Source organism: Tyto alba, unplaced genomic scaffold (genome assembly GCF_018691265.1).
Source record: "Tyto alba isolate M040663 unplaced genomic scaffold, T.alba_DEE_v4.0 Super-Scaffold_7, whole genome shotgun sequence".
NCBI lineage: Eukaryota > Metazoa > Chordata > Aves > Strigiformes > Tytonidae > Tyto > Tyto alba.
Window position 1 is genome coordinate 27,756,275 of NW_024881328.1, and position 496,622 is coordinate 28,252,896.

General features: G+C 39.0%; 8 protein-coding genes and 1 long non-coding RNA gene across 21 annotated transcripts; 5 read left to right on the forward strand and 4 right to left on the reverse strand.

The window, feature by feature from the left end:
• Positions 1-5,413: 5,413 nt before the first annotated feature.
• On the reverse strand, positions 5,414-6,227 carry LOC116965824. Its single transcript, XR_004409690.2, has 2 exons — positions 6,086-6,227; positions 5,414-5,955 (listed from the first exon to the last, which is right to left on the reverse strand). It is a non-coding gene; the product is annotated as an uncharacterized LOC116965824 (long non-coding RNA).
• A 153-nt stretch (positions 6,228-6,380) lies between these two features.
• ITPRID2 (ITPR interacting domain containing 2) lies at positions 6,381-48,744 on the forward strand. Of its 2 annotated transcripts, XM_042784058.1 has the most exons (19): positions 6,381-6,491; positions 6,827-7,114; positions 7,267-7,315; positions 12,793-12,842; positions 13,683-13,739; positions 16,502-16,538; positions 17,813-17,911; positions 18,428-18,636; positions 19,570-20,264; positions 23,920-23,992; positions 30,245-30,336; positions 33,418-34,638; positions 37,143-37,223; positions 37,611-37,738; positions 38,808-38,958; positions 40,102-40,167; positions 40,850-41,263; positions 46,987-47,111; positions 47,454-48,744. In XM_042784058.1, exons 2-18 carry the CDS (start codon positions 6,886-6,888, stop codon positions 47,095-47,097), a joined length of 3,762 nt encoding a protein of 1,253 aa, XP_042639992.1. In that variant the 5' UTR covers positions 6,381-6,491; positions 6,827-6,885; the 3' UTR covers positions 47,098-47,111; positions 47,454-48,744. The 2 variants fall into 2 exon arrangements, with proteins under 2 accessions (XP_042639992.1, XP_042639993.1); XM_042784059.1 differs by lacking the exon at positions 6,381-6,491 and having other exon boundaries at positions 6,760-7,114.
• Positions 48,745-57,034: 8,290 nt separating this feature from the next.
• Positions 57,035-110,129, forward strand: PPP1R1C (protein phosphatase 1 regulatory inhibitor subunit 1C). Its single transcript, XM_033010785.2, is given in 6 exon segments — positions 57,035-57,240; positions 57,243-57,367; positions 59,663-59,723; positions 78,700-78,737; positions 80,469-80,529; positions 109,657-110,129. Coding segments are annotated over 6 exon segments (498 nt in total). The 5' UTR covers positions 57,035-57,116; the 3' UTR covers positions 109,746-110,129.
• A 10,301-nt stretch (positions 110,130-120,430) lies between these two features.
• Positions 120,431-348,316, reverse strand: PDE1A (phosphodiesterase 1A). 6 transcript variants are annotated; one of them, XM_033010954.2, is made up of 20 exons: positions 348,265-348,316; positions 347,236-347,272; positions 301,552-301,735; positions 300,636-300,682; positions 281,976-282,089; positions 181,783-181,896; positions 167,370-167,552; positions 166,844-166,910; positions 165,769-165,885; positions 163,003-163,143; positions 158,193-158,293; positions 155,583-155,708; positions 150,561-150,662; positions 150,322-150,442; positions 146,923-147,004; positions 145,182-145,302; positions 143,316-143,500; positions 132,676-132,951; positions 123,928-124,047; positions 120,431-123,614 (listed from the first exon to the last, which is right to left on the reverse strand). In XM_033010954.2, the coding sequence occupies exons 5-19, from the start codon at positions 282,077-282,079 to the stop codon at positions 123,971-123,973; spliced, it is 1,917 nt and encodes a 638-aa protein (XP_032866845.1). In that variant the 5' UTR covers positions 282,080-282,089; positions 300,636-300,682; positions 301,552-301,735; positions 347,236-347,272; positions 348,265-348,316; the 3' UTR covers positions 120,431-123,614; positions 123,928-123,970. The 6 variants fall into 6 exon arrangements, with proteins under 6 accessions (XP_032866845.1, XP_032866847.1, XP_032866846.1 ...); XM_033010955.2 differs by lacking the exon at positions 120,431-123,614 and adding an exon at positions 124,685-124,766 and having other exon boundaries at positions 123,927-124,047; XM_033010956.2 differs by lacking the exon at positions 132,676-132,951.
• Positions 348,317-348,917: 601 nt separating this feature from the next.
• On the forward strand, positions 348,918-373,232 carry DNAJC10 (DnaJ heat shock protein family (Hsp40) member C10). Its single transcript, XM_033010777.2, has 23 exons — positions 348,918-349,069; positions 349,719-350,084; positions 351,775-351,940; positions 353,101-353,151; positions 354,439-354,521; positions 354,710-354,841; positions 355,715-355,808; positions 356,027-356,104; positions 357,388-357,431; positions 357,815-357,952; positions 359,322-359,411; positions 360,140-360,253; positions 361,014-361,128; positions 362,526-362,653; positions 362,923-363,039; positions 364,291-364,392; positions 365,451-365,606; positions 366,949-367,082; positions 368,609-368,662; positions 369,041-369,188; positions 369,658-369,777; positions 370,975-371,091; positions 371,654-373,232. The coding sequence occupies exons 2-23, from the start codon at positions 349,884-349,886 to the stop codon at positions 371,663-371,665; spliced, it is 2,394 nt and encodes a 797-aa protein (XP_032866668.1). The 5' UTR covers positions 348,918-349,069; positions 349,719-349,883; the 3' UTR covers positions 371,666-373,232.
• Positions 370,673-448,387, reverse strand: PIKFYVE (phosphoinositide kinase, FYVE-type zinc finger containing). 6 transcript variants are annotated; one of them, XR_006164580.1, is made up of 43 exons: positions 447,129-447,178; positions 444,820-445,001; positions 443,103-443,282; positions 436,578-436,696; positions 433,701-433,872; positions 432,776-432,983; positions 430,476-430,565; positions 428,073-428,211; positions 425,410-425,567; positions 424,516-424,627; positions 422,650-422,797; positions 421,995-422,162; positions 416,397-416,459; positions 414,207-414,336; positions 413,687-413,867; positions 412,322-412,396; positions 411,545-411,652; positions 409,607-409,747; positions 408,796-408,922; positions 406,463-407,649; positions 404,920-405,020; positions 403,680-403,751; positions 402,096-402,267; positions 400,554-400,732; positions 399,965-400,078; positions 398,555-398,663; positions 398,288-398,442; positions 397,658-397,748; positions 396,599-396,659; positions 395,852-395,995; positions 395,566-395,686; positions 394,366-394,461; positions 393,560-393,643; positions 393,016-393,107; positions 392,409-392,573; positions 391,760-391,819; positions 391,142-391,318; positions 390,506-390,609; positions 390,114-390,242; positions 388,506-388,767; positions 386,281-386,355; positions 378,940-385,306; positions 370,673-370,907 (listed from the first exon to the last, which is right to left on the reverse strand). XR_006164580.1 is itself a non-coding variant. In XM_042784410.1 (42 exons), the coding sequence occupies exons 2-42, from the start codon at positions 444,989-444,991 to the stop codon at positions 385,191-385,193; spliced, it is 6,357 nt and encodes a 2,118-aa protein (XP_042640344.1). In that variant the 5' UTR covers positions 444,992-445,001; positions 448,203-448,387; the 3' UTR covers positions 381,639-385,190. The 6 variants fall into 6 exon arrangements, 4 of the variants coding, with proteins under 4 accessions (XP_042640344.1, XP_042640345.1, XP_042640342.1 ...); XR_006164581.1 differs by lacking the exon at positions 370,673-370,907 and having other exon boundaries at positions 381,639-382,763; positions 384,854-385,306; XM_042784410.1 differs by lacking the exons at positions 370,673-370,907; positions 447,129-447,178 and adding an exon at positions 448,203-448,387 and having other exon boundaries at positions 381,639-385,306.
• Positions 448,388-448,446: 59 nt separating this feature from the next.
• Positions 448,447-461,671, forward strand: IDH1 (isocitrate dehydrogenase (NADP(+)) 1). The gene is made up of 9 exons (XM_042784271.1): positions 448,447-448,538; positions 450,782-450,909; positions 452,588-452,879; positions 454,621-454,726; positions 457,294-457,471; positions 457,912-458,063; positions 459,127-459,267; positions 460,050-460,212; positions 460,714-461,671. The coding sequence occupies exons 2-9, from the start codon at positions 450,788-450,790 to the stop codon at positions 460,805-460,807; spliced, it is 1,248 nt and encodes a 415-aa protein (XP_042640205.1). The 5' UTR covers positions 448,447-448,538; positions 450,782-450,787; the 3' UTR covers positions 460,808-461,671.
• A 969-nt stretch (positions 461,672-462,640) lies between these two features.
• Positions 462,641-471,901, reverse strand: SGO2 (shugoshin 2). 2 transcript variants are annotated; one of them, XM_033010937.2, is made up of 9 exons: positions 471,073-471,901; positions 470,835-470,978; positions 469,754-469,929; positions 469,441-469,503; positions 468,738-468,832; positions 467,685-467,953; positions 465,127-467,088; positions 463,819-463,945; positions 462,641-462,966 (listed from the first exon to the last, which is right to left on the reverse strand). In XM_033010937.2, the coding sequence occupies exons 2-9, from the start codon at positions 470,974-470,976 to the stop codon at positions 462,801-462,803; spliced, it is 3,000 nt and encodes a 999-aa protein (XP_032866828.2). In that variant the 5' UTR covers positions 470,977-470,978; positions 471,073-471,901; the 3' UTR covers positions 462,641-462,800. The 2 variants fall into 2 exon arrangements, with proteins under 2 accessions (XP_032866828.2, XP_032866829.2); XM_033010938.2 differs by lacking the exons at positions 469,754-469,929; positions 471,073-471,901 and having other exon boundaries at positions 470,835-470,975.
• A 15,514-nt stretch (positions 471,902-487,415) lies between these two features.
• On the forward strand, positions 487,416-492,317 carry LOC104357861 (gamma-crystallin B-like). Its single transcript, XM_042784453.1, is given in 6 exon segments — positions 487,416-487,491; positions 488,907-488,999; positions 490,657-490,749; positions 490,986-491,000; positions 491,003-491,079; positions 492,063-492,317. Coding segments are annotated over 6 exon segments (609 nt in total).
• Positions 492,318-496,622: the final 4,305 nt, after the last annotated feature.

Below are 496,622 nucleotides of genomic sequence, written 5' to 3' on the forward strand. Positions count from 1 at the left end.
AGTTCCAGATGACAAGCAAGGGACATGTCCTCTGGGCTTGCTTATGCGCAGCCTTTGTGTGGACTTTCTGCTGAGGAATGATTCTTAAGCTCATATTTCATATTGTTTTTTTAAAAACTTAATTCCCTAAGAAACGAGAGATTATATAGATTATTTTCCTCTCCTCTTCCTGTCATAATTTCTGAACTCACTGGCCAATTTCAGCCCAATTCTAGAGAGGGAAGAGGAATCAATGATGTTAAATTTTCAATACATTTCATGAAATAATTGGACAGCTGAGTGGCGAAGCCTGAACCGTGAAATTGCTCATTGTCAGAGAATAAGCAATATACGGAATAGAGACACATTACAAATGCTCCAATGATAGAAGACTTAGTGGAAGCAAAAATATCCAACCAAAAAACCTAAATCCATAGGAAGCTTGACAGCCTTAATTCTGGAGCTGATGAAACTTTATTTCACTGGTTCATTGCAGAAAATCCATACAGTGAGTTTCCTAAATGGATTTGAAAGGAAATGTATGGTACGTTGGTCAGACTGAGATGTATTGAGTTCCTTTGTTTTGTCTTCCTGCAGATCACTGTTTGACAGTTGACCATGTAACAGCTACTCTATACCTCAGTGCATGTTAAAAAGCTTAGTTATTCTAAATATGCACAGTTTTATCAGTGATCCCAATGAGAGCAGGAACAGGACTCAAAATATTAGCAGAGTGCTTTGGAAAATGAAAGATAAGATTTACCAGCACTTAGTAGATCTTTATCTTTCTTTTTTGTGGGTAGTTCCTTTATCAGCCACTTGGAACACTTATGAGGAGAAACAGTATTTATAAATGAAATTGCTGTCTTAATGTTCTTCAGCTGTGAAAGTAGAGCACAGAATCCTGTAGCATAGGATACAGATGCACAAACGGACACAGTCTGAATGCCATAGTCTTGTAAGGGTGGCGTTCGGAAAGGGCATGAACACAGTTGCTAAATTTAAAGAAAGACGGCATTGAATGAGAAAATTCACAGAATCAGCTTTAAAGTTAAAATGAACCACAACCTTAATTTCCTGCATCTGTGGATTTACTTCCTTAGCCTACTCTCTTGGCAAAGATATTAACGTCTTCAAAAATTACAATTACTCACTGACATTCAGTGACATGAAGTGTATTTACATCTTGGATGATTTAAAGCCACTTTTACTCTTCCATCTTCTCTATGGTGTTTGTTTTCATACATTTATGTATACTTGGCCTCAGTTGCCTCCATCTGATTTGGTGGTGCAGCTGTAATCCACTTCAGTACAGATATCCGGCTCTTCCTTTAGAAACTTCCTCTTGCTATGCTATAGCTCTTGTAAACGCCCTGACGGAAGTGGGTTTTTTCCTCCTTCCTACTGCTGCAAGAGGTCCCAGAAATACAAGTCACTTTATAAAACAGAGAACATTCAGTTTGAAAAATGCCTAAAGAGATGTAGTTTTGCATTAACTTTAAAGTGTTTCTTTCTTACCTTATAGAAACATCGTGCATATCACTCGTATATAAACAAAATGACTGGCAAAGACCTAGAGGCTGTCCTAACATTTTAATTTATTAGGTTAAAACTGCCAGGTTATTTTCCATCCTTTTTACTCCATATATTTGAGAGAGAACATCTGTCTGGTGGCAGTGATGGTTCCAAATCAAGTACATGATTTTCTTCTTTATGGAGAAAGATAGTTGAATGATACTCCAGATGTAACTAGCAGCTTTTCACTTTAACTATACAAGTTTAAAAATTAAAACTTAGAAAAAATATGAAATGCATAATATTATTCTTTCATGGCATAATTTTCGTTATTTATTATCTTATGGCATATATATTTCATAGGATATAAGAAGACACTTTGTTCTGTCTTAGCAATATATTATTCCAGTTACTCAAGTTGGTTTCTGCAAGCTGTGATGATATGAAACAAGTGAGGTTTTCATTTTTAAGTATGTTAAGAAAATCCTCAAAGGCCTAAAATGGCAGATGTAATTCTTGGCATGCTTGGTGTCAGCATTGTGAGAGAGATAAGGCTCTCAATAGGCATAAAAAAATAAATAATGGCTTACGAAACAAACAAAAAAAGGAAAAAAAGGTAGGCATTTCCACTGGCAGAGAGAAGCAGCCTAGAGATGCTCTGTAGGAGAAAAAAGTGCTGGTTGGTCTCCTGCCACCACTAGAATGGGAGGACCGGGGGAGTGAGATGTACAGGGAGGAGGTGGGAGGCTGCCAAAGCAGATTGAAGAAAGTCAGCAACAACTTCCCAACCACCATTGCCTTGGAGGAGCTCTGCAAAGACTGACTTCCAGCCTTTTGCTTTCATCTGTAGATGCAGGATACGTGATGGAAAAGTCAGGAGACCAAACTGCGCATCCCTGCAGTGGGCCATCTGATCTAAAATATCACAAAAGGCAGTGGCAAGCCCTTTTTCTTGACATGGAATAGATACCACCTGTGTCTGGCCACATTGTCTTTTTCATTTACAGTGTAACGGAGACGGAGGCCTCAGTAGACTTTTTTTTTTTTTTTTTTTTTAATAATCTTGGCTCAGAAAGAAATTTCTTAATTTAACAAAGTGCATTTACTAAAATGGATCTGTGGAAACTTTAAAGATGTACATGACACTGGGTTGTGTGTTTCTTCATGCATTCTCCTGCTCTTAAACACAGACCTTGCCAAAGCAAATAACTGCACAGTATTTATCATAGTTTTGTTACTATGTAGGAATATTTTTTGTTACAATGCTTCTAAGGTGAACTATTTGTTAGCTCCTCCTGTCTTCTGTCTGGAGAAAGCCAATAACATGGAAATCCAGTTGTGGTCATGAACCATTGCTGACTCGGAGCTGCCTGTCCCAGGATCAGACCTACGTGAGGCAGCAGCATGGAGTTTCTCCCCTTGTCAAGACCTGGTTCTCACTGCGATGTAGAACTCCAGCAGGAGGTTTTTGTCATGTTGCACCACTTCTCTAAATGCTACAGCCTTTAAAACTACTCCCCTCTCTTCTGTCAAAGGAAGGCACTAGCACACAGACGATTTTGCTAGTGTTTTTGTTTTATTTTTTTTTTTTTTAATTTCAGGGTGTAAACCTATTCCTAATTGCCCTGTCCAGTAGGTTCTGTATGTATTATCCACCTGTGTGGTCACAGTGTTCCCTCTGCAGCGAGATCTGTGCAATGGGGCTTCGGGGGCTGGTTGACAGCAGGTTGTCCTGCTGCAGGTGGTTGTCCTGGCCGGGTGGACAGCTCAGCTCTCTGCTGAGCTGGAAAACAGAGGAAATGGCTTCCAAATCTGGCCAGTTCAGACCTCACCAGCACCTCTTGGTCCCATTTGCTCCCATCCTCCTCCAGCACTGGATGTGTGTAGTTCCTGGGGAGGCACCAGAGGAGGAAGCACAAGCTCTGACCATGCTACCCAGCCACATCGCCTGTAAACATTTCCTTGGTTTCCAGAGGCTTATCCCTAGCCCTCCATACTATATGGAGAGATACAGATAAATTGTGTAATCCTTCCTGAACATAAAAGTGTCTTTTGATGTACAGATCCAGCAGGGAAACAATCTGCTCAAAAGCACGAGGAAGCCTAGCCCTGCTGTAGCAGGAAAGTGTTACTTAAAATGCACTCGGGGATGGGAACAAGTCCCCAAGGGTATCGGTGGAAGCATCTCATTTGAATCTTTTTCAGTTATGTAGGAATGTAATTTTTTTAGACATCCAGTATCTAAAAGAATCCTTTGGAGGCGAAAATTGAATTAAGCCCTCTTCAAAGTTTTTTGCTCGTTTAAGAACAAAAGAGAGTGACTTAGTGGCATTCTTTGGGTTAAATTGTATCTCTGTATGTATCTATATATGCATTTATATACTCAGGGCCAACACCCAGATGACAAATGTGGGAGTTCTTTTATTATTATTCTCAGAATGTGTGTGTGTGTTTTTTTACTGAGATGCCTGGTAGTACTGCTAATGATGCTGTCGTTATCTATCTTCCTTTAGGAATTTATAACTTAGTGTAAACTACAATTTCTCTCTTATCTAACTATTGCCCATGCCTTTTTTTATTTGAATAGTTTCAAAAATAATTTGGGAAGAAAAGTCGGTCTGATTTAAGTGATGACAGGATTTTTTCCCCAATCATTTATTTCCTTGAAGTACAAGTAACAAATTACATTCCGAAGCAAGAGAAGCTTTTACTGCAGAACAAAACCACTTTTTGGGTACAAGTATTAAAAAAATATCAAGCCATATATTTACCTTAGAAAAAAAGTTCAACATAATATAGGATCTAAGTGTGCAATCCTTATTCTTATAGAGTCAAAAGGGAACTTGCTGGGTTGGTTTGAAGGTGGAAGTGAGAGCCCAGTGCCATACTGGCAGGACTTCATTGCAAAAAGCTGCTGGCTGCTGTTTACATTTCAAACATTCTCTCAATAACTGTTGTCACAACAGACAAGCAATTATAGACAATAATGTCAGTAATTTGTGGATTAAGAACTCCTTAAGGATGTATTGGCAAGGCAGACAGTAGCTGCTTTTAGCTTGCAACTGTTCACCCTTAGCTGTGCCAGCAAAACTGTTACTTCCCAGAAGCTATTGTGTTCCCTCCCCGGCAGCAAAACCATGGCAGGGGTTAAACTTCTCTGGGTCCTCCCTCCTGCCCCCAGGCCACCCTAACAGCTCTCACCCAGACACCTTAGCCTCAGAGTCATTTTTAATAGATACATCACTTTATGCATAAAATAGAAGTAGTGGTCGTTATGTCAAGGCAATGCTGGGCTAGGCTTTTACTGACAAACCCAGAAAAATCAGATTTTAAGATTCCAGTACTACAAAGCGAGGAACTCCAGGAGAAGGCCAAGCCCCAGCAGCCGTGTGTGTCGGAGGGTGCAGGACCTGTGCTGACCCTTTGATTCATCCCTCAGGACACTCATAGCTCAGGACACATCTGTATTGGCTTATGCAAAACCATGTAGTGTGTGAAACATGCCCTGTTGAGAAAATGTTCATCGTTTTGAGGATCAACAAGACAGATTTGAGTGTAGTTTGCTCTTAAAAAAAAAAAAAAAAATACTGGCATTGAAAAATACAATCCTGAAGTTTGTATGGCAATGAACATTTTCAGGGACAAATTACATACAAATACATTTTCTTTGTGATACCGTTCCTCTGTTTTAATTTCAATACAATGCATTCAGAAAAATAGAGTATGTTTAGGAAAGTGGCTCATATGATGAGGAGAAATTGCTCTTAGGAAAGCTATATATATATATATATATATATATATGTAAAGTAGTGGATAGGTTGGGAGGGTTAGGAAACCCAAGAAACGTTTTGTTCTCATTAAGTCAATTTTTTTTTTTTTTTTTTGTAGTGGAAGAATGTCACAGAAATTCCCTTAAAGGTTTTCACTATAAAGCTGGAAAATGAAGCTATATTTATTAAGCACCATTAACCTGGTTCTTCTGGCAGATATGCCTTTAAACAAAAGGTATCTCATGTGCCTGCCCGACAACACCAGCTAAACCTCCAGAGGACTCGGGTCCGTTTTGCTTTTTGTGCTTAGTAATTCCCGAAGATGCTGTAAAAGACCGTTTTAAAAAGCTTATTACTCCCAGGCACTGTGGCTGCAGGTGAGCTCGCTGGGCACGGGGGGTTCATTCGGCAGTGGCAGGGAGGCGATGCCCTGGCCCGGGGGGGGCAGTGGGGTCCTGCTCCCCAGGCCACCCGCAGCGGCTGGCTCGGCAGCCGGGGCAGGGTGCCCGGCGCAGGGCTTTGGCTGCAGAGACCTTGGCCGGCAGCTCAGTGAACAAGCGGGAGACAGTGGTTGAGGAACAGCTCTCCGGCCCTGACAGTGAAAGCGGCCTTTCGTGCGGCAGTTCCTTCCTGGAGATGGGGACTCGTCTTTTGCTGGGTTTTCAGTTGATTCTTGTTGCTTGAGTACACCCTGAAGCAGATGATAAGCGCATCTAAGATTTTAACAGGCCTTCTCTGGTACTGCCGATGTCCCTGCTGTGCCCGAGCAGAGGCTTATCTGATTTCACACCCCTGAAAACGAGACAGAAAGTTGTGCACACCTAGCACAGCTATTTGTTGTCTTTCACCTTCCCTCTTCCCAGCGCTCCGGTTCCCCGAGTAAAAAAATGTCACAAATACTGTTCCTGCCTGCCCTGCATGGGTTTTGGTTTGGAAACATCCCTCGCGCTCCCGCAGCAGGCCGGCCGGGCCCAGGCCGAGGAGCGCGGCAGCGCCCGGCCGGGCCCGGCCTCCCCCGGCGCGGCTGCCGGTCCCGCTGCCCGCCTCGGGCCCCGCCGCCCCCCGGCCCCGGGCAGCCCGAAGCCCCGTCGCGGCGCGTCCCGCCGGGCCGGGCCGGCCCCGCCGCCATCACGTGGCCGCCGAGTTTTCTCCCCGCAGCGGTATGAGGAAGTCAGAGCCGCCGCCGCCGCCGCCCGCCGCCGCCGCCGCCTCTCCGCGGCGCGATATGTGAGTACCCGCGGGCAGGGCTCCGGGCCGCGCCGACCCCAGCCCCCCCCCCGGCCCTGCCGCCGCGTCCCGGGCGGGCCCCGCGGGCTGCCGGCGCTGGCACCTGCGGGGCCGGGAGCTGCAGTCCGTGGGCAGCCGGGGGTGGGTGGGTGGGAGGCGGTGAGTGGGTCTGGGGGCGGGCCGAGGGGGGGGCGGGGGTGGTGAGCGCGGGGCGGGGCGGGGCAGCTCCCGCGGGGCTGCGCGGACGGCGGCCCCACGGTCCCGGTCCCGGTCGCGGCCCCCGGCCGGCGCGGCTCTGCTCCTCTCCCCTCCCAGCCCTCCCCTTCCCCCGGCAGGCTGGCTCTCTCCGGCTCTCGCCTCCCGGTGTGAGGCCCCCGCCGGCGCCGCCGTCCCGATGGAGGAGCCCCCGGCGGCGGAGGAGTGGCAGGGGGGGGCGACCCAGAAGAGGAAGGCCTGGGCCAAGAGCCGGGACTCCTGGCAGGCGTCGGAAGCGGAGGATTTCTCGGCAGCGGCGGCGGCGCTGGCCCGCGGCGAGGAAGAGGAGGAGGAAGAAGAGGAGGAAGAAGAAGAGGACGAGGAGGAGGATCTCGGCGGCGGGGAGCTGCCGCTGGCCGCAGAAGCGGGTCAGTGCAGGGGGCGGCGGGGCCGGGGCGGCAGCCCACGGGCCCCTGGGACCCCCGGGACCCCCGCGGGGGCGGCCGCGGCCGCCGTGGGCCGTCCCTGACGGACGGGCTGTTACTGACTGTCGGCTTCTGTCTCCCGCTCTGCCCTGCAGGCCACAGCGTTCCCAACGAGAAGATCGCGATATGGCTGAAGGACTGCAGGTGGGTGCTCCCACCGCCCCGCTCCGGCTCCCGCCACCGGAGCCTCACGGTCCCCGGTGCGGGGTGGCGGGCCGAGCGGTTCCCACGCCGCGGAGGGGAGGAAATCTCGGCGGCATGCTCTCCCGTGGGTTAGCGTGGGCACCTCCGCGCTCTGGAGCGGTGTTTGTCGTCGGCGCTGTCACGAGCCCTCCTGGAGTATAAGCGCCCCACGGTCCTGCGTGGGCCCTACCTCCAGCCGTGGCAGCGAGGGGAGCAGTAGCTTATGTACGTATGGCTAGAGCAGAGCCGGCTGCTGGCACCTTGGTGTCTCATTAGTGAGGCTGACGGCTTTCAGCCGCTGAGGGCGAGGAAGGCGGCATTATTTTGGAAGCGGCTCAGTTTCTCACAGAGGGGCTCCGGTTTAAAGACTCCCCTGTTGCTCTGCCTGGTTTTTGCTGCAGATTTCAAGAAACGGTGCTTACACGGCAACAGCCTCTGTGCTTAGGGGTCTTTAGGAGCGATGGCACAATTTAGACAAACTCGATTTATCCGAGTCTCACTCAGTGCCCTGCATCCTTAACTTGAGACGTGGTATATATATTCTGTGTTTCTGCTGCTGTTACAAAACGCTTCCTTGGTGTTTGGAACAGGCTGACTGTGTTACTTTTTCCTCATCCTCAGTCACATAAAAGCATAAATGCTACATCCAGTAGCAGCTGCTTTTGTCCTGTCCTTTTCTCCATTCAATCCTAGCAGCCCTTGGAGCCAGAGTTGATGGGAAGAAGCTAATAATTAGCTTTCCAGTGGCTAACAGTGACATTTCAAGACCTCCCCTACTTGATATTTCTGATTTCCTTCTCCTTTTGAGAGCAGCTATGTTAAGATGAAAATTTACCTCTGAGATTAGCTGTGCCTTTGTGATCTTTTGATCCAGTAAGCGGCTGACTGAGCTTACTCCCGTAACTGAAGTACGGGTTGCTTTATAGCTACAGGGTCCTTGGTAGAGTTTCCTTCAGATCTTTGCGGGATGTGCCTTGGAGGGGGTGTTGGCAGCTAGAGGCTTGAAATCATACTGTATCCATAAAATACGATGTGCGAACCTGACAGGCTGCTCTTCCAGAATGCCAAAAAGTGAGGAGATTTTTCTGACTTTACCTGAAATCTGGTGTCCTGTCGGTCTAGGAGAGTTTATCCTTAAAAATAAGCGTTATGAATTAAGTGCATTATTAGAAGTATTTTTTGAGTGGGGAGGGCAAAAAATGGAGCAGTGGAGGGGGAAGAGGCCCCTGGGGGAGAAATTCTTCCTAATAATGCAGTGCCACTTCTCTCCGTATCTGCAGGATTTCTGTCTAGAACCTTCCCTGGCCCTGCGATCCTTACCGTTTCCATACAGAATTTAAGGAATAGCACAAAACTGCAGACAGACAATGTGAACATCAAATAGGTGGTTGCAGAGCTTCAGTAATAACACAAAGCTTGCAATTTTATTCCTGTGCTCTTTAACTGTTGTTAAAACTGGCACCAAATGCTTCTGTGGAATGTATTTGCATCTCTGGCGCTTGATTCCCATAATATGGGAATCTTATTTTACACTCTATTTCCCTATTTTATACATAAGAAAATAAAGCATGAGTTTACCCTTTTGCTAATATGGAGATGCAAATTTATTTAATGCATGTTTGTGAAACCCATGATGGGCATTCCGCAGGAGTCTTTGAAAGTATAGCTATTTACTGTTCTAAATCTTTTCAGAACAATCTTGTGTTCTCCTTGGAAAGAAAAAATTGGCATTTTTAAAAAGGTTTCTTAAACTAAGCTACTCAGACTGGAGTTAGCCTCTGACTGTAACGTGCAGAGTGCGTGCGTACACGGTTTGTATCTGAGAGGTACAATCGCAGCTGCCTGAAGTGGTGCACAGCCCCTTGTGTTTTTAAAACTGCAGAATGATTTCCTTTTTTTGTATCTAATATACATGGGAGCAGTCGCTTATATGTGCAGTAAAATGATTATTACACTTGCACTGTTATAAAGTGACTGTATGTGTAGAAACCTTGCACTGATTGTCTCTAGATACAGTGTATATAGGAAAAGAGAACAGCATGAGCAGATGACAGAATAGCCCTACAGATACTATAGTATGTTGTTTAAAAAAGAATACTTAATACCAACAGTTGTTGTGAAATTTACAATTGTTGTCCTCCCTGAAAATTCTTATTTGTTTAACAGCACTGGTTTTGCTGTGGAGCTTTGATTGCTATGAAGTGTGGGCAACACACACAGGCTGAGCTTCTATTTCTTGTCCATCGCACAACCTCATTCTCAGAAGTCATCTCTGTTGCAAAAATATAACCATTACTACAAGTGAACGTCCAATTACTAAAATAAAGTATTTTCTGATACATATTTTCTAAAAGCAGTCCTTCCTGTTTTGTCCAAGTTTTTATCAGCTTTTGTGAAATGTACATCAGAAGAAAATTGGCACTTTAAAAAACTCATTTTCTGGTTTGAATTGGCAGCAGCACAAAAAACCTTAATATCAACCCACTGCATAAATAGACCTGCTCATAAGATTTATTCCTTTGTTGTTTCCAAAAGCATCAACAGTGTTATAATATGGATAAAAAGAATTACTAGCTGTCCCTTGATATTCATGTTAGCGGTTTGGGGCTCTTACTACTTGGAAACTCTGTTTCACATCTGCTTTGGAGGAGAAAGGAGTGTTCCTAATACCCCACTCCATTTAACTTGGTAGACACGTGGGGGTTTTTTTGGTGTTTTGGTTTGTTTTTTTGTGTTTGTTTTTTTGTTTGTTTGTTTTCTTTAAAACAAACAAACAACAACAAAAAAGAAACACACAAAAACCCCAAACAACTAAGAGCAAAACAACTGTGACAAGAATTATGGTATCATAAGAAATGTAAGGTGTTACCCAAAGTTTCTGGTTCATTCATGTTTTGGGAATCTCATGGCTTTGAGAAAGAAATATTTTGCTCTCTCCCTGATACTTTGAAAAGGCATTTTGAAGTAATAAGAAAGCTTACAGAGGTTTTTTGTTTTAACTCTTGTAAAGCTAAGACAGAAAACAGAAATGTTTGTACAATACTAATAGAAAAGAAGAAATTTTTGTCAACTCTGGTGATATGTATTATTTTGACTGAGTATATTTAAACTCTGCCAGTAATCCAGGGGATGCAGGAGGTATTTAGGAGCCATCTCCTGTAGATATGCAGGAAGTGAGTTCTTGAAATGCCTCAGAAAGAGGAGATTTTTTGCTTCAAGTTTAAAATAAACATGGCTCCTGCCCAATTAAGGCTTTAAAAGCTGAGGTTTCACAGCGTGGTGCAAAACCCTTGTCCCGTTCCTGAAGACCACCCTACCACAACTGGTAGCTGAGCAAACAAACCTCTGGGATGAGAGGAAGCCTTGAGGGCTGCTTACGGTACTCTTACCTGCTCAGTACCGACATCCCGTGGCAATGTGGGAGTTCATTCAGTTCTTTTGTAGACAGATACTGAGAAAAGTTATTGCCATATATGTTCAAATACAATAATAAGTGAGTGAATGGAAGACCATAGGATCCCCTGATCCAGGCACATGCCTGTTTACTTGCTTTTTGCTCTGGCTGCCCTCTGGTCGCTGTTGGCCTCCCCGTGCCGCTCCTGCGACATGCTGGGGACCTGCCGAGATCTCACCTCGTCCTGAGGGCCCAGCAAGTGGAAGGGTCCCCCAGCCCTGACCTTCCCCAGTGCACAGGGCTACTCTGAGACAGAACCGGCCAAGCTGGCCTGTGGGCCTCGCTTGAGTGAAAAACAGCCTGGCACAGAAAAAGGCAGAGCTGTCCGTGCTATTGCCCAAGAGGATTTTTGTGTGGATACTTGTCCCTTGTTTAAACTCGTGTTGTGTCTAGTTCTTAAATGCAAGTTTTTCAAAGGCCGGGGGTGTAAGGCAGCTGTGCCTGTGTACAGCAGTGCAAGCAGGGCAGCAGATGAGTGGTTGACAGGGCTGCTTTTCTGGTAGCTGCTAACATGCTGTAGAGGTGACAAAGTTTCTGAAAGCAAATGTCAGCTTCAGTGGTTGCTTTTACTGTTTTCTGCCAGCCGGTGCGTGCAGCACTGACCTTGGCTGTCAAAGCCACTGCCAGCAAGTTTCTGCATTGAAAAGTTAGAGACGTGGAAGTAGCCACCAGGGAAGGAGAGGGAGAAGGATGGGAGTGCACCCATCAAAGCCAGAGAGTAAACAACCGGCATAATTATTATCTCAGAACATAAGGCTTATTGTAGCGTGACAGGTTTAGACAATAAGCCCTATGTGTTTTCAAACCCTGACAGGACAGACATGTAGAAACCCGGGAGATGTGAGCCTCAGCAGAGTCTGTCCTGTCACCCAAAACACACTCGTGCACCTGGTTGCTCTGTCTCTTTGCCTTGGTGTCTCGCTGTGGCGGGGCTTTGCTTTGCTTTGCTTCGCAAAAAACATGTCGGAGTGAGCTTGCTCCCTATCAGCAGGACACAAGTGGAAAGAGTGAACTTCTTTTCAGAAAGGAAAGAAAAATAAGGTTGTGAAGTGTAAGGTCTGTTAGAAAGCAGATGCAAACTTTGCTTTCTTAATTTGGCCATGGCACCAAAACAAATACTGTATCAGAGCACTGTTTACTTTTGGGTCTTTGAGCAGGTTTATGTGTTTGGCTAATTAAAAACCTAAATGAAATATACATAGTATAGGCACATAAATCATCTGCATTCCCCTTCCTTATGAGTATTATATTTTTGAATTTGTTTGGGGCTTTGAGAGTTAGTGCTGTGCTACTTAATAGTGACAGGACTTTAGTTAAACATGTCTCAGAGACGAGATGTGGAAACATCCAGCTAGTGTCAACAAGTGTAGCGTGAACCTGGAGGGGGATTGGACCTACCATTTGGGCAGTTTCTGCTGCCCCTTTTGGGCACCATGAGGTTCATGGAGCAGCAATAGGAGGGGTCATCCAAATAAGAACCAACATAGAGTCTATAAAGTATCAGAACTGGCAAGTGACAGCTAACATAGCTGTCAAGATTTTTATCTTGTTCCTGATCACCAAATACAGCTTTTCACCCCTCTCTCCAAGAAGTTTTAAATGTGTAGAAAAATGGCAACACTTTTTGTCATATTAATGAGATTGAATTAGTCCATTCGAAAACCCATGCTTGTTTTTTCTGGGTATTTTGCTGAGAAGCCCATGGTTTTCCTCGACAGAGGGTTGCTGACCCCAAAGCTTTGCCACTGCCTGGTATTTTAGCGTTGCAATTATTACTAACCTGCTTTGCTGTTTTCCCCTACAAGGCATATTTGTTCAGTGGGTTGGGGATTGTTTAGGAAGTTATTGCCAGTCCTCAGATGTTTGTGCTTTCTGGGGGTGGAGGGAGGGACAACTGCTGCTATCACAAGCTTGTTACACACTGTAAGGAAGGACATGAAGCAGCAAGTTTTTAAAGTAGTATTAATCTCTTCTGTGGTTTCAGAACGCCTCTGGGAGCCTCCCTGGATGAGCAAAGCAATCCTCTGTTGAAGGGTAAGGAAAGGCTTTACCTTCTGAAATATCTTTTGCTGGGAACTGTGCTATCGTGGATGTTCACCTGAGACCTTGGCTCTTTAGCAGCAGCATAAACCACAGCCTAGTCGGTGTTCCTGAGTTATTCTCACTGTAAATCAGTTGTGCCTGAGTAACTGGAGAAGAGGGAAAAGATCCTGAGTAAGTCTTTCTGGAGAGTTTAGTAAGTCCTAAAAAAAAACCCAAAAATGTACAGAATGGGGAAGCTGTAATTTCCTCTCTGAGCTGGTGAGCATTAGGCAGTCTCTGCCTCTAATAACTCCGGTTGCCACACCTGAAAATTTTACTATCTGAGCAGGTCCGAATACTAAAGTTCAAAGTACAGCGAGAATGTGCAGGTAGTGAGAGGGTGCAGAGGAATTACATGCTGTGCCTGGAGTCTTTGCTTCGACTTTTAATCCAGTACAGGGAGAGAGAGGGGAATGCCTCAACTGGACTCAGACTCTGGATCCCCCTGGTAAGATGTCTGGAGGATAGATAACGTAGCAGCGGAAGGCACAGATGTGGTGGGTGGTACCTCCAGGTTCCCACTTGAAATTAATTTGCTTGCAGGTTGACTTGGGGATGTTTCTGAGCACAAAACTAAAGCAGCGTTGTTGTCGTTCTCTTTCAAAATAATTTTTTAATGTTCTCAAATGTAACTTCTTAGTGCATTTTTACTGTATGAGTAATGCAGGGATTGTAAATATAGGCTGGTTATATCCTGCTGTATCAACTGAAGCATCTAGCTAATATCTTAAGTTGTTGGAAAGAAAACACTGCAGCATTCTAGTTGTTGAACTACTAACTGTACGTTTTCAGGCATGCTGGTGAGAAATGGAGGAAGTTTTGAAGATGACTTATCCCTGGGAGCTGAAGGTGGGTGTGGCAGCATTATGACTCTTTTTCTAACAAAAAAAAAAAAAAATGTTCAGTCATCTGATTTTTATTTTGACAGATAGCGTTTCCCTTTTGGTCAAAGGCAGTTGATAAAACTGGCTAGAAGACCAGTGTGAAGCACACAGAAAAAATGCAGGAAGATTTGCTTTTTGTATTTTATAGGCTGTTGCTGGTGTTAAACGTTCTGGTCTAACCAGAAGGCCAGAGACAGCCCTGAATTCGCTTTTGCCTTCTCATTTTAATGCCCACAGCAGCAGCACGGCCTGGAGCACTCACTGAGGCTGTGAGAAAGTGGTTTCTCCTACTTGCTCTTCTTGTCCATGGGTTACTTTCAGCAGCCGTGCATGCCCCACTTCCACTGGATCCCTTGGGAGTGGCATGTGAGGGCTTTTGAAAGGAGGAATGAAATTCTGTCAGCCAAGAAGCAAACCCATTAAGGGCTAAGTGCTTTAAAAAATGAAAAGCACCAGAGCTGAGTAAGTATTTTGGATCAGCCACAATATACACTTTGCTGTCACTAGCTGCTTGCCTTTTCTTTCTCTTCCCTTTTTTAAGGGGAAGAAGATGTGGCTCTTCATGGTGGACTTCTTTGTAGAAAAAGACTTTTAGCCTCTCTGTTGATCATGAGTGTTGATCAGAGGTGTCCATAAATAAACAAAAGCACTGTGGATCCTTTTTTAAGAGCAGCTTCTTGAAATAAAATAGCAAAAAACAGTTTCACAAATCAGGTCCTGGGGTTATCTGCAGGATAGGGGATATAAAACAATATCAGGTTTTTGTGTTTAAAAAAAAAAAAGGGGGCAAAATCACTCCCCCCCTTTAGCTTGTAATGTTTTTTTGAGCTACAACTTTTGCCAAGTGTCAGGACTTAAATAGTAGAAAGCCCTTTTTTCCACAGTGGTCTTGCCAGTGCTGTCAGAGTAGTGGGACAGGGCCTGGAGGAAGGAAATATCTTTAATTTTTAAAAATTCAAGGCTTCTAAGGAAAACAGTTGATCTGATAATGACCTTGATCTGATAATGATGGAGAGAAGCAGTAAATGAGTCCCTTACTGCAACAGATTAAATAGGATTAAATTTTCTTTCTGACAGTCTTTTCCTCTCGTTAGATTGCCTGCAGCATGAAGATTTCATAGGAAAAGTTTCTTTGTAATGGTAATCCAAGCTCTGAGCATATGACCAAGAATACAAGAGTCAGTACATTTTAAAACATCACGTCACTTTTCCTTTTCATTTTTTTTTCCCCTTATCATTCCCAGGGATTTCTGTTTTTTTACGAGCCTTTAGCATGATTTACGCAGAAGGTTGTTTCCCTCCTTTTCAGATGACAAAGGTCCCAGTACTAGAACCACGGGTTGATTTTCTTGGGTAAGGGTAGGTATGTTTCTGCAGGGCTTTGCTTCCCATCTGAGAACAAGGGGACTACAGAGCTGCTTGGAGCAACGCTGCGTGCCCTGCCAGCCAGCCAGCCCCTTGGAGGCTGGTGCAAATGGCCTGCCCTTGTGCATCCGTGACTGCCTGAATCCCAGGACAAGCCAGAGCCCCGTGTGAACGGTGCGGAGGGCATTGGGCAGGGTCCTGTAACCCCAGCCCCCAGCTGAGCTGCTAAAACCCACTGTTTAGCTGTTCAAACTAGTCACCAGCTAATCCATATAGATAGGTTTGCCTTCATATTGTAGGCAAGAATATTAAAAAAAAAAAAGATAGAGATGTGGCATCTGCATTCTGTATACATTTAAGTTTCTTCGTGACGCTTCTGAAAAGAAGAGAGAGATTGTTGTTTCGCTCTAAGTTGCTGACTGTACCCTGCTGGCACAGTGAGTCGAGATGCAGGGTTTTCTTGGCAGCGCGTTTGACATCACTTTGCTCTTTTTGTAGCTGATTCTGAGGGCTGCTGTAACATATGCGCGCCCCTTACCTGTCTCCTGGGGCACGTTTGCTAATGTTGAGTCGCCTCTTTGGGGAACCCATAATTTAAGTCTGGGCTCAACTCTCTGGCTTGACAGGGTGTTGATTTTCTGAGACGAGAATGCTGCCTGGGATGTTCCCGTGTGGAGCCGGGCCGATCCGGCTGCAGAAGGTGCCGACTTCCCTGTCAGAGGCTGGTGACCAGGTGCTTGGTGCCTGGTGGCCGGCCTCCCTCCAGAGCCCTCTCGACTCCGAGTGTGGCCACCGGTCCCATCAGCACCTCGGGCTGCACCTAGCTGTCATCCGTGGGTTGCACGGCTCGGGCAGCCCGGTTCCTGCCCCGCTTTGGGAGCGGTCTGTGCTGATGAGAAGACTAACAAATATAGTCTCAGTACCTGGCCATGGTGCCATCTGCCTTTCTTACGACCTTTACTTTCTCTACCGGAGCAATCCTCTCATGCCCACTTCTCCTCCTCTCCTTCTTGCCTGGGAACAGCCCTGCAGCTGGTAATCACATCCTCAGTTGCAAAGCAATAAATGATTTATGTAACAATTACTAGCTTACTGCACGTTAAATTTCAAGTTAATATGATTAATGACAGTATGTAAACATGTGCCCATGTGAGATTTTATTTTAAACAGAGCCTGAATAAAACAGATCATCTTTATATCAGCTGTATACTAGAGACCCTTGGCAATCAGATTTATATGGGAAGAGAAAAATCTGTCTCGTGCAGGAGTATCGATAAACGTGCTCTCTGCCTGCTTCTTCATACTGGTTGTGGGAACTGTAATTCTGAAGAGGTCTGTGTGTAACTTCTTGTTTCTCTACAGCTAATCATCTACGGAGTGATACCCAAGTGGAAACATGGTAAACATCTTTTTTTTTGTTTGTTTACTTCAGAGAAATATTTATATTGGAGGGCAGGAGGGAGAGGGGGCAGTGGAAGTCATGGAGGCTACCTCAGAGCTAAAGCATCTTCTGCTCATGTCTGTTTACATGAGAGGGAAGGAGAAGATCCAGATAACACAGAAACAGTTATTAGGAGATACAGAAAAAAATGCAGATTTTTATTATTCTAGCAGACCTTTTGTAGATTTGGGGTAGCAGGAGGAAAACAGAAAAATTACGGACCTAAGTAACTTAGTATGATTTACCTTCTTTGACTTGCTGGTCCCTCACCATTTCAGAAATTTAAAGGGAAAATTAGTTTCATCTTTCAAAGCACATGTCCTTTGGGAGTGGGGAAAATAAAGACTTTGAGAGAAGAGAGGCTCCTGGTTTACAGGGAGGGCTTCTAAGTAAAGTGTGCTGAAACTAAAACCCCACTGAGACTTCAGCAAATACCAGCACAGCCTGTGTCGGCAGCATCCTCTCTGCTCCTCCTGAGCCAGGCTCCGTAAATACACTTTTAGGTGAATCCTATGTCTTTGTTTTCTTGGTGGTTGTTCTGGGGTGTGTGTGTGTGTGTTAGGATTTGTACAGTAAAATTCACCCTGGGAAGGCATGTCTCCCGGAGAGACTGTCAGTAACAGTATGTTTCAGTCCAAGGTAGCTTCTCCAGCTTGAGGTGGCTTCTCCAGAAGCAGGGAGGAAGTAATTTGGGATTGGGAAAGAAACTGGCCAGCAGTCTGGGTTGGAGCTCATCTTGCTCCATTTCCTTCAGGCTGGAGCCTCTTCAGCTTCCCCGGCCACCTCCAGGGCAGCTCGGAGCCTTGTGCTGCTGGTGAGGAGGAGCTGGGTGCTCCAGGCTGCCATGGGGAGGTGGTCCTGCTGGAAGAGGCAGCAGCACGGGGAAGGCAGGGAAAGGCAGGGCAGGGTGGCTCACCCGAGGCTGGGCTTCCTTGCTGGAGGAGGGTGGGATCGGGGAGGGTGGGGCAGCAAGGGGAGATCAAGGATTTGTTTTCTCAGCTTGCATTTGCCTTCAAATTCCTACCGTCTGCGTACATTTTTACTGAGGCGTCCCAGGGTTCGCTTTTGTTATTGTATTTCAATAAATGACATGGCTAATACAAACCAGATAACACTGAAGGGGAAAAGAGATATTCAGCAGCGCTGGAGGCTGAGCTCTCCGCTGAGACGGAGAATTGAGTCCCCAAATGAAAGGGGTTTATCACAGGGGTCTTCTCTGCTTGTGTTGACAGCAATGGTGTGCTGGCGAAGGAGAGGAGGCTGCAGTTCCACCAGAAGGGGAGAAGTATGAACTCCACCGGCTCTGGAAAAAGCAGTGCGACTGTTTCAAGGTAAAAGAGTACTATGCTTTGAAGGTCATGGCACAGTTCAGTGGAATTTGGCTGCATTTTGCTGGCAAAACTTGCTACTTCTGTTCCTCAGTTAAATGGACTTGGCTTGATTTATGTGCATTGTTGCATTTAGTATCTGAGAAGGGAATTTTCATTTGGTTGCTTGAAAAACTGCTGTTTGTTTTCAGTTGTGGTTTGCAGTAAATATTAACAAATGGGACTAAACATTATAAACATCTGAAATTTTAATGTCATTTTAAAATTGGAGCTCCTCAGAATAAGGACTGACTTTATAAATTACAGGATTGGATCTGTGTCTGGGCCAGTGGCTCTGGTGATGGGAACCAAAACTTCAGATGCAGAGATCTCCACAGTTATTTCCTAAAGTAGGCTGAACTGTAGCAGTCAAAAGTTCAATAGACCAAGCTGGCTATTGGGATAAATTAGCAGTTGGACAAAAGGGACCGGGTCTTAAAAGGAAACAAGTAGATAATAAACATCTTTTCGTTTGTCTAGTGTTTCTGAATTATTGGAGCTTTATGAGGAAGATCCTGAAGAGGTGCTTTATAACCTGGGGTTTGGAAGAGATGAACCAGATATTGCTTCAAAAATTCCAGCGAGATTCTTTAATTCATCATCATTTGCTCGAGGGATAGATATCAAAGTGTTTTTGAATGCCCAGATACAGCGCATGGAAGTTGAAAATCCAAATTTTGCTTTAACAAGTAAGTATGTTTTTGAAACCAAGTTTATTTTTAAGTTTTTTAACTATGTGAACAACCCCAACGGAAGGTGTATATTTAATATTTTGGCAACCCCCCTTTACAGTCTGAAGGCCAAATTCTATTCAGAATCCATAATAAAACTATTGCTTGGTCTTAAATATGGCAAGAGGGTGACCATAAGTGTTGTACACCTTGGGCTGAGGGGAAGGGTTTCTAATGGGGGAGGGAAAAGAAAGATGTCCTGTAAGATACACTGCCTTGTGGTTTGTATCATTCCTGTCTTTTGCTCCTAAGCTTGTCTTCTCCTGCATCTTTAGAGCACTGAAACAAATAGCAATATCCATCTGTTTCTTGTGTTCTTAAGTATCCGGGTGGGATTTTTGAAAGCTGTCAGCAGTGACCTACTTCTGTCATTGTTGAAATCTGGGCCAGTATTTGTATTGACTTGGACAGGAGCTTTGTTAGGTCAGTAACGAGCGTTGCTGAAATGAGGACATGGCTGAAATGTTGTCTTCTAGTTGTAGATGGAGAGAGCAATGCAAGTAACCCTTTCTTCCTAGCACTTTGTAAATTTATTTGCACTTGTGTACCTCTGTCTCTTTTTTACTTTTGTGAAAGCTTTCCATGTGGTTCTTGTGCATTTAGTAAAGACTCTTGCAAAGGTTTTTCCATTTTTTCATACTGCGCGGTATCTCTTCCACATGACGGGACTATACAGTGTTCAGTTAACCTTTGGGGCCTTTGATATAAGTAGGAAGAGATTTGAGGGGGAGTGGGGTAGGCAGATGTTATGATGGAAATTCTCTCTTCAGATAGGAAGAAAGAGCTGTCTCTGAGAATCCAAACCATTGTGTAGGGATGTGGATCAACAGGTCTGGGATGTGATGACAGCAAACATCCTTATAAACTGCCTTATGTTTCATTCTTGTGCAGGTCGTTTTCGTCAGATTGAAGTGCTTACTACTGTGGCCAATGCTTTTTCTTCTTTGTATTCTCAAGTCTCTGGGACTCCTTTGCAGAAAATTGGTAGTATGAATTCAGTGTCTTCCAGCAAAGAGGCATCCAGCCCTCCCCCTTTAAATCGCAGCAATACAGCCAGTCGGTTAATGAAAACCTTGTCAAAGCTCAATCTATGTGGCACACAGCAAGCTGATGGTGGCAGCTGCTCAACTCCTTCACCTGTTGAAAAAGGGAAAAGTCCAGCTGACCCAGGGAGCGAGGAAAATGATGTTAAAAATGAATCTAAATTACCAAAATACCCTAAAAAGAAAGACGCTCCCTCTTTTTTGGCTACTGTAAAGGAGGAGATAGCCAGTAGTCAGACAAATGCTGCGGACACACGTAAACCTGCAAACCTTCCTGCTGGGGCTGATGATAAGCGAGAGGGTACTGTGCCTCCAGCGGATGTGCAAAGCAGCAGGTTGGCAAGCACCCAGGACAGACTGTGTGAAGAACCTGGTCTTTTGGACTCGCCAAGCCTCAGCAGCAGTTCCAGTACATCCAACAGCAGCACCTCCACACAAAGGCTGCCCATGGGATCGACAGGTAGAGACCCTGGCGCTCCCCTCGCAAACCCCTCCATAATGAATCTAATGCTGCATCAGAAGGACTCCTTTGAGATGGAAGAGGTGGGTGGAGATCCATGACTTTACTTTTGCATACAGTTTACATAACTTGCTGGCTGCCAGCAGAGGAATGTTCCCTCCTGTGTAGTTGACTGTTTTCTCCAGGAATACTTTAAATTCTCTGAGTGATAAGACAGTTGTTGCTCGCTCTCAGTAGGCTGCTCTAATTGATCCTCTTAATGAAATAACTTGGTGCTGCTGCTGTTGTTGTTGATCCTGAGAGTAAGCAGAAATTTTTCATTCTATTTTTCAGGGAACTCAGGTAATTGTAATCACTGGCATAACTGCTAGGATGTTTCCTGTGGAAACAGATCTAGGTTAGGCTTTGTATATAGAAAAGCCTTTGGTTTTAAATCTTTACTTTGCCTAAATTGCTAACTGGAAGTCATTATTTCTGTTGTCTAAAAGTAAATTCAGTTAATTAATCAATAGCAATTAAGGATAAATTTGTGGATGTAGCAAGAGTGTTGTTGCATGAAGGGGAAAGGGGCTATGATGCAGGGTGAGGTGCTTACCTTGTGCAACTTTTGGTTTTGATGACAATCTACTGTAATTTGATTTGCTTGTTCTCTGGAAATTAGCACACTGAAAGTTGCTGTTTCACATGCCTGTGGTGATGGCTTAGTTACGAATTCTGTGCTAGCTGCCTTTTAATATCTTCGTAAATGCAGGTATTTGTTTTTTGATTGGTAATTGTCCCAAAGGGATTTTAATTCCTAGGTTCCTGTAAGTTCTTTGGTTTTTAGGCTAGTAAGTGTGCAGCCTACAAATTCAATAATGCAATTTTTTGCATAGACTCACACCTTGAATTGTAAGATCTGCCTTAAATTAGGAGATGTTTTTATGGACACATTTCAAAATCACTTGTTAACAGTTCAGCAGTTAACTTTTTTCTCTATCTGAAATAGATATGTACAATGAAAGCTTGTGATTTCATTGTTGAAATGAGTGAAGAAAGCAAGTGGATAGAAAACCCAGAGTTTTACAACGAATGATGAAGTGGTGATTTAGGAGATACTGTAGCTAGTGTCGTATTGTCATTACAAGCTCTTTTAGAACAACTAATGTTGTAGCTGAAGGCTCTCATTAAGTAAAAAACAGGTAATACAGCCTCTTGTAATTCCTGCCACTTGTTTGTGCCTCTCTCTCCTCATCCACATGTTGTGTGGCCATCTACTGAACCAGAACAAAGGACTGGTCCAGGTGAGAGGGGAAGAAGAAACCCAGTGTATTTTGATGTATTTATTTTTTCTGGCTTAGTTTTCAGCTGGATAATTTTCTTGATCCAGTTTGTTGTGTAGCTGCACAGATGTTTGTATTGGCACAATGGGAGGGATCTGTGTAGCAATGCATTTTGCTACATATCCCAGAGGAGAAATCTGTTCTTTGGTACTCAGGCAAAGTTAAGACAACAACTATATATATTTATATATATGTGTATATATATGTGTGTGTATATATATATATGTAAAAGGAATGGAATTTTCCTTCAGAGTAAATTGGACTGTAAAGAGTTATAACATGAAGAAGACTTGCTGAATTCTGCACAAGCCAAATGTGATGTGTTCATGAAGTTTTGGTTGACACACTTTGCAATGATGCCAGGGCATAAACACAGCTGTTTTGGCAAGATGACATGAGATGTGGGATGAGATTGTGGTGAATTTTTATTTACACAATATACTGTATACATATCAACTGCCTACAGATCCCTGGGAGGGAGGGACTTGATTTTGTTGAAGAAACTTTAGAACAATACCTGGCAGCGTGATTTTATTTTGGTGTGTCTCTAAGCAGGGTATAATGAACAATAAACTGTATTAGAAACAGTGACAATAACTCCTCCCCCCGTTTTCCCAACTTGGCTTGGAGTGCATTCATACACATAAGAAAGATGACAGATCTATCAAGGAAGCTTTTTCCATGCTTACTCATGTCTTGGAGGTTTGAGTGCCTTTCAGAAGTCTGTAGCTGTGAAGATAGCTGATGCAGGAGTGAGTCAGGGCAGGATTTCCCCCAGACACCACTTCTGAGGTGGCCAATTACAGTCCTGAAGGTCATTTACCAGCATCGATATTGGCTGAAGGGACAGGGAAGGAGAAGGGAGTGTTTCTGCATGCTCGCAGAGCTGCGCCGTGCTGCGGACGCGGCCAGGATGCTGTCTCCCAGCCAAGGACAGGAGGTGGAGGGTATTTAGGTGAGAAGAGGCTCAGCTGCTAGGAGGCTGCAAATTTAGCCATCAGAAACTGGGAAGGTTGAGAGGATCAAGACACCTTTCCTGGGGGGCCAGTCTGATTAAAGGGCCTGTAAGATTACTTGCTGTTCCTTTTTTTTTTTTTTTTTTTTTTTATTTATTTTATTTTTTTTAAAAGGTTTTAAATTTTTTCCCTGAACTTAAATAGTGAGCCCCTTCTGTGCTCCCCTGCGCTGGGACAAAATAAGGATTGACCCCTTTGGTACAGCCTTCATCTCCTAAAGGAACAGAAGCCTCTTGATTTATTGTGCAGAGTAATGCTGTTCACTTAATAATGGTGAAAAGTTGAGGCCAGCTACTTCTTAAAACCCATGTAACTGAGAAAATGCACCCTTGTGGGTGCTATACACATGATATCAATGCGAATATAGATGCTTCTTCGGACAAATACTAATTTGGGCTTAAAACCATCAGTATCCTGATTTTGCATGTTTAAGTTGATCAAAAATGGAGATGAAAATTTTGTTGCTTAGTAATTTTGAAATTAGGCAGGCAGCCTGTTTGAGGGAAGAATTGGGAGGTAGTTGGCTTGGGAGTTTTGTGCATGTAGACTTGCATGTGAACCATTAGAATTTTTTTCTGGAGCACACAAAAAAGAAAACATATTTTAGGTTTTGAACTAAACAAAGGCATGCCTGTTGAGAATTTAGGCATATTCTTTAAATTGTTTGAACGGTTGTCTGACAACTACTTTCTTAATAAGGCTGTGTTTCACGAAATGATTAAGTAATAGGATTAATTTTCATGTAGTTTTAAGTTTCCCAGTTGAAATCTGTATGGCTCTGAATACATTATCTTCCTTTTTTGTACTGGAAGACACAAGAAGTATTTCCATGAGTAGTGGTGTGGTGAAATCTGGAGTAGGTTCTGGGTCCTTCTGGAGGATTGGTGGCCTGTGGGAAATAGTTGGTAGGGCAGCAGATGACAATCTTTATGTGCTGACCTCTTGACACATTTTTCTAAATGTATTTTGCTTGTTCTTTTTTATTCAAGTGAGGGGCCAAAAGTGCTGAACAGAAAAGATAGTAGTGTAAAGGTGGTTCAAGGTGTTTTCACAGTTATTTCAGTCTTTTGTCAAAGAGGAATTGAGAACTCCCAGTGTTGTCTTAGGGTGTGATTTCCAGGTCTCTCTGCACAATGAATGTAATCAGAGAGGAGCCCTGCGCTGTGTGGGAGGTGCTGTCCTAAGGATCACTGTTCACAGGAGCATTGCTGATGAAATAATAAATTGGTTCAAGGAGATACAATTTGCTGCCTCAATAGTATAGGCTGTTGGACTGGAGAAAACCAAAGCAAAACAACAAAAACCCCTCTCACATGTGCAGTGTATATAGCTTGGGCATTCTTATTACAGGAATATATTCCAGTTGGCCTGACAAAATATTCATCTCCTCTTTCTGATAGATCCAGAGTACAGAGGGGGATCTACCACACATTCCAGCTTCTCACCAGCTGGCAGTGACCAAGTCAAAGAAAGGTAAGTAGACTTCAGCTCCTGGGAGACAGCAGTCTGATGAGTGTCCTTCCCTCCCTGAAATGCTGATTCAGATAGTTAAAACATCTAAAGTTTCTTTTCTCTTTAGAAATAAAAAAGATCTGGGCTTATTTTTCAGCTAAATCACAGAACATTACTGCAAACTGGCAAGAAAATTACAGGCAAGACAACAGCCCTATAACCTCACTGGCTGTTTTCACTTTTGTACAATTGATGACAGCTCAGAGAGACTGAAATGTTAATTCAGATTGTGTGGTATTTTTTTTTCCTTGGCAGATCCTGTAATTTAAGATACCCATTTAAACTAAAATAATATTGTTTTAAACCTAAATTGCATGATACATCCAGCTTTTTCCTATGTGCTACTGCTGTATCTGCAAGCTGGCTGCACAGAAGATGAGTGTCTCTGCACCCAGGGGAAAATTGTAGCCTTTCACATAGGAAACTGTGCACTGGCTTTTGTGGCTCACTTAGTTTGTGCTTTCATCTCAAATTCTTATTTATGTATTTTACGGCTTGGGAGAGGGACAAAGCTAATCTTTAGGTTCATTTTCTGATTGTTACTTTGCCCAATGTTGGCAAGTGAAGTCCGTTCTCTAGCTGTTACATGTAATAAAAGAAATAGAGCTTGTTGCATTTATTGAGATGCTTAGCTGCAATACAGTTTCTTGGTGAAACATGACTAGCATCTCTAGATACTAAAGAGAGGCAGAAAAATATGTTTAGGAAACAGAGATCATCTTACTTGCCTTTTCACAGATGAACTGACAGTCTTGTGAACTGTCAGCTGAAGTACATTAACATGGTTGAGAATTCTCTGGACTAAGCACTGAGTGTTAATGCCTGCTTATTAGGGATGGCTTGTGCTACTAGTTCAGCAGCGTTTTGCACAACATGGCATTGCACTCACTAGTCGTCCTCTGTTGCAAACATTGAGCTGCCAAGAAGGACCTCCAGAAACTGCATCTCTAACTGTTCCCAGCATTTCTCCCTTGACTGTATTTTGAAGTTCATGATTACATGTAAAGCGATGCACTCTTTACAGGTCAGGTCTCTTGTTTGCCTGGCCTCAGCAGTTTCAGAAGAGCTTTTTGGAGAAAGGCAACTTAAGGAACCAGGAGCTGCATTCAGGGAGGAGAAAAATACATTTTTTACATCTTCTGAAATGCTAATTTTGTGTTTGCTGTTCCCAGTAGCTATCTTATGCTCTTCTTTCTCCATGCAAGGAAATTAAAAAGTCGGGTGGTCCTGTGTATACCTGTTGAAAGGTACCAGCAGTTCTAGCAATGTGTCTTCAGTATGGCAGAAGCGAGGCATGCTGGCTCATGTTTTCCACCTAGTATATCTCACCCTTTTCTGAATACACTTGGCATAGATTAGCGATGACACTTTATCATGCAAGTATTGCCTAGAGTTTTCTATGACTTATCTAACAAGGATGTCAATGCTGATGTGCTAAAAGTTAGTCTGAGACCAACATTTTATTTCACCTAGAAGATGTAGAAAGCTTAGGTCTTTGTTCTATATGGATTTCAGTAAAATTACCAAGAGGGAGAGCATTTGGTGGAGAACTTACCCAAAATGTTAAAAAACAGCAGTAAATTTTTAATTTTTTTTTGCAAGTTGTCCAACATCAGGCAATGTGGAAGCCTGTTTTCTCAAGAGAGTGGGTGCTCACCAAGTTTGAAGTCATCCAGAGTTAATGATCACTTATTAAAAATGCTGGCCATTGTGTCTGGATGTGAAATGCCACTTTCACAAGCAATCTCTTGAGGTGGGATCAGGATGAAATTCAAGCACCAGTCTTCCATTGCAATGTGATTTCAGCTGATGATCCTCATACAGACCCACCTCTTTCAGTGACGTTGGCTCTACTGTATGTAAGCACCCATAAACAAAGAATTTGATCCAGGTGAATGCTTCCCCTGAAGGAATACATTTGTGCTTTTTTTTTTTTTTTTCATGTAGGGGTACTTCTGTATCAATTATCAGGGTTGGTGCTGTTTCATACAGACTCTTAAAAACTTTGCAGTGTTATTTTACATCTACACAGAGGGCTGTGGATGCTTTCTCTGACATTTACAACAGTTTATAAGGCATTTTAAGAGAGCCTATAATAAGATGTGAAGTATTTGAATTAAAAAAAAAAAGAAAGATATTATCTTTCCAACTGAAATAGTCTGGAGACTTAAGATATGCTTGAACAACACTGAGTCTACTGGTGCTTAGACTCCCCATTACAAGCACATTTGTCATTTCAGATTAGCTTTGTTTATAAGTCATAAACTTAGATTTTCAAAGTGGCTTGCAAATGATTGCTTTGCTGTAGTACTGTCTTTATTAAACACTTTATAGAGGATGCAAAGAATTCTGTATTGTATTGACTAGCCTGATGTACTTTTTAGGTTATGTCTTCCAAATGGTACTGAACTGGTTTATCCATTATGCCCAAACCCATAATTCTGTTCTTTGTTGTTGCAAACTTCAAATGTAGATGTATTTTTGTGCATGTGTTTTTTGTTTTTAGGAACACAGTAGAGAAGTATGAAAAGCTTCAGTTACTTTGCACTGTAAACGTACATTGCTGCTAAATGTCCACTATTAAAAAAACTTACTGCAAAGTTATCTGGAGGGAAGGTTTGTTCATTGAAAAACGAAATTCTTCCTGACATATTTATACAGCAGCACCTTCAATTCCAGAAATGCTCAACAAATGAGAAAAATATAGGTAGAATGCATAGAGAACGAAGTATTCTCGAGGTATGGTAACTTGTGAGTATCTGGTTGCTGACATCAGTGGCTCTGTGAAATTTTGAATAGCCACAAACCTGTTTCTTTTAAGGCATCTGACACTGATAGTCAGAAGCAGTGATGTATTTTGAAAATTTACTTCTTGAAAGTGAAGCAAGTACATCATCAGCACTTCCTGTCCTTAATATATTATTGTATTTATAGCTCTCTGTGGGTGCAGCTCCACAGGAGATTGGAGATGCGGGAGTGAGAAGAAAACATTTGGAAGAGATTTACTATTTGTGGGAGGCTGTGCTTATCTGTCCAGAAGCTAGGAAATCCCCAGGGACTCTGAAGAGTTTCTTCAGCAAAGCTCCCTCCTGAGCTGGTTTTGGCAGTGCTGGGGTACAGGGTGTGATCAATATGAGAAAAGGGGCATCAGATATATAATCCTGTAATGGAGTACTTTATAGCTGTACTGGGAATGTCAATTTTATTAATAATCTCATGAAATACGAAGTGCATTAGAGTTTTGCCAGTACTGCAGATACAAGAAACACAGACATTACTAAAGTTTCATGGGATGTTTCCATGTGTTTCTCCTCCTCTTCTGTGTGATCAGTTGAGTGATGCAGAAAGTTTAAGAGAAGCACCTGATGGAACTGTTTGGCTTGGTGAGACTGACAGTCCATTGGTAGCTGAATATTATTTCACAGTAGGTGAATTATTCCATTACTTGACAGCGATTCTCTGGTAAATCTGTGCTCTCATGTTTTGTAATCCACAGACTTGTTTCTTCATCCTCTGTTCTTGTCTAGAACTTCATCATCTTATTTGATGTATTTCTGAATACCCACGTTTTTCTGGCATGTGTTCAGTGCCTAAATATATTTTGATATTTATTATACAGTTTAAAACAATAATCCAAGAGACATTTTCATTTGTGCTCTGTTTAACTGGGATGTGAGTTTGATTGTTCCTTCTGGTTTTGTTCATGTTGGCTGGTTCCTTTTTCCCCCACTTTCCTCATTATGCTGCCTCTGGCCTTCTCCTACTAGTTCAGAAGATTTTCTCTATGTAGTGTTGATAATAGCTTTGGGCTGCAGGGTTGGCATCGTGTGGTAACCTTTTTGTGCAAGGCACAGTTGCCTTAGTGGAGGTACGCAGAGCAAGGGATGATCCCAGGTTAGCCCCTACAACCCAGCCTTTGGTGCCAAGTTTTCTGCGGAGAGGGGAGCCATATCTCATCACAACTTCCTTCTCTTAAGACTCTCCATTGCCAGTAGGTATTTTAATCAAGATCTGAATGTAATTCTTTAGCTTTTTGAAAAAATGTTTCCATACTTCCCCTTTGTCTGCTTGAATCTGAGAGACATCCAGGTGCCATAGAGCAGGTTGTACATCTGGATCAGTAGTTGACAAGGAGTGTGGATACCATTATGTATCAGTATATCCCAGTGTGCTAGTTGGTATTTCCAGTCTTTATAGAGCCAAACCTTGTCATTTCACTAGTCTCTTGCCATGGATAAAGATGATGAGACAGGTATGACAGCCTCAGCTCTAGACTGACCACTTGACTGACTGTGTTTGTCATGTAAGGCTGTCAAAACATGCATAAATAATGAATGCTATAGAAAATGATCTAAACCACTGATTTTTACTTTAGTACTGTGTCTCCAGGGAGACCAAGAATTGATTTTTAGAGTTATATATATGTGCATGTATATAGATATATATATATTTTTTTAATAGGTGAAAAGGAGATATTGACTGAGAAGGGAATCGAAGGGCAGGTGACTATTTTCCTTGAGCAGTAATAAACTTCATGCATGTGAAACCAGATGCCAGCACATGCACTGGTGAATTGCTTTATCTGAACTAGTTGTAATCTCTCCCCTGTGGCTAAGGCTTTCACCAGTAGTGCTTCTTCCGTTTAAATTAAAATTCACCAAATGGGAAAAGACAGACAGGAGGCCAAAACAGGTGACACTTCACCTTGGAGGAGGTGACAGCTTCCCACCAGCTGCGGCAGTAGTGGCAACCTCTTCATTCAGCCATATTAATTGTATCGAGCGGTTAATAAGAGCTAGTCCAGTTCTCAGGGAAGTAATTTCCATTGTCTTTACTGGGAGCTGGGTGGGGATGTCTGTCTTGAGGTAGAAAAGTTGTTTATCTTCGCAGGATATTGTGGCTACCATGATAACAGAGCGGCACAATTCGAAAGGCACTCCCTAAAAGCTGTGTGAAATCACTGATACAGAAGTTTAACAGGCAGTTTGCCTCTCCTGGTGTTCACAAACTTGTGGGCCTGTACAAGCTTTTATTTCTGCGTTAGTGAAGTGTTCATCAAAATTAATACTAAAAAAAATCAATTCTGAATATCCAACAGTTTCAAAACAGTTTTCATAATGCATTCCAATGCATTGAGATGTGAAATGGGATTAATTATATGATGACAGTTAAGTGGTTGAAGGAATGTGGGGCAAAATTCTGCATTGAGCCTTTGAGAAAACAGCAGCGAGCTCTTGCCCCAAGGTGAGGTGCAGGAGGAGTCAGAGGTCTGGGAGCTACAGGCCACTGTGGTCTCATCCCGTCTCCAAGCTTTTACATTTCTACTGAGAACTAGAGGTGAGATATGGTTCTTGCCCATGGTGCCATCTGGCTAAGCAAAATGTTTATGGGGGGTGCCTCCTGTGTCTAGTTGGGAACAATATACATGCAATACTGTACTACAGAGCTTGCTGAGGTCTCCTTGAAAAGCAGCTTTGTGGGTATAGTGCTTGCACCAAAGGAAATTACTCCTGGGTAACACTGAGGATTTTAGAGCCTCTTTAGGCTATTTTAACACTTACCTAATATAAGTAGAAAGGAACAAGCAGGAGGATCTTATCTTGCATGTATAAAATGAGCTCTGAGAATGTGCTTTGGCAGATTGCCTGTTGATGTGTCGGAGATGTTTTGTATTGGTCTGCTAAACCAGCAGAGGACCATCTCTAGCAGTTTGCAGAGATGCACATTGTCCTGTCTGCTCCTGTGATGCTGTTCCTCTGGGTGTATGGGGTGGTGTAGGCTGGCAGGAGATGAGTGATCTCATTTATCTCCATGATCAGGAGGGGTGGTGAATCTGTACATGTCAATACAAAAGCAACTCTTCCACTGCCTGCATGTGAATTAACCAGTGATTCATTTTTGTGGAAGGAAAACTCCAGCAGTGGCAACCTCTGCAGAGTGGGTTTTTTCCATACACAGGAAAGAAAAATGTAAAAGATGGTTCCTCTTCCACCGCTGCTTGAAGTTTCACAAGTAGGGTTTTGCATGAGAAGAGGTTTTTCTTGAAACAAACGAGTTGTTTCTCTCTATTGTTTAAAGTGGAACTTGAAAAAGAATTGCGTTATCCAGTTAATGTTATTTTGATGTAGAAGGAAAGCGTATATTGAATGTGATTGGGCTTGAAAGGTTGTGATTGTAAAGTAGTTATGGTTGGGTTTTGCTTGTTTTAAACAGACCAGCTGTTACGGACTGCAAGTCAACACTCTGACAGCAGTGGCTTTGCTGAGGACTCCTCCACAGATTGTTCTCCATTTAATCAGCTTCAGGTAAGGTTCTCTTGTGTGTTGGAACATTCCTAATTATTGCAGGTCAGTCGGGACCTGGGGAGGGCAGGAGGGATGTTGATGTTTGACTGCTATCGTGCCTGTCAGTCTAGATCCTATAAAACGTCTCATTTTCAGAGCTGGAATTGCTTAGTCCCTTACAGAACTGTGTTAAAAGTTGAAAGCCTTTCTGGTAGGATGATCTGGATATACTTGGGCCTGAAATGAGCTGTAAGTTCAGTATGCTCTGTTTGCTGTTTCTGGTCTATCTTTCTCACCAACTGAGGCTCCAGAATTGTAGTCCATTCCTCTCATGAGTGGGTAGAGATTAAGATTATGAAAGATTATATCTTTTCTGATGATAATTTAATTTCTTGTATCATTTCTGCCTTCCCACTCTATTTTTTTTTTTTCATATTTTTCTATATTTTTTTTAGTTAGCAGCAGGCAAAAGGTGAAAACAATTTCATACTAACTTTACTGTAAATGTATACTAATGTTTAGTTGATCTTGAGCTCCCACATTTTCTTGTTCCAGTTCCTTTGATCTTGGTCCCAGAACCTGCCTTGATACCAACCAGAGACCACATGTCTTGGGAGAGGCTTTTGTTCCAGCATGGTGTTTAGGTGTCTGCCCAATATACATGTTTGTGCAGTGTTGTACCTGATATTTAGGAGAGGTGTTCTCTTGCCAATCCTAAAACATTTGCACAGTAATAACCATGATTTGGTTAGCCTGTCAATCAGCCAGAGAAAAGTCTTTAGTTGAATCCCAGCCTCAAGGACATCCGTTAGCTGTCTGGGACCTAAACCACAATCTAGAGGAATACAAAGATGGGATTCTGGATGCCACCAGTAATTTAATTTCTATGGCTTGCAGCTGCTAAATTTTTTTTTTTTATGCGGCTGTATGTATTTTTCTTTGTGGCATACCAAACATTTTAAAAGCTGTTTGGCACTTACTAGGAAGAGATTCCCACTCTCCCCATCCATCAATGTTGCTTTTCTGCTTTGTTACTGGTATTCTGTGCTTTCCGGTTTAGTAGTTTTTTAACTGAGTACCAAAATGAAAGCTAAGCCAGTGCTAATCTTTGTGTCTGCCTTAAACATCAGCTTACATGTTCCAAGAGCAAGAGAGTGAATAAAGGAAATCATGAGCCTGATTCTCTGTCATGAGCATAATAGTCTGAGATATTGGTTCTGCTCTTTACTAAACTGGGACTGCACTGAAGTGTTAGAAGGTTATTCAGGTTAGACTTGCTCACTCCTGATCTTTATATTGGTTGCACCCTGATTAAGAGACCATTAAAAGCATGTTGCAAGTAAGTGCCCCTTCACTGGAAGACTGATGGAGTTTGTGTTGTCTGTAAAGGGATGTGTTTTTTCTGCTTTATATTATGCTGTTTTGAAAAGATGTATTGAGACTGAATGAGGCTTGTGCCATGGAGTTTCTGGGCTCTTTTCTGCCACCTTCACTGCTTTATTCAGCCCAAGTGCTGAGCTGAATTCGGAAAATACAGGTGAATGATGAGACTAGGGGAAATGAGAACTTGGCAGCTAGTGAAGAGATCCTGTGAAAAGATGAAGGGGATACAGAGGGGTGTATATAGTTTCTTAAAAGTATGGTAAGTTAGTGCCATCTACTGTTAAATAATTGGCTCTAGCAGCCATAGCATTCCTCTGAAACTTGGGAGAAAACTCAAAAACTGGAATCATATTGCCTTTCATCCCTGACATCCAAAATAAAGATTTCTAAAGGAGATTTTGGTTTTGAGGTGGGATATTCTGCAGGGAAGTTTCATGTTACCAAAGAAGCTAGAAGAGTTGTAAGTAAATTATATGATGAAGGATTTGAGACACAGATATGCACACATGTAGCACACTTAATTTCACCTAGACATTACAATCTTTTGTTTTTTTAATACCTTTGGCTTGAACAGTATATGAACCCGCATAGTCTTCAATACTTATTTGTAGCTGTGCTCGTGAGTGCAATGTTCAGTATGTACTTATGAAGACGACCTTCATAACTGAAATCTTATTCTAGATGGTTGGAGAAGGAGAAGGAACTATTGCCTGTCAGACACCATAAGTAATCTGTCTAGAAGGAACTAATAGCTAATATACTAACAGCAGTGAGAGCTGCAGAAATTCAGGATGGGAAAAGCTTCTCTAAATTGCTAGTTCACGCGTCAACTATGATAAACTTCCAAGACTGTACTTTATACCACATATTCTTATGAAAATGTCTTGTCCACTTGTAAATATATCAGTCAGTCAGGCCAACGTAAGGAATATGCTTTGCAATCCATAAATTTTTTTTTTTTTCTTTCTCATAGATGCTTTTCCTGCCATTTGTTACCTATTAAATTAGCAGCTCCATCATACATGTGCTCTGTTTTAAACTGTGATGTAGAATGAAAAGGGGAAGAAGTATTAGGAGACAGGAAGGAAGGAAGGAAGGAAGGATGGATGTAATAGTACTGGATGCAATCTTTAATAGAGATTACTAGCCTAATGTGAGATTCTCAGTCTCAAACAATTCTGTGACTTAAAACAGGCAAAGTATATAGGCAGTCTGGTTTTCCAATTCTTAGTGTTATCCCATGACACTAGTTTCACTACAGTTCTCCTCACTTCTCTGTATGCACTCCCTAATATCACCCTTTGTTTCAGCACTGACTGTGAACCTTTATATATGGGAGATGCCATGCACTGCCACCCTGCTATCCCTTTGTCTTCACTACCTAAAATACTAGCATTTTACTCTTTTACTCTCCTGGCACTTCTATTCTTCTGGCAATAAAGAATTTATTGTCAAATCAAGGAAATGTGTGAATAGTTTGCTCTTTTTTTTTAAAAAAAAATCTCCTTTTGGTGCCATGCTTCAATATGCTTCTGACCTATCTGATACTATGGCTTCTTTATTCTCCACTGTTTTTCTTGTACACTAATTGCATTACTCTTTCTGCTCCTCACCACAGTGCCCAGTAAATACGGTCTTGCACTCTTAGCCCGACTCCTGAGAAGGCAGTAATTGAGTCTCCAGTATGTTCACCCCTTTGCTGGCTTGTATCTTTTCTAGGTTCAGGAGTCTTTGCAGGGCATGGGAAGCAGTGCTGACAGCTGTGACAGTGAGACAACCGTGACATCTCATAGTGAGGAACAGAAGACACTGATAGCCAAGGACCTGCCCTGTTTCAATAAGTTTGAGGAGGAGGAAGAAGATGATGATGAGGATGAAGACGATGATGAAGAGGATATTATCTCTCAAGTAGAGAGACAAAAGGTAGGGGCACCTTCTGAGAACAGAAGGAGTGAAGATAGAAAAGTTATTGACTGTGAAACTGAACAAAATCAAGGAGGAGAAAGTAAGTCATCTCATATATCAGAGACAGTCCAAGGAGAGATCAGCTCTAACGAGAAAGACATTTCCAGTGAACGAAAAGAATTGGATCTGCTGGAGGCAGGCAGTGTGTTTGAGTTTCCTCAGTACCACACACACCATATCCTCAAGTCAATGGAGTCTCTGGAAGGTGGCGGTGCCTCCCCATCGTCTGCGGACAGGGTTCATGTCGCCTTGCAAAGAGCCGAGATGAGGATTGTCAGCACGTCTGATTCCAGGGCCAGACGCACTCTGCTTAAGTCAAAAGATCTACTGAGGAAGCAGAGACTCTGGTGTGCTGAATCAGGCTATCCTCTAAGACGGTCTCAGTCTCTCCCAACTGCATTGCTGAATCCAGTGAAAGTGGTGTCCTCTGTGAATGTCCAGTTAACACCAGGAAAAGAAACCCTGTGCAGTCCTCCTTCTTTCACCTACAAGTACACACACGTGGAGGAAGATGAGAACACGATGCCTGAGCATGACAAAAGTGAGGGTGAGGCAGCTGCCAGCCAGCCAGTGTGCAAATCCACTCTGTTCATTGCACCTTCGTCCTCCAAAAAAGAAGGCCCGCGAACTGGGCCCAGCAGGCTATCCGAGGAGCCCAGTCCCACCAGGGTACAGAGCTGCCCCCTGCACACACCGGCACACATGTCCCAGTCGACATGCTCCCTCCACTCCCTCCCCGCAGAGTGGCAGGACAGACCGCTTTGCGAGCACGTGAGGACGCTGAGCACCCACAGTGTCCCAAGCATCTCCGGCTCCTCCTTCAGCGCCTTGCTTTCCCCCTTCAGCTGTCCCTTTTCTCCAAGGCATGCTGGATTTCCTCATCGACCTCATGCCATTAACCCGCCCTCCACCGTGGAGATGCAGCTGCGCAGGGTCCTACATGACATCAGAAACTCTCTGCAGAACCTCTCACAGGTAAGAGGAAGCCAAATTGTGCCTCTGGGCGAAGGGGCTTCTTATTTTATACTTACAAAACCAAGATGATAACCTGAATATTCCTTTGCGTAGTACAACAGATCAGGAAAAAAATAACATTTTGTGCAAGTTTGATTTGCTTCTGTTTTAGGAGCTTCTGTTTGAAGTGGCAAATGATCATCTCTCCAATTCTTCACTATTTTTGCATTAATTTCTTGTTGTTGAAATTGACCCAGCCTTTTTTTGTGTTTGGGTTTTTTTTTTTGCTTGTTTTGGTTTGTGGGGTTTTTTTGTTTGTTTTGTTTTTTACTTCTATGGATATTCTTGGATGGGAGGGAAGAACAGTGTGTTCTTTATCAGTTATTAATTTAAGATGATGGTCATTAACTTTAGATTTGAAAATACATATTGACAGTCCTTTGACCTCTCTCTTCTTCTCTTTTGACATACTTCCCATCCAACTGATAAAAATATTCATTGCAAGTCGCATGGCTTCACTAATGGTGTCAGTGATGATTGATCCCTATATGTTCCTCTGCTGTTTCATGCCAGTCATTTGCACTTTCAACTCTGGAGCTAGTCAACATGTTCCTGACGTCATCAGTTGCTTATTAAGAATCAGTTTTGTCAGAGCATGTGAAATTTTTTTCCTCTCATCACTCAGAGACGAAATACTTTAAAATGCAAGCACGATTTTTTCACCAGTTTCTGCCACACCTTCTGCTGTTTCCTGCCCGATTGCCAGTTCTCCCTCCTCTGCCATCCCTGTGCTGCTGTTCTCTTAGGTGGTGATCCAACTTAGGAGCCTGCAAGCTTCTGCAGGTGGCTATATGGGCAGCACAATTGCAGACTGCTTGTTTATATATGAGTACTTGAAGACTATTCAGTTGTAGAACTTCATTGATTTCTGTGGGTTTTACCCAAGAGCAAACGTGCACCTGCCTGCACCATAGTGCAGGTGGTTGGCTGTAGTGGGCTTTTTTAGACTCCTGTTATTTTTGTTTATTTTGCCATTTGTCACAAGTTAGAGGCCAGTCCAGCCTGACTTTGGTTGTATCAGCTGGCCCTGCTTCTCAGAGTGAGCTTTGATACTGTGACCAGCTCTGCAGAGGAAATCTGCGGTCAACCATGTTTCAAGTCAGCCATTGTTCAAGGTAGTGCATGATATGCTTGGGAGTAAACGTTTGCAGAATTTAACCTTTGTAAAATTCCCTTCTGTGTACCAATTGCAGCCTTGATTTGTGTAAGGTTACAGTGTGCGACAGTGCTTCTACTGCATATACCATGCTAACTAAACCTACTGAAGGAGAAACTTCTGTATTACATCCAGAACTTACACCAAAGCTGGTTCAGGTTTTTTTTTTTTGTTTTGTTTTTTTTTTTTTAAAAAAAAAGTAGTGTCAGATGGGATAATAGCATCTTCTAGCCCACTTGTTCTGCTTCCTGCATATTTTGTCTAGACTAGTTCCATTTTGGGGGTTTGGTCCTTCTCATTACAGAAGTTTGTATGAAAATGTATTCCCTGGTGCTGTTTTTCCCTACAGCCAAGATCAAGTTTGGCACACAGCACACTCCATGTCTAAAGGAAAAGTTGAGATGTTTCAAATATATGATTCTGATTTTAAGCGGGAATAAAGAGGAGTAGATAAATTCCTGATAGAATAGGGAACAGAAAAAAAAGGGGAGAGGAAAAACAAAACATCCCCTTGATGTGATCATGTTTGAGCAAAACTCCTCTGGATGAATGGGCATGCTTCAAATTTTCCATCTCATGTCAATAATCCTCTTAATTCTTTCAAAATTATATTGGGCAAGCTGTCTTTTTCATGTTTGAAAATGTAATTGTTTTTGCTGTTTCCACTGTTCTTTGTTGTGCCATGTCTCTACATGTAACAGCCCCTGAAATTTATCTGGTTGTTCCATATGTTGATGCAACATACAAATTCTTCAACAATCTTGTTTTCATGAGAGATCTTTAGCATGCAGGGGTCTTTGGATGTAGGCAATGTAGTGAAATTAAAAACTAAAATAAAAAACCAAACAAACAACTAACAACTGAGCAAAACCCCACAACAAATGTGACTGTAATCATGATTTGAAAATAGGACACAGTTTAATTTGCTCAGTTCTGGTTTTGGGGTTTTTCTTTTTAACATTAGCTAAGACAGTTGAAACTACTGAGTTTTCAGGCATAAAATGCCTGGTGCAGAAAAACTTAGTTTTTATTCCTACTTACTGTGTCAGACAGGATTAGTTTGGTTTTTCACTTGCAGCACAGTTGAATTACAGACACTTGGTGCTTCAGTTAAGAGCTGGTGCTGCCATTTTGTAAGATTTCCTTTTCCTGATACAATATTTACATCCGTAGCAGAAATCACAGCAGAAATACTAGAGTATTTGTGTTTTAACATTGTTTGGTTTTGGAGTATCTGTGCATTTGAAAAGTTGAGTTTATAAAGGAGATTACTGATTTTCCCATTTCAAATCATTTGTTTCTTCCCTAGTACCCGGTGATGCGGGGTCAGGATCTTTTAGCTGCCACCAGTTACACTACTCAGAGATCATCTGTTCTACCTCTCTACGAAGTAAGCGACCCTGTTCACATAGTGGTACTTAGTCAAAACAAAATACAAGGAAACATCCTAGATGTGCTACAGGTTGTGCTAACATTGGGCAGTTCCCTATCTTTACTCTCAAGATGGATGACTTCGTCCTGCAAATAACATTTAAAAGGAATTAATCTAAATACATGGAAATTCTTTCATGTGTTTGCTTGTATGGTACATCTAAAAATGTTGTTTCTTGAATTACTTTGAGTTCACAAAATGCAGCCTCTGTAGTATACTGAAATTGCTGAGGTTCTGCTTGACTCAAAGGGCACATCTGGGCAAGTGTGGTTATGGGATCCAGACACAATTTAATTCAGTTTTTTCATGTAATGCATTATTATCTTTCTCCCCACCCCCCTCCAGAATACTTTCCAGGAGCTACAAGTAGTAAGGCGAAATCTAAACTTATTCAGAACCCAAATGATGGATTTGGAATTGACTATGTTACGTCAACAGACAACAGTTTATCAGCACATGACAGAAGAGGAAAGGTAAAATGATCTTTAAAAAAAAGAAAAGAGAAAATATTCTGTCATTTCAGGAAATGTCTTGCTTCCCCTGAAATCAGAGCAAGAAATGTATTAGTTTCAATTTGAACAGAGTTGGAGCTGAGTTTTTGCCAAAAACTTTTTTACTCTCTTCTTTATGCTTCTTCATTCTGGAGTTTTTTCCAGTTTATTTCCTCTAATCCCTATTTCTCCTTAATTGACATTTTTTTTTTCCTTCATCTTTTCTCCAGTGATTTTACAGCTGTAGATTTTAAGGACTTTTATCATAGGTTACTTGAACATAGGATATTGGGGGAGGGGGGGGAAGCAGGGAGAGCCTTAAAGATTTTCAGCTTAGATTTCCTGCCCCCCCCCAATCTATTTAGATGTAAATAAAGAATGACCATTGTAGCATTTAAATGCTTTTCCAACTTACAGTAGCTACTCCTCAAGCTACAGACAGCATTCATATTCAGTCTCTGTGTGCTTGTGCTCACCATGAATTGTAGCAGCAGCTGATCTGGAACAACTTTCAAAACTGTTTATATATTTAGTTGAATCAGCTCCTGACTAATCACTTTAAAAGTAAACATGTTTGAAATCAGTTGACTTTTCCTGGACAGTGGTGCCCTGGCCAAAATGTAGCTGCGACTGCTTGAGAATCTAGAACCACATAGGAGAAGTAATATGCAATTAATGTGTTGTTCTGTGATTTTTGTTGTTACTGGTTTTAAATTGGATTTGTTTAGATATATGTATAAATGCTGATTTCTTCTGCTTACATATATTTAAGCATTTAAAGCTCAAATTTTTGGAGAATGTTCTGTGATACACCATGGTGTTTAGATTTCTCCATGAAGTAATATATATTTTCTATAAATGGAGAAGGACTTTCGTTCCATCTAGATGTTCAGCTAATTTTTTCATGAAAGAGGAATTTTCTGTGTTCCACTTTCAATTCCCTTGTATAAAGTCCTTTACTCATGGGACTGTCCTGCTCAGTTTCCCCCTTCGTGATGTGTAGCTGAGTGCAGTGAATGCCCTTGTTCTTTTTGTGATGGACTTGGTATAGATACGAAGCTGATCAGCTACAGAGCTTGAGAAAGTCTGTCCGCATGGAGCTACAGGAGTTAGAGATGCAGTTAGAAGAACGTCTACTTGCTTTGGAAGACCAGCTGAGAAGTCTGCACATGTCTTCACCTTACAGACCTCAGACACATGTAGTAAGTATTACTTTTGAAACAAGATTATGGGTTTTCTCAGTGTAATGTTAATAACTCATAACTGTTAAAACTCTTATAGTGGGATGATACCCGAGGGATCTAATGATGCCATGTGTATTATCAGGGGCCATATTTTATTATTTTCAGTCAGTATTTTGTCTTGGAGAAAAGGTATGTGGATAAAGGGACTTTCTTGGTGTTAATACCTATCAATACATATCTTCTGGGGTTTTAGGTCTGAGATTTCAGACCTCTTCTGTTGGTGCTTTCTTCTTTTTCCTCATTATGACCCTGAATTCTCAGTTTTGGTAGGTAGTACTTATGTCTGAAATCCTTGGGGGGTGGTGATGGTCTGTCTGGAGTTTCCCTACTCTGATTTTGTTACTTGTGGAATGAGGGTAGAGACATGAGAAATGTGCCGTGTTTCTCCCCCAAGAATTGGGGTGTGCTTCCCCTCTAGCTCTGACAATCCATGGAACAAAATAAATTGGGGAAATCCAGTTGTCGTCTTCAGCTTTTCCCTCCACTGCCTTTTGTAGCTCCTTCAGATGAGTGTGTGGCTCCATGCCAAACAGTGGGAGAAGCTCTGCTCCCACAAACACTCCACAAAAGCACAAGAGGGGTGATAAGAGACACTTGCATATGTTATTGGTAGCATGGCGATATGCTTTCTCTTCTTTTTCACTCAGTGGAAGACTGTTCCTCTTTTTTCTGCTGCAGTTCTGCCTTCAGACAAACAAAAGAAGCACAGATGAAAAGTATCATATGTTCTTCCTGGGTTTCATTCCTCTTTCTTAGCCAATCTTCTTCTTTAGAAGCAGCACAGACACAGGCCACATCTTCCTCTTCAGTCATGGGAAAAAAATTGAAACCCAAGAACAGGAAAATATGGTATTATTGTGATCCCAAGCCAAATTTGCATTCTTTGAACCATATAAATATTTTTTTTATTTGTAAATCCTTTTATAGAAGAGGGCCAGCTTTAAAAATGACTGAAATAAATTTTCTCCAACCGGCTTTGCTTCCTGTTTCCAAGTTTCTGCTTTTATAGAAAGTTATCTGAGACATGGTATGTTTATATATTAGCTTCTGACAGCTCAAAAAAAAAAATCCTCTATACATTAACTTGACTTAATTTTTCAGGGTATGTATGGGAGCAGAAGTGCTGATAATCTGTCATGCCCTTCTCCACTGAATGTCATTGAACCAGTAAGTAATTGTTGTGTGCTGTATGATTTACTAAGAAGAAGAATCAGGAAGGGATGTCTTACAAGAGGTTACAGGAGATTAATTTGACACATAATCTTGGGAATACTTCACTCACTTGAGTAGTTCTGTTGAGAACAGCTGTGTTTTCCCTTAAGCAAAGTTAGCCATAGGTATAAGTAGCTGTAAAGTCTTTTTTGTTTTTAAGAGGAATATGTAGAAGTGAGGTGTTGTTTGCATTTAGTTGATACAATGACTACATGGTGAGTTTTCTAGGGAAAATTATTTCTTATTTTTCTGTGCATTTTATGCTACTGAAAACAAGTACTTCAAAGACTGCAGAAAGGAAAGAACAAACCTGAATTGTTTTAGCAAAGAAAAACAAAATCAAGCCTTTACGTGTGTCTCTGTCAATTGCTCTGCCAGGATGCAACTGTATTGCAAAAGTCACTGGCTTGGGGAACTGCCACAGTTCGTATTTATGTTGGCTTTCAAAAAAGCCCATTCCTTTTTATGATCCTCTTTGTTGCTGTCATAAAGGCAAAGCATGTATTTATTTTATAGCTGTATTTGTTGCACAGAGGGAATGAGTAAGTCATTGAATAAATATCAAGAAAGCATAGATGTGTCTGTATGCGGCTTTTGAATATGCTTATTTAGAACTGTTTCTTTTCTGAATCCTTAGGTCTCCGAACTTATTCGAGAGCAGTCATTTCTGAAGTCTGAACTGGGTTTAGGACTGGGAGATCTTGGACTGGAAACTCTCCCCGCAGAGGGTACAGAGTCCGTATTCTCCCATGGAAACTCTGATTCCTCTTCAGTGTGCTCTGGTCACACAAGTAGAAAAGCTGGTGTTGGATCCTCTGAGCTAACAGGAAAGTCTAAGAGTCAAAGCAAGAAGTTATACCGAGCCTCCGTCGCCTTAACACCAACTCCTCCAGTGAGAGCAGGTGCTGGACAGCAGGTGGAAAGCTCCGAGGAGCTTGCAGACTCCAAGCCAGAGGTGGAGCACAAACTTGAAAAAGTTCCTCTCATGCCTTCGGCTGATGAAATCCACAAAACTGTGGAGCAGGAGGAGCTGCAGCAAGTCATACGGGAGGTGAGGCAGGATGGGATGAGATCTAGGATGTCTGAACAGTGTTTAGGGAAACCTAAAGACATCTATAACTCTTGGCTACTGGGGTTTTCTCTTCCTCCTCAAGCCAAGGCTTCATACTGTTACTGTACTATTTCTGAAGGCTCAGAGCTATTCACTAGATGTTGAAGCCACAGCTGTATTCCTGTGCAAAGCAGCAAATGTTTTTACAGTGATAGTGGTAGGCATGTAAATTAATAGACTAAAAGTCTGAGTGAGAAAGACTTTGCCATCTCTACTACTTGATTAAGCAGCAGTATTTCGGATTCCCAAGTGAAAATTATTCTGTCATGTTTGTTTGCTAAAATGCCAGGTTGGAGTTAATTTGATTGATGAAATACTGTTTCTGAAACAACTCTGTAGTAAATGTTAAAATTACTTTCCCAATCACTCTACCCCAAACTGCTAAGGATTGTAGGTGTGTGCAAAGCAAGCTGAAGTCAGATGAGAAGTTATTTCAGACGTTAAGACCAATGTTGGACCAATGCTTTTGGACTAGTTTTATTGGCAGTCAATGAAAGTGAAGGGTGGTTGGTTATTTTTCCTGTGGGCCAAGTTAAAAAACAGGACTAGAACTGCATGTTTTGTTTGTCAGTGGCACGACAGAAAGCCTTATAGCAAGTAGTATAAATGGGAAAAGGAAGCAAAAGAAATTTCTTGTTTCTCAAAAGCAGTGCCTGTGACAAAGTGGAGCAGGATCTCTGCTGTGAATACAGAAATGGGGATTGAAAACCTGTGGGGTTTATTCCTTCCCCTTCACTTGAGGGGGACCACTTAGTCTTTAGCTGAGGGTCATTGGACCCTTATCCTTTAACTTGTCCCTTGAAGCTTTTGTGTGGCTCTGTCATAAACCACTCGAAAGGCCAGCAGAGCTGTCACGCTCAGGAATGTATAAGAGGCCAGACTGTAATGCTGTGGTACCATCCAGGTCTGCTTGTGTTGAGGCTGTGAATAACTGGAACCAGTTTTGCCTTAGCTTTGTCTTTAAAACAGATGAGAGTCAGGCCGCTCATCTCATGATAAAACAGGAGCTGTGATCCCAGAGGAATCTTTTGCCACACCTTCACCCCTCTTCTCTCAGTGCAGAAAGAGGCAGAGTGTACTGGACCATAAGGTATACTTTTACTCATCGTCTGACCACAAGACTCTGCTGTGTCTGTCTCTGCAAAGTGGAGATGTTTTCTTGGCTGACTCACTGTGGGCTTTGCTATGCACTTGCACAGTCAGATTGTGAAGCAGTAAAGCATTACTAAGGAGTGTTCTCATAGAACATGGTGACTGGAAGAATGCGAAGTTATTTTCTTTATTTACCTTTGGGTAACTCCATGAATAACCAGAGCTGAGAGTGCAAAGAATATTGCATAGCCACAAGCATACTCCTAGACATCCCAAATTCTGTCTCATTCTGGTCCATTTTTTTTCCCTTCATGACTTTTTAAAGGGATTAATTGCCTAATGCTCAGAGAAGACTTGCACATGAGATATTTATCATACCTTGCATTTTGCTGCTGATTCTGAAGTGAAGGCAAGATACTGCATTTGTATCACACCCTTCTGTAAAAACATGCGTGTCAAAGGAGTGGTGTCGTGGTGGAGGGTTGCTAAAGGAGAAATTGAGAGAGGAAGGGGAGAGCTGTAATTCAAAGGTACTGTAAAAGCAGCAGAGACAATAAGGAGAGCTGGAGTCAAAGTACAGAGTTATTTCAGTCAATATTTTCTCTGAGGTTATCCTGTGTGAAAGTTCCTCTTCAATTTCATTAACTGATAGCAAAGAAAGTTGTGTACTCTTTGCACAGGGATTGTTCTTTGGGTTGTGTGGCACTGAGGACATTGTAATGCAGAAAGAATCTGCACTAAACTGAGAGGCTACTGTTCAAAGATGAGCAGTCAGCAAATAACTGAACTTGCCTAACTTCGTAAATGTTTGAGCACACAGAGAGATTGTCCCTCAGTTTAACTTAATTGGCAGCCTTTTTCGGATTGGCTCAGATTCTCAGCATGAGAAGTTTTGCAGGTCAGAGGGAAGATGCATTGGCTCAAAGCACCTGGTAGTTTTTACAGAGTCAGAATATGCTATTAAATACTGGTCAGGAAAATCTTTGGTTTTTCATAAGAGCTAAAGAAGAGCATAAATGAAATGTGTCTTCCTTAAGTAGCCCAGTTGTTAGCAAAGGAATTCCAGTTTCATTGTCAAAAGAAAGAAATCTGGTAGGATGCATTCTTGATGTATGCACTCACAAATGTTAAACCCTTGCTTATTCTTCCCATTCTCTGTAGCTGCATGACCTCGTGTTGGGGAAAGAAAAGTCAGGCAGTGTTTCAGAATATGCCTGGGTGGGTTGTAATGCATGTGAGCTTTGACCTGTAACTCTTTGCTGGCATTAAAAAAATCCATGGTGTTTAACTTTTAGCATTAATGGACTAACTCCCACAGAAAAGCATTCAACAACATGAAATGTTAAAACACAAAACAGTGGCCCTGTTGTTTTGCTGAAAATACAGCCTGACCTCCACTGGAGTATCACGTGAAGCACTTACTGCTTGACTCGTAGGTCACAGTGTTGCTAGGAGTGCCACCAGGCTCTCTCATTCTGCTCTTCTGCAGTTTAAAAGATGTGATAATTCAAAAAGGTTTCTGCTTAAGAGAAATACAGATTTTGTTTCTGCTAACAATTCTCCATTGTAAATGACATTTAATGAAGTTATACTTTAAAGAAATGTATGATTTTCCTGTCAACATCTGTTTTAAGAGGCTGTAACATGTCTAGGGAATAGAGAAATGATGCAATAGAGAATCTTCTCTTTTCCGTTTTCCATTCAAATCAATGTTAGCTTAGTATTGAACAAAAATGTCTCTTGGTTGGTCATACTTCCCTTGTGCAGGTGTTAGGTTCCTCATCTTACTATCTTGAGCATAAAAACTCACCAACTGCTGCCATGAAGAAGTAGCACAAAAAGAAAATAGAGTAGGAAATAATTCTTTTAATTATAGAAAATGTACCTCAGGTCAGGAGTATGAGGACTGTGAAAAGCCTCATGCCCATTTTCCATCAGCAGACCAAGAACACCCATCTCCAGAATTTCTACTGTGGCACTTCACTCTCCAATCAGTTAATTATTTAGCAGCAACATAATATTACAGTAATGGTAATTCTTTTATAGGGAGAAAGATCACTGATTTTCTGTAGTAAAACTATCTTTGAATGTGGTACTGTTTTATTAATGCAATATTGAATATTAGTGTTGTATCAATGTAGTATATATACCATAAATGAGTTGGTTCTCTCTTCTTTCAAATGATCAATTTTTCATTCAGCTGCTAAAAATACTAGTGGAGCATTCATTGACTGCTTTCTGTCTTTTGTATGGAGGAAGCCTTGGCAGCGGGCTGTGCCCTCTGCAGAGCAAATGGAAGGCGCACCTTGCCCTAAATCTTTTGTAATGAAAAAGGCAAACATTGGCCATTGTCATGACACGTGCATGGGACTGAGTCATTGCAGGAATCGATGCCGCACTTGCCACGCAGGGATGACCTTGATGAGTCTGGAAAGGAGGGGGGAGGCAGTGGCTGTGAAAAGAAGCAGCAAAAGGTGGCCTTGTTTTCATCTGGGTGGGAGGGTGAGAAGCAGAGGGCTCAAGTGATCCACCAAGGTCAAGCCAGAAATTATTGGAAGATCTGAGAATAGAACAGGAGCCACTTCCCTTCCAGTCTCTGCCTTGCCACAAGACTGTCTGTCATGCTAGACTATTTACTTGCTAATTTGGGAAGCTTTTATCAGTTTTCTTTGGAAATTGAGGTTTATTTTTGTCTGTCTGTCAAGAGAAGGGCACAGAATGACTGTTCTGTAGTATACTTGCAGATCCACCCTATGAGATACTGGAGAAAAAAAATGAAGAGAGCAGTGCCAGGATCTCTTATGACAGTGGCCTGCTGGACAGCCGGGGTGCTGTGTGGCACATTTCTCTGTGCTTGCATTTCTAAATCCCAAAGCCCTTACTGCATTGACAGTGGTCCTAAGGCTTTGTACATCTGTGTGTGCATCAGCATAATCATCCTCAGCACTTGCAGCCATCAGTAAGCCAGGCCCTGTTACACACTGGCTTTTATTTTGTCAGTTACTCAGCAAACAATCCAAGTGGAAACCTGTTTCCCAATCACATTATAGTCTCTGAAGTTCTGCTTGATGCAGAGCAGTAACGAAATGAGGAACTTTTCCACTAATGGTTTAGGGATTGAATTGCTTGCCAATGAGAACAAGGGATAAATAACCTGTTGCTAATGCTGCTGCCACCCTTCTGACGTTGTTGCTTAATCCTTTTGACGCACCAGGAAAAGGGGAGACTTATAAGAATAATGGCAAGATCTTCATTGACATGATGAGAGGGTTACACAGACATGGCAAGGCCGTTGGGAAGGCTGGGTTTGAGTAAATATTATTCCCGTTGTATTGGTGGGGCATCAGAACATGAAGGGATTTCTGCCGGCAAAACTGGGATTAGAAACTTGGGCTTTTTGTCTGGCATCAATTTTCACATTCATTACAGCTACTCAGGCACTTGAAAGCTACTTTGAAATGACACTATGAATAGTATTTTCTTTAGTCTAAAATCAGTCATTTGTGCCAGAAAATTATTTGCCCTTTTCATAAGAAAAGGAAAACTCTATTGCTTAACTGAGCCGATGAGTGCTGCTGTGAGTGACCCCAGTGGCTGGGCTCTGTCTCTTTAGCCCCCTGCATTCTCTCACCATCATCATCCTCCCTTGTCCATAGAACCACATCTGACTTGTTAGTCCTTCCTGAAGACCATCCAAAAAATGACTTGGTGCCAAGGATTTCTTGTACTTCTGAGCAGCCTATATGATTTTTCTTTGTTATGCCCTGCTCTTTTCTGGCCATAATATGCTCTTGTTGAACTGTGTTTTGTCTCCTTTCCTCCTTTGTTTCCTTTACTGTAGCCATCAGTGCTCCGCTCTTCCTTTGTTCTAGCCTCAGCCACATTCAGGGGCCTGCTAGTAATAACCCCTGGGTTTGGTTTATGTAAAACTTAATGGGTAAATACTTTGTCACAATCCTGTGAAAAATAGTCTTTGCTGGCACGCGTCATATGCCAGTGGCCAACTGATGATGTGAGCAACTGTTGAAGTTCTCTGTCTTTGCTGCTGAAAGTATGTAATTAGGATTCCTCTCCTTTTGATTTATATGAAAACAGCAGCATATGTTCATGGACTTGGACCTTTTCTACTGTGTAATCCATTTGTAAGGCAGATCAGTCGTGTATTCCTTTTCAAGAGATAACAACAAATGTCAAAAAGCGGTGCATTTGGCATGCTTTTGATGTATATATCCTGAAATGCTATTTTCAGAACTTTGCATAGTTCAAATGCACTTTTTCGTAACATAAATCCAGTTATCCTAAGTGTAAAACACAGATATATTTACCATCTGGAAAAATAAAACTGGTTTGGTCTGCATTTATACGATTTGCAAGAACTTTAAAATTACTTACATATTTTTCTGAGATAAATCCTCATAAGTTTTTCCATTTGCATTTTTTGAAAGTTGACTTTTTTGGTGGTATACATTTTCATATGTCAATAATGTCAAACATGTCTGCAATATCATTTAGTTTTATCCATTGGTTATATAACTCTTACTGACCTTAAAAATTTGGCTAATCCCTTTCAGATCAAGGAATCTATCGTTGGTGAAATAAGACGAGAAATAGTAAGTGGATTGTTAGCAGCTGTATCACCCCAAAGCAGATCTGCAACTGCAAAACAGGATACACAGCCATGAAACTGATACTACAGGTAATCTTTGGGAATCTGTGATAACCAGATTTTTTTTTTTTTTATCATATAAAATATTGTTGTTAACTTAAACCTTGCTTTTTTTGCATTTTCTCTGTGAAACGTAAGTGATGAAAATTGAAGTTTATTAAGTACAAAGGATACTGATAATCCTAGGATAGGTTTAGAAAATTAGCTGGTTTTTAGTTTGGCCCATTCTGCTGTCAGCTTTCCTCCAGTGGTCCTTGATTTTTGGTTTCAATGTGCTCCGTGAGGACTTTACTTAACTAGGTATTTATGCATAACAAGTAGACTTCTGAAAATCTAATTTAGATATTCGTCTTGCTTTTTCTTTTCTGTAAGGTTGGATATAGTCCGAAAAGCTGTGGGATTCTGCTCTGGGCGGCATACACTGGCGAAAGTATCAAGTTATTTTTGCTTCAGGAGATGTTAAAGCTGCTGAGATAGGCTACTGTATTCAATGCTTGGTTCTATGATGTGTACCTTTCCCTGAGTTCATCTGCAAAGACTTAGACACTTTAACTAGTTCATTACTTTCCTTAAAGCATCAACAAAACTGTGGCTCGCTGGAAGGTTTTGTATTTATTTGTATGTCCCTGATGTAAATTTTTACGTAGCTAATTTCTTTGTCTAATGATACATCATGAAACTTGAAGATTTCCAGATGTAACCAACTTATAAATAACACACATGCATTCAGCCTAGCTTTTTTATTTAAAAAAACCAACAACAACAACAACAAAAAAAAACGAAAAAAAAAAAACCACAACAACACCCCCCCCCCCCCCCAAAAAAAACACTGACCTCTATGAGGTATTTATTGTGCAATAACTGATCCACTTTAAGAGCTTGAAACAACCAATAATGGTTTCCACTGCTGTTACTTAGTGCCACTTCAAAAGAAAGAAACAATCCTGTTGTAAAAATTGCTGTTAATTCTTGGGGCGGTTACTATTAGCAGAGTGGTAGAATGACATGAGGTTACTTAAAACTACTTAAAGTTCTGACACTGAAAGCCTTATCTTTGTGTAGAAGACAACTTCTTTTAACTAATTTTATTTGCTTCCTTATTGTTTGCCCATCCCTCTATATAAAAGTGCCTTATTTTAAACACTGTTTTTTGTCTTTGTGTTGACTGCTCTCAGTCATACCAAGTTCTCTTCTGCTTCATATTAACCAAAATGCAATAAAAGTACTGATCTTCTGAAAGCAATTAGGATGTGCAACTTGAAATGGATGAGTGACCTTGCTTGTATTATGGGGAAAATGGAAAAAATCTCTTTTCCTTGCCCATCCCTCACTGAGTGTATTTTCAGTTAGCCTGATGAACATGCATTTGTTCCAATGGAGCAAATTGGAAGTCATTGGAAGTTTTATGTGGTCAAACAGACATTTAGTGGGTATGTAATATCCCATTTTGCTGTGCTTGGAATTTCTTTACTCCTTCGCCATTTCCATCTACTAAAACTCTTTACACTATGTCAAGGTTTTTAATCAAAAATAGTTTCAAATATAACAATATTATATGAAAAAGTTTATAAGATTTTAAATTGTGTTAGGAAGACACACCAAGGGCTGATTTCTTAAGAAAGAAGTGTATATTAAACCAATAAAATATTTATTTTGCCTATAATCTGTGTCTCTTTTTCATTGTGCATGGTTTACTCTAAAGCAAAATAAGTAACATAGATTTGACCAAATAGTACACAGCATGGAGAACAGTAGGAAAGGTCAGGACTTGGGTTTCCAAAAGCTTTCAGATGTTCAGGGTACCCTATATTCTTAGGAAATGTGAGATTTAAATTTCAGAGAAACATTGGCATGTAAAACCAAACTCTTAAAGTTGTTGGCTTCTCTTGTGGCTCCAAGAATTTGGTTGGTGTTGACATCTTAGAGTTTGTCCCTGTGAGTAGAGCCAGAGCTTTGCTGAAAACCTCATCCTGCATGTTTAAAAGTTGAAATATAAACTGCAACAGTACTTATGCATATGAATATGCATGAGGTGGTAAGCTGCAGTAGATTTCTGCTTCCCTTTGCAGCTTGTATGAGTGTGCAGTTCCATGCCAGAATGCCACTGAAGAGCAACCAACCAGACCCAAGTGCCTGCAACCTTCCTTCACAAATGTGCAAGCCCAAAAACTGATCAAATAATTGCAGCAGCAGATGCTTTGTTGTCCCCCATCCAGATTAATTAGCACAATCGAGCATTAATGTAGGTCCTGTGCCTGTGTGCTACTTGAGAAGTGGCATTCCAAGAAAAGTGGCAACTATGGCTCTTGGGGAGCGGTGGAGGAAAGCACTTCAGGAGCCAGTGGCCATCAAGCAGTGGCTGCGAGCAGCATCCTCCGCGGGTGCAGCAGCCGGGCTCCTCGCCACTGACAAGAAAAGTCACTTGTAGGTAGCATCCCTGAGTATCTGGGGCACTTCAGCTCATAGCTTGTAAGAACATTTCATCTCAGCAACACAGTCTACTGTTTAATATATCCTGAGTAAATGAAAAATATTCCCAATTTTTCATCCAGCTGATGGAAGGCAGATTTGTGAGGTTCTGGCATAATGTAAAATAAAGACATTTCAAAATGACTTTTCTAAAAACTGTACTGAAACTAATGAATATACAAGCACCTATTTCTCCATAATCCTGTTAGCAGTTTTTTCCATTCTTAAAGACACCTCCAGCTAATATTCTCTCAGTAACATTTATGTAGATATAAGAATGTCTATAAACTCTTGTTTAAAAAAATATGAATTGTAGTGTGCTGCTGTCATATAAGATAAATTGAACTGGTATCAACCTCTGTTGACATTCCTGCTCGTGCCTTAGGAATAGCCGTCATCTTTGGACATGCACCACCTGGGTGGCTTGCCCTTCAGTGATGTCAGTTCAGCTGTAATAATTTCCTGAGCATGGATGGTTTTTCTTTTGTTTAATGATTGAAACTGTTACTTTCCTTACAAATTAGTGTTGTCTTTTTTTCTGCCAGCCTGCAATTTGATATGAATTTACGCAGATTAAAACAGCTTAATTAGTGGCTGATAAATATTGATTAATCAAATTTGCTGTGAATAAAGCCAGCAGCAATGCCAGAGATATTTTGGATGCTTTTCTGAACTTCACTATTATAGTAGGCTTTATGACTGCCAGTTGGCTGCAGGAATATAAAACTAAGGGTTGTATTTTGGAAACCTGAAGAGCTAGCTGTTTTCTGTGGGTATAGGACAGTTACATCCCTGCTGATAGGAAAATAGACTTGTCTTTAGCCTGCTGTAGAGCAGTGCATGCCTATGCCACAGCTCAAATCAGGCAGAGGTTTGGGGACCTAGGTTTCTTGGTGTTTTGTTCTGGTTTTAAGGTGAGTAAAAACATGTTTCTAGCCCCCATTGTTGCAGCAAAAAGCTACAAAAATGACCTCTGCTGAAATGGAGACATTTCAGCGTTCAACAGCTGGAGGTAATGGCTGGGAAGGTGGGTGCAGTCCCCCCCACTGCTTGGGTTAGAACTGTGATGCCCGCGAGGTGCTGCTGCCGCTTGCCCACAGCACTGTGTGTGTGAGACCTGAAAAGGAAAGGGCTGGGGATGGCCAAGGACCCAGCTCTGTGGCCGGGGGTGAGTATGCAGGAGGAGAGGCTCCTGCTGCTGGTAGTTTCTGCAAAGCTGTTTGAAGAGAGGACTCAGAGTGACCCTGCCCGTGCTGAATACTGATGGGCTCTTGAAGCTCTTTCAGGCATTTTTGCTGACCATGACCTTCATAGTGGGAAGGCTGCCCTGTATCTTCTGCTTTCTCTAGAACTGCGTGGTGTGCAAGCCCTTGGCAGCCTGCCTTTAGAAGGCAAGTGATGCCCATCATGCTCTGAGCTGTGGACTTCCTAAGGAACAGTTTGCTCTGCTTGCTGCCTCTTTTAAGGTGAGAATGTAAAGCCTTGCTGATACAGTCCGGCCACTGATGCTCACCAGTGCTACTCTACCGAGTCTTGAGGGGCAGTGTTTGTGCTGCCTTTGGAGTTTGTGTACTGCTGAGCAAATGGCTTACACTTGAAATACAGCGCAGGTCAGAACATTTTAATTCACAGAATCTGTTTCAATGAAACTGGCCACAAGAAGATACTGATTAGGGAGAGGAAACAAGAGCCCAATTTGAAAACTGGAGTAATTCAAGCCATGACTAGCAGTGTAAAACAAAATCATACCTAAACTACTGAAAAATTTCTCCTTTGGAGGTTTTTTTTTCAGTAGGAAACAAACCCAAAACTCTGAAACTTGCATGATGTTATAAAATAGAATAACTGCTGGTTAGATGGCTTCAGTCCATTGCAACACTTTCTTATGAATTAACATGATGATGCCAAAATAATACATGATTTGATTTTCAGGAAAAACGAGACACTTGTATTATGAACTTATCACTATGCAAATTTACCTTCACATGTGATTTTAGATGTGATGGTAATTTTCATATTCATGCCATAGAATTAAAATGTACAATATTGTTATAATAAAAGTTGTAACAATAAAAGACAATTGAAAAAACAAACAAACAAAAAATCACTTGACAATTCCACTTAGCCTGTAAATCAGGCAATTCTGCATCGGTGCTTGCTGAGTGATGGTGAATATTATATATAGAAACGTCTTTCTCTTTTTTTAACAGGGTAAAAGGAGAAAGCCTGGACAGTGGTTAAATAATTAAATGGTAGCAATGAGAAGGGAGAACAATGAAAAGCAAGAATTGCTCCACTGAGTGCATAGACTTCACAAGTATTTCTAAATCTGTGAGTCTGTATAATAATGTAGAGTTTCTAATTTTTTTGTTTTCTAAAGTAGTCCTGTTTTCCATCGGTTATTTGCTACAACGTATTAGGGAGTTTTAGACTCAATTTTAAAAGCAAACATCTACAAAAAAATTTCTAAAACTGGTTTCTGCACTATTGAATGATAGTACATACTGTACATAGATCTTTTGACCACCCAATCAGGTTGTGTCCCATTATTCCAGCTCATTATTTATGTTTCGCACATGTGTATGCTATGGACAGTAGTGGATAGCACCTACCAGTAAATGTCTGTACATTACTTGATAGTCTGGAGAGCTGTGAGTCCCAGAGAAAGTCTTGAATAGATAGTATCAGTTCTTATGTTCTCAGATAAAAGTAACTTTAAACTGGTTATGATTAAAATTATACTGTTGAGGAATGATTATCTCAGCTAAAGAGATTGTCTAAATAGAAATAGCTGTATTTTTTATTTATCTAGGCTTTATGAATCCATGTATACAGTTAATACGTAAGCATGTCCAAGCCTGGTGTTTGATGGATGAGTACTGACAATGGAAATGTGAGTTAGGCTGTTAAGAGGCCAGCAACTCTGACTGAATGCCCCAGCAATCCTTTTGCTTCTCAACAAGACTCTCTGTTCTTCTCCTTGACCTGCCTGCAGCAGCACTTACTACTTATGAGACAGACAGATTCTGCTCTACGTTCTCCCACCCTTGCAGATTTTAAATTCTTTGCATTTTCTGAATATAAATAGCAGACACTGTTTCCAGCGGTTGAGTGGGAGCCACCCTGATTGCAATGCCTGTATTTAGCTATTTTGAAAGGAAACGTTGTTTATTCTTGGAAGTCTTGCATCCGATTTTAGCACCCATGAGCAATGTTCTGTGTAGAGCCCCAAGAGGAAAACCTGTCTGTGAGCAGGTATGGTGTACACGGCAAAGATCGTGTCCAGCAGCCATGCTTTCTACCTCCCTTCTGCCCATGGCCAACACCAAGAGCTGTGAGCCTGATGCCTCTGTATGGACAAAGACAGTGAAAAAACTGTTTGTCAGGTCTTTAGAAAAGGGCAGAAGGAAGGGGCACACTAAAATCCCCTTTGGCTGTAGCAGGAAGCCGGTGAGCAGCAGCTGGGAAGCAATGTGCTCTGCAGAAGTTCTTCCCCCAATGCCGCTGGGGCTGCCCAGCAGTGTGCCGAGGAGAGGCCTTGTCCGGAGAGCCCGAGGAAAGCATGGATCAACATCTCTTTGCAAAGGTTCTCACATATGAGCAGCTACAATGGGGGTTAAATTTATGTCCTTAGGGACATGCTGGAAGAATTGCCCCTTCCAAGCCAAGTCCTTGCTCTGCAGGGGCAGCCTGGCAAATCAGAGAACTGTAACTGAGTGCTTCCCTGCATCTGCACTGGTGAAATTAGGAGCCAAAGCCTTAAGTAGGCTGGCTTTAAAATGAGCTCCAACTCTCTCCTCTCCTCTCCAGGCTGATGCTGCAGTAGTCCCTGACCACAGCAGAGAAGCTGAGGCAGATTACAGCCACAACAGAAATTGTAAGGAGAGTGCAGGACAGAGACCCTCGAATTCCATTCCCAGCAGCCTTGTCTTTGACTGAGAAAAAAAATATAAACTTCTCCTAACACAACAGGAAAAATATCTCAAGCAGGAAATGTGCCATGAGTACTCTGATAGCTCATCACTACAGTAGGATATATTAAAAGGCCATGCTTCATACCAGAAACTAGTGAATGACATAGGAAGGAAAGACCTTAGACAGTTATTATTATTTTTTGTTCCATCATAGATTTAGCTGAATCATGAAGGAATTTGAAACATTGTGGGGAGTGCACTAAAAACAGAAGATGAGCTAAAAGGATTTGGTGGTACTTAAATGCATTTCAGCTCTTCCCCAGACTATGATGCAGTCTATAGGAAATGCAAGCACACTTTGCCCGGAGACATCTAGTGCTGCAAATGAGGTGTAAGAGTGAGCTGATGTAGTAATCTTGAAATTCTATATCCGAGTGCTCTTTGAAATATGCCTCTTATACTATTTTAAAAATACTTTTATTGTTATAGTGCATGTGAAGATTGCTGGGCAACCAGCTCCAAATAGGCACAGAGAGGAGAGCTGCAGACGCAAATATCTCCACATTGCATTGTTGGTGGGCCTGTCTCCAAGGCATAGCATCCCCCCTTAAGGATTTGTCCTTGTGTCTTGTCCTGTTGTGTTGTCTGGCTCCCTTTCCTGAACCTGCCAAAGCGTCCTTTGTTGGTTTGCTTCTTCATATGATTGTTGAGCTTTTTTCTTAGATACCCTTGCTAGCAATGACTTTGAGACATGATTCCTTTAGACTGGAATGTCCAGCAATCTAGAGCTGAAACACACCTCCACAATCCTTTGAACATTTATTTTTAAAATATTTTTTTACTATCTGAATGTGGGTTTTCAAGAGACTTTATAATTAACATAAGAAATTTTAAGCCTTTGTAATGAGAGTTATAGCTCCTGTAATACAGTAACATATACTGTATTTGTAGCATCATTTAATACATGAAAGTTTCATAGATGGCTATAACAGATATTTTATGTCAAACAGTTTTTTTCATAGAGAAACCTGATATTTAAAATATAATATTTATTAATATATATAATAGCAAAGCAGCTGGAAAACATTTTTCTCACGTTATCTGGTACTGAGAGAACAAAAATTATCTTCTTTCAAGTATTAAATTTATCAGAGAAAAACCACAACCTCAGGTCCCTGTGTATGTCCTCTCCCCGGGTGTATCCCTGTGCATATCTACTATCTCTGAAGCTGTCACTGGAGTTAATGGCATCTCTGTTCATGAAGGACTTGTGAAATTTGATAATTAGACTGTCCTGGAAACAACTATTTGTCTTTATTGAAAGTGGCATGTGCCTCTTACTTTAGCGTCTTAGGCTCATAGTTACACCAGCAGAACTGCTGTGATTGCACTCTGGCTCTGTCTGTGGAAGTCTATAAAGCAAATTATGATTCATCTTTGTAGGAATAGTGAAGACTTAAAAATGATCGTATGAAACACTGAACATCACTATTCTGTCAGTTTCTTTCATTTGCTGTGGCAAATGAAACAGCATTTCACCTTAGCTCTAACAATATTCAAGACTCAGCCTGAGAGGGATAACCTGATCTCAGGCCCTGCATCGAGCAGCAGGTGGGACCAGATGTCTCCAGAAGTCCTCTCCAAGAGGGACTCTTTGGTGATTCTACAGTTCTAAGTTTATCCCACCTTAACTATCACAATACATCTAACATGTAAATTGTCACCTACTAGCCGTCAGCTGGAAACCACTATGATATGCTGTAGTTTTGATTTGGACAAGGAGGGATTTTTCAGCCCTCACTGAGAGTTATTTTTGATCATTGAGTCAACTGGGTCTCTAACTTGTAGTGTATTCTCACCTCCTGAGCTTTATCAGGTTCTTCATAAACCAACTAGCTAGTGTGCTTGCCTCTGTTCAGAAATACCCTGATATTTTGATAATGAGTTAAAGGTTTTCATTTGTATAAATGAAAGCCAAACGAATATTCCATCCCTGACTTGCTGGTTTATTATGCTGTGCATGGCCTGTGCCTTGTCCTTAACCTTGATTCCCACTCCTTCCTCACTTTCTCCACTGGCACAGCTGGGAGAATACTCAGTGACACTGAATAAACCTGTGATGAGTTGTGAAAATCCAGAGTGCTTTCAATGGTCTGAACAAGAACCACGTTTTCAAATTCCTCGGAGTTTTTGGTGACATCCAGCCTCAGCTCTCAATTCAGCTGCTTCTCTGTTTCCTTACTGCAGTCTGTCAGCAGCAGACTCAAGTTGTTACTCGTTTCCATGAATATCATCTGTTTATTATTTGTTCTGGCTGGATGTGTTTCCCTTCCCTGTTGAGAGAGTTCACAGGCCCTCCAAAAACATGACCAAAATTCACTTTCTCTCTGCAAGTAGCTTCATTCCAGGTAAGGCTGATTCTGTGATGGGCTGGGCCAGTCTGGGTTTTCCTGCTGTACCTCATTTTCTCTTTCTTCCCAATTGGTAGTAGTGTGTAATAAGATATTAGCCTGGTGCTCTTCAACTTAGACCTAAGATTTCAGCAGAGCCCTTTTCACAGGCTCTATGGCATTTTCCATCCGGGTTTGCAGTTTTGACATCAAGCACACTTTTGTCACAGGAGCTCTGCTGTGCTGCTTGGCAGTGGTCAGGTGCTCTATGCAAAGAGGTAGGTTGAGTCAGTGGTTGTGTATTGTTTCATACACTTCTTTTGAATTTGAATTAAGGTGAAATGAAGAGTGAAAATCAATTATATTCACCAAAGGGTACTATTGGCATGATTGACCAAATCCTTTTCGTGGTCTTGGAAGAAAGGACAGATTTTGTACACCAAAGTAGGATTTGTCCCTCTGAATTTTAGCCATCTAAAAGTGAGGTAACTAGTTTCAGTCATCTTTAATTTTTCTAGGGTTGATGGAAAGAAATTGTCATCACCAGTAAATACTATATTCCGATTAACTAGGACAGGGTGAAAAGCCCTGTGTCTAGCATGTGTCTAGCATGAGGAAGCCCAGATAGCTGGCTTAAGTGTGGATGGTCTCGTTATCTGAAGTCATGTGAGATGGACCCCATCAGAAGAAATTGCAGCCTAAATCTACAAACCCAGCCTAAGGTGCAAACCCACCTAGCACACCAGATAAGCTTCATGAAAGTGTAGGCATCTGTGTAGTATCATCATCAAAAATCTTCCTGGAAAAGGTTTAGAAAAGGATTTAAAAGAGCAAAGGCAACTGTTTGATATTTGAGAAGAGGAGAGTGGTTCTGGCACATTGTAACAGAGATGGAATTATTGCATCCACCCCTTCTGCTACCTCCACCCCCAAAATCTGAAAACTTCCTGATTTGTGTTCATCAATAATTAAGAGCCCATCAGCAATACTCAGAGGGAGCTTGCATTGCACTTCTGAGCAGCCAGTTAGTAATGTACGGTGGAGAGATCCTCTTTTTCAAATCCCAGGGCTCCAGGCCATGCAATGCTAGTATTGCATTTTCAATTAGCTTCTGAGTGAATGCTTGGCATATGTAGAAGTGAACTGGTACACAATTAGCTTATTGTTCCTTTCAGCTTTGTGCTGAGAGGATCTGAAGGACTGCAGAAGAGAGGGGAGAAGGGGTAAAAAAAACAATAGCCAGGCCAGTGGCATCTCCGTGGATGTGGAATAAGGGAGTTGCTTGGCTCACACAGATTCCCGTGCTAAGTCGGGAGTTACAGCTGTTACTGAGGAGCACCCAGCCTGGCTGTGGGGAGGGCGCCCGGGGAGAGGCACAGACCAAGTCTCAAGCTCCACGCTCTTCTCTCGTCTGACTCACCTCAGCATCACAATGGAGCCTAACAGCCCTAAAAAAATACAGTTTGCTGTGCCACTGTTTCAGAGTCAAATAGATCCTGAGGCAGCTGAGCAGGTAAGGAAGATGAGTTTTTTTCACTCTTTTGAGAGAATGGGGTAGGAATGGGGGTGAGATGTGGGGTGAGAACAGGTAACACTGGTGGCCTAAATGCTTTTCTAATTTATATTAGTGTAACTACAGATTAAATAGTCTGGAGGTTATAGCAATGTCTGGATATACCCAAAGAGAGAGGAGGGTATGTCCTGCAGCCAGAGTAAGGCTTCTTTACCTTGGGTAGATTTATTCAGTATATATTTGTCATGCCTTTTCTGTGACTGGACTTGTACCCTAATTACATACACTTCACATGAATACACATTCTCAACAAAACAAATAAAGTATATTATTTGTACATAAAGCAAAACATCATGCAGATAATGGATACCTAATGGAAATATTGCACAGAAGGCAGCTTATTTACCATTCATTTCAACCTAAGAAAATACAACTTATGTTTTGCACAATAGTTATTATTCAGTTACCTCCTCTGTTTCTTACGATTTTCATAGTCTCCTTTATGACATGGTTACAATGTTTTACATATTTGAAAAATACATGGGTGTAGAAATATGCCTGACTTATGTCCATATTGGAGTTATGTCTGTGCTATTCTAGGTTTTGACTCACTCCCAAAACACACACATACATATAATATATATAACAATACAGACATCTAAGGAGGAAAAGGTATCTATTATTGTGTACAGATACATGTAGACGCACATAAAGAAGGACACAGGGAATCTTATGGAAAAAGCTAGATAAATCATAATTAGGTGACCCAGTATATTTCTCTCAGTGCAAGTGCTTCTCAACACTTGCTTCTATTTTGGTGAGTCTAGTTTTAGATGATACCAGGGGAATATTATAACCTTGAGAGTTCCATGCCATTAGCTACAAAATTATTTGCACCTTTAGGACAGGTATCTGGTTTCCTGAATATTCAGATGTCGTGTCTCTTAAAAGGTAGCCACCTTTGCCAGAAAATTATAGTTCTGAATGACGACTGAAGAAAGAAATACTAGAAGTATGCAGGAGAGAATTGCTGTGGGTCTGCATTTTGTCCATAGGTAGTTCTGAGCCACAATATCTCCGTACCTTAAGGAGAACAGTCCTGCAATGAATTCAAGCATCATGTGTTCTGATATTTTTCTGAAATCTGTGAGAACCATAGGATTAGGATTTCCCAGAATTCCCATGGCTTTTGAAATGTTGTGGCCCAAATTCTGCCCAGTATTTATGGGAAGTCCTTTTTTTATGTTGTGAGTTTAATTCCAAGTACTATACAGTTTCACTGTGGGTGTGTGATGAAATTAAAGCAGTAAATTCTGCTGTCAGCTACAGTCACGCTAATCTGGAATAAACCCATTAACCCTGGTGATGTAATTTTTCATTTACACCTCTGAAAGCAAAATTTGAACCCAGCTAAATACAGATGTTGGCTCAGCAACTTAAAAAGAGCAAACACACTGACATTGAGGTTTTGTGTCAGAATGGTTTCTATTTTAAATACTCTTGCTCCCTCTCTTAAATTCAATAGAATATCAATAGTCTGGAGGCTTTAGTAAATCAACACGAAGCTTTCAATGCAAATGTGTGCATTATAGGAGGGTAGTCCAATATCATATAGTTCAACCAGAGTTAATGGAAGAAAAGTACTTAACCAAACAAACTTGCAATAAGAAGAATTGCATACAATTCAGGAATACATATTGATATGTAAAGATCTATTGTGTAGTGCTCTTTGAAAATATTATTTTGAAAGTCTTAAATGTTGTTTTTCTTTAATTAAAGAAATATAGCAACACCTTTGGCCACAGTTTAGAAATATCCTAAATTCATTGGAAGACACACATGTAATATCAACTCTTAATTGCACTTACAAAATATAATTAATAATTACTTGTGAGAGCTATGACAGTACTAGTTATTTGCACATCTAAGCTCACAAACTACTGCAATCATTTTCCTGACACAAAGCTAAATGTCAATATTTTAAGATATGACTGATATATGTCAGCAATACACGTCCAAAAACTTACTCAAGATGATTGAAAATCCTAAATGTATTTTGGAAAGCTCCTCCCTGTGCCTTTACTTTCCATCTACAAGCAGCATCATCACTGTGATCACTGTCAGACCGGATGAGCAGTCAGTAAGATAGTGACACACTGCTATTCTTTAAATATTTTATTTTTTAACTTTACCTGGCCTATACTCAGGAGGACACCAGAAGGATATTTTACTTTGCTTTGTGTGTGGGGAAGTTGATGGACCCTAATAAATCTCCTTGGTTTATGCCTGCTACAGATCAGGAAAAGAAGGCCTACACCAGCATCACTCGTCATCATGAATGAACACATGCCCCCAGGTAAGTGCCAACATACCCTCTAAACCACTGAGCTTGTATAAACAGGATTGTCTGAGAATTGGTTTTATTAGCTACATGATTTTTAAAATCCAGGATTAATTTCATAACACTAAATATCATATAAAGGATCTTAGAACTGTTTGGAGTAAACCCTATGAATATGTGTAACTCCTGCGCTCCAGATAATGTCAATAATTTCAGGTTTTTATCCTCCATGTAAATCTTCTGTTCTATGTACAGCAGAATTAATATGACCCAGATCCAGCACTTCCATTCACAAAAGTTTTCTTTCCCTTGGTAGATACTTTGGAGATATATGAAGTCCTAGTCTTGGTTCCCCAATCTTTAGACATATCAGGGTGGCTCCAACTAATTCAACTAAGGGAATTGCTTCTGCAAAACAGGTTATTTTCTAATTTTCCAATGAAACTTGATGCCTGTTTTCATCATTCCTTTTCAACTATGAATACGTTATCTTCATGAAAGACTCCTTCCGGAAGATTTTCTGTAGGATGGGACAATTTGAGGTTGCAACATACTTTGTCACATGATTGTGACTTCAGAAAGGCTCTTTAATAAGCTGTTTAGGGAGTATTATAAGCAAAAAAAAACCTCAGAAAAAAATGGATTAGAGAAAAAAGTCCTTAAAACATAATCCTTTTGAAACACACTACTTACTTTATATAAAACTTTTATTTTGTAGTGCTCTGCAACTTTTTTTTCCTGCCTTATCTCTTCATCACCTGAACCTTTTTTTAAAAACAGTTCAGGATTTTTCTCACTGATACGTCTCTAAGGTCATTACTGTATGCACTGGCACCTCAATAAAATAAAACCATCTTAACCCTATTAGAATCTCCACTTTCTGCACTGTGCTGATGGTCTCCAGTTCTGATTAACATCATCAGTAGCTGAAGTTCCTCAGAAATGTGCAGAAAGAAGCATTTAGAGAGCCCTGCTCTTGGGGTTGAGATCATTGCAGCACAGCACACAGATTAGGGAGATTCAAGCATGGCATATGGCTAGGGTTATATTCTTCTGACACTGAGAGTGACCACTGCATTTGCTGTGGGGCTAACACCAATCACTGTTTGGCGAGTAGCTTTCTTGCCTGAATTTCAGGTAGTTCAGCTCTCAGTAATGGCACGTGAAAGATCTGCCTCAGACCAACTTCCCTTACCTTAATGGGATCTACTGTGTCTGTGTTGCTAGGACTTAATTTAAAGCAAATTCACCTTAACTGTTAATCTCTTTTGCAATTCACTTTGTACACTTTGTACCTTCGTATTTCCTTTTATAAACAGATACTTGGTACAGCACCAAATCAAAACCAAATAGAGAATAAGAGCTCTTTTTAATTTACAGGAAATTTTACTGTAAACAAAGTGGTGCATGTCTGTTATCTCCTTTCCTGCAATGTTCATAATAAATATTTAAATAAATCATTTTTATTATGAGTCAGGATTGCTGCAAGTATTCAAGTTCCATATAAGCCCAAGAGTTAGTATTCAACTTCTTCACTTACTTATTTTTATTAATTTAGATATTATCCCCTCTTACTAGATACTGGAAACTAATATCAATGAAGGCATTCTTTCATTAAATTATAATCTTGGTTTTTAATTTATATAAAGTCAGATAAAAATAAAAACTCAAAAAGCACCTTCATTTTCCTGCACTTTACCATGTGGTTTATGCATGAGCATGGGCATGTATCTTTCCATATGGTATGATTGATATAGACAAGTGTTTTGAACAGGGTGTGCACATGTAGCTGTGTAAACCTGATGAATACAAAGACTCCAAAGCCAAATTGGAAAGGAAGACAATAACTTTACAATGGAAGTAAAAATAGTAAAAAAATTCCATATGGTCTTCATATTGCAAGGTGCTGTACAGCCTCTGAAATTATTGTATACCTTCAACTTTCACAGTCAGCTAATCCTAGGGACTCTTGACATCTTGCTGATTAATCCCCAAAATGCTGGTTGGTTATTGGATTTTTAGAATTTAGGGGGGATGATGAATAACAATTTGTCTCCAAACATGTTAAATTCATCACTGCACATGGTCGCATAATAATAATAATAGTAAGGGTGCTAACATGACACTAACAAATTCCTTTAGAAGCATGATTCCCTAGATCAACAGGGAAACAGCAACACAGAATTTAAGTGATATTGTCAAAGCCGCTTATTAAATTAGAGCTGGGCTAGACCAGAATCCTGTCTCTTGAATTTTACCCACTGAAGTACTCCAATTCCCTCAATAGGAACAAACAGCTAGTGAAGCATATACTTCCAAGGGTTTGAAATGTGTGTCATAATGCGATTTCAATTGTTTGGATGACCCTGCAAAATTTACTCCAATTCTCTAAACTTCTTTTATTTTGAAAAACAGACACAGGCATTTTCTAAGAATCAGACTTTTCTATAGCCTTCTGTTGCAGCTGCTTCTGATTGCAGCAGAAAAAAAGGCAACATTTTTGTGGTGTTCTGGTGTTCTGGATGCAGACCCATCTGGAAACCAGAAGGCAGTAAAATGTTTTTGGACATGTCAGAACTTCATAATAAATGCAGTTTGAGTTGTGCTGTACAAAGATCTGAAATAGTTGTTTTCTTCTAAGTCTTCTCCTCCATCCCTGATATCTACTATAGCTTTGACAGGAATCTGTCTTCACTGATTTAGGTCAGGTCCACTGTGCTATAAAGTGAAGATGGAATATCTACTAAGGCTTTTTTTAAGCTGGTGACAGCTACTCAAAAACTGTCAGAAGAGTCTGTTTGGCTTCCTTGCTTCCAAGGTTACAGTGCTAGATCACACTAAATGATTTAAAGACAGGTGGTAGATGTGACTGCAGGAGCTAATATCCAGCCTGTAGCATCATTGACTGGCACGTTTTCTCATGTTCACTCTAGTTGGCATCATAAATAATTGCAATTAAAGTCAACAAAAGAGAAAGTTGAATTGCAGCAGCAACAGTGATTGCAGTGGACAATATGAGCTTGTGAAGTAACTCTTTCTGTAAATGCTCTGTGAAGTGCTCCTTGATGGGTTACCTCACATCTGAGCAGAGAAGCTAGTGCTAGCAAATTGAGACTGGAGTTATGAAAGTTAATTCTATTGTGCTTCCATGGTCGCCAATGGAGTTACGTTTTCTGAGCATCTGATGTTTAATTTCATAGTATCTGATTAGTTTTACTTTTATTTGAAATTATAAGACCCTTTTACTATCTATGAAAGCAAAGACAAATATTAGTGGACAGAACTACAAAAATGTGCAAGTTCTCATCCTGTGCAGGATGCCTGCATGGGTTAATGGGGTGACCCTCTCATATCCTGCTACAGCCACAGTTTTTGCATGTCTGTCCTTTATAAAAGGTGCATAAACATATGCTTAGTTTTAAAGACACATTTAACTATGCTGCTGCACAAGGGCTTAATCCAAAAATTGCTAAAGATCTCCTGCTTCCTCTTTCTCTTGCAATATCATTGGAGCCAAGAGAAACTTACTATCACCATATCCTGAAAGCAAGCTTTTGTGCACCGTCATAATACACTCACAACCTCCTGTCTCCTTACCAAGCATAGCAGAATATATGTGAAAATCAGATCTTATCATCTGAAATAAAAGTCCGACCATGCTTTAAACTAGCAGAATATCGGACTGCAACAGCTCAAGAAAGAGCTGGTGGCAATGTAGAGAAATGACAGTTGAGGGTGGAAAACACGTCAGACCACAACTCAGGTTTAATGCCATTAGGGCTCACTTTGATCAGAAAACAATGCCAGCGTTCCTGTACCGACTGGCTTTGTCACAGAGCCAATGCAACATCAAACAGTCTGGCTGGCAAAGGCTGTTCAACTTGTGTCAAAGTGTTCAGTCTTTTTGAAGCATTAGAATATGGGTAAACATTAGGATAAACTTTTACCTTTTTGAATTTTCTATGTATTTGTTGTTTCCAACTCTCCTTTCTGCTTAGTTGCCTGTTTTGACTTCCTTATTTGTAATGTAAATGTTACTTGGTGTCTGGAAATAAGAAAAGCATAGCAATATGTTTTGATAACTCTTCTCCAGAGCTGCCTTTTTGTATTTTACAAATCTCATTTCAAGGCAGAAAGGGTATATTATCACTGCAAAAGCAACATAAAACATATATTCCAATTACAATTCAGTACATCTGAGTTTTCTACAGGTTGGAATTCATAACTTGAAGATAAGAAATCTGTACCTCTTTCCAGACAAGGAACTTGCTTGCAGCTTGTCTTTGGACATTAGCAGTTTTTCTGTCTTGTTTCCAGCCGATTTTCTGTTGTCCAGAGAGGGATTAGTGCCTTTCAGTTTATTGCCACTTCCCCAGAGGTCTGTTGAGATGCCTCAGAAGAAGCCTCAATATTTAGTGCAGTAGCAAACAACACAGCCAGATGAATAGTGGGAGGAAAAACTGTCCTTACACCTGTGGCAATCTCATGACAACCCAAAGTAGGTAAATTCTTTCATGCCAAACTGGTTCTAGATACTCCCAGACTTTCCCCACACAACAAATCCCATTACTACGTATAGATGAGCTTTTTTGGTGATGCAAACTATACAGCACAGCATTCTTGAGGGGATAAATGCAATATGCTCGATCCAGAATTAATGTTTGTGATTAATATGTGTTAGACTATGCTTCTACGTGAATGAATATGTTTGTTTTAGATCTAATAATCACTTTTTTTTTTCCTGCCAAGACAAAATAAACTGGAATCAAAAAAGACCTACTAAGTAGGAGGCAGCTGTTTCTGGGCATTGTCAAACAGTTCTGCTATGCTTTCTCAGGCAAATGTCTCACTGAAACTTGAATCATCAGAGAATTCCTGGTCTCACAGTCCATGAAAACTGATATGTTTTTCAAAAGCTTGAGGCTCTGGTAGGACATACTGCTTACTTTGGTTCAGGAAATAGAAAGTAAGCCAAACAGCAGCTGTTTTCAATTGCAAATGTAGGCTTCTAATGTGGTAATAAAGCATTCAGAAAAAGCAGTACATTAATAAAAACTGTCATTAATTTTTTTTTTTTTTTCCAAAATAGTTGGCCTTTCTATATCCTAAATGTGGATACCATTTAAGTGTGCTGTCTGTTTTTATTTCAGTCTAAAAGTTTGTGGAGGTATGGCAATAAACAATGAAAAAGATTTGTGTCCCCTCACACCACAGGACTGGAACAGCTCAGTGTACATTACCAGTGGCACCAGGGTGCTCAGAGATCAGGCACTGCTGGTCAGGTCAGTGAGGACCTTCGTGTTCTTTCGGCCTGTGCTGGAAACAATGAAATATGTAAAGCAAACATTGCAAAAGACCTGACAGGTGATAGGGATTCCCGAACAGAGATGAAAATGTCTGTGCTTGAAAATATCCTGCTGTTTGCAGGCTGATGTGTGACTGCAGCTGTTCAGTGGCAAACCACATCCCTTTTTCTTACCTATATACACTACATTCAGATGCTCTGTCAGTTGGTTTACTTTGAATTTACTCTGCAGTTCAGGCTCACAGAAGTCCCTGGGACAAGCCACAGCATAAGTTCCTCACACATATGCAGTGTGAGTAAAGAATCCATGATCTGATTCATGAAAATAAAAAGTTCGAGGACTTAAAAAAAAAGGAAAACAAGAAAAAACTTAGGAAACTGTGCTTGAGCTGCTTTTAATGTAACCCAGAAGCGACAGCTCATAGGTTCCAAACAGAAGCAATAAATTAAAAAAAAAAAAAAAAAAAGAAAAGAAAAAAGAAAAGAAAAAAAAAAGTTTAAGGCTTTCCTTAGCTTCTTTCATGAAAATGCTCCATTTTCATGAGAATGTGAGGATTATGTCATTGTTATCACATGCCATAAGAGCTGTCATGCTCCCTGCAGTACAGTAAAGACAGCAAGCCAGAGGACTAGGCTTGTGTTGGTTGGGATGCACTAGGCTCTGCTGTGCCTAAACTGAAGGTTATCATCAAAGCAGGCAGATGCATTTTCACTGTTCTTTGAGGTCATGAACACATCAGTTCACAAATTGAAACTTTCCTTGGGAACATTTTAGTCATTGTGAAAAACACATAGTGTGAAACAGTAGGAAACATTATTTCATATAGTGTCCAAGTAGAGTGTAGATTGTCTCTTTAGTTATTTAGTAACGCTTTAACAAGAAGGGTCTGAGAACTGCTCAGACAAAGTCAAAACAAGAAGATGTTGTGCATGTTCTGGTCAAAATTCACTTATTTTACTTCATTTTTTGTGTTTATTTTTATCTATGCTTCCTTCATTTTCAGTGTTTAATGATGACTGCGTAGGTACATTTTACATGACATATCTCCTGTATGTTTAGTTGCTTCTACTGACTACGGTCTAGTTGGCTGAAGTGAGTACATTTAGTCAAAACAAGAATAAGTTTCTCTTGTTCATCAGAGCCCTGCCTTCCCTCTGTGAGACAGGGGGGTGCAGGATGCAAACACCATGTGGGAAAGCTCTAGTCTGCGGAAAGGTCTGAGCAAGCCTGGCAGACTGGAAATAGATGTTGGATATTCACAACTAGGTCTCAGGCCTAGGTCAGAGAAGGGGTATGGATGAGAGGACGCAAAGCCAAAAAAAAGTTTTATTCTCTCCCAGTGTGGGTGGAATTGTATTAATCATTTTCTCTTGTTCCAGCCTTAAATCCCCAACAGGTGAATCAACCTACTATTTTTTTTATCAGTGCAGCCAAGCTCCTAATGTGTACCATGACATTACTTGTTCTCCTGCTCCCTGTCTCCTGTTGGGTTTGTGTTGGAAGGGTCAACGTCCATGGAACTATCTGAAAGTGAAGGAGGTATTTTTAGAGTTGAACCTTGTACTTTTAATCTGTTTTCCTTGTTCCTTATACAAAAGCACCATAGCAACAGCCTTCTGTCACCACAGGAGATTATTTGCAAATAATTTTAAATATATATGGCTTCATGTTACAGATCTCCAGCTGCTTGATTATTCAGCATCAAGACTGATAAGCTTTTTGACTGTTTACCTCTGTTATCACCTCTGTGTGTATTAACATGACAAAAAGTTGTGCCTTGGGTAGAGAATAGCAGTGTGCAAAACTACCTAACCTGGTGTGGAAGTCGGTTGGACAGATTCTCACTTCATTGCATTGTAAGCCTTATTATTTTGCTAGAGGAACTCTAACAGATTTACATTGTGTCAAATACATATACACCTCATACAGTTTGTTTTGGTGAGAATTCTGAATAGATGGTGAGTTTTATATTTAAAAAATGAAGTATCTAGGTGTCATTAACTACTCCTTATAGTGAAAATACTTAAACTATATTTAGTATAGCTACATGAGTATTGAGTGAGGGGTTTGTGACACTTAAAAAACAAACAAAAAACCAAATGTTTTGAATAAAAATAGGTCCAGTTTAGACTGTGGCAAATATTCTGTTTGTATTTTGAGTGGTTTTTTTTAAAGTCGTAACAAATTTTAGAGACTATTTGAAATTAAGTCCATTTAAACATTGCAAGACAGAAGGTTTTGAATAAGAATGTCATATTAGTTTGTTCTGAGATTATGCTTAAATTATATATCAATAATGCAATATATATATATATTTTTTACATCAGGTAATAAACTAAAATCCATTAATAAGTGTTTCAGCCTTGCTGAGGGAGAAAAAAAAAGTAACATAGGGTTTGTCTGACCTCTACTATTTAGTACTTAATGCAGCACTCATTTACCATGGTGACGTGTGCGGAATAAATAGATAATGCAGACAGATGAGAGAGAATCCAGCTTTTAGCACTAACCTCATTATGTTCAGAATATTGGGAAGGGGTTGCACTTAAAGCATCAATCAAGATAGCCCCATTTATTGAGCTTTCAGATTAAAAATTTAACTCTTTATATGGAGTAACTGAAGTTAAAGCTTCATTTCAAAACACACCAAAAGCAGGAATATAATGAATCTGGACTGAAAGCTAGCAGAAGCTCTAAACAAACTGAAGCTATTAATCATGACAGTTTTTGCCAACTCACAGGGCTGCAGAAATTCAGAGACATTGCAGGGAGGTATAGAGCTTAGCTTTGCCTTCCTGTGAGTCTGAACTGTCTGTGTCACTAGCTGGTGGAAAGAAGATCAGCTGGACTAGCCAAGTCTCTTTTTATAGTAACTAAAGTAGTTGTAGGGTAGAATTAAACTATATGTCTATTGGAAGGAGCTCTGTTTTCCCCTTCTTCCCCTCAAAATGCTGTTTATGTGTCTGTATCTAAAATCGTCACTTCTAATATTTTTCTCAAATGGCTTTACTGAAGAATCGAGAAAATATCATAGTAGCAGAATGACGCACAGTTACATGCTCACTCTTTGTCCATGTTTTCCCTGGGATTTCTGGGATGCAGTCATACCACAGGAATTAATGACTGTGACGTCTTTCAATCCCACCTAGTCGTGATGATGGTGAGAATGAGTTTATGGAACCTCGTTTTGCTGACTCTCTGAAAGCTTAGAAAACCAGTGAATTTACAAAACTGGTATTTGCATCTTCTTTTTGTAAAAAGGGTCACAAACCCCAAGAAGTACTATTATTAGTAGCTCACTTGATTCCTGCATGATACATGTATGTGAGGAGCTTTATGCATGTGCATTCTAACCACAAGCAAGCCATGAACATTGGCCAGGACTATCTTTACAATACATTCTTACTGAAATCCTTGAGGTATTATTCCAAAAGGAAGGAAACTGCAAAGGCAGCAATAATAATCACTGGCTAAGGAAGAGTTTTATTGTTTCACATTTGTTTTCTTCTCCCTTGGCAAATGTCACTTTCCAGAATGTACAATACAAAACTGTTAAGCTACAATATTTTTTTTATTGGCTTCATGAGATATAGTATGCTAAGAAATGTTTGACTTTTTTCACTTTGGTGGCTGCTGCTGCTGCTGCTTTTTATTTTAGAGCTTAGAATACTCCTACAGCTGACAACCAAGAAAGGAACTGCTCTCAGTGATAGCTATTGCAGCTGTAACTCCAATACAAAGATTGAAATTGCTGGGTGAATTCTGAGCCATTTTCCATCAAAACTGATTCCTGCATATGAAGCTATTAGAAAATGGTTTAAATGTATATCAGGGGATGAGCTAGTATTATATTTTTGGTAATCATGGATTTTTATTCATGATCTTTGGTTCAGTTGTGTTTTGATATTCAATCTCTTCAATATGTCATTTGAACATAGACTGAACATCTGGAAAGTAACACATTACTAATATTATTCAGTATTACTGTTGAATTCACAACTCTGGGTAACTGTCTTCTCAAGATACTTAGCTTCCTTCTGTATTTGAAAATACTTAATGAATGTGTTAAGTCTTTCCACAAACTAATACATTGTTATGACTTAGTCAATGGACAAAGTAATTGAAAGCTATTTGGGAAGTTTTTGTGTGCCTGCTTTGGTAAAACTTGGTAAAACAGCAGCCATCATTTGCAAACATTTAGTATTCTGGCAGTCTGTTTTGCTTAGGCACATTAATTTCAGAGGCATGTTTCTGCTCTTTGAACATGTTTCTGAGTATTTGCTGACAGTCACTCAACAGCTCTGGCCCTCCTCTAACCTCTCAGAAGCTGTCTTTATCTCCACTGCCTTCCTATTTCCTTTGTGAGAGTCTTTTCTTTCACTGTCAGGTTTCAGGCCAGGTAAGGTTATGCTGTGAGTATGGAAACTGCCTTTACTCTGCAGCAAAGATATAATCTTTATTGACATCTGTTTTTGTGTCAGAATAGACTGTGTCAATGTCACTTTATAATGAGGTGAGTTCTCCTTCTACATAGTTGGACAAACTTTGAGACACCACATTGTGCTTTAGGTCTCTTTTCCAGTCCTTGGCCTTTGACTTGTTCCATATCTCTGTGAAAGTCTATTTCTCCAAGGTTTTCTTGTAGTTCAGTTTGTCCCTCCAGCATCACCTGTGGTACCCAGAAATGCTGCCTGTCAAGATCCCATTCTGGCTCATGCCAGAAAATCAGTGTCACCCTGGTTTACATTTATTTTCTTCAAGAATAAGGGAATATTTGTTATGTATATTTCATTTGAAAAGATAAATTTGAATCATCCTAAATAGATGTGCGTAAAAGAGGGTTATATGTAGATCATCATGTATCTTTTAAGTCTTTGTACATTTTGAGACTTGAGTTTATCATCAACCTTCCCAATAGGCCAAGGATTTTAAAATCCACATCACCTATCACAGCGGTTTTCTTCAGTTTGTCTCGCTTATTTTTGCCTAGTTGAATGAATTAACCTGGATTTTCAAAGATGCAGTGAATATTATTGTGAGTGTCATTACTTAGTTTAGATAATGAGTAAGAGTTCTCACCAAGAAGCCAGTTTACATATGGCTGAAGTTCTTTCCCAGTTGCATTAACTCTAGTACTAGTTTATTAAATGAAAAGTAGTTTGCATTTTTTGGGGGGGTTTTTTGTTTGTTTGGGTTTTTTCTTTTGTTTTGTTTTGTTTTGTTTTGTTTTGTTTTGTTTTGTTTTGTTTTGTTTTGTTGGGTGGGTGGGTGGGTTTTTTGCTTGTTTGTTTGTTTTTTTTTTCCAAACTCATCTAGGATAAAAGCTTGACTTTTAAGTCAATGGCAAAACTTCCTGTTGCTTGTGGCCTAGTAAGGTCAGCGATAAAATGATTTCCTGTCTTCCCTCAAAAATGCTATTTTGCCTGATTTGTTTAGCTGATGCAGACCATAGATTTGCCACAGTATTTGCACTGAGCAGCCCTCCACATGTGGTGAACTCCTGTGCTGGACTCCTTTTGCCTGGAGCACTGCTCAGCTCCCCTTGATGCCCAGCTGATGGAACTCCTCTTTGCAGAGGGTCGGAGTGTAACAGACAGTGGAGACTTGTGATTAAGCTTAATTCTGTTGTGCTGGAAATGGAAAGAAGTTCTTTGCTTTTAACAAAAAGATATTCTTTTGGAATAAGTTAATTTAAGGAAGCTCTGAAGCAACATAGAGGCAGACCCTGACCTGGAGCTTCTGCACACAGTGACACCCTCTGGTCTTGCCAGAGGTTCCTCCTGGCTCCGATGTCATGAGTCAACACCAGTCATCTGCAAATTATATGAAATGTTTAGCTCGGTGTCAATCTCCAAAAGAGATTTATATTGGGTCCAGAAAATGTCTCAGCTGAGATATCAAGTGCAAAGGAAGATTTTTACTTACCTCTTCCTGGTTCCTCTTATTTATTCAGTTGTTCTTTGAAAGCTATCTCTGTTTCCCTCACCAAAGGGGAGTTTGTGTTGCTTAGAAAGCAACTAGAAGAAAGCAACTTCAAGCCAAGAACTGTTTATACTGTGATTTAAAGTCAATCTTTACATTAGTTATCCAAACAATATGTTTATTTCAAGCATATTTCTCCTTGGGTTGATTACTTTCTCTGGGAAGACCTGCCAAGTCTGTAATTGTCCACATATGATGAATGAGGGACTTCATGTCATGAAGGTTTGCTCCACGCTCCTTGTTCACCTCACTCTCTCACTGAGCAGGGCTACAGAACCAGACCTCTTGGGCTATGAGGAAAAGAAACTTCTGCATGGAAAGATTTTTTCATGACAGGTTTTTCCATGAAGCCTGTTTTGTGTTCTGTCATTCAAAGCCAAGACAGTATCAGAAAAAGTTGGACATAGCTGGCAGCAGCTGGAAGACCACAGGCAGGCAGATGTGTAACTCCAAGAAGGCAGACAGAACAACTCAGTCCTTATTAATAGAAGAGAGAAAATAAATTATTAAATTTGAATTGTCTTCCAATATATATTTTAAGAAGTTTTATTTACGTGACTTATTTAGAGTTTGGTTTCTATTTATATTTAACAGGTATCGTAGGGACGGAGAATGAAAAGTTGAAAACAAAATGCTTGAGAGAGATGATTTTTTTGTGCTTCTTGTAATAATTCATGACTGCTCTGTGGTAAGGCTGCAGACCTGATTCATCACTGTTATATTCTGTTTATGTCTATTATATGTTTAATGCCAGTGAAACTAGAATGATTTCCATGAGTCTGGCATGAAACTGGAATAACAAAGTGGTGAATCAGGCACTATAATTCCCTTCTGAGATTTGTGTGATGTAAACAAATACATTTAGATTCACATTTGAGGTTTGTAATGTCTCCAGTTTCTTCCAAACCAGATTATGATATCAAAATGTAATGTATGTTTTAAAGAGATTTTGATCTGTGTAATTTATGAAAGGTGGTTTTCTTTCATATTCTTGTGACTGTGCAGTTGAAAGTGGGACCTTGGATACTGTCTGTGTGTTGTTCAGAGCTACAGATGCTGTTTGGATCAGATGTTGTTGTGTGTGTTGGGAGGAAAAGGATGATCATTCTTTTCATTTAGAGGTTGAGTTTGAGGACCACTGGTCTAACAAAGGATATTGCTGCCCCCATTCTCAGTACTAGTAATGACTACTTGAATATTGAAGGTGGGAAATACAGAGCTATGTAAATATAAATGGGCTAATTTACCTGGAAAGAACATTTTAAATGTCCAAACAGCTGATTTGTCTGTCCTGTGGCATTTTAGTGAACTACAAAGGGCTGGTCACAGTCAGGAGCTAGTTTGGAAAGCTACCCTATGATGTCTATGCCAGAGTGATGAGGGGTCTTGGTGATGGTACTGTCAGGGTAATGTGGGACCTTTCCCATGCTACATACCTTAACTGCAACACTTGATACGATAAGCATGCTAATGCTTGTGTATATAGCAAATTCCTCTCTCCCCTATGTTTTTATTAATATTTCCTACACAAATCTTGTTATAAGTCTTCCCTAAAGGGCCAGGCAGTAATTTAGATGCTGATTAGTGTGTGAGATGCAGCAGAACCGCAATGTACGCACTCTGTTGTCAGCACTTGGCTGAGGAGGGGACCAGACCCTCCAGCTACATTTACCACAGCAGCTGGGATACTAGAGTTTAATGAGGTGCTTTTGCAATGTGAAGATTTTCAGAAACGTGCTCATGCCAGGAGGTCTTACCGGGATATTTTTTTGTAATGAAATGTAATTACATCTATACCCATATTCAAGTTTTCATTGATAAATACAGGCAAATAAAAACCAGCAAGCAAAAGTCAAACAATTAACTACATAAGCATTTGTTATGTTTGTCTTTTTGGACTTTTTTCCTTTACTTACCTCAGTGGTTTATTAAAAAGCAATGAGAAGCTAGCTGATTTGGCAATGTATAGTTAGAACTCTGGCAAAAGCAAAGCATTAAATATTTTTTTTTGATCTTACTTTGTCTTCTGGAAGAAAGGAAAAGTAGTTTTGATAGCAGAAAAACCAAATAAAATTATTCCAATTTCTAAATCAGATTTCAATGAGCTTGTTTTACAAATATCAATGTCAAGAACAAACAGTGGTGGTCCAACACCAGAGAGGCAAGCTGGTAGATTTAAAAATATTCTTATTTTACTTATGAATAAATTGAAAAGTGAAATGACTGAAACCAAATTTTCAGAAAATTTCAGGTATTTGGCAGGAGAATGAAGAATTATTTGGAAAAGTATCAATTTATTTTCTTAGTTCCTAAAATTGCATGTTTCTGTGCCATTTAAACGCAAGGTTTTGAAACAGGTGATCTGACTTGTTGCACAATTAGCACACAGCAAGGCTGGGAGCAGAACTCTGCAGCCTGCTGCCCAAGCACAGGAGCATCCCCCAACCCTGCAGCGGGAGGAGAGAGCCACCCTCCTCTTCATCACAGTAGATGGCTAAGTGGAGCCAGAGCCAGGAAAATTATTTTCCTTTTCCAACTGCATGTCATCATTGAGCATATTGATCGGAAGTCACAGCAATTGGTTCATTTCCTTCACATTTTTGAGAGAGAAAGCTTTGCTCATGGACATAGTACTGTTTGGCCATGGAGACGTTTTATCAAAACTGATGAAATGAAATTAAACTGGCTCAACTATTTCATAGCAGCAGCATTGTCTGATTTGTCTCTAGCTTGGAGTGTTCTATGTTAAAGTTTGCATGTGAAAGGCTAGATCCTTGTTTCTGTTCATCTACTTTGCTCTCTCCAGTGGCACTGTTTACACAGGAGTGGAGGCAGGATTGTAAGGATGCTCCAGAATGACAGTGATATTGGGTTCTTAAAGTCTCTCTTCAGGCTAATTTCTTTCAGATTCCAACTGTTCTTGTTTAAATCATCCTTTAACTAAAACCTGCTATAGACATGTAGCTCATGGGCTATTTCCACTATCTGAGCGGTTGAAGAGTATTGTGTTTATTATTTTTAAGGGGAAATTTAGACAGTGTGAGAAAAACTAACTGAATCAAAAGCCCTACTCAGCCCCCCGTGATTTTTACCTGAAACTCCTCAGCTTTGTTTTCCCAAGGAAAATTCCAAGCTCTCTACAAGAAGCTTTCTTCAACAATTATACTATCCTCTTGCTGAGTTTATTTTGTGTAAAAGCTGGACCGTCTGACTTGTTCTGTTCCTCCAGTGTATGACTGAAACCCTACAGAAAAGGCTTTTATTTGCTCTTGCCAAGGGAAAGAAAGCAGAGTAATTAGCTGGATGAGATAAGCCTTTGCTGGATGACTCCACTGCAGAGCCCATGGGTGATATCAGAGGCCAGGTCTTTTAAAATAGGTCACCTCTTGCCCTGCATAGCTGCTCCAAGTGCATTAACATTATCCAGTGGGAGAAGAGAGTCAGATGAATTTTGATCTTACTCTAAAACGACCACAAGTCTTCCCCCAGCATGGTCATGCCATTTGTACAACAGTGGAGATTCATGGAAAAAGTGATCAGCAACGTGAAACGGTTGTCACCCTGGCTACAACCAGCTTACTTCCGTTCAGCTCCTTTCTGATCTCATATAATGACACCTTTGGGGTAGCTCGGCTTATTATATTATCTTGGCTGAGTGGATGTGCTAATAAACATTCAAAGGAACTCTGCTAACAAGAGCATTTGGGCGAAAAATCCCCTGGTGTTTCTTTCTTCATATTTCAGCAATATAGCCAGGACAAATCTTACAAGTTTTCCTGCAAGTGGGTGAAATTTTACCCTGGGTAAATACTAAAGCTTAGAGGTCTAATATTGAAAAGGGCTCTGTGCAAGTAGATGAACTTTCAGAAAAGTCTCTTCTTAAAGAAGTAAGGCTTCATTTCAGAAAGTCTGTGTACATATCTGGACTGATGGAAATATCCTTTAGACTGAACCTTTCATTAATGAACATGAAGTATTTCTTTTCCTGAGGACACTGACTAAAACTTGAAACTTATTTGCCAGGTGCTAGTCCAGTCTCCATGAGGTAAGGGTCACACTAGCTTCACATATTATTCACCCAGCACAGGGGAAAGTCCTCAACTGCTTTTTCCTCAACACAGGTGTAAAAACTCTCTAAACGAAGCTCCAATTTTGTTTTTATGTACCTCAACTTTCCAGAAACTTGGGTATGTACAAATCTCTTCTCGGCTCTTCACATGATTTATATTATGCTACTTTAAAACAAAAATACAAGAACTGTCAAGAAATTACTTCAGTAATCAGATTTTTGTTAGCTAATTAGAGCATCCAAGAATAAGTTAAACTGGAAAAATGCCATATGTTCAGATTTGGAATATAATACAGCTGTATTGTGTTCTGTAAGAAATGTTATGGTTTGTGAGGGAAGAAAATGGAGAATCAGTAATAAGTCTTCTTCCCTACTGCCCCCAAAAAGAGAGCAAATCTGTAGGGAGAAGTTATCTACTGATAGCTTGTGTTTTGTTTCATATAAGAAAGATATAGTTTATCACTTAAATTCACATTCTCTGTGATATATTTACCTAGTTATAAACATGATAAGGAAATTTCTCATTCTGTCCAACTATGATTTTTTGTGAGCAGAATCCTGAGTGCACAGTAGTCAATGGGAACTGAAGGATGTAGAGAAACCAGGGATTTCATATCACAGTCTGTTATTTCTGGTTATTTCCCGACCCCTCTCAAGAAGAATTTATGGTTAAAGCTCTAAGAAGTTCAGCTTATAATTGCCAATGGATTTGAGAGGAATTTAAGGGTGGGAAATGTATGGCTTGTTTGACTTCCATAGGTGAATATGCCTGATTTTCAGTAGATAACTGATAATGTTGTTTCTTACCTTGTAACTTCCATTCTCATCATAAGTTCTGTTGTCACAGAGATTTGCTGCCTAGAATCTCTTGATGCCAGAACTGACCTGTTGTAGTGAGAGCATACATTGACTCTCACAAGGGCACTTTCTCAGTAAGAATGTTATAAGAGCATGCTTTCATTAATTTAGAGTGATTTCAAAGCATTATAAGTTATACTGAAAAAACCCTATTTTTCCAAGGAAGAATGTTCACACCAGTATTAATGTAATCCTTCACTTAGACCAATATGGCTTTAAATATTTCCCCAGTCAGAGCTCTTGACTGAACTCCAGCCCACACCGCACTCCAGCTCTGATTTCTGTTACCACTAAATTCCCCCTTTTACTTCTGCTACAACCCCACCGTCCCTGTATCTCATTACTACCTCAGCTACACACAAGCGCTTCTATATTCCTTCCATGTCCCCCTTGCCTTTCATCTTTTCCTCCTCCTCTGCAGAGATTTTGTTTATTCTCTACTTTCTGCCTCACTCTATGGCACTCAGGGATCAAACTGATACTCTCCATTGAGTCTTACCCATCAAAATGCCTGTCAAAAATAAACATGCAATTGTCTTTCTGTCCTCAAAAATGTGTGCCAAAATGTACTACTGACCAAACTACATCTCCATCCAGCTCTACCTTCCTCTTCATCTCACAACTCACTTGAAAGACTTCATGTCATCAAGTTTGTCTCTTTTGTTCCTTTAGGTTCATTTCTGATCTTTGTTTACTGGATTTAAAAATTTGTTTGTGTGATTTTGTAAGTCATTTTTAAATTTCCATATTGTCTGATGTTATTCATTGGCCCTATTTGCCCTGTGAACAAGAATGATTTCTCTAACTCCATATAGGACCAGTTTTTGTCCTCAAAGTTGCCTGTCATATAAGTTCTGCCAGGTGGAAGGAAATGCTGGAAACTTTCCAGTTCTGGTAGGTTTAATGTCACCCCAGTAAGAGCACTAAGTGTGCAAGCCCAAAGGGTTAGTTGTGTACATCCTTCGGAACAAGACTTGAAACATGATGAAGCTGCTGATTGAAGTTTTTGTTCCTTATGCAAGCTTCATCTTGGCTTTACCAAACATATTTCTTAATCTGAGCAAGTTTAGAGTTTCAGGAAGGAATGGAACATAACTTACTTCTCATTGTTCTCTGCTGGAAGTTCCTGATTTATTCAAATTTCAGCCTCCAAACTAAATCCAGGATCCTGAGCTAAAAAAAAAAATTATCCAGTGTTGAATCATTGAAGTCCGTGTCTGTTTGGTATACAACTAAGAAGAAAGATTACAAGCAGATAAATAATCACCTATTTAGCCAGCCTAATTTCATATCCCAAAGTGCTTTACAAAAGCAAATAGACACTGCTATACTTAAATAGGCACTGCTATACTTATTTACAGGTAGGGAAGTCAAGGAAGAGATTAGTCACCTTACCAAAGTTCATACAAATGTCAATGGCAGGAACCGGCCTCCTGATTGTCCTGTCTAATTCTGTATCTGTGGGACTATGGAAAACAGTAATCAGCACTGTTTTCAACTATACTTTTTAACCTCTAGTATGTCATTTGAATGTCTTTCATATAAAAGGAATGGGAAGTATATACGTTGAAAAAATCCAGTAAGTCAATTAATGCTTGCAAGATACACGTATACAATGGTAAAGAATACAGTAGAAAATGCAATCCATCTGCCCAGACTGGCTCATCCCCTCACACACAGCACATGACAAGCACCCAATATCTAGAAAATAAGTTAGATAAAGTGTTATTTCCAAAACCTAATTCTTCCCTCAGACCTACATTTACAGATCTGCCACACCTCAGTGGAAGTTGCACAGTGCTATCTGCAAGTGGAAAATTTTAGAAAGGGTGTTGATACAGTAGAGGTTGATGAGTCTGTTTTCAATGGCATCTTATTTTAAAACTCCAAACTACTATGCATCAAAGGTCCTACATGATCTTCATCAAATGTTTGGGAAATCATTATCAGAAGACAGACACTTTCTGGTCATTAACCACATCAAGACAACAGTAGAAAAATAATTTAATCTCATGTAAAAACTGGTTAAGTGCAAGGGTTAGGAAGACCCTTGACCCTATGCCTTATACAGTTTTACTTAGTTATTCAGACAGATTCTCAGAGATTATTATTTTAATTAGAAACCTCTGGTATTGACCATTTCTGCCATGCCTATAGTGCAAAGCAAATTAAGGCAACAAAAGTAAACAGTTCCAGAAAAAAATTTCAGTCCAATAATGTCATGAAACTTTTGAGATTAAATATTAGTGTTTGTTAAGCTTTGTTTTTTTAATTTTACATATTACTTTTAGGTGCTCTTCAGTACTAGTATTGGTGTATTAATAATTTATCTGAGGTGAGATGGTTATTATTATTTGAGTCCAGTAGAAACTTTCATGAGTTAGCTGCACACCATTTGGCAACCAAGACTTTCCCGACTATAGAAGAAAGCGCAGTCCCCAGGCAAAGCAGCCACGTATCCTGACAGCCACTGGTGAGCACAGAGCCCTGCTGCAAGCCTGGCCAAAGGACCTGCTCCTAAAGGCACTCCATCACTTGCTGTTAATTCACAGAGAAAAAATGAGAGTTAAGTGCTTTCCCTGTAATGCTTATGTCTAAATGCTAACCAGGGCCTCTGGTTTTCTGAGATACACAAAAGAGAAAGAAAAGCTGCAAATGGGAAGAGTGACTTTTTATTTGCAATAGTGCTGTAGGGTTCAGGGCAGAGTCGCAAGGGTTAGCACTCAAAAACACTTTTGTACTAACTTTTCTCTTTCCATATCTTTTCCTCCTCTAGAAAAAGATGAGAAGAGAACAAACATCTCACAGGCAGAGGTAAGTGAATTTTTTTTTTTTTTTCAAATATATTTATTGTTAAAACATGTCTATTGTTAAAACCCCTTTGAAACTCACTGATTCATCCTGGTTAATATTTGTTCTTTACATTGTCAGGCCATCTTGAGTAACACAGACTTTTAAGAACCACTGCTTTCAAACCAGGGCTGTGTAAAGCTGTGTTGCATCTCAGCTCTGCCGGCTCTCCCTTCTCTCTGCAGCAGGGAACTGAGAAAGGCAAGTTTCCCCCCTGCCTTGCTGTCATGCCCTGGCAAAACATAGCAAACCTGGCCCGAGGTGACACTGCCAGGTCACCTCATCCAGCATTGCTTTGGGTCTGCAGATCACTGCTGGTCTACAAACACACTGCAAACTCCTCTCTCCTCTCCCCACCATTTGCGAAGCCTACAGCAGGCAATGTATTGCTGTAGTTTGCAGAAGAGTTAAAAGTTGGCTGCTCCGATCTCCTTTTCCAACTTCCCCTTGCATAGCTCCTGCAATTCCCTGATCTCTTTCTCCTTCACCCATTGCTCAGAGAAGCAGGCAGAGCTTTAAATAGCAGTAGGAGGTATTGATTGTTTCAAATTTGGACTCAAATATAGACTTATAAAGATTTACCGGAGGGAGGATCAACAACCTATTCCACAGTGCTTATAAATAGCTTTCTCTTTCAAAAGAAGACAATATTTTATTTATAAATGTTATCATTCCATCCATTGTGATAAGGTAGGGCCATACTTGTGTGAAAGTGGTTTTCTTAAGAGCTGTCTCAAATGTTCCTTGAAGAAATAGATCTGATTAAAATTCACAGACTAGCATTCAAAGTACTCAGGGAAAAAGGCATTTTTAGCAAATATTTGCGTAAAGGCAACATCGTTATGACCAAATACAACTAGAAATTGCTTAGATGAGAAAAAATAAAGCTTGCCTGTACACAGCTGTTTTTAACATTTTTCTTGGGAGTGTGATATGGTGCTTCAAAAGCTACCTATGCGGGTGACCTTATGCAGTTTTTTTATCCTTTGTATAGCTTTTGCATGTTGCACAAACATACAAACATATTTCACGTTCATATAATATAGACACCCGTGTAACTGATTTCATTTTGAAAAGTTGCTCTGCTTTATATATCACTTAAATCAGGCCCAGTTAAAGGCTGAATGATTGGTTGCTGAAATTATTATTTTAAGAGTGATAGAATACATTGAAAAAGTACAGGGGGAGGTATCTTCCATTTATGTAAAAATGTATATACTAATAATTTCAGTACTACCTTAGCTATACATATAATCATTCATTACACTGTATTTAATTGGAATATTGTTTAATGTAAATCTTGCAACTATTTTCATATATGTAAACATTTATTTGCCTTATAAGAATCAGCTATGTAGACTGGTAAAAGCACAGACCATCTTAATTTTATGCTTAACAATATTTTTTTTAGGCTAAAGGGTAATATTCAGTAGTATTGTATCTGTTTTACCTGGGAGCCATAAAGGTTGTCCATTAAACATGTATTTTGTCTATCTAATCTTAGTTTCCCCTTTATTCATGAAAGCCCAGGAGTTGGCATCAGATTTATACAATATCATTTTTTTAGAAACTTCTCAGATTGGTGTGTGCACCCTCTGAAAGCAGCTGTGGGGCAAGACCCGGAGCTGCCATGACCAGATAACTCTCCCCATGCCCGTCTCTTACTGCCTCTCTCTGTGTTTTGTCCCTCCCCAGTCCCAGAGCGCGTCTCCCAAGCAAAGGAAGCAGAGCGTCTTCACCCCACCTGCCCTCAAAGGTACTGTGTGGGTGCTGTCCCGGCCTGGCAGGGTGCGTGGCCCGTGCCCGCCGGGGCTCCGGGCCCCCTCTGGTGGGGGGAACAGGGGGCCTGAGCCAAGGCTCTGCCCCTGAGCACCACAGCCCCGAAAGCGTCGTGCTTAGCCATCGCTCTTTTCACACTCGGAAGCGACTATCTGGCCTTGACTGTCTGCTGATACCAATCATATACTTATCCTCACCACAGAATTTATTTATTTATTTGAAAAAACCCCTTAAGTTTTTGCAAAGTCTCAAAACTTTTATTAGTTTGATATAACAGATAATTCAATGCCAAGCTTTGAAACAAACTCCTTGAATACAGAAGTTTTATCGGTGCTGACCCCAGACAGTTCTCTTTCTTATTTAAACCACTCCAGTATATTCTGCCTCAGAATATATTTCTGATATATCGTATATTCCAAGCAGTTGTGAAAAGGTGAATAACCAAAACTGTGGTCTGGGTATCTGGTTATAAGAAGTGTAAAGCCTTTCATGTCATGATAAGGAGAAATGAGAAATCTCGGTAAATGTTTAAAGGATTTATGTGCTTTTCGGGAATGAATGTAAAAGCAGCAAGGGTATTAGCTGGGATCAGAGCAGCTACATTTAGGCCTTGTTTCTCAAATGATTCTCAGCAGAGTTTGACTTGCTGGTGCTTGCAGTGAAGCAAGATCTACAGATATTCACCAGCACTTCTGACTGACACTTGTCAGTGCAGGATGATTTTTCAGACTGCAGACCAAATGTTATCCTGCCAGGTGAGTCGTGAGAGATAACAAATATCCTCAATTTCTATTTGTTCTGCTTAACACAATTTACTATCTGGAAAAAAAAGGTAGGATCTCTGATTTGTTGTGTGAAGTACTGCCACTCTTGTTAAGTAACTTCCCATATCAGCCAGTTCTGTGTATCTCATTCTGTAGATTCAGTTCCCTAGTACTTGTCTTAGCAACAGTTAAAACATCACTCAGGTGCCACACAAGACTTACTATCTGTTTGTCAAAATGGGCTAAAGTTTGTGTACTGGATATTAGAAATAATCTTCTTACAGTCAATTATAATAATTTGTGGAAGAAAGAAGCTTTGCATGGGTAACAATAATACCTATTGATCTCACTGCTGTATTATTTTGCTGTACAAGCGTAAACTAAATACTGTGCAAATGAAGTGCTCTGTAAAACAGATCCTTATACCTCCTCTCAAGGACTGTAGCCTACCCAGTGTTACCTTTAATACCCTGCTGAGACCTAAGCTGGTGCCTGGCATAGTTTGCTTCTACATCAACTTAATTCTCAGGGAACAGTAGGAAAGTATGTGATTCAAGATAGGTCACAACTAACCCGAAATATCTTGTAAACAGAACAAAGCAAAGCACAAAAGGCCTCTCCTCAATACCTTAGCACCCTCAGCTACACAGTATTCCCAGACACACAGGTGGACACCTGGAAGCTGATAATCCTTCCTGTAAACAGGCTGGATTGCTCCAGATTTACCATAGTGTAACTGTCATAAATATTATCCTTTTTATTTAAAAATTACTTGATGTAGGAAATTCATTATTCCTTCTTCTTCATTGTTATGAAAACATGAATGTTATTTTGTTTAGACTAAGAGATTAGGAGACAAACATAGCAATGTGAAGTACACAATGTTATGAAAGCATTACTGAGACATACAGAGTAATGATTTAAATTATTCTAGTTTTATAGCAGTAGAAGATAGCAATATTTAGTAGTATTTTCAGAATAACAGGCTTCATAACTGCACGCTATTCTTACAACTTTATTATGGAGATAATAAATCTCCATAAAACAGAACTTGTAGTGAAAAAGAGGGACCAACTTTTTCATTTGCTAATTTTTCTGGCATTTTAGTAGTTTTTTAGCTGCTCTTAGCTCAAAGTTCCCAGTAATAAGGCAAGCTCACAGGTGGGCGCAGAGCCTGTAGGCCGAGACAGCAGCAGTGTGTGAAGAGCTGTGGGAGAGACAAGGGGCTACAGCACAAACTTTTCTGTGCCTGCAGCAGAGATGTGGTCAAGAGAAATCCTGCAGAGAGTCATGTTTCAGCCTGACTCCAAATCTCCAGGTAGCTCTTGATATTATTACTTCTTCTTTGAACTGAAAACATTTTTGTGGTACTTATTGCAAGTTCCTTGAAATAATTATAAAACTGTGTAAGAGAAAGGTTTCTGGTTTCCATGAGTTCATGGATAAGCAAGAGAGAAAAAGCAAGAGTAAATGAGCCTGCATGTTGTGATAACAAACAGAATAGGAAATTGTTAACATGGTTAAAAGGAGCAGAAACAGTGTCAGACAATAGTGATGACTGGTTACAGTACCAAGACTACAGTACATGTTACATGGACTATACAGACACATGAAAATATATTAAATAAATGAAAATGCAGTACTGCCAAGGATCTACATATCATGGTAAATATATGGAGATCAGCTTCTTAGTCAAATGTGGGCATATTTTTCCCCTCTGCTATAGCAGTCACCTAAACTGAAAATATTATCTGTCTAAGATCATCCCCAAATATTTTGGTTCCAGCCTTACAACAGCTTACGCTAGCTCAAGGTGGGTCTGTAGTTGCTGCAGCAAGCTATTGCAAACCCTTGTGTCTGCAGAGCCAGTGTCATGTTATGGTGCAACAGGCAGGTTCTTATTACTATATATTTGTGTGTACTTTGGCTCTTGCTTTTATTTTCCTAAATGAAAATGCACCAGAGTCCCTACAGACGGAGCAAATAGCTGACTCATCTCAGAGCATTGTTCTTTTTACTGGAATACAGTGTGCTGGAAAAATCAATGTGAGAGCTATTGATTTAAGTGGTAATCTGGAGAGAGAATCAGACAGCAAACCAGATAACAGCTCAGTGCAGTGTTCTTGTTAGTTTTATATTACCAGATCTAATGGATATCAAGGATGTTTTCCATTTTGCTTTTAGAAATATTTCTTTTTCTAATGCTGCTACACTAGTTTTTGTTAATTCCACAGTCTTATGTAGCATGTAATATTTGCAAAAGTCAGTATATGAAGATTGTACCAAATTAATCCATCATATTTTTAGTATGTTGTGATTTACTGCCTGTCACATATTTTTCTAGGTACAGTAGCACCCAACTGAGGATTCATCACCTCTATTTCCCTTGTTTGTGTCACTTTTTTCTTATGTTACTCTTGGGCTTTTATGTCTGAACTTCAAATTTTCTCATCCTTCTGTAACTTCCAAAGTGCTAATCTAATCTCCATCACTCTCTTTCATTTTAAGGTCTTCTTCTTTATCTGCAGAGGTTGGCTTGAAGCTCCCTATGAAAAACACCATAAAAACAACCAGAGTAAAGTTTCTCAATTTGAAGATTCACCAGTTTCACCTAGGACAGTCTTTTCCAGTCAATTGTCATTGCGTAAGGCCTGATCCTCCTATTTACTAATCTGCTTCTTGTTCTGTATGATGAAACCAAGAAGAATTCTTTGGTCCTTTTCCTCTGTATGAAAGTAGATGTCCAACTCTTTTAGCACAAATAGCCATCCACCCATCCCTCCCTCCCTCCCTCCCTCCCTCCCTCCCTCCATCCATCCATCCATCCATCCATCCATAGCATCATTAGAGATATCTTCATTATTCTGGTTGGTAGGTTAGAGTCGTCCCTGGAAGTCTTGCTGGATTATCCCCCTTTTCCCCTCACACTCACCAGAGAAGTCTAAAATGGGATGATAACCCTCCCAGGTAGAGAGGAACCAAGTGGGAGACAGCTTAGACTGCCAAGGTAGAAGCAGATTGCACTTATCCCAGGTAATGGTGGCTCCTTGGCATCTCATTGCCACTTGAAAATCAAAAGGACACATTGGAGTCTCAGAGCTACAACTACAACTTTCGATCCAAGGCATACTTTATACCAGGACAGGTTTCCTTCTATCTAGATAGTCACATTTTTTTGGTATCTCAGCTCATCCTTGAAAGGAAATGGAGACTGAAGTGACAGGAAGCAAGGTTTACAAAGACAACAAGAAGACAGCCTGAGCTGTTCCCAAACCTGCATTGCTCCCCAGAGCTCCCAAGTCTCCTCATTAACTACCAGCTATTGCTATTAATACTACCAGCTATTTAAATACCATCAAGGTCTCCCCTGTGAAGGAAGTGCACATTCCCGAGTGGTTTGAGGATTTCATTAACAGTGAGTCTACTTGTGTGGGTGTGCTAGAGGTCAGGGAAACAGGAAACCTTCACTCATCCTAGTTCATTCCTGCAGGAGGCTATTTAGATCAGCATCAAGATCCTACTAATTTCAGCAGTCTTTAAAGACAGTTCTCACAGCTTTCGGTGTGTGATGGATCACCTTTACAATTAGCTGCCATCAAATCATAATTAATGTCTTTCCCTACAGAGGTGAAAGGTACCTTTGACTGTTTTCCTTCTCAGTCTTTTGGGAAATACATCCTTTAGATTCCCCTCTTAATGTATTTTTCTTTTTGTGGAAACAAAGACTTTTTCTTGAGCTAGGCCCCAGCTACAACATTTGAAATGGGACTAAATCTGAGTTCTTATAAACCTAAGGAACATTCAAAGACATCATTTTGGTTTGACTCATTAAAACAATCAGGACCCACTGGCTGTTCCCAATGTGTTCAGACCCAGGGATTTGATACTTGCATAATTGTAGTATTTACAATGATGGTTGATATTAAATGAGCTCTTTCTAGCTTGTGCCATGAATTTCAGATGCTTGACTTGTTTAGTGCCTGCTTGTTCTTCTCTCCAAAGGAAACAACATGCAGAATAAATGATTAAAATCATGATGTCCCTCCTGAAATATGTAATTTATTAGAAGCAATTAGTACAGTATGTGGCCCTCATCCAAATTTGTAACCCCTTAGGCCAGCTTGATGATGTCTGATGCATCTCATTACTTTGTGACTGAAGGTTAACAAGGAACATGGATAGAGTCTGGAGACATAAAGGATTATTGTTAGTGTGGTAAGCACTGAGTTCAGAGCCCATGAGAATTGTCACGGAACAAAAATCTTACTCTAAATCTACTTCAAGTGGCAGAGGAATGAAGTTTGTAAGTCTTAAGCACTGACTACAGAAACTTGTATCATTTTACAGGCTGCCCTTTTATATAGCAAACTGTGAAGAGCGTCTAGTACTAAGTAAACACATCAGCGTAAGAACAAGAAATATCATATTATATTAGAAAGAAAAATACTGTGTCTTTGTGTGATTTCTGCTTTGTACACTGGCTTAATTTTAATTTTTAGGAAATTAGTATTAGCCACAATGTAGCACATCTTATGCAGTTTTCTGAACATCAAGCCCAGGTTTGTGAAAATTCAGAGTTGGTGGTCAGTCAGACTTTTCTTATGAGGGTAAGTCACTTTGGTTCAGAGTATTACATTTTCCCAGTCCCTCCAATGATGATCATATTTATTTATTTATTTATTTATTTATTTATTTATTTAGTTAGTTAGTTAGTTAGTTAGTTAGTTAGTTAGTTAATGTGATTGTGCTGCACATAAGCCATGAGGCCAGAAGAAGAGAAGGAGATGGTTTTCAACTATCCTCTCAGTCCTGAATGTGTATTTCAGACCTCCATGCTTCTCCAGTGGGCTAAAAGGCTGAGGTAAATACTGGGTGGGTGGCTAGGACTGCTCCACAAAAGCAGACACCATGCAACAGCTGATGCAATCCCCAAGGTCAGGGCCAAGCCCTCCTCTAATCCCTTAGCAGAGCTCTGGTGTTCCTGGAGCAGCATCTTTTCGTTAGCCTGCTAACAATCATTCTTCAAACCATTCCTTTTAGGTAGAAGATCTAACTCAGTATATTGTTTCTTGGGTAACAGAAAGCAAAGCTCTGCTTCATTTTTCATCTGTTTTGCTCTTGTTTGTTCACGTGTTGTGATGTGACAAAGCACCATCAGTGCATTTAGTTTCATGGGTGGAAGTCCCACGACAGTCCAGACCTCCTGAAGCACTGGGAAAATAAAATACATTCTGCAGTCTTGTATCATTATGTTTTTTCCTTTTGCCTAACCAGGTCACAAAAGAAAGGTGCAGCTTTGGTTTCAAAACTAGATCTACTCTTTGTTTATATACCATTCTTACCCACATCTTAGACAAACTGCACTTTGATATACTTAATGTAGTACGGCCTTGAATAAATTTCCTGGATCTCTTTTCCAAGATATTACCTTCCAGTGCTTGGTCTCTTTTTCTCACTCTCTCTACCCTCCACTCTCCTTCCTCAGACTTGTACAGTAGTATGATGACAGTAGATACATTTTCTTTTTTTAATTAGTTAAATCAATTAGTGAATCACTGAGTTGGTGAATGGGATACATTAGATTGCTGCCATCTCAAGTTCAGTTGGCTGCCACCTTTCTGCTACTGCCCCAAAAGTTGGCAGATGCTGCTGTAGTCTGTATTTAATTTCTTACTGTTGGCAGCTTTGAATACATTTCATTTCACACAGCTGGCGGCTTCTGCTTCAAAATGGCTCTGGCCTTGGCTGCAATAAATACCACAGTACCTTTAGAGAGACTGAGGTGTTCAGTGGAGACTAAGTTTGACATCTGTTCTACAGCAAAACTGGGAAGTTTGTATTATAACTTGTCATCTGCCACTATTACCTGGTGTGTAAAAAAGAAAAGATCACGCCGAACACTAATATTGGTCCCTAAATTACCACATGTGGTTTAAGGGCCTGATCCAACACAGTCCAAAGTCTAGGGTAGTCTTTCCACTGACTTCATTTGATTCAGTGTAAAGTCTACATATCTGATAACTCTTTCTAATCTTCATGCAATAAATGCTGAACTGGCCTCTTTTTAAGGATATGAATTTATTTTTATGATAGAAGGGTAATCTTACAAATGTCTGTGAAACAGCATTTATGACTTGAAAATAGTATTATTAAGCATTGTTGTACTAAATATAGAGCAGTGTAAACATCATAGTATTAATTGCTTCTAAACAGTAACAGAATACATTAAAAAGTCAACCTTTTAAGAGATAACAACATCAGATATTATAGAAAGAGAATGTGGGAGACTTAGTACTTATTTTAAAATGTAAAGTAGAAAGCCCAGCATGTGTTGTTCTGGTTACTTTATATCACAAGACATATTTATAGCGAAATTCCAAAGCTTTTGGCAGTGTTGTTCTCTGAATTGAAACAGCTTTTGAAGAAAAGATAATATTTTTGTAGGAGAAGATGTAAGGTTCTTATGAAACCAGTCATTTGGCAGGGCATTAAATTTTATTTCCTGGCTTTAGCTGTATGTTCTACGCTAGAGGTTAACAACCAAGCTACACAGCAGACACTGACTCCAGAGAGTCCTATTGTAATAAATAATAATTACCCTTTTGTTTCATCTCAAGGATTTAAAATCCCAAATTTGATCCCAAGCAAGATGATGGAATGAAGACTTAGATTACATGTTGTTGCTCCTCTTCAGTGTTTGACATCTCCTGGGCTCCTGGTCAGGAGCTGCAGGATTGTGCGTACAGTGGGGGCAAGTGTATTTGTCAGGTCCTCAACCCTCCTCAGCTGTGTGCCACAGGTCAGCCCTGACGGGGAGAGCACGATCCTCCTCCGGCACTGATGGGGGGTCTGGCATGCGGGGAGGCAGTGCGGGAGCCTGCTCAACTTATATTGGGGTCTCCTGAAGGTAGAGATATGTCCGATGTATAAATTCAGAGGAACCTCTCTAAGTAGTATGTTCCAAAAAAGCCTCCATACTATGTGGGCTCATGTCTTATTTAATTTGCCCTTAAAAGAAAAGCCTTCTCTGCATTTGAATCTAACTGCGTATTTCTACAATTCCTCTATGTCTGTTAATGTCTCCTCTCCTTGAAGCCAGGATTCATTTACAAAATTCTCCACCCCCCAAAAGGCAAAGCTGTCAAAAGAGAGAATGGCAAGCTACAGGCAAGCCAAAGGTTAATAGTGAATTTGAATAACATGAATGGCACCACCATGCACTGAGCAGTGTCTGATACAGCAAAATCATCCCACAACCTTACAACTAAGACTCCATCAACTGTCCTGGTCTTTATGAGCATGTATAAGTAGGAGCAGGCTCGCAGCTCATCAGCAGGACTCCCCCCACCCGCACTCACTTGCCCCCGGGATCAGGGCTGGGATGTGTGAAAAATGCAACAATTTCCTTGGGAGAGGCTCCTGCCCACAGGCTGCTGCTCCAGGGAAGTAGCTTACCATTAGTTATTTTACTTGCTACCATCAGGTATCACTCTGACCCAAAGAAATGTCCAAGCAGTATGTTAGCTTTGTGATAGCTCTGTCTCTGAACAATGTCGTCCTTATTTCTGCGGTTAGGCTAAGAGAAACCTTGCTTCTGATTCTTAGGGACCATCTGTGTTGGGTTTCTCGTGGTAGGGATGTTGTCTGTTTTTTTTTTATGATTTTATTTTTTTTTTCCTTTTGAAGTGTATGCCTATTAGTCTGAATTTATTGAAAAGCAAAAATTTTCTAAAGAAGGCCATGTGGTTCTCCTCCTCTTCATAATTTCTCCCTTCCTTCACCCCTTGGGATGTGACATTGCCCAGTTTAGCAGGAACACAGAGTTCCCAAAACCATCCACCAGAGCTTTGGCATGGAGACAAGAACATGAGCAGCCTGAAGATTTCAACCACATCCTTTCAGGCCCACAGCTAGGACTGAACGCTCGCATGAATTATGTGTGTGAATGTGACCAGAAAAACACAGGAAATACTGCAGCAAGTATATGGATCTGAAAAGGGATTAATTTTCCTGTGAGCTTCATGGGCCAGAAGGATGTTGTTTAAAAAGCTCTCAGTTGGTGTAGCTGCTAATTTTTCCTGAAACAGTGGGAGGACTTTTCAGGTTTTTCAGCACTCACCCAACCTGTGAACCAATGTTACACTACAGGTCTTTTGTAGCCAGAGGAGATGGCCAGCAGGCTCTGAGCAATCAACAGAGTAACTGTTTTTAAGAATACATTTAAAGGAATTTTGTGGTCTAATGACTGCTCAGAAGCAAAAAACAAACCTAAAATGTTTGCTGTGATTCTCCCAGTTTAGGGTGCACATTTACTGCATATGTTGCTCACACAGCAAGAACTATATGTAAATATGTGTCTGGTAAACCCTGGAAATGGTGCGGGTTTGTGGGATACTTACTCCCTGCAATGGCATCTTTCCAGGTGACAGGGACACAGGACACATCAGGTTGCACCTGTACCTGGAAAGCAACTGGTAAGCCATAGGAAACCCGTGCACATCTACCCAGCTTAGCTGGGAATGCATCCAGTTTGAGACATTAGACTCAAGTAAGATGAGGCCAGTTAAGTGGAGAGCAGTGAAAACTGGAGGCAGTGAAACACTGCTGAAGAGAGGGGCTGAATGATGGTGGGCGGCAGGGCAAGTGGTTGTCCATATCCCAGAATACCAGAGTAGCCACAGGCTAGCCATCCCCTCCAAAGGCAGAAAGAGGCAGCAAGTTTTTCATTTTCTTTCATGAATGAGGAGAAATTATGTAAATTCAGTTTTCACTCTTCTTACAATCCCGAAGACAACTGAGTTATTTAAAAAAAAAAAAAAAAAAAAAAAATTCAGTGGGATTTTTGGCATGCAAGCTCCCCCTGGTGACACGAAGGTGTAGTTTCTTACCACTGGTTCTAAATTACTAAAAGGCAAGAACGGTTATAAGAGGAGTGGAATTACAGTGAAGTCTGACTGCAATTTATAATTTCCAGCTAAAATCTGTAAGGCTATTACTACATAGCACCTGCATGCCAAATGGCTGGAGTGGTTAGAGCCTGACTTTACTTCAAACTCACTCTTAGCAAGATCAAAAGTAAGAATAGTGTTAAAACTAATTTTTACAGAATCTATGACTCTACGAATATGTCTAAGACTTTAAAGAAGAGATTACCTTTTCTGTACTTTGTCTATATTTTCCACAATGAAATCGTGTTGAGCTGATATTTTTGTTTGTGCTTTCCAGAAAAACTGAGAGTAATACTTCTTTTCAGGCTCTGGCTCTTAATATGAGTGCCAGATAGTGTGCTTCCATGGTGTAATTACATTCTGGTTATACTGGATGCTGGCTCTGGGGTATTTTGATGCCTTAGGCAAAACAGAAGAGGTAGGTTTCTCGAAAGCTCACTCACACAATAAAGAGCCACTAAAGATTTTGCCCCTGATGTTTTGCTGCCCATGGCAACTGTAAAGTGAGACCAGTTCTATGTACTGTAATGCAAATAATTTGCGGTGACTGCATTTTATGTTGAATAACTGATTTCTTAACACTAGTTTTTAATTTGCCAGCAAACAATAAAAAAAACCCACCTTAAATATAATAATTTGGTGGGTTTTCCATTGTCAGGAAGCTGAATGAGTAAAAATTAAAACATTTCAAATTTAAAATGTTACTAAAGACATCAAAATAAAGCTTGCACTGTTTTCATCTTCTCTCCTCTCTCAAAACATCAGGGCAGAGGCACTGTCCCAGACCCTTTCTGATATCTAAGCTAGCACTTTAGTTTTGCTGACTTTGTGTAACAGAGGACCACCCTGGTTGTGCATATGCATTATGTACTAAACTGTTTTACGTTTCTTTTAGGGGTGGAGAAACCCACCTATATCATTGTGCAAAACACCATAAATTGCTATGTTTTGCTTTGTCTCCCTTGTTTCAAGGGATTTGTAGCCCTACTTTCTGAAAACCGTTTCTCTCAGCAGAACATTGCTGTTCTCTATCTCCCATTGAAGTCACTGTGGTTGGGCAGTTTTGGAGAACCATTCTCCAGCAGATGTTTCTGATTTGATATTGTGTGGGAAAGGATCACTGTTTTCTTGGATTTCAGGGGGGGAAGAGTCCCCCTTCCCACTTGTCCCCCTGACCAGCATGTGTCAGTGAGCACAGTTCAGCCCCTGGTTAGGACTAACAGATGTACCTGCTTCCTCCCCATCCTGCTGGCTGTGGCAGTGGGACTTAACAGATCACCAACTATCTCTTAAGGGTTAAAGGCAACAACCTCCATCTGGGTGGACTTTCCAGTAGATGCCCTGGCTGGCTAGTTGGTAAGCAGCAGCTGCTGGCTCACTGCTGGTTTGCTGATGAGGCGGCCAAGCTTCATAGGGCTAAGCTCTTCATGTCCCCTGTGCCCCCAGCACCCTGCCAGCCTGCCTGCCTGCCTGGTGGATAAGGCTACCTCATCGTCCAGGCTGGTCTCCCACCTCGGTTTCAGGTTGGTGAGGACCCCCCATAAGCCTTTGTTTGGAGGTTTCTGTGTGTTGCAGGACCTTGTGGTTTTTATTCTCCAGCTTTGATATCAAATCTCAGCCCCCACAAGCTGCTGCACCAACCTATGGGGAGCTGTTCTATCCCTACTGTTTCAGAGCAGCCGGGTGTGTCTGAGAAGATTTTAGCACACGAAAATATTTGCATAGTCTCAGATTTGATCAGGAAGTTAAGTAGGTAGAACTGATGAGAGATCACACAGGGTGTATCAGTTAGTGAGAAGAGCTGTAGCTGGGCACAAGGTCAAAACCAAACTGAGAATATTTAAAACCTACAAACCTGTTATATGAGAGAAAGGAATTAGACATACTTTTCTTGTCCTGAGCGTATTTAAGAAAACAAGGTAGGCAGTTGAGTTGCAAAATACTTCACCACTGTAAGGTCCTACAGGTACATTTGCAGAAGAGCTTGCTTCTGTCCTGAGTCCAGCTGGCTCCAAGCAGCTCATATCCATGCTACAGACCCATTTATGCTCCCCAATCATGGGAGTCATCCAAAATACCCAGTGGAAATGATCTCTGGCCTGTGCCTAAATCAGGCTGGGAATTTTCTGGGTGAGAGCTAGCTGACACAGACAAAACTGGGGACCTGGCTAATGGCTGATCAGTGCAGCCAGAGCAGGTCAGTGCCCAGAGCTGCCTCCTGGCACTCTTTAGTGTGTTTTTAGCTGCAGGCTACAAGACCTGGGTTCTCAGGTGCCAAAATGCATTTAGGAGTTAGGAGAATGGATTATTTGGAATAGCCTATCTTGAACACTGGGAACAGTATTGAAAATTGGGAAAATCTATCTGACATCCACACTGCCTCTCTACACAGTTGCTTTCTAGACTAGAGATGCAATTTTGTGTATAAATACAGTTATGTCTTGTGAAACAGTAATGTTAGGTACAATTTCCTTGTCTATGCTTCTCTGTGCTAGAAAATTAAGGGCTTGTATGTAATGAGAGGACAAGAGTCAATTAGCACAAATTGGAACACAGGAAGTTCAACTTAAACATAAGAAAAAAAATTGTTTGTTGTGTTTGCTTGGGTTTTTTTGTTTGCTTGTTTGTTTGGGTTTTTTTCTATCCTGTGACAGTGGTCAAACAGTGGAACAAGTTGCCTAGAAAGCTTGTGGAGTCTCAATCCTTGGAGATACTCAAAACCTGACTGCATACAGTCCTGGACAACCTGCTCCAGCTGACCCTGTGTTGAACAGTGGTTTGGACAAGAAAATTCCTGGAGGTACCTTCCAGCCTCAGCAATTCTGTGATTCAATAGCAGTTTTACTTACCATTTATGAAATTTAAAGCTTTCATAACATGGTAATGACAAATACAGAGAAAGCTTCGTCCCACAGCTGCCTATATCAGAATTTCACCTTTCAGTCCAATGGATGACATCTTATTTTCTGGCAGTACATTCCCTACTTCTGTAAGAGCGCTTTCTAAATGTCAGTTTGTCTAGGCGATACTGCGTCTTAGGAAAATGTCTCCGAATCAAAAATAAGGATTAGGGTAGGCTGGAAGCCCCAGATAAATTAGCTTTTAACATAATAAGAATCTCTCCAGCACCAGTAGGTGCTAATGAAACTGGAAGAGGGACTGGCTCTGGTCTTCCAGAACTATTTCGGTTCTCCTAGGCAGTTAGGTTGATTTGACTCATAACTCATATTGTAGACTTTGCTTTGGTTAGTATGAAATGACTGCTGCAGAGGGAGAGGGGAAGGATTTGAGCTATCTTCAGCTTCAGTCTTCTGAAATGGATCCCAGCTGCTTGAGATGATCTCAGCATCTCACAGGCACTGAGGTAGTGAAAACTGAAGCAGCTCATTCTTTCTGATGGATTCCTGTAAGAGCTACAGCTACAGCACCTGTAATATGAAGAAAATGGTAATTGCCTGCCACCCATGAAGCAACTGTGATGGGATAATTTAATGTAAACACTGACCTATCAATCACTTGTTTAATCACCACAAGGTTTTTGTAATTTTTGAAGGTGTTTCTAAAATACTTAAAAGAAAAGAAGAGCTCATTCCAACATTTACAATATTACCGATGTCAGGTTATGCTGATGCCAAAATCCTATCTCCTTTGTCATCGTAAGAAGGATCACAATGAAGATTATAATTATAACTCAGTAGGGGATTCATCAGCAAATTAACGGAGAAGCTTATAGACTTCTAACAGAAACCAAACAGACTGGATTAATTAAAAATGAAAGCCACACAGCGCATGGAAGTATGGCAGAGAAACATTGCCTTAGATTTTTGGCTGACCAGCAAAGATTTTTCTCCTGTCTTCATTTTAAAAAATACAGTGTACTTGAAAGATTTTCATCCACACCCTAAAAATCTCAGGTTTCACAGAGTATTCAGCAAGAGATTTAAATCTGCCATTAACAAATTTTGAGCTGTATCTGCCTCAGACCACAGAGAGAAATAATAGCCACAAAAAGAATAACAAAAATAGAAAACATAGATCCAGAATATAAGCTGAACAGAATGCTAAGGATACCATGCCAGGCCTGGGGTGAAACAGAAGCAGCTGTGAAACAGCAAAGGCTTTTCAGTCATTACACACAGGATTTCATTCACACCGTCATGTACTCGAGCCTCTACTTCTCAGTAGTACAGCCTCCCCTGCTCTGTCATGGATTCTCTTCCCTCAGGATGCAGCAGTAAATTTTTTCTCATCTATTTAGGTTTCATGACCTCAAGAAATATCCCCATGTCAGCCAAAATATAAAAAAATAGAACCACCAGTGTGGTTGTCCAGGAAAAATCGAGCAGCTGGATAATGCTGTCCATTAATATTGAAATCAGATAAGAATGCCTAAAGAAAACTGAAATACAGCTGCTTGGAAATGTGTCATGAAATTGTGGAGATGAAAATGTTTGGTAAGGCATTTTCAGTAAGATTTTGAATGCAAAAAAGAATTAATTCTTTTTGTGTTTTGAACTTGTATAAAAATTAGATTAATTTTCCTATAACAAGTCTAGATTTTTATGTTTAACAAACTAGGCAAAACTAAATGTTTTGATACTGCTAATATTAAATGTTTTGGTGAAATGTTTTTTTCCCTTTTTTCTCATAAAAGAAATTGTGAAATTTCAAGGTTTTTTCTAATCACGAGCAATCAAAAATTGTAAGGCTCTAAGGAAGTGCAAATATTGAGCTACTGAAGTCTGCTACTGTCATTTTTATAAATGCTCTGGCCTGAATCTATTCTGCTTAAACCAAGTCAGGCATGAAGTTACCCTGGACTTGCTATAGGCTGACAAGTGAAGAATCAAGCACTGGAAGTATCTCTCTCTGCTGACTGTGTAAGGAATCACAGGCAAGTGCATTCAATATTAAAATACTAAAGGTAGGAGGGCATCTGTGCTTAGCTCCAAACCCAGGCTGCCCTTGGACATCCCACATGGACAGTTCTTTTGTGGCCACAGCCATGAGCAGGAAACAAAAAGAAATGAAGACCTTGGAAACAGAGGTAAAGCAAGGATGGCTTTTTAAGCATGTTACTTTTTTACAGAGCTTATCATTATTACAACAAAGGGGAGAATCATGTATTTTTGTACTTAAAACCAAAATGACACACACACCCCCGATGTTTAAGAAATAATTCTGCATTGAGTAAAAAGTTTTGCCAGGCAGCATGGTCAAAACTAGTAAGACTGTGACATCAGTAGCCCCATGTAACTAAGGCTGAGCATTTCCAATTATATATTCAAGCAGAAGGGGCCATAATTAAAATCTTGGTGAAGTCTGATCCCATATACTGCCTACATCTGACCTATGACTGCACCTAAATTTAACTGCTGGTTCTTGTATGATAATCCAATCACAGCCGTCAAATACCTGGTACATCCAATCTGGATGGGGTCTTACATGTCTCATATATCCAAGTCTGCCATGGTATTCAATATTGCAGAAGTACCTGTGCCCTTTTATTCCTTATACACTACTTTTTAAGGCTACCTTTTATAGTTAACCAACTTGTATACATATTCAGACACAAAAACTTTACTTCCTACACAGGTTAGTTACATTTTGCAGAGAAACTTTCTGAGTAAACTTTATGTTCCTGAAGGGATATGAACTGCAGCTGTATTGCAGTGCAAGGCCTTGCCTGAGCTGATCAGGATGAGAGTCCTATTCACATGATGAAAATCTGAATCTATAAATGTCTGTGATTAAAAAACCCCTTTCCTTGCCATCCAGAGACCCAAACAAAATGGTGAGATGAATATTTTTTTTCACAAAGGGAATGGATCTATTCTCTCTTATTTAGGTACACTTATTTTTGACTTTGTTGGGTTTTTTTTGTTTTTATTTTTGTTAAAGGGAACCAATAAAATTATCTTTTCCTAAAAAAGGTTTGTGGAGGTACAGGGCTGGGGAGTGAAAAGACAGTTGTTATTGCTATCAGTGGTTCTGTCACACACTGACATTATTTTGTTGGATAAGATTTCATTCCCCTGTTTTACTAATTGGAGTTTATATCACATGTTTATTTTGTTTTGGGAGCAAACCATTGTAAGCAAAGCATAGGTAAAAATTCTACACTTTGTTCTTACTGCTCAGAAGTTTGCAGTTAAGCAGCAGTTTCCTTTTTCACTGGGCGTCCATCGCGTGCGCCGCCAGAACAGCAGTGCGCGGTGGGTTTGCCTTGTGCCAGCTGTCGCAGCCCTCCCCAACATCTGAGGCACCCCCAGTGCCACAAGCTACCTTCATTGAAGATTTATAAGTAGAGGCATACTGCTTCATCTGTCCCCACCATAAACTAGATCTCTGATGGCCGATAAATTTTTTAAACCCTACTGGAAATTGCCATTTGAATGGAAGCAATTTAATTTGAAGTTAAAACATAGGGCATGAAGGAAAGGCCATGCAACTATTCTGTCACTGTGTACTTTTCCATATCATGGCAACCATAGCTACCTCTCATACCAACCAGGTGCATGTCCCAGCCCATCTAACATCCAAACAGCTCAGAATCCTTTGGATCAAGTTGTCTAATACAGCATTTTCCCCCAAGGATTAATTGCCAAAGTAAAATCTCTTAGAAAAGCTCACGCATTTGCTTTGAAGACTGGTTTGTACAGCTTCATCAGCAGTTTTGGACAAGATTGCGTTTCTAATTTTTATTAGAAAACTTAAGGTCTTGAATAACTGTGCTGTATGTAGTAAGAGAAGCGGCCAGAAAAGCATGTTAAGAACTGGGGAGGGAAAAATAAATAAAAAAAAAAAAAGAATGTTCTTGGTTGCCACTTTTGGCAGGAACAGATTAGAGGAAATTAAATTGGTGTGAGACTCAATTCCCTTTCTCACATATAAACCACCATTTAATATATAAACATATTGGGAGCAGAACTCTTTTTTTTTTTTTTTATCCTCAGCAAAAGGAATAGTATCTGTGAACAAAACATTTGTTCCTATAGACAAGAGGAGGAACACTTTTGTAAATGCCCATTAATCTTAAGGCTAGGAAAGGACCATTATTTTTATATAATTGAATCTCTGGCGTAAAGCACACCGTCCAATCTAATTCTACACTTGATCCATAATTTATGTTGAACAATGGCATATATTTTAGAATGTAAAAGTTAAGACTTCTTATGGAAGTTAAGATTTATCTAATTATCCTTAACTCTTCCCTTCATTTACTTATGGCAGGCAGGATGATAACATTGTTTTATTTTGTACATAGCAGTCTATATAACTAATATTTGTCTTGTCCCTACTTCTAACTAGACTTACATGCTGCAGTTGAAATACTGAGCATCATTTCATATTGTCTTGAGCATTGGCTTTCCCAGGTTTTGACTGATGTGGTTTTCTAGCTGTAAAACCTATTTCCTGCTTTTTTTCCCCCATGGCTTATTTAAAGGTAGTCAGCCTACAGAGCTGGAAAATATAAACTAGCCTGGAGCAGCATGTGGTGAATTATAAAAATGACAGAAGTTGCCTGGGAAAATGTAAGATGTTTTCATTTAAAGAACCTATGGTTAGAAAATGCTACCTGGAAGGTAAGGCCAGGAAGTTCTAATGCATATCTTGTGACAGTAGCAGAGCTATTGGCATCTGTTATTATGGAGCAGCTGATTCAGGTTTGAAAATGTGGCCCTTTATTTAATAGAATTACTGTAATCCTTTGACGTAAGGGATCGATTCTGCCAGTCCTGTGATTTTGATCTACTCTTGGACAGACAGCTGCCTGGCTGCAAGTGGTACTGGTGTTAAAAAGTGAGGGTTTAGCAATTCTAGCAAATAAACACATTGCCCAGTAAATCTTGGCTTCCAGACAGTTGCTTCCTGAGGGATGATTGTGACCATCTAACGAGCTTCCCAGGTCCCATCAGAGCACAGCACCTTTGAAGATCTGCCTGCGTTGGTTGAATTTAAGCACATTTAACAGCTGTAAGTCTGTGTCTGAACTATGAAAAAATGGGATAAAAAAATGTCAGCTGAAAACGTTTAATCCTCTCCTGGTTGCAGCCTTGAGTTGCCCAGCCAGACCAGCACAGGGAGCTGTGCAGGAGGAGAGCCCTGCAGCACTGTCCAGCTTCATCACCAATGGGGAAGTGACCTCTGCGAGTTTTTCTGCTCAGTTTGTTGAGGTGTTTGATCAAGAGCTGTCCTCCACAGAATCAGCTAAGAAATGTTTTCTGGCTTTTCAAAGGGTAATTAGAGTTGAGCTGAGGTTGTTACAGGCTGAAACATCCACTTGGCTGACTGCTGGGGCTTCTGCTCTTCATTCGAACTCTGAAGACTGGCTGACTTCTGCAGTCTGAGGGCTATAGAGGGAACCAGCAAAAACGGTATTCACATATTAGGAGAGTTGCCTGGGGTGACAAAAGACTCTCTGTTTACTCTTTTGGCTACTGTAAGTGGGAGATGCAGTCCCTTCAGCCACTGTCTCCAGTGCATGCCCTGGCCAGCCTGTGGAGGACCAACAAAAGCCTTTCTGTGCTGAAGCAGCTCCCTCACGCTAGTCTTACAGAGCCAGTGCTGCTTCAGGCAACTTGAGAGAGGGGAAAATGGAGTGGAAAGCACTGTGTGAGAAAACAAAATGGAAACCAGCCAGACATTTACAACATGAATTTTGCTGCTCTCATACAGTCTTCATTGTTATAGTTTAACACTGAGTCTTTTGACTGGGAGAAAGTAGCATGAGCCCCAAAGTTTGTCATTTAAAAGGCTCACCGTGAGGACTGGGTATTGTATGGCTGGAGCTAAGAGAAGACTTACTGACAACCAGCAGACATTTAGATAATCAGTCAGTCCTTGTTGCTTGGTTTCTGAATGATCATTCACAAACATCTATGAGGTCACGGTGACCTGCTGGATATGCTGATGATCTGATCGGCTTCAGATCAGATATGTGACCTACATAAACCCATCATATTTGCCAGTGCTTCAGATCATTTGTTTTCATTTAGTCATCAGCACTTGTGAAAGAAATGCACATTAGAGAAAAAAAAAAAAAAGTAAGTAGATTTAATTGCATAATTGAATAATATCTTGATCTCATAATCATAACAGACACATGACAATTTTTTTCTCCTCCTCAGCCTGAGCTCAGGTATAAAATAATGTAACACACAAGTTTTTTTACTGATTTAAAGTCTGCTGAAATGTCAACATAGTTTAAACTGCCACACTGTTTCTTCAGATTCTTTTTATTCTAAACGTTGAAGGCCCACCACGTCTGCTGGCCTTTGAAGACCATCAGCTGTGAAGGACAGAGTGACAGTCTAACTTTGTTTTTCCTTCGGTAATCTAAACAGGAGTTTGAGAATATGTACTGTGCCCATTTTCTGTGTCACTTTGTTTATCTCATACCTCAAACTTTAAAGCCACATACAACATTAATTTATAATATTTTACATAGATTCTTTGTAAATAAATGGTAGCTGTTTGAAGTTATTCCTTCTTTATAAGTGGAAATTAAGATAAATTACAAAAGCTGACTCTTCTTTCTTTGAAAATAGTAAGAGAAAGTCTCATTAATTTGTGGAGGAGTGAAACCAAGCCCTGTGTAATAACAAATGACCTGGTTGTGTTCAAACTTATTGACCACAGGAGTGAGGGCAGATCTTTACCTGTCAGTCATCAAGCTTCAAGTGATTAGTTTTACTTTTCCATGAAACCTTGGTTAACAAAAGCTTACAGGCACTAGCACCATTCGGAGTTCTTTGAGAGACTTCCACAGAGCAGCATTTTTCAGTCTTTCTCAACAAAGAACAACCTAACTTTTGGAAAACTTCCAAAGGCTGTATCAAGCAGACCGTTCACAGTTGCCCATATTTATAAAGCAAAATTTTCCACATCCATTTACTTTTATTTTGTCTTCTCTCCCTCATGTTTCTTCTGTTTGCTCACTCACACACATGGGAATTGTCAAGGTCTGGGTCTGTGTGTTTTATTGTTGTCATGTCACAGATGACTTTTTGACATTCTTTGGACCACTGATGGCTCAGGGACCACCCAAGAGAGTGGCTGGCTTGGGACACAACAGGGCTGCCGACCTCAGCGAGGCTGGGCTGCTGCTCTTATGCTGGGCCTGCTTGGAAGCTGGGCTAGCCTCCAGCCTCAGGTGATCCGGTGTGATTTATGAACATGAGCATCAGCAGATGAAATAATTGCTTCCAGGTTGGCAGAATGAAGCCATTCTTGTAGGTGGGAATGAAGAAACACAAGGAAAGGTATGTAAAGCATATCTTCCGTTTGCATACAAATATCAGTCATGGTCTAGCTCTTAGTTCGTACTCGACAATAGCCCCCTGATCACCGTGTGCCACAATTCTTGTCACATTGTATTGATGTTAACATAGCACCCAGGAACCCACACCAGGGATTAGGACTATGCCACATTAAACCTTGTCCAAACATTTTACAGAAGTTGATTGTTGCACCAGGGAACTCCCAGCTGGGGTGTAGCATTCAAACCCAGGAACAGACACAGTTTTAGGGAGGAATGCGACAGTATTTGTCTCAGCATTCTGGCAAATGAAATGCTCTCAGCTTGTTTCTCAAATTCCATAACTGAGAATTCTGAGCAGGACTTGGAAGTATTCATGGAAGCTGATAGCTGTATCTCTCCAGCGTTCAGTACAATGTGGGAGAAGAGATGAAAATGCTCATTTAAAAGCCTAGCAAATAGAGCACCGAAGTTGTATCAGTTCCTGATTTGAGATGAGAGCAGGTGGTGCTCATAATATGCAAAGAAACTTATTTTTCCTTAAAAGTGTAAATAGCCAGCATTAGTCTAAAATATCTGGAGGGAATCAGTGGAGGAAACTCAAGAGGGAAAGTGAGTTGCTTAGTGCTGGCATAGGAAGTGATTATGGAAATGATTCGGGTGATTTTAACTGCAGAATACTGAATGCAGGAGCAGAGGTACGTGGTAATAGTGAAGCACCCAGGATAAAGAGAGTTTCCATGACTGTTTACACTGGATAAATGGTAAAGACCATATTGGACACATTAAGCAAGAAAAATATGCAAGATTTAGATGAAAATTGGATATGGTGATCTAGAGAAGAGTGGAAATCAGAAATATGTAAGTTTGACTGTCAGGAAAAAATGATGGTGTTATCCATAGCAGATGAACAACGTATTTTGGAAAGGACTTCAGATCAAGAGCTTGATTTTGACCACTTTGAGATACTGTCTTAGACTGCCGCAAGCTTCTGCCAAAGATGTGCTCTGGGGTTTTAATTTGGACAGACAGAACAAACTCTTCCCATCAGAGCCTTTCTAAGGGCATTTATTATTTCTGTATTTGAGAAATACACAGTTGGAGATTGGGAGTACTGTAAGAGTAGAAGAAAACTTGCAGCCTCTGCCAACCATCCTCAGAGGTGGGAGCAAGGGGAAGAGAGCCGTCAGAGGACAGCAATGGGAAAAGTGTTACAAGTAGTGGAAGAAGAACCAGGGCAAAGAAGTGTCAGAGGCAAAGATATCAACAAGTTGGAAAAGGTGGAGAACACTAGGCAGTTTTGCCAGAAAGCTTTCAGGCTGAGTGTAAGGACAACTTGATCAAAGGAAGTGGAGGAGATAGTGAAGTGTGTGTGTGTGTGTGGCAAGTTAGGTGGAATGTGTGAGCACCATTCTTGGTGAGCTGAATGGTAGAGGGAGGAGAGCTGGGCAGCAGCTGGGGAGGAAAGTAGGGTTAAGGATAGTGGTTAATGATATTTAAGGGGTTACTAACAAAATCTTAAGCACTGAACTCTGACTTGTATGCAAGGAGAGCTTATCTAAGCTAGCCAATTAAGTAAAAATGGATATAGATAGCAGGTCATTTGTGCAAAGAGGAAACAAGAGAAAGCTCAAAATAGGCATTTGGGAAATTGCACCTTTTTTTTTACTGGTTTACTGTCCTGTTCTTTCATGCAATATATACCTTTCTGTGTTTCAGCTGTTTAAAACAAAACAAAAAATATAGTAAGAATTAATGCTTTTCTGGCCAAAAAACTGAATTTTTGATCAAGGTCAAGGTACCCAGGATGTGTGTCTCCAGTGTGTGTGCAGAGGGTAAGGTTTGCATTTTTCCAAGACCAGTAGTGACTATTGTGTTTCTGATACCTTCACCAAATGGGGCACAGGGAAGACAAGACATGTATTTCTTACATTTAAATAAATTTGGCAGTGTAAACATGTACCTGACAATGAAGATCTAAAGATTACAAAACCTGCTTTATCTAAACAACTTTTATGAAGTAGAAAATGCTGAGAATGGAGGTTGGTTAAGCTGTACTCTGTTGAACCTATCAAAGTCACAGAGAGGAAAAGTGTTTAATAATTGCTCAGCTCCTGTGGAAGGAGGTTTCTGCCAGGCAGCTGCTCCTGTGGGCTCTGATGGTCCTCAGATTCTGCTGGAGGAGGCAACAGCAGGAAACGTTTCGTGCTCTTCAGAGCAGGAGGTGCCTGGAGCAGGAGCTGTGCCGCTGTGCCTGTCGCAGGGAGAGCCTCGGTGCTTCCCCGCTCCCACTGACCGGCAAAGGGAGCACATTTCCTCACATGGAGCACCTGGTACTTCTGGAAACATCTGGCAAAACATCTTGTGAAGTGTTCAGAGGCTGTGTGACTTTCGTTGTGCAGATGCCTAGATGAACAAGAAAGAGAATTCTTTTGTAACAAGAGTGCATAGGCTTTGTTTTTGTTATCACAGTATATGGTTTTTAAATCTGTTACATCTACAGGCAGCAAGCATATTCTTTTAACTACAATGATAGTCAGCAGTCCTCAGATACCATGCACCAGTAAAGAGTGACTGAAACAAATGATCTGCCCCTGACACCCTGGCAGAAAGATGCCCCATTTCAGCAGCAGGCAGTAGGTGTGCTCGGACTTTCCTCACAGGACAGCCTGCTCCCATGCCTCCCTCTTAGGAAACTCAGTATTTTCTTTGACATTTCTATGCGCTGAGCCACAACTGGGATGGGATTTCTATATGAGATTTATCCTTAGGTATATGTCACATGAAATACAGTAACACTTTGTCCAATGCAACCTGTTAATCCCATTGTTTTCATCCCTTGTATTTGGGAACAAATACAAACATACATAGCTCACATATACTTATATATAAGTCACAGTGTGCCACATAACCTAATTATGAGTTTGTATGTTTCCCAGAATCACTACTGAAATGCTGATTCAGTCTAGCCTCATGGTTTTAAGGAGTGAAAAGAAACCTTGTTCCTTAGATCAGTTTGACTGGTGCAATTAGATGTTTTATCTCTGTTCCAGGGAAAGGAGGCAACTGAAGCTCCCACCTGGGTCAAAATGTAGCCTTCGATCACACAGTTAATGTTAATAATCTTTTATAAACTATAATATGGATTTACTGAGTTTTGATTTCATAAAATCATATAGTCTTTTAGGTTGCAAGGAACCTTGGGAAAGCACATAGTCCAACCTGACACACAAAGCAGAATCAGGACCAAATTTAAGCAGATTGCTCAAGGCTTTGTCTAGTCCAGTACAGAAAAACTCCTAGGACAGAGACTTCACTGACTCTCTGGGAAACCACTGCTTAAATATACTCAGTGAAATAATTTCTTCCTTATATTCAGTCAGAATATACTGTCTTCCAATTCATGACCAAACATCTCCAACCTGTGTAACCTCCCCATAGGTGTAGGCAGGCTGCTGTTAGGTGCCACAAAGTTGCCCCTTCTCCTGGCTGAACAAGCCCAGGTCCCCCACAGGTTACGTGTTTCAGTTCCCTGACCACCTTGGTGGCCTCCACTGGATATGAACAAGTCTATCAGCATCTTCTTGTATGAGTGGGGCAAATACAGTATTGCAGGCACAGCCTAATGCATGGTGAGTAATTGAGGACCTCTCCTGGTTTCCACAACCCTTCAAAGATGACAGAGAATGGCCTCACACTGACACCGGTTGGTCTCTCCACACCCTCGTATGCAGCCCACCAGCACCATGGACTCCTATGGGTCAAGATTTCTCAAGGGATCTCTAACTCAACCTTTCCATGGACCTTGTCTGTGGGCACAAAGGCCTGGCAGACCTTCTCAGTCCAGATCAAGGCAAAGAAGGTATTGAGCACAACAATTTTATCTATGTCTAGATTGTTCACCTCATCTAAAGGCCCACATTTTTGTTGTTTTTCTTTTACCGTGAAGATAGGGGAAGAAACTCTTGTTGCCCCTGACACCCTCTGCTAGTTTCAACTCCAGCTGAGCTTGAGCTTACCTAACAACACCCCTGTATTGTGGGTCTGTATTTTTTACTATTTTCCTCATTTTTACCTTGTCTTGACTTTCATCCACTGTATGCGTCATTTTTTTGTCACTGGAATTCAGTCATGAAGTACCTGCTTAGCTGAGACGGTCTTCTAATACAGTTACTTGTTCTCCTGTATTAGCATGGGCCACTCCTGTGCTTGGTGGAGGCTGCCCCTGAAGACCTGACAGCTCTTCTGGGCTCTGTTGCCTTCACAGCTGTCTCCCACTGCATCCAACTTAGCCAAAGACCTGTGGTGGATGCTGTTTTTTCATGACATTAGTTTTGGGTTTTTTCCTGCTGTTTTTTTAATTCAAAAATTCATTTTGGTAGGGGAAAAAAAATGAGGAAGGAGTTTCAGACAAGTCAAAACATATTTGACTGATAAATTCAAAACAAAATGTTCGATAAAAAATAAAAATTCCTTTTTCTGTTTAGTGGCGTGAATATATAATTTTTGTTTTAATATTCTCATTTTTGCTGAGGGAACCAGGACATATTTCATTTAGGATTGGCATAAAGTAGACATTTTTATTTGGCTGTTATCCTTTTTGTCCAGGTTTGTTTGCTTGATAATTTCGAAGTGATTTGAGTTCTGAAACTCTGAAAATCAGGCTGCTTTGTCTGTGGCTCAGCTTCGCCTTTCACTGCTTTCTGAAAAATCTGGAAATGTGTTTTTGATAGAGAGAGGCTCAGCTCCAAATCATAAAGCCAAACAACCCTTCAAACTTTAGGGAATTCAAATTGCCAACCAGCCTTCAATACCGAGTTTGGTAAATGTCAACACTGTTCCTTGGGCAGTGAAATGGGGTGAAGGAAGAAGTGTTAAATAGGATGGGGAGCTGCCTTAATTAGTTGAGATGGGGAGCTGCCTTAATTACTCAACCTCTTTTTTTTTTTTTTTTTTCCAGGAGATATTTAATTCAGGAGCACTTGGTTATTTCATATCTTGTGACACTGCTTAGCCTTCTAATCTGGTGCTTTGGTCAGATGGAGAGAAGCAAAAAGACAGCTGTTGATTAAACAACATAAATGTTACTATGTGACTGTAAAAATGCCAGAAAGTTGTCCTGTTTGCACTTATAATTTATAAGTAATCTAGAAATATGCTTTGAGGCAGTGACTTCATCTAAAAAGAATTACCAGTTCAAAGTATATTAGTGCCCGGCTGCTGAATATGGCTTGGCATTAGGGATTTCTTCATCAGCATTAATTGGATTAAATTACCTGCAGTGAAATATGAGCCCTTTGAGGAAAAACCATTCTTGTCCTTCTGGCTTTAGAAGAATAAAAAGGACAGGGCGGGAGCAGGGGGAAGGGAAAAAGAAATCAAGAGGCAGTGTTCAGACAGGCTTTGTTTTAAGGCAGAATAAGAGTGAGTTTGAACGCGCTGTGGGTATGAAATCATTGCCAGGGAGTGGTGAGAAGGGGCAGCCTTTGGGTTGGAAAGGATTTTTTGTTGTCAGATCTCCCAGGCAAAGAGCAAAGCCCCAGCCAGGTCATGACGTTGTGGAGGAACAGTTGGGTCGGGCGCAGTGGGGTCTTGGGGACGGCTTGGACCCCATGAGCCACCTCCGCAGGCAAGGGGAGAGCAGGGCAGGGCAACCCGGGCTGGGGGACAGGGCGCTCAGAGAAGCAAAACAGCACCAAGACAGGACAGTGCAGGCACAGAGCTTCGGTGGGTGAGGCTGCCCACAAAATCAGAGTTACCCGCTGTCTGGAATAAGGGACAGGGATGAGATAGGGTGACTGTGGATCAACATTTGCAGTCCTCCCTATTTGCAACTGATATTATGAAGCTTGTGTAGTTTATGTGGAACCAGTAACTTGATGTTTCTAACTTGGATCTGCTGTATGTACAAACAATATCTTCTAAAATGTCCCCCTTATATCACCCCAAATATCCTGGCTTTGTTTTGTTGTTTTTTTTTTTTTTTTTTTTTATGAGTAAAATCTTAGACTCTCTATTTGTTGCTCATCTTTGCTACTGTGCTTCATCAATGAATAGAAACAAACCCCAAACAGCACGCTGATGCCTCTTGATTATTATTTGAGAAAGCTGAGGGCATGAACTCTGTTACCAGTGTATGAAGATTGAAAAGATGAGAAGGAATTCTCCTTTCTAATAAATTAATGTTGCCATAGTACCAGTTGTAAAAATAGTTGGGTGACCTGAGTTTTCACTCAGTCTCTAGCAGAATGTAACCTTTCAGCAAGCAATTTAGATGTTGCTAAACAAAGATACTGGGTATGAATAGATCCAACTTAGAAAAAATTATCTCTGTGGATAGAGCTCCAACTCTCTACCTGCTTATCATCTGCTTTGTGTTGACAGAGGGCAGGGCACACAGCTTGAATAACTCTGCTGGATTGACGCTCAAGAGCCCCTGGAACCGCCTCCACTCTTGAATTGTTTTAGCTGGGCAGGAGGTGTGGATGAACGTGCCAGTGTGCTTGTGGGCATTCCCAGTTCCAACACCTTCTGACCACCCTTGACAGCCTGCGGGTTACTGCAGTGTTATGTGGCTAGACACACTTCTAATCTAAGTGCGTGATCGCCATTATTTCACTAAATTTTTTCATTATGGCAAACTTCCCTTGCACTGTAAAAGTCTGATGCTTTGTGGATGAAATGTAGTTTTTCGGGAAAGCCACCAGCCTTTTCTGTCATGCGTGTTCATTTGTTGCCAACAGGAATTTCATTACCTGTACACTGATTCATACTAACTTATTTCATTGTGTAGCTGGGCATCTTATTTCATAATGCCACACATAGGGTCAGTTAATTCTGACAACCTGATGCTGTCAGATCATCTTGAGGCTTATGAATAATGACACTGAGTCTTGTACGCTTATTGGTCGGTGCAGGAAAACCTGTGAGTCTTTACTTCCAAATGACACTGTGGTATTAAATGACTGGCAGAGGCGAAGGTAGTTTGTAGAAGAGAGGTTATGAAAAATCATTAAATAATAAGATTGATAGGTGCCTGCTACATGAAAATCAATGGGTAACTCTCACTGATGTAATTTCTCTCCATTTCCTGCAATTTTCACATTCAATATTGCAATTAAACCACATCTCCAAAAGTCTTCACTCCTACCAAAAATACCATTCCATGAAGCTTCATTGTATTAACTGTTTATCACATGCCTTCTTTTCTGTCCATAACTTTCCCTTTTTCATCTTTGAAAAACTCCCTACAAAATTATGCATTCTGTCTCCTAGCAATTTCTGTCTGAAATACTGAATAGCAGCTGTTAGATGGGTACTGTGAATGTGCAAGAAATGGCTCTGTAAGTCCAGAGGTAAACAACAGGAGATGAATTTGCTGTATAAACACAATATCATTTTGAAACAAATGTCCATTAACCTGTAGTTAGGTGAAATCATATTTAAAATGTTTGTCTTACTAAAGGGTGTTACTAAAGAGGCCAGCTTGGTAGTAACTGAGCACCCTAAATGTTTCTTCATGTATCACAGTTACTTAATTGGAAATGGTTTGATTATTGCAGGCACACTTACAAGTACTGTGGCTTGGGAGCATTAATTTATTTGCTTGTTTTACATCTGAACAACAGTTTCCCAGGGAACCAAGTACTGTTGTTTGTGTGGAAAAAAAAAGAGAGAGGAACTCTGAGCCCAGCACAGAGCAGTAATGGGCTCCTGTTGGAAGTAGAGCTGACTGCACTCCTGTTGTATGACCCATTGTAGGATCCTGTTTTCAGCTATTTGTAACTTTGTTGGACTGGAATAATTTATGTCAATTTTTTTTTTCAAATGACGTATTTGGAAAAAACTATCCCATATTTTGGAGTGGTGTGGACATAAACAGTTGAAGTGTAGGAACCTCCAGGTTAAGTGAAGCTGGGGCCATGACTCCTGGGCATACACCATCAATTCCTCTTACTCACAGTTTGAGGTAACCTGGATCTTGCCATGTATGTCTTAAGGGTGCACCCCTTTGTGCCTCTACAAGTGCCATGACAGTGGGGTGTTTGATTATACAGCTGGGGTTATCTAAAGTGGCTGGGGTGCAATTTCTCCTCAGCAAACAGAAGAACTGCTGCATAAGGAAAGGGAAAGCTTTTTTTTTTTTTTTTTCTGACAGAAATGGTGAGTAGAACTACGTATGATCTGTAATGAAACCAAAAATATTTCCATGTTACAGCAGTAATGACACGAGAAAACTTAATTCAGGCTTACGTTTTGTTGAAATCATACATTTTTGACTAAGTTATATTCCCACTACAGCTGTTTTTGTCAAAAACTAGGGGACCCAGAAACTAATCTTCTGCATTTGCTGTTTAGATTTTTCAAAAACAACAACGCTTCATCTCTGCTCTCTCCTCTTTGTCATCTTTTTAGCTTGATTTTGCCTCCTTTTTTAGCTTGAATTCTTCTATCACACCAACGTGGAGCTGAGAAGATGGGATTAGGCCCATTTATTGAGGACTGCATGCTTGTACTGAACATGGAACAGGGAAAATAATTTAGCAATTTGATTAATTGTCATAAAGCCTATTTCACTTGCTGGCTGAAACCAGCCAGCAGCAAGAACTGCACAGCTTTCCTCAAACCTAAACTTCCAAATATCTCGTGATAGGTATTTACCCTTTTCATCCAGCCCCACATGGTATCTGGAGGACAACAGAATACATTCTCCATGTGAGAAATGTTCCAACCTTGCCATAGTTTTGGCACCAGCACTTGCCTCTCTGTCGGGTGCAATGCTTTCTTTGCATCAGGACAGCTCTACAGGTTGTGTGCAGACTGTGGGGACGCGCACTGGGGAACACCTCTGGTGCACATGGCAAGCCGTGATCGTAGGGCACTGAGTCCGTGTGAGCGATGACCGTCAGCAGATGGGTCTCAGAAAGAGGCTCAAGTTGAAACTCTCATAGAATAATTCCCATGTCTACTGTCTGAGTGTTGAAAACTTTTAACTTGTTTGAGATGAGCAATACTAATCTGATTAAGGATTACTAAGGAAAAGAGAAGCGAATACTGGTGTCTTTCAGCATTTAAAAAAAAAAAAAAAAAAAAAAGATACACAATGTTGACCATGACACCTGTATTTTCAGGGATTAAGCACCTGAAGAGTCAGAGTGATTCAGCATTTCCAGAGGAAGAAGAGGGAGTTAGCGAAAGGGAAGAGGAGTGGGGCCACTGAAGAGCGCGGAGGCGCCTCGGGCCCCATCACGGAGTGACTGAACTGCGCAGCCACGGGTGCCCCAGCCCACCCGCCACCGCTTGCGTCCCCCACCGCGGCGCTCGGCGTGCCGGCGGCACCAGGGCTCCCTGGGGAGCGCCCTTGGCGGGGCTTCACAGCCACCTGCAAATGTCTTCTGTCACCCTTGTACCCAGAGATCAAACAGTTATTTTAAGGTTGTTTTTCTTTCATTTTTCTATGACTTAGGAATGTAATATGCAAATGTGTTAGCGACCTGACGTCTGTACTGCCAGAGCTTAACTACTGCGTGTAAGCTGTACTCTGAGGCCTGCTGTAAATAAAACTGATTTAAAAGCTACAAAATAAACAATATGTTCATTTAGACAAGATTGTATATTGTACAGTGGTTTCTCTAGTGAGCAATGTACGTATAAAATAATCCTTTCAGTTAAGGGCAGCTTTTACAAATATTGTTAGAGTTACTTGCAGTAACGTAGAGAGAAACAAAGTAAGCAGAGGTGACTCTTAGTCTAGAGAATGACACAAAGACACTCTTCCCCGTGCTCCCTGGCTGTGCAACGCTTAAAATACTCACCTTGATTTTGGCCTGAGGCTGCCTAGTCACATCAGCCAAACCAATTTCACTTTATGTGAGATCATTGTTATCTGGAGGCATTAGAAAAAGTTTCAGTTTGGGAGTCAGAGGAAATACAGGCGCATGTGAGACCCATGAGCAGAGTCCCATGCGCCAGCTGAGCCACGGGAAATGCTGATGTTCACCTTCTTTGCCTGCAATAGGTACAGGGTACAACCTTCTCCAAGAAAGAGGACCAGACTACTCTGCATTTGTCACAGTTTCAGTAAATGGTAGCTTAGCCATCTACAGTGATTTAGCATGTGTCTGATCTCTAGGGTTTTTGGTTGAAGTCTGGCATGGCTCACACCAACATTTGATTTGTAAGACCATGCAAACTATATGGTATAGAAAGAAATAAAGTGGAGAAGAAAACTCATGTTTCTTCGAAGTCACACTTGACAGATCATTTCCTTTTTTATCAATGGGCAATTTTTAAATCAATTTGCTGTCATTTTGTATTACCCGTTTGCTTTTGATAGAGTTTTACCCTCAGTTTGTCTCTTTTAAGTCTGTTTTAAAGGACTGAACTAGCAAAAAAGAAAAAAAAAAAAAGGAGATGAAGTGTATGAAAACACAGAGCTTTTTGTTTATTCCTTTCACAGTGATTTCACTCTCAGTTCGAGGTCTTCCACGAAGACCTGCTGAGAACAGGATCTGTCTACGAGTGTTTCTTTATATTTGGGAGCCATCCTTTTGCCCTCCATCTGTATCTCTGTATCTGTCCTCTTTGTTGCCGTTTTCTGTAGAAACATATCAAACAGGATCCATGACTCCAGTTCAGCATGGCTATATAGGCAAGAAGGACTAAAAGAAGGACTGTCCAGTTGTACAGAAGCAGCTACAGGACGTATGGGACTGAGGGCTTTTTATGACACAAACATCAAAAAGAAGGAAGTGACCCTTCAGAAACTGTTTGAATAGCCCAAAGTTAAGACTGGAATGGTAGCAAGTAGATCTGGGCTCTGGTCCCAGCTTTGCCACAGCTTTATATCTGCACAGCACCATGCTCTTCACATAGTTGCTTGTTGCCACAGTGCTACCAGTCATAAACCAGTCATTGGTGTTTAACCTCACCCATCTATCTGTGTTGCCAGCTAATAAAGGGATTTTGATATTAATGGCTTTTTGCTGGTATCAGCACCCATAGGCTTCAGATGAGGACTATCTAGGACTTACAGGCAAATAAAAAATGTGTGTGATTTATAATAGTTAATACCAAGGCAAGGTATCGAACACTTTGGAATCTCAACGTTTCAAAGGCAACACAAAATACCTGATAAGAGCTTGGAGAAATAATCACTGAATACCCTGTTTTGGGATGACTGTAGGACTTGAGGATGATTACACTTTATAAATAATAGGAAAAAAAAAATATCTATTTTGAACTGGATCTTAATGTTTCCAGGATTGTTACTGCAGTGGTGAGAGGACAACAATTCTCTTTTACAGCCGTGATCTGGATGAAGCATCAAGGTCCTATAAGAGCCTCAGATAGCCACACAAGTATTTAGATGCATTGCTAAATCCAGGTCTTATCCTCTCCCCATCTCTAAATATTCCAGCTGTGTTTTATAATTTTAAAAGCCTGTTTCTTGCTCTCTTTCTTGACCCAAGGTTATGCAAGCAGCATGTCTGAATACAGGAACAGACTCCTCCTTTCTGGCAAACGGACAGCATTTGTTGCACAGATTTTACTATGGAACCACCCTGACTTCATTTGCTGGTGGGCCTTCATCTGAAGGACAAAGTCAGGATGCACATTTTATTATACATCATCCAATTTTAGCTTAAAAAGATAAGCAAACCCTGTTTGTCTCATCTTCCACTTGTGAGGCATAGACTAAGTGAAGCTATAAGGAAAGAGTAAAACAACAAAGCCCAGGAAAAAAGTCCTTGTCATGAAGCAGAGCTGAAACACTTCAGTGGATTGTCTGTGAACCCCATGACAGAAATATCTGGGTGTGGGGAAATCAGAAAGGAAGGTCAGGAAAAGCAGTCTGCTTCCTAAACTAGGTCTTTCCTGGGTTTTGGTGATGCCTCTGACATTTAAAAACAGTAGCCTTAGACAGAGAGCCTCTCATATGCTTTGGCATGTAATTGAAAGTGCTGGTTGTCTCACTGCATGGTGAGCTCCACATAGGTACACTTGAACAATGTAGATCTCTCTGTGGGAGTCAGTGGTCAATCATTGTTGCCCAAGGTGTTATGTCACCAAAAACATGCATTAAAACCAAAAAAAGCCATTAATGTTGTCTTTTGTTTTAATGTAAATGAATCAATAGGGGTTTGAGAAGGTAGACAAAAAGTTAGTGAAAATACCATGTGTCTCAAAGAAAATGACAATATGAAAACACCTTAAAGGAAAATGGTGATGACATGTTCCCTGTTTGAGCTGTCTCCTCTCACATTACCTGCTCCTGCTGGAGAGTCTTACAGGTTTGGTGGGAGCGGGATTTTTAGAGATGAGTTGTATTAGTCCATTTTCCACAAACAGGCTGGTGGAAAAAGAAAGCAGAAAAAAACCTACCCAGGCAAGTAATGAACATAGTTCTTTCTTAATGAGCAACCCTGATTTGTGTCCTCTTCCTCTCCCCACCTCCATGTTCTTAAATCTACCGTCTTTCCATGCTGTGTTATGTTTGCTGTTATTCTTGCTTTGAAGGTATTGCAGGAAATATTATTTGCAGAATTGAAAGGAAGCTGTCTCCTTGGACCGATTACAGTCTTTTCCCAGTATCCCTTAACTCATTAATGTACAGTGGTTTAAAGGGGTTTTGATACTGTATTTTACAGCCTTGTTTCTTTCTCTTATGCCATACTACTGATTCCATGACAGGTTCTTCCCTTTAGAGAGATTTATTGAGACATTGTGCTAATAAGTTATTTGGAAGAATTCCATGGTTTGACTTACAGGATGGTATATGTTGTTTATTCTCCAGGTGCAAAACCAGATAATACTTAGATACAAAGTAAGAGCCAAGATTTAAAAGTCCTTCCGAAAGCATAATTTCCACTGAAGTAGAGGAATTTTGCTTGAGAATGGCTGCAGGTTTTGGCCAGCAGCACACTTTCCTTTGGGGAATGATGATGTATAGTGTACAGGAAAGGTTCTCTTATCCTGCTATCAATTTAATTACTGAATTCCTTGCTTTTTTTTTTTTTTTTATTTTTTTTAAGTTTTTCATAAATGCTGCAGAAGTCTTCAAAGACTACCTTGCTGGCTTCTGATAATGTCAGTATTTCTCCCCACTTACGTAAACTGAAAAATCACCATTACTTCTTGTACCACTGGTGTTATTGAACCAAAGCTATCACGTCCAACACCATTGTATCATCTCCGAGGCAGGGCGGCAGGTGGAGGCCCTGCTGCCTGTGCTGGGGCCAGGGACCCCCATGGTGTTCAGGGTCAGGGCAGTCAGTAAGGAAGGGACCTCCGGTCCATCTGCACTTCCACTACCAGACCACAGTACCGAGGGCCAGGCCAGTGGCAGCTTTTGCTCTTTTAAAAAAATGTCTGTATTTTATTCCACAAGGCGCGCTGTTGGGTGGCTGCCCAAGCTTTCTCCAGAGCTGCCCTGGGTAGGCTGCAGTGCTGCGGGTGGTGGGGGGAGCTGAGCGGGGCCCCTGCGGGCTGCGGGGCTGCGTGTGTACGAGCCCAGCCACTGGCACCGTACAATGAAATGTCCCCAGCTCCATGCAGGGCCCCCCACATCATTTTTTTTCTCTTACAGATTGAGACACAAGGTTTTTTATGAGGGACCTTATTCCTGCAGTACCTAAGGCATCATCTATCCCTTAACAATGAGGGTTACGATACAAGGGCATATTTAAAACATGGTGTCCCTAAAACTCCCCTCTTCCTCTCCTATAGCATCCATGTTGGTGCTCAGGCTCACAGTGGTTCTCATATTCTTTTTTTTTTTTCCTTTTTTATTTTAATTTTCCTTTTATTTTTTTTCCCCCCTCTAACAGCTAGATGCTATGGTGAGCTGCAGCAGGAGTTTCAGTTGTTCTGTTGGTTCCTGACATGTGCAATTACATCTGACCTTTTCACACAGAGCATTATACTTGGCAAACAAAGCAGATGCTAAATGCCTCATATGCTTTGCTGTATTCTCTCCTTTATTCTCCAGTGAGGATAGCAGCACTTCGGGCAAATCTCAAGCAAGACATTAGTCCACCCTCTACTAAACCTCAGGCCACTTGGTAATCTCCAGTTACAGCAAAGCTGGCCGATGGAGTTTATACAAGTTCAATGTCTGTATTTCTGCTATAAGGGTTTCTGAGGGGTATTTTGTTTTATTTTGTTTTGCTTATTAAATAATCTGGGCTTATAGGGCAGAAAAAATATTTTGTGCTACTGCTAGGCCAAACATACTCTCTCTCAATTTTATGATTCATTTGCTTAGTAAATACTGACCCTTAGTGGTAAGCTGAGATTTGAATCGCATTGCCAAGTTTCTAAATTTTGCTTTTTTTCAACTGTTCAGAAAATGGCAGGAATATTTGCTGTACATCAGGATAGTCTATCTATGTAAATAGCCCACATTGTCTTCAACAGACATAATAGGCATGTTAAAGTAATGATGACAGGTGTTATTAGCTCTTCTGAAGGGAGGGCTGTGGGAAGCAGGAGTGTCGAAAGGTTATTCCAAAATGCAAAACAAAAACGTTGGCATTGAGAAGCAATACTCTCCACATAATGAGAAACAAATAAGAACTCAGTATCTGGCACTAACGAACAGCTCAAGCTAACTGTGGAACGAGTATTAATTAGGTTTCCAAAATAGCATCTTTCTGAAAAGCAGCTGAGGTGTAATATTGTTCCTTATTAATCAAAGCAATGGGACAATGTGAACTCTGCAAAAAATAAATGGTTTGCAGATGGCTGTGTGCATCTTTAATAACGACAGAAGAACACAAGTTACAGCTTTAAATGCCAGAGAGCCTTTCTGCATCTTCTCCTTTTCAGAGAGCGATATTTGCAGTTTTCAGGGCAGTGAGGAAAGTGTGTTGGTTTCTTATTACATTTTCCCTGCAGCATAAATTCTGTTGATGTGCTTCCCTAATCATGCTAATTATACTGCCATATGTTGCTCTCATCTTTCTTTTTCTCTCCTAATGGGACATAGATTCTCTCTTTTGAATATGTCATTTGTTTATTACATTTATCAAGGGTTTTAACATTATATGGGACTTTTAATTGCTTTTTTAAACACTCAGCAGATTGAATATTAAAAACAGACATGAAGGTCAATTATAAATAATATTTAAATTGCTTATGCCATTTTTATTCTCTAATTTACTGGAAATATCAACTCTGTAGCCCTGCTCCTGTACCTACTATTTACTTGAGAACACACATATGTTCCCCAGAACAACTCTGGCTGCAGTTACAGTTCTGCCCCCCAAACCATCTTGTGACTAACAGAATAGGGGTCCTTCTTGAACAAGAATGTTAAAATAAAGCTGCATCATGCATCATATTACAGTGCTTGACACAAATATGCTGCCATTCATTCCGGTTGTGAACTACTGGAGTACCCCAAACAATAAAGGTGAATGTTAATATCTGACTGGTTAGAAAAATATAATTGTGTCTCAAAGGAGAGAGGTCTCAAAGAAAAGAAAGCACAATTTCAATAAAATAATTTAAGATGGCTTAAAGTTGAGTAGTGCTTTGTACACTAGACCCTTAGTGTACCCCCCACTGCAGAAAACAATCAGTAAACCTGCTGAATACAGAGAAAGCAAGAGACAACCAATTACCATCCAATTATCAAATTAATTCCTGATATAATGACACTGGCTCTCTTGACTTTCATGGAATTGTATCACAGGTCAATTTGACCCTTTGACTCATTGAAATTGGATGAAGATAATCATATCAGGCTTTATACAAGTAAATAGCAAAAACTTTCATGTTAATTGATGTTTGTTCATGGTAGTTGATACAAGTCCCAAAGTCTTACACAAAAAAAAGTCCTTCTTGCAGGTTCAGGAGTGTTGCTTGTAAGTACATCAGCATTAGGCCCTGTGCAGCAATGAAATAGCTTTGTCTGAACATAAGTGAAAAAACATCAATTCTGCTTAACTGTGTTCTAGCTCTAGTACCATATTGTACCTACCATTTTGACTGCCTTATTTATGTATAGTTTTATATTACTTCAGGTTTACAATAATGATCTACACAGGATATTACAAATGCATAAAACTTACCAGCTTTAAAGTTCTTATATGATGTAATTTGTCTGAGAAGCATATTTGTTTATGACATTTTCTATCCAAGATGGTCTAATTGAAAGTTCTCCAACAGTTCTCCACAAAAAGACTGTAAGCAAAGGATTTGCTTAGGCACAAAGGAAATATTTTGCATCAGAGTTCAACCCAAAGAAGTCAAAATCCCAGTTTTTATAAGAGATATTTCACATTTATAACATTGTGGTTATGACTTGCTTCTTTGTTCCCAGGGGACTACTTAGGCATTCACAGTTTGATAAAACTTCGGAATGTTTGCCTTATAGGGTCTCTGGAGACCCATTAAGTAATTAAATGACCAGGAAAATGAAACTATCTCAGGGAAGTGGCCTAAATGTTTGCATAGGGTGTTTGACAGAGGATACTTTCTTTTCGTCATAGTATTAAATGCCATTTCCACATTTTTCCATACCAGTTTTCAAGGATGTGATTTTTCAAAGCATGATTTAAAAGTGTATGCACTCCCCTCTCAGACAAACGTTTGCCTGCTAAACTACTGTGAATTTAAGTCTCTTTAAGTTGCTACTGAAGAATGTTAGTCATATTTACATTCTCCTCTTTCACATGTAATAACTATATAGTCTGTTAAAAATATACATTTCAGACACTTACCACTGGGGATCTTGATTTATTTGTTAAGTTATTTTGGTCACAGTAGTGGCTTGCTTGACTTCTGGCATCTATACAACAGAAGGTCCTTTGTTCATGTATCTGGGATAGCATCTGAGAAAAAGGAACTGCAAAGAATGTGATAAAAGTAGTTGTCTTGATTTATTTCCATCATGTACCTTGTTAAGATTTGATACATGTCTAGGTCAATGGGATTCTTTCCATTAATTTCCAACTTGAGTAGGAAGGGGCTCTATTTACTCCCTGCTCCACTGAACTTGGATGATTAAATTTACACAACAACACGGAGGTGCCTCTGAAAGTTGTACCTTTCCTGAAGAATTGTTGCTAATATGAACAGTTCCAGTGATTCCACCAATACCAACCAATGGTAAGAATTTGGGGGGATAAAAAAATGTACTATTGTCGTGGTTTAGGCCTGGTTGGCAGCCAACCACAATGCAGCAGCTCTCTCTCCCTTCCCCTCTGGCAATGAGAAGGGACAGAGAGCCAGGCTTGGGGTTCGAGATAGGACTGGGATGGGGAAAAATTTCCCCTTTATGATCACGAGCAAAAGGCAGACTCGTTAGGGGAACAAAAGAAGAACATACATTTATTACAGACACTAACAACACATAACAGAGTAGGACAGTGAGAAGCATTGCCACATCTTGAGAACACCTTCCCCCCACCCCTCCCTTCTTCCCGGGCTCAGTTCTGCTCCCGATATCTCTACCTCCTCCCCCAGTGGCACAGGGGCAGGGAATGGGGGGTGCAGTCAGCGCTGCCACTTTCTTCATCTTCGGTGAGAGGAGTGTCCGGAACTTGTTCCTCCTGCTCCATCGTGGTCCCCCTCTCACAGGAGACAGTCCTCCACAAACTTTCTCTGATATGAATTCCTCCCACGGGCCGCAGCATTCCCCACACTGCTCCGCCATGGGTCACTAACTTCCTCTGACCGGATTCTCTCCCACGGCTGCAGCCCTTCCAGAGCTGCTCTGGCGTGGGACACCCCTGTGTGCTGCAATCCTCCGAGCACTGAATTACAGCAGCGGGGTTACCTTTTCCCATGAGACCCCAGCCTTCTTCGGGCACAGAACCTTGATCAGGCAAGCAGAAGCCACAGGCTGTAAATCAATGTCTGCTCCACCATAGATCTTCATGGGTGGCAGGGGGGTCTGCCCTGCCATTTCACCACAGGATACAGGGGGGTCTCTGCTCTGGCACACCTCCCCCCTCCTTTCTTCCTCCATTCCTCCACTGACCTTGGTGTTCATGCAGCTGCAGCAACTCCTCCTCACAAGTCCCACTGCCCGTCACCATGTCCCTTCTTAAATACGTTATCGCAGAGGTGCAGCTGATTGGCTCAATTTTCCAAACAGAAGTGGAGCTGACTTGGAGCTGGGGGAGCTTCGAGAAGCTTCTCACGGGGGGCCGCCCCGATAGCCCCCTCCCCTGCCACCAAAAAACTCCACCACTCACTCAACCCAGGACATTCCACCCCTCGCCTCTGTGAATCACGTATTTAAGAATTAAGAGATCCAACATTCAGTACAGAATACAGTATACACATCAACATCAGAACAAAGAGAAAGCAAAACCAGACTGAAAGGAACTTCCCCACACCCAAATAAAACATAACTGACAAAATACTGAGACATAATACAGAACATCCACCCATAGTCCCTTCACCACACCTGAAAAAAACTTCCCCACAATTACAACTACAGACATTACAAAGATCATTCCACTAATGGAGTTCAGTCTGTATTTTGCTCATTACCTCTCCCAATTAATATCCTTATCACATCACAACCCTCTGCCCCAAGTTGGGCACCAAAAACTGTCGTGGTTTAGGCCTGGTTGGCAGCCAACCACAATGCAGCAGCTCTCTCTCCCTTCCCCTCTGGCAATGAGAAGGGACAGAGAGCCAGGCTTGGGGTTCGAGATAGGACTGGGATGGGGAAAAATTCCCCTTTATGATCACGAGCAAAAGGCAGACTCGTTAGGGGAACAAAAGAAGAACATACATTTATTACAGACACTAACAACACATAACAGAGTAGGACAGTGAGAAGCATTGCCACATCTTGAGAACACCTTCCCCCCACCCCTCCCTTCTTCCTGGGCTCAGCTCTGCTCCCGATATCTCTACCTCCTCCCCCAGTGGCACAGGGGCAGGGAATGGGGGGTGCAGTCAGCGCTGCCACTTTCTTCATCTTCGGTGAGAGGAGTGTCCGGAACTTGTTCCTCCTGCTCCATCGTGATCCCCCTCTCACAGGAGACAGTCCTCCACAAACTTTCTCTGACATGAATTCCTCCCACGGGCCGCAGCATTCCCCACACTGCTCCGCCATGGGTCACTAACTTCCTCCGACTGGATTCCCTCCCACGGCTGCAGCCCTTCCTGAGCTGCTCTGGCGTGGGACTCCCCCGCATGCTGCAATCCCCCCAGCACTGAATTACAGCAGCGGGGCTACCTTTTCCCACGAGACCCCAGCCTTCTTCAGGCACAGAACTTTGATCAGGCAAGCAGAAGCCACAGGCCGTAAATCAATGTCTGCTCCACCATAGATCTTCATGGGTGGCAGGGGGGGGCCGCCCTGCCGTTTCACCACAGGATACAGGGGGGTCTCTGCTCCGGCACACCTCCCCCCTCCTTTCTTCCTCCGTTCCTCCACTGACCTTGGTGTTCATGCAGCTGCAGCAACTCCTCCTCACAAGTCCCACTGCCCGTCACCACGTCCCTTCTTAAATACGTTATTGCAGAGGTGCAGCTGATTGGCTCAATTTTCCAAACAGAAGTGGAGCTGACGTGGAGCTGGGGGAGCTTCGAGAAGCTTCTCACGGGGGGCCGCCCCGATAGCCCCCTCCCCTGCCACCAAAAAACTCCACCACTCACTCAACCCAGGACAACTATTGGTTATGGTTTTCTTCATTTTAACAGCAAAGGCTAAGGTGGCAAGACTTGATTAAAGGAATTGTTTTCAAGAGTGCTATGAGGATGTGAGTGAGCTTGTACAGCAAACTGACACAGTTATGGAAAGAGTGTGGAGTCACAAGTGGGTGAAAGGGTTGGAAACAACCACTTATGCTCTGTTACTTTTCAAAGACAACCATACACAAATGAACAAACGTGTCAGGAAAGCAAATTTGTAACTAACACTCAGGAGCTTCACGATCCTTGCCCTCAAATCAAATTTATTTGGAATATCATCATAGGAAATACGGACAAATACAGCAGAATAAAAACACGCAGTTGTAGATTGTCTTGTTGAAAATTAAATAAAAAAATACCGGCTAGATCATAACCCATAACAATATTACATAATATATCTGTCAGATATCTCAAGATAAAAATACAAAATAAAATTCTTGAGGGCTAATCTATAGCTACAGCTCCTTAGTGTGCTCAATGCAGGGGTACATGCCCATAATGCTGTGGGAGAGATGCATATACAGACACCATTTCTTATGGCCCCATGCAGTGTTTTGGTAGCGCAGCCTTACAGGTTTCAGAGATAAACTATTGTTCAGGGAGAGGCCCTGTCTAGAAGCCTTTCTGCCATCCAAACATGAATTTCACTCAAGGTCAAAGCCTTAATTAACACATGTTGGCCACATATATCTTCTCCATGAAAGAAGATTTCTCCTCATCCAAACAACACACTAAGCTTTGGGTCATGTCCAGATAAAATCTTGCTAAGAATAAAGGAAGAAAGAAAGAGAATCAGCTGGCATTAAAGAAAAACTAAGGACTCTTTTTCCTGTATTTCAATAATAACTACCACGGTGATTAAAACTGAATACAAATGAGCAAATAGGATTATTTATACACAAATCACATTTCTATATTAATGAGTGAGTTCTGCAGGCAATGAGTGCCTCCCTGTGAAATCAAGAGCTCCTTCTAGTTTCTGCAGTGGGAAATCTTGGTGCCAGCTATAATAGGACACTGAGAGCCCCACAGGATGCTCTGAGTACTCTGCAGAATCTGTTATAATTTCTGCTTGTATTTCCAGGAGAAAATTCTTGCAGAGTACATAAATCACGATGGGGTACAGACACAGAAAGAAAAAGTCAACTTCAACTATGGTAAAAATCTGAAGTTGAAAATACAACAAAAACATTAAATTCTGATTGCTCCAGACTTTCAGTTTCAGTGAATCATAAATTACAATGTTGAAGAACACTCTGCAACAAACAAACAAACACCTAACTGGCCTAGTTTTCAAAGATATCAGTAATCTTTTGTTCTTTTTAAATTTGGTGGGAACTGCAGTTGCTCAACATATCTGAAATAAGGTCCCAAGTTCTCAGATCTTAAACAAGAAGATTTTCCACCGCCACAGCATATGGCAATTTACAATTTAAAAAACTCTGATATGACCATAATGTTTCTTCTCATGTCATAATGACAATAAGAAGCCATACAATGGTTTACATTTTATTATAAAGGAGAAAAAAAAAAAAAAAAAAAAAAGAGTCCAACATTCCAAAAATGGATGCAAAGGTGCACAGAGTGGTCCAGGCTAATAATGATTTGCTCAAACACTAGCAGAGAATATATAAATTCTTAACTCTTAGCAAAAAATATCGATCGCATTATAACATATATGATACAATTTCATTCGTTAACATTTCATTCGTTAACTGCACTGTACAGAAATTTGTCCATGCTAAATACAAGCCCTGGACCAGATACACAAAACAATTTAAATGCACTTTTTACATCCTATATGCACAAACATTTCTTAAGTTAAAACTATGCACACTACTTATGCATAGCGTGTATATGGCTTACATATTCAATGACAGGAATTCCACCTTTTGGCATGCCCCTATCCCAGGGCTCGGAGCTCTTACTGTTCCCAGATCAATTTTGATTGCTCCGCTGTCAGAAAAGAGACAGTCAACAGGTATGGACATGGAAGGGTCCCTCGGTCTAGGGTGATTGGTTTACAACTCCTTCAATCAGGACAAAGCGTGCCCTTGTTGAGGTTGAGCCTGGTGCCTGCTGAGCTCTGGTTAGATCCCTGAAGCAGCAGATAAAGAGCAAGCAGGTCTCAATCGACTGTCTGTCTCTGTGTAGAGGGCAGTGCCACCACCCCCACGAGTCCTCTTCGGAGTGAACCACCACAGCTGATTATATAGACTTTTTGGTCAGTGAGGTAATAACCACAGGGTCCAAAAAGGAGAACTGGTAGTGCAGCAACCCGAGCCACCCAAGTGCCTACAACGCAAAGGGGAGCCTGGACGTTTCCTGGCAGGTCCCAGCAGAGGGAAATGAGGTTGGCTGCAGCTGCGTGGGACACCTGGGAATGCCTGGAGGGGTTATGTACAGCTCGAGGGAAGCGGAGATGAAAATGGAGTCTCTTTCTGGGCACAGTTTGGGCTGGAGGACTCATTCTGAGGCTTCTTGCAGAGGTAACTGCCTGCATGCTCCGTTTTTGCTGCCTCTCAGAGAAAGATGGTCTGGTGTTTTATTTTAATGAAACAAACGCTAGCAAGGATTTTACAGGATCCACCTTGTCACCTCTGCATTTGAGACAAACCGTGATGTAAGGCCTCAGTGTCACTTCCCAGTTCTGAGAAGTGACACAATATTTTGCTGAAGTAATTTTCATATATTCCTGTCACTGTCCCTTCCACCCTACAAAAAGATAAGCACCAGCTTCATGGTAGGGCTGACACCATTGCTGATGTCTTTCAAAACACTATAGGACTGAGAATGTTTCAATATTTAACACTGGATGCTATTTAATTAATTTTAAAGAGGTATTTCAAATACTGATATCTTAAACACCAGTTCTCTCCATATGGCAGCCACCACAGTGGGGAAGAATCATCATCCACGCAGGCTGGTCAGTGTGTCTCTACAACTTCCCTGTACAGTCTACATATTTTTATTTCCAGATATTTTAAGGAAGCAAACAAGTAGGACTTTTATGTTACATGCAGAATGGTTGCATGAACAAGGTTCTATTTCCATTTCCATTGGACACCAGTAGCAGTGACACATAACAGCAATCCTGGGCAGATGATAAATGTCATATTTTCACATGTCTCATGGTTAACTGGAAACGTCTGGTGTCAGTGATGCAATAAAGCGAGGTACAACTTTGGCTGAAAAAATTATTTTGGCTAGTTTAAGAAAGCAGAATAGAAGAGGAAATAGCAACAACAAATACAACTGAAATATTGTGAGTTGTTAATTGCCTTGAGTTACCAGCTCAGGGTTTTACGTTTTACACTTTTGAACATTTTGTCCAATCACTTTCCACAGAAACAGGATGATCCAAGAACAAGTTGACAGATAACAGCCTCTGAGAGCATGGTGTAGGAACAGCTAGAGTTCTTTTCTCCTGCAACAGAGGTCAAATGAAAATTCATAAACAATAGATTTTTAATACTACTATTTTCACTATTTAATATACATGAATTGACTATGTTTTATTGCATGATCATGTAGACTGACATTAAGGATTCAGAGATGTGAAAGCATATTTTTTCTCTACTTTAGACTGAATGGCTTTTAAGGGAACATAGAAAGTGGGGTGTACCATGTCCCCATTTCAAAATTTTGTAATAAAACCACAACCGGAATAGATAATAGCACTAAGTGAGTCTTTACACTATAAAAATCTCTCCATAATATGGAATAAATGGCAAAATTACCTGTCCTGCCTGAAATGTCAGAAGCTTTTAAGAAATATCAAATCTAGTTTTGTATCAGTGCTTCTTTCTGCTCAGTGGCTTTTACTATATCTTCTGACTTCTTACAGTGTTTAGGCTCACCTGGAAGATAAAACAAATGTGATTTGGAACCTGAGTGAGGAAGGTAACCAAGATATGAAACTTTGCACAGCCCTAGACAGACAGGAACTTTTTCCTTATGACATTTTTAAAGTTAAAATGAGGTTTCAGTCACTAGTTTCTTTAATTGCTTTCTTACCAGAGTAAGCATTAATGAATTAATCATTATGGTTTATCCATAAGGCAAAAGATAGAATGGAAGCAATAGATCACAGCATGAAACAAATATGAAGATGTTTACATGAGTAAGTGTTAATAAAGTAGGTTTGGTTTTGGTCTATTTTATCTTTCAACCTACTGAAAGTCAAAATTCACCCTCTGCAGAATAGTGCTGTTTAAATCCTCTTTAATGTAGGCTTTCAAACTGGGAGTAAACGTCTCTCAGATAATGAAAGAAGACAGTGTCAAGTTCTAAGAATTCAATTAATTCAATCAGATAGGAGCAATGATACCAAGTGACACAAGCAGCTTTCAAACTAAGTGATACAACATGAATTTCAAACCGACAATCATAATATTAAGCTGTTGCTTAAACTGTTCCTTCAGTAACTTTGAAGGTGTACAGGTAAGGAAATTATAAACTGAGATAGTAGGAATGGGGAGTATGTAGCAAACTTACAGTGTTATTTACTAACTATATAGTAACTTCTCAGTTTTAACCAGGTGATTGAGTGATCCCACCATTGATTAATCATGCTGACCTGAAAATGCAAAAAGGGAAAAGCACAGAAGTCTCAAAAGTGAAGATGATGAGCTGGGAGAAGCATAAAAGTTATAAAAATAAAAATACAGGCTGGGGAAGACTTTTTGAAAGCCTGAAAACAAAGGTACAAGCAGAGGAAAGGAGAAGCGGATGATGTGTGATCTGAAAGGAAAATTGAAAGATGGTGAGTTGAAGAGGCTCACAGTTTAGAAAAGAGAAGGGGAAGAGAGAAAAGGGAGCTCATGAGAGTGAAAATAGGAAAGAAGAAAATTAATAGCTATGAATTCACCATGGCTTCACTATAAACAAGTAGGAATTCCTACTGATTTTACCTTTGTTTCACTGCCATGAATGGTGGCAGAGTGGGTGCTGCCCACTCTGTAATGTGGCCACCAGCAGATGGGTCATACTCCCCCAAGTAGTATTCTTCACCATCCCTCTTATTTTACATAAATTTAGTGTAGGTAGAATATAGACAACCAGTTCTGCAAAGGCTTTTAAAGTCTCAAAATTGGTTTCACATAAATTAGAAGAAGAATACCTCCAGATCTTTCAGCATGCAGTTGTTTTTGGAGGGATTTAGCAAAACTTTTACTATTATTCATAAAAACAAAAAAGGGGGTGGAGACAGGTACAAAAGTAAAATCTATTGATCTAAATATTTAAATCTTGTATTTGACATATAGTGGTTAGTAGTTTTAGGAGCAGGATAGGGGTGGTTTGTGGAAGCCTCAAAACAAAAACTTTCTATGTTTAAATTTCATAAAAACTAAACATTAGCTTCTAAACAGTAGCTAGCTTTCTTCCTGTCAATGCAGCAGGTTTTTTATGTGATACACTCTGCCCTACGAATGGTTGCTAGTGGCTGTTATAATTCCTATCTTTTTTATAAACACATCTTTTGCTCTTTCAGTGTAACCTTCCCTCCCTCCTCATCCCACACACAAAGATGGATGCCTTCCCTTAGTACCAGGACCCCGAGTTACTGCTGCTCTGTTTAGCCACAGAGTGAGCACAGGGCTGCTATTGCAGCACGCACCGCAGCAACTGGTGCCTGCCATGCAAGGGGTCCCGCACGCGGCTGAGCACCACAGGGCCACGGTGGCACTGTGGTGTCAACCATCACCAGCATTTGCATGGCACGGGTGATGCCTTGATGCCATTTGCTTTACCATAAATCAAAGCGGCACAGTGTTGATGTGGATCTGTCCACTGCTGTTTAACCTGGTTATCCTCCAGAAGCTTTCAGTTACTAACTGCTGATGATGTTGAATGTGACTGAGTACTCTACTGTCATATAGAGTGAAGTTACTGATAATCTGTTTTATCACAGATTTATTATCTCCTTTACATTTTGATATTAAGGATTAATGTGGCTATCATCATAAGTGAAAAGTTAAAAGTGTGCCACTTAGCATTTATAAATCATTGAAACATGGAGTTGTTTAATTAAACATAAGCAGTTTTTTAAATTAATGTTCTAATTAATAAATCACTCAGGAGAAAAGTAAAATCATCACTTAAAAAAAAATAGCACCTTATAATAGTACCACTTAATCTTGTAACATTCAGTTAAATGAAAGTGAGATGATGGAAAGGACAAAGCTATTACAGAGAAAAACGACATTCAGTCACAACCGGAGTTCTTAGAATAGCAATCCTTCAGTTCTCCCTTTGCACTGACCAGAACACCAGGCAGAGCTAATTCTGTTAATAAAAAGCAATAGTCTACAAGAACTACACCTAGAAAGAGACGTGATACAAGAAGAGGAAAACAGTCCCTTTTTCCTTTTTTTAATGAGTTATCTCCACATCAGTACATCCAAACATTCAGTGACAGTTCCCAATAATGCAGATAGATCATCTTCCCATTTACCTCATCTCTCTTATAATTTAATCGCCTACTCACAGAAAATCAAACAGTATTCTGCTTTTTATAAAGGTCAGAACAATGACAACTAACATATGAAATTTCAATCTGAATAACTATGTCGTTTTTCTTCTGACTTTCCATCTCATTCTCCCAGCCCCAGTGCCTTCAGGCACTTACTTCGCCCCAGGAGTCAGCAAGCACTCTGGACATCGTTTTAGCCTTCTACCCCCCATCCTCAATACAGAAAGTACAGAGGTAAAAAAATCCAGCATGAAGAATGGTAATAATGTTCTGTTAGAATGTACAGTGCTTCTTTGAATACTCACACAACACTAATTTGGGAAGCAGGGAAAAAATGTAAGGTCATGTGTATGCTACCTTCTGCTTGCTTGAAGTGACATTCCATTGAAAACCATAGATTCACAGAATCACAGGACGGTTTGGGTCGGAAGGGACCTTAAAGATCATCCAGTTCCAACCCCCCTGCCATGGGCAGGGACACCTTCCACCAGACCAGGTTGCTCAAAGCCCCGTCCAACCTGGCCTTGAACCCTTCCAGGGAGGGGGCAGCCACAGCTTCTCTGGGCACCCTGGGCCAGTGTCTCACCACCCTCACAGTAAAGAGTTTCTTCCTTACATCTAATCTAAATCTACCCTCTTTCAGTTTAAAACCATTCCTCCCTCATCCTATCCCTACACTCTCTGATGAAGTGTCCCCCCCACCCCTACTTTCCTGTACCCCCTTTAGGTACTGGAAGGCCACTATAAGGTTTCCCTGGAGTCATCTTTGTGGTCTCCTCTGGACCCGCTCGAGCTGGTCCATGTCCTTGTGTTGATGGCCCCAGAGCTGGACACAGCGCTGCAGGTGGGGTCTCACAAGAGCAGAGCAGAGGGGGAGAATCCCCTCCCTTGACCCACTGGCCACACTTCTCTTGATGCAGTCCAAGACATGGTTGGCTTTCTGGGCTGTGAGTGCCCATTGCTGGCTCATAGTCAGTTTTCCATCCACTAACACCCCCAAGTCCTTCTCCACAGGGCTGGTCTCAATCCACTCATTGCCCAGCCTGTATTTGTGCTTGGGATCACCCTGACCCATGTGCAGGACCTTGCACTTGGCCTTGTCAAACTTCATGAGGTTTGCACAGTCCCACCTCTCCAGCCTGCCCAGGTCCCTCTGGATGGCATCCCTTCCCTCCTGCGTGTTGACTGCACCACACAGCTTGGTGTCATCACCAAACTTGCTGATGGTGTGCTTGATCTCACTGTCTGTGTCACCAACAAAGATGTTAAACAGCGCCGGTCCCAGCACCAACTGCTGAGGAATGCCACTCATCATCACTCTCCACTTGGGTCAGAAAATATCTGACCTTGGTTAAAAGAGTCCTGTCTGGATCTGCTGGCCATCAACAGAGGTGCAAAAGTGAAAAGTGAGGATGCTACCTGTGCCATGTCTCCCTTCTGTGCCAAGTGCTATTGCATCATACACAACACACTCACCCTTGACCATCTCAGACATCGCTTATACAGAGAAAAAGGAGGGGGGAGTGAGAAAACAGACTGCTGTGCTATTTGTAGTTATGAGGCTTCTACATACACTGTAGGAATGAAACTCTTGCAAAAACACTAATATTAAGTATCTACATTTAGACAACAACAGTTTAATGGATCCCCTCCATTTAGAAAGATATTAAATCATTTCACCAATGTGAAAGAGAATTGTGAAACATTTTAGCCTGAGTTTTCCCTTTGCAGACTATTCCAGTACTAAATGCCTGCATTGTCTTTCTTTTCAGTTATCTTTAACAAGGTGGCACAATCTCTGCAGAGGTACTTAAAACTGCAGCTGAAACCAAATATTAATTAATTTTGTCCCAAAGAGCCAGGACCTGAGACTCACTGTGTGTTTGTAGTAAGTCTGCTGCCCTAGCCCCTGTGTGTTACAGTGATGTAAATACCTGCAGTATACTTTTTTAATTGTCAGGCACAGAAAAAAAACACTATAAATGCCATTTATTTATATCATCTATGACATGGTTAAGAAATATATATTAGGTCTCCTCTGTGTTTTATTAGAAGCCCAAAGTTGTGTGAAAGGATCAGCTGACTTCAAATTTAGGTAATATATAGGTAGATTTCTCACTACATAGTAACATGGCCAGTCTGTCCTTCAGAAAGAAAGTTTTAAGAACATGATTCTGTAAATCATTTCAAGAGACCATAAAATATTCTAAACATTTTTCTATGTCATTTAAATATTGGAAAAATAGGGAAAATGAAAGAATGAAATGTTACTAAATTTAAAATATAATCAAACTACTTAATGACATAAAATCAGAAAGTAAATGATATCGTGACTGATCAATAAACCCCTACAACGGAAGAAGGCTCAATGGAGATGGGCAAGGGTGATGCGCACATCAAGCTCAGGACATAATGCAAGGGGTGAATGACCAGAGCTGTTGCAAAGAAAGCTGACAATCTGAACACAAAGGGGAGTGGAGGGTGGCCTTTGGTTTAGATAAGCACTTATGTCACTTGAGTAGATCCACTAACTATATCACAGTTGTGGGGATTAAGCAGTGGTGTAAATGTTTGCCCTTGCGTTCATTAGAAGAGTGTGACTGTCTCCCCGAGTTAGCCAGATCAGCATGGAGGGAGTGAATTCATGGCTCAGTCCAATATAGAATATAAAAACTAAACAACTAGCAAAAGAATTTTGAAGAGAGCAACAGGCTTGAGCTGGCTTCAACCTGTGTATGCCTCACTGGTGACTGGGGACACCCAGCGTCGTGATGCTGAGCATATTCTAGAGACTGGTAATGGGACTCGCATCAGCACTGTGATTGAGCTGTGTATTGCAATTGCTCTATTTTCCGGAGAGTAACTTATATTTGTAGTGTGCTTTCAGTATATTTTATACCACACTGTTAAATCAGAAATCCCATGTATCATCAACTATCTTCAAATAGGTACATCTGATATTAAACATTACATCCTTCACATGTGGAATATCTAAAAGAACATGGTCAGAGAGTATTGGACTCCGATACTGATATGCTACAGAAACCAAGCAAAACATTCATCAGGTTCTCCATTTAGCTGGGTATTTATCTATGCTGAAAAATTAACATAAATACTTACTGAAGGAGATGGATGAGAGTAAATTCAACATACCACAGTGAAGAGAGGTTTCACATAAAATGACAACTAAAAACGCCTTCAAATATAAGATGTTTTAAAAATAATACCTAACCAATATCCTTATTCTATGCATAGTAGTACACTACTAAAACTTTGTGATAGTGCAAATCAGAAATCCAGCATCATCTTGTGGTTTTCTGACTTGAGGGATTATGAATTACTTCTGAGGGGATCCATGGAAGGGTCATTAGACTAAAAGAAATGCAGTTTAGTTTCTGTAGGCTTAAGCTGGCTGACCAGGGATGCACATTTCCAGTGGAAAAATTTTAAGGATTCACAGGGCTAAATAGGTGAAAACTCACTATTCTAGAATGGCAGATCCAAAGAATTGGGAATGCATAAATTCTCTGAATTTCCCATGACAACATTTTGACAATATCATTGCCTGTGACAATATAATTTCCCATGACAACATCAAGAATTGATGACTACATTTGGTCATAAACCATATCAGATGAACAGTTTTCAAATTAATTTGAAGACTTGTTCAGAACAGAATTTTATGATGGCTGGGCATGTGTTCTATCAATGGCATAAGCACTAGACTCTATATTTACACACTCTTGCCAGCGGGAAAAGACACAGCTTGTAGTAAAGGAAGGTTTAGAGAAAAATCCTTTCAGTTCCATTTAATTTCAAACATCTTTATACAGCAGCTTAAGATTTTCAGGCACGTATGTTTAGTTTCAGTAGAGAAACCTACATTTCTATACCAAAACTTTCTGTGGCAACCAGCAGCAACTGAGATGTGTGCTACAAAACCTACAATGGCTCAGATTAAGTTGGGGGATCCCAGTAAGGGTGTACTGGCTCATCAATCACCCTCTGGAGTTGCCTTAAAAATAATTCGCTGCTTCTCTTACTGTGTGATTAATCACTTGATGCAGTGATGTCTCCTGCTAGATCTCCCCCTTTTCCATGACTTGTTCTAAGTCCATGGTTTAAGTACCACTGCCTCTTTAGTGATGCAAGAGCTGAGCGATGTCCTGGTATGAACTCTGGGTTTCAGTTCAGGACCTTACTAATACTATTTATTTCCACAAAATAATTAAATCAATCTCTTATTTCTATTTCATTATTTATCTGAACTCTTTCTGAATATTGCCATCTCTAGTGAAGGAATATCCTTGGATTGATGAAATTCATGCTATCAAATATTTTTTGCCATCTTTAAGAAAAAAATATATTCCAGATCATGTTTGCCTTTGGAAATACACTAATACAAAATCAACCACTTCTTACCCTTTTCATAAATTTTGCAGTTTGAATTGTTAAAATACAAGGCATTCTGTAGAAAATTCCCTGCCTTAGAAAATGAATGAGATCAGCTTTTTCTAAAATAAGAAATCTCTGTTCTCATAGGAAAGGTGCAATGTAAAGATTGACAAGGCAACAGAGTGCACTAACTGCATGCTGAGTTCTCAAACAGCATTCCTGTTGTTCAGCCATTTAAAGAACCCCAAAGACAGCTACACCACAACTGCCTTCTGCATAGTTTGAAAGATAAAAGATGCAGCTTTTCTTACTGTGTTCCTCATCCAGGAGATGCGAAACTTTTCTAAGGCACTTAAATTTCAAGTTGGGCTATAATACAAAAAGTGGTGCAAAACATACATGTCAAAAGACAAAGATGTCAGTTATTAGACAACTTCAAATGTTGTGAAATTAATTTTAGTGTAAATATTTTGATTTAGGACCCTAAATTAACCATCTGTTATTTCTGATGGAAAAAACCTGTCAAAAATAAAAGCATGGGGAGCTGGAATGAGGAAGTCTAGAATAAGTGGGAGTTCTCCATAAAATGCATTTTAGAGAAATATGCCAACTGATATACTTATGTCTAAGCTAAACCTTATAAGCACTTCAGTGTTGCTGCTCAGACAATGCCATACTTCTGGCACAATATTGCAAGGTTTACTGTCATAAAAGCATTGAGTTTAGCATTCTAATTAGAAGTGAGGAAAAGAAGTATCATTATATGCCTTGCTTATTCTCATTACCCTAATACCTCAAAGCTTATTCTAACAATAAGCAAATTCAGAAAATAAAATGAAAATGCACAGTGACTTTTTCTTACTTCGGTAACATCTATTCCTATTGCTTGGGCATCTTGCCCTTGTTGCTGTCTTACAATCACCAGATACTAAATCATAGTCAGCTTGTGATAAAATACTTACATTCTAAAAAAGTATTCTGACATTATAGGGATTTTCTGGCTGTTCCACTTGTCCTGCAAAACAGTCAGGATACTGATCTTTCTGCTTAAGAGAATGACACCGTCCCATTCTACTATGTTTAGCAAGTTCCATCTACTTAGAGCTAATTCTAAAATTCACATTATATTTACCACAAAGGATGTGGTTTACAAAATAATAATCATATTAAGTGCCTAAACTAAGGGGAGTGCATTTTAATAGCATATGAATAATTACCTATTCAAAGAGAAAATGTTAGATAGTTCTGTTCTGAAAGTTTACCTCAATTCTCCAATAACAAACTGATATATAATTGCAAATATGCATCTCTAAAATAATTCTTGGATTTCAACTAAAGGTCTTGGTATTTTATGTAAAAAATTTTCTACTAGATACCAAATAGCTAACATCAAGAAGATGATATTTGTTTGCATCAAACAGCTTTTATTTGATGGTTTTAGGACACTACTGTTTTTACATATGCCTTAAGAAACTGTCTTATGCTGGTGGTTTGTACAACACCTTATTTCAGTAATTTACATTACTGTTGATATTTGACAGGGAGATACCAGACACTGCTGCAGCTTCGCCCTGGACAGCTTCCTTAGATTGACTGGTGCTCTGTGATGAAGTATTACCATTCAGTGGGTCTGTATTCTGTGTTTCTTGCTGGGCATCGGTGAGATCTTTCTGGTTCGGATCAGAGTAAGTGCATTTTTCTGAGTTGGATTCATCACTCAGAGGAGTGTCGAAAGAGACTACTTGTAGGACGATGGATCTGGGAGGACAGGCTGTATCATCACTTCCCTGACTACTCTCATTTTGTATCCTTGTTGTCTCTTCCTGTAACTGTGCATCTGTGGAATTTCTGCTTTGGTCTTTTTCCTGTTCACCAACATTTTTCACAAGTTCTTCTACAAAGAGGGAACAAAATATGTGAATTAGATAAGAAGGATATGCCACAACTGTTTGATTTCAGAGTAGTGACTGATAGAGCTGCACATTGGAACATTGTGAACATCTACTTTCTCCACGAGGGCATGTGCACTGGTGTGTTTAAGATAGGTCAGGTTCTGCTCCTGATTACACTATTGCAACTGAACCATAGTGGTCTGCTTTCTGGTTTGATCTCTAATTTGTATTTCTTTATTTTTGGTCCTAGTACAGAGGAAGTAGCATCATCAGACACACTGTAAGCTGAAGGGTGGGAGCAGGAGGACCCTGTGCTGCAGGCACATCCCCCGGCAGTGGTGTTGACCACCACAGGTCTTGGAGGAGCCGAGCTCATCAGTTCTGCAACAGAGAAAGGGCATGGAGGGGACCACCTTGCAGGGGATGGGGGAGGCATCAGAACTGAAGGAAGCCCTGAAGGAAGTTGGCCTACTGATCATCCTAGAAAAGTCCAGAATGTCAGATAATACAGAGCTTCAGCTGGAACAGGTTATAGAAGGTTACACGCATACAATCCAGTACTGTTGCCATTAAGGCTGGTGGCACCTCCAGAGAGAGAAGGAAGAAATATGGGGGAAATTGTGCTTCAGGGGCCAGCACCTACAGGTGAAAATAATGTTTGTGGAAGGCTCTATTCCTTGCTATATTGCAGAGACTTGGAGAACAGTACAAATGAAATGGCCCAGAGTAAAAGAAGACAGAAGAAAGCAGCACAGAGAGGTGGTATTGGGAAGAACTAGAAGATGAAGAAAACAGGGAATGGAAAACTCATGATGGAGGATGAAAAGTCTGGTAAAAAAAAAATAACTGTACCATCTTCATGGAGGGCCCATTTCTCTTGCTATTAGAATCTCTGTTTTGTAAATTCAGATTTTAGATATGTATACTACTATAGAAGATACAAAATACTATTAATTTAAAAAGTGAAAGCATTGCACTTTGAACAACACCTGCACAAAACAGTCGCATGATATTGCATAAAATTTCTAACTTGTCTGTGTAGACTGCATTAAGGAAAAAACCCAAGCATTCAGATAGTTATTGAGTTCAACTGTGAGCTCCCAGAAACTCTGGTTGTGAGGGACCAGTTCAAATCCAGACCAAAAGTGTTTGCATATGACAACGGAAAGATAGTCCAGTCTGTAATTACATTTCTACCACAGTCAGCATTTGGCATCTTTGTCACCCCACTTTTCTGAATCAAAAGAAAGTTCTCCCTGAAGAACAATTTGGCCAGTGCAATGGGATGGAAAGGAAAACCTTCAAACCTGAACTGATGTGCAGAAGCATGGAATAGTTAAATAATTTCATTCTTTTGTCAGTTCTTGTATTTTCAGGCATACTTTTTAAAAAATCAGGAACTTTCAAATCTGTGCATTTTATAATTGCTAAGACAGTTTTTTTACAAACTTTAGAGACCTGCTTCTTTTGGACTTTAAATCTTCTGAAACTTGGACAGGTACTCTTTTTCTACAGACTTACAAAGAAGTGGATGGGCTAAAGAATTGAGAAATACGTATATGTAACTTGAAGCAAATCTGATGTTCAATCCAGATATGTTAATTAAAGCATCTGTCACTTATGGTAAAATCTACCTACCTAAGGCTTTTGTCCCAAGAAACTGATTTACATGCCTTATTTGCCTCCATATGGCAGAGCTACAAGCATTTTTCCTTAACCTTATAAAAAAGCCAAGGAAAATCCAAGATAAAATATTTCAGACACTGTTCAGATGCATCAGTAAGTTGAGGAAGCAAAGCTGAACTATAATTGCACATAAAACTGTAATACTGACTCAGCTCGCACTACAAAAGGTGACTTTTTTAACCTGAAAGCTAATAAGAACAGACAGTATTTTTCTCACAGAATGATGTTTTAGGACAATTTTAAGCAGAACTCAGATTTGTCTTGGGGTAACTGGGTGGCTAACGATTTTATTCTCATATTAGGAGTCTAAATATTCGTGCAAGCAAAACCCACTATTATTTTTTAGTTCACGAAGCTGAACATCTGAACTTAAAACTGCTTTCCTTCACACTCTACCAAACTTAAACTGGCAAATGAAGATTAACAATTTAATCAGAACAATGCTGATGGCCCATTCTTAACTTCTGTCAAGTTGGTCTCTTATTTCTGTGAGTGCCCTTGAGATGATCTTAAGCATGTCTAAAATACAGCCAAACTCTAACTCAGATCTATGCACATCAGAAGGATGTAGCTTTGAAATGGAGTATCTCTGCACCTAGTTACACCTCATAACATACTAGATAAATGTCATACCTATTGCAATTAAACTGGTGTGATACTATTTATTCCAAAAGTCATTAGAAAAGATTACGTGAGAAAAATATTTTATTTTCAAAGTATGGAAAATACTTTGGAATTTTAAGATCTGTAGAGTCTAAACTATTGCTAAACATTAGTCTTTTTATGCTGATAATCATATCTGTGTTTACCATTCCATGGTGATAAAATTTCAAAGTCACTCTCAGTTAAATAAGATTGAAGAAGAGTATCTTGTCCACTTGGGAGGAGTTTGTTCAGGGAAACTAGGAGCAGTGATTGGTAGTTGTGACTGAGACTGAGAAGCCTCAAGCACAAAATCCTCTATGATGATATCACAACTTCCATTAAGACCCCAAATCCTTCTTCTTGGTATTAAGTCTCTCATCTGCTGGACATCTAAGCCTATGTTCTGACTTGCTTTGATCCACTCAGCTTCAATCCCTATGAAATCCACTGCCAAAAAGATGAAAAATACTGGATTCTTATGGTACGTCAGCCACTTGTGGTATATGCTATACATGCTGGAAAAATCCAGATTTCTGCTGTCTATAACAACTAATAATTGAACTCTATATTATATAGGACCTTCCTATTGTATATCATTCTTGAAATTTTCTATTATTCCTGCTGTCCTATCACTCTGATGTAATGGAAATATTTAGCAGTCTTTAAAAGAGGCTGAGACTGGAACAGTGACCGAATAACTAAAATTCAAGCAAGGCACTGCTAAGTTAATACCACTAGTGTAAGAGAAGCAGAGCTGGCATGATGTTTGAGCCCCAGTGCTGGACAGTAAGAATTATAATAAATGCTGAGGCAGAGCCTCGGCCTCCATCCAGCCACAAACTACCAGGATCCTCCAAGAGAAGTGGGCAAGGCTGCTGCCCTTCACCCCGCACTGGGCTGATGGAAAAAGCAAGATCCTCCTCCCCTATGGGCACACATTGCCATGGCCAGTTAGAGATGGAAACAGGGTGTGTTAGAAGAACAATGTAACTTGGCATTTGCAACACTGACAATATATAATAAGAGTAAATAGATGACTAATATTAATAATACATCCATCTTGGCCCTCTAGAAAGCTCCCCTCTTCTTTTTTTTTTGGGGGGGGGTGGGGGGGGTGGGGCTGGTGTCAGTTAGGCACTGAACAGTTTAAGGATTACCGTATCCATTCAGGTAAAGGCAGATAGAAGTGTGTTGTGCCATGCAGTGAACTCAGGGTACGTGCTTTTATTGCTACTGGTTTTGCTCTCTCTGTTTTAATTTGGTAAAAGTGCCTGGAGTCAGGTGTGTTTACATATTTTCAACTGTTTGGTATTGTTTTCTTTACAAGAATCCAAGTGTTATTCAGAAAAACTTGTGTGAGTTCATCTGCAAAGCAAATGGCTTCTCCTAACTGGTCTGTTAGGGGTGATTCATTCTTATCCCTCTCTTCTGTACTTCTGTGTCTTTCTGAACTTCTGCCTTAAAACACCGTCCTTCATGAGAAGAAACAATGATATCTGATATGTAAACATGTTAGAAGTGGTGTCTTTCTACCTTGTGTTTAGGCTGGGCTGTTGGCAAAATTATTGTAACACATTATTTTGCTTGGAAAACTGGCAGGATTAATAAGGCAATTGACAAATTTTAGAACAGTTGAAAAATTCTGATACTTAGTAATTTTGCATCTGCAGAAAATGTGTGAACTAGTGAAGGTGACTTTCTTTCCTTTCACCAGATACTACTCTTCTTTCATTAAGTCACTTTTTTTTTTTTTTTTTTTTTGGCTTTAAATCGCTGAAAATTGAAGTGAGTTCTTATCTTGCATTGACTTAACAATAGTGAAGAGAAAAAATACAAAAGCCATGTGTAAGCAGAACATCTTGAATCAGCTAGTGGCAGCAATAAACCCCAGTAAAACCAATGTCTGCTGAATCACAGTGCTATTTTCATTGGCTGTGTTGAAAATAAGCTACAATAACTTACCCTTACAGAAAGACATAATGACATTGAAGTATTAAGAATTAGCAAACTACCGAATTAAAGAGGAAAGCTGTTTATATTCACTAAGAATTAAATTATTTGAGGAATCTGTAATGAAGAATGCTGCTGGATCTTATGGATTCTCTGTGTATATTACCACAAGCTTTGATTTCTAGGCATGTCTGCCTTCTTTTTTACTGGAAAACAAAATTCCTGAAAGCAATGACAAAAGACCAAAACTGAGACAATACGGGAAGGAATTGCACCTTTCTAAAAGACATGTTCTCACATCAGCCATTTTAAACAGAATAGGAAGAGACCAGCAATAAGCATCAAAACTTTGCAGAAAACAAGAGGACTGATCATGGTGTTTCTGGGACTCCCAAGTAAGTTTAACAACATGTCCAAGAGTTCCCAAACAATCGTGACTTTTCCCAACCAACCTGTCATTTTCAAACCCAGGAATACATTGCAGTAACCCACAGAGTTATTTAGACACCGATTCCTTCCACTTTCAACTCCTCACAGAAATTTCTTCTCATATACAGGAGTCTATAAAACCACTGCAAACCACATAATCCAGTGGCACTTGCTGTCACAGTATCAAGTCATACAGAAAATGTAGCAAAGGCTTAAGTAGCTATCAAAACTTTTTATTAAAAGATTTGGCTAAAAAATATTTGTGAGTTTATGGTTTCCTAGGGCAGCTACCTCCACCTTTTACTTCTCTTTTGTTGTTTAGCTATAAGTACAGGGGCTTGAATACTGGGACTTTTGGGACAGGGGAAGACAGGGACATGTTGCTCCAAGCGTACTAGAGGGAAAAGGGTTTAAGTCATATAGGGTGTCACATGCAGAGGTAGGCCAGCTCGCTGGTGTATACTCCAAAGGGATATATAACAGGTTCCATTATCAGGTTCAGTTATCATTTCTTATTCTGTGCTTTACCAGGTACTGCCAACATAAAACATTTGTTGCTACTCTTAGTTCAACCCATTCATTTCACTTCCTCAGACCATGGTGAAAAATTCTCCTTTTCCCACTCTTCTTAACACTTTTCTGGATTAGTTCAAAAACTGTTTATGACCTAAAAATTTTAGCACTGCAATTAAAATCGCTGTCGCTGGTCCTAGATAGGACTCCTTTAGCCCCATGAATTTATTTTTCTAGAGCAGATTAAAACAGTTCATTAGGGTAGATTTCATGTGCCAAACTGTCAGTTGGTTTCTGTGACTGTCACACATGTCCTCCCACCGCCCACCCTTTCTAGCGGCTGCTAAATCACATTAACATGCTATCAGATCATCACTCTCAGATTTTTACATTTCAGCAGCTGTTACTCTCTTCTTATTAGTGAGTCTGCAGAGAAAATCTTTCAGACAAAATGGAACCAAACCCTGTGGTTATTGTGACTGGAAGTATGCAGGACTGAAAGTGCCTGAGGGGGGCCTGCAGGTACCTTGCAGAGGTCTTTCAGAAGAGATATTTGCTATTCAAAGTTGCTGCTCATGGAGGGAAAAAAAAAAGCTGATCTCTACTCCAAAGATGCAATATTTGTCATTTTTTCATATTTTTACTATCAAAATTAAGCACAGGGCAGTGCGAGAGCCTCATTCAGCCTCACATATTTTTCATCCTGTCCCAGTCCAGTCAGTCATCCAGCACAGTGCACTGACAAAAGGTGTTGAGGACAAGGTTTGTCACTGATCACTTTTCATACAAATAACGCAATCTTTGGTCAGGTCCTGTAACAGTTAATTCTTCAGAAGAGTTACATAAGCATAAAATGAGAACAACAAATAACACTGCTGTTGTATTATCCTGACGGTGAACAAGTTAGCATGCTTCAGTGATGGGCTCATTCGACAGGCAGACGGACCCTTGGTCTCTATGCTGCATTCCCTCACGTTATTAATATGACCTGAGGTGAGTGTCCTAAGCTGTCTGTGCCTCTTTTTGCTCAACTATAAAGTGAAGATAATTATACTTATTTATCCCTGTAACTCGTTTTACAATGACGTCTACTGAACAGATGGTAAGTATGATTACTAGCCCATACCCTTTTATTCTGTTAAGTGTACCTGAGCTTGCCAACCACTGACCAACTTGATTAGTAAATCTTTAGAACATTTTTCTAGAAACAAAATAATCAGGAAGGAATAAACATTGTAGGCATAAGGAATAAAAAATGTATTTTTAAAATATTAAATCATTGTGTTACAATTTCTCTAAGAACTGCAACATGAAGGATCTTACATGATATTTAAATCTTTTCCAACAAGTTGTGTGTTTCTTACAGCTTCCTCAGTAGGTCAATAACTTCCAGACCTTAAAATCTATTTAGCAAATGTTTTCTCTAATGAAAGATCCTCCCAAACTCACATGACCAACTTTACTGTCTATTTGCTACAGCTACCATAACTGCAAATAGCAGAAGCTACCAACACTGTGTTGAGAAAAGCACAGGATGGAATGGTCTCTTTATCACTGTGTTGAGTTGAACAAAGACAGATTATCTAGTGATTAGGGGTTTGGAATATTAATTAAACATCAAGGCTTTCAAATTAGAATCCCAGATGTTTGATCATTATGGTAATTCCCTGTTAACAGCATTCCCTGAAAGGCCTGAGAAACATTCCTCTAATTCTCCAGTGGTGAAAGGTTGAGGACCCTTAGGCTACAGAGCACTGAGCTCCTCCACATCAATTATACAAGACATGGCCTTTTTAGCAAAATGGAGCCATCTTATTTAGTGAGCCTTCTGTTAAGGATGCTCTCAAACAGCTGCCTAGGTAGATAAATGCTTTCCTTACTAACACAGACAGGCCTTTCCAAAATAAAGCACGCTGTTCCTTGAACAAGCTGCTTGCTCTCAATCAAGTCTCCACAGCAACTATCTTTTCAGGGAGGGGTAGCACCAGGAACTCCGGGAAAGCTGCCCTGCCAACAACACTGTCATTGTGTCTTGGTCTCCTACTCTGGTCTTTCTGGCACAGGATTCAGATCATCTTCTTCAGCCCTTGCTCCAGCTGAATTGCTATATGAGTAACCTTATCCTGAAAAGCGAGAAGCTGGAACAAGTTCAAGTCATCCTCAGGAAATGATACGGATTATTGCTAGTTTCTTTTCTATATTTCTTGTGCATCTGCATCGCTATATTTTATCCAGACAACTTTTCCTGAGACTGTGAATTAATCTGGGAAAAATGTCTAGTGTTTGTGGAGCCCACTGACAAGAATGCAGGTGGTTCTTTTAACAGCACCAGTACCGTTTGTTATAGCTAGCTCAGGAAGCGTGTTTGGAGATCTACACTAACAGCCAGCCTGCTTACTGCCACAGCACACTGTCCTCACACACGCTACCTCCTCACTGCACTCAGCTCCTTGCGGCTTGTCATAAATTATCTAGCTAGGAACAATGATAGCAATAACAATGCTCCTTTCACCTGGCAGTGATTTACCCCTGATATTTCTTCCCTTGGTATGTGTTCCTACTAACATATGAATAAAACACAACTTCATACATATGCCCAGAGCAGCCTAGAGACTTCATCAAGCAATAGGGTCAGAGAAGGTAACATGAGATCCAGACAGGGTGGAACAAATTATCTGAGGTTCAAGGTCTCAGGTTATTCACTTACAAGCTTAGTCAAACTTGAGTGCAATCTGAAAGGAATTTCAAGTGGAAAGGGGATGTATTTCAATATTTTTCATTCTTTACTGTATGTTAATTTTGCACAGTCTGATTAAGGATTTTCAGCCTTTTCAGGGTGCAGCTTCACAGCACTGGAACACATGCTGATCCGGACACATTGGGGAAGATTCCTTCTCCTATTATATGACAAGAAACTTATGTGCTACCTCAGATAGTGCTCTACAGAGGGCTACATTCACTTAATGAAAACCTCTTCTCCAGTAGCTCTTAGTGACCACAGATGGAGTAAGTGCCCACACACTCGATTCCAAATGAATGGACTTTCACAAAATCCATACAATCCCACCCCCCCTCAGCTTTTATTAAAAAATTTACTATCTGTGTACTAACAAAATATAAATCTGTACTCAAAAGTATTTGCACTATTCACAAGGTTCTTCTGGATTCTAATCAGGCATCTGGAAGGTGTCCACATCATGCTCCAGTCAATTGTAGACATTTCTGCAAGTAGTCTATGGGCACAGTTTTCTATAAATCTCTTCCTTGCTCTCACAGAGGTTTTGCAAAACAGATTCAACCATAATCACACAGAGTCAATATTGTTCAGCAAGCTCTGGCCTCAAGACCAGTTATATCCACTTACCCATTAGTTTTCCTAATGTACATTCTACTGTAATTCTATAAATCTGTTCAGGAAATACTTAGACATAATTCATTAGTCAGATTGATGGAAGAAAAGGTCATCCTAGAATATGGACAACCACAACCTCAACAAAGTCCATGGAGCCTTGAACATTACCAGCTTTGGTTTTCACAGTAGAAAGCATGACCAGAGTTTCCTGGATCTTGCTGGGCCTCACATTAATATTGACTGCATAGAAAAACAATCCTTTACACAGAAGAATTCTCAAATCTTTTGCTGTGAGAAGCTTTGTGTTTCAATGGCTGTCAACAGCCCAATAAAACTGGGCTAAATGTATCAGTAATTTAGAGCACTACAAAGTACTGGAAATTAAGGGGAAATTATCTCTTGGATAGCACTGTACACCTCCAAAACAATATACCAAAAAGCTGATGTGCCAAAATCAAACTGGTTAGTTACATGCAACTGGAAATGGCAAACTTCTAGATATCAGGTTCTCCATTCTTCTATACTGAAGGACCTTGCATGGAGGTAGCCCAGGGCTGCTTGACTTCTGCAGGCTGTAGCTAAGTGGTCTTGGGCACCCTGATGGTCTGAAATTACTACTGCTCATTGCAAATTAGCAGCTTTGTCCTTTTGACCAGTTAGCATTAGTTGGACAATAACAAAAGGGGCAATCAATCTTATGAAGCTGCTCATTAAGAAGAGACAATATTAGTTAATTCTCCTCCTCAGCTGCCCCTTCTACCTATCTCTCAAGTCATTGTCCCAATAGATGTATGGAAGCTTGTTCTTAATATTCTCCTAATGAGAACATTCATTTGTAATTTAGCACTTAATTATAATTTAGCACTGTTCTGCAGTGTTTTTCTGTCTTGTCTGACACCTCTCTGAGAAAAAAAATGCTGCTTTGGATGATGGGATGGAAGACAAGGCTGGCGCTGGGTTCCAGGATACCATTCTCTGCAATCAGTATCAGGTCATGTACAGCAAGACCAGTCCCAGCAGTGAAACAATACACTGAAGTACTCCAGCTGCTTACTCGGAAACAGCAGACTCTGGACAAAATACTCCGAAACGGTATTCACTTAATCTGGATCAAGGTTATAAATTGTGTTCAACAATTATCACAAATCATTTCACTCAGATAACTGTAACTCCAGTTTTCATGTTTGGCTTGTGAACTAAGATGCTTGATGCAGGTTTGGTTTTATTAACTATCAACTGGCAAACGAAGAGTCATTTTTTGCCTTGTTTGGGTCTAATACATGCTATGACTACCCAAATCTTTAGATCCACTGGGTCATTTAAATAATTGCCTACAGCATAGTCCCAAGAAGCCTGCAATACTGAATTTTGTTCCATACAGTGCGGAGCAAATAGCATTTCTAATAGCAAAGTTAAATTTTTATGTTTCTTAAGAAATACAGCAGCACGTACTACTTGAATTGTTGATTTTACCATTTAAATCAGATGTCAGTATCAGTAATGATTAAACGTTCAAGAACACACATTTCTAAACCAGACCTCTAATGATAAATTGAGCAGCACAGAGCCTTATTGTAGAGGTTATAAGATTTCCTTTCATCTCCCGACCACTTACATCTCTGTATACCTACTAGGATAGCAAAACAGGACCACCTAAACAAACATTAAGACATAAAATACATGAATACAAGACAACTATGTATTTTTATAGTTTGAATGAAATTAAAAAATGAAAGTAGGGGAGATCTTAGGGAGTAACCTACAAAAACATTCCACTTTAGTATATCATACCTTCTACTGCTAATTCTTTCCATCTTTCTTTGTTTGCTTGGATGATCTTCATCAAGTTGTCCTTAAAGCTCGTTAGATCTACAGTTGCTAGAGAATTTTCTGTGTGAGTCCCTCCGTCATTTGTACTTTTAAAACTGGGTCGTCTTTGTGCTTCAGCATTGCTTACTGCTGCCAAACTATTTTGGCTGCAGAAGGGAAAAAACCCTAAATTATGAACACAGTCAGGCAATTTTAATAATACACAAACAGTTAATTTGAAGCAAATTCCTTAGGACCTACATGCAGTTACTACGTCAAAAGACTAGTTTTCACCAAAGAGTGACTAAGATACAAAACACTTCTTCAACCCATGAAGTTGTAACCTGGGACCAATTCTTACTGACTTTTACCCAGGGAATTAATGAAAAAGATGTGACATTACTTGTAAGTTGGTTCTTGAAAATAACGTTTATGTAGCCATTTTGGAGTAGCTTCTTAGCTCTGTTTTTGAACAGTGAATGGTATCTTTGGGACTCACAATAGAGACACCTGATTTTTATTTGATAACCCATTTTAAAAAAGCAAGACACAAAAGTATATGACAGGTAAGTAAGTTTAGCTTCAGCCAAAAATTCTCATCAAGGTACCTGCCTTCAAGAGTAGTCAGAGCAGGATTTAGTACAGTGGCTTTAAAATCCACTTATAAGCTGCTGCAGCTACCTTACATATAAGGCAAGGTAGAAGTCAAATTAATTATTCATATGTGAATATGCAAATACATGTAAAGGTGGGAAAAATATAACAAACTATTTTTTTTCTTAAGATTAAAAAATCAGACCTATTTATGGCCTTGTACAGGTAATCAAGTCATACCAGTTTTTGTTTACTCAATTACGCTGCATAGTTTATCTCACTGGTACCAAACACAGATGTTAATATGCATACAAATGGTTTTCCATTAATCAGAAAACCTAATTGCAGTGAATATATCAGTGAGAGCCGCACAAGAAGAGTTAATTGTAATTTCTTTGTGCTACAGAGATGTTGAATGTGATATAATGGAAAGAATAGGTTACAATTCTAATGTTTTCCATGCACCACAGTGAATGTCACACCGCATACTCATGGCATCCACCCAGCAGAGTTTGTGCAACTCTGCTGACTCAGACATTTCTGTATCATGCTACAGGTTCTCTGATCTCTTTGTAAGTGTAGCTCTTGATTCCATACTAAGAAAATATCCCTTTATCCTCCACCTCACAGGAGGAAGCTATTCTGGATCATAAGCCTTTGTTCATCTACCACTCAGTCATGAACATCAACTGAAAATGAAGCCTGGACCTATGAATCATTTGCAGCTGCTAATCACTCATTTATGAAGAAGTGTATATATCAAATAATACTAACATGAAAATGTGAAGAAGGAAAGTGACCTACAGCATAATTAAAAACAGAAAAAAACCTGAAACCACCTTCACCACCTCCATGTCCAATCGTTTCTCTGAAAGGAAGAAATTACTTTTGGTACTGTCAATTAAAGTTATACTGAAAATAGCTCAAGATAACAGAACAAGGACCTTCAATAATCTATTGCAAAAGTTATAGAAAAAGGAAAAAAATTGTTAATACATATGCTGTAGAAAATCAACTTTATATTTTATACGTGTAGATTCTGCTCGTTATTGCGGTTCTGCCTTTTTATATGCATGATTGTCTACAGTCAATGGAGTAATAGCATATTGCAAACACAACACAGTACCACATGGTGGCAATACTGTACAACTATTTATGTTGCTTTTCCAACTGTTAAAATAACTACGATAATTCTGAGAATTACATCATGATGTTAGTTTATGTTAGTTCAATAACTAAGCAGTGTATTCACACCTGGGTGTCCCAAATGCAGGACTTTCAGATTTTGACGCTTCCTCTATAAGAGGCATAACAATTTTCTCCATTGAGTCCGTAAGAAGAGAAAATGTTGGTTCTACTATGAAATCAATGAAACCTAAAGAAGAAAAAGAGAGAAAATCAGATTTTACATTTCCACGGGTCTCAAATCTAAAAATAAATACTTGATATCAGGCTGATTTTTTGACTGTAGTCCTGATTCAATATACTAGATACCACTAATATAATCTCAAAAAAAAAAAGCACAACTAAAACCAAAAACACCTGAAGCTGTACAGATATAACAATGTATTAATAATTATAGCTTTTCATTCATTTTTCTTGTAAATTTTATGCATTGCAGAACATACCTACCATTTGAAATGCATATTAATTTCTGAATAGAAGGGAAGCTACTGTTGAGGTAAGGGGCTAGAAGTCATACTATCTCTTTTACCATTTGGAGCTTCTTGCCAGGGAGTTAGTATTTCAAACTGCTGTTTATTATTCTGTGGAGGTAAAGTGTTATTTCACAGTGTGTAGGAGTGTTCTGTCAAATCAGTGAAGAGAACAAGTAATATCCTTAGGAGACAGCATTCATCCCACAGTTCTGAGATGTCAGCTCTGAACAATGTCTTTTACATTTTAAAGTGCTCATCAAGGTATGAAATGACACAGTGAGAGAATGAAGCATTATTCTCTGCTGAGCACTTAACAGGAAAAAAAAAACCAAAAACCAAAACCAAAAAACTAAAACATGAGCTAGCAATGGATTTCCAGATGTCTTCGTACTCTAACTATGCAACACAGCACAAAGGTGAGCAACAGTGCTTCAGCTTAGGATCCCGCTTCCCTCCTGCAGTAGGTATAACACTCAAGCACATTGCCTTTCAAGTCCCAATGAAATGGAATAGAGGGCATTTTGAGTGACAAGATCAGACAGGATGACATGCTTCAATTCAAGGATAAGATACTGTCACCTGTAGTATCTCTCCCTGAGTACTGTGTTCACTCACATAAAAGGTACAGCTGTTGGTAGGACATACTGCTTTACTCAGTAGGCTTCTAGGGTATGCCCATGAAACTAGCCCCACTGATCTATAACAATTTTTATTTCCTTATTATTGCTGATGGAAACAGGGATAAAAAGAGCCAAGACTCGCATTTCTGAAAATGGGAAGCTGAAGTTTGGCCACTGTTGACCAAAATGCAATTAGGATTGAGAGGAACAGAATGCAGTGGTCCTTGTAAACCCAAGGAAGCCTGACCCTGTGTAGTTCAACCCTGCCACAGTGACAGTCTTAACTGCAGTCCAGAAATCTGATGCATGAATTAGCTTTAAGTTGAGATGCATCTATAAAATGGTACCAGGTTTTCAGTCTGTAGCAGAGACAGACCTGTGAGTTCTTGAGCAAGAGTCAGTCACTCTGAAGATATGATCTGCCAACTCTGAAGCATGTACAGTACAAGATGGGCTCATGTCCAATACTTTGGTTAATCCCTCTCCTACCCTTCCTTGGTATCACATATGTTGAAATTACTTCACGTTTTTTGAGACCAGCTGTAAGCATTTCTGCTGTAAGAGCATATGAGTTTGGTGAACAGACAGGTACAAAGAAATACCTTCTATATAATGGCATTTGGAACATGTAAAATTCAAAATGGATATAAGGAATGTCCACATGATTTTATATGTTCCTACACATACAAGAAAAAGAAAAACAGAGCTTGTCATTACCTATTTGGGACTGAGCTACCAAAGTAGACTTGCGATCACAGAGTGGGGAAAATTGAAGACCTAAAGCAGCCTCCTTGTCTCCCTGCAAACAACAATATTTAATATTATAAGCACATATTTCATAGAGGGTGAGAGAGAGACAAAGGAATCTGAACATTCTTAGTATTTATTCAACAGATTACTTTGTTCAGTTATATTCCTAAATAAAAACAACCACAGGCAAAAACCCCTCTTGATATTTATTTTTAAATTTTCAGGAAAAGTAAAATTTAAAATTCTGACTTACATTTGACAATTTTTATATAAAGAAACTTATTGCAAGTAAATTCTTCTCAAGAGGAAGGCATCTGCCAATGAGATTTAACATAGATGAAGTCCTTCAATATTCACAGTTTAATCCTGCTGAGCCCAGATGTAATGGGATTTGAGATATTTAGACACTTTTGTGACAGGATGTCAAACGCTAAGTGTTTCCTTCTATTTCATTGGTTTATCCAACATGTAAAATTTCTTCAGTAGATTTACACAGGTCAAGGGCATGATTTGAATGAACTCATTCTCACTAGCAGGCATGTCTCTGCTGCTGAAGTCATAAAAAAGCACAAGCTCAATTTCATTACAAAGATGAGTTGTACAACCTAGTTCTGAAAATATTTCAACACCTAAGAGTCTTTTTGTCCTAACTGTCTTAAAATACAGGGGGTATTATCTCCATTATCTCCATTTTCAACATGGTAGACCAACTGACTTTCAAAATTTCAAAAAGAAAGTCTAGTGGCACAAAAAAACCTGAAGAGACATCTTTCAAATGAGACTATAACTTGTGTTGCTTGACAAATGTGGCCCCTGGAAGCACTGACATTATAGATATAGGAAAACTTAGTCTTTCAAGTAAAATGACTGCATATTACATTAGTCATGGAGAATACTGTTTCATGAGGAGCAGTACATGAACATACCATTTTCCCAAAAGTCTCATCAGAAGCTGATGGATGAAGGGGGCAGATTCAACCTTCTTTAGTCTTTTTATCATCTATTGTTGAACCAGATTTGGGGAAAGTTTAGAACTATAATACCAATAAAACCACTTCAGACACAGGAACAGATGTAGCTCGCAGATTGTGTTTCATGTGGAAGCGTAGAGTTTTATCACTATGGCCTTAATTTTACACCCAAGTGTTCATAATTTGACTTCAGAGTGTAGAAGAACACACGAACACTTGCTACTAGGAGCAGTGCTACTGGCATCTCCATGTAAATGCAGGAGCCAGATTGTGATATAATATAAACGGGGAAAGTTTTAACAATTTCAGCCATTGTTGAATACAAGATTTTTAAGCAATATTCATTTTGTAATCTTCCCTTAACTACGTATTAAAAAAGAGAAAATTCCACACTAGCAAAGAATCAGTTTGAGTTTTTTATGTTTTCAAGTAGCTCTTTACCCCAATTACGAGTTACTTTGCAATTAATATAATACGTAATTAATACTTAAATGTCATATAAGTCTAAGTCTATTGTAAATTGTAATAATGGACACAGCACTGATATTTAAATTGATCATTAGAATGTCATGAGATTTAAAATCAAGATAAAGATCAAAACAGTAAAAAAATTTCTTTGCCCAGGTGCTGAACTCACTGCACATATTCTCTCTTTGTGCTTTTGCATCTATTCAGCCTGAGAGCAGAATGCTATAGGAACTGTGATGCTTCTTCGAGTGACTTGAACTATGTATTTCTTTATTTTTAAGGTTCTGAGATGGGTGGGTGTATTTCTATTTTAAACAAGTAGCTCAGATTTTCCTTGGCATTGTAACACCCTTTCTGTAGTTGTTGTTTTTAAACTTAAAGCGTTGTTTGGCTTTTTCCCTGAAGTTAACACTGGCACATATTTTAACTGTTAGCTTCAGTTAACAAAGTTTTTTGTCTAGGTGAATGTTCATTTTTTTGCTGGTGCTCACTACTTTGAAAGCTGTCTCTTAAAGCATTGTTTTTGCATTGGCAGTTTCAGACTCTGCTGCTTTTTCCTGCAAGGCAGTAGAAGTAGCTGAATTACTATCTTTAAAGAAAAGAGGAGGAATTAGTGGGTTTTGTATACATTTGGACTTCTTTATCTTGGCTGACACAGATTTGGAAATCCCAGAGATTTCCACTGCACACTTTCAGATCAACAGACCAGGGCATCTAGGAAGCAGGAGACCTACTGTGTCTGCACTACTCAGTGCATGTATATATGTACAGTTACTTTATCACACTTTAAATGTGTTGGAACTACTCCACATACACTGTTCTTAGTATATATAAAGAGAGATTCAGTTCCTTGCACACTCCTCTGCAGCCTGAAAGACTTTCAAATTTTATACTGCTGAGTTGTAGGCATGCATACATGGTGATTTGATTCTACTGCTAAATGACTTCCCAAGCCTTTAGCCAGCTTCTTTGGGATCCAGTTACTTCTTCCAATGAAAGGATAAAGGAATAACTAAAACATTAGCTGATTCTATGCACTGAATGACCAATATGGTACTGTTTATTGCTAATGCTACATCAACTTGACTGGACACATTGCCTCACGGTCCCACGGGCTCTGTCTAGTCAGTCCCTCTGTGTCTAAAATGTTTTTACAGTTGGTCATTTTTGACCTTTTCAAGTAATATATGTCTGGGATAATCTGCTCTTCCTTCTTCCTCTCAAGTTCAAAATTCTCATGATTTCCATTTACAGAAGCAAACACAAACTCATGGCTCTAGTCAGTATTTCCACAAAACTCAGTCCATTCATTATTTAGATTACGGCACCAGCTCTCCAATCTGTCTCCCCAGTGCAAAGCCCAGAGTCAAGGATGTCCTGATGCTCCTTATTGAGAATTTTTATAAAGAACCTCTAGGAACCAAGCAAGAACCTTCAGATCTATGTGGCATAGGTACCGCAAGTACTGGCAAGGAAAAGAAATAGAAGAAATAGAAGGGCTTTCTGAAATGTGAAATGGAGACAACTTTTTGCCTTCTCTGCTGAACATGAATTCTTCCTATTTTCAAGTTCCTCATCCTACCCTGATAGTGCTTCTTTTTAACTCAAAGCATATATAAATCTCTGTCTACGGAATGAAAATAACTTGACAAGTTATATTATAATTGAAAGAAGAAAAATGCTACAACACTCAGAATCCTGGTATCAGCTGAAACAGATATAGAGTTACAACAATTTCATCTTATTCGCACACATAGAAGTTGACTTAATGTCAGTGGAATTTATGAAGAGTGAGGCATATATATACTACTGACTATGCTTGTCAATCACAACCAACAGCATCCTTGCTGGTAGACTTATGAAAAAATTTAATTGTGTAATCATTGCTTCTTAAACTAAATTTATTAAAATATTTTTAAAATGGCACCTGTCGAAAAAATTCTTCCATCAGGGCCATGGTCCACCGGTAGTGCAGTTCCCAGGATTTTGCTGGATGGCTTATGTCTGCTGCATGTAGAATCAAAGACATGGCTTTGGCTTTGTCTACCCTGTTAATTCAAGACATGCTCCAATTATCTCAAAACAAAAGCAACTATTTAAATTCTTTTCTTGTACATGAGCTCATTGAAAGACTATAGATAATGAACAGAATGCAAAATGACCTACCCCTCTGTCTGCTGTAGAGTATGTCGCATCGTTTTAATTTGTTGAAAATGACCTGACATATCTGTAGACAAGACCATCTCAATGACCAAGCTACGCAACTCCCTAAGAATAATTTAAAAAAAAAAAAGAATACTGATTACAATTAATTTATTCTATGTATGCTACATTTGTCTAAGCAGTACTTGTTAATTTATAACTTTCTAAACAACATCACAGGTTTTATTACATTTTAAAAAGCATTTAAATAAATTATTAACAACTTGAACATGGTATCCTAAAAGAATTCTGTGAAGACAATCATTATTTCAGAGTCACACTGTTTTGTAATTCCTCTTTTCTAGTGTATAAACTAAAATTACATGCAGTTCTGTCACCCATTATAAGTCTTTCCTTATTTTTCTAGCAGTAGACTTTTCAAAAAACCAGTTGGTCTCTTGGCTTACCACCACACAAAAGGATGCATTTGTGTCTTTTATTACCGCCCTCGTATTAGTGCAGAGCAGGCATAACACTAAACCTAGGAAGAAGACTGTGGAAACACTCAGAAGAGCAAGAGGTATAACATCTGAAACACTATCAACATTATACCAACACATGAACATTATAACAAACTACTCTTCATCTCAAAAATACCTTAATGCCTATTTCATGAATCAGAGTAAGTTTGGGATTCATAGTTTATCTATATCTTGGTATTATGGTCAGAGATGTTGGCTTGTCCATCAGCTTTCCATTAAATGAATACGAAAACAGTAAAACATGAATCATGTAAGAAAGTGCATTAGTTCTGATTGCATATGAAAGTACATTTATTTTGTCAACAATAATTACTGATTTGGAAAATTCTGTTTCCTTGATGTAAAAAGATTGTATATAGACCATGTGGGAGTCTATTTGGTCTCTATTTACATGCTTTTTTAATGGCCTAGGAGGATTTATGTGCAAGTGTTGCTTATATGTATACTGGGGACAATTCACGACATTAAATCTTTGATTATGTAGCATATATCTTCATGAGCACACCTCCAATCTTAAGGATGTCTAAGTATGAATTACAACAGTAGAATCCTACTTTAGTCATTCTCACTGATCTTTCATATTGTATTCATGTTTGATTTACTTAACAATGCCATTTTTTTCAAAGGACTATGTTTTAAAGAGGTAAATTGCAGTTTTCTTTAGGGCTGTTAGAATAGTTTGCTATAAAAACTACCAAGATTGCTTTTGAGCCAAATTAATTGCATATTTAAACTGATATTCCTTATTGATTTTTGTGTATTCATTCCTGATTTGCTTTGATGTAACTAGATAGACTCAGTTCTCTCACCTCTACTCAATAATATGCAGCCATACCAACCTGTGCTTAGAAAATGCCTTACCTTATCTGACCTCATAATAAGAGATCAATTAGTTTGCATCCCAACTGCTCCTCCTCTACATTGCTTTGAAACTGCACCCTTCAAAAACAGCCAAACCCATTTAAAAAAAAAAAAAAAATAAAAAAGAACAGCTAACACCACGTGAAAACTGAGGGCTCTGCACTGTTAAACACTGTTGTTTGTAAGACTGACATAATTATCAGTTCCCCTTTCTATAGGAGATTTTCCTAGGAACTTGACATGTTTCAACTTTTAAAACTAATCAGAAATAAGCTCACCCCTACTACACAAGATACACAGAGAAGCAAAACGCTGCTTTCAGTTTACTCACACTCTTGTGGTGCCAGACAGACCCTAATTCTTACCTCCATCACCTGAATAAGGATCAAACAATATAGCACTGTTCTCCTCACACACTTCTGAAGATTTCAGGCCACAAAAAAGCTGCTTAACAGCAAAAGAGAGGCTCTCCACCTACAGTCTGCAGTTGTTTCCTGCCTGTGCTACCATCCATCATCAACAGAGGGATGGAAAATTGAGAACTGATGGGGAAACGTTAAATAAAGCTCTACTAGAGCTACAAATGGTAAGTCTACTAACACTGCACAGAAGATTACTCTTGGACTTAAAGCATTCCCAAATCACTTCCCAGGGAAAAAAAAGACCATCTCAGCTTCCACAATGAAGGAGATCTCAGATGGTCTCATGGGTAATTCCTGGACAGAAATCTCTGTCCACTTCATTAAGCAGTCCACAGCTACAGGCATCAGGATAATACAGTTAGCACTGCTCATGCTACTAAGGCAGAAAGATACATAGATGTTGTCATCTTTAGCTCTATGACAGGAAGTAGTAACAGTATTCACATACAGCACATGGCGGGGTTTTTGGGCCCACAATTGGAAAATTACTGGTTTTGAGTATATAATGTCCATTTTTCTTAAGTAAACTGTCATATCCTGCGCTGTCATTCTTTCTTAACACTCCTATATCCACATCCTATGGATAGGATACTGTAAAAGAATAGATGCAAGATGATGGGAAAAAATTACATGAATAATGCTGTAATAAACAAGAGACAAGGAGTGGCACATTAATTTATTGGAAAAGTAGTTCACCAATAAACAGAAACTAGCTTTACTTGGATTTGTCCATGACAAAGACATATAGTCACTTGGAAACTAATGAAAAAAATGTAGGAACCTGCTAAGATGAGCAAAAGCAAATTCTGAACTGAAGACATAAGGTTCATTTCACAAGTTGCAGGACTCCTGCTTTCCTCAGACAGAAGAATCCCAGTGGAATTTGTGAAAGAAAACCTGTTCATTATGCATTGTATATCACAGAATCATAGAATGGTTTGGTTTGGAAGGGACCTTAAAGATCATCCAGTTCCAACCCCCCTGCCATGGGCAGGGACACCTTCCACCAGACCAGGTTGCTCCCAGCCCCGTCCAACCTGGCCTTGAACCCTTCCAGGGAGGGGGCAGTCACAGCTGCTCTGGGCACCCTGGGCCAGTGTCTCACCATCCGCACAGTAAAGAGTTTCTTCCTTACATCTAATCTAAATCTACCCTCTTTCAGTTTAAAACCATTCCTCCCTTGTCCTATCCCTACCCTCCCTGATAGATTCCCTCCCCATCTTTCCAGTAGCCCCCTTTAAGCATTGGAAGGCCGCTATCAGGTCTCCCCAGAGCCTTCTCTTCTCCAGGCTGAACAACCCCAACTCATTCAGCCTGTCCTTATAGGGGAGGTGCTCCAGCCCCCTGATCATTTTTGTGGCCTCCTCTGAACCCACTTGAGCAGGTTCATGTCCTTCTTATGTTGGGGGCCCCAGACCCGAATATAATGCACATTGTTTTGTCAGTCTTTTTTATATAATCAGGCAAAATACCATTGTGTGCCTTATAATTGGAATGGTCTGACACATTAAAACCACCTGACCACATATAACCTGATGTAACACATGGGGTGCTAGAACACTAGAAGCCTGGTAAATCAAAGGAGACAGGGGGACAAAAAAGGGATCCCTCTTTAGTTTTTTAGGGGCACTAAGAGAAACAAGATAATAGGGAAGACTGCGATATATTTTCACAGTTGAGAAAATAGTGAGAAATTACTATGAATGTCACATGCGTTATGCACAAAGGACAGCCTCATCAGAATGCTGGCAGCTTCCCAGCTCAGACCCAAAGCCTATGTTTTAAAATTAATTGAAGCTGACAGTTTATTAGTGCATTTATCTTCTTAAAGTTAACATGTAGAAAAGAAAATGTAATACCATAAAGTCATTCTCAGTCATCTCGCTTCATCTTGCTGAAATAATTAGCAGAACCACAGTTTAAATAGGCACCGATGTTAAATTTTTAAAAATTGAAATCGCTGCAACTCAAGAAAACAGATCTGGCAGTAGTCAAGAAATTAATCAGTGCCAGGAAGTACACTAAAAAGTTGAACAAATTATCATTTTATTTCACTGCCAATTTGATTCAGTGCAAAATTCAAAACTGTTAGTCTAACAGCGTGAATTTCACTATAGATCCAAGAAGTCCACACTAGTAATAATTAGAAAACTGAAGAGCTTCTTGTAAGTGGCTAACAGGTCTGTCACTGCACCAATGAACAACTGTATCTGATGACAGAGTAACAGGAATTTCTGGATATTAGAAATTAATATCAGGAAAGCATCATTTCCATGACCGACCCTCTAAATTAAAGTATCACACTTCAGCAGGTTGTGCAGGTTCTCAGACTGCACTTTGGAATATACTGGCTTGTTTGAAAGTGCAGACGGTAATTGCCTAGCTAAGTGACAAAGCATAGAACTGAGTGTCCTAGTTTAGTTGCTTGAGCTTCTTAGTCAGTTCATACATTTCTTCTAAGTTAATATTGTTGTGAATAGTCACAACAAGAGACCATAAATTCTACTTTCTCTGGTTGCCAAATCCCACCAACTTCAAAATGGCTGCATATAATAGTGGACTGGATCTGTGCAGCCACTCTATACAAACAAAATTTGCAAAACTAAAATAAGATCCTCCAAGAAATCCTGAGTTACAGTGAGAGGAGACTGAAAAGCAAATACAAACACACCCAGTATGTGATTGAGCAACTTCCAAAGGAATGTCGTAGTTTAACACAGGTTCAAAAACCACAAAATCAAATGCAATAGAAGTTAGAGCAAAGGGTCCACAACCAGACTGGAAAAAGAACTGTGGGAAGACCAGACTGAGGAATCTATGTAAAGAGTGTGCTTCGTAAATGTGAAGTCTATCACACTCCTCTATTTATTCTGTTGCAGCCCACCAGAGCAGTATGCATAAACATCACACACTTGGAAACCACAGGCTCCTCTTTCCACTGGGAAATACTTTCTTTCACAGGAGTTTCCATTCTATCACTCTTTTCCCCAGTGACATAACAAAAGGGAATGACTAGGATGCAATGTACCAGCTGGCAGCCAGATTTCTGTCAGCTGGAGCAACTGAATGTTGCTGCAGGGATTCCTAAATTATACTCATTTATGGTGGTCTCCAGTGATGAAGTAATCTGAATGCTTAAAGCAGACTCCACAGAGAAGGCCTGGTGTTCTTTGTTACTTTTAAATACTGGAATTGAGTCTGAATGTCACAGTAGGTCTTACCTCCAGTCATCTTTGGTTAAATTTGCCAGGATGTTCATCTCTTCTTCTTGCATGAGTCTATAAGCAGCACTTACATGATGATTTTCAAGAACAGAACGATCATTGTACAATATTGCAACATCTGACCTAGTGTTAAAAAAAACAGGCAGAATTTACAATAGCATCCTGATGATGGCACTGGGGAAGGTATGACTGTGTATTCACTATGAGAACTATTGACTATATATATCAAACCATATTTATTTGTTCCGAACATTTCCATCCTAAATGCATCAAAAATTATCATTATAGCATTGTATAATACCGCTGTTTGCAGGAAAGTCATGTTTTTAAATATGTAATGTTTTATTTATATCATATAACTGTAACAAAAATTTGTGAGGAGATCTTTGAGCTTCTCGACTGTAGATAGGATCATAGAGCAACAGAAATGCTCTAACTCGGCTACTCTACTACTTTGGCAATATCATCATTTAAAATGCAATGCGTTCACCAACAGAGGGGGCTCCACACATAGCATGCATATTAAGAAGTTACTACCCCTGTTTTGAGAGAGATGTGCCCATGTCACTCATAATCAGAAGGAGCTTTAAATAATAATGTTTTAAACAGATGCCACATTTTGTCAGAAAAGCAGCCAAACCTTGAGCCTCATAACAATGGTATAGAAGAGATGCTAAGATGAAATTTAATTGCGTTCAAATGTTTCTTAAGGCCACACACTTACCATAACACTAGCACCCTTGACAGTATCCTTTCCCTCTTAATTAAAGACTACCCTACAATACCAAAATTACATATAAATCTTCACAAATTTTGATGAAGTATGAATTTATCATACTTACCTTCAAGTGTCATTAATTCCTGGGGAATTTGTTTCCCCAAGACCTGATCTGACTCACTAAGCAATTTCAGTTCTCCCCTCTGCTCACTTCTGTTCTGATAAAACTATTCCTGAATATTTGAGATTGGTCAACTGAAAAGTCTGTACTAGAAGAAAGGTGTGATGATTTAGGAGTGCAGCTTACTATGCTATTATAAGGTAAAGTCAACCTCTTTTTCTGTTGAGCAATAATATATATTCAGTGTAATCACTCGTGTACGGTATGGTATCGAGAAATCTAAAAAGTTAAAATAGGATTGGAAACTTTATTTAGAGGGAACAAACGATACCCTACCTAAATAATGAATATGTTTACATCCATAATCCTACTAAAATCATGGAAAAATCTGTGATTTGCCAATCACAAATATTTATGAAGCACATTTTGATCCACATAGCTACTTGTGGCTAGTTTTAAACAATGCTAAGATTTGCTATGACTATGACAGCCATTTTATCAGGTTTTCTCAGGCAAAAGAAGCCTGGAATCATGGTCCTGGGATGCCACAGCATGGTCAGGTTCCTCTAGGAGGGAATTATGAGCTCCATCACAAAACAAATACCTGTTTGCAAGTATGCTCAAGTAAAATAGAAAGGCAAACAGCTTAATTAATTTTCCAGTTTTGCAATACTTCAGAGCAAAATATTGACAAAAATAGAAAAGTAATATAAATTTGAAACTGCCAACTGAAGTTTATTTTTAGCCAGAATATGCTGAGGGAGAAAAGAATTATGTTTTTATTTTAGCTGCAGATCTAGAACTCGTTCGTTATTGAAGAACACATGTCAGGGCACAGTATGTTAGGGATTTAATTTAAATGGGCACTTCATCTGTATAGGTGAGTGCAAGGATGATTCTGTTCAAAGTAGTAGTATTTCTAGCACAGAGCTGTTTTATTAGAATATGCCAGTGCTTTGCTGAATTTTTTTTTTAAGAGCAGGTAAAACAGACTCCTCAACTGAGGATACTAAAACCAAAGTATAGCCTAGTGTGAGAGAACATTAATATGCTTTGTTCTAGGTTAACTATCGTGTGCCATTTCTCATCCAGTAATGGATTGGTCAGTGATTTTCCTTTGATAAGCTGAAAATATTTTGAGAGAGGTATATGCTGTTATTCTGGACCAGAGGCTAGGATGACACACTGCACCTGCATGAAAATACAGTTAGTCTGACTTTCAAACTGGATTTCTTCTTTGTATATATGGCAGATGCTGTCAAAACATACTAGGAGAAGACTCGTGGTAGGCATTTCTAAAGCTGTACGTGAAGGTTTCTCCCTCTGTGCTAGGACTCCATAAATTTAATGCACAACTTGAAACAAAATGTAGCACCTGAAGTAAGTGAAGACACATTGCTGAAAGTGAAGTGGAATTTTTCTGAGGGCACCGTGGAAGACATTTTTGAGTCAAAAGTATCTGAATTTAAGTGAGCAAATAGAGTGGTGACGGGTTTTCAAGTGTGTGTTCTGAATCTTTTTGAAATCTCTCTTGACATATCAGCTCCAAAATGCAATGATTTCAAATGGTGTGGAGCTAACTCCCTACTTTTCCATACTGTATCTGTTCATGTGAGCAGTCCCATCAACTGTACAGAAGCCAAGGAAGCAATTTGTAAAATCAGGAATGACCTGGCTACTTCCTGGCTCTATTGGTAAGAGGTATGAAACAGTTCAGAACAATAAAAAATAAACTCCAGATATGATACTTAAGAGACCTTTTGCTTACCTTGTCTGAATATGGAAATTGTTTGTGGTCCCAGTATGTTCATAATCATGGACGGCAGCTGCAAAGATCATTGCTAAAATTTCCAGTTCTGTGAGCCAGTGCTGGTAAACGAAAACCAAATCTTAGTCAAATTTTCTGTAGTAGCCTAATTCAGATAAAACACTACAGTATTGGAAATGTTTTGCATTACCTTCAACTTAAGTAAATTGTACTCTTGTCTTATTCCAGGTAACTATATATCCATAACACTTCAGTATTATACAATAAAATAACTCCTTGTACTTACTATGATTTCTCTCAGACCAAGTTAACATCCTCATGGTCACTAGCAAAGTAAATACTGGCAGCCAAAAATTTAAGAAGTTATTAAGATAATTACTTGATATACTTTGTAGCTGTTTTGAATAGTATCTAATCTGCTAGCCCATACATGGCACTTGTCAAATTAATCTAAAAACTTAATATGAAGTTAAGGTTATAACTTGTCTTTTACTGAACAATATGTACAGTTCATAATAAATTCTAGGTACATCAGCATTGACTATATTTTACCAGTGTACATTAACACTAAAATTAGGCCCATGGGACACTTTTCTGTTCTAAATTTTATCATACTTTGTCCTAATGCAAAAAAAGGGTGCATAAGGCTAGTATACAGTTACACAGAACAAAAGGTAATATAGGTCATGTATACAAAATAATGCAGACCCTAGAGTTTTGTGCACTTTTATACCTCTTGCTAACTGAGGCTGTTCTGTATTGCTCGGTTTGTAAAATAACCTCTGTTATTTTATCTTTCAAGTACTATTTCTTGAATGATAAATCATCCTTGAGGAGAAAATTTACTCCATCTAAAAAAGGGGGCAGAAAAATCATATGATAATTAACTCCCGCAGTCATAGGACTGATTAAGTCAAATGCCAGTCAAGCATTTCCACACATATTTCAGACTTTTTCAGTGTAGAAGCAAGCTTCTGTACTAATGATCTCATCCTTATGCACCCCTATATGCACATACATGTGTATGAATGGATGTAAGATATATAAGCTGCCAGAAGTAGTAAAAGTTGCAAATAGTACTACTTCTTTCAAAGAAGATAGGAAACAGTCAAGATTCATGAGCAATGTGAGAATAATGAAGTAGGTCATTCAGCAACAAAATAACACTGCTGAGGAACAACAAGTACTGGCTGTTGGTGAAGCAGTATAGATTAAAAAAGGTCACAACCAAGGAATGAGAATGTACTGTAAGCAGTTCTAAAAATGGAAACGATGACCTTCATCGTATTGTGTGTCACAAGAAACCAGGCCACAGCCAGTTCTGGCTTTCACAATGTTTTCAACATATCAAATAGAATAGAAACCCAGAAATTATTAGTAATTAAATCTAAGCATAAACTTTTTCTTTAAGATGCCTTTTCAAATATCAGCTTTTTTAGTAACCAAAACAGTTACTATACAGTGCATTTATAAGTAGAAGAGCATTCCTTACAAACAATAGCTGTGGGATACACAGGAACTTCTTATGATGCTATATGAGAGCAAGTATTCTAGAGACAGTAGCTGTACAGTCAAAATTCAGATTAGTATTCAAATCAAAGAACTTATTTAGCTAAAGAAGTGTTTTTTCTCAAAGGGAGAGGGAAAAGCAGGTATCTGGAGGTCTGCAAGACTGCAAAGAGCTGGAACCTGCTTCCCTCCTGTAAGATACTATGCCATGCAGGTGTAACACTTATTGGAAAAGATCTCTCCATAGAAGAGATCTTTTCCAGTATTATACATTGCTTATAAGTAAATAGATTCCTTTCAACATCTCATGAGCTCTGGTTCAAACTATTTTTTAAAACAATTATGGATTAAAAAATGAGTAGGAAAGGGAGTCTCACAATGCACTTATTGACAGTAAAGACATTTTTTCCTTTAGCTTGAGCAATACAGGTACGTGGGAGGAGAAAAGAGATGGTGGGAAGATGATCGATGACTCAAAAGTTCTTTACAAGATGTATTCCCCGGGACTTGGATTCTTAAATCTTTATAAAGATGAAGACTTCATAAATGCAAGCTTCAGTTATATATTTCAGTTGTATCATCTGGGATTTAATCTCTTGGGAAGGTTAATAGACTGTGTGCCATCTGTGATATCTAACTTTCTAACACATTGATCTGAGGTGGCTTGATCTTGTTTCATAAGATAGACAGTAACTTTTGGAAAATACATGGATAATTTTATTTCTTTAACTGCAACCCTGAATATGTCTTATTCACTGGAATCTCTCTAAGTGCTTGTGGAGAAGCATAAACTGATCAGCCAAATTTTTTGGCAAATGCTGAAATATGGCTGTTTTCTAGATGCCTATAAAAGATACAAAATGTATGACTTCAATAACAGGAATCATGAAAAGGAGTTTCTAAAACCCAGATTTCTGAAACATTTGCTTCAGTACATCTTTCAGAAGTGAACAAGGAAGGCAGCAATTCTTCGCAAGATTTGGGAGTCAGTATCAGTTCCTTAAGACACAATGAAAGCACAAGAACTTCAAATCTCATGCCAAACTGCAAAAACCACACAGAAATTTGATATAGAATTGTATCAAATTGACTCCAACTCAGGTTACTTGTTAGAAGATACAGCAAAGCTAAAAGAGGCATTACAATGGGCATACTCTGGAAACCATTAGCTTGAGAAGCAAACTTCGATTTGTTATTGAGTAAGGTTCTATAGGGTTAACCAGGCAACAGGAAAAAAACCCAACAAGTTAAATAAAACATTTTCATGGTACTGATGTGTTCTCAAATTGCAAATGACATTTGGGACAGAAATACTTTGCATGCTGCAGAATCACTAGGCTCTCTTTCAAACACTGATTTCTATAAACGTTCTTTCTGCCTGGCAAGCTACATCTGTTTGAAGGCACTGTTGACTAAGAGTTGTCCTAGTTAGACATCTTTCCAAGAACTTTCCAATATCATAATTCAGCAATTCAAATATGAATATTTACAACCTGGCCTAATTTTATAGGAATATTTTGCAGCAGCATTGCAACATTAGGTTTTATTGCAACATGAGGTTTTACAGCAAAGTAACAGCAATGAAGTCTAAGGTTTTCTGAAAATAGTTGTCCAGATAACATCAAAGTGCAGTTAAAAGATTAAGATGGCAATATTGTAAAACTTGAGTTGTAGAGGCCTTGCTCATTCTCTTGTGCACTCAGTGGAACAGCAGATACTCAAATACAAAACCAGTCCCTTCATTCAGTGTTCAGAGATGAACAAAGTGTGTGTTACAAAGTTGTTTAATCAATGGCTAAACATCCCAAATTAACTAGGATAGATCTGGAAGTTGGAAGCTTGACCTGGCATCACAAAGAAAATCTGGATGCTATTGTCTTTTTTGAGGGGTGGATGGGCACAGTTATAATGGCCCAAAGGGGTGTTTATAATGTAAAAGACAACAAAGGGATCTTCCTCCCTGTTAAGTTGCTGGCCCAGGTGTATACTTGCAACAAAGAGGTGTCCCACATCACTTATCGCTTGCAGTTGGTCTTACAGTAGAAGACAAGGGTAGGATAGGAATCACTATCTCTCATAAAGCTTTTTCTTTTATTAATATATTATTTTGATAGGTGAATATTGTATACAACAACTTTGGTTTGGATCCATCTTGGTAAGAGCTGTCTAGCCTTTGCTTCAGTCTGATATGGGAGTCCTTTCTCAAGAAAGCATCTCAATGTAAAAAGGAATCTTGGCTGGAGAAGACTCCAGGCTTCACTCTGCAGGTAGTACTTGTGTTAAAATGTTATCTTTAAAAACTTGATGCTTAGAACCAAAACACTTCCTTCAAACAGTAGAATCAAAGCCTGCAATGCCTAAGGACTTGTTCTTGCATCCACCGAAGCCAAAGGCAAAGCTTTCAGCAAGAAAAGGCTTAACATAAGTGAACGACTGTCATTTATTGTTTATGTATTGGAGCACAAACATCTAGAACCAGCCCTAAAATTTTCCTTTCCAGAAGTCTTATGGAATTGTTTCATGTGTCTGCGAACAGAAATCAGACACTATCACTTCCCACCTTTTTTCCTTTTTAAACATTCATAGGGAAGACAAATTATCAGAAGGCCATTGACAGAGATGTCCATTTTCTTTTAGTCAGTATTTAGTTTTGTCTAACAAGCTAACAGCAAGGACACTACCACTGCTGGTACTAAATCTAGGGTAGGTGTTTAGAGTAAAAATGCTTTCACAGACTCACTTCAATTCCCAAAGCAAATACTAAAAATTATTGAGATATTGCAATAGTGCAAGGCAAATGCAATCTTCTGCCTACTGTAGGCACATACAGTATGCAAGAGCAGTCCTAAATAAGGTTAAAAACGAAAATAAAAAGCAGCTGCAGGATATTTGAGTAAGCCTGCACTGATTCAGTATATCATTCAATGGCCAGGACCTCAGCAGATACTAAAGTTTCCTTGCCTTTTCACACCTCCCAGGCTCTGATGTGGAAGCGAAAAAATCTCACCTGCCCACTCCTGCAAATATATCTCTTTTAGTATGATATATAATACAAGACCAGGCAATGAAAAGCAAAAAGGATTTAAGATGGAATTTTTTCTCCTTTTTAACTTCACATCAGGAGAGTTCCAGCCTGGAAGAACTGTTAAAATGACATAAAGTTCACAGCCTGAATGGTAGTTTGGAATCTCTGCATAATTTGCAAGGGAGCTCTCTCCTTAAGAAAAGACATATATACATATTTATCCAAAACACCAGAGACTGAGGAAAGAAGTAAATTGAACTTTGCAGTATTTCTTACCATGATACCAGTGTGAATCATTATGTAATGCACAGTCTGAGTAACGTCAGCTGCATGGATCAAATTGTGATATGGATTTTTGTATTTGCTGTAACCAACTTCAAGAGCTTCAGCAAATGAAATAAGATTAGGAATGGGGATCTGGGGGAAACAAAAACTAAAATAAATTTTTTTTCCTTCAACATCTGCAAAGTTAATCATGCAATAAATAAACCACAAATAAATATACCGTAGGATTTAGTTAACAAACAACAACAAAAAAATTTACAATGTGAAGGTTTAATATCTTACACGCATCAGGCAGTCTTCACTCAATTCTTGTAGCTGTTATATCCCTGTACATACACTATACACAGCATGTGGTAGTGTACAAGAGACTGCAGAGCTAACAACCAAATAGTTTTCAAGACATGTCCATCTGTTTGTACCAGGAATGCATAGATTGCTCATATAATAAAGGCTTGTGTCCTGGTCTGGGCTGAAATAGAGTTAATATTCCTTTTCAGGGACTAGATGAGTGCTGTGTTTTGGATTTAGCTTTGGGTTTGGTATGAGAAGAATGCTGATAGCACACTGATGTTTTCAGCTGCTACCGAGACTTCAAGGACTCTCTGACTCCCCACGTCCTGCCCGTGCACAAGGGCACAGGGAGCAGGGAGGGAGCACGGACAGAGCACCAGACCCTAATTGGCCAATGAAATATTCCATATCATGGAACGTCATGCTCACTGTATAGAGGAGGGGTGGTTGGGAAGGAGCTCTCTTGCTTCCGGGGTTGCGATTGTGGGATCTTGGTATCTCGGGGTCGCTGGCCGGGAACGGGCTGGGGATTGGTCAGCGGGTGGTGAGCAATTGCATTGTGGATTGCCTGTTTATATATTTCTTTTTTTTTCTATCATCATCATTGTTCTCATTTTATTGCCATTATTAAACTGTTTCTATCTCAGCCTGCGAGCGTCCCTTCACCCCTCTAATTCCCACCCCCATTCCCAGGTGGGGAGGGGGAAGGGAGGGTGACCAGCTGCGGTGGTTGGTTGCCGACCAGGCTCAAACCGTGACAGCTTGACAGACAGGAGTCTAACAATATGATTATCTTATTTTCTTCACCAGTTTCACCTTGACGGAGACAAGGTTTCCTTGAACCTAATAGTATGACTTGTCTTCCTTCTCTTCCTCCAGGCAATGTATAAAGTACAGGTACTATCCAGTCCCATTTATTTTCCCATTGTGCTGGTTTTGGCTGGGGTAGAGTTAATTTTTTTCAGAGTAGTTAGTATGGGGCTGTTTTAGATTTGTGCTAGAGAGAGTGTTGATAATACAGGGATGTTTTAGTTACTGCTGAGCAGTGCTGACATAGAGCCAAGGCCTTTTCTGCTTCTCATCCCACCCCACCACCAAGTAGGCTGGGGCTGCACAAAAAGCTGGGAGGAGAGACAGCTGGGACAGCTCACCCCAGCTGACCAAAGGGATATTCTACACCATATGAAGTTGTGCTCAGCAGTAACACCAGGGGGAAGGTTGGCTGGGGGGCCACTGCTCAGGGACTGGCTGGGCATCAGTCTGTTGGTAGTGAGCAATTCTTAATTGTTTTCAGTTGCATGACTTGTTTTTCTTGGGTTTTATTTCTCTCTCTTTGTTATTTTCCCTTTCATTACATCTTCATTAATTATTATTAAGATTATTATATTATATTTCACTTATTAAACTATTCTTATCTCAACCCACGATTTTTCTCACTTTTACCCTTCCAATTCTCTTCCCCCTATCCTGATGCATGAGGGAGTGGGTGAGTGGCTGTGTGGTGCTTAGTTGTCAGCTGGGGTTAAACCACAACAGCCATATAATGAAATTACATTTTCCTCAGGATTTTATTCTTTATTTAAAAGTCCTGCAAGGCAAACAGCAAGACTGAGAATGGGCTTAAGTCCACTGAGACAGTTACATTTTGTACTTTCTGACTGTGTTGTTAATGGTAGCCCTGGTGGTTCTGACTTCAAGCACCCAGAGCTTGATGGGAAACGCTTGATGGGAAAAGTTGAGTCTGGATTACCGGATAAAATTAAAATACTCAAACTATTTTCAGGATGAGGTAGCCTCTTCAAAAGGAGCATGGGGTTTTGCAATGGACAGATTTGAAACTATAATTAAACTTTTATTTGGTACTATTATAATGATCAGTTTGGCATTTTGATCCATTTTCTATCTCAGCCTTTCAAAGTTGTTTATAGTACTCCATATTGTATTGCAACACCCTGGAAACACCATGGAAAAGCAGCCTTCTCTTTATATATTCCCCAAGTTGGTTAGGAGAGGAAGGTTCAGCTGAAACTTCTGCACAGTGGTGAGCAACATGCTATGATCTAGACCATGATAAAAGTACTTAGGACTATCTACAGTTTTCTGCCTTATTAGGAAACCGTGTTCCATGAAGCTAGGACACTGATTCAGTACTGCTGAGTAAACAGGCTGTATACATAACCTGTTTATTTAAAGCTTACAGCACTAGCAACATCCCATCCCAAACTGACCTGACACCGGTCCACATAGCTTTTCATTTTTTGGGTTGCAGAAAAATTTGCGTACTCTGGGTGAAGTTCCATTTGGTAGAACTTTTGGCATATTACAATGTTTGATTTGCCATATTCTTTGAAATTCTGCACTGCATTGCACAATAAAAGTAGTTCAAATATATTCTGGCTTTCTTGTATTTTAAATTTGACATACTTATTTTTGCATACATATTTTTATTTGTGGCTAGTTTCTGACCTTGAAACGGCTCAAAAGGTCATATCGGGTAAACAGCTCATACATCATAAATTTCAGACTGTGCTCTCCACTTGCTTCATTTAGGGCAAATACGTCAAAAGACCATTTATCAACATCCTGTAGATGAGGGGAAAAGAAAAAAAAAAACACATCAAATTTCCATCTCTTTAAGTAGGCTTCTAGTTAATCACTGGGAAAAGATATTTTGGGTTTTTTTGTAGGGAAGGGGGAGAGTCTGGTGTTTTTTTTATTGTCCAACTTTTTCAAACACCTACTGTAGATAACACATTAATGACTATTTCAATATTAATGATGAAAATAGTTGTGCCAGTTATGAATAAAAAACTTGTAACATGAACTTTGCAACTTCGTATCCTTCAAATCAAAGGCCTTAATCCTTCAAATTTAACTTTCTGTGTACAAATTGTCTATAGAACCTTGTGGACCTAATGTGAATACCCATCCTTTAAAAAGGCTATTGTGCAATATCATTAACACTATAGCCATCTAGTAATTTGAGAATAATATAACAGTGTTTGAATTTCAGGGGAAAAGGTGAGGTACTGCATTGTCAAAAAATACCATTTCTTAATTGCATATATAGCCATAGGAACTCTACTACTATAAAAGATTGCCTTTGGGGTGAACTATAGTGATGTCTTAAATTTACAGCAAATATTGTGCTTGTTCCATAAGCTTCAGCTTCTTTTGCTAGCTCTATCCCAGTGCTACTACTCCTTTTTCTTTCCTAAAAAAAACAAATGTTGCTGTCTGAGACACTGATTACCATAGCACTGGGAGCCAATAAAACCACATCTCACGTTTCTATACAAATTTCACCCTATTGCTCTAATAACATCTAAATGAAATCACAGCTAATCAGTGAAACAATAAACAGAATCATATGCTATTTGTGAATTTTTAACTATTAATTTCTATGTTCTGTGTGCTCAGTTGTGTAGTGCTAACTGTGGTTAGGGTATGTTCAGTAGAAAGATATATTCATTTCACCCTAAAATTCACTAAGCATAAGTACAAATACATTCAAATTCCACAATGATTAAACTTATTTCACCTTAAATGTTACTATCACTTCTGCTGGATAAGCCAAACCAACCATGCTAGAAGTTCTTCGGTACATCCTAAAAGAACAAAAAAAATATTAAGGAAAAGCATTCCTTTAAAAAGTACTGGATCATTTTCTCTTTTTTTTAATTCACCTTTATAGTTTGTGATATAGCACTAAGCTATTTAAAGGTCTGATCCCAAAGATGACATAATTTTATGAACTGATGAGAAATATACCTCTCTGATGGTATATTATTCTTTTATGTTAGTGCAGTCTTTGGTTCATTCTAGTGTAGAAGTTTCAAAGCCATAAAGTTCATACCCAGAATTTTCCAAAGTACAGGAGATTTCATTATAAATTTAGAGGTTTCACCTGGATTTCTGTACAGAAAAGTAGAGCAATTGCAGAACTTGAAGCCTAAATTCTGGATCAAAGATTTGCTTCAGGTTCATCCCACCACTTGAGGGATCTTTAATGACAGACACTCTGGTTAAATGCAGTACTTGCTGTAATAAGAACACAAATCTCTCACCTCTCTACAAAAATCCCAGCCTGTACAGCATGCACAATGCTTCGGAATTTGGGCTTTTCTTCAGGTCTCCTCTTCACTATTCCCATTTCCCTCGTGAATGTAGAAGCTAACCAGTCCCGCACTTCCAGCGGGACCGAATCCGACTGGATGTCAGAGAGCTCATCCTCAGTGTCCAAAAGCTTCCTACAAAAAAATCAATGCAAGGTAACTGAGAAGATGGCAGACTGAATCAAAAGGAGTATGGACAGGTGAACAGCTAACAAAACTTAATTAAGGTTGTCTGTAGAACTGACCCAGCACATCACTAGATGTTTTCTCTGGTAGACATACTGAGGCAGCTGGGAAGCTGGGCCCAGGAGATATCATCCCCGTCTCCTGATGCTCATGTTCCAGAAGGTAAAAGATACTCAAATGCAAGATATTCAAGTAAAGGCAAAAGAAGGTTTTTCTAGAAAGATGTCATAGCTATGGTGGATTGAAGTGTAATCAAGGAGTTATAAAATCATGAGGAGACATCTAAAACAGTGCTGACATGAGTCTATAGAAAGAGCAGTTGCTGCTATAACAGAGAACACCAGTGATCCATCTGACCTGTCCTTCAAAATGGTGCAAAAAGTATTTTGATACTTACATGCAAAGTAAATGATTTTACACATCAATGCTATGGTGAATGCATTGCAGTGAACACCCTGTATACATGCTCATCATGTTATTTCAGTGCAATAAAAGTATTAAAGAGAATTAATTCCTTCTGTGTGGAGATCTGTATTCCTATTGAAGGCAAGGTAACAAAATCATAGCAGTAAAGATATTATACAAGACTGGATTGCAAGTCACATTTCACAGTTTTTAGTTGTTCAAAAAGTTAGAAAAGTTACGTATACTTCTTGCAAAATAGAAAAAGTATTAAAAAAACCTTTACTTCAACAAAACTGAATTGGAAGACATCAGTTTCTTTAGAAGAAACATGTAACTAAATATTCTATTAAAACAGCCTCAACACTTCAATTTTACATTTCTATAAACTCACCAGATGTAGGAACACAACATTTTTCTTGCTATTATTTGCCCATATCAATCTGCTGGGGTTTTCCAAGAACTAAATCCCTTATTTAGTCAGATAACAGGTTTTCCTGCATGAAATTATGCAAGAAAATCCAGAGTTAGGATGACCCAAACATACGTAAAGCATGCCACCATTTGAAAATGTTTTATTAAAAGTGATATCAATTGAATTGCCAGCATTATTTGATACATAGGTCTATTTCTCTAGTGTTTTCTGAAACTATTCGAGTTTGCGTGAATTGGACACAAAGCAATGATAGACAAAGCATTTTTGAGTGTGATTTTCTTATCAGAAAATCCACTCGTCAAGTTAAAACTTGGGTCTCTTCTCCTGAGCGAACAGGATTCCTGGGAAATATATTTGGTGGGAATTCGGCTAACAGCATTTGCAGATGGGTATTTGGGAGAGGGAAATTATATTTTCCTTTTCCATTTTTATGTTGTCACCTCTTCCACTGCCTTTTCTTTCTACTCTTAGCATAATTCTGTTGACTCTCTCCCTTATTTGTGCTCTCTGTCCTCATATTTATTCAGAGGCTCTTTCACACCTTTCACTTTCTCTGTTTCTCTTCTTCAACGTTTTCAAAGCCTTGCCTACCCTAGGTCTTCTCTGGCATATAGAGGAATTGAGCAGCAACGTGGATGATGAAGAAAAGCCTGAATACAGTATAGTTCAAAGGAATCCCCACGTAAATCTAATACTATCTGAGGGATTAAAGAAAGATGCCTAGTAGGAAGCATGATGTCAGAAGTGTCATATAAATTATTGGTGAACAGTGAGTGTAGCATATTTGTGCTCACCTGCCCTATTCTCAGTTTTAGCAACTCATCTGGCTGGCAGCATATTTTGTGAGACTTTTCAGCTGGGGTTTAAAAAAAAAAAAAAAAAAATCCATAAAATGCCCCCAGCATCACCACTGTTTACTGAAAAAACAGCAGAAACATTCCTATTTTTTAGGGACATAGAATAATCAGACTAGGAAGGCACTTTAACATAAAGAGGAGCAGAATGAACAAGAATGATGAGATTTTCTGACAGTGGGACACAGGCTAAAAGTCAGTAATTTATTTTGGAAGAACAGGACTTGTGTAGAAGAACGGATTCAGGCAAATTATCTTGTAAAACTGAACCAAGGCTGAGACTGGCCATAGGTCAAAGGCTATAAATTGATTTCATTCCCTAAATTAAAAGTTATGCTATAGTCCACTTAAATCCCTACTAGTCTAACTCTGTTATTAAATATCCCTGGTGAGATCAGTATATTTATATTTCTGAGGAATATTTTACATTTGATGTATTTGTAGTACAATCAGGAATAAACCTTATAATCCCTAAAACATATTTTTATAACTGTTCTGACTGCTACGCAAATGAGATTAAATTCCAGCAATAAAAGGACCATGGGCATTAGTCTACCTCAGAGCACACAGCAGGGATATTCCACATCACCTGTGCAGCATGAAGCAGAGCTCCACATCAGTTTGCCATAGTCTGATGCAGATCTGAATTTGGGACCAAGTCCTGAGCTCTGCAAGTAGGAGCTGCTGGAGTACAAATTAAGGCTAGCAATACACACTGCAGTTTCTCTAATTTTTTTAACCATTCATCTGTAAAATAGGACTATTCAGTCTGTAAATGATAGTAAGAGGAGTTACTTTATGAAGACAGAACAGAGAAAACAGTATTTGAAAAAAGTGCTTCTTTAATCAGTAATTTTCATGAGACCACTGCTCCCTGATGAAAGGTGACTGAAAAACATGCTGTAAGAGAAAGTTTCAGTGTCTCTGGTTCCTACTTAAATAACTAGGAAAGTAACTGCAACATAGAATTATGCTGTAAGCACAATCCTTTGCAAGTACAAGCTCTTACAGATCCCTCAACACATAACCTTAGTCACTTCTCAAACATAATTATTTTCTTTCAGAAGCCTAACTGAAACAACATGTAAGGAGAGGAAACAAGGGGTAGTCATTCATCCCATAACTGTCTATTTTCTACACTTTCCTGACCTTTAGAAGAATAAGATTTATATTGGGGAAAATTACTCATGGCATATGCATTGCTATAAAAGGCCTTTGAATATATTCACTAATGACTGCCATTCTTCTCTAATTACAGGGACAGGTCTCATATACGGGTCTACGGATGGTTAGATGGATATATAATTTGATGATAATTTTATTTAGGAATGGAAATAAATTAGGCTATATATCGCTTACAAACTATGCTTAATTACCACAAATTCTTAGAATTCAATATTCAACTCATTTCATAGTTTTTAACTTTTGTTAACTTTTATTAATCTATTTATATCTTGATTATAAAATATAGTATTTCCATTATATTTCCATGGGTATGCATATATATGTATACATACACAATATTGTGGATTCTGTGGAATACATCTAATTGTTCACCTTTTACTTGCTGATTGTGAAAACACATCTGTAAAATAACCCAAATAAAGCAAATTTATATATTGAGACATAATAACATAATTTTTTATCAGTAATTTTACTATTTACATAATGCATGTACATATAAATATATATACAAATTTTACTAAATCTAACAAAAAGAATCTTCAGCAGAAGTATCAGAACTTGTACATATTAACCAGAAATACTAACAGTACTTCAGCACTTATATTACAATAGTAGCTGAAATTTCCTTTTTCACCCCGTGAGAACCAGCTTTTGATTGGCCACCACTATGGTTTTTTACATGGATCTTGTTCTTTTCGTATCAAACCATTTTCAGCTCATATGCTGGCCCCTGGTCTACTGATGTACATGACTGCAGTGAATGCATCAGGTAAATCCCAGAGGCCCTATGTGCCTGTCCTTCTTGCTGTTACAACTTCTGCTGCTCAGAATTTAACTGCAACAAAGGTTGACTCTGAGCAGACATATTATAACATCATTCCGATGCAACCACTGAGCAATATAACATCATAATTTCTTCAAATAAATTATACAGTACAACATTGCTTATAATTACTGTGATAAACATACGTCTGAAGTGTATATTCAGAAAATTTTTACTCATATTTATATTACTGCTATTTTAATTTATATCTACTTAGAACTGACAACTTTCAAAAGCTTCAGTAAAATCAGTGAATTAATAGGAAGTTAATGGTGTTTGGGTTTTGACTAATGGAAGTTATTATTGCCCAGATAAATGGAAAATATATTTACACTTTCTGCATTCTGTAATTCTACTGTTATGTAGATTTCTTGCTCTAACTTGCCACTTTATGAATCACAGATGAATAGGTAACTTATGATTATGATTATGATTGGTGATTAATCAGGATGCCTTTAAATTTAAAAAAAAAAAGAGGGGGAAATGTAAAATAGTATCAGAAGACAGCATCAAAACAAAGACAAACAATTAAACCTCTGAACTTCCTACCAAATTTTACAGGGATTTTTGCAAGATTTTGTAATATAATTTGTAATTGTACATTTTTAAATGTAATTTTTAAATGGTAATATAATTTTGCAACATGTAAATTTTTACATAGGTTCAAAAATGCCACTGGATAAGTTAATAAGCAAGTAACAAGTGACCACAGCTGTCAACCACAAGGTTAAAACCTTTGCATTAGCAAATATTTGGAGTGGACTGCAAGATCCATAACCTCATCCTCCAAATCAACCAAAGATCAGAGGTGGTGAGCATTTAGTTTCTATTTTAAAGCTACATAGTTGCTCCACAAAGTTAACCTTAAAGCAAAACTCTACTGAGATCAATCCCATTCAACCGAAAGGCATGAATTCCAATATCTTAGTTGAATTAAAAAAATGTTAAGATACCAAGGCACAGACTTCAATTTTTTCTTCCCTAAAGCTAAGCAACACCTAAAAATGCTAATAAACAAAAGAACTCTAATACAATATGCCACAGAAAGTATTTTTTTTTTCAACACAAAGCCAGAATTTCAATGTTACATACACTTATTTTGCTCATATATCATTAGCCTATTAAGTAGATGCAATACAAGGAAGAGATATGTGTGGGAAGGAGAGGGGGAGGCTTGGGTTATTTAATTCTATTCGTTCCATGAGTGGAACGCCCATTGACAGTTGTAGGAATAAGTGAGATATGGCCCATGGCATTTCAGCTTAGCAATGAATTAATATTGCAGTCATAGTAACTAATAACCTGATCTTCTTGTCACAGTACTGTGTTTTTTGCCAAGAATAATTTTTCAAAATTCATGTAGTGATAATTTCTAGCTCTCTTTTCATTTAATCAGAATTTTAAATATAGTAATGGACTAGTCAGAGTATATTTATTTTCCCTTAGGAATATATCAGATGTAGTGTGGAGGAGAAGAAAGAAAAGAAAATTAAAAAAAATAAAATTAGATAATGGCGATGGGGAAAAAAAATCCATCAGTGCTCATCAGTCATGCTGCTTAACAGAGATGGTGAAAGATTTCCAGTGGAGTGATTGAAAAGGAGGTATTAGCTCTTTACCATTTAGTGAATTAATCAACCTAATGATCAACCCCACAAGAATGAGTTGATCAAAGTCATCTTCTAGGTCTAGAATGCAGAAAGCAAAGAATTTATAGTCCAAATAGCCAATTCACATTTTTATCAATTATTTGTGTTCTAGTGTCTCACTATCTTCCCAGATGAGCTTGAATCAATATATTCAGTCAATGTTTACATCCTCTATAGTCCACTACAATTTCCACTAACATCCATTAAAAGGTCCTCTTGACTCCCGTTGAGAATAAGCAAACTGCAAAAATAATTGAGGTGCATTTTTAGTACATAAAGGTCTTTCTAAAGGAAATTATTCATTTACCAACACGTTGTACTCTTAAAATTTAGCACAGTCTCAGAAGAATTGTCCTCGTATTAAGAACTACCAATTAATTACAATAAATGATAAATATTCTGGATGAAATACAGTTATTACAACAGCAGATAAGTAATGGAGTAAGGACCACTGTTATTGAAAACATTTACATGTTGATATGTACTGCCTATTCAGAAATACAGATGTACATACTAAAGACCATCAACAATCTTAAGATTCAGGTCGGGATATTCATGACTTAAAAATATAATTTTTCAGGAGTACTGCTGTGAGCTAATGTATTTTCTTTTTTCTTTTTTTTTTTTTTTAATTCAATTGCTTTAATGTGGCATTCTGGAAGCTCTATATGGCACGGACTATCTCAGGGCATGACTCATAAATAAATTAACAGCAATAACTTTGAGATAGAAAAATTCAGTAACTTTGGAAAAGGGATGCAGTCCATTTATTAAATATCCTAACTGCATTGAAGAGTTTTAGTCAGAATTTAACAGATTTTCAGTGATTTTAAGTATATTTTTTTTATATAACTTTGATGCTGTTGTAAGCTTCCCTCTCAGAAAAAGCCTTTGGCTTAGTACAAAAGATTTTAAAGGCTTATTTTAATCTTTTATAAGGGTGGAATATACTGAATTAATCTCAACACAATAAGCTCTTTCTCAACAGTAGCTTTTACATAAGTATCATTTGTAGTTTCCCTTAATGGATGAACTGAATGATTCACTTCAAATGGTATATTTGTTCCTGAGAGAGCAACTTCAGGCAAAGTACATTTAACCATGGGTTGGCTATGGAGGACAGCAATACACACAGCAAACTTGACTAAATATTCAAGATTATGATATAACTTCATGCATAAATAATTGCTACTTCCTATCTCTCCTTCCCTAAGTCAGCTCAGAGAGTAATCATTTAGACTGTACTTGTCATCTGGTAAATAATTACCAAATCAGGCATCTCATTCCACTTGCTTTATCCTTGTGCCATTAGGAGGATTATTTTAATATTCCAGATTTTTCCAAAAAAGCTAATTTTGAGGGGAAGTATTGTCAAAAGAAATTACGTCACTCACCAAATGCCTCACTGTTCTGTGAATGAAACACTTAGTAACCTTTGTGTATAAATGAACAAATTAATCTGTATTTTCAGGTAGAGAGATTGGGAAGATTTTCCAGTGTGACCATCTCTGCTGGTTACCCTGAATGGATAACAGTGTCTGAATTAGCACAATTACTTCCATAACCGAGCTTTACAGTTAGTGAAATTACTCACAAAGTCAGCTAGACATCGTATGGTGTGGGTGGGAACAGAATGCAAATGGTCCTGTAATGTCAAGCAACAAACTCCTGCTGTGAGATGCTGTGGTGGTTTTGGCTGGGGTAGAGTTAATTTTCTTCACAGTAGTAGTATGGGGCTAAGTTTTGGATCTGTATTGGAAACACTACTGATAACACCGGGATGTTTTTGCTATTGCTAAGCACTGCTTACAGTAAGCCAAGGCCTTCAGGGTGCACAAGAAGTTGGGAGGGGGCACAGGTGGGACGGCTGACCCCAACTGACCACAGGGACATCCCACACCATATGACATCATGCTCAGCATATAAAGCTGGGGGAAGAAGGAGGAAGGGGGGGACGTTCAGAGCGATGAAGTTTGTCTGCCCAAGTCACCACTACACGTGATGGAGCCCGGCGGCCCTGGCGATGGCTGAGCACCTGCCTGTCGATGGGAGGTGGTGAATGAATTCCTTGTTTTGCTTTGCTTGTGTGCACGGCTTTTGCTTTATTTATTAAACTGTCTTTATCTCAACCCACGAGTTTCTCACTTCTACTCTTCCAATTCTCTCCCCCATCCCACTGGGGGGAGTGAGCAAGCAGCTGCGTGGTGTTTAGTTGCCGGCTGGGGTTAAACCACAACAGATGCTTAGCAGCACCTGATGTAGCACTACCTTAGAGCCTTGCAACATTGCTACTAAAATATGGCTTGTGAAAATGAAATAATACAAGAAACAAAAAACGGAGCTTTCACTGACTTTTCTTTCTCGTTTAAAATACAGAGAAGCTGCTAAACCTACACTGATGGCTAGAAGAGAATGGCTAGAAAGAAAGCACAGGGGTATCAAATAAGTATCTCAGTACATTATTTTTTGAGATATTGACTACTAGCCTAAGATGGAGCACCTGTCATTGACTGAGGTTCTGTTGCAGTACTGAAAAACTTGAAAGCACCAGGGAACAACCTTCTTCAGCTTGCAAACATAACCAAAACTGCATACTGAAAGCTGCCCAAGAACAGGCTACACTGACCTCACCTCAGGATATCCTGGAAATAGGAAAATTTCATTTAGTTCCTGGGCAGTTGCTAAGCTCCATTCACACTTCCACAACACACAGCCCTGTAAGCGCCAGCCCCTCCTTTCTTCTTCCTTAGATTCCACGAGACAAAGATACACACATGCATGTTCCTAACACAGATATTTCTGTGGTGCACTTTAAGGGTCATGCAGACATCTGGCAAGATGAAATGATGAAACTCTTTCTCTTGCGAGTGATATGATCACAGTTTAAACTATTTCCTTTTTGCCCACAATTTGAAGATACGTTTGTCCCTGTTTTAAGTCCAGAAACCACAGAAATATTCAGTGCATTACTAGAGTAGTGCACTGGAAATTCAGTATGGTCCAAGGTGTTTATTACAACAGCTGTCACAAAGTTTGGGTTTAATGACCTCCTTTTTAGCTAATATTAAACATATGAGAATGTGTACTTTTTTTTTTTTTTTTTTTTTAATAAGAGCTTTTTCTCAAGAAGGACTGTGTTTATCATTATAACTGAAATACCTTCACTACTTCCAGAGCGCTCATGAAAACATATATTGTTATAATACCACTTACCCTCAGTGATATTTCCTTTTGCTTCATGAATGTAGCAGTAACCTTTATTTTTTTGTCTTGTTGAATCTAAGATGCTCAAAGCAATTGCCAACTATATACAGTGGATCTACTTCATATACTACAGAAACACAGTCTCTTCTAAGCCAAAAGTTCTCAAGAGGTTAAAGCCTTTTAAAAGGTCATTATACAACCTAAACCAAACTAAAAACCATGTATGGAATTGAAACAACACAGACGAATATCCTCCTGAAGCCAAGTATATTTTCTTATTAAAAAAATGTAATAAGACCATAACTGGAATAAAATATTCTGATTTTATACAGAAGAACTGAAAAATGTTCTCCACAAAGTTTAAATTTTTTTGTTTTATTTGGCTTTGGAATACACATATATTTTTTTAATTTTGTAATTTCCATCTAGATTTTATTTGATTTATTTTCTTCTCAGTTAGCAGGAATAAAGAGCTGTATTTACAAGAGATGGAACAGCTGTCATGACTGAATTATCAGGCTGTATTTATTTCCTGTTTCACTCTAAACATTCTTCTTCCACTACCTTGAGCCAAGTGGAAGGTGCTAATAGAGAAAATTCTACAAGATTTGTCAGAATTATTTATAACATCTACTGAGTAAGTGTGAACCTCTTCCACAGAGGAGATCCATGAAGGGGCTGGAACTGTGAGAGTTTCACTGATTATTTTCAGCCAATAGTAAAACTCTGCTTCAGCTACCTGAGCGCTAGATCTCTTTGAAGGAAGTGTCCAGTGCACCTTATAATTATTCAGCACTGAGACATGCACCAGTCCTAAAAAGGGCTTGTTAAACAAGCTTATTAATTGACATGAGACCACAGATAATCAAGCTCACAGCTAAGCAGCACTCATGAATGTCTCATTTCTCTGTGCTTTCCAACTTCCCATCAGCTCAGAACCTTTTGTATGAGATATTGACAGTCCCAAACCAATATTTTGTAATTTTGGAAGGTTATCCCTACTGCATATCCCTGTTTCTAATAATTCTACTCTCAGAACTCCGTAAATAAAACCTGTTGTGTTATTTCTCTGCCTTTTCCCCAAATCAGCTGCATACAGTTTTAGAAAGAGCATGTATGGAAATGAGTATGTGTATAGTTTTAAAACATGCTACATTATGCTCAGATAACAGTCTATACTGTAGAGCAACAGAGGGGCAGACAAAAGGACAGTGAGACGACTTGAGAAAAATACTTCATACTCTGCTAAAGTGTTTTAATTCTACAGCCATTTCCAGCTGATTGTTGCACTACAAAAAATGCTTGAAGGTGCCATTAGCTTACATGTTGGCATGATCTTCTATGCGCACACACAACTTTCTAGAATGATATGGGCTTTCCAGCTAACCCAAATGAAGTAACAATATACAAGTATCTCCTACTGCAAGAAATTGGAACTGATCACTGAAAAAAGCTCAGGTTCATAAAGAGAAAAGTGGCTTTGCTAGACTAATGCCCGACATTTAAATTTTAAGTAGCATAAATGGTTCCCCAGAGCTGTGGAACAGGCCAGGCTCTTTCTTGATCCTTGGCTACATTACTGAACATGCTCTGTAAGACACCTTGTACTTCAATCTCTTGATTGACCTTAGTTTTGATTTTTCTTTTTGCCTTTTCATCTCTGTGCCTGTGAATAATTGCAGAAGGTCCTTCTGCGATAGGTGTGGGACTGTTGGGACCATTTTATTATACTGTTTAACAGGATGTATGCCATAACAGAAAGACGAGTTAGGAGGATGCTCCTGACCAACTCTCTGCTAGTTGCTATTCCTAGTCTGACTGTAGAGCTATTTAAGAGAGCTTTCTCTCAGCTGGTATTGATGTCTGTCTCCCAGAAATGTGGAGGAGAACACCGCAGGCAGGATTCAGTTCTAGGTGGCTGGTCAAAGCTGAGGTCTTCTTCTGATTGCATATGCATGCAATGGGTCAGTAAATTCATCAGGACAAAATCCAGGGCTCAAGTATGGGCTTAAAATAGAAAGCATGGGTATTTTCATGTGATCTGCAGAAACTCTGTACTGAACCTTTGGTCCTAAGCCTGCAATATGTTGTACCTTGTAGAACCAGGCATCATTACATTTTCTGTTTTATAAGCCAAAGCTCAGGAACTTTTATATCCTGTAAAGTAGGCAACTTCCTTCTGAGACTTAGTTAATAAAAGTAATCTGTACTCAGATGGTTTTCTCACTGCTTTCCTCAGTGTATTAATTGGTATTACTGTATATTATAGCAATTACTTTTATCTGTACAGCAATTCATATGTAAGAAACTTATTGAAGTTATTTGAACTTTGCAATGTATAAAAGTGCATATTCAGGCTCACCAGGAATGGGCCATTCTGCTTATGATCTAAAGTATTATTTCTGATCTACTAATGAGTTCAGTTAACTAAGTTCCAGACTCCCAACAGCAGTAGCTCTGTGCAGGACAAAGAACCTGTATTCTTTGGTGAGAACAAGGACAAATGTAACCACACAAGCTAATTCCAGCCTCCATTGCTATTTGACTCGATACACTGCTTTTGTTCCTTAAGGATTAGCTTCCCAGAAGCTGAAGAGACCTTCTTTGTGTATTTATCTTTAAATGTTTTAGTGAAGATTTACACTGCAGAATATTTTAAATGTGATTATCTTTGTAGTTTGTCATGCAAAAGAGTTTACTATGAAAGTACTGGTGGTGACTACAGTCTCTCTCTGACAAACAATAAATATCTTTATTTACAAATTGTTTTTAATGGGGAAGTGTCAAATTTAAAACAGCCTATGCATAATATTGTCCAACTAAGAAACAGAGGCTCAGTCTATTTTTAGCATAAATTTAACACAAACACCACCAGGTTCAAAAAATGCATCACTCTGAGTCTGAATTTAATGGAGACTGCATTAGACTAAGGAAGAGTAATTAAAACCAAAACCAAACACCATGAACCAAAATGAAGAATATGGTATATAAAGTGCAAACCACAAAAAATAAGAGAATAAAAGTTGAAAAGTAGGTTTCATAAAGTAATTTCATTTTTAACTATTAATTATAGCGTAAGTATTATGGGCAAGAAAATTTGTTTAATATGTCTACATACACTTCAGAAATATAGCTATAGGTATGGAAAGTCATACATAAACCATATGCTTAATGCATATATACCAAAATTTGGTAGGTAATTCTGAGGTTGCACTGGAGAACAGAAGCATTCAATAAATGAGACCAAAACAAGACACCTGTCTCAGATACTTCCTTTCTGATTTAGCACAGTGAAAAATCAGGCTGTTCTGCAAAATATCAGATGCAATAAATAAATTAGGTTAAATATTGTTGTGCATCAAGCTTAGGAAGAGCAAAGGCTTCATGCATATCCTGAAGTAGAATTTTTGAAAATAAAATCATCATTATGAGGTCATAATGGCCCTAGGATTAAGAAAATAGTCTGAGGACTATGAAAATCTTCCAAACCACTGTAAAATTACATATGCTTATTTTCATTTGGGCAGTTTAATAATCCTGCTGTCAAGTCCTGTGAGGACAATTATCTTATTTAAAGATTTGCTTACAGCAAAATCAATGCACTTGTTGCTACCAAAACCTATTTATTTTCAGGTGTACGAGTTTTCTCTGTGTATGAAGTGTCTGTTACTTGTCTTGATGATCCCACACAGAGCCAGAAAGACTGGACTCCTCATTGCAATGATACTACTCATTTCCAGAGAAGCCACCTCAGCTTAGAAACTAAGTAAATCTCACATTATTTTCATTGTCCTGATGCTACTACTCAAAAAGAGCTATGAATACTATATCCATTTAATCACAGCGTTTGGGATGTGTATGGAAGGAATAATCAGTGGCTTATACCCTTGTCCCCTATGCAGCTTTGACACAGATCCCATGGTTGTTAACGCAAAATACATGCTTAAGCTCTGAGCACTGGTGGTGACACAGTACCCCACAACACAGGGGAGAGAGGACTGTGATCTTCCAAAGCCTCCCGAGCACGAGATGTGCATTTAGAGCAATTCCTTAAAAATGCAATTTTATGGCCTCCACTGTGGTAATATGAGCCTAAAGAGAAGTTTGTACATCATTTCTTATATCCATCTCCCAAAGGACCTGTACTAATTTAACTACAAATACCACTATAAACTAATGTAAATTCACAAATCAACCCCCAATTCAATGTAAATAAGCTTGATTAATATAAGTCAGCCATCAGAACTGATACAAATATATCCACAGTGTCATATTAACTACCAACATTTTAAATTATTTAATTTAAATTCATTCCATTTTCTAACAAAGCCCAGGTCCCCTGGAAATCACACAAAATGGTTTGGACAAGTCTGTTCAGTTAAGCTTAATTTAACTGACTCTGTAAACACCTTCATATCACATGTGAGCCCTTTTGAAGTCACTGAGGTCCCTAATGCTTTGCAAGTTGTGTATTTAACTTGGGATCACTAACAACACTTTTGAAAGTGTCCCTAAGAACTGTACTTCAGCTGGGAAGCTACTCAGGGAAGCCTCCCCTGTTACCATGGCTTTGTCAATTTTTTACAGAATTGGACATGTATGCACTCTAAGAGCAGGACACCAGTATAAGTGATCTGAAAAATGGACCACTGGTACCAGCTTCATTTGCTATTGTTTTCATTCTTCTGTTTTCAAATGGGTAGGCTTTCTAGTGCCCAATAGTAGATGATCCAAATTCCCAACTGGCAACCTTTGGTGTGTGAATCACATACATCAAAGGAAAAGAAACAGGAAAAAGTTAGAGCAGTACTTTAAGCACCGTATCAAATATGCAGATTTGCAAGGTGAGGGGTGCAGAGAGAGAGAATTAAGTCCATGAAAAAAACAGTTATGATGGCAGGCTTCTTAAATGTACTATGGAACTGAGACATACACTGAACCCTACAGCAGTATTGAAGTAGTTTTGGCAGACATTTTTACAAGACCACTCTGCTTAGAAAAATCTTTAAAAGTCCAGCAAAATAAATAAAAACTGTGAGCTAGCTAGTTAACTTCAATATAGTACATGTCTTAAAATTCGTTCAAAAAGCCAAATACACAGAACTTCTAATTTAATTGAAGTCAACCCACATTAAAGATGATTGCCGGTAATACTGCCAGTAACAATAATCATAAACAAAATATCAAACATTATAAAATAAATTACAGCTTTTCATGAATTTATGTATTTACAGGCCAGATTATAATATTCTGACTCATCTCTGTTAGCATTTCATTCCAAAACAGACCATTTTTTTCAGTGATACAGTCCTCCGCATGATTATCGTTATGTGGCCTGTGGGGGAAAGAAAATCCATCCTTCAGAAAATTCTTATGACTATACACTGTGGGCATTTGACAAGTGAGGGAGACAACAACTAGGTAAACTCTCCAGACGACGGTTACATCTGACCTTTGGAATTTTACTTGCTTTAATCTTGTCACTAAAAGACCTAAGAGCCACATACGATTCTTCTGATGTGCAGGGACCTTCAGCTCACATCAGCTACAACTGCATGCAAAATCAAAATTTCTAAAATGTGATTCCCAACATACTTTCCTTTTTTTTTTTTCCCCTCAGACTTACCTGGTTTCATCAATATAAACTGCTTCCAGCACAGATGCTGCATATTCAATATTCTTTTTTAAATCCACCACATTAATGTCACCCTTCTCCAGCTGCTTTACCAAGCATCTTAATCTGTGAAAAAGAAAATAAAAGTATCAGTGTGTTGCTTATATCAAATTTTAGTGACTGCATTTTCTATTTGAAATATTGGAACTGACACAATATCCAGTGCAGAGGCAAAAGACCACCACTGCAGCTCTTGTCTTGTTTTAAAAAAATCTGATTTTAGAACACACAATGACCAGTTGTATGTTTTTTACAGCTTGCTAAATTTGTAAGATCTATTAAGAAAAGGCATATAAATTCCAGTAAGTCAGAGAGGACTAAGTCACTACCATCAGAGTGATTTCATATTAATTTGTGACATTAATATTATGCCTGAGTCTCTAATTTTGTTTAAATACAAAATAAAACTTTGCAAGTTGTCTTACTATTATTTTTGTCTGCTTAGAAGGTTGATTATATCTTTTTAATATCCACTATATACTGAATTTATTTCATTTAAATGTCTTTAATCTTTATTTAGGCCTCCAGTATGTTTTTGCTGCAGAAGATATATATTTTTTATTAACGTGAGCTAATGTGGAGCTCCATTGTTTCTGTGTTTACAGAAAATTCATCATTATACCAGACAAAAGGTGGTGCCTATGGCATTAGAAAAATCCAAGTATTTTCCCAAGTGTGCTTTTACATTTAGTTTTGAGAACTTGTACATTACAAACACAGATACACCCAAATGGGGTTTTGTAATGCTTCAGCTCATGCCTTTATAGCAATACACTTATTCAGATAAACTCCCTGAATACCAGATTTTTCCTAAACTCTCTGATGAGAAGATCACTTCTGACACTGCTCAACTTAATCGTACTGAGTAGTCACAGCACTGGAGTGAAATTAGAACCTTCTCAGTAACTGTGTAGAGCTGTGACTAAATGGATGCTTAAAGAAGCATGGGTATTTTCCTTCTTTCTATGCTATACCTCTAAATTGAAATAATCTACAGTTTTGTATCATATAAGATTTCTGTAATTAAAGGTACAACATTATTTTAACAAAACTTCCATGAAATAATAATTTTTATGTGTATGAAATGTGAAAAAAAATTAGTGAAACAAGAATTTAGTTAAAAAGTAGATTGAAACTGAGACAGCACTAAGCTGAATTTACTTTCAGAAAAAAATCATATTTATGATGTGAAAGAGTATATATAAAATATACAATATGTTATATAATAATATTATATATACAATATATTATTTTATTGGGCATATGCAATGTTTGATTGTACCTAATTAAATGTATTAATTAAAAAAATGCAGTGATATTCAAAACAAATTTCTCATAAACTAGTATTGTTCTGTCATAAAACCACTTTCATGGTTTTTCTTTATATTTATTTGGCCTAAGGATAATTATGTTCAAGCCTGCAAGGATAGCTTTGGCAAATGGTGTTTTAAGACCAGCCTCCTCAGTTCTCCAAAGTCTTAATTCAATTCAGATTAGCATAGAACATAACACATATAAGGCTCTTAGCAACCATATTTACTTGGTATTTTACACAGTGAATTGCATATCAATGGAATGGAAAATTTAGCGTTAAGAATTTTTCTGAGAAGTGAAGTGGGTGGATGAAATACTGTGGGAGCACATCTCCTACACAGAAATAACCTTATGCATGGGGAGGCAGTTCCAGTACATACGTCCTTCCACTTTAGAGGTACCTATAGACTGAATAAGCTAATTCATAGACATGTTGCAGTACCCAGCACACTCACCTGGGGTGTCTGCTCCTCGGTAATACACACAAACACACATACCACCTTCCCTGAGCACCAACGCCCAAATGCCCCGGCGAGTGTGGCAGCATCATTGCCACTAATTGCAAATAGCCATAGGGTGGTCCTACCACTTGCACTGTTCCCTCCATGTTTGATTGAGTATGTTTCCAAATTGCACTTTCCAAAGTGGAAGCAAAAATGCAAACATGCAACACTTTACAGCATAAGCCAGGTTATGGTAGAACAATATTAGCTCAAAATGGTTTCAGATCCTACAATTTCCAGTGGTTCTATGTTTTCTCAGGGCATAGACAAGATGACAGATACGTGAAACAATTTTTATGCTTGCAGGAGGAAAGGAGTCCCTGAGAGAGCCTTTAAGACGCAATGACCTTGCAATATCTCACTGCATAGGTGGCAGTCAACTTGCCCTCTAGTTTTAGTTTATATTCTATGAGGAATTAAGAACACAATAACAAACCAGGAAATTTGAAAAAGCTGCTCAGGCAAAGTTAAAGTGATTCTGAAGAGGTTACAAAAACACAAAGGGACAAAATCCATATAATTCAATGATGACCAGTGACCTTGTCATCTCATGCATCCATGCTTTGTGGAGATGTAGCTGACCCAGTTCAGATCTATCATCGAACCATGGGACATTTTTGGTTGGAAGGGACCTCCACCTGATCCAAGTTCTTGCTCAAAGGAAGGCCAACCTCAAAGATAGGCATAACTTCAAAGTTAAATAAAATTTCTCAGGGGCATTTCCACTCAAGTTTTGAATGCATGGAGGTTTCACAAACTCTCTGGGAAACCAGTTTCAATGTTTAACCCGATTTACAGTGGATTATTTTTTCCCAATATCTAATTGGAATGTCCTTTGTGGCAACTTGTGCCCAGTGGCCCCCAACCTTTGCTGTGCACATCCAGGAAAAATCTGGCTCTATCTACCGTACAACTTCACTCTAGGAAGCTGGAAACAGCAATAAAATCCTTCCATAGCGCTGCTGATCAGGTGATAATCATGAGGACTACCCCAGAAGTTAGAAAAATGGACTTCCAACGCTGCAAAATTAAGTGGGTTATAAAAATATATGAATGATCTGAATATGCTCAAGATATTATGCATTAAAGTGAAACAGCCACAGAGTTTAAGAGCTGACATTTCAGTAATGAAACTAACGTTTTAGTAAAGAATAAATATGCCAATTTGTAAGACAAACTAACAAGTGTTAAAATACTCACAGTTCAGCATTCCACAAGACAAAGAAAATTGTAAAAAGGACAAGGAAAAGTAACAAAAAAGAATTATTACTCCAGCTGTATTGGGCAGGAATTTTATTTGTTTGTTTGTTTTCTTTTAATTAAGTGTGATAAATTGAAAACAAACATGAGAAATACCATTAGAAAACCTGAAGTGCTGCATAAAATTGGAGCTAATTGTATTACCGTGCCTATGAACTGTACTACTAAGAAATAATAGCAACAAGAAAAACCTGGAGGGGCTATTTTGTAAAATAGAAAAATGGACTGTTTGAACTGTTTCAAGGCGCAGAGAAAATACTATGTGGAGTTAATATGACACAACATGAAAGAAAGGGATTTATAGAGAAAAAGAAACAGATTATTTCTCTCAGGACAACTGAAAACTGCATCTTAAAACTAGCAGCCCTGGTTTGTAAGGGAGAAAGAGACATCTGCAACTAATAAAAGGAGTGGGTGGAGAACCATCTTCTGTCATATTGGATAAATGCCACTATCAGTGCTGTGGTATTAAATGCTTTTACAGACAATCCAAATGCACTTTGCTCCTACCTATCTTTAACAATGCTGTCTGTGAGCTGACCAGGACCAGTGTTTCCCTCGTCCTCATCTCCCCATGAAGCTGATGCCTACGTCCAACTGTGGGCAATAACCTTTGAGGCCCACCCAGCAACACAGGCTAACCAGGAGAAAACAAGGATTTTAGTAGGAGCTGAAGTACCATGTTCTTAATTAACAATATCAAAATCACAGCTCAATTGTTCCCTCCTTCCTTGCTAAAGTTCTCCCATGTTTGAATTAAAGTTTTGATGAATTTACTCAGGATAGATTTTAGGTTATTTGAGAAGGTTTCTTATGACAGTTTCGGTAACCACAGGAAAAAAAAAAAAGGAAGATAAGGAATCAGTGATTTAAAAATATTTTTTGCAATGTTGTCATGAGTAAATGTGTTCTTCTATAGAACCAAGCAAAGATCAACAGGAGAAAAGTGTTTTGAAATATTGAATAATTGTCCTAAACACAGATTAAAAAAATAACAAAGAAAGATGCCAGGGGCGGGATTACTTAAGAAGGAAGATTGTAAGGTAGAGAGGAAGATAAATTGGACAATTTCCATTTCAAATTTTAAAGACTGCCTCTTCCTTTTCCAAGAGAAAATAAAGTACCAGTGATCGGTGAGAATAAATGAGAATTAAAGGTTCAGTTTAACAGTCTTCAAGAACCAGAAGAGGAAAATCCAGGCTGAAGTTAGCTTCTGAACCTGAGAAAAAGACCCTGTGTCTGCTTTCCCAAAGGCTGTCGTTCTCTGCCATCTGAGTCTCCCCACCATCGAGCACCGCAAAAAAACAGCTTTCTAACTTACACATCTGGACTTCACTTAAAACTGTTTTGGAAACTGTACAAAAAAAGATGGCTTTTGCCACAGATCCTATTAAAGGGGAAGTGAAATCAATTGTAAAAAGTAAACTATAAACTAACCCCGCTTCCTGTTATATTTTGAAATTAATGGAAGTCACTGTTGAAGATGGGCAATGAACACATGGGTAATTCTTTGAAAATAATGAACACATGCTAATGCTAATTACAGATAAATAGTTATTCATATTAATATTCAATAATCATGATGCCAGTTTAAAAATTATCTGTGTTAAATCAATTCCAATTATAAGTTGTAAATCATTATGTTCCCATGAAGTAGTTGAGAAAACCCTAGCTGTGTGCCAAATGTATTAATTCCTTGAAAAGATTATGAGCAAATATTGACAACGTGTTGAAAAGTTTAAGGACGGAAGAAAAAGATTATTTTCTGTAAACAACTGCTTCATGTTTTGTTTGGACTATTTAATATTGAATAAGAAAATCATATGGATAATTGTAATCTTTAGTATGCAAGCAATTGGACCCTCTAAATGAACATTACAAACTAAAAATGGGTTGATAAGTAATGTGAAATTAAAAGCAAAGAGGAGGAGAGTAACCATATTATGACAATATAGTTAGTCACAGTTTAAACACCACTAGTTTTGAAAAACTTTGGGGAAGTGGGAAATTTTCCCTTAAAACTATTTAGAATTAAAACTGGAAACCAGTTTAGCTACCTGTAGTGATTCTTGTAATAATCAGTTGAATAATTTTCACAACCTGCAGAAAGCATTATTCACCCAGCAGTTCATCAGCTTTCAAAGGCAGAAGTTATATCCTCATTCAAACACACTCTGAAAAAGGGCCAATATCCAGCAATTCCAAATCATTAACAATGGGAAGTTCAGCTCATCTATTATAATCCCAGAATCTGAGTTGTTTTACATACCTACACATTTGAGATTCAGGAAAATATTTGAATTAGGAGAAATCCAGAATGGGAATGGCAAAACTTTATCTTGGAAAAGTCACAACTAAAACACATCACTGTTTCACTTGAATTCTAAAATTCCCTACATAAATTACCCAAATTCCAATTATTTTTATGTGAATTTTACAATTCTCTATTAAGAACATGCATGTATAAAATAAATCTTTATCTAAATACATCATTCCCTCCAACAAATACTTTAAATTAACACAGATCAGAAAGAAAAAACCAAATTGTAATAATAAAAATCAACCATGCTCTCACTTTTTCAAGTAAAAAATTATAATATATGGATTACTAGAAATCTTTTATTATGACAAAGGATATAACTCCTTTTTTGAGTTTTATGCAAGACGGACGAAAAATACTGACTATGAAAAAGGAAAATCCCAGATACAGTTGTAATATTTGTAATACATGGCTATAAAAGACTGGACCTGATCATACAAATGGATGAGAGATACTGGAGAAATACCTAGAATATGTTAATAAAGATTCAGGAGTGATCCCTTTGGGTAGCCACCTTTGTTCCCCTCCTCCTACCTTCAGTTGCAAAGTGGCCAACTATCATGGCTTCAAAATGGTTACCCTTTATTTCAAAGTTTTTTACATTATGGTAGGGAAAAACATGCTGATACAGGAGCACCTTGTCAGTCAAGGCAAGGCCACCATACCAATGGAGAGAAAGGATTAGAAGTGACAGCTCTTGACTCAGACCTTGATGTGCATTTCACTTCCCTGAAATCATAAAAAATGCAGTTTCGAATGCAGTTACCTAATATTTCTTCTAAATAAAGGTGATGTCTCTCCATACATTCTGATGCTGAGAAATGCAAGATATATCACATTTTCAGTGCTGCAAATGTGTTTTATGAAATTACTTCTCAGTCACTGCTGTGTCTGAGCATATGCACAGGAAGCCTTGTGGTTGCTAAGGGTTTCACGAATCACATTCATTTCATGATTATTTTAAGCATATGAGTGGTACTCACTGATCTGTAATTATGATTCAGTCATTAGAAAATAAATATTGAATACACTGGTAATTCAGCCAACGTTTTGATATACCAAAACTTTAATGCCATATTGAAGAATTAAAATAGAAGTTGTACAGCTATATAACACACACTGAAATTTAGTTTCTTAATGATAAAACCCTGCATTTTCATGGTGATAGAATTGCCTTGGCTGTTTAAACATTGATCATGTTTATGCAAGATGAAGTGGTTTTCCTTCAGGCAGGCATTGTCTATTAAGCTTAAATTAATTTTACCTTACTCATATTATAAATTTATTATTTAGCACTCTAATACTGTATAAATATTATCCTTTGGCTCTCATTTAATAACAGGTTCAAGTGTGTTTAAAGGCTTAATAAAAATTTGGTCAAAATTTCCAAGTTTTCTTTAGCACCCAGCTGAAATCACAGAAAGCCATGGTGTCTTAACACAGTTTCCGTCTGAAACCATAAACTGATCCAAGCTCCCCAAAGGATTTTTGAATTTTTGCATAATTGTCAACAAACCTGATCAAACGAATTGCAAATGCCTGAGAAGCCTTAGGTCTGCTATTTGCAGCTCTGTAACCTTTCACTATCTTCTCCATCATCACCACTTGCTGCTCTGGAGAGACATCAGAGGAGAAGGATCATCTGAGATCCTGTTGCTGCTGCCCTTCTTCGCTGCCTCTCGTCTCCCCTGGTTACTCATCCTTCCCCAAAACTTCACCATTAGAGTCAATGTATATCATCAGCACAAATTCTCACACATTAATTTCCCTCATCTTCCTTTGTGCACACCCAAGATACAGAATGAAACCTATTTCAGCCAAGCCTTAAGTGTCTTTCAAACTTTTCTCTCACCCCTGCTAATGAACCATCAACAATGCTAATTTGTTCCTCTGTTCAATTGCTTTCCAGGCTGAAGCTTAATGAAAAAAATCCTCAAACTTCTAATTATTTACTATGTACATATGTTCAGGTGTTTTAGCTGTCTTCTGTTAAGATTCAAGTAACCAACAAGTCATTCCTTACCCTAAACTCTGTGACTGTTTCTATTGCCTCAATGTCCATTTCCATTATCTGATATTCCCATTTCACAATCAAACCATGAAATCAAAGACAAATAATACACAACCTATAGGACTGGTTTGTAAATTGCAAATTATCCTTCTAATGGCTTTTGCTGAATATTTATTTTTGTCAGAAGATTGACATTTGATCTGTAAGGTTCCCCTGAACTGTATATACATTATATAGACTGCTAGCTAAAGCTATTTCATCTTGAAGTTGCCAAGTACTTGAACAGTCTGTATGTCTCAAAGTCTTTATCACAATCTAGCTAAATTCACTATCAACAACAAGCTGGTAAATCAAACACAAACTCATCACCTGCCAAAAATCATGCTTGAATATGATGGAAGACTTTCAGTATGTCTTACTTGCTGGAGCTAATGCGATAAACCCACAGAAAAGGCACATAGCCCTTATTCCCTTTAGCAATTTAAAAAAGCTTCATTTTTCTTGTAGACAGCAGCTTTGATCACAGTGATGGAAGAAGCTGCTAAAAGGCAGAAGTTAAGCCTCTAAATCCTCCAAATCATCCCCCTCCATTATTTAAAAAAAAACCCAAACCTATTGCAGAAGAATAATATTTCTAAATAGATCATCTCTCACTGAGTGATGGCTCTACATTCCAGCAATAAATTTCTATCCAAACCTCCATGCCACTGGAAATTACCAGTGGAGTGCAGGCCTGGCACATCTCACTGCCTGTGCTTGAGAAGAACTCTCTTAGCCCTACCTCACAGCTCCCAATCATCACAACTGTATCCCCCATACTTGTAAGAAAGATCATGACCTACTTCTGCCCCAGGGATGGTCACAGAGTCATGGGAGATGTTTGCTGTTTTAAAAGAGTTCCTGCTAGAAGGCATTTCTCCAGATGACAGTATTATACCACAATCCCTCTCCCCTTCACATGATCCAGACTGCTTTAATACGATTGTAATGCACTAAATATTTGATCTCATCACAAAATCCAGCAAATGGAGTCTCACTTGTCAGCAAGCAGATAAATTTAATGGTCTGAGAATGTTTGTCTTCTCCTTCTTATGTTCCCTCTGCTGCCTAGTATTGCTTAGAAACTACATTTTGCTTTAGCTACTCTTGAAACTCATAGATGAGATAGTAATTTCCCATACAGTGGTATCTTATCAATTTATCAATTATCACAGAATGATAAGGGTTTGGAAATGGATCTCTCATTACTCTTTCTTTTATTCTTTCTCTCCTCTCATTCACCCTGAAGTCACTGTTATACCCATCCTGAATCAACATGATGAGTATCTCCTTCGTTCCTTGGGACCAGAAAATCTGGGTTGAAGAATGTTGATAGTCATCCTTTGAAAACAGCATGCAAAGAGGTAGAAAATCCTTTTAGAAACATTAAGAACAAGTTATCATATAAAAAGCCAACTGATGCTCTTTTGTTTAAGACTGCATTAACCAGAACCAGTAACTTTGTACTGAAAGTATTTCCTAGGCTACTACTAAGGAAATATGTTGCTGTCATTGTGAAGGCTTTTGGGGGCAATTTCTGCAACTGTTAAGGACAGGTGACTGGTAAGTGCATGGCACTAAAAATAACATCATTGCCTAATGATCAAAGAATCTTCATCTATGATGCTTATCACGGGTATCCTTTCCTCTACTTGATAAAGTCACATATGAGCAAACAACCCATGAAGTGTCCTGGGTTAACATCATTAACATCAAAATAATGACACTTTGTTCTGTGATTTCTCTGTGGAATCAAACTACATTAAATACTACATATTCTGTATATATAATTACCATTTTGATTTCCCCAAGATAGAAATTAGAAACAGGACAGAATTTCTTTGCTGCATATCACAGGTCAACACACATAAATGTGGCCAAACCTTTAAAGCTAACATTTCTGGCAACTTTTAAATTTTTTTCATTAATAGTTACTGATTTTTTGAGACATCAAGCTGTAGAATCTAGGCCCTAGTATGTAATCCAGTTCCTCTGTGCTTATTTACAAATTATTTTATATTTATTTCTGATCTGCAGACTTCCATGGGCAGAGCATGAAATATAGTACTATTTGGTTTCTTAGTATGCAATCTTCCATTCCATTTCTCTCAACATACATACAATTTATCAATGATGTTATATTAAGTCAATAGAGGTTACAGAAGGATCCATATAAAAATATATTACAGAAGAAAAGTTTTTTGAAATGTCAGTCCCTTGTGTTCAGCCTAAGACTATGGTCAGATGTGGAGCCCCAGATATCTTCCTGTGCCCCATTTCATCCTCTTTTTTCTGGAAATTATCTCTGGCTCCCCCCCCTCCCCCCCAATCTGACAGCACAAATGCATGGATAATATTATGTCTTCAACCTGACACTGCCAAAACAATCTGATTCACCTTCAAGATATTTTACAGTAGGGGGATTTCTCCTGAACTCTTTCTACAGAACAAGATTAGGGGTCATATACATGCAGTTATGCTATCAGAGAAATCAGGGTGGTTGGTTCAGCTGGCCTAACGGGTCAACATACGAACCAACATACCAACTAAGATAATTCTACTTCAGTCCAAGCTCTAACTTGTTATTTGGTTTAGAAGTCCTACATTCCTACTTATAATTAAACTTAAACACTTGAAATACCAGAATATAGAAGTTATACTTTTAGTATATAATCACACCTTCCAGATGGGATGACAGAGCCAATTTATCTTTAATTTAGTTTTTAAACAGTATCATAGGTTCTGAGGAACAAAGTACAGATCTCTATTTGTTGGGATTAAATTGTGAAATGTAAAAAATACAAATATATGCATTATGAATTATTATGGACTACTGAATAGAATATTAAAATAATGTAAGAGTTACCTTAGTCTGCCTAAAATGTCATATAAAAAAATACCACCACCTTAATTCAGCTGTCTTTTTTACTGAGTAATTAACAGCTTCAACAAATCTATTTTCACTAAAAGATTTTTTCATTCAAAAGACAGAGCATGACATAAATGCTTTAGCACAACAGCTGCAGTAATTACAGTACAATTTTGCTGTAAAATCATTAACATCTCAGTGGTTCTGAAGAAAGGATATAGTACATGTAGTGTATATGACAATGTAAAAATACGAATAGAGCTTTTATTTAAAGCTGCAATACTGCAATTAAAATGAAGAAAAAAGAAAAAATTAGGAGATACTTGAATCCAGTACTATATGTTACGTGCAAAACTAACTTCTGGCATTTGGAATTGTTATAAATAAATGTTCTGCTGAAGAATTGCCAAATCAAAGAACTTCAAAGTAGGTCTTAGTAATGAGAAGTAGAACATTAGAAAATCTTAAACACTTGAGAGCTGTAGGAATGTTTAAAAGAGGAAAGAATCAAGCGGGTGAACTTTTCCCCTATATTCTTTAAGAATTATATAAATAGGATGGAGTATAACATTACCATTCTTACTTTCACATATGAGCTTGATTTAGGATTTCTCTACAGAAGAAACTAAATTTCAACTAAGGTCAAGTAGGAAACTGAATTATCAGTTTCCAATTTGCTGATGTTCCAGGTTTGAAGTGGAGCATCCCTCAGAAGGTGCAGTCCAGAATCTATCACCAAAAGTGTTACTCTTGTCCCATTTTGTTTAAACTGAGAAAATGTAGCATAGAGTCTAATTCACCTCCAAGATATTATTTTAATCTTTTGTTGTTTATCATGTATATAGGCTGTTTATATACACTTTACACATATTATAAGCAGACTAAATTGAAAATTCAGAACCTACTACTCAAACTGACCACGATAATATTCAGACTCTATTAATGGTCAGGATAACATGGAAGTTACAGTCATTCATTAAGAATTTTGCTGCATACATTTTACCTAACATCTCTGTATTTCTAGGTGAAAGATAACATATCAAAAAAGATGTCTCTCAGCCTGAACAGATTACAGAATTTTTCAGAACGTGTCATGTTTCCTACAGAAGAGACGCGTTTGCTTCTTTGTTTTAGAAAGAATGTTCTTTATTTAATTATCACTCAGTTCTAAGGAGCAACAGCATTATACAGCTGTCACTGTTAATTAGAGCATCAGATCCAGCATCTTTTCCTAAGGCAAAGTACATGGACTGTGCCTTATAAAGCACCTCTTGTGCTCTTATTGCAAAAAAACACTAAAAATAACTCTCAGGCTTTCTGTCCAACACAATGACCGACTTTCTTAGTTGCTAAATGATACACTGCTCCACTACTTTCTAAAAACAAGCCTATGTTGATTTCAAAATGAACCACATAACTAAATTCATCCAGCTATATTTAATTATTTGTGAAATTGCTTAGAAATGTTCTGTTTGTGATCTACACAAACACTATACTAGAAAGAGCTTTCAGCTGGAAAATTACTGGGCTTCTAGGCAAGCGCTGGTTTATAATAAAATTTCAAAACCAGCTTTTAATAATATTACAAATCTGTTCTTAATCTCTGTACTTTTCTAGGACTGAGAAATTAAAATCTGAATTCTTCAAGGTGATGACAGTACAATATCCCTAAATGTACTCCTCTAGGGACATGGAATCTAACCTGAAAAGTTCAGCTCTCTTATGGTCACGACTAATGTAATCGCTAAATTGTGCTTCATTTTTCATAGCTCTACTGAATGAATCACTATCCTTCAGTCTCTCTGCAAAGCCTTGACATTCTTTTCAAGTAAGAACCTCGCTATATTTTAATTTCAAAATAGAAAACTAGTAAATTCTTGATTCAATGTTATAAAATAATGTTTGCTTACACACTTACTAAAGCTTTAGGAAAATGTGTGTTTAAGAAATCAAAATGGGCAGTAAAACAGTTTGCTAAAAAGTGTAACTCCATGCTGTGATTTGCCTGTCATATTGTCAAACAATACATTTTTTTCCATTGCTCTACAAATTTGCCTGTTGCAGCATATTTTTTATTAGAATACTCAATTTTTAAATCAAATCATTCACTTTAATCTAAAATAACATTACTCAGAGGAGTAAGCCAGTAGTTTTCCCAAGAAAAATAAGTCAACTTCAGTACAGTAGTGATCAATCGAGGCATTGACCATGAGGGAGTGCTTACCTGAATAAAGACCATAGGGAAATACTAGAGCAAAGAATACAGGAGTTAAATTTCATAAAATGAATGGAAATAAGAAACTACATTGTTCACTAGTCTTCTATCAATATATTGCTTTCACCTGCAAATATCTACATAAAGTCTTGACTATGCAATGGAGGACTTTCTTGAATGGATAATGGTGAAAGGAAAACTAAGTGCAATGCTAATTAACAGTTAAGTTCTGGTGACAGTGGTTTTACATGTGTGCCTTGATCAAACAAACCACAAAAATAAGAGCTCAGGGCTAATGAGAACGTTTACAGCCTGTCTGATTGTAATCACTGGTATAAAAAGTTTCTAAGATTTTATTGCCATTACAGATTGAGAATAGTCACATTAGAGTGCAATTTCACTCTGGAAAGATAATGTGAAAATGACAGCAAATCAGACGGATATCACCTTTTTGGGGGGCCACCACCCTGTCCCAGGTCAGCAAATGACAGTAACTGGTAAAGACTGTCTATGTGCTTATATGGCTTGAATACCAGGGTCAGGACCCTGGTTGGCTATCTGCTATGCAATGTGCAGTAACACTATATTTGACCATACTAGGAAGTGAGTCTTCTAAGTCATTTTATATCTATCTCAGCTCACTATTTCTGTGGGGTTTGGGGTTTACTTAATGTCATATTTTATGATTATTGATGACTATAAATTCAATTGTAAGGAATATTAGAGTAACTTGTGGACTCTAAGCAATTTTAAAGTTGATTCAAGGATGTAATTCTGAAAAATATGTGAAAAAATTCAGCATTGACATTGGCCAGAGATTTCCATTTCATACAGTGATACACACACAAAGAAAGGAAAAGAAAGAAAGAAAGAAACCACTTTTCTTACTGTAGTGAGGATATACCCCCCCAAAAAAAAATTCTGGAAAAGCAAAAGGATTGCAAAACATTCAACTGGAAAGTAAATACATAGCTGGAAACTTTGTTCCAACTTATTAAAAACTTCCAAGTGCCAAAGTTGTTAGATGTATTCCCATATATAGATAAATTAACGATATATTGAAATAGAAAAGGTGCACTCACCATGAGGTTGGAGGATCAAGTCAAGTAATGAAGAGATCTAAATCTAGCTTTTTAACATATAAGGCGAATGCAACAGTTGTTAAAAGATGGATTTGCGTCCTTTTTAGGAAACCTGTGTTGAAATTCTGATGGATTAACTGAGAGTATGCAAGAAAGTCAGGTTTAAGACCTCCTCTATCATAGTCAGACAAGGAATATGAATGAAATGTGAACAAGCCAGAGTAGAGACGTTGACATTTAATAAGGAAGCTGAACTAGCAAAAATGTTTGTGCGTTTTTATGAAGAAACTCATCCAAGACTCAATAATGTGAAATTAAAGTGAGATATGTGGGAACAGCTAACAGTTATGAAAAAGCAAGTATATGTCCACCCAAAAGAAAAAGATATGATCCGTGGCATAACTATTTGGAGAAAAAAAAGACTATGAGTATTTTGTATCATTTTTCTATTAATCTCCAGGTTTTATTAACTTTGAAATTTACTGACCAATGTGATTCTAACTTTGTATAGATAAGCATATATCTTAAAATACTGCCAATATTCTACTGTTGGATACATGTTAATGTATTTTACATGAAGAATAAATGTAAGTAAAATCAGTGTAATAGTTTTCCTCCTATAGATCCTAGATCAGGCATTAAAGAAAGTCATTTGTGTTATGGTGAATCGGATTTAATATGAAGTTAATCCTGTGAGTAAAGTATGCTTTGCCATAAAATAACACTCTTTTATTCTTGTTTTCAAACTGTACTCATCTATAAATACTTGTTTAATCTTCTCATTCACTATGATTATTATTCTGAGGTCACGTCAGATGCATGTAGTTTAATTTTTAATCCAGAATAGCTAATCTCAGACTCTTTTCTGGAATACTCTTACTAAAGTTCAAATTGGAGCACCATTAAATGAACAAACATAAAACAGCAGAGTCAGATATTCCTACAGTACAAAGAAATAAATCTTTTCAAAATTGATCTCGCAAAATGACAATAATAACTCTCGAAGATGATTAATCAAAAGAAGATCTATTTATTTTGTGCTAATAGAGTTGGAGGCACTTACTCAACCACAGCTATTCTGCTAGAATCTGATATTTTGAAAAAGAAATCTTGGCACCTCAACCACAAACATGATTACAGAAATGCCATCAAAATTTACTAAACTTTCACGACCTCATTTATACTATCTAGTTGTCTGACATGGATTTCAATTATTTTTTGCAGTGGGAGGAATTAATTCCATTCAGTGGCAGAATAGCTTGACATGAAGATACATATTTGATCATAGATTGATGTGAGCCCCCAAATCTGACAACATATAATTTAATCATTGGAATAATTCCTTTGTGAGGTGAATGTCTGAGTTCTACACCTGTGGCTTATCACCTCTGGTTACAACCAGACCGCCCTAACATTTTAAGACTGAAAATCTAGGATGTATTTCCTTTTCATGAATTACATTAACCTCACAAGTCTAACTGCACTGTGCACCTACAGACCCTTTTCTTTCTAAAGCCTATGAAAGCTGCTGAGTAAAACAATTCAGGTTTTTTTAAACACCAATACTCATTGTTCAATTTAGCCCAAAGATACATAAACACAAGTGCAAAGATTACAGCAATAAATCCTGTATCTTTTCCTCTGCTTAGCCATTCATCTTTACATTCATTCCAGCTTGCCTCCACCTCTGACTGAGGTGTCCACAGGCACTTCTCTGCTCTCTCCATGTATTCCTGCTAGGGCTCGGGGATGCCCGCTGTCCACTTTCATGTCCTAGTTATGATCCTTAATCTATTTAGCATTCCCTCTAATCTTGGGGCCAGGCCAGCAAAAGACAAACTTTGCCCTTGTAGGCCTTCCTTCACGTAGGTCCCTTGACACTTTCTTTCTAAACTGAGCCTGGTCCTTTCCAGTTTTGTTTTTTTGGTGTCCGCTTTTTTTCTTTTTTCTCCCATTCGACTCCCTGCGCTCAAAGAGGAGTGGTGGCATTAGGAGGGCATTTTCCCTCAACTTGCCTTTCACCTAAAAAATATCCTACACATAATCGTATAATTCACATAGTGAGGACTTTTATTAATACACAGCTACTGTTTAAGTTTAGATGTATGATTTGATCAAATTTTTTCAAGAGTTTATCTACGATAATATGAATATACACTTGCAAGTATATAACAGTTGAGACACTAGGCAAGGCAGCTTCCTAGAGATTATTCTCGTGAGTCCTGTTCTAATGACAAGTATTTATTTTAGATACTTAATTGATGCAAAGCAAGTAACTATGAAACATTGTATGTTCTCTAAGACTAAAGGCAATTGTTTCTCAGATTATCAGACTGCAAGATAATGCTGATGTCAGTAGTGTTAGTCATCACAAATTGACATGAATCTCACAGAACACGGTGGAGTTATACAGTTTACATGAGCACATGTGTTTTCCAATGCATTTTGGTATAATGGCATGAAGAAACAAAATCAGTGTTTTCTAGGTGAAGACTATCTGCACTGAATTTGGTTTAGTTCAGCATATATTCAGTTTCATTACAAAGCCACTGAACAACTTCAATTACGAAGACAGATAAGAAGAGTTGTTTAGAAATACATGAATATCTCATGCATAGAATACAGATATACAGATTAACAGTCCATGAAAGATATTTTACTGCTGTGAACAGTGAAGCACAATTCATGTTTCAAATGCACTTAATTCATTTGCCATGCTCTCCAGCAACTCTTCAGTCCTGAAAACACATAAAATCATAAATTATATTGGTTTGAGATAGTAAATCCTGCAGTATATCTTCTTTTCACTACATGCCTAGCTGACAAAGTATTCAAGATGGACTCCTCTGAAAATCCCCAGCACAAGCAGAGCTACGCTGGTGTCCCACAGAGCCAAAGAAGCAGGCAGCTGAGCCAACCAACTGGTGTCAGCAAGGTGGGACTCGCGAGACAGAACATCTCTCCCACGCATAGAAGAAGGATTCATTATACAAGTATTTCTCAAACAACACAAATACCAAGCTGTCTCTTACTATATCTACATCTACATATCCTGATTATTGGAATTTGTGACTTAGCACTAAAATTCATTGAGAACATCCTTTCCTTCCCTCATTGCTATTCTTGTTATATACTTGATCAAGATAGATGGTTAATGTTGCAATGCTGGTGTTTTTTTCAGAAATGTAGCCTCTCAAACTCCAAATTATAAATTGGGTATATGGCAGTATTATTTTGAAATGGCATGAAATATTTTAAGAGGAAAACACATCATCTTTAACAAAATAATGATTTTATTTTGCAATCCTTTTATGCATACTCCATTTAACTCCATCAGATTTCTACCAGCAGAAGGCTTAAAAATTATGTCTTAAGCTACCAATTTTAGGTGTCTTATAAAGCAATCTAAATTTTCCTTCCTTTGATGGCAGTAGAATAAATGCTACCTTAAGCATCCCTGTGTTTTTCAGTAGCATCCCTTATAACACTGTAAATTTAATAATTAATAATAATAATTTAATAATTAAATGTAATACTGTCGTACATGTTAGGCCTAGGTCTGCTTTGGAAATTATAATTACTTCTTCAGATTTGCTCCAATGTTTTCTTGTGATGAATAAGGCAGTTTTTGAGTTGCCTTTCTAATCCTGTCAGCACTTCCCAGTCTCACGTTTGTAAATCTGTGGCACTTTTCCAAAACATATTGCCTCATAAATCTTATTCAAACAGAAAAATCTTTAAACAGTATTTTGCGGACCTACATCAGTGAATGAACATGGAAACTTTTCATTTATAAATAGGATTATAGGAACCCCATAAAAGTCAGTTAAGAGAGTTTTCAGACCTTTTTAAGATTTTGAGTTTTAAAATGAAACTAAAATAAGTATGTCATGATAATCCTATTCACAGCACATATAGAATCTCTATTTATTAGACCTGTCATTACATTTAACTAGCAGCTCATAATTATTAAAAAGATAAACACTGTTGTAAAATGGATTCTTGGTAGTTTGTTCTCTCTATGAAAAAAACCATGTCGCTGCAGTTCCTATACTGTTGGATTAGATGGTATAATTATGTGATCTGGCACATCATTTACAGCATCCTCCTATAGAACTGGACTGTTTTTCTTTACTAGGTTTCTGTACTATGTTTAGCCATCATTCTAAAATTAAAATGAGAATTGTAGTAATCGCAGTAAGCCCATATGTTACAGTGGTTCTCCTAAAGTCACATGTTGTATTCCACATTCAGATTTGACATAATCTCAATATTTGACATTTTTGTTTACATTTAGTGCTTTAAGAATTCATTATCCCTTAACATAGTAAACAAAAGCACAAGAATTTTCTCAGACCTTTCAATATATCCCAGAAAGAAAACAAAAAAGCTGAATAATGTAGTTTATCAAGTAAGCTATGAGTATGGATCTTTTTCTCAAGCAAAATTTCACTGAAAATTATACAGCACCAGAAAAGCTTTTGGGTTTGAATAACTGGCATTTTCTTATGAAAAGCAAGCCTGTATTTTTTCAAAAGCCTCTTATCAGTAGAGCACAGAACAGTGGAAGCATTTTGCAGTCACTTTGCTTTTTTCTGAATGTTCACAGTGGTACATGACAGAACAGCTTTATGTCTTCAGCAGTTGATTCTCACATGCATCAGCCTCTGGGCCATCTGATAAGGATTGTTCTGCTTCTCGAAATCAGTAAGTACATTAGACCTCTGCTCAGCTGACGTAAGTATATATCAGCCAATTCCTGAATGTCTGTTTTATCAGGGGAACTCTCAGCAGCCCAACAAACAACAGTCTGGTCCTAGTTCCTAGTCTCAATGTTTTTATAATCTGGTTCACTTATGGCTACTCAGACTAGGACACCAGGATGGAATAAGAACCAGGATGTCCAGCTATGAAAATAAGCATATTAATTCATGATTCTGTAGTTTCTTTGTGTGCATACCTAAGGCAATTGACTCATCTTTTCAGAGAGGAGCAGGCAGTAAAGCATCAACAGAGAAGGAGGAACAAAAAATCATATATGCAAAAATTCATAAGGAAAATAAATGAACCTATGGAGCGCCCATTCACATTCCTTTTAATGAAGTTAAATTTCCTCTTATAGGTAATCAATAAATTATTATCAACAATATTTTAAGCCACTGTGGATATGTTTACAGCTCCAACAAAGGGTGACAAATTCTATATTTTAAGTTCAGACAACCTAGTAAAAGCTATTTGCCCATAAGTATAGATATTATAATACCTAAGGTAAAACCACTTCCAACAGAACAGGAATTATTATCCATTTATATCAATAGATTCAAAATTTAACCTAATGACCCTTTTGACTCTATGGGGTCAGCCAGACTGGACACATAACTGTCACCTCTCTAGAACAGGAAAGATGTTTTGTGAAGGAGACTTCTGTCTTGTCCAAAAGTACTTGATCTAAATACCTGCTCACCCCAACATATCTGGATTTCTGCAACCTATACCTCTTGGCAGGAACTGCAATAAGTATTAATTATCATATTTAGTAGGTTTTGATACCATATTACCAATGTATATTTAGAAGACAGATATTCTACACTGGATTATTGGATGGATTAAAAAAAGATAAAGGTTCTGGGGAACTGAAGCATATTGTATCTACTCTACAGAAATTTTTACAGTTCCTGAAGGCAGAATGTAGATTTTTGTTCCTATTTTGTTCAGTCATTTCTGACAGAATGATAGAAAATTTCAGCTTCAGTTCTTTGTCCCTAGAGAGACACATATCAACTGAAAATACCTATAAATGTCAGGAAGAAACACTGCATTAAATTGCTTGAAGAATCAGAACTGGCATAATACCAAAAGATCCCTTGAGCTTTAACTTGCCTATCAATACAGACAGATGGCCATTGGTATCAGCTAGATAGGTCATGTAGCTGAAAATTTCTTGGACCTGTACAAGCAAAAAAAATTAAGGAAAACTACTGCCACAGTAAATGAACAATTTTCTTTTCATCTCTTCTCTTTGAGGTGTATTTCTATGTATCACTTCCAAGGAATTGCATGCACCTGATGCACTGGAGGAAGTGGCTTCCTCCCATAACCCAACAAACAGTGCCAGAAGTCGCGTTGCTGACTGTATGCTTTCTCAAGCTAGGTCAAAGGAAAGGAGCCAATCTACAGAGCAATTCATTCTGTCTTCAGGTTTGAGGTTTGGCATACAATTCAGTTCTGATATCATGTTAAAATTTCAATTTTTAAGAAAACCTTAAATCAGACTTGAAAAAAGTATTAACAAAATGGGTAATCAACCTTAGATATGGAAAACAAAAAAAAAAAAAAAAAAAAAAGCACTCATACACTCATAATAAAACTGTAATATGCCACAACTGCTACCAATACCCATGTCAAGCAATGAAATGTTTAAGTAGTAACAGAAATGTCCCTCTTATACTGATTTTGTTCTAAATCCTCAGCATTTAAAAACATGCAGCCAGTTCAGGCTACAACATTTTTATGTTTGAAAGGCATATTACTGGGAATGCTTTATGTCTGTTTTTCTGTCTTGTTCTCTGAAATAGAAGGAAAAGCAATATAGGCACATAACTATGGAGAGGAATAAAAGCCAATTAAATGTACACAGAATACACCAGAAGAAACAGTTTTTTTCCGTTTCCATCAGCCAATAAACCATACCAACCTCTTTAAAAAGCCAGTGCATATAAATAATGTAGCTGCTTAGGTCATCTGCAAAGCTTTCTATACAGTAAAGAACTGAATTATGGTTTCCTGTTCCGTTATTTGTTGTCTTTGGTCACTACCCAGGTGCATGGAAAAGTTTTCAAAGTAATGTTTATCACTGAAAAAAATAAAATTCTTGAGAGCTACAAACTGGCTAGCTTCTTTAGCAGGAAGAAAAGGATTTGCTTAATGTTGTTCTGGCACACAAAACATAAATCTGGTCTCAGAGAGAGATGCTGTATAATCTAGTTTTTTGCTTCTTTCACAAATTGTATGCTGCCAGAATTGACAGAAGATTTTACAAGCCTTAAAATGCAAAGCCTTCTGTGTAAATATACCTGTTCATTTTCAGTTATTAGCTCTAAAAGTTGTGTGGCTTTGCTCCTTTAACAATGTGAACAAGACAAATTTTGAATGGTCTGTCATTTATCAAAGTTCCTGTCAAGAACAGCTACTGCATAGACAGAACTGGAGACTGGAGAGCTCTGACATGTCCATTTTACCCACACCAGTAAGCAATTATGTGTATAAGCAGTTCCATTAGCATCAAGAGGGAGACGATGTAATTACAGATTTGTACAACTTGGCCTCAGAACAAAACAAAAACAAAACCAGGAACTTAATGCATTAAATATACATTATGCCCAGAAACAGAGGCTCAAATCTGTTATGTAAGACAGGCATCTTGAGCCATTGGAGATGCCCTGGAGTATCTCACCTGGTCCCCAGCTGCTGCTCCAGAAGAGCACAGGTGTCCTGCAGGTCCTGTGTCATATCTGCCAGCCCTGGGAGGATGTCTCGGGCACTCTCAGGTGTCTCAGATGGCACTAGATGCCTGTATTTGAGCAACTGATGCAAGCCTAGGCTGTCATTTCTTTACAGGTTAAGCAGATATATGCTCCTTCAGACAGAAGATACTCATTTCAGAAATCACTGAAATCTACTTGAAGATAAACGAGAGAAGGGTTACATTTCTTCAGAGACAGAGAGTGTGTGGGATGGTGCTACTGCTGCAGTATGACATAAAAAGCCTGGTCTCGTACATGTGTTGTGAGGAGAACAGAAAAAAAGAGAGAGAAATCCAGAGAGACAGAGAAAAGGCATATATACTGCAGTTTTCTGAGATGTCAGGAGCACAGTTATCCCTTGTTTTGTATGATTTTTCACCTTTTGTGATCGATTATAACCTGGTTTAACAAAGGAGGCCTTGTCATTTACTACTGCACTCAGGTTTTACCTCACTTCGCAGTCAAGTGTGACGCCTGAGTAACATGCGTAGGAAAGCAACATACATTCTTAACAGCAAAATCTTTTTACACCAGCAGTATGGTATTAAAGGAGCACAGATTAAATCTACCTCCACTGCTGGGCAAATAATGTACTGGCCATAATGTAAATGGGAACCAAACCCATCAGATAAAATGTAGAGTAATTTTTCATTGTTTTCTTTTGAGATCAACTATGCTTCACGGTCCTAGTTTAGACTCTATGCTCCTAATCCAATTATCAGTTACTAGGTCTGACTACCTGGTTACTACCTGGTTACCTGACTACCAGGTTGCCCAAGGAACATGCGAGTGCTCCAGTGTAAGGATCGCCCTCCCCCCCTTTCCTGTCTCCCAGTACTAAATCTTCCCAGTACTTCCCCTTTGCCCCTCCGAACTGAGGACACACGCTGTGGTTCCTTGGGGAGAGAATGGCTGAAAGTTTTTTCTCAGTCAGCCGTGTGAGATGGTGCCTGCCCCGAGGAACAGGACTGACATTGTTGTTCATTATGAATGAAGCTGGAATCCAGTCTCACCTGTCCTCTTCATGGCATCGGCTCATTTGAACTTAAGATCCCTCCAAATAACATCCAGATATTTTTCTCCGAGGAGAGTAAAGGAACTAAAGGAGAAACTTGTTTAAAAGATGGATGGCTATCTTAAAGACAATTTCCAGAAATGGGCTAAAAATACAAGGCTACATAAAGTGATAGTATCTTAAAAAATATTTATCACTTTACCCTATTTAAAAAAAACCCATCACGATAATTTAAAAATACAGTTTATCATATTCAGTCACACTTTTTAGGCTTTATGATTGTCTGTGAGGTCCAAAACTTATTTAATTTACAAAACAAGAATTTTTTTAGAGTTCAAATTGTACAGGATGCATACTGGACATTAGAGACATCCATTTTTATATCAAGCTAACACTTATAGTTGGAGAAGAGGAATCAGCAGCTGACAAGAAACAACTAAATGACTATTTAGATGGATAATTACCAGAATATCCTGGCTGGATTTAGTGAATCTGCATCTTATGCATTCCTACTCTAAATAGAACCACAGGCAGTTAAAAAAGTATCTGACAGGAGATACATGTTTTAGGTCTCCTTAGCTCCACTGTTTCATTTACACAAAATTAAAGACTGTAATTTATGCACAATACTTCATACCACAGGCCAATAAGAGGAATTTATTAAACCAGTCAAAGTAACTTTCCTAGGCAGTTTCTGTATATAGAATTTACAATCACCTCAACAGTCTCTCTATTTGTCATGATCACAGTACAAATACAATCCTTAAAGGGATGATCAACAATACTTATGATCTTTCCCTTTCATGAGGTTCTGAAAATCATTAGAAATCATTGAATACAATTGTGCAGATGTGAATGGATTAATAGCCACTGTACACAATATCCTTATACATAAAATTTTATTACCTTGTCCTTTTTTTTTTTTTTAAAAAAGAAAACAGCGTTTATTAATACAACACCATTTTATCTTCTACAAACTAGAAAATTAATGTGTTCAGATTGTGAAAAACATCTGTGGTATGTATGCCAGTAACTAATTTAGTGGATTTATATGTTCAAATTGAGATGTTATTCTGGTTTTGAGATTCTCATCGAAGAAGACAGCAGTTCTGTTGTTTTACCACTATTCACTCAACACTGTATAAAGTCAGATACAACCATCTTACACAGCTTTAGAGAGCTTCCAGCTACTAGAAGTTACTTGATTTTGTTTCTGGCCTATAGCACTACTATTGCTATATAGAAGTTTTCTCCTAAGAAGTCATTATAAAAGTAACATAAATAAACACATCCTTCTATCTTTATACAATCTATTCCACTAAAATTAGGCTGCTTGCTTTAATTTTTAAGAGACCATCAAAACATGTAAAGGGCCTATAAGACAGAGCAAAAAACTGGCCTGGCAATAATTCAGACACCTGCTTCAGCTCTTTTAAGATCCCAGTGACCCTGTCATACTTCTTTCCCACCTAAAGACATCAGAAATGCCACCGGGCCCATGCAGCACAACATCTGGGGTAGCTGCATAGTAGAGACCTGAACACGGCTGTCCCAATGCTAAGACAAAATTAAATTTAGCCTGTGCTTCTGAGAACACCTGAATTGGTTCTGCTGCAGAACAATACAGAACAACTACAATCTGTAATTGTAATATTTACAGTTTTCCAAAGGAAAAAGTCCTATGTGTTAAATCAGAAAGCCTTATTTATGAACAATGGAAAATACTACTAAACTGTACTTTTTCAAATAGTGCCAGCTACTTTGCTGCAGAATTGCACAGCATACCATATCACGTCACCAGAGGCTAAAATAAAACTTCCCAGAAACTCAAGTGCCCTATAATACTAATTTTAAGAGATTCCAAAGTTATTCCAAGCAAATGGTTTTATCTAAATTTGGCTATTAATTCCTATAGTCAGACTGATTTTGAAAAAGACTGTATGTTTGGGATAAACATAAGAAACAACATGGAAGAATACGTTTTGTCTGTGTAACACATGACTTGTATCTCAATGAATGTCAGCTGAAAAGTAGAGCTAAAGGTTAAGAGGATATTCTTTTCTTCATTTGAAATTCTGCCTTGGCATCAAGCTCTCAGTAATTATATAAAGGCTGCTTCTTAGCAACTCAGTGACCTCTGAAGAAGATTCTTGTTAGCAATATGTCTCTCAATTTTTTTCTAGAGGTTAAAAAGTCACTTGTCAGATATAAGACCATACTTTCAGTTTTACAAAATACTTCAGAGTTCTCATTGGTCAAAAAGCCCCAAATAAGATCAAAGGGTCTCACCCTTTTTATGTCAGGGCCCACCCATCAGTCTGGCATATTCATTTTATTATATTTTTGCTTATGTACTTGATGCTAATGGCATTACTGAAATTTTGTCATAATAACAGGTACCAAAAGAAAATAGAAGCAAAATATAGAAAAACAACTGGTACATCAGCAGAGGGGCATAATAGTAGTAAAACTGTTTGAAAGTTCCCAGTTTCCTGACATTTCCTGATTATTTTCTATGTAAAACCTGAAAAGATTACAGTCTCATTCTGTTATTTCTTGAGACAGGAGTAACTGCCACTGTTTAATTAATTGTTAACCACCCTGACACTTTTTACATACTTTCTGCTGAGAGATGCATTGATTCATTTACTGGTATTGAGCCTGTTGGGTTGCCTAGAAAACTGTTCAATTTAGTGTATGCTGGGACAGGGCAGCTGCAAAGGCCTGGAAGTGCTGACGTCTCATGAGTCTTGACAGAGGAATTCCCTTCAAGGTCAGCGACATTCATGCCCTGCACATTCCCCAGCCAGAAATATTTCTCCACATGAAGGTAAAATACAAAAAACGATGTTGGGAACACGCAAAAAGAACTCTGCTGTTCATATCTTGTAGTAACTAAGCAAGGACATTCAGTGGAAGGGAAATTTTTATCCTTCTCGTCTTCACATCACGTAATATTTATCTAACTTGCATCTTCTTCTTGTGAGCCAGGAGACACATAATGTCCAGATGCCGATAGTTTAAATTATGTCTTCATCTGAACTTTAAAGTATAAAGTAAAACATCATCCTGTATTTTTTTATCCTTTTCAACAAGGACAGGTTGTGACATTAAAACTATGAATCTGATCTGGTGATTTTTGAACAGAATACATAAACCTGCTTTGCACTTGGTTTTAATTTTATAAAGTATTTAGGTGAATGTGAAAAATAGAAAATAAACAAACACATTTGTTTTGATAAAAATATGGTGATTTTAGGTTACTTAGCACTTTTAGAAATAGTCTAGAATTTTATGGAGAATGTCGAGTATGATTTTTGAATTTTCCAAAATAAAAAATAAGTTCTGACTTAAAAGATGATTTAAAAGAAAAAAAAAAAAAAAAAAAAACACATGCTCACATAGAAAACATATGTTATGTGACAGTAACCATTTTGTTGAAATCTTTCATAAAAATAGAAACCTATCAATCATTAAATGGCTTCAAATAAATACTTTCAGAAGAAATCTGCAGTCAATTTGCCACATTTGATCATTTAGAATTACAAGTAAGAGGATCTACAGAATCAGCAATGAGCTATTTGATCTTCTTATATATTCAGTCTTGAGCAAAAAGCAGCAATGTATATAAATGTAGTAATGAGCTGGATAGATATAACCAGTAGGTTATCTAAGCTTTCCTAATTTATTTTCCTTTTAATTGTTGGAAAGTAAAAAAAAAAAAAAAATCCACTAAAAGTGTTTGAATCCTAAGGCATCGAAATGAAGCTAGGAGTAAAGTGAGTATAAACCTGTTTGTCAGAGAGATGCATGAATTTCTTCATTGTGATGTTGTACTTAATTTATTTCTTGTGAGTTAACGTCTTCATTTTTGTCAAGACGGTTTATTTCCATAGAAATTACGTGTGCTAAAATGTTAAGATACAAAGCAGGAGAACTTGGTAACGTGGGGTTGTATTTAGTAGAATAGATTATATTTTCATAACACTTCCTACCCAAGGACATTGTGACATTTTATAAACAAGCCGAGACTTACACACCAAATTTTATCTCTGTTCTACAAATAGGGATACTGAGGAACATGAGAAGGTAGGTGCCAGGGGTCATGGGAAATAGAACACAACTCTCTTGGCACACAAGCCTATTCTTGCCACTCTGTGCCTTGTGCTTCTCCTGTCTGCTGAACAATCAGCAAGGAATTACCTATATTGCCCAAAACTACAGTCTCAAGACACCACAGTGACCAACTACTGAAAATTACCTGCCTGGCCAAACCTAATTTTTAAACGAAGTTCAAAATGTTTTTTGCAAGTTCCAGTCCTGATGTTTGCGTTCTAGTCTTTAAATCACCTTTCTGCAATACTCTCTATTTTGTTTAACATGATCATAATAATCTCGAGCTTAAAAAACATAAATAATGGTTTCAGATGAGTTTATTGTGTCAAAGGTATCAGATAGTTAAATATGATTAAAGAGCTAACTTAAAATGACACATTTCATTGCAAAATTAAAACTTTTTATCATGTTTGAAAGTTACATAATTGACATATTTTCTTTCCTTATTGAATAGTGCAGCCAAATGACAAAAGCAGGTCATATTGTAAGTGCTACAATACAGTGGATCCCTGTATTCTATGTGATTTGCAGGTAACTAATTTATTTGCTGAAGAAACTAAAATACTAATATAATTACGAAAAAATGAGAAAAAAGGTTAAAATGTTGAGTAAGGTACTTAATTGTAATAATCATTTCACCCTAAAAGGGAGTTGTTTAATGCATATTTCTTGTAATGAAATCAAGGATCAAGAGATCATAGAAAGTGCGTCAACTTGAAACAAAAAAAAAAAAAAAAAAAAAAAGAAGAAGAAAAAGAATTGTAATTTTTTTCTTTGACTTTGCTCATTAATGTTCTGCCTTTTCTTTCAAATGCAACAGCTCAATTAGCCGAAATAAAACAAATTTTTTACTCAGCGCAAAGGAATTTGAAGGATATCAAATGTATATTACAATAATCCTATTAGAAAGTATGGTATATTTCCATTCAATATATTTCTAATATTGAAAAATAAGATAGATAAGCCACATATAACCATCAGTCTTTCATAGATTTGTGAAGTCAGTCTTTCACTGAAAGAAAATTACCTTCATCATCCTTCCCAATTCTTAAATTAAAGAGATGATTCTAAAGTGCCAGAAACCATAATCAGTCTGACAAAAAAAAGTATTGATTTTCAGCTACACTGTGTTCAAAATGATCAAGAGGTGGTGCTTCAGTTCTGGACAAGTTTGTGGAACTAATGAAAACTCTCCAATATTGTAAAATTCAAATTACACTCACGAAAACTGGGGTAATTTGAATATATGTGCATATACAGAGCTAGAGACTGGACACCATCCTTGTATCCAAGCAACATTTAGCTGTGCAACTCAGTGCTTCTATTTGTTATCAAAGTGACTTTTTTTGCTAGTAAAATAAGCAAGGATAATGGGATTTGTTTTCCATCTACAAATTATCTTATAAGTGGTATGTTCAAAAACACAATAATACTTAATGTTTCATTTTTCTAAAACCACATGAGAACAACTGTGTGATGTTTTCAAAGTTCTCGCACAGGATGAGATAAATACTTCAGTATCATTAAGCAACACATATCCTAATTTTATTCAATCTCCCTTTTGTCGCTATTACATAATGACCGAATTCCCATCACCAGTTCTACTGCTTCTTAGCAAAGAGCAACAAAAGGGCACAGTTACTGCCTATTATTTATTAAGTAGCTAGAGAGGTTGCCATATTTTGGGTTAGATGTTCAGAAATGTTTCAATGCCAAGATTTACTTTCATAATGTAAAAAGCAATTTTGATAAGGAGAAAAAAATTGCTTTGAAAGCCAGTGGTAGACAGACCACTTTCTGAGAAAGAAAGAGCATGTCTGCTGTCAAACAGGGCAAACAGCTCTACAGCAGAGAATTAATGGATGGTGTTTTCCATACACAATATTTACAATTATTTACTACTTACCTCAGGGGCATTCTCTAGACATACTTTTCAAAACATTTACTTTTCTTTCAGTATTTACATGCCAATGATAGGAACCTTACTGAAAGGTACTGATTATTTAGCTATATCTTTTTTTTGAAAACTCTTCAGAATTTATTGCTCTCAAATCTTGTCCCAATCTATAAATAAACTCCACAGAACCACACTGAAATAGGTATCTTATTTCAGTATGATCTTGAAAAGTTTTTGTACCTAAAATATATTTTCCAGCTCAGTTAAGAACTCCTGTGATGACTGCTTGTCCAAAATCCTCATCTGTTGTGCAGATGGGGCAAACTCCACCAACAGGCAATGATAAAGCCATATGAAGCCACTAGTGGAAGAAGTAGTTTCCTGAAACTATCAGAAGTCCCCCACATACCTAAGGAGAAACAGACAAAGTACTTACAAGCAGATGCCTCTTACCTTACTTTCTCTAATTCAGTCTGCCCAGATGCTAAAGAGATTTTTCCTGCTATTTCAGAGGTGCATATTGCTTCATAGGGAAGTTCAAATGTCTGATTACCAAATGTACAAGTTAAATTAGTAACTGTTTTCCTCTTATGTGTAAATTGGATCAGTTATCAGCAAACAAATGACAGAATTAGTCCTTCAATCAGTAGGTTATTTATGCATGTGTGTAACCAAGGTTAAGACCAGTTCATTTAAGTCAACAGCCTACTTTCACACTTAAACTTGTGAGTTCAGTGAGTGGTGGGGTTTTTTGGTGGCAGGGGAGGGGGCTATAGGGGCAGCCCCCTGTGAGAAGCTTCTTGAAGCTCCCCCAGCTCCAAGTCAGCTCCACTTCTGTTTGGAAAATAGAGCCAATCAGCTGCGCCTCTGTGATAACGTATTTAAGAAGGGACGTGGTGACGGGCAGTGGGACTTGTGTGGAGGAGTTGCTGCAGCTGCATGAACACCAAGGTCAGTGGAGGAACAGAGGAAGAAAGGAGGGGGGAGGTGTGCCGGAGCAGAGACCCCCCTGTATCCTGTGGTGAGACGGCAGGGCGGCCCCCCCCTGCCACCCATGAAGATCTACAGTGGAGCAGGCATTGATTTATGGCCTGTGGCTTCCACCTTATTGATCAAGGGGCTGTGCCCGAAGAAGGCTGGGGTCTTGTGGGAAAAGGTAGCCCCGCTGCTGTAATTCAGTGCTGGGAGGATTGCAGCATGCAGGGGAGTCCCACGCCGGAGCAGCTCAGGAAGGGCTGCAGCCGTGGGAGGGAATCCAGTCGGAGGAAGTTAGTGACCCATGACGGAGCAGTGTGGGGAACGCTGCGGCCCATGGGAGGAATTCAAGTTGGAGAAAGTTTGTGGAGGACTGTCTCCTGTGAGAGGGGGACCACGATGGAGCAGGGGGAAGAAGTTCCAGAAGCTCCCCCCACCGAAGATAAAGGAAGTGGCAGCACTGACTGCACCCCCCATTCTCTGCCCCTGCGACACTGGGGGAGGAGGTAGAGATATTGGGAGCAGAACTGAGCCCGGGAAGAAGGGAGGGGTGTGGGGAAGGTGTTCCCAAGATGTGACAGTGCTTCTTACTGTCCTACTCTGTTATGTGTTGTTAGTGTCTGTAATAAATGTATGTTCCTTTTTTTCTTCCCCTAACGAGTCTGCCTTTTGCTCATGACCACAAAGGGGGATTTTTTCCCCAACCCAGTCCTATCTCGAACCCCAAGCCTGGCTCTCTGTCCCTTCTTATTGCTGGAAGAGAAGGGAGAGAGAGCTGCTGCGTGGTGGTTGGCTGCCGACCAGGCCCAAACCACGACACTCTCACTAGATCCTCAAATAAAAGGATATACATAACCAAGCAGCTTGACTGATTAGTGCCTTAAATTTGAGAGTTACCCAAGAAAAATCAGTGGTGATTGATTGTTATTTTAAATCTCCTTCTGAACTTTAAAAATATCATGCTGTAACTGCACAACACTAGAATGGATTATTCAGAATATGATAAGGGAACTACATGCAGATTGCAAAATATTTTTAATTTTTCCTGTCTTTCTGTACAACTTAAAGTTTTGGAGGACTTATTTCAAAAACTTCAACATTGCAGTGTTTAAACTTCATTGCTTTATGCTTTATGGTGCAATGGCATTTGCCTAATTGTGTTTTTTTCATTACTACACAAGTAATGACCATGATTTCGCAACACAATGTTACATTATTTTCCAGAAAGAGAACTACTGTGCTTCTCCCAGATGTTCATGCCCCAGAATTCAGTAAGCATGATGTATTCTCTTTGATAAGCATGTTTCATTGCAACATATCACGAGGCATGTGTATTATTCGTCATGAAACAAGTGATAAAGCCAGAGTTCTTTAGCTAATAATAGATTTTTTTAAAAAAAGAACAGCACTAAATTACATTATCTCCATCCTTGGACTCCACAGATGGACTCCCTTCTTCCAAACTCAGCTGAACAATACCCTGCAAAAATCTGATCAAAGTGAGCCCTGCTTTGGGGGTGAGGGTAGAGAAGACCTCCAGAAGTCCCTTCCAATCTGGATTATTCTATATTCCTATGATCTGTAACCCAGTAAAGGCCATTAAAAAACTTTTTCTTTATGACTATCAGTTCAGTTTCTAAATTTTCCTCTCTCACACTGTAAGGTTACCTTTATTGAGGGAAAATCATTATAATAAGCTATAATAACTAGAATAAGCTTGGGATTTTCAAAAAGATGATACAGAACAGGTGCTTACCTACTTATTTAAATGAAGTTAAAGCACTTTTTACTACTGATAACTATGAATTAATTTTGAGTTATTAAACACAGTGGACCTCCTTTAATCACCCTGTGGTTCTTACTGGCTTCTGCAGACTTTAAAGAAAGCTGTATGAATTTTGCCTACCTGATTATGCTGCTGGTCAAATGCCTTGGGCCTTTACTAGTTCTAGATGTTAAATCAAACATATCTTCCTGACTTAAGAAGCACCGGTCTCTTTCCTTTCTTTTTTTCCTTTCTTCAGCCTTTCTAGTGAAATCTTATTAGTTTATGAGCTTTTATTTTTATTTTTGGTAACACAAGCACATCTACACTGGGTCACAATAAAAGTGCATCTAGCCCAGTATGAAGCTTTGAAAATGGCTAAAAGCAGATGTCCAGGGAAGAGAAAAAGAGTTTAAGTAGTATACAGTGATAATGGATATTCTCTAGCCTCCAGACATGTGGGTATTAAGGACTCCCTGACATAGAGATGATTTCTATGTATCTAGAAATACATTACTCTTCTATGACGTTGTTCAGTCTCCTTCTGCACCCACGTAAACTTCTGGCATCCACAATGTCCTTTGGCAAGGAATCCCTCAGTATAATGTTATGTTGTGTAAAGAAACATTTCTCATTTATTTATAAACTGTCATGATGATTGCTTTTTTGTTTCTTCCTTATTTTATTTCTTGCTCCCAGTCATTCTTAACATATTTATAATTCACAATTTGAAACACTTAGCACTATATGCAACAGCAAAATATTTGTCCCTTTTAATCCACAGTCACCTATGCAAGTCATCAAAAGGTCTTACCTACAAACTGCAAAGCCATGTGCAATACATTTAAGAGGTCTTTCCTTTTTTTTAACACTTAGCTTTCAGGGAAGGGTAAAAAGCTCACTGTACTATCCCGCAAATGGGATTCCTACCAGAAAATTCCTTTCTATTATAAGTGAGTTAGGGTACCCTTAAAAAAACTAAGGTTTTTATCTTTCTCTGTCTTGTATGTGTCAGGAACACCTCTTCCATAAAGACCTAGTTGCTCTTATAAGTCTGCCTTTTATTTACCTATTTCCTTTATTCCTAGAATAGTTCCCTGATATTTATTTTTGGCTGCCATCTTCTTAAAGAAAATACTTTGCTGTCCATACAGGCACTCTGGTGACTGCTACAGCCAGTGCCCTGCTGAGGGAATCCTGCAGTGCCATGCACTTTCATCAGGTTAAGAATTAAGAATCTAGTCAAAGATTACTTCTTCTACCTCCAAGGAAGTATTGACTGAAGAGTGAGATAAAGGTTTCCATGCTTAATAAGAATGTATCAAATACTTCAGACAAAGATTTGCATAAAACCCTTAGTTGATTTATGTAAACTGGGTAAGTCCAAGAAGTATGGACAAAAAGAATCCCACCACACAGCTGCTTGAATTACTCCAGTATTGGGATAATTAACTGCTTTTGTGTGCTCTAAAGGCAAGATTTACAAAGTTTCTTCTAGGCTTGAGGTGGTCTAAATGTAGCTGTTACAGGCATGGTCTTAAATTAGCTGATTATTATGAATGTATCCAAATAGTTCAAGTCCACCACTACTTTTAAACTGTGCTGATGATTGAAGTCACTTTCCTATGACCACTTCCTATAAACAACCTCTTCAGATTTTCTTTCTCCTTAAACACAATATTCATCATTTACACAGGAAAAAATTTCAGATGTATCAATGAGTGCTTAGCAAAAAAAAACAAACCCCCCATAAGCTTGCCAGTATTCTGACAATATACATATCTAGTTGAAACTGGAGACCTGTGAAAAGTAAATGTTATAACTGAAGGAAGTAAATTGTTATGCTGGTGGCTACCAACAAGTCATTTGAATCTGTACATCCCTATTAATTCAACAGATACATTAAGAGAATAGCATACTGATTAGCTGGGGAATTATGGAATCATGAACAATTTAGCTTTTTGGTTTTTATAAGGACTGAACCAAGTAATCTTAAGTGCCTTCTTGATGGAGCAGTAAAATAAGTAGATTACTTCAGTAGAGTAGAAATCATATCACTGGGTTTCTTAAAAGATTTAGACACTGGAATACCTGCAAATGTAAGTCAAATTGGCTCACAAAGGAAGGTAGTTCTGAGAATTGAAAATTGGCATTAAAATCATAAACAGAGTAACATCAAGATGATATGCTGTATCTTTGCTAATATACAGGACTAAAGCTCTTTTATTTTAATTATTATTAAAACATAAAAAAAAAAAAAATCAGATTTCAAGCCAGGTGAGAACAAAGAGGATTTAAAATGTACTGAAAATGCACAGAAAACAACATTACAAGAATAATCTCACAGCATTGGAGGCAAAGCAAAATGTGAGAGAACATATTTCAATATGCATTTCAAAGGGAGGCAGAGCTGAAAATAAGCACTACTGAGGTAGACTTCAGGGGACCAAATATTCATGCTAGCATGTCACTAAAAAGGATCCTGTAATTTGGAGATGTTTAACTACATCTTGGAAAAGAAAGGGAGTATTACTTCTCATGTGACTTGGGTATAAGGAAAAATTGAATTAAGTTTTCCTATAACAAAGCAAATCCATGGAAAGTAGAAATTGCTCAGAGAGAACATTAACTGGGATCTTGAAAGACTCAATTAAACAGGAAAGTTAAAAATAATTAGGTATAAATTGGTTCACATATGACTAGACTGGCAGCATCTACAAATATTTTGAGATCATAAACAAAAAGTAGAATAGTTATTCAGTATGAGACTCTCATATTAATAGCCTGAAATTAAACATGGAAAAATTGAGGCTGAATATCAGGAAAGCTTCCTGGCAATGAAACAAACTGGGCTCCCAAGGGAAACGACGGAATCTACATAGCTTTAAACTTTTAAAACTAGACTAGACAATAACACTCAGTGCAGTTTGGGGAATATTTTTTCATTGGCAAAAGATATGGCTACATGACTTGATACTGGTGATCATTGCCATCTCTGGTTTCCATAATTCTGCAGAGAAATACATAAAACCCCCAGCTGCACAGTCAAGAAGGTTATCTGTCTTTATTTTCACAAACATTGGCAAAAACTGCAGACAATCACAGTTCCTAAAAAAACCCACTTGTCTTTAAAAGAAAAGGTTTTAGTTATTCAAACAAAATTCACAAATATTATGTAATACATAGGGCAGAGCCTGTGTTCATGTTTGTTGTGTGCTATGGTTTGCTCATGTATTAGGACAGAATAAAAATATACGATGTGGGTGAAGTGGCATAGCCTATGTTCCGCAGATTTGGTGTACTAGTTTGTAAGCTGACTGTGCTGCCAAGTAATACTGTTATGTGTTTTGTGAGTTTAAGTTGTCATGGTGACTACAGTTGGTCTATAGGTGTCTTTTTCTCATTTAAAATCTGAAGAGATATTTTTAATAAAGCCAATGGGAAAATATTTTTAGTTTAAAGTTTAACCATCCTGTTAAATATTTCCTCTTAATAATATGCCAAAACTTTTAAAACCCTCTTGATACTCATTCCTTTCTGCACACACTGTTTTCTTTACAAACAGAACATTTTATGTTTAGTGCCAATTACTGGTCTTTCTTAGCTTCCATATAAACCTGACTGACGTCAGCAAGAATGCACAGGTGTAACTGTCAACAGAGCAGCAACTCAAAGTTAGCTGTTGTGAATTAAGTATGCTATGTACTAGTATGCCATTAAACATCATGATTATCCCAATTCAAAATGTTTTAACAAGTTGCACAGTTTATTGATATACCTTTGCAGATACTTACTTTCCTGATTTAAGTCTCTGAGGTAACTGCTAAGAAACAAACTTACCTTGTGTGCCCTAAATATGGAAAAAAAAATAATTGCCCAGAGCAATGTCATTCCACCTGTTATTTATGTCACAAAGAAATAAAAGTTAATATTCATTTACTAGCTAATCTTTGTAACATGGAAACATTCTGCTTTCCAAAACTGGGTGGTTGATTCAGGGTTAGTTATAAAAACCTCCTGTTTGCTTGAGAAACAAATCTGAACTGGCAAAATATTTGAAGCAGTGTTCAGCAACTATCATGAAATGGGATTACAGAGAAAACAAATCACGTAACAGGAATATTTATTCCTTAAAAAAAAAAAAAAAAAAAAGAGAGTGAGAAAGTTATTTAATAAGAAAGAGCTTTTCATTCTGAGAACATCTAGGAGACAACATTGTTGCAGTACAGTAATTTTGTACCTTTTAAAGCTTTTGTAATGAATTCTGACATAATAAGATAGTATTAGTGATGGAAAAAGTAACAGTGAGAAAGTGCTAATAAATTCAAGGAAAACATGATACTTATTTGTGAAACAGAAGGTTTGATGGCACTGTAGTTAAGGACACCTTGTGGCTTTTAGAGCTCTGTTTGTATTTCCAATACACTATGCAAGCTATTTTAGCTAAAAAAACCCCACATAGTAATGGAACCAGGGGGGAATAGGCTATACTGTGAACAACTATTCTGTGATACAGCCAGTAGAGTGCCTTGTCCCATGAACAGCTAAGAAATGTGCACTCCATTTGCCACATTTCTTTTGCTGTACAAGGGACATGCAACTCTCTGCAAATGGCAACGTAAACTTAGATTGTCATTTAGGGGTGAAAGAATTTAAATGGTAATAGGTCTACTACTGGCCCTAATTTCACTGCAAATTGACATTATATTCAGAGATGTCAGCATAATTATGTACACACAGGGAGTTAAATTACTGATGCAGAAGCGATAAAACATATCTACAGGGACCCATCCTTGAGATGATTATTTCATAGCCTTTACTATTAAAAACACGGTGTATCTATGTGAATTATTGACTATAATGGTGAATCTGTTATATTAGGGCCAACCTTTGCACCATTGTTTTACATAGAACAGCTCTCTACCCATTCTGCCAGACCTAACTTCATGTTCCACCAAATGAGGGTAACAGTGACTGATATCCAGTGCAGTGGCCATACTTTGTTCTCCCCTGTTGTCCACATGCTCCTCCCAGTTTCTCCAAACGGGATCTGGTAGGGTGGTCACAGGATGAGTCAGTTCATCAACCTGAGCTGAAGAAAATGAAAGCACTCTCTGTAACTCAGGTAAACAAAAAGTGAATGGGGCTTCCACCAGCTCACCTGCCTAAACTACCTCATCTCTTGGCTACTGCTGCATCCTGCTGTGACAGGGAGGGGAAGGAGACACTCAGCCAAGAGGACCGCAGTGTAGTGTAGGTGTAGTGTGAAACTTTACTCTTAATAACACTGCAGAGTGTTATTCCAATCATAAATTAGGCTGTTTCTTACCAAAGCTATCCCTATAACAGCATACAGATAGGTTGTGTTTTTCTGAGCTCAGCTTGAACTCTAGTTGCATCACAGGTAAGAAGCTCACTCAGCCTCCTAGGAGTTTGTGTGTGTGTGTGTGTGTGTGTGTGTGTGTGTGTGTGTACAATGAAGGTCCCATGGTTGTTGGGACCAAATATTTGTTTTCCTGTGGGGAATTATGTTCCTTCTAAATTCACATGACAGTACAAACTGATACATTAAGAAGCTGGGGGCTCTTTCTGACTTCTGGGCCACCCAGTTTGATACCTAATCATCTTCACCTTTGCCCATTACAGCAACCTTGTATATACCCTCATAAGTCTGTCTACTTCCAGCCACAGGTCCAAATGACTGTGGTTTTTTGTTCAGTTCTTTACACAGTGACTCAGAGAGAAGACACCAACTATTTTAGATGCAGTCAGAAACTGTATCTTGAAAGGAAATACAACTCTTAGAAAGGCCTTTGCACAAGGTCATGCCTAACGTCATAATGAGAAAACACTGCATTAGCTGAATAATCTTTATGATCTCAGTAGAAGAAAGCCTGCCAGTGAATGCTTTCAATGCTAGTCTTAACATATTTCTTTTCCATACCAATATTTGTAGAAAGATTATTTAACTAAGCATAAGAGCCTTGAGATATGCTCACATGCAGAACTGTCTCTGCGTATGCTGTAGCTTAGACTAGATATTAAGCCACTTCTGCCCAGGGAAAAAAAAAAAAAAAAAAAAAAAAGCAACACTGGGAAATATAGCAGACTTGACAAAATTGTGGCAAAAGAGAAGCTGTTAAATAGCTAAACTATAAGGAAGAAAACCAATATTAACAGAGTGTACAAAACTTTAATTAAGCAGAGCAACAAGGACTTAAAAGATAAACAGAAAGCTGATTAAAATCAATGAGATCAAAGGGATACATTCAGCAAAGAAGCTAATGTGAATTATGTAAGAAACAGTAGCAGCAGCTTGTAGTACTTGTTTTCCTATAAGAAGTCTATTTCAGTATACACACTATCCTAACCAAGTGGCATGAGGAAAGGGTGTTTTGAAATATTAGTAAATCTTCAAGTAAATCTGCTTTTTTATCCATTTTGTACCTTTCTCCTCTATCCTGGGAAAATCTCAAAACTGCTGACAGGCCCAGCATGGAAAACCATTACTTAGTACAGTTTCCCATGCAACTGTTTTCTTACCTGTGCATGCATCAATGATCAGAGTTCTGGCCCACATTTCTTAGAAGAGGGTTGCATAGCACTACAGGAAACTTGGTAATGCTATATGAACTATTTGCAATTTTTCACCCTTCCATGAGCAAATATTAGATTAAACATAGAAACAACAGAGATGGAAGAATGTCACTCTTCAGAAAATATTTTAAATCAGAAAATATCTACTTTTTACATTATTATAATTTTGTTCATAAAGTAGTGAATGTTAGCCCTTATATTATTTCTGTAAGCCCTTATATTATTTCTAAAAGCATGATCAATGCTTGCAGGCAAGACCTCAATAACAAACTGACCACTGAACATGAACACCCATGTTTAACACAGAATAAGAAGCAAAGAATAGAGTTTCAGGCACTTTTTCAGGATATTCAATTTTTAAGTCACAATTTTAACCGAGACTTAGAGATAGTGGACAGTTCGCACTCCACAACTGCTCATTCACTATTTTTTGAGTATTCCTTGAAGGGGACCTGAGCAATCAGCAGCTTTAAATGAAATTATAATTCTACTGAGGTGTTGTTTTGAATCCACAAGATGTTTTGACCTCCTTTTTCAGAATATATTGGAATCCTAAAATACTCTGGACACACTCAAATCTGGATAAAAAATACAATATAAAGGTGGTGAGGAACAGCCCAGGCTTCAAAAGCTTCATCATTTTTCTTTAAATTACACAGTTTTACAGAATGATATACATCAGTCTATCAAACCCTTTTTATAGAATGTGGTTTAAGATTACATTATTGGGAGGAAGGAAAATTAAATCTTTTTTTTTTTTTTTTTTTTTTTTTAAAGACAGTAACATGAGCTAAACACACTGTAGGCTGATCACCAGTTCTGTGTCAGATAGAAATTAATTCCCAGACTCCAGGGCTAAAGTGTCTTAAGTTCATATCCTTCTTCTACTATTAGATATTTTTAAAAATATGTCCAAGTTCCCTTTTTCCATCAGTCAGAAACTGTACTTAAGTAATTTTATGAATACTGCCACTCTACTTTCATATCAAGACAGCAACTAAATCATTAACAGTTGTACTACGACAGACATGTTTTACACAGATGAGAATAGAGAACTAACAGTCAAGAAAAATAACAGAGAAAAGGTTACAAAAGGAATTTTCCCATGAGCTTTTTGCTCCCTACATGCTATAAACCTTCTCATCTGAGAAAACTCAGATGGTCATATCATACCAAAAATTACCAAGTGAAGTGGGGGTAGGATGGTAAGTGACTTTGCCAAGCAATGACACTGTTTATTCACTCTTGTTCCCTTGATGACAGTCCTGCGTTCTCATAGTAAAACAGATTTTAGTTTTCTTTGCCGTAAGTATCAAGAGGGAGAAGAAAGAGCTTTATGAACTAGTGCAGAGACAAGCATAACTAAAACAAATACTAAAAGCAGAATCAAGTATTTCACTGTATTTTTCTGATTCATATACTCCCTGAGAATGCATAATATTTTCTTTGTTCAGTAGAAGTCCCTAGATAAATTTAAATGTTCTTCTTCTGTTTCTCTTTAACAGCAAATTTTGTAATACCCTTTTTGGCATGACCAGAACAGATCGTGGAAATATTTAATAGCACTGGTTTATGTTTCACTTTGTTCTATTGCTACAAAGGTTTTAAAAAAGAAAATTAAAAAGGAGATAAGTTTGTTTCTGCAGCAAAAGTAACTAGGTAACTACTGTTTTATGAAAGCTGTGCTTAGCAGGACTTCAGTTGTAGGGGATCAAAAAGAAAAATCTGGCCCAGAGAATGGGCCAGCATTTCAACTTTCTGCTTTCTGGACTAACTGCACTATATTGTACATGGAGCTGTCAGGAAGAAAGCAACTTGAATACATGCTGAACTTGTGCTGGCAACAAAATAAAGATGTTTTTCTCTTTATTTTTTTCACATCTATGTAAATAAAACCCAGGATGTATGAGGGCTTTTGATTTGCTTTACTGAACAGATTCTTACTGAGCTTTATATAGCAGTTGTAGCTTTAATCATTTTGACAACCTTGAATTTTTGCCCTGAGCTTCAGGTCTCTAGGAACCAGGAATCTCATAGCTAAATTGTTAACAAAAGCACTCTGGAGAACAATGTGACTATCTTGGAAAGTCCCTTAGCTTAGCTGCTTTGTAATTTCAAACCCAACCCAGTCAGCACAGAGGAGCTGCGAAGACAGAGTCCCCCTCTGAGTTGGACAGAATCCCCTGGGGACTGCACTTAACAACCCTAACAAGCTAAAATCCAATCTGTTTAATTTAGTAGAAAGTTATTACTATCTATTTGGGATAAAATTTCATTAAGTCAGTAAAAGGTACAATGCAGATGAAAAAATGACCTCTCTGTCACATTTCAAGTGCCAGAGAATTCAAGAATTGCTCTAAAGTAAAAACACCAGGATTTTGTTGAAGTGGAAAACAATATTTTTTTGCCTAGCTTCAGAAATGGCTCTACTGCTCTGGATAAAACCTTCAAATGAGTAAAAAAACAAAAGCAAAACCAAACCAACAAAAAACCACATCAGCCTGGGAAAGCCACCTAGCATGGAAAATTTCAGTGTAGGTTTGACAAGGTTATAAATGAAGGAAACGTCTTTATAATCAAAGTGTTAGGCAACTTTCGTCCAACTGCATTTTGCGATTTTCATTACTTCTATTACATTTGTACCTTTATGGTCTTTATTTCCCGCTTAAATTGCATTACTGCCCAGAGGCATGTCTGCATGTAAAAGTTTATTCTCCTTCTGAAATGCTCACTCTCCCCCATTTCCCCTGCAGCTACCTACTACAGTACATGCTAAAAATACTGCATTAGCATTGAACAGAGCTCCTATTAGGGCTGCAGATGGGGCATCATGGTCTTAGCAGACTATGTCCTCCTGTTCAAGAAATGGCATTCACAGGATATAGATATGTTTAAAGTTAAGATATTTTTCATTTCCCCTTAAACATCATTTCCTCACAACTTGTTTTCCTGTGTTATCCCAGATCATATTCACATTAACAGTTTGTTTCTGGAAATGGTCTCCAGCCTGTTAAATTTTTATTGTGAAAAATTTTGACTAGGAGACAGAGCACTCATCTCTAAAGCAGAATAGAGACAGTAGCCTGTACACCCCTTAAATGAGCCAAGGTTTTCCTGTCCACTTCAGTCACAGTTTATCACAGCCAGAAATCACTCTACTTTGCATAATGTTTCATAAATATTGAAAAGAAGAGCAACTTAATTATATTTATGAAGTACTTAAAACTCGTGGATAAGAAACCATCCAGGAAAATATAAACTTGTAATACTTAAAATACAAGAAAATATTTTTTCTACATTTGCTTACTCGCCCCACCAAAAAACACTTTGCCCAAGGCCAGATATTGTCAAAGATTTCCATATTGTGACTCCAGCTTAAATAATAAAAATGTTTTGAGATGCCCTTCCCCAAAAGGGGAATAAAAAGGAAGGGTATTTCTTTGTGTTGAGAGGTATTCAAAAGAAAAAAAATCTCTGAAAAGAAAGACTACACATGTTCCTAACCAACTATATATGTAACTCCAGAGTGAGATTACTTAAGTATGACCTGACTAATTTTTAATTAAAATACAGTGAAAAAATAATATATTATTCTCAATAATACATCCATGTATATAAATTTCAATTTCTGAAGATGTTTTAAAGGTCTCTATAGTATCTTCATAAAACTGCTTTACACTGTTATTTACTACCAGGGACAGAAAGTTTTGTGGGAGTTGCTGAGGAGTACTCAGTAGAGGCTTATTTTGGAAGGAAATGTGAAATAAATTCAGTAGTCAGAAGGTCCTCACAGAAACTGCTTGTCAGCTTCCTTTGATATTCTAAGATTATAACTCTGAAGTAATCCTAGAGGCCTCAGTGATTAAATGAGGGCTCAGGAAGTGATTCCTTTATATGAACATATTTACTGCATCACGTTTCATTTTCTGCAGGTTCATTCTCTTCACTCATGGTCAACAGGGCATCACTCCTATACCTTCCTTGTTTATGTTCTACCATATGGCTACCCACATGTTTATAACTGAGTATCTACAAATAATGTTATGCCTGTGAACATTTCTTTAATTGCCTCCAGGAGATATGTCAAGACTAAAGAAAAATTTTAAAACCTCAGAGTTCCTATGTTTCCCAGGCTCTAATTCCAAAAGCCCGTTGGCTCTTTTGTATCTGCTTCCTCACATCTTGTATCTTGTATCTCATGCCAGTATGAGATCCTGAAACACTTTTCAGCATCTTGAAATTCATTGTTCTACAAACAATTTTAAGGAAACATTTTCAAAGATCCTTATGGAACATTTTTCCTTTGCACCTTTGAAAATCCTATACTAATCGTTCTCGCAGCTTAGTAGAAACATTGGTACCAAATGTCTGAAATAAGCCAAATATCCTCAGAGCACAAAACTGAAAGAACTGCTAAAAGTTAGTAAGTGCATTTTACACAAAATGAAGTACACACTTCTAAGCCTGATTTATCAATTTCTAACAATAGCTTTTGACTTTTAGTCTTGCAAATTTATACTATTTTTACCCTAAAAGGCAACTTTATATTCCTATATCTAGAATTTTGTCAGTTTCTGCTCAAATTAGGAACACTGTTAACTGTAAGCCTTAAATAACCAAACTTCATTGACAAAATGGACCTCTGTTATAAGATTCTAAGGAGGCAAAACACTTGTTGCTGAAACTGCAAGCCAGCAGTCATGTTTAATGATCACTTTAGAGAAAAGACGCTCACAATTTCACCTAGCCTTAATTTACATCCTGAATGTTGAACAAATTAAAAGAGAAAACAAACAAACAAATGAAACTAAAACCAAACCAAAACAAAAAAAAAAAAACAACAACTCACAAATCACTCTTTCTACCTTTGACAACGTGTAAGGACTCCTTTATCTAGCTAGAGCTATAAAAAATGAAATCTGTATTTGTGAAGCTGCAACAACCTATTTCATGCTGTCAGACAGAGGTTTGGGACCAAAGAGAGTTTTATTTACCGTAAAACATTGTTTGCATATTTGCAAAAAACGTATGTCAAAGTATGTCTCTGTTTGCATCTGATGTTGCGTACATGGTATTTCTTGATGAAATTTGGATCCGTTTGGTCAAAGTCCAGGTTTGGTAATATCAGAACATTGTGAATTTTCATAAAATTGTTTTGCAATTGTTAGTCCTCGTAAGAGCTGTTTATCGCTTTGCCAGAAGCATTTCCTATGGAACTGTACCATTGATATAGTTAATATCTAGTAGCTGACATAATGGAACATACTCCACAGGAATTGGTACTTATGTTACTAAGCTGAGGAGGTGCTTGATACTTTCACACCAACGGAATAAGACTGCTCCATGAGTCCAGTGAAGGGCCACGAAGATAATTAAGGGACTGAAGCATCTCTTACACAAGGACAGACGGAGAGCCTACCTTAGATATTTCTGACATCATGTTCCCAATTGCCTCTTGATGATGGAAATTTAACTTCTGATATCCTTACCATTACATCGAAATCTTTAAGGAAAATTGTAAAGCTTCATAAATTTTTTTTTGGTAAAAACTGCAATCCTCAAAGAACTGTCTCAAATGCTGAATGATGCCTGACACGTGTTGCAATGAATGTGAGAATCTACTGAATCAGCACTAAATGCTTTCAGTGATGCTCTGTTTATGAGCTGACCATCATTAACAAAGGGTTTAAAAATCCCTCCGGCCCTAATGAAATTATTCCGTAAAGGGGGTCTGAAAATCCTGTGTTGGAGTTTACAGAACAATTACAGCTGGACTTTTATGTATGGAAGAGATTAAAACTACTCTTGCTCAGACTTTTTGCTCACTGCTTCTACCACCAAACAGTCCAGTGGAGGACAAGTAAAGAACTGCTCACATCAAGGCCCACACTAATGACAATCTGCTCTCCTGGAGATTGGTGGTAAAGAATCTGTTGCTTGCCAGAGGAATTTCACCATGTCCAACAATTCTTCACTGATGGGTAAAGCTATCCCTCTAGGCACAGCTGTGTGCAATACATCCAACACTGTAAGGATTTTCCTGGACTGCTTCCACATAGATGTCAAGCAACTTTTCTCATATGAGTTTGAAAGGATTTGTAATCATCTGGGATAAAAGAGCATGATTAAAGGATGGCTGGCTCAGCTGGTGCTGACAAATATACTGGCATCTGCTGTTCCTCCTCCTGAAAATTCTTTTCCAAGGGAACCAGATCAGTAACAGACTGAGCAACAGGAGGAATAAATATATCTTTCATGGTCTTTGTGGTGAAAAGTAATGGAGTTTTGAGATACCCCATGGTGACCAAAAAGAGGTAACAGTTGAATTGCTGAGGCTCAGACAGAGGGATCCCTGTAGGCAGGAAATTAAGAATGTCTGGTGCAGGGAACTACAGAGACAGAATCCACGTGGTTTGGAGTGGAAACTCTCTCTATTGTCATGCAAATCTGATGAGGAAGATGAATACTTCATTTAAGCATAGTACAGCATTGCAATAAAACCTAGATCCTTTGAAGGGTACCAAGGTAGGCACCAAGAAACTATATAAGAGAGTTCGATAACACTGTGTGTAACAAATCTCTGTTGACTGTCACATAGTGTTAGAAGGCTGGATAATAAATTGAATTGGAATTATTCATTGATAAGCATGCATTTGCTTTTAATTAATAAATTGATTTTAATTGTGATTTTAATTACTAAAATCTGATAAATATTTTCATATAATTTAAATGATAGATTTCATAAAGTACTGAGGACAATTGATGCAGTTTAATCCACACCTGATCATTACAGTTTGGAATTGTTCAAGTCTACCCTCTGTCTGACTTATGGAAGGGGTCTCTGATACCTTATAGAAGTGTCCTAATTGTTCTGTCACAAGACAAACATAAAGTATATCTTCAGCCACTCCTTTGCTGAGTACTGAAATAGTTACTGAGCTAAGTTTGAAAACAGTCATTTAACTCAGTGACTGACACATTAGCATGGGAGCCATAATCTGGAATTGGTTTCTATCCTAGTAGATATTTCATTTAAGTGGTAAAATATGGAAAGAAGACACTATGAGGCCAAGCCCAGAATACCTTCTGATCCAGTGATTAGGTACGTTTATATCAGGTCAGATAATTTGAACTAAGTCGTATTTGTTTCATTTTGTTTGAGTGAATGTCATAAATTAACTTTTTTTGTTGTTGAGCTCTTAAACAAACAGATAAATATACATATAAATATGTAGCTCTGCATAGGTATCATGCAAGATACCAGCCAAACATGAGTTATCTGAATATTGTACCCAAAAGGAGTAAAGTACAGTTCTGGACATACAACCAGAGAACCGTAAGTAGATGTAGAAGTCATATACTCCTATTTGGCACTGGTGAGATCAGCACTGGAACACTGCAGTTCAATCAGGTGTTCATAATTCAAGGAAGATTCTGAAAACTGGCTATAACACTGGAGAGAAAAAACATGAATATAAGGGAATTAATGCCTTACAATAAAAGTTCTGGAATTCAATCTGTATAGAAATAGAGCTAGTTTAAAGAGTTCCTAGCACACAGTCTACAATGTCTAAGTAAAGGACAAAAACTTAAAAAGAGAAGTATTTCAATCTAGCAAGGTTACAGAAGTAGATCAAATAAAGCTTAAATTAGAGAAAATAACACTAGAGTTGTCTTAACAATGAAAATAATTAAGCATTAAAATAATTTATAAAATGTATGGTAGAATCTCTACCACTGATTGTTTTACGATTTCTTTTCCTAAAAGATGTGATTTATTTAATAAACGTTACTGGATTTGAAGCAGAGATTTATTCTGAGTAACTATGTGTACTCTATTAAGCATGAAGTCAACACAGGTAAATACAGTAATCTCTACGTGTTTGCAAAATCTGTTAATGCATAAATGAAAACAAACCAGTATTTATTTAGAAAGAAACAACTTTATACACAATCATTAAACCATTCCTAAGTGTCATTTGCTTGCTTTGTTCAATTGCAAATTACTAAATAAGCAAGGATCTGAAATTGACTTTTGCTCTTGCAGCAGTGAACAATCTCTAAAGTAATTTTCTGTTTTTTAAAATTTCCTGCATACTATGAAACTAGAATATTTAGTTTCCTTCTGCAATATATCATCCAATATTGAACTACTGCACCATGTAAATGATGAAGATAACAATAGTGTACAGACTAGTTCTCAACTGGTCTTCACACAGAGCAGCATCAACCTTCAGAGACATGTATCATCTGTCTCAGCAGTCAGACTAAAGTTTCTGTAAAGTTCCACGACAGAGCTTTAAAAATAAAATATTAGCATTAAAGAAATATTATCTTGTGAACTGAATCAACAACAGTTTTATATACCAAACTTACTCAAACTTTTGGCTACATCCCCTTAAAGAGAAAAATTTACCATTCTGCCCAGGTTGCTGACATTTTCTTTACATTCTAACTTCTTACAAATATGATATTTTTTACGTAAATGCAATTTGATCATCATTCAATGTACTACAGAAGTCTTAATGTTTTGCTTTTCATTAGTAGGAGAACTGAATTTAAAATAACTCTGTGTTCAATCCAAATCAGTGTTGGGTAGATTGTTTACCTTCTACAGACTTATAATGTACAACCTTAACTGTTAACTACAGTGTTTTCTTATGTGCAGTTTCATTGACTTCATTAGATTTATAATGACTATCCATAGGCACAACTATTTGCAGGATCACATCAGTAAAGAAACACCGTCAAAGGATAATCAGGGAAAAATATGGATATAATGAAATCAATCCCTTTTACGAAACCAGTTTGCAAGTTTCTATAAATGCATACTTGGCAATCTCAGAAGGCCGCTTTACATGGAAGTTTCAAACATCTGTGCTGCAGCCTAAAACATACCACATTAATGGATCTGTTCAGGATCTATACAACAGCTTGGGACAGGGATAATAGCAATCCAATTCATCCAGTCATTCTTTATTCTGCAAATATTCACCGTACAAAATAAGGATAGTTTTACATATAAAAAAAAAAAAAAAAGTCTTATTTTAAATGAACGTTCGTAGAACAGCAGGCATGCTTTTAAACATTTAAACATGAAGAATTTGTAATGTATATAATCTATGTTGTTTATCTACTGCTTCAGATTTTACTTGATTTCATAAGAGAAACTAAACTGGACACTTCTCTGGAGAGTCTTCAGCATGGTTAATTCATTTTGCTTTCATTCCTGAATTTGTTCACAGCTTATTTACCAGCACAATAGACATTAATTTGCATTTGGTGTGTTAGCCCATGCTAAGTTGAGTTGGAGTCACATTCCATCTTTAAATAAGAGGTGATAACTCATGGTTTTATTGCCCATGTGATCAGTTCTTTCAGTGCCAAGAGAAACAGATTAATTTCAGCCTCCTTTGGCAATTATTTAAACTTTCTTTGACTGCAACAGAATGAAGAAGTTACTGCTACTGGACTTCCTCTGGGAGATCACTCCTAACAGCTAAAACACCGTAATGACAATGCAGTCTTATCAGTCTTTTGATTAGAGCCCTAGTTCTACCTTTTTGCTTATACTCAGTCCTGCAGCCCTGATCTGGTTTCTCCACCTGGTAGGTGAGCTTTAATACTCATTTGTAATGTGTGCTATAAGGTATGGTTAGGTGTTACTATGGTCTTGATGTCAAACTAATCTGGCTGTGTAGAAATACTCTAAGGAAGCTGGGAAACAAACTGAATTGGCTTGCTAAATTTATCTATTGATAATAGTCACAGAGACAGGTCTTTCCATTGCTATTTCAGACGCTACAGAGGAAAAGAATCAGAGTGGGTGGAAAGCAAAATAATGTCAACACCACTATCTCCTCTTCAGTCTGCATCTGGTGAGTCTTGGCCCACAAAATGATCCTGACACTGGGGACATCCACACTGCTGCTAATAACCAGGCTGTATTCCTGCCAAAGAAAGCTGGGCAGACGCACTAAGTCTGGCAGGTGTCTGCCAAGGAAGTCCCTCTGTAGTTCAGGAGAGCATCAGGAGGTCATGGTTTGAGTGTGAAACTTCCTGGAACAGTGGACTTCAAAAAGATGAGCACAGTGCATGGATTGAGGAAATTAGCTAACTAGTGAACACTGCAATTACATCAGCAGCTGCATAAGACCAGCCACTGCCAACTCGTATGTCAGACAACATACTGCCTTCATTGCAAGTCCTCTATCCACCAAGATCCTAAATCTCCCATTAAGAGAAGTGTTTCCTGCTGGTGAGAGAATTCACACCTCACTCTTCTGCTAGGAGTCAGTGCAAGATAGTGGTCAAAAAACATTCTTCTGCCTGAGGCACATGACCAGTTCTCTGCTTGCTGCCGCTCATCCTTGGTCACTGATGGCATTGCCAGACACAATCCTCAGAGCAGTGAAGCAATCAGCAGCACAGCAAGCATTCTAACTTTAGCTGAAGCTAAAGGCCCAAATAAATAAATAAATATAAAAATAAACATATAGACAAATGGTGTCAAGTAAAAAGACTGGAAAGATACACTTCCTTGGGGAAGAAGTAGCTTTATTAGTTTACTACCACAGGGACAAAATAATTAAACAAATTTACAAAAAAATACCAAGATAAGGAAGAACAGAAATTGCCAAAAGCACACAAAGATAATGAGACAAGAGCTCTGAGGGTTTTTTCATAAAACAATATGGCAGAGAGCACAAGGTATGTAGGAAGGAGTCAATGGCAACTAATTGTTTCAAGAAGCAGAGAAATTTACAAAAGGAGAGGGTTGATGGGCCATTATTTTAGTTTTATGTACAATAACAGAAATATGCTATGATAGGAAAGCACAAGCAAATTTCACTTAAAATGATGAAATCTTTGGTGATCACAGTTATACGAAAAAGAAGGAAAAAGGAAGGAACAGAAGAAATACAGCATGAATGGGAATGAAATCAGAAAGGCTGAGGCATATAATTAATTAAATTAGCATGGATTCACATAGATGAAGCTTGATGACATTCACTGTTACATACTTAAGGAAATAGCTGAATCTTGCTCTCAGTCATTAGTTATAGCTTCACAAACTAATAGGGAGCGTGTATTAGAGGCCTGAGGAAAGGCACATAGTACCTATCTTTGGGGAGGTAAAGAAGAACCTGGGAAATACATCTGTCCCTTTAACCGAGCTTCACAGAAACAAACAAACCTCATAGTTAACAAATCCATTTATAAGAGCATACAGGTTGAAAAAGTAATAAAATAAAGGCAAAATGAATTTGCCCAATGCAAATCATGTCAAACCTCTTTAATTTTCTTCTTTGCTAGACTAACTGGTCTAGTGTGTAATAAGGAAGTGCTTATTTAATATAATGACTTTAATAAAGTCTTTCCTGCTGTCCTAATGAGACATTCTTATAAAGAAAGTAAGGAAATACAACCTTGATGAAATTACCTAAGATGAAGATATGTCTGGTAGAATAAATAATTAGCAATGGTTCACTGCCAAAGAAGGAGCACATTTCAAGCTGGGTATCATAACATACCAGCTCATATCTATTGCATACTCTCTTGGATAAAAAAATGAAGCTCAGTGATAAGAGATTGTGAAGGTCACTAGAATGGGTAAAGTTGCAGGTACCTAAGAGGTTAGGTAAGTATTTAATTTGGATGAATGTTCCTCATTACTCAAAATAACATTTAATATAGACAACTGAAAAATGTTATAGAAAGGAAATGAAGACAATTGATGAGGCAGCAGCAATGCAGAAAACAATCTAGAAACTATATTGAGAATGATAACATAAGTAAGACTGGATGATAACATAAAAAAGCAAGTCTTGGTGAGGTGTCATAAGAGCAAGCTGTGTATACAATAAGACATAACATTTTTCCATCAGCTAAGCCTTAAATAATTTGGTTTTGGAATAATCTGTCTATCTGGAGGAATCACAGTTTGAAGAAAGCTGTAGACATACCACAGACTGAAAAGGAAAACAATAATAAACCCTAGAAATTCAGGAAATGACACCTGAAGGACAATATTGGAGAACTGGGTTGGTTTTCTCAAGCAAAGCCAGAGAGGTACACCTGGAAAAAGTTCTGAATAAGAAGTTGATGACAAGCTATTCCTGCGTACACTGAGGAAACTAATTTTTCAAACTGGGCATATTTTTGTAGTGTATCTCATTTTAGTGCACAGATACTGAGAGAATATTGCAGAGAATCTAAGTCAGGTTGTGCAAGCAGTCAGTAGCAGAATGGAGCTCAGCCTGTGCTAAGTCATAGATGTCAGGATTCCTAAGAAAACCTCAGTGTAGTCTGATTTTACATCAGGTAATGGAGTCATTAAAGCTGGTTTTTTACATTCCAAGAGGATGGAATGTAAAAGGGGAGACCTGGTAACACAACAGTACATTTTAATTTGGGCCCTGAAGGGGCAATCATTCTGGCTAGATCGGTCTTGCTGAAAACTGTTTAAAATCTATATGCATTTTTACAGGGACTTGGTAAGTTGGTTTTGTTCAAAACAACAAGAAAATGTGGTTAATTATTTAGAAACAACATCCCACTTATTCAGGTATAATATTAATTTAATTTTTATGAAGCATGTTACAGCACTGAAATCCTTCCTCCAGCATTAAGGAAGCTATTGATTTGGTTCACAACAATGTTTAAACAATTCCTTGTAATTGTCCATTATCAACAGAGAAGGTTACTGCAATACATTAGTTATGCACCAATGCATTTTATCTGTTTTACATAAAACAAAAGTCCCAGTCCATGACTATCCAAAGTCGCAAAAAAACACATTTCATTTTCAAATGACAGGTTAACGGGACCTGCCATTCTGGTGGTGAAAACTGGGTCTTCTAAAGATAGGGGATTAATAATTTAAGAAAGAACAACTCCGCACAAAATGCTTCTCAGTTGATGCCACCAGGAAACCAAACTCATTTCCTCAAAAAGTACAAACACTCACCCATCAAGTCTGTAACAATCACCATGACATGGCAAGAGCAGCATTCTTTAAGGTCTGAACATTGACCAAAACCCTTTGAGTTCCAACAAGCAGAACAGCAGTACAGAAGAATAGAATCATAGGATAAAAGAATCATTTAGGTTGGAAAAGACCTTTATGATCATAGAATCCAACTGCAAGCCTAGCACTGCCAAGCCTCACAAAACCATATCCCTAAGTGCCAGACCTGACTTAATTTCAGATGCAGACTTGATTTTTCTGTGTTGGGCAATGTTTCAAATACTAGATGCGGACCTGGAGGAAAGCTGTATGTCGACATTTCTAGTGATCAGGAAATCGCGTTACTTAATTTTTGCAAAATGAAAAACAAAAACAAACCCACCAGGATCTGCTTTCTGAGTGCATTTTTCAGATCCCTTAAAGTACCTTAAGGAGTCAGACATTTTTAACAATGAGAAACATTACAAAGCTCACTCATGCCAGTTGGAAAATGACTCAACAACTGATCTTGTAATGTCTCCCGAATTCATCATCAACCTTGGAAAAGTTTGGCTGGGAATAGTACAAAGCAGCACACCAGCAGTGTCCCAAACAGACTATCAGGCCAACACTAAATATTTAATATATTTCACCAGTGTCACCATCTATCATCTACCTACAGATAACATGGAGTAATTAACAGAATTTATGTTTTAGTGTATTAAAGGATGAGTAAGCATGTAAAACTGCAAATAACCATATTCTCATTAATTTCTTTGTCAGCTCACCACCTGTTTATTTTTACATTTCCACATTACTCATTATGTGCTGTTACTCATTCTCTTCCTCTCTTATTTTTGCTTTAACTGCTCTATTATCCATTTTTCTCTCTTTTTCCTCTTTTTTTTTTCTTCACATCATCTCTGTAAACTTTCTCATCATCCTCCCTTTCGTAATTACATAAACTCCTATCCAACTTCTGCCACTAAAGCCACTGACACTGACTTCTGCATTGTTTTACATATTTACATATTCACCCCAATCATCATCTAGTTCAGTTCTAGTGCTGACATCCTACATTTAAAATTCTGACTCTTCATCTGCATCTGTGGGGGTGTCTGCATGGTCCATCTATGGCAAAAAGGTCAGATAACATCAGCTGTTAAAATAGGAGCATGACTGTAAATAGTGTGTGTGGATGGGATACACAAAGTTCCTTGAAAGGGTGCTTTCCCAAAACTGTTTATGCTAAAGAGGAAGATGACCATCTGTCACATTAAACATTAACCAAGGGATTACGACGAGACTTCTGAAACAAAGGAGTTGGCTTGGAAAAAAGATATAGAGGAATCACAGAAATTTGGAGCAGCAGGGAGAGACCTTAGAGTGGAAACAGCAACACTCAAAACCTGGTTTGACACTGCCAGAAGTCACCATGCAGTCACCACAAGCCCTGCATTGGCACAAGCTTGTGGGGCACCTCAGCAGCTCCCAGAGCTGCAGTGGGCACACACAGCACTGCAGAAACCACATCTCCATTGCAAGGTTTGTGGAGGTAAGGGAACAAGATTTTTCAGACTTAATTTACTATGTAAACATACCCTAACTTTCCTACACCATGCCCCATCCTCCTACTTGTCCCCTTTCCTGTGTCCTTTCCCACTCACAGCCACCAGCTCTTTCTTCAGCCTTTCCCAAATCCCAGGTCTCTTCACCTCCCACTACCAGCATGCAGTGATCTTCTCCATTTAAAAAAACAGCAAGGCTTGACTCCTCCTCCACTCTTAGCTATTAACTGATCTTCACCTCCAGTATCAACTACATGCCTGGCCTTCTCCCTCCTTAATTCACTGCACACCCATCCACAGCCATCCCCCTGAGTTATCTTCTCCTTTTGGTGAGATTACAAACATTTTTAGCTTTTTATGTATCTATCTGCGAAGTGCACTGCCAGTCTCTATCAGTACACCACTTAACATAAAAGGGTCTCAATCTGGACGGAGACTACTAAATGGCAACATAGTACAAAAAGTAGTAATAGACAATGTTGGATTTATTCTTATTATGGTAAAGCATAATCTTCAAGATTAATAAATTAAGGACAGGATTCTTCATAATAGTACAATGATCTATAAATATCCATGCTTAGAAAGCAGTTATTATAGTAGCTCACCATGGATATAATTTTTCCAAATATTTGATCAATAAATCATATTTCCATGAATTGTAATTTCTTTGCTTGATCTTTTGTAATCATCCAACATTCCTGACTTACATCTAGTATTATAGTCATAATTTCAAAAGTTAAAGATGAAGTAATGAAAAATATTTATTTTTATACATTTCCATGGATGCTTCTTGTTAAAAATAAAAATTTTGTTATATCTCCACAATATGCCATAATGCCTTGCACAGACACATAAGGAAGCTGAAAATGAGTTATGGTTGATACCAGAAAAAAAATCTACATTTTTCTGGTTAGTTTTACATTGGCTGGGCTAATTTTACTCTGAGATCACAATAAATAAATGAAGACACAGAGTTTTATTAAAGGCTATGTACAAGTTTATGTGTATGAGTTAAAATATTCATTAGGACTAACATAACTAAACTGCTTGTATTAGTTAAGTTAGTATTTCTACATGATCCTGTATTATGTATGAAGCTTTCAAGTCTTTTGCATTCCCCCTTCTGCTGAATTTCAGGTTTCCAAACTCTAAATAAAACCAGATTGTCAGAAAAGAACATTAAAGCAAGTTGTATCATATCAAATGTAGTGTTGCAATGGCCAACTAACTTCTTATCAGAGAACATACCAATAAGTCCATTTTTGCACACTAGCAGCTGAGTTCAGAAAACCACAGGTTTATGCCAGTGCAGTCTATGCAGTTGTCTATAAAGGTCATCAAAATTAATATTTTTATAACAACTTTAAAATCATTCTTGAGAGCAAAATTCAGAAAATACTTTGGGATAACAGTTCCAAAGCTTTATGTAAACTGTTCCCCAGTTCCCCTTTTGGCTTTGCTAATTTTCTTCATGAATTTGTTATTGCTTCTTAGGCATCATAGCCATGTCAAAAAGTTAGAAATATTTAAAATATAAATCGTTCTTAATGCCTTGACAAATCCTGTTTTCACCCTCAGATTCATTTAAAAAGTAAATCAATATAGTTATCATTCTTAGATGGGTAAACAATTTCTGTCATTTTTTCTATTATCTGCCTTTTTATGTACATAGAAGGAGAAGTTTTGAAGAACTGAAGTGAATGCTTGAAAGTGTAAGCTTCTTTAATGGAAAATTAATAATTTCCAAAGTCAAGATTCCCATAATATCCAGTAATAAACAGAATACTGGTTTGGATTGTTCTTTACTGTTCTCTCCTGGTTTGGAAATCAATTTTTAATGACATTAAGTGACAGGTTCTTAAGGGCAAGCCAAAATATTAGACACACAGAATATGCTGAAATATTAAGTCTATGACAGGAAAAAAAAATGAAAGAAATATTTTAAATGTCATGTCTTCCTGACATACCCTGTTCTCCTTCTCCTATTTAGCGAAGATAATTTCCAAACAGATTAATGAACAAATGCTAATGAGCATCTCAACACTGTGACCAATTCCAACATACATGTTTCTGCTATGTGGATGAATCAGGAGTTCTTTTGCTTTGAGTGCATTTATGTGCACACAGGCAAATTAGAAACCCAGAAAATCATCCTAGTCTGTTTTTTATCGATGGTCACGAGATCCCTGTGATCTAGCCAGAATTATGCTGGAAGTTATTCAGCATGGTTTGATAGAAACAGCTGTTTAAAAACTGTATAAAGGAAGTTCATTTCCCCTTTGCTGTTGTTCCTAGCAGCGGTCAGCCTCCTCACCCTCTTCCGCTAATTTTCACCACCAAATACAGAGGCAAGAGACCTACCTCCATCCCAGTCCCTGACCCCAGCCAGGTGCTTAGCCAATGCATCTTCTCACCACCACAGAAACAAATCAAAAACTCTGCCTTTACAACATGTAAAACCTGCCTATTACTTAAACATGCAAGACAGGACATACTGCCTTTCCTAACTCCTTAAGTTTTCTTGATGGAGCCGCTGCACTGGACAAGCTATGGTTTTCATCATGGGCTTTCTTACACAGATACGAAGCATGCTAACTTCAGACAAGATGGGTGCCACGTACTCTGTGAGAAGTGCAGGAACTAATGCTTCAGGAAAGCAGAAATTGGCATTCTTACCAGGTGATTTAAACCCATGGCTTTCCAGAATCGGGTAATGCAAGTGAAGAGTAAAAATAAATCTCTCCCATCAATCTGAAGGCTGCAAGGTCTGTGAAATAAGAGTGACTGTTACCTTTTGCTACAACTCCTTTTCCTACAGTTTGAAAATATAAATCACTCCTAATTTGTGCAGTGGACCAGTGCTTTTTTTTTTCACCATATCCATTTACAGTATTTCTTCTTCATTCATTGGCCTCATATCAAAAAAGTGAAGAACACAGCATAACAGGGTTTTTTTAATGGCTATTAGGTCTGAGAAAATGTATTTCCAATACAATGTCTCACAATGCCAGGACCTCAAATACTTGCACATATAACTTACTTCTTCAATCTGCCTCCAGAATAAGTTAATTCCACCCCACAATGAATTATATTTTCATTTATGATTTTTCAGAGAAAAATAGGAGAAAAAGGATTTTCTCCAACAGATAAAAAATTCAGCCTCAGTTCTCAACAGAATTCAATTTCATTGCTGCCTATTGTCTTCTCTGTTTTCTAGGATGTGCAAACAATTCATTGTTTTCTTTTGAACTTTCTCTTGTACCTTCTTCATTGCTTTCTCCTCTTGAAGGAGTACTACCACAAAGTCAGGTGAGAGCTGCATAGTCACTGCTCATCAATCCTACTTTTTCAGGGATAATAGAAATTCTACTCTTCCCTTCTTAACTCCTCTGAAAAGCAACTAACTATGCCTGATCTGCTGCTGCTTTTCTGCTACTATCTGAAAAATTGCCTCCTTTTGATCCTGGCTGAGGCATAATCTGACTTTCCTCAAAATGTCCTTCCAAAGCATGCAAATGACACTTTAAGTCCAACTAAAAGCAATCCTTAGAGATGAAAATGTTAATCACTAAATACACGTTCTCACTTAATATTTCCTCTTTAGAAGTCTACAATCTAAGTTAGTGTTAAATCGGTTCTTACGTAGGAACAAAGCAAAGGCAAAGTTGTAAGAAGAAGCTTGAGATAGGTAGGCAATACTGTTATTCATATGGTATGTTCCCTAGAAATTGTAACCCACGGCAGAACAAAGCTGGATTACAACAATATAAAACAAAATGCTTTTTACTTAAATAAATAAGCATGCCCCCATTAATGAGCTGTCTTAAATTAGGAAGTTTAGTAGACTAAAATATAAAAAAAATGCAATATTTCTTATCCATCAAAAGCTTGTTTTCAGCTGTTGAAAGCACCAGAAAAAATGGTTCGTTACACAAGCCCATTCTTAAAACCAGTCAGGATTTTCCCCATCACTTCAATAGCAATCTAGACTACCATTATTGGGATGGCTATAAACACTCTTCTAATTTCCTATCTCAATCTGGTTACAGCCAAGCTATCTATATTGTAGAGCATGCTATGCTATAATATATTACCAATTCATTTAATTTGAATCAGGTTTTTTCTTGCTGAAATTTCCAAAACGTATTTATTCACCTTCTTCTAGGATGATTAAGGGGTTGAATACTAACATTTGGACAGCTGTTCAAATGTATCTGAACAGCTTTAAGCTACAAAAGCAAATGTAAGACATTTGCTCCTTTTCTTTTGCATTTCTAACGTACTTGGTTCTGCCTCCTTTCAATCTACTTATTGAATAACTGTGTATCATCTGTCTGAAAATTGGATTCTCCATACTTTCCCCCTACTTAATCTAACGTTCTGTCTCTCCTGATTTCTTAATTTACAAAATGCCACCTGCTGTCCAAATTTTTTGATGTACTGCTTTATATTTTATCTTCTTTTCCACCATCTTTTGGAAGTGCTATGGTTCTCAAAACCAGTAATTTGTTAGTCTGATTTTCTAAGAACTTTTTGTATCCTTCATAATGCTCTGGATATTCCTTAAAAAATGTCTTCACTTATTGCTTCAATCAAATTATTTTTTCACAGCTTCTTAGCAGGCTAGGAGCAGATGCTCCTGTCCTCTCAATGCTCCTCCCAAACCCCAATTTTTCTATTATTACTTTTATACACCAATCTCTTTCTCATTTCGATTTATAAATTAGCTCTTCTAAGGTACTGCCATTTAAAAAAACTATCAGCAGTTTAAACCAACACACAACTATGCAATATTTTGGGGTATTTACCCATCAGCGTAGCCATTAAAACTACACAGGAAGAGGTAGAAGCAAACACATACACTGAAAATACCTTTAGCAACATCACCAACAGGATGGTCATGGCTATGAGCTATATGTATCTTTGCAGAAGGTGCAGCAAACTTTGATATTAGGACAAGGGGCAATCAAGAAACAGGCTGTGATTTCAGGGTCTTCTTGTGTCGCTGTGTTTTTACATTCCAGCCTTCTCCTACAGCAAAAAGCAAAGCATGACTGCATCTTCTCTTCCCTGCCCACCTTCCTCCTACACCACAGGAATAACTTGTCACTCATTAAATTAATATGCTACATTAATTTACAATTAAGCTATCACTAGCAATAATGATATATAATGTACATTCATTGTAATTGCAGTGCACAATTCAACGTAAATCTGGCAAAGTTTCCTATATATCTGTTTATTCTCTACACACAGTATAAAGATAACAATAATTTGGACATATTTGAAGGCCACTATAAATAAAAGGAGAAAACATGCTGGTTTTTACAAGCCTCTAAGCAGCTAAAATCTACTAGTTTCTAGGCTGCCCACAGGTACATAAATCTTTTTCTTGTTTACTGAGTAAATTGCTTCCTCTTCTTATGTTATTCTGATTTGGCACCTCTTCTACAGACACTAATTGAAAAGGTGCAAACACCAGTCATGACCATGGAAAACACAAATATACCTGTTTAGTACATACTATATTGAAGCCACAGGATAAACAGAGTAAAATAGAACTCACAGATAGGAAAAAAATAATGTATTAGCATAGTATGAGGATGTATTTGCTTGCACTTGGTAAAACTCCTAAATATTTTGAGCATCTAGGAGAGAAAAAAAAAAAAAAAAGAAAGAAAAGAGAAGCCATGTAAGGGCATTACACTGGTGGTTATTTTTTGCTAGAAAATACTTGTTAGTATATTTTTTCAAGAGGAAAAGAGTCTCTGCCAAAAACTTATAATGTCTAGAAGTCACAGAACATGCTGTTTCTATATTTTATTACACTGTATGTAAGTGAAAAAAGCCCTGTAAAGTTACTGATATGGATTATTCTTATTCCACAAGTTAAAGCAGTATATATATTTTCTGGAAACCAAGTCTTTGTAAACATTTTCACTATACTGTACAGCATATACCGTATATAATTACCTATGTGCTCTGTAGTGGTGTAAAAATCACGTTGGGATAGTTTCTGCCAGTAGATTACAGTAAGCAACAGCATCTGGTTTTTGAGGCTGATTTTAGTACAGAATAAAATAATGAACTAGCCATATACATTTTAAGGGACTAGAAGCAATAGATCAAAGGACTGGATTGGGTCATTTTCTTAGTAAAGGAGAATTCAAAGCTACAGAGAGATCCCATCTAGTTAATTGCAGTTAATACAACATTCATATATATGTAATGGACAAAGATAATGGAACAACAGCAACAGTACAAGCAGCTTCTCTCATATGTAGACAGCATAGAATAGATAATAATAGGGCTCCCTGAAGAGCTGGAAAACAAGTGTTTTTCACCCTTGTTCTTTCTCTTGCTTTCAGCACCATGAACCCTATTTTCCTGTCGCTCCTGCTCTAAGAGATAACCCTTGATCCAAAACTGCATGAGACCAGAGAAAATGTGCAACACAGAAAAGAGAGGTATTTTGAAGCTAATGCAATAATATTTTTTCAACACATTAAGAACCTTAAATCAAAGATGTTACACATCAAGGACAATTTCTTTGTTATTATCCAACTGTTATTGATCTGGAAAATTCAAAAGATCATGGGTTTCTTGAAATAATTTCAGGCTTTCTTGGATTCTTCCAAGGCAGAGACACCAAAAGATCTTCTCTTGGGATACTCTGATCTTTTGCTTCCATTCACAGTCAAGACTACTAAGACCAAAGTCATACAATGCATCCACCCCCAAAGACTGAAGCAGAGTGCAGAAAACTGCTAGCTTCAGTATAAGCTTTGACTAACAACTGTGTAGATTCTTATGTTAATAGAAATCATAGAAATTTGAGAACTAAACCACCTATTATGTCATCTAATCTATGCAGTTGGCAGGGAAGGATTTGTTCCCTATAGCGTATTTTATATGGCTTTATTCAGTCCAATTCTAAATGTCAGAGCTATGAAACTCCCACTGCTTTATTTGAGAAAGATGATTTGTTTATTGTTTGAATTCATTTCACAATCTCCGGTTATAGCAAACATGCTCAAGATGCTGTTCTTAATAAAAATATGGAATGTCCTCTGTAATTTATGTTAGCATTAAAATAGCCAGTGAATATCCAAGCTACAAGTTGTGTTGAAATATACCTTTGCATATAGCAGACTGTTCTTTTGATATTAAGGAATGCGGGAATCTCTAAGTATTTGGCAGGCAGTTTCTGATGTAATTACAAAATTTATCCAAATTGATGTGCTTTAGTAATCAGTTCAATGTGATTCATAAAGTTTGGCTTTTTTACACAGTTATATTTCTGAATGAATCCTTTAGTTGTTTCCAAGCACTACTAGGTAGCAAATACCAATGGTTACACTTCTTTCCCATTTTCCTATTTTTACTTCTTCATTAATTCAGAACTTACAAAAAATTTGAAAATTAGTCAAAAATATCTTTTTATTATTGAGTTTCCCATCTTGAAACATAATACCTATCCCACTCTTATGTAGAGGATTGGTGATATTGAAGGGATTATTTAGAACAAATACTCAACCTGGTTTTTATATTACTGGAAAGGCAACGTACGTAAAAGTATAGATCCACTGTAAATGTAACTTTGCTAAGTAGGAAGATATTCACAGGTACTTATAAAGTTCTGACGTAGCTCTCAGGAAAGACCTTTTTTTAAGAGTAACTAAAATTAGTATTGGTTGTAGGTGAAACACAGGTAAATATAAATATATATAAAATTTGGATAATATGATATTTTCTTCTCTTTTCTTTCGAGAGAAAAATTGACTAGATTGCTGATTCAGTTACCTCACTGTCAGATTTGTGCCCAGTAAAACCATTTCACCTACATGGAGAGAAAATTACAGGATTAAAAGGACTGTAGTTAAATCTTCACAATCCTTGTATAAGAACACTTTTTCACTGGAGAAATATTTTCCAAAGTCATAAGGAAAATGAACACTCATTTAAAAAACCAGCTCTTTAATGTATTGTGATAGCATCTGTATTTACTGCACATGATAGGATCTTTATGGCATATGGAGACTGTCTTTCTCTTTCAGCTGCCTAAAATATTATGCTGGTCTCGACCTTGGAAATGTTTCTTAAGCATTTACTGTAGTATATACAGAGAACTTTTGCCAGAAGAGTCACTGTAGAGCCATGGACTCTTAGGGGGCTTTCCATATTAGGGGTTTTCTTGCTCTGGATTAAGCATGCCAATAGTGGTTAGTTGCTGTTCTGTATTTAGAACTGATTTGCAGGAATGGATTTCGGTAAGAAATGTTGAAGCTTCTTGCCTTTCATTGAGTTAAGTTCACTCCCACAAGACAATTTAGGGAAACATCCGTTAAGAAAGTTCTTTCAAACTATCCAGTACTACACTAGCTACAGCAGATTTCTATAGCAGATTCCCGAACACATCAGGAAATAAGCACTTACTCACCTGAAATTCTAACGGTCCCAAAAGACTGTGAAGAATGTGTGTTTTGTTTTTTTTTTTTTTTTTTTAAGTTACAGTTTATGGGATAATTACCATAGATCCTTAAAAATAATTACGAATGTTTAAACAGAAGTATATTCATTTAAACTACTAGCTTAAATAAAAAGATAACACTTGAAGAAAATATCAAATGTCTCTTAATCATCAGTCATAAGCTTTCCATGAAATAACTTCTTAACTCCACTTTAATAAAGTGCAAAATGTTTAATTTAATTTATTATATAAATTGCAGAGCAAATCCACACAGGACATTCAAATTTAAGGTTAACGGTTAAATCATTTCGTTGCCATAGTAACGTTTTGATGTCCAGGTTCTCTTTCTGCACTGTAAGTGTAACAAAGCTGAAAGATTTCTCCACACATAACATCAGTAGGACATAATCCTGGTGTGACTACCTGTCTGAACTTACTCTGGATTTGCAACACCAACTGTTATTGTATTCCCATAATATATGACATCAGTAGTGGCCATCCAATAAATAACAACCCTGTATTTGCTCTGGGACCATCTATAATTTTTGTATTTATTTGTCATATCAACACTGTGGTTACAATATCCTACTGATGTCACCCAGTAAGAGCTGGAGTTTTGTTAAAGATGCCACCAATCATAAACAGAAGTGTGAACTACTGCAGGTTTGTTTAATCTTACAGCCACTGCATCCTCATTCACTGTAGTTTGAGAAACATTATTTCCCACTCAGGGTCAATTGGTCTGACGCTAGGACTGGCCAAATAAAAGAAAGAGGTCTCCTGTGGTAAAAAGCACAAGTAAACTAAATCTAGTCCTGATCTGTAAAAATAATTTTATCATTTACTTTAAAATATAAAATAATCAGAAAGATGTTTCATAGATCAAACTAGTGTATGTAGGAAACAGTGAAGAACCACCTCACAAAAACTCCAACTAGTTACTCTTTAAACTTAAACCCTCCCTGTCCGAAAAGTCTTATGGATTAGTTACACTTTAAGCACTTGTCTGCATGTCCCAGCAAGCAAGCTACTTTACTCTAAAAGGTGCATCAAGCATTAGAATTCTGCCATCCAGACATAATCAGCTAAACCAACCAAAAACCATGTTCCACTTCTAAACAGTTTCATAATTCCAGAATACACTGAGGGACTGCAGAGCTGCAGGAAAACAAAACACACAAAAGAAGTTTTCAAGAGCTAGGCTGCTCCTCTTTCATAATAAAGACAATCCCACACAAAACTTTAGAGAACGCAGATGACAGAGAGGAGTAGAAACAGAACTTCTATACAGTCTTAGTCCAAGTTAAAAAAATATATTGTGAGCACAAAATTATCTAATATGTTACTAGGCTATACAATATTAAACTTTTCCTCTTGAACAATTTTTTGTGTGTTTGCATATGAACTTTAAGTTAACAAATAGGAGGTAGAGAGTAAAGTTCATAACATTTCAGTTCAAAGTAATAGTATCACATACCTAAAGATTGGTCTTTGGAGATGCTTTTTCTTGATTGTAACACAATCATCCATTTAAAGTGGGGAAAAAGACTTCTTCCAGTAAGTAACTCCAAAACGACCAGGGAGTAATCAGGAAACTTGTTCTTAGCTACTGTGCTGCAGAGAGCACACAGGATGATATTTTGGTGCTGGGGGAAGCCTCCCTCCCTCTTTCTGACAGTGGAGCAGAAAAGGGCCATAGAGGCCACATAAGCCAGGCACGGCTGTGCACTACCAAAGCGGGCAGGCTGCGCAAAACTGGAGTCAAGTTGATTGAAGCACGGAACTGTACTGGATTCCTTTCAACTGTGCAAGAAAAAGGGGGAGCTTTGCCAAGCGCTACCCAGGTAAAAATTTGTTAGATTATTCCAGGCATGAGAGCACTTCTTACACATGCTGGTCAAAGTCTTAAATGCAGACTGTATCTCCCTCCCTCTCTCTCTCTCTCTCTCTCTCTTTAAAACACACTGTTCCAAGGCTCAACTTTTTTTTCTTCAAAATAAAAGTTGTGCAGCTGTTTCAGCATTCCCATGCGAGTACCTTCCGAAAGTTTGTTCTGGTAAAGGAACTGTATACAAACTAATGAAGACGGATGGATCTGGTCTGTGAGGCTGGCTCTACTTCAAGAGATTGTAATTATTTTACAATCTGGCTTTTATTCACTCTGGATGATGTGTGGATATAACTATGCAAATTAAAGCACTGCTCATAATTTTTAGCATTCATAACCTAATAACCTAGAGTTGGCTGAAGCAGAATATCGCGTTTGCAGCTGGTAGGACCAGAACTACATAAAACAAACTGACACTGTATGAGTGAGGAAAACAAAAATGACCAAGTTCAGATAGTGACAGTAGCAAATTGTTACTGTTTGCAAGATAAGATTTCAACAGAGATCCCAACTGAAAAGCTTGCGCTGACATCACGGTGACATAAATCAGGAAGAATTCAACCTGCAGAGAACACAGGCTGTAAACAAAGCTATAAAGCAGAAGCGGCTGACTGTGGTTCTCAGTGAACTGAAGTCATGAGTGGTTCAGGTGAGATGCCATTTCCCAGGCACGTCAAAGGGTCCGTAGCAAAGCTGTGATGGCAGAGGGCTTGATGGGAAACATGGAACCCGGCCAGAGGAGCAGTAAACCAGCAGCAAGCCATCATCATGCGTGTAGCTGTACACCCTGGCTGCCCCGATCCCTGGAACCGCGTGCCCCCTTCCTGCCGAGGAAGGAAAGGAGCTGCCGCAGATGTTTCTTCTCTCTGAGCCAGCGCTGGAGCTCCCCTGTGGCTCGACTCTTGAAAAGCACTCAGGATGGGCTAGGTGAAGTTACTGATATGTGACAAGTAGGATCAGGAAGGTTGGGCATCTTTTGCAATTGCATTATTGGTTGGAGGGAGAGGAGAAGAGTGGTAGGTTTACAGAGGTAAGTGCATAACACCAGCATTATCAAATTAAGTTTGAGGGACACTGTAAATCCACAGAAAAGATAAGTAACACTGAGGTGTGTCGTAGGCTGTATATGACCAAGAAAGTTCGTATTACATTATGAACAAATTATTATTAAATTCATAACATTTCCATGAAATAAAGTTATATAACAAACAGAGAGATAACAAACATTGTAGTAATATGTATTTTAACAAAAGAAAATTTAGCAGTTTAGTGGATTTTACTGAAACAGGTAAAATCTCTTCCTAGAGTTAATATGTATCGCTTATACAACAGCGTGACAGTGTCAAGTTTGGTTAGCCTGAAAGGACCCTAAACCTTATCTCCACACTATATAAAACTATTTTCTTGTCACAGCCATGGAGTAATAATCTAAAGGAAAAGTTATCAGACAGCCATCACCAGTTATTTTGTGTCAGTTCAGTTTCACCTTGCCCCACTCTTCATTTCTACTCCTTTGAGAAGTAGAGAGAAATACACCTTCATCAGGAAAACAATTATCTTTATCAGACCACAAATTAGTTTGTGCCAAGATCTCAAAGGATCTGAAGATCTTTCTTCAACAATATGCAGTGTTGAGAATGTTGTCATATTTTTAAACACTTTCATGTAGTCATGATCTTACCCTTGCCTGCCAAGATTCACATTCTTCTTCATGTAGTTTTTCCTGCTCTGGGTTTCAGCAATTCAAAATAATTTGCTGCTTTTTGAAGACTCACTATACAGAAAACTGAAAATCACTCAGAAACCTCCCTTTTCTTTCTGTTTCACATTATGTGTAAAGGACTGCTATATTTCTGTTATTCAGAGGGATTATCTGTAGCTCAATGTAAAAATCCTGGTATCTTCTGAGAGTTTCAAGAAAAAAAAAATTCCCCAAACTCTTAGTGAGAGCTATACAAAACATGTTTTTCTACTGAACTCCCCAACCTTTCATCTAGCAGTTTTATCAGTCCTGAAACTCATATGTATCTTAAAAGTAAATTTTTTGGGGCCTTTAATTTGGGGCAATATAAAAAATGCTACTTGGGGGAGCTGATATTCCTGTAGTGTAATTACTCTGGCTACAAGGAACTTTGAGCTATGAAAAAAAAAAAAAAAAAAAAAAAAAAAAAAGACGGAAAGAAAATATTAATATAAAACGGTAACAGAACTTCACTTTAATTGCATTGTTTTTCATCTTCCAAAGAGCTGTTTTTGACTGAAACAACCGACTGACTTTTCCCTTATAATATTCAGAAACCATGTCTACATGCTGAATAAGTCCTCACAAAAATTCTTCATGAAAGGGTGCTTCAGAAGGATATGATAGATTAACTAGACTGTTTGAAGCTGAGTCCTATCAAGATTATTCCTGTATTGTTCAGTGGAAAAATCACACCCATAAAATTCACCAACATGCAACTTTTTGCAGATCACAGTATTAGAGCATATTGGAGTCATATTAGTCAGTTGTAGGATATACCCAAACCTGATACACAGAATGAACTGAAGAGGTACATTTTTATTAGAATGAGGAAGTCTTTGGCTTGAAAGCACTACTGTAATTTTTAAAAGTCCTTTATAATCTTCACCATATTTTTTACTTCAGACTAACACTTTCAGCAGTAATTAGAATGCTAAAAATCTATTTAAATGATACCGTGGAGGCATCTTATTTAACTTTCAACACTGGGTGAAACTCTAGTAGAAAACTCCCGAATTGTTTGTTTTTCAAATTATTTTCCAATTATTGTTGCTATTATTTGCCCATTGCAACCAGTGACCACTGCTCTTTCTATGTGATGCAAGCTATTTTTATTTCCTCTCCCACGCATATGTTCATGTGAAAGCAGACTTTTTAGACCAAAAGTGTGTAATACTTTACCATTCACAAAACCTGAATTTCCCTAACCTTGAGATTTATAGCAATAGGTAAACAATTTGATATCTAGTACTATGCCTCAAGACAAAAGACTACATGTGAGCTAGAACCCAAGGTATTTTATCCTGCTTGTTTTAATACCACATATTTCTTACTGATCTGTAGATCTTTCCCAGAAGTCTAGAAATGTAATTATTTTTCCTACTTTAATTTCAAAGCTATGAGCAATTAAGACGGTAAATTTAAGTACCAGCAATCTGTAGGTTGATTCTTTCTGCTTTCTAGCTAAAATATCTACTGGTTAATGAAGATACATGTAGGCATTGCTGGTCAGGGTTAAGGACTCCTCAACCTCTGTAGAAAGATAAATAGGTAGGAGGACCAACAGAAAGGGAAGACAAATTACAAATACATGATCAACCACAGATCAGAAAAAAAAAAATTATCTTTATGAAACTGCTGGAATATAAGGGAGAAAAATAATTGGTAAACTGTACTGAAAGAGTAGCAATACTGTCAAAGTAGAAAGATAACTTATCTAAGCAGCTTGCTGTCCCAGGACCAGCACTATTCAATGTTTTCTTCAATGGTCTGGAGGGAGATAGGTGATATACTTAGTCCAGAACTAACAATATTAATCTAGTTAGCTCTTCTGAATGTCCTTGACAAACTGCAGCAATGTTCAGAAAAAAAGAGGATATAAAAAATACAAAGCCCGTCATATATACAGGAATATTCTGCTGGACAAGGGGCCATTAGATAGGCAGCACTTCTTCAGAAAATGCATGGGAAGTATCAGTGAATCATAAACTAAACATACTATCGCAGTCTTATGAAAACACAAGCATCATCCCTGGACATATAAAAGGGAGTATCATCCAGAAGAGCAACCTCCTGTCCTCTCTGTATTTCTAAGGCTCACCTGAAGCATTGTTTCTTGCTTTGGGGCAACAGGATTCAGCAGAGACATACTGGACTAAACCCTGAGAAAACAGAAATCTAGAAAACATCTCAGATGAGGAAGGCAGGAAGTCACACATAAAGTAGCCTAAAGTAAAAGTAAAAGCAAACATAATTTAAACCAGACTGTTTTCCTTATCCTTGTGGTCAAGAAATAATGGACTGCAAAATAGTTCATAAGGCCATAAGTTGCGGTCATAAAGATTCAATGGTGAAAAGAATACTTTTCAGTGGAAAATAATAAGCACATTAATTGCTGAGGGAACCTGTTTATGGAATCACAATGAGTTGGTTTTTAAGGGTAGATTTTTTAAAAGGCTATATAAACAGCTTTCAGAAATAATTAGCTTGCCTTGGAGGAGAAAATAGAGTAAATAATCTCTGAATACATCATCCAACCTCATTGTTCTAAAATTCTTTGGTAACCAACTGCTATTATCAGCTTCTAACTGAACCTGCTGTTTAGTTTGGGATTTTTCTGTGCATGAAACTATTTACCAACCAACCGTACCATTTGGGCTTTTGACTCTTATCTATTTGCCACTTCATCCAAATTTTGAACTTTGGTCCTTAATTCTAGCAACTAAGTGTGACACTTAAAGCTTTAATCCATTAAATGCCATAAACTCTGTTCTGCTTCCATAAGAAAGCACGGGATCAGAGGCTTTCCCCTATTGTTCATGAGCAACAACAAAACAAGTGGAGAGCTGATTCATGCATCCATTTAATTTCTGGACTAATTAAGGTAGGGGAAAAAAAAGACAACATACTTCTACATGCTTCTCTTCTTTTTTTTTTTTTTTTTTTTTTTTTACTTTTCAGTACAGTACCTTGTACCTGTTCACTGTTTAGGAAATTTGTAATGTAATTAAATCACTAACTAATGCATGAAAAGTAAACTTCTTACAGCAGAAAATCAGTGTATCTTGTGCAACTCCTAACAAGATTTTTATTTAAGTACTTATAAGATTGGTGGATTAAATCCACTCCATAAAAGCTGCATACAGGCTAAGCATTTAAACTCAGTGCATAAGAAACTGGAGGAGATAATGTGAATCATGCCATCATTGTCACTTCGGCAAGGAAGAGGGTCTTCCAAGGTTGTCTACAAGACAAAATAGCTGCCACAGCCTTTTCACAATGATGACAGGGCTATGTCCCTCAGCACCCCTTTTGCCAGCTTCCATTCCACATGCAAGATCTCCAAAATCTAACTGTCTATATGGAGCCAATAAAACTGCCCAGGTGTCTGATGTCTTCTACTGTCCTCAGACACAGGTTAAATCCTATAGGAGATGCTGTGATTGCCTGCCATACAGAAAGTAATCTTTATTACAAGCATGTCATGCTTAATATAGCATACTACCTACTAGAACTGTGTTTTTATAATGGTTTAAGAGCTAAATTATAGCTACCCACATTCTCCATATAGGTAACCATATTCCTCAGCACAGTTCATCCTGTCATAGATCAGGCTGAATCACTTTCCACCCAACTGCTCTACCAAGTTTGCATTAAGCTTACTGCACCCTGAGTAAATGTGTAGGACCGTCTCAATTTATTTCTTCATCTCAACATCAGCAAAACCCACTCTAAAACTTAACCTAATGACTTCTCCAAGCTTGAAAAATTAGACAGTACTAAGAATAATTGTGACTCATTCAAAATGCAGATAGAAAATTTGGTAAACGTTACTGGATCTATTGTAGTACATGTGGTAAAGCTCTGTACAAACAGTTGTGCAGGTCTTTAAGTTCTGGCTTCCCTTTTTACCTCTCATAAATAACAATATTTATAAAATGGTTTTATTCTCTCTTGCTTTCCCTGTTTACACGCACACACAAACTGAAAAGACACTTACGTCAATGCCATCACGCAGGAGATTAATTTCCCGGCTAAGATTTTCCTGCTCAGACTGGAGCACAGGAACTTGGCTTAAGAAGCTTCTCAGTCCTTTGCTTTTGCTTTTATATTTTACTACATCTTAAGAATCTCAGCAAAGCTCAAAGCAAATAAGTAGAAATACCAGAAAATACAAATAACAATGTCTCATGGGGACATTAACTTTCCTGATTAATAAAACTCTTCTGAAGAACATGACCAGTATCACAGTTGTATTTTGTTCTATTCTAGCTGATATTATTAGGATTTTATACTCTACAACTTCAGTGAAGTGGAAGAAAGGGATGAGAAGGAGAGGAAGGGAGGGGAAACAAGAAGGAGAAAAAAAATTCCTTTGAGATACATGATGCTAAATTAGCACTGAGATACGCAAGTCAAAACATGGCACTCTTTGGTTCTGAGCCAGAACAATATTATTATTGGCCACGGTGGATGGAACTTCAGTCTCTATTGGAAAACACTGTAATTGATGAGCCATGTGTTTGCTAAATGTATACATATAATGGCAACTGTATACTGGACAACAGAGTAACTACTGACTAAGCATATTGTTGTTCTTTAAGGGGGAAAAGGGTAATAAAATACCCAGGACATAGTACAGATGGCCTATTGAATATCAAGCAAAAAATAATAGCTAAGCTCTTTAAAGATAATGATTAAAATGTATGTCAGTATAAATATTCAGTACAATAATTAAAGGTAGAAAAAAATAGTTTAGAACTCTAAAATTATCCAGAAAGGAAAATGTGAGTAACTGTGGCATATGTTAACAATGGATATTGGACAACGGCAAGGTCAAAAGAATTTCTCTACTAGACTGCAGTTCCCCATGGAAAATATAAGGACATTTAATAGGACAGAGACTATGCTAAAAGGAATTAGGAGAGACATGGCAGGCTGTATCATTTTTCTCTATAGACAATAGTTCTCATCTGAAAGACTGGAATAAAGGGGCAAGAATATATCATAACTACTTCACCACTACCTAGGGTTTTTTTCTTAACTCATGTTCAAACCCTGTTTTAAATTTCTGTGTAGGTGGCAGAGTATGAACTTGAAACAAAATTTAAACAACCATTAGTCATGCATAATAAAGAAATCATTGCAAGACAATGGCAAGAACTGTAGAACTGTTCTGATGAATGGCATATGAAAAATAAAAATTATTTTTTAAAGGTTTTTTTCAGGCAATTCTGCTTCAGCTACAGTAAGATTTTTTGTTTAATTTTAAATTTTGAATGTCTTTTGCACCACCTTTCATCATGATCTCCAAGTTAATGTAATTCTTAGTTTTCTGGAACTTACTTAATTTTCATTGGTTAAAATACTCTAGTCTATGCACAGTTATTGACATTTTCTGGTTTTCATCAGTAGATTTCTGGCACCCAGTTTGAGAGATGTGGAAACTATTTAGAAGTATACACACATGCATTTCCCTAGGGGATAAGCAGTATCTGGGAGTTGTTGCAGTGTCTTTTCTATCAATTTGTTCTTTGATCACACTGCCATTATCCATCGGTTAGATACAAAAGAAGCTGCAACAGCAAAAACTCTACAGGTGATTATAGATCATCTTACAAAATTGTTTCTTTGAAATAGCAACATTAATAATACCAGAGCTTTGCTTTTTGATTGCGAAAATTGCTTTTAAATAACAGTTTCCCCGTAGATGTCTTGAAATCTGACATTCATCATTTTAAAGTCTTACAAATAGTGATAAATGAAATTGAGTTCAGTTCTACCCTCAGATATGTAACATGGCCATAGACAAAAAAAGTCTTGTGCATGACTCAGAATTCTATTATTCTAACACAATAACATTTTGATCATTCTTATCTTTCTATTACAAAGATATTCACAAAACATAATGCATACAGTAATGATCTGAATTTTTTTTCTACCTAGATTCTCTTACGGCCTTTGAATACACAGTACTGTTTTTCAAAGATAAGAAGACTCACAGAGCTTTATCTTTTATTCTACATATAAATTACCTACATTATTTTCCTCCTTAGACTAACTCATCATCTCCCCAACACCATACACACCTCATCCCAAGTTTCTATTTACTGTGGTGACATCCTTCCAAGTGTGACAAGTTTATGTGTATCTGTTACAGAAGACTAGTGGGAAGTTTATCTCTTCTAGCAAAACTTTAAGAAGACTCAGAAGAAAATTCACCCTGGTTTTTGGCAATAGCATTTTCAGAGAGGAAAAGCAACAAGCAAAGGAAAAATGTAGACTTATTGTATATCAAATATTTCTCTCTCTCTCTCCCCAGTAAAGTTAATTCTTAGTATGACTAAACTATGTAAACCAAGGCTCTCCTGTTAATTGTAGTCTAGACATGAGAGCAATCTGAAACATATTTCAAACGCACCAGCTCATTTGATTTTAAAAGTATGTGTGCAAACCCAGCAAAGAATCCTTCATCCTCTTGCTAGAGAAAGTGAGTACAATTGCACTCACTGCATTCAGTGGGAGTATATTTCCCACTGAAATCACTGCTAACAATCCTGAAGAAGAGTTCACTAGTGTGTTTGGGACCTGTCACTCCTTTGGATAAATTCTGACAGTAGTTAATCTACAGTGAGCTTCTCAGAATATCACTTATTTAGTCAACAAAATTTTATAATAAAAACATTTCTTAAAAGTAGTTCAGTGCTCACACTTTTTATCAAGGGTGAAAAGTTTGCCAGTAATATAAAATAAAAAGAACCTGACTAGAGAATGGGAAACACACCAAATGTTATAGTTTATAAACAAGGAATGAGTCATGGTTTCCTGCAAGGTCTCTGCCTAGACTTTTTTCTTCCCCTTCTTCATGGAAATACATCTTTCTTCATTCATACATTTAAAATCTCATTTCAGAAAAAATAATTTCAAAACTGTACTAGAAACACAAACTGCAAAGAAACTGAATGTGCATTTATTTTATATCATAATCTGCCTGAACTCAAGGCTGAGGCAGACTAATTTTGCTAGTTAAATTCTCAGAGATGTCTGAATGTGGGTACAATGTAATTGGCTTTATTACTTATGCAATTATTTTAGATATGAATTTAACATACATGTAACGGGCTATGCTCCCAACCCTTGAGAAGGCACTGTTTTGCTTATTCGCTAAAGAGACAAAGTATACACTAAGGCATTTTTAAATTCCTTACCTATGTTCTGAAGGTGCACCTGGGCCGAAGAATGAGTTGGTATTTTTCATACTAAAGTTGAACTAAAAGCAACAAATAACAGAATTTTTAATAAAATCTGTGTACTGATGTCTTTCATGGAATTATTAAACTTCTCATGAGTCACTACTGAATGGTAAATTAAAACACAATATTCAGTAAGATTTTCCAGTATCTAAAGACATCTTGACAATAGTTGGAAAATAATTTTAATAACATGTAGATTAAAACTGACCACTGTATAATATTTTATGTTACTTGAACAGAAGACTGGGTGTGTTTTCCCTCCTCCTAAAAAGCGCCAATTCTGTAGTTCTTAATAGAATTTTACCACTCAGTTCCACTCATTCCCTAATGGAAGGATGAACAGTTTTGCTTCACACTCATTCCACTTCACCTTCTTCTCTGGAATCTGTCAAACAACACACCAAGTTGTGGTATTTGTTATGATTCTGAACTATGTTATGTGGGTATCTTCTGACTAAAATCAGAACTGGCAATTTGAACTAAATCACCAGAACACAACTCAGATGAGAATCATTAATGCAAAGATGCAAGATTCTTCTGTTGAGTCCCAGGATCTTAATGGATCACCTTAGCACAATGAAATATTGTGCAGTTTCATCATCTATTTTTCACAAGTTCTCATGACAAATGTGAAAGTCGCCACTGCATATTGCAATACAGTGGTCATTTTGACATCAATTTCTTCTTTGACAAATATATTTCACACCAGTATTTGTTTTCTTGTTCCTACCTATTAAATGTCTGACACTAATGATTAATTTCTAATCTTATTTTTATGAGTAACAAAATCAGCTCTCCATTAAAGTTTAGTATTATTTTTTTCCTTTAATATAAAATACACATTCTCAACAGCTTTTAAATACCACTGCCATGAGGGCATTAAGACTCTTTTGTTATACAGATTATTGTCAAGGAGTAAAGCATAGTGAAACTAATTTTAAATTAATGATATAAATAGCCAAGTAGCAGATTTTTAATTATCTTGTTGCAGAATTTATAATTAAGCAGGGAGATCTGTACATTCATTAAAGCTACTCTGCTACTATCCTGACAAGACAAGCTAGAACTGGAATTAACATGTCCAATACAACAATATCCAATCCTGTTAAACAATGCATAACAGATACTACCATGTGTATCACAAAATGATGTTTTTGCTGAAGCCCAGTAGGTGTATCATGGGGAATGTCAAGCATTTAGTGTCTCTTTTATTATCAGACTTCTATTCTGCCTACTACTCTATGCTTTTGAATATTCAGACCAGACTGCTTGGTACAAGAATTAAATTCATGTTTACAAAAAAAAGGAAATATAAGATGTACCTGGTCATGTAACTAGTCCCAACCAGCCACCACAGCCGCAGCTGAGCACACTTAACAACACCAATTCATAGAATAGTCACATAATCATTTAGGTTAGAAAAGACTTTTAAGATCATTGAGTCCAATCATTAACCTAACAATTCCAACTTCACCATTAAACCATGTCCCTAAGTGCCACGTCCACATGTCTTTTAAATACTTCCAGAAATGGTGACTCAACCACTTCCCTGGGCAGCCTGTTCCAATGCTTGACAATCCTTTCGGTGAAGAAATTTTTCCTAATATCCAATCCAAAGCTCTCCTGGTGCAACTTGAGGCCATTTACTCTTGTCCTATCACTTGTTACTTGGGAGAAGAGACCAACACACACCTCGCTACAACCTCCTTTCAGGTAGTTGTAGAGAGCAATAAGGTCTCCCCTGAACCTCCTTTTCTCCAGGCTAAACAACCTCAGTTCCTTCAGCTGCTCCTCATAAAACCTGTTCTCCAGACCCTTCACCAGCTTTGTTGTCCTTCTCTGGACACGCTTCAGCACCTCAATGTATTTCTTGTAGTGAGGGGCCCAAAACTGAGCACAGTATTCAAGGTGCAGACTCACCAGTGCCGAGTACAGGGGGACAATCTCTTCCTTAGTCCTGCTGGCCACACTACTTCCAACACAAGCCAGGATGCCATTGGCCTCCTTGGCCACCTGGGCACACTGCTGGCTCACGTTCAGCCCACTGTCCAGCAGCACCCCCAGGCCTTTTTCCATCAGGCAGCTTTCCAGCCACTCTTCCCCACGCCTGTAGCATTGCACAGGATTGTAATTGTAAATGTAATTCTTTACAATTAATCCCTACCGTTAAACAAAATTCTACTCGTTCAGTATTTCCCACCATGACTTGTAGTAGTTTCATCTTGGACATTTTGAAAAACAGAGAGCCTTTCATTCACATCAGAGAGAATTTTTTATAACATCAGTCCCACTGATGTCAGTAGCATTCATTGCATGATTAACTCACTGTCAGTGTGGTCCTCAAAGAGCAGATGGAGCAATATTCATTAAATACGCCATATGTGGTAAATCATACTAACAACAAAAAGACCTATTCAGTTAGGATAGGTCCTAACTAATCAGAACATCTGCAGTGGAAAAAAAAAATGCAGTTTGAGATAGCCTTAGGAAGGAACTATTTCCATTCCTTTAAAGAAACAGGCTTTAGTGGATCTTCAAGTAAACCTATGGGAAAATACTCTCCACTGAATTTTAACCTTTTTCCCCCTTGAGAGTCCTGAACTTGGGTAACATCTGTCAGATGTGCTTCCAGAAACAATAGCAAAGCTCACTGCCATTTTTAAAGTGAGGAATTATACTCTTCTACATAAGAACAATATGAGCCATGAAGATGCTAAACATCCCTCCTCATAGCCTGTTAGCAGAATTAGTATAGCTCAGAAACAGGAATGTTAAAGAGCACCTAGTACTACCACTCAGCCCTGAGCAGGGCACTTACCATGATATCTTCTCTAAGCCTTAGGCTGAGATAACCAGACATGGGTCAAATCAACCTTTCAGTAGCTGATGCTCACTTGACAATGCCCTGTGCCTCACTGCAAACTACACAGGCTGAGCTTGCGCTCTTTTCTCTGATACTGTTCTTCAGTTTCTTGATGTGCATTGCCTGAACTTCTCATGTAAGTAAGGTAAATCTTGTGTTCAGATTGAGACAGATGCTCCTATTCTTCAGTTTTATTTGAAGTAACCCACAATATTTATTGCAAGGTCACTATAGTACGTTAAAGGTTTTAAATTCAATGGCATAGAATGATTCTGGTTTGGTACAGTGAATGACTTCACTCTATAGATACATATAATCAAGAAAGTATTTAACAATGGTGAGCATTTAAATAGCATGTAAAATGAAATGAGCGTGTTATAATTAATGACTATATGACAGGTGCTAAAATATAATTGTTCATTTAACAGCCTTTCTTACAGAGCATTTGAGACATTTATGAACCTGGCTTTCACCCCGACTCTATACAAGCAAGCATCTGTGCCCACATGACTTCTGTCAGTAAAATGTCAATTACGACTAAGATTTTTTCTCACTTGGATCAATGCAATGCTATTTAATTATCCCTTTATTCAGATTAGTTACATGAATTCTTCCATGATACTCTCTGACCCTTAGGAAATTATTCTTTCAGTGATATTATAGGGACCAGCTCTGAAACCACGATTAAGAAAAATATTTCACAAAAACATATACCCTAAGGAAAACATTATGGGCTATTCGGGACAACTCCGCTAAGGCTGTTTTGGCATGATCATTTCTAGAAAAGAAACACAGGGAAGACCATAGAAATGCCAGGAATATGTCTATATAAGACCAAGTTACTCTCTATTTCTGATAAAATAAATGTGTAAATCTGTTCTTGTGATTTGGATTTCTCTGTTTTGGGGAACCATATCTTCAGGGAAGGGTTCAGGGGGAGTTCAAACAGTGACTGTGCTGTGTAGAAGCTCACGTTACAAATCCATGAGGGGGATAATGATCGGGGGTAGTGATGAATTAGACTTCCAAGTGTCTCAAGATATCAAAAGCAAGAAACACGACTGCAAGAAGGGAGCCATTAAAAGCTTCCAGAGAGCTGAGGCTTTTTGGAAACACAACAAATAATTGCAGATTTAAATAGTGCTTCATTTGTCTCTTCAAGAAATGGTTGCCAGCAGTGAGAAAACAAACCAGAAACTAGGTGTAGTTCTTAGAATAACTGGTTCTGATGTACTTGACATATCAGTATTTTCTTGTTAGATCAGGCAAGGAGACTATCTATGAAACTGTATCTCAGATGCTGAAGAAAACTGCATTCAATCTAAACCTGAAAATTTTAAAACTGCAAACACATATACTTGGAAAGAATGAAAAGTGGGAGACCTAATCATTCATTGACACAAACATCCAGTCTGAATCTCTGAAAACAAAAACAAACCCAAACAAATTATCATGGTGATCTGGGACAAATACCTCTGAATGACACTACTGAAAGACGGTATTTGCTCTTGACTAGTTAGATTTGCAAATAAAGAACATTTTGCACTTCAGGTTGACACTGTGAATGTTAAAGGGTACAAAACCTCTCAAGAATAACACTGTGATAGGCATGCGGCACTCAGAATCAGATGCATAAGTAGTATTTTGCAATCAACAGAAACAGGACAAGCCAAGACAATCACCAGTGTTTGGAAAGAGATGTATGAACTGCAGAAGGTAGACCACTGTGACAGTGTTCGCAAGTGCTAGCAGAGATTGCATCTCCCATTGCATCTCCCAGTGTATTATATTACCTGTTTCCTAAGAGCAGGACACTGCTGACTTTTGTTCAAGCCTGTGATTACCTCCTGGGTCCTTTTCTGTGGTATTGCAATGCAGCTAGTTTTTCCCCATCCTGTGTTTGTACAGCTGATTACTGTTACCTAAATGTTGCAAAAGTCTGGCAGCTGCACTGCATTTTTGGACCACAAGTATAATTTGTAATTCTAATTTTGCTCTCACTGTATTTGCAGCTCTTACTGTAAGTTAATAGTACTCCAAATTATAGAACAAAAATATACCTGTGTCAGAGCACTTGAGAGCCAATGGATATACTGTTCTATTCTGACAACAAAACTCTTTGCTATAGTTTTCAGCCAGTGTTTGATTCTTAGAAAGTTCCTCCAAGCTCTAAAAACAATTATATGGATATGTTTCTTAAGAAACCATAGAACAAAGAAGTGATGAAGCAAGTCACTGTATTCATTCACAATGACAATGGCAGAGGAAAAACTAAGTCTAAAAGGCAAAACCACCACACAGAAAACATCACATTCGGACTTTATTTTCAGCCAACTGGTATCAAAAGCATGCCTTCAAATTTTCCGGAAAATATCCTTCTACTGGTAACAGCTGTAAGCAATGACCCTTACTTGGACTCTGTCTAAAGTGATGTTGACAAGCAAAATATAAATATAAATTGGATAAAAACCAACTTCACCAACTGTATGAAACTGCCTTGGAAACTACATGTATTGTGAGTGGTAAGTACATCATCCTCACAGTTTTTCTTAGAGTGATCTAAAATTATGATGCTGAAGTGACATCTGAATGCATAAGGGACAGCTTCAATTCTAACTTTTGAGATTTAGCTTGTTATTGCTAATACTGCACAAAGACTTGTATGCTTACCCCATATTGATGATGGAAGCTGATCGCTTCACAGAATGTCCTTTGTTAAGTGAAGTGAGGGGCATTTAGAATAGATTAATGGCAAAAATAACCTGGTTATTTTTCCTTCTTGTACAAATGTGAACAGTGTGGACTGATAGATAAGAGTCTGGGGTGGGGCCTAAGAGCCCTGAGCTTTTGATTAGTTCATTGACTGATCTTGGACAGGTCACTTTCAGCTCAGACTGCCTAAATTTCAACACTGGGAGCTGATGAAACTCCTTCCATTCAGAAGGTGCTTTGATTTTAATGGACTAAAATTCTTTGTAAGAATTAGGTATTCTTTCTTCCTTTGTTTATTTTCTTTTATCAAATAAATTTTCATTTCAGTGACTTCAGAGCAACAGTTTCTTTTGAAACCCCTTTCCTGTGCAGTCATATCTAACAATATCTTTTTCATTTCTCTTATGTACCAGGTGCACCAGCCTCACACAGATCTTGTCAATTTGTGGATATGTAACTCACTATTTCTAACTAGCACTTGCCACAAATTCAGTATGCCCTTTGGTATAAGCTTTAGGAATGGCTTTAAAGTGACAAAAGACAAATATCAACTTGTTCTCAAGGTTTCTGCCTTGTTCCAAAACCACACTTACTATTCAGAATACTGCAGCAATTTACTGCTGGTACTTTGATCCAAGAACATCATAAACTATGCAGGTGGTTTCTGTCACACTGTCATTCATATTTTTGACAGATTTTAAGTCTGCATAATATTCTCTGATAAATTTCTTAATGTGATCCATGCCAGGAAAGGAAAACTTATGTACTGCCAGCTTGCTGACAAACTCTATCTATGATATCAGACTTTTTCTCAGTCAGTAATGCAAATAAACCTTCAAATCACAGTGAGAAATACTGAAAAACCTTGTAGAAGAAGGCCACTACACTTGACCAGGCTGACTCACTAAATCACAGGATTATGTGCAATTTGCTGCAAAATCATAATCTTGGTTTTAACTAAAAAATATCTTTAGTTGAGTCTGGAGTTCAGCAAATCTACCTACCCTCTCTCATCAACACAATGCAATCTTTCAAGTTAAGCAACATTATAATACAAGAACAGCATCTGTCAATAATGCCCCTGAAGTTGAATATACAAAACCAAGGAGGGTTATCCTGTATCAGCTTCTCAAATGACTCTTCACTAATAACGTTGCCTTGTGGAGGAGTAAGGAGGAACAGTACTAAAATTTCACAAGTCAGCCTCATACAGGCTGTCTGGAGAAGAGGTCAAAGACTTAACTATTCTGGACTCTAAAAAGCATGTAGAAACATAGGAAGTGTTCAGTGCCCTTCCTAGCTATCTAATAATTACTCTAATGGAGAATTAAATTAAAGCTACTTTAATCTGTAGCACTTTTGGATAGTATGAAATTTTAAAAGGCAAATCCAGATAAGATTCTAAATTGCATATTACAGTGCACAAACTATCCATTTATTAATTTTCCTGATGTAAAAGTACTGAAATGTCTACACATTGACACAGTCCTCCTAGATAGACAACATATTCACCCATTCCAAAGCTGAAACCCACTCTGAAACGCTGTTTTGTCCTACCATAATTAATCAGCAGCTGGGCCTAACAACTGAAGGAATTTAGAGAATAATGTGGGTTGGGGCCATTCCCACACCCATCACTTCTGAGGAGTTTTAGGTCTTCTCCCTCCCTTACTACTTCCACTGCAGTAATTTCCTCCTCCCCTCCTGCCACTCTTAAAACTTCCTTTGTTGCACACCTACACACCATTTGATTCCTCCATTTTTAGTAGTATTCCAGGATTAAACATATTTTCGGAAGGCTTTGATTCTAATGTACAACAATATAAGGTCACAGGTGAGACTTTCAACTAGAGTTGAATGCTGCAGGATTATGGAAATAAAGGCAGATCTTTGCACCTAACCTCCCTGGGTATGAACAGAGATTAGGTAACATGCAAAAATAAATGCTGAATAATAGCATTTACTTGTTAGGTAAAGATTTTTCACTAACACAGCAGTCGTTCATAACAACTTGGAAAAATTTTCATGCACTGTAAGATTTTTAAACAATGTATTTTAAACATTTGTTTGCTATGACAGTACCCAAAATTCCCAGTAGTAGATAAAGACATCATTGTACCAGTTGCTATACAAACAGAACAAAAAGCTGATTGCTACCCCAAAGTTCTCACAACATAAGCTGAGAAATGAGTACATTGATATGTTACCAAGTCTTAATTTTGTTTTAAACTTTTGGCAATGAGTGCTGAGAATGAATCTGCATCCCACAGTGGTTTACTTATAGGCAGAATCAATTATGCTTTGAGTAATTTTTATAAGGTTCAAAATAAAGAGAAATTACAACTATACCTTATTAAAATAAGATTCCTTGTTGGCTTATAGATAATTTCCAGTGACCATCTACAGGTGTGAAACTACAAGCTATTTGATTAAAACAGGATAAAAAAAATACACAAACTGAGTACTAAACATAATTACTGGATCTCCAATGTTCCAGTTCAGACACTGAATAAATGCCCAGCTAAGAGGTGGAACTGGTTTCACCTTTCAGCAGTCAGCTTTCAACAATGACAAACACAAAAGCTAAACCAGTTGAAATACTTTCTTTTGTATAACCGCTAACCAAACAGCAGCATACAACATTTTCACACCGATGTGACATGTTTCTTGCAGGTCATCCTAAGGTAGGCAGCTCTAAGAGTCCTGGAGTTCAGTATCATTTCCTGTTTAAAGCACACACCTGTGCTGCTTTATTTTTTTTTCAGTTGATTCAGTTGAAAAGATAACTTTCTGAACTTACAGTAATATTTAGCACATTTTTAAAGGGTGCGAATAGATAATGAATGGTGATTGCAGTGATAATTACACTTGCCAGGAAGTGATGAATCATTTCATACTCTCTTGCTGGTCTTATTTTAAAACTAAGAACTTGGCACTTATCCTTTTCTTATTTTGGCATATGTCCAAAAAGCTGCAGCATATTTTTCTAGACCAAGGGTTAAAAGAGTCACACAGAAAAATGTAACAAGAAAACAACTGCTCGAAGAAGAGAAAAAGAAAGGAAAAAAAGCCAGTGACAACTGAAGTCCAACAATTTCTAGAGATGTAGTCTGAGGCTCTATTTAAACTGCCAGAATATTAAGCTTTCCACACTGGTATGGGAAGGAAACACGGAATAAAGCTCTGGAAAAAAATGCTGAACAAGAACTAAGAGGAGTTTAAAGCTACTGGGATATGATGAAAGAGCTGCAGAAACCCAGTTACATATAAATGGATCTAAGATGAGGAGAATGGCTAAGAAGAGAAAGAGTTGAGTTTGTTTCTCGTGTTATGTTGACACTTTGGTGAAATAATCAGTGCTATGTCTATTATCTGAGCAGAATCTTGTTATGGTGGAATTTATCAACATCACAGATTGAGGTAAGAATATCAAAAGTGCCTCTGGGCACTTAAATACCTTAACTACTTCCTAAAAATCGAGCCTTCATTTCTCCATTTTATCTGAGATTTAATTAAAAACTGAGATAAAAGTCAGTCACTCCTGAGCCCTGCACATAGATATGCTCCTCACAGAGGTAAACTATGGAAACAGTGTTTAGAAACTTTGATTTACAATAGTTAAACTAAAACAAATAAGCATTTTCTGTTTTAGTCAATTATGGCATTAACAGACAAGTAGAATCAGCAGTATCTTTTAAAAAGGAATAAGAAGTAAGGAATACTTTCCTCTTCATGTTTTTTCTCAAATCCTTTGAGCACTGAGGATTACATGAGCACTGAGAGATGCCTGGCGAACATTTGGTTTGAACATTTTCGCACTCATGTTCTCCAACAGCCACTAAAAAGGTCTCTGAAAGGCTTAAAAGTAGCAGGCAGCATTCTTTGATTTTTCCATGTGCTGATCTGACAAGAAGAGATTAGGAAGTTCAAGCATCTGCTCCTGACCCTGACACAAAAAGACACAAAAGTACAATGAAGATCTTTTTTTTTTTTTTTTTTTTTTTTTTTAAGTCTGCTTGGAGTAGCAGTTAATGTAATATAAGTACTGGCAGCCTACAAGTTCACATATGAATTTCCCAAACTTTTGTTGCATTTAAATTTTGTCTTTTTTCTGATTATCAGTATTCTGCATTTCATCATATTTGTCAGACTTTGCCTCCCGGGAAGAAGCACCACGAGCAGTGCAGCCTTACAGCTATGCCAGCAGCCTGGAACCTAACCAGCCCAGAGAATAATGCCCAGAAACCCCTAAGATCTTTTTAGCTGCTGTACTGTAAATAATAATAATTGCTTATAAGGACAGAACTTGTACAGGGGCTTAGGGATCTTATGCTTGTTTGTTGGGTTTTTTTTCCCAAGGAAATCTTTTCTCTGAGATTCTGCATTAAAAACACCTTTATCTCATATTTGGAGACTGCATTGCCCTACTTTTGTTGCCTCTTTAATTTCCAATTTTTGTCTAAAGTATCAATTTCATGCCATGATTTTGTTTTTATTATTTCTGTGTGTTTTCCTGGTATTTATTATGGGCCTAACACTATTTCAATATGCAAACTGACAGGAAAAAATCCAAAATTAATATAAAGAGTACTTCTAAAATTTATTACAACTTTCAAAACCAGTGAATGAGTCTGCCTGTGTCCAGCCTGTCAGATCCATTTTTGGTAACGGTATGCAGTGCTGCTACCTCTAAAGATTATCCTTATGTTTTGTTAAGTAAAAGGAAGCATCCATTTAATTTCTTTCTCCAAAATTTCTGAGGGCTGTTTGGTGTTGGTGACTTGAATTTATATCGGTGTATTTAACCTCACATATCTAAGTGCTCTAAAACATTCAAGTTCACCTAAGTAACAATATGTGGAAAAAGCATCAGTCATATTTGAGAGGAAAGAAATATTTTTGAAAGAAAAAAAATCACTATTAATAAGTGGGATTTTCACCCATATATAGGTGTGTGTATATATATATGTATGTATGTATGTTTAACACATCTGAGTAAGAAAAATAAGTATGTATTCTATTTTATCAACCAAAAGTATAGTTATATAAGAATCAGCAAAAAGGAGATAATAACTTTCCGTGATACATGAATGCAGCATGCTTATCATGACATTTACGCCTACTCAGATGTTCATCTGGGAAAGTCATATTGACAGCTTAGTACTTGAAGCCATCATTGTTCACAGACACATGCAATTAATAGCTAGACAGTAATGAGATGTAAGTCTACAAGAGTACGCAGAGGGTGGAAGGTTGTGGTGCACCCACATATATCCACTATAAAAATTCCCTATTGCAAAATCTGTCTTTATTAGCAAACCAGGATAAATCAAACTAAAATAGCATTTTTGTGAACCCTGTGTAGAGCTACTTTCCAAGTCTGGCCACTGTCCAGAATCTTTTGTTTGTAGTCTGAGGGAAGAGGGTGAGGAGAGGTTTCAGAACATGGTCTCCCTGTGTATTGTCATCTTTAACTAGGTAACACTCTCACATCTCTGTGAGGTGGACTTGAGCAGGTCCCACCATAATAAATCACCTGAACAGAACAATAATCATTTGTTTGGGTCTCTTAACGAGTTCCCAGATGAGCTGATTGCATAAAATATGAGAAAAGTAAAAGATGCATGAACTTCCCAATCTTGAAACAGTTTACAGTCCAGTAAGAAGCCTACAGAATTTAACATTTTTTATGGGATAGGAATTTTAGCTTTTAATCAGTTTTACCAGTGACTCTGGATTTCAGAGGCCTCAAAAGTCAGTGCAGGGAAATGAAGTCCCATGCAGCCATATATCAGGGAAAACACTGAAGAATCAAAAGCAGCAGAGGCAAGCAGGAGTAAAGATGAGGACAATTCGATATAACATTCTACTCAAGTGATTTGGTTAGATGGTTTTGCTACCTTTGAGATGTAAAGAAAAAGTTTAAATGAAAGCCCAACACAGAAATCAACCCTGACATTGCACATACAGGAATTATCTAGAGTGTGTAGTGCTCAGCTATAGCCCTCACTACACATCAGCTCCAACTCATAGTTCTGTACATGTGATTAAGTACATCCAGAATCAACAGTAGTCACAGAGACATGTCAAATGGTGGTAACATGAACGTGTGTAACCTCCTCTGTCCTGCTTTTCTTTCTTTCTTATCTATAAGGAAAATATTAAGCATATTAACAAATCCTGATAATTTGCATTACGATATATACTTCATGTTTCTAAAAATATATATTTCTTTCTCCATTCTTTTGTCTTAACTATTCCTTTGAAATACCTTTTTAATATTTTTGTTCTTGGAAATAAATAGCAATGAGCCATCCACCCAAAAAGTGCGTATTTCCCAAAGCCCCAAGAACATATGTTTATCTGAAATGCATTAGGTTTACTTGCCAGATTTTACTATTCAAATCCCTCAGCACCCCTAGTCATTCATATTACTTTAACCTCTTTCTCTGAGAGGTGAAGTGTTAAAAGCAACTCTCTTGCTAGCAAAACACAGTGACATGACCAAAACAAAATCAATTGAAACTAAAAATTAAGCCTTTATTCTAAGTCAGGTACTAGTTTACTCCCTCGCTCTCAGAACAACAGGTACTTGCTTAATAGTTCCAACTACATTAAAGTTTTTGTGCTGCTGGAGCTCAAAGAACTACTTGAAATGCTTGAGAAGTTGTTAGATTGTCATTTATGTAGACAGTATAAGCAATATGGTCATGATGAACTACAGCAAACAGGAAACACGACATTAACAAGAATGTGGAACAATGACCTAATTTATATCAAATAACTGCAACTAAATACGAGTTTAGGACTTTGCAAACTAATCATTCTGTAATGAGTTGGACTAACCATTGATCAGTGTTTTTAAGTGGAGGGCAAACTGAGCATATTATTTGAGTATATTGTTTAGAAGCTGACTGATAAAAAACTAGGGGGGGGGGGGGGAGGGGGAAGGGTGGAGGCGAGAGAGAAGGGGGGATGTGAAAAGCTAACCTTTGGGTTTAGCTTGAGTGAGAAGTACCTTAACCATCAGGAGAAGTCCTGACCATCACAATATGTCTTAACGTTAATGAATGAATATTGAGAGAGAATTTATTGGTATCATTTGGTCTGTTTTTCTAGAACAAACACATTTAGTAAGGAGTCAAGAGAACTTGCAGTCATGTCAGGATTTCATGTTGTCTTGAAGTGACTAAATACAGAAGGAATGTAGCATCTATCTTTCAGCAAAAATGGAGAGGGATGACAACCTGCTCCATAAATACTGCTGTTGTCTACCTTTAAGATTATTTTTTTCAAACATTAATAGGAAGACAATCAAATAACACATTTAGAAACAAAAACAACTGCATAACCTTGAAAGGAAGTGAGAGGGTTTGTGAAAGGAAAAAAAATTACTTTTTCTCTGCTGCTTTCTCTTTGTGAGTCATACTCTGGGAGTGGTACCAGAATGTCTTGTTGTCCTATTTCTATGGAAAAAATCCTTGAGCAAGTTCATTCTTGATTAAGTTAGCATGGTGCCAAGCAAATTCAGTGTTTGATTCAGTGTTTTCTATTGTTCCAGTTGCACTGGGGGAAGAAGGGAGGCAATCGCATGGTTTTGCTAACAGTGCTTCAGCACTGGCATTGCTGTGAATGGCACTGGGGTAACATTGCCTTGTGTTTGGCAGCTTCAATAAAGGCAAATCTTCCCAATACAATTTAGGGATTTTGTTTCTCAATACACCAGTTTCAGCAGTGAATTAATACTTGCACCCCAGGTCTGACAGTTCATTCACGTTCCATGCCACATCCATTATCACTTTAACTATGCCAGTAAACCAGATCCTTGAAATTATGTGGATTTCTACAGACAATCTGGATTAAAGGCAACTCTCATTTCCAAAGAAGGGTGGGGAAGTAAGAGAGAAGAAACTAGCCTGACTGCTGAAGCAAGCACGTGTCATTGTATCCAAAGCTGTGAACTGAAGATGACACAGATAAGTGGGGTAACTTCTGGTGTTAATAATTTTTCCCAAAGTATAAAGGCAACCTTTTCACGCTTACTAAATCTGTCAGACAAGTTTAAGTGTGAACAGAAAAAAGCTACCTTCCACTGAAGTACAAGTGCCCAAATAGAAGTGTTATAATTGTATAAGCACATCACTGTAATTGGTAGTATGTTGCTGCTCAGATAATGCCTTTGCTCATTTTCACTTTCATAAATCATTTACACAGATAAGGCAATCTGGGCAGCTGCAATCATGTATGTAGGCATTTGTACTTTGTGGATAATTAAAAAAAAAAAATAAAAATGGTAGCCTATATTTGCTCATTAGCAGTCTACTCTTGGTACAGAGATAGTTTACTGAGTAAAACATCTCTTTTACATGTATAACTGCTGAGCTTAATTCTTTACACATGAAGGAATGGCAGCTTCTAGGCTCACAATGACAGGAATGGCTTTCAGTGCTAATTAGGAAGAGAAGTAAAGGGAACTGAAATATTTGTGATGGGAAGAGACATTTTGTAACAGGGTACTAATGCAAAATAAAAGAATTCTTTCAATGGGGAAGGCTGGATTTAATCATGAAGTGAAGCAACAAAGCCTTTTGTGCTTCTGACACTTTCCTCTGAGGCAACTAATCAGGGAAAAAAAAAAAAATCACATTTTTATTTGTTATACACTTTTAACAGAGCTGAGTGCACAGTGAGAAGCCTTCAGCTACCTATAAAAATGTGAGTACAACATTTAAGACTTCATCACTTAATGTGGTATATACTTCTACTATTGTACAAAATCCTGTACAATATTGTATGTATCTTGCTAGCTGTGTGCTGCACTAGAAAGGAATGCAATGCAATTATTTGGCTTAAGTGGGGGTGGCATTAGATAAAACTGTCCCTTCCCATCTCTCTTTCCCTTCCTCCTTGTTCCCATTCCCCAAATTACTGCAGAAAAACTGCTAAAATAAAATTTTAGATGATGCTGTGCAATTGTTTTTTCTTTCAATGTCTAACTCCCTGCATCTGCACAGTCAAAGCTTCACAGTTGCATTAAACATGGTGAGATCTATTTGTGACGATCATAATACAAATTACAATCTGCTGATTTTATTGTTAAAAATAAATTTAGTGACAAACTGGGATACAATCGAGTGCATGTGAGCTGAGGAGCCTATCCTTAGTTTGTCTATCTGCAAAAACATAGCTCATTAGTGAGAGTGGCAAAAATCCAAAATCATAGCAATAAATAGCAAATTTGTTGCAATCTGTTTCTGTGTTACTACTGTAGATGCAGCCAAGTGATAGACAAAGGGAGGTAAACATGTTTCTTTCCTTCTGGAGAAGGGGAAAAAAAAAGCGGGGGGGGGGGAAGGAGGAAAAAAAAAATAGAGAAGCTTCAGGGAATTATTCTTGTCCTATCAGGTGACTTGCTCACTGAGCAATTAAGAAAAGAAGAATCACACTCAGTAACTATGAAAAAACATACTTGACGTAGCCCAGTGTTAATAAAAAGGAGTAACCAATAAACCTTAGCCAAATTCCACCGTATCCATAAAATACCGTGCTCTTTTGTCACAATAAAGTAAATTTGTTCCAAGGTCTCATTTATTGTATTGTAATTCAATACCCTCCAATTATACTGGTGTAAGTGAGACCAGAACCAGGCTAATTTTATTAAATTATGGATTTGATGGAGAAATCACAGGCTGAAGTTCTATGGTCTATGCTCTGTGGGCATGACATCAACTGTATTATGTTAATTATGCCACAAAAACTATTACATAGTTTTTTTTCTCATTCAAAAACCCCAAACCTATTTCACACCGTCATTTTCGGAAAAATCTGTAGTCCAACACCACATTTTACCCAAAGGAATGAACTGAATGTTGGATCTTGACATTTTCTTACATCTCCAAACTGCAATCTCGCAAAGCTACAACATTTTCAGATCTTTGAGATTGAACCACAAAGTCCCAGTATAGCCAGGAACTGAAGTGCCTTTAAATATTAAATCCTAACGGATTGGATAAAAGCAGATGACTGAGCAAGTAAAACTCATAGCTGGGCCATGAAGTACATTTTGCTGAAATACAGAATTGCAGTATGCAGCAGCTCTTTTGTGAAAATCATCAACTAATTTTCAGAAGTGAAGCATCATATGGAGATTTTTGCACTCATGCCCATGTATAAAGCTGGAATTGGTCCCATGCATGTAGTAGTCTGCCAACTTCAGTAAGGCATGGGTGCCAGCTAAAGGCAGATTTAATATATCTTGTACAATATAGAAAAATTTCAGTTCCATGCCAAGAGTATCATCATAATGTTAATCATTATCAAATGATAAGAATGCATTTTAGTGTGAGAAATCACATCTGTTATCACTTTACATTGTCATTATTGAGCTTTACACAGTATCTTTCTGAGTCTATTTCAATGCAGACTCACCATATATAAAAGCTGCAATACTGTTTTTCATTAGTGGGAATTAAAATATTACAGTTAATCTCTAAAACTTCTATGAATTCTACCTTTTCTTTGAAATCTTTCCCCTTAAAATCTTCCACTACTGAAGCTGGTATCCTAAAGTATAAAGTTTCATTCTATTCCCCTGGTCATTCAAACTAAACGTGTATTTGAGATTACAATTAACACATAGAGGTTGAAAAGTATGTAAAAATCAAGTTCTATTAATAACCATGTTTCCCTAAATAGTAACATGATTCAAGGACTCTGCAAGTTCTGAGTCCTCCTCTCCCAAACCAACGAGATCATAAAATTTGAACTGATGATGAAAATATTCTGAACTTTCAAACAAAATGGTCTTAAGTAAAACTCACAGGTAATTATATACTTTCATTAACTCATTATCCACTCTTTACATATTGTTTTCATCTTGTATGTGAACACAATGATATTTTTAAACTACACACAATGGCATTCTGCATACAGGCCTTTGTCAGAAAGAAAAGAAGTGCTACAAGACTAAACGTAGACCTCACACTAAGACAAGGCTGACTCTCTCATGTATCCAGAATGAATCTAGTCAAAGCTGGGTGTAAATTAAGGCAGAAATAGGTGACAGAGATGGCTCCATATGCTTATGCCCACCTGAGCCAACTATTTTTTCCAGAAAGTTATAGTATCAACATATGGCACGTTTGTTAGTGTTGAATTTAATTAGACTGTAGGAGAGCTGGCATGTGATGTTAATATGCAGGATTCTAATGAAAAAGCAGAAATATCATTAGAGGACCAAATCTAAGCTAAAAGTTTCTATAAGAATTCTAATACTGTGTTTATTTTAAATATCAGGACATGCACTGTCACAGTTGTATTAAATCTATCACAATTTAGTCTACTAAAAGGCTCTGAGTGTTTAAACACAAATTTTGGTTTAGGCTGTAACAGCGACAGGAACAACAGAGCAACTCAGAAAGTCTGGATTGAGCTATAAACTGTCATCATATTCTGGGATGTTCATATTCTGTGTTTACCTCATATCCGGCTCTAAACCAGACTTGCAGCTGTTGTACATTCACTTTTAAACCTTTTTGTACCCTATCTGCTAAGTAGGCAAACCATTTTTCTCTCAGCTAATGTTCAGTTTCATACAGCATATGAACCACGTTCGATTTACAACAGGGGTATTTGTCCGTGTTCTGTGAATACCGAAGAATAAAACATTGCATTACTGGTGAAGGAAAAGGGCAAGTTTTGATATATTAAACTGGAGTTAGGAATCACAAGGCCTAGGTCATGAGCTGTCTGCTTGGCAGCTCATGTTCATGAGCTGTCTGTTTGGCATTCTTGGAAATCTAATTTCTGTTTCACAAGACAGAAATGTATTACCAATCTTTCATTTCTTACCAAAAAGATCATCTGGAATAACCCATTTAACAGCAGAAAGCTACTAAGTAGGCATCATACTTTTTTAATCACAAAGCCAGAAAACCAATTAATGACACAGGTTCAGAAGTGTGTTGAACCAAAATCTTTTAATACTTTCATGTATACTTACTTCTACACATTATATAGTTAAACATTTCTGGAACAGTAGGGATGTTGTAGCAATCAAGAGGAGGGGGAATCCCTTTTCAATATGTAGCTCACACAAAGCAGACAATGGCTAACTGAATTACTCAAGAGAACAACTAAAAATAGAACTAAATATTTCTCTCTTGGAGGCAAAGCTTCCTCACAGTTAATACCAAACTATTTACAAGTGTAATTGATATTCTTCACTTTGACATGTCTTTGACAAATATTTTTTAATTTTTCTAGAGAAACAAGCAATATTAAATGAATCTGCTTAGAAAGGAACTTCAAAGTCAGAAGGCGCAAAGAAGCCAAAATTTTTATCTAGGGCATTTTAAGAACATAATACTTCTGACAGTATTTACATAAACCAGAAAGTATCTAAACTTATTTTGATAAACTTTTTTTGAAGAGTATAATTTTTTTTTCACTCCTTTTACACACACTTTTGCCACTCTAAGTAATACTTCCTATCATCTAATAATTGCAGCTTTCCATCCAGAGGTAAGTGTACCATTTCACTCAATAAATCAAAACAGTTACACAGTTTTGAGAAGTCTTCATGGTGGGAATAGGAAGGAAGGGCTCAGAACTTTCCAGGGCAATATAGCAATGTGTCACTCTTAAAAACATCAAGTACACGCACTACATGGAGAGACTGAGACATAAATTTCCTCTCATTATTAACCGGAGCTTGTAACCAAGTTAAATCTTATAGAAAAAAAGAAGAAAAACAAGCAAACAGCAACAACAAAAACAACAACAAAAAAACCTCTGATGTATTTGTCCGTAAAATGCACTTAAAGAACTGTAAGTACACACACATACAAAATAGTCACAGGTAAATTAATTTGAAGTCTCGTTTTTGTTCCAATTATTTAGAATTAAGACCAATAATGTCTGTTCAAGAGAGATATAACACTAAAATAGGGTTTCTTTGTCACAGCAGTATATGGCAGGGAAAAGGCTGTTATATCTCCATCTTACTGTCATTACCTGTTACAGGATTATCCCATAAACCTGGTTTGTAAACTTTAACTGACATTACGGCTAGTGAAGGTGTCTTAGTAGCCATTGAGACATATATTCCAAATTACCAAAGAATTAATATATGATCAGAGAAAACCTTCTGCAATACTTTAGCAATTTTCAGTGAAGGAGAAACATTTCCAATTATCCATAAAAATCTAAGGTCTTTCTAGTTGATTTGAAAAGAATTAAATCAGAGTTGGTCAGTAATTTTCTAATTAAACTTTTTCTCTGATGGAAAATGTCAAGATTTTGTGCACAGCTTACTTTGCTCATAAAATTATAATTATCTCAGAGATTTCCTGATTGTAGGTAACTATTCCACTGGGTTGCTCAGAGCTGTGCTCCCAGGTCATCTTAGGCAGCACAGGGACTAAAAACCACTGGTTTTCAAACAACTAGCTTACTGTCACCTCAGTTTATGGTCTTGAAAGTAGAAGATGTCAGAAAGATATGTTGATTCCAATTTTTTAAAAGACATTTCAGAATACTCATTCTTCTGAGGATTTCATCTTGGTGGCCTTTTTCAAGGTTTTTTTATGTATTTAATTTTCTTCACAGCAGGAATTCTGCATTCCAGCCCACCCTAATAGAAATCAATGCCAATGATGTAATGCTTTTTGCAGTGTAGTTGCCTGTGCATCAGAAAATAACACACTGATGATAAAAAGAGACTGTCAAAAGGGACAATCATTTGCAGCTCCAGCTGAGTCTGGCATGTTTGGCATCTCTGACAAACAGGTGTCTCAGTTATCATAACTGAGTGCATTTGGGGTTAGAAAATACAGTAATATTAATAAAAATCTTCAGTTTAGAGGAAAAAAATTCAAACCTTCATTAAGCCTTTAATAAAAAGGGAAAGGAAAGATACTGAATATGACTAAGTGGTGTCAGAGGTATTATAAAAACAAAGAAAGGAAGAAAGAAACCATTCAAAACAAACATATAACTCCAGGTAGCAGCAATGTTAGATGTTGATTCTTCAATAAATTCTGCAGACAACACAGCAGAGAAAAACCCCACAGCAGTAGTATTTCATTTCAATTTTCCCAGTCAGAAAAACAGTTCTGTACTGTAGATGAACAAAAGAAAGAAGTAAATGCTACCCAGTAGTCTGTTCCTTAGTGTCCTTCTGGCCTAAATTACACTAACAGTGAACTATTCAAATGTAACTGCCTCCAAACACTATTTATCACAGAAATTCACAACAATTATATGTCTGCATAATATTTATGAAGGCTACTTGTTTTCCTGGGGGCGCCAAAAGTCTGAGAAGGGCTGGGTCAAACAAACTGCAGCCAATGTCAAACAATAGATAATGGAGCATAAGCACTTGCATAGACAAACATCTTCCTTTAGATCTCTCTCTGTTAAATAACACTGCATCAAATAATATCTGCATTATGCCTAGAAGGCTGCACTTCTGGAATTCAACAGTTTCTAAAGCTGAAAAACTCATTAAATAGCAACAAAACTACGCAAATATGCTGAATAACTATGATTACAAACATTTAGTTATGCCATCATGCAGCAGCCATGAGATCAGTGAGGAAGACTTGAGAAAAAGGTTTTTTAAACTTTGGAGGGATATTTGTAGAACTACTAGTTCTGGAAAAAGTAAAGCTTTAATGTATGTCTCATTTTTCTGTTCTCCTGAAGATGATACCTCAATGTATACTGCCTCCTCTGGAACGTCTAAAATCAGATGTATTTGCCTAAATTGCCAAATAGAGAGGCAACTTAGGAGTACTTTTTCTTCTCATAATTTTATGACACTGACTCAGATGAGCATTACTTCTCTTACTCATTCTAAAGAACCCATATTAAAACTCGTGACTGTCCAGTTTCATTGCCCAGACTATACACAGCACAATGGCTGCTAATGAATATTCTCAGGGCATTCAAGTCAAGAAGAATTAAAATTTTAATATAACAGCTTTCACCTTTTTTTTGATTTGCAGACACCCTAAATATTGCTAGTGGTGGTAAAGAGCTTTACACAGCAAAGGCAAACACTAGATTTAGGGGACTTTAGATTACAGTTCTGTGACCATTAGTTATAGATTACCTAGCAGTACTTAACTGATTCAGTTGAAGTGCAAATATGTGATTACAATTGTCTTGAATTAGCCAAGGTACACAACACAGATGTTTATCCTGGCCTTCTTTCAGGCCAGCTTTCTGTTGGCTACAGGAGCACAGAAGTTATCTGATGCATTATAAAGCTCCAGTGACATGGGCAGTACTTGATCTTTATAAAATCTGCTAGTTCAAAGTTAATCTTTCAAAAATACTGGAACAAAATTGAACCCTCAGGACAAGTTCATATTGGATCAACACTTTCTGTCATGTTTTGATCTAATACTAAGTACCCTAGAGTAGTATTTACAGTATCACAGAATCAAAGACTTAAAACATGAGCAATTTAAGACTGATTGTTTTGTTGGAGAGCTGTTCAAGCAGGACCATCTCCTTTAACTTCAGCTATTCCTACCCTCAGACAACTTCCTTCATTATAAGGATGCAGCTAGGTATGGAAACACAGAAGGTATCCAATGTAGGAGCTGATCAAAGTTTAAATTTATAGTAGGGGTAAAAAACGTTATTAAGGGTTACTTTTAACACTGAAGAATTCCCTGCATGGCATCAAAACCAGTCATACTAGAACAGCTGAGAACAATAGCATGGAGGTAGCAATGAGAGCTGGGAGGCAAGAATGAGTCATGGGACACAATTTAATCCATGACAGCTGCTGACAAAGGATATCTTTTAGGGACCAAGTAGCTGATAAACTCCCTCAGCTCACAGACCAGTTTGGAAATCACTTTTCTAGCAGAACCCACAGGAATAAACACAAGTCATGTTAACAGTATTTGACTTACACTTAGGAAATTACATATGCTAGCAAAAAGTCAGAATCACCCAAACTTTTAGAAGTCATATGCTCCTTTAAGATCACTATTCCTTGCATATATGTATTAAGAGAATATGTGTCTATGATCTGAGCCGCAGACTACTCTGCAACCAGCTGCAGCCTTTAACAGATCCTGAATACCTTAGTAGTTTTTTACAAGTAAGTCTAAGCAGTTTTCTAAAAGAAAAGAGAGGTTAGGGAGAGGCTGGCTTCTTCAGTCTGCAACACTGCCTGACTAATTACCAAATTTTATGGACTGTGAAAACTGAGTCACTTCATTGTCAGCTGTAACTTTATAACTGATGTACTCAATTTCTGTTCAGCTTCCCTTAACCACATCAGAGTGCAATTTTCTCTCTTATTTTAGTCACAGCTTCTCAGTTTTCTATATCTCCTTAGTAAAATTAAAGGACTGACTTTATATTATACAGTTCTGACCACCTCTAATAGCTCCTCTGTAGGAGGCCTTGTTTTAAAAGCTCCATAAATTTCATTGGTGACCTTGAGTACTTGAAATTGTATGGGAAGACAGTAAAGGAAAAACAAAAAAGCTCCCAAACATCTGCTGTCACCAGAGAATGAGTAAAGTACTCCACCACTCTGCAGTTTGTGGATCAAGTTTAGCACTTTTGGTCCTTGGCTGGTTGCTTGCTTGATTTTGCTTCTTTTCAGGGAACTTTGAATGTTTTGTCTGTGTTTTTTTGACAAAAAGGAAATCTGCAGATTAGATATGGCAATGCAGTAGTAGAACTGGAGGACTTGCTACCACACAGTTGATCTTAAACTTTTTTTACAGTCTTAGTTCTCCAATAGTCTCCAGTAAATGGCAGCAGAAATAATTGCAACTGTTTTGTTCTAGCCCTCCTCCAGAGATGATATCAGGAGTAAACCAGATTGGATGGCAAATGCAAAGAAAATGGAACAGTACTGAGTGCTTAGTTCACTCCTAAACAATTATTTTGACATCTTACAGGAAAACTTCTGTCAGGCACAATTTTGATAAACCTGAGGTTATGTTTCTCTTTCAGATGTATGAAGTCAATGCCTATTTTTATAGTAACTTCCACTAGTAACTATGTAATTTCGGTATTTAGGCATTTGCACTTTTCAAACTCTATATAATTAGCAAGACAAAAGGCTTTTTTTTTTGCCTATTCAGATATTTTGACTTCATTCTGTTGTGGAGGTGGAGCAGAAACTGGGAGTTACGTGTGGGAGGGCAGTATGAACTCTGAGGTTTTGACCAATAACTATGAGAAACTGCTAACCATTCTGTGGCAGGCTTTGATGTGTACCAGCTAATTTGGAGAACTGAGTTTTTGAAATAAAAGTTTATAATATTTTGCCAGTCTACAGGACAAACAAGGGCCCCTCCACAAGTAGCTGGCAGGAGTTCAAAATAGGAGGAAAGTAATTACTTGGGTAGTGGATTACATGCAATGTTTTTCCAGGCAGAGATCTGAATTGAACATTTATATGTTAAATAGTCACAGGAAGCATCTTTTAGGAAATCTTAGAAGTGTTTGATGTAGCATAAGTAGAGTCAGAAGTCTAAGCTAAACAAAAATACAGACTATAGAAATTTGAGACTTCATTTAATTGCAGTTTAGGAATCAGCTTCATAAAATGTTACTTAATTTCCTTTGCAATGTTCTTAGATAAAATACTTAATTTTAATTGGAAGCATATGTGAGGGGTGTATGTACATGTACACTTAAAGGTCTACATATGGGGAATTTCAATATTATATTGTATTGTTTAGGGACTGTGAGACCTGTAAAGACATGCTGCTGTTGTTCTTAGTGATATCATAGGCAAATTATGGCTTGTGCACCACTTCAATTTGCAATCACTTCTAGTAGAGCTTTCTATAATCACAGCAATTCACCTACCCATAGTAAATTGAAGGATTAGCATTTAGTCCAATCTATCAAAAGTGCTGGTATGTGCCAGAAATTGCAGCAAAAAATTAATATGAACCAGAAAATTAATTCTGTACCTTCTGTACATGATAATAATGGAAATACCTTTGTAACAGCAAAATAATATAATTATTCTAATACGACTGGATAAAAGATTTCTCCAAATTGCTAATGCTAAGTAGCTAAAGTATCTATAGTTATTGAAAATTCTAACATTTAGCATATAAATTTAATTAGATACATATTTTTAGGTTACAAAGTTATAATTATAAATAGTTTACCTATTCAGGCACAGAAACAGACTTTGGTTTCAAAATCAAAAGAAGCCATTCACAATTTATAATGGAACAATTCTTACAGTAATTATAGCACTAATGGGATACGTATCAATCAACAGGTAAATAAATAATTATATAATTTCTTCAATTTTCTGTTCGGAGCATTTCTGAAATCATATTTGACAAATAACAGCTTTAATTTTACTTAGATTCCCTTTACAAATACCTGTCATTTGGTTTACTTTTAAGTGCTTAAGATTTTCCTTTAAGGAAAAGTTTTCACATTAGGAAAAAGTAAAAACAGGCAACATTACAAGTAAGAACTACTTGAACTGTATATCCATTTGTTCCTAATATAGTTAGCAGTAAGTGACAAATTCTGTCTTGCCATTTTTTATCTGTTATTCTAGCTCTTCTCCTCTCTTTGATTGTTCAGTCCTCACAAATTTATAAACCTTTATATCACAAAATGTTAAGGTTTAATAATGACAATCTCTTCAGTTAACCTTTAATGAACTTTCATACTTTAGGCAAATTGAGTAAACAAAAAAGGACAATAAGCAAACGCAAACACCAAATACAATATAAAATAATATGTGAACAAGGAACTTAGAGAAACAAAGGAAAGACCTCTTTGTCGTATGCAGTTTTGGAAACTGTTCTATAGCACTTCCACCAGTATCCACAGATCTGGTGAAGGAATGAATGGGTGAGGTTCCCTCTCTAAAGTTACCCATTGTGGTCCTTAGACCCAACAGGCTGCTAATCTGGATTCCGTCTAATGCCTTTAAAAGCATTCTCTTCTGATAATTCAGCAGGTGTGGAAGAAGCTATTTCTTTACTTTCTTTGACATCAAGCCAAGTTTCCTCAAATCAGTGACAAGGGCCCCTTTTTGCCTCTACAAAATGTGTATGTGTGCAGTGATAGGCATTTGTCACTGCAGCACTGCAGGATCAACAAACTGGGTCTACAAGCCAGACCCTTTTAGTTTCTAAAACAGTTTAGACTCTCCTTTCTGCAAAAATCGGGGTCTATTATGTTGGATGTGGAAGAAAAGAAAGGGAAGAAGGTAAGGAAAAAAGCTTATGCATTTCCCCAAATCCCTTTTGCCATCCAAGTTAGTGCAAATTATATTTAGGACAGTGATAGCAATAACACATACTCTCTTTTTAAATCAGTAACAATTATATAAAGTAACCAATTCTATCCGCATGGTAACAGCAATCCCCCCAAACTCTTGGGACCTTGGATTTTCTGGCCTCTTAGAGACAACTCTAGCAAATATGTATATCTATGAAAAGCAAGTTATTTTCTTACTAATGAATTCAAAGCTCAGAAATGGATCTTACCCCTAATACTAGGTTCAACAGTGGCGCGGGCACAAGAAACTACTTGAAGAGAAGATGCCTACTTGCAAAAAAAGATAAGGTGGGGGAGGGTCTGTTTGTTCAGTGGGTGACATTAAGTGAAGCAGCAGACAGTAAATATATACCATAGACAGCACATCATTTCACGGTATAATGAAGAACAGATTTAAGTCAAGTCTACCTGCAGATTAAGGAGAAACCAAACACTGCAAAGCCAGTAAGTATACAGAGCTCTGCTTTAAATCTGGTACTCTGCATTCTGAATCAAAACTCTTTAAAGAAGCTGCTTCTCTTTCAGAGCTCACTACCATGCTTTATCAGCATCTGAAGATAAACTCTCCTAGGCAGCAAATGTGGTCCTACTGACACCAGAATACATTTAAACTGGGGATTTAGTTACTGTCTAAAGTAAGATTCCGTCCGACAGAGAATGAAAGGCTAAGGGAGAAAAAGTGCAATCAGTGGCATTAAATGGTCTGAGAGACATCCCTTGGCCAGGCTGCAATAAGATGTCTTCTGAAGTGGAAGGTGTACAACACTCCCCTTCAGTCAGGCAGCTGGAATTCCAGCAGTAGCTTGAATGGCTTTTGTTCTTACTCTTCTGCATAACAAAGAATTATAAAAGCCACACTATTATATGAGTTATTTGGCTGTCACTTGTTATTTGGTTTTGCTCTCTCCCTGAAGTACAAAACACTAGAAGCTCGCAGTCTGCATACTGAAAATGTCTTAATTCAAAGACCAGAAGCTCCAGTCAAGATATAAATCTACATGACTCATTTTCACAAGTAAATACTATTTCAGTGAGCTTGTGTTTTATACACTCAGGCATCGATAAAATCAGCACCAATGCTAAGAATCAAGATATTAATTACAAATTAATCTCATATCTGCCAGATAATATCCTTGTTTGCATCACTGCTGCAATTGCAATGTAAAGGAAATAAAGTTGGATTTTTCTTGCCATGCAGAAGGCAGAGCTTGACTGTAGGGCCACATGGACCTGATGAAAATTAGGTATGGTTTTCATTTTGTTCAAAACATCTCAGCTTTTATCACAGCACTTCGGGAGAGCATTAGGTTAGCAAGGCCTTTGCAAGCCTATAGAGTAGAAAACCCATAGAAAGGCCCTTTCATTCAAGCTTCCACAATACCCAGCTTTTCTTACTGGGCATTCAAATAAGGATTTTCATTTATCCTTAAGCTTATTCATCTCAACTATCTTATAGAACAGTCTGCATTTACAAAAATAAAAATAAAAAAAACAACAAACCAACAACAAAAACACCCCAAGACGTATGAGGGTTAAATGTATATGGAATTCTGCACCAAATCCATAATTAAATGTCTATTATGCAAAAAGCTGGAATGCTAACAGAAAACAAAAGCTCATTTTAAGTGAGGACCTACTGTGCAGCTTTTAAACACTATCCAGGTAGTTACCTAAATGAAATCCAATGTTCTTTCTGCAATAATGACCTGCTTGCAAGAAGATAATCATCACTCTCAACTGGCAAAATACCATAAAACTATGCTGAAATCACACGTATATATTGGTGAAAACTCGGTGGGCCGGTGGACTCTATCCACAAGAGCAGATTCAGCTTCATAACTCACACCATGTCTTGCAGCATAGATACGCTACCATATACTGCTTTAAAACCTCAGTAATTTGGCTTCATACATACTCGGTTTCATTAACAGTTCCCATCCCTAAAACGAAGCAACTCTTCTGACTGATGATTTATAAAACAATTCTTCCCAAGTCAGATTATCTATGGCAGTCCCACTTACCTGTCCCTCTCCTCTACCACATACAAACGTACTTCCATTTTGATATCTGTGCATGAGCAAAATGAATCATTTTCCTTAATGACTGATGCTGATGTTACAAACTGAGCACAGAGATCTGCTCTGAAAAATTCAACTCTTTAAAATATTCCCATGCAATATTCATAATATTGATTAGTCAGTGATTTCCAATTGACTAGTGAATAATTAAAATGAAATCATAGGGAAGTCTGAAAAATAGTCAGCTGAGCATGTATCTAGTAATATAACATTTCTTTTAAATACAAGTATTTTAGCACTATCTTGTTCTGCAGTCACAACAGTTATGAGGGTGGCAGCAACCTGTGAAAGACATACCTTTTTCAAACACTTGAGTTCCATTTGATTTTGATACATTACAAACTCCAACTACTGTTTTAACTACTCCTAAAGAAGCATGAACCTTATTTCCTGGAGCTGTTGTACCATGTGTCACTAATATTTAGTTATTTACATTAGTTTGTTTAATGGAACCATTCCCGAGGCAGCTGAAAGGAAATGTTTCAACCCAAGAGTTTAGAGGTAACAGAGAACTTACAGAATAAATAAAAGCAGCAGCTTAGACCCTACACAAATAGAAGTCTGCACAAACTGATGGAGGTCTCTGGTAGTAGAAACTCAGAGGCAAGATGTGTGACATCAGGAAATGATCAAAATATTTATTCCGCTATGCACACACCTTGGGGTTTCTAGAGGTAAAATTGTTCCCAAAGAACATAATCTCCAACAGAGTGATGATAGGATTCAGAGTAAATATTCTAGAGCATATCACAGAGAAGTTCTGATAAATCCCTAGCCTCAACTGAAAAGTGACTTTCCAATGAAGCAAATCACTTTCTCTTGAATGAAAGCAGATGGTGGAAACTCCCTTTCCCGCAGACACTTTGAACCTCCACCCAATGCATAGGGGAAACAGGCAGTGCCATAGTCAATGCATCTAATCCTCTTAACACTGTAACTCGTTTTCCTTCAATAGCTGAGGCACTATATAGCATCTGTGGAATACTTTTAGAAACCCAGTATTTCAAATCTTTCCAGGAAAAATAATAGGGCCATTTCCTTGCTTCCAAAGCAACAAATGTAACATGTATTTATTTGTAACACCCCGACATCAGGTTTCAGAGCAAAAACCAGACAAATACTTAAAGGGAGGCATTGAAGTTTAAGGGGTTTAGAACACACTAGTTTGATGGAGTTTCTCTCTGACAGGTTGCAGATGTTTATTTACCGATGATTTGCACCATAAGTCTACACTGAAAATTGTGTTTGAGAGGAGTGAATTAGACACAGCAGGTGTATAGTGGCCCCTTCAAACAGTCCTTCAATCAGTTTTTTAGCATTACTGAGCAGTAAAATAATGACAGAAAAACAGGGACATAGCATCCTCCTAATAGCTAAGCACCTTTTCATACAGACTTCTTTACATGCACTCTTAATAGGCAAAGTATTGATACCTCCTATGGTGCTGCAACAATATACTTACTTATATATACTGGAAGGAATAATGAAACAGCTCCAGCAATGCTGATTCTGAAGATAACATTTACAAAATCACATCAGAGCTACGGAAGTGTTAACCTGAAAGGACTTACCTGCATTTTAATCTGGATAATAACTCTCATTAGGTATAGATCTTTTAAATGAAGTGATTGAACCTTATACAGAGTCTGACATTAATCTAAGTACCATCATATATGACAGCAATGTACTGTATTATGAGAGCAAATACTATTCACAGCTTAGAGATAACTTTCCCATTTGCTAATTAGTAATTTTAACAAACAGATGAAAACAATCTTTCCCAGGGAACATAACAAAAGCCAAGGAGAGAAGCTACTCACATTCCTTTGAGTCGTTGCCACATTTTCTCTGCATGTCCTCCTATTTGATACTTTATAGAGGTGCTTTCCAGTTCCCGAGTTGTTTCAGTCGCTCGAGCCCCCATCGTTATTGTCCTACAGCAATACAGTTACAGTCAGGCTCAGCAGCAAGTAAAAGCATTCTTTAGTCCACTACAAATGTCAGAAGATCCACGCATGTTAGACAGCAGCTGCTGTCATATCAAAACACATCAGAATTACAACAGCTGAGGGACGATCCTGCCTGAATCGCTATTCACTTTGATAGACAAATCCACTCTTCCCCCCTCCCCAAGCACAGAGCAAGTACACACAGCTCCTCTGACCTCACGAGTCTAATCCATACGGGTGAGCCAGCTACTATACTACTGACTGCTCAAGCTCCTTTCTTATGCACTTTTTCTGCTGTAGGAATAGTCACAGAAGCACAAAAGATTCCTTAAAATGGACTATAATTCATTGCCATGCAGGATAAATGTGAATGGCTTTAACAATCCAGAAGGGAAGGCTGGTTTCTGCTCTGCAGGTTGGAGAAACAGGCTGCAATAGGAAAGCAGATGGTAGAAGCCAGTATCAGCGACATCACCCCACAAAAAGAGTGTATGTTCAAATGCCAGAGCTTTCCTCCCTTCAATAGATCGTGAATTGATTCTTAAGGAATAAATATCTACCAGCCTCTCAAGAAAAATATGACTGTACAAATGTTAAGTCAGTAGTGAAGACATGTACAAATCCCTGCAGAAAAGAAATCAGAGAGCTCTACAGGTTGTTATTGAAGGAATATGCTGTAATGATGACTATTCACCTTCTCCTAGCAACTCCACACAGTAGGTAACTGTCAACGTAACTGGTGGAAAATGCAGCAGCTGCAAGACAGCCTGCTCAGTGAATCCTTTGGGACAACAGCACGCGTGTGTCAAAATCTGATGCTGAACTGTGTGTGTCTGCCAGCAAAAAACAATTAAGTGCATGCAAACAGCAAAAGGGTTGAGGACTAAATGGTATGCCAGCCGTGCAGCAGATTGCCAGCTCTGCCTCTCAAGTGCAAAGCTAAGAACCTAGTTGTACAGCCAAAGTTGGGTTTTGGAGAGGGCAAAGGAGAGGATTTCCTTGCTGCTTGCTCAGCCAGAGACTTGGCTTTGAAGAGCAGCTCCTGTACTCTGCAAATAGCACCTGTCTTGCTTGGTGAGTCAGTAACAATCTTCATTTCTGAAGCAGCTGCCAAATAATCAAATATACGACAGACTTATCTCAGTGATCATGTTTGCTTCAATCAGAGTAAGAGCTGCGCAGGAAGCCAGGCAAGAGGGGTGTGCCAAGGAGGAGTAAATACATCTGAGATTTGCCAGCTACTGGTGTCACTGCCAGCTGGGAAAAGGGGCTTTGGGTCCAGGATGGACAGTGAGGACAAGTGTTCTCGGATGCTGACTGGAAGAAGCCTAAGGGTAGGAGAGGTATATCTCAGTATGACTTTAATTAGACAGCTTTATCTGTGTTAAATTTTACAGTGATGTGAGATGATGAGCGGTTCCCATCTGATGCAATTGGCAGAAATTGATAATATCGTGAAGTACTCTGGACCTTACAGAAAAATAAAAAAAGGCTTACTGCTTTGAAACAATCCTAACACTTCAGAATTTCCTAATCAATTTTCTTTCTCTAGGATACCTTCTATGCATAATCAGAGATTTAGAATATACCCTATGAGAGTTATAAGCCATTTTGAGATGTATCTTTCACACACTGATTTCAGGTGGATAATTAAATAGTACATTTAATTTACTTCTGCGGATTTAACATATATACAATTTTAAACTGGACTTTCACAGAATTATTCTTGACTCAGACATATAAGAGTCAGTTCCATAAAATTCATTAGCAATATCTGAAAAAGAGTCACTGGATGAGCAATTACAATTTTCAGAGAGCATCAAAAGACAACAGTGAAGAAATATCAACAGTTGTTTTTTCAAATACTTCAAAGCACTTATTTGGTTAAAGGCAGCAGTAATATCTTTGAAACTTCACTGAAGGACAACTTAAAAACTTCCAAACTTTCCACTCCTATTATGCACGGAGTCCAACTAAAGTTTGTAAGAAAGAGTATAAATATCCTTCCATGGAATAACTAATGAGAATGTCTCACACTAATCTGGGTTCTTCCCTGCCTTTTAACTGCCAGACATCTAAAGCAACACAAAGAAATAAAGTATTTATAGAAACCACATAAACCTCCAGAGACAGAATGGAATTTTAAGGGCCTATTTTTTCTCATAAAGTATTCCCAGCTCTTGTTGTCCAATTCTACAATGAAAAAATAGTGGTGTTTGTAAGCTGTTCTCTCTCTCTCTCACAAGGAAATAAGTAGTTGAAAATATATTGCTTTGATTTACTGCAGAAAAGTATTATGAGCAGGTAATATCCTTCAGGAAGGGAGGAAGGAACAAACTGCCCAAACAATACCACTGCAAATGAAGATACACCTGCTAACTTCACTAGAACTCCACAAAGGAAAATTGTAAAAGCTTTGATCCCTGCAGGACCACAGCACTGCAACAACAGAAACTCCTACAACAAAAGCACCTGTCATGGCTTAAGCAAGGGACAAACAAAGCAGCAGCAGCAGCACCACCACCACCACCCATCCAAATTTTTATCCTGAGGATCAATATAGCAAAGCACCAGAGATGACACTGAAAGATGAAATAGTGTCTCTGAAAATTAAAGAAACAGCAGGAAACGCATACAAGCAGATAGACAAGGCATTAGAAAATCAAGGAAGTAGCCAGAGCGAGTGTCCCATATGTTCCTAAGGAGAGAGAAAGAAACCACTGAAAATAAATTAAAAAAACAAACAACTTTTAGGTATGCTGTGATCTTGGAAATGTGAGCAAAGAAATCCTCATGGAGACATGAGAAAAAGAAAGACCTTTCCTCCCTTTAGCTTCTGTGAATAATGCTCAGAGAATGAAGCAGCGCAGCCTGCACCCTTCCGCTGAGGAGGGCAGAGCCAAAGCACCCTTCTGGCTGCAAGAAGTGCCATGGGGCAGAGAGGACTGTATGCCGCTGGAATACAGAACCACCATATATTACAGCCATACGTAACAATGAGGGGATCAGGGGAGGACTTCTGGACAACCTGATTTGCTCAGAAACACACATCTGCACCCCTGCAGTACAAACTGGTCTAAAGAAGATCCAAAATACTAAACAATGAGCAGCTACTTTCGGAAGCCAAATTAACCAGAGATAGTAACTGAAGTTACAAGTTATCTTAAATAGTTTTTCTCTTTCCACTTCTTGTTCTCATTCTAGTTTTCTCTTCTTGTCCTACCTAACCCCATGTTTGTGCTATAGTCCCAGCAAGGTGTTACAGTCCATCTTCCTCCTATAAAAGTATAACATTTCCTTGCTATTTGCCCACAGCATTTTCTTTTTTTTTTAGACTTCAGTTTAAAATTTCCATACCAAAGGAACTAAACAGTAAAAGGAAAGACTCTATTAGTCAATATGGAGATATATTAAAATAGGAATAATTAACTTTTTCACCCTTAATTATGGCAAAATAAAACTGTCCCAGTGCCATTTAATCCTCAGATAGGAAGCTACACTTAATGTATCCTAAGCTTCTTTTCTTTCATCTAAAAATACTTCACTTCAGTAGTAATAACAACGCAAAGAAATGATTTTAAAATACACCCAATGGTAAAGAAATCATGTTGGCTACAGCTAGACAAGTTAGAGATTAGCTACAGAAACAGAAAAGGGATCATGCGGGTTTTGATAAGGAGAATTAGAGCTTTATTTTAAATAAATCCTCTTCTCCTGAAGGGAAATTAAATATGCTGCTTTGTTTGAAATTATCTTCAAAGCATATAACTCATGACAAATGAAGAATAAGGAAGTATCAAGAGGCCTGCAGGGTCACTTGTCAGAATACTACTCATCCCTCCAAACCTGATAACATAAACCTTCCTGTAGTAGAACTGCAGGAGAGCCATGAACCAATTAAGAAATCTGAAAACATGAGAAAAAAAAAAAAAAAGAAAACAAACCAACAAACCCTCAAAAAGATAAGATAAATTTATTGCAAGTAGTGACAGCAGCTGTTAGATCTGTATGCTGACTATCCTGGCCCTGATCTAGCAAGCACTAATTACACATTTCATGTTAAGCAGGTAAAGGATTGCATTTCTTTGCTGGGTAAGACAGAGTTCAACACCATTGTAAATAATGGAGCTAAATCACTGAGGAACTGCTTGACAGTGGACTTGAGTGTTACATGGTACTTTGTGAACAGAATCTAAAGGAGGATAGAGATCCCATCACTCAAATTCTGCCCTTGCAGAAAAGGAATGGTTTGCTAGAGTGTTCTACATATCTCCTTCTGCCCTCTCCATTGTCTATCACATTCACATTTGTGAAGTGATGTGCAATCCCCTTCCTTGCAAGCAGAGTTTCCAGCTTGATTGCAATGCCCAAATATATGAGTTATTAATCAATAAGAAGCACAACAGAGGAGAAAGGAATATTTAGTCTTATTGAAGTTCATGGATTTTATTTAAATAGATGGGTCTCCAGCGATCTGGTAATGGCAAAATATTGATGTTACAGTAATCTTGGGTTTTCAGATTTTCCACAGAATATATCAATAAAATTAGTAGAGTTACATAACTGAGAAATAGCAGTTTTAAAGATCTACAGATATGGTCTACATAGTGCGTTGGCAGTGACTCAGCTGAGTAGGTAAAAGAGTTGGGATTGATATATTAACAGTGATTAGATGATCTAAAGAAGGAGACCCAACGAGGAACATTTTCCCTTTATTTTTTTTAATTTTAGTATTTTCTCCTATGTTTGATTTACTTTCTTCATTCTTCTTATAATCACTGAAGATTGCATATTCATTCATGTGTCCTGCAAGCACCAAGCTTTAAGTAAAGCAGGGAGAAAAAGTATCTTCTATTTGTTTGCTATGTATATGGCATATCACATTGCTAATGAATGTGGAGTCAGATTTATCAAAACTTTTAGGCAATTAAAAATGAAACCAAGTACCCAAGAAAACTTGCAAGCAAATTAGCTGATAAACCTCAGGGCACAAATAGACATATATTTGCAAACCTATTTATGACATATTAAGACCTTGTCACATTTGATTGTTCAATACTGTCCCTTACTAGAGGTCATAAGCTCCAAAAGTCAGTCATAACTGTGTCTGAGTGTTCACAGACCAGGTCGGTGCCAAGTAAAGTTGTGTTGATTAAAGCAAATGTCTTATATCTGCACTAATGTCATCTAGGACCTTACTGCAGTCAACGGAATTTAGAAGTCCAGGTGCCTCAGGTGCCACATCTATTTTTAAGTTTACTTTGAATATGATCTTTCACTCAATTTACTTTAAGGAATCATTCATTTACTTCAGTGAACCAAACAACCTGAAAAATTCTAGGAGATGGAGAAATGGCAAAAATTAATAATTGCAGAAATGTGGAATACATGAGAGGTGTGCTACAGACAATCTGAACAAGAACTGCAGAGGAAAACTTGCTACTGGGTCATCAGTAGCAAGACAGAAAAAGATAAAAAGACTACTATTTTTTGAGTGGATGGACTTGGAAAGAGGCCTTGGAAGCAGAGTTTGAAATGTGTTGAAAACAGACAGACAGCTGTCGATCAAGAAGAAATCAAATGTTCAGCGGAAAGTGCATTGCATGTCAGTGAATGAAATGAAGCAGGAGAGTTGTTCAAGGCAGGGTGATAAAAGGATCATCCTGACCTGCTTTATAAGATAGATGCTCAGTTGGCAGATGCATGCTACATCTTTCACCGGGTATGTGGAAATTGATCATCAGAAATTCTCTGGTAATTTAAGCTGAAAGATAACTGTTTCATACACAGGAAACAAACTGGATGTTGAGTGAAGAAAAAATGAAGAGTACAAAATAGCTCTGAAGTTTTCTTTAGTCTTACTTCCCATTGAAAGTGACTCTGTTATAACTTTTTGGTACTTAATTGTAATACTTCAGAAAGAAAGTGAGAGGCTGTGGTTACCTTATTCAAAACATGACTACAGAGAACCACTGAAAACTGGATTTAAGTTTTTGAAAACAGGAACTTTAGCAATATTCATGAAACAAACACTAACTTTTAGGAACTACTTAGGAAGCACTTTGGCTTTAAAACTAATATGCTGGGTTTTGCAAAGAGAAGAAACCATTCTAGAACTGGCATCAGTGTTGAAATAAGATGGACTGAAATTGCCACAGAGAATCACAAGGATAACGATATACTTCATAACAACATAAGATTGTTACCTTTGGATGTCAAAAAGGGCAAGACTGTCCCCATAATGTAGAATAAACAGTTGTAGAATAAATATAAATGTTCCAGGTTAGTTGTGCTCCTTCTATCAGAGACCACTGCCTGATTTATCACATTTTATATGTTTTCAATCTCTTCTTTAGGAGTTTTTATGAAGCCATAATAATTTTGATAATCATGCAAAGAAGAGGTAATGGTAAGCTAAAAGTCATTTGAACACAAAAGCTGTGGTTGACTGTGAAACACTGTAACTGCCAAGTTATAGATGTGAGCATATAACTAGAGGAAGAGAGAGAGAATACAGAATACAATGTTAAAGGAATTAAGAAATCTGGATTTGGCAAAGCATTTGCCAGTTTATCCCACTGAACTACATCAGATGTAAAGAAAATAACTAGTCCACAGTGGCAAGATGTGTGTAGTCAAAGACTACATGGAGCGAAATTGTTTCAGCTAATTATTGTCTAAAAGAGGTTATTTCAAGCATTCATTTTGAGCTACTCAACAAAGAAAACAAGAAAATCATTCTCTTTCGCTATATGTTACTTACACAGAGACCATAGCAACAAGAAAATGTTTCTTGGTATTTATAAAAGACTATAACAGAACAGATGCCAGCAGAGAAAAAAATATCTCTTCATCTCAAACTAAAGATGTAAATTAGGGAATCTACCCTTACCATAGCTATTTTTACTGTAAACCAGCTTTCCACAAGTAATTGACCCCAAACAGGTGGAATCAATTCATTACACCCCACACCACAGTTCCTTCCAAACCTGAACTACAAACCTGAGGGCAAAGGCATCCCCTCTGAGACACAAGACCTTCTGCATCATAACCCCAAGCATCTCCTGTAAGTTTGGTGCAGTTCTGGATGATATACAGTGTGATATGCGTGTGATACCTTGAAAGCAGATTACATTAAACAGTGCTTTCAGAGATATCAAGGTCTTAATTCATGCATGATTTTGCTTTAAAGAATAATAAAATCATCATGACCTCCTCAATCCAGGTTATAAAAATATTGAAGAAAAAATCTACTGGCAGCATACTGCATCTATGAAACAGCCACTTGATCAAGAGAGGAAAGCAATAGAATAACTAAACACACAACCTGATTATTTTAATTTGTAAATGCTCTAAACGCACAATCACTTTCTTGCAGATATTACCTGGACACACTTTGGCTCCTACTTAACAAAAAGAAAGTAAAAGAAATCCGATTCTCTATATTTTATTGAATGTGGAGACAGTCACAAATATCGTGTTGCTGTTTAAATTTATAGATTATGTTCAACAATCAGAAGAAAGTGAAAAACAAGGATGAGAGGTTCTCAAGCCTATCTTTTCACATTCTGGCTGCCTGCATCAGTCCCATAAAGTCATTTAAAATTTGCATTTGAAAAATCAGAAAAATTCAGAAGGTGTGTAGAGAAAGCTAAACCATGAATATCTAAGCTGTAGCTAGAGGATTTGAGGTTTGGGTTATCAGAAAATGGCTTTCCCCTCAAAAAATAAGCAGCTAATACTGAATAATATACTACCTTATTTCCTACTTTACATGTGCTGGGGAAAGACAAGCGTCTGTAAGTAAAACCATTCTAACCTGGGTTGTTAGGTTTCATGTGGGACCTTTCCTACCAGTGAGAGAAGCAAGCCTCAATCCCACACTAAAACTCTTTTGTCCTTAGAGAAAACATGAGAAAAAAGGCATTCAGTCGTGGTTGACTGGCAGGTAACTGGCAGGTAAAACAAAGGGAAAGCAGAGGATAAGAATCAACAGACCAAATAAATAGTTCACATGAAAATTTGTATTTTCACTTCACAACAACCCTCATAACTACTTTAATTTATTCAAGTGTTAATGAGTAACACAAGAACTAAAATTTTCCAGGAAAGTAGTTCTATACCTATTGGGTTAGTAAATGTGGAACTCGACATCACGGAGCAATGGTGAAGACCCAAAATATAAATTATTTCCAAAAGGACTAGATAAGATATTAACCACGAGTCCACCAATGGCTGTTAAACAAAATGGTTCACATGAAACCTCTAGCTCAGGATGTGAACAAATTGTGGGATGCTACAAGTTAAAAAAGCATATACATAAAAAATACATACACTCTATGTACCTATTCTTTGTTGTATCCCTTTCATAAGTATTTTCTCCGGCTCATCACTGGGAACAGAATACTAAATGATAGAAATATGGCAGTTCTTATATCTTTATTCAATATAAAAGTGCTTTTTATGACATAGAAAAATATTTTTGATTCATTCTAAAATAAAAAACCCTGTATCTGTAGATGCAGTAGTTTTTCTCTTTAATTTATAAAACAGTAGTCTCCCATAAAACATTTGCAAAATGTCTTCTGCTTCAGTAAACAAGATGATGGAATCATTGGTACTGCATATGCATAGTAGAAAAGTAAATATATAGAGAGTCCCTAACAAAGAGCCAAGAATATGTTCTACACATCCTTCAACTTGTCCTGGACAATTTGCTATATAGTGTAAAACCTACAGAAGACATGTAAGGACTCTGGGAAAAATCAGCAAATGCAAGCTTAATTTTCACAGCTTCTAATTTCAAAAATTTAAATATGTACAAAATTAATATCCTCCAAAAGTCAGTATGAAAGAGAATCGTATTGAATATTATTAAGTACATGATGTGACAGTGTTGGAGTATGCACAAGATTATCTGATTCAGAATGAGTCTATTCAGAACCTTTACACTTCAGTGAATTGCTACGTAACTTGAAATTTAAGTGCAGCAGAAATCAGAAGGGCCTTTTCTTAACATAATCTGCATTTTAACCTTAATTCCAGCAAGATGGATTCCAGCTTTTGGTTTTTAACATCTTAAAAGATGAGTGGAGTATTAAACTGATGGTAAAAACTGGCAGCACATTTAAAAATTAGTTCAACAGTCTAGCATGCAAGAAGATTAACGACAAGAACAAAACTCTGCTGACAGTCAGATGTTTAGTATCACTTAAATGTGTTTAATATCATTGGAACATGCAAGTTCATCCAAAGTGTAAAGGTAAAGTTTAGGTAAGTTTTAAAGTTGTGCTGGCAAAACATGTCTCTGTCAAGTTTTTCATATCAACCCACAATTTGGTATAAATGTCTATGCACACCTCTTCCAAACAAAAATTAAAAGAGATAAATATGTGAATTCAAGTCAAAAAGCAAATCAAATTGTGAATTTTCAAATAAAATATTTGTTTCTTTCTTAAATGTTAGACTGCTTAGAATTACAGGTTCTAAAAGCATGATTTAATTATCTACCTTACTAATTTGTACTTTATTGACCCCTGAGCAACTGGATGTTAAACATATGTTGAAGGACTGATTGTTAGCAGAGGCCAGCAAAACTACTTGCATTTAAAGGTTGAAACTTGAGACCAGAGGAGAAATTAAACCCACTGAATGCCAAATGCTTTACTGATGGAGCAGTACATTAGCAATAAATTTACATCTTTTATCAGGTATATGACGAAAAGAGCTTTTCCTACCTTAAGAATAGCTGTAACTCTGCCATCACAGACGATTTCCATTAAAATGTTTTTTTTTTGCCCCTGACATTATTCTAAGACCACTGATTGGACTACTGGGTAGAGTGGGAACTGAAAAATACCATTACTCCATCTCTTATCTTATTCACTCTGTACAGTTACTAACACTGATGATGAAACTTTGATATGACTGGTGAAGTTGCACTAGTGATAAAGACCTACAGAAAAAGAGTGTTAAGGAAAAGTAAGCCCTACGCAGCTCATCAGAATCCTTTTTTGGGCTATCTTATTTTCCTTCTGTCTGTTTGTCTATTTATCATTACAATGCTTCCTGCCTATATTAATCTCCATCAACACGATTTCTGACCATTTTTAGCATGTGTAAATAGTTGTACACCTCCTATCAATAGCAAAAGAATGTCTGGAGATTAATTCAGGCAGAACCTATGCCAAGTTCTGGGAGATGGAGGAGTGAACTCACTCTACTGTGTTAAAAAATGTAAAAATATTTAATAAAACAGTGAGGTGGTTTCCCTTGAAATAGAACACAGACCGAGCATAAACCAAGCATGGATTTATCAGTTTACAGAAGTGAAAAGAGATGAAGAATTTCTGCTTGATCTGACACAGCTACTTTATGAGATCAGAGCTCTCTCTGTTCATTATTAAGTCAACAAGGTAATCATGCTGCAAAAAAAGGCATATTTCAGAACATAAATAAGTAAATGCAAAACACAGGAAGTGTTTAGGAGATCTCACGTAAAATCCGTCCAGTTTTAGGAACCAAGCTTTAATAGTCTAGGCAAATAAGAGCAGGTCCGGAGGTGATCAACAATAATAAAATAGCATAAGTATAGACAAATATAAATAAAGTTAGAATAAACAAAAGATACAATAATTGTATTTACTAGCCTATAAAAGAGTATTGTTAGATGTGATGCTTTTTTAATATATGTATTGGATACCAACACTAAAAAAAAATAAAAATCAGTGGTTGTCAATATATAGTCAGAGTAGCAGAAGTAATCAGTTTAATTTGTAACAAACAAGGTGTAGGCTAGAAATTAAGAAATATTCCCTAATTACAATAGTTAAACACTAGAGCTGGATACCTTGGGTGATAATGGAATCTTTTTCACTGAAGCTTAAGAACAGGACAGACAAAAATCTATCAGAAATATAGACAGTCCTCTGCATCTTTTCTATTTCTTTTTTTTTTTTTTAATCTTGATTTTGAAAATAGGCATTTTAATTAGCTTAGTTGGAGATATTCAGATACATCCCACGAGAAAGAAGATAGCAGCGGGTCCCACAGAGAAGCAATGGGATAGCACATTATAAACACAAGAGCACTCAGCTACTCACAGAAGAACTCTCATGACTGGTAAAATCTAATTTTCATTTCCACTAATAAAGTACAGTAATTTTCTTAAAGAAAAAGTGTTCTTAAAAATATCCATGCTATCAGTCCAACATTCTAGAAACACTTTAGCAACAAACAGCAGTTTGTACTTCATTCAAAATGAAAATATTTCTGACTTTGCAGGAAGCATCTACAGATAGCAATGAGTATATGTGCATGTTCTATGATCTAAAAAGTGCATTGTTTCATGCAGTCAGGTACATTGCTGAACACAGATTAGCACACTACTTTGACCAATTCCATATCACTTTTAAGATCAATGGTATTGTTGAAGTATATCTTTACAAAACACTGGGGTGTTTTATTTTATAGGTTAAATGATAGTAAGAAAGAACCAAATTGCTCCAATGTTTAATTATTCTTTTTACTAAAAAACTCGCCCCTCATTTCCAACTGTTTTAGCTCCAACTTCCACTAATGGAATTTTCCAGTTTTCATCTCTTGCTTTATAAACCCTCTCTGCAGTACCTTGCATCCACTTGTGCATACCTATGGATCATATTCCCTTTACCACATACTCTTGTTGGTAAACTAAAAAAATTGGAGTTCTTAAATCTCCAACAAAAAGATACATTTGTCACTCTTTTACAAGATCAAAACAATTTTCACTGTTTGCTAAAATAACTTCATTGTGAAATCAGCCTGCGTCCCAGCTGAGCTCTCAGTTCTATTTTCTGTGCTGCCACAGCTGCTTTCTGTGAAGTAACTTAATTTGTTATCAGAAAGACTAAGTTCATGCAATTTTATTTTTTTTAATAACTAGTGGTTAGCAAAAGTGTCATATGTATGATAGCTTCCAACATTGATGGGTTCATCAATCAGATTATTTACATGACTTTTAATAAAAGATGAATAAAAGATAGACAGTAAGCCTAGAAAAAGAGGTGCAGTGTTTCTATTCTAATGTAATAGCCAGTTTTATCAACTATCATATGGTGATGCAGCTATTTTGTTGGGGTTTGTTGTTTTGTTTTAAAGATGACTGTACATTAGGATATGGAAAATATTTACTATATAGTCATGGAAAATGGAGGAAAATATGACATGTAGTAAGTCATATTTTAACAACATCAACATTCATTATAGGTTCCAATAGACATGAAAAAATTTTTGCAGTTCACACATAACATCTTAAGTCTGGTATAAGATCTTAAATAATACAAGTTTTTATTTCAAACTACAAAATTTTTCACTAAATGCAGCCCATTTGAGGATTTACTGGATTTCCTCACAACTATATACAGTCCTCAAAAATTTGAAGGAAAGATGCTATTTGACAAAAATCAAACAAACAAACAAACAAAAACCAAACAAAAAAAAACCAACCAAACAAACAAAAACCCCCAAACCTAGTTTAAAACTTTCTGGTACCCAAATGTAATTTAATGTACTTTGATTGTTTATAAAAGTGGTCCAAGTAATTTATAACATTTACATTATCTCAGTAAACTTAATGACATTAGCTTGTATTTATACAAGCATAAAGCAGTTCATTTAGCTTTTGTATAGAGCAAAACTTTGGTGAGTCCATACTGATTTTAACAAATCTGTAAACTAAGGTGTTCTGCTTTGGACCTCTGCTTGAGAAAGTGCTAATGTAACTCAGACAGTTCCACTCTTTCCATAAGGTCTGATTCAGCTCTCACTGAGATTTTTCTGGCCCAGGAAACTTTTGTTTGTGAGGTAGTTGTGCATACCAGCATTGACACAAAAAGGCAACTGATAGAAAAACTGCAGAAGAGAGGCCACACAACAACACAGTCCTTTGCACTGGGTGGTCCTTTACAAATGGGTCTTAGGGTAGTAAGTCCCTTAGGGCTGCTGCACTATGACACATCTGGCCTCTATGTCACAGAGCAGGAATTTTACACAACAGGAAATATGTCCTGTGATCCTGTTTTTAAAGGTATTAAGTTTTGACAGATAGAACAGAAAGAATGTGCTCCAGTCATTAATCTTAAACTTTTAATATCAGCATGACTTGAGCTTTAACTCTAAAATTCTTGCATACATTTACACTCAATGGTCATAGCTCAAGTTTAAACTGAAGCACCTGTCAGAAAATTACTGAGATCACTAAAATGCTGGATATAGCCAGAATAATATTTTTCCTTTTGTTCATTAAAACAGTCCAGTTTCTGTAATATGAGGACTAGAAAGACCTTTGATTTGATTACTGCATGCCAATATCCTGTCTGCAAAACCAGCCAACATTACATATCTAGAGAACAAATATGAAATTAGGTAAGCATAAAATTAGCCTTCTCCAGTATCTTCCCAAACTAGGGAATTTTGAGCCAGAGATTACATTTGATATCATGTCCCATGGCCCCTGCTAGATTTATTCCATATGAATTTGCCTAAAGTTTTCTCGGAATCCCTTATTCATTATTCTCCACAACATCCTGAGGCAATTCATCCTACACTTCAATAACCCATTATGGAAAACATACCGTCATTTGTTTGTTTTAAGTGTACCAGATGCTAATTCTATGTGATCTCCCTAAATTCTTTCATTAGAGGAACATTAGATAATTATTTCCTGTTCATGTTCTCCAAATCATTTATAGTTTCATACTATTCACATGTAAATGACATGGATTTACAGTGGCATAATATTTTATGTTTTATTCTCAGTTCTCCTGCTAAGAATTAGAAACTTTTCAAGTGTCTTTTAACAGCTGCTGAGCCCTGAGCTGGGATTTTGAAGTAAGAATCAAAATGATATCAAAATCACTTTCTTGAGTAATATTACAGAGGCCATTACTCTGTGTGTATAGTTCAAGATTGTTTTTTTTTTCCCTCCCTATGTTAAGGATTCTTCATTTATCCACAAATTGTCTAACATTCAAATCGTTTATATTTGTCAGAAAACATAACATTGCTTTCTTTGCTCATTTTTAGCAAGGAAAAAAAAAAGCTATCAATTACTTCTAGTACACTCTTCTAATTCAGTCTTTTCAGCATTCCATCACATGGATTTTGTTTCATTTTACATTCTAACAAACCTTCACAGAACGTGAATTACATATTGTATCTGATCCTCAAATTAGGAAAACCTTGATCAGTCCCTGTAACCTGTCTCAAACTGGTATCAGCTTATTATTGCAGTATTAGAATTTAGCTCTATTCCTGAATTCCGATCAATTATTATAGAGGCTAAACTCTGAATCATTGATGCATTATTCAGAGCAGTTTAGAAATTATGCTTTTCTATAGTTATACAACTAAGTTTTTAACGAAAGACTGTAATTCATAGAGAAACATAAATTTACTTTGCAAAAACACTAGATATATTAGAAAAAGTTTTAACTGTGTTCTCTGAAAATAGAAGTATAGTGAATGTAACCGAAGCTAAACAATGCAGTTCTATGAAAAAATGCTGACTTGGGAGATTTTTACAGGAGGAGGCCTAAACCTATCAAATTACAAACTTCTCCCTTTCTGTCAATGGTATTGGTATTTTAAAATTACACAGGTCAGGAGTGAGACTGTCACTGGGACAACTGCAAGCAGATTACCAGTCCTCATGATGTTTCAAAAGATAGGTATCCGAGGTGGCTCTGTTTGGTGACACAGTACCCTAACCATTGACACTGTCCATCACAACCCAGCTGGATAAAGCATTATTCCTTCTCCCATTCAACAGACGAGCAAAACAGTTCTCTACAAACCCTGCTTTCCACTTATTACAGAAGAAGATCTTACAGTCAGGGGTAAGAAGGTATACACTGCCATCCCACTCCCAGGGAAAACAGACCACTCCTGGGGTCAAAATTTGACCTGCAGAAGAGAACAAAATAAAACAGGAAAAGAAGCACCCCCTGTGCAGATGTCCAACAGCAGACAATTCCGACTTCTGGTAACTAAGCAGTGCTAAAATCTTGCTGAAGTGTTGTGCAAATTGTGTGGTCAGAGTAAAATTTCCTCACTGTGAACTTAACCTTTCTATAGCGTCTTTGCAAATCAGTTAAAACTTGACTGAATTATGTGACTAATTAGTTCCGAAGAGCAAAGAGCTTTTGAGGCTAGAGAGGCTGATCATTCAAGAGTGTTGCTAAAATTAGCAAAGGTTTACACAATTCTTATGTATCACATGAACATGTTTTTTAATATAGCTTCTCCTGTCTTTTGAAAGCCTTAATAAAGAAGACTAGAGAAATTAAGAGGTAGTGGATAACACAATTTCTAATACAGCTTTAAGATATACTCACCTTGTATAAAAAAGCAACTACTTTGTACAAAAAAGCAGCTAGAAGTTTTACAAGAACTTTGTACCTGGCTTTCTGAGTTTCATAAATAACTTGTGTCAGTGTGTGAAATCATATTAAACTATGAGGAAACCAGAAGGAAAACAGACAAACAAGCAGAAATATAACCTATCCAAGTGCTATGATCACTACACAAGACAAAAAGTAGGAGCACAAGTATAACAACAGGACATGACAGAACATATTTAGACAACTGCAGGAATGACAAACCTATTCCCCCTGCCTTCTCTGATTGGTCTCCGCCAAGAAATTCTCATGCTATTGAGATAGTTACTAGCACTGGTGAAAGAGAGGTGCACACATAGGTGAAGATACTATCTGGAAAATGGGAAAAGAAGGGATGGTAAAGAAGATTCCCAAGTATTTTCTTTGGAAGGCATTAAAAAAAGATTAGAAAATAATTTTTATTTTTCCCTGGAAAGGCTTGTCCTGAGGTTTCTCCCAAGTCCCCAGGCCTCCTAGCAGACACTGGGAGTGAAGCAGTACTCGCTGTAGAGGGAGAAGGAGAAAGGGAAGAGATCACTTAACGAACTTGGACATAAGCAAGTCCATGAGACCTGTTAGAAGGCATCCAAAGGTGATGAAGGAGCCACACCAGGTTGCTATCTATCACATATTAAAGATCAAGGGAACTGGGGGAGCCCATAGAAGAGAAGGCTCAGGAGAGGCCGTATTGCCCTTTACAACTACCTAGTCAAAGGGTACAGAGGAGATCGAGCTAGACTCTACTCAGAAGTGCATGTTTACAGGACAAGAGGCAAGCAGAAACATGAGAAATTCTGGTATTTGGGGGGAAAATTACCATGAGAAATTCCAATATTTTGAAAATAATTTTCACCATGAGGGTGATTAAGTACTAGAAAATGTTGCCCCAAGGGGCTGTAGAATTGCCATCCTAGGGGGTGTTCAAGGCTCAGCTTGACAAGTCCCCGAGTGCCTTGATGATGTTTGACTACGTGACCTCCAGAGGTCCCTTCCAGCTCAAACTGGGGCTCTATGATTCTAACATAGAGCAAAGTACTGCCACCATGATAAAGTTGTATTAGCAGAGCTGTGCTTTGCACTGCAGTAACTTGGGACTTTTCATTTCCAATTACTTGAAAGTTCTTTTAAAGAAGTACTTGAAATCTGAACACTTCACATAGTTTCCAGTAGCAGGATATAGTTGATATAATTTACCTGCAGAATTCATTGCTGCAGGATGCAATTGATTTAATTATGTTATTAAGACTTTTAGCAGATTAAGTATAGATAATAAAGACAACTGCTATTAATGTAACATAGGATACAAATAAAAAGGCTAGCAATTTTCAGGCTTTAGTCAGACCATAAGCATATCACCAGATGGAACAAAACCAAAATTATCTTGTTACAATAATACAAAATCCTGGCCAGGTACATCTAACACACAATACTATCAGAGGTGGAAAATTGAATTATTTACCTATTTTCCTACATGTTATATACTGTTTTCACTATTAAGTATTTGAAGAACTAATTAGTGTATTTGATTTTTGAAGATAAGTAACAGACAATACTGCATACCAGTAATTATTTCTCTGTCTTTCTCTTTACTCATTCCTCCAAAATATAAAAGAACAATTATGACAGTATGCAAAAGACAGACGAAATATTGATTTTTTTACTACTTACAAATTATTGTTGAAACAAATGCATCTGTTAAGTCCATGGTTTTGAATACAAAGGTACTACAAAATAGATTTAAAATTTAATATTCAATAACCCAAAGTATAACAGTTCATTCGGCCCAAAGGCTAAAAACATTAAAAGGCCAAAGCCTGGAAGAATTATCTCTTTTGTTTTAAAAACACTTTTAAAATGAAGAGACCTTAGCAAATTTAATCTGCTATAGCTGACATCATTTCTGGGCATCAATTCAAATTCCAAATTTAATTTCAGTGAAGCTTCAGTAAAAGTAATGCCTTCTGCAGATTCAGACCCATCTGACTGACATTATCTACTGATGACAATAAAAAGTAACTTAACCAAATATGGTTTCTGTAAACAGATCTTAAAATTAAGGATAGATGAAATATACGTTAAACTGGCTTGGGACAACATTCCATTGAATGTTGCTTACTATTAGCATGGTTTATGCACTTCCAAGTATGTATCAGCACAGACTTTAGACTTCTGAATGCATTTTTTCTTTTAGACAGACATATTCTTTGTCACAATTTGATGACTTTTGATATACTGTTACAGCAAAAATGTACTTACTTCTGAAGAGAGATGTATGGTATGGTGAGCAAAGGACAGAATAGAGAAAAGGAAAATTCAAATTGGGGAAAACCTCTGTGATGGGCCTAGCTCCATGACATTTAGCAAGATTTCAGATTTGTGACAATGGTAAAAGGAAGATTAAAAGTAATTTTATTTATTTTACTTTTTATGGTAGATATCAAAGTGTACTTAGCTCATCCCTAGTATTGACTGCAAAACTGGCATGAAATTGCATGAGTTGAAGCTTTCTTGGGAAATTTTTAGATTCCAACTTTGCTCAGAAAAATTATCTGAAAGTACATTTGGCAGAGCCTTCTATAATCTCACAAAAGACCACATTGGAATTTGCTGGGGATTGACAGAGCTCCAAGCACATATATTTGCATATGCAAAAACATTACTTGCATGAAAAAAAACGCATTTGTTCATACAGACTGATATTTAGCCAAATAAATTAAATACTAACTTACATAACAGCTCATTAATCCTCATTAGTGTGCATTTGTATAGCTCCTAGGATTTCTGTTTGCAAGTATCTGAGAGGGTAAATACTTTTCAATTGCAACAAAACATACACATACTCTATTCTACTTATTTTTAAAAAAATTACAGCTTTTAAAAACAAGCCCACAAAGGTGCCAAGCACATCCTATTAAAACCCTTCTCCCTTCCCTTCTCATTTCCTCAACTCCTTCCCTCATAAGAACACATGTTAAAGAAGTAATTATACCCCAAAGTAAAATTTACATAAAGATAAAGGTAAAATCTATACCCAGGAGCTTTTTCAGAAAGTTTTTTCTACCCCTTAGACTAGAAGGCTAGAGAACATGCAAAAAAAAAAACTTTGCTAACTCACTCAGAACTTCAGGTTATTCAATATGTTCATGGCCTTTGGGCTGATCACTGAAAAAAGAAAGTGCTCATCAGTGAAAAATCTACTTACGTATGTTTCCTTAGTTTTACATTCCTAATCCTTAAATACCTTCAAATTAAATTTCTGTTTGTAAGAATACCACAGCTGACTTTAGACTACAAAGTGGTATTTTAGAAAAAAAATCTGAAAAATACAATAATAGATACATTCCCTTTTTGGACTGTAAGTATGCCCCCAAAATTCCGTGTTAACAAAGTTGTTGAACTTAGTTAAAATGAGTACTGGGAAGGCAAACACAGCTCTTACTTGTTTTAATAGAATAAATATCATCTTTCAACACTGACCCACACAACTACTAGCAGATAAAAACACTTCTTTCCACATTGCAACCACTTCCTAACTAACATGGAGCTTCTATTTTTATAAATTTTTTATTCCCCACTACCTTTCTTCAGTCTCTATTGGTCACTTCTTAATAAAGAAAAGGGGATAAACTTCCTTCAACTGTGACCTTTGCCAACAGCAGTAGTAATTTGGGTGGGGCTTCTTGTTTGTCTGTGGGGTGGTAGGTTTTGGGGGGGGGGGGGGTTGGAAGGAGGAGGAGAAGAAAAAGAAAAAAAACCATACATGGTTTTAGATAACCTCAGGAAATCATGAAAGTTAGGAAGTTCCAGATGATAGCTGAGATTGAGTTTCAAAAGCAAGCCCGATCTGCTTGGTCAGAGCTATTTAAATTGGGTTACAGTGTTTGCTGAAGGCAAATAAAGCCCAGAAATTCTTCTTCCAAATTATTTTTTTTAGACAACAAAGCCCAACCATATCAGACATGAAACAACTGATTTCCTTTAAAAGTTGTGGGTTTAGAGTTGTAAGGATTTTAAAAGATGATAGCACCTACCTTTTAAAAGTTTGCCAAATAGGGATTTCTTGGCAGCTGGAGGCATGAAGAGCAGTGTTTTCTTACATAAGGAAAGGCAGGGGCAGCGCCAAGGGGATACAATGGTAGGCCATAAATGGAGAAGTTAACCAAGGCCATTATGGGTAACTTCACCCCATCTGTAATTTACTGCTTGTTTGTGCATCTGTAAGACACAGTTCAGGACACCGAGTGAATATAACTACATCCTTTTAAACCCTTTTCTAATGCTTTTTCATATCACTCATTGTAGGTGAAAGTTTATTATTCTAATCTGAATCTTTATGAATGTGAAATACTCGGTATCCCATAGCTTACATAAAGCTCAGGCAAATATAGGAGATTATAGCATGTGATAAAAGGTCTGTATTTCTGGCACAAAATAATGCAGAAGAAATGATGGCCAGCTTTCACTGTATAGCCCTATGCAGTAAACTAACATCAGGCCAAGGCACCAGGGGCTGCGCAAAATTATGCTTGGCACTGGTGTAAGTTTCAAACAAATGTGGCCTTTTATAACTAACAAATATTTTGTTCTGTGGAATCAATTTAGTCCAGAATCTCTGATTATTCCTATTCTCCACATACTTTTAATAGCAAGTATCTGGTGGAGTAAACGAAATATTTTTGCTAGAAATTTAAAAAATATACAGTAACTCAAGTTTCTCATAATCTCTCCATATTTTCCAGAGCAGCTCTTTGTTTCATTTTGTGTACAAGGTTTCAGCTATTTGGATGAAGACAGCAGCTTAGAAGGATCTTTTGAAATGCACCAAAAACAACAGGGGAAAAAACTCTGTAAGGTTTATGTTCAACATTCTTGCTGCAAATTCAGTGTAAGTAAAAACAGACCTAATCCAAAGTCAGTGTAAACCCATGGCATCCCAAAGGATGACACAAAATATTTACAGACATGCTGTAGAGCTCAAATTGAAAAGAAACAAAGGGAAAATAAACGGACAATGGCAAAGAAAACAAACAACAGGAGACAAAACCAAAACACTCATCACTCTGATCACACTAACGCAGTGACAATTTTTTACCCATAATCTGCTCACTGTCAGGCAGTTTGTAAGTGTTTTCAAAAATCCCAGAAATAACATGGAGTTTAAGTCTAAAAAGAATTCCCCAATGAAGAATTTATGATCTCTAAATAAAGTTTCTAATCAAACGGCATTTTTTTAAAAGCATGAACAGCATCAAGAATAATAATGAATTTACAAGACTGCCATTTGCATTTTATCTTACTCTTCCTTTCATTTTTGTCCTTCTCATATAGGTACATTTAGGACTTAATTACGCAGAAAACACAGTTATTCGGTCCCAAGTCAAGAATCCATTTGCTGAACAAAAAGTGTAAACAGGAGAATAAATGTGAAAAACAATATTTTGGATTTTTAATGAACTGATAAACAAAAAATATTGGATATTTGCATAAATTACACACCGAATTTTAGAAAAGCAAATAATAAAAACTGTAACTGTGGCCCTACTTCAAAGTATTTGAGACAGAGTATAGTTCAAAATACAGTGCTATCCATTTGAAGATGTTTATGCAGACAAGTGTCTGCTTATAGTTTGCACTGCAGACCTGCTAACTCAGCAAGGCAGCTTTGCCTGCAGCGGATGTTGCAGGGTAGTTTTTCAGCGAGCTGTGAGCAGGCTGCTGCTCTGGTAGGGACAGCCACCAGCCACTGCTGCACGGATGGCGCACAGTGACAGGGAAGTGGGCTTGAACACATCACCCTGACACTACGTGCTGGAGGCATCCAGTACTTCTGCTCGTTTTTCTGAGGCTATGAAGGATCTTTGTGTTCAACCTACAATGCAATCAGAGCCATTTGTCAGGGGGTGCAGCTGCTGGCCACTACAGAAATAAAAAAAGGAAGTAAGAAAGAGAACTAATCATCCCAGTAGCATTTTAGTGATTGTTCATTGTCATATCATTGTAACAATATCACTAGTATTATTATTACTCATCTAATTAATATGTTGTAAAATTAGAAAGTAGAAATTCTTCAGAGTTAGCTGATTTGGTTTTGGATTTGTTGTTTAAATCTGAAGGAGCTATATTTTCAATGGGGCAAGTCAGCCCCTTCACGTGCCACTTTATGAACCTGGTTCTCCTTGATCATTAAGCATTCAAGGACAGTTGCAAGGATTTCACAGAAATACTAGCATGGGTGCATAATTATATAGTGCACTCGCTTGAGGCTGGGTTCTCTGTGACAGACATTGTACATGGGAGTGAACCTGACACTGACTTAGAAGTTTCTTCTATTAGTATGGAATGACAAAAAAAAAAAAAAAAAATTAAATTTTGTGATACAGTTTATGTAGCATCTACATCCTGCTTTCTAAAATTACTATTTTATTAAAAAACATTTCAAATGTTTATGTTAATTCAAGCCATAGCAATCTGGATCCTTAGCTAAACCTTTGATCATGAGAATTACTGATTAAAACCCACTGATTTTAGGTATCAATGAAGATGCTTTATACTTCTCAAAACTATTAAAATTGGGCCTATACTTCTGCTTTTTTGGTGGTTTGTTTTTTTTTTTTTTATATATATATACAGAAAAAAAGGTCACCCTGTTGCTGTCACACAGAATTTAAAACTGGGAACGAACAGAGACATGAGAAGAATCCTCAAAACTGAATTACAGTAAAGCATGGAATATATTCAATGTATCTTTATCCTAAAGAAGACCTTTAAGATTCAAAGATATTATATGAAATGCATTCTAGCATAGCAATGGGACATTGATATCCAAGTTTATTTTAACTGCAGACTTGTCAGTCTTTCCATCTTCCTTATCTGCAGTCTCATTTACATGAATGAATACAGTCTCCATGTTTTCCAACTACTAATATTGCAATACAAAAGTTCCATAAACTTAGCCTTTTCAACATCAAATGCATCATATTCAGAATGTTCTTAGATGTAAGTTCTCCCTTATTTAGTCTTCAGTGAAGATCACAGATGGAGATAACATTTGCTCAAACTTCATTACAGAGCAGACTATGGAGCACTGTTCATTTTGCCTTAAAATGTGTAGCTTTTAAAAGAGGTTCCAGTGGTTAAAACTAAAAGAGGTTTATTTTTCTTTTAAATGCATCTTGGAAGTTCAATGAATATGCAGACCGAAATCCTAAAATACTTTACAACAGTTGCAACTAAATTTATACGTGCGATCATCTATGAGCACTTGAAAGTTGTAATGTAATTCTGACTTGTTAACACAAATATACTGCTGAGGTTTAATGAGGGTAGAAATTTAATACTCATTTGACAGTTGAAAAGTGAGCAAACTAATGCACCTACTAAGTGATGAAACAATTCTGTAAGAAATGACAGAGAGGGAAGGGAAATCAGCCGTGTGCTATTTTGTTTCTACATAGTACACAGAAACGTGACTTGAACTGTCCCTGCTATAACAATAAAACTGCAAGGTAAAGCGAAAATGAACCTCTCTTCCAAACAAAATACTAGATTATTTTTTTTCTGCTAGCAAAAGTACTTTGGTAACATTTTAATACTATGCCAGAAAAGCAATCTGACAAAAGAAAATATGTTCTGAAGTCATAAACAGCTGCACACAGCAAAACTCAAGCAAGGTAGCACAAACCATAAAGTATGTCCTAAATTAAAGTCATTTGTATATTCCACATTCTCTCACAGCTACCTGCAGAAAACTCCCTGTATTAAAAATAAAGAATGAAATGGCTAATGTTGTATTTTAAAGGACATGCATTTAACAGGGCACTAGTGTTTCAAGGTTTGATTATGCATTGTTTTTTGAATCATCACCTATTTATTTGAATTGGTGCAAGATATAGCCTTCTGTAAATACAAACCCAAAGTCACTGTTACAAATTGCTTGCATTCAGTCAGGTCATCCCAACACAGCCCACTCATAATCAGTAAAAATTTCATTTTCATGCTTTTGCTATGTTGTACACAAAGGCATGTTCTTTTTAATTACATTTTTTATTGTGATGCATAGCATAGAATGGTAATACTTATTAATTTCAGCTGGTTTATTCTATCACACAGCCATTCAAGCCACTCTTATACGTCAGAAAAAAATCATTCAGGTACACAGAAACATGGGCATGAGGATACCTGTGAGGATGCTACACCTGTGAGGAGAATTTAAAAGAAATACATGGGATACTTTCTGTATCCACTCATACTTGAGGGACCATGAAAGAGTATTACCCTTTTTATTTTCAATAACATTCTGAAATATTAAAGGAAAATGTTTTTGTAAGTAAACTGTGATTTTGTAACTGCACTGTCTCCACAGACACTAAACATTCAAATAAAATTCCAAGTTTAACAATTCTTTATTCTTATGTTTTTGTATTCCTGTATCTATCTTCCACTGATAAAAAGATGCTTTTTGAAGTAGGTGCACTGTTCTCCTTTCCAAATCACAGATCAGATTTATTAATTTAACAGATTTATTAATGACATTTAAATAAAATGTCACATAACATAGTTTACTCTGGATTATGTGAATACAAAAGGAAATATACTCAAGGTTCAAATGAAGGGGAGTTTCCTTTTCATTTAGAGCAGTATTATGAATAAGAACTACCAAGAAAAAAATGCTTTTTTTTTAAAAAAAATTGTGCCTTTCCTGAAGTATGGCTTTTGCAGATTAAGATTCAGTATCTTTTACCAGTATCACACTATACAATTATACACTATTATATCACACTACAATTATACACAATTATAAACTATTCTAATACAGATGTAGATACATATACACACTGGGAAGCTTTTGAAATAATTTGTTTAATAGATGTGATATCCTAAGACTATGTTCTGACTATTTTTTTATAAAACTTCCTTTATACTCACTGAAACAGAAACCTGAACTGGAAACTCTGAATTGCTGTGATTCCTTTTTTGAAAGGAATAGAGTAATTTACACATACTATACTGCGTTAAATTGGACATATCTACTAGATTTAAATAAAGTACTATTTTATTTGCAGTTGTTTTCATTTATATACTGATGTAACTTTTTGTAGAACCTAAGTAATATTCTGGTCTCTGTCCAAACTTTGTTACAGAAACACCATTAATTTAGAGGGAGCCTTTTTAAGAGTCTCCTCAAATATTTCATAATTTTCATTTTCACATGTTATCAGTGATGCCATCTTCTCAATGAAATTGGTTTAATAATAGGAATACTGGAATAAAACGTTGCTGTAAGTGCACCAGCCTGAGTATTTGGAGACAAAGGGTCTATTTTTGTCACAGGTTGCCTGTACGACCTTGCCTAACTTTCTTAGTATCCCCAAGCCTAAGACTTCCTTTAAGTAAGCAAAAGCAAAGCATGTGTCCCCCATCATAAGTTTGCTGGTGTAATATTTATCATTTTCATCTATACTTTGACATGTTTCTTAAAGAGGGAGAGGGGAAATCAGGATGCCAAAACAAAACAAAACAGAGCATTTTTGCAGCTATCTGGTATGTATTATATCTGAAGGGTTTGTTGTTGTTATTGTTCTGCTTTTTGGGGGTTGAGGATTTTTTGGGGGCATGGAGTTTGTTTTTTGGAGGGTTTGTGTTAGTTTGTTTTTTTTAATAATTCTCAGTGCTAGAAATCTAAAGACTATGACAGGATTGTTCACCAAGTTTTTCCAAGTACCCATCTCATTGAAATTCAATCTGTGTCCCTCCAAGAGAATCCCATTGCAAAATCAATCCAAAATTGTCTGGAACATCCAGGCACATTTGCAGACATTTGACTTTCCAAACTGCACACACAGTATAGCTCACAATGATGATCTGGAAACACTCCTGTAAACTCTTATCATATCTGGAAGTATATGGAAACAAACCAAAACAAAACCAAAAAATCTTTCTCACAGAAAAACTCTGCTGTATCATCCACTAAGGAGCACTTTGCTGCTTATGGCTAGATAAAACACAGTGTAGCCCTTCATAAACACTTCTGCAGATGATGTTATATTGCTTTGTATTGCCTCTGCATGAATGTTTTCCAAACTCAGCTGCCCACAAATTCTAGAAAAATACTTCACTGATGAAATATTTCAATCCATGTAAACAATTCTTTTGAAATGTAGTGAAAAGGTGTAAATTCAGCTAGAACTACTGCAATATACTTGGATTCCTCACTGAGCTCAGTTTCTTTTCAAAAAAAATAAACATTCATAGTCCATCAATGCAATAATAGTTTTAAAATATCTGAAGTTTTATGTCTTACATGGGCCTTTAAAAAGGATTAAAACATTCACAGGCTTAAGCATGTATGTTTTGGCAGTTATTGTTTCAATTATATTGCATTATATCTTAAAAATATTATGCATCTTAGATAAATCTTCAGATATATCTTAAATATTTTTTGTTGTCTGCCTGTTCATTTATTTTAGTTTTCTGTGTTACATAATTTTTTCTTTTTCTGTCTTTCTGTTCTCTACTAATTGATTCACTGCTGTTACAAGCAGGTCTAGGCCAGGACAGATTAAGGGCACCAAACCTCTAAGGAAACATTCAGATTCTGGTTACAAGATGGACCCACGCAAAAGCTCCCAAGGTTGACTCTCACTAGTAGTGTTTTACTTCTAGAAGTTTCTTTTCCCCTAGAACACAGAGTACAGGCAAGAAGTACGAGTTTTAAATGAAAATTGAACTTTGCAATCAATCTAAATGGGACACAATTACAGCAGAGCTCCTGCAGCAACTCTCCTGCTGTCAGCAAAGGCTGGTTTCACAAGGAGCACGGGGGGCTCTGCTGCCACACAGCTCTTGCACCTCATTTCAAATTTCATCATACTCAAATGACTTTACTGGCCGCTGAGGAACAGTATTTCACTTTAAAAAAAAAAAAAAAAAAAAGGAAAAAAAATTCTGTACCCTTCCACTCTTGCTACAAAGTATTATTCACTGTGCTTTGGGCTCCCTCCCACCAGAGCCTAAATAAACTTTTCCCCATTTTAGTATTGCGTGCCACCCGAGGCTGTCAGCTACAGCCGGATTACACAGTGTACATCCTGTAAAGCTCCGTTCTTTTGCCTTTACCCAAAACCTTTGGAAACTACTCTCAACACAGGATTTCTGATCTGTGTCCTGCTTAATGCTTACCACGGTAAGATACACTAGATGAGCTTTAGTTTATTCTTCCAATGTAAGCCTTTTCTTTAAGCAAAACAACGGGCAAGCCCTTTGGCCTAGTGTCGCATTAGAAACAGCTTACAATAAAGGACCTGAATTTAAAAATATGTTATAACAATATACTACTAACAAAACTGAATATTGATTTCTGACATTTTCTTCACTCACAATAATTTCTTAAAGAATATTCTTAATAAAACAGTGAAGATAGTAAAATAGAAAATCCACTTGCTCCCTCAGCTCCTTTCTTTTTTCTAAGAAAAAATGCCCTGTTCAGAGCTATCCTCCTGAGAGAGCTGGGTTTTTACTCCAGTCTACACACAGCTCTATTAATTACCTCGATAATAGATTGCAATAGGAGTACACATATAGAGCTGAGGGCATGAGGTCTCCTCTACGTGTGTCAAGGGGATTTACTCCAGAGAAGCTCTGATCTAGTCCCTTGGATCAACCACTGGAAAGTGGCTGGAAAGCACTGTGTGTGTTCCTGGAGGAAATATTACTTATCTTCACCCAAATGGGATGAAAGACATATTTGTAATATGAATGGAAGTGTGACAACTGAGGAAGATAATGACCTTCCATGTCCATCAACAGTATCAGAGAAGGTGAGTAAACTCAGCCACCTATTTTTACGTGTCATAGAAAGAATGAAGTTTCCTGTGTTTCCTGTGACAATGGAACATGACAACAGGTGCTCTGAGCATATCAAAGAATAAGTTCTAGGACTCAATGAGATGAGGAAAAACACATCTTTAAGGCTAGAATTTTTAATGCCAGGAGCCTTCCTAAAACTGTCATTTGTTGGCCAACACTTTTTAGCCAGAAAAATAAAATGGAAAAGAAAGAGAGAAGAATACATATATGCTTCCTTAACTCCTCAGCAAGAAACCAAGCAAGACAGTTCCACACAGAGGCTCTTCAAGGGAGCAAAAGCAGTGGCAAATTTTGTGCAAATACTGTTTATTATCCTCATGTAGCAATTTTAATTTATTTTAGAATTAATCTAGAGGTAATTCATCATTAATAATAATTATGATTTAAATCTTCTATTGGGACATCTCCTTAATTAGGATATGGAAATTCACAAAAGCATCAGGATCAAAAAAAAAAAAAAAAAAAGAAAAAAAGATGCAATGATTTGCATAAATATAATTTGCTAAAACAATTTTTGATTGGAATGCAGTTAATCTACATGCCACACATTGCTACACTCATTTTCACACCACCAATGTCCTGAGTTTTGCTCTGATGACAGCTGCTATGATTTTTAAGACCACCTAACTCTTTCCTTAAACATTCCTCAGACATAAAAAGCTATTTTCCACACTTTGTTTCCATAGATACAGTGATTTATTTTTTTTATTAATCAGAATGATAGCCTGCAAATTGCTAAGCAAACACATCATCAGCAAGCAGCTAATATTCCACACTGTGTCTGTTTAAACAGGGTCCCACTCTGATCACATTTAATTTTTGACAGCTAAGGCAGAATGGGATGGGACAATGTGATACTTTCTAAATAGAGATTCTGACACCATGGTTCAAGACAGAAATCTGGGTCAGTTACCACTTAATACCACAGTTGCAGACCATACTGAGAAAAGCAATCAATTGCTGCTTAGGGGAGAAAAAAATCCCTGTCAGGGAGACCAAATTAAAGAATCATTTCATCCAAGTATTTGCCTAAATTGAATTTTAATCCAAGAAACCTAAACAGACAGAGCAAACAGCAGAAGGGAAAGAGCTCTCTCAATCTATCAAGTTAAAGGGAACAACTCTGGAAACATGCATCCAAAGTAAAGGCTCCAGTGTCTTTTGCAGACAATCATTTGGAGGGTTTTGTGTCTGAACAGGACAGTGAAGCAAAACAGATGGGCTAATCGTTATTACTGGGCTAAAGTTGCTACATTAGCTTTCCGGGGCAGAGAAACCTGGACCCTACAACTGTAGCGTATACTTTGAAGTATCTGAAAAACTGTGAAGAAGTGGGAAGACTCAGAAGTATTCAGAACTCAGAGTTATTTTAAAATAAAAGATAATTTAAGATCATACCCACAAACATTCTCTCTCTCTCCTTTATCTTCTCCAAATAATTGAACTGCTTTAAAAGGAGAATGAGATTATCTCAAGAGTATTTGCAGCAATTGGAAAAAATTAAATAAAGCATGGTTCCATACCAAAAAGAGGGAAAAGTGTGTTGCAGAAACACAGTAATAAAACTGGTCCTCTCTGAGTAGTGTTCACATAAAACAAGTGTTTGACACTCATGCTAAGTGTCCAATATTGGAATATTCTGCAGTATAAAGCACAAATTTAAGGTGCAAACCCGATCAACTCTAACCAAGACAAAACAGTGATGTCATGGATAAAAAGTAATTCTGTGGGCTCATCTATGCCCATCTCATATTTATATAGTTATATTTATTGAATAAAGCAGCAGAATGTTGGACCTTCCAAAACAGACATATAACTAGGGAAGATCCTAAACGAAATTAAGCTTCATTTATGTTTGTGACAGAAATAATTTCCAGTTACTTGGTGTTGCTGTGGCTAATGTATCTGTCATGATGTTAGTCTGACAGTTGTTTTTATTTAAATTTCTCAAGCAAGTCCACCACCAGTGGGCAGATATTACTATGGCAACTCAGCACAATTAGAGAAACTGTTCTGAAGTTGTTAGGCAACACAATGCCATCAGCTCCTGATGTTGCTTAAGCTTAGTGTAGTTCATGCTGTCTGGAGTTATCTAATTAAGTACACCAAAAAAAGAGCACTCAGTTCTGAAAGTGATATGGAAACAAGCTTTGTGATAAAAAATAAAGAATGACAATATGGAGTGAAATGAAGAATAAAACAGAAAGGTGGCTCATTTTTTTCTTTTGCAAAACTCAGTAAAAAACAGAAAATGGGTTCAGTAGATTTCTAAAATGCAGGTATGTCATTCTTCATAAAATTTATATAACTAGGTGGAAAATCATATTGCAGAATTTTTTTTTAATTCTGCAAAAAAATTTTTTAAAAAAATTCACTTTAGAACACTGTTTCAGTTCATATGCCTGCAATAATTTTAATTTGGCCTTCATTGGTATATATAAAACAAATCTTAGTAGCTTTCCTGAGGATGAAAATTCTTAACAAAGTTTGAGGAGTGCAAATCATTATCAGAGCTGCCCCTCACTTTGGCTATCTAAAAGGTTAAGAATTGATGGCTACAGAGATAAGTGCTTTATCTCAGGCAGGGGACAGCTCCTGTAGAGAAGTACATTGCCAGAGCAAAGTGGACAAGTTAATGCTGCTGTTGCTGCCTGCCATGTGCTTGCTACATGGAAAATCAAACAAACAAACAAACAAAACAAAACTAAACTAAACTTCATTCTTTCTTCTTGGCATGATAGAGCAATAAATCTGAAGATAACTTTTAAAGCAAGGACTAATCAGTGAACTAGGCATTATTATTCAATGACTTACTGTTTCATCTGTCTTCCCTATAGTGAGCTGAGTATACACTTAGAGGTTTGGAGGGAAGACAGAGACGGCAATAATATCTTGGAGAAGTGTTCCTCTACATGCAAAAGGAAATCCCTACTGACAACATCCGGTTTATTGCTAATCATCAAAGGAAATGGAGAAGAGCTAACATCACAAAGAAAAAATTACTTGAAATGTGCAAGTGCAAAGGACTGAATTAAGACACTTTGCGGTTTTGTTGGGATCTTTTTAATCTACAGTTCCAGACATGCAAACAATTTTAAAATGCTGTGAGACACACCTGGTCAAAGTATCACAAGGAAACTTGTTTTGACACTTCTATTTAAATGTGGAGGGATTTCTCTGGGCCTAATACAGCAAAAAAAATACTGAGTGGTTTATACCCTGAAGGATCCTAGCACTACCCTTCTGCAGAAGTAAGCACAGAAGTAACAAGTGAAGAGAACTGCAGATGTACCTGCTTAACTCTTTGAAGTAAAAATTAGATCAGTTACAACAGTTTTAAGAGTTATCGCCTAGACTAGATGTAACTCACATATCAGAAGCCTTCTGCCCCCGACAGCTTGAGGACTGCAGCTCTCCAGTGCTGCTAGTTACTCATACTCCTCTGGCACCATTACTTGTAGTAACTTGTGTGACTTCACCCAAAATTTCAATGCAAAGCCCAGATGTCCCTGCCTGAACAGTTGGAGCTCTCTAACATTAGTATCTTGCCTGATAAACCTCCAGATTTCTCTGAGGAAAGTGACAATTTATTGGACATTTTCTGTTGCACTACTTGAAACACAGTAGCAGGTCAGGGAAAAAGTAATCATGAATCCAAAAATAAGTGTTATCTAATGTGAACATTATTTCAGGTTATAGATCCTGGATAGCATTCATTGAACTCTAGCTCAGCCCCACCTCACCTCTTCATTTCACATCCACTATCCTTTGGAGAATTGCCTACTGACATTTAAGTTTATATCCATTGCTCCACTCCTCCTTGCTAGGAAATAGTGATCTGCCTAGTCATTAGTAATGACAATTTAATTACTTCTTACCCAGAATCCTACCTGAATTCAGCAAAAACATGAACTTAGAAAACTTGGGGAGATATGGAAGGAGAAGAACTTCAGCTACCTTTCCCTTTAAGCAGAAAAATAACTTTTTAAAAAGTTATAAAAAAGTTTTTTAAAAGTTATGGAAGTTTAAATAAAATTCTTTTGAGCTAGAAAATGATCCAGAGTATAAATATCAATTAACTTATAAAGTCAGACTTCAACAAACTGTAAGGAAACATGTGGGAAGTTCTTTAATATACCAGAGAAGCTGAGGGTCAGTATAAGAATTGTAAAATAGCTAATAAACCAGTGATAGGAGATAGAGGATGGGTTTTAATGCAAGTGGGACTGCCAGGCTGCAGAGGTGCCCAGGATGTTAATATTTCAGTAACTATATTTACTTAGTTCAGATTTCATTAGTGATACTAGTTATGAAGTGGGGCATGTATATCTATGCATGTTTCACTGACAACAAAATAATTTGGTTATCAAAATGCTGAAATGTAAAAATGATGAGAGTTTTGGCTCCATTTCTTTATTGCATCATTTCTTCCAGCAAAACAAATGCAAGAATTGCCTGTAATAGATCTTTTCAAACTAAACCAACACTGAGTCTAAACATCTACTACATTTTGTTTAGAGTTCAAAACGAATCCAGCAGGATCCACTGGTATAGCCTGTTACTGGACACTCTCCAAATATTTATTTTACATATGTATTTTACTTGGCAGCTTGTGCTATTGAAAATATAAGTGATGAATAAAGAATAATATGCAGTGTGTGTGATGAAATTAACTGTTTTCTCCTACCTTTTCCTCTAATTTAAGTAAAACAGCAATTACATAGTTCAGAGATCTTTTTCTCAGTTGCTTCTATTTGCGGATCACTTCATAAGAGAAGATAGCTATTCTTGGTCAGTTCTGCATACCAGATTTTCCAAAGGCATCTACAAAACACTACACGCCAATAAGGATATACTTGGGTCCCTCTCCAATGCCACTGAAGTCAGTAATGAAATGCAGTTCTGTTTAGTGGTAGAAAAATCAAAGTAATTAGTTGGAAAACTACATTTTGAAAGACCAGTGTCTTCTTCAAGCTATAAAGTCTGCAATCAGCAGCATTATCTCCAGTGATGCAAAAACCTCTACAGTCACTAATGTCATTGAGTGACAGTCACAGAAGCATGCAATCTATATACATTGTTTAGCATGCGGAATTGAACAGTTACAGTTTGCTCCCTTTTTTTATTTTTGCTCTGACAAGTAAGGTTTCAGTGTGCTGAAGCATGTAAGGATTAACCAGCCCCTTGTTCAACAGCATTGAACTCATCTTTGGGTACCCATCTTTGCTGAAATGGCCTCAGACAATATGCTCCTAGGAACATATTTTCTTTTTTCAAGATTACACATCTTCTTGTGCCTCACAATCAACTAACATTCTGTATCTTCTCCACCACTACTAATTAATGGGCCTCCAGTTTCTAATAGAAAAGTTAATCCACAGAAGCATAACCTATGTTTTCCATTATTAAATTTTCCGTTGCTATTATTTTTTCACAAGGTCATGCAATTGCTTTTATGCAGTATGTTTATGATCACACTCACTATTTTGTACCTCCTGACTTTCTGGCATAAGTAAATTGAAATCAGTACATTCCTACTTTTTGTGCTATAGCACAAGAGGGAAGTCCAAGACCAGGCTGTAGGCTGATGTTTGGGAGTATTAGCTAGTAATCTTACTCCACACTGACTATTTTTTCCTTTGTCTTGGTCCATTTTGGTCTCTCTTGTCCCCAGATGTGATTGTTTCATTATTATGTCCTTCAAAATTTGCTTAAGAGGATTTTTTAATTATTTTGATAAGAAAGGTGTCTGCAGTTTGTCTGTTTAAATCCCTTTCTTCAAATTCAGTTATTCTAAACATCATTCTCCAGTCTTCTGGTGTCAACTAAATTAAATAAAAAAACATTCACATTCCATGGCTATCAGATGTCTGGAGAGGAAATAATTAGATCCCTTTCAGGTGATCATATTAAAATGTTTTGGTTTTCCTTCCAGATGTAGGAATCTGCATTTTCATGCAGTTATTTCTGTTAACCATCCTTTTTTTACCTCTCAATTCTGCATTATCAACCTGACTAAAAACTGAAGCAAAGTATTCATTTAAGTTTGGGGGCAATATCCACATTATCTTTAATCTCCAATTAGAAAATATCTGCTAACAGAGAATAAATTCAAGCAAAAAAATGACATTATTATGAGGCATTTAATTTCAGATATAGATGGTGAAGCAAATGCTATTCTGGTGGTGAATCCTTAAACAATCACAGAGCCATCAGGAATGGATGCTATTTAGATGTAATTTTAGTAATTAGTGAGGACATAATATAAAAAGTTGCTTTAGGGGGAAAAGGATGAGCTGAAGAGAAACAGCAATTCAGTTCTAATTAAACAGAAAGATAAGTAAAAGGAGATATAGTCCAAAGTTTCAGTTTTAAGTGCACAGACTTCAATTATTAATGGAATTACTTGGAAATTTAAAAACTTCAAGATTCAAATATGAAAGAAACTTGAAATTTCTTTCAATTAGTGGTGCTCAAAGTCCTTTTCCAGTGAACTGTCATGCAGCTGTAAAGCATGGAACAGGGTCTCTCTACTTAAGGGGCACATCTATAGGACTGGCCATACGGTTGGGAAAACAGTAAGAGACATGAGCTTCTATTTGCATCTCATGGATGTGCTACATGCATTTTTCTCTATGGGAAGTGTACATTTACATACATTTTTAGCTGTAGTATGTAATGAAAGCACATATATACATATGAAAGTTCTCTGCCGTCCCTTTACCTCGTCTTTATCAACTATAGACTTTACTAGCAACTTTAAGAATATTATTGAAGCTCTCTGCACAAATGCCAACCATTTCTGCATACTAGCAGATCAGTTTGTCCAATTTTTATTATTACAAATATGGCAGTCCTAACCATTTTCCAGAGGCCTATCACTGATCAACAGCCTGCCAGTGACTGCCAGGAACCTGACCGCAGCCTGACACCTGCCCTTTCCCACTGTGTCTTGGGTTAGAGTACAGTCATCCATGACAAGGACTTATACTAAGCTTGCACTCCAAACACAGAGTCAACGTAAAAAGATCTGCCTAGAATTAAAACAGATCTAGTACAACAGCCCAGGACAACTCTCTCTGTTCATTGTGCACAAGAAAAATAAAACTTATGACCCTAATTGTCCCCACTGAATGTCCTGCAGCTGAAGGCAAGCCTGTACCCATGCTGTTGAGGCACTGGATTAGACAGCTGTAAACATGATCGTCCGTTGTCATTGGTGGCCACAGCCACCAGAGAAGACAGGTCCTGTCCTTCTAACAGCATGCCCTGCAGCAGAATTGTTTGCACCACAAGCACCTCCAGGAGGTCCAGTACCCGGGCGGGCGTTACACACAGTGACTTAATTCACTACGATCTGTGAAGCTGACCTCCACCTCACTAAGTAACAGTTCTACAGACAAAGCTAAAAGTCATACTTAAATCGTAAATGGCTCACTAAAGCAGCAATTTCACCAATACCGAGTTTTAGGTAAAAGGATTCTGCTTTGGAAGTTAGACTGCAACTCACAGTATAGGAGAGATGAGAAGATGAGTGCAGCAGAGGTGAAGTGCTCTCCCACAGCAGGAGTCCCTGAAAACATTCTATCTGACTCATTAGGAATTATTCTTAAACTGAGCAGAGAAAATTGAGTCATAAATGACTCATCCACTTACCAGATGGGAGGAAAGCATATATGAAATTTGGGACTGCCACTTAGTGAACATCGTGAGCCACTACTGCTTGAACTGTGAGTCAGCTTCACTGCCTGCCTTCACAAAACAGGGAGTATACAGTGATGGATGCAGAAGCAATACACACCTTCACCTTCTGGCTAGTCCCTTTATCTAAGTGTATCACAAAGGAAAGGTGTTTAGAATATGACTTCCATCTCCATTTAGCTACCAAGCAAGCACAGATGGCCTTATCCAAATCAGGCTCACTTTTACACAGCTGTAACAAGTAGTCAATAAAAATTCAGGATATGAAAAAGATGTTGCCATGTCTGCTCTGTTGCAGGTAACTTCTTACCCATCAAATATAGATATGTATTTTGCTACCAAAGCAAAAATGCTCATTAAAGGCTGGTGAGCAATACCAGAAATCGGTAGCCTTGTATATCATAACTGTTCCAATAAAAGTGGAAAATCAAGGCAGACAGAAGACAACAGCTACTCGTCTTCAGTGGCACTTGCCAAATTTCAGGATTATGCACTTCGTCTGTTAGAATCAGTAATTTCAGATGGCAGAAAGACTAACTTCAGAGCGTGGATTTACATCAGTTCCTTAATTCAACCTTCCATTTTCTGTACTGAAATCTTCTCTGAGCTATACTTGCTGGTAAGTCTGTAACATCCAATCCAGTCCTTGAAGCCCTAAGCAGTTTGCTCTGAGACTGGAAAGCTACTATAAATCAGCTTCAAGCTGACATCTAAAAATACAAAGCACATAGCTGCCCATCATTTTTCTGGCCTGACATCTGACAGTTCAAGGTTAGTCAAGGGCCCATCAGCCCTGTCCTACTTATTTACTTACTAATGCCATAAGCAGCTTAGTCAGACACAGCTATAAGTTTTTTGTCTTTAGTTTTACAGTCAGAACATTCCAGATTTCCACCTGAGTGACTGCAGCAGCCTCCCTGGTGGTGCATTATTCTGCAGTATTAGCAGAACAATATTCACCTGACACATACTTGCACTGGGAGATGAAGATGTAGTGTCTATGGGAATGAAAAGTATTTGGAAACTATAGTCTGCTAGGTGCCACTCTAGACCAGAATTTAAACCACAGCTCACTGTGATCACTCTACAGTGTGACTCTACAGGTGACTCTACCTTCCAGTCATGGTACAGTTACCCTACTGTAAGTATGATACAGATTTTCATAATTCCACAGTCAAAAACTCCATATTATTACTTGTCACAGCCACGGCAATCAGCTTAACAGGTGTTCCAGTATGACCTAATATACCATAAATTTCACAAGCTATTTGCAGGAATACCTTAAGCAGTTCCTGATAAAAGTATCATGATCTACGTAGATCATTAGCATTTAAATAAGTTCAACTACAGAAGATGTTTTCACAGTACCTAAGGAAATTCAGATCAGAGTTTTTGCTGGTCCATAACACTAAAAAGCACTGCATATATTCTGACAAATCCAAACTACTTCCCAAGGAATGTCAGCATTGTTACACGCCATTTTTATCTTCTTCCTTTGGAACATATGCAGAAAACTGGTATCTGTATGTATTAGTTCCTTTGATAGTATAGTATCACGGCTACAAGGCAGTGGGTTTTCTTATGTGAGAACAACCCCCTCATGGTACCAGGCTGTCATCGTGAACATCTAACAGCCAATTTGTGTATAAGGACTTAAAATAAGAGATTAAATATTGCCAGCCATAAAATTCTTCTGCTTGTAAAAGACTCATTATCCACATTTGAAGTACAAGTATTGCTTCTACTTTACATTTAATAAATAATGATAGATGCTTAAAAGATATGTCAGTATTATTATTAGAGATCCAGCCACATTCCTGAGCCTTCCCTTGTCTTTCTTCCATGGGGACAAATCCAAACTAGTGATTCCCATGCTAAATATTTGTAATAGTTGAGTAAAGTTCGATTCAAGTCAACTCTCCATGTTTTTTGCATGTACGTATTCATCATGTGTGGCAAAAAAATATAGTTAATTCCATCCAGAACAGCAATTCTGTTAAGAAAAACATAATCCTGGCTGAATTATTCATTTTCATTCTTGAAAGAAGAGTCCTTAGTAATAACTAGAGTTCTCTCCACCCACTTCTTCAGAAGATGGAAATTCTCTGTAGCTACAATTGCAAATCTGAAGTTTAAATTACAATTAAGTAGTCTCTCATTTCTTTGTGGAGGCTAATTTCAAAAATGTAATATGCAAGGTCTGATGGCAAGGGACATCTATAGTTACAGTGCTCAAACACAGCAACCTTGATGAGAAAATTCCAGGTGACTTTTCAGTTTACAGCTATTAGGTTCATTTCAGTCTTTTATTCCAAGTCTTCCTGGCCTGGGACTCACAAAGGGACATAGAAATATGATCTTCACAGGTCACACTTGTCAAAAGTTTGTTTAACCACCAGGCTAACAGAAACAGGTGGCCCCGAGTACTCATTCAGTGCTTCTTCTTTAAAGACATTGCAATTTTTGCATAAAAGAAGGAGGAACAGAATGTACACAAGAACAGCCTAAATCTATTGCCAAGTAGCTAGCTAGTGTCCTAGGAGACAGACAACTGCATTATCACCTGTGCTCCAATGCTTGTTTCTCATGTTTTGTCATAATGCAACACAAGAAAACACAACATGCTGAAATATCAAGAAGTGGAAGAGGTTTTAGGCAGATTTGCTTAGTCTTCAAAGGACGCTGGAAGTTCCTGCTGACCACCTGAAATGTGACTTTCCAGCCATTACCATTGTGTCAGCACTATTGTTTCACCTTGTGTTAAACAAACATTTAACTTTTTACCTTAAAAGATCTGGGAATCAACCTGCCAGATGTGAGCCATTAAAGCTGTTTATTCAGCCCTTGTTTCAACCAAGCAGTAAGGTCTCATAAATTTGAGTTTACTTATTTATTAAATTTATTGTTAAATTATCCAGAAGTATGCTAAATTTATTGCTAAATTACGCAGAAGTATGGTGTCTGATTAAAGCACAGTCCTGGGGGTCAAAAGTTCTGGAAGGTATTGCTTTTCTACTCTCCCCTGAGCCTTACATTAGAAAAAATTATAATGTTTGTGCTCTGGCTTCTTTATCTGTGAAAGACTAAACTGTAAAACAATTCAAAACTATATTCAAGAATTTCAAAATCCATATGTAACTCTTGGGAACGGAATATGAGGAGAAATAGATAAAATTGCTTTTGAACTATATGTTTTGAAATGTTAGAAATAATTAAGAGATTTACAGAAACTGTCATAATAATAGTTAATTTCTCTCTGATGGCTAAAAATGTCTCCCTAGTTAAAATCTTTAAAGATTCACTGAAAAACAGCATTTACATCACAAAAGTGACCCCTCGGGCAGAAGAGGGGACATCAGAAACTCCCACAAGGACTGAAGTCTGACTCCCTGAGTTAGCTTGTTCCTCTCTCTTGTCCCAAAGACAAGCCAGTAATTACTGAGTTTTCCTCACTTTTACTTTAAGGTACCAGAAACTGAGTGACTGCAAGACGAACTAGAGTTTCTTTATAGAGTGGAGGAGGTTTTACTAGAGAACAAGTACTACAAAACTGGCTAGTGGGAACCACGTCGCCTTCCATAGCTATCTGGAATGAACATGTGCTGCTCAGATTAAATGCAGTCCTTGATATGGCCACAGAAGATACATAAAGCTACAGAGGATCTAAGGTCTCCCACTGTTGATAATGACTCATATCCTGTATTTTTCACATAAGACAGCAAGTTCCAGCTATTTATGGTACAGCCCATTAAAAATTTCTTTTCATGAAGAAAAAATGCTGTCAGTTGCCATTCAGGAGTTGATGTAGGAGGCCAGCTAGCATGTTACAGAAATTATCAGAGAAAAATACTATAATCACAAAAGAGCGAAATGTTTCCTCTTGAGCCCTTTGAGATAGCAGATGCATAGTCATAAGCAGAATCTTTTGTCTCTGAAGATTTTGTTCATACACAGATCACCCTAGAAAAAAAGAAGGGTGCAAAAATATGATACAAATTATTTCAGTCCACTCAGTTCTATGCTGTGTATCTCATGGATGTATCAACTCTTCCCCCCACTCTGCCCCAAAACACTGGATGTGAACGTACCTACACCATTGTGGAACTGGATGGGGAAGGAGCAGAGTGTGTGTATGTGCCTGCTGCCGACTCATGTTATACTCAACATCTTGCAGGCAAAAGGAGGCATACTACTTAAATACAAAGCTATAAGTTACATCAGTTTCATTAAAGACATATCAGTCTAATCAAAGAATTATTTATCCAGTTAAGATGTGACATTAACGTTTATAGTTCACATTTTACTGAGTCAAATCTGATATACACAAGCCTACTACTATCTACCCATTTCTCTCATGTTATGCTCAGCCTTTCACTGCCCTGTTGGTCCTAAGGTCAGTCCCTTCAGCCTACAGGAATGCCACTGTGAGACCTCAGTGTCCCGAATCTTCACTGGGAGGAGCATGATGGTGGTGAGATTATGTTGATGGTGGGAGAGGAAGGGGAGAGCCCTCCCCCTTTTGCAGGGAGTGTGATATTACATTGATGGTTTCTTCCTCCTCACCCTACAGACCACTCGGGGCTATTTTTATACATTTTCTAACATGTTTTTACACCCTGTTCATTCACCAGGTGTTTCTACCTGGTGGTTATTTCCTATAAATATTTTACACAGTGGGAAAAAATCAACTACAGAATTACTACGCTATAGGAACTTAAATTAAAACTCACAGTTATTGCTGTGAAATTTCAGTTGTGAACTGATTCATCAGTCTATTAAAAAGATTAAAAGATATTTCTAGGTAGAAATGTTGACTTTCTCTATTCAAGTGGAATAAATTTTAATAGATGCGTGGTTTTTTTCAGTTATAATTTTTGACTAATTTATTGTATCGAGATGCTAAACACTGTTCATATTTCACTACACATACAACAAAAGCTCCCAGTTGCACAATGCAATTCATTTCAAAGTAGTCCCTGATTGCTGAAGGATAGTTTATAAAATCAAAATGTCCCTTTAAAATCACCAGGCAGTAAATTTTACAAGCACTGAGTTTCAGTCATGTAGGAAATTAGGTGTTAGGAGACTTGAGTATAATATTGATTAATCTCTCCAGAGTCGTATTCTTCCATCATTCCCCTTGGAATCGATAGGAATTTTGAATGAAAATCAATGCCAGGATATTATGTGATGATTAAATGCCTTAGAGATGATGTATATAGTGCAAAAATATTGAGATCATTCAAGATAGGATTATTGACAGTATAAACACAATCCAGTACAGGAACTGCAGTTCTCCTGTTGCATGGAAGCTTTCACAGAATCACAGCATTGTTGAGGTAGGAAGGGACCCATCAAGATCATCTGGTCCAACACTCTTGCTCAAGCAAGGTCACCTACATCAGGCTGGCCAAGACCATGTCCACTCGGAATTTGGATATCTGCACGGATGACAACTCTATAACCTCTCTGAGAAAACTGTGCCAGCATTTGACCACCACTTTTATGGCAGAGGAGCTTACTAAACTGTTTATCCGTATTAGGAATCGATCGTATAAGTAATGCCAGAGTGAGAACAGACAAAAATATTGTTCACGTAAGATAAACTATACATGCTCGTGCTGTCAGATCTTCTCCCATGTAGTTTCAAAGGGGAAATTTTGATTCTTCACTGTGAAGTAGTCAAGGCCGGTTCTGACGTGCTGGTCTTTGGAGACATAAAGGGAGCATCTACAATCTATGTGTACAACCTCTGACCAAAATATTTATACCTAGAAGGCATGAAGATGGACAGGAGATGTTACGAGCTGGTTATGGGTCCCAAGGGATGGCTACTTTATGAGCATAAAACATATACATTGGTTTTATCTAAAAAGATACACAGACTTCAACTGCAAACAGGACAATGTCAAAAATATCAGTGGGTAACACAGGGTCCACTTTTCTGACTGTGATTCTAAACTAAGATTATCCCTGTCAAAAGCCACAAGAAAAGACCAAAGGAAAAGGCAATTGCACTATTCAGCAGAACAAATATTTCTGTTGTCAAAGAGGGTAGAAATCAGTTCTCGGGTCCACATATACAACCACTCTAGTTTCTGGTACTCTGCAAGATTCTTGACTGTGGAATGGAAGCAAATGGAAGGATTTCCTAAATCTGAATTCCTGCAGCTTCCTCCCCATCCCCACCCAAAAAAAAAAAAAAAAAGTGTGTGGGGAGTTTCAAACAGGCTTTGGAAGGTCTCTAGTCCCAATTCCTGCTCAAAGTAGGGTCAGCTATGAGGTCAGACTGCTCAGGGATTTATCCAGTTTAATTTTTTCAAAATTAAATTTGCAAATGACTCCTCTGAGCTACATGTATATCAGCAGAGAAACTGGCAAACTGCCAGAGTATAGCTGATTTACAGTCTACTGCTGAACTGGAAAAGATATGTTGAAACTGCCAGCACCGAGGTCAACAGACAACTCAGGATTCAAGACACTTCTGAACTACTATGAAGCTTCCTGGATCATTGTTACAGCATATAAACACGAGACAATGAATCCCCATTAATTTGTGCACAACACTGGACTCTGTGGGACACAGCTGAAATACCAGTTCTGTGCTTTAGAGAACTCCATCCTCTGTTATAATAAGAAACTTTATTGCAGCAATAAAGCAATTTATATGGCTTAGACTTTAAGGCTTGGACTTCAAGGTTTCTAGCTCCAAACAGATGTGAAGTCTAGCCCACAGGGACTCTTAACCCAATATTCTTTTGACACACAGGTATTAGTCAGGGTAATGTCTTTAGTAAAGTAAACTTGTTCTGAATCATATGTTTGGCCAAACCATACTCAGTACAAGAGGAAGACAAGGCAAAAAGCAGGAATGGGACAAAGATGTTCTGCCCAGGGCCAAAAGTGTTTCTGCTTTTGGCCAGATTATTCGGGAGATATAAAACAAAATTATTGCATAACAACTGGGAATCCTAACACATACCCATATCCTACCGAAGACTAATCACAACAGTTACACATTTGGAAAAATCAAGTGAGCAGAAACAGGAACTAGTCAAGAAGCATTTAGTAAAAATCCTCCAGAAATTTCCAAAGCTTACAATAGCCCCAGTGTGAAAAAATCAGGTAGCATATGAATGTTTGCAAAATCGGTAAGGCAGGAAAATAAGAGTAAAAACTGTTTAAAAATCCCAACCAAACATCCCCCTCCCCCAAAAAAGAAAAACAAACAAACAAAAAACAACACCACACACCATTTCTAGGTCACTGCATTCTTTCCAGATGCTGGTTCTTGTAACTAGATTTACCTGAAGAATTTATAGTTCTAATGTTAAAAATTGGAAAATAGTGAAGTGTGGATAATTTGATTCAGTTTTATTTATTTATTTATTTATTCATTTTGTTCTCCATTCCATATACTTCATACGGGCTATTATCAGTAGCTTAGGTATTGTAAAATTTCTACTAAGAAGTCTGTGCTCACATGCTTACAAGGAAACACACAAATGTAAACTTCACTCCTCAGAGCATACAATCAATGGAAACTGTGCACCATGAAAAATTGTATATGTCCTATACTAAGTGCTTTTGTTAATCCTCTGCCTATTCAATTAATTTCTCAACCACCTCAAAGTATGAGACAATTTAGTAGTTCCTACATTTACTTTCATTAAACCGATTATGAAAATAAGGATCAAACAAACGGCCAAAGGAGAACAATCCATGAGTTCAGTTCAGTTCATTTGACCTCAAAATACCATCCAAAGACTTCTTGTATTTACCTTTTTTTTTAATATCATCACGCATACACACTCTAAAACTTAAAAAAAGTATATTTAAAAATCACTAAATAATTCTTTGGAAATGGGCCTAAGTCTATCTCTTCAAAGGTATGAGCAAGCAGGAAGGATACATTTTAGCAGAACTTTGAAATTCACATTTCAGAGAACGGTTTGTGAAGCCTGAGAGTATACCATGCAGATGACCTTTCCTTTCTTCCAAGTAATTAAGATATAAAAGGCCCTTAAACAGTATCAGTTTTGGCAGTGACTGTCTCTCAAGTACCTGGATTTAATCATCAACAAGATGCCTCTCTTTTGTTGTACTCTCATTTCATTGTTTTCTGGTCCTATTACAGAAGTTCAGCAATTCTAACGAGAAAATTCAGAACTTAATCTTCTAAAATGTCTTTCTTCCTTCCCTCTCCCTTTAAAAACATCCAAAGCTCACATTAATCCCAAAACTGGAAAAGCTGATTATATCTAAATGTTGGAGAGTATAAAAGAAGAAAATAGGAGAAAAGCATCCTGACGTGAAACATAATCTAAGATTCGCTGCCCAGCAATGTTTGCATTTCATCACACACCTTTTCATTTGATTGTGTCTAACCTTTCATATGTTTGAAAAATTAGAATAGAAACATCATCTAGCAATAGCTGTATTAATGAATAATGTATTTCACATAGACTGACAATGAATTAGATAGTTTGTAAAATGTTATTGCATATACTGGATTAAGGGTTTCTTACTTGAAAGAATTATCAAAAGTACATGGAGTACTGCATTAAAAACACTCCCTGAACACATGCATATCTAAGGCTGCTTTGTGTTGCTCCTATGGTTAAATCGAGGCCCTATTATTCTACTTACGAAAATATAACCATGAGTCTTTCTCACCCTCAAAAAAATAAATTATTTTATCCCTGAGCAAGCTCACGTTATAAGAATAATATATAAATCAAATGAATTATAGATTTGGCAAAGAATCAGGAAGTCTTAGAGGATTTGCAAACAACAATAAATTCCTGGTTCAAAAAAAGTCAGTCACATACTTGTATCACATACATGTTTTGACAGAACAAAGACAGTAAATACTTCCTTTTTTTGTAGGATTTGCTTGTTTTCTACCTGTTCTTAACTTGGAATTCAGTTCTCCCCACATTCAATCATGTAGGGATGAAGACCTCCATAAAACAGTCTAACTTATGCACATTGAAAAAAAAAAAAAAAAAAAAAAAAGCAAACCACAACTAAGGTCTGAAAAAAAAACATTAACTTGGCAACTTCTTACTTTAATATACACTGAGGACAGAAACAGCCATTGACTTTAATGACTAAAATAAACCTTTCAGCTTCTTTTGCTTCTCCTAGGAAATCAGCAGCCCAAGCAAGGAGTAAGCAACTCTGGCTGGCAATGCACCTGCCACAGGTAAGCATCTGCAAATAGATGCTACCACAGACCAGCAGGAACATGGTAATAACTCATTGCTACAGAAGTCAGCAGTTCTTCAGTCCCAGACCATCTCTGGCCACAATTTAGTCAGATTAGGTGCAGCACTCTTCCATAAAGAGACGATCGGGAGTTTGGAGGGTATCAGTCTGAGTGCTGGGACTGGCTAATGAACAAGTCTGTTTTAAAAAATAAGGAGTCTCCACCTCTAGATCTTGCTTGGATCGGTCTTTGTCACCCCTAAAGGCTACTGCTGTATCAACAGAAAATTAAAATCCCACTAAGAAAAGCAGGAAGCAGGGATAAAATGCTTCTGAACAAAGGAGCTGTGGCAGCAAGAATCTCTACTGGCAGATGGACTGAGAACCCTTACTTGAATGTGCAACCCAGACCATGGAAGATAATTTGCATGCCTAAAACAAAGATATTAAATTATTTCCTGTAAGAGCTGCATACTTTTAAAAGAGAAGCTTACGGAGGATGGCAAGGAGCAAGAATTAAATGAACAGGAAAAATGTCTCATACAGGACTAAATCTCTAATCATCTGGGTAACAGCAACCAAGGATGTTTACTGATATAAACAAAAAATAGTAGCATTGTTAATAGCAGTGCTTACCTCTCCTAGCAGCCTCCTTGCTTTCCCTGTCTCACTTAAAGCTCCATCAGCATCACAGTATTAGTAGCTAACTGTTGCTGCAGACAGGGTAAAGTGCCTGTGGACACAGGACCCCTCTTTCTCTCGCACAGCATCAACAGCACACCTTTACTTTTAGGAAAGGAAGGAGCTTTCAACTGCCATGCTTCACCGCACATCAACCGTACAGCCCTGTTCTAATGGACCCCTCGGGGAAAGTGGAGCAAAGAAGCTAGAAAAGGTGAGAGACACTTCGAACTCTTTGAAGGACACTAGACATAAGTGGTAACAGTTGCATGAGAGCAACCGTTTTAGTTTGTTGAATTTTTAACAAAGAATGTGCTTCAATGGACCAAATGAATCTGATCAAATACCACAATCCATACAACATAAGAGGGCAAGCTCTTACCCTAAGTAGTGTATTACTTCTGCTTCCCTTGTATTAGTGCAAGCATTTTTGCTGCCACATGGTGAGCTTACCAGAAAACTGATTCGGCTGGAACTAAGCCAACAAAAAAAAACATAAAAACTGACTCGTTTTCAATCAGCATGGTTCCTTGCTCCAGCATACTCCGTGATCCCTTGGCAACAGTCCAAAGGACAGGGCAAAACACATGGCAGAGGATGAAAGGGAAGGCAGGATCTCTCTTTTCAACAGAAGCCTGGCTTAAAAACACCAACGTCAGAGACATGGTATTAGTTAAACAAGCTGAATGGAAAGCCTAGCCATGGACTGTGTATCTTCTATCCTCAATTAAGATGTACTGAAAAGAAAGCCAACATGTCCTTAGTAATTAAATCAGAGATACTTGGTTCAGTAACACATCTTTGATTATAAAGAGTCCTTATGATTTTCTTTAAGCACGTAAGTTTACTGAAGTGAAAAGTAACACTGTTATTGTCATTCTAGAGGTGAAACTTGGTATAAGTGGTGCACACTTCATAAACCGAGAGCCTGCTTTGGAGACCAAAATAGTAGCTCTGTAGTCAGTGCTCCAAAACATGAAAGCAATGGCTGAGTATGTTATTGAATGAATCATAGGTGGGGAGTGAATTAATCAGTGTAAAAACCTCAGTGCATAAAATAGAGAAACTAAAGGATCCGCAGTTTGAATTGGTAATTTCATTGTCTTTTCAATATATTTCCAAGCTACAGCCATCTTTCATGTCCCTCTGAGGCATCACCATTGCTCCGGGCTCTTCAGGGAAACTAACCACATCTGGACTGCTTTAGTTTCACATAATTTGGATATATCTGCAACCAAAGCTTTTCAATTTCATTATCGACCAAAAAGCACAATCTAATTTCTTCAATTCTATTTCTTCTGTAGTCACGTTTTTTTGTGTATTCAAGACCAACATGATAATTTATCATGCAGAAGTGGTTATGCAAAACTGTTTCTATTTCTACCATAAGACAGTGGGGGTGAGGGAACTTATGCCTTTCAACAAGAAACTTTAATGCGGAAAAAACACAGTTTATTTTAAAATGTCATTCCTATGACATTTTTGCCTTTTTGGAGATGCATGCCTTGTTTAAAAGATATGAGCACTTTGGAGCCCACAGTTCCCCAAGGAAATGGAAATGTGAGTCCGATTTCTTGCAGTTACATAAAAGTACAAAACCTCAAGCATTAAATCTTAACCTTTTGTTTCATTATTGCTGGATGACAGCTTTAGTATCTTTACACCTTAAACAACGTCCTTTCCTACAACATCCTACCAACCATACTTCCCATGAAATAAACCCCATCTTTTACTACTGGACTTCCAAAAGCCACAATGAAGAAGTATTCTCAAAATCTTGTGGCTGATTTAGATTGCTAATAAAATCCTTTAACAAATGTCACAAAACCTGTGATTACACCAACCCTGTTTGTAGATGCTTGATTGCAACTGAAATGAAATTAAGGAGGTATTCAACTGTGCATAAGGATTTAATTAAATCCTTCCAGTATGTGACATTATAGATACTCATAACACTGAATTTTGATCCCAGAATTTCTTATTTCAGCTCTCTGTGTCTTGAATGGAAGTTCATTTACATATTTGGTATTAGACATGAAAGAAAACAGGAAGAATTACTAGTAGAGGTGTATAGTTATATAATATCCTGCCTTTGAAAAGGATATAAAAGATGTTCAGACACTACTGAGCTCTACAACATTCACTTCTGCAGGACTGCTGCAATGCCACCACTTTTATAATGAAAGATAACACCTTTAAGGAAATGCCTGCATTTGAAACTATTGGATATCTATATCCCTATTTCCTCCCACTCTCCAACCATCAATGGCATTTACTTGCAACTGGAAGTTTCTCCTCTAGAGAGTGGCATCTCCAACACCACAGCATGCCCAGCACTCAGTAGTCCAAAAGAATTGGCAGCTGAAGGCACAGTACCAACCTATATATTCTTCCCAGATTATAAAACTCTATTGGCATTTTGTTCTTTAGTGCAAAAAGGGCATGATTTTCTGCCTTCTCCCGCCAGTCTACACACAGGTTTTCTCCACATTCGTGCCCGACTCATTCTGATTGAAGAGCTAATAAAACAAGAGTGGCCTTGGTTTCTCCCACAACTTTAATCTGACCACACCAGTACAAAGGCATTTCTAACTGTAGGAAGTTCTAATTTTCTCAGAATCATAGACAGGTTTGGGTTGGAAGGTATCTTAAAGATCATCTAGTTCCGGCTCCCCTGCCATGGGCAGGGACACCTTCCACCAGACCAGGCTGCTCAAAGCCCCGTCCAACCTGGCCTTGAGCCCTGCCAGGGAGGGGGCAGCCACAGCTTCTCTGGGCACCCTGTGCCAGTGTCTCACCACCCGCACAGGAAAGAATTTTTTCCTTATAGCTAATCTAAATTTACCTTCTTTCGGTTTAAAAATGTTAACCCTCATCCTATCACTATCCTCCCTGATAAACTCCCTCCACAGCCTTCCTGTACCCCCTTTAAGTACTGGAAGGCCGCTATTAGGTTTCCCCAGAGCCTTCTCTTTTCCAAGCTGAACAACCCCAACTCTCTCAGCCTGTCCTCATGTGGGAGGTGCTCCAGCCCCCTGATCATCTTCGTGGCCTCCTGTGGCCCTGCTCGAGCAGGTCCATGTCCTTCTTCTGTTGGGGGCCCCAGAGCTGGACACAGCGCTGCAGGTGGGGTCTCTTGAGAGCAGAGTAGAGGGGGAGAATCCCCTCCTTCGACCCACTGGCCACACTTCTCTTGATGCAGACCAGGACATGGTTGGCTTTCTGGGCTGCGAGTGCACATTACTGGCTCACAGTCAGTTTTCCATCCACTAACACCCCCAAGTCCTTCTCCTCAGAGCTGTTCTCAATCTGCTCATTGCCCAGCCTGTATTCATTCTCGGGATTGCCCTGACCCGTGTGCAGGACCTTGCACTTGGACTTGTTGAACTTCATGGGGTTTGCACAGTCCTACCTTCTCAAGCTTGTCCAGGTCCCTCTGGACAGCATCCCTTCCCTCCAATGTGTCAACTGCACTGCACAGCTTGCTGTCATCAATCTTGCTGAGGGTGCACTCAGTCCCACTGTCCGTGTCACCAACAAAGATGTTAAACAGCACCGGTCCCAACACAAACCGCTGAGGAACAACACTCACCACCACTCTCCACTTGGACATCAAGTGATTGACAGCAACTCTTTGGGTGCGACCATTGAGCTGCCAATTCCTTATCCACTGAGTGGTCCATCCATTAAATCCACATCTCTCCAATTTAGAGACAAGGATGTCGCTGCATTTTAATAAATGCAAGTTTCTAGTAGTCTCACTATACAACACACGAGACAGAACATTATAGTCACTCAACTCAGACTGTAGGAGTAAAAAGGCCCATAAGAATGCTTTGCAAAACTATAGATAACTTATATATTGAACAAAAAGGGAAATTGTTTTTGGAATGTTTTTGTGATACCTATTGCCTTTTTGTCTTCTGAGCTACAACACCATGTATGGTATACAAAATTGAACTTCTGTAAGGCAGAAACAGATTGATTCTAACCTATTAAGAATTAAATGGCAAGATGTTAATATCCATAAATCCATGCTAGAAAAATAACTAAATTTCACAGGTAAAAAAGTATTCTCAAAATTCTGAAATGACAGAGCAGCATTTGTCATTGCAGCACATAACTAAAAGAAGCAAATTACATATTCCTATCATCTGAACTATCTAATGCAGCACTCTCCTAACTTCAGTGCTGTTCTGTTCTCTGTTGCACCACTCTGTTAACATTAACTTCCATGTGTTTTTTGTATCTACAGAAACACACACTCGTGTTACTGTGATTACTCTTGTTAAACAAACCTGCACACCACAGAGTCACAGTCCTGTAAAGGGTGTTGCAATGTCTATTATCATCAAGTAATATGTAGGAAGAGATATCTGTTTAAAATATGACAAGTGATATAGTTAAGAACTAGGATCTCCTTCGAGAAAATTATCAATAATTCCACTAAAAGCAGAGGACACAAAAAATTCTGTTGTCCATCATATGTATACTTATATGTGTCTATACACAGGTACATATACATATTGCTAAATATTACCATTATTTGTATCCAGTTCAGTTGGGATTCTCTAACATATTACACAGATGAATAAAAGGATAAGATTTCTTGCATCCATCATTTTTAATAGTTTAATTAAATTTTTACAATGACAAAAACAAGGTAAAGAGATCAAGTCAAGAGTAAGTTTTCCATAGTTTGAGGCTGGATTTATATGCATCACATTAATCTACACTTGCTAGACAATGCTGTAATCTCTAAAGAAAGTACTTTCTCCATGTCTTCATATGCATTAATCTCACTTGCAATATTTTTGAAAGATCAGCCTTTATCCTTAATGGTTGCTTTTGAAAAATAGAACAATGATCTCAATAGTAATTTACCCATGCTGCAAGTGACAAATTCTATCTGTCCTTTCTAAACAAGTCCATAATGCATTTAATCAAATAACCCTAGACCACGCTGTTAATCAGCACTGGAATATGATTTATCAGTACCCATTTCCAGTTTCATTTGCAAAAATAATTTATTAGTTTATGGAGTTACAATTATATAAAGAAGAAACTATGTCATTATCTGTCAAAAAGTAATGCTGGACATTCCTCTTACTCATATTTGGATATGCAAGATTCTGAAAAAAAATTCTAAAATCAGACTTACATATAACATGACCTTTTGTAAAGTGAACCGTTATTCACATCAGGCAGAGAGATGTATTTTCTGAAGACTTTTAAGACAATCAATCAGAATTTTTGCAGTGCTCCCCAAGTATGTGCTAGAAAATAAATGGCTACATAAAATGCACATAGCAAACAAAGATTTGGAAAAAATTCTGATATGTTTGGATTGCATAAGTAGCAATAGGACATTTCCTACAAATAACAATGGAGAATTCATCTGACAGCACTAGCACTGGGGTCATAAGACGAAGGATATAAGATATACCACATTACAGAATATTAAGGTTTAGCATATTTTGAAAGGTTTTGATCAAACTGTGTAATAGAAGACTTGTTGTATTGGAATCAAGATTCCACATGAGGGAATAAAAATCAATAATCACTTCGAACCCTTTAGTCATACTGATCTTCACAGAGAATCAGATTATTTGCTAATAATATTACTTAAACTTTCATGTACTATTATGCAGTAGGCAGTAGCTCATGCTAACAGAAAGCTAAAGTTACCTTTAAAAAGCATTCCTCACATCACGAGACACAAAAAGTCATTTGAACAATGGAAGCTGTTCACTGTCTAGCAGGATTAGGCCTTTATTTCTTACACAGGAAAGCAAATAGTTTAAGTAAGCAAAACACAATCTAATTTCCAAGGCAGAAACAAAAACTGCTAAATCAAATATGAGGTAGAACAGCAAGAAATACAGAAGATAAAACTGCCAGATGACTTCTGACGTGGATAACATACCATATTATGAGAATTAGACAAACAAAAACAATCAAAATGTGCTCTATCGATCACCAGAGATTCCTGTCCAGTCTCACAATGCTGCAAGTCATCTCAAACCTGAAACTGAAGAGATTTAATATCACAAGAAGAAACAACAATTTTGTATTTTCTGATAAAGCACATCATCTCCTTCTTCCACATCCAACCTTCACTGTTTCAGAGGAAGGGGAGAACCATAGAAGCCAATTCTTTACACAGAGGCTGGAGAAAGGGGAGAAGGGAGAGGAAACTCTCTGGATCACCAAATATGGTACAAACCAGCAAGATCAGTAGTAGTCAAGACAACACTCTTGTCAGTCCCCCTTGGGTTCCTAGTATGTTAGTATCACAGAGTACACCCTTCAAGACGTACTTTTGCAAGTTCCTAACTTCATGGTCACCCTATCTTGCCATACCCTTCCTTCCACAGATTCATTACCCTCTATCTTAAGGTAACTTAAGTTATGATGATGATGATATTCCTTTTCATTCAGCTTAGACCACAGAGATATCTCTTTATACAGTAAGAAATTAATTACTGTTCATTAAAACGTGAGTCTACAAAAAGCATCTGCCTAAAGATAATGAAGCCTGCATCTGGTTAAGGATTCAAGAGAAAAGGAAAGTACAGTTACCTTGGGATGGAGAAAATGTGTAATTCACATCTAAGTCACAAGTATTTGCTTTCTTCTTTCTCACAAAACAAAAAGTAATCCTCAAATGAGCCATATTTCATTGAAATTTACTATTCATACCTCTCAAGTATAATATTTACTTTGTCATAGATCTTCATGATTATACTGACACAGGTAACAACAATAATCGAGCCTCACAAAAATAATGCCTCAAAAGGGATATTAAGCAATCAGTGTAAATAATGAGTTAAAATAAGTATATTATTGTGGAATTAATCCTTGATTATAGACATACAGTTAAAACATCTATCTATATTCACACAGCCTTTGAAATGTTATTCTGGGCATTTTATTGCAGAAACATGTGTCCCCATCTCTCGGATTAAACAAAATTTTTCAGCATATTTTCTATGTAGTTTGTGAATCAGCTAGAATAAGGCAGGCACTGGAGCAAGGCTCATCATCTGTTTACCTGACATTTCACGCATGCTGTCCAGCATCTTGCTTTTCTTTAAACAAAGTGCATTCTCACAAAGTTGGTGTTTACTCAAAGCAGTAGAAAACCAAAATCCCTCATCAGAGTCCAGACAAATAAATTGAAGCCCACATAAGCTTTCTAGTTCCTACATGGGACAGTACACGGCATAGGACATGCTATTTCCATAACACAGATTTCTGTAGCTATGCTTAAATACAGATTTCTATTAATGTATTACTTCTTTTTCCACACAGTCAGGTCAAGATAACTAATTGTAATAATACAAGGTTCTACCACGAGATATCTTAATGCAGCTGCAGCTCCACTCTTTCACATATTTCACACAGGAAAGAGAGAGAATGCAAACAAAATACTCCACAGAGTAATCGTAAATACATAAGAAATGCCCTATTACGAGTTTTCTTCTTTACATAAGAATAGACTGGAAAGTACATGGAACAAGTAAGCAGGTACCTAGGAATTTTTCATCCCCTTTGTGGGAAGAGGGGTTACTTCTGCAAGTTAGCAGTCACCTTTGTTGTAAAAATGTAAGACAATTTTGTTTGAAGGACATTTCAAGATTTTTATCTTAAAATACAATTGTATACATGACTAGAAGCAGATTCACCAATTAATTTTCAGTAATTTTCCTTCAAGCCTGTTATTCGTGTAAACAATCACAGAAAGAATTATTTTCTAAATGCATCACTATGATGCAGGACTAGCATATACTTTGCTTTGTCTAATGGAAAGAGCTTTTAGGCTGTATAAAATGCTAGTGATGGAACTGTCAATCATTCAAACAAGTAAATAGCTTTTTTCCTCCAAATTATGCTTTCAGATTTTCACAGCTACTTAACCTCAGTCCCTCACTACTTATGAGTTGTTGTTTATGTTAAAGGTTCTTTCTCTCACTCATGTCCAGAAATCTTTATCTCCAGCTATTGGGAAAGTTCTGAGATCCATGGGTCTGCATATTTCTCCAGACCCTCTGAACCTGAACTTCAGACACTAAATCTGGCAAGTGTCCACCAACATCTGAATACTGTTTAATATAACAAACCCTGCCAGGTCAACTGTCATCTGAAGAACACCTAGAAGCCTACAGCCTGCTGGCTCTAATTCAGGAAGCTCCTTTCTGCATGTAACGTGAGAACCTGCCTCCACATCCAGTCCTTTAGAGAGAGACTTTCTCCCGTTTGACCTCATTATACTCCACATTTAACAGAAAGGGCTATTTGAACAGTACTACCAGGTGCCTTTTAGAGCCAAATCCCCCAACAATAGGTTAGCAAAGGCTGAGAAGGCTGGGCAGGGAACTGACAAAAACAACCTGGGATTCACATCCCTTTGTGGGACAAACTAACACATTATTTTGTAGATGGAAAAGGCTAGTAAGTAGTATGTAGTTACAAAAGATCACCTAACTGACAATTTGTTAGGCTACAAGTAACCTGCTAATTTGGGACTATATTATCTTCTTGGTGTCACTGTGTCAGCTGAAGAGTTTAATAAATCATTCTGTCTCTAGCTGCTTACTGTTGTCCTTCGTGAAATAGGGTAATCTGCTGCCTATTTGCTTGTATGATAATATACACTGGCCCATTTTAGTAAGAAAGAAAAGTTGTGTCAGAAGAACTGTATTCCAGATGTTTAAACTAACCTAGCATATTTTTACCCTAATGGGTAAGGAAGTGCTTATGTCACAGACCTTCAGGAAAACAAGAGTGCTGGTAACCTCTGTCAGTATAGGCAGAACTAGAACAAAACATGCATCTAGATTTATTGTTCAGTTTCAGCATGTTATGTAGTCATTGCTTTTTCTTTTGTTAAAGATGAACATAAGGTTACTTGTTACTCCAGTATTAATCCAAGTATCATATTGCCACTTTTGAAACGGGTGTAGAAATATCTCTTTGCTTCAGAGCAGTGATGTGAATATCAGCTGGTTTATATTTATAAACCTTTTTTACATCCTTGAGAAGCACCTCAAAGACCTGTAAGACTAACAGTTCTATGTTCATTCCGTGCTAAGGACAGAAGCAGAAAAAGCACTGACTACTCTTCAAACCATGAAAAAAAAAAAAAAAAAAAAAATAGCTTGTACTAAAAGTACACAATCTTTTCATTAATATATTTTGATATATTAAAACACACACACAAACAACCATAACAGCTTCTAATTTTAAAAAAATTGCACAAGCAGCTGTGATTTCTTACTATGAAGAGTAATTTCCTATTAATCTTATCAAAGCTACTTCAGTCAAGTTCTTTGTGATTAGAAGGCATCTTGGACTAAACCACAATAGTCTGGACTAAACCACAAGGATAGTGGATGGCAACAAATGGCATACGTACCGAGGAAAGTCATTTGGGTTAGTATTTTCTGAATATTCTAAATTTACACAGCATTCTAAGAGCACAGTGTAACAGATGGATGGAGAGAGTGTGTACTGATAAACTACATACATCTATGTTCCTATCTGAATTGTAAATACCATGTTGATACAAGTTACTCTCTGAATAAGTTTCAATACACACTTACATAATCTTCTGCTAATGTGAAGTGTTGAAAAAAATGCTTGCTGTTAGCTAGAAGCATGACAGAGTGATTTGAATACAAGTAAAAAACAGTTAATACTAAATACTGTCTTTGTAAACAGATTTTGATGGATTTAGCTCCACCATTTATAAACCAAGAGACTAAACAAAGTGCAATTAGGATATTGAATGTCTTCAGCATCAAATCCTTTGCAAATTGCTACATAAAATACAGAAGCTGTCACACAGCATTAACAAATACTGCATTTTAGTACTTTATAAAAACAACATTTCCCCCCCCCCCCCCCATTCTCTATTAATACAAATTTTGGAAACATTCCATCTCCCACTTCCTTGAAATGAAGGTACCCAGCACAGTGAACATAAGGCTGGGAAGTTGAAACTGAAGTCTGCTTTTAACTCTGATCCAAGACTGCCACTCTCACTTTGGGTGAGGCCAGTTGCATCCTGCCTGAAATTGGGAATGCTTCCTATTTTATGGACTTGGGTGTGCATCTTGACTACATACTGGGAGGAGATTGGGTAGGCACTATCACCTGGAAGTATCACAGGCAGGAAACGCAGTCACACAGTATGAAAACAACCTCATGTAGTGCAAGTGCAGCCTTAAACAACCTGTCTTGGACAAAAACCTTGCTTAATTCTAAAGTCTCTTCATTTATGTTGTGGTTTGAGCCTACTCAGCAGCTAAATGCCACACAGCCACTCACCCACCCTCCCCCCACTTGGGAATGGGGAGGGAATCGGAGGGGCAAAGGGAGACTCACGGGTTGAGATAAAAACAGTTTAATAACAGTAACAGAATAATACGCTGACAGCAATATCAGCAGGTAATGTACAATACAGCTGCTCACCATCCACCGACCGACACCCACCTGCTCCCAGCCAGCAATCCCAAACACAAAGACCCCACAACCACAAATGGCAGCCTCTCCTGCCTTTATATGGTGAGCACAATGTCACATGACATGGACTATCAGCCAATCGGGGCCCAGCCCTCCAGCTGTGCTCCCCCCACCCCCGCACACAGGTGAGGGCACTGGGCCCTGGGGAGCCCCTGGGGTCTCAGGGGGCTGCAGCTCCTCCCGCTGCCGAACCAACGGGAACTCTAGTCCAGCCCCAACCAGGACAATTTAGTGAGGAAAAAATGCAATGAACAACTTAAGGACTAAAATTAAATAATCACTATAGCCATCAGCCATAAGCTGCTGTAACATTATGCAAGGACTATTGTCCAGTGTCAACTGACTCACAGCTAACTAGTTAGAAATCATGGCTAAAAAAGTTATTACTGCATGACCCATATTTTATGTGCCCACTGACATGTGGCAGGAAGTTATATGCAATATACAGGCTTTCACAAACAAATGTAAACCCCTGGATTCTGACCTTCTCCTCAAAGATCTCGTGTTTCCATACCGCCTGCAAAAGTAGAATGCCTCAAAACGCACTCAAACCCTTCCTCTGCATGACTGTACTCCCAGGGTCTTGAAAGTTCTTTAAAAGAGAAAGGTCATAAATTGGATTTTATTATGTAAGCACAAGACCGAAAATTCCTCTACTGTACACCTTCCATAGTACTCAAAAAGTACAGATAATGATAAGGTAGAATTGACTTTATGAATTGAGAAATTTCTAAAGATGTTTGCAAATAAGTGTCCTACAGTACTGTCATGTTCTCTTTTGTATCTCAGAGACAGAAGAGATTTTACTTTAAAATACTCATTAATAGAGATAGTTTTATTATCTTTGTAAAGCCATTTCCCTCAATTCAGAAAACTGTGAGATGGGCTCCCTCTAGAGTCTTATCTCTGATACAAACTGAATTATAAAAGATTGCATCGGTCATTCACATGTGCCAACATCCTACTTTGTTCCCTTCTAAAAAAAAAAGTTCTGAGATACTCGTGGAAAAAGCCTTCATATTCCCAGTTAAATAGGTTTATATATTTGCACAGATCGATTAAATTCTTAATGCAGTGCATTAAATTTTGCTCTTCCATATATCTATCATAAGATTTAAATAAATTTTGAGTTATTTCAAAAAACTGAAGCTAAGCTTAGAAGTGGAATCCTCTATCTGCACATATATATATAAAACAAAATCTTTAAATAAATGCATTATGTATATGCAAAAACATCCCCTTCCCCTTGAACACTTCTTAAAATTGTTTCAGTAACTCAAGTAGAACTCACAGCAACCTGGTGTTTGATCTTATTTGATTCAGGTCAGTGGATGCCTTCCCACTGATATGAGCATGAGAACATGCAAGAGGATTATTAGCTCCATAGTAACTAGAGAAGGGCATTAAAAGTGTGGGTGGAAAACTTTTGCCATCAACTAGTGAAAACTGTGTTATAACCCATACTCACAGAAGACATATTGTTTATCCACCCAGAAGACAGTGAGTGTGGAGGGGAGATGGTAAGCAACAGAGTGAGGCTGGGCTGTGTCCTCTGGCCCCCACCAAATATGCCAGGGAACCAGAGCTGAAGCAGCACAGATAAGGGAGTAGGCTGAACCAGGAAAAAGACTGGAATAATTAGGTTTTCTTCCCTAAGCAAAGGGAAATCATATTGTGAATTTCAAGGTATAGTCCCTGACACAATTCCATAAGCAGCTCCTTGCAAATATACAGTATCTCTTTCTCCACCTAATACAAGCAGCAATGATGAATCCTAGGGACAATGAATACAACAATTTTACAACAATAAACTGTCTCATGTCATTTTCTATAAACTGGTAAAACAAAAGAAACAAACAACTGGAAAAAAACACTACCTTTTGAATGTATAAAATCCCAGTGTAAATGTAGCACCTTCTCAGCCTTCTGTTTCTATATACTTGTGTTTCCCACTCATTGGGAAAGAAAACACAAGACTTCGTCTTCAGAAACATATATTATATTGTACATGTGACAGCCACTTTTGGAACAAAGAGATTATTAATCTTTCATAAATCTGACAATTACAGTTATGTAACACAGCTGCATATATACAAGTTTCAACCAAAACGAACATGTGGATTAAAATCTGTCACTGACAGAGATACAACAAATCATAAATGCTTCCCTCACTTCCCAATGCTAGGAATCATGCTCTTATTTTGCCCTACAGTTCTAGATCTAAATCTCATATTGTGCTTTAAAATTAAAAAAAAAAAAAAGCACACAAAATACAAACAAACAAACAACTAGCACAATGCCAAATTAAGATGGCTAGATGGCTATTAAGTTTTCTTCATACCAGTTAAGAACAGTTTTCAGATTTTTTTTTTTTTACCCCACTGCAGATTAGCAGTTAACTTACATTTTCCTTCTGCAGTGTATTAGATGCATTGCTAGGGCTAATATCATAGTCATCCTCTGCAGAGTCTGGCAAGGAAAACGTATAACAAGTAGGAGTCTGATGCCTTAACTGTTTCAGTCTTCCTTAAATTCTCAGGCTGAGCACAGAAAATTGTCTGTACAATCTCCTAAAAAACAGTGGCACTGCTTAAAAGAAGAATATGTTGAATGGCATCATGCAGTTTTGGTATGTATATGCCAGAATTCAGTCAGTTAATAGGACGAGGCTTAGAGAGCAACTAGGCTTAGAGAGCAACAACATTTTAGAAAAGTTTCTCATTTTTTTTAAAAATCACCTTATATTAGTGAGGAAGCACCAGGACAAATAGAAATAAATGCATTACATCATGTTTTCCTTTTTAATGCTTCTGTGCAAAATTACATGTACATCACACAAATTTTCGTTATTAATGCAGTTAAGACTTCCTTACAGTTTTACCTATTAATAAACAAGCTAGCATCTATTGTTATGGGTTGGAAAGGATTGTCAAATATTACATACAACACCACATACATTTTCAAACACAAAATTAATTCAGGACTTTCTACAAAGCTCACTGTGCCTTGAATTCATAGTAGCTTCCTTGTAGGCCAGGGTTTGGCCCGTCTCTCAATCGCGGCACTTCCTTTCTTTCATCGGTCCTACAGCTCCCCACGAGCTGAATAAAAGATGGTGTTTTGGGGATTTTTAGCATGCTTGGAAGGTAAGTTTTTGAAAATAATCAAAGGAATGAATCACTAGCAATGTAAGTTTGTTGAGGGAGAACCCCTTTTGGTAGCTCCGTATTTTATTTTAAAGGGTTTCAGCCAATGATCATCCCAAAACCTGAGTATACTGCATCCCACAATACACCATCAGAAAGCATAGCAATATTTAGTCTGTGATTAAAATAAATTTATGACAACATCCTACAAAAAATATGTTCAAATATGAATAAATTGTTACTCTAAACTACTTGTCTATTGATTTCCTTAGGAAATCAGCAGCCACAGCAGCCAACCCACTGCTCTACCTCCAGCAGAGTAACTTTGCAGCTCCAAGCTCTTATTGCAGCTAGTCCAGCAGACTGTTTGGCCTGGGGCTGAGCCAAGGTAGGCATTTAATACTGCTAACCCAAAACCAGGGCAGCATGCTTCTGGGATCTTCGAATTGTAAGGTAGGCAGGATGGAGGCAAAGAAGAGAGATCTAAGCATCAAATTGCTGCATCCTAGCTGTGATGAGCATCATGTTTTCTCCCTTCCTAGGAAGGAACAGTTAAAAACATCCCCTTCAGCTGAGCCTGATACTTTCTGAGCCAGCGCTGTTGGTAACACTACTGCCGCTAATCCATCCCACCCCGGAGATCAGCACAACTGCACGAGCACAGCCTCTCTGTGCTGCAGTCCATCACAGGTAAGTGCCTGCAGTCGAGCAGCCTGGACTTTACCAGTGGCAGCCCAGACCGCAGCAGGGAAGCAGGTGGCGGTGGGCCCTGAGCCTGGGTGGGACCCCAGCCCTCCACCAGCAGGCCCAGGTCCCGCTGCGAGGCCACACACACTGGCAATGCCCTTCTCCAGCAACGCCGGGATCTGCCCGCACCTCGGCTCTGCCGTTGCTCCAGAGCAGGACCGGGCTGCGTGAGCGCAGGCCCACGGCTTCCCACGCCTGCCAGCCCCCAGCGCAGCCACGCCGCTCGGCTTCGGCCACAGCAGTGGTTGAATACAGATACTAAAGTTGTTCACTCCAAAAGCAACGACAAAGCTCTTAGTAAATATCACGTTTTTGAACAAATGCCAAGCAGTTAAAAACTGCTTACATATTTACAATAAATGTCAAAGACAGCCAGGGCTGAAGGATGTTGATGTGCAATGTATGCATGAATGCTAGTTTGCATAACAAAAATGAATCACAGTAACTTTGACTTTCACCATATTCTGATAAATTCTTGGATCACATTAATACATTAGGGCATTTCTACAGCTGTTAAATCTATTACCTCAATTGTACAGACTTAAGTTCTGCAAACATTCACACACATAAACATCCCCTTTTATTTTTTAATATAAAGCACCTCAGTGCAGTCATGGGTCTTTTTTTTTAAACAAATGCACGTGAATGCAAAGTGCCTACAGAACTGAGACCATGTGTGCTAAACAGTTTCCCCTTTGAAAAGTATTTCTTTCATAATAGCCCTACTAATATCCTTATAATTTGCTTATAAGAAATCACATATCATTACCAACTTTCACCTTGAACATAAATTGAGGACAAAGTTAAAATGAAGCATAAGCTTTTTGTTTTTTTTTTTTAATTCAGATACCACTTAGTAAAGAAATTGAAATAAGCTGAGATTTCCAGAGTTGTCAAGAGGACATCGTGACAATTCCCAGCAAGTTCAATAAAACTACACTAGTTCACACCACAGGAAACGCAGTTCTCTGTTCAGGAGTGCAAACTGGCTGAATTGATAGATGCTTTAAAAAGCTAGTGTTTATTAGAAATCTTCACTTTATTACAATTTCACCATATAAATTAAAACTATATGATGATTCAGAGCATGAATTAGGAATCTATTTATGGATCATGAATTTTAACAGGAGCACAGGGAACAACTGTGAAGGGATATATATAAAAGTAATGCTATTAACATCAGTTTTAAATTAATGAGCCAAGTTTAGCTGGATATCATTCCTCAGGCTCATTAAGAATATCTAAATGTGAATCACAGAGGTTGCCACGCAGTTTGCACCTACTGTATATGAAAACATGTAGATTTGTTGAAGACGTATGGTTTCCACTACATGCTGCATGTTATAGTTCAGGTTAGAAAAAAATGCAACAGCCATGAGGAAATACTGAGGCACAAAGACAAGTAGAATGCAATTGTGACAGACTTGTACACTGATGAGGGGAGGTACCCTTCATAAATAGCACCATACAGACCCATTACAAACCCCTTGCTCTGAAAAGCATTGACAAGAATAATGCTCATGATGTCAAAGGAACTATTTTGGGAAATAGATGTTCATCACTGAGAGTAAAAGATCACAACCTAAGCCATTAATATGAAAACCACAAATCTTTAAATAACCCAATATGACCCCAGCAGTCACTTTCACTGCCTTTGATGAGCATGATTTGATATCCTCTAGCCTAAAAACGTCCAATTCTGCTTCCTCCAACCCAATTTGCCTAATCACTGACTCTTCTTTCTCTTTTTTAACTTTAGTCTCTACTTGCTGTGAGTAGAGCTTTTCCTAGTCCAAGCAGCTAAATTTGGACTAGAGGGTTTGCAGGGAATAACTGCACTCTCTAAAGAGCACAACACCCAGGCATAAACCCACGAATGGAGAGCGGAAAACCTGGGCTTCAGCCTGGAGCAAATCATTCAGCTGCACATACACACATGCACGCCAGCAGACCTGATGCTGAGGAACAAGATGTGCAGTGAAGGGAGGAAGTAGGACAAATACAGACATCTCATTTTGCCCTAATTCGTCTTAAAGTCAAGCAGTTTGACTTGCTGTTCATGGGCTATCACCATAGCAGGTAGTTTGTGAAGGTGTGAAATCTTAGTACTGCAGTAAGAATGCTTTGTATTGTTTCCAAACAGTGCCAGGCAGCTCAGAATTGCTGAAAAGGGGCCAGTGCAGCATGCAAAGTGGCAGTAAGCCAGCAGGATAAGAGTAGGATGCTAAAAATCTGAAACCCCCAAAGGGAAGTTTAAATGATAAATGCGAAGCAGCAAGCCCATCTTGCATATTGACTAAATACTGTCAATAGTAAGAATGGCTTCTATTTGTTTTCTTTTTCTCTTTTTTTTTTTTTTTTTTTTGTGCACACTGACAAATGACTGCCACTGCTATTCTCTGCAAAGTGGCATATCCATCATCATGTTTTAAAGTTTTTGCTTTGGTTTTAGACTTTTTGAAGAGCTGCACTGTTGTTATTCTGCGCTGTTCGATAAAAACTCCTTCAAGGATACTAGGAACTGAATCATCAATATTTAAAACATCAAATGTTGAAATACTCCGACAACTCCACCATCTGCCACACTGTGGTGATTTGCATGCCCCCCCTGTACGTGAAGTCTCACTTTAGGAGATGTGGAGCTCTTAAGACCCAATCAAGTTTATGGATACATTGTATACAAATTAGTCACTCTTGTCCTTGAATTATTATTGAATTAGGTAAAACTGTTAAGCCATGACAGAGTAGGGGAAGAAGGGAGTTTTGGAATATATCTGTCAAAATTTTTAACCTTTTAGCGAACTACAGTGAAGCCATCTCTGAACATCTCTTCAGCTAAGATGTCTGAAAATCCTGTAAATATTGAAACGCAAAGCTTATCCCTACAAAACAACTTAATCCTATTTAGACTTACAAAAGCATCGGTGTTAACACTTCATATTCTTATAACAATATTCGTATATATTAAACTGTGCATTAAAACAGGTATAAAGATTTCTGGGAGGCCATTAGGAAACAAAGTGAGGTACAAACCCCTGGAACGTACAAGGGATAAAACTCTTTATAACACCATAATCAGGAGTTTAAAAGATCAACAACTGGTAGACCAAGTCAGACAGAAAGTATTTTTTGCACTCAAGATCTGTAAAGAAACTCTTAAACTGTGAATTATAAATTACAGGAAACTTCTGCCCCCACAGTCATACCTCATTTTATCTCCTCATCTTTTCTAAACCGTCAGAAACTGTCCTGATAAGCACCTTGCAAACAGCTTTTCAGTTGCATCAGAAAATCTCCAAATACACTTGAGCATTACCATCAAATAAAGCTCTGCCTGTTTATAAACGCACAGAAGACTGAAAGTTTGCTGACAAGACTATGGAATTGCTGGTGGGCTTCTTTGAATGTTTAGGGTTTAGTTTGGATTTGGCAGGTGGCTTTCTTTTGTGCAAGGGTTCCCCGGGAATTCTGCCACCAGGAACGACTGAAGAGACACACCCTTTCTGCTCCTGCCAGCTCCACATAACATGAGTTCATATTGGTTCTTTAGTAGCCTGCAACAGGAATTAAGGTTGCAGGCAGCATGGCCTGAAAGAGCTGTATCCTATGACACTTTCAGCTACTAAGCATAGATGAAGTAGTTTGCAGGATAAGGTCCAGCTGATGAATGAAAAAAAGTAAAACCCAGTTCCTCCTAAATTATCCACCATGCATCACACAGAAACCTTCAAACTGTCGCAGTCTGCTTTAGCTTTTGATCTTCTTTAAACTTCTAGTAGCAACAAAATCTTAAATTACAAAAATTGGTAAAGTTCAAAATATGCTAAAATTAAGATAATTTCTGTCCAAAATCCTCTTCATTAACAATTACTGCATATTTCACTGCAGAAATAATAAAAAAAAAAAAGTCCATTGGAAAGCTGAATGCTAATTTTAAAGCAATTAAAAATGCATAGATGTTTTAAATTACAAGGAATGGCTCTGTAACATCTTGACTATTTAAACAAAAGCAGATGGTTTATATGGCTTTACTGCTTAATTAAACATTTTATATATTCTATAAAATTGTATCTGATGGCATTCTTTCTGATTGGCTTTCTAAATTTAAATTATGAAGTACTTTTATGTCTGTACCATATTAACCAGAAAATTAATTAAAATATTCATATCCAATACTAACTTACCAAGCAAGTTTCTATTTCTAATACATGTGACAAATCTAATTGTCCGCTTCCTTCCTATTTCTTCTTCAGGACAATAATAACATTTTTTCATAATTCTGTCGGGTTCCTTTATTTTAAATAATCCTGATTTAAAAGCCAGTATTTTAGATTTTCCCTTCCTATCCCCTTTACAAAAGCAAAAATAGCAAAACAGGAAAAATAAGATGGAATTTATTTTATGAAGACCTTAAAACAAACCCCAAACAAGATGTAGATACAGGTGCTACTATAATAAAACACAACTACTGATGAGTATGAAAGATTTGAGAGATGATAATGAAGAAGGCTTAAAGAAATTTCTCAGAATTCATGTCATGAAACAAAGAAAACTGGGAAAAGTTATGCACATGGTTGGAAGAAAAAGAGGGATACAAAGCAAAAGTTGAGCACAGTGGGTAAAGTTTTCATGAAATCTTTACCAAGTACAAATTTGATGTGGTAATTTCAGCAAAAGGAAGGGTTTCACAATTATTATTTATAGTTACTGTCATGACTTTTTAAAGCTGATTCAAAACAAACATAGTAAAAGGTAGAAATAGACAAAACAACAATATAAGCACTGAGCCAGGGGCTTGTTTAACTGTGTGACTACTAAAGACAACCTTAGATGAGAACAAACTTCAGTCTGCTCTCGTGGCTTATAGTTCAAATTGGAGAGAAAAGGTAACGCCATTCACTGTGTGCACAAATGGCCTCATTCAGTTACACTTCAGTACCATCCTTATGTAAGCAGATGACAAATGCCTATCACAAAGTGCAGCAATAAATTGCTTTTAAGTGACTTTTGAGTCACGTGAAGTTGTCAGGGTCACAAGTCATTACACCCTTCACATAAACCTCTAACATTAGGGTACGCTGCACGTTTTAAGCTACAGCAGCTTTTCCTGGTTCTTTCCGGGCACTTGTTCAACACTCTGCAGCTCAGAATTCCACAAAACTTTGGGGGCCTCACCTGCTCCTCTTGACCCTACACAAGCCCACACCAATAAGAAGAAGAGCAAAACAAAACATCGATATTCCTTAATTGATGAGATACAGATATGTTACAGCACAGTTCTTTATATATGACCACTACAGTGTAGAAAGAGAAATAATCTTATTTTCCCATCTAGACATACAGACATGTATTTTGATTAAAAACAACAGTTGCCAAAAAAAAAACCACACCCACATTTTAAGTAAATCAGAATATCAACTTGAAAAAAAAACTGCAGTAATATAATAGGATAGTTAGCTGTTAAAGTGAACAGAATCCTTCAGAATATATAAGAGTACCTGTTCCCCATCTCCTTTAACGCTCAAATTAGGCATTCAAAACCACTGACAAAAAGAACAGAAGAGTAATTCATGGAACTCACTACCATTAAGAATTAAAGCAAATACTTTAGTGAATATTTTTAAACATGCGTTGTTTTCAAATACAATGTATGTTTTAAAAAAACATTAATTTTTATTAAGTTAAAGTTATTATTAAAGTTTTAATCATGACTGGAGATGAAGAAATGACTATTGTATTCCTCTAGCTAAACAAGAGAGCTTTTATACTTTTCCACAATGCATCGTGCGTTGCCTTCTAGCTTCATGAGAGTTCAGAGAGAAAACTGATTTCACTTACCTAGTGGTTGCTTATATTCCTCTAAGTGAAGCTTGGGCTGAAAAAAAAAAAAAAAGGAACACTTGACAGTTAGTTACACTGAACTAACTTAGCACTGACACATTTCATATGTTTTAGCATGCACTCTTTCCTTAATACCCCTGAGAGACTTTATGTGTCATCACCTGCTAAATGAACTTTTAAGAACTTCAAGACAATATCCCCACCCCATCTGAGAGATTCCAAGTCACTGAATACGCACACAGAAAGAAATGTTGCAAGAAAAAGTTGGTCCTTCTACAAGAAGTCTCATTTAAATCCTGAAAATTGAAAATTAGAACTAAAGGAACTATCCGCTAACCTACTTTGTCACATAATCACTAGGAAGGAAATATAAATGTTTCGGCAGATATGTTTTTCACCATTAGTTTGACATATGTTTTGATTTCTGAAAGTTTGTAAGAACATGAAAATTATAAACTGATTTCTGAGGTACATGCTACTGGAGTATAATATTTTTGTTGACTAAACAGTTCTTTTCCCCAAACATTTCACAATGGAAACTTTTGTTCAGATAGCTAAAACTGGGAAGACAAAAAGTATGAATTAATTCCCTTTCAGCAATAAACTTTAGGTGCTTCTATGTCAATCTGACATTGCCTGAGTAATCTGACTCATGTTTGGTTTTCCCTATGTAAACAAAAGTAAGTTCGGAGAGTGAACCATAAAACTGACATAATTTCAAACAAAGCAAGTGCATTGAGCGGCAAACTGCAAGAAATTCTGGATTATAGGCATTGCAATATAATCTAGAATTATCTTTGAAACAGAAAACTCTGGCAAAGACTTCTTGCAACGTGTATGTATTTAGGAACCTGCTTTCCAGGCCCTGTTCATAAAACCGGATGCTTTGTCTCCGCAAGTAACAACTGGTATCAAGTTCAATCGTTCTTGACCATACTTGAACCTTCAGAAGAAGCCCACCCCATCCCCCCAAACACCCTACCACTTCCCAGTACCCCTCGTACTGGATTTAGCCGTCAGCCTGACCTCAGCGAGGCGCAGCACCCCCGAGCCCTCCGGGGTGCGGGGGGGGATCCGGCCACCCGAGTTAGGCTTCGCGTGGCCCCGGCTCCGCTGCCCAGAGGGACGCCCCTGCCCACGGCCCGGCCCGGCTCGTTTGAGGCCATTTGCGCCCCCGCGGACGCGTGTCAGGAGAGGCGAAAGCCACCGTCTGCGGGGAGACCACGGCAGCCCCTCCGCCCGCCCCGGGCTGCCCTCGCCTCAGGGAAGCGCCCCTGAGGAGATGGACCCCTTCGCTGCCTTTTCTCTGTGAAGACCTGCGAGGCAGCTTCGGGCAGGGCTCGTGGCACAGGGAACAGACTGGAGAGCTTGGGGCGGGCTCTACTACTCCACCCTGCCACTTGCACCTCTTTATTCCCAGTCCCCTCAGCCCGACGGGGCTCCCTGGGGACGCGGCCGCCTTCGAGACCCGCTACAGAGCCGACCGCTCCGTCTCACCCCCATCAACGGGCGGCGGCGGCGGCGGCGGCGGCTGCAACCGATGCCGGGCAGAGGGCGGGCCCGGCTGTGGAAGGGGCGGGGGGGCGGGGCGGGGTGGGGCCGGGGCCCGGTCGCCCCGGCGAGGAGCGGCCGGGAGGAGCCGAGACGACCCTGCTGAGGCGGGCGCGGCGGCCACGTCAGTGCCGGAGCTGCCCCGCCCCGCCTCCGGCCCAGAGCCGGATCCCGCCGCGGGCCGCCCTTCCGCCCGGCGCCGGGGTGAGGGCGCCGCCGTCCCATGCTGCTCCGCGCTCGGCCCGCTCCGTTCCCTCCGCCGGCTCCGCGCCGCCGCCCGGTAAGCGCCGCGCCGCTTCCCCGGAGCCCGCCCGGCACCGGGGCCGCGCCAGCGGGGAGGGGGGGGGGGGGCCGAGCGGCAAGCCTGCCCCGGCGGCGGGTCCCTCGCCGCGCACCGCCGCAGTTATCCGCAGCCCGGCCGCCCCCCGGGTCTGCTCCCGCCGGCCTCGCCGCGGCGGGCGGCACCCGGCGGCCCATCCCCGCGTCCCGCCGGCCCCCTCAGCCTCGGCGGGTCCGGCCGGGGGTCCTCGGGCCCCCGGGGTCCGCCCGGCGTTACCGGCGAGGGGAGTAGCCTTCGGCCCCGGAGCGGCTGCTGGCTCCAGGCGCCCCGGTCCTTTCGGGAGAGCTGCGCCCCTGCGGTACTGGAAGCAAGTTTGAAGGGAAAGTGAGCCCTGCTGAACCCGCTTTTTTAATGCGATACGAGTGGCTGGTATTTAGCGTCGTTCAGTAAAGCTTTGCATGATTACCTCATTTACAATGTACATAATAAAGAGATGGTCCGTCACTTGGGTGGTCTTCAGAAAGCAGGTAGTTAGCCATCAAGAAACTTAATGTTCGTGTGCACAAGCTGGAAAGGGGGTTCTTTACTAACGTACATTTATCAAATAAGTAGGAAAATGTACTTAATTGCTTTTTTCTCCCTCTTACAGGTTGTAACTTTTTCAAGACTTGTGATATGAAGTACGACAACCAGCACTTTGAAGAGGCTCTGTGACAAATACAGCTGTATCTCTGAATGTTGGTGGATTTACTGGAGACTCTTCTTCCCAAAGCCTGCTCAAATCAGAACCCATAAACTTTTGGAAAGACTCATAATGGAGTTCTTAGTATCTAAAGGAGATTATATTAGATATTTCAAAAGATCTTTCCTGCTAGTTTTAGTATGTGTAATAGTTCTTGTGTGCACTGATCAGGACTACTATAGTTTACTTGGAGTAACCAAAGAAGCAAGTAGTAGAGAAATACGACAAGCATTCAAAAAACTGGCATTAAAGTTGCACCCTGATAAAAATCAGGTAAGTTACGTCTTTGACTTGTTGAAGTTGTTGAGTTAATAAATCTTAATGTTTACACAAAAAGTGGTTTTCATTTATCTAAAATGTTTCACTGTTCTTGTGAAGTAATGTAACCACCTGGTAACATGGTTCAGTTCAGATTTTCTGAAGAGAAAATTTACAAAAAGGGATAGACTGGACATAGATGGTTGTGTTGAATTTGGGCCATATCAGATTGCTGAAGTTAAAAAAAAAAAGAGTCAAGATCATTGATTTCACAATTACAGTTTTGTAAACAGATGAAAACTTATGTGTGTACCATATTACCTTGTTGATAAACTGATGAGTTTGTCACTTTCCATTTACCTTAGGGGAACTTACTGTTTCCCTAACATGAAGTTTCATCTAAATAGCAAACACCACCAGCCTGTATTGAGGCATCAATCTCTAAGTATCGAACAGGACAAAAGAGAAATTCTGGGACTGCAAAGGCATAATGAGGGAGGGTAATAAGGAGTTCTAGAATAACTAGAGAGAGAAGACTGAGAATAGCTCAGTCTGTGCTGCCTATTTTCCAAAGTATGAAGAAATCACTTTCATATTTAAACATCATCAGTTTTTCCTCAAGATTTCCCAAAATAATCAGAAATTCACAGGAAATACGAGGGTTTGGATCTTTACACATGCAACTGCACCTGCACAGCGCCCCAGAGGACAGTAATGTTCCATATGAGCCCAAGGCCCACCTGCACAGAGTACGTTGAAGCCTCTGAGGCGTGAGTGTTTTATAATGGATTTGAACATGACAGCTCAAAGAGAAAGCCAAATCTCAGCAAAGTTAGAAATGTCAACTTGTAGCTATTAACTGCAAGTTTTGTTTTCCCTATGTCAATACGTTCAAAATAATAACATTTGGGGTCAGATTCTGTAGTTTCCAAGTATGCAAACACTACTAAAGATTTTTCAACAGGTTATTTTTAATATTAGAGATGATACTTAGAAGATGAAGCCATTACACAAATTCCATAATGGCAATGAATCTTCTGTGTATCTAGGTAAATAAGTCAAGAATCTAAGAAAAAGTGTCTTTTGAATGAAATGTGTAAGCAGAAGTTAGAAGAGTGGTAGAGTGCTGCACGTTTTGCTCACCACTGTTATACAGCACCAGCTCAGAACCCAAACTGGGGTTCAGAATGTGTCTGCAGACTTTTTACCATTCAAATTGTGAAACTACCTGAACCAGAATGCTTTTTAAATAAAGGGAGCCTCTGTCTACACCATAAGTTCAGAAGGGATGAATCTGACTTTATAGCAGAGATTTTCAAGCTGGACAAGTAGGGATTCCAGGGGAGTAGAAAAGATTATAGAAGAAATGGTTAAGTCTTCATTCTTGAGTACTTATCTTTTTTCTTCTACTGAAGAAGGGAGTTGAAAGAAGAGGAGTCACTGGAGAATGTTACAGCATCCTACCAGCTCACTTTGTATTTCAGTTGGTATGTTAGTGAGAATGAAGAAATGAGGAGAAGATGCATGTGGCTTCAAGACGGGAAAATTTACTGTAATTTGTTTGCAAATCCCTGCGTAATGTCTGCTTCCATCACAACTGATATCTTAAGTAGGGAGATAAAAATATTTCCAAATGTTATTGTCTCAGCATTATATGTGCAATATGATTTATTAATTAGTTACTAATTATAGTTTTCTTACACAGAATGATCCAAATGCACATGAAAATTTTTTGAAAATAAATAGAGCATATGAAGTACTTAAAGATGAAGATCTACGGAAGAAGTATGATAAATACGGAGAGAAAGGTCTTGAAGATCAGCAGCAAGGAGGTCGTTATGAAAGCTGGCACTTTTATCGCTATGATTTTGGTAAGTTACTGTGTTGATGTTTCATCAGTATTCTTTCTAACTCTTAAATGCAGGAAGACCCTTTTTGTTTAGACAAAGTATTCTAAAGTGGATTCTGAGAGGAGATTTTTGTACTTTCAAGCCTATTTTTATGCAGTTACACTATTAGAGATCAGTAAAGAGGTAGTAGAAAATGAAAAAATAACACTCATACCTAAAATGATCTTGAGACAAGTTATTTAATGCTTGCCTCAACAAATTTTAGGTAGTTGTAGGGAATGGCTGGGATGAACTGTTCTCGAGCTATCTATAGCTATATTTTTATATTTTATATGTGTACATGTATGTATACATGTATGGGTGAGTGTATGTATTATATTACATGAAATGTAAATGGATAGTAATAGGAGTAGTACCTTGTCACCTGTAGAAATTAATTTCTCATTATTTATTTCCATGTAATCCTTGTATACCTCAGGTGAAATGGCATCTCGCCATGTTAGGTACTGTAAAAGACCTGTAGCCATATTAGCATAATATAATGCTATCTAATAGTATCTTTGGTACCTCTGCACTGCCTTTCTTGCGTACTTGAAGTAGCAGACTGTTTTGGAGTGATGTTCTAGGTAGCACTGGTTAGCTTTTTAGAAAAAGCAATCTTCCTTACCTTTATGCTGTCCACTTTATTCTACTACATTCACACATTTGGTTAGTGAAAAAGCTTGTGGCTGAAATGCCTTTGCAATCTAAATAGTTTAGATAATCAGAGGCTGAGAGAAGAAGTGAAAACTTCCAGACACTACATACAGCTCTCACTGAGATCTGAAGCTGCTTTAATTTTAATCTGACAGCTGGTTAATGTTATTTCTAATACTCTTGCCATAACACTGGTAGTTCGAGTTCTCTGCTCACTCGGTGGCTGGTCTGCTAAACACCAAAAAACCTGTTCTGTTCAGATGCTGGCTTCTGTAGCATGAGGGCACAGGAGTTAGCAAGAGATTAAACTAAGTTTACATGTTAGTATGCAAATACAGCTTTGTTGTAAAAACTATCTTTGCCAGCTTACTATTTCAACTTAGGGGTACTGTCTTCTGTTTTCTGTCTTGTAAATAAGATGACAGTTTGTTTCTTCATTCTAAAGATGACAAAAATAAAAAGCAATTGTTGGGTTTTTTTAATAGGTATTTATGATGATGATCCTGAAATTATAACACTGGATAGAGGAGAATTTGGTAAGTTTTAAATAAATAGCTATCTGTCTGACAACATGGCAACCCAAAGTAGTAACACTTTTTACATTCTGAGCTGTATATCTATAGACTTGTATTACATAGCTAGACAAAAAAACTGTCAGAAAATCTTCAGAGGAGAAAACAAAATGAAAAAAACAAACAAACAAAAAAAAAAAAAAAAAACCAAAAAAACAAACCTTAATGCTTCCTGGTAAGTGCTAGTTAGCAAATAGATCAATATCAATAAACAGTTTAGATTAAGTTTGAAAGACATTTTGAGAGATCTGTAAGAGGAAATTATTTGAATTAAAATTTTGTTTCTCCTAATTTATTATTGCTATTTTTTTGGTTTCTTCTCTAAGTCTTGATAGAACTTTTCTATTATATTTCTATTAATTTTTTTCTGTGAAATCCAGTCAATTGTGCCTCGCACAAGAGGTTCAAAACCAGAAGGTGATATCAGATACTAAGAGCACAGCTAAGCAAAACAAGGTCTGGAAAGATGATGCTTTCAGTGAGGATATCATCCAGTTTTTTTCTTTTAAAATTATAGCTAAGATGTTTATAACTGAAAGAGACTAGAGAGAAAAAAATACTTGATTTTCTGTGAGGTTTTTCATCAGCATTTTGAGCACAGTTTCCTTTGCATGGACTGGATCTACATGCTGAACGAGTTTTGTAAACTTTCTAATAGCAGAACCTCATGATGTTCTCCATGAGAACCTGGTCTTGCTTTAGTTAATTAATTTGCAGAATCTACATATTCCTCAGTTGTCTTGTTTGTGAGGATATTTTAATATAAGCAAATATAATTTAGAAAATTCACTATTAAAAATAATGTCCAAAAATGGAGAGATTGAAAGCCATGTAATTCAAGCTGATAACAGCTGTGTGTATATACTTTGTTGCTGTTGTTTTCTTTTCTAAGCAAGTTCTAGTGGGTAAAAGTCTTCTAGAACTTGTATTTTGTTTTTAAGGTAACCGGAGATACACTGTCGCACATTTCACCTAGGTTAACCTGTAGTGAGTATGCTTATTCTTAATAGAACAGATGTTGAAAGTCAGGGTGCTGATATCCTCTGAAGTATGATTTTTGTGCACTTGCCTACAACAGCGAGTATGTGCAAGTGAGGTGCAATCTTTATCTCATCTGAGTTACTGTTACTGTGTCTGACATATAAATACTTAATTCAGCTTTTGGGGATAACAGTATAGTAAAAATGTACATTCTAGTTATTAACTACATTGTAGATGTACATTAGTTACAGTTTTCTTCTCTCAATCTAGATGCTGCTGTTAACTCAGGAGAACTGTGGTTTGTGAATTTTTATTCTCCTCGATGCTCCCACTGCCATGAGTTAGCACCTACGGTATGTATAACAAGCAAATTAACTCTGAAAATTCATTGTTTTTAACAGCATAAAACTTAGTGAAGTGGATTTTTACACTGAAGTTGAAACTAAAGACAACAATTTAAGATGCCAGGAATAAAACGTGTCCTGATTTTTCATTATATCTGTATAGGAAAGTATCCTCTTTTTTCTCCCCTTTTCTCTAGTGGAGGGAGTTTGCTAAGGAGATGGATGGAGTAATACGCATTGGAGCTGTCAACTGTGGAGATAATAGAATGCTTTGTCGAATTAAAGGGATTAACAGTTACCCCAGTCTGTATGTTTTCAAAACTGGAATGGTGAGTGATAAAACTTCAAAGATTGAATCTGGAAGAGTATTTCTTTAATAATTGTTCAATCATAGATCTTTATATAAAGATCTTCCTTTTAATATATTACTTCCTTCTAATAAATGACTTTTTTGCTTCCTTCACCTTGGTTAAATTAATGTAGAAAGCTAACCTCAAAAATATATATCTGGTTTATACAGTGTTTTTCTGAATCATTTTACCATACAACATAGCACTTTTGATTTGGGAAAGATCCTGTAAGCGGTGGTTCGGTATCAAAGCAACAAGTCTACTTGAACAGTTTCTCTTACAGTATTGTAATGGACTTTTCAAATACAAAGAACAGTCTGTGGTTTTGAGTTTAAAAAAATATGACCAGGTACCTGAAGAAACGTGGAAATTCCTTCAACAAGATTTCCTCTATGATAAGTGCATTATGTACATCGTGATTTCTAGCTGCTTGTTAAGTAGTGGTGCCAGGGGTGGTGTACAAATTGCACTTGAATAGTTGGGTACGTTTTGACAATGATAAGATTTGAGAGGTTGAACACAGAGATTGTGCATACGCTAAATGGACTGATGCAAGCAATTTTCATTTAAATAGAAGTATAATCATTGGGAGTTGGTGTTTCTAAGACTAACCTATCCTTGTGTTGCTGGACTTGGAAATAAATCAGATTACAAAATTTAAATAAAAGTTAAATTCCAAACATTCCGATACAGGAGGGAGAGAACAGGTAGAGCGAGGGTTTGTGGGGGGCTGGGGGTCCTGCAGTTGCATAAGTACTTTTATAAAAAAACAGTAGGTGTTGGGGTGGTTTTTGTTTCTTGGGGGTTGGTTTGTTTGTTAATTTTAACAACTTTATTCTTTGTCTTCTATAGCAACCAGTGAAATATTATGGAGACAGGTCAAAAGAGAGCTTGAAGAACTTTGCCATGCAGTATGTTACAAGCACAGTCACTGAGTTATGGGCAGGTAATGTTCACATTTTTGCCTGGTAGTTGTCCTTGAAATTGATTTTACAAGATAAAATATGGCACAAACTAGGTCTACAACTGAATCTGTCAACTGTTGCTAAGTGTTATTTTTAAGATTAAAAATAGCTCACTGCAATTTGCTAATATAAATATAAAACCTTGTTTCGTAGTCACGTTTAACTAGTCATAAACTGACGCAAATTATTTCACTCTTAGGAAACTTTGTTAATGCCATTGAAACTTCATTTGCCTCTGGCGTTGGTTGGCTGATCACCTTCTGTGCTGAACGTGGGGGTAGGTGTATTAAATACTTTTCAAATAAGGCAAACAGGAAACAAATTACTTTTGATAGTAGCATATAATCCCTTTTGCTTTAATAAAAAGTTGTAAAACGTCTTCCATGATCACAGTATTTGGACTGTGGGTCATTTAAGCTCTGTTTTAGAGGCAGTTTGACAAAAGGGACATTAATAGAAATTAGATTATGCTATTAAAAATTAGAAATAGAATTATGCTATTGTGTTTCTGTAATGTCACGTGAGTCACTAAAGCAGCACTCAAGTGTAACCGCTCAGGAAGGGAACTGGCAGGAAAGGCCCCTAATGTCAGCTTCCAGCTCAAGATCAAATGACAGATATTGCATAGGTGCCTGCCAGCTTGTCACGATAGTTGAGTAGAAGAAAGGATGTATCTCCCCTTTAAACCATTAATACTCAAAAATGAGCTGACTGTTTTCTCCTAAGTTAGTTTTTGACATAGTAATTGGCTCTTACCACGGATGTCTTTACAGTGTTTAGATTTGCATTTATTTTTTGTAGCTGTTTGTCACTGACTTTCTTGGGATTAGTATTGGATACAGCATATGAGAAAGTTACCTTGGTTAGCTAGTAGAGCTAAGTAAATGTGTTACACCTTTGACAAATAAAGATTTCTTGGTTTTAATAAGAGACCTTTGTTCTGTGAACTGAATAACCAGAGCTGCACTCCTGGATTTACATTTGTAAATAGCTTGATTTGAAGTTGTACCCCTTTTGTTATTAAGTTTTCAACTTTGGTCCAATAAAAGTGAGGTTGATGCATCATCTTATTTCAGAAAAAAAATCTGCATCAGAAGGTAACTATTCGAAGTCCGTATGGGTAATTAGAGCATATGATGTATTTATTATAGTGAGTTGTTATTTGAATCACAGAAAATTGATATTTCCACTGAAATTTCATTCCAAGACAGTATGTAGATATCTCTTGTGGGTTTTTTTTTAAACATTGACTAAGAAGAAATTTTAAAGGTCAGTCTTAGTATAACAAATAATATATTAGAATTTTTAAAATGAGAGTTCTGTGTTGATGAAGCAAGAGAATGTAATTCATGTCATTTTTAACTTAGACAACCATCTTGTGCTGATTACTAGATGTTACAATTTCAAGTCACTGAAATACCAGATGAATATCCAGGAAGCATGTATTTTGAAATAGCATACCTATATAGGGAGGAAAGGGGTAGTTCTAAACAAGAGCAGGTTTAGTGCATTAATAATTTGAAATTTTATGTTTGTAAATAAATCATTTTTATTTTGCAGATTGCTTGAGCTACCAAACACGCCTTAAGTTAGCTGGCATGTTGGTAAGCACCATTTCACTTTGAAAGCATTACCTGTTATATTTAAAACAAAATAACAGAAGTGAAAGCGTCAAGTTGTAGCTAAAACTGTCACTGAGTTTAGTGGAAACAAGATTTCACCCATTGATTTTCAGAAGAGAGAAATATTTTGACTTAGTAGCTATTGGAATAACATTACATTTTTAAAGAATTTCATAAAATATTAATATTAACTAATGAAATACAGTGTAGTTTCCTTCCATTTTCTAAATCTTGTATATAATTGCTTATGCTGGGATTTTCAAAAGCATTTCTGAACCTGAAATTAAAAAATACTTTTTGGTTTTGTGTTTGTTTTTGTTTTGTGGTTGTGTTTTGTTTTTTGTTTGTTTGTTTTTTTATTACAGGAAGGTCTTGTTAATGTAGGCTGGATGGACTGTGGCACCCAGGGTGAGCTTTGTGATAATTTAGATATCTCATCCAGTACTACAGCATACTTTCCACCTGGAGCCACCATAAATAACAAAGAGAAAGGAGGTGTTTTGGTACGAGTTGTTTCTCAACTGTTCTGTATTTAGATAAAATAAGGTGATGACAGAGACAAAAGAATGTATAAATAATTTCCAGATTGATTAGATACAACTGAAAATATGCTTTTTTCTTCTTTCTTCTAAGCTTATACGCCCTGTTATCAGTTTATATCCCTCCTGGCTTCTAAGGCAGTGATCCCTGGAGGTGGTCCCCGCTTTGCTGGTGTGCTGAGAGAGTGAACAGGAGCACGCTGCAGTAGCAGCAGCCTGTAGCTCTGCCTAGCCACCTCCTTGGGAGCCTCCTGGGGCAGCTGTGGGAATCCAGGGGTGGGATGTGCTCTGTGACAGGCCCAAGAGCTAGTTCTGAAGCTGCTACCCTGGGCAAGCTTGGGAGGCTCTCCTCCCAAGTAACAAGAGGTAGTGGTCTCAAGTTGCACCAGATGAGGTTTAAATAGGATATTGGGAAGAAGTTCTTCACTAAAAGGCTTAGTAAGCACAGGAACAGACTGCTCAGGGAAGTGGTGGAGTCACCATCCCTGGAGGTATTTAAAAGATGCATAGATGGGGTGCTGAGGCACATGGTTTAGCGGTGGATTTGGCAGTGTAGGTTCACGGTAGGACTTGATGATTTTAAAGGTCTTTTCCAACCTAAATGATTCTATGATTTGCCATGTGCCCCCAGTTTTTATTCCAGAAAGAACATGCCCCAGCTACTCTGAATGGAGTACTGACATGTGTGATAAAAGTACTCCTACGATGTCTGTCGGGGTGGATTATGCTGTTTGGCGCTCTTCTAATATTGCAACCACCTCCTACATTTGTATGGTAGCTTTAACTTCCTTAATTGGTGGGAGATATTTCTCAGTTTGAAGCATGGCTTGTTCCTTTGTTGTCGCTACAGTTATCTATATCTTTAAAAGGAAGAAATTAATTTGTAACCTACCTACTTTCAACTTGTAACTTACCAACTCTGAGTTACTCATTCATATTATTTCCTAAATTTTAAAACTTACTAAAACTTACATATCTGTAAAGAGCAGTTAAGGAGGGCTATAAGGCTAGATTGGAAATCTTGTAAACTTGATTGTAAAATTTGGCTTGAAATTTGAATTTGAGACTTTTAGCCCCCATTTTGACAAAATACAGTATCTTGAGTTTAATGTTGTAGGAAAACAAGCTAAAATGCAGTATTCAGAGAGTGATGTTTGTGAAATTATATATACTAAAAAGAAGTTGATCAAATAAAATATTATTAACTGTACTCTTCAGTTGATGGAAGGGAACAAATCGGAATAGTTTCCCTGAGACTTTGAGTACTGATCATCAACAATCAGGTTGATGTTTGTAATTCCTTATAATAAACAAAGTTAACTTTCCTTCCTAGTTTCTTAACTCCTTGGATGCCAGAGAAATATATCAGGAAGTAATGCAGCATCTGCCCGATTTTGAAATTATCTCTGCAGCATCATTAGAGGTACATTTCTTAAAATATTTTAAGATTTCTTTAAATAATGTATTTCCATATTTTTTTATCATTACTACTTACACTTTTCATATCCTGTTGACACAACAACCTAGTATTTATTTAACTGAAGGTGACTTTTTTTTACTTTTGTAAAATAACAAAACAGGGGGATGTATTTAAGAGGAAAATAAAAAACCACAGGAATTGCCATTGCAACTCACTCTGCAACTGTAACTTTCTAGTTACTTTTTAAATCAACTACATTGTAGATAATTTTGTTTTAAATGTATTTTGTCAATAATGTAGGAAAGAAAAAAATACTTGTTAATCTATAGTAAATTATGTATGAACTGAAATTAGAAGTCAGAGAAGTTACTCATCTCTTGGAGAAAAAAAAGACAAAATCTCTTTTCACACGTGTAGTAGCTCTTAGCAGCTTCATCTACAACAGGAAACACACGTGGAAACAAAAAGTATAGAGGGTAGCATGTAGCCAGCTTGTTTTCAGATTTTTTTCCTCTTTCCTGCTTATGATGCAGTAAAAGGAAGTTTAGTGGAAGGACTACATGAAAGAATTTGTTGAGTGGAGGAGGTCACTCACAGACCAGATGAATAATTGGTCATTTGCCTTTATAAAATATAAAAGGAATTTACAAGTTGATATAAATTGGGAGTAATCTTTTTCTGTCTGTGTGTGTGTTGTGGTTTTGGGTTTTTTTTTTCCCCTTTGTTTAAAGGACCGTCTGGCTCATCACCGATGGCTGATTTTCTTCCAGTTTGGGGAGAGTGATAAATCAAATGCACAGGAATTTAAGAAACTTAAATTTTTACTTAAAGATGAACATATTCAGGTAAGACTGCTCACTCGTTTAGTGATAAATCCCATTTACACTCAGAGAAAGTCAGTATGGTTTTCATTATTACTAGGTGTTACTACCACCTGCCACCTCTGGTTCTGAAAGAGCTATACTGTCACATGGTAGATCTGTAATAATGTTTTTAGTTTAAAGCAATCAATGAAGTTTCCCCATACAGTTTGAATAATTTGAAAGTAGTTAGGAAAGATTATCTTTTAAATCTGTTCTCTCATGGGAAATGTTGCTGCAGATCCTATTCAGTTAACAGTTAAAAGTTTACACTTCAACATCAAATTGATGTATGTGAAACTGCATTTTTATTATTCAGAAAACACTATAATTATCTTGAAAATTTTCCTAATAAAAATAAACCAAATTGAAGCTTTGTACTGAAGACATATGGATTGTGTTATTCTATAGGGTATGTATTTTTAAAAAATTTTAATGTCAGATTTATTTTAAGTGTCTTTTTTTTTTCCTTGCTATTTTATTTGGAGGGGGGGGAAAGGAGGATTCTTTAAGGTTTTATTCCCTGGTTTGGCCTTTAAATTAAAAATAAGCAAGCAACCTAATATAGCAGTGCTAGTAGTTTTCCTCAAACATCATAGTTTGTCTTAAGACCTCTGTTTTTTATAAAAAGGCTAATACTTTTCCATATTTTTACCTTATTTTCCTAACTCTTACTGCCTTTCAAAATATGTTAATCTATATAAATTAGAATGCCTTAATTAAAATGGCACTGTCCATTAAATAGGTTGGCAAGTTTGACTGTCTTTCCTCACCAACCATCTGCAGCAAACTATATGTCTACCAGCCTTGTTTAGCAGTCTTCAAAGGAAAAGGAACTGGAGATTATGAAATTCATCATGGTAAGAGAAACTTTGGCAAGTTTAAATCATTACATAATCACGTGGAGATGACACTACCTTTGGCAAACTGCATTTGTTTTTTCCAAAGAACAGTTCTGTAGTTTTAATATTTGCTCTTTTTCCTCTGACCTTACTGTAGCCTTGCACAAACTTAAAATTTCCTTTGTTCCTTTTCTTATTTTCCTGGGTAAGCAGTCACCAGATGCTGAGAGATGTTTTTTTTGTCTTTACTGTCTATTTCAATGTAATTTACATAATTACATACAAATTACATCTTTGAAGCTGATCAGGGCAGCTTCTCCTTTGGTAGGATAACCAAAGAATGCTGTAAGGCACACCCTTTGTAGAGGCTTAACATGCTAGTTACACAGTGCTGCTAACTTGAGAAACTTGGATTTGATTTGATATGTCACTGCACTAAAACTAATTCCATGTTTTGTTGATTGTGACTTTTACCTCTCACTTTCATTTCTGAAGTAGCAGTTTCCTTCCTGGAAAGGTTGGAACTATATTACTGTGTACCACTGGAAGGATTCAAAACTGCCAGTTGAAGAAGAACAGAGCCTGAAGCAAAACTGTGGCTTTCAGCAATAGGTGTAGCTTCATTCAGAATTCAGCACAAGGCAATATGCAAGATGAAGTTCTCATTTTTCAGTCTCTGAAGTATTAGAAACAGCTTGTTAGAATTAAGTCAGAACCTCAGTCCTGTAATAAAGAAGAAAGGAGAGAAGTTTTTGACCACTTAGAAAAGATTAGTCATATCTAAGGGGGAAAGATGGTCCCATACATCTGGGAAAAGCCTTCTATACTCTGCAATTTCCAATCCTGCAGAGAAGCTAAGAAAGGATCATATAAATACAGTCTTTTTAGATCTTTTTATAATGGCGTAGATTACAAATAGTGTAAGAGAAATACATTGGACTACAGTACATACGTTCTTTTCAGAATGGCTTGATTTACTGTTTACAAAATAGATGACATCTAGAACATTTGCCAGTAGTCATCTCACTCCAGTATTTGTAACAATATAATACTCAAAAGAATCAGGCTTTTTTATAGGCTATATTGAAGGGCTTCAACAGTGTAAAATCTAAGAACGGTAATAAATTTTACTAAGTCATTGTGCAGTGACTTCAGATTTAATTAACCTGAAGTTCTTATTCTCGGTTCATTTTAAGACACAAACCCCCATTTCTACTGACAAATATGTACATGAAGGGCATAAGAGACCTAAGAAAGAAAAGGCAAGCAAGCCAGTACTTGTTTAATTTATTTAAGCAGGCTATGTTTAAAGATCAGTCAAGGGAACTGAAGGAGTCTTTCTGCTATCACCAAGTTTTTTAATGAGATCTCTCATAGGGAAAAATAAAGTTTCCTTTCTACATTGTTCTTTGAAGGAAAGAAGATCTTATACGACGTTGTTGCATTTGCCAAAGAAAGTGTCAACTCTCATGTTATCACACTGGGACCTCAGAATTTTCCTGACAAAGAGAAGGAACCATGGCTTGTGGATTTCTTTGCACCGGTAAATATTTGATATTTACATTTCCCTTCTAAAATCTTTGATGTAATTATGTAACAAAATACTAGCAGTATCTGAAAGTGTCCTTCAGTATCATGAGACGGTATTGTAATTTCTCATTCCTTGGCAGCACTAGTTCCTAGACTGCGTAGGGTTTGTACTTAGTGGAGTCAGTTGTCACAGCAGCCTGTCATTCATCTCAGACAGCTTACATTCTTCTGAGAGCCAGCTGTGGGGAAGGCTATTGCACTTACTTGCATTTTGTTTTCTAGTGGTGTCCTCCTTGTCGAGCTTTGTTACCAGAGCTGAGAAAAGCATCCAAACATCTTTATGGCCAGCTTAAATTTGGAACACTAGACTGTACTGTCCATGAAGGGCTTTGCAACATGGTAAGCTGTAGCAACTGAAAAAGAAAAAATTAATTAGAAAAATATAATCCTTTCAAATAATATTATTTTCTTCTAGCTGGGGGTAGGAGGCTGGGAGCAGATAATGCTTGATCTTTAATATTACTTTCTGAAAGGGTAGTAAACTGGACACTTGTTTTGTAATTTTTTTTCAAAGGAACGAGCTGTGTAACCACTACAGACAACACACTAATGTAAAATACAGGTCACATTTTGCTCTGATTTCATAGTGTTATTGGAAGACTCTGGAAGTGTCAGAATTTAGTAATTCTTGGGGTTTGTTTAAGAGGAAAAAAAAATTTAAGCAGACCCAAAAAGCTTTTTCTAATGTGTATATAAATACATACATGCTTTCTTTTTGTTCTTCACATAGGAGGATAATAAAAAACAGTAAAACATTTAAGAATAGAAGTTTTATATTGATCCAACACTTTTCGAAGATGTCTGAAAAAACACTTCTAATTCACCCTAACTGACTTTGCTTTTTGTGTTGTAGTGTTAAAGTGCAGGGTCAATTTCAAATTAAAAGAAAGCTTATTACTTACCGGATTACACTTATTTAAGGGTATAGTGATATAAAGATTTTTTTTTTTTCTTTAAATCTTGACCCATTTTCCATGTTTATATTTGATTAACTTTTGCTCTAATTAATTTATCATGGTAGAAATTATTGACATTACTTTTCCTGAATTCCAGAAAATACTACATTTTGACAGCTTTCCTGCAGCTGTACATTTTATTGTTTACAAAAGCTTTTTATGTTAGAACTTCTGTATTTATTTTTAAAATGTGAATGTCTTAAAACACATGAAAAATCGGCAAAAAAAGGACACATTTTTAAAGTTTTATTTAGACATGTTTACACAGTGAAGAATTCAGGTCATGAAAGCATCTGTGTTCAATAGTAAACAATGCAGTTATTCATACAGTACCGGCATTTCCATCTGAAGACTGGGAATAGCCTTAAAGTTAAGGCTTAGAAGGCCTGTGGATTAATTCCTGCATTTGTGGAACACAGCAAAAGAACTACTGGCTGGTTTTTAAATTCAGAACAAACTGTGCCACCTCCGAATACAATTGGCATCTTTTCTGTACCGATTTGTAATGGTTTCAAACTCCCATCTAGATGTAAGTCTGAGCAGTTGTACTGTCCAAACCAATTCCAAGGGTGGTTAAAGGAAGGTACAAGAAACCTAATCATTCCTTGCAATTTCTTATTGTCTGTTTTGTTAGCATAACATTCGAGCTTATCCAACAACAGTTGTGTTCAATCAGTCTGATGTTCATGAATATGAAGGACATCACTCTGCTGAGCAGATCTTGGAGTTTATAGAGGTATGTAATTTATCTGCCTCGTTGCAGTCATGCTCTGTATGCAGCTTATCCACAAATGTGTTCTTTAGTTAGAAGATTCTAAGATTTTATTTTTATTTTTTTTTTTTTAATTAGAGTGGAAAAACAACCTTGGGCAAGAGAAGTGGTGCAGTAACTGTCAGTCTGTGTCATAACACTTAATGGATTAATTCCCCTACTCTGTCAAGTAGTTTCTTGGAGATCATTAGCAAATAACTTAAAATCCCTTCCAATCTGTGACGTAACAGTAATGATTTCTTCTATCTCAGAGAGGATAAAGGAATTAGAAGTATGGAGGGCTGTAATATTAAGGTGAAAATGCCTCACATGGCACCTTGACATGGGAGGAGGTTCACTTTTTTTGTCAATTATCTTGCTGCCCTCCGCCCAACCTTCTCAGCTGTTTCTTGAACTTCCTTAACTCACAGAACTGCATATCATTGGTACTCATCATTGTTGCTGCCGCAGTTCTGGCACCTGTCTTTCCTCCAGCATTCAGGTTCTCTCACTGCTACATCCACAGGCTATTATTTTCCACTTTTTGAAGAGACTGTTCATTCTTTCCAGGTAGCCCAGGAAAAGTAGGTTTATGAGCACACATGCAGGAACAGGTGGAGATCAGTCTTTTTTGGTTGATATTCAGGGGCCCCTAGTGCACCACACGTTGTATTCTGCATCCCAGTCTCAATAGCACGGCTCAGTCTCATAATGCCTGTTCTTGACAGGTAAGCTGCATTTCTTGCCTTTTGCCTCCCTATATGGAAAAGAGGCAGAAACCTCCCTTTTGCAGCCTGGCTGTATTTTTTTGTATAGGTTTTCTCAGCAAATCAGGCATATTGTTGTTAAGTTGAAGGGATGACTTTTGATGCTTCCATGCCTTTCGGTGGTGTGGAGTCTTCCCTAACACAGCAGCAAGCAAATTTCACTAAAAGAGGGAAATTCTCAGAATTTGGTACAGTCTGTTGTTTGTGTGTGATGGCACTAGATACGAGGTAACTTATTGCTGCAAAGTACATGTCTATAAACTGTCTTTACTTTAGGATCTTAGGAATCCATCAGTGGTCTCCCTAACACCAGAGACATTTGTTGAATTAGTTCAGAGACGAAAAAGAGAAGAAACCTGGATGGTTGACTTCTACGCTCCGTGGTGTGGACCTTGTCAGGCTTTAATGCCAGAATGGAAAAAAATGGCCAGGGTAAATGACATTCGAATGTTTTTCTGCTTATGTGTTCTGTGGAACTGTGGAGACAGTACAACTGCTGTCTTACTGATCTGTCAACTGAGCAAGTCTATTGATTAATACTGCAGACAAAACAGGGAATTCCTACCTGACAGATTTATAATATTTCAAATACAAAGGTTTTTTTTTTTTAAAGGTTTAGTACACTGATACTATAATACAGTTTTTCCTGTTGATACAAGAGTGTATTCCAAGATCAAAGAAATTTTAAGAGTAAATAACTTTTCTTGATGCTTAGTGCTTTATAGAGACAGGTCTGCATTTGTTTAAAACAAGATACGAAAAAAAGATTTATCCATAAATTAAATTAGAATTGTTTGAAATTGTTACTTTATTCTCAGTATTCTTTATGATCATTAGTCAACTTTAAGACAGCATTTAGACATTGGTGAGATCTGTGACTTGAATTTCAGATTAAAGGAATTCAGTCTTATCCATCTTAATAATTTCCTATAGTAGGAAGATTTTTCCGAGATCTTGTTTTCTTCAATGGAAGTAAATGAATGTTAAATACCATACACCTTAAGGCTGATTGTCAGTTAGCTGAATTACACATACTTCAGTATGGAATTGTTGGGATTGGGGAGTGTGTTTTTGTTTTGCAAGGTCATTACAGTGTTCATTTACAAAGGTAATAATATTAGTTTATTGGCAACCAGCTGGGTTCTCCTGGATGTGTTTCCAGGAATTTGAACTAGAAACTTCGGGCCAAAAAACCCCAGGGCTTTGGAAACAAGTCTGTGGCTTTCAGACATTTAGAACTCAACTAGACTAGAAGTTCTAGACAGGATTCTATATTCAGTTCAAATATCTGTGAAGTATTAGTAGCTCAATAGTGCACATTCATCAGTCATCAGCTTCCCTGCCCATGCCAGGTGGTCTGGGCCTTTGCAACAACTAGTGTGTTCAAGACACAGCCCAGCTGTGCAACCAGTAGCACATCTGTACTGTACCAGGACCTGTCATAATTACTGAGCCTATGATGTGAAACATGGTAATATGGTGGTCCTCATACTAAATAATCACACCCATATGTACCTTTGAAGCAAGGTAGGTGCCTTGTGAGCCATGGGCATGCAGCTTAGACTGAAATTATGTGCATGATGGGAATGGTTCCCATTAGACACCAGTGACCCACTTACAGGAAAGGAAAAAGCCTTGTGATAATCTTGGTTTGTTTTGTTGGGTTTTTTTCCCCCAACTAAGTGATTAAGACTTCAATTCTGAAGTATTACTGAAATTGTAGCAGTACTGATGAGCATATTTGATTGTAGGTTTTCTTTTTTTTTTTTTTCAGATGTTAAATGGATTAATCAGTGTAGGCAGCGTGGACTGTCAAAAATATTATTCTTTCTGTCACCAAGAAAGTGTTCAGGGATATCCTGAAATAAGACTCTTTCCTCAAAAATCTAACACAGCTCATCAATACTAGTAAGTAGCTTGCTTAAGTTTGGGAAATGTTAGATGATGTGGAAAAAGATTAATATACATTTTCTGTTGTCTAGGAAAGTTCATCACAGCTATTAAAATAGGCTGTTACAATATTACTGTCCTCGATGTTACTGACTTTGTTACTTCAAATGACTGTCATTTTATTTTGCCATTTCATTTCAGTAATTTGAACTGAGACTCCCTCAGGAATCTTAATTTTTATTTATTTTCCTTTCTTGATTGCCAGTTTTCTAACTTTAATTGCCTGTTAAAGTAGATTATTTAAATCATATAGTATAGAAATACTACTAGGCCTATTCGATTGCAGCTTTATCTTCAGAGAACAGTGATGAAGCCATCTGATCATCCTCCCTGCCAAGAGTCTGTTAGCACCATTGAAAAAATGTCCACTGTATATCTGGTCATCCCATTTGTTGTATTGTTAGTGTGGAAATACTGATCATTAACAAAACAAAACAAATTATATGGGAAATAAAACCTGGCCAAAACCGAACAGCCTGTCCCCTCCATTTCACAGTACTGTTTGAAGACTCAGGGATTTCAGGAAGCACATGCATATTTAAAAATAGATAACCATTTGAAATAGCAAATCTGTTGCTTCGTTATTTTACAAATTGGAAATTTCTGTTAAATGCTGGCAGATAATAAATTGTAATGCCTCTTCATTGTAGTGTGTAATAGCAGACTTCAGGAGCTTTCATCACTGGACTGCTTTCTTCTATTCATTTCTCCTAGATAAAGTTTGACTTAAAAGCAGGTGTTTTTTTTTTTTCCTTGTTGCAAACAACAGTCATATTCACCAACTTAACTAAGTACCAAATTCCTAATCATGAGTCAGCTATTTCCTGCAGAAAGATGGAAATTTGTTTCTTAGAATAAGGATCACCAAAAACTGTCAAGTCAGATTTTGACCAGGTAACTCTACTGAAAAAGACTTTGTAACAAAGTTGTAAATTAGTGGATATGAATCCTGAATTAATTTTTCTAACCTGTCACTGGAAATTCAAAATTAAGCAATGCCCTGAAAGACGAAGTAAATCATCCTTGGCCAAGTAACCAGTTTGTCTCGCTTTTCTACTGTCAAAGTGAGGGAAATACATATAATTAATAATTGTTTTATTGTAATGAATGAGCACCAATTAGAAAATACATTCATTTTAATTCTCATGTTTCTTAGAGTCTCCAATTTTATCTAGAGTTATTACCAAGGATCCTTCATTCAGAATAGTTCTAGCTGTCAAAGCTTATGTGCTCCAAACCAAGTTTCTTACTCTTGACAGAGAATTTTCTTCTTTTTCTTCTCTTCATCCTCTAGTCCTTAATTCTAGATCTTTGAATTGTATTAGTGAGATTTTCATTTATTCAGATTTGAAAGCAAGTTGGAAATAAAACATATGCATTTAAGTTCATTATTTTACCATCTCCACTCTACAGAGTGTTTATTTCAAACATAAATCAAACTACTGTGCAACTGGATTTTTGTTTTCTTTTTCATCTTTTTATAGTAGCTACAATGGATGGCACAGAGATTCATATTCACTGAGAGGCTGGGCATTGGGGTAAGTTCATGCATGAAACTTTGTTCACAACCCACTTATTAAATTTTCATAGCAAGCAAACTATTTATTTAAATGCTATGTAAATCAAGAATTAGAAACACTCAGGTATATATATTGCTTAATTTAAGATAAAGTTTCTACATCTTTTAACACAAGCTTTTAAAATGTGGAGAAATAGCATACTCCTTACTGTCCACCCATTTTCTGAAGACCATATTATTACTTAGTCTACCACTTTAAAAAAGGGATTTTCTTATAACACAGAGTGTAAAGTAGGAATTTCTAGACTATTCTTAATTTCAGAAAATTTTCTTGTGCTTAAATGGAATTTGGGTATGTTTTAAAGTTTTGAATGGATTATGACTATTCTTTCCACAGGTATTTACCACAAGTGTCTGTAGACCTGACTCCTCAGAGTTTCACAGAAAAAGTTCTGAATGGAAAAGATCACTGGGTCATTGATTTTTATGCTCCTTGGTGTGGGCCTTGCCAAAATTTTGCTCCTGAGTTTGAGATCCTTGCAAGGGTAGGCTTTTAACTGTATTAGCAGATTGTTATGCTTGTACTGGTTAAAATATAATTCATCAGCCGTTTATTTCTTATCAATCATCCAAAAATTGCGTGCTCCATGAGCCACCTCCTGACTGAAAGCCCACACTCCTAGGTTTGATTTGCCAGTGGGTGTTGCCTCTTGCACACGTACACACCCCCACACACCCTCTTTTGAGACAGATTTTGGCTTATGGTGGGGTGACCTTCGGAACTGTGATGTGCTTTGCCCTGAGTTCAAGTAGAAGTGCTCTGCTGAACACACAGTGACTTCTGATATAAGGCTAACAGTCTGAGAAGCAAGCAAGCAACTACTCTCAGAAATTTTAAAGATTTGAGTGTCACTTTTTGTTTACTTTTAGCTGTACTGCTGGCTTATTCGGGTTATTTGCTTACAGTCACCCATGGAACTGTGAAGTTTGTTTCTCATAAACATTTCTTTTTAGACTGTTAAAGGAAAAGTAAAAGCTGGAAAAGTGGACTGTCAGGCATATGCTCAGACCTGTCAAACTGCTGATATCAGAGCTTACCCTACTGTTAAGTTTTACCCCTACCAAGGAACAAAGGTAAAGCATCTCCTTTGTGTATGCTGGTGAGCGGGTACTGTTAGTAGATGTATTTCATTTGACATTGGTACTAAGAGACTATTTCTGTAACACATTAACGTGCATTATTTAGATATTCTGGAGATAAAATAATAAACAACTTCAATAATACTTGAAATAGTAGGACAATGATACAGTACTAATGTGTTATTGAAAAATAATAAATTGTAAATTAATAGAATAGTAACTAAAATGTGGGCTCAACCAGGGTTTAATTTTGCAGCGGTCTCGTGACAAAGTGTTTTTCAACCTTTACCAATTCCATTACCAGCTACCGGAAGCAGGCAAAGTTTTTGTCTAAATGAAATATGGACTACTTCATTTTGGCTAAGGAGAAATATTCTTTCAGTGTAACCATAGTATTTCATTATAATTTTGACTTAATGCATTTTAAGATGGAAAATTGATAAAAAATATTTAGCTACGTTCTGTCTTAAAAACAAACCTTATCAAACCATTTCAACTATCAGTGTGACTCTGAGATCAACATTTCCTACTAACACATTAGTAGTAATAAATTAAAAAAATGAAAGTATCCAGATAGTTTTACAAGAATAAAGGCAATTTCCTAGAACTATGACATTTCAAGAATATTATAGTTTTCTTTAAGTGTATTAATGTGAAAAAGAAAGTATTCAATGCATTCTGACAGTCATGCCTGTTCTTTTAATTATACTTCCCTTTTCTTTTTTTAACTGAATCACTTATGGGAAGTTCTAAATGATTATTCTTCTTATAGTCCCATCAAATTCAATGACTTTTTCTATGGTAAAGAGTAGTGGCTTTACAGGTCTCAGAAGTAGCAACCCACACTGACAGATTTCATGAACATAAGATTACAAAGTGGCAGACTTTGTAATGGCTATCTACATTAAATACTTTACTGAATAAATGTGAGAAAATTGTAACTATTTCAGGTTTCTCTAAGGATCAAGACAAAATTTGTATAGTTTTGAAAACTAGCAGCTAAGAGTGGTTCTTACTGTAAAGACAATTATCATTGTTTAAACTGAGACAAAAATATATTAGTGAATCATAAATCAACCTACCAGAGCCACTGTCTTCTTCCCTGCATTCCTCTTGAATTTTACCTGAAAGCAGATTTTCTATTCAATGTAGAGCACAGGTAACATTACCCAATTCTTTTTTTTTTTTAAGAAAAACATTCTTGGGGAATATATAGACAGCAGAGACGCAAAAGGTATTGCTGACCTTCTGAATGAAAAACTAGAAGTAATTCAAAATAAAGGAAAAAGAAAAAAATCTAGAAATAAGGTAAGAATAGTTATTATGGGCCCTTTTGCAAAAGACTTACCAATGTAAAGAGTAGCCATTTAAAATGATGTTAGTATTTGCTCTTTGTCCGTGAAGTATTAAATGCCATATCTTTAAATAGGACCAGGTACATTTTAGTTCCTGTTTTGTTTTGGTTATTATTATTTATTCAAACTCAGTTCTCCATGTCCACAGATGTAGCAGAGATTACTGCAGTTGCAACGTCAGTTAAAGCAAGACATGGCAGAATTTATAGATATCCATGGGACATGCACATGTCCATGGGACAGCTGCATTTAAGATGCACTGTATCCTTACATGTAATCCTTAAACTAGATTTAGCAAGCAGGCACCAAATTACAGAGCCTGATGAGTGCAAGATTGGGATTGATGTTTTAACTCAGATGATACACAGCTGTTAAGTACCCTGAATTTTATTGAAGAAGCATTTGTCTAGTTGAAAAATAAGTACTAGAAATGTAAAATTTAAGAAAACGCTACCAATAACCTTGATTTTTATTTGTACTTTGAGTAACTTATGTGTTTATTTTTTTGTCACTAGGATGAACTCTAAGTGGTACTGGAGGTAGATAATCAAAATATTCTGAAGCTGTGAATGTAGAAGACACCATGAGGAAAATATAAGGCTGAGTACATTTGTGACAGGACAAGAGGGATGAAAACTAGTTCACGAGCATATGTGACTATGAATTCTCTTAAACTGGGGGGAGGTGAAAGTGTTTTGGTGGAGGCATTCAGTGTTTCTGCAACTGAATTCTGCATGTCCCTCTTCCAGTACACCAACTACACCCATTGGAGTTGACCAGAAATGTGGACTCTATCACTTTTGCCTACCCATTTACTAGTTCCTTATATTTTTCTGTTTCTTTTCAAACACTTTTTGAATGTGGCACTCAGCCTGTGGCTGAATATGCACTCAAACCACTCTGCAATGCAGAAACACAGTGAGGGATTGTCTATTTGAAAGACAAAACAGTTTTACCTGATGATTATTCTGCTTTGGGGTTGCATTAGTGTCTAGTCATTGTTAAAAAATAAAATCAAGAACTGGTAGCAGGACAGCTTTATTAAATTACATTATTCCTGCCCTTGAGTGGATTACCATATAGGGGCACTGGTGGTGGTGCCTGAACAGAACTTTGAACAGCTTCTTTAAAAAAGAAAAAAAAATTGAACAACTAAAGAAGCAAAAAAAAAAAAATCAGGTACTTCAGACTCAGTGTTTTATTGACTTTCAAAATTTAAGTTATGCCATAGAAGCATCTGCTTAAGTTATTAGGTCATAACTTTATTACTGTCTTTTCAAATATGAATGTATTCTGTGAACGTATTTAACCTCTTTTTGGTATTACCACTTTTCTTTTCTCTGCAGACATGTTTTTGGGAGTTTTGGTTGGTTGTTTTTTTGTATAATCTTTAGGCAAGTAGGATAGCAAGTGCCTTTCTTAATTTAAAAATGAACACTGTACATTACAATGTCTCCTCATTCATCTTAATAGAATTTCCACTCTTTAGGGTAATATTGTTCATAGCTCTCAATAGACAAAAAAAAATGACAGAAGACAACAAAATGTCTGCTGCATTTAAGAGTTCAAAATTGAAATGTTTCACGTTTTCAATAAAATGCTGCTGAGAACGTGTCAGACTGCTCTCCCTGTATTTGGATTTGGCGTGACTAGTCACTGTAATGTGAGTATTATAAATCTGTAAATACATTGTTAACTACAAGTAATTTATTTTATAAATAAGGTAGCAAGAAATAAAAGGAAGAGATTCTAGTAACCTTGAGACATTCAAATGCTTCTTCTCCTATGTTCAGAGTTGCCTCTATTGCTTTGTGGTTTTGCAGTGTATTAATCTGAGAAAGAAGAGAATGTATTGCATCTTTTTTAATAAAACAGACCTTCCCACATCCAAACCAAACTTGAATCACTATCAAAAGTGAAGATTCTAGTATTTTGTGACATTAATACACAGTCTGTTTTGGTCACTTTTTGGATGGATGTTTGTTTAACTATAACTTAACTTCCCACCTCCTACCTTCTTCCTGGAGAATGAGGTCATAGTTACGTACTCTAGGATCCTGCTGTTAAAAATCTAATAAAAAAAGTAACCTAGCATAGGTATTTGTACAGTTTCTTTATTCCTGTTAATGTACAGGGTTTTTCTTTTATTTCCACTAACAGGAACAGACTAGTAGGACAAAAAGTGCTTCACCAAGACTCCTCTAAGATCATGGTAACATAACGTTCAGGCTTTACTATGGCTCTATGCATACTTCAGCTTTTTTAAAAAAGTCACTTCCTTCTGCTTTAGGCACTTGAAACACACAGGTAACTACTATGAAAAGACCACACTGCTATCCTGAACAAAATGTCCTCTACATGGAATTATTTTGAGACTGATTTAGGCTGTAAGGAAGAAGTTTTAGTTTAATTATCAATCAAGTTCATTCTTAAGATTTAGTTCTATATAGTGATATGCTTTTTGCATCAAATTTTTAAAATTTCTAAGCTAAAAACCAATGGAGGTATATGGATAAAAAAAAAAAGAGCTTCAGAACAGAAAGTGCTAGAGCTATAGATGATATAAATTTCTCAGGTTTTCCATCTTTTAATTTTTTTATTTTTTTACCAACTGCCCTGACAATTTTCAAATAAGTAGCTTTGCAGAAATGCAGGGAGTAATAAAATATTGCGTTTATTCCTAGCCATACAAATAAATAAACTTTTTATACAGAGCTGTATCTCCAGCCTTCTTTAAGGACAAATTCACATAATTACAGGATCCAGTTTTTACTAATCAAGGGTTAAGCTAGTTATTCAAGACACTTCTGGAGCAGCACTGTTTTTGAAATAAGAACATCCTAAGCCAGGTCCCTCAATTTTCAGTTTTTTCCTGCAGAATCACAGAGGTGTCAGCATTGCCTCTTTCTTCAGAAATCAAATTATAAAACAAAGAAACCCCACCACCAAACCACATCTCTAAATACAATGAAAAAGTGTATTGGTCAACAAGTATTTTGGAATATACTCCCCTACCCCCAATGCCAAACATCGTTCAAAACAAGTTATAGTCATATTTTAGTAACTTTTGATACTTAAGTTCATTTCATATTTTAAAAAGAAAACCTTCAAATTCACGTATCCTAAACAAAGTGGAAGATTAATCCAAAACAATAGATGAATAAATGCTCTGATTTTAAATAATATTCCACCAGTCCTTAGTCCCTCTCTTCCCTCCTGAGAGTAAATTCCAATTTTACTCTTATCATATGACCAAGATTGTTCCACTTATCCCTTTAGCTACCTGGAGGTAGTGTTTATTAACCTTTATTCTTCACTCCTTTCATAGCCCCACTCTCTAGTGTGACTGTTCAACTGGGTGGACAAGTACAACCACCTGTGGGTTTTGACTGAATGCTACAAAATCTCAAATCAAGTTAAAGCAGGGCCCGAGCATGCCCCAAGGCCTCTCTTGCTTAGGGATATTAAGTAAACATTGGCAGCCTTGCCAAATTTCTCAAATTACAGGCAGCAGACCATGAGGCCGGCCTTGTACATTTTCCTTCTCATGTAACTACACATGCACAAAGGAAGTGCAACACATAATAAAACACAAAATACGTGCATGCTGTACCTATGGAGGCCCAAGGGCTTTTAAATTTATCTTTTGCATCCCATTTTGCTTTAATTAAAAGAACTTCCAGGGCTGTTTAATGTCACTGAACTGAGTAGCTATCGTGCCTTGTACTAAAACAACAACGTTCCCAAGATATGTTTGGCTCCATTAGCTTCTGCTGCTACAAGGCATAAAAATAGAATAGAGAAAATACATCAAGTTTCAAGCAACATATTGGTTTTATATAGTCTGCAGTTGGAAAGATCATGTTTTGATTAAACTTAGAAAGTTCAATTTTTTCCATTCATGGGTGTGCTTCAGGTTTAATGACTTGTAGAAGTTAAAATGTTTTAATACTTGAAGTTTTTGATAGGAATGCCCAAAAAGAACATATCATTTACTGAAACTTTGCATATGAAAACAACAATGTTCCAAGTTCAAATACGTTCAACCTTGGACTTCTCTCTATGCTAGAATTCATTACTGATTTTTTTCTTCCATCTATATGTAAACCACCACACTTCGGATAACAAAAAGCTAAAAGTCATCAATATGATGTTAAGTATTTACCCCCAAACATTAAACAGACTCCTTGTAGTGCTAATTTTCTAAACTCTTAGACTTCCCTATATGTTACTAGCTGCAAAAAGAAATTAATGACAGTTAGTTGGGCATAACGAGGAATGTTTCCTATATGAATGTTTATGATCAGTGCATTCTGCAGCCTATTTCTGGACTAAGACTATAAGAGTCATGTCTGTTAACATTTGGCATGTATTGTTCACAAGCCAACACATCTACCTTATTTAAATGTCAATGTTTCAGAAAACATTCAAGAGCTGAAATAAGTAGGGGTTGCGTTTTTTTTAGAATATGATACACAGTAAAAAGCTAGTTCTGGTGAATTCTTACTATACAACTGAGCTGGAATGGTAAATACTGTCCTGAGGAGGTTGTCTGCTTTCTAGGGCTTAAGGGACAGAAAGCAGAATACTGTTTGTCCATAAGGCAGCTCAAACTTGCATGAAGAAGAAGATATAATTTCTTCATATTATAGGCTACCATGGAGCCATAAAGAATAACCTAATTCTTTCATTTTCCATCCTTGTCAAGTACCAGACATGTTAAGAACAACACACTAACCAGAACTGATTACAGATCCTTTCAACCATTAGAAATCCATATGGCTGACCTGGAGTTTCCAGAAAATAATTTTCTTCCTATAGTATGTGTTCTAGATAGTGTTTATAATCCTGGTAGAAAAAGAAAACATTTTCTTTCTTGTTATGTGCATATGTGTACGTTAAACAATCCCAGTTATGCCATCCTAGATTTCATCAAGTAGCTAGTTTACTTTTGGTATGTCAGAAGATCTCAGCCAGTTCAGTAATGGAAACTCACATTCAGGATACTATGTTTTACTTTTGCTGAGGCTACATTAGAAAAATATCCCATGCAAACAATGGAGAAAAGTTACTATATTCCCATCCTGTCTCTGCAACTGTAATTCAATGCTCTTTTCAGTAATTATGTTCACTTTATTATCCTGCTTTTCATCACTGGATCATGAGGTCTTGAGTGATTTAATTATTCCAATTATATACTAGAGTGACTGAACTGTGTTTAAAGTGCACAATTTCTTCTGTTCAGGCTTAGAGGCTGGAGCTACACAGAAGTACCAGTATGGCTGGCCAGCTACTAGAGCCAAGATGTACCAGTTGATGTCCTGTCCTGCTAGGCTTTGTTCTTTTTTAGCATAAGCACGCTTTTGTGCAGCTGCAGCTGTAGGGTACCCCTGCTCCACAGCCACTGCTATTAGAGTAAGGCCTATGTGGGGAGCCAGAGCTGTCATAACATAGGTCTTTGCTTACAGCATCACGTAGGATGTAGTGACTCTCTGTAGGATGTGGTGTTACATGCACAGCTGCACTGAGTTCAGAGAAGACAGGTAAGCAGTGTCACCTTTTCACCTTTCTGTTCTCAAAGTGTTTGAGGGCTAAGATACAGTATGTAAGTGTGCATGTGCACTACACAGAAAAGACCAGATTCTTGCAGGACTTTGTACTTATATTTCTGTAGCTGAGAATAAAGGGGCACCATACTAAATATAGCAGAAAAGAGCAGAGCAGAAGTGTTTCCTGCTATTTAAGATTGCAAGTGAGTCTTAACTGTAGGTATTCTGCACAACTTTTACTTCAGAATGTTATCCTGTTGCAGAATTAGGAGAGCACAGGGATCTAACAGGCTAAAAGCTAAGTAAATACTGCAACATATATATGGGTACTTAACAAAATGCCTTTGAGGTTTTGGTCAAGTGAGAGACGCAGATTTGATTCTGAAACCAGGAGTCCAGATTTTTTTCTGGTAAAATAAAGACAATGGCAGTAATCTCACTGAACTTACAGAACAAGTTTTTCTTAAAGAAAACATTCCTTGGCCTTCCTCAGAAATATCTTTTCAATGCTTTTGTACTTGCAGAAAAAGCAGAAAAGTTCTGTTACTGTGCATACCAGTGTGGGTCATCAGAGGTTATACTACAACATCAACATCTGAATGTACAGAAAAAAACTTTTTCCTTGCCTGTACCGAAAAAAATACTGTGTGTATAAACATGTAAACACTTTATTTTACAACATAGCATCAGTACACTAACACATAATACTTGTGTTAATCAGTATTAGTAATTTTAACACCCATTATAGAATTCAAAGTGGGCATTGGTATTTTGATCCTTAATTGCCTTTGCATCTTTAACACAGGTTGGCATTACTTCATCAGTTCACTGCTCACTCTCAGGTTTAAACAGTACTGCGTAAATATTCTCTCTCGGGGATCCATATTAGAGTGTGTACCAGGTCAGTGATCCCAGCCTTCTCTTTCTGCAAAAACTGGCAGGGACTTCCTAAGTATGTGCTGGCTCCGCAGCCAGCCTTAGGTAAAACCAGCTTCAGTCATTTAATTGCCTTTAATTCAATCCTTAACATATGCCTTCATTTGCTATATATTCTGTGCATATAAATAAGGGTGCCTACAGAAACTGGATATGAAAGTATGTATCATTAATTTGTTTTTTAGGGCTGCTAGGCTTAGTGTACTATTCAAGAAAGGGCAGAGTTGCCATTGCCAGTGAAAGGAAGCGAGCTCTGAGATAGGAACACAGAGCTGGCTGCTGTTTTGACAGACAACCTCAAGCACACAAGAGAGCTCTAGACAAATACTGCTGAGAGATATTGGAAGAAAGTAGGGGTTTTCCTCCAGAACTAAACAAGTAATAGTAGTCATGAATTCTGACATTCCTATGGTAAGAGTAATCACTATTCAAATACTATACTATATTAAACCACTATTTACTGTAGAATACATATATAAAAATGCATTATTATAGAAATATATCTAACTAGCAGATAATGTGAATTAAAAAATTATTTTCACTGTACAAAACTTTAAAAAAGAATACTTTGTTCACATCACAAAAAAAATGTACAGTGGTTTTGTGCAGACATACTGAGATCACCACTCTGTTCTTGCTATTTTGGATGCAAACTGGGAAGCAAGTTTCACGGGCCCAGGATTTTTATTACAACCATATTTTCTTTCACAGGATACAGCCGTCATGTTTTTACCAACTGTAGTCACTAACAGAAAAGATACCTGTCCTCACTGAAGTACATTCTTCAGAGGTAGATTCTCAGCACATTTAAACACCAGGAAAACAATACAGAACTGCCACTAGGATCACATTCTCATACAATTTTTATATTCTGAGGTAATTTAAGCAAACAGAGCAAGCCTTTGCACTAGATGAATTGAAGAACTGGATTGCCAGAAAATGGCAGTGATGATTCAGGATCTGGTCTCCTGCAGGCCCTCAACATCTTATATTCTACAAGCAAAGCAAAACAATCTGTAATCTGCTGCTGTAACTACAGTAATCAGTGGGTTTTTCCTTACACCTACCTTTTCGGTGAAAAGAGCTTCCTAACTGCAGTAAACTTTTAAATTACTTTGTCCCTACACCAAACTGAAATGACAGCATATGGGACCTTGTCATACATGAAGTTCCATTTTGAAGAAAAAGTCAAGGAAACTTAATTCAAAACTACAATTTCAGGATTATGTGCAGGTAACCAGAAGCTAACCACCTGTAGGGAATGGTAGGGAATACTTCTCTGTAATTTACTACTACGGCTACAGGCACACTCTTACCTGTTATGCAGGGGGAGGGTCCTCATTTTTCTTTTTGACTTCAGCAGTGTTGCTTTGTGCCTCTTTCTCCCACCTTCTCTTTATCAGCAAAATCCCCACAAAATCCTCAGAACTGAATGTAGGATTCTTCTGTTTCTGGCAGCCAAAATGCACCCTTCTGTAAAAAAAAAATCTTTCCAATGTGATAATTGGCATAAATCAGCTTTTATTCTCTTCTGACATGCTTGCCTTTTTACATGCTTGCTATTTTCCCCACACAAGTCAACTTCAGCACTTCAAAGGTGAGGCTATAATTACTAAGCCTCGACATCTCTCCTTCAGAATGGCAATGAGATTTTACAACTCATCTTGCATATTTACAAATAGTGCCAGTTCTGCCATCCTAAGAATGTTGACTGCAACAGCCCTTTCACTACCCAAGCTCTATTCTTTCCTCTCAGGACTCCTCACACCACATAACAGCTCCTGCTTACATAGCACACTTCTCCAGAACTTGTTTACTTAATACAGCTGTAAACAACTGAAGAGAGTCAGAAGACCGCTTTCTGTGGCTGCAAGGACTAAGGACTAGTTAGGTAGCTTTCAGCCTGGGTTTAAAAAGAGCCTTCAGATTAGGACCAGAGACCTTATGTCAGCTAATTCTGATAACACAAGTTTACCTACAAAGATGTAAGAGCAAGGCCTCCAACCGAGAAACTACATATAATCACAGGATAGGAGGTGCAATGAAAGGAGCTTCACAGATGACACAGACCAGCAAGAAAGGATCTCACCTAAGGAAAAAACGCAGAGGGAATAAAGAGCTGGCTGACTGCTAACCACTCTGCTTTCATGTATTATTGCAATCTACTGCAGGAGTTGAACTGAGAAACAGCCTCTGTAACTGGCACAAGCTGTGTGAACGAGCACAGTTTTGTAGGATGATAACATTGTGCTTTTGGAAACACGGAAGAACTCCATCTTTATGGTAAGAAACTAGCTCGCTTGGAGCTCTGCAAAGCTTAAACTCATTATGCAGGATGATAATAATTCATAACCAGCAATATTTCAAGCATTGGTTTTCATCATTCAAACCAAGCATTGCTTTCTGCCCTCATACACGTCACTTGGTATAGGACTCATGCCACGAGGCAGGAGAGGCTGGAGAACAAAGCTTTGTAACAGTATGCACATGTGGGGACTTGTTCTGACTCTGCCAGATTACCAAACAAGCCCCCAACCCACTCTTACCTGTTCCTGTCATCCTTCCATCTTTTCAGAAGCAGGCTCTGCTCCGGGCACACATTTAAAGATACAGAAAAACCTCCTCTTGCCAAAAAATGAAGTGGTTTATTTTTGTTTCTTTTTGTTCCTTGCAGAGATCTGACAACAAACCATGGCTCCACAGCAGGAACTTGGGGACCCTAGATTCCTGTTTTGTTATTACTTTCATGGCAATACTAGGCTAGTATCAGTGTCCAGCACATCTAGATCTTGAATCTCCAGTGCGCCAGATTTCCAGTTCTGTCCCCTGAAAACAGGGAGAAATAAGGGATGGCCTGTTTTTTTCCCAATTATTGTGCAAAATTACTCTATATCTTCACTGACTTAAAACCTCCACACTAAACCCAAGGTACTTGTTGCTTGTGTATCTCCACATTATGACACCACAGGACTCAATTTGAGACATTACAGCATGGACTGAGATGGTGAATCCCAACTTTTTTTTTTTTTTTTAAATAGTAGTGTTGTCTAAATCAAGGTGGTAGCAAGGAAGTTGACCCATGTCTCGTATCATCAGTTACATCAATGGAAAACACATGCAATTACAGTTTCATTTTCAAATACTGACTTCAGTACCGAAGTTTCACTTAGAGCACAAACTCTTGCCCTTTACTAGGTGTTGGCAGTCCCACTTGTATTAAAGCAGAGCTGTTCTGATAACTGCATCTGTGCTTTTCGAATTCTTGTGAGAAGCCCCACAAATCCCACCATTCAACCTTACACCAGCACAAGGCAGCACTGCCCCTGAATTGAGTATTGCACCTTTTGCCTTGCTCACACCCCCTTGGTGGGACAGTTTCCAATGGAGTTTCATACTCACCTGGTAAAAGTGGTGATGGCAGATACTACAGGTAAAATCCTTAAGTTTTAGATTTTGAGTTTGATATTCTAGGGACCAACAAGTACACTTCCCAGAACTAATCATACATCATTTTTAACTTTAAGAGAGAAGGTTATTATATACTAGATTCATATGAAGCAATCGAGATATGCCATTAATTTTCAGACCTCCTTGGATTTTTTCTTTATCGAGTCCACTTAAGAGACGACTACAGAAATACCTGCAGATTTTTCCTGAGGAACGCGTTCCACCTCTTGGAAGAACTGGGCCATGGCAACACCATCATCTGCTGGACATAACTGACTCCCTGTCTCACGCAGCACTGTGTGTTGAAAAGCAGCTGGGGAGAAGGTGGGAGAAATGCGTGAAAGGTTGTTTGGACATGCTACAGCCACTGACCTGGAGAGCAGCCCAGAAGCCCTGCTTCATTAGAAGAGACGAGCTGCAAGGTATAGAGATGACAGACATGCTTACACTGCACACAAAGCTGGCAATCTCCAACAGAGCAATTGCTGCAGATCAAGCAGAGAGCTTAGCCTCTGAACAAACAAATGCTGTGAGACCTAACTGCTCCACCACATGGAATAGACTCAAGTATATTTTAGTCAGTTTATTTGTATATATATACATTACATTTTGATTTTCCAGGTAGTCAAGGCAGTTATTCTCAAATAGCTTAGTACATCAATTTTATAAAATACACCTGAACCAAGGTAGGTTAGAAATTCATACATTATGGTACATTAAGTGCTTTGAATAATGATTAGTCTGTCCACCTGCTAGTGAGCGATTCATTTGGTTTTGGTCATTCTCACAGAGGAAAGTCCACTCCACAGGTAACTCCCCTAAGCCCTGCCCTTACTTAACCAGCAACAGTCCCTCATGTGCTTTTGGGGGACAGGATCTATTGCTGGGCCACTACAAGGCATTCTGCTGTCTACATGATGACTGAAAGCAAGTCATCACTTCTGACTGGGACAAGATTTAGATATTTGTCACAAGGCCTCAGATCAAAACAACAGAAGAAAAAGAGCCAGTGTAGCTCTGAAGAAATGCAGTCTTCATGTTTGCAACTGTGATTTGCTTACACGCATATATGCTAAGCCTGTGTTACAAAGAAATAAAAAAACTCTAATCAAAAGGCTCGTGTAATTAATACCTAAGACGTTCTAGGACATCCTTAGGCATGCTGCAGGGACATAGACCTAATACAACCGCACAAGGAGCTCTCTCATAGATCTCTTCTGCATGAAGTATTGCTGTCCTTTTGAGAAAGTTAGCTGTGTAACAAGTGAAATGCCAGGATAATTCTTATTCTTTAAAAGGAATATTTAAGGAGATCTGTTCAACTGCTGAGATTTGACCTAGAAATGCCTATAGCTTTACATCACATGGCACCCAAAGATGTCCCAAATCCAGTTAATATTGCAGCTACTGTGTTACCCACAACTAGTATTTTGCTATTTAGATTAGTCCTGACCAGACTACAGTATCAGCAACATGCTGACCCAAAGTTAGATGTTGATGCCAGCTCAAGATCACTCCTGCAAATCTGTCCAACTGCTGTAACTTCAGCCCAAGAAGATCACAGTTCACATGCCGGGGCTCTGCGTTCACAGGCTGCTGAACAGCTGGCCAGGGGAAGGTTCTCTCACTTCCACAGTGCTGAGGGCCTCATGCCGTCAGGTACAGGGAACATTAGAGTCAGCTGCTTGGGACTCTGGAAGACAAGCAGTATAGAGGAGCTACATGTCACTGGAGTAAGGGTTACTGGTGACAGGACAGGACTAGCACATCACAGTTCTACATCAGCCTAGTGCAAAAGCCATGACACTGCCCATATTCATATACTCCATCAATCAATCCACATACTGACAAAGGTGGAAAATAACATAACCAGCTGCTATTGGGTCACCTTAGCTGGTCAGGAAAGTCAAGTTTTTTTCCCTGTAAACTTTAGGAGGGGAAGGAGGAAGAACACATGTAAACTTTAACTGAGACTGGAACAGATCCGGGCTGCATGGCATGCTCTTTCACATCAATGGACGAAGACAGAATGCAGAAGCCACAGAGGTGAGAGTAGCACTGAGCTGATGGACTGGTTGGCTCCTCAGTACACAAGGCCCCCCACACAGCTAGCCATTCTAGGAGTACATTTGAACGCAGGAGGCAAGATGTGTCCCAGAGGTGGTCAGCTGTAGCTGATGGACTATGTTGGACCAGAAGGATTCTGGGCCAGAGGAAGCAAGAAGTGCTATGTCATCTTTCCACAGCATACATCACTGCAGCCTTGGAAACAATGATTACATTGTACAGAGGAACTGAGAATACTTTCATCTCTGCTGCTTCAAGGTCAGCATCTTGGCTCTTCCTCCTGTCGGGCTTTGCAATAGGGTGGGGAAGACTTCTTTCAACACAACTGACTGTTGCCTCCTGGCAGCTCGGACCTGAGCTGCACTAGTTGTTTTTGCAGACAACAGATCAATTCTCACTGCTGGCATTTTCCTTTCTCAGTGCTGCCCAGATGTCACTCCTGAACAGAGCCACCACCATCTGCTACAGAAGAAAATACTGAACATAGGAGTGAACAAAATTCATATTTCAATCCATAGTTACAGTGAAGATGGCATTACCAGGCAACTGGTCAGAATGAGCAAGTGGTCATAAAGAGCTATACTGTCCCAGAGTCCATGTTCGTTTGAAGTCCTTCCCTCAGAAACTAGAAGTCAAAGGACAGTATTCTTGCCTCCTGAATTCATAAAACCCCCTCTTATTTACTGGCCTATAATATAGTGAAACTAAAAAGTAAACTCATCACCTACAAAACCAGGTAAAAATTAATAAAAATGGAAAGAAGTGCTTATTGTCACAACAGAGATTCACAGATCCCTGCACATCTTATCCATTATACAAGACACCTGTTGGTTCAGGCTTTTCTTTTTACAGAAAAAGATGACTACATTCATCTCAGTGGTGCAAAAAAAAAAAAAAAAAATCTAATACTGCTGAAGAGACAGTTTTTCCATTGGGACTGCACAGCGTGATGAGATCTGGATGCTCATTCTCATCAGCATGTCATGAATGCAAGAAAAACATTCTCCTGGCAAAGTTTCACCATGAGGTAAATGCATTATTTGAAAGTCCTGGGGATGTGAAATGGATTTGAAGTGATCTGCCAGGAAGGATGGTTTCATTAAGGAGAAAGTTGTCACTCTAAGGCAGTATGCTTCATTTTGTCTATCAACTTAGTGCCTTCTGCTAAGGAAAGGGTTAACCAGCTTCATAACTGTAATTAAGCAAGTCTTGTTAAATTAAAGGGTATATTATTTTTAGTTACCTGTTTCCAGGGATTTGGGCAACATTCAGATCAAAATACTGTTTAGGATTGAAGGGATATGTTTGGGGTTTTGCAGCGTGCTGATGACTGACAACCCATTTCTATGGGATTCAGCTAAAATGAAATTACAACAGATAAAGACAAAGTTGTATTGCAGTAATACAACTTAAAAGATGTAGTGATATGGCATAGCTGTGGAGCTGCCTTCTAAAAAAAAAAAAAAAAAATTCCTGTTTACAGAACCCAGGAAAAATTGAAGCTATAGAGCATAACCAGGACAAGTTATTCATGGATCCTAACCAGGTCAGCTACAAACCACTGCAACAATAGCAGAACTCGGGGATTAACTTCATTCTTGTCTCACCCACCCACACACATAGAGGGGGATTTATTTCACATTTGCAGTACCACACATCCACTACAGAAACATGAGCTGCTAATATTCACCACCACTTAGTCTGTGCAAGACTTACAGAGATCATGTACTTCTACACCATCATGAACTGAACAGTATCTGTTTCAGTAATCTTGCATGGAGATAGCATCACCTTCCCTGCTGACAGAGGGAATGTCTCTTATCAGTGCCGTTCAGCGGTACCTTACAGCTTCAATCCTTAGTGAGGCTGGTTCACTTATCAGCCTTCGAGAGGATTAAAGTGCAACAAGCAGATTTCACACTTCACAACATGATGCACACAGTCAGTGTAGACATGGAACTGCAATCCTCTTGCTTACTGCTGGACAGACCGCAGAAATAGAGTGGCCTATAATGTCATTGTCCTCTTGTGCTTTCCCAATATGGGATTTAGCTTAGCAATTCAGGCCCAGTCCTGTCCAGTGGTCTGGCACCATCAGGAAATACTTGTCCATAGCTTCACAAAACCTGGTCCGGTAGAGCTCCGGAGAGACTACGGTTGGCATCTTACCTAATGTGTAAAAGTCAAGCAGTTAGAAATGGTCTAAAGAGTATACTGCAATACAGACAGATGTCACATGAGTTTACAACACCAGACAGCAAAATCATGAAGGCATACTGTGCATGGAAGGGTCTTGGAACCAACAAGCATTATCGGCTGCCCTTTTTTTTTTTTTTTTTTTTTTTTTTTTTAATTATTTTTATTTTAGACATTGATGAGAGAAGACAGATCAAGGACTGGACTCCAAACACTGAGTTGAGATACCTGAAGTTGGAGGAACCATTCAGGCTTTTTAGATCAGTCCTGATCAGTTTGTTTCTTTTACTCTTCTCCTGTTTAAGGTCTGAGGTTTTCTAGCAGAGATGCTGATTTCTCCCATGAAGAATTTCATTCTATGGACATGTTCTTATCTTCTTCAGACACGTGAGCAGTGGTGCATCAAGTGTTCCCCCTCCCTTCTCCTTCCAGCTCTCCTACTAATACATGGCCAACACTAGGCAATGCTGCATAAAAGATACTCTACTCACTACCACAAGGGAACTACTCAGCTCCTCAAAATATGGGCAGTGGTCAGTCATTTGCTAAGTATTTCTCCACACTAACATGTCAGAGTATATCTGGTTTTCTGGACTCAGAAAACATCTTCTGAAACCAGCCAGAAAGCTTTTTTGCTAGTATCTCTACATGGATGACTTAATTTGTATGTGAGTAGTTGGTAATTAAGAAACAGAAAAGAACAATCTGATAAGTAGGTGACCTTTACTCCATTCCCAGGAATTACAGTACCTACAGGGTCAGTCACGGAGGCAGATCAACGTATTAATTTTTCTGAAAGTTGTTATTCCTTCCCCTATTCTGGACAGCTTAATCTAGTGTTGCAAATCTGTATGGTGGGGAAGTTGTGGTTTTATTAGCACAGTTATTGGAATCTTCCAGGTAATGAGGAAACATAATCGAAAGTTTTGCTTTCATTCTGGACTTACCTTGTCCTCCCAAGATGCCAGTTGACTTCACCACCATTTCAAGCTTTTTGTCCCAGGTAAAAGTGCGAATATAGTCTGTTGCAATAGAAAAAAAGAAAAAAAAAAAAAAAAAAAAACACAACAAAACACACACACAGATATGTGGTATCTGCTATAATCCAAGTAACACTGTTCTATAATGAATCTACTTTCCCTCAAAAAGGGCAAGCAAGCAGTAGGCTTCCATAGCCAGAACGTCAGTGTTCCAGTCACCTCACTTCGAGTATTGATTATATTGGGTAGGGTGAATACAGTATCTCAAAAGCCGAGCAAGACCACAGTCAACTCTTCCTGCCTCTACAAAAACAGATTGCCCAGGCACGCCTGTCCTTATCCATGTTAGAGTTTCAATGCCTGATCCCCATCCCAGAAACATATCAAGAAGCTGTAACAGCTCCCACTACTTTACTGCAACTGCTAGCAGCATCAAGACTTGGACATGTATCCATTTAAGCCAGTAGCATTCCTCATCACTGCAGCCACCTACAGGTTTGATAATGGAAAGCAAACACTTTTGACTTCATGACATGAAGGACTGGAAGCACCACCAGTGACCCCAATTGGAAGAGGGGGCTGCAAAGAGAAGACTGTGCAATTATTTCCAAGCCCCTTTCAGAAAAAGCAAGCTCAGTCATTACCTGCACATAAGCATTTTGGTCTGCAAAGCTGAAACTGCAGTAAGTTAAGTTTTTCATTACTGAATATCATTATCTCTCATGTAATTATACAATTTTGAATTTACTATTTCTAGATTTACAAAAGGCCATGATAAGCATCCACATTTCACCTCAGCTGTGCTTTACACAAAAGTCATCTACACCTACCAATCTTGGGACTTATCCATTTATCTGAATACACTTTGAAAATGCTCCCTTAGAGTGATTTGGAACTGATATAATCAGTTTGTGTACTGTCACTTCATGACCCAAGATCCAGAGCCCCACACAACAGGGCCTAAAATAAAGTCTTCACAGCTCCTCAGACATAACTAACTTGTTTTCTGTATCACATTAAGATCTAAAATAAGTAGAGATTTTGACCTCAGATTCAAACCCAGTCCAACCTAATGATTTTTAGTTCCACCCCTGCAGCAAATTTAGCTTGAGTACTTTGCAAGTTCTCAGGGTATCATTTAGAGAACATTGTGATAGCCTGATACAGCAGGCATGTTCTCTCTTTTTGAAGATATTTGTGTTAAGCAAGCTCCTTCAGATCATGAACAGCTGTTCTTATCACAATGAAGGAACTGTTAGCTTTAAGAATCATATAAAATATAGTCTTTAATCAGGTAAGACTTTCCATAGGACAGCAAAAAGCCACATGTACAGAAGGAGCAGAATCTCATCCCACGTACCAAATATTCAAGAGCCTACAAAACTAGAAAGCAATAACAAATTGCAGTTCTTTGTAGCTGAGACTTCAAATCTCAACTAGAAGTATTGTTGGAATGGCTTTCAAGCTTTATCAGAAAAAGAATAATCCAGACCTCCTGGTTTTAGATCTTATCTGGAAGCATTTCTGAGCTAGGTTTCAAGAGCATCTAATTTCCAAGAGTCCCTTCCACATCTGGCAAAATGGCTTCATCTCTAAATATTTTGCACAATACAACTTTCACTTGTTTAAAGATGAGGCTCCACTTTCCAGTCACAAGTCAGAGGATGCGGCAAGGTAATTACTGAGTTGCCACCCATGTTATCCAGGTCAAAGTACATGATCACAAGTGACCTCATGATGTTTAACTTCCCAATTTCAACTCTAACAACATTGTTTCTCCTTAGATCCCCTACACACAAGTTCAAATTTAAATGGTTATGTAAACATTACTGAACTTAATTGTAAAGATTAAACACATAAAAGCATACAACCAAACCCCCCCTATTTCAACTGGAATCAAAGTGTAGGTTAAACACAAATTTGACTGCTTTTTCACTACCTGTGAGGCCTCCTGCGTATACTTAATAAGGCAAATGCTATCACAAGCCTATACAAGAGCTGGAAAGAAGACTTCCTGCTTCCACTTTGAGCACCCAGGAGAGGGTGAGGGTGGTATTCCATCAGGGAGAAGACAAGCTTTCCTGACACACATCTCTCTGGTGGTGGCACAGTTCTAAGAGTACTATAAACACTTAAACCAGAAGAAAGCAGTTTCACCAGCTGAAAGCAATAAAATACAGAAGGCAACTTACCAATGATCCCAACAACAAGCTCATTGTTGGCATCATCACGACCCACCAGCAGGGAATAGTCGATGATGAGGTGGCTGGAGAGGAACTGGGAATCACTGTGTATGGAAGCTCTCAGCACAGCCTTGCAATGGGAACGGATGTACAAAGGATTGTCTCGGACCATCTTTAGAAGGTTCTCATCCAGCAGGACTACATCACAGCTTTCTTTGCCTGTGTCTGTTTTAACATTTCTATTCCGGAGGGAGCCCTTTAGGTCAAAAACCTGCAGATGGAGAATAGCACTACTTTGTCCCATTGCTCTGCAAGGTTGAAGATTTCAGCATACATAACTGCAGTGTTCGAGAAAGCAGAATGGCAATGTTACTCTTCCCTTCTCTGCAGAAGGAAAACAGTTAATAAAAAACATTTTCGTACCATAAAAATTAAAGTTTCCAGAGTGGAGAGTAGTATGTAAGCCTCTATGAAGGCTCTGCCACTTCAATTCACAGATTTTAGCCAAGTTATTTTATTAATATTTAGCCTAATTTAAGGGGAAAAGGGTGTCCCTATTTCTACATCGTATGGGTAAACTCACTTTTCCAGCCAGCTTCTACAGACACAAATGCTGTCTACAGACAAAAGTAAAGTCACTGTAAAGAAAGGTGGGTCTTGCATGAAACACCGTTTAACATCTGTTGTCAAGGCAAGAGACGGACCATTATTAGATTGGAAAGAATCTCTGGAGGTCTCCAGTCCAATGCCCTGCTTGAACCAGGTCCTATTAGAGAAGGATGTTCAAGCCCTGCCCAGTCAAGATTTGACTAACCTGAGGGATAGAGTCCACAGTCTCTTTGAGTCTCTGCTCTGGTGCCTGACTGCTCTTGTGATTTAACAGACAAACAAAAAGAAAATCCACAACAACATTCTTTACCTCTAACTAGAATTCCCTCAGTTCACTTCCTCACACAAACATCCCTGTTTGAGGTCAAGCACCAGGAGGGAAGGTGGAAAGAACTGATACTACCTAGTTTTGGAAGCAAGATTATTTTGAACTTCTGTTTCATCATCAACTCTGTATTTTAAGATAATTTTTCCCTGGTCATTTTAAGGTCTTCATTCTACTGCCGCATAAAGATCACTTTTCCCTTACTAAGAGCAAGACTGAATTCAGAATCTTGTCCCACAGATGAAGTGGTTCAGAGAGAAAACAGCGGGTTCAAAACATTATTAGTTTCCCCCCAACTACACAGTAGATCACTATGTCCATCGGTGAGGCTCTCCTAAATAAATGAGTTTGTAATCCCTGTTAGTTCCTCTAAAAGCTGTGTGAAAAGGCTTTACATTTTCCTAATTAGGTTGGCAATACTTTTTCTCAGACACTGGAGATGCAGGGACAAACAAGACTTCTGAAAACTGAAGCCTGAACTATGGCTATTTGAACCAGCCAATCTAGGGATGAAGTTACCGAGGATAACATAACAAGGAGACAGGCACGAACTGTCATCTTTGAGCAGTGCTAGATGCAGACAGCACATGTAAAGTTAAAAGTTACCTAGATGGCTACTGGTAACCCTGCTGTCGCTCCCAGTCAGAACTGCACTGCAAGGGAACAGAACACTCGGTTCCTACCTGAGCCATTTTCCTGCCGTAGAAAAGATTTTCCATCACAAGTAGATCCAGCTTCTTCTCAGTGTTGTTTTGAGAGTTCTTGTATCCAATTCGATATACCCCAAGGATTTTGGCCAGTGCTGTGGGCTTCTGATGAAGAGAAGACATGGGGTAAGACCTCTGTGTACAGGCAATCAGCAATCAAATACTAGAGGTGTTACTGTTCTGACTGACTGTATTACAGCTTAGAAGCTCTAGCGGAATTTCCACTTTTCATCTTAAAAACACATTATTAGCAGAAGTCATACCCTCTGACATTTTCTTTTACTTTAATTTAAGGGCTAAGTGGAAACTGTTACTAGTCTGTAAAATACAGATCACTGCCTAAATAAAATACACTTGTTTTTAAATACCTTCTGCTGAACTGCATTAATGATGTAAGTGAAGTAGTGTGGAGCAAAGTCAAGGAATGACTGGACTTCCAGACGAGGCATCTGCTTCAAGATGAATCTATCATCTGTTTTAACATCAGAGGCAATAGGGTTACATACAGTAAGTGATGTATTCTTTGTAAGTTCTTTAGGACTGTTAAACAGCTGAAGTGGTTGGAAAATTTAAAGGACTACAATTCTCTTAAATCCTTAGCTACAGAAGTTCATTTCTAGAAACTTTTTTACTTCATACATTCTGAATTTCAGCCTTCCAGCAAGTCAGGGAAAAAAGACTGCCTGAGGTAGATTTACCTCAGCTATATGGGCTTCTTACACACACAACAGAAACAGCCTACAGACTCTTCCATTCAAGACTTCTTTTAAGTAAGGGCATAGAATCAGACAAAGTTAAAAAAAAATCCTATAAATCAACTATAGCATATGAGATTATTCAGAAGATTATTAAGAAGCACAGTCCACTTAACTTTTAACTCTGAGTGGCCACATCACAGTCAGCTACCCTCTGGCTAGACGTAATCAGGGATTACATGACACACTGACCACCACCATCCCCAAATAATACCCTCTAATTACAATGGGGAAAGAAGTTTCATTTACCATCAGTCACATAGAATGCAGCCCCAGATTTGCCACCTCGCGCCTGCCAGGGCATAGAGTGAGAGAGGGATCGGATGAAGTCCTCTTCACTGCTCCCCAGTATCACTTCACGCATCTTGTGAAACTCGCCAGCATAATAAATCCGGCAATAGAATTTGGCATTTGCATCTGAAAACTCTGCAAAAAAAGGTCCTCCTTAATAACAGCATGACATAGTCACTGACTACCTGAGATGGCACCTAAGGGATTTTACTGATGTCTAGAAGAATATTATTGTGCTAAACATCCCTCGCTCATGCCTATTGTACTTTGGAAGTTTAAACTAGCTGTATTTAAATGGAAAACTCACAGGAAAGTCAGCTCCCTTTAGTTTAGTTCACAGTATATGTCATGGAAAAGTATCAAGGCAAAAGATCTATTTAAAAAAAAAGTTTTATGGGGTATTTTTGCAACAGAGAGATTGATTACAGTAAGTAAAAATCACATCGCTCTGTTCTTGATTTGTTTTTACTTCCTGCCCAAAACAAAAAAAGAATTAGCTTAAAGATTTCCATTACATTTGCATGAAGAAAGGAGTTTGTCAGCTAAGACTTCATGTTATTATTTACAGCTACTCACGAAGTTCCACATGGGGATTCACCAGTTGTTTCTTCTGTCCATCTCCTCCATCTACGTCATCTGAAGGCATAAAGAGACTATTCAGTCAAGGTTGTTCATTATTGACTTACATGACTGAAAAAGTCATGTAAGATACTACTTGTAAACTCACATTACAAGAAAAATATTTTCTTTTTTCAAGGATACAGAGGGAACTACAGATAGGGAATTAGGGATACAGCTATAATTGTATGATATAATATGTATGCTAGAAGGGCACTACTGTTCATGGGACACCAAAGTACAAGCTTTCTTTTTCTCTTCATTCATTTTCCATGAGCTGAAACAATGAAAGTTAAACATGAAGCAAGGAAGAGAGACTGGGCTGCTTGACTAGAGTCAACTCAATCCAAAGGCATTCAAGCAGAGACTGCTCAACGTCCCTGTAGTTACCAGGGCTTGAAAGACCCTATTTCCCTTCTCATAAAGCAAAGCAATGTCTTTAGGAGAAACCTACATTTGATGCTCAAATTATTCATTGTCAGTGCATGTTGAGTAATCTTGGACTATTAAAAAAAAATATGAGCAGGAGTGCATTCTGGGCCTTACAAATATGAATGATGTTTGGAAGAAGTAACAGCCCAAGACAGAATGAACTCAAGTCTTGTACCTTGAGGCTCTGCTCCTTGGTTTTCAGCTCCCTCTTTGCCCATCTGTCCAACCTGGTAGTAGGCACTGTCAGCACCACGTAAGGTCTCTTTCTTCTGGGAAGAGAGGTCCGGGCTCTTCCCTCCCGTGCCACGGAAGAAAGATAAAACACCAGATGGTTTCTTTGCTACAGTGAAAAGGAATAAAGAAGCTGGCCTTGGCATTTCCACAGGCAGTATAATAAAAGTATGACTCTCATGAGCATTCTCCATTCCTTGTTCTAACTAAAGGAATGATGTCATTCAACTGTTACTCATTTGCTATTCCTCAGGCAACCAAGGTCAATCAGGTTAGCTGATTTAGCGTTCTGAGTAGCATTCTGGAATGATGAGTCATTTGAAAACACAGACCAAGCGTGTGCTCCTTTAACATAGAAAGAACATCACTTCTCCATTTCAAAATATATTAATTGCCATCTTTTTAATGGCGGCAGTGCCAGAAGAGGTCAGAACATATTATGGGCATCATACTCTGCTGAATAGGCTAGACTCAAGAACAGCACAAGGTCCACTACATCATAACATATTTAATCCGGGAGTGATAGTATGATTTTGGCAAAATGGTCTTACGCTGTTCTGGTTCTGCATTGCGATTTGAAGGACCCATGTTAGCGTCAGGCAGGCGGACAGGACTACTGCTCTTTGGCTTGCTGTCTGACATACTGAAAGGAGAAAGAAAAAAAAAAATCATAAGCCCAACAAATACTGCCAGCTGAGACACTTGCTGTACTCCTGTACATTTATTTCTCCTCCTTGTCTAACACTAAGTATTGCTAAGGGAAAAGGACACAGTTTTAAGTTTTCTTCCTCCACCTCCCTGAGAAAAACCTCTCAGGGCTCCATAGCAACACTTCCACCCATCACCACAGGAAAGGCAAGCAGGCCCAGTAATGCCTACAACGCACACAGTCACGGGATCAAGTGATGGAGCCAGCACAGTCCCTGACATGAAATGAAAACTCAGGTACTGCAAGTACATGTTGGTTACAGATTCCATCAGAAAGCAGAGACCCTAATAGAGGCATATTTTGAGGGTCCTTCCCCATCCTAGTTTTGGCTTATTCACTACAATCACTGTGCCTTCACTCTGTGTACTGTAGTTCCTGCATGTAACCTGTTTGGCTGTAGTCCTTCTTCACAACTGTTCTTCAGAGATGCTTTGGACAACTCATCCAGGGCATTTCTGTACTCTTTGCAGCTGGAAAGAAAGAAAGAAAGAAAAAGTTAGCTGTTCTCTGGGGCACTCTAACACCAACCCAAAGATTCAGTTCAGAGACAACCACAGGAAACAAAAACTGACAGTAGAAAAACCTCTCCATTTTTTTCTTACAATTAGAACTTACTTGCCATAGAACAGAAGCTTCTCTAGATCATACTGCAGGAAAAATCCCGCCTTGTTCGTCCTGCTCCCACAATTTAAGAACACGTGCCTTTAAAAGTCTGCTGCCTTGTGACATGCAAACCCCAAGATTTACTGAAGCAGCTGGTTTGGAATGCTGAGTAGTAAGTACCAAGAGCTGCTACAGCTGAAGGTAGGCAAGAGACAGATTGCAGTATGAATAACTAACTGTTGTTCCCTAGCTCAGCTGCACTTCCTCCAGGCTGGAGAGCTGAGCAAAATTTAGTAGCACTTCCCGCTCTAACAATATCATGTTATAGGGACCGGTACACAATGAATTCATTGTTGTGTACTAGAGTTGGGCAAGAAAAGCCTGAAATCCAGTTGCAAGTTGGAAAACCTACTTCCCATATCTCAGTAGTAAAAGGAGAGAACTCCAGCTCTGGCAGAAACACTCAACATAACTGAGTGAAGAAATTCTCTCATATTTGTTCCCTACTATTAGGATTTAAATATTCCTTGCACAGAAAAGCTGCAAAAGTACAACATGTGTCAGATTAACAGCAAGATCACACCAGTACCTGAGAGCAAAAGCTATGATGGAGCTTGGTTCTTTCTCACAGACTGCAATAGGTACACGTTCATGCTCATACATCAGGTAGTGCTTATCTGGATCACTAAAGGAAAATTACATAGGGAGACTGTTAGTAGATCATAAAAGTTTGTGGAAAGGAAAGGTTAAGTTTGGGTCAAAAAACAGACCTCATCACTGCACTCCCAGGCACAAACTGCAAGTCTCAGCATGGAACCAAAGCTCCCCAGATCAGCTTCACCCAATAAACTCATTCATAGCTATGTGGTTAAATCTAAACGGTAACACGTTAGGACAATCAGCACTTCAAGCAAGATGCTTATATCAGAAGTTAGAGTCTATTTCTATTTAGCAGCCACTGTTTCTAATGGCACCAAAGCCTGCCCAAGTTTGTTCTGATTGTCCTACAGCATGGCCTGCAGGGTGAAGTTAGGGGACAAATCTGGACTCTTCTGAACAAGCAGTTTATCATAGAAAAGTCCCCAGAACCTCCTAGGTTTCTGCAGGATTTTCTTTTACTCATCTGTAGGGTCCAATCATTTAACTTTTACCTCATTAGGCTACAGTCTCCACTACTACTCTGGAGGTAGGATTCAGAAGTTAAACTCAGGCTGCCAAATGTTAGGCTCATGTCAAACAAGAAACACTACAAAGCACACAGACCAAGTAGCCGAAAGACTTTCCAGCCTGCCCATTTTCACATGAGAGGGGCACTTGAGGGCACATGCAGTAGCCATTGAACCTGACCTACACCCAGACAATGCCAATTTGAGTCCAACCCTTGGAAGCGGTCTGGAAGCAAAAACAAGAGGCAGGCATGTAGCTTTAGTAAATCTTCGCTAAAGAAGGATGTTTCTGCTCCCTCCCTGCAGCAATAAAATTAAAAGGCACCTTTCTCCCTGTTCCCCCCTCCCCTCAAGAGTTCTGAGGAGTCGTGCCTGCTAGGATGAGGAGAAACTGATAACATATATGCACAAGAATGGATCATTAATAGCAAAAGCAGGTAACCTAGAAAAACCAAGAAGGGACACAGAAAACTTCTTGCCTTTAGGAAGTTCTATAGCTTATTCAGAGGCAAACCCAAGTGATGACTTAAATTATATACTGAGCAAAGGAAGCATGCACAGCTCTGTTTGCAGTTTGACTAGGCTGCTAATTTTGCACATTGTATATATTATGCAGTACTTACAAGGGAAATGGAATGGGGTTATAGCTGTTTCCCGGCAAAAAGTTAGCCAAAATAGCTTTCATAGTAGACTTCTCCTTCACTTGGCTGTCTGTAGATCCCAATGAGTGTCCATCAAACACATCTGGAATGAGATAAGTCTGCATCACAACATCAAACTTTAAGCTGTAAATTCAGAAGGGAGGAAGATTGCCAACAGAGTTACCAGAACTGCTGTTTCCTAAATGGTTCTCATATACTTGCCACACAGAAGCAAGAGAAAGAATACAAGATCACAACTAAACTATACCTTCAGAGCTGCTTGTTGTGTCCTGTTCAGACAGTGTGTTGGCACCAGTCATGTGCTCCGATACAACCTCTGGAGGGGTGGGCAGCTGAAGATGGGTGGAGCCTGTGGAGCTCTGACTTGACAAAGTAGTCAGGAAACGATCCTCTGAGAGTATAAGGACAGTTAAGGACAGAAGAAAGCATTTTACATGGCTGTCAGAAGTTACATTGCTTGCTCCCTGGCCAAGCTAACACCAGTGTCTACTTCCAAGAAGTTTTTGCTTAGAAAGCAGGGGTAAGGCCACCCAGAACAAAGCAATGGGCAAGCTGATCAATGTAGCATATAACCCCCAGAAGATACATACACTTATACCCACTACCTTCAGTTCCCACAAGCTACCAGTATGCCTCGCAGGTAAGAGGTCTCCACACTCACAACCACTTCACAGAAGAGGGAAGAGGCATTTCCAAAATTCCATGTAGTTATTCAGTTATTTGGAAAGCCTCTGAAAGTTTTTAAACTCAAGTTCAAAGGAAAACCCTTGCTGGCCAATTTAGTATTATTAGTAATTCAGCTTCATATTAGAAGCAGACTGCTTTTTATGATAGTAAGCTACAAACTGGCTTATTCCCATCTGACACAATGGGGATACACTGTTTCTCTAAATTATCAAATTTGACAAAGGCTCCCATGTTATGTCAGGGAAATGGTTACAGCATGCTTCTTTTGGTAGCTTAAGAAAAATAAAGAAATAAATGAAAAACAGACCTTTCTCTCCATTTTGCAGTGCTGGAGAAACATTGCGTGGGGAAGCATCCATGCTACTGATCTAGACAGAATAACAAAATACCAACGCTGATGCCTATCTTTTTACAGCTGTATTCCTTCCTCTGTGGAACACTTGCAAAAGTAGATGCACCACAACTGAGCACTCCCACCCATTGCACTGTCATTGCATCTGCTACCACACAAAAAAGACAAGGCAACAGCAACCCAGCTTCACAAGGTACTTATGACTGCTATTATCCCTGTATGCTACTTTAAAAACTACGCTCTTCTATATAAACCTACTTGCTATTAGATCAAGGTGAAGCGTGTTTTAGCATCTAACAAATATGTGTTAAGCATGAGCAAACCCAGGGTCTCATGGGGTTTCATAGTGCACCTTGCTAATGTTAGCACAATTGGGAGCTCAGCCTCTCTGTATGATGCTTATATTGTATGGCCTTGCAGTCTGGACATTTTCTCAGAGTACCAGCTCCCCCAAAGGGTGGTCGTTCAGCATGCTGGCAACTGTACCCTTAGACAGAGCTCCTGAAGCAGCAGTCCAAAATCATTCATACATCCCCTCAGCCAGTTCCCAGAGGACACAACACAGAACAGAGATGAACCTGCAAATTCATTATCAGTCCTTCCTCTGTTCTTTCCTCTCCCTCTCCAGATGTTTGGCTTTTCTTTTGCACAATGGATAAACCTGATGGGCAACAACCTAGGGTCTAACAAGGTGACCTGGTTCCTATCTAGGCATACACCTGTCAATGAGTACAGCTCTCCACTGTCAGTATGCAGATTAACACTACACAAACACCACAGAAAATCATCAAATCCTGTTCATACTTTGTCTTCTTCTGTGTTATATGGCTCTTGGTTCACATCTTTAGGAAAAGATACATATACTAACACGCAGTTCAAGCTTTTGCAGCTGAAAACTACATGATGCAGTAAAGCAAGTTTACTAAGTGACCCGCAGCCAGTCTTAAGTCTATTGTGTTGTCACAGGAAAAAAAAAATCAAATGCTTAAGTAGATTCTAGCCTGCTATTCATACCTTACTTTCTTCACCTTGCCTCAGTCTCCCAGGGCTGGGTGGTACTGATGGACGTTTTCTCCCTTTCTCTTGTTGGAAGAGGTCCTGCAATCTTGAAAAACAAAAACAAAAAAACCACCACAAAAAAATACCAAAGAAAAAATAATCAAAAGGTAGGTTACAGGTATTAGCTGTGAAAAGCACAAGTTGGGAAGTTTCTCCATACTAGAATACAGCCAAGCATGCCTTCACAAGTCTTTATTGCAAACTCAGATGGTTGCTAACATGTGCCAAAGCTAAGTTTCAAATGGCCAAAACCAAAACATTTTCTTCACCTCTGAGATAACTTCACCCAAATCATTGATTTCCTATGCTCCCCTCTCATCCACCTTTATTCAAATGACACTTTCTCCTCTCAAACCTAAGTTGTGCTCTACAGCACAATACTTTTATTATCTGGCCTCAAAAGATTTTCTGTTCAACTCAATCAGCTCTGTGGTCTTAACCAGTAGAGGACATTCAGCACAAGCTTTCATAACATACTCTACATAGCAACTGCACCACAGGGAGAGAAAGTACAAAAGAACCTCCTCCCTTCTATAACCAACGCAGTATCAGCATGGCTCATGATTTCGACATGTGTCCTCTTACCTATTATTCCAGGCTTGTAGCATCTCACAAAGTCCTTGTTTTTTAGCTATCAGAGACTCAAAAACAGATTGCAACTGTTGAGGTGTGTCCAATGATGATGAAAGCAGCCTTGCTTGAATTTTCTCAGTCCAGTTTTGAAACTCCCCCTCTTCCATCTGCCAAAAGAAAGGCTGTCAGTGTCCCGTGTCCAGAGATGACACCAGATCTGAGTGTCGTCTTCACATACTTTGCAGCCTACAGTCTGCTGATGCAGAAGTAGTCCATTACCTCCTTTTGGGCAAAGAGGTCTTCCATCTTCTCTTCTCTCGTTTTGCTGAAAGTATCCGTTTTCAGAGAAGCAAGGCGATCATCAACAGCAAGATACACTTGTGACACCCTATTGACAGGGATGCAAAGAGTTAAGTTGTGACTACTTAGAACATCTTCAACATTCTTTAATAAAAGTCTAAATGCTGCTAATGTTAGCATTAAAGAATACGAAAGAAAATACACAGCAGTTTTCTGCATAGTAGGCTGTTCCACTGCATTTGCAGGGAAAGTTGGAAAAAAATAATTAGTATAGCAGAAATCTAGAAGTTTCACATACTGACATTCCTCTTCACAACTTACTCTTAGCAGTCAAAGTTGTCAGAGAGCAATATGAGGGTCACAAACACATTAGCAGCAGAGGGGAACTGTTGTGTCATCTGTGTCTAGGAAGAATCTGGGACTGCAAGCTACACCTCCACCAGAAGGGCTCAGACAGTCGGAGTGAGTAGCTATTTCAGCCCTAAACAAAGCTCCACAGGTTCTTAAGTCAGGCAGTCACAGAGACATCAGCCATACAGGGATGCTGCCACCAGGTGGAACAGCAGTCAGGCTGGATTTAATACAGTGTCTGTCATGACAATCTCCCACATTTTTGTTCCCATGTTTAGAAGCTGTCCAGGCTTATGGTAGTTTACCTTAGACTACAGGAAAGTACCAGACTGACTGCTGTTATTATATTCATAGCTAACAAAAGTAACATCTTTTACACACCAGAGAGTTTAGTAGCCACATGACCAATATAATGAAAGCAGTTCTGTTTGGACAACAGATCTGAGCAATGTTTTCAGCTTTTCTGGGCTGAAGGCAGGATTTAAATTTGGTTAGATATTCCAAAAAGGAACATTAGGGTGAGGGTACAAAGTGTTACCTGCAGTTTTCAAATTAAGCCTTTTAGGACCATGCCCTCTGTTCCATTTTTAGTATTAGAGGGAGAAATTAGAAATACTTTAGCTGTGCTTGAAAAGGAATTTTGTAAGAGAAGGTGACATTTCAGACACCAGCTGATGGTCAACCTTTCAGTGGTTACTTAGCAACATCATTCAGAAACGTGCTATACCACTCAAATATCAGTCCAATATTGAGGGATGGTGAGTAGAAGAATCTTAGTTTCTACCGCCTACATTTAAACCAAATTGCCACCAGAATAAAAGGTGAGAGACTAGTACAAAGCAGGTAAAGTTAAATAAAGAAGATTCCAATACCACCCCCCCTTAGAAGTATATGCACATATAAATGTGTTTAAAACCATTACTTCCCTATTAAATAATGACTAAAGTCTTATCTACACTAGCAAAAATGTTTTTGTGTTCTGCTAATAAAAGTTCAAAATACAAATAAGCTTAGGAAGGCATTAAAAACAAAGCTTACTTTTGAGAGAAATCCTTCAGATCCTGCAAAATAGTAACTTTTGACGGAGCCTGTCGTTTGATGTAGATCTTGGGGAGTGGGACACACACTTCAAGCAGTCGAATTGGAGAGTAGCTGAGAAGGCAATATTACAGCTATTAACAAGCCTCTCCCCACATAAGACCATGTTGTGGCCTGTAGCCCTTATATGAAAAGGGGAGCTGTCAGCGTATCCAGGGCTATAGTTACTTTTAGCAGCAACATCACCCTGTTCATTTATCTCCTAGGCAAAAAGTAAAGCCATAGATCACGTTGTAAAAACATAATTCTGAAAGTTTTTGAAATTAGACAGGGAAAAGTATTTCCCTTCTGTATTGTGAGCTGGAGCCATCCATTCTTAGAAGCACTGCCTACCCCACCCAGGACAGTGATGGCACCCACAGTGCCCTCTGCAAGCCAGAACACAACCCTGCACTTGTGATTATAGTGCACTTATGCTATCCAATGCTGTACTCAACATGAAGGACAAGCCTAATGAACCTTTACTAGAGCTATATGCTTCACAAGTACTAGAGAGAGAGAAAAGGAATTTTTTAGCAGTGAACCTCACCTGAAAGATGCCACCATCTGATTATAGGAAAAATACTGGTGATAGTCATGGTGAATGGAATGACCACAAGGCTCTGCATTGGCCCTTCGAGTGTACTGGTGCCCATAGAATCTCAGCTCAAGGTATTTTGCAAAAGACATAGACCAAGAATCATTGGAAAGGGGAACAACTGGTGTCACCTGAAAAATTGAAAGCCAAGTGTCTTAATTTCATCCTTCAACCAAGATTAAGGACAGGCTAACCGAGAGAGCAATCTAGTATTTCTAGTACCAGAAGCACCCATGACTGAAACGTACACTAAGCAACAACAAAGATAGCATTTATGAAAAGCTAAGGCCAACACATAGTTAAAATAAATCAGATAAACAACAACTGCTAGTTGAGAATGACAAGTGTTAAGCTGGGGGAGTGCTTGACAGAAGTTTATCTCTGAGATCCTATTTCTCTCCATAAAGACAATTCCCAGCATCCCTGTCAGCCGCTGGGGTTTCATCATACACTTTTTCCCTGGTGACTCTTCAGCTACAAATACATTGGTATTGCTCTGCAATGTATGTCAACTTCAGCACTGCTTGCAAGTTTTGAGTAGCCACTGCTTTATACATACTTAAGAGCCACAAACTTATTAGTGTTTACATGAGTACATAGACATAAAAGGTTATAGAACAGGAGTAAACACAGCAGTGTAGGACTTGCCTTCAGCAATTACACTAACTTCCTCTAGGTACCTTTAAACCCAACACCCATGTTTAAGCCAGCATAAGTACGTGAATTGAGTCATCCACATGAGTAATTGAGATGTTTTGCATTTCAGGCACTACATGAATCTTTTTTAATTAAGTTTTATTCTTGTCTCTTTGTAGGGTCTTAAGTTTTACAATGTTTAGTGAGAGATGAGTATCCAGTTGGTAATGTTTTCTTAGCTGAATTACAGAGTAAGTTTCAGATAATACACAATCTTACCATCTTGTGGTTTTTTAAAGCAATTTATTATTCCTCTAATGAAGATTTTACTTACTTTCTAATGACTACTAAAGGAAGTCTAGACATCATATTGACACAATGCAGACCGCCCAGCCCATAGCAGATCAAAGAATACCAAGTGGTTTTAGCCAATTACTAAGCCAGTAGGTCTCAGTGTCTGCTCTTCTCCATCCACATTCTTTTGATGCTTGTGCTGATTCACTGCAGGGAAGGGACCATTACTTTTCACCTACAAGAGGGCAACTCCATTTTTCTCCTGTGTCAGAGATTAGTTTCCAGCTTTGTATCAACTCCACTTAAACCTATCCTCTCAGAGCCAGGTTTGACACTTTCCAACAGGACTACCTCACACAAGATGTTTCACCCTCAACAGCCACAATTCTACAAAAGGAGTTTGTAGATAGGTGAGAACATCTGTATCAGTAACAGGTTTTGTGCTAGTTTAGCCATGGCTCCAGGGATGAGCACCTTCTCAAAAATGCTGCCTTTCCATACAAGGCCAATCACAATAGGAATTCTGCAGAAGAATAGCAATGATTCTTAAGATCACATCCTTACCTGTTTGCACAGTCTACACCAGGAGTAAGTAAGAATGGTATGCTGGTACCCAGGGACTGGGGAGTCCAGCTCCTTTAACACAATTTGCACACAGCCTTGTCCATGAACAAAGCGACGAATGTGGTGCACCATTGGTGTTTCACAGAACATGCTGGGGCATTGGTAGGAAGGCCTTATAGAGAGAAATGGAAACACTTAGGAATGATCATATGCCAGGCACTGCTGAAGAACTGATTCAACATATCTAATATGACAATGTCATGGTACTATTTATCTTTAAACTGTAAAAGTTACCTAAGCCTTTAGTGAAGGCTGTTTCTGCAGAAGAGTGAATTGTACTCATTCAAAAAAAGCGCATAGGGAAGTCCCCTTGCCAGCAGTAGTTGTGTAGATCCCAAAAATAGTGACTGGATACTGGTTGTTATTGCAATCTTTTTACAATGCATCACTTTCTACTAGCATACTCCATATAGTCCACAAAATATGGATCAAGCACCTGGAATTGCTTGGCACCAAAATAGAGGATGACTTTGGCAGTGTACAAGAGCAAAGGCTACTGAGGACAAAGATGTGCCAAAGAGCCTTCAAAATAGCAATGTTTCAGCTTCTGAAGGAAGAGATGAACAAAATAGTGCCATATAACCTCTCTGAACAGAAAAACAGATGATTTTTCTATGGGTTGGTTTCTTTTAAGTCAGGGAAGAGAGACTGACATCAGAAAAATAAAAGCTGAGTTGTTTAGATACCAAAGGGAAATAGGGAATTCTTCAAAAACAGAAAGAGCATAGAAAAAGCCCGGATCCTCTTTTTTCACATGAAAAAAAAAGAATTACTGAAACTATGGAGATTGAGAAGCATTCACTTTCGCACACACTAGCTAGGTAGAATAGAGAAACAAGAACTGGCAGTACTGGTTATCACTGAAACTTAACAACTTGCACCTCTGTCAGATGAAATAAATTACACAGTACTTTGGCAGGGCTACAAGTGTTCTGGACCATTTACATTAGCCACCTTGCAGATATGACAAAACCTTACTGTGAGACGTTCAGCTAACATTAAAGGAGTAGGTTTTTTCCAGAATTCATGCGAAAGCTCAAAGGAACCTCAGAAAATTGCAATCAGTACAGTTGCTTGTCTCAAAAAACAGACATTTGGAATATATGCTGAGACTCTTAACTAGGCCCTTAGAGCCAAATCACTGTAAGAATGTGCTAAGTGAACACATTTGCTTTTATGAACTTGTTTTGTTTTGTATTCTGTTCCACAGTCTCATTAAAGGAAGGAAATAAGAGGGACAGGACCAAAGTGGGAAAGCAGTGGATGTACTGGTTTGTAAGAAGTGAGCATGAGTAAATCAATTCTTAAATTCAGTTCTTGTTTCACTACCTTATGATAATAACACAAAGGGAACAGCAGATTTAAGGAGTAAGCTTTACTAGGACACAACCAGCTCTGTGGACTTGCATGATATTCTTCTAAGTGCACAGGAAGTACAGTCGATTAAGAGGGAGGCAGGTCAACTTCACCAACCAAAAGTTTTTGTTTTGTTTAGAATGAGATTTAGAATAAGTTCCTCCTCACCTGAAACAGTAGCGCTCCAGAAAAATCCCTAGAGTCAGGTCATTTTTCCCATAGAACTCCATGGTCACAATCCTAAAGCAAAGAAAGAAAAGCTTTAGAGGGTGGATGTTGCCAGTGTTAGCTGTGCAATGGCCTTTAGGTGCACAGATCTGTACACACTGCTGGCTTGTTTTCAGCCCTGTAGACCTTCAAAGGCTTTTTTTTCCTCTTGACGACCCTTCCTAGATCACTGCCGTCAAGTTTGCTACTAATGAGATCAGAGTCCTACTAGAACAACTTTAAACTTGACATTTAGAAGTTGAACACAAGTCAACTGCACTTTTGAAGATGATGTTCAAGAATATCTAGATACAACAGTCTAGACAGCTTGAAGCCTCAAATACTAACATTTAAACAGTTACAAAAAGCATACATGCAGAAGATGAAAAAAGCCTTAAGAAAGCCTTGTTCTTCTAAAAGATTTCATAGTAAAACTCAGGTAAGCAATCCACTTAAAATGTGTAAGCATCAGTGCGTCACAATTCAGACATCTCTAATATCAGTAATTTACACCCTATTATTGTTGCTGTTTAGTAAGCATATCACCACCTTCTCTGGTTCATTCCTAAACTTTTACAGGAAGCCAAGACCTCTCCCTGTAAGAGAGAGCCATCTTTATATTTTCACCCGAGCAAGACGATGAAACACTAAGACCTATCCTGTTTAGTAGAGCTAGAAGCATGTCATAAGTTGCACACAATTAACAAATTAAAGCCCCTTAAAGCTGAAAACACAGTTAAAGCCCTTAACACCGCTGATTATAATACGAGAAAGGTAGCAATATATTTCAACGCCACTCTCAGATAATACTATCTAGAAGTATTCTGAGATTCTCTCAAGGCTTATTTTGGGGCTTGGACATTAACTCTTATATACATTATATACATTAACTCTTCCCCACAAGACTGTGTGCAGCACCCTCCCCACACATACATTATTCTGCAGTGAAAGGAACCACTAAAGCATTTGGTTTTAGGCTGGGCTTTCTCATCATACCTTCAGAATTACAAAGGCTATGGGATACTGCTCTGGATTCACCTGACCAGGCAAGACAAAACTATTTCGGCAACAGTTTCTGTTACAGGACGGGTACAACCTACAAAGTAGTTCTCAAAGATAGATCACTATGAGGCGAGCACTAATGCTGACTTAGGAAAAAAAGATAGCAACTATACATGTTGTAAAGGAGCAGTTTTCATACCAGGGACTAACACAGGCACTTGGAGCATTGCTGGACTGAGCAGAAGAGCTACTGAAGAGAACACAGAGCCTCTGGTGGTTTACTGGACTCAGGCAATCCACCTGATAGAGAAAAAATACCGCATTTACTGTTTACAGATACCTCCATCCACATACAACTCCTGATGACAAAATTCTGCTTTAATAGTTTTATTTATAGACGAACCTCTGCTTGCTCCTTTTGTACAGATTAACCTTGCATTGTGTCTGAGCTTCAGGTAGACTTGTACCATGTATAATTGTTAACTGCCATGTTTAGAACAGCATAACTAATATGCGCAATGAAACCAATGCACACGTGTGTGTTTCTGTGGAAAGGAAGCTAAGGGAAATAGAAAACAACAGAAGCCCTGAGAGAAACATCCAGAGTCTCTAAAGCACTGTACAGTTTAGGACACCTTGGAGTCAAAACCCTGCCAATATGTTATACCTCAATTATTCATTCAGACTACAGAAAGACTTCCAACTTCGTTCTCTGTGGAGAGATTTACTACACTGCTGCCGGAATGGATCTGTTTCCCCTTCCACGCCCTACAGAACTATGAAGTTACCAAATACTTTTCTTTGATCATTGAACAAATTCAAAACAGCATCAACCAGTCTGATCCAGAGCAAGGGCTAGTCTTACAGTTTGTAAGATTATGGCCTGTGAAGCTACACAGATTTACATTTAAGCACCAATTAAAAAGTGACTTCTGCTCATGAACTTGGGGGTGATCGGTTCAGGGACCAAAATGGTTTTTACTGCTGCAAGAGATCAGTTCTGCTACTCTTGTTTGTAGACTTTTTTCCTGGACAGCTTCCAGTTCAAGACAGGCCCAACATACTTTTCCTCGGATACAAGTTTAATTGCTTTCATAGTAGTTTTCCAAAACTTTCAGTATTTTGATTACAAGCCCATACTACCTTGCTTTGAAATTTCAAAGAAGATTCCCCACTACCATTATGAGATTCTCACATTTCTTCAGATCACTCAAACATTTACAAACAAATACTTTAATGTAATTACAGCCTACTGCTGTTTTTGTGACATTAAGGCCGCTGAAGATGAAAACACCACCCTTTTAGAAATCACCAATACAAGTTTCAGAAACTACTTTAAGTTTGCTCCCCCTTCATGTACTCATTTTCAGAAATCGGTCACATACAGTTGCAATGTAATACACTGATTCTTAGCTGGTTTTGTGAATTTCTCAGAAATTAGAGTCTCCGAGAAGGGAAGAGGTTGTGAGAAATTTTGCAGCCACACTCTTGTTCTTCTGTCTTTTACCCACATTGTCCCTGGTTATACTGACTTGTTTAAGCGCCCAGAGCACTGCAATCTAAAATGGAGTTTTGATCTATTCAAGAAAAAATAAAAACAAAACCAAATAACAAACCAAAAAAAAAACCACACACACACAGAAGCTCTGGTTTAACATTTAATTTGAGACACTACACCTTCTGTATTACCAAGGAGAAACTGATGTAACCTGGGTTTTCAGTAACACAGCTTTGAATCTTACCTTATGAGACCATGAGGATTCACTCTGAGCCAGTCCCTTCTCATCCTCTTCAGTTCTGCACCCAGTTTTTCCAGTAGGGACACTAGACATATCCTTACTTTGGGCAAAAGGATCTGTGCTTTTCTGTAGTATTCTCCCTCCTCTGGCCCGATAGTCAGCCAGCATTCTGGCTAAACTCTGGCTATCACCTAGATGTTCTGCTATTCTAGTATTAACCAACTCATGAGAAGGTAATATTTGGATAGCCTTGGCTTGGATACTCCCATTCATCCCTTGTAGTCCAGAGAGGTCCCGCAATAATTGTCTCTTCCTTCTGCTCTCCAACTCCTTGTATTCCTTATTGAGGAGAGGAGACCAATAAACTTGCTCAGGGAAGTATTCCCGGGCAGGGCACCTCATGCCTTTTTCAGTCAAAAGAAATGGTTCACGGAACATCATTACAGGAGAAATACAGAGAATGACATCTTTCAACTCCTGCTTAAATGCTGCAGAGTAAGTCTTGAGACGATCCTCAGAAGAAGTTACCTCTTCTGTGACATATAAACCAGTATCATCCTGGAGTGGGTCTCTGAAGACTCTCATCTGACTCTTAGACTCCTGCAGATCATCTGCTTGTTGAAGAGGCTCCAGAGTCTGGCTATCCAGAGTGACCAAGTGCTGGTCCATGCCATGGAGGGGCAGCAGGGATGTTTCAGGTATTGCAGGAGGTACAGAGTTGAACACTGGAAATGGTGACTCCGCTTTGTGGTGCTCTTGCTGTTTAGAGGACACTGTTTCCAGTTGACTGTTCTCTTGGTCACCTCTCTCAAATAAAGTTCTTTGTTCAAGTAAGCTGACCTCATCAGAGGACACTGACTCAGAGATTACAGGCAGCTTTTCAGAGGATAGTTCAATGTCTCTGACTGCTGTGCTGAAATTCTCACTATTGAAGAGGTTCTGTTGTTCGTTTTCATCTCCTGGCTCCTCAATAAGGGAGTGAAAGGAGGTGTTTTTGGTCAGAGTAGGGGGCATGGCAAACTCATCCATAAGGAAAGAGATTTCCAGCTGGGAATGATAAGCCACACACACCATGAAGATCAAGATCTCCTTCACACGAGCCAGTTCATACTCTGCAGCACCACACAACTTGATAGTGCAACCCAGGTGCTGGGGACACCCTTCAAAGAACATGAGGGTTTTTGTTTGGTCTAGAAGAAAAAAAGAAAACAAACATAGCAGTTAGGATAACAACTACAATTAACCTGTTCTTGGATATCTCATATGCTGAAGAGACTGTAACAGAGACTAAGACCAAGTAACATCTGTAGCACAATCCAGCTGCAGAAATTCACATCACTGTATTGAAATAACTTACTTTTGCAAGCAAAATAAGTATTTGCTATGAAACTTCTCGTTGTTTGTAAAACAAGTCATCATAAAGTCCAAGTGAAGGCCCCATGCAACATGCTGGCCTGTATTTTAAGATCACTGTAGTCTCCATACCAGTGAAGCAAAAGAACCACTATCCTCTCAGGCACATCTGCTCATCCTTACAAATAAAAGCCTACAAGATTTTGAGTGCATTTTAAAAGCTGGAAGGGGACATGGGGAAGTGGAAGGGGAAGAGATGCAAAGACTGCATCTCAAAAAATACTTGTACCAACAGCATTTGTGTGTGCCAGCAGCATTGGCAACCTGTCAAGTGGCATTTGTTCATTCTTTCTTTGCAGACTTCCACTGCCTAAAGGGGTTAGAGAGAAAAAGGAACCTGATTTCTCAAAGATGAACAATGACTGGTCAAGGGGCAGTGTGCACAAATTGCAACAAAGCAAATTTTAACTGGATATGTTAAGGTTCGACCAGAGGATCTTGCAAGGTCCCTTCCAACCCAAGCTGTTCTATGATTCTCTGCTTTTATGTAGAAAAATTCTTTATGCTGAGGATGGTTAAGCAACTGAACAGGTGCCCAGGCAGGCTATGAAATCTCCATTTTGCAATATTTTCAACAGTTGTCTGACAAAGTCCTGAGAAACCTGATCTTGCACTGAAATTAATCGTTCCTGTTTTTTACAGGAAGTTGGACTAGACAAACTCCACTGTTGTGGGAAAAGAAAAAACAGTTTGGAAGGAAGAAGCTGACCCTTAATCCTAATTAAATTTTAGTGTCTTATATCTTAGTAAGATCATGCTTGTGTGTCCATAGCTAGGTCGCTGTAGTTCCAAGATGTAACAGAAGAAAAATGAATAGGAAGGATACTTGATCATACTAAGCACTCACTAGTTCAGATCTAGTTAAGAGGAACAAAGCGTTTATCCTTTCACACACAAACTACGACACATAAAGCTTTACTCACCATTGGGCAACTGAAAAACTTGCATATAAAATTTATGACAGGTTCCCAAACGTGGTTTGGTCAACAGCTGATCCATTGACATCACTAAGTCTCCCTGGGTCATTCGACTTACCCGGTCTAACACTTGCTGTAAAAATGGAAAGAACAGTAAGAATCTACAGTGCAAAGAGAACACTAGCATCCTTAGCTTGCTCTTAAAAAAAGAGAGGAATACAAAAAACGCCAGCATGATTCAGGAAAGCCCTCACTGAGATGCAAACTCTGGGTTAAACCCAGTCACACAAATACATACCCACAATATACAAGAATCTTAGAAAAGCAGTTGAGTAGATATTTCTGGTGAGAGGTAAGATTGTGCCCTTCCTTGGGGATATCTGGATCTGTTCAAGTGAAAAAAGTTCCAGGAGGTACAGTGCAGTCAGCATAGCTCTAGCTATCAGGACCTCAGCCAACTCCCACAGCCCCTCTCTGGCTGTCTGTACCCTGCCTCGGAGGGAAAGAGAGGCACTCTCGGGATCACTGAGGACCTATGCAGAATTTGCTACAAACAGGAGTCAGAGTTAACTAGAGCCAAGTCAGGGTACAAGGACCTACCAAGCAAGGACACAGCAAAGTTGCTGTGAAGAGCTGAGGAAAAGTTACTCTCTAGGTTTGCCGTCTTGCCTTCTTGGAAGAGAAGTACCATTAAAAAAGAGCCCAGGTTTGGTTATAGGAGAAAAGACGACAACTGTCTTCCTCCAGGGAGTTTGCTACAAGGAGAAATTACAGAGATCTACCACAAGGCCCAGTCTGACTGACAGGAAATGCTCACCGGCTTGACATTGATGACCAGAGTGATACCATGCTCTAAGAGCATGTCCTGGGCAATTCGGGACACAGTCTTCTCAACAAGGACCAAATTAGGCCTCACATCAACTATCCGCTGTACATAGTTCTTCAAGAACTCCCTTTCCTGCAGGCAGGAACAAAGTATAGCAGTTAACTACTGCTCACACACTGGAAAACACACTTAAATGCATAATAGTACTGTCTCTCTCATTTATATACTGACTTTTCCTACAAAACTGGTAAACCACTTATCCAGAAAGCACCATCAGTTGCCCATCGTGCACATTTCCCTGCTCCCACAGCACAACACCCAGTTTATCAGTAATTTGTTATATGCACTAACTGCACGTGAGAATATAGTCCATTGACAGTCTGAAGCGGAATCCAGACATATATATAGAGAGATGCACTTTACATCCTTACATGGAAAAAAGGCTTTATGTTCAAAAGCTGCTAGAATTAGAGCATCCTAAACCAAAGCTGTTTACAATATTATGTTGTCCACCTTCAGAAACATGCTAGTGTTGAGTGCTGGCACTCTGAGACACTTCCATTCACAAAGAGTATGCCAGTGCTCTATGCCCCTACAAGTCTGTACACAGAGCCTCAATCCCTAAATCTGTACTTGGGGACAGTGCTTTTGGAGTAGGATCCCAAATGCTGTGCACTGCAAAATTGCTCTTCTAACCATGCCCACCTTCTGGCTTCATCTTGCTATCCCGCATATACTTTTATTACCACGCACAGAAAGAGAAAGCAGAACTGCAACTCTATGAGAACTAAAGGCCTACAGTGCTAGAGGGAGGATACAGCTTCCCAAGCCAGGTATTCTCAGTTGTGTTATTGCAGCTCATATCAGTCAGGTTTTAAAAGTTCTGTGCAAGAGAAAGATACCACAAAAGCAGCTTGCGAGATTCTCAGAACATTCATGTTGTTATAGCAAAGAGAAAACTTTTGCTAGAAGCTAACCTTTTCAATTGAACTAGTATTTCTGTAGTATTTTCTGTCTTATAGGACTTTAATGCAGATACACAAATAGTTATGATCATGTTCTGAAGCAGACACTGAAATAATCAGAGACCAGTATTTAGGAAGAATAGTATATATTTCTACATTCAGACAAAGGACAGGTCGCAGTATAAGCTTTTACTAGAAAGCCAAGACAAATTTTATTCCTAAAGCTTTCATACCTGTAATCCTGCCTGTTAATCACTAAACAGAAGTGGTCTTAAATGCATGCTAAGGAAATAGTCAAATACAGAAGCAAACATGATGGCCCAAGCTCTGCAGGGCACCAAATAACCTTGTTACAAGTATCTGGGCAAACACCTGAAGACCGATTCTCAGACAGGAATGCATGGTGTTAAAGGTCTATCATTTCAGTGTTTTCATACTTAATACACCTCCCTGTCACAGGGGCAGGGCACCTGTTAGAAAGTGACATTTTGTAGTTCATCACTTCATTAGGTTGGTTGTTGCCCCATTTTTTTCAAGGCTGACAAGAAATAACATGGGTGCAACCCTCACCTACACTAACTTCTCTAATATTTCTTCATGCACCCAAACCATATCTAACTCTGACCTTCTGACCCTTATGTTCCTTATACAGTGTATCATTAAAAACAAAATATGTTTTCTAAAATGCTGCATTTAATTGTGAGCATCATAAAACTACTCTCAATACATGTAATGATGACAAAAAACCCTCAGCACAAGACTACAAGTTTGTACTGTATTTATTGCAGCAGTTTTCTTAGCTAGTTGCTAGAAGAGGAAATTTTTCTCTTTCCTATGCAATCCCACTCACTCAACTCCACCTTACACACTGAAAAAAAAAATAAATCAATGTGCACTGATCATCGTTTCATTTGAATTACTAGACCTCAGGCAATTTTAATCTAGAACAAAAGCATGCTCTCACCTGAAGTACTATAGGGTCTATGCAGGTAAACTTTGTTTCTTCTCGATAGAGGTACTCAATTGAGCACTTCAGCAGAAGAATTTTAGGATTTTTTAAGCAAGAGTTCATCTAAGGAAGACACAAAAATAGTTAAAACAAAAATACAAACACCTGGAAGAAAAAAATACACAAGAAAAAAAGACAGACATCCCATGATTGATTTTTTTTTTCCCCCATCCTAAATGTGTCTCAGCCATTCCTCCCACCACCACAGACCCAACTATGCATTCTTCCTTCTTATAAAGATGTTACACCCAGTTGTTGGACTTTCACAGCTACTGTCCAGTATGAGTTCAACGCTGGAGGTTTCTACAGTCATCCCCAAGAACCCTAAAGTCTTCATACACCTCATCCAGATCACTCCTATCTTGACCTCCTGTCTTATTTAAAGGCTCACTTTACTATGTTGTTGTAAGTCAGAATCACAAATGTCTTTTTCTGGATAAGACTTGGGGTAATTATTAGATGCCTTCTGGGGCAGTAGGGGTAGAAACGATTTTTTTTTTTGTCTATACATGCACGAGGAAAGCTTCCCCTGCTAGAATCTCTGGGCTAAAAGAAAACCGCTTGGAAAAGAAATGCTTTAAAAGCCATTCTTGCTTAGGATCTCAAACTAGAGAAAGCTTGCAAACCTCCTGAGTGGTCAGAAAAGCTTCACAACACAAAAAGGAAGTCACAGCACACTTGCTCCCTCAGCATGCACTATAGCCAGCACTTGATTAATCAAGCCTGAATTACCTTTTTGTGTGCAACATTCTTAGTGCAAACAAATCCATTCACGACCATGGAGTCAAATTTCTTTCCACCAGGGATCTAAAGCAGCAAAGAACATTTTTTGAACTATCATACACTCCCATAACTTCTAGTGCAGTAAACCTAATACGTAGAATACCTACTGTAGCTGATGTGCAAGCTTCAGCTACACCCTCAATTACAAGATGACAGATCAGATACAGTCATGCTGAACACACAACTCTTCTCCTTTAAAGTCTGGCAGACTAAGGACAACAGGAAAACAAGTACTAAGTTCCAGTATCTCTACATCCCTCCCAACAGATGTTAAACTAGGTAGACTTTAGAAGATAAGGGAATTTAACTTCTATAGGCCATGGGGAGCATGTACCTTTGCACATGCCACTTCCTTTAACAACAAACAAGTTGTAAGGAAAAGAAAGAGAAAAGGAAAAAAAGGGGGGCAAGAAAACCAAATAAAACTCTACCTACTATTTGAACACATCAAACACATGACTGGTATGCCTAGAGTCACAACCGTTTCACAGGAGTAATAAATAAAAGGTTTCTGAATAACATGTTTCAGCAGACATTTCTGTTATTAGCATCTGAAAAGAGTTATGAAGAGCTTTCACCTCTGAACATCTGCTCTTTAAACTGGAGTTTCAGGAGTTGTTGCTGCCTGAAGAGATGCCACAGGGCTATCACCAGAACCATAAGGCTCTCCGCGTATCGTACGTGGCTTTCAAGCAAAAGGAGCCTCCTGATGTGAATTTTGCCAAAGAAAAATAAGCCCAAGCTTTTGATCCTCAGTCACACTAGTTCCCTGGATGTTAGTTTCACATCAGTGTCTCAGAATAAACTCTGCATGCCACAATTCCAGCCTTACAGTTTGGCAATGTCAACACTGGGCCATCTGGCAGAACTAGATGCACCATCCCAGAACAATTAAGTTTTCTGCCTGAAGAAAGTCTTGGCACGGGAGGAGTTCAGTCCTCCATAATGGAGAGTTATAGGGCAATAGATTGCTACATGGAGTCCTGCAAGCCACTTATCCAGCATTCAGTACAGCTCAAATCCAAGCATAAAATAAGCAGAAACCAAAAAAGGAAGCAAGTCATTACAGAGGTGTTGCACTTTGCTACCTTCTGCAGCCTACAGCCTGAAAGGTCAGCTTCAGGGCATTAAAGAACCTTTCACAGGATAAGTTCCTCCTGTGCAACTTCTTCTAGAACCACAGTTTATCCAAAGGCCGCGTTGGCCAATTACACTACTGAACAGACTACGGTCAGGGGGACTGGAACTCTTCTCAAACAAGGGGTGCTGCTAGCAGCTGCATTAATTTCTCTACATCTACAGTTTGAAGCTTACTTTTTTGATGTGGACAAACTGGCGGATATCCATATCATCATCTCTGCTCTTGACATCGGGCCGTACAGTTTGAACTACCTGGCAGACTACAGGTACAATGATATCCCTCCAGGACAGTGACAGGGACTCATTGTACAGAAGCTGCTGAAGCAGTGCCATCATGTGGTTGTGATTAGCAGACCTGTAAAAAAAGGCAAACCAAATAGATTTCTCATGAGAAAAATAGCCATTAGTTGAAGTCACATCTCAGAAGGAAACTTCTTAACATTTACAGTGCAGGAAGCCCTCTGAAGGAACACCTGCCTAGAACATTCTACAGTCAACTCTAGTCCTGTACTTCAATACATAAAAGTCACAGGGAAAAAAGCAATTAAAAATGTAAAAATTATGTTTTCTTAATGCAGATTAGTTCCTTGTATTGTCCACTGTAGATCAAGTCCTACTGAAAGTTGGTGGAGTAGAGGGGCTTCAGGAATTGTTACTCAAGATACAAAAATTCTTTTTTCTATGTGTTTCTTACAGCAGCCTTTCCATGGCTTGTTTCTCCCCATTCTCTTCTCTCAGAAGATCCAGATTGCTGTGGTGCCAGCCTAGGGGCGTGAAAAAGAGTTCTTTGGACTTCTCCTCCACCCTCCTGTTGAATAATGACTCTGAAAGAGACAAACACACTTTGTTAACATAAAGTCACAGCTGAATGCCTGTCTTTCTGAAAGGCTACTTTGAAAAGGAAAGGATTTACTAAGACATAAGTCTAAGCCTCTTGAAATACTGAGTTTGAGCTAGACATCATGGTAACATGATGCAGCAAACAGTTTTGAGTATAACAGTGGTGAACGTACAAAGGAAAAGTGAGCTACTAAATTCATCTACTGCCAGTACAGAGCAGACTGTTTTCTCTTATGGAATTGAATTGTTACCAAGTTTGTCAAGACAAAGAAAAATCTTATATCCCAGTTATAAGTAAGCAGCAAATTCCAAATACTGTATATATTCATAACACATAATCATAATGCCTTTTAGATTTAGAACATTGGTCAAAGGCACTAATTTGATCCACAAAAAGCTGATGCTTTCAAGACATCTACATAAGTATGATTAAAAGATCCAGTTATTTTATTCAGGCTGCAGCACAAGTATCAAAAGTATCTTGGTAAAGGCCTTGTTTAGTGCATCTCCCAAAGATATTTTAAAGAAATACTATGCTACCAATTCAAAAGTCAGACTTCTGTACCTTTATGTGACTTGCAGCCCTGACCCCACACAGCACCTCTTTGCTGCTCAAGTGCAGAGGCTGCTGCCAGCAGGTTGGTTCACCTAGCCTATGTCACAGTATTTAATACTACAGAATTCTCAAGGATCTTCTGTCAATAAAGTGACACAAGCTTTTCAAAAGATCTCAGTACATCTTCTCACTTCCACCCACCTAACCATCATATACGGAGGTATTTCTCTGCTACAATAAACACGACGCAAATGAAGGCTGTATCCACTGAACACAATTTTTTAAATCCTAAATGTCAGCATGAACTATAGCCATTTCTGCTTTTGGAAACAGAAAGCATGTTTCAATAGTATAAGACGGCCCTCACTTGGAGGGGGCCTGCTGCTTTCAATCACCATATCACGTAGTAACTCCTCAGAACTGTTCTCTGTTTTGCAGTACCATGATTAGAGATTATTTCAGCACAGTTTTCTGTGCTTTGAAAGAGTTACTAGGTTACTTCCTACACAGATATTATGATATTATAAAGGGAAGTTATAAACTTCCCCATTCTTATAATGGCTGACTATATTATAAGTCATTTACACTAGTATTGTATAATTTTTCATCAGCAAGTGTGTAAGCATTCAGAGTTCAAGCTTAGAACTCTTCAGAGTGTGTGATAAAACTGCAAAATCCTTATACAATAGTAATCTGAGAAGACTATTGGAAAAAAGACTCTTTAAAAACAATTAACTTCTTCCTGATGCTCTATACCCAAAATTAGCTATGTAGAAGATTGACAGAAGTTACATTGTTTTTTCCCCTTTCCTTTCTCCTGCAAAAGCTCAGTTAAAAACAAAGCCTTAGTTTAATCAAAGACTATTTTTATGGATTCACAGATATTGGGGTTTCCCCCTTATTTCCTCCTCTTGTGAGCTCACCAAAATCAATAGCATTAACTAGGAGAAAAAAGCCCACAAGTGAACCTAGCCAAGATACTGGAAGGCACATGGGTTTTAAAACTCTCAGCTGTGTCTAATGATATTTCATTTCAGAAGCAGTAGTGGTGGTGGTAATGACAGGAAACCCAAAAAGATTTAAGAGATGAAACATTAAGCTACTCTGTAGAATCAGTGCAGTTAATCATATCATATCTTCATTTGCTTGCACAGAAAGTTAAAATCTGTATCTGTTACATAAATTTGTGGGTAGGGAAGTTGTGAACAGACTTGTCACTTAGAGTTATTTAAAAAAAAAAAAAAAAAAAAAAAGTAAAAGCTTTTCCTTGAGTGCTTTTGAATGAAGAAATCTGAGAAGTGAAAAAAATTTCAGCTTGAAAGTTCATTCAAAAAAGTTAGAGTATGTGTGGCAAAACAGATACATAAAACTATAAGCTCAAATTTACTGTCAAGTATTTCTAAAGGGCCAATGCCCTATTAAAGGAGTATTGAGGAGTTCTCATCATATTAAAACCACAGAACAGAAACATTTGAAGTTTCTCCTTACCTTTAATAAAAGCATCACTTATAGAGAACATCTGCTGCCCACCGTTTTCAGGATTCAAGTACTCTGAAAGAAGAGACAAGAGGGAGATAGGCGGAGACAACAAAAATGACAGGTTACACTGGTGCACCCATATAATTATAATGTACACGCCCACACCAGAAGAAGCAGCATTACTCATCTGAGTGTTTAGTCACCAATTTAGCAACAGCTTGATGTGTGGTCAAGACAAGAATATCCTCTCATTCTTGTTCTATCAAAAAGTTCTAAGACAATGAGAAAATAATACTTATTACTGTGAAGAAACAAAACAAATGGAGTAGATACGAGCAAAGACTGAGCTAGGAGTTAAGAGTTTGCTTTTCCAATGGACTCATGTCACAGTCTTCTAGATCTGAATACAAATGTATTAAGCTGCAAGCAGACACCATAGGGAATGGCCTCCTCACTATGGTCTAAAAAAAAAAAACAAAAAAAACAAAAAAAAAAAAACACGCAGCTTCAGAAGAGATTTTGCTCTCCCGTTCCAATTAAGTATCTCAGACTGAGGGAGAGACCAGACATGAAATTTACTTTACACAGGGAAGGAAACAAAAGACAGCCTGCCTTTCAAGAGCTAGAAGTCTGAAGTCTAAAACAGTTGGAAGTGTTTTGATGAATCCATGCTGACAGAGGTAGACTCCCAGCAACAAAGGAAAGAAATAGCTACGTATCACTTTATATATGGGAAATAGGATGAAGCTCCATCTACTACGCTTGTTTAGCTTGCTAGATCTTGATCTTTCATGCAGGGTGGCTACAAAAAGCTTTCTTTATCCAGAGGTCATTAGCTTGTTGTGCCTTTACTTGGTTCCCTGCTTCTACAAAAAGGGATTGCACAGTGGGAAAGCAAGAGCAATAGTCCAACTTCTTCCACAGTGTGAAGATCCGAAGTCTGAAACTAACCTTTTATCGCCTTTCCTGAGAATGGTCCAGACCTACTGCTGCAAACAGAATGCAAAGCCAGGCAACTTTCAGACACCAACAGAAAGCAACAAAAGGTTGACAGGACACAAGCAATCACAAGTCTCTGAACAGCATCAGTCCAGAGACCCCTTACATGCTAACAGTTTAAAAATGTGAGTTTATCTGCAGTTGCCCAGTTTGCAAACAGATACTCAACAGATGATCAATGCACCAAAGAGAAGTCGCAAGCCTTCCTTGCAGCTTTATGGTTATTTGCAGATTCCTTTCATCTCTTGCTTAGATGAAGAGTTTAGCATTAGAAGCAACCTACTACTTAATAAAAGCTGGCTTGTGCTCAGCATTCATTCACCCACAGCCCCATAGACTACCTAGAGAAAGTCATGCTATGCTGTACCTACAAATGAGCGTGTATACTAGCACATCCATCCCTTTCCACCTTGCAACAGCCTCAGGGCAGCAGCTCGTACTGTGAACACACTCAAATTAGGTCTGACACATATCCCTGACTGGCATGGCCGAGGCAGAAGTTAACCCCAGCTGAAACCTAACCTTAGTTATGCTCTGGACAAAGTGGCACCTCCAAACTAGGAACACTTCTCTTCAGTACAGTCACACCTCCTATAACTTTGCTTCCAGTTGTGCCCTAGGGAAGTTCCTGACAACGTAAGATACCATACCTCTTCCTAGACTGGACACATAATACATTCATAGGTGTGAGTTTGAGGTGGTGAGAGTAGCTAACACACACATTTCTTACCTCACATCATCCCTACACGCATTATGCTCCACAGAACATTGCGGGCAGGGAGGGAGAGGAGGTTCCCGGAGCATGTTTTATAGCCTTGTCTGCAAGCACTTAGCTTTCAAGAGACTATCTTACAAGCTCCCCTAAACAGCTTCACCAAAACAAAACGACAGAAAAAGAACCAAAAAACCCCACCCCAGAACATACGAATTCTTAGGTCTGATATTCAAGGGCATCATTGAAAGCAAATATCACAATGCACACACAAGTTCACAGGTCTCCAATAGAAACCAGCAGGTACAGATTTTAGACACCTTACAGACTGCTCTGGTTAAACATCAAAACAGACTGGCCAGCAACCACAGCTTTTCCTCTAGATGCACAAACAAGGACGCATGCATCCACAGATACACACTGAAAACTGAGGTGTACCTTTTCAAAAGAAGGTGCACCAAAGGGGCTCCTGGCAACAGCACGCTAAGCCTTGGCAAGCGATGGTGATAAGTAACTATGTCACGGTTACTCAGATTGTCTTCTCTTTCCCCCTCCTAACTAGATGCAGGCATCAAAAACTAACTACCCAAAATACCTGCTACCAGTATCAAGAACATCTGGCTGCAAGGACATTTAAAAAACAAAGCTGCTCTATTAATAACGGTATCTATTTAAAAACAGCAACTAAATGCCACATTTCAAATAAGTCAATCTCTTCCCCCCAATTTAAATGCAGAAACCAATCTTACTTTGTTTCCCATTTCGATACACACTATAAAGTAACATTGTTTTTAGTCAGATAATAATGTAAATGAGTCAGTATACTCACTTGTAAGATACTACAAGCCAGCTAACTTGGAGTCACTAGAATTTCATAGAAACACGTCAGACATTAGTCAGCCTATAACATCACAAGAAGTCCTGCAATTAGACTCAGACTACATACAAAACACTGTGTTCTACAACACAGCTAGTACATCACAGGCTGTTGCTTCAAAGCAGCTGATCCCTTATTCATTTGAAGAAACCCACTAACCTCTCCAAGTTTATCTGCACTTCTAGCACTGATGTTTTCTCCCACCAGTCCTCCCCCAGTGACTGTAATTCACACAGTTCGGAGGAAATTGAGTTACTAGCCTCAAAAAGTGGGTGTGATCTTCAGTTTTACTTCATTATCTCAAAGAAAATCAAGTCGCTGTCATCCACTCTAAGGACAAAAGACAATTCCAATGAAATCAAGCCAAATACATGTCCATGATGTTCATAGGGAAGTTACTGACCCCTGACAGCAGCAAACACACAACATTGCTGATTGACTGCAGTACTCTGTTCTTAAAATAACCACGTCCCATTTTACATAGAAGCTTAACTATCTAGTCTTGGCTAACCATTGTGATACTCCGTAGCATCCTGAGTGGCATCTTTTGTTGAATATAGCCAAGATAAATCAAGAACACAAGGTGAACGTCTTCGTGCTTTAATATTTCCAAAACAAAGTTTCAGAAGTCATCCATTTCACTACTCTAGGCACTGCAGTACGCACTCTAGGGGTTTATCCCACCTAATTTTTGAAGGCCTTGAATAACAAGTGTCTAAGTACATACGAAATTTCAGTCTCCCTATTACCAAGAAGTGTTTCTTGCTATTCAAGATCTTGTCATTCACTTTAACTTGCTGGTCCCTGGTTAGGTCTTTCCTCCAAGGACTCTCATGCCAGGAATCCAAAAACAAAGATGTACAATAAGTCCTCTGTATTTGCAGAAAGTACAGATTTTTTTTTTTCCCCCAAAATTAAGGATAATACCTACACCTCCACGATGCATTTTAATAACTCGCAACTCTGCCCTATCCTAGTTCTGGGCATATTACTGTTATTTTCCCCTCAAGGGAAATCCATTCTCTTAAAATGAATTGTTCCCAGTTTTATACTACAAATTACACTCTACAGAAAAACCCGATTAAAAGACCACACATTTCATGAACAGGCAACAAACACTAGTCAGCAGAGATTCACCAAAGATAGAGTGCTGCCAATATATAAAACTCAAAGGCAGAAGTCTCTCTCATTTCAGTCCCTTCATCACTTGCCTTTTCTGCTCTTCTTCTCTGAGTCCTCCATCATCAAAATCTTTCTCACAAGAGTTTCAGTTCTGGCTATGAGAAGCCTTGATTTGGTCAACAGTTTCCGAGAGAGGTAGGCTCTCTTATGTTTCCCCTTCATCATGTACTGTTTTTTGTATAAGGAGATAAAGACTGAGATATATCTGAAACCAGGACTATCACTCCACAAGTCCTTCAACACTGCTCAGAGCCAAACTGACTACTGCTTGCTTTACTGCCAATACACACTGATAAAAATAAACCTGCTACAGCTGTAAACTCACAGGATACTGCAGCACACCTGGGTCTGTTTCAAGCTCACTTAATCCAGCATCCCTCCTTCCTAAAAGGAATTTGTTAATACATTCTCCTGCTCCACACCTTTCCTTCCCTGCAGATGCATTTAGCTTTTCATTTGATTAGGGCACAAGCTGGAAACAAGTTGAAAGGAACCAATAATGAGCTGGTGTCAGTAGTGCTGACAACCCATATATACTGTTGAGTCATCTGACATCAACTCAATTTTCGAACCTGCTCTGCTCCTCTCTTTGGGGCAAAAAATAAGCAGTTGGATTTCCCCTCTTCTAGACATATTTTTAGCAAATAAAAAAAGGTGACTACAACAGGCACTGATAAATGCCTCTTTTAATTTGCCTCATTCCCTCTCCCATGTCTAACACATTTTCAAAGTCATCTGTGACCACTTCTCCTTCCTCCCTCTCTTCAGTGACCATTTCAGTTTCAGAAAATGCAATCTGTATGCAAGCATAAGGTTAAGCCTTGCATTCTGATCCACAACAACAGAAGAAATCTGTTACACTTTATAGAAGGATGAATCTATTACGAGTCCAAAGTGTTTAATACTGGATTGTCTTTCAAAGTTTGAAATACTGAAGGGGTGCGGTGACAACAATTAAGAATAAGAAATTCCTTAGAAGCAGCCAAAGATAGAAGTCTACAAAGCTGATGTAACCGTAGGTGAGGAAGCAGAGCAAAGACAAGTTGCTACCCAGCATGTAAAGCAACTAGAATATACTAGACCCAAGCCAGTGGCAAGCCCTGGTTTCAGTCAGCCCTTGTCCAATTTAGAGAATGCTATTATCAACAAGCAGACACATTATTTTTTTTCCATAAGGATTCTGATTATAGTTAGAGTCTTTCGATTTAGTACTTATTTAGGAGAAAAAAAAAAAACTTCTAAAAGAAGTCTTCAACACTGAGTATTTGATTTCTTCCTACTTCACAGAAGTGGATGCTCTCTTTTGAACAGATGTTACATATATGGATTATGTCAGGCCTTATCGCTTGTCAGTAAGATTATTCTGTCAAATGTAAGCTTATTAAGGTATAATTAGAAGTCAACACAGAGCTCTTCCAAGTTAATTTTATTCATTTGTTGTTTTGTTTTGTTTTGTTTTTTTTTTCTTGCTTGTTTTTCCAGTTTAATCTCAACCTGTAGAGACACATATCAAACTGGTTTATGCACAGACTATTTTTCCACCCGAGTCAGCCAGAAATTGTATATGTGGATCTGCCCTATTATGCATGGGCAGAAGGCTTTGCTTTAACTGCAAAGAGAAAGTCACAGGGGAAGTTACACACTCTGCAGAGAAGGTGTTTCAACAGGGCTACTGAGCCTCCACAGAGGTGAGCACATCAAAACTGAAAGAAAGTGCCGGCTAAATATTGTATTTCCCCCTCTGCAAGACAGCTACCAAAGTAGTGTCCAAATAGGTCAGTATTATTAGGGCCCAGCTCTCCATCATGTGCAACTCCAGCTGGTGACTACCTCATACCTTTTTGGTCGGCAGGGTGAGGGGGCACATGTGGGTACTTGGAGTGCTTCTTGATATGGAAGTTCACGTTGTCCAGCTCCACGTTCAGGCTGATGGAGGCGGCTGAATCACTGTCCATTGTGGACTGGAAGCTGCTGACTGAAGTGCGCTTGCTAGGGCTGGCGGAGTCTTTTAGTGTTGGGTAAGGGGGAAGATACAGGGAGGAGAAGGGTTCAAATGGGTATCATGAGGGTACCGGAGAGGAGAAAAATTGTCTTTAATACATAAAGACCAGTGTGCAATGCTACAGGAATATAGTATTTTCATAGTTCTAATCTTACCCTCATGTGTGCATGCTGACATATTGGGCATTCTTTAGTGCATTACGGTAAGGCCCAAATCAAGCAGAAGTCTGCCTGAGAAACAGAAGTCAGCAATTTACATGCTCCTCCTCCATTAGAAGTACGAAGCTTTACCAGTTCCACTAAATAAAAAATACCATATCCATTGTAAGAAACAGGAGGACTAGCTAGGTTATAGTTTGCTTATTTACAGCCCCACACGCACATACACAAACACACACATAAAGCACGACATGGTTAGACTACTATGTCCCAAAGAACTGGGGATAACGGGGGAGAAGGCAGAGCGAGACCAAGACTTGGGTGAAACTCACTGGCTAAGTTATCTTCTCCTTCATCAGCAATCTGCTCTGTGTCACTGTCATCAAACTTGATGTCTTTAAACCATGATGGCTCAGAGTGCCCCTCTACAGAGTTCACAGAGTCACTGTCTGGTGATGGGGTTTCCGAGAACTCTGTGCTCTAGAAGACAAGAAAGGGGAAAAAAAAAAAAAAAAGGCATTAAAGCACAGCTCTGCTGAAATATTAAGCAGCCTGCTACAAATGCAGATTAGACATTTTAAAAATCAGAGGATACTCTCAGTGGGCTGGGCCAGGTTAGTCACAGAGCCACCCCCCTTCGCATGAAATAGGAACACTTTGGGACAGGAAACCAGTATTTCTTTACAATTCCCACGTGCTTAGTCTCTGTCTCCTCCCCACTGCCACACAAGCTGTGACTCAGTGGCACTAAAAGACAAGTTTATTCTACTGCACATGTTCTGTCACCTCATCCAGCTAAGCAGTTCTGAATGCTTCCCATCCCCAGCCAAGGGGGGTGATGACCATATCCCTTGCCCAGAAACTAGCACATGCAGCTTCTGGTGGAGGCTAATTCTAAGTTACTGGAGCAATTCTGTGGCTGATCAAAGTAGCTCTAAGTTTCACTCGTGGGTCAGGCTCTAGCTGAGGCGCAGAGCAAAGCCTGGCTTTGTGCCAGAAAACCTGGAGAGCATCTAAGCAATTTCCTTCAGTTATACTAATGCCTCCAGACACCTCAAGAGTAAGTTCTATCATTCCTTTGGCTACAGTGAGTACAGCAAGAGAGTCAACACTGTTTCTCCTGATTCTTATCCAGAAAAAATGAGATCAGACAGTGCTTCCAGCTGATGAGAACAAGAATTGGCTTTAAACCTTGAATAACATAAGCCCCTTACAAATAGTTACAAACAGGGATCCACAAGCACTTGCAAGTTAAGGGCAAGCTTTTACTAGCCAACTGAGACAGTGCAGTTAACTAGCTGAGATGCCAGATGAAGCCCAGAGCAATCTAAATGGAAGACCAAGTGACTGTGGTCAAGAGCTGACATGTACAAGATGCGATGCTAATGGCTGCAAGCTTTCTGACTGAGGTCCATAGGACAGCTGAGCCATCCTTTATTGTGGGAAGCTGCAGAACATAGAAATTTCAACCAAATGCTTTCAGATAACAGAGAGGTTACAAAAGATACCTCATTCAAGTTAAAAATACAATCCAATCACTCAGGCCAGTGACTGCTCTTACCCCTCAGCAAGTTTTATTGCAATGAAATACAGTAGGTTAGCATCTCTGGTCACTGCCTCCACCTCAGCTAGCCAGTCCGATTGAGGAGGCATGACAAAGACCCCCTCCCAATCTTGCATCATGTGGCTAAGGTACTGATTATTACTGCCATCACTGGAGATCATAAGGTTACCAATACAATCCAATACTGTATATCTAAAATATCCGTTCTTTGGAAGTTTTTAAAGAAGGAATTTTGAAACAGAAGACCACCATTATGTCAGTCACCAGTAATTGCACACAGATTCTAGATTCTGCACATAACAGCACAGCTGCTACAAGGAGAGACTGTGCCATTCCAAGTCCTCTGTGGAAGATGTCCACCATGAGAGGCATTGGCCTAGATTAGAGGCCCTTATTCTCCACTTTAGGCAACACTACGTGTAATAACTCATCCTCCACAGAGGACAAGCCCAAAGCATTCTGAGTAAATGCAGCTCCCTCAGGCTTTAAACCACTAATGAAAAAGGGCTGGACCTCAATTCTCTACAGGAGAGCTGATTTAGAAAACATACCCCTGCTGCTGAGAATAGGATTAGAAAATATCCTAGTCAGCAGTCAAACCCAGCAAGAACCATAGCTTTCCTACTCCTTTTACCTGTAATGGTCTGTAGAGAGCATACTCATCTCTGAAGAGCTGATCATGATGACTGACACATTCCAGCCAGCGTCCATCAACCAATGCTTGCCCTATTGCAATGGCCTGGACCCTAGAGGTATAAGAATAGAACTAGACTTAGAAAACCATCTCTAAACACACATAGTTTATGGCACAAGCATGCTACAAAAGGAAAGAGTCATTTGCTATGCACTATTTGACTCATCAGTATCCCATTGCCATGTTTAACCATAAAAATTATGGAGAGGCAGCAGAGTGTACTGGTTCAAATATGGCGCTAGATGAAGAGACTGTCAGGTCTCTAAACTCAGCTGAAGTGTCCAACAGATGATTAAGACACTTTGTGCTCCTTCAATACTGTTAGCTTGAGTTGTACATACTGAGCATCCCTGCTGAGTGAAGACTGCTGCTGTACACTTAAGAACCATCTCAGCTTTATCCTCCTCTCACATAGTTAAATACACCAGATTCTTTATACTCAGAAGGTTAAGAGCCTGCAAGCCCCACCAAAAATGTAGCTATCAACCACTATTAGTGATCTCTGATCCCAGGGGGCAGACTTGCCCTTTGGAGTATCAGTGAATATTTTTGGACAGTATTTGTAATATGATCACTACTCTCCAACTGTTTGAGTGATGCTTGTCCCATAAGCTGCCTCCCACGCTGGCTCCCAAAACAGAGAGCCCTCTGTGCCCTGTTGTTTTGGGCCACATGGAGTCAGAGCTCTACCCACTTCGGTAGGCAGAAAAGAAGGGATCTGAATTTTCTTTCTAATCTCCCTTCAAAGGAGTCTATCCCTGCAGTTTAAGGTACCCTATACCAGCTAAAACTCACAACCTGCCCTCTAGGGGAGTCCTAAAGCATCAGGGTTACCTTGTGGTTATGTGCCCATTTCTGATGAGCCAGTTGACCAGCTCTTTTCCCACAATGCAGTTGGGATGTGTCCGCAGCCAGTAGCGATGGTCTTGAAATTCCATCCCACTGTTATGATGGCATATTTTCTTCCACAGATCTTTCAGCTGGACTGAGTCCTGGACAGGAAGATGTAGAAGTTACTTACTAGTCTGACTTTAGCACACATTTCAAGGGCATCAAACTGGGCATTCAGATCAGCCTGCAGATCAAGAGCCCTCCACAAATAGGCATAAAATCTAAGCCATTCTGCACAACCTATGTGAAGGTGCAAACAGAAACAGCAAACAGACATGCAATCTGCTTCTTATATCCCTTCTTTTATATAAAGATGAGAACAAGGAAGAAACAAAGTGGATACTGTCAGAGTTAAGGAGGCTTTACTTTTAATGTGGCAAGATTTTGTACTGTCCTCACTACTGCCCTCTGCATCCTATTCTCAAATTCAGGTGGTACATGTAAATGCAGAGGACAATGAAAACTCATCCTTTGGAAGAGGCTTTTTCTATATAATCTGTGCTCAACTTAGGCTTTGTGAAGCATACTAGTCCATTATCAAGCCCAGATGTAAAGTAAGGACTTGACACAGCAATGCACGCTGCTACGTTCAAGTTCTGGGATACCATTTTTTCTTGAGGATTCCTTTTCTGTTGTCCAGTATCAAACCTTTTTTAGACACTGCTAGGTTTGTCCACTAGGCAAAAAAGGAGGGTACTCCCAACTCAGTTAATCATTTGAAAATCTGTAGATCTTTTCCTCTCACCACTTGAACTCTTCAGCCTGTACCTTGAACTTATCTTCAGGCCTGTTAAGCATGTGCACCAACTCTTGTGTAGGCTATGGTCCATCCAAACAGAGCTGTCTCTCTGCACCTGGCCCCATTTGCTTTCCCGTATGCACTCTGGCTTGGCACAGCACAATTCATTGCTGCAGAGTCAAAACTGGGACCCTGCATTATTTTGAGAGAGCAACAGAGCACCCGAAGGGGTGGAGAAGAGACATTGCAGATCACTTTCTCAAGTGCCTCATTCATTCTATTTTTTTGTAACAGAATAAAATGTAAAAAAAAAGCTTTAATTAAATCTTAACTGGTTTCAGCTTTCCAGTTAACTGCCAGACCCATATTATTACACTTTCCCAAGGGTGCCCTGACATCCCAGAGTTTTGCTTCACTTCTGCTACCAGACTGGCTTTCTATTTCCAGCAGTGGCTGTCCTAGGTATTACCCTAAAACCAACATCAGCAGCTTCACTTCCATACCAGGTATAGAGTCAAATGGATCAGTAACAGAATATGTCATAGCATCACAAGATTTGATGCTATTGGCGATTCCACATTTCACCTGCCTTGTACTCACATGGTAAAGTCAGTAAACTGGACAAACTGGCAAACAGCAAATCCTTTCAACTCAAGCATTTTGACCTCTAGTTCACAGAAGTATGTGCTTACTCCACTGTGCATGCATCCCCACCCCTAACTTTTATTTCATGACCAAAGTTCATTGGTCTTCAGAATGGAGTATGTTGAGCTTTAAATATTAAGCTGACTCCTGTTACAAAGTCAGATCTACATGCTAAGGGCATTAAACAAACAGTGGGAATTCACAGATAATCCTAACATTAATTGACACTGCATCTATACCACTGCATTTATACCACAGGGCTGGGTGGTATAAAGATGTGCCTTAAAAATGTTTCTCCCCCACGTGGTTATACATTTACAGAGCACACTGGAAAGGAGTTGTGCAACTGAACAGGAACTAGAGTGTTTCCGCACCCTCAGGAATACTTGTATGCATTTTGCTGACAGCAGGCAAATACCTGACAACACAGAAATTAGCCTTCCTGATTTTGAATTGGCAATGGGGAGCAATCTTGAATCTTTTAATGGGTGAAAAAAATTCCCTTCCCTTCTCTGCATCTTTTGTGCGCCCACCCCCCCACCCCCCGTTTGTTGGAAGCACATCCCGTCCCACAAAGAAAAGAAACACTGTTTTCTACTGAACATTGTATAGTAACGGTCACCTACAACACTGCCTCTGTGGGAAGGGGATAATAGGATTACACAAAACACTGTTGCACATTGATTTTTCTTTGAACAAGTACGTCACTACAACCTTTTACAAAATGTTGTGTTTATTCTTTAAACAGAGGAGGGGCCAAGTTATGTTTTAGCCCAATAAGCTGTTACAGCTTGAACTCATTCATCATTGTGTAACCATTTTGAAGCAGCCATTTAAACTTTCCAATTACGTAGCCTATGAAAGGGAAAATCTGAACTTGGAGAAATACAGAATCAGGTCACTGTATTACAGCTACAACCGTAACAGATTTAACTCCCAAGGAGCCACCATACCCCAACTTCACACTGCATAACACACTTCCCAAGACTAAAACTGTAAACACCTTTATGCAAACACCACATGAAACTCTGATTTGTTTCAGGAAGACAGAAGTGTCCAAAGCAGCATCAATATTCTCCATCCCTGCACCACCTGGAGGAGCGGTCCAGGTAAGAGTGCTCAGACAAGAATCTTTAAAGGCAGGAAGATACTCCTGCATGATGTGAGAAAGACAAATTTCACTGCCTTCAAAGAGCAAGACAAACAGAAGTCTGAAAGGTACCAGAAGGATTTTGCGCTCATCCTCGCTGGTCTCTGCCTTCATATGTGTGCGACTGGCCTGGGGGCTGACAGATGTCTCATAGGCAGGCACCATTGGTGAACCTGACCGATCCAGTGACAGGTTGGTGATGCTGGCTGATCTGCAGTGGAAGAAAAAAAGCTGAAGTGTAAGTGTTCATTGCGCAGTGCTTTATCAGAGCAGCCATTGATCTTGTAGCATGCTAAAAAGGAACTTAAGTCTGTGATATTGTTCACTCTCCTCAGTACAGACTTACCGCTTAAAGTTTCCTCCCCCATCAAAGCAGAAGAAAGGATCCCTAGGAAGCAAGTGTATTGCTTTGGAACATCTAAGTTAAACCCTTGTACAGTTCTTCGTAGGAAGCAGTTAGAACTCAGTTCAGGCACAGAAATTCATATATGTCTGCATTTGAATAGACTGACAAAGAGATGGGATGCTGGGTAATTAGAAGCTCCAGAGATTTGGAGGCAAGTCATATGCCAGCAAGGGCCAACAACACCAGGATCCCTGTAACAGTGCACTGAGACTCCCCCTCGCCTTGACCCATTTAAAATTCCTTCTCCTCAGCTCTCTGAAATATATGGATGACAGCTTGCTGAGTCTGCGAGCTCGAGGGCCTGTTCCCCAGCATGGCTAAACCATCTGCTGAAGCTAGGGGTCACTCCAGCTGGCAATTTTCCTTATACTGTGATATGAAGCATCCACCTGGTCTCAGCCCAGCTGTTAGGAAATCTTGGCTATATGCTCCAGTAGAAACACACCATTTTGCAATAATGCTTGCAAAGCTACAAGTGCAAATACAAGTTCCAGATACCCTCTGCTCCAATATCCCACAACTAGATTAAGCCTCTGAATAACCAGAGTGGTACTTCTCATCATGCAGCAGCAAAAAGGATACAGCATAAGCTATCTGTGCTAACAGCACTCTTAAGGAATGAGGATGAAAAACGCTTCTGCATACAGCAACAGGGAAGCTTAAAAAGCCAATGCTGAACTGACTCAAGAGGCTTGTAGCAGTCTCAGTGATGAGAACAGTTGCCAGTCTCTAGTTTTTGAAATGAAACTCAGATAACTTCACAGAGCTTGCTAACTGGCTAACAGAGACTCTATAATTATTCCAAAGAATTCTCAGTGAATGACGTGGCTGAGCCCAGGCATGAAATAGCAATCCCACCCTATTGCAGCTTTTGTACTGCAAGGACGTAGGCACTGAAGGTGCAATAGTCTCAAAATGACTGCTTTTTCCTCCTTTGTCTCTTGAGGAGGAATCCTGGGCTGATAAAGGGGTTTAGTTAGGTCCTTTCTAGTCATTTACGCAGAAGCAAGGAAACTATGTTGGCACTACATGCATCTACATCTAAGGGTGATAAGCAAAAACTCTGTCATAGTCAGGTGTTCAAGGCAGGCTAAAACTCTGCCAGTCTTCTGCTGTTCAGATGCTCTCAAGTTAAAGTTTGAACTGGCAGAGTTATGCAGCTTAACAGAAAGCATTCTCACGTGGAAGACAAAACTTTGAAGTTCATCATTAAGCACTCCTCCCAGTTGTTTTGCAACAGCTACTTTAACTATGCCACCTACCTGTAAGCAGCAGGGATTTTTAATTAGTGTAAAAGAGCATTAAGCCAGAGTTAGAACAGTCACATTTTATATCTGTGTCTTTATCATCACCAATTACATCAGGAACTTTATTGTATTTCTTGTATTTCTAAAAATAGGGGAGTAGATTTTGCAATGAAAATCTCTATCCCTTACAAGGGCCTGCAAAGGAGAAGTTCAAATACCTCTGCTTGCAACAGTTAACTGTTGTGCTGTTTTTTTTTTCACCCATAAATAACCAGTTTGAGAAAAAAAACATACAAAACCTCCAGCCACAGGCAAAACAAATAATACTAAGTAACTTCTGTTACCTTCACCTAAATGCACTCAACCTGCATCCTTTTTGTTTCATCTCATCTAAAAAGAGGAATGGTCAAGCTTGCCTCAAAGAAACATCTACAGCTGCTTTGAGAATAACAAAAGGCTAGCACTGCTTAGCCCAAAGCTAATAGCTTTGTTTCCACAGGTTCAGAATTTTGACAGAAATAGGCTATACCTCATCGTTACTTCTCAAACATAATTCCAGACAGGTAAGTACTATGGTGAGGACATGAATAGCCAAAGAATTAAAATTTACCTTGAATGAGCAGTTTGGGCCTGCCAGGTCCAGCTCAGAGCTGGTAATGTAATGGTAAGCTCCCTTACCACTACATATGGGTAACAGGGTGTCCCATTTTAGACATGAAACAGCATGCTCAGTAAAAACAAGTCCCAAAACACAGGCTTTACAGTGAAGAACGTGCTAGGAATGCAACTAGAACAGAAAATACTCAGATATGATTAGTTTACCTGTTCCTAGCTGGCGACTTTCCTGCATCCTCCTGGACAGACCCAAGGCGTGCAGTCAGTGTGGTAGTTGAAGAGTCTGGGTGAATCAGACTGCAAGGAAAAAAGGATCATGTTACAGATATTTGAGAAATTTGCCATATGCAGCAGTGTTAGAACAGCTGGAATTAAAACACAGTGAATTATGTTACCTCTCATTCACACCCATGATTGTTAAATCAATGAGGGAATAGGGAAATCTTTCCCCATCTGTGGGCAAATGACATCTGGAGGACAGTGCTCAAGTCTTCTCCCTTTAGACTCAAGTCTTGGACAATACAGCCTCTTTCCACTTCTTGTACTATCCTGCCTTCCCACTCTCTTCCCCTGGCAAAACTGTATCAGATATAAGCCACTACACTCCAACCGATACGGCCATACTGTTTGTGCTTTGAGATGCAGACATGTTACTAGCACGATAAATGCTCTTCATGAGAAAACGTGCACAATACAACTTTGCCTGAGTAGCTGTACTTGCCCAGAGTACACCACGCCCTCACTTTTAAAGGACACAGCCCTTCAAGTTAGTTAAAGCCTCCATGTTCCAATAGCTCAAAGAGCAGAGCAATGTCAGACAAGTAAATACAGCACCACTCCCATAAATGCTTTTCTCACTGTTTTGCAACATATGACAGCAGGAGATGCAAGAGCCTTATCTCAGATACATTATTTTGTATCTTGGGAAAACTCCCACGTTTTCTTCTGAAGCAAACTACTTGTCACAGAGAAGCCACACACCAGAAAAAAAACTTTGCTTCCATTAGGAAGCTGTGAGTTGCCACTTTCCACTGTGGTGCTGTTTAAGTTGAATGTCTTGAGTTTAAACCTCTGAAGGTCAATCAGGAACTTACCAAATGCAGTATTAAAAAAAGCACTGTAGCCCACTGCAAAATTTTACATTTTAGGAGCAATAAGCACTGAAAAAAAATTTTTATCCTCCTAAAGCAACAATAAACTACCTAATCTCAATCTCTCCCTCTCTCACACACAAAAGCAGCCCATGTTTGCTCAGCATCTCCCAACAAGCCTAAACATTCTAGTATAGAAAGAATTACCAGTCTTTCAAGTAGAGACAGTATTTTTCTCGAGTGCTACAAGCTGCCCAAAATAAAGGTATAAATACTTTGTTTATATGTTCATGTCTACAAGCTGTTGAATTGCCATAATAGAGATGCTAATAACACATGAGAAGACAGAACTAATAATACCTTGTATTATTTTGTACACCTGAAGAGAAGCATTCCAACCGAGCACACATACTTATTCCTAATTCAAAATTTGGTAGTATTTATCCTAAGCATTGCAACATTACTGCTTTAGATGACCATAACATTAAACCAGAAGTACTTTCCTTTATTTAGGCCTAAAGCTGATTATTTAGTTGCTTCCATATAGGAGCACCATACAGCAAAAAGCACCGTGTAAAGCAAGAGTCAGAGCATTTTCTGAAGACAGTTGTTTTTGAGGGTTCTCTTAATAGTATCAGAACCAGTAGATCTGCTGAGGCAGGCATGTGTCACTAACACTATCCCTCAGTTAAAGAAAGGCTCTGATCCAAGACCTCCGCAATAGTTTCACACCCTCATGTTCTTCTGCTTTTAGGGAAATGAACACAAACACCACATCTGATTATTTCTTCCTCCCCCCATGTTAAATTAAATCAAGGTCCTCAGAAATTAACTTGCATACCACTTGAGAAAAAAGTACAGTGTTCTCTTTTTCATCTTCTAAAACTAAAGATCCCCTCATTCAAGAGCAGTAAGAAGAAACACACTATGACAAGAGATCAGAGAAGCTTTATAGCTGCCCTTTCAAATACACTTCAGTTGAAAGAGGTGGTTACTTTCATCATTTCTCTCTTATTTACACAGACAGCATCTCTTACATTCTCTTGCCCAATCCAAAACCAGACAGGTAAAGCATCAGTGTTACACTGACTTGCCTCTCAATCAGTGGTTAGAAGGAATGGGTTTTGGTTTTGCCTTTTTAAACTCTGAATCGAAAACCTGTTCTGTCACTGATATAGAATCACTGATTCAATAAATTAAAGAAACAACTGCAAACAATTTAGAACTCCACTAGAAAAGGTTGTACATTTCAACCTGAAGAAAAGAATATTAGAAGCAAGCACAGGATTAGATTCTTTTTACAGGAGATATACTGCTAAGTTCCCTAAATAGAAACCACCTGGTTTTGCCTAGGCAGCTGTCAGCCTGAAAATTCAGTTAAGATTCTGGAGCTCAGCATGAAGCCTTTCACCTTACCTTTGCCAGGTCAGATCCTCCTCCAGGAAGATGTTGCGGCTAGCTTTACGGCTCCCGACTGGTGTACGTGGCTCGCCAGGATCCAGCACTGATATAGAACATGCAGAATCTGACAGAGCATTTAAGTCTTCTCCAATGGAGTTACTGTCTGTGGAGTGTGCATAGCTTAAGGCTATTTTGCGGCAGTAAGTGCAGGCTCGGAGATCCCCTATGGAAAGGGGAACCAGAGAGGGTAAGTAAACGGGAACAAATAGTACTCTGTTCCTACAGGATCAGAGGTGTGTAGTGGTAAAGAAAAGAAGGATTTCCTGTTTCAAAACCTCTTTGCATGTTTAAGTCTAGTTCTCCTATTCCCTTAAAGAGCAAAGCCCCAGACAATTATATACTCAGGAAATTTCTCCAAGTCAAATGATGCATAACACATGGTGGGTAAGAGAGAGACAGGTTGGGGGATGAGGAGAGAGAGAGCACATGTGCACACTGAAATCATGGTACAACAACAGCCAGTCAGGTATGACATACCATCTGATGTCTGGAAATCGTGACCTCCATCAGGAGATGTCTAGTTTGGTAATTAGTATTTGAAAGAGTTTTCCTCACCCTCAATTAGAACATGTGGCTCATTATATTTTAAAACTAGTATTGCTAAGAGCACACTTTTTATAGTGAACATCCTTACTCAACAGTGGCCATATTTGTTTTGTCATCACGGACACAGTGTTGGTAAAAATAAGCAGACATGGCATGATCCACCATTGTGCACAAAGAATTGATAGAATTAGGTCCTGTGATACTTTTTGCTTATTTCTAAGCCCACTAAAGACCTGTATCAAATTCTCTAGCAGATGCCAGAATCTGAAATGCAGTAGTCTAAACAGAACTGAGGACACACAGAATGTTTTGCTTCTCAGTGGATAAATTTTACCTGTGTAGCCCATGAATTTTCCAGGGATTTCCTGATTGCAGCATCGACTACAGAAGATCTGCCCACAAAGCCGACAGTGGTGCCTCCGCCGGAAGGTGGTGAATTTCTCGCTGCAGTCATAGCATTCTTTGCACTGGCTGTCAGGCATCCAGTACTGCTTCAAGTCACTGTCCTACAAGGGAAGGCAACAAAGACAATTTTTTTCTTTTTTTGTAAATAAAAAAGCATGTTTAGATTCATGATTGCTTCATAGACTGGACACATGAAAAGGACAATGTCATATATTTGTATACGTGTGCCTATGCACACTCATGTATAAGCGCACACATGCAGAGAAAGGATTTTTCATGTGATTTTATAGGGAGCCAGAAGGCTGAAAGAGTTCTTAACTGCGAGAATAAATCTAGTAAGCCTTTGCCTTCTTGATCCAAGATAGAAGCAAAGCAGATAAAAACTACCATGAGCTGTAAATAAAGGTCAAGAAGAAGCAAATATATGAAGTACTGATTGCTCTTCTCTTTCATTAGCCCCTAGCACATGACAGGCTTTCAACTAGCACAGTTTAAAAACATAAAAAACAAACCCCATACAGTAATTGAAGCTGTTATCCAGGGGTAAATCAATTTACCAGGAATTATCAATGCAGAAAGATCATTTCAACAGCTAATACTGGAATGTACTTTGAAAGTATTATAGATACATGTAGAAAGTTCTGTTATATGATCAAATTCTTCAGAACCTCAGTAAACAGTTGTAAAAGCCTGTGTCCCAGATAGACATTGTTTCAAAACTCCAGGTCAACTGCTGTATGAAGACAACTGGGATACACATTCAGGAGATAACGACATATACTGACTTACAGCATGGGTGCAGCCACAGGAATTTGTGTCTTAAGACTTGAAAACAAAGAGTTAAAACTTTCACTTTGTGTTGTAGTTATAAACAGAGCAAGACAGATCTCTCAATTATGATTCTGAGCACACCAGCTACAACTACCATGGATGGAGACAACTGCTAAAGGTCACATGACAGCTCTAACTGTGAAACACTCTTTGCTAGATTTCAGTTCTGGCAAAAAGCCTTTTCAAAGGGACTGAATAGTTTGGGTTTTTCTTAGGAAGAGAATGTGCTCTAAGAATTTTCTCAAAACAACCTGAGAAGAAAATAACCACAGAGAAAGAAGGTGATCCATACTCTGATTTTCACATAACCAAAAAAACTCATACCCTGAAATGGGGTCTATTTTTAGATGTTCACAAGTGAAGTTCGACATAGCTGATGACCAATTTTGAAACCAAAACAGTTATGATCAACAAGACAATTTCATGCTGCCCTCACCTAAGAAAACTCATACAGAAAGAGGTCAAAGACTGCTCAAGGTAGTCTAGTGTTCAAGAGAGTCTAGAAATATTTAAAACAAACACTAAGCTTCCAGCAGGGAAAGATGCAGTGAAGAGCTTTGCCATGAAACTGCTGCAAAGCTGCAGGGGATGCCGATTAACAGTTTTTTCTGGGGCTTTACATGATATGCCAAGTCCCTGATTCTACCACACAGAGAGGCTGTTCCAAGCAGCAGTGCCTCTGCCCCACTTGCACATGACTGAGTGTTTAGAAATCCAGCCATGGCTGGTGAAACCTTACAGATCTCTGCTTTGCTGAAGTCAGAGCCAACACGCATGACAAAAACAGCCTACAAGGAAGGGTTCACAACAGAAGCCTGTCCCCAGTTAGTAGTAGAGGCACCTTCCAGGATCTGACACATGCTTTCTTCAACAGTAAAGTGGTCTCCTGTAGAGATAGACCAATTCCATAGTAGGAAGAAATTGTTGCCTGGAGTGACTCAAGCAAGACATGGCTGCAGTCAAAGGCAGTGATGCATTATCATTTGTACAGAACTCAGCATGCTGACAGCTAACATACTGCTTTCAGAGAAAGATCTCAACATATTCATTTATGCTGCATCCTGTCTGTTTGAGCACTTCTCCAATAGATTCAAAGATGTCTGAAAATATCCAGGGCCTCCAGAAGCTGCCACAAACTGAAATATTAGTAGGTGACACACTCAGTGCCCTACTTACTGCAATGAAAGGCTTTTGTTTCACCCTCTAGTATCACCCTTTCTACCAAAGCAAAGTTATTCTTACAAGCAAAATAGCACTTGAAGCTGAGTGAATTTATTCAAAGTCTACCTATAAAACCTACCAAGCCAAAAGCTTTTTTCTTCTTCATTCGGTTTAATTAAATGTACTTTTGCCTGTGTCTTGCCACCAGGCACAGCTATTTATATCACCCCTCAAAAATAGTTGTGGCTTCTTTTCTCAGCTAGACTCTCCTCTTAAAGGCATGGTCCAACATGGCAGAGGGAGGTGAAGTTAGCAAGTCAGTAGTAACCGCCAGACCCTTATTCAGCTGAATCAAAATTGATTAACAGGACAAGCCTTTCAAGCAAATATTGCTGACCAATCATTACTACAGTAAGTAGCAAATTTAATTCATCCTCAGAATTCTCATTACTATTTGAGACAGTCAATGTGTTTTACCTGTCCATGATTAGCCCCCAAAGGAGAAAACCATCAGCTAATTTAGAATAGATAATACAGAAGTGGGAAGGAGTCTAAAATAAGCACATTTGGTCTGAGTTCAAAAAGCTGAGCAACAGCAATGTTTCGCTCTCACAATATGACAGATGTTTGGCATGTAAAAAGGCAGCATGAACTGAAATTGTTTCCCCTGCACTCACACGATTTTTGAGTTTATTCACTCATCCTTCAAACATCTGAAAACTCCCATGATATATCTAAAAATGAAGTTCAGAGAAGCCCAGTGAACAGTTCAATTTCTAGATGGTTTGGCCTATAAATCCCTCAGAAGAATTACCTGGCTCTTCCCCTCCATGATTTCTTTGAGACGCTTTAAAACGGTGCTGAGGCTTCTTAACTGAACTGCTGTTCGAGGATCATGACCTCCAAGGGGTGGTTCTACTTTCCTTCGATTGTCTAGAAGGAAAGGGAAAATAGTATTTATTTCTTCCATGATGCACCAACATTCACAACACAAAACCCCATTAGAGGGAGAAATGTTCACATATGTATGCACTTTACAAAGTTACAGCTTGTATCACTCTTTGCCCTTGCACTCTTCCCCCTCAAAAGCAGCCTCCGATGCCAGATAGCTTGCTTTAACCGACATTTTAAATACCACCCTCTGTGTTTACAAGAACTGATTTAAGTTTGCAGAGAATTAAAACATCTTTTAAATAAGTCATTTTCAACCTACTATACGAACCTTGTATTAGTCTTTTAGAAAGCACTGACATCTCATTTTAGAACGCCCTCTAGGATATTAATACTAGCAAAATAACTGCAACAATATTCACATTCGTTCTAGGGCTGGTATGAGTCAATGCCTTAACCAGAACTTATTTATAAATGACTACAGCAAGTCTCAGCACTCAATTTCTCAGTTTCTGTTAAAAAGAGAAACTCAGAATAAAATACTTCCAGAAGTTCACATTTTTGAGGGGTTTTTTATTTTGCTACTTTCTAAGAAAAAAGTCAAGTTGTTGAGAACTTGTACAGTCATTCTTGATTAACTATAGCAGAGACTTCTGAATAAAAAGGTAACACAGTTAATTTCTTTCCTATAAAATTCTAGATTACTTTGAAGCATTGCTGTACGAGTTACAAATAGGATCATTCTCTTCAGAAAGATCTGCAAACACAGTGCTGTATTTATGGGAACATTTAAACTTTTCCAGAATCACTCTTCTACATCAACGACTTTTCTGATTAGTTTAAAGTTTCTTACCAGCTTCGCTGCTCTTCATCTGACTAGCAATTTATTTTGATTCCCCCTGGTACAGGAAGAACAGACATGGCTGCTTTCTGTTTACTGCTTTAGACATCTGATGTCAGCAGGAAAGCTGACAGCACTAGCAGAAGCGTGTTAACTGTTGCTGTGCAGTAACAACTAGGCTACTCCTTTGTGTGCGGGAGTTCAGAACTCTTAGAGTAATGCGATTCTAAATGAGGAATTCCATGCCTCCTCTTCAGGTTCTTAGTAGATATTTTTAGTTAATCAGCCCACATATAGCTGCTTACTGATCTATACACAGGAAAGAATCCACAACAGGAGGTGATTTTAAAAAGATTTTAGAGTGCTTAAACCCAGTTCTGTGGCTAGTCACTTGGAATTTTTTTTTTTTTTAAATCAAAGAAGTATACTTTTGGACAGTAACAAGTTGAGTATTTTAAGGTGATTATAGGGAGTTTAGTATTTCTAGAAAGCATTAATAATACCATAGAAACCTTTGGCTCCTCCTACTTCTATCACAAGATCTACACTGCATTTACTTTCTGGACTTTCCTACTGCAACTTTTTAATTCAAGAGTATCTCCTTTCCAGGAATGTTGCTTCCAGTTCAAAAAATTACTGTCAGGCCTCCTGCCTAACTAGCTACAAATCTTGTCAGGCAAGTGGTTCCCAAAGCATAAACATACACAACACTGTGAAAATGCCACAAGTAACTCCATGCTGGTTCTCTTGTTAGTTAAATGCCCTTTTCTGTTTTACATAAAACAATGTCAAAAGGAATATAATCTACACTAGAAAAACCATGTCATCAGCAGTGGGAGCATATGGCTAACATATTTATACTAGAGATGCTGATTCTCAGATCAAAATTCAATTGGCTCTTTTCTTTTTCAATCGTGATTTCTCCCTTTCTGGGAGAAAACATACTGTATAGAAAGAATGTAAAAAGTTGTTCCTGCAGTACAGAACACAGTGTATCTAAAACACTATCCTTATAAAAGAATTCACAGGTATCAATCTTGGGTTAACTCTTACTTCTGATCCAAATTCCATTACTGTAAGTAGCACAATCATTTTCTCAGTTAATGCACGCACAATTTACGGATGTGTATGTTTCCAGCACTGTAACTGTATTTCCTACTATTTCACCATTAAATCTGCAAAACTCATGTTCCCTTACACAAACATAGAAACTATAGGAGTATTTTTCTTGCTTTGCCCACATCATCATCCCAACTGCCATCAGTTGCACTTCTGAAGAGATTTCATATCTTCTTTTGATTTGATGCCCAGAGTTGACCACACTTACACATCTAAGTAGTGGTAAGCTTTTTTAGTGCTCCTGAAGCAGCAAACTCAGTATATGCTACTAAAGGTAAAAAAAAAAAAAAAAACAAAACAAAACCAGAACAAAAAACAACACACAAAACAAACACAAACGAAAAACAAATCCCACAAAACAAACCCCATCCCTCCCATCCACAATTAAAATAATTAAAATTATACACAATAAATTAGTCTTTTAAAAATAAAATTAAACTTTATTTAAATGTTATTTCATCTGTCATGCAAACCAGATCAGCTCCACAAACTTTTGCTTGTCCAACCAGCACAAAACAACTTTCTGCAAGGGAAGCCAGCTTCCTCACAGTTTTGATATATAGAGTCCTTATACTTTCTCAGTCCACAACTCTACCATATCTTCACCCATCTACTCTTCCTCCCTAGTTACTCATACAAGACAGTCATTTTTCACTTGATATCATTTTGCATTTAACACACAAAAGCCAGATGCATCTCAGCCCTTCAATGTAACACACCAACATGAGCGTGGAACACATCTTTTCAAGACTACCAGTTTATGCAGCAATTGTGTTCTTCCTATCCATTCCCTTCCCATATATATGTTCACTGAGCAAAACCCCAATATACCAAAGGAACCCCATCTAGATTTCCAATTGGACTTATTCTTAACCCATTTTTCCTTCTTAAAATAAAAATTAACTCCTACAGCTTAAAAAAAAAAGTCACAGTAACCCTCATCCTTCCTATATGTATTCATGGCTGTTGAGCCTTGGCAAAACCTACATATCCTCTGAAATACTGTATGTTTTTCTCCTCTTTTTTACTACTTTTTTTACCCACCTGAACTATGATCACTGGGAAGGAACCTGCAGTAGCATTCCAGCTATAATTACCTAATCGGTACACTCTTCTGACTTCAGGCCACAGAAAGATTTGCTCAGTAAGTCATGCAATTGTTATGCATCCTCAATTACTGAATCACCAAAATATATTTTTGCAGAGTTTTTTTCATAACCCTATGTATTTTAGCATTCATTTTACAGTGAATCACAAGTCAAAAACACTGCAAGAACTACTTTGGTGCAACTTAACTGCTAGTTTCAGTTTACAGGAAGAGAGCCAACCATATACTAACACAAGAGGTACAACAGAGAGCTTCACATAGTTTCAACAATAAACAAATACCCCCACCAAGGATACCACAGTTTTGCTAATACAAATCAACATGAACTGCTTTCTAGTTATTTGCTACCAAAGCATATAATTTCATATTCAAGTTCACTATCACAGTTCAAACACTGCATCTTCCTCAAGTCACTGCCATACAAAGTACTGACATGAAAAGTATGAATGCAGTCCTTGACTTAATTTTACAACATGCATTTTCATCTTCCAAAACCTTTTCCAATATAAAAGGTGCTCTGGTAGTTAAGTCATGTTCTTTATGATTCCCAGTAACCATTAGACACTTTCCTCAGGCCTTCTTCCCCCTCATATGATCATTGGCCTTTCCTTACTCCTACTAAGCTCCTTTGCCATTCCCTATTATTGCCAGTCTTCTAAAACTGTCTAATATTAACAGCATTACCCTGCGTGACAGCCTAACAAGCTAGAAGTGCTTTTACTACCAATGTTCCCTCTCCAATCAGTCAGCATTTATAGTTCTCCTTAAACTGGATATGCAGGCTGTGACATTATCTCAGTACAAGCCTATTTTGGTTCAATCCAGCACCTTGAAAGCACTCAGATGACAGCACACACAGATATATGCAGTCCAACACAACCAGCTGGGCCCACCTTCTCTGTAGAAGTGACACCAGCTTCCCAGAACCCTACACCGGCACATGAGGATGCAACAGATTACCCAAGAGGGAGGCCACAGAAGTCAGTGCAGTCTTATCACTGGTTCTTCAGCCATACAACCCACAAAGCATCTCTGACATAAGCAAGACATGCAGCTGCTTCTCCTACCTTCACAAAAGCTGGTAAGGTGCTATTAGAACATTTTTACATAAGCCATCCTGAAGGGAAACACACAACTGAAATCCTACATATTTGATGCTAGACAGTTTCCTACAAAAGCCACCATCCCTCCACATTGTTCAGTGCTTGTAGTTGTCAGCCAGCGTGGTCCCTGAGCACTGAGAATATCTGCTGCATAGAGTGCAAATTAATTGACAGATGAGGGGTGGCAGTCAGCATCTTCAGGAGCAATTTCATTCCATCACTGTTTAGAGCCACCAGAAGCCTGTTATTTATTTATTCCTTTCAGTTTACTTAAGCTTGGCATGTTATTTAAACTCAAGTAGGCTAGAGAGACCTGTGCGAAGGATTTAAGACGTTTCCAGCCTAGGCTTGCAGTTGTTATGAACTGTGTAATTGCAAGGACTAGAGATACATTTACAGGCCTACAGATACAAGGTTGCAAGGAAACTCAAGGAGATTAGACATCTCACCGTCACTGAACTGAGGGAACTGACCTACCCATCTAGGTGTTTCTGTAAATCACATCACTTCTTTTCATACTTTTAATTCTTCAGATACGAGAATAATTTCCAAGATTATTTGTGCAGCCCAGCATCAGCTGCAATAGCAGAAGTAAAATTCTCTCCTGCTTCATGTTCAAAAATCCTCAAAGACCTAATTATTCAGCACCTTTTAAGACAAATGAAAGCATGACAATTTCTTTTCTAAAGTTTGCTTCAAAAAAAGCAATGCCTGATTTTTGGAGAGGGATGATGCAAGTATTTTTCCCCTCTTCAAATACAGCGAGATGACTTGAAAAACTCCCCTGAAACCTCCTCACCAATCTGCTACGCTTTTACGTGCATTACACAGAGTTCATGTTTGTTACAGCACTGAGGTTATCTGGCAGAAGATACTCTGCAGTGAGTCAAGCCACTCAGCACCCAGTACCACAGAAATCTCTTCAAAAAGCCAGCAAATCCTACTTGGTCTAACTTTACTTCTTTCCAGGCTGATTCATCATCTCCTTTTTCTAAGCATACTTTCATCCAAACCCATGGACATGAAAAGAGGTCCCAAAAAGGAGTTGCAATAATGCAGCAACAGTTCTTCCTCCACACCTTAGACTAAGTCTCGTTTCCCTGGCTGCCTACTCCCAGCGGAAGTCAAACAGCAAGTTTATTTCTGCTTTCTGAGTACTGAACAACCTACCTCACCTAAAGGTTTCTAACCTGTAATCCCCAGTTAATTTCCAAGTGATTTACAAGAGGTAACGAAGAATGAAGTAAATTGGCAAATCAGACAGGAGCACACTGCTGTACTTGGGGCATTTGAAAAAAAGATTTAAAACAAAACAAACAAAAAACTCAGACCTTAATTGGTTTGTTGTGGCAGGTACAACTGAATAGCACAAACAGTACTAGAGGGCAAGGAAGAAGATGATGAATGTGTTCAACTAAGACAGCATTTGACTTAGAGAGATGAAAATGCTAGTTATCTGTACTGGAGTTTTGCCTGGTTACCAAGACTAGACATCTTTCTAAAAATCCCATACACATTAACATAGTTTAAGATCCGATCTGTTTGTACTAGGTACCATACTCTTGGAAATAGTGTCTTGCACAAGCATTTTACCCAGTTTAGCAGTTTGCTCAAGGCTATCACAAACTGCCAACAGTAACCAGGCAGATCTCAAGAGGGACCCCTGCAATCTACTTCCTAGCTCTTCCAGATCTTCATAAAGCCATTACACAGTTGCACCTTTGAAATCACATTAGATTCCCATTCCAGCTAAAAGAGATACAGTATAGCATCTGGCAATAGTTCCAAGGTTAGGAGTTAAAAAGGTTTAAACACAAGTTCCTATTCAATTCTCCTCAAAACAGCTACAAGCAAAAACCTTCATCTGTAACAACCTTGAAGACACAAACATCACCACCATTCAGACTGAGCTGTAAAGTTATAGTTTGCATGTGGCTGTTAAGAAACTGAGGTATCTCAAGACAAAGCAGAAATTTTCAGGATCAAGGTTCAAGAGCCTTTAAAACATTGGATGTGTTTTAGCAGCCTCTTTTGTTCCAGACTGTTTTGTAATTGAAACAGCAGAGCCCCAATTGCTGGAACACTAAGAAGAGTGGAGGCGATATGCTTCTGAGATTAAAGTGTAACCTCACTAACAGAAGTCGTGTAGCCTGATACCAAGTTCTGCTACTAATCTAGATAGTCAACGAACCTTTGTTCATCTCCTTCCACCTAAATCTGAAGCATCCCAGACTGGCTAGTACAACATTCCCTTGTAGCATAAAGAGCTGAAATTACCCAGGGTTGTAGAAGATCTTCTTTGCAGCTCACCAGTGAGTTGTTTTTTGTAGGGAACCGGTGACCTCAGAGACTGAGCCCTGGTGGGATGCTGAGGACTGGACCAGCCACCACTCAGCGCTTGTGGATCACTCTGTCCTGTCTCTGCTCTCTCTGCTGGGGATGAAAGCCTGCCATCATCTGGAATTGACAAAAAAACAAGAAACCAACTGTTCAGACATGATAAAGAAAAACAGTAGTGCATGCAACACTAAGGAGCAGTAAACTTCCATAAATAGCTCATTTAGGTCATGATTATACGTAACAAAAGACACAAATTTTTAGTCTGAAAAGTACCATACAAAACATGGACACAGGCCAGTATGTAGTACTCGTCTGTCAAGGCTCAGGCTACTTCCAAAATATCCTTAATATGAAAAGTGACTAGAAATACAAACTGTCAGGCATGAATTATTCTTGCTATATGGAATAGCTACGCTTGTTTATCAGCTTCTGCCCTGAAAGCATTTTTCAGTTATGTTAGAAGCCAGTACTGAGGTCACATTAAAGTTACCGTAGCCTTTAATAAACCTCCCTTTTCCATCAGAGGATCGAGTACAGACAGTTTCTCACTGATTCCAGAAACATGCCCATTTCACATGCTCTTTCAAGGTTGTTTTCCCATTCTTTCAACACAATACTTTGCTGACTCCAGCTACCTTTGTCCAAGACAAACAACTGAAGCCAATATTGACTACATCTTACGTTACTTTCAATAAATTAATGACAGGTAATATTCTACTATGCAAACTAATAGCAGTCATACCAAGTAATTATTTTTCATTCTGCGTAAGAAGAGTCCGAACAGATCAGTTTGCTTATGCAAAAAGCTATCTTGGCCCTTTTTCCCTAGTCCAAACATTGCAGAAATATGCTTAGCAGAGCTGGATAATGAACAGACTAAACAAAAACAGCTGACCAGTTTGATATCTCCAGCAAAGAGATACACAGGTTTTGTATAAAACGAAGGTATATTCATTCACCACTCTTTGCAGTGTATTTCTTTGAAACAAAAAAACTCAGAGTTAAGAACTTGCCTACTGAGAATTTAAGTGTTTCATTATACATGTAGCACAAAGGCCAAAATCAAGTAGTACTTTTCAATACACAAAACTTTCACAACACTTCAGACCTCTTGATGTGGAACAGCTGAGCCATGCAAATTAAGGGTGGACTTCCTGTAAATACACTGCTTTATTGCAGCTCAGCTGCCACCCACCCAGCTGAAGGTACAAGATGCACAGGAAAGTGAGGAGTGGAGGAAGTCTGCAGTAAGAACTTGTATGGGAGGAATAGGCACACATTTTGCTCATTTAGGCTGGCAGGTTACTCCTGCTTTTAGCCCCAAAAACCTAATACAGGCAAAGGAAATCCAGATGCCCAGCTAAGAAGCTACACACTATCTGTTAACTGGATTGTCTCTGACCTTCATGGGCAGCCACAGATTTCTAGCTGCAAGATGCTGGCTATCTTCTCCCACAACAAAGCTCTAGGTCACCCTCTGTTGCTTTATTCAACAGCCCTTACAAATTAACTGACTCACCATCCATTTGGCCAGCCATTTGACATCATGCTCCTATATTCAGAGGTGTTTTTACAAGTTTATGCGACAGCAGAGAGCATCAATAAAACAGACAGCATGCACAATCCACGCACACACAGTCCCCCAAGCACTTACCTTTGCTGAAGCGGAAGAGATTTACAAAAGAGCTGTAGGCTGATTTAAAAGGAGGCTCATCCTGGTCAGGAGTCAGGGGTTTAAAGTGAGTGAGATGAGACGGACTACTAGGAGAACGAGGTAGATCACTGGTAGAGTCCAGTGTCGGAGACCGTTTGTCATCTGCAGCCATTTCACGTGCTCTGGAAAGAGTTCAGCAACATGCATTATGCACAGGGTGGTGAAATAGAACATCTTCAGTCAATGGAAGAGGAAGGGGCTCATTAGATGCTAGAGAGTGCACATTCAACCCACCTACCACAGACATCCGCTGTTGGCACAGGTCAAGAGTGCCAGTTAGGAGCCACGTACCCTGCCTAGTCATTTGCAAGAGATCTGTGTCTCTGCAGAAAACAAGTCAGAGCTCCTAGTTAAACATCCAGATGAATTGATCTAAGTAAAGAGCCACAACACTGTCAGATGACACACTCCAGCTGCTGTTTTATGGGAACTTGAAGTTTTCATATAGAGACTCTGCATGTGTCTCACAAAGAAGTTATAATTTCAGCTCAAGAGAAGAACTGTCAATGCTGTGACTTCTGCAGCCCTTTTAACAAGAAAACTGAAGAAAAGCACACCTGAGAAAGCACAAGACATACTCACTGTTTGGACAGGTTAACTTCAGAATGAGAAACGGAATGAACTGCAAGCAAAAGCAGGACTGAAAGATTAAGTTTGATGGCACACTGCTTCCTTCCCCCCCCCGTATTACAAGAGAGCCTTGTGCAAGTTACCAGGAAAGCAACCCAAACTGTGGTTTATTTGTTGTCCTATCTAACACCTCCAAACTTCCTTGTTTTCGAGGGTAGCTACATTAAGGAAGACAAACAAACAACCCCAAATCACATTCTATATTAGGGGAAGCCATACTTGTTAAGCCAACTTGCTGTGTAGCAAAGACATCATACAGCCAAGAATCATACTTTACCACAGCCCATATTCTTTAGCCTCAATACATACCTGATTTCTTCTACTCCGCCTCACTAAGCCTGCACTTCTAGCCTGCTTGGCTAAGGTGCTTACTACCTTCCCCTTTGTTTAAGCAAGACAGTGAAATGTTTGACAAAGCAGGAACATGGGGAGCTGATGGAACCTACGAGTGACAGCTGACTGCTACTCGTGCCAAGGATCAAAACCCTGTATGAGTCTACTTCCTGCTTAGCAGCTGATACATGCTCCTTCATGAAATACCAGTTTCCACAACTGTTCCCAGAATCTATGGGCATATTTTGCTGACTAGAACATTTTCTTCCAAGTTCTCAGAAGCCACACTAAAAATCTATGCAGTCCAGAGAAAATCCACATGGTTGACAAGTGACACTGAAATGCTAACAAGCTGCATGCAACTCATGTGGCAAGGTTTGACCACTCCTACAAAGAATGCACAAAAGATAGTATCTGCAAGTCAATCATATGACTTCTCAGTGGACTTTTGCTTGTTGCTCTGTCTAGTAAGCACCTTTAGCTCAGAGTTTATCCTGATATTTATGTATCCTTAAGAAAGCGAAGAAACATTATTCACAAAGTTTCAAGAGAAACTTCTCTTTATTTAAGGTTGAGTCTTAGTCTAGCATGCTTCCACATCCCTCTCCACTGTAAGTCATAGTATCCCATTGCTGTTGTGTATTTCAGTATTTCTGAACATGCTTAAACACCAGAGCTCATGGAAAAAAACCTTCAAGAGCATATCTTCAGGTAAAAATGGAATTGTTTCTTCAATACTTAAGGCAACAAGTAACTTGCTTTTAAAATGTTGAATGTATGACAGGGCTGTGTTCCCACACACATTACCACATTAAAAATGCCATTATGAAGTCAACTGTAAGTTTTATAGGAAAATATGCTGATCTCTCAGCAACTGGCTATACTCTGGCAAGACAAAAAAACTAAGGAAGTCTCTGAACTCACATACATCATATATGTGATTCTAGAAAAATAAAATTTAGTTTCAAGGGGGAAAAGAAAAGCTACACAGTAATTGCTTCTGTAACGGCACTACTAACGTAATTAAAACAAATTAAAGAGCACTGTACTTGACATTAGGTCCAAAAATACATCGATTTTCTGTGCTGCACAACACATTATCTTGGAGCGTATTGCTCTTCCTTAAAGTGCTTTAGTTCTTCCACTGAAAGGAAAACACTCCCTTCCCCCCTTCCAAGAAACAGGGAAAAAGTTACTTATTTGTGTATTAATGGAAATCAGAAAGCAAAGCACACGTAGCAGTCACCAAGCACAAAACCAGACTACGTCTTCCTCAGGATCCTTACCAAATAGCCACGGGGGATATATCTTAAAAATCACTTTAAGATGCAACATCTTCAGCAACCACCAACTCCTCACCGATAAAACGCAGGGTGCAAGCAGGGGTGTGAACCTCCACACACGTTCAGCAGCAGTTCCATCCAGAACGGCTCCGCGACACCCCGCACCCCACCAAACCGACCACAACCGCCCCGTGCCAGGAGGGGCCGGGCCCTCCTCCTTACTTGGGTGTTACTCCCAGGCGCCTAGGTGGCGAACCCCGGGTTTAAGAGCTGGACAGCCGTAATTTAAACCCAAGGCACTGCATGCCACGCACACTTCCAACCTTCGCGCCGGAGCCGCGCTGACGGCTTTACCTCCCCGGCTGTAACGGGGCCGCCCCCTCGTTCCCCCGGCACAGACACGCAACGGCTGCCGCCCGCCTGGGAGGGCAGACCCGGAGCGGCACCTGCGGCGGGCCGGGAAGGAAGCAGTGGGAAACTGCTGGCAGGCAGCGGCCCCCGGGGCCAGACCGGGCGCGCCGCCGCCGGCCGCTACCGGGGACCGGGCCGGGGCCCACCGAGAAGGCTCGCACGCACCGGGCAGCCACGCGGAAGGCCCGGGCGGGCTCGCCCGCTCCCGGGCGGGCTGTCCTCACCTGCTCCCCGCGGGTGGTGGCGGCAACGCGGGGTGCCGGGGCGCAGGCCCAGGCCGGCGCCGCCTCCCGCGCCAGGCCCGCTCCCCCGCTCCGCCCCTAGCAACCCGCCGCGCTGCCGCCAGCCCTACCCAATCGCCCGCCGAAGAGGGCGGTGCCTCTTTACCGAGGCATCGCCAATCGAAGCTCCGCGCCAATCCACCCGCTGCTCGGGGCGGGGCCCTGGGGCTCCTCCCCGGTTCCCACCCCTCGCCCCGGCCCCCGGGAGCGCCCTCTCTTGCCCCCCAGGTCGGGGGGGGGGGGGGGCCTGTAGCGCCGACACTGCGGTCCCTGCGCCATCTAATGTGTCCGTGCCCGCCCGTGTGTTCGCCTGTCCCCCCTCGGCGTCCAGGCCTTCGTGCCCGCCAGCGCAACCGGCTTCCTTGTGGCGACGCCGGCCACTTACTGTCTCGGGAGAGCGGGGAAAAGGCCCGGCTTGGCGGGCAAGGCCACCGCGCTGCGGTGCTGCCACGACCTCCTCACAAGGAGGCATCGGCGCGTAGCGCCGGCGGGACGGGCAGCAGAGCCACGGAGGCAGCGGGCCCCGGCGCCCGCGGGTCGGGTCCGGCCCAACAGCCGCGCCCCCGCCCCCGCCCCGCCGCCGGGGGGAGGGGCCGGGCGGGGCCAGCAGGGGGCGCCGCGGCGGCGGGGCCGGGCGGCGACGGGGGCGCGGCCCCATAAAAGGCCCCGCGCGGGGCCGGGCCCCGCATCGCCCCGACAGCCGCAGCCGCGCCGCGCGCAGGTAACGGCGCCCCGCGGGGGGGAGGGGATGGGGCCGCGGCCTTTGTCTTTCTGGTCCCGGCCGCGGCGTCCCCCGCCCTGCGGAGGGGCCCTGAGGCGGGGTGGTTTTATGTTTTAAGGGATTTTTTTTTTTTCTTCCTGGCGGGAGGTCGGTGGCCGCCCGCCCTCCCGGCACCGTCTCCCGCTGCCGGTATCGCTGAGGGTGCTTGCACCCCGGGCTCGGTCTCCCCGGCTCGGCGCTGGGCCGTCTCCCCTCGCAATCCAGATCTCCCTCAGTAGCCGGTAGCGTCACCTAACGCCGGCTGCGCTTAGCGCCCCCGGGCCCGCTCTCCCGGGCTGGGGGGAGCCCCCCGGGGCGGGCCCGCAGCGCCTTGCTCGGGCGGTGCCGGCGCCTGGGTTTCAGCCTCCGGTGAGGCACCGGCGGCAGCCCGCGGCCTGTCCGGCAAATCCCACCCGTGACCGCGGAGCCGGGCTGCATCGCCGCGTCAGGGGTGGGCTGCGCGCGTGGACGGAGGGTAACGCATCCGAAAAACAAGTGCGGGGAAGATCTTGGTTAGTGATGATGGTCTCCACTGCTCGCCCTGGGAGCGTGCCTGATTTTAAGAGATATTCTGTAAAATTGAATTAAGGACTTGTTGCAATAGTTAATTATTGACTGAAGGCCCTGAGTCCCTCCTGAGGACCAAGAAATATTTGGAAATTCACAGTTTCTCTTAAGCTGCCTTGGCTAAATGTAGGAGAAAGACCTTGCTGAATTTTGGCAGTTCGGCCTTTGGCAATCAAAGGTGAAGAAAGACAGAAGGAGTTGAACTCTAGGGAACGTGTGCTCTCTAGAGGAACCTCTTGGCATGTTGACTCTGGTTCGCAGAAGGCGGCTGTTACTGCAGTATGGCCCCTCTACTTAGAGGAACTGGGGACATCAGTGTTTGAGGAGGGAAAAGCTACTGGGGCACTGATTGGATAAGCATGTAGGGTGCTGTCAGAGCTGTCAGAAGCTGCAGTGTTCACATATCAGTGGAGATATATCTCAGTGGAAGTGCATCCTGCGTACCTTTGTTCCTGTTGTGGCCGCAGCACTGTATAGATCTGAAGCCAGCTATAGGTTTATTTTCTTCCCAGACAAAACATTTAATGGATTGGATTTTGAAAATATAGCACAAGTTAGTTTAATTTATTTAAAAAAAGTATTAACTAGGGAGCAGACTCCCCGTGTGCTTGTAACCTGGGACCCTTGCATTACAAACCTTACACCTCTGAATAGCTTCATCTAGACGAATAGACTGTGTACAGTAGGAGCCCTCATTCTGCATAAAGCCATTCATGGACCTCAGTATCTGTGAAACTGCAACCTCAGGCACAAGGGCTTGGTATCTCCCTGTATTATTCTAACAGCTGCATACAAGACCGTGGCTGTCTTAGGAGGAGGAACTTGCCAAGTCATAGCTCTTGCACAATCAGAGCCGAGAACTGAGAAACTGGCTGTTAGAAAGCAGGGCACTGTGTTAGCGCAGTTCAGTGGCTTGTGGGGTTGGGTTTTGTAAAGGAACAAAGTGCAAATAGAAGGGCGGAGTTTAGGGTTGTTTTTTGAGGCTTTGTGAACAAATATCTTGGGAAACCTCTGTTCTGTACAGGAAAAAAAAAGCCTGTCCAGTATTTATTTTAACAGCAGAAATAAAGCTTGCCAGGAGAAAGTCCTCTTGATGTGGCCCTTAGCTTTTTGTACGTTTCCTTCCTTCCTAGAGAAGGAAGCTAATAAAGATGCTGGCAATGTATTAATCTTAATAGTGCCAGCAATATGAGCTGTCATTAAAATAATGTCCATTAACACCTGTTTTTCAGGAAAAAGGGGGAGAAACAGGCAATTGGACTGGAACTCATAAAATCTAAAAATAAACAATGCTCATCTGTTCTGCAGAATTGGGGGGAAGAGTTCGGTCATGCTTTCAAATTCTTTTGTACAACCATAATTAAAGCTCATACCCTTAGAACACATGCCCTGAAATCTCAGATATTAACCTGTATTTCTACCCTTGGATAGATCTCCCTGAGAGCTGGAGCTTTAAGAAAAACACCAGTGAGCATGAAACTGAGGATAAGCTGTGGTTATTTTCAAGACTTTTAGGAGAGATCCTATATGCTATGTTAATACGTCTCTTCTAGCTGTGATGTAAAAATACAGGATACATGTATTGGTGAGGTGTGTCAGCAGTTTTTAACTCAGGCTGGCCTTTATGTCTATTGCAGCTCAAGATGTCGAAAAAAATCCATGGAGGGTCTGTCGTGGAGATGCAAGGAGATGAAATGACACGTGTCATCTGGGAACTGATTAAAGAAAAGCTGATTTTTCCTTATGTAGATCTCGATTTGCACAGGTAATGGTTCTTTATGACACAGCCACTTTGTACTGCATTTTGCATTTGTCATTAGGCATTGATCATGTTTCTCTTAGCACTGAGAGACCTATAGCTCCTCCTTCACTAGTGCAGGCAGGCTAACTAGCTTTTTTATACTGGTAAAGTTCCCAGCAGATTCCCATGGCTAACTTACCTAAGGGCCAATCTCACTTAATACTCTGGAAAACATGGGCTCATGGTGAAGTGATTTTTGTCAAAGTCTGTTGGCAACCCCTCTGGTGTTCCTCACAGCAGTAAGCAGTGAATGCTTAATGGTGAGTTAGCTTTTTTCTGTACTGTGCCTCTAAGAAGGTCTCTCACAGACTGTGTTTATCTACTCTGTCTTGGCTTTCCACAACCTGGGCAGTCTGCGTGGCTTCCTGCAGCCTACACAATTAGAGACATGGGGTGTTTCAGCCACTCCTGAATTGAAGCCTAGCATCTGTGGACTCTGAGCAGGTTTATGACTTCTTACCATCTCTGAAGATCTGCCCAGAGGGCAAAAAGGGTGGTTGTAGGGCACACTCTGCCCTGATGTCTGTAAGCTTGAGCTCTGCTACTGGCAGTGTGAGCTAACTGTTACTATTATTCCTTGAGCCTGGGCTGTGTTCCTACACTCCCTTCTGGAAAAAACAAATCCTAGCAGCTGGTATGGCAAAAGGGACATGCTGGCTACAGCCTCTGATCGAGCAGAACAAATAACCTCAGGACATGCTGTCTACAGCCTCTGATGGAGCAGAACAAATAACCTCTTCCCCTTCTAGCTACTGAGTTATAATTATTAGAGAAGTATCCAACTGCATTGCTCCTAGCAGTGTAGACATAGGCCTTCAATGGTATTTGGCATTATTAAACCCACAAGTCTGACCTCTTCCCCTGCTCCTGGAGTCATTTGTATGCCACCTACATTAGGCTTTCTGCTTGCTGGTGTTGAGAACAAAGCAAACAGGAACCCAGCAGCATAATACATGCACAGACTCTGGAGAACATCCTTTTTCAAAGAGGGCTGGGAGGAGGGAGAGCAGACCCCTGACTGAGGCAATACAATGGCTAGATTCATGTACAGTTGGCTGTGCTTCAGAGTTGTCCCATGCTGGGCACCCGTTGTTTTCCAAGAGCTATTAAAACAGTGAGTGTGGGAAACATGCATCCTCTGACTGTTTGTGGGGAGTATTGGTAGTTTTGCTGCCAGAGCAGGATTGCGGGTCCATTGTCAAAGCAGTTTTTAAGCCTAAGTGTAGCTTTACCTGCTCAGTACATGAAGGAAGACAGAATCCTCAGAACAAGAGGTTTGAAATAAAAGCCCATATTATTCTGGGGATTCTGCTGTTCCATGCCATTAGAATCCCAAACTGAAAGCTTCTGCTGCAGGAAGCTCAGAAGAGAAGGCAGAGGAGATACTGGCTGTGTCACATGCTGGCAGAGAGTCTCAGCCATAAACTGAAGCTGTCCTTCCTCCTACTAGCAGCAGAAGTATCAGTATACGAGCCTGTGTTTTCTTCCAGTCCAGCAGCATTTGCACTGGAAGAGGGATAACTTCAGTTATGGCAGAGTGCTGAAACTGTACTTGGAGGCCCATACAGGGTCTTGTTTCTTTCATGTTGGACACAAACAAATGTCCTGGGCAGTACTGATCATCTCTGTGGGTTTGTTACAGCTATGACTTGGGCATTGAGCATCGTGATGCTACAAATGATAAAGTAACTGTGGAAGCTGCTGAAGCCATAAAGAAATACAATGTTGGCATAAAGTGTGCAACCATCACTCCCGATGAGAAGAGAGTGGAGGAGTTCAAGTTGAAGCAGATGTGGAAATCTCCCAACGGGACAATTAGAAACATCCTAGGTGGAACTGTGTTCAGGGAGGCTATTATCTGCAAGAACATTCCCCGGCTGGTGTCTGGATGGGTGAAACCCATTGTCATTGGCCGTCACGCTTATGGGGATCAAGTGAGTCACTTCAGTGCTTACAGCTCTTTTTATCTGAACAGGCTTAGTCCTGACTGGTATAGAGCTACAAAGACTTGGACATCCCTATGTGCTGCTTTATTCCTTGCATTCCACCTGGTGCGAGTACTTGCTAGCACTTTGCACAGCACCTGGAAAAGTGTTGGGTTCATGCCTCTTCCTTAGACAGTGTAGCTATATAAACAGCATGCAGGGGCCTGTGCTTGATTAGATGGGCCTGTACTTGAACACAGGTTATAACTCCTCCAGGTTATTTTTTTTCACCTCTGTAGAACCATTCTCTCTACTTACAAATCTCTTTAGAAAATATCCTTTACACTGCCCATCTTCTTACTTATCAGAAGGACACTTTGGTGGCAAATGTTGCTCACAGCAAAAAGGGATCTGAGTAAGTGATTTTTTTTTTTTTTTTTTTTTTTTTTTTTTAAGAAGTGGACAAAGTTGCCTTCTATGTGTGGGTGTGGTTCTGTTGTCTTTTTTGTGATCTGCTTGTGCAGTTGGTATTCATACTGGGCACATCAGGCTGTGGTACTGAAGTAGGGAAACATCTTTCATCAGAGGTCTTCTGGCAGAGATAGTGCAAGGCCACAGAAAGCCCTAGCGTGACACTCAGTGTAGCAGGCTTTGGACAGCCCAGAGGACAAGAATCAACCAGGTTTTTCTCCATGAGTAATGATACGCTGTAAAGCAGCCGCTATAACAAAAGAGAAGTCTTCTAGAAGAGCCAAGTGCTTAAATAGATAGGTAAACCCACAAACTGAGGGCAAGTCATAAGATCAGCTGAGGTGAGAAGGTAAAATAATAAATTTCCAAGAGAAAAATAATTGCAGGGCCCTGGCACTAGAAGAGAATGGGGTTCAATATCCTTAACAATCCTGAATAATTGAGAACATCAGAATAATAATAGGAAACAATGGATAAAGGAGGAAGGATTGAAACCTTATCAAAGTATGAGATTAAAGTTAAAGTAACAATATAAGAACATATAGTAAAAATATAAGGACATATAAGCAAGACACTTCTGTAACTTCAGAACAGCTCAGGGATCAGAGTCCCTTAATAGGAGGGAAACTACATGAAAAAGGATGACAACTTTCAAGGACATGTAACCTTAAATAGTACTGTCCAGGACAGTTGGGAAAATGAGACAGCATTTGAAAACTTGAAGTACATGTTGGTTCTTTTGAGTCTGCATAGCTCAGAGGAGCAAAATGTATATCCATTCAAAGAGCTCTTACTACAGACTGGCCTTTCAAATGTCATATGATGGATAGAAATAATTGCTTTTATTAAGGTGCTGTATGATTTCCCCTTATTTAGGAGATCAGTTGTTGTAATATGAAAGGCTTTTTTGAATCAGGGAGAGGAGACTTTCTACTCGCAGATCACACAATGCTCTGGATACTTCGCACTTGAAAACATCAGTGCATCTGCAAAAATACATACTGTGCCAATTGATGGGGCCCAAGTTTTCCCTTAAAGAGGAAGATCTCATCTGAATCAGGCAGACTCTTGACAACTTGTCTTTCTAATCTCTAGTAAAATAATATGACAATCACGTGTCTGAATAAACAGAGCCTGTTCAGTGGGGGTTTTGGTACAACTGTTCATGATTTTCTGCACCCTGCCCTCACAAAGGTAGATTGTCTCTTATGGTTCTGTCTTCCTGATAAAAAAATGACATGATGAATATTTTTTTTTTTTTTTTTTTTTTTCCAAACAGTACAGAGCAACTGATTTTGTGGTACCTGGGCCTGGAAAGGTAGAGATGACCTACACTCCAGAAGGTGGAGGCAAACCAGTCACATACCTAGTTCATAACTTTGAGAGTATGTATTATCCCTAAATTGTGATTTTGGTTTAATTCAGCCTTGAAGTATCAGTCAGGTCTGTGTGATAAAATATGACTTTGAGGTAGAAGGGGAAAGAAGGTCTGGGCCTTCTTCATTCAGTAAGTACTGAAAGTTACTTGAAATCTTCCTGGGATTGAAGAGGCATATCAAACACAATTGTACTAGACTGACCACCTGTCATGCTCCTTGTATGACGACTCTGGTAGCAGCATGTATGTTTTTTGCTTTGATCAGAGGGAAACTTGCTATCTAAACAGAGCTTGACCTAAGGGGAGATATATTTGAGAATAATTTGGGTATAATTGTGGTTTTAGTTTGTCTTACTGGGCTCTATAGATCTTCACATTTTGTACCCTTCTTTATTAAGCAGTCTTTGGGGATTTTTGGTAGAAATGAAAACTGACGCTTACCCTGCAAGGTGGAAAGGAAATCTGGCAAGGATGCTCTTGACTGTGTAGGCTCTAACTGTTTTAACAGATGCAGTTCCAAAGGTATTGGTGTCCTACTGCTGTGCTAGCTGTAGACATCTCTGGACTCAGAAGGAGGAGTCCTGACATGGCTGGGCTTTGTTGCATGAAAATAATTACACACATGTTTCTAGAACCCAGGGTGTTTCTCTAGGGGCAGGATTCAGGAAAACATCACACAAGCTTCCTCTCTTGCCTATCAGTGATCAAAGGATTCAGGATTTTAAGCCTTATGTTGACCTATATATGTGAGTATGTAATGTTCTGTTTCTAGCTACAAAGACCTAATGCATCAATATAAACCACAAAATCCTATTCTGTTTGCAGTTGGCTTGGCAAATGGGTACTAAGACTGCCATATGACTGTCTTTTGACAAATTACTTTTCTCTGGCATTCTTGCACACCGGAGCCTAAACCCCTTCTGCTGTCTCTTGTTGCACAGCCTTTCACTTGCTTCACTGCCACTCCTAATCTGTTTTCATTTGTTTGGTGACTGGTGAGCAGCCTGTATTGGAGATGTCTGGCAGTTCCAGCTGCCAGTCTGATTCACCACTCTGAATTACATCAGTGAGCAGAAAGCAAGGAAGAGCAAAGATGGCAGAATACTGCTGTTGCTCTGGGGGAACTCCCATACCCACAGATAACTGTTGTGTCAGCATATTGCCACAATTCAGAAGGGAAGCTTGTCTTATTGGTATGCTAATATGTTCAACCTTGACACCGAATCAAGAGATTTTTAGTAGGCAGTAGGATTGTATGATTGCAACAAGAGTTTTTCACTTACATGCAAATAACCATTTGAATAAAACTTAATAGCTGTCATCCAGCAACTACAAAGTCAGGGCTCCAGAGGACACAGTCTCTGTAGCCAATGAGACCCTGTTCTGTCCTTGACTCACTAAGGGAGGCAGGGGGACAATGTGTGTTTTCACTGGTAACAGGAATTTAATTCCCTGCCAATATCAACTTCAAATGACCTTGTTATCTTGACAAGCAGATAAACCTGCTCTTGCTTCCCCTCTTCATTCTGCATGCATGTCCATATAGTAACAACCCTCTGGAGGCAAGGACAAATGAATAAGGAAAGGGTATTTTCAAAAATCTAAAAGAAACCTGGGGTGTTTCCAGGACAAAGATCCCTGATTAAAGGCACTGTACAACAACCTAGAGACATGGTGGTAGTGAGGTGCTTGAAATTAATTACATGGTATCTACTTTTCACTATAAACATGAAGAACAGGTTTCTGAAGATGACAGCTTTTTCATGAAGCCCTAGACCCTACTTTCACCCATAATCAGCCTTTCCCATGATCTAAATGCTGCTTTCCCCAAGGTGATCTGGGCCCTAAATTCATTCAGGCTGCCAACACATCTGCATTACACAACCTAAGTCACATGAGCGTTGGCAGTTCCTCAGAGCCTTCTCAGGACTTTCCCTTACACCCACGTGGCTGCCATGTTCTTCCCACAAATTGCTGGAAGTAAGCATGAGCAGGTGAAACAAAGCTGCAGGGTAGGCCCAACACACACACTGAAAGGAAGGAGGAATGCATGTTGGGACTTGTTTACCTGAGCTAAGTAAAGCAGCTTCTGACTGCTGGAGTTAGTTCTGCAGTGTAGTCAAAGCCTGAAGGTCCAAGGCACTCCAGGGAGCCATCCCGTTTCTAGCTTTGATTGAGAGCCCTGTTCCAAACTCCTGCTTGCTGCTTTGATAAGAAAGTACTCTGTATTATTTATATGGCTAGTATGAGTTTAAGCACGCACAATCCTGTCACAATTTTGCTGCTTGAACTGGATTAGGAAGAAACTTCTTAGGGGTATTAGATCACAGTATTAAGAGGCACCTAGCTGTAAACCAAAACCACCTTCCTATCCATGCGTCACAGGACTGCTGGAGCTTTGAGCTGGTAGCGCAAAGTGAATCTTCTGAAAGAACCAGCCTTAAGTTGAGAACTATATCAAGACACCTGGAGATAACACCAGCCTGCCTGCTAGAATATGCTATATAGAATATGCTGTCAAATCCTTAACCAAAACTAAATCTAGTTGATTCCTAGCTGTTCTTCTATTAACAGAATGTGGTGGTGTAGCCATGGGAATGTACAATCTTGACCAGTCTATTAAGGATTTTGCCCACAGTTCCTTCCAAATGGCACTGTCTAAAGGCTGGCCCCTCTACATGAGCACCAAGAACACCATCCTGAAGAGATACGATGGCCGCTTTAAAGACATCTTCCAAGAGATCTATGACCGGTAACTAGGATAGTTGTGTACTTCTTACCGCAGTGCATAATTCTGCAGCAGGAACATCCTCTCCAGCCTTGTGAGCTGCTACAGTTAACTCAGCATTTTCAGATAATCAGCAGTGCTTTGCAGGGGCTGTGTGCCTTTGGTCACAGTCTTCCTTGTCCTACAGGACCCGGTACTCATTGTTTGAAGCTCTGCTAAATGTGGCTGTGGTGTTCATCTCTCCTAACAGTCACTGTGGACTCCTCTGTGATTTTGAAGCAGACTTGCAGTGGCCTAGCAAAGCCAGCAAGGAAAAAAAGAGTTAAAATGATACAAATTTTTAAAGTTTGGTTTGTTTTTTTTACTCTTATCTCTATGTACCTTGCTGTGCACAATGACCTGCACAAATTGTGCAATCCCTGTTTTTATCTATATGACAAGGTGTTCTGGTTTTTGTTTTCCAGAGAATACAAGTCCCAGTTTGAAGCCAAAAAGATCTGGTATGAGCATAGGCTCATTGATGACATGGTTGCTCAGGCCCTGAAATCTGAAGGAGGCTTTGTCTGGGCCTGCAAAAACTATGATGGGGATGTGCAGTCTGACTCTGTTGCGCAAGGTATGAGATGTTTCCTGGGATACACTGAAGTAGGCTCAGTAGTAGTCTCTTGTATCACATCTTATGTAGTGGCCTAGGAAGTAGTGTTGGTTCTCAGAACTTCCATTTCAAACCAGTGGCCAGTCATGAAGATACCAGGCAGGCAAAGAATTTCTGAATGCACTTCTACAAGAAAATCCATTGAAGGCAGAATGTGTAGTTGCACTTCTTTACCAGATGGCAGTTCCTACCAACATAATAATGAATAGGCTTTCCATTCTAATGGAAGGTATCCAGACAGCTGGGATTCTGTCATTACATCTTAGGCTGACTGGTGTTGAGCATACTGGCAGGTGCTCTACAGATAACTAAGTAAACCTTCAGGACCTAAAGCTACCTGTCAGGTGTAAAGAAAGATTGACATGTTTAATTTTACAGACTTGTACTGCTTGATCAAAATCCTATATAACCAAGCTGCCTGTTGCCAAAATAAATATGGATGCAGAAACTCACAGGACAAGATTTATGTAGTATGCTCTTTCTAAAGTAATGCCAGTAAACTGTTTCCCACAGAACAAGGATGTGAGCTGGACTAGTGAACAAAGAAGCTTTCAGAGACAGATCTCTGAAACCTACAGGGTTAGAAGTGATGTGAATGTCCAGTTTTTCCAGGTCATGGCTCCTTTCACTAGAGCAAATACCCTTGATATGAAGTAGGTTTGTTTCCTATCACCCTTTGGTGAAGATAGCGATTGGCAGCCCAACACTACTTATTTAGGATTCTTTGTTCTCATACTGCACCTTTTCAGCAAAAATCTGTCCAGCAAGTTATCTGAGAATACTAATTTTCTTGAAGTGGTGCAGAATGTCTGCATATCTATATCTCATGATTCAGCAGCACTTTCTGTTCAGATGAGCTGTCATTTTGACATGTCAGAACTAGCCAGTTAGTTGCAGCAGCAACAGTTGCTGTTCAGGAATACTCACATCAGGGCTTGGAGAATGTACGGGGATTGTAGGATGAGGGAATTTAAGGAGGCTGTCCAAAGGAGATGCTGAACTTTTTAAACTGTGCATTCTATAGGTTATGGCTCTCTGGGGATGATGACCAGTGTGCTGATCTGCCCTGATGGCAAGACTGTTGAAGCAGAAGCTGCTCATGGCACAGTTACTCGTCACTACCGCATGCACCAGAAAGGTCAAGAAACTTCCACTAACCCCATTGGTGAGCTGCCCTTCAGTGATCTCTACACATGAAAGAACAGGTTTGGAGTAAGAACATCTGCATCCTTTCTGCAGAGAATTGCACCCCTAAGGGGTGAAACTGGTAGTTCATAATGTATTTTTCTTCCATGGAGACAGCTGCAGCCTGGAGCAAAACCAGGCTGGAATGGAGTGAGTGTGAGCCATAAGCTAGACCCAACCTAGCCTTTGAGACATGCGCTCACTCTTTGGCAAACAACGGGTTTATAGCCACAACAGCCTTAAGGTTTAGGTTGGTTGGTTTTTATTTCACTCCCCTTCCTAATGCACCAAAAGACACATCCAACGCCTAAACATGCATATATTTAAAGTGCAAGTGCACCTAGAATAGGACATGAGGGAAAGAATCCCCTACAACTGCGTAAGGACCAGAGTGTAATGCAATACCAAGAAGACAACTGCACCTTTCTATCATAAGGACACCTTCCTGTGTAACCACAGAGTGCTACCACTGGTCATTCTTTCCAACTTGAGCAGGAACAGAATCATGTAGAATGGCATGCACAAAGAGATTGCTTGAGGCAGCGAGTAGTTTTCAGGGTTCGCTTTTCTTTAGAGCTGCACAAAATGTAAAGGATGCCTAGATGAAGATAAATGTTTTCCTCCCATAACAGATTTTCTTTTTTTTTTTCTGTCTGTTTTCAGTTTTATTAATATTAAAAATTAGTTACTGTTCCACATGACAGTTTAGAACAATGTCCAGGGAGTTCTAGAAGGACAGGCTAATCTAGTGTTCTCTCTCAGCCTCCATCTTCGCATGGACAAGAGGACTAGCTCACAGAGCAAAGCTGGACAACAACACTAGCCTCAAGAACTTTGCAGTTGCCCTGGAAGAAGTCTGCATTGAGACCATCGAATCTGGCTTCATGACCAAGGACCTTGCTGCGTGTATCAAAGGCCTGCCTAAGTAAGTGTGTGAAGTAATCAGCTGTGCTTGGAGGAGGCTGTTTTACTTGTGTTTTCTGAACAGCACTTGATGGAAAGTTATCTTAGTATTGTGAAGAATTGCTGGAGTCTGGTCACAGAGCAGGGCTCATCTATGCTGTACAAACAACATGAGACACTCCTTGCCCCAAGTAGCTTAGTCTAGGTTGCTCTGTCTCTGCTATTGTACCGAACGCACAGGGAGAAAAATAAAGGAGGAACTGCAAAGATGTCTCTTACAACAGGCTGGTTACATTAGCCAGATCCTGCCCTGTTCATCTACAAGGATGGAGACCTAGTTCACTGCAAAATACTACCTGGCTACCTCTTCTCTGGAGCTTTTTGGTAAAAAAAAATCAGCCTTATAAGTAGGAGATAACTCTTTTAGGGGCAAAACTTGGAGTTCTTTGAACAGTTTTCCCCTGCTTACTGTTTGAATGGCTTCACAACTAATGTCTGTCTTGTTTTCCTTCCCCCCTCTCAGTGTCACACGCTCTGACTACCTGAACACCTTTGAGTTCATGGACAAGCTTGCTGAAAACTTGAAGGGGAAGCTGGCCTCTCTGCCCAAACTCTAAGGCACAGGTTCTACTCAAGCTCCACTAACAAAGCGTCTCCCACTTACACCAGAATGTAAGTGGCACTGTATCACACTGTTGTGTAACATTTCAAATAATAGACAAAAATGAACATGAACACTTTTTTAAAGGTATAAAAGACCACGTTTTCTTAAATCCTTGAGCTGCAGGGCTAGGCCTTACTTTTGCTAAGCAGCTGAATGTGATAGTATTCAAGCTCAATGTGAGTCTGGTTTCCTAATGTCCTTCACAGCAGACCTGAGGTTTCTGTCCATGACTTTATGATCAGTGGGGTTTTTTCTCTCTTCCTCTCAGGCTGAAAGACAGTCTGTGTCACAGCTCTGGTCAAACCAGTGGTGACTTACTGTACAACAGACCCTAGAAATCAGAACCGTCCTCATCTCTCCAGTACTGTCCACTGACTAGAAGTGAGCTCCCAGGGCTAAGCCAGCTCTACTACAGCCCCAATCTTATTTTATCTTTTAGTGCCAATCAGAGCATAGTATCCTGATACTAAGGGAGTTGGTCCCATTGCTAGTCAGGACTGTAGCATTTGAGAAGCACTTAGGAAACGCTAGAAACAAGCCCAGTAGGCTAAGAGCCTAATAAAGCTGTGCTGCAGAGTCTAACTGCAGGCTAGGCATTTAATTATACTCCCTCTGAGTGGATGTGAAGCATAGGAACCGTTACCTCTTCCCCCACCCCACAATTCGTAAAGGTGCAAAACTTTCCTCCAGTTGTCTGGGCTAATACTACCCTTCCTTTTGTGATACAGCAGGTCAGATTATGACTGTGAAAAACTATTCCATCCATGGTTTTGTGTGTGGGCTTTTTTTCAAATAAAAGTCTAACATTCTTTGTCTATCTCTTTCCTTTGTGTGATTAGTAGATATCGGGAAATTCTGCCTCTGAGAGACTCCAGTACCTTTCAGGACAGTCCTGTACAGACTGGGACAGACTGTTAGAATGCCATCTAATAACAAAATAATCTCTCCCTTAGAATTTTTATTTGTTCTGACCCAGGGCAAGATGTGATCTGGAGCGTGGTAGTAAGCATCAGGTAGCGTACAAGAATTTAAAGGTACTATTGCAGTTAAAATTTTATTTTGGGACTAATATAAACTCAAACTAATGTATCACCACTCAACAAAGATCAGAAACCCTGAAGCTGACTTAGGTATAAGTGTTGGTTAGGATAGAAATGCAATGTTAGACTAGATCAGCTGGTATTAACATTTGTTTTGGGATGAGCATGTGCTTGAAACAGCTCTACAACTGTTAGCAGCTGTCACTGTGCCTTCAATACAAATGAACACAGTAGTCTGGTATTGTTATTAACACAAATGTGTAAGAAGTGCGGCTAGAAGAAGTCCCATTTCTGGCCCATGGAAGCAACAGAAACAATCATCAGGAACATCTGGAGATCCACGTTCCTGCCTGGCTTCTGACCTCAGTAGTTCAAATTACTGTGCCAGTCAGGCAAGTCATACTACAACCCTAACTGTGACTTCCCCATGGACTGCTCTACCTGTACAGAAGCCACCTTTCACGGGAGGTAATGCTAGGTAGTATATCAGCATGCTTGCTGGCAAAGCCTGGGCTGCTGCAACCCTTTCACACCCTTTCAGCAGTCCTTGTAGGCATCTGCCATGCCAGATCAGGCCTCCAAGGTGTACTCGCCCCTGGCTTGCATAGGGCCAGGAGAGAACTAGCAGAGCCAGCTAGCTGGCTGTAGTACCACAAGCACTTGTGCACAAAGACTTTGCAGACAAGCACCCCAGCATCTAAAGGTGGAGGAAGACAGGGCAGGGAATAAATGTCATGAAGCTTTTACACTGTCCACATAGCAGACTTTATTTCAAAACTAAAATAAAAAATAAGCTATGCAAAACATCAGAGATATTCTAGCAAAAATGGACAAGCTCCTAGGAGCTTGGAGGCTGCCTGTTCCACCACTATTTTACTTCTGGCTCCATGACTCTTCCCGTAGTTATTAGCTTGCCTGCTGTGGCACAGCACATCCTTTGTGAAGCCATTCTTTGTCCTCTTTGATCTTCTTTGTCATTTCCTTGGCTTTGGCAGTTCTCTTCTTTTTGACTTTGTAGACAGGGGAGTTGAGGAACTCCATGCTTGTAAATGGGTCACCCTGCCTCAGTTTCCTGCGGAACCAAAAGGATTAGACTGAACTATCAAGTTATTTCTTGAACACATGTATGACACCAGTCTTTAAAGTTTCTGATTTTACTGAAACACTTCCACTATAAGATGACTAAGTGATACAGTTTGTTCCTTGTCCAGTACAGGAACAGCTGTACCAGTAGAGTACCTTCTGACCCAAGTCCTCACAGAAAGTTCAAATTGTGACACTTTTCAGGAAAAAACCCACAGTATTACTCAGTAGCATAACAACAAAATAATCATTTTAGGAGTTATATGGTTCTGTACAGTAGCCATTGGATGTACTGAATTTATAGTTTCTTAGGGATAAGATGCAGCTACTTGTTTAGGTATTCATATCTGCCAGAAAAAGTGAATATAGATAGAGCCTGCTCACAGGGTAGAACCCTCCTCAAAACCTAGCACCTTCACTGAAACCCGATTAAAATGGAGTGTTACTCAGTTGTTATCTAAAACTATAGATATCACAGAAAGGCAGCAAGTGAAATCAGGGCTTTCACATACCTGTCTTTATTTAGCCTGGATTTTATCCTCACGCTAATCCCTCATTAGCACTGGAATACCACAGATGCAGTTTGCTACGAGATGTGCTTATTTCAGTGAGGAAAATAACATCTTTGGTAGTGTGTTATCAGAAACCTGCACATGCATCTGTCTAATGCAGAATTTTGGCTTAACCACACTGTGGCATGAGGGTCACAGAAACACAAAGGGTAAGAGTAACTTAAAGACAAAGTGGCAGAGGGTCCAGCCCTGGAGAGTGAGCATACAAGAGCAGAGCAGGGAGTGGCAGCATGGGAACAGTCACGGGAAGGAATAATTTAAAGCCCAACCTGTTGAGTTTTGGCTCTGCATAGCAGGCTGGGTCCCGTCTCCGCCTCGATAAGCGCCGTGGCCCTTCTTCCGAGCTGGAGGAAACCACAGTCCCGGCATTGGTCAAGTCCTGTAGTGGCCTGATCTCTGCAAAGGGAGATATTCACACGAGTTGATCAAAGTGTTTCCAAATAATTTCCAGATATCCCAAGAAATACAGCTGCCAAATAGAGAACGGCTGCATTACTAGGTTTCTCTGAACACTGCACAATCCTGAATCCAATCATGTTCCCTCTAAACTCAGGAGACCATTTTTGTCCAAAAATCCCAGACCTGCTCCTCAAAAGTCAGCTCATGAATCGAATTAGGTTCCTCACTATAAAAATACAGGTCACTAATACTGTTAGCATGATTGGGCCCTGGTGTAGTACAAAAATGACACAAAAATGGTAGTTGATACTTAATGCCCAGGAGCTTACAGCCTGGAGGAGGAAGCAAGATTATGGCATTCAAACAACCTACAAGACTTCCATCAAGACACAGGACCCCACCACTGTTCACTGCAGCCTTCAAAGGGAAGTCAGCCAAGAGGGAGAGGGCAGGAGAACAAACTTCCTCTCTATAAAGTAAAGCCCACTCTGGCTATAACAGGCTTGTTTGTCAACAGCTTCAGGAAGGAAAAACCCCACAAAACAACTCTCTTTACAGAGTATCCAATAACAGCAAGCTCCCACAAAGGCTCACATTAACTACTGTATTACCAGCCAAGGGACGATACACCCTTCAAACCCTTTTAAAAACAAACCAAAAAAATACAACCAAAAGAATTTAGGCAGCTGCTGATGAATTTCCAGTGAAGATACAACCTAGAGTTATAGTCTGAAACCTTGCATCATTAACCATTCTGGACCAAAAACCTGACATCTTCCATCATATTCTGTGCCCCAATAACACTGACTGTAGTAGGCAGGGTCAGCATCAAATTATATCTTTCAAGTGCTTGAGTAATTGATTTTCTAAATTGAGAGGCATGTCCCATAGATAGTAAGAGTGATAAAACAAGACTCGCAGCACACGTTCCTAGTCTTTTCCCAATATCCACACATGGACAAGTAACGAGAAATTCTTATAGGAATGCTGATAAACTATACGCAAATGTAGCCACAAAAATGACTGGCCAGCACAAGTGGAAGCATAAATGGTGTGCTGGACACTGATCTTTAACTCTGAAAAAAGAGAAGAGAGGAAGAAAAATAAAAGCATTTGCTGCATGGATTTTTGGCACTCATCTCCAAACACAGGTCCCTTCCCCCAGCCCTACCACCTACCAGGTTCCCGTGAAGGTGAGTTCCAAGAACTTGACTCAACCTGGTTTCTTTCCCCAGGTATTTCCTCTGCAGTCTTTTCTTTAAATATCAGGGAGCCTTCTGGCCAAACAGGGGATTTCTCTGGCGTTCTGTTGTCCTCAGTACTTAAGCTCTTGGAAACTGATACATCTGTAAGCCTGGAGCTGACAGGCGAAGCTCCAGAACAGGTCACAGAGGAGGATTCAGGACTGTGTGAAAGGTCCATAAGATTATTTGTAAGTGATATCTCAGCTATCTGCTCCAGGAAGGCATTGGGGTCAGACAGCAGATCTGTAAGGCAAGGTGGCTTCCCTGTCAGGACAGTTTGCTTGGATGCAAGTTCTGCTGAACTTCGAATGAGCACCTTGGCACCATCACTTTGTCTGGCCAGGGAATCAGTCTCTGGAGGTCTAGAGGTGTTTCTCTTCTTCTGAGTCTTCGGTTTGGGATAGGCCTCTTTTTCTGAAGCATTCATGTTGTTGTCAACTTCAGCTTGCCTCTTTTCTTGAAGGCCCCCTATCTGTTTTTTATTGCTCTGAGCAGCTACAATCCTCTGAATTCTGGGGATTTTGCTAGCTTTTCTCCCAGGAGTAGACCTGAGAGGTATAATTTCACCCCCTTCAAAATCTGTCTGGAGACAATCAGAGTTTCCCACAAGATCCAAATGACTGACAATGTAAGTTTTCCTGCTACATTTAAGATTACCTGGTGAGTCCTTTGCGCTCTCCTTAGTTACTGCTTGGACATCTATACATGGCCCAAAAACATCAACTTCATTTCTCTGATCACTACAACTGCTTTTCCTGACTGTTGTCATCTGGCTTGTCTGGCTTCTTTTAGACTGTTTTTCAGCTTTCGCATCTGGTATTTTCACACTGTTAGGCAGATTCTCCTCCTCAGAGTCATCTCTTTGCCTAATTACTCTAGTTTTTTTGTTGGTTTTCTGTCTGATGCTCTTTGCGCTCACACTTGAGTCGTCTTGCAAAGAACAGGCACTCGAGGTCTCTTTCCTCAAGAAGAGTGAATTTCGTAGACTGCAATCATCCGTGGGAATGTCATGACTTGAGAAGGTATAAACGGGGCTTTTTGACAAGCTCTCCATACTTTGGCTCTCAAAGATAGCTTCCTTCTTAACCTCTTCCAGTAACTCACCACTTCCAAGACTGTGCAGCTGTGCTGGCTTTACCACATATGTTTTTCTGTGATCTTGGACTTCATCAGGAGAGCAGGAATGTTTCTCCGCACCATAGCCTCTGTTCTTCCTGTTGAAAACCTTCACACAAGCCTTCTGCCTCTTCTCAGAAACTTCAGACTCACTGGAACATGTTGCAACTTTTGGCTGAAGACGCTTCTTCACATTTTGAGCACTCTCTTCACCTTGAGGTATGTCAGGACTACTTTCTGCATCATTTTTAATTGCATTTGTTTTATTTTTTCCTGTGCTTGCTTTCTTAACAGTTGTTTTGTTGCAAGTTTTACAGTTACCTTTGCTTTTAGCCTTTACAGGAAAAAACTCAGGGACATGGCTATAGCTGGGGTCTGTTTCAATACCATACCCAGTTTCTTTAGCCTGTGGCTGATCACAGAAAATCTCTTTACCCAAAGATTTTCTATCAGGAATAACAGTGGTTTGAGTAGGTGAAACCAGGGAGATGGGAGATTCCAGCTGTGGCTGTGTGTTGCTCTTGCTGGAGCCACTGCTGTGCTTTGTCATACTCCACTGAGCTGCCTGAGTGGAACTGACACATGGGAAGGTACCCACAGCAGAAGATGGAGTGCTTGTTGCAAACAGGGTGGAACGCTTTCTCCTCTGAGTAACATGCCCTTGTGAGAGACGATCAAAGAGATGCTTTGCCATTTCATTGCCTTCATATGAAAGAGGATGACTTTCCCAGGCACGCGCTGGCAAATTGTTGTGATTTTGTTGGGCAGCACACAAGGCCTCTGTTGGAAAGACAAAATTAATTCCTAAGACTGAAAAATGCAGTAAGCAAGTGCCAGCTTTCCCCATATCATTAAAAGCCATGCTCCACACACTGCCACAAATCCACAAAGTCTCTGCAGGGACTCCCCAGACTTACTGTGTAACAGAATTGCTCAGCTAGCTCCCCTCAGAACAGAAAGGCAGCCCAGTGCAAGATCCCTTAAGCAGCCCTAACATTTAAGAATGCTCATGATCTGCATGAGTTATTATTTATATGGCAATTCCACGAGGAACAGAAGATATGCATCTAGTGAGATTCTGCACCTTCAGACTTTTCTGAAAATCTAACATAAACTCAGTGACCATTACTCAGAAAGCCTGAGTGACCTTGAGCTATTGCAAACAAACATGCCAAATATCTGAACCAAGACATTCCATTCTGGGATATATGTCATTCTAGCAATATCAGTGTCACTGAAACATGCAGTTCTAACAGTCTTTAGGAGCTGCTGGAGTGACGGTTAGGAGCTAACGGAGCTATGGCACTGCACTCATTCATTTATGAACACAGACATGCAAAGTCATACTGGAAGAGCAAGAGAAGGTACAAATTTACCTCCAAAGATGCAAGAATCAAGAAAAGCCTCTTGTGCTTCCATTGCTTCAGTTGCCTTCTTCCCATTCTCTTCCTGGTAGCACTGAGACTTCTCAGCAGACTGTGGTTGCAAAGTGTCTTTGGAGGCAACAGGCACAATTTCCAGGGACTGATTAGAAGCAGGTCTCCGAAGAGCGACCGAGGATGTCTGTACTGTTGTGGAGCACCTATCTTGCTGTCCTGCATCACATAGCTTGGAAACAGGCACCCTCATTGGCATCCCTACAGCCCTGGTGAGAAGGAATAACAGCAATGGAGCACGTTCCATACTTGTAACAGGCCCCAGAATCCAGCCTTCACCTCCATCAAGAGTTGCTGAAATACATTTTTGAAGGCTTCAAGTAGTGAAGAACACACACTGCCCAGCCAGGATAGATTTCCCATTTCGTAAGGAAAGCACGCTGCTGTGGACACAGAGCAGGATAAAAAATACACTGAGGCAACAAGGAAGTAAGGCCTTCCAGTGCACGGGTTGTGACCACAGGTTCATCTCGCTGTGGATCACCGACACAGCTGCTTGGAGGTATGTATGTGAGCAGCTCCAAAGGCTCCCCTGTGTTGAAAGGGGTGACAAGATGGAGGAGAAACAGAACTTCAAATGTATTTTAAGTGATACTAGTCTGATCTTCTGTCCAAAACACAAGTTTACATCATACAGGCAGATGACTCTTAAGCATTTATATGTAACAAACATCAAAGCAGCCAGCTATAGCACTCACTCACTCTAGGAATTCTTGCAGTGTTCATCAGCTGCAAAGGAAAAACTACCCAAAAGCAATGCATTTTGAAACAAAGAAGGGAGAAGGACCAGTTTATGCATAGACCTGGCATTAGAACAAATAAGAGAAGGAGTGACAGCAGAAAGACAAAGAATAAAGGAAAACATCAAGCAATGGTGGTTTGGAGATCTCTCATGTAAAACAGACAACTGGGCACACATGTAAAACACAAGAGAAAGTTTAGCATATAGAAATTCAGTATGAGCTTGGTGGTATCTGACATTTCAAGGCCTACCTCACAAGCTGACCATCTGCAATATCATCGGCCCAGCTATCTTCAGTCATGCTGACAATCTGGTCATTGGACAAGGATGCAAAACTTGTATGGAACTGGAAAGCAGAGAAATAGAAGGGTGGTTTAAAGCTCTTGCAATGTCCTGTGCAGCCTCCTATACAGAAACAGCAGCTCAGTTTCACCCTGGAAAGTATGTCAAATATTGCCAGTGACACTGTCTCATTTAAAATTGCACAAATTATGGAATAAATTGCAGTAGAGTCAGATTCTATCTCCACAGGCTTAAGGATGATGTTAAACTACTTCAGACAATATGAGACTAGGGAGCAGGAATACTTTCCCATCCACCCATGAGACAGGACATATGGAAAATGTCCTATTCCCTATCCCAAGTTGCCACGGCAACACTTAAAAAAATAAATTGAAAAGAAGTCACAACCTGTCATAGCAGAGGAGCCTCTGACCATCACAGCTAATGACCCAGAGGAAGGCAGTTTAAAACCGTAGCCTTTCCTATAGAAGAAGTTACCCTGGAAATCATTAACACCAAGCTAAAATGGAGATGCAGCCAACACAGTTCAAGCAAGCAAAGAAAAAGAGCTGATGCATCAAACACTAAAGTGAGCAGGCAACACAAAGCAAAAGACAGCAACAGACACAGCCCCCTTCCCAGAGCAGTGTGCTCGCATTTCCCAAGATTTACCTCAGACAGCCGGGCCATCTTAACTGCAGCCATAAGGTTTTCAAATTCTTTAAAGGTGTTATTCTATGTTGAGGTAATAGAGAGAGATATAGAGACATTAATCAAAAGACCTATTCCAACAACGATGCTGGTGGCCAAAGCAAGGCATGTTCTGGAAAGAATACATCTTTGAAGAAAGAATGAGCAAATCAATGATGATATTTTTCATATGCAGTATGGACAATCGGTGACAGCTCATGCCTCTCAGGGTTGGTACTTTGCATACTTTGACCATCTCCCCTCCCCATGCCAGCCACACTGTTAAATGCCATACCAGGAAAGAGAGCTTGTGCCGCAGCATAGCATTCTGGAAGTGGCACTGCTCCACCTCCTTCTGTAAGATGGTTTTCTCTTGAGTAAGCCGCTGTGCATTGGCTTTTTCTGCATTGAGGGCGAGGGCCAGTGCTTTATTGTTGTGCTTTAGGGAGACTTTAATAGTGGAGGAGTTGTCTGTAAGGGATAGAGAAATATCTCACAGAATCAGCATCCAAGGTCTCATCCATACCTCTTCCCAGAATAGCCTCCCTCAGGCTCAGATCTCTACAACTCAATAGTCCCCACACAAAATCAACAGTGTAATTCCTTCCAGCAACAGAAGCCCCCAGAGAACAGCAGGAAAACCTTTCCATAATAACCTGCATCGCTTCAGACAGACACCCTCTTCATCCTCAGTGGGTCATGCTCAGTCTGCAAGCTACTGCTTCAATTCTTAATGAATGATGGTGTGGTTCAGATGCTGAGTTTAAAAACATACACTTCTAACTTTGAAGAAGTCACCTATTGCCATCTCCATCCAAAGAGGGAGAAACCCCTACTTTCTTCTGTAGTAGCCCTTGAGCAGATTTAGATCTTTGTTTCCCCATTTCAAAACAAATAAATAAAAGGAACAGAAATATCTGACTTTTTCAAGGTAGTCCAAATTATCTCATGCACTATCACTGCATTATAAACATATAAACACCCCATATAAACAAATCACAGTTGGGCTAGCTTCTGCACTGGATTGCATATACGCTAAAATACTTTCCACACCTCTTATTTTTGCTCTTTGGAACCTGAAGACTCGGTTACCCAGACACAGCTGTCTAACACCATCTGAGATGATGCTGAGCAGACTGTGACAACCCCAGCTGCTGCTCCAAAGTTCTGGGTTAAACCTGCCTGTCACAAATACATCAGACACCTTTGGTCACCTCAAGTGGCACTGAATTCACTAGAAACCCACAGAGAAGCAGCTGTTAAATATAAGCACTGGGTAAGAGACTGCCCCCCATCACCACAGCCATGGCCAAAGACAGTTATGAACTGACGCAGCTGCCAGCCTCTGTACACGCTGCAAGGCAAAATACACTCACTAATGATTTTCGTTTTGATTTTTGACGCAAGCGAGGCATTCAACTTCGCAGTCCTCAAGACACCCTTTTTCTTCTCCCGCATCCGCTCTCTTACATCACTCAGGCTGAGGAAGGATGTTTCAGAAGCCTCCCGAGCTGCCATAGCTGGAAAGAGCAACACCGAGCAGGGTTAGTACCCACGCCCATCCCGTCGGCAAGTACCTACCGGCCAAAACTTACCTCTCCCCGAGGAACGTACCTGCGGCCTCGCCCACCGCGGGCCGGCACGGCCCCTCGGCGCTCCTGGGCAGCGGGCGGACCCCCCCCGCCTCCCTGCGTGCGGGGTGGCAGCCTCCGGCGCAAGGGGGACCGCGGGCGGCTGCCACCCACCGCGGGCGGAGAAGCGGGGAAAGGAGGAAAGAAAGCCCTACCCGCCGGGGAACTTTCGAATGCAACCAGGATGGCGGGCAGCCCGCCCCCTCGCCTCGCCCCGCCCCGCGAGATGGCGGCGAACGGAAGGGTGGTGTCTCTGTGCCCGCTATTCCGCCGCGGGGAGGAGTGGGCGCGATTTGCGGCGCATAAATTCTCCATCCCCCAGTGCCGGCTGGGGTGGGGAACGTGGATTCCCCCGTCCCTCGGGGCGTGTGCGGAGAGCCTGCGGCCCCCGCGCTCTCAGTCAGGCTGCGCCGCCATTTTGCGCCACCGCGTCGGGCCGAGTCGCGCCGCTGCCGCTGAGAGGTAGCTGCCCGCCCTCACGGGGAAGGGCTAGGAATGCCGCCTTCTCAGCTGTCGCGGCTCCATCGCCCTTCTCGGCTGGAAGCGCCTAACTCTGAGGCCGTGCTTGTGAGCGCTGATGCCGCCATCTTGCCCCGGAGGCGCCGCAGAAAAGCCCGAGGGCTGTTCTGAAGGACAAATCTCGCTCAAAAGTTAGGGTTTGTTCGTCCGCAGAATTCGGCACCTGGCTTACAGCTTTCACCTGAGAAAAGGTGGCATTTTGCAGCCTATTAAAACGTGGGGTGTTTTTTTTTCAATTAATTTACGCTTCAGTCCAAGTGAATGCATTGCTTTCTAGACACCTTTGAATCCATCCTCAAAAAGTTGGCATTGCATGTGCTGTTGAGACGATGTTAAACTTTTTAAGGGAATTAAACATGCTAGGAGAAAGCCAAATAGCAATTTACAGTGGAGGTGCAGAGGGAATTTGCAATACAAACAAGGCTGATAAAAATGCTTCTAGGTGCTGCCATAAACATGATGAGCATTAAATAATGTGAATTACTAAAGATATTTATTCCTTTCAACTTAAGTAGTGGATTGACAAAACAGCCTCTGTAACAGCTCTAAAAATTGGACCTGCAGTGGATAATGATAGTGCAGACACACAGATCTGCCTGTTGCTTTATTTCTTGCTCTGGAGAACCTGTGACTGGCATTAAACATGCTATGGTGTGGGGGAAAGACTTAAGTATCCTTCTCTAATACGTATTCTGTGCTCCATGCATGACAAATTCCAGTTTGAGGGGCCTAAACTTGCTCTCACTAAGTTTATTAAGCACATTAGTCAGCAAATTAAATTAACAGTGGGCAGCTTAAAAACAGAGACCTTTTCCCAATCAGCCCTATTTAAACAGTGGAAATCTTTGCCAGGTGATACTGCAGATGTCAATTACTCAGGTTTCAAAAAGTGATTGGACAAGTCTGTCGAAGTAAAAAACAACTAAGGGCTATTAATTGCCAAGACAACACTTCTTGCTTAAGAAGGTCCTGAGCTGCAAATCAGTGGAGAATGGGGAAACACACTGAGAAAGTTTGATGCCTACTGGTGTGGCTCTTCTGTTTCTTCCTCAGGCATCCACTAGTGCCTGAATATTTTTTTTTTTTCTCCACAGGAAGAGCACAAACACAGGGCCACCCTCCACTGCCCCCCCACACACTGCCCCCACCTTGCACCTGCCTAGGCACATGCTTAAAGCGCAGGCTTTGGAAAGAGAGCAGTGAAATGAAATAAGGAAAAGAAAGCACAGCACAAATTCAGTAAATACCAAGTAGGCTTTTTCCTGGAAAACATCTGTCTCATGAGAATACATTTGCTTTTATGTTTTTTTAGGCCATCACAAATAGAGGCAACATTATAATCGTGTCTCATAAACCCATTCCTATTGTTTATTAGATGATCAGTTAATAACATAAGTACATTCCCAAGGAGAGGAATGGCTCATTCCATTCAGAACTAAGGCCTGCAAACCTTCCTAATCGACAAAATCCAATAGCGTCTCCCTGACTTGTTAAACATCATGATGCATTGGCTACCATCAGTAATCCTGTGCAAGATGTACCCTGCATCCGTTGGAAGGACAACATAAAGACTTAGTAAATTGTGTTGGGATTTCTTGGCTGTTAGAATTTCTCCTAATACTGTAACTGAAAATACAACTCTGATGAAATAACAAGTAGCAGGATCCTTGCTATATTCCATAAGCACTGCAAATGGAACCCCAGATGGGTTCTTTGGAGGTATCACATCTAGTTTTTCATCATGCCATGCGATGGAATGCTGGAACAGTGGAAGCTGATAGTTTCTTTCACAAGCAATTAGATCCACCAGAAAACCCAGTGAATAGTCTCTGCCTCCCTTGTTAGCATGTCTTGTATGTTTCCATCTAGCCACTCAGCAGTGAAAGTCAATGCCTAGAAGTGTAAAAGGATCATTTAGCTTGAAACTGATAACACAACCTGAAGGTGCAGGTTTAACCTCTTCTCTGTGTTGTTTGGATTTTTTTCTTTTAATTTCTCTCAGATCAGCAGCATTGTTTCTAAGCAACAGGAGAAAGCTGCAGTCCTCTGTGAAGCCATAGCCTAATTTCCCTGACACACAAACTGGGTGGCAGAGGCATGAAAGGAACAGCAACATCAAGAGGGAATTCCTCCTCATAGGTACCTGAAGTCAGAGAGGCTCCATACCCAGATCCTGAGGCCTATTCCAAGAGCTGACAAAGGTAGTGCAAGATTTCTTGTGTACACGTGAGAGAGAGAATAGGGAGACAATATCCAGTAGCACAGAGAGTTTACTAGGTATGTTATTAACTTGTGTATTATGGAACAGAGGAGTGAAGCATGCACTTTGATACTACAACAAATAGCGGTCTGGGTGCTGGCTTCTCTCTTTGCTATGTTCTGTCAGGGCAGCTGTTACCTCACCTCTTCCAGCCTGTCCTCTTTCCGGTCCATCCCCTCTTTGTACCACATAGATCTGATTAATACACACACAGTGGGGAGGGCAAGCCATATGCTAAGAAACTCAGAAGCGGCAGCAGGTCAGTAGATTGTGTTATATGAGAGAATATACATCACTGTGGTGGGAGTGCAAGCAACCTGCAAGCTGATACTCAAGACTGATGCTCATCTTAAGTGGGATCATTCTGTCCATTTCCTATTACCAAACTTCTTACCCTCACTTTCAGTACTGTGCATGTTGTCTTCTCTTTCTTGACTAGATTTTTCTTAGTTTCTAATGTAATCCCATCTGGGAAATGGTTTTGTCCAGATTTTTGTAGGGGATCTCCACATGTTCCATACTCTTTCTCTGTGATTCAGATTTGCTCACTGACAGAGATACTTGGTAGGATGTGCTTTTCTCTCTCCTAGAGCCCACTGAGCTTATGTTACAGTGACAGCTAGAGTATGGAAAGAAAACGCCTGAAGAGAGAGATTGGAAAAGTCCTGTAAGTAGTAACTGCCTTCATTGCATTTGAGATGGACTTGTCTTCATTGCAAAGGGTTGTACAACCTAGCTGGATGACAACTGTAAAACCTTAGTCTTCTCTTGCTGGAAAGTATGAACAGACTTTCTTTGAGGCGCTCTTCATTTTCTTAGATGCAGACTGTAGTGTGAGACCTGACTCAGAACTTGCTGTGTGTTGGCGGGAGTGACCAGGGAGGTGCACAGTTCCTCCCTTGCCGTGTGGCCAGTGTGGCTGCTGTCTGTAAGGGATCTCCTAGTTCATGCAGCAGTGTCTCATGCTCTTTGATGCAGGAGCGACCAGCAGACAACTCCTAGGGGATGTAAGCAGTGTCGCCTCTATTCCATACAAGCTTGTGCCCATCTTTCCTAGGACTGCTTGCATGAATCAGTAGTACTTAGTCTGAGGAAATACTACAGAATCAGGCCTCCCCTGAATGAGAAGAACAAGCACCAGTGAAGCATTTCTTTCAGTCTCTTGGCCAAACAGTGAAATCTTTCTGTGTGTCCCCAGACTTTACATACTTGATTAATATTTGCACTTCTTCCTGTATTTTAGAGCCTTTGGGGAAGGCAGCTGTGTGGTTTGAGGGAAGCTAAGATTAGCAGTGATGCAGAAAACTAACAGCTTTTCTACTTTGGAGGTGTCTCTGAGAAATTCTGCATCAGATTTCTAGCCCTGAATCCTAACAAAGTTAGCCCCAGTCTTGCACTTGCTTTAGAGTCATCTATTGCATTTCTTATCTACTGTATTGCTTAGAACCGGTTGTAATTTGGAGTTATTTTCTTGCTTTAAGGGAAGATTATGTTGGTATCAGACTACAAGAAAATGAATTTGATCCATGAGGACAAAGGCAGCCCACCTTTCTAGACGACATGGTAATCACCAGGCTTCTTACTTCCTGTCCTCTTTAACTGCAGGGCTGCTGAGAAATCTGAAGGATGGCTGTTTGGCCCAGCTAAATAACCTGTTCCTACAATGATCAATAAAACCCCATCACTGAAATGAATATCTAAAGAGAGATTTGCTGTGAATATAATTCAGGTGTAATGTATCCAAGATAATTCAAGTTTTTGATGATTCTTCAGCAAGACAAAGCTCATCCACAGAGGACATTTGATAAAGTTCAAATCAACTAAACAAAGGGAATTCTCACAAACTAAAGCTGTCTGTACATAACAAAACATCTTTTGGCTAAGCTGAGAAAGTCTTCCTGGGTGTGTTTAAAACCCCTCAAACCTCCGCAAGTGTCTTACAACTGCTAAGGTACCCAGTCTAGCTGAGACAATACTGTGCCCCAGCTCATGTTTCCCTGCATTTCTCTGATCTTTCTGTCATCCCTCAGCCAAGCAATTACAGTAAAACAAAACACATAAGGTTCTTCTGTCTTTCTAGGTCCATTACAACTTGGCCTTCAGTGTTACTTTGCTGTGACTAAGTGACTTGGATGCTCAGACTGCACAGACAAGACAGAAAATGTGAGTACTACAAAGCTAAGGCCCTGCTATTGCAGTGCATTACACCAGTGTGAAAACGGAGTAAAAGCACCAGTAAATCAAGCCCAGGACTACTTTTTGCATTTATAACACCAGGCTAATAATCTTCTTGTTCAAAGCACCATACGTGAATTTTGCAGCTCACAACCAATACACGTATACTAACTGAATTGAGAGAGAAACTATGATATTATCTTCATACACAGGAATATTAATGGTAAGATGGCAAGAAAGATAGCAGTATCTTTTGCTTTACGGCACCTGTCTAGAAACACACCCTGGATGTCTTTGTTCATTGAAAGCCCAGTATACAGACAGTGCAAATATTAAAATCCCATCTCATTTTTATCAGATAGCCATTAAGTTTTGCTCAGCCTTAGAAAATAAAATAGGCAGTTTCAGTATGTGGTCCTATGTGTGTGTATAGGTAACATCTTGTCTCACCCAAGTGCAAAATGGTGAGCAAGTTTCAGAATTAGATCTTTACTAGCAGCATGAAACATGAAGCAATACTAGGAGTTCACATGGAAGCTGTTTCAGAGATCAAAGGAAAGTGATATAAGCAGGATTTCATACATTCACTTTAAAGAATACTACTTCTGAGAGCTGAACCTCTCTCTTTACCTGTCTTCACAGAACAGCATTCCCATTGAAGAAATCTTCAAGATTTATAGCATGAGGCCCTCACAACACACTGGCAGAGCTCTGCAAATGTGAGTGCTTTGCTGTTTTTTCAGCATCTCTGATAGGAGTCTGAGTGAAAATCTCTCTTACCTGTAGTAGCCTGGTCCATCCTGTAGTGCTTTGGGCTGGCATTCTGGGAATGCAATCCACTCATGGATTATTCCTCTTCTCGCTTAGAATAATCACTCTTAAATTATTCCCTTCTCACATCTGCCATTACAGTTGAGAACCTTGTGGGTGGCTTTTCAGCATCGTAACGAAATGTAAAGCCTCCATGTGCAGTTGTAGTTATCCATGGGGTACTTCATTCCTGCTGCTAGTCTTGAGGGTGTGTATCAAAGCTGCAGAGTGCAGTACATTTCTTAATTGCTTGCAGATCATATTGTGTGAGGGTCTATTATCATAGCTACTGTTTATTCCAGCTCTCAAAGGTTGAGGATATGTGGGTGATAGCTGGCAACATCCTACAATAAACTTTCATGTACCTCCTTGTTACAGCAGAATATAAGCTTTCAGATAGCATTCAAGACCACAGGCTAAGTACAACAGTGCAAATTTTATCTGAAGTTAGTGCTTTCCTTTGGAATTGTCACCTGACTGCCAAAGATTTACTTTGTCTGTGCCCAGTCTTCTTCCCCAGTCTACTCAGGTTTCAAAACAGAAATCAGGAGGCAGTACCTAGACCTTTGCTAGCTCCTGGCCTCTGCACTGCTTGGCCTCGTGGAGGAACCAAAGTTCCTTTGCTGGGCAGTATACTCTGTAAGCATTTGTATAAACAAGTAAAACTCTCTGCACAGCCCACCTTTTTGCTACAGTTTTTCTGCCCTGCTATTTTGTATGGAACCTGCAGATCCTTCATGGTCTCCTTGACTCATTCCCTTGTAAACTGATAAATCTTCCAGCTAAGAAAGTGTGCTGTAGATTTGAGGTAAGGCATTTATCAGAGGAACCAAAGATGTGAATTTGGCTAGAGACCTCCAGCCCTGCAAGACAGAATTCCTTCCATACCTCCATGGTTTTTTTTGGTAAACTATTGTATACTGCTTAGCAGAGTGTGCCAACACTGCAGGTCTAAATCTGGAGTCATGTTTAGGCAGGTTCTTACAATCAGTGCTATGTTTACAGAGGCCAACTCTCAGTGAGGCACTCTGACTCTTACATGACACTGTTTAAGGAGATTCAGTATCTACATCCTAGGAATCCTTCCTGGATCCCAGTAAAGCATCAGAGATGGCACCTATCAGAGAGCCTTAAATCGTCCCTTTATTGCAGTGTGAAAAAGAGGAGAATAAGAAAGCAGTGCTAAGCCAATTTTTACCTGCAGTCCATTACAGTCCTGCAGAAGGTGGACACACAGATTAAACAGAACAAACCAGCAACTCTATGACTGCAAAGTCATCTGTGTTACCTGTGCACATGCAGGGAAAAGATGCTCTAAAGTCTGGAAGAACCCGTGCTAAATCATACAATAGTAACAGAAAGTTTACACAAGGTTTTACAATTCAATTATTGCAGAATTAAGAGATAACATTACCCTGATTTGCAGATTAGATTAGACTATCTGACTTTGGGCAAGTCATTTAATCTCTGTCCTCGTCAATCTGTGACACAGTCTAGGGGATCATTATGTGCAGTTAAAAACCCTCTAGAGAGAAGGAGGCTATGTTTCCTGGGGCACAGTGCTTTGACATGGCCTGCTGTCAGCCCATACATCAGAGTTGTTTGGGTCTAGTCAGCTCTCAAGACAGGCAGCAGAGTGGGTGCTTACTGCTTCCCTTGATCTGAAATTTCTAAGAGTGTATTTACGTAAGCAAAGGAATCCAATACTATTTAAGACCTTCCAGACAAGTCACATCCCTGCTCTTTGGGAATGAAACCTCCATGTGGAATGATCCATCTGGTCTTAGGGAGCTTGTAAGACCTGAGCAGTTTTAGATATCAGAACAACTTCTGCATCCCTAGTTCCAATACCTTTCTATTTATATTGGGCATAAATTGCAGGGTTTACTGCTTTCATGCAAGTTCACACATGGTTGCTGTGTTAGGTGTAAATGACAGAGTTCAGGCAGCAAGGGCCACGGTCATGACCTTTATGGGAGGAGACCATCAACTGCCCTGTGCCAGTCAACTCAGAAACCCATGTAAGCAGCCAGGCATGAGCTCAAACTTCAGCCAGAGGAGCACATGGCACCTCTGCTCAAACATACTTAAGGAAGAGCACCAGCTACCAGGGGAGGAAACATGAAGACACATGGAAGGAGATGTGCGTGGTGACTATTAAGAGAGACATGCTATTGGAAGGAGACATCCCCTCCATGCCATGGCCTGTAGGGGCAAAAGCACAGAAGAAAAGTAAGAATTGCAGAGGAATATCAGACAGAAACCATTCACACACGAGCCCAACCATCTTTGCTGCCCATCACCTCACAGAGGGAATTAGTACTGACTGAATGTAACCACGGAAGGACAAGAGAAATGGAGACTATGCAGGGGAGGAAAGGTGCTTTCTATATTTAACCTCTAGAATTTTTTCTCTTGATGCTTCCCTCATTACACCGCCACAGGGATCGGAAACCTCTAGCAGCATAGGGGCTACTTCTAAATTACATGCTCCCTCTTTTTAGTCTAAAAAGTCACTCATTGCATGCTAGAATATTTTAATTATGTGGTCCTGGGTTTAGTGGTTTATGAAGGCTTTTTATTAGCATGCCCATTCTGGTTTAAATGCCTGGCTGACCACAGACTTCATGGTTCCTTTCTGGCCTTCACACTGGCATGGGACTTTGCCAACCCAAGCAAACAAAGTGCTAGTGCATGGAAAGCACAAACACATAAAAGCTCTTTATCTTCAGTAGCTGACCTTTGGTGAGATGGTTGTGTTCTTCAAAGGGTAGAACCAGCTTATTTGGCTCTGTTGTACCTCTGCTGAAAAGTGTCCCCAGGATATAGAAACAGAAACTATATATTTGGTCCATGTAAAACTGGATACAGCAGACAAATGTAACTGAGCAACCAGATGGATATGGGGAAAAAAAAAAAAAAAAAAAAGCCTTCAGGAGACGAAAAAGAGCTACTTACTTCAGCTTTACTGATCAGATCTCATCTTGGCCCTGCAGAGATTTCACCATTTGAAACTCTTCATTCCTATTGTGGCCTGACACTAATAACTACACTTAGCCCCAGTCTTAAAGTGGTATCCCATTCCCAAACAATACTTAAAAGGCTTTCATCTTTGCTAGCATCACACACCTTGCAGAATCTACCCCACATTTTTGACATCTTCTGCCCTTCAGGTCTGAGAGAGTCCACCAAAGAAGAGGTACCAGTGACTCCTAGCTTTGGCCATAGCAATGGTAAGCTATTGGCCCTTTCTCCCAGCAGCCTACTGCTTAGACTGGTATGCTGTGAGCAATAAAGTGGAAGGAATCTCCCACTACATAAAGGCATAATGCATTTGGATCCTATAATTTCTGTGCCTTTAAAAAAATACATTACTTTTTAAACTCAAGTCGTTTTCCCCTTTCGCCCCATTAGTAATAGAAAACTAGCTCCAGCCTTCTCTCTTTGAACAGAGCAAAAAGCTGAACTCTTCACCTCCTCCTTATGGTGTGCCAGTGAGAGGCAAGAAAAGTCAGTCTAACTACTCACAACCATACTAAGATGTAACCCAGCTCCTGGGCTTTTGGCACAGTGCTTTACAGAGGAGCATTCCCACCAGTGTGCTCTAATTACCAGTGATGCGGAATGGGGAAGGAGGCTATGCAGGTCTGAGGAGGTACATCCTGCTTCACGAGGGCCTTGCCTGTGTTCAGAGCAAGTTTCTCTAGCAGCATATTTTTAGTCATATAAGTGTAATTGCCCTTTAAAAAATAGAGGAGGTATTATAATCTTTAATTTGTGACTCAAGTCACAAGAAAGTATTCTGTATGGTCCAGCTATTTAATTAAAAAGCATTTGTGCTGGAATATATAGATTTTATTTTCAGTATCATACACTTTATTGATGTTTCCCAAGCAACCATTGAAAGTGGCTGTGGAATTGTAAACAGACTATAATAGATAATTCACATGTAATTCAGAGTGTTTCTGGTGCACTTAATTTCTTATTTTTACCTGTCATGCTTAGCTGTAATATTAATAATGGACTGCCACCTGGTGTCCAGGAAGGGCTAGAGCTCACTCCAGCTCACAGTTACATGCCTTAGAACAGCCTTGGCCCTAACCTCCTAGTTGAATTTTCCCATGTCAAGAACTGGAAATGCCACTAGATGCCATATGGGGTCATTTCACAGCATGTTAATTCGAAGGAGGGATCTTCCCCTCTGCTCTTGGCATTAATGGGTGGATCAGCTCTCCCTCCTTTTGCTGTGGACATTACACTACGTATTTTTACTGTCATGCTTCTTATGGACAGGAATCCTTTTCTTTATGAATTTCCAACCCAGGATATTTTTAGAAACCTCCATTTTGAGTGCACACCATACACTGCAGAGGAGTAATGTTTTATTGGGAGTTTTCTAGCCACTCATGGTGTTTCCCATGGTGTGTGGGTTGTTTTTTTGTCTGTTGGTTTTGGGGTTTTTTTAGGGGGTGGGGAGATGGGGGGGGGTAGTGAAATAGTGGCTTTTTAGCTTTGATTTATACTTTGCCATTATGCAAGCAGAGACAAAGAAGAGAAGCAGTGTTTCTGTTCATCTCATGTTACTGTGCACTTGCCTAGATCCTGTCCCTAGCAGACTCAGGGATACTTCCTTAATGGTCATGAGGTAGCAAACTTGCAAAATTTTCTGAAGAAGAAGATAAGTCATTGTTATCAGGATCTTCAGTTTCTGTTTCAGTCAACAACACTGCTTAATTTTAATCATGGGCTTAAGATCATTTCCACTCTATGAGAAAGGAACAGAAATGCTTTGCTGAATTTGGAAACTATGGGTAATTCATTTTGCAAAGTCCCAATTAGTTTAAGATGTTAAATTTACTGTTTTCACTAACAGTAACTCTTGGAACACAGCTTATGCCTCCTTAAGAGTCTTAGACTCCAAGAGCTGGAATCCAGCCTATCTCAAAATTCAATTTCTGTGGCTCTCAGGTTTGGTTAGCTTCCCTCCTGACTCCTCCCTATTTCCAATCAAAGTAAAATGGTGGAGATTCCTGTTATCCCTCATCACTTTTGAAGCCTTGGCTTAGATCTCCTTGGAAATCAAGCACCAGCTTTACCAAGATAGTTAGGGAGCCTGAGTCACATCCTAGTGGGATTTAGGATCCAGAAGATTTCTCATTCTTGAGAAGGGACATAATGGTCACCATCCTGACTGCCCGCTGCTTCTCAGATTTTCCTACCCCATTGTCCAGACATTTCAGGAGCTGCCATGTGAACAGCTGAGCAGTGGCAGGCTGCCCTCCAGGATGTTATGACAGACCACAGTCCCCAGGATGCACCAAGTACATACAGGGCAATAAAAAGCAGTTGTTCAGCTACTGTGTGGACAACTGAAATGTCTGGGCGATGGGGATGAACGCTTTAAGAAGCTGGACAGGCCAAGCAGCCAGGACAAAAACTGCCAGCAAAGCTGTGCTCATTTATCCATCACAACTTCTGAAGCAGTTATCTTACTTTATGTTGACCACAAAAAAGTGTGCCCCACTCGGCTTGGCACATAGTTTCTATGGACACACCAGTCTATGAATTGTCCTTTCAGGACCACTGGACTCAACCTTACCAGCTCTCCCTGCATCTGTTTGCCATGCTGACTGCCCCTGAAGCTGCAGAGTACACCTGGAAGCAAAGTGAGCACATTTCACCCAAACTCTCACATGACCAGGGCAGAGGAACATGGGGCACCAGAACCTGGCCCAACAGAGCCGCTGAGTTACAGCCTGCTGAGCTTCCACAACTGCACATGGAAAGGATGGTGTAATCCTTGGTCTGTGCCAGTTCTCTTGCGGGGGGGGGAGGTACAGGCCTTTTCTCATTGTAGCCTAGAAATAGCACCTAGCTCAGGCTCCTGAAGTTCATGACAGTTGCAAAAGGAGCGTTTTTCTCAAGTTGAGGTAAACAATAAGATTACACATTTATAGTAGAATCAGCCTTCATGTCTGACAATCACTAGTTTGTTATTAAGCTTGGACTAATACAAGGGCTTTTGCAAATGTCTTATGCTACTGGCCAGTGAAAGAGACACACACCCACCACTTCCCTGCTTCTTCTTCAAGTGCAGGAAAAATTAGAGGAACTTCAGGAGCATTACAGAATTTGAAGCTAGGACCCTTTAGCTGCAACCACATATTGCAACTGATCCCATGCAGTAGGTCTGTAAAGCAGCCTGTTGGCACTTTGGTAAACCCAAGATGCTGTGAGGCTCTTTCTCCTTCCCAAGCCATCATGTACCAGACAGCAGCAGCATATCAAAAGACCAACCCTTGTTCAGCAAGGAGAGCTGAAAAGGACATCAAGCAGCAGGACTCACTTGCCAGAGGAAAGCAACAGGTTGACAAAGTAGGTCTGAAGAACTGAAAAGACAGGAAAACTGGTTTTGCAACACTACCACTGAATGTCACAGCCAGAGTGGCACCACAGGCCACCCAGAGCCCACAGACACTTTCTTGCCTGCCGGTGTCTGCACTCTTTAGCATGAGATGTTTCATAGTAGCACTAATTTATAACATAGTGTCAATCCTAAATTGGACTCTCACAGCAAGTGTATCATACCTTGTCAGGAGGTGTCACTCATGATCTGGAAAGTCAGCTCTGCTAATATTCAACATACACATGAAAGGCACTCTTCTGGCTAATACCCCTGCAAAGCACATTCACTACTATCACTTTTAGGTTAAAAAAAAAAACAGCTGAAGACTATTTTTTAAATAATTAACAAAAACCTGACTCCATAAAGAAACCAGTAACATCAGATTAGCCTAGCATGTATATGAATTAGGCTCTGCCTCTCTATTTGTCCATGATTTGCTAAAGCCTATTGTTTACTGCAGCTCCACTGAGCAGGAAAGCTAAGAAAACATTCCAGCAGTAGGGCTGGATTTGACCAAGTAAAGGGGCTCCCTCACAGCCCTGAGTTCAATGTGCATCACATGTCACACAGCAGGAGGGAAGCTGATCTGCCACGCAGTCCCCATCTCTCCTGATAGATTCAGCCCTGCATGCTGTGCTTGTGCTTATTAACATTTGCATCCTGCAGGGAGCTACTGAAGCAAAACAAGGAATCTCTCCAGAGAAGCCTGGAACAGATTCAAAAGCAAGGAATGCAAAGGAAGCAAAGACGTAACAAAGACCTAGACTTCATGTACCTCACTTAGCTGTAGGTGAGCTAACTAATGTCTTCTACCTTAGCTTTGGTAATACATTTGGGACTTATGTTTTGGGTTTGTTTGGTTTTTTTTTTTTTGGCTTTGTTTTCAAACCTTAGCAGTCATTCCTTTCTTCACACCCCTCATGTCTTGTATCCAAGACTCTGACCTTCCCTCCTTTTCCCTTAGCCACCTCTCTCCTGCTTCCCTGCCAGTATGCTGGGACCTTGCATTCTTCCAGTGCTTCCCTACTGCTTCTCAACCCACCATGCTATTTTTACAGAGCCAAAGAGAAGATGCAGCACTTCAGAGGCAGGGAGTACACACTTCCCCTTGTCCACATTGCTGTGCAACTCCCGCATATGATCCAGAGTGGGGCAGGAATGAGCTTCCCTGCACGTGACACGAGGGATGTGCCTCTTGGGATGATCCCATTTTCTTCAGCTCTTTAACCATCCTGCTGCTTTCTTTCTTCCTGAAAGGACTCAGTTGAAGAAAAAGTCTCTCCCTGCAGTGCCAGGGTAGTACTTAAGTCTAACTGTCTTCCATTCCCCATTTGTAGGTCTCTAATGGTTTGCCTCTGTTACATCCATGCTGTGCTGCCCAAGAACACTCCCCATTTCCTAGCTGGGCTGTCACAACCCTCCCTTCTTGTACTAAGCCTACCTTGGGATAAGAGTTGGGTGCATGTGGTTCTCCTTCCATATCCCTCTCTTCCTCTGGCTGGGAGCCTGGGTACATATCTTGGGGTGTTTCTATAGGACTCTTTCTACTTAATGCCATAGAAGTTTCAGGGCTTAATGGGGTAATAGAATTGTTCACTGTTGATGTTAGCGGTCGCAATCGCGAAAGAACTTATCTACACACAGCAGATAAGCAGGCACTTCTTTATTCCAGCGCTGGGGAACACAGGGGATAACTCTGCCAAAGACATGTTCATCGACAGGTACAAAGCACAACATATTTATACACTTTTTCAGCAGAGTCATAGTTACATAAGATCAATAAATTCATAATGTTTAAGTTGACCTTAATAATGATTGACTTTCCGCTACCTCATCTTATCTATATTCCTATTTTACAGAAATCATTGGTCATCTTTACTAATTGATTTAAATAGAATGGAGGGAGGGCAATGATTAGCATATTCATGTTATTTCCTGGAAATTATTATCATATGCAAATGTCCTTAATGCATGCGTGGTTATACTGGACGGGGGTCCTCTGGTGGTCGTCGATAGTCTTCATCACTGTGTCGGCTGATTGAACTCCATCCTTGCACATGCTCACTCCATCTTTGGTTAATGTTCACCTCTCCCTTGGCTGATCTTCCCAACCAAACCAGTTTTCCTCTGGTACCTATTGTTTCAAGTCAAAATCCATAACCAGTACCCATTGTGTTAATTCAGAGTCCATAATGATTGTTATAGTATTCAAGGCACACAGCATACTAGTTGCTTAATCCTAAGGGCCTCAGTGTACTTTATATTCTCAGAGCTACTGTAGCTTCATGTTAAGTCAAAATCATACTTTTAAACTAAAATCAAAATAATATTCTAGGATCCAAACTGTTTTATTAAGGCACCTGCAACACTGAGAGGTGTGTTTAACACTAACTGCAAGGTAGAGAGACGCCATTAGAGCTCTTTACATATAAAAATGACAGAAATTAAGATTCCCAGCTACCTCTAGCCAGGGGATAGACGTCCATCCAAAATAGGGTCACATATTGTACAGCTGCATTAACCCATGATTTGGGGATGGTCATGTACTCTAATGCAAAATATCTGCTAAAGGAAAAAATAATAAACACTTGTGAAACAAAACCATTTTTCTTCTTTTGCCCACTGATTCTCAGTCACTGAGCCTATTTATGGAGATGCCAAAAAACAGCACAACACAAAAAAGCCTGGCAACAGTTAAACTTAATCAGGGATTCAAAGGGACTTTTAGAAGTCCTCATGGACTCAAAGCTTGCTTTCAGCTCACCAGGATCACAGCGTTTTCTTTCTTTTTTAAAAAAAAAGAACCCATAATTTATCACAAATTTCCTGTTAAAATCAGTCTAAAATAAAATGTAGTTGCTGTAAACACCTATCCTTTTAATTCTGAGCTGTCCTTCGGGAAAGACCTAACCACATCTTGGTACATTCAGAAATTACAGATTAACTAGTGAGCCTTGGTGCTGATATTGATGGGGCTTCTCAGCCATGCCATGCATCCCCCAACTTTCAAGCCATGTGATCCAAAATTCAAGTCCTAAGGGAGTCAGATGAGAAAGCTTAGAGGGGACTTAAGATCAACAGCAACATCACCCTCCCTTATACAGGAACACTTTAGCCATGAATTTCTGCAGCATCAGCTGTTTTGGCCTGATTACTTCATTCTTCAGGAAGCAGGATTGCTGGAACACACTATCCAATCCTATTTAGCAGTTCCTACCTCTCCTCCACGGCCTATGTTCACTGCTGGGACAGGTCTGCCCTGTCACATTTAGCACAAGCTCATTCCTGGAGATCAGAGTATCCACCAGCTTCTAAACAGAGGCTTCCATTCTTGCAAACAAATTCACTAGAGCAGTAGGCAGCAGCCAGTGCCAGGACCTGAGCAAATTTCATTCCAACTCAAACAGCATCAGTCTGACCCCTTGAAAGTCAAAGCAGAGAGAAATTGTTCTTTCAGATGAGGTCATTACAAGAAGGGAGGAGGGGATATTGGTGTTGAGCACGTGAGTAGGATAACAATGGTGAGGGGGTGGTTAAGATTAAACAGCTCTAGAGAGAGATTAACATCTCACGACTGATTTTTGTTCACTGACCTGCAATAAAATAAACAGTAAGACTTTAACAAATAGGTGGTTAGCCATGCTATTCCAGTGCTGTCTTTGATAATAGAGTACTGCCATGGTCTTCACTCTTCATTGGCTAATACTTCCTGGTCTTTATAGATAAGGCCATGGAGTTAAGAGGAATAAGCAACAGAAATCTTGATATGATAATAAGCATAAAACCCAGTGTTTTGCTTTCAGATTGCAAGTACCTGCCCCTTCGCTACTCCCTCCCCTGGTGGCTGGCTTGTGTCTGGTAGCCTGCCCACAAAAATCAAGCCCAGCAGATCATGCTCACATTTTCAGACAGCCAAATTCAGGGAGCTGAAAGGTACTTGCAGATGTGTGCACAGGGATTGGTGAATGATAGCTTTCTGCCACCTTAACTGGAATTTCTTCTTTTCCTAAGGTACATTGTCTCTCGAATAAAAAAAAAAACAACAAAACAAAACAAAAAACAAAACAAAACAAACAAACAAACAAAAAAAAACCAAAACAAAACAAAAAAAAGCATTGCTGTGACTAGATCAGTTAGCCATGACAACTTCAAAGCAATGGACAGAGTTCAGAGCTCAGATGAGATGCAGGGTCACAAATCTGTTCTACAGGACCCAGAAGAGACCTCTGATCGTATGTACACACTTAGCACCAGTTGTCATAGGCATACTGTTGGTGCCTAGCACTGCACTGCAACACTATCCACACTGGGAAAGGTAAGAGACCATTCTGGGTCTGTTCATTCTAAGTACCTGAAATCATGGTACTGAGGCCTTGTGCAGCAAGTGTGGAACTGAACAGGACATCATCGGCTTTCTCTCTGACAATTTAAGAGTTTCCCATTGTACCCCAGCAGTAGAACTCATAGTGGCAACTTGGTACTGCAATTCACAGTCCAGTTAATGACACTGAAATCGGATGGTTTCAGCTAACGCTTGGCTGTGAACAACACAGCAGCTGAGGCACAGACATACTGCCTGCAAGACCAGAGGTGCTGACTTCTTAAATTGCTCCATATAAGCTTGTGGGCCAGAGTCCTTAGGCTGTAGGCAGTTATTAGAGCACTGCCCATGTGAGCAAGCCCAAATTTCCCCCTCATTTCTGCTACAGTAATCCTGACTTCAGACATGTCACTACTGATTCTCTAGCTATTCATGAAAATTCTCACTCATTTTGGTGAAGAGTGTTTTCTTAGTCAAATGTCAGGTGGAAACATCTAGCATCCATCTTGGAATGGCAAAATAACCATTTTGGTCAAGAGATTGGTTTATCTGTAGGGCAAAAATATAACCAATCTGTTCTGGAAATAATCCATTTTGTCAGGATGGAATCTAACATATTAAATGCACAGGACTACATATCTTCAAGAGGCAGCCAGCAGCAAGAGCAAATACCAGAGTCAAAGCAATGAGAAATTCAGTTTTCCTCTATCTCTCTAAAACAATGTACAGGATGCTGGCTCCACAAGGGGAGTAATGGTTGAAAGAAAGCATCTCTGCTGCATTTTCTGTATCTAAGAATGGCTAGAGGTGCTCAAAACATGAACTAGCGCAAACTGGCTCCAAAAAGGAGTTTGCAACAAAGCAGAGACAGAGAACACCAACTGCCAAATTCTGCACAGACTGTCACCAAGTCAGGTGCTGTTATGGAAGTAATCTGCCAGGTACCTGCACACATGTATTCCCACTGCCAGTGCTAAACACACAGTCCATATATGTGAGGCAAGTATGTGGTGTGGTTGCCAAAGATATCCAGGCTGAGATTTCATTGCCCTTAATGGGGACTTGAATTAACATCCACTGTTCAAAGACCTTATGTGCAATCCATGCAGCAATAACTGTTTCTCTACATCTTTCATCATGCCAAAGACCTACCTACCAGTTTGCCATATGGTTGTACTCCATTTTAAGGGTCTTTTTCAACCTAAATAATTCTATACACAAGGGATTACACTTTGAAATAGAGTCAGATGTTACATTAAAGCAATGTGACAACCTTGCACTAACTTTCTGTATTATTTCTTGCATGCCCACTCTCCCTGTTGCCAGTTCCATTGAGTCCAGGTCAGCAACTCATCCATCCAGCAGACAAGAACCAAGCCCTAAACAGTACACTTACAGTAACAGCAACAAGATATCAAGGTAAGTACAACAGACAAGCAAACATCATGACAAGTAAATCCAACAGGATGAAGGCAGATGGCCTGAGGTAACTCAGAAAACACGGAAGGATAAGTCTGAATATACTAAAGAGGACAGGAGGGTATTCAACCTGTTCAGAAATGGTGAGTGCACATTAGCCCCTGTCATTCAATAAGGATACAGTTAAAAACAACATCAGTGAAGTAGTTTGTGATGGAAGGATGCAAGGGTAGAGGTTTCATATTCCCCCTGTCTGTTTCCCCAGAAGGCACTCTTGCCTTTCTCTTTCCTTGCTACAGCACTGGAAGCCCTTTACTTTGGCCTGAAGCATCGTGAGCAAAACTGCTCTCCACTAAGCCTCCCAAACCTTGCCCTGCTCTCCCTTCTTAAAGCCACAAACACTCATTTGTTCCCCTGCAGGTAGAGACTGTGTAGTTGCAAATAGAGCTTTTTAAAATAAATTAGATTTACAAAGGTGTTCATCTGCATGCCAAGTTAACTGATGAATCATGCTGACAAGGTCTTTATGTGCTTGAATGAGTTTCCCCAAATATATGAGATTATAAATCTGTTTTTGGAGTGCATTAGTTTCTTTTGATCTGAAGCCTCACCTACTAGTGATACAAAACATTTGTATAAACAGCTTCACATATTCTGTGAAGCAGTTTGTTTCTAAGAGTCAAAGATTAAGATGCAAGCAAATGATAATCAGAATAGAACAAGTCAATGTTTGTTCCAGCCCTGCACCAAAGAAGAGAAAAAGTTATAGAGAAAAAGTTCCAAAATGGAGTAATACAGTTTTCCATAACCTACTAGCTGTGCTTAAAACAGTATTAAACACTTAACAGAGTGTTAAAGCACTCTACTTCAGCATTAAACAACAATCCTTCCTGGTTCTAGACAGAGAGCAACTTGAATTTGATGCAGCTTGCTGCCTTTGAACTTTTAAAATGGACTTTCAAAGGGAAAAAATTGAACCAACTGACCCAACATGATTTACAATGTTAGCCAGTAATTCAGATACACTGACAAACATCTAATAAGATCAATTTGATTTCAATCTTTTTAGTCTTCAGCAACGCAGCAGTTAACCACACACCAGGAAGGGACTGAAATTTTTAATCATTATTTCCTCCTAACATGTCTGTGTTAAAATCTGTACACAATGGAAGGGATTAGTAGGCAAAAGCTAACAACACCACGTGAGATGGAGACTTTTCCTGTTTCCAGGATAAAGTGGGTGACAAAGTATTGAAGCTGAAGCAAAGTTCATCTGCTCTCACAAAAGGAAAGATTACCAAGGGACAAATTTAGGCAAGAGATAATTGACACAGAGTGATGGAGAGGAACAGACCTACACCAGAAACTGCTCAGGTCTGCTGAGTTTGGCAGCTTTCAGGCAAAGGAGGTTCTGTAATGAACCATGCCTCACTGGGTCAGGTGCACCACATGAAGCAGTTGATACCAGCTGAAAGTGTAGTCCACTTCACAGTTAGACAGTAATTCACTTGCACATAGCATCAGCAAATGCAGTCCAAAACTCAGAAAAATAAGAGCCCTACATGGTAAATGCAATAAATGCCATAACTACAATAAAGACAAAATATGAGATCTCCCCACAGCTTAAAATGGGCCCTTTTGTGTTACTTTTTTTCAGATGCAGCATTAGGACTGTGGTGTATCAAAGCAACCACAGTGTTTGCTCACAGCTCTCAGCTTTCACCTCAGCAAACCAACAGAAACGTGAAAGGTAAGTGGAAGCCCCACTATGCCAGTACCCTGCTCTGACACGGACACTGGGATGGACTATGAGTTGTTACAAATGTTTATATTGCAGATAACTTTTTTATGAAGACAACAGCTTCTAGGTCCATTGCTATGAATGTAGCAGTGACCGCCTTGCCCTGTGATCTTACGTGAAACAATGAAGCTCCAACCAGGTGGAAAAAAGTAGCTGGATGATTTAAGAGAATTCCAATTACTCAGAGAAGCAGTACTTTTTAAAAGGGGAGACTATTCTGACTTTGAGAAGTGGTTCAGTCTCTGCAACTCCATCAGGTCTTGCCATGTAATCCTACAAGTGAGTTCTGCTTGGCAGTGTATCACAGTTTAAGAAATAGGGTATAGTTTATGCCTCAAGAATATAGTTATGCAGTCTCTTGAAGTAACTTGAGAGATAGTCAAAGTTCAATAAGGCAATGAAAAGTTTCACTGGACATGAAGGAAATAATCTGTTTAGTATCAGTGCTATTTCCAGTGCCTGTTCATAACCTGGAGATGCTAAAAGAAAGGTAACTACTTCTAGGTAGAGAATGTTTTTACATTACCCAGGAAAGGGCTAGTGGGGCCAGCTGATATAAAATTCTGCTGTGGGCTGATGTATGGAACTTGCTCATGACCATATTATGTTATGGTTCAATGACACAAGCACATGTTAAATCAAATTTGCCATGACTACAGCTTCCCAAACATAAAAGCTGTGTTAGTTAAAATCAGGCAAAGAATTAATACTTGCTGAAATGCTTCTCTGGTTAGTAAGATATACTATATAGTATAAGCTATAGCAGCAGGAACACTCCACATGTCTGTGCTTCACAGAGCTCAGCAATTTGCTACATGGCAATTGCCTGCCCACCAGCATATAATGGGAGCATGTGGATTAACAACATAAATGTCTTTCAGTAGTGTAATTCTGAAAAGGCCACATTATTCATGCCTGGTCACGAGTATGCACCACAGATCATCTCAAAGTCACATGAATACATTTTCTTCTATTATCACAATATAGAGTCCTTATAAATCCCATTTCTTCAAATCATAAAATATCCTCTGTTTACGTCCTACCACACCTGATCCCCATGTGGGTAAGAATTAAGCCTCCTCTATTAGCTTCAAAAGAGTGAATCTCTTCACAGTCCCATCTCCAGAATAGAACACAGTTTCTCAGAAATGCACATAGCAGCTGAGAAAGTTGCCCCTTTCTGTATGTCTGTCTTATTCAGTAATGTCAGAATCATTTAAATTTCTGTCTTTCCTACATTTTTGCTGTGTTTGCTACTGCAGAATTCTGTTTCCCACAAGATTCTGCTCCATGAAAAAGAGGAGCTCCAAGGTCAAATGCTGGAGCTCACTGAGGATTGGCAATCAGTCCCAGGTTACGTCTGTCTCCCTGAGATCTTCTTCCTCAATGTTTTAGGTGGTTCTTGGATCTCGTAGGAAATGCCCAACTTTAGGGGCTGACAATATTTACTGAAACCCAGGGAATATAGAAGATTCCCTGACTGGGGTGCAGTAAATGCCAAAATTATCTCTTTGTAGGGGCTGGCTGACTTGCACCGAGTTATTGCTCCCACGCTAAATAAACAGTGAAAGCATTCCAGAATCCTTGTTCAAACGAATCTTCCTTCAGTAATACAAACAAATTAAAGTTGTGTTGACCAGAGGGAAATCAGATTTCTCCCACGTTTTAGGGGAAGAGGGGAAATATTTTTAAAAATATTTGCAATTATCCAGCTGTTCCCCAGTACAGGATAGTTTAAATAACTGCTAAAGGTCCAGTTGCTGACCCTGGTAGGTGTAGGGGAAGGTCTGATTCTTTTATCTAGATTTTCCCCAGTTTTACAAGTTTTGATCTAGGAACAGATTCCAGCTCTACACTTACCAGGGTTAACAACATGCAGTTGGACCTTTAGCAATTATTAAAGTTATCATGTACTGTGGAATAGAAAAGTAAGTCTCATTAATAGTTATATCCAGTGAAGTACTGAGTGGGGAGGCAAAGGACAGAAAGATGCAGAGGAACTCAGAACAAGGTGAACACTGTATCTGGCATCAAATCCTTCATGTAAACATGCTGCTCCATGATACTACCAGTCTAGCAAAGCTTTCCAGTCTTATCCCAGCTGATTCCTCCAGAAAGAATCTTTCCAGATCCTCAAATCACAGCACCACTATATAGCATGTTTTAGTGAACCTGTATTTCATGAACTAGACGTTTAGCTGGTGTCAATTGCTCTGCCTGTACTAACTTCAGAGCTGCACTGATCTGCTGCAGCAGGAGATTGAGGTAAATCCCTCAATTGCCAGGCTATTTTACATGCAAAAGGAGTTAAATAAACATACCAGTGTGGATTAGAAACAGGATAATATCTTGTTGTGCTGGAAAAAGTTTATTGCAGCATTAATTATCATTCATTATGATAAGCCTACTAATTAATCATCACTGAATCCTGTGCCAGCAGGCACTCTGTGCAATAATGTATGAGAACCATAATATAACAAAATACAGTTAAGGGATCTCGCACCTTAACAAACCTTTTCTCATTTAGGTAGTAGAGTCTAGATATTTTTTCCCAGGCACAGTTAGGCAAATATACTACTGCTCTTTAGCAAGGTGCTGGAGACTTTCGGAAACAGAAAGCAGTACAGGGAACACAGAACTAATAGGACACTCCACAACCTTATCTAGAATATGCTTAATTTTAAATAATTTAATCTGGGCCTTGAATGGTAAGCTTTGATTTTGTTTTGCCTAGTAAACATTCTGATAATGGAGTCCTTGAAAACCAAGCAACTTCTACCACAGTGAGATAGACTGCTTAAAACTCACATCTCCGCTTGCTACTGTCAGAGACCTCATTTAGCCATTATTTCATGCTCACACAACCCATCAGTAATAGCTTGTTAGTGATCCTCAGCAGCCTCTCTCTGACAACACTGGAGAGGAAAATAGAACTATTCTTTGCCCTTCTCGTCCTTTCTTTTGTACGTGGTACACTATCTCTGCCCTCCTGCCTGTCCTTTACTGCACAAAGTAGTCTGTTCAGCTGCTGCAAATTACTTGTGTACATAAGAACTCTATGCTTCAGCCAGAGAGAAACGGAGCATGAACAATTCAGCTCTGAAGGCAGAGGTGTGAAAAAGCATGTTTCCTCCTGTTCACAAATGCCTAGTGTAACTGCACAGTGTAATATGTGTGTGAGCATGCTTGGGATAGTGTGCTAACCCAGGTTTGCCAAGTAACACAGCAGTTCAAGCACAGTATCTACTTGCCTGCTTAGAACAGTGAACCAAAATGATTAATTTGCCTTCAGCATGAATAAAATAATGAAAAAATAGACCAGCTCCCTAGTCAGCAATTAACATATGCCTATGTACTCCAACAACGTATGTAGTTCAGTCAGTGCAATTGAGAAACATGGTTACATAGTGATGTGTAGGTTACATGCTGCATTCCTTTGGTCAAAGGCAAGAATTAACAGAAATGTACTATACAGTGGTCAGAGTGATAGGATATCTGGATTCTTGACTCTGCTGTGTCTTAGAGTTTGGGGGTAGCTAAACCTCCCTAGATTTCTCCACCTGAGAGGAATGGTGGCAATTCATAGTTTTCAAGGAGCACTTAGAGGTTTTATTTGCTTTTGTTTGCAAATGCTCAGAAAATCTCACGCAGACATTAAGAACAAGGGTGCTAGAAGAGAGGAGCACTGAGAATTCACAGCATCCAAGTTTTCAGTAACAAGTCTTCTAGGTACGGGTAGGTTGTTTTATGGTTAGTAGAAGGCACTACAGTTGCTGGCATGCAGGGTTTGTTTCTGTACACAAACACTCACTGCTATTTTCAGATTATTACTATGCTTGAGTATTTCTGAGGTGCAAAAGCAGTCAACCTCCACATAAAAGCAGCTATCATAAGAGCATAGTAATTGAAGGCAGTTGGAACTGATTTAAATAACGAGACACCTCAGATCACAGATACTGTTTGGCTAACAAGATATTTTGGCTCCAGATCTTAAGATCAATTCACAGCCCTTCCTGCAGTGCACAGCCCATCTGTGGCAAAGGGTCCTGGGAAGGGAAAGTCTACAGGATTCAAAGAAAACCTGGATGAGTGACCTGGAAGACAGATCCGCTGAGGGTTAGAAACCAGAGAGAAGTAACCTCCTGCTCAGGAAAGCATTTGCGCTGAAAATACTTGAGGTCTTGAAGTCTGAACAAAGTATATGTATTTGCTTCATATCTACCCTTCCCTCAGTGCCTACTCATGGTCACACTTGCTGCCAGGTTACTTAACTAGCTTGGACCACCAGTCTGACCCATGATGGCTGCTCTACATTTGTAGCTACAAGAACAAACTCAGGTATCCTGCCCCTACTCTGGTCTCTCAAGTTCCAAACTTCATCACCAAGCCCAGTGCCCACTGTATTAAATTATGAAGGACTATATGTGACCCCAAAGACAAGCCAGATCCACAAAGCAAGCATGACCACAGAAAGGACAAAAAAAAGTGTAACACTTCTGAGCCTGTCAAAGATCTTTGAGAAGTGCAAGCACAGGCATGCATATAGAATGTGTTCCTGTAAATGAATTAAATTTTCTTAGCATTAACCATCAGGAAGAAGTTATTTTTGATCCAAAGAAAGCATGGAGGTATTCGGAAGCAACTGTTAGACTTAAATTCACACTCTTCCTACAGTCTTTCCATGTTAAAGACTACAATTTCCTGGCTTAGGAAGCACCTCCAAGAGAGAGGCTGACAGGAGTGATACCATTTACAACACCCATTAGAAGCACAACTAGAGCTGTAAAAACAGGCCAGCTAAAGATTTGCCCCTGAAGCTTTGTAGCTTCGTGAAATCCCCATATAAGACTCATAGTGAAAGACACATGCAAGAAAGCACAGACATGTAGTGTTTTAGTTGAACAAGGAGCCAGTGAGACAAAAAGATCCACTATTGCTCCATGCAGTATGAGTAGGAAATATGAAATTGTGGCACTGCGTTTGACAGGATTTTGTGAAGGTTAGTTCAAGGGTGGGTGTGGAAGGAGAGAAAAGGAAGGCAAACAGGAGAGAAAGGAATGGTCCCTAGAAGAAAAAAACAAACAAAAGCCAACAAAGAAAAAAATCACACACACACACAAAAAAAAAAAAAAAAACAAACACATAAAACAAAAAAACCCCAAACAAAAAAAAAAAACACCCCAAAACCAAGTTAGAGAAATACTTAAAACTCCAGAATAACAATTGAAAATTGTGCTGTTTATCTTTTTCTTTTGAAAAACAACTTTTTATTTATTTATTTAAAATCGGTAACATTTCCTTGATATTCTAACACTGGTTTGTACTTAGGCCTTGTAATTACTAGACTGCATGGAAAATACTTTAAAGCTTGATCTAGCACAGATAACAACAACTTTTACTCAGGTTACCTCCTATTACTCAAATAAGGCATAAACTGAGAAAAAAAGTTCCTGCTAGAACCCAAAGATGATCAGCAGCAGAACAACTTTATCTAAATAGCCCCAGTGTACATCAGCTTCAGCCTGCCCTTCCAATAAGCTCAAAACAGCTCTGACTTTCAGGCTGCCTGTTGCCCAGACTTCTAAAGACAACTGCAACGTATCGATTGACTGAGGATTGCACTACACCATGTCAAACAAGGGCCCAGGATGAACACAGTACCGAGCATCTTTGGGATTAATCAGATCAGACTGAAAATTTAGCACAGTGTTCTTCCTAAACAACTTTTTTTTAAAAAAAAGTTCAACTGCAATTAAAGTTTTTTCAGCTGAAGGAATTACTATGCTGTTGCATTTTGCCTCAATGACTCACACCCAAGTTCA

Excerpts from the sequence above, each read along its gene's own strand:
- IDH1 (XM_042784271.1), top strand. The coding sequence starts at position 450,788 with ATGTCGAAAAAAATCCATGGAGGGTCTGTCGTGGAGATGCAAGGAGAT. Across the intron at positions 454,727-457,293 it reads CCTAGTTCATAACTTTGAGA|AATGTGGTGGTGTAGCCATG; the intron begins GTATGTATTATC and ends TTCTATTAACAG. Across the intron at positions 457,472-457,911 it reads TTCCAAGAGATCTATGACCG|AGAATACAAGTCCCAGTTTG; the intron begins GTAACTAGGATA and ends TTTGTTTTCCAG.
- PIKFYVE (XM_042784410.1), bottom strand. The coding sequence starts at position 444,991 with ATGGCTGCAGATGACAAACGGTCTCCGACACTGGACTCTACCAGTGAT. Across the intron at positions 416,460-421,994 it reads TCACCCTGCCGACCAAAAAG|AGTACTTGAATCCTGAAAAC; the intron begins GTATGAGGTAGT and ends CTCTTCTTTCAG. Across the intron at positions 403,752-404,919 it reads AGTGCCTGTGTTAGTCCCTG|GATTGTGACCATGGAGTTCT; the intron begins GTATGAAAACTG and ends TCTTTGCTTTAG.
- ITPRID2 (XM_042784058.1), top strand. The coding sequence starts at position 6,886 with ATGGAGGAGCCCCCGGCGGCGGAGGAGTGGCAGGGGGGGGCGACCCAG. Across the intron at positions 17,912-18,427 it reads AGCAGTGCGACTGTTTCAAG|TGTTTCTGAATTATTGGAGC; the intron begins GTAAAAGAGTAC and ends TCGTTTGTCTAG. Across the intron at positions 18,637-19,569 it reads TCCAAATTTTGCTTTAACAA|GTCGTTTTCGTCAGATTGAA; the intron begins GTAAGTATGTTT and ends ATTCTTGTGCAG.
- PDE1A (XM_033010953.1), bottom strand. The coding sequence starts at position 282,079 with ATGGGGGCTCGAGCGACTGAAACAACTCGGGAACTGGAAAGCACCTCT. Across the intron at positions 143,501-145,181 it reads CCTGCATTTGGGACACCCAG|CCAAAATAGTTTGGCAGCAG; the intron begins GTGTGAATACAC and ends TCCCTTCTGCAG. Across the intron at positions 132,952-143,315 it reads GAAAGAATTAGCAGTAGAAG|AAGAACTTGTGAAAAATGTT; the intron begins GTATGATATACT and ends CCCTCTTTGTAG.
- DNAJC10 (XM_033010777.2), top strand. The coding sequence starts at position 349,884 with ATGGAGTTCTTAGTATCTAAAGGAGATTATATTAGATATTTCAAAAGA. Across the intron at positions 354,842-355,714 it reads ATGTTTTCAAAACTGGAATG|CAACCAGTGAAATATTATGG; the intron begins GTGAGTGATAAA and ends TGTCTTCTATAG. Across the intron at positions 363,040-364,290 it reads ATGAAGGGCTTTGCAACATG|CATAACATTCGAGCTTATCC; the intron begins GTAAGCTGTAGC and ends CTGTTTTGTTAG.
- SGO2 (XM_033010937.2), bottom strand. The coding sequence starts at position 470,976 with ATGGCAGCTCGGGAGGCTTCTGAAACATCCTTCCTCAGCCTGAGTGAT. Across the intron at positions 468,833-469,440 it reads AGATGGCCCGGCTGTCTGAG|TTCCATACAAGTTTTGCATC; the intron begins GTAAATCTTGGG and ends TCTGCTTTCCAG. Across the intron at positions 467,954-468,737 it reads GCAGATGGTCAGCTTGTGAG|GGCTGTAGGGATGCCAATGA; the intron begins GTAGGCCTTGAA and ends CCTTCTCACCAG.